The 576716-nt window shown below is 45.0% G+C and overlaps 2 protein-coding genes and 1 non-coding gene across 4 annotated transcripts; 2 read left to right on the top strand and 1 right to left on the bottom strand.

Annotated features, from left to right (window-relative positions):
• The first annotated feature begins 54404 nt into the window (after positions 1-54404).
• LOC146862126 (prostaglandin reductase 1-like) lies at positions 54405-345915 on the top strand. 2 transcript variants are annotated; one of them, XM_085641315.1, is made up of 11 exons: positions 54405-54526; positions 91772-91829; positions 159660-159775; positions 174338-174383; positions 198018-198077; positions 267069-267236; positions 282135-282252; positions 299344-299499; positions 329806-329911; positions 341933-342051; positions 345395-345915. In XM_085641315.1, exons 2-11 carry the CDS (start codon positions 91825-91827, stop codon positions 345503-345505), a joined length of 1005 nt encoding a protein of 334 aa, XP_085497441.1. In that variant the 5' UTR covers positions 54405-54526; positions 91772-91824; the 3' UTR covers positions 345506-345915. The 2 variants fall into 2 exon arrangements, with proteins under 2 accessions (XP_085497441.1, XP_085497442.1); XM_085641316.1 differs by lacking the exon at positions 91772-91829.
• A 33689-nt stretch (positions 345916-379604) lies between these two features.
• On the bottom strand, positions 379605-444473 carry LOC146862127 (thioredoxin-like). Its single transcript, XM_085641317.1, has 5 exons — positions 444289-444473; positions 407211-407315; positions 392735-392794; positions 384454-384519; positions 379605-379872 (listed from the first exon to the last, which is right to left on the bottom strand). The coding sequence occupies exons 1-5, from the start codon at positions 444310-444312 to the stop codon at positions 379801-379803; spliced, it is 327 nt and encodes a 108-aa protein (XP_085497443.1). The 5' UTR covers positions 444313-444473; the 3' UTR covers positions 379605-379800.
• A 46215-nt stretch (positions 444474-490688) lies between these two features.
• Positions 490689-490770, top strand: TRNAL-AAG (transfer RNA leucine (anticodon AAG)). The gene has a single exon. It is a non-coding gene; the product is annotated as a tRNA-Leu (tRNA).
• The last annotated feature ends 85946 nt before the right edge of the window (positions 490771-576716 follow it).

A 576716-nucleotide genomic window follows, 5' to 3' on the forward strand; every position in this document is an offset into this window, starting at 1 on the left:
GTAAAAGAGAGGATCCTTGACAGTTCCTCTAAAGTTGAAAAACAAAGCTTAAAATGTGTGATAAAAGCTCGATTTACTAATTTAATGATGTATTTATCTTGCCGCCTGTGCTAGACAACCCAGTTTATCGGAGTAATGGAAGAGTAGAAGTTCTTATGAACTTTTTAAGCTCCCACCGGGCGGAGAGGAACATTTTGAGATGGATTGCGCATTATGATGCGCTATGCTATGATTTTGAATTACAATCACATGTGAAATTGTCTTTAGGTTAAACTTTAAGGACGATATGTATTTTGGATTCTAAATGGCTGTTCATCTCTTTACATTGTTTTGCCCTCGGTTAAAGGCAGTTTGTTGCCAGTTACTTCCTTTGTTCTTCGAATATTCAGTTTCTGTTGTTTCAGAAAAGTATTTGTTATCGATGCCCCAAGTGAAAGGCAGAACAGTATTAAGTCCTTTCGCGACGGTGTTATCTTGTGTCACTTTACTTGATCTTGCATTCCGCACGAGTTAGCTATTTTATAATGTTGTTGTTTATCTGTATTTTTTTCTGTGCATACTTTGAGGCTTGAGCCATGCCAGGTGTTTATGAGAGGCTTTGATTGAGCACACAGGCGCTAAGGCTAAAGCTAAACAAAGTACCTGTCAGTGGGTTGGCCTCTCTGCAGAGCACACTGAACATATTTGTGTATTTATTCCATTTGCAACTGAAATTCTGTGGAAATGTGTGTGAAGGTGGTACACTGATGTCAAAATATGTGCAAGGCAAAAGTAAGAGAAATTAAAGTGCTTATATTTGAGGGAGTGCATTGCATGTTGGGGGCGGTGAAGTGACAGAGAGATGAGGAAGGGCATTCGGGGAAGAGTGAAAAGAGGATGCTGAAGAGGAAAGAGAGGGGGCTGAAGATGTGCAGATGGACAAGATATGCATAGAAAAAGAGGATACATATCTAACATAAAGCACACATAATTGAAGGCTAAAACTCCTTCCACAGGCCTCAATGCTATTTAATTCACAGACTCACTATTTCATAATTTAAACATTTTCGATGTTAATTATTTATAAGAAATCATTGTTGTTACGCATTTATCTTAAGCAGCTAACACCCAGTGACAAAGCCAATCATACTGACAGGCTTTAGGCGTATGTCAGTTGCTGTGCCATTTATCTGGATAAAATTACATCTCAGAGAGAAACCAAAATATCGGTCTGATGGCACACTATGGGAATCACAGAAATGTATTTGGCATGTTCCTTTACAGCCAGCAGCTGTGCGTGCTTCCCAAAGTCTGGTTAGAGCATATTTTTCCAAAGTTAATGCTGCATGCAGTGCAAGACACTGGGCAAGCATACATTTTAAAGGGCTAAAGTTGTCATGCAAAACAATTTACATATTACAGTAACTGTTGAACAAATTAATACAAGAAGATACGGGGCAGTTTTTGCTGTGTTTAATATTTCAAGACTATACGTTCCCACTGCTTAATAAGCCTTGCTTTATCGCTGCATTCATTTGCTTTAAAATGCACCATTTACCAATCTTTATTACATTTCTTTCTCAGGAGAGGGACTCTCCCTAGACCCCAGATTTTTCCATTGAACTTGTTCACATTGCTAACTAGTGTTTTCTATTGGAAAGGGTAGAGCCAAAGCAGTCTTGCTTAGTACCCTGGCCCTCTTCAGAAATCAGACTTGTTGGGCAACCCAGAAATTCTCTGAAATAATGTATGAGTTTTCTTTTATGAATGCCTAGAAGAACTGAATTTTAGTCCATTGATCACAGAAATAGTGCTGAAAATCGCACCAAAAAGATGCCGGGGGGGGGGACCTCCCCAAACCCCCCTTACTGCCGTCGGGCTCGGTCGCTGCGCTCGCCTGCATACGTTGATTCAGTCTGCTTACGCCTCACCAGTTTCAAATTCCAACAGCCACCACTGTTCACAGGGCTATTCATAATTCTAGTCCTGAAGGCATCAAAAGACTCTTCTAATGGTACGTCCCCACCAAACAGCTGCGGTCTGCCAATACAAATTGGCTGGTAGTCCCCAGGTTTAGGAGGGCTAGGTGAGGGGGAAGAGCCTTTGCTGTTGCCCCCTCTAAGCTCTGCAACACTCTCGCTCTAACGGTTTCTTGTCAAGAGTTGCATCGATTCTTCTGAAGTCTTTAAAAACATGACTCTTCACACTTTAATATCTGTAGCTCCATTCCTATTACTCATGACCGTTCGTTCTATCCCTGTCGCCTTGGCACCATTCGGGAAAGTTCGCACTCTACAAGATCATCATTCATTCATTCATTCAACGCATTTCAGACCTGAATGACCCTTCATCAGGGGTCACTACGATCAAAGAAATGAAATACTTAAATTCATTAATCAAAGTTGGTCATGCGGCTCATCATGTAAGTATGCTAAAATGAAAAAAGTGGATTGCTGGAAGTATGAAAGCCAAACCAAAAGGTTTACTATGCCAGGTTGAATGGGCAGTTTAAAACTGCACTCACAGGCTGCAATGCAGACCTGAGACATGTTTAAAAAGCTACTTAAGTGAGTGGTACTGTCAGTGTTGCAGGCCTGCTAGTAGCATTTAGTTTACAGGCCGTAGGTACATGTATTGCAGCTTTACAAGGGAGTTACAAGTAAGTTAAATGTGCCAATTGGGAGTAAGCCAATGCTGCCATGTTTAAAGGACACAGCACAATTACTTTAGCACTGGTTAGCAGGGTTAAGGTGCAGAGAGACCTAAAGCTAGCAAAACCTAAGTCAGCAAAAACAGGAGGATGGAAGGCAAACACTTGAGGGAAAACCATGCCACGGATGCCAGGCCCAACATGCTGCTTTCCTGCTTTCTCCCTGTCCCGCAACACAGCGCAGCAACTTTGGGTGCTGTGCTGTGTTCAGTGATGCTTTACTAAATCGGCCTGAGTGTTACTGAAGTGCAGGCACTTTATCCTTGTACAGTGGATGAGTTCCCCGACCTTCTTGGCCATGCTTTGGCTGGGGTAAAATAATCCATAGTTTGTGTGGGGCAGCTAGAGATGGACGAGCCACTGAAAGATCAAGCCAGACTCGAGCCAGATGCCAGGCTCTGGCTTAGCTCCAGGTCCTCTTGCACCCTTGAGTGCAAATAGAGCCATTCATTCATGGAACTTCTAACGGCCACCCATGCTCTAACCTCATTTGACAAGAATTAAATAGAAATCAGTAACCTTTGACATAAAACAGAAGAGGGAATAAGATACCCATCTATTAAGTGAATTGCATGATGTGAAACCAGAAAACCTGGGGTCAATACCGGTTTCCCCGCTTAACCAAATTGTGAGATCTAAAGCAAATAATTTATTTTGACATTTCACCATGTTCTTCATCATCACATATCAACAGCACTTTGAAATATGTGGGTTTAGGATGTGCACTGTGCCGAACAAGTCTTGTGTTTGATTTAATAGACTACAATGTTGCTCCATCTATACATATCTGTAGCTAAATTTGAGGTTTGCAGAGGATTCTGGTTAGGAAAACGATGGGCGATCCACACAAGTCACACCACCCAGGACTCCCCCGGTGTCTAGTTTTCAGAAATGTCTGGTTTTGTAGGTTTCCCTAGATGGCCGCCTAGCCTGGGACCAAAAACCCAGGTGCCCCCTTGCAAAACCAGGTTGTTTTGTATTACATATTTTCGATGCCTCCACAATAGGTTTTGGCCCTTCCCTGTCGCGGGTACTTGACCCACCCACACAAGTAGGTACCATTTTTATTGGGAGACCTGTGGAAATGCTGGGTGGTAGGAAATTTGTGTCGGCCTTGTGATCCCACAACTTTACCACACAGAAATGCAAGGAAAATGTGTTTTTTAAGCTAAATTTGAGGTTTGCAGGGGATTATGGGTAAGAAAACATTGGGGGATCCATGCAAGCTTCAACTCGCTGGACTTCCCCAGGTGTCTAGTTTGCAGAGATGTCTGAGTTTGGTAGGTTTCCCTAGATGGCCGTCGAGCCCGGGACCAAAAACGTGGATGACACCCTTGCAAAACCAGGTTGTCTCGTGAAAAATAATTTTAATGTTGTCACAATACGTTTTGGGCCATTTCCTGTTGCAGGCAGTACGCCTACCCACACAAATGAGGTACCATTTTCAGAGGCAGACTTGGGGGAATGCTGGGTGGGTGGAAGTTTGTGGCTCCCGCAGATTCCAGAACTTACTATCACAGAAATGTAACAAAATGTTGGTTTTTGGACAAAGTTTGAGGTTACAGCTAGGCACATTGCAAAAAAGAGCCTGTTTTCACTGGAAATATATGATGTGCCCATGTTGAGTTTTGGGTTGTTTCTTGTCGCGGGCACTAAGCTACCCACACAAGTTAAGTACCATTTTTATCTGGAGACTTGGGGAAGTGCTGGGTGGGTAGAAGTTTGTGGCTTCCCACAGATTCCAGAACTTTCCATCACAAAAATGTGAGATAAATATGCTTTTTTTTTTAAGGTTTAAGGTTTGCAAGGGAATCTGGGTAACAGAGTCTAGTGGGTGCCATACAGGTCACCCCATCCTCGATTGCCCTCTGTGTCTAGTTTTAAAAAATGTACAGGTTGTGATGTGCCCACGTTGCGTTTTGGGCTGTTTCTTGTCGCGGGCACTAGGCCTACCCATACAAGTGAGGTATCATTTTTATCGGCAGACTTGGGGGAATGCTGGGTCAGTGGAAGTTTGTAGCTCCCCACAGATTCCAGAACTTTACATCACAGAAATGTGAGGAAAATGAATTTCTTTTCTACAAAGTTTGAGGTTTGCAAGGGATTTGGGCTAAAAGAACCTGGTGAAAACCACACAAGTCACCCTACCCTGGATTCCTTTGGGTATCTAGTTTTCAAAAATGTACAGGTTTGCTAGGTTTCCCTAGGTGCAGGCTGAGCTAGGGTCCAAAACCCATGGCTAGGCACATTGCAAAAAAGGGTCAGTTTTCACAGGAAAAATGTGTTGTGTCCATGTTGAGTTTTCGGTCATTTCCTGTCACAGGCACTAAGCCTACCCACATAAGTGAGGTACCATTGTTTATCTGGAGACTTGGCAAAGTGCTGGGTGGGTAGAAGTTTGTGGCTTCCCACAGATTCCAGAACTTTCCATCACAAAAATGTGAGGAAAATGTGTTTTTTTTTTACAAAGTTTGAGGTTTGCTAGGGATTCTGGGTAACAAAATCTGGTGAGAGCCACAAAAGTCACTCCACCCTGGATTCCTCTGGGTATATAGTTTTAAAAAATGTACAGGTTTCCTAGGTTTCCCTGGGTGCAGGCTGAGCTAGGGCCCAAAATCCATGGCTAGGCACATTGCAAAAAAGGGTCAGTTTTCACTGGAAAAATGTGTTGTGCCCATGTTGGGTTTTGGGTCAATTCCTGTTGTGGGTGATGGAGCGGGTAGTACAACATTTTGTATACCTCCCCCATTCTGCATGAAAATAATCTATTAATTATAATATTATTAAATGAGTTTGCATGAATAATTAAACCAACATTACTAATATCCAAATTACACGTGGGATTGCATATTGCATGGCTAAATAACCTTTATGACTAAAATCCGTACGCATACTAACAGTAGCATTTATAATAAATAGAATACTGCATGATATATGTAGCTTTAGCGATGTCTTTGTAATGTTGCTCGAGAGGAGGACCAAACGGGTGAATATAAATGCTTTAAATGTTGCTATACGCTAGATAAATACAAGCACATAGAGGGATTAGTAAGGGGTTAACAGATGTATTATTTCTATGCATTAATTACTCTTTTGTGTTTGTTTCGCTTCAGTTGGCGTTTGGGCCTCAATCTCAAAATGGCCGCCGACATGACACGACTAAGTGGCCACTGTCCCACGAGGCACGGAATGAAGTGCGCAGGAGTGACAAAGCCTTCCAGACCTCATCATGAACCCTGATCCAAGTGTTCTCAAACAAGGTCCCTGTGGGATGACGGCCAAGACGAAAGACAATGGACGTCCACAGAAAACCAGAATGGACCGACATTAAATGACCGTGTGACATCACCCCTTGAACTTTACCAATATCCCAAAGAGTTCCTGTCGAACGATTTCAACCGACCAATCACGACTGCATTCAAATAACTAAATGTATGTTCTTGCTTTTATTTTATTATAAAAATGCACGGTAGAATAGAGAGGTTGCTTATCGCAATCGTTCTTTCCGATGACAACGACGACGACGGTGACGCTACACGAACTCGACTACTTAGGGTGACTGCTGCGTTTCTTGTATCCTAGATGGTCCGGATTCTGCACAATTACCTGACGACTGCGAACTTTTCCTAATTCTATGGGCACTGACAGATGCTTGCACGTCTCTGGTCCTTACCTATTCTTTGAGACTGTAGCGTGCTGAGCAAAGAACTTTGAACTTTTACAACTGACTGCCATATGACCGATGACTTAGAGGACTCCGAATAGCCAGATTAGGTCAATATGATGTTCTGCGATTTACTTGAAATTTGATATAAACTTTCAAAATGCAAACCTATCCTTTCAAGAAATTTATATAAATAGATATTGATTAACAAGAATTGAGTTTGCGGTTTATTAAGAAGGATAAGATCTAAATCTTGAAATGTGTTTTAGCTAGTTCTAGATCACCATCAACCAATCCAACTATTTGGTCCATTGACCACGTGGGAGGAGTACCTTGATGATCGGGATTGAGATCTGTAGGTAGGAAGGAGTATTATTGTATAATTTGTAAATTAATTTTTCTTTCCCTATAGGTTATAAGGTGTTCCCTCCACATGTCGAGTGCTCGAACTGCTCATCCCTCCAACTGCGTGCAGATCGGTGAATGGTTAGTGTGAGTGTTGGTGTTATGGACCCCACCAGTGACTGCATGTGTGAATAAGTTAGTGTGAAGTTGGGTCTGCGACGCAGGGGAGGATAAAGGTCCGGGTTTTGTTTTCCCCGTTACCAGGGTTTCAGCGCTGCATCAGTTGTTCTGGTAGCAGTATGATGGTTTTATTGTTTTGGTTTGGTGATTATTGCTTGTAAATTGCTTAATGATTAGTATTGGTTTATGTATTAACACTCTATGTTGAGTCACGTCAAGTTTTATGTTTGACGGCTTCTGGGATGTAGGAAGTCGGAAGTTTGTAACGGTTCCGTAGTAGAGCAGAGGTAAGCGCTGCTCTCGAGAAAGACGGAATTGTTGTTGCCCTGTAGGTACACAGGGAAACGTGTGACGATTGGAGTTGCACGACGCATTGTCTGGGTTCGATTCGGTAACATCGTCGTGTGTTGCCATTAGGGACATTTTCTGTATGAGAGAAGTGTATGGTAGCGAAGGTCACCTATGAAATTTTGGTCTTAAGTACCAGGAGTCCAAAAGGAGCTCTGATAACGCTTATCACTGGAAAGGTAATAGGTGTTCCCTAAGCTTGTTAGAAGGATAAAGTAGAGGGAAGTGCTACTTTATTAACGAATGTCATCATGCTGTAGTAGGACAGACTGTTCGCTGTTCTCGGGAAAGACAGAATTCTGTGTTAATGTGCTGGAGCGGGTAGTGCAAAATTTTGTATACCCCCCCCATTCTGCATGTTTATATTAACCTGAATAATCAACTAATAGTAATCTTATTAATTTGTTTGCAGTGAAAGACTTATCAATTATATTAACAAAAGAATTACACGTGGGAGTTGCACTTTGCATGGCTAAACTAATTGTATACTAACATATGTACGCATACTAATAGTAGAAAATTTGAATATTGCATGATATATGTTGCTTTTGTGATGTAATTGTAAGTTGGGCATCATTGAGTGAGTATAAACGCATGGGATGTTGCTGTTCTGCTAGATAATTACTTACACATAAGGGTATTAGTGAGGGTTTAACATTTTATTAGCCATTTCCATGTTTTAATTACGTTTTTATGTTTGTTTTGCTTAAGTTGACCATTTCGGCCTAATCCAAGATGGCTGAACAAGACGTTTAACGTGACTGCTCCTGACACATGAGGTTCTGGGTGAAGTGCGCATGCGTCACCGCCAGCAACAATGGCCTAGTCCTCACCCCAGGAGAAGATGTTCTTATCAAGGACAATCTGGGAGCTTCGCCAACGACAATACAAAGGACTGTCTTAAAACCGGAACCAGCAAGTGCGATGACTTCATTTTGTGGACTATGTGAGAACTTTACCGGATGACCCCATGTCCACCAATGAGGACTTTCTAAAACTCCAATCTTGATACATTTTGACATTAATTTCATTATAAAAGTAGGTAGGGAAATGAACTAAAAAACTCTTCTTCTTTGACAAAACTCGATTTCCTGACGTTATGCTGACGGAGAGGACGGTGACACTGCTGGACAGCTGTTGTCCTGAATCTTTGAGAGAGTGAATTGCGGCCTGACTTTGATGAATGTTAAAGTTTTTACACAACTTGGCTGACTTAGAGGACGACTATTAGCCAGATTAGGTAAATATGATGTTCTGCGGTTTAGATGATGATTTCTAACAATTTGCAATTTTATTAGATAAACAATATTTGATTAATTGATAAATGTGTTGTGTTGATTATTTGAAGAAGAAAACTAGGATAAAGAGAAGTGTATAGATAAATTAATGGTTTTCGCTAAACTACAAAACAACTAAATGATTCATCTCCTAATGAGGGGAATATCACAAGGTTGGAGTCAACGCATTTAGGGTTAGGTAAAGATATTCCTTTCATGTCAGCGTTTGGAATCTTATTCCTCTAGGGAAGCAGATCAATGAAGTATGAGTGTTGGTGTTAAGGGCCCCACCAATGAATGTTTTTGAGTGACTTTGCTATTGTGGTATTTGGTCTGTGACGAAGCGGGGAATTTGATGTTCCACGCTGCAACAGTTTTTCTGGTAGCAGAGTTATGGTTTTTATTGTTTTGGTTTGGTGATTAGTGCTTGTAAATTGCTTATTAATTATTGGTTATTGATATTGGTTTATGCACTAACACTCTATGTGAGTTGCATTGGTTTTTATGTTGTTTGCACGTCTTCTGGGATGTATGAAGTCGGAAGTTTGTAACGGTTCCGTAGTAGAGCAGAGGTAAGCGCTGCTCTCGGGAAAGACGGAATTGTTGTTGTTCCCCTGTAGGCACACAGGGAGAAACGTGTAACGATTGAAGTTGGATGATGCATTGTCTGGGTTCGATTCGGTGACATCGCCGTGTGTTGCCATTAGAGAAATGTTTTCTGTGTGAGAGAAGTGTGTATGATAGCGAAGGTTACCTGTTAAATTTTGGTCTTAGGTACCAGGAGTCCAAATGGCATTCCGATAACGCTTATCACTGGAAAGGTAACAGGTGTTCTCTGAGCTTGCTAGAAGGATAAAGTAGAGGGAAGCGCTGCTTTGTTAACGTATGTCATAATTCTGTAGTAGGACGGACTGTTCGCTGTTCTCGGGAAAGACAGAATTCTGTGTGAATGTACTACATTTTTCTCGTGTGAAAGTGCGTGAATGTAAAGGCATTCGGGTTAATTGTGAAACTCTAGTTTTATTTCTCAGGAGCATTGGGTCTCCAACTATGTGTCTTAATTCTGGAGAAATGGTTAGCTAATGCTTGTTAGAAGGGTAAGGTAGAGGGATGTGCTACTTTATCAACGGAAGTAACAATTCCGTAGTAGGGCAGAGGTAAGCGCTGCTCTCGGGAAAGACGGAATTCTCGTGAGAAAGGTCAATTGATATTCCTTGGTTAGTGAAGCGGACAATGGTGGTGTTTTTATGTTGTTACTAACAGAATTGTAAATTTCGAAACAAAACTAACAAAGAGGATTTTGCGAAGGAGGGGTAGACAGGAGCAGGAGCTGCGGCAGCGGCTGCTGACGTCAGAACAACCGCGCTAGGATTGGACAGTCGGTCAGAAACGTAAAACCCTCCGGATTGGTGCGTTAGTGTGCGCCGCGCTAGGAGTGGAGAAGTACAGGGTGACGTAGACGCTCCGTATTGGTGCGTTAGTGTGAGTCGCGCTGGGATTGGAAAATTGCAAAAGTGACATAGACGCTCTGTATTGGTGCGTTAGTGTGAGTAGCGTTCCGATTGGACGGAATAGCGGTACAGTGTAAGGAGAGACTAGTGATACACGAAAGACAGGAAAATGTATTACGATCCACCAGAAAAGGAGAAAAAGTCTTGGTTTGGTAGAATTAAGAAGTGGTTTAAAAAGGACAAACCGATTGTAACTAGGGAGGGACAGTTACTTCCTCCACCGAAAACCCCTGCATCCTTTATGGTTGCGAAATATGGATATCACACTTGTATTTGGTTAGATAATTGGGTCAAGTATACCGAAAAGGAAGGAGTGTTGGCTTTTCCAGAACATGGTTCATTTAATCTGGCAGTTTTGAGAAATATGAGAGAGAAAATGATGAATTTAGAACCAGGACCTAGACCGACCCAATTCGAAGCATTGACGGAGTGGGAAGATGAGATGCATGACCGAGAAAGACAGAGAAATGGTAGAGGATATAGGTACATGTTTGGTAGGTCATATGGACATGAGACGCATGATGATCGAATGAGAAGGTGGTAGAATGCAAGTATGACTGAGGGTTTGTTTCCAGTAAGAACTGCAGGAGAGAATGAAGGAAGAAAGTGTGTAGAAAAGAGGCATAATGTAGAACCGAGAGGGTATGGAGTGAATGAATCAGAAGATGATGTTCTTGATGACGTGTTCTATAAAAATCCACCTCCATATCGACCAGAACCAGAAATATTAACCCCAAGTGCCCCGGTGAAAGAAACAGTACGAATCATAAAATCGGAACCAGAGTTCTAAGATTTGGGAAGAAACAATTCCATTAGAGAGTTAGAGAAGAAGTCCGGAGGTAAAGTAAACGATGAAAATTCAGCAGAACTAGCGAAAACGACCCTAGAATTAACAGAGAAAATAAGAGAATTGACTAAAAATCTGGAAGCGGTAACCGTTCCAGTAATGATAGGTCCAGTCATGCCTATTTTTGAAAGATAGTGAACATTGTTTGACGGTCTCTTATAAAAGTAGTTAAACATAAGATGCCTTTGCACACGTCAGCAAGTCAAAAGATGTAAGTACATTAAGTAGTTGAGAGAGCACAAGTACAAGAAACACTTAGTAAATCCGATAAGGTGAATATTTCTTGGTTTAATATGGTTCCGTTGCCCAGCCAACACGTGTTTCGTCCGGGTGTGAACCCACGACTTCTTCAGGGCTACAAAAACATACAAGGTTACAATGTAGGTATGGTTGTAGTCTCAACATACAATGGTTGTTAACAACATAGTGAACACCAGACACCGCGACAGTGAATATTGAGATAAAATTCCCATGAAAGGGAAACAATGTTATCACATAGATCGGAAACAACAGTACCCGTAAAGGATATTAAAACCTCAATGTGATACCATAACAAGTGGTGCATGACACAGAATGAAATGACACAGAATACAGAGTGATACAGCGAAAAATCCTGTACAGGCTTGCACAGTGTAAATTAAACTTCTAAACTGGATAAATCAATCAGATTGTGGAGGTAGGGTCATGAAAGGGCCTTAGGACAATTAGGGCTGTCAGTATTCAGAGCACATTGGTTTGAAGAAAATGTGATACCATAACGGTTAGTGAATGAAACTGTAGTGCAGAAGTGACACAGAATACAGAGCAATACAGCGAAAATCCTGTACAGGCTTGCACAGTGTAAATTAAATTCCAAGATTGGATAAATCAATCAAATAGTGGAGGTAGGGTAAAAAGGGCCTTATGACATAAAGGCTATCAGTATTCAAGGCATTTTGATTAGGAGAAAAAGTCGCACCCAGTGAACATCTGAATGTTAAGACAAATGGACAAATATATTACTTGTGGTGAGGATCCAATCGTATCACTTCCGCAGACGGTAGAGAAGAAAAATAAATAAAATGAAAAAGAAAAAGAAAAAGAAGAAGAAAAGAGGGAATGAATATAGCAGTCAGTGGAGGAAAACTAAAGTAGACTTCAATCCGATAGTACCCTGGGGTGAACAGGCAAAAGACCAAACAATCTTACCTAATAGGCGAAACCGGAAAAAGTAAATGATCTATAATAACAAGCAAGAATGCAAAATTGTGAGCCTACTAAGTCAAAAAACGGCATATACACGTGTCAGGGTGAAAGTTATTTGTCAAGTGAGAAATGGCCAGCTCACCTCTCCGCCGGTTATAATTCCGTCCCGGCTGCGCGGGAAAAGGTGAGTGTGGGACACTCAGTGAGAGTGAACACGGGTGAGTACCCCTTCGGAGTAAGGACCTACGAGAAGAGTGACAGGACGACGTCAGCACTGTGGGCGGAAAACCGCGGTGTCTAACCAAACATTCAAAATACGGAAGGTACAACCCTTAGATCTATTCTGAGCCCTACTATACCGAGAAAATCTGAGATGAATGATTGGCTCACCGCACACACACAAGGCTTTCATAAATGTGGTTGCTGTGGGGTGTGTAGGTGGGCTGCGCAACATATGAAGACTTTCTTAGGACCAAATGGGAAGGAATACACTATTAGACATAATATCAACTGCTTCACACATTTTGTCATATATGTAATCACCTGCACTTGCAAAAAACAATATGTAGGCAGTACAATCAGAATGTTGAAAGAACGCATTAGTGAACATGTGAGAGCACTAAAACAGAATGACAGCAGATACACTTTAGCGGTCCACGCCAATGGCTGTGCTGCTCAGGGCCAGTATAAACAATTTACGTTTTTTGGTATAGAGTATACCCTGCCACACCCTAGGGGTGGAGATAGAGAACTGGCGCTAAGACGTGCTGAAGCAACTTGGATTATGCGCTTGAATGCGGTGGAGCATGGTCTTAATACAGACCATGAGCTTCAATTCTTCCTAGGCAATTAACATGCTGAGGGCCGTTGCTCTCTACTCTCCTTGGAGCTGAGGTCCGGGTAACTTTAGATATTCCTTCCCTTTGAAATATAGCTGTCAACACCTTACATTTATTGTATGTCATATGAAAATTTGTACTGTACTGTGCTTCAAGTATCATGATTGTAAGTAGCATTTATTCTTTTAATTGACGCAAGACTTCTCATAATAACCCTATTTTCTGATGTAGTGAACTGTGACTATCTGTTCTCTTAAGAGATCCTATCCATTCTACGTTTGTGTTTCCAATATATGTAGAAAAATGTTTTGTTTCTCTGTAAAGAACCAGACTATTTGGTTACGCCCACGTTTTTAATGAACCTGGACGGGCTTTTCTGTCCGTTGACTACTTGCCGGTTGGCCTCGGAATACTGATGTTTCTATTCCGATTCCAGGCCTCTTGCGGTTTGCTACTTAGTAATTTTCCTTTTCCTCATCACTCATCTTTTGCATGCCTTGGAGGGTATGTTTCATCTCTTCCCCGATACCACCGGGTTCTCAATCCGATTATGTACTGTGGGTAACATTGCTTGTCAAGTGCCTGTACTCATTAATTTTTAATTACTAATTTTGGCTCCTATTCATGAGCTGTCAATTCGTCGTTACTGCATTTCACCCTGTTAATCTGCCGAATGGTCAGAATTAGCGGTTTTGAACCCTATCCTATATTAAGGGTACGGCAACTGTCAGGGGCTGTTTGTAAATATAATCTGGTTGTACGAACTTTGGCTCTTACTCAGGAGCATTCTTACTTTTGCATTACAGTGCCCCCTTTACTATTATATCATATTTTATTTTATTTTTTGACGCATTGGAATTGCTGAGTTGGAGTAACAGTACTCGTGAGTGACGCTATCGTTTAGCGCCAGCCCGTCACCCTAGGTATTTCAGATAACAAGATATTTCCTCATTTCCGGGATTCGTTAACAATTTTCGCTCTGCGGTCTAGTTGTCCGCTCTGAATGACGCTAGAACGTCAGTGTTTGTCACTTCCGGCCTACTCACATACCGAATCCCACTAACTTCGTGGCGTACTCGTCTTGAAGGTAAGAATTGCCTAACATAGGTTTTACTCGTCACCGCCAGGTTTGGAGACCGTGCTTACGCTTTAATAATTGGCATCTTGGGTTCATTTTGGTCACGCTGGACTGAGGCGGGGATCGTGATATCTTGAGAATGATGTGACTTTTTTAACCGACGCAAATCAATGGGTTGACTTAATATTTGGGGCATACATTAGTGGTCCTTCTATTGACGTGGTGCATTACGAGTTATTGAGCTTATTCCTTTTTCGGATGATTTTAAACATGTCCATGTTATTAGGACATACCTACAACTTTGTTAGACTTTTGGAACTTTTAACCCTAGATCTGATTTGATGTTCCGTATTTTGAATGTTTGGTCAGACACCACGGTTTTCCACCCACAGTGCTGACGTCGTCCTGTCACTCTTCTCGTAGGTCCTTACTCCGAAGGGGTACTCACCCATGTTCACTCTCACTGAGTGTCCCACACTCACCTTTTCCCGCGCAGCCGGGACGGAATTATAACCGGCGGAGAGGTGAGCTGGCCATTTCTCACTTGACAAATAACTTTCACCCTGACACGTGTATATGCCGTTTTTTGACTTAGTAGGCTCACAATTTTGCATTCTTGCTTGTTATTATAGATCATTTACTTTTTCCGGTTTCGCCTATTAGGTAAGATTGTTTGGTCTTTTGCCTGTTCACCCCAGGGTACTATCGGATTGAAGTCTACTTTAGTTTTCCTCCACTGACTGCTATGTTCTTTCCCTCTTTTCTTCTTCTTTTTCATTTTATTTATTTTTCTTCTCTACCGTCTGCGGAAGTGATACGATTGGATCCTCACCACAAGTAATATATGTGTCCATTTGTCTTAACATTCAGATGTTCACTGGGTCCGACTTTTTCTCCAAATCAAAATGCCTTGAATACTGATAGCCTTTATGTCATAAGGCCCTTTTTACCCTACCTCCACTATTTGATTGATTTATCCAATCTTGAAGTTTAATTTACACTGTGCAAGCCTGTACAGGATTTTCGCTGTATTGCTCTGTATTCTGTGTCACTTCTGCACTACAGTTTCATTCACTAACCGTTATGGTATCACATTTTCTTCAAACCAATGTGCTCTGAATACTGACAGCCCTAATTGTCCTAAGGCCCTTTCATGACCCCACCTCCACAATCTGATTGATTTATCCAGTTTTGAAGTTTAATTTACACTGTGCAAGCCTGTACAGGATTTTTCGCTGTATCACTCTGTATTCTGTGTCATTTCATTCTGTGTCATGCACCACTTGTTATGGTATCACATTGAGGTTTTAATATCCTTTACGGGTACTGTTGTTTCCGATCTATGTGATAACATTGTTTCCCTTTCATGGGAATTTTATCTCAATATTCACAGTCGCGGTGTCTGTTGTTCACTATGTTGTTAACAACCATTGTATGTTGAGACTACAACCATACCTACATTGTAACCTTGTATGTTTTTGTAGCCCTGAGGAAGTCGTGGGTTCACACCTGGACGAAACACGTGTTGGCTGGGCAACGGACCCATATTAAACCAAGAAATATTCACCTTATCGGATTTACTAAGTGTTTCTTGTACTTGTGCTCTCTCAACTACTTTATGTACTTACATCTTTTGACTTGCTGACATGTGCAAAGGCATCTTATGTTTAACTGCTTCTGACCTTGGTCGACTTGGGGGGTTTAGGGTTTGTTTCCCCTCGCCCTTTTGCTCCGTTACACTCTAACTTTTAGACCAAAACGTACACACCAGTGGGCGCCACTGCATACCGGAAACCGGAAACCCTTCACAAGTATCTCCTTTATAAAAGTAATAAACCGGTTGAACAACCAAGAATGAGAATCCATGGAGACAGACAATGAGTATGATTGAACCGAATTTTTCAAATAACCCGTTTGTAGGTCTAAACTGTGCAGAAAGGATTATGACAATAGTGGAGTCAATATCAGAAACACAAAAGGATTTTGGACAAGGAAATGTAGAGAAGTCAGTAGGACCCTCTACAGAGGAATTAAGTGAATGGTTGAGAAGCTTGCAGAAGAAAGACAAAGAATCTAAGTCAATAGATGTGGCCAAACTACGAATGGTACTGGAAGAATTAATAGTAGGAACTATCCCTACAGAAAAATTTAAAACTTACCAAGATGAGGAGTTGTTATTTCCGTGTAAAAGCGTAACATGGAGAGCAAAAAGTCTCCATGAAAGATTAGAAGAAGTGACGAATGAAATGGGTATTGATATTGAAAAGGTAAAAGCACTACAGAAACGGAAGAGTAGATGGTATCGTAAACGAGATGAAGTTTCAGACAAAACGTTTTCAGCTTTCCCTGTCACAGAGAAAGAGAAGGTTGTGACAGAATGCCCTGTGAGAGAGATTCCAGGAGGAGGGTATGTACATGTCCCATGGACAAGACAGGATATTTTGTCATTTACGAATTACTTCCCTCGACTACGTGAAAAACCCGTCGAGTGGTATAGACAGGTGGACAGTTTTGTAAAATTATCCAAAGTATTGTGGATTGATCTCAATAGCTTGCTTGACATAATAGTACCAGCAGATCTATGGACAGAATGTAAAATCATGATAGATTGGCTGACACAGGAATACCCAAGGGATCCAAAAACAGGGGCTCCAGACCCCGAGGTAATGAAGAAATACGAACAGGTTATTGCATTTTTGAAAAACAAAGTACCTCCTAAAGAGACAGACTGGGTAAAAATTGACTGAACACATCAGGAAAGCAAAGAATTGGTACATGCCTATTATGAGAGGTTAATCTCATAAGTAAAAGTAGCAGAGAGACAGGAAGCTCAATTAGCAGAACAAGCTGGGTCAAGACAAAAATGTAATCCTGTGAAAAATAAAGGAAATTTTGAGGAAGCTAAAAAGAAATTTCCGTGTCATAATTGCGGTAGGATAAGGCATTGGAAATCCAAGTGTAAATTTCCTCCGAGTACTAACGATGAAAATGCATCATTGAATCCACAAGTGCAGAATGAGGTGAGTGGTCACCTGCAGCGACAACAGCAGGTTGTAACACAACAGAATCAGGTGCCAAAACCACCTTTTCCACAGAACAAAAATTGCCAGAAGTATAGTAAAGAGAATGGATTCTACAACGAAGAACAGGTAAATAAGCCGCCACACGCTAGCGCTGCTTCGCAGTATTGGCTGCAACACGATGGAAGCGATTCAGAAGAGGGTTATTGACGGTGCTGAAGGGAGGAAGAAGAGTGCGTGCTTGGCGCAACTCTAGAAGTAGACCAGACAGGCCCATTTGTAGATGGGAAGGTTAATGACGAAAATATTACTTTCCTAGTTGATACTGGTGCTACTCGATCAACTGTTAGATCAGCTGATGTCAAGAATCCTCCTCTCTCGGATGAAACGATCCAAGTAGTTGGTGTATCCAACAGACAGATTAAAACTTACCTTACAGAACCAGTGAAAGTTAGTATAGGGAAATTCTCTGAAATGCACCGGTTTGTCGTGTGCGACACCAGTCCTGTGAACTTGTTAGGTAGAGATTTACTGTGCAAGATGAACTGCACTAAACTTTGTACTCCAGATGGAATAGCCTTTGAAACACCAGATGATGATGTGCTGTATAAAATGACAATGGTAAACAGGGAGAAAGAGGTTACAGGAACCTATGCTGTATTTAACCCTGACGAATTACCAAAAGAATTAAAACAATCTGTTAAAGCAGAAGTGTGGGATTTCACAGGAGAAGACGTAGGATTGATGAGAAATGTAGACCCAGTAAAAATAACAGTAAAAGAAGGAGTAAGTTACCCAATTGTCCCACAATATAAATTGACACCTGAAATAATTGAAGGAGTTACTCCTGTGATTGAGAAAATGATAAAACAAGGAATTTTGAGAGAAATAATGAGTAGCCCATGTAATTCACCAATAATGGGATTGAAAAAGCCTAGTGGGAAGTTCAGGATAGTGCAAGATCTGAGAAAGATAAACAAAATTGTTGTACCGTGTTGTCCCATTGTACCGAATCCATCTGTGATTTGATATCAGATCCCTCATGACGCAGAATGGTATACAGTGATTGGTCTGTGCCATACTTTCTTTTCCATCCCTTTGCATCATGACAGCCAGCAGATTTTTGCATTTCGTTTCGGTGAGCGTATTTTGGCGTGGTGCCGAATTCCACAGGGGTATACAGAAAGCCCCTCAATATTTAATCAGTTATTAAAGAAGTCTTTGGAAAGTCTAGAAATGCCTGAAAATTCTGTATTGGTTCAATACATCGATGACCTGCTTGTGGCATCGAAAACTCGTGAAGCTTGTGAGGTAGACACAGTAGCCTTGCTGAATCACTTGGCACATGGAGGACTAAAAGTGTCACCATCGAAATTACAATTTTGTAAGAAGGAAGTATAATATCTAGGACATAATATTGAAAAAGGACTGAGAAGAATAACCATAGACAGAATCAGGATCATAAAGAGAATGAGTCCACCAATGACCCAAAGAGATGTAAGAATGTTTCTGGGAATGGTTGGATATTGTCGCCAGTGGATTAGCAATTTCTCATTGATTGCAAAACCTTTGGTACGATTGACAAGAAGTGATGTGAGAGATCCAATTGATTTGAACAAAGAGGAATTGACAGCATTCAAAAGATTGAGAGAAGGATTGTGTGAAGCACCTGCATTAGGAATGCCTGATTATGAGAAGGAGTTCGAGTTGTATTGCAGTGAGAGAAATGGATGTGCAATCTCTGTTCTAGTACAGAAGCATGGAAAACTGAGAAAACCAATTGCATATTTTTCATCCATGTTGGACCAAGTAGCTGTAGCCCTTCCTGGGTGTTTAAAAGCAGTAGCTGCTACATGTCGAAGTTTGGAACAGAGTGAGGGAATTGTGATGGGATACCCTGTGAAAGTGTTTGTACCCCATGATGAGGCGATCCTTTTAACAAGGAGTCGTACTCAGTAAATGACACACAGTCGGCTGACTAAGTATGAAAAGGTCATATTGGGTGCAACGAATGTGAGTCTTGTGAGATGTGTGAATGTGAATCCTTCAACACTGTTGCCGGATACAGAGAATGTGGAAGTAAGAGATGAAGCAGATCATGGCTGTTTGGATGAACTTGATTTCTGTACAAACCCACGACCTGACATAAAAGATGAACCCTTACCAGAAAGTGATTATGTCATGTTCGTTGATGGATCTTGTTTGAGGACAGATGATGGAGTGCTAAGTGCAGCATATGCGGTATGTTCGGTTGCAGCAGTAATGGAAGCATCCTATTTGAAAGGGGTAAGATCATCCCAAGTTGCTGAACTTGTTGCCTTCACAAGAGCATGCAAAATTGGGAAAAATGTGAGAGTGACTGTGATAACTGATAGCCAGTATGGCTATGGGGTAGTCCATGACTTCGGCCAAATATGGCTGCAGAGAGGTTTCCTAACCTTGAGTGGAACTCCCATTAAGAATGCTGAAGTGGTTGGAAAGTTGCTTGAGGTGATACAGCTGCCTAGGCAATTGGCTGTTGTAAAATGGGCTGCCCATAGTCACTGTGGTGATTACATTGCCACTGATAACAAATTCGCAAATGACATGGCGCAATACTGTGCACAAAATCAGAATTCAATCAATCGGGCAAAGGAAAAGGAGTTGATTTCTTGTTTGCCAATGTTTACTAACACTGTGGGAACATGGGAAGAAGTAAGGCAATTACAGGAAAAAGCAGGAGAGGAAGAAATAAAACAGTGGGTAAAAGCAGGATGTGCACCAAGAGAGAAAGATCATGTGTGGGTCTATCGAGATGGAAGACCATGCCTGATAGCATGATGTCTGCCATGGCACGGATGTATCATGGACAGGGACACATAGGGTGAGACGCTATGATTAGGTCCTTTAAACATACTTTAGTATAATGCAAAATTCAGACTTGTAGCAGAAAGCCTTTGTCAGAGATGTCTAATTTGTCAGCATTACATTCCAGGAAGAAAGACAGTAGTGAGTCTAGGAACAATAGGTCGAGAAGGAGGGCCTTTTACCAGAATGCAAGTGGATTTCATTGAAATGCCTCCCTGTAACAGGTTGAGGTATGTTTTGGTTATGGTATGTCTATTTTCCAGGTGGGTAGAGGCGGTCCCAACAAGAAGAAATGATGGAATGACAGCGGCAAAATTACTTTTGAGGGAATTTATTCCTAGATTTGGGTTCCCAGTAACAATTGAATCAGACCGAGGAGGACATTTCCATAATGAGATCATAAAACTGATATCTGAAGCATTGAATGTACGACAAAAACTGCATTGTGCCTATCGACCAGAGGCTTCTGGTGTAGTAGAACAAATGAATGGTACTATCAAAAACAGGATAGGGAAAATGTGTTTAGCCACAGGTATGAAATGGCCTGATGTCTTCCCTCTAGTACTCATGACTATTAGATCAATTCCAGACAGAAATACAGGGTTGAGTCCACATGAAATCATCATGGGACGAGCCATGCGTCATGTTTTTATACCAGTCAACAAGCTGATGACTATAACTGATGACATTCTGTTGGAATACTGTAAAAGCCTGGCTGACGCAGTTCATTCTGTGTTTCATAAGGTTGGAGCGGATGCCACCACTCTTGAAAAGAAGCCTGCCCATGATCTAAGCCCAAGGGACTGGGTAAGGCTAAAAGTCCACAGAAAAAGAAACTGTTTGGTTCCCAGGTGGGGAAAACCAAGACAAGTCATCTTGACCACAACAACAGCTGTGAAGTGTGCTGGATTGAAGAACTGAATCCATACTTTGAGAATTCCAAATCCAATCGACAGCAGAGAAAAGGAGTATTTTGATGAATCAGAATCCAGTACTGAGTCGGTTGACGGAGAGCCAAAAGACAAAGAAAACCCTGAAAGGGGGGAAACAGAGCCGAGTTTAACTTTTGTCCCCAGAAGTAATTCCCTGAGGAGAAGGTTACAGATTTCTGATACCAGTTCAGACTAAGAGACAGAACAAAGAGCACACTCTTCCAGGAAAGAACAAGGGAAGAACAAAGAAAAGGACAGTGGAGAGACAATAAAAGAGATTCATGAGAAAGAAGTGCCAGATGAAATATTGAGAGAAATTCGACTTGAAATAACACACTTAGATGAACAGGTGCCAGATACAGATAGAGAGGGAAAGATTATTGCGGAAGACCCCCGAGGAGGTGTAGGGAACTCCAACATCCAGTTAGAAGCAGGGACAAGTAGTCAGCAGGAAGATTGCGTGCCGGAGATTCGAGGAGGGACAGAAGTAGGGAAAACAGAAGAAGTGGTGGAAAAAGAAACTGTTGAGAGTAAAAAGCAAGTTGAAACAGAGTCAGAGGAAAGCGAAGATGAAGAACCAGAAGGCCGAGTTCTGAGAAAGAGAGCTTGAGGACTGAAAAGAACGATAAAGGGAGTAAATTGAAAAGAGCGGCAAAAGATGATGTTTGGCCGAACAAAATAAAAAGATTGAGATATCGGCTGACACGAGTAAATTCACCAAGAGCAGAACAAGTGAATGAAGTGACGAGTCAGGAGAAATCTAAGGAAGAAGAAACAATTGAGGTTAAAGAAAGCAAAAGAACAAGGAAACCTAACCAGAAGTATAAGTCAGAAGGGAAAGTGGAGAAAACAGTTTGGGATGCAGAAATGGAAAAACACTTGAAAGGGGAAACGAATCCAACTATGGCTTTAGATTGGCCTTAGAAAGGGAAATTGTGTATAAGAAGGAATCCAACAGCGTATGATCATTAGTTTGTAGGGAATAGTGAGTGCCATGATACATACCGCATCATGGGAGGATGGGGATTTAAAGGTGGAAAAGATCCAGTCTTTCCAGGACTGTATTTTATTTGTGGGAACAGGGCATATTATCGTTTGCCAGACCATTGGTATGGCACATGTTATGTTGGCCTGGTTTTTCCAAAGATTTTCATATGGATAGAGGAGAAGATGGTGTACATAGTTTAGGTAGTTATTTAGCACATAGTAAGAGAGAATCTTGGACTGAAATTGTGGGTGACATTTTTGGAGCACTGATACCCGCAGTGGGAATATCTCTGAATGCCACCAAAATAAGAAGACTTTCAACAGTAGTGGATCGCTTGTCAACAAGCACCGCTGGAGGATTCTTATTGGTAAATACTGAAATGGTTGCCATGCGTGCTATGGTAATGCAAAATCGACTTGCCCTTGATATTTTATTTGCAAAAGAGGGTGGAGTCTGTGGAATGCTGAAAGTTTAACATTGTTGTACTTACATTCCTGACGAAAGTAGAGATTTGAAAATTTATATTAAAAATATTACAGAATTGCATGACGAAATTGCACCACTGGAGGTCGAAGGTGTTTGGGAGAAGATTGGAAAGAAAATATCAGCTATTAAAGATTTTGTAGTTTAATTAGGTAGTACATTCTTAGGTAAGATATTATTTCCATTAACATGTGTGATTTTCTTAGTATTAATAATTAGACTAAGATGTATTTGTCGTAGAAAAGATAAAAATCAGAAAAGATTAAAAAGAGAAAACTTAAGAAGAAGAGATAAGAAACAAGAAAGAGAATTTGAAGAAATAGAATTAGAAGAAATCAAGGAGAGTATGTATAAAAAGAGTAGAAACAGGGGAAACTGAAATATGAATGAAACAAGAAATCACTTTGAAAATCCGTAAAAGGGGATACAAATTTTTTATTGGTGTGGTGATATAATCACCAAAGGGGGGATTGCTGGAGCGGGTAGTACAACATTTTGTATATCTCCCCCTTTCTGCATGTTTATATTAATCTGAATAATCAACTAATAGTAATCTTATTAATTTGTTTGCAGTGAAAGACATCAATTATATGAACAAAAGAATTACACGTGGGAGTTGCACTTTGCATGGCTAAACTAATTGTATACTAACATATGTACGCATACTAATAGTAGAAAATTTGAATATTGCATGATATATGTTGCTTATGTGATGTAATTGTAAGTTGCGCATCATTGAGTGAGTATAAACGCTTCGGATGTTGCTATTCTGCTAGATAATTACTTACACATAAGGGTATTAGTGAGGGTTTAACATTTTATTAGCCATTTCCATGTTTTAATTACGTTTTTATGTTTGTTTTGCTTAAGTTGACCATATCGGCCTAATCCAAGATGGCTGAACAAGACGTTTAACGTGACTGCTCCTGACACATGAGGTTCTGGGTGAAGTGCGCATGCGTCACCGCCAGCAACAATGGCCTAGTCCTCACCCCAGGAGAAGATGTTCTTATCAAGGACACTCTGGGAGCTTCGCCAACGACAATACAAAGGACTGTCTTAAAACCGGAACCAGCAAGTGCAATGACTTCATTTTGCGGACTATGTGAGAACTTTACCGGATGACCCCATGTCCACCAATGAGGACTTTCTAAAACCCCAATCTTGATACATTTTGACATTAATATCATTATAAAAGTAGGTAGGGAAATTAACTAAAAAACTCTTCTTCTTTGACAAACTCGATTTCCTGACGTTATGCTGACGGAGAGGACGGTGACACTGCTGGACAGCTGTTATCCTGAATCTTTGAGAGACTGAATTGCGGCCTGACTTTGATGAATTTTAAAGTTTTTCCATGACTTGACTGACTTAGAGGCTACTATTAGCCAGATTAGGTAAATATGATGTTCTGCAGTTTAGAAGATGATTTCTAACAATTTGCAATTTTATTAGATAAACAATATTTGATTAATTGATAAATATGATGTGTCGATTATTTGAAGAAGAGAACTAGGATAAAGAGTAGTGTATAGATAAATGAATGGTTTTCGCTAAACTACAAAACAACTAAATGATTCATCTCCTAATGAGGGGAATATCACAAGGTTGGAGTAAACGCATTTAGGGTTAGGTAAAGATATTCCTTTCATTGTCAGCGTTTGGAAGCTTATTCATCTAGGGAAGCAGATCAATGAAGTATGAGTGTTGGTGTTATGGGCCCCACCAATGAATGTTTTTGAGTGAATTTGCTATTGTGGTATTTGGTCTGTGACGAAGGGGGGAATTTGATGTTCCACGCTGCAACAAATGTACTACATTTTCCGTATGAAAGTGCGTGAATGAAATAACATTCAGGTTAATTGTGACACTCTGGTTTTATTTCTCAGGAGCATTATGTTTCCAACTAGGTGTCTTAATTCTGGAGAAACAGTTAGCTAATGCTTGTTAGAAGGGTAAGGTAGAGGGATGTGCTACTTTATCAACGGAAGCAACGATTCCGTAGTAGGGCAGAGGTAAGCGCTGTTCTGGGGAAAGACGGAATTCTTGTGAAAAAGGTAATTGACTGTTCTTTGGTTAGCGAAGCGGACAATGGTGGTGTTTTTATGTCGTTACTAACAGATTTTGAGTAAAAGAAAATGTAAAGAAAAGTTACCGATAAATTTTGTAAAGGAGGGGTGGTCAGCAGAAGCCGGAGCAGGAGCTGCGACAGCGAGAAAAGCTGACGTCAGAAAGACTGCGCTGAGATTGGCTAGTCAGTAAGAAAGTAGACGCCCCTGATTGGTACGTTAGTGTATGCCGCGCTAGGAGTGGAAAATTACAGGGTGACGTAGACGCTGCTAATTGGTGCGTAAGTGTGAGACGCGCTGAGATTGGAGAAATTGCAGAAGTAATATAGACGCCTGGATTGGTGCGAAAGCGTGAGTCGCGCTACGATTGGCTAAAAACAACAGAATAGTCGTAGGGAGAATCTAGCGATATACGGAAGAGAAAATGATGTATTACGATCCACCAGAAAAAGAGAAAAAGTCCTGGTTTGGAAAAATTAAAAGTTTATTTAAAAAGGACAAACCGATTAAGACTAAAGAGGGACAGTTGCTTGCTCCACCGAAATCGCCTGCATCCTTTATGGTTGCGAAATATGGATATCATACATGTATTTGGTTGGACAATTGGGCAAAGTACACAAAAGATGATGGGGTTTTAGCATTTCCAGAGCATGGTTCATTTAATTTAGCGGTTTTGAGAAATTTGAGAGAGAGAATGAAGAATCTAGAACGGCAACCTAGACCGACACAGTTTGAAGCATTGACGGAATGGGAAGATGAGATGCATGACAGAGAAAGACAGAGGAGTGGTGGAAGATATAGGTACATGTTTGGTAGATCACATGGACAGGAGAATCATGATGACAGAATGAGAAGATGGCGTAGTACAAGTATGGCTGATGGGTTGTTTCCTTTGAGACATATTGAAGATGTTAGTGGTAGAAAATGTACAGAAAAAATACATAATGTAGAGTCAGGAGGGTATGGAGTGAATGAATCGGAGGATGATGTTCTTGACGACATGTTTTATAAAAATCCACCCCCGTATCAACCAGATTCTTACATGTTGACACCAAGTGCCCCGATGAGAGAGACTTTGCGAAGCATTAAGACTGAATCAGTACCCCAAGAGTTAGGGAGAAATAATTCTTTCAAAGAAGTAGAGAGAAAACAGGATTGTAAGGTAAGTAGTGAAATTTCAGCAGAATTAGCAAAAACAACTTTAGAGTTAACAGAAAAGATTAGAGAATTGACTAAAAACTTAGAAGCCGTAACTGTTCCGGTCCAGTAATGCCTATTTTTGATAAGCAAAAAGATAATGAACATTGTTTAACGGGTCCTTATAACAGTAATAAACAGACAGAGAGGCCAAGGATAAATTCAGAAGAGAACACATGGAGACAGACAGTAAGTGCATCAGAACAGAGTATGCCTACAAATTTGACAGCAAATCCAGGTTTAGTTGATAGACTGATAACGACTACAGATTCCATATCAGAAATCCCAAGAGACTCAGAACGAAGTAATGAGGAAAAACCAGTAGGTTCTACTTCAGAAGAATTAAGTGAATGGTTAAGGAACTTACAGTTGGTGGTAATTTGCGATTTCCTATCAAAATGAACTTTTTTGAATTTTACAAAGTGCCACGTGGCGCTCATACATGCCCTTAGGGCATGTATGTGCGCCATATGCACACACACGCTCATTTCAGGGGTGCATCAGGGTGTCATCATGACACCCTTGCACCTTTGAAATTATTCTCAAATTGCGATTAGCAAATTGCGATTCGCTATTTGAGAATTACTTCCCATTCATTCCTATGGGTCTCCTGGCCCATAGAAATGAATGGGCAGGTATTCCTTTATTGCGATTTCGCAATTTTCGAATCGCAATTAAGGAATTTTAAGAAATCGCAAAAAGTTTGCAATTTCTTAAATACATCCCGTTTTACAATTCTCAAACAGCGATTCTTTAAAAATCGCTATTTGAGAATCGCAAATGGTGATGTTGATACATATGCCCCTTAGTGATGAAATTGAGTCCAAGCAGCGTAAATTAAAAGAAAAGGCTATGTGGGCACAAGTAAAAGAGGCAGAAAGACAGGAAGCACAATTGATTGAACAAGCAAATAATGCAGGACCAAAACCTAGATATAATACTGGAAAAGTAAAGGGACAATTCAATATTGAAGATGCCAAAAAGAAATGGCCATGTCATGATTGCGGAAGAATAGGGCACTGGAAATCAAAGTGTAAATTTCCCCCGAATACTAATGGTGATAATGCATCATTGAATCCGCAGGTGCAGACAGAAAGAGGTGAGTGGTCAACCGCAGCGACAGCAGCAGGTTGTTACCCAACAGAATCAGGTGCCAAAACTGCCTATTCCACAGAGCGTAAATTCACAGAAATACAGTAATGAGACAGAATTCTACAATGAAGAACAGGTAACTAAGCTGCCGTGCGCTAGCGCTGTTTCGCAGTATTGGCTACAACGCGATGAGAGTGAGTCAGAAGAAGGTTATTGACGGTGCCGAAGGGAGGAAGAAGAGTGCGTACTTGGCGCAACTCTAGAAGTAGACCAGACAGGCCCTTTTGTGGACGGAAAGGTAAATGATGAAAATATTACTTTCCTAGTAGATACTGCTGCTACTCGATCAACTGTTAGGTCAGCTGATGTTAAGAATCTTCCTCTCTCGGATGAAACCATCCAAGTGGTTGGAGTGTCCAACAGACAGATCAAAACACATCTCACAGAACCAGTAAAAGTCAATACAGGGAAATTTTCCGAAATGCACCGCTTTGTTGTGTGCGATTCAAGTCCCGTAAACCTATTAGGACGAGACCTGTTGTGCAAAATGAATTTCACCATATTTTGTACCCCTGATGGTATAGCATTTGAGACCCCTGATGAAGACGTACTGTATAAAATGACTATGGCTAATATGGAAACTGAGATTACTGAAGCCTATGCTGTATTCAACTCTGACGAATTACCAAAAGAATTTAAACAAACAGTAAAAGCAGAGGTTTGGGATTTTACAGGAGAAGATGTAGGATTAATGAAAAATGTGGATCCCGTTAAAATAACAGTGAAGGAAGGAATAAGTTACCCAAATGTTCCTCAATATAAATTGACACCTGAAATAATTGAAAGAGTTACCCCTATAATTGAGAAAATGATTAAACAAGGAATTTTGAGAGAAATAATGAGTAGTCCATGTAATTCACCAATTATGGGACTGAAAAAGCCTAATGGAAAATTCAGGATAATGCAGGATTTGAGAAAGATAAACAAAATTGTTGTGTCGTGCTGTCCTATAGTACCAAATCCATCAGTGATTTTGTATCAGATGCCTCAGCATGATACACAGTAATTGACTTATTTCACGCTTTCTTTTCCATCCCGTTGCACCATGATAGCCAGCAAATTTTTGCGTTCCAATTTGGCAAACGTATTTTGGCTTGGTGCCGAATCCCACAGGGGTATACAGAAAGCCCCTCGATATTTAATCAGATATTTAAAAAGTCTTTGGAAGATTTAGAAATGCCCGAGAATTCAGTGCTAGTTCAATATATTGATGACCTGCTTTTGGCGTCAAAAACTCGAGAAGCCTGTGTAATGGACACCACAGCATTGTTAAACCATTTGGCAGATGGAGGACTTAAGGTATCCCCATCGAAATTGCAATTTTGTCAGAAAGAAGTTCAGTATTTAGGACATAAAATTGAAAAAGGACTAAGGAAAATAACTACAGACAGGATCAAAATAATAAAAGGAATGAGAGCTCCAATGAGGCAAAGAGAAGTGAGAATGTTTCTTGGAATGGTTGGATATTGTCATCAGTGGATAAGTAACTTTTCCCTGATTGCAAAACCTTTGGTACGCCTTACGAGAAGTGATGTGAGAGATCCCATTGACTTAGATAGGGAAGAACTAGCAGCATTTAAGAAATTGAGAGACAGCTTGTGTGAAGCACCAGCGTTAGGAATGCCTGACTATGATAGGGAGTTCGAGTTGTACTGCAGTGAGAGGAATGGATGTGCACTATCTATATTAATACAGAAACATGGAAAATTGAGAAGACCAATTGCATATTTTTCAGCTATGCTAGACCCTGTAGCTGTAGCCTTGCCAGGTTGTTTGAAAGCAGTAGCTGCTACTTGTAAGAGTCTGGAACAGAGTGAGGGAATTGTGATGGGATATTCTGTGCGAGTGTGTGTACCTCATGATGTGGCAATCCTTTTAACAAGGAGTCGCACTCAATTCATGACGCAGTCGGCTGACTAAGTATGAGAAAGTCATATTAGGTGCAACGAATGTGAGCCTTGCAAGATGCTTAAATGTGAATCCTTCAACACTATTGCCTGATGCTGAAAATGTCAAAGTCAGGGACGAAGTGGATCATGATTGTTTGGATGTATTGGATTTCTGTACCAAACCACGTCCTGATATAAAGGATGAACCCTTGTCTGAGAGTGACTTTGTGATGTTTGTAGATGGGTCATGTTTGAGAACATACGAAGGAAATCTAAGTGCAGCATATGCAGTGTGCACAGTTGCAGCAGTAATGGAGGCATCCTACCTGAAGGGAGTAAAATCAGCTCAGGTTGCTGAACTGTTAGCCTTAACTAGAGCATGCAAGATTGGAAAGAGTGTGAGAGTCACTGTGATAACTGATAGTCAGTATGGGTTTGGTGTTGTGCATGATTTTGGCCAGATATGGCAACAGAGAGGATTTCTGACTTCAAGTGGAATGCTGAAGTGGTTGGAAAGTTGCTTGAGGCGATACAGCTGCCAAAGCAATAGGCTGTTGTAAAGTGTGCTGCTCATGTACAAACCGCTGATTATATCGCGGTTGGAAATAAATATGCCAACGATATGGACCAATATTGTGCTCAAAATCAGAACTCAGTCAACAGGGCTTAGGAGAGGGAAATTAATTCTTACCCCCTACTGTTTACTAACATTGCGGGTACCTGGAAAGAAGTGAGGCAATTGCAGGAAGAAGCAGGAGATGAGGAAATTAGACAATGGGTAAAAGCGGGATGTGCACCAAGAGAAACAGATCATGTGTGGGTTTATCGAGATGGAAGACCAGTTATGCCTGATAGCATGGTGCCTGCCATGGCACGGATGTATCATGGACAGGGACACATAGGGAGGGACGCGATGATTCGGTCCTTCAAACAAACATGGTACAATGCAAAATTTAGACTGGTAGCTGAGAGTCTTTGTCAAAGATGCCTTATATGTCAACAGTTCAATCCTGGAAGAAAAACAGCGGTAAGTCTAGGAACAATAGGTCGAGAAGGAGGACCTTTCACCAGAATACAGATTGATTTCATTGAAGTGCCGCCCTGTAATATGTTGAGGTATGTTCTAGTAATGGTATGCTTGTTTTCTAGATGAGTAGAAGCATATCCCACAAGAAAGAGTGATGGAATTACTGTAGCAAAACTACTTTTGAGGGAATGTATCCCTAGATTTGGGTTCCCAGTTACAATTGAATCAGATAGAGGAAAGCACTTTCATAATGAGATCATGAAACTGATTTGTGAAGCAATGAATGTATAATAGAAACTACATTGTGCCTATCGCCCACAGGCTTCTGGTGTGGTGGAACAAATGAATGGCACTATTAAAAACTGATTGGGAAAAATGTGTTTAGCCACAGGTTTGAAATGGCCTGATGTCTTGCCTCTAGCACTCATGACTATTAGATCTATTCCAGATAGCAACACAGGTCTGAGTCCCCATGAAATTGTCATGGAAAGAGCAATGCGACATGTTTTCATACCAGTCAATAAGCTGTTGCCTATAACTGATGACTTGGTGTTGGATTACTGTAAGGGGCTGGCTGACGCAGTTCATTCTGTGTTTCATCAGGTTGGAGCGGATGCCACTACCCTTGAAAAGAAGCAAGCTCATGATCTGAGCCCAGGAGACTGGGTGACAATCAAAGTACACAGAAGAAGAAACTGTCTGGTCCCACGTTGGGGAAAGCCACGAAAAGTGATTTTGACCACAACAACAGCTGTGAAGTGTGCTGGAATAAAGAACTGGATACATGCTAGTCACACACTAAGAATCCCAAATCCAGTGGATAACAAAGAAAAAGAATATTTTGAAGAGTCAGAGACTAGTTCTGAATCGGATGCGGAAGAAACAAGAACAAGAGCAAATCCTGAAAGGGGGAAACAGAATGAAGTTTGATCGTTGCCCCAGAAAATATTCCCTTGAGAAGAAGATTACAGATTTCTGATACCAGCTCAGACTCAGAGACAGAACAAACACTGGAATGCTCGGGGGAAAAGAAAAGCAGTGAAGAAACAATCAAGGAAGTTATTGATAAGGAGATTCCTGATGGGAAACTGAGAGAAATTCCACCTGAAATAACAAAAGTAGATGCACAGGTGCAAGATACAGAGAGAGAGGGAAAGATTCTTGCGGAAGACCCCCAAGGAGTTGAAGGGAATTCCAACATCCAGTTAGAGGAAGGGATAATTAGTCAGCAGGAAGATTGCGTGCAAGAACCACGAGGAGGGACAGAAGTAGGGAAAATAAAAGAAGTGCTGGAAAGAACAGCTGAAAGCAAAAAGCAAGTTGAAACAGAATCAGAAGAAAGTGATGAGGAAGTACCAGAAGGATGAGTCTTGAGAAAAAGAGCATGGAGAGCTGAAAAGAATAACAAGGGAATACATCGAAAAGACCAGCAAGAGATGAAATCTGGTCTAATAAGATAAAGAGATTAAGATATCGACTGACACAAGTGAATTCACCAAGAGCAGAGCTGGTGAATGAAGTATCAAGTCAAGAAAAGTCAAAAGATGAGAAATTAGTTACAGCAGAGGAAAACCCAACCAGAAGTATAAGTCGCCAGAATGGTCATATGTGGCCCTGCCTGAAATAAAAGAAGAGGCAGATAGCCAAGAAAATCCAGAGGTGACTGTACCGGAAGTGGTTGAGGAAGACGAAGAATCGGAAATCCTGAGAGTTATCTTGTCCGATATTGGAGAAGAGACGGATGTTCAGGAAGTTCTGTATCAAGATTACGAGAAAAAAGTAAAAGACAATCAAACGCCAAACTGAATATGACAAAAATGCTGCTAATGGAAAGAAACAGAATACTGGAAAAGACATAACCAATAGAACCAAGTAGGTGCTTAGAGCCTTCGGTTAGACAAAACTAGTTGTGAAGTAGAAAGAGGCTAAGTCAAAAGACACTGATCATTTTGCGAAAATGGCAAACACGGAAAGTAGAAAAGCTAAATGTGTATTTTTAAGGTGGTGGTTTAAAATGTGTTGTTGTTGTACAGGATTACTAATGCTTCTATGGATTTATTAGCTTTGATGATTTAATTCAAGGTTACAATAGACACAATAGAAGGACATAGTGAAAATAAGACTAATATAGAAAATATTCAGAAAGTATATCCGACTAAAATAGATAGAAATTACTTACATAAAGACAGGTCTATAAATGTTTTCTCTAACAATGTGTTTTCAAAACTTTTGTATGAATATGTAAAGACAATGGATGTGAGAGATTCCTACGTTTGTATGCAGTTACCTACATCTGTATCAGAGGGAGTGACCTACCATCACCTCCCAGTAACATATGGAATAACCTGTTGTGTAATATCTAGCCTGTTCTATCAGATAGGGAAATTAGAATACTATTTTTCATATGTAGATTACATATTTTCACAAGTACCTGCAAATAACAAGTTGAATAAAGTAAAGCCTGCTGAGGTGTTAGGTGAATTTTTCTTAGAAACTAAGGAACTAACATTAGAACACATATTTAGGAATAATTTGACTTGTAGTTTAAAGAAAGAAGAAAAGACGTTTTTGGATATGGTTGAAGAAAGGAGATTAAAAATGCAAAAGAAAGCATCTGAGAGAAAAGAGGAGAAGACAGTCTGGGATGTTGAAATGGAAAAACACTTGAAGGGAGAAGCTAGTCCGACTATGGCTTTAGATTGGCCCCAGAAAGGGAAGTTGTGTATTAGAAGGAATCAAACTGCATATGATAATTACTTTGTAGGTAACAGTGAGTGCCATGATACATACTGAATCATGGTGGATGGGGATTTAAAGGAGGAAATGATCCAGTTTTTCCTGGGTTATATTTTATCTGCCGGAACAAGGCATATTATCGTTTACCAGACCATTGGTATAGCACATGTTATGTAGGTCTGGTCTTTCCAAAGATGTTCCACATGGGAAGAGGAGAAGATGGTGTACATAAGTTAGGTAGTCTATTAGCTTGTAGAAAGAGAGAATCTTGGTCAGAAATTGTAGGAGACATTTTTGGAGCATTGATACCAGCAGTGGGAATATTTCTAAATGCACACAAAATTAGAAAACTATCAACAGTAGTGGATCGCTTGTCAACAAGCACCGCTGGAGGATTTTTATTGGTAAATACTGAAATGGTTGCAATGCGTGCTATGGTAATGCAAAATCGACTTGCCCTTGATATATTATTGGAAAAAGAGGGTGGAGTCTGTGGAATGCTGAAAGTTCAACATTGTTGTACTTACATTCCAGACGAAAGTAAAGGTCCGAAAATCTACATGAAAAATATAACTGAATTGCATGAGGAAATTACACTACTGGAGGTTGAAAGTGTTTGGGAAAAGATTGGGAAGAAACTCTCCTCTATTAAAGATTTCCTGGTAAACTTAGGTAGTACCTTTATAGGTAGGATCTTATTTCCATTAACATATGTGATTTTTATAGTATTAATTCTAAGATTAGTTTGTTTGTGTCATAAAAGAAAGAAAATACAGAAAAACTTAAAAAGAGAACATTTGAAAAGAAGGCAGAATAAGAGACAAGAGAGGGAATTTGAAGAAGTAGAATTAGAAGAGATGAAAGAAAGTATGTATAAAACAACTAGAAAAGAAGAAATTGGGGAAACAGAAATGTAAATTAACTGAAAGAATTCATTTCACTTTCTTGACAATTAGAATACAAAAATTTGATGGTGTGATGATAAAATCACCAAAGGCGGATTGATGGAGCGGGTTGTACAAAGTTTTGAATACCTCCCTCATTCTGTATGAAAATACTAATCCAATTACCTACTAATTATAATATTATTAATTGAGTTTGCATGAATAATTAAACCAACATTACTAATATCCAAATTACACGTGGTATTGCATATTGCATGGCTAAATAACCTTTATGACTAAAATCCGTACGAATACTAACAGTAGTATATGTAATAAATAGAATACTGCATGATATATGTTGCTTTAGAGATGTCTTTGTAATGTTGCTCGAGAGGGGGACCAAAAGGGTGAATATAAATGCTTTAAATGTTGCTATACGCTAGATAAATACAAGCACATAGAGGGATTAGTAAGGGGTTAACATTAGATTTATTATTTCTATGCATTAATTACTCTTTTGTGTTTGTTTTGCCTAAATTGGCGTTTGGGCCTAAATCTCAAAATGGCCGCCGACATGACACGATGAAGTGGCCACTGTCCCACGAGGCACGGAATGAAGTGCGCAGGAGCGACAAAGCCTTCCAGACCTCATCATGAACCCTGATCCTAGTGTTCTCAAATAAGGTCACTGTGGGATGATGGCCAAGACGAAAGACAATGGACGCCCACAGAAAACCAGAATGGACCGACATTAAATGACCATGTGACATCACCCCTTGAACTGTACCAATATCCCAAAGAGTTCCTGTTGGACGATTTCAACCGACCAATCACGACTGCATTCAAATAACTAAATGTATCTTCTTGCTTTTGTTCTATTATAAAAATGCATGGTAGAATAGAGAGGCTGCTTATCGCAATCGTTCTTTCCGATGACAACGACGAAGACGGTGACGCTAAACGAACTCTACTACTTAGGGTGACTGCTGCGTTTCTTGAATCTAGATGGTCCGGATTCGGCCCAATTACCTGACGACTGCGAACTTTTCCTAATTCTATGGGCACTGACAGATGCTTGCACGTCTCTGGTCTTTACCTATTCTTTGAGACTGTAGCGTGCTGAGCAAAGAACTTTGAACTTTGACAACTGACTGCCATATGACCGATGACTTAGAGGACTCCGAATAGCCAGATTAGGTAAATAAGATGTTCTGCGATTTTCTTGAAATTTGATATAAACTTCCAAAATGCAAACCTATGCTTTCAAGAAATTTTAGATAAATAGATATTGATTAAAAAGAATTGAGTTTGTGGTTTATTAAGAAGGATAAGATCTAAATCTTGAAATGTGTTTTAGCTGGTTCTAGATCACCATCAACCAATCCAACTATTTGGTCCATTGACCACGTGGGAGGAGTGCCTTGATGATCGGGATTGAGATCTGTAGGTAGGAAGGAGTATTGATGTATAATTTGTAAATTTATTTTTCTTTCCCTATAGGCTATAAGGTCTTCCCCCCACATGTCGAGCGCTCGAACCGCTCATCCTCCAACTACGTGCAGATCGGTGAATGGTTAGTGTGAGTGTTGGTGTTATGGGCCCCACCAGTGACTGCATGTGTGAATGTGTTAGTGTGACGTTGGGTCTGCGACACAGGGGAGGATACCGGTACGGGTTTTGTTTTCCCCGTTACCAGAGTTTTGGCGCTGCATCATGGGCACTAAGCCTACCCACATAAGTGAGATAACATTTTTATCTGGAAACTTGGCGAAGTGCTGGGTGGGTAGAAGTGTGTGGCTTCCTACAGATTCCAGAACTTTCCATCACAAAACTGTGAGGAAAATGTGTTTTTTTTGCAAAGATTGAGGTTTTCTAGGGATTCTGGGTAACAAAATCTGGTGAGAGCCACAAAAGTCACCCAATTTTGGATTTCCCTGCGTTTCTCGTAAAAACGGTCCAGCGTTTGTGTCCTGATGAATGCAGAGCAGAAATGGACAGTTTTTGTATTAAAACCTAAGAGGCTCCTAGAGCACTCATGGGAAAGCAGCCAATTAATTAAAATAGATAACAAGAAGATGGGGGCAATTAATAATGATTAGCACAGGCAGAGTTGTTCTTCGACTGCACAAGAAAATCAATTACAATTTAATAAAGCAATATCATCCATTTCATTGGGCTTTCTTGCCACTGCCCCCAGATCCACTAATGATGCTATCACTGTCAAGTCGATCATCTGATTTTGATTGCATTTTAATTGCAATTATATTTATGGGCATTGTGTCTCATTCACAAGGCCCTTCCGCTTCCGGTTGGCAGCCGTCCACTCATATTCTAGAGGTAAGGGCTGTATTCCATGGGCCCAGACACTACTCAGACCTACGCCGAACTCACGCTGTGCTCTCGGACTGATGCTTGTAAGACAGCTCGGTAATTAGAACGATCGCCACTGACATCGGCGGTCAACCGAATGGCATGATATTGAATCCCAGTGAGTCCAACTCAGCCTGTCATCCTGGATAATAATACGAAGTTTGGTTTATGATTTGAAATATTTGTTTAAAGGGTTGAGCCGACTGCCATAATAGGACAAATATTTACTTATGGTTAGGTATGTAGATGTTAGTACAGCACATTGCAAATGGAGGCCACTTCTGAGCATGGGGTTCACTCCTTAATGCTCTCTTTCCCCTCCCGACGCCAGCCAATGCCTTACTACAATTGTGAAAGCTTTCCAGAAAACAGTAGCCAGATGGCTCGTTGCCCGTGCTAATGTGACCCTACGATTTATGTCTCAGAGGCTTCTTGGAACAGTTTAGTTTAAACCGTATATTTAAAGCCTTGCCGTGTTTGTCTGTTTGCTTAGATGATTTATATAGGACTACCGTGCCGCCGGGCCACTTTAAAAAAAGTCCTGCAGCACTGTAAATATATATAAATACAAAAAATGTTTAGTGAAATTCAGAAAGTACAGACAGTCACAATAAACACAGCAGACAGTGTGCCTCGGCGGGTGCACGAGAAGGTTACGCTTTCTGAGATAAGCTCCAATTTTACAGAGATTCTTATCAGGTGAAAGCAGAGAAACATCACAAGGCCCTTCCGCTTCCGGTTTTGCAGACGTCCACTCTACTACTCACTCTCTATTACTCTACTACTCTCTACTACTCACTCTCTACTCACTCTCTACTACTCGCTCTCTACTACTCTCTACTCACTCTCTACTACTCACTCACTACTCTACTACTGTCTACTACTCACTCTCTACTACTCACTCTACTACTCTCTCTACTACTCTGTACTACTCACTCTCTACTGCTCTCTACTAATCACTCTCTACTACTCTCTACTACTCTCTACTCACTCTCTACTACTCACTCTGTACTACGCTCTACTACTCACTCTCTACTATTCTCTACTACTCACTCCACTACTCTCTACTACTAACTCTCTACTACTCTCTACTACTCTCTTCTACTCACTCTCTACTACTCTCTACTACTCTCTACTCACCCTCTACTACTCACTCTCTATTACTCTCTCAACTACTCTCTACTACTCACTCTACTCTCTACTACTCACTATCTACTCTCTACTACTCACTCTCTACTACTCACTCTACCCTCTACCTCTTACCTCTCTACTTCTCGCGCTACCTCTTGTTTAGTAAGCTTGCAATGTTCCAGTTCTTTGTCTGCAATTTCAGTCACTCGTAAACCTCACTTTCACATAGATGTTATCAAGGAGTTGAGTATTTTACAGCCTTTCCAGAAGTTGTTAAACTCAGCTACTGTTCTTTTTCCCCAGCCATGTTTAAATCCTCTGTTAAGCGAACAGAATCCAACCCTTCTGTGCGTGTACATATGCAAATATTCAAGTATAACAGACTCTATGTCTGGAAACACATACTGTTGCATCTTGTCTAAGTTTACACGTTTGCTTCTGGAGAGCAACAAATTGCATGGTATGTTGTGTTACATCTGGTATCAGTACATGGTTAGCATCATCAGAGTGAGACACGACGATATCATTCGGATCTCACAATATTTTTGTGTCTTTCAACTCTCATGTTCTTCATACAGGCGCCGGTGGACAAATACAGAAATCGGGTGCTGACTCTCAGTAGCTCATTACAGACTCGTGTAAAGAGCCACAAGGCTGGTCCACGATTCACAAGTTCACTTATGTGTGAAAATGCACGCTTGTGTCACACCAATCTGTTTTGTGTTTGTGCACGTTTGTCTTTGTTTGCTGCACTACATGTTTAACAGTCGAATATTATGTACGATTGGAGCCGGATGTACAAAACGTTCTAAAGGGTTCAATAAGGGGCGGCTCCTCCATTAGAGCAGCGGAGCGTCATCCCACTGCTTTCTCGCAGCGCGAGAAGAAAAAGCATAAAATGGTATTTTAAATACCATTTTATGTTTCTGCTTCTCATGCTGCGAGAAAGCAGAAGGCATGGTATGCCTGGTTGGGGTGAGCGGGTCGGGAAGGAGTGGCTTGCCCCCTATTGTGGGCTCTGACTGTTTGGTCGGCCCTCTGGGGCCGACCAAACCAGTCATGCGCACTCTACATTTTCTCTTTGTAGGCTGCATGCAGCCTACATAGAGAAAATGGCTTCCCTACAGGCACCCGGCTGGGCGCTGTCCCCACCAATCACAATGCTGCCATTGCAGCATTGTGATTGGCTTAGGGTGAGGAGAGAGGATACCTGTTCCTGGAAAGCAGCAGGAAAACGCCAAATGTGGGACCCGGCCACAAGCGGAGGCGGCGCAGGACCCAGTTAGGTAAGTTTTAAAAATAAATGTTTTACCCCCCTGCACGAACCCCCGCATGACCCATAAACCCGCCCCTCCCCCCACCCGCAAAGCATGCGAGCCGCGACTGGGTTCAAAGCCTTTGATTTGTGAAAACAAGAGGGCTTGCGATTGTTAAAATACATTTTTGTATTAACTAAACAGGTTTATCGAGTAGGGAAAGTGTTTCCAAGTTGGTATAGGAATTAAAAATCGCTATTTGGAAGGGAAGTGGTATGGCCACCTTTCGAGATTATGATTCTTATCCTGATGTGTCAATGTAGTCCAAACCATTGATCAGTTACAGACTGTTAAGTTGGGGTGGTTTCTGATTCGCAAAGAGAAAGGAGCTCACTCTGGATCCCTTTGTGAATGGGGAAGAATGCGTCAGGGAGAGTAGGCAGTGAACCTTAGGACCAGTGAAATGTTTATGAAAAGAAAGATTATTTTTAACACAGTTTCATTTCCTTTAAGGAAACCGGACAGCATGAAAACAAGCATTGGCAATGCAATAGGTCTCGCCTTTGTGAGAGTTTGAGCTATTGGCATTGTAAATGACAGTGCCTTTCATTTATGTGTTTTGAAAACCTGTAAGCGGTGCGTAAACACACACTTTGCACTTATAGTCTTTGCTTACGAGAAGCAAGGCTGGCAGTAAAAGAGGCACACATAAATAAAAGGCATTGTCATTTACAATGCCAATAGCTCAAACTTTCGCAAAGGAGACACCTATTGAATTGCAAATGCTTGTTATCAGAAGACTTTGGGGAATGCTGGGTGGGTGAAAGTATGAGGCTCCCCAGATATTGCAGAACTTTCCATCACAGAAATGTGTGGGAAATGTGTATTTTTTTACAATGTTTGAGGTTTGCAAGTTTAAGTTTACGTTTATTTTATTTTGCATAGTTAATTAAAACCATTGCAATAGTAACACTACAAAATTCTTAAAACATCGTTATTAAAACCGATTAAAAGCCAAAGATGGAAAATTAATTGCAGTTAAAATCACAATTAGGTTGTGCTAGTTAAGAAAAGTCAATAGGTTGCTGGATGCTGTAATGTGTTTACCTCTGATTATCTTTGTTCCAACCCTGCTTGCCCATTTGTCTAATCAATTGTCTCTGCTTATTGCAAGGTTTACCTCTCTGCTGCTGCTAGGCATCCTTGATGAGGTTCCGCTAAGGCCTTTTACCCGTCTGCTAGTCAGCTTCGCGACGGTAGGCTTTGCTAGCATTCTTTGGTATTTTTGGCATTTTTTGTTCAGCCATCATCAGGAATTTTACCAGTCTGCAGTTTAGTTGAGTATTTACTGTGTTTAAGCAGGCCAGCATTGCTTGCCTTCTAGTGCGGATGCCTTTCTGTTTAAACGGTTCTTTTAGGAATTGTTGCAGTGCTTGGTGCAGGTCTTCGCATAGGCAAATTAAGTGAAGAATATCGCCATTCTTGTTGTTGCACAGCATACAAGTATCTTGCCCTTTTGTCCTCAGCCATGGTGGTAGATGCTGGGTGCATGGAAGGATCCCCAGTCTGTACCTTAGGAAATCCATTTTTATGGCCCTAGGATAGCCCTGATTAAAGTATGGTTGTGGGGTGAGTGATTTATAGGAAATGAGGGTCATCCAGGCATGAGATCTTTTCGAGAAGCTCGCCTTGTCCTCCAATATGTTTTTCCAGACTCATGTTTTTTAAATTGAGGTAGCTGAGTTGTGTGTCCCAAAGTCTGGAGAGTTTGGTAGAATCCAAGGCTAACTGAAGATGGTTTCTTGCCTGGGAGAACTCCCTGTGTGTATATCGTGCCACAACAAATAGTTAAGCGTGTTTGTAGTGGCACTTCTTATCTTGGGCCAACAGATGATATATGCACCATACCTGGCTAAGACTTGTTGTTGATGGCCAAACTCCAGCCTTATTTGAGCAGGTGATGAATAGGGCGGAAGGCAAAACAGAGTTCTGTAAGCTTTGACCAGCGTGCTGTCCAACTCCTTAGTGTCTCTTACCCGCATCGCCTCGCTACCATAAGTGATCAAGAGGAGAAGTTTGGCCTGAACTACCTTCAATAGCGGGGTCAGAGTCGGTCCCATCAATTGGTTTGCCAGATTTTTCATCGTCAGGGCAGTCAACAGACCTTTCCTTCTTATTTCCTATTTTTGGCGCCAAAACGACCCTTCCTTGTCAAATATGACTCCTAGGTACTTATACTCACAAGCATGGTCAATTCTAGTGCCGCCAAGGAACCAATTCTTCAGTGTGTTCTTTTTGCTATTTATTGACATTGTCCTTGTCTTGCTCAGGTTTATTTTTAAGTTATTTTCTGTTGCGTATTTCTGCATTTCAGTTAATAGGTGTTGGAGGCTGACATAAGTGTGACTGAGTAGAACTACATCGTCTGCGTACATGAGATTGGTTAAAGTTTTCCCTCCAACCCTTGGAGCGTGGGAGTTACAGGCGTCAAGCACATTTGGAAGGTCAGCCATGAATAAATTGAACAGGGTTGGTGCAAGCACACAACCCTGTTTCAGTCCTTTTCTTGATGGTACTTTTGAGGAAAGGTGGGTGCCACCGCCTAGTTTCACCTGCACCCAGGTGTCCGTGTGTAGAAGCATCAGCATGTTTAAGATGGTCTGTGGGATGCCCCATCGCGCCAGTTTGCCCCATAGTCTGTCTCTCTCGACATTGTCAAAGGCAGCACTGAAATCAATATAACACAGGTGTAAAGGTAACTTGGAAGCTTTTGCTGCATCAATTATTAGTGAGATTGCAAGGATGTTTGTAGCTGTGCTAGTCATTTTGCGGAACCCGGTCTGATTCAGCGGTATTATCTGGTTCGTCTCAGCACAGAGTGTGAGCTCTTCTAGTATGGTGCCTGCAAAATATTTCGCTTCGTTATCAATTAGAGCTCCTAAGCGATAATTGTTGGGCTCGGCCTTCTCCCCTTTTTTGTGAATTGGGACTATTGTCGAGCCCTTCCAGGATTCTGGTATTCTGTTTAGCAGCCTAATTTCCAGAACGAGAGGATGTAGGATATCTACCCAATCTTTACTCTTCGCTTTGAACAGGGCAGGTGGTATGCCATTCGGTCCCGGTGCTCCTTCTTTCCTCCCTTTGGCAATCTGCTTTTGAATTAGGAGTGACAGCGGGCTTTTCGCTACACCCGGTGGTTTGATTCCTGTGGCTGGGTACTCCTGCTCCCTTATCTCGGATATGCTTACTTCAGCTTGTCCCACTGGAATCCAGCTGTTGGCCTTTTGGACTCCTGCGTTTTCTGTATGGTTATTGAAGTGACTGGTGAGATATTTTATCCAATTTGCTTCTGAGATGTGAGACCCAATGCTCTTAAATTATGGGCGCATAATCCCGTTCACAGTTTTCCAGAAGCGCTGTTGTTATGATTTATATCGTATAGGAGTTTTGCCTAGGTTTCGTTCTCGCAATCTCTCTTGATGTTCCATTTTAATCTTTTTAGCGCTGCCCTTTGGTGATTCAGGGATGCTCGTGCATTAATGTTCCCTGGGGATCTTCTCAGCATACACAGAGTCGAGTTTATTGATCTTTTTAGTAACTTGAGCTGTACTCTCTGCTCTTTCTGTATATTGTTTTTTCCACATTTTTCTCGAAAGTTGTCTTTTGTGGGGAATGTATCTGCAAGCTTTTCTAGCAGTATAGCTGTAAAATGTCCCCAGTGAGCGATTTGATCGTCTGTGCTCAAAGTTTGTGAATTAAAGAGATTTATTGCAGCTTCAGACTGCAAGTTTGAATTGTTTGTTGTGCATTTGATCCTTTTTAGATTTAAGGTGTGAATGGGCCCCAGGGATATGTCTGGCCTGATTGAAGTAGGTGCAGTAGCTATTAATTGATTTTCCTGAGGGCGATGGTCACTGTCACCCTTTCCCCCATTCTGAACACGAAGATGTATGGAAAGAGCGCAAGGCTTGCAAAATAGAGCTTGTTGTCGTGAAATAGAAGGATTCGACTGGGGGAGGGTCTTCCGGAAATCTTCCATTTAGTGCGCGAAGATTCTGATGTTCTAGGTCGTAGAGGAAGCGGCTATTGCTGCTCTTCTCCTTTCCCTGGGATGGGGCGGATTGTGTAGGAATATTAAAGATTCTGGTTAGAGCCGCTACATCTTCCCCTTCTGCCGAGCCGATGAGATAATGGTTTAAATCACCTGTCAAGATGAACATTGGGTTTTCCATCTCTGCAGCATAATCAGCTAATTGCTTTGTGATTTGAGTCGAGTCCTTTGCTTTACGTTTAGGATGGACATACAAGTTGATTATGCAAACCTCCATTTCTTCTTCGTCAAGGGTGATTCTGATTCTAGTTGCTAGTGTTGCACTTGACATCGAGTCCATGAGGGTTGCTGAGGCTATGCTTGTTGTAGAGACATAGGTGGCCAGCCCTCCTGAGCAATGGCCATACCTACCGGTCCTTGTTGCTGGTGCGATGAAACATGTATAACCCTCAATATGCTGTGGGTCCATGAGCCAAGTTTCTTGCAACATGATTATTACAAAGGTGATAACGTAATTCAAAAATTCTGGGTCCTCTATTTTTGTTGCTAAACCACTAATGTTCCACGAGCATAAACTAAGTGAAGGTTGCATTGCCCTGCTGTAGGCTCTATCTCGTGGGTTGCGTCAATCCTCCTCTGTGCGCACAGTTATTGTGCGGGATAGTGTTTCCCTGATGGGACCTTGGTTTGAGTAGGCGACTGCCCTCGACCATGTGTCTAGTCAATCCCACTGGCTGCTGGTACTCCGTTGTCGCGATCTTCCCCGCGCGCCTCTAAGTACACTGTTTGAGTGTGCTTGATGTTTTTTTGATACAGGGCTTGCGATGCTCAGTAATGGAAATGGGTAGGCTGGTTTTTTTTGTAGAGGGGGCAATATCAATACCCCAGTTTTGGAATACCCCCAGTTCAGCTAGGATTGTGTCAGCAGTTTTGCTTGTGGACCATGTTGTATTTGTTGCCTCTGGGTTTTTAGGATTGGCAGTGGGTATGAATTCTACAGAGAGTAGACCTTTTGAACTTATGCCGGCCAGGTTTGGAATGGACTTCGTTAGTCTTAGAATGTTTCCTCGGTTTAACGAATCCTGATGTCCCTTTGAGGTATATGAGAGATGAAAGACCAAGACCTCTGTTTCTTGTTGTCTGATTTTTGGTATTTGTGATGTCGGTAACTGTAATTTCACTGTGTCTGTTGATTCAGTTACAAGTGTAAAGCTGATTGCTTTTTCAAATTCTATTTCCGCTTGATTACTTGGTCCTTCTGCCATGAAGTTCTTTGGGGTTGGTTTAGATGTTGCGAACATGAGGGTTGTCTGCTTTGGTTCTTGGCCCCAAATCTGTGCCTTTTTTTCCAGTGCCTTGCATCTGGGGCTGACTTTGGTTGGTATGCTAAGCTTTTTAGTCTCTCTAAGCGGTGAGACCTGATTTGGCATGTCTGTCATTCCGCAGGCTTTTCTTCTGAGCCCTGTGATTGGGCTCATGTTGGAGACTTTTTGCTTTGTTACATCCAACCTTGAGGCCCCTGAATTGCACCCCTCCCCACGTGCCTGCTGGAGCAATGCAGGTTCACTGGGTCGGTCCCTTATTTCTCCCCTCAACTCGTGTCTGTGTGTTGGCTGTTGGTGGTAACCTCTGTCAGATTTTGTTGTTGGCGTAGTGGATGTGATTTCTTGTCTTTTTACTTCTTTTTGTTCTGTGTTGTCCCTTGGAGGGGTTCCTTGTCCGGTTCCTTCTCCGGTTTCCGCATATGCCTTGATTTCAATTGGCTGTTTTGTGTCTGTTCCCTGTACCAGGAGATATTTGGAATTGACTGGTAGCGGTTCAGCCTCGTTTGTTAAACTTGCATCTCTAAAGTTGGTGTCATATTTATTCTGTGGACCTGAGAAGATGGGGAAGTATTTCATTGTGTTTATTTGGGGCTTTTGATTACACCCTTTCCTTTTCTGTTGGCGACGTTGTTTGGCATTAAGTTTTGGGGGACCTCCGTCCTCGTGCCTACCCGTCTTCTCGATGTCCGCCTCTGGATTGCCTTTATGCGCTTCACCAGTTGTTTTGCTGTGTGTTGTTCCTTCTGAGCTGTTGGAAATGCCCTGGTCTTTTGTTAAGTTTTCTGCTGTTGCGCATTTGATATCATTTATCAGACCACTTAGCATAGAGGGCAAGGTGGATAGTTTGTCAACAACCTGCTCGCAGTTACAGCTGTGGTATGTGTTTGATTGCGTTCTTGTTATCAGGCCGTTTAGGTTTCCCAGTTTTTCATCAATGCCTGCAGTGAAGACTGCCAGTGTATTCAATAATGTTAGTTGGATCTCCATCTTTTCGGACTGATATTGCAGTGCTTCGACGGCTAGTTGTATTGTATTTAGTAGTGAGGTCCAAGTGCCAGTGTTTTGTTCCTTTCTATGCTTGTTCTCCTTTGTGCTTTTATGATTTTGTTCTGCCGAGAAGGAATCCCGGGGACACTCTTGGGGGGAGTCTTGAGGAAAGTGCGCCCTTCGTTCTTGGTCTGAAGTGAAAGTGGCGAGCATATCCGCCCATTCTTGCGTATTTAAGTAGGATGTGGTCGACCTGCCCTTCTCTTTCTGGCTTAGATCCGGCATCCCTGCGCGTAATCCTCCATGTTGGGAAGGCACACTTCCGTGAGCCAGTGGTTGTAGGATTGATGATTTTACGTCTACTCCATCTGTTGCTTTGATAGGGGTGCTATAACTTCTTATTGTCATGTTGATTGAGGGGCTGAAGTTAATTTCACTAATTTGTGCCCCATCTTCTCTCCTTAAGTCTGTACTGGCTTCACTCTTGCCCTTGGTTTCTTTGATGACACAATCTTCAACTCTGGCATTATCAGCTATTTTTTGGGGTTTGTGTTCGGCAGTCTGACTTTTCTGAGTACTGCCCTGTCAACTAGGTTTTATTGAGGGGTGTCCTGAATTACCAGGCATTTCTGCAGAAGCCGCTGGGGATGTGGTGCCTGCCTCTTTAGCCCCCGCTGAGTGTGTTGGTGATTGATGTTTAAACGTGACTTGCTGGCCTTGTTGCTGTGATGCTCAGTTTTTGTCTAGAGGCGTCAGAGTCACTTGCATTTGTAGAGGCAGGGGTAGCAGTGGTGAATGCAGGCCTTTCAGGGTGGCGTTGATAGAGAAAAGAACCGACCCTGCATCCTTTAGAAAATTATACTTTGTATAAATCTTGGAATGATAAGAGCATGTGGCGCTGGTTGATTGCTTCCTTGCTATTGACTCCTTCTGGTCCTGCTCAAATGCAATGAGTTTTTGACTGGCGTTATCCTGAGTGCTGTAATTTTGTTTCTTTCCTTTCTTTCCCTTTGATTTGGGCGGCATGACCTCTGTCGTTCTTTCCGACCTCAATGGGCCACCTGGGACCACTGGATTTCGGAGGAGTTACGGACCACCAGCAGTGGCTCGGCAGGGGCTCGTCAGCTGACCTTCAGTACTCCAGATGCTCCTATTCCTGGGGATCCCCCACAGGAGCTAAGGTGGAGCAGAGGAGCTAAACCAATCAATCAGGCATTTGTAAAGCACATTACTTACCCGTGAGGGTCTCAAAGCACTGAGGGGTGGGGGAAATGCTGCTACTGTTCGAAGAGCCAGGTCTTGAGGAGTCTTCTGAAGGTCAGTAGGTCTTGGGTCTGCCGTAGGCGGATGGGGAGGGTGTTCAATGTCTTGGCGGCGAGGTGGGAGAATGACCTGCGGATGCGGAGGACAGTGGCGAGGGCGTGGTCGGCGGAGCTGCTGACGAGGGCCTGGGTGACCGTCCTTCTCGTTTTGGTGGGGGTCCACTTGTAGGTCCTGCGGAGCATGCGGAGGGTTTTGAAGCAGGAGGAGGAGACGGCGTTTACCTGCTTCGTCATGGGGAGGGTGGAGTCGAGGATTACCCCTAGGTTGCGTGTGTGGTCGTGGGCATTGGAGCTGTTCCTAGTGTGTCCTAGTGTGGTCGGCCACCAGGAGTCATCCCAGGTCGAGGGGTTGGATCCGAGGATGAGGACCTCCGTCTTGTCCGAGTTCAGCTTCAGTCGGCTGTTCCTCATCCAGTCGGCGACAGCCCTCATTCCCTCATGGAGGTTGGTTTTGGCGGTGTGGGGGTCTTTGGTGAGGGAGAGGATCAGCTGGGTGTCATCGGCGTAAGAGATGATGTTGAGGTCGTGCAGTCGGGCGATGTGGGCGAGCGGTGCCATGTAGATGTTGAACAGCGTTGGGCTGAGGGATGAGCCCTGGGGTACACCGCAGATGATCTTGGTGGCTTCGGACTGGAAGGGGGAGGCGGACGCTCTGTGTTCTGCCGGAGAGGAAGGAGGTGGTCCAGTCCAAGGCATTCTCTTGGATCCCGGCATCGTGGAGGCGTGTTCGTAGTGTGTGGTGGCATACCGTGTCGAGGGCGGCTGATAGGTCCAGGAGGATGAGGGCTGCGGTTTCTCCGTTGTCTAGCAGGGTCCTGATGTTATCGGTGGCGGCGATGAGGGCAGTTTCGGTGCTGTGGTTGCTGCGGAACCCGGACTGGGACGGGTCCAGGATGCTTTTCTCCTTGAGGAATCTGGTCAGTTGTTTGTTGACGGCCTTCTCGATGACCTTTGCCGGGAACGGGAGCAGGGAGATGGGTCGGAAGTTCTTGAGGTCCTTGGGGTCCACCTTGGGTTTCTTGAGTAAGGCGTTGATCTCGGCGTGCTTCTAGCTCTCCGGGAAGGTAGCTGTCTCGAAGGAGATGTTGATGGCTTTCCGGAGATGGGGTGCGATGGTGGTGCTGGCTTTGTTGAAGATGTGGTGTGGGCATGTGTCTGACGGGGAGTGGACAGAGTTCATGATCTTGATGGTGTCCTCGTCATTGATGTGGGTCCAGGAGATCAGGCGAATGGTGCGGGTGGGGGTGGAGGTCTCGGTGGTTGCCGGGGTGGTCGCGGTGTTGAAGCTGTCGTGGAGGTCTGCGATCTTGCGGTGGAAGAAAGTGGCCAGCGAGTCACACAGGTCTTGTGAGGGTGGGATGTCGTTGGTGTTGGAGAGTTCCTTCACGATGTTGAAGAGCTCTTTGCTGTTGTGTGCGTTCTTGTCTAGGTGGTCTTTGAAGGAGGTCCTTTTGGCGGATCTGATGAGGTGGTGGTGTCTGCGGGTGGCGTTCTTGTGGGCTGCATAGTTTTCCGGTTTTTCTCTAGCTTTCGCCAGGTTTGCTTGGAGGCACGGAGGTTTTCGGAGAACCAGCTAGCTTTCTTTCCGGTGTGGCTGTTGTAGGGCTTCTTGAGCGGGGCAAGGGTGTTGGCGCAGTCGTCGATCCACTGTCTGAGGTTGCGGGTTGCGGCGTTGGGGTCGGTAGGGTCTGTGGGAGGGCTTCGGGTGAGGGTGGTGGTTAGCTGTTCTTCGGTGACTTTGCTCCAGCAGCAGCGAGGCATCTGCTGGGTGCAGTGGTGTGTGGTCGGTTTCCGGAAGGTGAAGTGGATGCAACGGTGGTTGGTCCAGTGGAGTTCGTGGTGTGGTTGAAGGAGACGTGGGAGCTTGCTGAGAAGATGGGGTCCAGTGTGTGGCCGGCGGAGTGGGTGGGTGTTGTGTGTCCTTCCCCCTGGGCTCCTAGCTGCTGCTGCTGCCGCAGTTATTAAACCCTTGTCCAACTTATCATTTGCGTTTGCTCTTGTTCAGCTTGTTAAGCTCGATAAGCTTGTTAAGCTTATACTCTTATGCCCACCACAATCTATCACGGCTCACTGTTGCCTCTCCCCGTGACAGTTGTCTGGTCACCTCTGTTAAAGGGGGCCAGGCTGAGGCCAGGCTGGGCGCCCGATTCTCTGCCTGCGGGGAACAGTCCAGGCAGTCCGGGCAGTCCTGGCAGTCCTGGTACAGTTTGCAGTTTACTGTCCACAGCTCGCTGTCTGGCGGCGGCAATCGTGGCGTTACCTTCTTTTTCAGTCGCTGCTCTCATCACTATTCTCGTTGTTGCTCACTCGCCGCTGCTGCAGCACCCGCCAGCTCCGCTCTGCACTGGCACGTGAGACCGGCACGGTACCAACGCGGCACCAACGCAGCAACACGGCAGCACGGCTTCACGGCTTTAGTTTGAACCTTTTTCCGATTCCCGATTTCACCAAAATTCCGCGGTTCTCGGATCCACGCTGCTGCTGCCGCTACCGCTGCTCTCCGGCTCTCGCTGCGGGTTTCACGCAAAACCTGGGCTGGACCTCCAGCACGGAATGGGAGAGGTTTGCAGGGGTTTTTGGGTAAAAGAACCTGGTGAAAGCCACACAAATCACTCCACCCTGGATTCCTCTGGGTATCTAGTTTAAAAAATGTACCGGGTTGCTAGGTTTCCCTAAGTGCAGGCTGAGCTAGGGTTCAAAATCCATGGCTATGCACATTGCAATAAAAGGGTCAGTTTTCACAGGAAAAATTTACTGTGCCCACGTTGAGTTTTGGGCCATTTCCTGTCGCGGGCACTAGGTCTACCCACACAAGTGAGGTACCATTTTTATTGGGACTCTTAGGGAAACATGGAATAGCAGACCAAATGTTATTACTATTTATCTTTCTATGCATTTCTGCCTTCCAAATGTAAGACAGAGTTTCAAAAAGAGGTGAATGTGAACAATACCCTCTAATTTACATGCTAATATGGGTACCCACAAATTCCGAGATGCACAAATAACCACTGCTTCTAAACTCCTTATCTTGTTCCAATTTCAGAAATAGATAGGTTTGCTTGATACCAATTTTTCACTTTTTATATTTTATCAAATGAATTACTGTATACCCGGTACACAATGCAAAACATTGCAAGGTGCAACTCAGTTATTGACTCTGGGTACCTTGGGTTCTTGGTGAACCTACAAGCCTCATACAACCCCACAACTAGAAGGGTCCCGCGGATGTAACGGTAGAAAGCTTTCAAAAATATACCATATTTAGAAGTTATAGGTGAAAATGTAGGCACAATTCTCTATCTGGTATAAAAAGTTCTTGGAGGCTGAAGATTTGGATCATTCCCCGCAGCATGCAGTTTGGAATCATTCCCCCCTTGACTATGGTATTGAAGATTTGTATGAACCCTCCTTGAAGCTTCTTTATAAATATGTTAAGCTGGCCAGCTTAAAAAAGAACCACTTTTTTGTTGTCTACAGGGTCTATTACACTCCGTAAAAGATTTCTAAGTTTGCACCACTATCCTCCCCCAAATGCCCAAGGTGCGACCTCCTAAAGGCCAACGATATCCATATTTTTTATGAGTGCCGCGCACTTAGAGCCGTTTGGAGGGAGCGTGGAGGATGTTTTATGTGGCATTTTTAAAATCAAAATCAAGGTCAACGTCTCTCTGATTTTGTTTGGGGATGATGGCCTGTCCGGCAAGAATTTACAGCAGATATATAGAGGCCTGTTGTTATACCTGGTACTAATTGCCCAAAGGGAAATTTGTAAGAACTGGAAAGAACCACGGCCCCCAATATGTGAGGATTGGTTAAAAGCTGCGTTTGCTATGGCCCGCTTGAACCAGGGGGGAGAAAGGGAGAGTGGTGTTAACATCTGGCAGGCCCTAATGTCCTGGGGTAGAGATTTGAGACTGGTATAGTCCCTCCTGGTCCTATGATTACACCAAGCATCCAACAAAGGGTCTGGTCTGGTATGGCCTAAGCGAATGCAGTAGCCATGGGGTGCACAGATCGGAATGACAGATTATTTTCAAGAATTGCAGACGCTTAAGGGTGAAACGAGGACTAAAAAAAAAAAATGTAGGCACAATTGGCTGTTTTATCAACTAGATTTCAATAGTCTTTTATTTCACCTGTAAATTTCTATAGGAAAACCTTGCAGGATTTACACAAATGACTCCTTGCTCCATTTGGAATTTTGTATACTTTTCAGAAACGCATAGCTCTTCAGGATCCATTATTGGGTTCACACCCATTTCTATCACTAACTGGAAGGAGGTTGAAAGCACAAAAAATGTGAAAAATGGGCTATGTCCCAGTAAAATGCCAAAACTGTGTAGAAAATTTTGGTTTTCTGACAAACATCTGCCTGTTCCTCTGTTGATACCATTTACAGGAAAAAAAACAGATGCTTTCTTCTGCATAACTTTTACCCCATGTCGCCTCCAAAAAAACAAATGTGGCTGCTTTTTGCCTAATTTCTCAGTCTCCTCCAAGGGAATCCACATACCAGTGGTACCTTTAGAATTCTCAGGATGTTGGAAGAGAAGAGCGGAAATTTGGCATGGATTCCTTATGTGGACAAAAAGTTATGGGGACTTAAGCATGAACTGACTGACTGACTGACTGAAGTATTTATTAAGCGCACTTATGCCGCGGCGTCTTGGCGCTGAGATAGAAGGAGGTGTGTGGAGAGGATCTAAGGTTTGGTGAAGAGCCAAGTTTTCACGGCCTTTCTGAACAAGATCTTACTAGTTGTTAATCGTAGTTCTGTTGGTAGTCTATTCCATAAGCTTGCTGCCTGGAAGGAAAAGGCCTTGCCTCCCCATCGGGCCCTTTTGAATTTTGAAATGCCAACTAGGCCCATACTAGTGGATCTGAGTGTACGACTTGGAACATACCGAGGAAATAACAATGTCATGTCATCTGCACCTCCTCCATATACCGCTTTATGTACAAGGCATAAGGCCTTAAATTGAATTCGGTTACGCACAGGGAGCCAGTGAAGCCTCTTCATGTTTGCTGAGGTAGGATGATGCTTTGGGAGGTCCAGCAGTACTCTTACTGCCGCGTCCTGCAAAGACTGGAGCTTTGAAAGCTGTCGCTCACCTATCCCAGAATATAGTGCATTACAATAGTCTATACGAGATAGAACTAAAGCTCCCACTACTGTTTTTCTTAGAGAAGAAGGGATGAAAAGCAGGATTTTACGAAGAATCTTGATCATCAAGAAACAGGCAAAGGTAACCTGGTTGACTTGATAGGTTAATGAGAGGTCTTTGTCAACCAGGAAGTCTAGGTTCTTCACTTTGGGTGCAGGAACAGGGCAAGCGCCCGCTTCTGGAGGCCACCAGAGGTTGTTCCAGATGGAAGGTTTTTGACCGAATTCCAACACCTCAGTTTTTTCGGTATTAAGTTTAAGAAAGTTTGAACTCATCCATTTCATCACCCTGGAGAGGCAACTTCTGAATCTCTCCGCAGTGACTTCAACAGTTTGTGTCAGAGACACCACCAGCTGGGTATCATCTGCATAAGATACTAATTTTAGACCATGATTCTTGATTAGGTTAGCTAGTGGTGTAACATATAGATTAAACAACGTAGGGGATAATGCTGATCCCTGAGGAACGCCACAGGGGAGAGAGAGTTCAGCAGACTGAAGTCCCTCCCAATGGATTTGCTGTGATCTGGAATCAAGTAAGGAATGTAGAAGCGCTAAAGCAGAGTCTTTGATGCCTATTTTATTCAGTCTTTCCAATAGTACTCTGTGATTAACGGTGTCAAAAGCCGCCGTTAGATCAAGAAGGACAAGAGTGGCCCTGCCTCCACTGTCCATGACTCTGCGGATTTCCTCCGTAGCCATTATTAAGGCTGATTCTGTAGAATGACATGGTCTAAAACCATGTTGTGTTACATCCAACAGGTTATTAGAGTCAATGAAGTGCATTAGCTCCTGGTTAATCATTTTTTCTAAGACTTTAGATGGAAGTGGAAGACAGGAGATAGGGCGATAGTGTTTGGTATCCTGTGCGTCGAGTGAGGGTTTTTTAAGAATGGGCCTGATACTGGCCTTTTTCCAACTTGAAGGGAAAACCCCTGAGCTAATGATCTTATTTAACAAGGGAGCCAGGGAGGCGCTTATTACTGTAGGGGCCAGATGGTATATGTAAGAGGGGCACGGATCAAGGGGAGAGCCTGACTTTATTTGAAGTAGTGCGTCACTGACCTGTTTTACGCTAAGAGGTGAAAATTTGGACGGAACGTTAGACGATAAACTATCCTCCATGGGGTTGCCTATATTTTTATCAAGATCAGTCTGTAGCTTCTGGAGTTCATTATAGACGTCTTGAATTTTACGTTGAAAAAAGAAGGCAAGATTATCGACAAAATTTTGATCTGGATAAAAATTGTGTCGTTAGGACTCTTGATTAAGGTGTTCACTATTTTAAAAAGCTCCTTGGATGAATTTTTTGCCTCTTGAATTTTGTTGGTAAAATATGTTGTTTTGGCTTGTTTAATTAATGATTTATATTTTTCCAAAGTGAGATTATATTCCTTCTTTGACGTAGAGCTATAATCTAATCTCCAGAGACGTTCCTGCCGCCTACATTTGATTTTGGCAAGCTTGAGCTTAGCTGTATACCAAGGCGAGGTCAGTAATCGTTTTTTGGGTTGGGTGGATTTCACTGGGGCTAGTTTATCAATTGCCTTGCAGATCCAGGAATCAAAGTTAGTGGCCCCTTCATTACTGTCCTCCAAGTAGGTAGGGCAATTTATCAAGGTATTGGCCAGTTCGTCACTTTTTATGTCCTTCCAGGGACGAGTGTTTACCAGCCGAGGGCGAGATTTCCGTCCGGTTGCTGACAGAGAGAGGTTCACTTTAAAGTAAATTACTGAATGGTCTGACCAAGGGACCGGTAGTATGTCCTTCACTTCAATTTTGTGATTATTGGTGAATATTCCATCAAGTATGTGCCCCGCTACGTACGTGGGCTGTGATATGATTTGTCGCAGCCCATACCCTGCCATGTTATCAATTAAGTTAAATGAATCGGGGTTATTGAGGTCATCTAGATGAAAATTGAAATCGCCTAGGACCGTGAATGTTGCGGTATCAAAACACGATTCTAAGAAAGTCTGAAGGGATTTGGTGAAAGGAGCTCTTGCTCCAGGGGGTCTGTAGACCAGTAGACCGGAAAAGAGTTCATGGTTGTTAAATTAGTGAATGACATGGCTTCGGCCTCTAATGTAGATTCTTGTTTGTAAGCAATTTTTAGGTGGGAGCGGTAAATGAGCGCAATACCTCCTCCAACCGTTGCTGTCCTGTCTACTTGCGTCAGTGAGTAGCCTAGGGGGATGGCGATTTTCCAATCTGGTGCAGAGGAGACAGATGACCATGTTTCCGTAAGGAAAACCAGGTCCGGACTAGTGGCAGATATAAGGTCCTCTAATTCATATTTGTGTTTGGACATAGATCTTGTGTTAAATAAGACGCAGTTAAGCTCATTAGTACTAGATGTAGTGTTGCCAGGAATTAAGTGGGCTGATAGTACATCAGCGTGGCCAGTGCGGTAAGCCACAGGGCTAAAGTGGGAGTTGAGCATAGTGTTACAAATGCTTGTAGACGGAGTAAAAGAGGTTCTCAGGCCACATGTTAAACAGCGATTGGGGCCCGCTGTATCGTAGTCAATCAATAAGGCCGGCAGCGGGCACTTACCATTGTTTAATGACATAAGTTCATCCTGCAGGTAACTGATTCTGGTAACACGCACAGAACCCACGGCGCTAGTCGCGGTCTTGGCGCGGACGGGCGCAGAAGGGCTTGCCTTAAGCGCGCCTTCGGTGCGCCACCGGCGCGCCCGCTGCGCGCGTCCGCTGCGCGGTCACGCCGTGGCGCGTTTTATAGTGGGCGGTGGAAATTAGAGCGCTAACCCAATGAGAGTGATCCCACTCTAAAATGGGTTCCGCGCTACAAGGATCGACCCGAAAAATACCCACAAGTTTTCATACACTGTGCAAATAACAGATGTGCAAATAGCAATGAGTTTTTTTTTTAAAACGATAAAAGGTATCAAGAGCAGCAATTGTAACCAACAGTCTCTCTTTCTCCCCCCTTCACATCCAACTACACCAAATAGGCATTGCACAAGGGGGGGGGGGCGGGGGCTGGCAGTAAAGGGGTTAAAGATAAACGGGCCACTCACTGATCTGTCACCCCTGCCTGTTGGTCGCACCCTGGCCTCAGGGAGAAATATATTGCAGGCACGCTGCAATTCAGGCTGTCCTGTAGACGGCCCATAAGGTCTCTCCAGGGTCTTTAAATGTGAATTACTGGCAATCAAGTCACCTGCCTCACTTTCCACACAGTAGCGTGGCAAAGATGCCATGGTCCTGGAGCAAGTAAGAAACATTGTCCCTTTGACTGCTGTTTCAAAATACAGCAATTATCGAGGTTCAATTGCCCCCCTCGGGGCTTTGGTGCAACTTCACCTGCTGCACCAACGGTAGTTATGCCCCTGTTTCCACACACATCTTTAAAGCACGTTCCTGCAGTACGGTGCACCTCGTGCTTTTCAACTGTTGCTGGCAGTAAGCCCCTGCCAGCTAGCGTGAATGAGTCCGTCTGATAAGATTGCCAGGGCACACATGGCAAATAGTCAGATTTTTTACACTCACTCCAGTTGAACATTGAAAGGATTCGTTGTTTGAATAGTGGGGCGGGGCGAACGCCGACGAGAACCGCTCATTAAGGCAGGGCCGTGGCTGGGAGAAGGGGACAGTGAGAGGAAGGTTGTGTTCTGAGGTCGGTCGGAGCAGGGACGCGCTCTGCCGCACACGCACTCCCAGCCTCCCAGGCGCGCGTCTTCTGATACAACAGTCCCTTGACATCTCAGGTACAGTGCACGGCAATGGGGGCGTTTCCGAACCGCGCTTCAGCGGACAATTAATTGACTTTAGATGGCTCCTGGAAGAAAGACGCATACTAGTTTGCATGTTTAAATATGTCTTTTAAGAAATCGAACTGCACTGATAGAGAGATTAGATTGACTGTGCATGTTTAGGGTCGGGGTGGCGATGGGTGGAATTGGGTGGCCACTGCGGGAAGTGATGAAAGGTCCCAGAGTCTCCCATCTCACGGATAGTCATTGCCTTGGGCTGAATGGGGGCTCTGCATGGTTGCCCCCCCCCCCTCCCCCCACCACACCCACGCCGCAGGGGCCCCGAATTACGCCTCTGGTGGAAATGGGTTCAAGGGAAGAAATGAGAACTGCTAGCGTAGCAAAGGTACTTGCTTGTGGTAAAGATAATTCGTTTTCCGTTATTTATAAATAGCGGCGCTGCACGCGCTGCCCACAGCTGTCCTTGAATGAACTCGTAGCACCGGCCGAAGGCACGCCCTTAAATTCCAGCTGTTTGTGCTCAGAAGTTTATACCCAACAGTAAATGTCCTCTGTTCTCTGCACTCCTTGAAGGGGCGTTTGTTTTGCATGTATGATGGGCGTATAATCATGGCACGCGGCTTAAAATATTTTTTTGTTCACGCCTCTCCATTGGCGACTCCCGGTTCCCAACTCCGAAAGTGGGTTATTTTGCTTAATGCGGGAAAATAAATTGTTGGAGCGCTTCCGTTCGTGTGCGGAATATATATCCCCTTTTCGCCTTTCAGCTATTCACTCACAGAAAGAGCGGTAACGCCTGGCGCAGACTTCCAAACAAATGTAAGCAGAGGCATCTTCAGGGAGTTGCAGCACCACGGTCACACATGCATCACAGACTGCTACAGATTTACCAAGCTTTGGAGTCGGTGTTCGCGAGACACAAAGTGCACTTGACGACGCCAAGCGGGGCAAACAATCTCGATCAGTTTTCTGCGTTAATGTATTTTTTTGCATGGACAACTGACGCGAGCGCACCTCTTAATGCCTTTGCCTCGCCTTGTACCAAATACCATATGATTCATCCAGTGTGAGTGTAGTGGGGTGGGAATAGTGTTAAACCCTTCTGATTGACGCAACCCCATGTCAACTAAAGTATCTCATATGGGTTTGCGCGGACTGCTTGTGTCAAATAAAAAAAAGTGCAAACATGGGAAAAAAAGCAAATTGTGTGTTTTTAATAAGTTTAGTACACTGCGAATTGTTTTTTTCACACAATGCCAATTTTGCAGATTTGTACATATTTTGGCAATTGTTGGCCACTAAGAATTGAGCTTCTAGACTCCGAGACTTCCATGTGACTGACTGCACTGAGGACCTTGTGAGGGGCTCACATGTTGGCAAGTCTTCCTGCATATGCACCGCAGCTGGTGCTGCACATTGGAGTTGGCAGTGCACGCCTAGGCCAAGAAATTACAAGCTGATCAACTATCTATTTCTGACGTTACAACTCAGCATTCATTGTAGTTACAGAAGGAGGTGGACAGGCCAGTAAATTAACAGCCAGAGCCAAACCAGGCCTAGTAGCCAATGCAGGAGCCAAACCATTGACATATCTGGCATAAAAATCACACAAAAAGGCATGTAAAATATAACAAAGACTCTTTAAAATTGAAATATATAATATTTTGGTCACTGCATTAAGTGATATTTAGGAAAAGTGTTAATTTTAATTATAAGCCTAAAAACACTTACAAAAACATCTGCTCGGTTTGGCATGTCGTGGCCTATATTAATATTCATTTAATTTATTAGTCTTTATTTCGACCAAATTGATCATAAAAGACAAGAATATTTACATCACATACATAAAATCCATTTCTCTACTAGGACTTTACAAAAATATAGTAACACATGTTTAAAAAAACAGCAAATATCCTCTAAAAGCTGTCCAATGTAAAACCCCTATAAAAAATATTTAAAAAGTACAAACTGAAAGAGAAACATTTCATATAATGGACCATGCCAGCTAACCCCTATACAGATATACAGATGTAAAATGTTTATAAACCATGTATAACAATACTAGGAAGCTAAGCAGAAGACAAAGCATTGCTAATCACTGTCGCAGTCAGCTTATTTTCAAACTGTTGTCTTATTCTCCAACCCCATCCCAAAAACTTCGCTATGGCAATTACAATTGCCTCTTGGGTGCTAGACATTAATATTCAATTCAATTCAAATCATCTTTATTCGAATGTTTTCAAATTCATAAAAGCAATCGCATATATACAAATCCAAATATTAAACCAATATATATTTGTACAATACACAATATGTGACCGTAAATTATTTGGCATTAAAATTATTTCAAGGGTTTTCCATTGTTTTGCAAACATAAGTTACAACTCTCAAAAAGGTGATAACACGAAAGATCAATTCATCAGTTTCCAAGGTGAGCAACATCGCATAAGACTGTTCCAAAGAGAGTGGTCTATGTTTTTTAAAATATGGAAATAAAAACCATTTAATAAATTTTCCATAAAATTTACAAAAAAAGAAAAAATGTAAATCATTTTGTAGACTCACTCCGTCACAAGGGCATAACATGTTTACTGATTTCGAAGAAAAATAACCTCGTGGAAAACAGAATAAAAATCTGACAGTAACAGCCCTTAGACGAAACAGTAGTGATCTTTTCCAGTTTGTCATAGGTAACTTGAGATATAAAGGGATTGATTGTCTATTTAAGTCTTTGTTAACATAAGCCTGGACAGTTGATTTGGTTAGTTCCACTTCCAGTCTCATGTTACTATAAAGTGCATACAGTGCGAATTTGATTTCATTTTGATCTGTAGGCTCAATTTTAGTAGGGTCGGTAAATAAATCGCTTTTGCCGACACTACATAGTATCTTAATTAATTAATATTCTTAATGCAGCAACACTTGACCTAGTGCCAAGGTTCAGGCAAATTAGTTTGAGCCATTTTCTCAGTGGAGAACAATATGCTGGGCACGCAAAAAATATATGGGAGATCGTTTCATCCATACTTTGGCAAAATAGACATTTACTATCTTGAGATGGGTGCCACGTCTTAGTAAAAACTTTGGTAGGCAATGTTCCTACCCGGAACTGAAAGTAACGTTTTCTATCTATGGGTTTAGCTATAAAATCCCAAAATTCTTCGTTTAAAGGATCCAGCTTATGATCCAAAAAGGCACTGGTCAACGATATAGACCCGGAAAGACTCAAAACACCGGATCTAATCATAGTCCAGTACGCATCCTTGAATGCTTTTTTAGAAGGAAATATATTATGAGCTGGATCGTCCCAGAGATACCTCATGCCCATGTCCACCAAGGATCTTTTAACCTGCTGTAGCCATTTAATCTTATGGGAGGTATCATTTCCTCTTATGTCCATAAGGGCTGAGGCATAGTAGGCTAGTTCCGGAGTAGACCAGAGCCTTCTCCAATATGCCAATGGTTTAAACCTTGCGACCTCTGTTAGTGGGTGACACCCCATGTCAAGATGTAAAGGACTAAGAGGAGTACTCTGGGGGAAACCAGCCAGACCTCTCAGAAAACTTTTTTGGGCCTGAGCTAATAGGGACAAATTTTCAAACCCCCAAAGTTCTGCCCCATATAAAATGGATGCCATAACTTTAACATGATAAATCTTCAGTGCGGGGCCAACAGGCTTTGTTTGAGAAAGCCTATGTTCTTTCAAAATCACCCCTGCTATTTGTGAGTGTTTAAGCGCCATTATTTCTATTTGGGGCTTCCAATCTAGTTTACGATTAATATTTACTTCAAGGTAGGTGAATAAATCTGTTTGCTCTAAAGACTCGTTATTCATATCAACCCTTGACTTAATGGCTTTGTGGTTGTGTAACACCATGAATTTAGTCTTATCCACGTTTACCAATAGTTCATGTTCGGAGCAGAATGTCTCAAACCGTACCAGGGCTTTCTGCAACCCAGCTTGAATTTTAGATGAAATCAGAGTATCATCCGCGATCATGAGTATTGGTACTTTGATGCCCGCAACAGAGGGAGCATCAGTAGGGTGATCTGAAAAATAACTAACCACACCATTTATGTACAATGAAAACAGGGTTGGAGCCAGCACACATCCTTGTCGTACCCCTTTAGAGATTGGAAATTTGTCTGTAGTATTCCCTTGTGCACCCCATCGAACCTGCGCGCAATTTGATTCATGCAGTTTGATCACCAACTGCAATAATTCAGGGGGGATTCCTAAATCTCTCAATACGGTCCAAAGCTTATTCCTCGGGACCGTGTCGAAAGCTTCTTTAAGATCTACGAAAGTAGCATAAATGGTTCCACCCGCCAGCAATACAACACACCAGTAGATTAATACAAAATAGAAAACTTGGTCTATCGTGCTTGCGTAGGCCCTAAAACCTACTTGAAAGGGGGATAGTATGTTGTTCTCCATTAGCCATGACTGTATTCTATTCAGAACCAAGCTGGCCATGATCTTTTGAGTGGAATCGATCAGGCTGATGGGCCTGTAATTATTGGGGCTCGCACGATCCCCCTTCTTATACATAGGGAGGATTTCCGCCCCATGCCAGGAATCAGGAATAGACGCACCGTTAGCAATTGCATTTGCAAGAAACAATATATACCTAAACCAGTTTTCTTTGTCAGACAAAAATAAATCCACTGGAACAGTCGGGACCTGATGCCCTACCTTTAAGTGCCGAATTCACAGCGATTTTGACTTCCCTTAGAGAGAATTTTGCTGGGGTCTCTACATTTGGGGCTATAAATGAGGGTATATTTTCAGTAACAGCAAATTGGAGCTCAAAATATGATACCCATTGGTCTGGGGCAATATGATTGGACAAGGCATTTCCCTGGCCTCCTCGGCCCCATTTAACAAGCTGCCAGAATGATTGTGGGTTGTTCATTTTACTTATTATTATTTATGGATCATTGGTATAATCTTATTTTATGATGAGTGAGGTTGTTCTATAATAATCCTGAACTGATCAACTTGATGGTGCTGCCAAAGCTGCTGATCAAGGAAAATAAGGCAAAATAAATATAACAATTTAGAGAAGGTTGAAAGCTGGTTTTTGAGCCCAGGTTTCTGGCGTAAGTCTTTCTTAAATAAAAGTCCAATGGGAAACCAATACACTACTTTTGTGTTAACCTAACAGGCTATTCCTGACTCAACAAACATAGGGCCTCCTTTACAATATTTTGACGCACGACAGCGCAGAAAGCCTTCCTGCTGTGCGACAAAATCAAAGGGAACGAATGAACCGTATCTACAAGATACGGCGCATTCCTGTCCTTCTGCCCTGTGCCAGTGCACAAACAGCTGCCATGCGCCGGCACAGAGACCCTGTTTAGGGAAAACAGTGGTTCTGGTGTGGCCTAAAGGTCCATTCAAAAGTGGCCCTGTGCGGGGCACTATGATTGAAATTTAAGAAGTTAATTTCTGAAAAGGGACGGAAAGTTATATGCATAGGGACATGTAGGTCAGTTTATGAGAGGTGTTTATTCCCAAAAACTAGTATTCAGGTGCTCACACAATAAGTGACAATAAGCGTGATGTGATAAGTGAGGGTGGTATTAAAATTAACAATTTTACAGAGTGAAAGGAGCACATGTTGTAGGGGTTCAACGGCGTTTCGAACTCAATTATTTGAGTTCATCATCAGGACATACATAGGTGGGTAGGATTATTCTGGACGTGCTGCTCTGTAGCACTGTAGGGCGATTGTCCGGTGCTGAATAATTATTTTGAACAGACCAGGGCATTTAATGAAGCACTGGAGGCTGAGAGCGGGATGCGTCCTTCTGCTGAGATTGCCTGCGCTGAGTGTGAGCAAACACCCTGGCGTCATTGTGTAAGGGTGCCTGCACTGAGGGATGTTTTTTTTGTGCAGGAAGGTGTCATTAAATGCATTTTCCTCTTTCTATGGATGCTGCAGATTGCAACAGGCATAGAAAGAGGATAAAACGAGAGAAATAAATATATTTCTCCTCCTTACGCCTCCCCTGGGGAGGAGTAGAATTCTGACGCATTCCCAGGTTTACAAAATGTAAATCTGGGAATGCGTTAAGTTCCATGGATGTTGCGTGGGAACACACACAGCAACACCCATGGAACACCCCTTTTACACAGAGATATGCGTGAAGGGGAAGCATATTTTTAAGGCCATGAAAAGATATGCAGGGTGACTTTATATGGCCTTGTAAATATGCGCTGCCCGTGCGTCCCAAAAAATTACGCACCAGCGGCGCAATGGGCTTGCAAATAAATCCCTCATTACACGAGGAGCTGAGCACCCACTTATATAGCTTAGCAACACAGCAAGACTTCAGAGATCCTACAAAATGTGCTGCCTGGTTACCACCTTCACCGAGGGACGTGCTAAGTGCACATAAACTGCAGACAAATTTCCAATGTTTCAGACAGACTTTTATGTACTTGTTGTGTGTTCAGTTTCGTAAACAAGTTCTTCTATAAGAGCACCCTTTCAGTAGTCCTGCATGGACTTTGCCTCCCTTCTTTGGACACTTTTTGTCTTTAAGAATGGTACTAGGGCGGCGCGAGGTGCAGCGCACGACAGCGCAGAAAGCCTTCCTGCTCTGCCACAAAATAAAAGGGCAGGAACGCACTGTTTCGGCTCTCCAGTCTCCTGGGACCAGTGCCAGGATTTCGACCTTGGCCAGACTCGAACTTTGCTCGGCTCACCTACTGAGTTTTATCTCTGATCTGCATCTTAAGGAAGGGCAGAGCGAACTTTGATCCCACGTTCTGTTCATGAGGCGAGGCAGGCATACTATACTTAGTTGAACGCTGCCAGGGTTTTCAGACTTGCAATGTAACTGTTTGTTCACAGCATACTGGGGACGTTTTGACAAGGTGAGGTGCGGTAAAGAGTGTTTCTCATTTTTATTAATGTTCTAAAGACTAGTTTAAGAACACTAGGCTCCATGTACAAAACCACTTTGCCTTAGTATTCAATGCGATTCGCAAAATTCTTGGGTTTGCGAATGTAATTTTTTTTTACAATGCATTTCTACATCTGAAAGGGGCACATGCATCAACATCTGAATTTCCGATTACCAAATAGCGATTTTTAAGATATCGCTATTTAGTAATAGCAAAATGCAATGCATTAAGCAGGTTGTAAATAGCGATTCTCTAACTGCGATTCCTTAAGAATCGCACACGCAATTAGAGAATCGCTTTTGCTATTGCGACTCCATTCTTTCCCCTGGGCCTCAAGGCCCCTAGGTGGGAATGGTTTTGCATTGCCTGAATTGCGATTGCCTAATTGGTAATCGCAAATTTGGGAATGCTAAGGCAAGAGTTCCCAGGGGCCTACGGCCCACGGAGGCACCCCAAACAAAAAAAGTTGCACATGTAAGGCACACACATGTCCTAGGGGCATGTGTGCGCCACATGGCACTTTGACAAATGCAGTTTTGTGCTTTTTTCAAAGTATGCACATATTACCATCAATTTGAAGTTGATGCTAATTAGCGTTTCCTAAATGCACAGTTCGCATTTAGGAAAGGCTTCTTGCATATGCATTAGGGAATCGCAAATTGCGATTCCCTATTTGCATTTGCAATTTAGGTAATCGCAAGAAATTGCGATTACCTAAATTGCGAATCCCAAAAAGTTTCATGCATTACAAAAGGCCATTTGGCAATCGCAAATGGCCGATTTTTGCGAATCGCACTGTTTGCGATCGCAAAATACCTTGATGCATGTGCCCCAAAATGAGTTTACCGACATGTACCGAATTGCCATTTGGAAGGAACATAAAACAAATGTTCCTTCCTAATTGCAAATCAGTTTAATGGTATGTGTCAGTTGCTGGCCTTTGGGACTCCTTTCTCTTTGAGAATCGTGATGGGTGACATCAGCGGTATAAAGGATGGTCTGCTTTCAGGGCTGGACTGGGGATCCAAAGCAACTCTGGAAATTTTGTTGGACCTGCCCACACCCCCGAGGTGGGGGGAGGCAGCATTGAAGCACTGCTTCTTAACAAAACTGTCCCCCAGCACTGCTGATTTTGTTACTGAGGTCCGATATTGCAGCATCCCCTCAGAAGAATTTGAAATGAAAAGAGGACCAAATGGTGTAATTTGGAGAACAATTTCCACATTAATACTGTAAAAACATCCAACTCTGAAGAGAAAGTACAGATTTTTCCTAGAACTTTAACAATGTCTAGTCAGTCCTAATGCTACCAATGGATTCCCAGGGTTTTTCTTCCCCAAGAAAACTTTGTAAAAATTAGTTAAAACTGTTCATTTGTAAGCAATAATTGGCTACAGAGCTATAGGTATTGTTAGACCCCATTCAAGCAGTCACAAAGCAAATAGGGGCTACTGAGCTTCAGCTGTAGGGACTGAAATAATTTGCCTATAATGTTGTGGTGTCCACCCTACTATGGCTCTGCAAGATGAGACAGGTACAACCCTTTCACCACTTGACTGTCATTGGTAGAAATGGCGAGCAGTCGCATGCCTCAAAAGTAGGTTAGTGTTGGGGTACGATGGGCTCAGCACTCAACAGACTCCCAACAGAATAATAATGTGATTGTCCAGCCCAGTATATTCTTTGTAAAAAGAGAAGTACTTTAATACACAGCAAAACCTAGCACTGCACACCACAAAACAGTATTAGATATTCAGAGTTTTTATTGGAAGATTATTGCCTCCACAGCGAGGAGGCCTCTTTCCACCACACTGAATCTATATATATTTTGAAGGTATGTAGAAAGTATATGGAAAATATAAATATATATATATATTTTGAAGGTATGTAGAAAGTATATGGAAAATATAAATATAAATTTATTTATATTTATATTTTCCATAGACTTTCTACATACCTTCAAAATCTTACATTTACCACATTTTTCGTGGTAAAAGACATCTATGGCAAAGGCACATTCGTTGTAAAAGATTGGCTGTGAAAGTCTGTTGTGGTAAAGTCTTTATCACTATAAAGTCTTAGGGCCCGATTTCGATGGGGTTGGAAACGGCTCTGACCATCGGTTGGAGCCGTTTCGTATGCATCCAAATTGCCCGTTCTTATTCCCTTCCGACCTAACCATTTCCATGGGGTCGGTCGGAAGGGAATCGGAATTGGTTTTCGGAATGGCCTCTGAGAGCCCGTCCACCATTCGGAAAGCCTACAGTAATCCCTCGGCCGGCTCGTTCCGGTCGAGGGATTACAATGGCAGCTTTCCCCTGCCTTTCTGTGCTGGTCTTTCTGACACAGAAAGGCATTGGGAATCTGTCTTTGGGGCCCTCAGCAGGGCCCCATGGGTGCAAGGCTGTCAAATGTCGGCTCCCTGTTGATCCCTGTACCCCGTGGCAGGCAAGGGGTGCAGCGGTGAACTGTACCTCTGCTCTTTGCAATGAGAGCATGGATTCCGTTCAGAATGCATGCTCCCATTGTAAAGTATAGGTTTGCGACCGAACAGGGTTTGGTCTCATCCTACTTGCTGGACTGGAACCGATGACAGGAGGTTGTTTGGTTCCAGTTCCAGAACGATGTCAGACGGACTCCGATCCATCCATCATCGTAATCAGGCCCTTAGTTGTAAAGGCATCTTGTTGTTTAGGCTTCGTTGTAAAGTCTGTTTTCTGCACCACAGCCAACAAACCATATCTCACCACTTGACTGGCTCAACCATTTTAAGGCCTTATATACCAATGATCTTCAAACCGCTTATTGTGATGCTCAGTTGACTTGGGTAGATTTGAAGCAAGATGCTCTGGTGTTTGACTTAAATTATATAAAATCTTCCCTTAATTCCATTGCACACGGGAAAGCGCCAGGCCCTGATGGCATAGCAGGAGATATCTTTATCCATGATAAATAAGTACATTCTAGCTCTGTCCAATGGAATCGCAAGGGGAGTGCCTATCCCGAGCTCTTGCAAAGGAGCAGATGTTGCTCCAATCTACAAAAAGGGTGACCGAATGATACCTTTTACTATAGGCCAATAAGTCTAATTGACACCACACAAAAGGTTTTCAGCCTGGCAGTACTGAGGGAAATCAATGAGTGGACCGAGGATAAACTGCAACCTCACTGCAAGCCAGATTTAGAGAAAAAAATAGCACTGTAGATCAGGTCTTTCATTTTATGCTTTTGTATTGGAAGACCGTGCTAATTAGTAGAGGACACATATGTGGCCTTTGTCATTTTGAACTCTGCCTTTGATCTGGTACCTCGTAAGTAGCAGTGGTAGGTTTCTATAGGACATGGAGATGCTCTCAGATATTCTGTCTATTGTTATTCGTCTCCACAAGGACACATTTGCCAGAATAAGATGGGGTGAGCAGGGACAACTCACAAACTCAATTCCTGTTATCAAGGGCATTCACCAGGGCTGTGTTCTGGTTCCCACTCTGTTTTCTTTGTATTTGAAAGATGTTGATCAATTCCTCTCACTGCATGCCTCTGATGCTTCTTTTTTGGCAAATGCAAAGATACTTACCCTACGTTTTGCTGATGACACCCTACTAATGTCCAAGCGAATTGCACCGTTTGCTGAACCCCTTTGATACATTTTTGTCCTTGTGTGGTTTAGTAATAAATACAGCTAAAACTAAGTATATGACTATCAACCATCACAGATCGTAACAAGCCTTAAAAATGCAATAGGTCTCGCCTTTATTAAGTTAAAGCCATTTGCTTTTCTATACAATACCATTAGCAAAGCAAATGGCTTTAACTTAATCAAAGTGGGGAGGAAGCTCACATGGGTGAGCACATCACAGAGGAAAGTGGGAGGAAGCAGACAGGGTGAGCACATCACGGAGGGAAGTGGGGAGGAAGCACACAAGGGTGAGCACATCACGGAGGTAAGTGGGGAGGAAGCACACATGGGTGAGCACATCACAGAGGGAAGTGGGGAGGAAGCACACATGAGTGAGCACATCACGGAGGGAAGTGGGGAGGAAGCACACATGAGTGAGCACATCACGGAGGGAAGTGGGGAGGAAGCACACATGAGTGAGCACATCACGGAGGGAAGTGGGAGGAGCACACATGGATGAGCACATTACGGAGGGAAGTGGGGAAGAAGCATACAGGGTGAGCACATCACGGAGGGAAGTGGGGAGGAAGCAAATAAGGGTGAGCACATCACGGAGGGAAGTGGGGAGGAAGCACACAGGGTGAGCAGATGACGGAGGGAATTGGGGGGAAGCACACCGGGAGAGCACATCACAGAGGGAAGTCGGGAGGAAGCACACAGGGTGAGCACATCACAGAGGGAAGTGGGAAGAAGCACACAGGGGGAGCACATCACGGAGGGAAGTGGGGAGGAAGCACACAAGGGGGAGCACATCTTAATCTCCTTCTCCCGTGCCTACCAAAAATGAACGTGCATAATGTAACTGGTGCTCATGTAAAGCCCCCCAATACTTTCGTCGACTTCAATATTTAACCAGCGAGCATCCAAGCTGACATTTTGACAGCAGTGAAGCAAACTTTGCGTCTCAGCAGGTCACATGCACAGGGATTGGCTGCGTCCTCCGTAAGTGGAGGGGGGTCTGGTTTCCTCCATACGTTGGGGAGGAGGGCTGTGTCTCCATGGAACCCCTGAGCCTCACGGACACCAGACTCACAATGCAACACCACGGAGGGAAGTGGGGAAGAAGAAACAAGGGTGAGCACATCACAGAGGGAAGTGGGGAGGAAGCACACAGGGTGAGCACATGATGGAGGGAAGTGGGGAGGAAGCAAACAAGGGTGAGCACATCACGGAGGGAAGTGGGGAGGAAGCACAGAGGGTGAGCACATGACGGAAGGAAGTGGGGAGGAAGCACACAAAGGTGAGCACATCACGGAGGGAAGTGGGGCAGAAGCACACATGGGTGAGCACATCACAGAGGGAAGTGGGGAGGAAGCACACATGGGTGAGCACATCACGGAGGGAAGTGAGAGGAGTACACATGGGTGAGCACATGATGGAGGGAAGTGGGGAGGAAGGACACAAGGGTGAGCACATCACGGAGGGAAGTGGGGCAGAAGCACACATGGGTGAGCACATCACAGAGGGAAGTGGGGAGGATGCACACCTGGGTGAGCACATCACGGAGGGAAGTGAGAGGAGTACACATGGGTGAGCACATCACGGAGGGAAATGGGGAGGAAGCACACAGGGTGAGCACATCAGGGAGGGAAGTGGGGAGGAAGCAAACAAGGGTGAGCACATCACAGAGGGAAGTGGGGAGGAAGCACTCAGGGTGAGCACATCACGGAGGGAAGTGGGGAGGAAGCAAACAAGGGTGAGCACATCACGGAGGGAAGTGGGGAGGAAGCACACAGGGTGAGCACATGACGGAGGGAAGTGGGGAGGAAGCACACAGGGAGAGCACATCACAGAGGGAAGTGGGAAGAAGCACACATGGTGAGCACATCATGGAGAGAAGTGGGAAGAAGCACACAAGGGTGAGCACATCACAGAGGGAAGTGGGGAGGAAGCACACAGGGAGAGCACATCACGGAGGTAAGTGGGGATGAAGCAAACAAGGGTGAGCACATCACGGAGGGAAGTGGGGAGGAAGCACACACATGCACAGAGATTGGCTGCATCCTCCATAAGTGGAGGGGGGCTGGTTTCCTCCATACGTGGGGGAGGAAGGCTGTGTCTCCATGGAACCCCTGAGCCTCACGGACATCAGACTCTCGATGAAAAGCACGCCTCACCTACCTTGAGTTCTGAAGCTACTGTCATTTCCCCAATGACCTGCAATTGTCACGTGAACAGCTGCTCCTCAAGGCCCTGCAGTTGCTCCTTAAGGGCGCTGCACTTCCCGGCGAGGGGCCGCAGTGGGCACCTTAGTCCTCAACAGCTGCTTGGGGCGGCGCGAGGCAACACCACCCTGAACGTAAACATGTTTTGGGCTGTTCAACAAAGAGGACACTAAAACCTTGGAGGGGTGTGGGAGGCTTAAAATTCGTCTGGATGCGGTAATGCAACATCACGGAGGGAAGTGGGGAGGAAGCACACATGGGTGAGCACATCACGGAGGGAAGTGGAGAGGAAGCACACAGGGTGAGCACATTATGGAGGGAAGTGGAGAGGAAGCACACAAGGGTGAGCACATCACGGAGAGAAGTGGGGAGGAAGTACACAAGGGTGAGAACATCACGGAGTGAAGTGGGAGGAAGCACACAGGGTGAGCACATCACAGAGGGAAGTGGGAAAAAGCACACAGGGTGAGCACATCACGGAGCGAAGTGGGGAGGAAGCACACAAGGGGGAGCACATCTTAATTTCCTTCACCTGTGCCTACCAAAAATGAACGTGCCTAATGTAACTGGTGCTCATGTAAAACCCCCAATACTTTCGTTGACTTCAATATTTAACCAGCGAGCATCCAAGCTGACATTTTGACAGCAGTGAAGCAAACTTTGCGTCTCAGCAGGTCACATGCACAGGGATTGGCTGCGTCCTCCGTAAGTGGAGGGGGGTCTGGTTTCCTCCATACGTGGGGGAGGAGGGCTGTGTCTCCATGGAACCCCTGAGCCTCATGGACACCAGACTCACAATGCAACATCACGGAGGAAAGTGGGGAAGAAGCACACATGGGTGAGCACATCACGGAGGGAAGTGGGGAGGAAGAAACAAGGATGAGCACATCACGGAGGGAAGTGGGGAGGAAGCACACAGGGTGAGCACATGACGGAGGGAAGTGGGGAGGCAGCACACATGGGTGAGCACATCACGGAGGGAAGTGGGGAGGAAGCAAACAAGGGTGAGCACATGACGGAAGGAAGTGGGGAGGAAGCACACAAGGGTGAGCACATCACGGAGGGAAGTGGGGCAGAAGCACACATGGGTGAGCACATCACAGAGGGAAGTGGGGTGGAAGCACACATGGGTGAGCACATCACGGAGGGAAGTGAGAGGAGTACACATGGGTGAGCACATGATGGAGGGAAGTGGGGAGGAAGCACACAAGGGTGAGCACATCACGGAGGGAAGTGGGGCAGAAGCACACATGGGTGAGCACATCACAGAGGGAAGTGGGAAGGAAGCACACCTGGGTGAGCACATCATGGAGGGAAGGGAGAGGAGTACACATGGGTGAGCACATCACGGAGGGAAGTGGGGAGGAAGCAAACAAGGGTGAGCACATCACGGAGGGAAGTGGGGAGGAAGCACACAGGGTGAGCACATGACGGAGGGAAGTGGGGAGGAAGCACACAGGCAAAGCACATCACAGAGGGAAGTGGGAAGAAGCACACATGGTGAGCGCATCATGGAGAGAAGTGGGAAGAAGCACACACATGCACAGAGATTGGCTGCGTCCTCCGTAAGTGGAGGGGGGCTGGTTTCCTCCATACGTGGGGGAGGAAGGCTGTGTCTCCATGGAACCCCGGAGCCTCACGGACACCAGACTCTCGATGAAAAGCACGCCTCACCTACCTTGAGTTCTGAAGCTACTGTCATTTCCCCAATGACCTGCAATTGTCACGTGAACAGCTGCTCCTCAAGGCCCTGCAGTTGCTCCTTAAGGGCACTGCACTTCCCGGCGAGGGGCCGCAGTGGGCACCTTAGTCCTCAACAGCTGCTTGGGGCGGAGCGAGGCAACACCACCCTGAACGTAAACATGTTTTGGGCTGTTCAACAAAGAGGACACTAAAACCTTGGAGGGGTGTGGGAGGCTTAAAATTCGTCTGGATGCGGTAATGCAACATCACGGAGGGAAGTGGGGAGGAAGCACACATGGGTGAGCACATCACGGAGGGAAGTGGGGAGGAAGCACACAGGGTGAGCACATTATGGAGGGAAGTGGGGCGGAAGCACACAAGGGTGAGCACATCACGGAGAGAAGTGGGGAGGAAGCACACATGGGTGAGCACATCACGGAGTGAAGTGGGAGGAAGCACACAGGGTGAGCACATCATGGAGGGAAGTGGGGAGGAAGCACACAGGGTGAACACATCACGGAGTGAAGTGGGGAGGAGTACACATGGGTGAGCACATCATGGAGGGAAGTGGGGAGGAAGCACACAGGGTGAACATATGAAGGAGGGAAGTGTGGAGGAAGCACACATGGGTGAGCACATCACGGAGGAAAGTGGGAGGTAGCACACAGGGTGAGCACTTGACAGAGGGAAGTGGGGAGGAAGCACACAAGGGTGAGCACATCATGGAGGGAAGTGGGGAGGAAGCACAAATGGGTGATCACATCACGGAGGGAAGTGGGAGGAGTACACATGGGTGAGCACATCAGGGAGGGAAGTGAGAGGAGTACACATGGGTGAGCACATCACGGAGGGAAGTGGGGAGTAAGCACACAGGGTGAGCACATCAGGGAGGGAAGTGGGGAGGAAGCACACAAGGGTGAGCACATCACGGAGGGAAATGGGGAGGAAGCAAACAAGGGTGAGCACATCACAGAGGGAAGTGGGAGGAAGCACACAAGGGTGAGCACATCACGAAGAGAAGTGGGGAGGAAGCACACAGGGTGAGCACATCATGGAGGGAAGTGGGGAGGAAGCATACAGGTTGAGCACATCACAGAGGGAAGTGGGGAGGAAGCACACAAGGCTGAGCACATCACGGAGGGAAGTGGGGAGGAAGCACACGGGGTGAGCACATCACGGAGGGAAGTGGCGAGGAAGCAAACAAGGGTGAGCACATCATGGAGGGAAGTGGGGAGGAAGCAAACAAGGGTGAGCACATCACGGAGGGAAGTGGGGAGGAAGCACACAGGGAGATACACCGGGCCCTTAGTTTAAGATTATGTCAATGTAGGGTAATTAAGTCTACGCCCGGCGCGTCTGTTGGTGGAAGTGGTTACTTATATTATCACACAGACATCCATTCACCAAAGGCAGGCACAGCAGAATTGTTTTTACACTATCTTTCACCAAAGACATCATGGTGGTCCCTGCCCCACACCATCCGATCTGTTTGGAGGGGCTATGGGCAGGGGAACGAGCTGGAAACGATAAAGTAAACATCGTCTGGAGCCTTTTTAGGTCTCGCCTGAGTCAGCGCTTTAGCGCTGCCCTCGCGAGAGCATTTGTAATCAGGGGATTTGGAAGTGCAAACTAGTGCTTTCAGGCCGCCAACTAAAGTGCATGTGCGCCGGGCGCGCGCACCATTTGGCAGTCTGCGTGTACATTTCGCGGCCGCTTTGATGTTCTCAGTGAGCCGCGCGGCCACTGAGAACATCAAAGCGGCCGCGAAAGTGCTCACCATTTTCAGCCTGCGTGCCTCTCTCCCCTACCCCCTCCCTTATCCCACTTCCTGCTTGTTGTTGTTGTTGTCCAACAGGCATGTCCGGAAAAGCGAGTTAGTGGAGGCAGTGATATTTCCCCTGAAACCTTAGCAGATTTGTACAACCTAACGTGCTTACATCCTTTCTACAGACTACATGGTGCAGAGATTTCCTGCAACGACCAATGCATCAGAAATCCATTCGTAGGATTTATGTCACCTTTTGTGCAGGGGTTCAAACAACCTCGCGATCTGTGAAGGACACTTTAAATTTAGGCTGTTTGAGATGCAATAATGAAGGGAGTTCCCTGGTCTGAGTTGCTTATTGCTCTAACACAATGTGCCTTTGTTTGCGAAATAGAGCCTCTCTTTGGAGGGAACCGACACTGCCCTTTCCAGCCAATGAGATGCCTTGAATTGTTTCAGGATTTACGTTTAAAACCTTTTCTATTATAGTGAAGTTTCACAGAAATCCGATGCATGCAATTTTCGAGTGCAGACATGCCTCGTTTTCTCTAATTTACTATTAAAGTAGGCTATAGGGTCCTGACAGAATTTTGCAATTTGAGTACTTGTGTTTTAAACAGGACTGAAAGCATACTTTGTACGAGTTAAATTAAAGAAGTCTCCGAGAACAGAGGCAGTTTTATGGCCTGCTCATGTGCTGTGGTGGCACGAGATGGTTTCTGAGATACTAAATGAGAAAGAAATTAATGTGTATTTTTGTCTAACTCACTAATACGATACAGTTGCCGTCTCTACCCCAATAAACATCGAGAAGAACGGCGGAGTCCGGGTAGGGTCAATGCAGAAAGGAAACCCTAAGTAATGTAAGTGATTACAGACATTTCAGAAGTGAGAAACAGAATTGAAGAACTGAACACATTTTTGGGGATCGAACTTTTGGGGGAAGTGTAAAGTATTTCAAAGGGCATATGAAAACAAACTATCAGTTATTGGGATTACATTTAACACCAGTCATGGACAAGCGTTTGCAATGCAATAGGTCTCGCATTTACGCAAGCTTCAGCTATTGGTATTGTAAATAACAATGCCTTTTATTTAGGTTTTAAAAACCAAAACATAAATAAAAGGTATTGTCATTTACAATGGCAATAGCTCAAACTTGTGTTAATGCGAGGCCTATTGCATTGCAAATGCTTGTTTACTAACGTTCCTGCTGCTGCCTTTGTGACAAGTGAGACCAGGGGTAGCAAAGGACAAGCCAGGGGTTGACTTCTGTTACCCCTGGGGCCCGTAACGGCTGAGTACGAGCACTTTGCTTTATGGGGATGGCCATCGGAGAGCTAAGGTGACCAGATGTCCTAGATTTCCCCAGAGTCCCAGTTTTCTGAAAACTGCCCGGTGTCCCAAAACATTTCTTAATTTCAAATATTGACAAAGGTCAGGTCATTCCGCAAAGCGGAATAGAATGGTATGTTCTTATTTCTTTTCAAAGGGAATCTATAGACTCAAATAATTAAAGTATCTTTTTCTAAAGTACCTGTTCGACAGAACGCAAGGGGGTCCACTACATGCTCCCAGCAGAGGAGAGGCTGACTAGGGAGGAGAGCAGGGGACGGAGGTCCTGCAATAGCATATACATACACACAATACATAGTTACGCAAAAAAAAAAAACGGAACAGGCCAGATCTGAAAGTAAGGCTAAAGGCTTTATTCCTACTTCTAAATTTGGCCAGTCAGAGTTTTTGCTTCTCAAAATCTGGTCACCCTACCGAGAGCTGATGTGAACAATGATAAGGCTGGCGGGTAAAAGTGAGACCCAGCAAACACATACCGAGACACATAAGGGAGCCAAACATGCTGCAGCAAACTACCACTCCTGAGGCTTCAGCATCGTGGCCTACACCCAACCCCCCACATTCTGTCCCTTGCCCTAATAAATAGTTGAGGCTACTTTCACCAATCCATACTAGGTGCCTTAAGGCACAGCTGAAGAAGTTAAATGCAAAAAAGATAAAAGATGGCGAGCAGGCGGCACACGGACACGATCCCTGCTCTAGCTTCGCCCAAGCCTCCAGGCTTCTCAAGTCCCTGTAAACAGCCTCGCGTGTAAAGTAGAAGAAGGAACGAAAGCAGGCTTCAGAGATTCGAAAAATCATGAGCTTTTTGTCAAATATCAGAAACCCTGTGCAGTGGGAGAGAATATTCCAGGTCAGGCTGCAAGGAGCCAGGAATCCTTCTGATCACGAACCCGTCTTTCTGCAATGAACTCTTGATAATGAGGGCTTCTTTCGATTTCTAGGTGGCAGAATCGAGTCTGAAATCCCAGCTCCGTCACCTGGTTTTCCAGCCCACATGCAAGTGACTCAGCAAACCGGGTTATTTACAGCAAGCCCACACACTGCCCGGAAAAGCCACGAAAACACAGCATAGTAATGATGGGAGAAAACAACAACACAAAATGTAATTATTGGTCATCGTAATGGGAGGCTCTGTCGTAAGAAGCATGTATTCGGTTTCAGACATCTGTTTGACCTTGCATGGTTTCAAAAGCATGTACAGTACCGAGCACTGCGTTCACACTCGATGCGAGGCAGACCATCTACTGAGGTGCACAGTGTCTTGCTATCGAAGCCTCACTTTGCACAGTAGGTCTGATGGCTGCCTGCTGGCCTCGAAGGCACGAGTGTAATGCTGGCTGGTTTGTGGCCAGCCACAGCTGAAGGAACTGCTCGCTGACCACAGTCAGTTCAGTTCTGACAGAATAATGTACAACTCAGTGTGGTACTTATTTTGTAAGCATCCGTGGACCAATAAACACGGAAGAGCAAAAAACGTTGTCCAAAGTACACTTTTAATTTATCGTAAATAAATGATGGTTGACTTATTAATTAGAAACACTAAGGAATTCGCCGCCGGAGCCAGGCTAATCCGATCGGGTGCGGATGCTGCCAAAATAAAAGTGGTACCTTCCTTAGGTTAGCACTGGGGATCAAATTAATGAAAAATCCCTTCCATCTCCCAAGCCGTTACTTACTGCTGGAAAACAAAAAAAAAACCCGATCCTGTGCTGGAAATGAATCATAGGCCAGCCCATCGTTCGGTAGCCAGTGTATGATTCAGCAAAGCTTTCTTTAACAAGCGCGGTCCCGAAAGTGAAAGGAGGACCGCGCTGCAAGCATTGGGATCTCTTGTCTTTATGGGGCCATGTGTTTCAAACACATGGCCCCATAAAGATAAGAAAGATTTCACGGAGTACGGAAGTCAGACAAGCCAGTCCAAATGGGACAGCTCAAAAAGCCAAACGAAAACGTCACAAACAGCTCTTTTCCAATGGCTGGCCACCGTTTAGCATAAACGGTGATGCCAGCCAATTGAATAGAGGGGCGGGGCTAAAAGCCCTTTACAGAAAATACTTAAAAACATTAAATCTCGCAAGCGAGACTGCGCAAGTGCGCTGCCCACGCCAGCCGTGACCTAAAAAGGAAGGATGACACTGGGAGGTGCAGAGCTTGAAAAAGTAGACGCCTTTGACTATTTAGGAATCAAGTTAATATCTAAATGTCATGGAAAATGCATGTTGATATAATGACCCTAATACACAAACAAGCTGTGGGCACCATACTGAAAGAACATTGTGTATCACACAGTAAGCCAGTTGCCCCAGTCCTGCAGCTTTACGATTTGAAGGCTGTGGTTAGTGCCCTTTACAGCGCAGAACTCAGGGCTTCCAAAATTTAGCAGACTTGACCAGATCTGAAAAAAAGTTTCTAATAAATCTATTCTCCCTCCTCCCCAGCACACTGATATACCCACTAAAGCTTGACATGGGGAGGAAACTGATTCTAGATGAAGCAAGAATTAGACCTATCTTGTTTTGGAGGAGCTGAGAGCCACCCTGAAACTGGCCGATTATGCTGAAACCCTGCAAGAGGTAGTCAAGCAGGATAGATTTAATAAAATAGATTTGCTCAACAATATTAAGAAACTGTTGAACTCTCTTGTTTTTAAATGTTTGTATTTCCTTTTAAAATTGTAAATGGGATCCTTAGCACTTGTGTATGGCTGGCACAGATTAGGACGATGTTATTGTATAAAGATCTTTGCACCCCTGCACTTTGGGCTTCTGATACGGATTTTACTGTATTTTCCATGATGTTCTTGCATTTTTTAAGAAAACTCTTTTATTTTTGATGGGATCTTATTTTCTTTGGTTCATATGTGTTTACAACATCCTGATCATGTACATTTTACTGTGTTTTATTGTAATGTGAACTAAACTTTTATGTGATTGTTGCTGAATAAAGTGTTACGATTAACTTAACCGCGCTGGGATTTACTTCTTATTCTTATTCCCGCTATTCAGTATCGCAGATTATCCATTTATTTCTGCACAGGTAATCGGGCCTATTTTACAAATGTATAATCAAATGTTCATTCATTATTTTTCTGGTTATTCCTCATATTGGGTTAACTGGCCTTTCTGGGTCTTCCACGTGCAATTGGACAAATGACAAAACATTTTAAATAATTCAAATTTATAAAGAAATCACTGAACAAACTAACAGTTAGTGGATAGTTAATGTGAGGTGTGGAAACAAAAATGCACTCATTAATGCCTTTAAAGCTTTCATTCATGGATCCCTGCTAATAAATCTATTGCTTGGGGAAGAAGCCAAATCTTGGCTATGCATGGGTTAAAACAGGATCTTTGTAGAAACAAGATCGAGCAGTCCTATTTCCCCTCTTATTTTCTCTAACCATTGACTCATTTGGGTAAAAATAAGGGAATAGTATTAGATCCATGGTTTTAATTAGGAATCATGACAATATGCTGGTGACGTGTTACTTTGTTCTTCGTGTTTGAAGGAGTATATTCTAGTTATTCATCAGTGTTTGTTTAAGAGCCAGGTGGTCTTTTATTTTGCATATTAACAATGATGCACATGACAGACTTCAGAGAGTTCAAAATTCTAGTATATTGGAATTAATGTAGCCCAATTACCTGACATTGTAAGTGCAGTTGGGTTATGTCTAGAAGGGGCATTGCCAATGAAGTTTTAGTAGGAATTTTTCAAAGATGTGTGCCCTGTGTAAATCATGGTGTCACTTAAAATATGTAAAGTAAAATCCTGGGCTTGATTTGCAGACATAGCCGTGGGACACACACTCTTGGCACCGGTGTTTTGCCCAGTGGTGATTGCCTTTTTTTCATTGCTTAATTTGTGCCAGTGGTCAGCACTGGCTCTTATGGCAGTCGGCCACTTGGGACGCTGTTTGCTACTTTTGAAATTAGCACAACAGTTATTTAATATGCATTTAAAATGACAAATACCTGCTGCCTGATCCATTTCTATAGTTTTAGTGGCCTGGAATAGTCTGTACTGTCACACTTTTAGGAATGAGATGGTTAGTTGTGCTGGTACAGTCATTAGCAGCGCTGGCAGGGGCAATGGGCAATGCAAACTGATTTGGCCTGCTGACGAGGGCCTTGCCATTTGGTTTTTTACAAAGTAAGCATTTCTTTTTTTACAGAGGTGCCCCTCCGTGTACCTGCTCCCCTTCCCACCCTGACCACTGGCATTTTGCCACCTCCAACTCCAGCACTGTTTAATTAGGTGCTGCAGTGCAGGTGGAGAAAAGTTAATCGGCAAATAAAAAAAAGCCAGCACTAAGTCCATGTACTGCTGTGCTTCACACAGCATGCCGCCTGTCCAGTAATTGGGTGCCTCTCAGTAAGTTTTAAGTTAGTGCCTTCAGACGTGTAACTGACTAACCGGCACATACACCCAAATCAAGCCAAAACCAATTAGTTTGCTAATGCCTTTTATCTGTATCAGATGAATGAATAACAAGGATTTGGTTGTGACTAACTAGAATTGAAAATGTTTCAGTTCTACAAATATGAGACTGTTAATGAAACGTCAGTATGGTCTGTTTAAGGCGTGCAGCCTTCGGAGTGCCTCGGGCATTAGTGCCAATATCGGCAACACTCCCCATCCCTCCCACAGCAATATCCTGGAGAAATAATCAGACAAGACACATTATTTGTGGAGAAAATTGCTGCAGGTTTATTTGCATAACAAATATGCCAACATGGTGGGTTATTTTACGGGCAATCCCCGGACAGGCAGCCCCTCACGGCCTGCCCACCCGATGAGCCAAATGACATCGTGGCTCTAGCCAACCGGTGTTGCAAGATTTGGGGGAGGGGATAGCCCATCCCTCCGGTGGACCACCAGCCATTTACTCACGCCCCCCAGAAAGAGGGCGGAGTGTTGCAGGCAACCCCCGGTTTCTCAGGTCCACAACCGCCCTTAGGACCTACGGGGCACCGTCGCTCCTCCAGGGTCCAACGCGAGGACCTCCCTGGGGATATTTGGCCTTTGCACTCTTGTGGTGCTCATGCAGAGGGTACCCCTCTGTACCTTACAGCCTCTGGATCGCCCTGTATCTCCGCCACAACACTGGGTGTGGCCACCGTCACCCCTGGGCCCCCCACCAATGTAGGCATTTTTACCTACATCCTGCTGATTCCCAGGCCTCTCCCAGGTACAAGGTCCCTGCTCCCTCTGGACAGGTGAACCCCCTCTTAATCAAAACACCCTGTGGACTTGGCATGCTAAAACCCATGCCTGATAAAGCTAAACCTCCTCTGTTCAGTGAATTTACACATGGCACTGTTAACTCTCCGGCGCGAGGATTCCTGGCCTCCCCTGACCGGGCTCATCGCCATACTAAACGAGGGGTTATCCCTGACCCCTACAGCTCATATGCCCCCCAATTAGTTGCTCATCTTACGCATGGAGGACTTCAATTCTTACAGCAGTGCCTTCCTACCCAGGAAAGTCAACTCATGCCTCCCCAGTATATGTCCCACTGTTAGGAGGGGAGACACAACACCCGGTCTGTGCCGCAGCTATCTTCAGCAAGCTGTTACAGCGCAAGCTTAGGCCCCCAACCAAATTAACTCAGTGGTGGAAACAACCCATGCCTCCGATTCCTGCATTCCGCCCCTCGTGCCACCCTCAAGACGCACGAAAGGCCATACACAGACCTTTGATCCTGGCAAAATAAAGCAATGCTGGGTTGCTCAACACCCTTTATTGAGCACTGCACCCTTCTATACAACTACTCCCGTTTGCACACAATTTATCCAATAACACTGCACCACATCAACTCAGGTGCCTCACGGGGCTGCCTGTGGTATACTCGAAATCCACCTGGACACAATACCCATAACCTGTCTTCCGGCCACTCCCCAAGTGGCTACGGATGGATGTACCTTTAAAACGTCTTGCAGGTGGGACAATTCCCATCGCCCCACCTGCAGGATGCGCTCCGCAGGCAAGCCTGCCCCGAACGCTGAGTTTGCTGCCCCTGCAGAAAGAGTGACTGCCAAAGCGCCTGTCAGGACCTGCATTGCCTGACATAAATAATCATGCCTTCAATACCTGTTCACTGCGTGCCTTACATCTGGGGTTGTCGAAGCCCTTGTTTACCCACGAACCTGGTGAATCCCTAAATTCGGAGGTACAAACTGATACCCGTGTACCGCACTAGCAGTAGAAAATTACCTGCTCCTTCAACTTTGAATACACGGTGAGTCCTATTAACAGTCGGCATGGAAGCGCCGAACCATTCTTTCTCCTCCACCCTGGAGTCGCAGCACACCCATGTATAGAGTGACCATGCATGATTGCCCATAGCTAACTTCAGAGCTCAAGCCTCTCCTGGCACTGTACCCTTCCGCTTGTGTATGCAAGAGAGCACTCTAAGTACAGTTACCTGCCTTCGCTTGAGGAATGGACATGCCAACTTTCTTAAGACATTGTACCCTTCAGTGCTTTAATACCTTGTTTCCCCCCAACTAAGAGACAGCGCAACCCTGTTAGCTGTCAGCTTCCTCAACCGGCCTGTCTTAATGGCTATGGCAAGGAATGTTGTACACTGAAGCAACCTGTAACCTGTCCCCGGGTCCAGCGAGCAACTGCTTTACCGAGGTGGACCAGACCTTTGCACAACCCATTTTGAATGCTCAACCCTGGCGAACACCAGATGGTGTCAACTCAGGTTTGAGGGAATGTTCGTATAGTGCCCACTATTGCAGTCACTGCCCCTACTTGAGGTGACAACTTTCACCGCCCCCCAGGCTTACTACTGTAGTCCTGACCCAGGTAAACCTACCTGCTGACCAACTGTGGCCCTTGGTGCGTAAACCGGCAATAGCCCTAGTTCGCTTTGTTATCCCCGGACATGCTAGCCATCCACTGCAAGTAACCTCGTAACTTGAAACAAGCAGAGCCCAGCCATGAGCCCAGCAGAACATGCATTAAACCCCCAACTACACTTTTGAGGTATGTAAACCAGCCCCAGACTCTGCTTCTCCTTGCTCCAGGTGTAGGACCCTGATCTGGAGGTACAACCGCAACCCCTGAAACTCTATGATATCAGCTGACAGGAGTTGCGACTCAATTTGTTACATGTGGTTGCCCAGGCCTGTATAAAGTAAAATGTACTCCTTGCCTACGGAGTCTCGGTGAACTTAAGGTTGGGGGGCGGAACACATCTGTCTTCGGAGTACCCGAATCACAAAATGGTTCTTCAGATCTGACTCTTCCATTGAAGATGAGCCTGTGGCTCTTAACCAAGGAGCATGTATGTAAGTGCCAAACATGCCGCGTATTTGAGCGTGCCGTCACTTGACCCTGTGTAAAAGCAGTCCCCACCGGTGGTGCAATAGTCCTACAGCTTCCAACTTTTTAAAGCAAGGACTGACCCACACCAGCAGTGCCTAAACCCTCCCGAATCACTTTTTTTTTTTTTTTGCACTGTCGAGTTTAGCCTAGGTGATAGTTCCCTTGAAGTCTAGTATGGGTCCTGCTACATCCTTAAAGAAATGCCTACTCTCTAGAAGGAAAGACTGCGCAAAGCTGGCTGCTACCAATGTTTCCCACGCTTTCCTATCCTGAGCTCAGCAAGGGATCACTTGCTCTATAATTCCCTATTCCATGCCTGGCATCCCTTTATGCCCCGCTTAAACAAGCGATAATGGCTCCCTCTGCCATCCTGACCCGAAAGCCACCTCCAACCCGCAGAGACAAGCTGAGGTGTGGAAACCTTCCCCAACTCAGCTGAAACATTGCGACACATCTGAAAAAACAAGCCAGCCAACAGACCAACACCTGTCCCTGGGGGTCATGCAGCCTCTTCTTGCCCTGAGTAATAACCAGGTAAGATTATGGCTGGTATCAAAGAACCCAAACCTCGTCGCACGCATGCAACGCTTGACAAGCATGCCGGACATGACCCGGCTTCAAGGTTGGGACACTAGTCAAGGGAAGTGGAGGTGAGGCATGACAGGAGTCACTTCTGTCCTATGTCCATCTATTCCATGGCCCTGCCCATGGATGTTTAACTGTTTAGGAGGAAAAGACATGACCCCTGTGTCTAATATTTAAAATAAGCCTCTACCAGAAACATCACCGATCTGCATAGTGCAATAGTTGTCTCTCCAAGAACTGCCGAGCATAACCAGGCGGTAAGATGTACCAGGGGGATGATGGGAAATTATCCTAGGAACACAAAACTGGGGCAGGCACTAAGCTGAGAGCCCTGTGTCTGTGGTACAACAGGGAACTTATCCTTATGTATCCCCAACGCAGGGAAAGTACTGCTGGTAAAATAACAGCCCAGCCACTAACCCTGACACTTGACCCACCAGGTGCCCGGGCTCACGGCAGGAGGCCAATCCCAGCTGCACCGCACACTGCTCCAGCCATGCTAGCCAAGCCCCTGAAACATCACCTACACCCTAACAGTTGAGCGGGTGTGGCGATTCAGTCTGGTCCAGGCCCCCCAAGGCTACAGTAATGTCTTGGGCAGCAGCTGGAGTGGCTACTTGCGAGTTACCCGGCACTTACTTTTATTTAGAAATTAATGCCATAATAAAACCTATGAGGTAAGTACAAAGGAGGAAAGATAATCCCTACTTATCCTCCCTCTTGTGTGATGAAGTCAGATGCTGGAGTGTCATCAACACTGGACACCTCTCAATACCTTTAGTACTTCACACATGTCCCCATGCAGCCCCGCCGGGTACCCCTTAAAACAATTGAGTAACTATTGTCTTGTGCGAGCTGTGTGTAAGAGAGAAAGAAATGTGTGGATGCACAACATTTAACCAAAGTGCACCCTCATAAATCCCTAGCTTAAAAAAAAGTGACATATAGCCACTGAGAATTGAAATCTCTATACAGCCTGAACGAAAACAGCTTGGATGTTAAGGAAGGCAGGTGAATTGTACCCACAATGGACAATTAAGAGAATTTTCTGGAGGTGGAAATGCCAGCCTATTTCACCAGCATAATGTTACCATGCCTTGTAAACTAGCTCATATAAGGAAGAAGGTACCATGACAGGTGGTGCACAACATGCCCCAACCTCAAGTATTTTAAAATTCGAAAACTTACGCTATTTACATTAGCTGTGAATCCGCACATGGTAAGGATATCCACAATGACCACCAGAAAACGCATGTTGAGCTGGTGGCGGATTTAATGAATTAAGGAACAAAAGGCTGGGTAAAGCAATGGACAATGAAATCTTTGTCACTTGAGAGGCATAATACTGTTCATGAATACCCCATACTTCTTACAATTCATATATTTGTCAAGCTTCCCTTTCATAACATTTTTGATGTCATCACTATCAAGTAACTTAAGTGTGACTTTTTTAAACTGCCCAAATAACTTTAGTCTTTCTGTGCACTTTGTCGCAATAGCCAGTGCAAAGCTGCAGCATACATTTTGGCCCCTGACTGGACCAATAAAAACCCCTGCATTTTTATCAGTAGCTTGTATACGCTATGCGGTAGCTCTGCCTTTCAGGACCACAACGCGTCTCCCTAAATATATTTTGATATGCCGCTAGCAGGCAGGTGACCGATGAACATTCAACAGACTTCCATTGCACGATCATCAGTGCCTTCAAAGCTTCCATTGTTAGGAAAAATCTTCCTTTTTTTGTTGTTTCTGTTTCCTTCATTACATCCAGATATATGGTATAACATGTAACTTCATACCTAGAACCAGTCATGTCAATGGACGTTGGTTGCATACGATAATTAAGTAGCACTCCGGATAGGCCCCCGGCTCGACCGTTCAACCCTGCATGCACACTCCACGGACCGCCAGACCGAGGCATGCCCCAAAGATGATTAGCAGCAAAGAAAGGCCCCAAAGGCCCTCCCTGCCACAGAACCTCGCTGCGCACGTCGACCGCTACTTTCTCCTGGGTTCAGCCACCAGTGCATTCTTCTCAACAGCAGCAAATCTGTTTAAGAGGTCCTTCACCAAAGGGGTATGAGACATTGTGGACCTGTCTTTGGCTACAGCCCTCAGCCTGGAGATTTTCGACTTCTATTTCAGAGTCTAAGTTCGAATGTAGAAATCTTCTCCACTGTTTCGAACCAAGCATATCGGAATACAATACGCCCTCCTCGGCTACCTCACGAAGCCTTGCCAATCTAAACTTTACCTTCTCAGACCATTTTTCTCAAGAATGACTTTACGTCTGAAGGTAAGCGCTGACCTGGCTCAATCCACTTCTTGTATCTGAAATGAGCTCCATCGGGGTCAGGCTTAACTGTCGACTTTGATCCGGTTTTGCACTAGTTGTCTGCAGTTGGTGCTTTGGTTTTTTATGTGCAAGTTTTCACTAAAAACTTTCAAAATTCATAACTCCGAATCAACTGATTGGAGTTTTGTCATTTTGGTGGCAAATAATTTATTAAAATGTATTCTATTTCTCTAAAGCAGTTTGGTATTTTTCTTGTGTTGTGTTTTCACTTTATTACTGTTTGTGTGCTGCATAAATACTTTACACTTTGCCTCTAAGTTAACCCTGGCTGATTTTTGTGCCACCCTACCCAGAGATAAGCACAGGTTAATTTAGTGACATTTTGTTGATCACTCTGCAAATCTCTGTGCTTCTCATTTAGAGAAGATCAGAAGTGCAAAAAAATTGTTACATTTGTGTTAGCGAATTACTACAAATTAACCATGCGTATCCGACTTATAGGCTCATTCAGATTCCTACTTCAATCCCGATTACATTAGTGAAAACCCCTACATCAACGTTCACATTTTGCCAGGACAAACCAGGTGAAATGGAAAAGTTCCCTAAAAAAAAAGGCAAAACATGTGGAGATCAATGTGCACACCCCCAACTTCACATCACTATCATACTGATGCAGTGACACCACACATGACACAACCGAACCCTGGGTATCAGCAATTTCTGGCACAGTATTACAACATGATTTTATTGTGGCAATCAAAGTAAACCACTAAAAGTAATATAATATTACTGTATTCGGTATTGTGATAATATCACATTAGCAAATTGCAAAATTTGGTAATCGGCATAGCAAGTTGCACCTTTGCAATACTCAAAATATTGCTGTTTTTGCAGTTTCACTATAATTTCTTCTCTACTACTCTTTCTTTCTCATTTTGCTTTTCTCCTACCACCTAATTTCCACCTCTTGCTCTCTGTCCATTCCTTTTCTTTCATGTCACTATCTTGTACTCAAGACTGCGTTCCCTTCATTTCATACTCACATCTCGATTTTTCTTTCATTTGTGTTGATCCCATTTTTCCAAACCTATTGCCAAATACCTCCCTTTCTTTCCCTCCCTTTGATTTCTGTTCGCTCTCGTCAATTTTGGATTACTACCCACCCAGTGCTTAATTTGAGCTGGTGGTTTCCAGTGTGTGGCACTGGCACTTAAATGTCAAAATCGGTGCTTATAATGGTCTGCCACATGGTGGCGCTGTTTATTTAATTTAGAGACAAGCACAACTACAGCTGTTTGTCAATTCAATATACCTTAAACATGAATAATACCTGCCCCCACATTTCTAGCTCCTTGCAACCTACCTAACATGCCTTGTCCACTTCCATACATATACTTTCTCTATTTCTTTCCTCCTCTCATCTCATCTCACCTCACATGACGTCACACTGACTCTCCAACATCGCACTGTTTCCTGTTTAAAAGGAAGATACCTTGCTTTTCTAATGAAAGTGTGCACCCTTTATTTAAACATGATATGTACTTTAGAAATTTCTAAAAAAAACAAAAACGGTAGGCATTCAAAAAAGAATCTCATTAAAAGTATTTATGAGAAGTAATGAGATTAAATCATTGGGGCAGCATGCACATGAAAAGGGGAACATTTTGTATTCAACAAGTTAACATTTCTTTGTGGACAATAATGGAGATGATTTAAGAAAATAAAAAATTCATGCAGTGCAGTTTTTTCTTCATATCTTTCTCTGCCATTTTGACTGAATTGCTCATTTTGGTGCTGGCTAAGAATTGTTTGCTAATGGGTTGTACCTGTCTGTAATCACACAATGGATGTAATTACCAGTGGTTTACAGGGGTTTAGATTGACACAAGTTTATTATCCATCACTTGTATATCCAATCAATTTCCAGGTCCCTCAATGTAAACTTAGTTGGATACACTGACCCTAGATGTTTAAGCTTGAAGTGCCTTAGAGACCAAAGTTGCATCTCACCGAGGTCCAGTTGGGAGGATGCACGACTAAGATTGCTTCAAACCACCTTCAGATGGGACTTGGTCTAGCACTTTGTGATTTGCCTAGTTCTTTTGGATGCTGATCCTCTATCCCGGAGATTGCTGGAGCTGCTAGTGACTTTCCATCATGCAACATTGCCATGTCCCAGAATGATCATACTACTGAATATCTATGTTATGAATATCGTGAAACAAGAACATTATGGACAAAATATTGAAGACCAAAGTATCAAAAAGTAAGTAGATATAGAGCAACTATAGATTAACTATTCCTAACTCCACTTCTACTTATCTTGAATGTATATTTAGCTGCAAGGCACATATATGTGCAGTTAGGTAGAGAAAATCTATGCCAACTTAACTTTCAATATTTTGGCTTCAATAATTTGTCCTCGATATTCTTGTACCACGATCTTCCATCTTCAATATTGAGGAAGCACACTCCCTAGTTAGGGGACTTGAAACACGAATGATTCCTTCTGCTCACACATGAACAGGCAGCTTGGAACATTCACAACTCCAGTGAGCAATGCAGTGACTTATTACCAGATGTTTCTTTTCTCAATTCATTGTGTGCAACATACATCGCCACCCAGTTCATAAGTGTCTTCTCCAAATGGGAGCTTATTTGTTCTCTGTATCATTTACATCATCTGTATATGTAGTTTTGCAAAGGATGTCCTTAATAAGAATTTTTGTAAATTTATTTTTCTAACTATTTTGAATTTTACTCACATCTCCTGCAAACCCCATCATGGAGGACACATTAAAAGGCAGTGAGATAGATCAAAGTATTGAACATCTTCTGAGGTGATGCTTTAACAGATTGAACCCCAGCATGATTCACTCATCCTTTTGACTTTATTTTCCACAATGTGCACTACTGAGCTATGTTATATACAAACTAGGGCCAGATGGACAAAACAGTCGGGTCCAAGTGCAGTATTTTCCGTTGTGCTGAGGCCAGCCTTCCCATTTGTTGTGTGAGGAATGCCATTAAACCCATACTCCCCAATTGTGGTGAGAGTTGTGCTCTGATCCCTCTCAGTTCAAAGGAACTGTTGATAAAAAGTCAAACACCACCCATCTCATTAATATTAATAGGGTAGGAATTTGTTTAAGACCCATTACAAAAAGTTGCAAAGTCGTGGACGGAAGCCTGTAGGGGACATCAGTCCTCCCTCCCACTATATGCAGGGTGTTGACATTGCAACCCCCAAGGTAGCAATGCCACCACATTGCGAATGTGAATACTTGGATGGAGGCCTGCCCCCCCATGCTGGCCTGTATTCCAGCATTTGCCTGCTGATTCCTGCTCATCAATATCAATAAAGTGTATGGATTTTGACTTTTTGTGAACACTATCCTGACTTTGCAAGGAATTTGAGAAACCCCCGCATAGCAAAGGGTAGGTTGTTCACAGCGAAATGCAAAACATTAGTTACCAGCATCTTTGTGTACATGCAAACTCGACATGGGCCCTATATGTATTTTTTGTACATTTCAGTAGCGATTTGCAAAGTTTTTCAGTCGCAATTGACTTAAAACATTTTGCAAATGAAGTTGTAGTGCAAACATTTTTATCGAAATTTGCGCTCTGTCTTGTGTGCATTTGCACTACTTTACAGTGACTTTACGAATGCAAATTCTTATGTACATAATGCGCGCGGTATCTATATTCTAGTCCCAACTTGAAGATCATTTAGCAGTAGTGCTACAAATAATGTGCACGGTAATGCAACTACAAATTTTATGTACCCCAGTGAATTTTCCAACTTTTTCTAAATGATGGTGTTTGTTTTTTTAGCTTCTAAAACTTTGTCATTCTATATTCAACAAAATAGAGATTTGTTATGGTGCCCTGATTTCTGCTTTTATTTTTGGATCAGCAAACCCGAATACCATCTGACTTTCTTAATCGCAAGCACTTTAAACGAGTGAAATGCTAAAACTTGCAAATTTAAGAATGACATTTTGCAAAACATCTTTGAAATTAACAGAAATCATTGTATGCATGTGAGAGAAATGTCTGAGGCGGCCATTCAAGGAAACAAACATTAGTGATTCTTTCAGTGACTGATCTGTTTGCAGAACATAGTTTAGGTAAAAGCATTTTTAAATAATTCCTAAGAGATAACAAATGCGTGTTCAGAAACTTAACTGAACCCTACCATTGGAAAAAGAAATCATTTCAGGGAATTGTAAATGACTTCTGCACAGAAAAATCAGCAAGCTAATGTGTAGCTGGCCAGGGAGCAACAAAAAGTAATAGAAAATAGATCAGAAATGTATCACTGCTGGTTCTTTTGCGCACAAATATTTATTTTTAAATGTATATGCACAGAATAAACTCCAGCCTTTCATTGAGGATTAGAGTGTTAATAACGTGTTTACAACAAGAATGTACTTGTTGGTACCGAGAAACTGAACTTCAAACTTTGGAACAGAGTTCAACTGTTGCTCCTTAAGGACCTATAACAATAGGTAGTTCAGTTTTTCATTGTGCCTAGAAAAACTAGTTAAATCCGCCAGCTTACTGGCCAGTTTCGGTTCCCTACCTTGCCCTAGAGGGTTGAGACATATTGAACCCACCGCGCCCCTCATTTAAACTGGAATGCGAAATCCAGTGGTAGTACCCCAAAGTCGCAAAACAGGAAGGACTAGCGAACAAAAAGCTATTGCCCGTTTTTCTGCACTTGTGTGCACACTGCTTCCATGAGGCGTCTGCTGGTGCTAACTACTCACAGAGGATGTGTGAGATGATGCAATATAACCACATCATTTGTAATCTGCAACAACGGCAGCAGTGTGGCAATCAGGTAACTGTACATTTGTGTCATTAATACAAGAGCCTAAATATTGGCCCTAGGCCCACATGCTAACGTATATGATGACATGGACACTGCTTGTATGGTCACTCAACTGTTCCCGATCATGTGCGCCTGGCTCCTTTAATTGGCAAGGTCACCTGATTGGGGACATTTGTGTTGGATGTGTGTAGAGTGGGTGTTAGTGCAGCCTCATGGGAGGGGCTGCTTCATGACAGCAAGACACTACAAAGCGGTACAAAAGGGGGTGGTGATGGACGGAGCATCAGAACCAATCAAACACTCACACCAAGTCAACAGATCTGGGTCCAATCTTACACCACCTTACTACATTTCTCCCCCCCTTTTTTTTAGTGAAAAGAAGAAAGAAAGGGAAAAAACACATATACCTAATGGCTTGATGTTCAATCGATCTGGTCTTCTTAAAATCCTTACAGATTTCTTATATTTAATACTTTTTTAATTAGATCAATTTTGCCCTTGGTATGACACTTTTCCTTCACCCTTGTTGGTCTTATTCTGCATTTTTTCTTAACCCTTTCCGTGCTCATGACGGAACCACTCCGTCATGAGCCACGGGTGCGCTGTGCTCATGACGGAGTGGTTCCGTCATGCTGCGGCCGTTGGCGGCCGCTCTGCCCACGCGGCGCTAATTCCCCGCCTGTGCGGGCGATTAGCGCAGTGGGCGGAGACGTGACGGAACCACTCCGTCATGAGCACAGCTCACCCGTGGTTCGTGACGGAGTGGTTCCGTCACAAGCACAGCGCCACCGCACCTGCCCCCAAACCCCCCAGCACCGCGGCGGAATTCCTGCCGCGGCGAAGGGGTTAAAGAAGAAAGCAAACCATGTCTAGTTCTAGCTTGTTTTCTTGTAGCCGCATTAGAGGAGGAGTGTCTTGAGGCTGTAGCAGTCCATGAACAGAGCCGTTCGCGCTGACCCCATGTGTGACCTTGGACTAAGTTACATCCCAGGTTAGCCACCACACATTTTGGGAAGAATATCACTGGCGTCTCCAGTTAGGAGATTGCAACCAGGGATGGTTTCATGCCATTAAAAGACTGCTGGCAAAATAATTCTACGTCTGGAGAATACCGGTGCACATCAGCAGGTAATTCCAAAGCTAATGCGTGCACAATCCAAACTTTTGAATTCTTTAAAACAAACTGAAAAGTAGTATGACAGACAAAGCTATCCGCAGTATTTATGTTGGCAATTAAATTAAATTGGAATTATATAGTGCTTACTACCCCAAAAAGGTGTTTATGCGCTTGATCTTTTTTGCTCCCTAGAAAACTAAAATGTTAATAACCAATGTTATTATCATTTTAGTTTTGCATTTCTTGGTGCGGGTTGGGGCTAGACAGGCAGAGCAGGGGCCAGGAGCAGGAGTGGTTGCTCAACTCTAAAGGGCGCATAACTGTTTGGCCGACCATAACAGCCAATGCGCACTTTGCATGTTCTGCACTCATGCTACATTACAGCCTGGGTGCAGAACATGCCCAGGTCCCCCTTCCCCATCTGAGCGCCCATCCACGGCGCTCAGACCAATCGCAACACTGCACTGCGGTGTTGTGATTGGCTAGGGGAGTCAGGAGCCTAAGTGCTTCCTGCATTTGAGGAGTGAGAGGTGGTACGAGGTGACCGAGAGGTGGCGGCTGGCCTGAAGGTAAGTGATTTTTTGCTATTTTTTTAAATGTACTACCCTCCTCTTCCCCCCACCACCTTCGGTAAATAGCGTCCGCCACTGCCTTTATTGTGCTTTGAACTTAAAAGTCTATATATTTGGAGGAGCGAACACTACAACCTCAGTAGAGGTGGTGGAATCCGTAAGGCAACAACCTTGGAGTCAGGTCATTCTATGACTTGACCCGCATCCCATGCAGCTGTCTGATAACTAAAAGTAACGCCGATCTGGAGCTTTCTTTATACACCTGGGGAAAAAATGAGGAAAGAAATTAAATGGACCATTTTTTCTAAAGTAATCTATATTAACGGGCAATCATTTCATACCATAAATTTGCTTCGCAGTGTAACTATTAAACAAGTCTTTCAATTACGACATATGTCAGCCATTGGAACGGGGAACAACCTTTACAACGCAACTTTTACAACGCACTACCATTACAACGCATTTTTTACAACGCATAATCCATTACAACGCATGATATTACAACGCATGACACTAGAACGCATTTTTAAAAACTACCTTTACAACGCATTCCATTACAACGCATACTACCATTACAACGCATACCATTACAACGCATAATATTACACTATACTATCCAACACTTACCCTACTGATGCATCCCCTGGAGTTAGATTAGTAATTTTTACCCCTATACTATCCAACACTTACCCTACTGATGCACCCCCTGGAGTTAGAATAGTAATTTTTACCCCTATACTATCCAACACTTACCCTACTGATGCACCCCCTGGAGTTAGAATAGTAATTTTTACCCCTATACTATCCAACACTTACCCTACTGATGCACCCCCTGGAGTTAGAATAGTAATTTTTACCCCTATACTATCCAACACTTTCCCTACTGATGCACCCCCTGGAGTTAGAATAGTAATTTTTACCCCTATACTATCCAACACTTACCCTACTGATGCACCCCCTGGAGTTAGAATAGTAATTTTTACCCCTATACTATCCAACACTTACCCTACTGATGCACCCCCTGGAGTTAGAATAGTAATTTTTACCCCTATACTATCCAACACTTACCCTACTGATGCACCCCCTGGAGTTAGAATAGTAATTTTTACCCCTATACTATCCAACACTTACCCTACTGATGCACCCCCTGGAGTTAGAATAGTAATTTTTACCCCTATACTATCCAACACTTACCCTACTGATGCACCCCCTGGAGTTAGAATTGTAATTTTTACCCCTACACTATCCAACACTTACCCTACTGTTGCACCCCCTGGAGTTAGAATAGTAATTTTTACCCCTACACTATCCAACACTTACCCTACTGTTGCACCCCCTGGAGTTAGAATAGTAATTTTTACCCCTATACTATCTAATACTTACCTTAAATGTAATTTAATATTATGCGTTGTAATGGTATGCGTTGTAAAGGTAGTATGCGTTGTAATGGTAGTGCGTTGTAAAGGTATTTTTTAAAAATGCGTTGTAGTGTCATGCGTTGTAATGTCATGCGTTGTAATGGATTATGCGTTGTAAAAAATGCGTTGTAAGTGCATGCGTTGTAATAGTGTGCGTTGTAACATCATACATCCCATTGGAACACAGTCTCACAGTGGCCTGGTTACCAGCATATCAAATACTACAAATAGTTCATTAGATAGTGAGAGTGAAGAAATGGAGAACAACTTTGGAAACTATCAGGCACATGCATCAAAGGAAAAACCGGTCGCAAACGGGCAGATTCTCAGAATCTGCCCCTTTGCGACCGGTATTTTTGCATTTGGGATGCATCATCCCAAATGCAAAAATCGCAATTTAAGGAATCTCTAAATTGAGATTACTTAAATTGCGATTGCATTTAGGGAATCCCAAATTGAGATTCCTTAAATGCAATGCATTAAAGTAAAAGAATTAGCGATTTCGTTAATAGGGGGAGAAAATTACCATGAAGTTAAACTTCATGGTAATTTGCAAAAACTTTGAAAAATGCACTTTTGTGCATTTTTCAAAGTTCTATGATGCGCACACACATGCCCTTAGGGCATGTGTGTGTGCAACATATGTGCTCAGATCAATTTCAGGGGTGCAATAGGGTGTCATTTTGACACCCTTGCACCCTTGAAATTGCATGAGCAATTTGCGAGTACCTACTGGTACTCGCAAATTGCTCATGCAATCTCCAATTCATTCCTATGGGCCTGGAGGCCTATAGGAATGAATGGGACGGCTTTCCTTAATTGCGACTCGCAATTTGCGAGTCGCAATTAAGGAATGTGTAGGAATCGCTATTTTTATAGCGATTCCTACATGCATAGGCTTTTGCAATTCCTTAATTGCGATTCCTTAATAATCGCAATTAAGGAATCGCAAAAGCCTACGTTGATGCATGTGCCAGTTTGTGGGGAAAGTGCTACATCTTTTACGTAGTGAATATCTCAGATTCCATTTAAGAAAATATGTCTGAGCCAATGGTAGACTACTTAACTCTGAAATGAGCAGCCCAAGCACTTGCTTGGGGGCAACATAGTAACACAGAGGCAATTAGAACAACACAAGTAAGTTATAAACATACATAGGATGCCACAATGGCTTTCTAGAGTACAAAGAGATTCTGTGGGTAAGCTTACATTTTGCAAGGACAGAAGGTGACAGCAACTCCTATAGTAAGCAATCTAGAATGGGAACATTAAAGTAATTTGAAGAGGGTGCCAGTTTGGGAGTCTGGAAGCACAGGGTGGTAAGTAGATGTAATGTCCTGCCATTACAGCCATCCGGTAAGCAAGTTATACATGGTCCTGTGGCCCACCCTTCTGCGGTTACGCTCAGAGGAAGTACAGGGGCAATAACTGAGAAATCTGGGAGTTAAGAGAAATCAGGGGACATGAAGAGAAAACAGATTTTTACCCCTTGTTTTATATCTTCAGGCAAATGCTGACCTACTAGACTGAGGAAAACGGCTGTTGATATTGAAATCATTATGAGGTATGAGGGGAAAATAGTATCTGTCATTTAATATTAGTAGCATTTATCCCCGCTAAAATAGTACATAATAAGAAATAATTCCATTGCAAAAGCTATACTTCTTAAAACCAAATAACTGAAATGTGTACTTGGGCTATCTCAGGCTATTAACACAGATACATAGGGGAACTGTGAATATAGGACGGTATGTGAAATAATGAGAATATTGGTAAATATGATATCAATGACCACCATGTTACACATGCTCACATTCGCAAACTTGTGTCATTGCTGTTGGATTTATCCGAGAGGACATCTACATCAACCCCAAGTCAAAGATATGTGGTCAGATAGGCCCCTCGACTGAATCCCAAGCCTACCGATTGACAGGTCACAGGTGGGGTTATACTTAGCCCAAAGACAAGTGCGCACCCAAGCAAAGCCCTGATCGATCCCATAGATAGATAGTCACACCACAAACAGGCCCTAGGAGATTGGCCCCAATAAAGTACGTTTGGGCAAAGGTCCACGTTCCCAAAATACCACAACAGTTAGATTCCACATGTAGTTACGAACACTCAGCCAATCAGGACACGACATGCACACCACGCAAGGTGATCACGCACTCAGCACATCGGACAACTGGACACGCACACACTGGCCCACACTAGCTCTCCTCGAGGTTGAGAGCTGTCTGTGTCCTCCTTATCTGATGTATTTTCTTGTTATTTATAACTATGATGCTTTTCAAAGAATGTCAAAGTGTTTTATTGTACCCACAAAATGTATATATGTGCAGCCAAAACATCTGTAATTTGATATTGTCTTCAGATGCACCTCTGTTGATCCTCTCCTGGTCGCTGCGCTTAATTAAACCAACCTGTTCCCGTTTTGCCAAACACTTCTTTTCATTTATTTAAGGTAAAATCATATTCGAGCAACACCAGCAAACAGTAGCAAGTCGCAGCAAACTCCCTGTGAATCTGGCACAAAGACATAAATTCAACTTGGAAAATTTCGGAAAGATTACTTTTGTGTATTTTCCTTCATGAAATTTCAGCCCTCAAATGGGGTGTAAAGTAAATATTTGCCCAGCCGCCTTTTTGTTAACACTGTTTTTTTATATGCGCACAATATACACCTTCTGCCCCATGGCACTCCTAAAATTATTAAACTTTCTTATCCCTGCTAGAAAAATAAACAAACATAAAAGGAACACACTAAAACACTACATTTTATATGCAACAGATTCATATGTATTGTACAATAGTATGAACACTTTGTTACAAACATTTAATCAGAACGCCTTTGAGGGGCAGAGTTCACAGAAATTGAAACAATGTTAGTCAACTGTCATTTAAACAATATTCAGAAAAGATTAAAAATTCAATCTATGTATTTCACCAATATGTCCCACAAAAACATCATTAAAAAAATTTGCAATTTAATGATAACAGTACATCATTCATAGCCAATATTGGTGGCAGATTCTATTAAAGCAAATTAACTATAAAAACTAAAATAGAATAGGGTGGTGTTGGACTTGGCTCATTTTGCAAGGTCATCCCTGAACTTTTTGCCTTCCTCCTATATTTTTTCTGACCTGTTGTTGGCTGTTTTATGACTCTGGGCACTTTACCACTGCTGATCAGTGCTAAAGTGCATATGCTCTCCCTATTGTAAATTATTGTACAAATTAGTGATTCCATGATTGGTTGGTTTGGTTTACCTGTCAGACCCTAGTACAGTGCACCAGGAGTGCCCAGGGCTTGTAAATCCAAATGCTGCTGGTGGGCTTGCAGCACTGGTTGTGCCACCCACAGAAGCAGCCTGTAAAAATGTGTCTAAGGTCTGCCATTGCAGAGCCTGCGTGCAGTCTGGTACTGTCATGCTGACTGGGCAAGTGCACCCACTTGCCAGTCCCTAAACCTTCCCTTTTCTTCATATCAGACACCCCTATGGTAGGCCCAAGGGCAGGGTGCATTGTAAGGATAAGGTAGGAAATGCCCTGGTGTGTGTGGCATGTTCTAATAGTGAATTACAGCCATTTTCGTTTTTAACTATTGAAAGGTTACCTGTTCTCCATAGGCCAGAATGGGCAGTTTGGTTATTACATCTTATAATCCTAACTGACTCAGGGAACATGGTAGAAATTCGAATTTAGTATGCCTGAACTCAGAATGATAAAATACATCTTTTACTGAAGTTGGTATTAACATTCTGTGTTTGAAAATGCCACTTTTAGAAAGTAGGTATTTTCTTGTCTAACCATTCAAACCTGCCTCTGCTAGGTTGTGTATTCCTTGTCTGGAGTTTGAGTGACAGGGCTGGGGAATTCCAGGAGACAGGGTGAGTCCGCCCAGTGGTGAATAGAGAGATCTGCATCTAGATGGGAGGGAGGAGTTGCACCTGGGACCTGAATAGGACAGTGCCTGCCCCCCACAGTGATGTCTCTGCCCTGCACTGTGAAAGGAGAGAAGGAATCATGTCAACAAAGTGCTCCAGGGCTGTACTTGCCTTCCACAATGCTGGCTCCACCTCCTGTGGGGCGTCTAATGTTTCTGCCCTGCACTGTGAAAGGAAAGGAGAAGTCTGGTAAACAGAGTGCTCTGGAACTGGGTTGGACTGGGCAAAGGCCCCTTTGCCTTCAGAAGACAAAGGATTTCTAGGTATAAATATTGGGACCCTGATCCCAAGAATTTAGATCACTTTGGGAAAACAAGAAGAACCTCTGCTGAGGGAGGAACCAGAAGAAGCTGAGGAGGAAACTATCCCTGAACCTGGGGGATTGGCCTGCAGTGGTTGCCTTACTGCCAAAGAGAGGAGAAAGGAACTTTGTGTGTACTTTTGCTCAACTTGTGAAGGATCTCCAAGGGCTTGGAAAAGAGCTTGCCTCCTGCTGAAGTCTCAGGAACAACAGACTTCACCCCCCAGCTCCCCAGAGTTCTTTGGAAGTGCCTGCTGCTGTTGTTGGGCCTTCTGAGGGACTGCGTGTTGGAAGGAGCTGGAAGTGCGACTCAAGAAGGAGAAGCGTGCCGCTGTCGGAGCTGTTGTTGTCGCATCTCGTAAAGTGTGTCGCCGCTGCAGCATCGCATCGAGCGGAAGCCACTCGCATCATCCAGGAAGTGTCTCGCAACGCCGAAGAAGTGTGTCTCCATCGCAGCCATCGTAGCTGACGCATGGCACCGCATCAAGAGAAAAGTTTTGCATCGAGGAAGAAGCGTGTCGCCATCGCAGCCATCGTAGTTGTCCCATTGCACCGCATCAAGAAAAGCGCCTCGCATCCACGAAGAAGCGTGCCGCCGTCGGAGCTGTTGTCGTCGCATCACGAAAAGAGGTGTCGCCGCTGCAGCATCGCATCGAGCGGAAGCATCTCGCAAACGTCGGAGAAGAGTGCCGCTGCCAAGGCTGCTGTCGTTGCATCGCGTAAAGTGTGTCACTGCTGCAGCTGAAGCGTCGAGTCTTCTCTCAACATCGGAGAAGCGTGCCGCATCTGGAAGATCTTCACGTCTTTATTTCTTTGCACCAAAAACTTAATCGCATCAACATCGTTGCAACACTTCTGTTGCCCTGCGTGTTGCATCTAAAAGGTACATTGACTTAAAGTGTCACATTTAAGAACTTAAGAGAACTATGCAAAATCCTACCATTTAAGTAACAGTATTGTGTGTTTTTGTCATTTAATGGTCTTGTGGTAAATCTATATAAAGAATACTTAGTTTTGATATAAAACCTGTGTGGTGTCCATCTGGAGTGTTGTCACTTGGTTACTGTATGTGTTCACAAATGCTTTCCACACTGCCTCTGAGATAAGCCTGTCTGCTCGTGCCAAGCTACCAAGGGGGTGAGCAGGGGTTATTTAAGGAGTATACCCCCCTACCCTGACTAGAGGAGAGGGTCCCTATTTGTCACAAGTGCATACCTGTGCCAACTAGAGACCCCCAAGTCTAACAGGTGGTAATTGAGGAGAGGGATCCATGCACTCATAGCAATTAATGCTTAATTTGCTACGTTTTGGCACCTGTTTTGGAGTGATCACGTTCTTTGTTCATGATTGCACAGGTTTGCACATAAGCTTTTTTCCAATAGATTCTACAGGATTATCTACTCATTATTTAAGATGCGGAGCAGTGGTTAATATGTAAAAAACAAGAAGTGCGGGCTCTCGTCAGGAGGCAGCTTATTTACAAGACCATGACACATCATGGTGCTACAAGCAATTTTGCTGCATCAAGCTGTGTCATTGTCTAAGTGCAGGAATTTGCTATATTTACAAGAATACATCTCATTCCTGTGCTCACCCCTGCACCGGCGCCGAAACAGCAGCCGTGCGCCAGAACAGACATCCTTGCACCATTGTGCAAGTGTGCCAGCATTACAGGGATGATTGTTGTTTTGCAGGAACGGGCAACTTCCTGCAGAAAAACAATAATTAATGGTGCTTTGCTCCTTCTATGTGTGCTGCAAAATGCAAAATGCTGCACACATAGAAAGAGCAAAAAACTAGGAGAAATAAAAGTATTTCTACCCATTGCCCCATCCTTATGACTCACCTGGGAAGGTGTACGTTTTGGCGCTGCCTTAGATTTACGATTCGTGGTAAATCTTGGGCCGTGTCAAGAAGCCATGGGTGTTGCTGAAAACGCCCACAGCAACATTCATTGCACGCTCCTTTAATGCAGAAAACCGCATCAAAGTGAACGATATGTACAAGGCTGCGTTACTGATACCGAAACCCAAACCTTCTGTTTGGCAGGTCACAGGTGGGGTTACACTTATCCCAAAGACAAACTCACACCCAAGGAAAGCCCTGATTGATTCCACAGATAGGTAGTCACACCACAATCAGGCCCCAGAACATTGGCCCCAAGAAAACACGTTTGGCCAAAGGTGCAAGTTCCCAAAATACTACAAAAGTTAGATTCCACATGTAGTTAGGAACACACAGCCAATCAGAACACGACATGCTCACCACACCGGACATCTGAACACACACACACTGGCCCACACTAGCTCTCCTCGAGGTTGAGAGCTGTCTGTGTCCCCCTTATCTAATGTATTTTCTTGTTATTTATGATTATCATGCTTTTCAAAGAATGTCAGTGTTTTATTGTACCCACAAAATGTATATATGTGCAGCCAAAACGTCTGTAATTTGAGATTGTCTTCAGACACACCTCTTTTGAAACTTTCCCAGTCATCGCGTTTAATTAAACTAACCTGTTCCTGTTTTGCCAAACACCTCTTTTCATTTACTTAAGGTAAAATCATATTCGAGCAACACCAGCAAACAGTAGCAAGTCGCAGCAAACTCTCCGTGAATCTGGCACAAAGGCAGAATTTTAAATTCTGGAAAGGTTACCTTCGTGTATTTGCCTTCATGAAATTCCAGCCTTCAAATGGGGTGTAAAGTAAATATTTGTCCAGCTGCCTCTTTGTTAACATTCAGTGTTTTTTGATGGCTTCGCCCCAATACGCACAATATACACTTTCTGCACCATGGCTCTATTAAAATTATTAAAATTTCGTATCCCTGCTAGAAAAATGAACAAACATAGAACGAACACACTAAAACACTACATTATATATGGAATCAAGCAACAGATTCATAATTATTATATAATAGTATAAAAACCTTGTTACAAACCTTTAATCAGAACGCATTTGAGGGACAGAGGTCAGAGAAACTGAAACAATGTTAGTCACCTGCCATATAAATAATATTAAGAAAAGATAAAAAATGCAATCTATACATTTCACCAATATGTTCTAGAAAAACACCATAAAAAAATATGCAATTTAATGACAGAGGTCACAACGTTTTTGATAACAGTACATCATTTATAAGCAATATCGGTTGCAGATTCTATTAAAGCAAATTAACTATAACAAGCATTAAAAATTCAACAGATCTCACCTTTGATTAAGTTAAAGCCATTTGCTTTGCTAATGGTATTGTATAGCAAAGCAAATGGCTTTAACTTAATAAAAGGCGATACCTATTGCATTTTCAATGCTTGTTTTCCTCTGTCCTGCCTGATTAGTTTATAGTCGGAGAGAAAAGCCAGTAAACTGTCGGGGAGGGCTGCTGGATGCTTATGGCCCAAAATAGCCTGCAGCTGTCAAGTGGGGGAAGAAAATGCAAGAGACTAGACCGCTAATCGCATGGTAGAGATGGCGGTCAGGACAGTCCTTCGATGTTGGGGAGCCGAAGACAGGTCCCTCGCACAAACGGCACATGATGTTGTGGAACAGGGATTGCTTCAGAGAGAGAGAAATAAAGTGATCTGAGTGCAATACTTGAAACTGTGTGCAAAGTTATTAAAAGGCACCAGTAAGAACAGTACAATAAATACAAATGGCAGAGCGCCGCTTGCTGCTAATGTCGAGCTTCAGTAAGTAGTTTTTTGACAGCTCAAACGTGCAAAGTCCTGTAGTACAGATTAAAATTGGAGATAACACCAAATTAAATTATTAATATAGAACTGAAGCTCTACCTGAAGGAACACTTAAGAAAGAATTAGCATTCATTGAAGGAAACAGTATTTTCAAGAACTGTTCAACTGGATTCAAATCTGGTCTCTGCAGGCAAACCATCTTGATTGCAACAAGGGGCGAAATTAAATCTACCGCTGATTCAAAAGGAAATGCAGCACTTCTGCTATAAGATCTCTCAACTGACGCTGATATTTTTGATCACCCTGCCCTCATACAGAAGTTCAGGAACTGACACAGAATTACATCCGTCCTTGTTGAGAGATCTCTCACACTATGATTTCCTCCCTTTTGCTCTGCACAGTTCCCCTCTACGGCCAGTGTGCCTCAAGTTTTCTCCATTTCCCCACTTCACTTCAAAATGTGCCTCAGCCTCTCCCTGCCCTCACTTCCTCATCCAACTATGCCAACGAGTCAATAATTCAAAAGTTTAAAAATACATCAGATGTCGACTCCTATGCCAATGCCTTTAGCGACTGACAACAGGATGCTAAACTATAAATGCACAAGCTACATTTTTTAAAACTCAGGTTAATGAACCAGCTCCTAAATCAACTGCCCATCAGATCTATGGTCATCCCCAAGCACCCCAATGCAAGAAAAGTGCTCAGGATGAACTTCATAACCTTCCTTATAGAATACAAACATCAAGTTAGCAGAGGAACTTTCTACATAGTGATTTCTACATCAAACATCTGCCACTATCACCTTACACCTTTCCCGTCTCGACTATTCAACAATGTATGCCACCATGCAGACCTTGACAAAGGAATCGGCATCCTTATACCCAGGAAAGAGCCCTTTGTCCTCGGGTATCTCAGCCACCGCCTCGCTATCACTACCAACCGACTCCATACTCCTCGCTTGCACTGCACCGGGCGCCGCCATCTTCCGTCGCGAGACTCTCGCGAGAGTTGATCAGCATTAGGGTAACATTTCGCTGGGGCGGGCTGAGAAAGAGGTAAGGACCAGGGTTATCATCACTGACGTCCTGCACTGATAGCTTGAAAGACTATCCACGATGCGTCACTATTGAGTCCTGCCATCATCAGGGATGTCACTACCGACCCAGTGTGTACACTTATTTTTTTCAATTAAGCCTCATTGTGGGCATAATAGAATCAGAGTGCGTAATGAAAAATAAAAATAAACTTGTTTGAGTTTTTAGACAAAACCTGGTTCCCCAAATCGTCTTTATTGAATGATTGGAAAACGCTCCCAATCCAAGATGGCAGCCGCGCATTGTACATACAGCAGGCGTACAACAGCGGCAATATCCAGCGACAAACAGTAAACTTACACTGGACAGCCTACCCGTCTTAATTTGACTCGACAGCTGTGAAAAGACAAGTGCTCGCCATGACGTTTTTCGTTCATACACTTTTCTCTTTTACAGCCGTCCTAGTTGGACTGGCTCGCCTGACTTCCTTTAGTGCTAAAAGGTTTCTTATCTTTATGGGGCCATGTGTTTGGCCCCATAAAGATAACAAACCTTTTACGCCAGCAGTAAGTCAGGGCAGCCAGTCCAACCGGGACGGCTCTAAAAGAGAAAAGTGTACGTCACTGGAAGCTCTTTTCCAATGGCTGGCCACCGTTTACCATAAACGGTGACGCCAGCCAATGGAAAAGAGGGGCGGGGTTTAAACCCCGCTAGTGAAAGCTACCCTAAATCATTAAATCTAGCTAGCGAGACCTCGCATGTCTGCGCAGCCTTCGCCAGGCAAGACCTAAAAACTAAAAAAGAGTAGGGTGGTATTTGAGGGGAGGGATCCACGCACTCATAGCAATTAATGCTCAATTTGCTACGTTTTTGCACCTGTTAAGGAGTAATCAAGTTCATTGTTCATGATTACACAGGTTTACACAGAAGCTTTTCATTCCCATTAGATTTGACAGGATTATCTACTCGTTATCTAAGATGCAGAGCAGTGCCTAATTTTTAAAAAACAGAAGTGCGGGGGCTCTTGCAAGGAGGCAGCTTCAACCAGCCCATTTCTCCGGTTAGCGCTGCCTAATACAGAACCAACAAACCCTAAAGTGGGGAAGGTATGTGGCGTAGTGGCCAGAGCACACGGCTTCGGAGCTGGGGCGCTAGGTTTGAGTGTCAGCGTTGGCTCAATAACATGTGATTCTGGGCGAATAACTTAATCTCCCTGTGCCCACCAAAAAATAATGTGTCCTTAATTGGTGCTCAAGGGACGGTGTTGATGGTCAAGGGACTGTGCTGAGCACCGGAAACCACCGGCTCAAATTAAGCACCAATGCAGAGGAATGTGATTTTTCTGTTCTTCACTTTACTAACAGGAAACAGTGCACTAAGGCGCAGATTTACAAGAAGGCGTCACAGCGTGACATGGCAAGTCCTTTGGCTGCGCCACGCTGCGGCATCTTCAGAGCACAGGAATGCAACATATTTACAATGATATGTCGTATTCCCGTGCTCTCCCCTGCGCTGGCGCACAAACAGCTGCCATGTGCTGGCGCAGGCACCCTTGCACCAAGTTGCAAGTATGCCTGCATCATGGGGAGATTGTTTTTGTGCAGGAAGGGGCATCTTCCTGCAAAAAAACAATCACTTCAGGCATTTCCCTCCTTCAATGTGTTCTGTAAAATGCAGCACGTATTGAAAGAGGAAATAACCAGAAGCATTTCTCCTCGTTGCGCCTTGCTACACCACCCCTTGGGTGGCGTAGCATACTGATGCATTTCCAGGTTTACGAATCCTCGTAAATCTGGAAATGTGTCTTGTTCCATGGGTGTTGTGTGGGAACACCCACAGCAACACCCATGGAACGCCCCTTTCACGCAAAGTGCTGAGTGCAAAGGGGCCATATTTTCAAGGACAGAAAAAGCCACGCAGGGTGACTTTTCCTGTCCTTGTAAATATGGAGCAGTGAAATGCAGTGCTACTGCATCACAAAAAGTGGCGTAGTGGCAGCGCAAGGGGCTTGTAAATCTGCCCCTAGATATTTTGGGCCTGGTTCATTAATCTTTTTCGAGGAGTAGCTGAGTCTTACTTCTGTACCTGGTGTCAATCCCCTCGATATTCAAGGCTTGACTTAAACAGCATTTCCTGTTAGTAGATGTTACATACTCTGGGGTAAAGTGTGGTTTTTCCAAGGCTTTCCAGAAGTAGGACAAGTTTCATTTCCTCCAAACCTTTATTTTCTGCGAGAGAGCATGTTTATTACCTTGAAATACACAAGTAAGTCACACCTACAACTGGAGTATACCACAACTACTCCGAAAATGTTTTTGGGAGTGAGGCCCTTCAGGGACCGAAATATTTTTCACACTGTTTCTTCATTGCTGTTTATTTTCTGGATGGGTCTTCTGCTCACCAGATAGTGCGTTTGTGATTAGATTGCGCACGCATTTCTGAAGCTATATTTCCACTAGCACGCTCCTAGGGATGACTGCCCAAAACACTTCCTTTACCTTTCAAACCTAATGGGGAACACATTGTTATAGGTTTGAAACAGGATATACTTAGGAGGGCAAATGGAAAATATTGTAATAATCTGGTGTAACTGCACAGTCTGCTACAACTGCAGAATATTTTGACTTAGGCACTGAAGGAAAACCCACTTGCCAAATAGCACCAGTCCACAGCCATTTGCAGCAGACTAAGGAATGATGCCACATATTGTCCATGAGGACAAACTTATTGAGTGAGTAACTGTTAGAAGGTGACCTCAGAGGGGCCCGGAAGGGGCCCTGACTGCCCTGAGACCCACCCTCGAGGTATCGTAGCCAGGCACTGGCGGGAGACTCCTCAGGGGAGGAACCTCGTATCTAGGATCGTACACTCGGCACCACACGACAGAGAGACAGTACACGAGAAGTTCTTAAGAGCAAATCTTTATCAGACCGGAGTTGTAGGATCTTTATGATCAGCAAGGCAAAATATATACAAGTAGAGCGCGGGCTCACAAAGTCTTGGAGGGGGGTTAGGAGGTAGCGGGACAGTCTTTGGGGATAAGAATCAAATGCAGGAGCGTACCCGGCGCACAGCTCGCAATCCTCGAGCTGGGGGATACGCTTGTCGTTGTGGGGTCCGGCGGGACCAAGAGAGTCTGTGGGAGCTGCGAGTCACTCAGCAGACTCGAGAATAAGTTCGAAGGTCTTACGATCTTCGGGGAGCCGCGAGTCACTCAGCAGGGCTCAAGCAAGCACAAGTTCGGAGGTCTTACGATCTTCAGGGAGCCGCGAGTCACTCAGCAGGGCTCAAGCACAAGTTCGGGGGTCTTACGATCTTCAGGGAGCCGCGAGTCACTCAGCAGGGCTCAAGCACAAGTTCGGAGGTCTTACGATCTTCAGGGGAGCCGCGAGTCACTCAGCAGGGCTCAGGTGCTCCAAGGCGAATCTGCCGGACAGTCCCAGAGCACCCCTTGTTATAGGGCGACTCCTCTTTGATGTCCGGAGTCTGTGCAGGCAGGGGTCTTGTCACCTGGGGGTCGCTTGTTGGGAGTTTCCTGCCATTGTCCTTGGATCCTTTTAGGGTCGGGTCGGGAGGAGCCCCAGACACCCAGCAGGCGTGGAGCCAGCCCTCGGGGAGGCCGGCGGGTCGATCAAAACCCACCTTCCCAGGGAAGCGCAGAGGTGTGATGGAAACTGCTCCTCCCTTTCTCAACCCAAGGGGAGCGCGATGTCCTCCAGCCGGAGTGGCGCCTCTAGGCCAGGGTCGCGCTGGGGCCGGGTGGCCATCTTGGTGCATGAAGTGGGCACGCGGGCCCGGGGTGGCCGAAGGAGGAAGGCCACGGACGGGGGAAGTCCGGGTCGGGTGTGTGTGTTCTGGTGGGAAGGATCGGCTAGGCCGTGGGCTCTGGGCTGGTGTGAGGTGCAGGGGTCAGGTCTGACTATGTTACGAGGGCCGGGTCTAACACGCGTCCCCCCCAGCTGAAAGCCGGAGAGAACTACCCATCTTCTTGGGGGTTCTCTTCGCTGAGGCGGAAGAATCGGGAGAGGCCATCGGCGTTGGCGTGGTCCGTACCAGGGCGATGTTCCACGGTGAAATCCATCCCCTGGAGGGAGGTTGACCACCGCAGAAGCTTGGGGTTTTCTCCTCGCATCTGCATGAGCCATCGCAAGGGGCGATGATCGGTTTGGACCCTGAAATGGGTGCCGAACAGGTAAGGGCGTAGTTTCTTGAGGGCCCAGACTACGGCGAACGCCTCGCGCTCGATGGTACTCCATCTCTGTTCCCAGGACAACAGCCTTCGTCTGAGGAAGGCCACGGGCTGGTCTAGACCCTGGTTATTTACCTGGGAGAGGACTGCCCCGATGCCATGCTCAGAGGCATCAGTTTGTACCACAAACTCTTTGGAGTAGTCGGGGGCCTGGAGGACGGGGGCCGTACACATGGCCGTTTTCAGGGCATTGAACGCCTCTTGGCAGGCAGGGGACCACTGTACCTTCTTGGGCTGTTTCTTGGACGTAAGTCCCGTGAGGGGACCGACCAGGCTGCCGTAATTCCGGATGAATCTCCGGTAGTAGCCCGTGAGGCCCAGAAAGGCTCGGACCTCTGTTTGGGTAGTGGGGGGTTCCCAGGCTAGGATGGCGTTGATTTTGGGCTGTAGAGGGGCGACCTGCCCGCTTCCGACCTGGTGCCCCAGGTAGGTTACCGAACCTTGCCCAATCTGGCATTTGCTGGCTTTCACGGTGAGGCCCGCCTGACGTAGGGCGGTTAGCACCCTCCGGAGGTGCTGGAGGTGCTCACTCCATTCGGAACTAAAAACTGCAATATCGTCGAGATATGCAGCGCTGAATTTTTCCAGCCCGGCCAGGACTCTATTTACCAGTCGCTGGAAGGTGGCCGGGGCATTTTTCATCTTGAAAGGCATCACGCGAAAGCGATAGTGACCATCCGGGGTGGAGAAGGCGGACCGCACCTTGGCTCCCTCTGTGAGCGCAATTTGCCAGTAGCCGCAGGTGAGATCGAAGGTGCTGAGGAACCGAGCAGCCCCGAGCCGGTCAATGAGCTCGTCGGCTCGGGGAATGGGGTGGGCATCGGCTCGGGTGACTTCATTGAGTCCCCGGTAGTCCACGCAGAAGCGGAGTTCTGGGGCGACCCCGGGGGCAGCTGCTTTTGGGACCAGGACCACGGGGCTGGCCCAGGGGCTGTCTGAGGGTTCGATCACGCCCAGGGTCAACATTTTTGAGACTTCGGCTTGGATACAGGACCGGACCCGATCAGGGACTCGGTAGGCTCGGTGTCTTACTGGCGGGCTGTCCCCGGTATCCACATCATGGACACACCAGTCGGTGACCTTGGGGACCAAGGAGAAAAGGTCCGGAAACTGCCCTAGGAGCTGGCGGAAATCCTCACGTTGCTGGGGAGTGAGAAACGGGGAGAGGTTCACTCCCTCTACGGAGCCGTCCTTCTCCTTGGTGCACAGAAGATCAGGGAGAGGATCCGACTCTTCTTCGGACCCGTCGTCAGTGGCCAGTAGGAGGCTCAGCTCCTTCCGCACAAAGTGGGGCTTGAGGCGGTTCACGTGGAGGACCCGGAGGGGGTCCCGGGGTGACTGGACGTCTACCAAGTACGTGACCGGGCTCTTCCGCTCAACTACTTTGAAGGGCCCAGTCCATTTATCCTGGAGAGCGCAGGGTTTCACGGGGGCCATGACCCACACCAGCTGGCCCGGCTGAAACTCGACTAGCGCGGCGTTCTGGTCGTACCAGCGCTTCATCTCCTCCTGACTCGCCTCCAGGTTGGCCTCTGCCATCTCCCGGAACCTCCTAGTCTGATTTCGGAGGGTCAGGACGTAACGGAACACGTCTCGGGGGGGCCTCGGGGCGCTGCCTCCCACTCTTCCTTGACCAGGCTGAGGGGCCCCCTGACGGGGTGCCCGTAGAGTAACTCAAATGGGCTGAAACCCAAGGATTTCTGGGGAACCTCTCGGTATGCGAATAGGAGGCAGGGGAGCAGGAGGTCCCACTTACGCCGGAGGGGCTCTTCCAGGCCCGCGATCATCCCCTTCAGAGTCCGGTTAAACCGCTCTACCAGGGCATTTCCTTGGGGGTGGTACGGGGTGGTGAACTTGTAGGACACCCCGCACTGTTGCCATAAGGACCTCATGTATCGGGAGATAAAGTTGGTACCGCGATCGCTCATGACCTCGCGGGGAAAACCCATGCGGGAGAAGATTCCCATCAACGCCCGGCCCACCACGGGGGCCGTGACGGTACGCAGGGGGATGGCCTCAGGGTAACGGGTTGCATGGTCCACCAGGACGAGGATGAACCGGTTCCCCTGGGAAGTTGGGGATCCAGCGGTCCTACAATGTCGATCCCGACCCGCTCAAAAGGGGTACTGACGACAGGGAAGGGTTGGAGGGGAGCCTTGCGCTTCCCTCCACTCTTCCCACTGGCCTGGCACGTGGGACAGGACTTGCAGTGGGCTTCCACATCTGCTTTCATTCTGGGCCAGTAGAAGTGAGTCACGAGGCGACTGTATGTTTTGTCCTGACCCAAGTGGCCTGCGAGGGGAACGTCGTGGGCCAAGCCCAGGAGGAGGGTTCGGAAGCGTAGGGGGACCACCAGCACCCGGCCGGACCCTAGCTCCACCGACTTCTGTTCGCTGTACAGAAGGTCATTCTCCCAGTATACCCGGTGCGTCCCCGTCTGGTCGCCTGCGGCCTGGGCCTCTGCCTGCTGCCGGGGCCCGACCAGGGATGGACAGGTAGCCTGCTCTCGGCAGAACTCCTCTCGGGAGGGGCCCCCCTCGTCGCGCCACTGGGCTAATTCAGGCAGATCGCCTAACTCGGTGTCTGGGGTGGAGTCAGAAGGCGGGGGTTCGTCACTGGCGATCGACTCTTCTGGTGGGGGGATGTGGGGACCCTCGGTCGGGACCATCCCATCTTCAGGGGCCGGGGCGTCATCTACGTCCCTCAGGGGGGTCAGTCGAGCCGCCATGGATCGAGTGGTGGCGCACACCTACTCAGGGAGGCCCATCATCCCTAGGTGGGTCTTGCGCTCAACTTGTCCCCAGGGGGAACTTTCCAGGTCGTTCCCCAGGAGACAGTCGACGGGCTGGGAGGTTCTCACTGCGACCTTCAGTTTGCCGACCACCCCTCCCCACTCAAAGGGCACCAGGGCTACCTTACATAGGCTTTCTGTGTTGTCGGCTGAAATGACAGGGCAAAATACGTTGGGGAGGACCTGGTCTTCGTGGACTAAGTGGCTGAGGACCCCGGTGATGCTGGCCCCTGTGTCACGGAGGGCTTCTACTTGGTGGCCATTGATCGTTACGAGCTGCCCATATTTCTTTGTGTTAGAGGGCAAGAGGCTCCCAGGGACCATCTCTCTATCTCCTAAGGATACTAGGGCCATAGCGGCGGGTTCCCACTCCTCGGCCTCCTCAACCTCCTCCCCCAGGGCTACGTTGGCTATCTGTCTAGCGGGGGGTGCTGCCTGGGTGGTGCGTGGGGCCATGGGGCATTCAGGGTCGTTGGCGTAATGCCCGGGCTTCTGGCAACGAAAACAAGTGATGGTTACCCGGTGCCCCCGTCTCAGGGGGGGGCCAGATACAGCTGGTGGGGGTGCCGGGAAAAAGAGAGATGGGGACTTCGGGGGACTAGCCTGGGACTCTCTCTGCCCTCCCTGGTTCCCCCCCTCTCTGGTGGGGTGGTCCATGACTGGCTCGGGGGTACTCTCCTACAGGGCCCCGGGAGACCCGGGTGTTGGTCCAGCGATCCGCCTCGACAGCCAGCTTCCTCGGGTCCGTGAGCTTGCTGTCGAGCAGATGCTGGCGTAGTTCCACAAAGCAGTTGGCAGCCAGGTGCTCCCACAACATAAGGTCGGTTAGTTCTTCCAGGGTGGTTACCTTGCTGCCCTTGATCCACCCATCGAAGGCGCGGCTGAAGAAATTCACATACTCCACCCAAGTGGTACCCGGGATCTTCCTGCAGTCCCGGAACCGCTGGCGGTACATCTCCGGGGTGAGGCCGTACCTTGTGAGGAGGGCCGCTTTCATGTGTTCATAGGAGGTCTGCATGGAGGTGGGTAGGTCGAGCAGGGTGTCTCTCCCTTCGCTCAGGAATCGACCTCATAGGCACGGAACCACTGCTGAATGTCATCATTTTTGTAATATTCTTTGACCACATCCTTGGGGATGTGGACCTTCTGCTCCGTCGGGGCGGCCGCCTCCCGGTTCCCCGGGGGCCGCGCTTCTTCGCTTCTTGCTTTCAGTTCTATTTCCTTCAAGCTGCGTTCATGTTCCAGTTGAAGTCTCCTTCCCTCGTGTTCTCGTTGGAGTTTCTTCTCTTCTAGTTCTCCTTGTACTCGCAACTGTTCTACTGCTAGCTTTTTCTCGGCTAATTTCAACTCGCCCTCAATTTTGAGTTTGGCTAATTCGAGCTCGTGATGGCGACTTTTTTCTCTGTCTGCGAGTTCCTCCGGGGATAGGCCCCCATCTGGTACGAAGCCTCGCACCTGGTTGCTGCTGCGTTCTCCTTGGGAGGGTCCAGCTTCGTCGTGGGGCTCCCCCGCTCCTTCTGGGCGGGAGGCTCCAGAATCCACCCAAGCTTTCAGTGCCTTTTGCATATCTTCTTTGGTGTTGAGACCAGTGGTAGCGATTCTGAGTTCCTTGCAGAATTGCTTTAGTTCTTTGTGAGTGTACTCTTCCAGCTGTTCCACCTGGAACACGGTACTGGCGTCGTCTTCTATGAGAACCGCGGCGTTTCCTTCTGCCATCTTTGTCGGTAGTGCGTCAGCCGTTCACGGTACGATCTCTAGATTATGCCCCCGAATCCCACCGCTGCCACCAATGTTAGAAGGTGACCTCAGAGGGGCCTGGATGGGGCCCTGACTGCCCTGAGACCCACCCTCGAGGTATCGTAGCCGGGCACTGGCGGGAGACTCCTCAGGGGAGGAACCTCGTATCTAGGATCGTACACTCGGCACCACACGACAGAGAGACAGTACACGAGAAGTTCTTAAGAGCAAATCTTTATCAGATCGGAGTTGTAGGATCTTTATGATCAGCAAGGCAAAATATATACAAGTAGAGCGTGGGCTCACAAAGTCTTGGAGGGGGGTTAGGAGGTAGCGGGACAGTCTTTGGGGATAAGAATCAAATGCAGGAGCGTACCCGGCGCACAGCTCACAATCCTCGAGCTGGGGGATACGCTTGTCGTCGTGGGGTCCGGCGGGACCAAGAGAGTCTGTGGGAGCTGCGAGTCACTCAGCAGGCTCGAGTATAAGTTCGGAGGTCTTACGATCTTCGGGGAGCCGCGAGTCACTCAGCAGGGCTCAAGCACAAGTTCGGAGGTCTTACGATCTTCAGGGAGCCGCGAGTCACTCAGCAGGGCTCAAGCACAAGTTCGGAGGTCTTACGATCTTCAGGGAGCCGCGAGTCACTCAGCAGGGCTCAAGCACAAGTTCGGAGGTCTTACGATCTTCAGGGGAGCCACGAGTCACTCAGCAGGGCTCAGGTGTTCCAAGGCGAATCTGCCGGACAGTCCCAGAGCACCCCTTGTTATAGGGGGACTCCTCTTTGATGTCCTGAGTCTGTGCAGGCAGGGGTCTTGTCACCTGGGGGTCGCTTGTTGGGAGTTTCCTGCCATTGTCCTTTGATCCTTTCAGGGCCGGGTCGGGAGGAGCCCCAGACACCCAGCAGGCGTGGAGCCAGCCCTCGGGGAGGCCGGCGGGTCAATCGAAACCCACCTTCCCAGGGAAGCGCAGAGGTGTGATGGAAACTGCTCCTCCCTTTCTCAACCCAAGGGGAGCGCGATGTCCTCCAGCTGGAGTGGCGCCTCTAGGCCAGGGTCGCGCTGGGGCCGGGCGGCCATCTTGGTGCATGAAGTGGGCACGCGGGCCCGGGGTGGCCGAAGGAGGAAGGCCACGGACGGGGGAAGTCCGGGTCGGGTGTGTGTGTTCTGGTGGGAAGGATCGGCTAGGCCGTGGGCTCGGGGCTGGTGTGAGGTGCAGGGGTCAGGTCTGACTATGTTACGAGGGCCGGGTCTAACAGTAACTCATTGATTCCAAAGCACTGGTGGGCAGTTGCGTTCAGCAGTTTTGCTGTTGTGCGACTTTAAATAGGGGAAGTCTATTTTTAGACAAACTCAAATACATTTGTCTTCCTTGACTGATTTGCACGAATTTGGATTGAATAATATGTGCAGCTTCACCAGTTGTTATCAAGGTTACTGGCACACCCAAAAAAGCTAGTTCCTCTGCAAGTCTCAACAATGACAAGTAAGGTAAAATTCCCAATGGAACTAGTTTATGAAGCATAAGCCATATATGTCTTACAATACAAATCAACCTAATTATAAAAACGCACACAATTCAGATTAAAAAATACTAATACAAAATCTAGAAATAGATTACAGTTTTCTTTCCTTTTTTAAGTAGATTAAAAATCGATGCAATGATAAAAACAACAAAGGTTTTGTGCTTCCCCTGTATTAACACAATTAAAAACACATTTTTCCTACTAAAACAAATACACATCAATTCATATAAACATCAAATCATGTAAAAAAACACACATGTGAGAAAGAAAATTACAGACTCCTTTTGTTAGTCTTTAAGGTGTGCACATCCACTATAACAGTAAGTAGGGAGTCCGTTTTCAAATCGTATTTGTATGATAACCGGACCAACTTCCACTAGAGATTGTGCGTTCTCCAAATTGCGTCGACGCGTTTCGATGGACTTATCCGATCCTTTCCATCTTTTTCAAGACAAAACATACATTTCTCTCTATCTATTGCTTTTCTGGTTTCTAATAGTCCTTATGTTTAACTTAGGTTGTACCTCTTTTTCAGAGCCATAAGAAGGATTATACTTTTTATGGGACAGAACGAATTTGCAGCGTACGGAGTAATTTCCTTTTAATTGGCAAAATATCCACTCATATCCCGTCGTTATGCGTGTTCTACGGGGATGCTCCTAGTTTATCCTTTATGAGTTTCTCCTGGAACTAATTCTTTTCAAATTAAGTTCATCCAGCAATACGGGAGACCATTTCGTATTCTCTCCTCCGTGTTGTGCTGTCTACTAGTATGCTCTTTCAGTCCTGCCCCTTCTCCTCTGTTCTCGTGGCGTTCTCCCTACAGAAATGTTATCATCGATTGTGGGCCGATTAATACTCACTGCCAGGGGCCATTTATGCTCTTAAATACATTTAGGAATGAATGTTCTCTTGCAGTAGTGACCAATAATGGTGGCTCAGTGAGCCTGGTTGGAAAAGAACCCCAATGGCCCCTGGCACTAATGGCCTCAGTCAGGAGCTTTAATGTCCCTTGTACAAATGGACCATAGACAAAAACGACAGTTGATGACCCCTCGCGGTAACAAATATCAGTGGTCCCACTGTGGTGTGCCTCAGCTTCCTTTGTATTTTCTGATGATGATGATAACACATATATCTCATGCCTTCGTATGAGTTAACATGATCTGTATTCGAGCTATGTTTCTGTGTGTGCACACATTGTGTTTAGCATGAATTTCCAGTAGGCCTTACAATTATACCTTAGATCTATCTGAAATTCTTGCTTTACTAGGGCAAAGCTGACACAATAATAGTGGATTTAGTGTGTGGCAAATTGCCACATCTGTTTTTCGAGGCTTAGGCTGAAGGAGACTCTTCTATCTTTTTCTGATGGACATTTATGGTGGCTGTTACCACAAGGTAAAACTTATCTGCAAGAGATCTTGCTAAAAGCCCAGGTTTCTGCACTAATAAATAGTTAAAAATATGTGTTAGAAATTCGGTTGAATGAGGGGTGAAAATTCTATTCAGACAACAACCACAATCCTTGTCAGGGTGAACTACAAAAGTACTTAGATTAACTTGTGCTTAACTCTCTGGTATCTTGCCACAAAAGCAGTCCGGCTTAACTTAGGGACTCTGAGGTAAGTATTTAGACAGCAAACAAACAGTGACAAAGTGAAAACACAACACCCAAGAATAGTCCCACACCAGTTTGGAAAAATAGAGTAACATTTAATAAAACATGTGACACCAAAACGACAAAAACTCCAATCAGTAGAACCTGAGTTATGTATTTTTAACGTTTTTAGTAAAGACTAGCGCCTAGAAGTTCAAAACTTCAACCGTGAACGTCTAGTCACGAGTCTGGGGCAAAGTCAAAGGTTTAGGCCGACTACAAAGAAGCACGGATTAGAGGGGAGGAGCCAAGATGGCGACCGGAGCAGACGCTTGAGCGCCCGGCTCCGTCGGTCCGTGGCCTCGGACTACTATCCTGATGCCCATCCTCGCCGATTTTCGAGGTGCACCGTGTGCGAAGATGCGCTGACCGCGTTGCCGCTTTCCCGGAGTCTCAGCCCGCCCAGATGCCCGAGTTCTGGGTGCTTTTGTCCTCTGCACCGAAACCCTGCGCCATTACGGCCTTCGCTGGCCCCCTGGAAGCTCCGCAGTTGCCGGACCAGCTAGCGCTAACCTGAGCCCCGCGGTCCCGATTTCACCTCGCACCACGGATCGTTGCCGGACGAGCCCGGAGAGGGACGGCCGGACACCTTCTGCACCCTGTGCCGGACGGGCTGGAGCTGTGGGGTGGGCCCCTGTGCGGCGGGTCCCCTGCCCCGCTCTGAGTACCGCGCGGTGGGAGGCAGCTGCCCCCTTCACCTATTGCCTAGCCAGCGGCGGAGGGACCCTGCGAGAAGAGAAGCGATTGTCGGCCTTTCCCGTTGCGGCGTAGACCTGAGGGGAATTGACTACTTGCTACGACCCCCCCCCCGGCCATTGCACCGTATAGCGGCAAAACATGGCGTTTAGTGCCTGCTTGCGGTTGGGGGGCGATACTCCGGTCTCGCCCGCCGCCCACTTCGCCCCCTCTCTTCCGGACACCAGCTCCACTGTGCCGTCCCGGATTGCTGCCGCTGTGGGGGCCCAGCCTCCGCTTACATGCGGCTCCGTTCTGGCTGCCCTGCGGGACTTCCAACTACAGATGTGCGCTGGCCTGCAGGCGCTGAGTGAGCGGTTTGACCCCATACTGTCGGCCGCGGGTCGTGAGCGCACTGTGTGCCATCTACAGGGCGTGGGTCTCCCGGTGCTTTTGTCCGCTTGCGGGGACGCAACGGCGGTGTGTGACTGTGTTACTCTGGTGCCTTCACCTGGCGCTCCCGGCGCCCAGGGTACACCGCTCTACACCTCAACTGCGGATGCTCTGTCCCCCTGGTCATGGCTGCCTGCTTCATTGTTGCCTGCCTCACCGCGTCCACTGGACTATCCTGTTGAGAGATGCCTAACGGCTTCGGGGAGCCGTCCGCGGTGGCCCACTGCTGACTTTTTGTGGAACTCCTGTACCTTACTTGCCAGGTTTGGATTTTATGTGGTGCAAAGAGGGACCTTAATCGAGGGGCGGCGGCCATTTCGTGATCCTACTTCACCATCCTTTCACAAGCGACCATCTTGTTTTTGTTTGTTTGGGACACGGGGCCTTCATGCAGGGGCTGGTTTAATCCCAAGCCCGCGATCGGGCCAGGGCTAGACTGACTTCTAATGCCATGGTTTATGGACGGGCTGGCCTGGGACTGGAACTGTATGCATGTTATGCGCGCACTCGTTGCGACTTGTATCCCTTCGCTTACACTGTGGTGCCATGGTATCTTCGCATGCCGTTTTTTTGGCGTAGTGGGCTCTCAGTGTGTGGGGGCCATGACTGGCTGATGGTTTGGGGCGCTCTGGTGTCCCGTGGGCTCCTCCCCGCCTTCTTTTCTGTTTTCTTATTTTCTTTCCTCTATTCCTACTTTCTTTCTCCTCTATATTTCGGGTTCATTGGGCGACAGGCACTATGCTGGGGGGGGGTAGGCCGTAGCCTCCGCATTGGTGTAGGGTGGGGGGGTAATACTCTGTTCTTAATTAGTTCTATGGGCCTTTTTTCCTTTATGTCTCTGCGTTCTGCTTTCTTCGATTCTGGGTCCGGGTGCGGGGTGGATCGAGTGGGGGCGGCTCCGGAGGGGTGCGTACTTGCCCATGTGACTATCCTGTTATATTTCTGCACCGCCTCACTGTTTGAGTTTTTGCTTCAATTGTTGTTCTTCCTGCTGTTGCTGCTCTCCCGTGTGGTGAGGCTATCTTGCGGACTCGAATCTCCTTTGTTCCTATCCTTCATTGACTTTTTTCTTGATAAACTTATCTAAAAACTTAAAATTAACCTTCACTTCTCCTTCCCCGAGTGTCAAAGATATCTCCAGTATGTGATCCATAACTTGTTGTTAATCCTGACTGTTGACGCACGGGGGATTTAATGTGGGTATCAGTGCTTCATTGTATCGTGGCCGGCCTGAAGGTTATAGGCCCGTATTTGTTCTTTCAAGATGCACGAATAAAGGTTTTTAAAAAAAAAAAAAAAAAAAAAAAAAAAAAAAAAGAAGCACGGATTAGATACAGGAGGGGGATTGGGCCCGGTCTTTGCTTGTCCTTTCGAGGAAAAATGTTTGAGAAGGTAAAGTTCTTTGGGCAAGCAGCTAGCGGCATCTGAGGAGGAATCATCATTGTCAGGGACCGAGTGGATGAAGTCAGGTTTTATGTTCACACTTATTTGCTTTTTTGGAAGTCTAATATCTCCAGCAGGGCGAAGCTGCAGGTTGTGGCCAACACAGGATCCACGAGGCCTGATACACATTTTTGGAGGAGCCGCTGAACAGAATTTGCTGCTGCAGAGAAGTACGTAGTGAGAGCTATGGCAAAGTCAGGCCAACCGGCAATGCACTTTGAGTATACAAAACAATGATGGATGGAATGCTTAAAATAATATCCGCCACTGGCAATTAATCGGGCTGCATCTCAATCCATTGTTATTTTACACACCATGCCTCCTCAACTTGGACCCAGCTGTGTGGAAATCAGTCTTAACCATGCTCCAATGCAATTTGAGCAGATCGATGAGTGGGTAGGTCCCGGTCTCCTGCCGTTTCTCAGAGCACTTTTGGCAGAAAACTTTCCAAATCCTATGTTTTGGGTTTTGGTTATTTGGGTACCTTTAGCATCACTTCCAAGGATCCGGGACGTAGTGGGCACCACTTGGAGGGTAGGACTAACGTCAGGCAGGGTCCAGGTGCAGGGTTCATGTTGTAGGAGCTTTTTGTGTCCCTGTAGCTCAGAACAAGAGGCCAGACAACTCACCTGTGGAGGCACTCTGGTAGTCTTGGGATCAAGCTGGAAGGCAGTCCTCAAGCAACAGGACAGTCCTCTGAGTGTTCAAGCAGCAGGGCAGTCCTCTGAAGTAAAAAGAAGGGCTTCTGAGCGTCGTCCGCAGGTTCAGGAGTAAACTGAAGAATGGGTCTGAGGGTCCTAATTTTATGCCTGGTGCCAGCTTAGAAGTGGAAGAAACTTCTGGAGCTGGTTCTGGAATTTCCTTCCTCCTTGTCTAGGCTCCAACAGATCTAGTATTATAAAAGACCAGTTTTAGGTTATTTGTGAGAGTGCTGAGACAGCTCCTTTGAAATGTAAGTGGGACAGGGAATAACTCCGCTCCTTCCATCCTGGTAGGATGGCCGATCCTGCCAACGCCGAATCCACCTTTGTCTTACTGTCTGGGAGGAATACACAAAGGCCAACTGCCACTCTCATCACAGTCATGTGACCTAGGATACAGGCTGCAGGTACCAAATGGTTAGGTCAAGAATGTCTAATTTCTAAAAGTGGCATTTTCAGAACTGTGACATAAAAAAACGACTTTACAATTAAAGAGGATTTTAATTTACAATTATTTGGAGACCAAACATGACATTTGACCATTTTCCAAACAAACGTTATCACTTAATTAATGTAAAAGGTAACCCAATTTTATCCACGGGAGAGGTAGGCCACACAGTAGTGAAAAACTAATTTGAGAGTTTTTCACTACCAGAACGTGTACAACTTAAAGTTCATGTCCACCTCTTAAAATAAACTGCACCTTACCCCGTGGGCCGTTTGGGGTCTACCCTACGGGTGACTTATATGTAATAAAGAGGGAGCTTTTGGCCTGGCAAAAAGGTTATTTTGTCAGGTTAAATTGGCAGTTAAAGACTGCACTCAGGCTGCAATGGAAGGCCTGAGGCATAGTTTAAAAGTCTATTTAAGTGGTTGGCACAATAAGTGTTGCAGGCCCACTAATAGCATTTAATTTACAGGGCCTGGGTACATTTTGTACCACTTTTCCAGAGACTTATAAGTACATTAAATGTGCCAGTCAGGTGTAGGCTAATTTTACCATGTTTTAAGGAGTGAGCATTGGCCGTTTTGCAGAGGCAAGCAGTGGTACTGTACACAGAGTCCTTAAGCCAACAAAAATGATTTTCAGAAAACAGGAGGGAACTAGGCGAAAGGTTTGGAGGAAGACCATCCTAAAGCTGATTGGTCTAACAGTGTTAATGTTTTTGAATGCTTGCAATTAACATACTAACATGGGGTTCTGACTGAGAGCGATCAACCAGTCCTATAGAGAAACCTTTATTTAGGCTCGAATTAACCAGATCATGGGGGACATGCTGCCTCTCGGGATGCTTACCTGAAGATCCGCTTATCTACAGGAGGTTTGTGGTGGATATCACATGGCTTTGCAACAAATAGCAAAATCATATAGTGCTGTAAGGCATATCTGGAGTTCTAGACTAATTGATTATGGATGTGAGATGGATAAAGTTTGTGGTCTACATTGTCTTCACTTGGATAATATTTGAATTGCTGAGTTGTCCATTATTATGGGAGGAGGGTCAGCAATAAATGGAGTTAGTTGAGTGTTTATTTTAGCGTTTTTCATAAGTTGCAAAAATGGGGGTACCCCTGAAAATGAGAATATTTCCTAAATCAGGGAATACAAAACGTGCACACAAATATTTAGGAAATTGGATGTGAAGTGGATCTTCAAAATATCAATATCAGTGTAACATTGACCAGATGCTAATGGTTATCAGAAATATTTTATTCAGTCAACAATATTATATTTTCTTACCTTTTTTGTTAAAAATCAATGCAAATACATTATATACATATACAAAAGCTCTAATTTAGTTCATTGCATACCACATGGTTGATATACTTCTATAATGGTTCTCACTAGATCCTTTCTTACATACTCCCACATTCATCGACTGCCTATCTTATCATGGATTTGATACAGATAGGATACAGAAATTCTGGGCAGTTTTTATACTTTAGGCAAACCATGGCGAGTCCATTGTATTCTTGGCAAGTAGCCTCTAGTCTCTAGTGGAAATATTACAGTACTTTTTTCAAGTGGGGTATCTTATTTGAGTTGAAAAAGAACATTCATAATAGTCATGGCTGTAATAAGTCGTGTCCTACGCGCGTTTCGGCTTTGAGCCTTCATCAGGAAGTCATGTTTGGTATGAATCATTATGACTATCAGTTGAACATGTATTCTTTAGGGAGATGGTTAACAAATCGGTGTTCTGAATCTGTTTAGAAAACCGGTAATACGGATGTAAAAATGCATCCATCACAGAAGGAGGTGCAACAATGTGTTCCCCTATTTGCTTGTTTCTTATTTTAAGATGGTTGGATGTAAATGCGGCACCATAAATGTCGAAGTCGTGCACGCCATCCGATTATCAGACGGGACTATGCTGTAAGCTGATGGATAGGAGAGATGCACGCCCGTGTGCTGAACCGGGCTGCTCCCATTCAAACACTCCGCCACGCCGAGCACAGGCAGAGAGATCGATCCCCAATACCGGAGTGACTTCGACTTTTCCGGTGCAGCATTTACATCCGACCATCTTAAAATAAGGAACAAGCATATTGGGGACACATTGTTGCACCTCCTTTTGTGATGGATGCATTTTTACATCCGTATTACCGGTTTTCTAGACAGATTCAGAACACTGATTAGTCAATCATCTCCCTAAAGACTATATGTTCAACTGACAGTCATAAGGATTCATACCAAACATGGCTTCCTGATGAAGGCTCAAAGCTGAAACGCGCGTAGGACACGACTTATTACAGCCATGACTATTATGAATGCTCTTGATCCATGATAAGATAGGCAGTGGATGAATGTGGGAGTATGTATGAAAAGATCTAGTGAAAACCATTATAGAAGTATATCAACCATGTGGTATTCAATTAACTAAATTAGAGCTTTTGTATATGTATTAGCATCTGGTCAATGTTACACTGATATTGATATTTTGAAGGTCCAGTTCACATCCAATTTCCTAAATATTTGTGCACATATATTTTAGTGTTTTTCACCAGCTACTCTCTTACTTCTAAAGCAGCCTTACCTGTGCATTGTGGTTGTGTAGTGCAAAAGTGTTTGCTGGTACACAGTGACCCTCCTCAGGAGAGACTTGAAGGCTGCAAGATCCTGGAATGGTCTGCCATGAAGGAGGACAAGATTATGAGGTATATTTACAAGACCATGACGCAGTGCAATTTTGCTGCAGCAAACTAGATCATTGTCTAACTGCAGGAATGTGCCATATTCATAAGAATACAGCCTGTTCTTGTACTCGACCCTGTGATGGTACATAAACAGCAGCTGTGCGCCAATGAAGACACCCTTACACCATGGTGCAAGGGTGCCAGCGTTGCAGGGATGATTGTTGTTTTGCAGGAACTGGCACCTTCCTGCACAAAAACAATAAATAATGGTGTTTTCTTCTTCTATGTGTGCTGCAAAATGCAGAACACATAGAAAGAGCAATAAACCTAGGAGAAATAAAAGTATTTCTCCCTGTTACTCCACCCTTTTGACCTCCCTTAGGGAGGCGTACGTTTTTGCCGCTGCCTTAGATTTACAATTCCTTGTAAATCTGGGGCTGTGTCAAGAAGCCATAGGTGTTTCTAGCAATGCCCATGTCAGCATCCAATGCACACCCTTTTAATGCAGAAAACTGCATCAAAGGGAACGATATTTACCAGGCCTGTTAAGCCATGGAAAGTGGCTTAGTGCTGCCTTGTACACATGGAGCAGGCCACAGCCCCAGTGGAGCATCGCAAAAAGTGACGCTCTAGTGGCTCAATGGCCTTGAAAATGAGGCCCTGTGTACGTTTCGCAAGCTGCTACTTTTGCCTTAGCTGTAGGCACCAGAGCTGGTGAGGTGAGAAGTGATCTGACCCCCTACCGGCACAGGGAGAAGAACTGCCAAGGAGAGAAGCAAGGTCAGGGGAGGTAGCGGACAGCACATTGGCATGTCTGCCATGTGAAGTGAGCTACTGGAGTGATAGACAAGAGTGGCACAAGGAGCAAGCACTTGGTGCTGCCAGACGGCCTCCTTCTGGAAAAGTTTGTTGGCCTCATAGCTATGGAATAGCTATTTAACTTACTGCATTTGAATTGGTGATTTTTGTCCCAGCCTTGGCACTTGTAAGATGCCCGTGATGCTCCTGGGTTGTACAAGTGGCAGACTGGAAATTAAATAGTAGATTATCCTAGGCACAGTCTCATAGTGGGAAGCTGTGCAATGTTATGTGTGTTAGGAGGAGACAGCACAAAATAGTTGCAAGCCATTGTGATGGCCTGCTCTGGGGCCAGCAGGCCCACAAATAACACTACACCAATAACAGCTGAAAAGCAAAGCATAACAGAAATTGAAAGCTTAACTGGCGCACAAGTATTGATCAATAAATTAACATTACCTGATCCTCATTAGCACAGGCACACCAAAGCAAAACAGACTGCCATCCCAGTATATGAAAGTGGCAGCTTCACAAAAGGTGCACCACATCCAGACAAACTGTCAACACTCTAAGTACCAATAATGAGATGTGTGAAATATTAACGTATAAGAGAGACACAATTGCCTTAGTCTTTGCCCTATTGCGTGTGTATCAGAGGAAATTGGCAGAAAGTTCTCTGAAAACAAAAAACCTAATGCCAATCAAACCAGAAGAGAAGGATTTGCATGAGCAGGTGGCAGAACTTCAGGAAAGAGTTAGACACTTGCAAGAAGATGCAGAAGAAAGCTTGTGCCATAACAATGTTTGAATAGCATGCCTAACAGAAATGGAAGAGCATGGAGCTGTTCCTGGAAGTCAGGTTGCTCAATCCTGTAACAAGTAGTGGCCTTGCAAGTTATTACTATTTTTTTTTTTACAGTGGAACACACACACACAGTCCCTATTCCCTGACACGGGGAAAGTCCCCATGCCATGGTTGCACAACTGTTAAATTACAGACACTGCACCTGCTGCACTACAATATGGGCACTTCACTGTGAATGAAGTAAAGTACTGTTGTTTCTGGATTATACAGCATCGGTGCAACAACAGTTTAGCAAATTTGAAGTGGTTAAAGTGAAATTCAGAAAGTTGGGTCTTAAATACATACATGCTGATGTTTCCCACAACACTAAACATCCTTGACAGTGACAAGTTATGCTTCCTCAAAGACTCAAAGGAGGCATGGGAAAGGCAGCCATTTGGGTTGCATCTGGCAGTGTATATGAAATTCAGCAGGCACTGCACAGAAAAAGGCGACTCAGAATGGAATTAGGGCCCACATACTGCAAGCACATCTTAAGCTAATAGGCACCACATGGATGTCATGTTGAGTGACAGTAGAATAACATAACTGACAGTAGCATAACATCATTAAAAAGACTCCGGAGTTCAAATAAGTGACATTGAATGGAAGGGGTATTAGTAACCTCCTAGCGCAAAAAGCATAGGTTTACGCATATCTTAATTGATAAGGCACACACATCGCTCTATTACAGGAAACATATCTCACGAAACCAGAAGTTTGAAAAATTGACAAGGAATATGGCACAATGCTCTTGTCTTATGCCAGAAGTGTCCTCGTTTTGGTTAGACCCGGCATCCCATTCACAGTGCACAGACAAAACATTGATGTATCATGCAGAATGTACTACTGGAGGGATGTCTAGAAGGCAGCCAGCAGGCTATATTGAATATATATCCCCCAAGACACTTCCCGGATTGAGTTCTTCTATCTCCTCACACCACAGTCTGTGTTGGTAGTCCATTGCCCCAGGTAATGTGATCTGCAGGTGTTCTGTCAAATAGATATCATGAGAGAGTTCTAGTAGGAAGGCCCTGTGACACTGTGGGACCACCAGCACTCTGGCTGACCCAGATCCCGTAACATTAGTATTGATCTCGAGGACATCATCCTCATAGTAGATAATGTGGTCCCTGGTGGTATACCCGTTCTTCTGGTACAGGTGACCTCCATCCCACTCCAGGGAAACCATTACCACAGAATGGTAGCTGACCTTGTTGTCAGCAGTCACCACTTGGTAGCACACATTGAGAATTATCTGATTATCAGACACCAGCTGACATCTTACAGTAGTCATACTGGCTCCTGTGACTCTGAGAGTCTCTAACTGTTTCCCGTTGATGGAGGTCCACTGCATGTACTTTTTAGTGTTGGAAGACATGAAAGCCAAGGATTCAACTACCCCCTTATCCATGCAAACTTAAGTCACCTCTGTCCACCCATCTGTCCCCACTGAGTAAGACCCCACACTAAGTCCTCCATTAGCAATTAACATGGAATAGCCACTGTTAAGAAGAGTACTTGAAGAAAAGACGAGTAGCTGGCAAGGAAAGGTAAGTACTTTACTAGAAGCACAACCTGGTGTCCGACTACCTCAACGACACAGCTGCAACTGTCAATCGTCGAGTGCCGTCAGCCTCACATTCTACAAAAGAACGAAGAACATGAAGAAAGAACATACGCAGCCTGAAAGCTCTGAACTAAGGTAAGAGCAATTATATATATATTTAAGTAATAACATCACATCAGCTACCATTTTAGGGTTTCATAGAGCAAGCAGGAGCCATCTCTTGGCAATCAAAGCACTGACCTTTCATGGTTCAGTCCATGGTCCAGGTGCCTTTTTTGCACTCTAGTACGTAGACAGTAGTTGGTTCTTTCCCAAGCTCACACGGATCAGTCTGCCTAGTATCAATTAGGTGCTGGCACAACACTGAATAGTGACTCAAGATGTGTTCCCACATTACCAGATTATACAGCTCATCATACTCATTTACTTTAATGCCCTTCACCCACCTTTCCATTGACCTGAATGACATCCATAAAATGTTCCCAAGACTGCTTAGACTGGTTTGTGTTGTCTCTAAACCTCTGGCAGGAGTTATCAGGACCGAGACCAAAGTTGCAAAGGATGGCGTTCTGCATGGATTCTCTGGTTTCTTCATGTTTAATAGCGTGTTCCTTCCCTGGATGGGCTTATGCCTATACAAGACACCCCAATACCTCCTTTTCTTTTTTATTCACTCAGAAAGCAATCTCATAAGTGGCAAACCACTTCTCTGTATCATCCGCAAACAAATAGCTATAGCCAAGATCTTTAGGAATATTAAGCTTTGCATGGCCCCTCCTGGTTACCCTAGTGCTGTGGCCACCATGCGCAGTGGGTTCTTAGGCACTCCTCTCATGTGCCAGCATGGTCTTTCACTCCTTCAGGGCAACATGTTTTCTCCTCCATGACAATGGAATTGTTGCATGCTTCTCCTCAGCAGAAAAGGTTTCAGCCTCCTTCGCAGCAACTGCTAGCCATGTTTCTTTAAGAACAATGGCTGCCATTCTCCCCTAAGCAGCCATGGCAGCTGCTGCATTTTTAGCAAAAAGTCCTGGACTGCCATTTTCTCCACAGGAGCTAGAGCTGCCTTTTTATTTTCCAGTGCACTAGAATGCATTCTTATTTTCAATTCCCCTAAGACTTCCTGTTGTCCAGCTTTCTGATCTGCCCACTCTAAGGGGCCAAGTTGCAAGAGGACACACTGCTCCCTGCCCTGTACAACAGAGGTGAAGCTGCTCCTTTGGGAAAATCCTCCTGATGCAATGATGCTTTTTCAAAAGTATCTTCAATTTCCTCTGAGGTTATTTTGGCTTGGTGGGCCCCTTGCACAGCCCAGAGGACTTTACCATATTCCTTTTGCCTGGCATTCTGCACGCTCTTATCTTTCTTTTTTTGCATGTGTCCTTCACATTCAGTCAGGGTAGGCCGGCAAGGGAGGACAGATTTACTTCCATGTTCCCACCCAAAAAAAATCTAAGTGCAAAACTGTGATTACAAATTTAAAAACAAAAGTCTTAATCAAGAAAGACTCAAAACACCTCTTCCTTTTACTAAATAAAAACCAAAGCAAACGTTTGCCTTTAAATATGTAATGTTTTTTATTCTTAACCATTAAAACTGAATGTTAACTGCTCGACATATTTCTATACCCCCACTGAAAATGTTTTCAGCAATTTGGCCATTCATTTTGGTGAGAGTGACTCATATTAACTTAATGAACACAATCTGGTTATTCCAAAACAGGGTTCTTAGAGAGGTGGCTCAGCTGAGTCCTGGATGCTGTGGAACAATCCTCAGACAATCCCCAATCTGTATGTTAATTTCAAGGTGTAGCAATAGTTTTAAAATGAAGAATACAACAGAATGAATTCCCATTCCAATTTTAGAAAAGTGAGAAAATTTTAAAGAGCAAAAATACATACAAATCATTGAAAGTGGGTAAGGCGAACCAGTTAAGGAAAAAAGTGTCTACAGAAAGTGCCATTAAAAAACATCACTTTAAGATTTACCAAAATCTATGCATGATTTCAGGCCAAACACGATGGAGGAGAGTTCACGAAGCAGTCTTCCCTGTCAAGAATGAGTCTTCCCTGTCAAGGATTTTACCTATGATCTTAGTTTCTGAAATGAAAGTCAAAGTCCTCCAATGGGATATGGTTCAAGGCTTTGGCTGGTGAAGGTCCCTTGGGGTCAAATATGTCATCTTTGAGCTCCTGCTTGAACTGTTGCTTTTTGCAAACCCAGAGCCGGAGAAAGTTGGATGTTGTAGCCATCAAGGTTGCTTTGTGGCTGGAATGGATTTGCTGCCTTGCCACATTCCAAGGTTTTATCTTTGGACTTAGTCACTTTTTCAGGTTCTCAAAATTCTTCAGTGGGGCAAGGCTCAAAGCTGTAGCCAGGCAGGGTTCAGAGTTAGGTCCCACAAAACATGTTTTCAGCACGGTAAAAAGCTCAGAGTGGGACAAATCTTTTTTTCTTGCATGTCTTTGGTGCAAACTCCCTGGGCAAGCCTCGGGACTTTGTTCTGGTCCTCCATCGGTCACAAAATGTATGTCATACCTTTCTCCAGCTACTGGGAAACCTGATTCTTTCACTCCTGGTGCCACCATTGCCTCAGGGTAGGGTTATAGGTAACAAGTCTCTCTCTAGCCAGACTCCTGCAGCGGTCAACAGACTGTTGTGTTCGGAGTCCTTCTGCTTTTTGGACTCCTGCATTTTGCATTCATGAAGCAGGCAAATAGCAGGCCAACCACAAGACCCTTGGAGAGCAGTTTGTTCTTTAGGTTCCAGGCAGAAGTCAGAAATCCTTTTAACTTTGATTTATCGTCTTACAGGAGTCAGGAACCTTCTTAGAGTGTCATTTTTCTAGTCTACGAATGTTCGGAGGAGATGGTGAAGTGCCAGTATTATCCAGTGCACTAATCAGAAATTACAGGAGAATTTTCCAATTCCAGCCCTGTCTACTTTCTACCCTATGCCACCTCTTTTGCAGCACATCCTTTTGGCTTTACTGTAAAAATTCCCAGAAGCCTGGGACTTCAAGATAGCTGAACCCCTATGCCCTCTAGAAGTGCTCTAGACACAACCTTAACCAGGAGCGGCTGGTTAACTTTAAAGGTGATGAGGCATATAGGCAACCATGAGTTTGCCTGCTCATTCAAACATGAAGATGGAGCATGTCTATTGCAAGGTGGTTATGGTGGTTCCTCCAACGTTTAATAATTTGCAAAATTGTGTGGCAAAATGTTGAATCTTTCATAACTGTTGCGATTCTAAATATAAATGATCTCCTGATGGTGAGGAAGTGTCCAAAACACCAATTTGTGTACATGAAAATAATTATTCACGTGAAAACAATGTGTTCCATGGAAAGAGCAAATTTTGCAGTCCTTTTTTTCAGAAAGTGTGCAAAGGCAGATTTTCTGCTCTGCGCAAAACCACACTTATAAAGTTGGAACTGAAGATATGTCAAGACATCAAGCCTCTCACGTTTGTGAATAATGCACAAACAAATTGTGCACTCCTAGACAAATGAACTAATTTTATTGGGTTGTAACTGTTTGGTCACATAATGCTAGCACACACACTTACATGCATGGACACAGGCCCACACACTTGAACAAAAACAAAACACACATTTGAAAAACACTAATGACTAATGTTTTAGGCCAATGTGTTGGGAAAGCTGCCTCCTGGAGTAAGTTCAGAGATAGTGGTCTTACCACTTTAAGATTTTAAACTGGGGTTACCACCGCAATCGCTTCAACATGCCTGCTTATCAGGTCCAGACAGTTAATACACATCCGGCATCGGAGCACTGCACTTCCAGACACTCTACGGGGGCACCGCCTAAGGAGGGATTGATTTGCCAACGAGCTGCATTGTTTAGCTTATCACCTGCTGTGCAGAATGTTATCAATGTCAATAGGGAGCTTTGCCTCCCACACCTCAAGGGCCAAAGGTTTGGCACACTGGTGAAATATTACCCCCCCCCATCCGGATTACTCTTTAATTAAAACTAATTACGACATCCAGCTTTGAGGAAGGTGGACTTGCCCCCTCTATTTAAATGGAATGTTTGTGCTCTCAAATGGGTGTTACCGGGGACCGAGAATGCAGAACTGGAGAGCTGTTCTTCAGAAAAATTAAACCTGGTAACGCGCGAACGCGTGAATAAAGATGGCCACCCCCTGTTGAGCTCCTCATCTCCTTAGCCCTTAATTGCCGATTTTGGGGAGGTTACATTCCAGAATCTTCTTATACATAATGGCACCAGTGTTCTGAAGTCTATATTGAACGCTGTGGTGATTTTCCATCTTTGCAGAGCATCAGAGGCTGTTTCTCTCCCATCCTGGTTCCACATCGACCTCTTCACCAAGGTACTGCCCAGAATTCCAGTCAGGGGGGCGGAGTAATATTCAGGAAAGGGCCAGGCTTTGGCCTAGCCCCACCCACAGTCAATTTTAGCTGCTGCACCAGCCTCTATCAAAAGATTTTCTCTTCAGTATTAACTCTTTACAACATATTAATTATATTTGCCTGCTAAATTTTTTTTTTAAGAGCGATGGAGAACAAAAATGTACAAACTCCACATGATAAGACAAAACAAAATATTTCTCCTCCTCTTGTTAAATCTAGAGTGGTGGAATCTAGTGAACCTTCCTTGACTTTAATACTTGACGAGATTCAGGCAATTCGTTCTAGCACAGATACTATTGCGTCAGCGATTAAATACCTGCGCAAAGATATGGCTAGTATGTTAAGGAAGATTTCTGACAATGCAATTAAAATTCAAGACAATAAAGTTTCAATTGATACTTTTTCAATGCTTGTGGCAAAAATATCTCCTATATCTGCTCTTCTTCTGGATTTGGAAAATCGTAACAGACAGTATAACCTGCACATTTTTAATTTACCAGAAGACGTAGAAGGTTCTGATTTTAGATTATATTTAGAGAATCTGATGCCTGTTTTTTTGCGCATAAGATTTCCTGAGAAATTTGAAAAAGATAAAGCTCATAGGTTCCTTCATTCGTAATCCACATCACACAAAGCCAAGACATATGATTTTCAAGATTTTATGTCACCATCATTTAGCCTTGATAAGGCAAGCGTCACATGAATTTCCTTCTTTAATGGGCAATGGTAATAAAACATGTTATTCACCAAGACTTTGCTAAAGATATTGTTAAGATTCACAAGGAATTCACTGACATTTGTCCACGGTTAAGAAGTCTTGGATTTAAGTATGGTCTTTTTGATCCTTACACAATGCAAATTTGGAAAGATAGTTTTTCGAAAACCTTCCAGCGACCTGAAGATTTACGAATATTTCTGGTTCAACACTCCCAGCACTCTATGGATACACATGAGCCAGCTACTTGAACATTACTACATTATTTTTTTCTGGATAGTTTAACTGTTTATTTCCTCACAGGGCTCCAATGGTTCGGTCATGCTTGCAAAGCGTGTGTGTGTTTCAAATTTGTTATTAATACTTAATTGTTGTCATTTTTTCTGTTTGTTTGTCTCTTAATTTTCCCTTTTTTTCCCTATTAACCTTTTCTAGAGCTACTAATTTTCTTCTGTTACTTAAACTTTTTCTCTTCTTAGTTGTATTTTTCCTACTTTACTATGGCTAATGTTCACAACATTAAAATATTTTCCTTGAATGTCAAATGTTTACGACATCCTGTAAAACGTTCAAAATTTTAGATTATTTAGGTAGCTGTAAAGCAGATCTTTGCTGCACACACGAAACACATATTGTAGACAAGGTTTTGGATTTTATGAAAAAAAGTGGGTTGATTCTATATTATATCTTCTCCTGCTATGGGTAAAAAAAATGGTGTGGCTATTCTTTTTGCAAAACGGTTACATCGTCAAATTGTAAGTAAATCTTTGGATTCAGAAGATAGGTACGTCATAGCGAAACATAAAATTCCTGATACAGTTATGTTTTTACTTAATGTGTATGGCCCAACAGTTGATGATCCTAATTTCTGGTCCATTTTAACCCCAGAAGTTCTCAAGTTAGGCAACGTCCCAATTATAGTTGGAGGGGATTTCAACCTTATATTTGATCCTTTATTAGATAGATCCTCTCACTAAATTTTGACCACCTAAAGCATTTTTCACGTTTAAATCTTTTTTTAAAACTACCAAATTGGCGGATATCTGGCGACTACATTATCCTACTGCAAAAATGTTTACTTTTTTCTCTAACCCTCGTAACTCGTACTCCAGAATAGATTATTCATTTCTCGACAATTAATTAATTCAGTTGTTACTCCTAATATCTACAATATTGATATTTGGGATCATGCCTTGCACTTCAAGAGGACTTCCAACTCAACCCCGAAGGCTCTACATCTATGGTGAATTGATGGGATGCTTTCAAGGCCTATATTAGGGAAGCCACCATTTCTCTTATGCACATGAAAACCAAACTTTCAATGCAAAAATTAAGGAATTGGACAACCAAATTGAAAAATTTGAGAGACTTTTTATTACTTCCAATGAACCCCAATAGAGAATGAAATTACAAAAACTTTGATATGAGTTTAATTCTATCTTAAGCAAAAGAGAGGGTATACAGCTCTTTAACTCTAAAGCCAAATTCTGTTTTAATGCTAACAGAGCTGGACGGCTTTTGCCCAACTATTTACATATTAAAAAAGATAAAAAACAAATAAATTCAATTCATGGCCCCAATGGGAAAATTGCATTATCACAAAAAGATATTGTTAATGAATTTCTAAATTATTATGCTACCCTACATAATAAACCTAAATTCGATGATCCTTCTGTAATTGATTAGTTTTTATATAAATGCGGTTTATCTAAAGTTCCTCAGTTAAGCAAAGATGAATTTTCGGTAAATATCCCGTTACCGACCGGTATTCAGGCTTTTGGTATGTAGGGGGCACATTTCAGGATTCGGTAATTTACCGAATCGGTAAAATTACCGATTCGGTAATTTTACCAATTCGGTAAATACCGAATCCTGAAATGATATGTAGGGGGAGTGTGTGGGTGTTGTGGGGATTCGTTATTTACCACCAACTAAAAGTTGGTGGTAAATGACGAATAGCAGGAAAAAAACTTTTTTTGCACTTTGAAGTGTGCAATGTGGCAGACATACATGCCCTTAGGGCATGTATGTGTGCCACATGTGCACACATGCAGGAATCAGGGGTGCAACAGGGTGTCACTGTGACACCCTGCCACCCTTGATTGTGCTCCCCCTATTACCGAATCGGTATTTACCGATTCGGTAATGGTAACTGGCTTCCCATTGATTCCTATGGGCCTCCTGGCCCATAGGAATCAATGGGAAGCCAGTTACCATTACCGAATCGGTAAATACCGATTCTAAATTACCGACCCATTCCGAATCGGTAAATATTACCGATGGATTACCTACATATCATTTACCACTTCATAAATACCGAATCGGTAAAATTCGGTATTTATGAAGTGGTAAATGTTAGGCTACCTACATATGGCCCTAAGGGCCTCATGTAGGTAGCATACCAGTTACCACTTCTTAAATACCGAGCCGTACCGAATCGGTATTTAAGAAGTGGTAACTCGTATGTAGGTAATGAGTCGGTAATTTTTACCGATTCGTTACAATTCGGTAATTACCGAATCGGTATTTACCGATTCGGTAATGAGGCATACTTTCCCATTGAGGGGAAGGTATGCCTCATTACCGAATCGGTAAATACCGATTCGGTAATTGTGGAGAACATGCAAGGGTGGCAGGGTGTCACATTGACACCCTGTTGCACCCCTGATTCGGCCATGTGTGCACATGTGGCACACATACATGCCCTAAGGGCATGTATGTATGCCACATTGCACACTGCTACGTGCGTAAAAATGCTTCAACACATACATTAATTATTTACCACCAACTATAAGTTGGTGGTAAATACCGACTCTTAAACGCACCCACACACTCCCCCTACATCTCGATTTTGGTTTCGGAATTTACCGAATCGGTAAAATTACCGATTCGGAGAAGTTACCGATTCGGTAACATTACCGATTCGGTATTATTACCGAATCAGTAATTTTACCGATTCGGTAAATTCCGAAACCAAAACTTGTCCCCCTACATACCAATAGCCAAAATACCGGTCGGTAACGGTATAATTACCGAAAATCGGCCGTTACCGACCGGTATTTGGCTACCTACATGAGGCCCTAAGTCTCTTAAAATAAATCCCCAAGCCCTGATGGCATTCCAGCAGAATTTTATAAGAAGTTTGATTTGCAACTTATTCCTCATTTGTTTAAACTTTTAAGCTTTTTTAGTTCAACTGGATCAACTTCAGGTTCTTTTACTGAAGCTTTGATTGTTGTGTTACCTAAACCTAACAAAGACCCTACACTTGTATCAAATTATCGTCCTATTTCCTTAATAAATCAGGATTGTAAACTTTATGCCAAAATACTTGCAACCAGACTAACCTCTATTTTAGATTCTCTTATCCATCCTGATCAGTCTGGGTTCATGAAAAATAGATATTTTGTCAATAACACAAGAACTTTATTATATGGTATCGAACAGGGGTCTACTTTATTCTTACCATCTGGAGTTGAAAAAGCTTTTGACAAAGTTCATTGACAATTTCTACTCCGTACTTTAGCAGGATTTCATTTTGGTGATTTGTTTATCTGTATGATATATGCTCTTGACTCTACTCCTACAGCTCATTTATTTGTTAATGGTAAATTTTGAATCAATTTTTTCTTTTTAGAGATACTGAACAAGGTTGTCCACTCTCCCCGTTACTATTTCTTCTTGTTATTGAACCTCTGGTTGTCTCCATTAGGAACTGTAATGATATAGCTGGTATTAATATTAATGAGGTTATTATTAAAACATTAGCAGATGATCTACTTTTATTTATTAACAATCCTGAATCCTCACTTCCTCCTTTATCAGATATTATTTGATCATATTCCTTAATTTATAGTTACATGTTAAACACCAATGAAACTTAACTTTCTCCTTTAAATATTCACTGTACCCCAGATATGTTACTCATAAAAGAAATAATTTGGCAAAGAGATAATATCAAATACCTTGCCATTTTGTTCTCTTCGTCTATAAAAAAACAATATCATTAAATTGTGAATCTATTTTAAGTTACATTGAGGATAAAATATCTAATCGGTCTCCGCTTCACCTTTCATGGTGGGGGAAAATGGACTCAATAAAAACAACTATAGCATCAACTTTTTTCTATTACCTAGCTATGATTCCCAGTCAATTTCCTATGAAGTTTTATAAAGTTGTTGATCAACACCTTTCTAAGTTTCTTTGGAACAATAGAGTACCTCGTATTAGTTTTAAAAACTAAAAAAAGCTAAATGTAATGGAGGATTTGGTTTACCAGATTTTTTAAATTATCATAAAGCGTTTATTTTAAAACAAACCTCTATTTGGTTTAATCATTCCCACCTGATTAATCCTCCTACATAGCTTCTTATAGGAAGGAGTCTGGTAACTCCGTTTCCATTGTCTACCTTGGTAACCATGTCTAACAAGTCAATATTATTTCATAAGTCTATTATTTTTAATTCCAAAAAACTAATATTAAATGATTTTGACTCACTTTTTCAACCAACTATTTCTAACACTGTAGATGTGTCATTATTGTATAATTCACGCCTAAAACTTTCTCGAACTGTTAAATTTTGACATTCATGGATTAAGGCTGGTATTTTTTTATCTCAAAGATACAATAATAATACTTTTATATTGTTTGATGTATTACAGGCAAATTTTCACTTACCAACCTCTGATTTCCTCAAATATGAACTTTTATGTAATTCTATATTAGATTTCTTTGCTAATAATATTCCTTCAAATACTAAGTCAGATTTATCAATTTATATTCAAACTGTGTCTTCTTCGTCTCATACTGTTTCATTAATGTATACAAAGATGAATGCATTTCAAGGTAATAATATTGATACAATTTCAACATTTTGGAATAATGAACTTTTGACCTCTTTCTCATGTGATACCTAGAAAAAAATGTGGTTGAATAATATCTCATGGTGGTTACCTGTATCACTTTATCAACCAAATTCTTATATTCTGTCTAATTGCTTATGGTCCCCCTTAAAGTTATTTCAGGCTAAACTTCTTCTGAGTACAAATTGTTGGCATTGTAACTTACATACTGGTTGGTTAAAACATATGCTTTTTGATTGTACATGAGTTTCTAAATTTTGGAATGAAGTTTGGGATGTGTTAAAAAAATACTCAATATCTCTGATGAACTCTCATTTAAATTGTTGATTTACAAATCTGTTGATCTTTCCAAAGAATTGTCTGACTTAGAATGTAAACTTTTTAACTTTCTGTTGTCAGCTGCTTTAGAGTCTATTACAGCATGTTGGAAAGACGTCTCATTATGCTTCATGCTTGGCGGTCATGGTTTTTTTTTACTAGAAGGAGGGGCCCATTTATCTTTGACTGGTATTACTCACAACTGTAATTCTTATAATTTATTTTGGAAACCGATTGATCATTATTTATCTTCTTAGATATATCTTTCTTTGTTATTTACTTATATTATGAGTTGCTCATGTTTTTAACTTCTAGTAGCTCCAATCAAATCGTTTGTTAACATATTTCTGCTTATTCCTATCCCTTTCTCTTTATTTTCATTATTATCAGTTCTATATTATATTGTACCTGTTTTATATTTAATTATTGTTCTTCACAGTTATGTAGCCTACATGGGTACTCAATATAGTATTCTTTTTTTGTATTGTCACTGTCTAACATAAAATGTAATAAACTATTTTGAACAAAATAAATTAAACCTATGCAGCTGAAATGGAATCTTCAAATATAGTGGTGACTGCAGAGGGGGAAGAAATCTATTTGCCTGCAAAGCTATGGAAAAAAACTGTTGTGATTTTCATCGTACTAATCTGGCATCAAGGAGTCAGAGGCTCTCAAAGTACTCCAGACCTCATTGCGCGCCCCACCCCTTTACTAGCTTATCACAGGGTGAAAGACATTCAGTGATGGCTGCTGACGGCACACCACCCTGTGCCAAGTTGGGTATGGTGCACCATCACTGATTGACTCAAAGCATCAGTAAGAACATGGCTTAAGCTAAGCCTAAAGTGACCGTGCTGTGTTCAATCAGCAAGGGTGTTATGCATCACAGGTGGGTGTGGCACTATAGTTTCAAAGGACCCAAAGGCTCTGGGCTGACATTAGACTAGCCCATAAAAAGCTGCAACAAGGGTACATGCGCACTAGCGCACGTGTCTGTGAGAAGCTTCATGACTTTGCATGGGTGTTCTACCTTTACTACGCGGTCATTACTTCATATTACCATTGCTACGCATAGTTTAGTTCGCAGATGCCATTACTTAGCATGCATTTACTACGCATGTTCCATTACTTAGCATGCACTTACTATGCATAATGGAGTTAGGGGTCAGGGTGGGTTAGGGTTTTGGGGTGTAGGGGTTATCTTTGGGGTTCAGGGTGCGTTTAGGTTTTGGTGTGCTGGGGTAATTTTAGGGGTCGGGGTTGGTTAGTGTTTTGAGGTGTGGGGGTAATTTTAGGGTTCAGGGTGCATTTAGGTTTTGGGGTACTGGGGTATTTTTAAGGGTCAGGCTGGGTTAGGGTTTGGGGGTACATGGGGTATTTTGAGGGTTCAGGGTGCGTTTAAGGTTTTGGGGTGCTGGGGTACTTTTGGGGTTCAGGGTGTTTAGGTTTTGGGGTACAGGATTATTTTTAGGGGTCAGGGTGGGTTAGGGTTTTGGGGTGAACGGGGTATTTTTAGGGTTCAGGGTGCATTTAAGGTTCGGGGTGCTGGGGTATTTTTGGGGTTCAGGGCGTTTTTAGATTTTGGGGTGCTGGGGTAATTTTAGGGGTCAGGGTTGGTTAGGGTTTTGGGGTGTAGGGGGTATTTTTAGGGTTGAGGGTGCATTTAAGGTTTTGGGGTGCTGGGGTATTTTTGGGGTTCAGGGTGCGTTTATGTTTTGGGGTGCTGTGGTAATTTTAGGTGTCAGGGTGGGTTAGGGTTTTGGGGGCATGGGGTATCATAGGGTATGTTGAGGGTTCAGGGTGCATTTAAGGTTTTGGGGTGCTGGGGTATTTTTGGGGTTCAGGGTGCATTTAGGTTTTGGTGTGCTGGAATATTTTTAGGGGATAGGGTGAGATAGGGTTTTGGGTGTAGGGGGTATTTTTAGGGTTCAGGGTGCGTGCCATTGGATAGGTTACTATTACGATTATTTTTTTGTTTTATAGTACCAATAACGTGTTGAAACGGTATGCGTAATAATCAACTGCGAAGTAAAAGCATTTTTAATGTATTTGTATATATTTGCGAAGTAAAAGCATGCGCACTAAAATCATGCATAGTAAAGGTATTTGAGAAGTAAAAACTTCGAAGTAAATACCGGCGGAGTAACGGTATGCTAAGTAACATCAAATATTCGGAAGTAGGACAGGGTGGCTGGGGGTGGAGTCCTGATGCCTCTATGAATGAGCCGCTGCTGCCCTAAGCCATCCCTATTTAGATGATCTCTCCCCTCTGTCAGAGTCAGAACTGATTGTCCCACCTACCTAGATTGGAACCAAAGATTTTAGAAGCATTATGTCAATTAATGAGAGCACACCCTGTCTGCCCCGTATGGTATTCCCAAGTCACAAGAAGTGTTCTACATACTCTCATGTACCCCTTTCATATTGCTGATTTCTGCTGAGTGGCCAGTTGTTTACACCATCCCTGCATCCCTCGTCCCAAGTGCAAAGCAATTGTCCTCTTGAGAGCCTGGTGGTTAATTCCAGCCAAGAATGCGTATGGCATCAGAGAGCGTGGTGAGTGTCAGACTGGTTTTATGACAGTTTTTGCTCAGGCAGCACAAAGCACATATTTACAGTTACTTTTTTCACCTCATTTATCAAAAATCAGATTTCACCATCGAATCAGATTTAAAATAAAATTCTAGCAGTTTCCATTGTGGAGATATAAAATATTTGTACTTTTTTTATCACACCTCATCCTGTCGTTGGATAACCTAGTTGAATTACACAGTGAATACAGTTTGTAGGCTATTGGTGACTGAGAGCACCGATTTCAAACATGTAGAGTACCACATTTTTATGTTACACACATACAAAGTACACTTTAGGGGCGACTTATTCATATATAAACACATGTTTTATTGCTTGGCAAAGGCACTTTCTCTTGCTGGATTGGATTTAAACTGAAGCCCAGCCAGAGCACTTTGGTGCTCCTGGCAGCCATATATTTTTGTCACATGTATGGGTGGTGTAAGTACATACTGTAGCCCTCATATGACATTTAACTTTCATGCCATTAATGCACCTACTATGCTCTTTACTATGGACTTCCATGCAATTTAAATACACCAAATGGGGTAATCCAATGCAAAATACATGTGAATCGGAGAGGCGCTAGAGTGCCAGCCACAAGATTGCAGCACCTTAATGCAGCTCTGCACACCAGTACCTTATTATTTGGCATTTATCTATTTGCCGGACCAGCTAAACAACAAAGATACTTGTCATAGCCACATCAATGACTCGGGGTCAAGAAAATATAAAGATACTTTGAGAGTGCAATCAGAATCTGCAGAAATCAATGCTGCGAGTCCTGCACGAGGGCAGCCTGGAAGAACACAGCATGCTTTGCAGCAAGTTCAGCGGTTGGGAGAAGTATACACATGACCTGACTGGGTGAACCCCTGTCGTATATGACTGCAGCTGCCCTGCGAAAGCCCCCTACGATCTGAGGGCTGAGGTTGGCACCATGGAAGTAGTGCTTAATTTGCAAAAGAATAAGTGCTGGGACTCTCGTCAGGAGGACACTGCAGCTTGCACCACACATTGCCCCTGCCAGCTGCTAATGACAGTTCAAACATGGCTACTAACCATCACACTCTTAGAAGTTTGACGAGTCATACTATTCCAGGCACCTAAAGCCATAAAAATCGCTTGGGAGCCAGGTATTAGTCACTGTAAATGAAAATGTAACTAATAAACGGCTGTTGTAGTGCTACTACCTTAATTAGCCAGACAGCGCCACCATGTGGCAGACTTTCATAAGCACTGATGCTGGCAATTAGGTGCAGGTGTCGAGCACCGGAAAACACTGACTCAAATTGAGCACTACGGTTTCCAATGTGGGCCTGGCCGAGGAACAGGGACTGTGCTTGAGGAAACAGAGTAGTGGAGGTGCTCCTGGGATCAATCGGGGCAGCCACATGTGCTGCATCATGGCGGCCTGGGCAGCCGCCTACCTGCAATCTAGCTTGATCAGTCATCAATATGGAAAGTACAAGTATATAAACAGCAACATTTTATGGTAAGAATGGTTTGCAGGAGAGTTGGCTACTTAAGCATGCTCCAAATCAATTAGCTAGCAGAAGAGCAAGACACATGCAACCTTAACAATAAAGAACAAATTACAGGAGTCTGCTTGTGCCCGTGCCTGTGCCTGTGCACAAAGTGTGTTTGGCGCTTACCCAGTTTCTACATGGTGTGTGGTCTATGCTCGATTGCAATCTACTGTGAGTAGTGACTGTGGATGTGTGCAGATGAGTGGCTGGTGCACACTCTGTAGAGGCTAAGCAGCTCAGTGCCAGAATGAGCACACATGTGGGAAGCTTTCAAAACAGTAATCTGTGAGCTACGCATATCAAAACACAACAGGGTGCTCCGCTTGTTCAGAACCTACATGCACACTCTTCAAAAGAAATCAAAGAACTTGGGGAGTCCTGGGGCACTGTACTTGAAATACCACCAAATATATGTAGGTGAGAAGAAAAAAGATCACTAAATATAAAGAAGTAGCGTCCATTCAAGTGAATTGCCTGGGGAAATTAGCAGAGGTACATAGGTATGGAGAAGGTGAAGGTGAATGTTCGGGGAAGTCACCAGCAAACCTGCTCAAGACGCCCTGTGCTGCTAATGATGTCCCTCACATCCAAGATGAAGATGCTAACACCAGTTTAGAAGCAGAGGAGTATTCATAAAGTCTCTGTTCATATTATGCCAACCTGTACCTCACCAAAGCAAACTCAACCACTACCCAGTCGACTGATTATTTATTTGACAGTGTGCTGGCCTGGTTAAATCACTCGCGAAGGGAGTATCTAGGTCAGTCATTCACAACGGAGGAAATTGTTGTGGTAAGTCTACCGACCAGCAAAGTTCCGGGCCCCGGGATCATTAACATAATTTTACAGAGTTTGCTGAAATATTAACCCCCACATGTTATAGCTGAAGAATTGTATGCGAAATGATCTCTTCACCCCACCATGCAAGAGGCTCGTCTTATTGCATTTTTTTAAGGGATAAGCCCTGAAAATTTGATTTGCGTAGATATCTTTTGTTTCTTAGTTATGATGTTAAAATGCTTCCTAAGCTCTTTGCAAAATAATTTCTCCCACTTCTCCCTGACCTGGTGCTAATTGTTCAGGCCAGTTTTAGGACGCTTCACATTACACAACTTATGTACATCATTCGCACTGCTCCAGCAGGTCAACCCAGAAACTGCAGTGCAGCTGCAGTGTTCTTGGATGCCACAAGGGCATTTAAATCTGTGGAGTATTCATACCTGTTCGACATACTACAAAGGATGGAATTCCCCTTCTTCTTTGTGAAATACCTACATTCCTTTACACAAATCCCAATGCGTGGGTCAAAAAAATGCTTTGGCCCCTGCACCAATATTGATTCAAAGAGGCACTAGGGAGGGCTTCTCACTATTCCCTATTTTATTTGTCCTCATACTGGAACCTCTCGCTGCTAAACGTCGTCAGTACTATACCACACAAGCCATAAAATACACGTCACACTAAATACTGATTTGCCTTTATGCTGATGTCATGACTCTCTACATACTGGATCCATGGAAATCATTGGATTTGACGGTTTATTGGGGATTACCTTAAAGTGGACCAAGTCGCTCATTTTCCCTCTGATACTCTTAGCCTGATTCATAAAGGTAAACTTACACTTTTATAAGACCTATCTTTCTATGTGCAGAGACTTCACACTCATAAAGATACAACTCGTAAAATCCTTTGTGAATAGAACAAATCGTAAACTTACACATAAGAGTAAGTGTTAGACCTGGCACCTTGGCGTGAGTTTCCCTTCCACTTTTTGATGGTGTGCCTCGACTGTTTTGCTGGTGTTGTCCGCTCAGGGCACTGCGCCACGGCTAATCCGTGCCGCAGTGCAAGTGCTCCCGAGGTAAAGTGTACCTGTAATTGATGTCCATGATTGGTTTATTGGATTCACTGTCAGTCCCCAGTAAAGTGCACCAGGGGTGCCAGGGCTTGTGAATGCCAATGCTGCTGGTGGGCTTGCAGCGCTGGTTGCGCCACCCACGGAAGCGGCCTTGTAAAGTGTGTCTAGGGCCTGCCACCGCAGACCCTGTGCGCGGTCCGGGACCGTCGCGCTGACTGCGCAAGTGCCCCCACTTGCCAGTCCCTAAACCTTCCCTTACCTACATATTAGCCACCCCTCTGGTAGGCCCAAGGGCAGGGTGCATTGTAGGCATAAGGTAAGACATGCCCTGGTGTGTGTGGCATGTCTTAGTAGTGAATTACAGCCCTTGTCGTTTTTCACTATTGAAGGCTACCTGCTCTCCATAGGCCAGAATGGGCTGCCGGGATCACGCCAACGCTGTGACCCCAGTGGACTCAGAGAGCATGGTAGAAGTGTCAAGTTTAGTATGCCTGAACTCAGGATGATAAAATACTTCTTGTAGTCAAGTCTATTTTAATATCCTGGGTTTGTAAATACTACTTTTAGAAAGTTAGTATTTACTGACCTGACCATCTCAGTCCGCCTCTGCTGTGTGTGTGTGTTCTGCCCAGCGACAGTAGGAGCAGGGTGGGGGGATCCCCAGAGACAGGTTGGCTGCCAGGTGGTGGGTAGAGAGATTACACCTGGATGGGTGGGAGGAGTACACCTTGACTCTTGAATAGCCCTGTGCTCTGCCACCACAAAGCCGGCGCCGCCCCCTGTGGGGCGGCTGATGTCTCTGCCCTGCTGCTGAAAGGAAAGAGCAGAGTCACCATAACAAAGTGCTCCAGAACTGGACTGAGCCAGGCCTAGGCCCCCTAGCGCTAAAGAACAAAAGAATCATGGTATAAAAGTAGGAGCCTGGCTCCTAAGAAATCAGAATCCTGTTTACCACAAAGAACCTCTGCCCGACTAGAAGGAGAAGAAGACGCCGGAGGAGCTGGCCTGCTGCTTGCCTTGCTGAGAAAGGAGAGGAAGAGACTTACTGAAAAGACTTTGCTACTTTGTGCTTGAACATTCTCCAAGGGCTTGATCTGAGCTTGCCCCCTGAACTGAACCCCAGGACCAGTGGGTTCTCTGTGCTTCTTGCTCGTCCTCCAATTCGAGCCGTGTGTGCATCCCGCTGGAAAAGAGACTGCGCCCCTCATCGCCACTCCTAGGGCCGTGACACTCAGAAGCTCGCCTGCCTCCAACCCGTGAGAGCCCCGCTCCGTCCCGAGCCGCTCTCTGTTCCCGGGCCAGGCCGCCTGCATCCCTGTCACCGCCTGCCATTGGAGTGCGCTGAACGCGCTATCACCCCTCCTGCCGGAAGCCGTCCGACGACTGTGATCTACGCCGGGTCATCCAGCTGCACTGACTGTGCCCTGTGACCCCGCTTCGCTATCCCCGGACATCTCTGGCCACGCCGCCCCCGCTGTGGAGACCCTCCCGCACCGCCGTGCTAAAGGGTCACTGGCCGCGCCTGCCTACGTGCCCACACCTGCTGATTGAGGACCCAAGAACACGTCTGAAGCTGAGAGTCGCACCGACCTGTGCCGACTCTCCACATCACGGAAGAGGTTCCAGTATCGGGCTCGGGGCCCGCAACGCCTTGTTTCCCCGTTCGCAGGAGTCGATCTCTGTGAGTACTGGAACCACAAGTAACATTTGCAAGAGACTACAAAGTATCCATTTGAAGCTACGAACAAGAACATTTGCCTGCTGTATAACCTGGTGGCATAGCGAAAACGTTATTGGTCTTGTGATAAGTCTGCTGAGATATATATACCTTATTTTTACATAAAGAATCGTATTTTTATATATATCCAAGCCTGGTGTCCGTTTCTGGGGGGATTGATGTATTTACTGTGTGTACGATTGTAAGTGCTTAACCAACAACGCCTGAGGAATCGCCTTGGCTGCTCACGCCACGCACCTAGAGGGTGAGCAAGGGTCATTCGCGAGGGGTTATCCTGCGCCCTGACGTGGAGGAGAGGGTTCCTGCTTGACACAAGGGCAACCTTGCGCCAACCAGAGATCCCCGACTCTAACAGTAAGTTTACGTTTGTGAATCAGGCCCCTACTACTCCCAACTTTGTGCTGGATTTCCCGCGTGAAAGTGTGGTGATCCAGTCAAGTATCTGTGCAAATTGTTACATCTGAATATATGTGGAAAGAAAGAAATTTCCCCTGGATATAAAGATTAACACCAACACTTACACTTATTCTCGTATCATTCTTAGCAAGCATATACCTTTGTTTAGATCAACAAGAAATATTATAACCATAACATTAAAAACAGGCCCCAAATCAAGATATAACATTTACAAATTATTATTAAAAACAAGAGAACAAGAGGAAAACAACTCTGAAGATCAGAGTGTACAATAAAATCACATCAGTAAATATTCATGCAAAGCGTAAAATTAATGAACATGGTTCAATTTATATACAGTGAATTAAAATACGGCGACAAAATAACAAGAAAAATACAATAACATATATACCAAACTACAAACGGAAACCCTATTTGCACAGTTCTATATCCTGTTGCCCAAATTGATCCAACACATTGTATTCAAACAGAAAACCTGGTGGGATTTCTATTCCTATCCAAGAAATTCCTGTAAGTGGATTCTTAAAAAACTGGCGTCGACGCGTTTCGGTGTTTCTAGAAATGATTAAAAAGGCCACCTTCTTCAGGACTCAACACATATATGGGATTTACTCCTCCACACATCAGATTTTTATCGTGACAACGGATATTTGTCACGCAACTGCAGGCAGCAGATAACTGGCCTCTATTTCCAAATTTCTACATGCGTAAATAGGCGTAGAAATATAATGGTCTGTCTCTCCCAGTGTTAAATGCACCTCTAATGTGGCTAGTAGATTGTCCTCTAGATGTTGCACTGCCTTCTATTTGGCAGTTATTTCCAGCTTTCCTGCCATAGTATGTCCATAAAATATGAATTGGTCGAAACGGTTATCTCACAGTGAGAGGTATTATCAGATCCAATAGTTTTATTGCATGTGTCTGTGGGGTTCTTTTCACTGATTTATTCGTACCCTCTCGATGTTTTATTTTCTTTACATCGCCCAAAAGGGTCAGGTAGTTGCATTTCCTTTCAATATCGGCGTCACTCCATCCGTATCCGGATTATTAGGCATTCGTTTTTGGAGATGCCTTAGATTCACAGATTCCTGTAAGTTAAGGGGGGCCCCCTGCAAGGTACACGGAGGGGCCCTCGCTCCGGATTTAATCCGGAGCTCTCAGGCCTGAGTGCGGTGCTGAGGGGGCCCCCTGCAGCTGCGGGCCTCCCACACCGCGGGTGCTGCGAGTGCCTGTGTAATGCCCCTGGGGAACACCCAAAGCGACATCCATTGCACGCCCCTTTGCCGCAGAAAACGGTGTTGCAGAGGGCCAATTTACAAGACTGTGTTCAGCCACGAAATGTGGCTTAGCACAGTCTTGTAAATATGGGCTAGAATAGCACACCACTGGAGTGTCAAAAAAAGTGATGCTTCGGTGGCCCTGGGAGCTTGTAGAGTTACCACTAACTAATCTGAGAACCGAAAGCAATAGAGCAATCGGAAAGACTGAATAATATATCTTGGGGTGATATATATCAAAATGGGAGGTGTATAGACATAAACAGATTTACAGCCTTTCCCAATTGCACAAACACTAAACGCTTTTTTATGTTATCGGATGAATGCCGCATGCATCAAAAGCAAATACTCGGTTTCCTGCTGGAACCCCCTTGCTTCCAAGCTGCTGGAAACACTGTTAAATGATAAATAACCCAAAAGACTGGTAGCGCTCCTTTACACCTCGATACATCTAGAGCCCCCCACGTAAATCTCAAGATCAAAAAATACATTGGAAAACATAGTACAGATGTCGCCCCCTAATGTGAAATGGAAATATTGCTGCTCCCAGACAGCTCTATTTGACAACTAGCAGCAGAATCCACATTAAACACGTTCGATGTCTGCATATGTTGTACCACCAGGGCTTTAAGTGGTCAGGGGCCTTCTGGGTCTCAGACCCAGTCGTAATTTATTACAGACATTGAAATGGGTCCCCATTAGGCCCTATATGCAGGTTCTAAATTGTACTGGTAAAAACACTGACAATTTGTAAACAATCTAACAAACATTAAGGTAATAAATAGGTCAGTGATTTCGTTCCTATTTACGTTTTACTTAATCTTGCATTTGAGTGTTTCCAGGATATTGTGTTTTTTTTATTTTTTTTTTAAAACCTTTATTTTAGATCAGTGACACAGCTATTCAGCCGACAACCCAGAGGTACGGCAGCTTTAGAGATTCAACACATGCTTGCGTCCACATATCACTGACAGGAGAGCCAAAGGTTCTATTTTGCATAAACATAAATACAACCCTAAACACAAGCAAGGCGAAAGGTACTGTAAACACCAAGAGAGGTTCCCATCAGGGGGGACGAGCCCCATCACGTCCAACAGTCACAGGTCTATAGAAGGGAAAGGAGGGAAAGGCACAAACTCTAGAAACGATCACATATCAGCGGGAAAGTCAAAGCCGGAAAAAGACTAAGGGGAAAGTTGCTCCTCAGGCGGATCCGGGTCGGGGGGGAGGCATATGTCCCCTCTGTACTGGTTCCATGGCCCCCACACAGCGTGCCATTTCCGAGGGCGCCCTCGAGCACAATACACTGTCTTCTCCCTAAACATGCTCCAGTCCATGTTTTCCATCCACGCTGTCAATGTGGGCGGCCTATTGGAGCCCCACAGCCGAGCGATATCGCGCTTGGCTACCATATTCCCCAGGGTCACCCACTGAGTCTGTGCCGCGTTGTGGTCAGTAGGACTCCAAACATTCAGGAGACAACATCGCGCCTCAGGCTGCATAACAAATCCTGTCACCTCCCCCATCACCTCGTGGACTTGCCTCCAGAACTCCATAATCGCACCGCATTCCCAAATAATATGGAGGAAGGTACCCACCATACCACAGCCTCTCTTACATAAGCCCTCCTCAGAGAAACCCATGTGGACCAACCTGGGCCCCGTCACATAAACCCTATGGAGTATTTTAAGCTGCACCAGCCGCAGGCGCGCGGGGATAGCGACCTCTTTGGGAGAAGAAACTGCGTACTGCCAATCCTCATCATCTAGTTCAAGGCCGTCCCTGGTCCATTGAGCGCGCAACCCTAGGAGAAGATCCGCCCGAACATTTATAAGTTTCTTATAAATGAGCGAAATCGTGCTCTCTGGCATGTGACCATCCAGGATCCGATCCTCCAACGGAGAGGACTCGGGCACCTTCTCCCCCTCCACAAGGACTGACCGCAAGGCGTGGCGCACTTGAGCATAACGGAAGAACTCGGTGCTCCCCAGCTCGTATTCCTTCTGCAGCTCCTCGAACGACTTTATCTTACCCTTAACCAAAAGGTCACCAACCCTAGATATGCCGATCAAGTCCCATTTCTCGAACCCTTTTGTGCGCCAAAGCTTCCCCAGAATCTCGGAGTCAAACAGAGGGGTGGCAAGGGTAAGTTTACCCCTCCAGCCCAGCGAGTCCGTCGCCACCTTCCACACATGGACGGCCACTCTGGTGGGCCCCGTGAGGGTGAGGTCCAATGATTTCGAATACAACGCTTTATGGTAATTACCCCCACGGAGCAGCCAGCGGTCCATGGCGAAGCCAGGGCTCAGCGCCGGACCATAGACACCATGGTTAATCGCACTCAACTGGGTGGCCCAGTAATAACGTAGAATGTCTGGAAGCGCGATACCACCGTTGTACCACGGAAGCGTCAACTTAGCGACTGCGATACGCGGACGCCCGTCCCATAAGAGCGCGCGCTGGTGGCTTTCGATCTCACGGAAATAGCTGGCCGGGACCAGGTCAAGAGTATTCTGCAGGGCGTAGAGGAAACGGGGAAGGGACATCATTTTAAACAGTGCAGCGCGGCCAAGGAGGGAGAGTGCCAATCGCCGCCAGCCCGCCACGTCCCGCCGCAGGCGCGCCAAGGGAGGGAGCAAGTTCCTCTCGTAGCGCAAGATGGGGTCGGTGGAGATATAGATCCCCAAATACAAAAAGCCCTGCTGGGCTATCTGGATCGAACAGTTACGCGGGACAGGCGGGACATCCCCACACAGGACATACAAGTGTGACTTCCCCCAATTAATGACTAGGCCCGAGTTTCTACCGAAAGATGTCAAGACGTCACAAACCACTATCAGAGATTTCTTAGGCGAGGCAAGATATTACAGAATGTCGTCAGCGTAGAGTGAAATACGGTCTTCGTGGTCAGGCGACCAGCGAATCCCACGTATATCCGGGTGCCACCGAATCCACGCCGCCAACGGCTCAAGAGCAAGGGCAAACAGCAACGGCGACAGGGGGCAACCCTGCCGGGTGCCTCTCCCGAGCTCGAACGGTGCCGACGCCTGCCCGTTCACCACGACGCTTGCGAGAGGCCCCTCATAGAGCAGCCTCACCCATCCCACGAATCCAGGCCCGAAGCCAAATTTGGCCAGCACCGCCCACAAGTATGCCCACTCTCCGTGTCAAAGGCCATCGTGGCGTCGAGGGACGCCACAATAGCCGGCTCTCGCATCCTACCCGTCCTGGAAATCACTCCATGGAGGCGTCGAAGGTTTAGTGCAGTATTTCGGTGCGGGATAAAGCCCGACTGATCCGGGTGGATCAAGTCGCCAAGTACCCGGACCAGGCGGTTCGCGAGAATCTTGGCAAGGATTTTCGGCTCGGCATTGAGGAGCGAGATCGGCCGATAGGAACCACACCTATTCCGTGGCTTTCCGTCTTTATGTATTACCACAATCGTCGCCAGCCGTTGATCGAGCGGAAGAAACCCGTTCTCCCGCGCCTCCACGAACATGGCGGTCAAGTGAGGAGCCAACTTATCCGGACAAAGCTTGTACAGCTCTATCGGCAGACCATTTGGGCCCGAAGCCTTGCCGGAGCGCAACGCACGGATAGCACCTGCCACTTCGTCTACAGTGATATCACCATCGAGGCCCTCCCTATCTATGGCGGAAAGGCAGGGCAGAGCGATGTCACGCAGAAGATCACACGAGTCCTCAGTCGGTCTATCCGAGACCGAGGCGTATACCGTACGAAAGTAGTCCGAGAAACACCGGACTATACCGTCGGGATCAGTGACAACCTCTCCCCCATCCGTCAACAACTCCGGCACCACACGATTAACACGCTCCTTTTTGTCCAGCCATGCCAGCAACTTCCCGGCCTTATCACGAACCTCATACAACCGCCCCTGCTGCTCCCTGTGGAGGGTCTTGGCGGCACTAGTCACCAGGTCCCTATACTCCAATTGCTTCAGGCTCAAGTTGTGCAGTGTGGACGTCTCGATATCCCCCTCCAAGGCCAACTCTAAAGCCGCTATCTCGTCCTCCACTTGTATCACCTCGGCGTCTCTCCGCCGCTTGGCGGCCACTACCAAGGACAAGGCTTCTCCTCTCAGTACAGCCTTAGAAGCTTCCCACAAGGACACCGCGGAGTCAACTGAGCCCTGATTTTCTCGAAAATAGTGGTCAACTGTCTTCAGCAACGCGCTGCGCAGCTTGGGGTCCCGAAAGTACCAGGGGTTAATGGGAGCCACCCTGCCCCCCGCCACCCGGCCTATGTCCAGACGTGCCCACACCAGTGAATGATCTGATATGCCCCGTGCCATGTGCCTAACCTCAGTTACCAAAGAGGCGTGTGCCGCCAGAGTGAGCAGATAATCAATCCGGGAGAGACTCCCGTGGGCCCCGGAATGGAAGGTGTATTGTTGCTGAGTGGGGTGCCGCAGCCTCCAACAATCTACCAGGCCGAAAGTATCAATAAAGTCGGGAAGCCACTTCTGAGCCCCCCCGGTGTCTCTGGGCGGGTACCTATCTAGCATTCCAGAACCAACCGCATTGAAGTCTCCTCCCACCACTAGCATCCCTTCGGGGAGTTCCAACAAGGCCTTGCCCAGATCCGCAAACGTGGAGGCCTGCAGGGCAGGAGGGACATAAACAGAAACCAAAACCAACGTCCTGCCCTCCCACCTCCCCGACACGGCCACAAAGCGCCCCCTATCATCAGCAATGGTGGAGTCGACCTCAAATGGTAGGGAAGCTCTGACAAGTATGCCCGCACCCCTGGATCCCGAGGAAAACCCCGAGTGAGCAATGAATTTGTAGCCCTTTCTGTTGAGTGCATAACACATATTCCCTATAAGGTGGGTCTCCTGCAAGAGGACCACATCTGGCAAGGTCAGTTTCAAAAATTGCAGGACTATACCCCGTTTTATACGATCCCCTAAGCCATTAACATTCCAGCTGAGTACGTTTAAGCCCCTATCCCCCATCCCTGAACACAAAGAGACCTCCCCCCCCCAGAGAACCACAATCGGACAATTCTGACAGTCATTACTACGCCTTGCAAGAAAAAACAACAACCCCAAACAACCACCCCAACATCCTGAAACCCCCCCCACCCTGCACCCCTGCGTCAGCTTACAAAGCCCCCCCAACTTGCAGTGTGCCTGTCGCCCTACCAAAAACAAATCTACAAAAAGCACCCCAAGGGAGGAAAGAGCCCCTATCTTCCCCCCGCCGCCCTCCCATTACTGCAATAAGGTGCGAGTCACTGTCCAGGGCTGAATCGAAGCAGGCCAGCACCGAAGGTATCACTTCTGTCCATCCCGGTCGCCTTCCACCCCATCCACGCTGTCCCGGACGGGCTGCCGCCGAGGGAGTGCATCCAACCAGTCCCCTGCCATGTCCGGCGATTCGAAGAAGAAAGTCCGATCCTCATATACCACACGCAGCTTAGCAGGGAAAAGCATAGCATACTTCAGGTCCATGTCCCTAAGCCGCCGCTTCACCCCCAGGAAACTTTGCCTCTGTTTCTGAACCATCTGGGTGAAATCAGGGTAAAAGCTCACAGAGGCATTTTGAAAAGGCACCGGGCCTGTCACCCTCGATGCTTGCAGGATAGCATCGAGGGCGACAATCGGCCGCGGGGGGCTCCCACCTTAGGCCGTCCGCCAGGCACTCGATGAGCCCGCTCCACCGCGAAAAACTTGCCGAGGCCCTTTGGCGCAAGATGATTCACCACCAAATCCTCGACGAGGAGGTCCACGGAGAGCTCCTCTGAAGTCTCCGGGACCCCAATAATGCGCACATTATTGCGCCGGGCCCGACCTTCAAAGTCCTCGAGCCGGCGGGCGGAGAGGTCATTCGCGGTTCGTAGCTTGCGGACCTCAGCCTGGAGTTCCGAGACATCGTCCGCGAGGCCAGCAGTCTTGAGGTCCAGGGACTTGACCCGCTCATTGGTTTTTCCCAGGTCTGCGCGAATCAAGTTGACATCGACCAAAATCATGTCCACCTTGTGCGCCAGGGTCTCGAACTGTCGCCCGATCGAAGATTGCATCCCATCTATCGCCCCCTTGATATCTTGCAAGGATAACTCCGAGGCTGGGGATGAATCGGCCTTCTGTGCTTCCAGCGACTGTCCTGATCCACCAGGCGACCCCTTCTGCTGGGCATAACGATCCATATTGTTGGATTGGATATAGGCTCCCCGCCTGGTAGTCTTAGACTTCGACCTGTCTGCCTCCGATTTGGTCGACATCTCGGACAGCAGGACGGTCAATCGCAAGAGGACGTCCCGCACTCAGGTAGAGGAGACAGGGACGACTAGTTCTTCAACAGCCAGTCAGGACCGGGTGGAAGTCAGAGGATCTGTATGACACACTCCCAACCCGGAGCAAACAAATGGCGAGAAAGCGAAAGTGAAAGTGCAGCGACATCCGTCTGTCAGTTCACACCTCCCAAGGCCGCTGTTGTTCAATTAGTGGCCGGGCATCCTGCCAACGCAAGCCCCTGGCATCCTCCGGAGGTAGGCCGCAATCTTCCGCCGTGCACAACTTCGGTCCCCGGTGGGCGATCTTGGCCCGGACAACGTCAATCGCCCCAGCTGTGACTCATCTGCAGGATTCCGTGCATGAAAATCAGGATTTAGGACAGGATAATTGCCGGAGGGCGCGAGGGTAGCGGGAGCTCAAGGCTCACGCGGCCATCTTGGTCAAGCGCTAGGCTCCTCCTCTTGAATTTTTTTAATGCTGCATATTACTCTTGTATAGTGAATACTTTGAACTCAGTCATCTCGGGGGTGTTTATAACGGCCACTAGTGAGAGCCATGGAGATGAGACTGAAAGCAGTGTGAGTTTCTCACAGTGCCTGTCAGTGGGTCTAAAAAGTGTTCAGCATACATGGTCATCCAATCGTTGGCATCTCTGTAGGCCCAAAGGCAACCATTGATAAAGCCAATACTCCTGGCTGGTTTTACATGCATGTTAATTATTGTGTTATATATTTGGATGCAGTAACAGAAAGCTCAGAGAGAAACCAAACTACCGTTCGGGTAGCAAACAATGGAAATCACAGAACTTTAATTTGCATTCTAAGCTATGCCATAGACCACACCCCTTTTAGAGCACCCCCCTTCATTTTTTCATTACAGTTAAAGCCCTGCATTGGCCTCTGGTCTGGATGACAGGCTTAACCTCTCAAACTCACTGCTTTGGAAACGGAATTCCTGCATTTTGCCTGAAGCTGCTCCCCCATATACCCCTTCTAGAGGTGTGTAGGGAGCTCTCTTTCAGTAATAATGGGGAAGACTATAGCAGTAGATCCTAAATTAGTCGTGCTCGACTGGATGCGATCAATTCAAAAATGCTACAGTAGTTATGTTGGGTAAAGGAGATTGCTTTACATTTTACAGAATTCATCCATAAGAAATGTAAACATCAAAATTGCAAAGAAAAAGCAGCTGAAACAAACCAAGAGCCAATGGTAAATGCAGAGTCATGAATCTTTTACTTTCTCAAAAAGACTTCAGATAATTCATATGGCTGTTTTGGGCTTCGAAAAACAATTTTCTGAAGTGGCAGTATTCTGAAGTGGCAATATTCTGAAGCGACATTAGTGATCAAGTGACATTGGTGAATGGGTGCTTTATATACACAGGTGAAGACAGGACAACGTTATATATACAAAACTTAAAAAAGAGGACGTATTCCTTTAATGAGGCCAGTATACTAGTAAATCAATGTCTCTATAGGGGTATCAATGTCTATTATAATTTCAGCTTAGAGACTCGAAGGGACTGGCTCGATATTGATCATCTACGTTTCGACCCTGAAATAAGCGCAGCTAGTGGGGTGTCATGGTGGGTCTTCTTCAGGACAGAAAAACAGCCTATGGAGTAATTAATTCAAATGTGTCAGACATGTTTCAGCGAGAAGCATCAAAAATATTTTTGACAAGGGTACCTAAGCGAAGGTACCCACCAAGTGGGTTGTCAAAAATCAAGTCGCACAGCCTGTTGGAAACTAGTAGCATTGGCCCGCCTGTTGCCAAAGAGACAAGTATCAAAACATCGGGGTAGAGGTAGAGCACCAACACAAGAAATTTAGTTGGCGTACTTGGGTTATAAGCAGATTTGCAGCCACCTTCCTAGCCCAAAAGATACAATGTGCCCGCTACACAGCAACTTTTTAAAACAAAACATTAACGTCTTGATTGCTTTGCAGTATATGCTGGTGGAGCTAGACCCAATAACCGCTTTCCTGCTCGTATGCGAGGTGCGTCTTGCATAGAGTGTAGTTTATGTTCTCATTCTTAATCAAAGAGCCATAATATTTTCCATGTACATTTGATAATGTCCTTGGTGAGTTTATGCCGAAACCCCTTTGGATTATAATGACCGACATGTTATGTGCTTATGTTCAACTTCATTTTATATGTATATGCGGATATTTTGTTCATCTGGGTAAATTTCAATAACAAAAAACATACTATCCCTCTGATTAGCTGTAATATAGCACAAAGAACCCTACAGCCAGCAAAACCAGACAGAGAAAAAGAGGTATACCATGACAAAAAAGATGTCCTTTCTTACTTCATTAAATGCAATTTACTTGTACAAGACTGTTAGCTGATGTAAATTCAGTTCAATTTCTTTATTCAGTGCTTAAAACCATAAAAGACACAATCAATTTAAAATCAACCAAACTGAGTCAAACGAATATTTCCAAATAGCAAATATCAATCTACATTCATCATTTACTAGAACGATAACACAGCAATGTCACCAGCTTCAATTACATTTCTACACACATAATTAATAAAAAAAAAATACAATGAAGGTAAACCATTTTTCATTATTAAAAGGGCGGCAGTTCATCTAATTCATAATAAAGTGTCATTAATCCCTGTTCAATGGGCCGGCCCCCTTTACATAGTCCCAATTAGAAAGCAATCTACGTTAAAATATATAAATTAATTTGTTACCATTTGTTAAAAGATCAATTTCGCTCTGGTAAATCGTTTTCCTCCCATTAACGGAGAAATATTCATTTGTCGACGAACTCTAAAGTGCTCACAAAACAATACTAAGTGCATGTTGTCTTGAGCTGAGAAGGAGTCACAACTGCGTGGACCTAAGTTTTCAACTCTATTCCACCCACAAGGTTCAGCCAGAAGGAAGGGCAATAGGTTTAATCTAAATTTAGTACACATAATTCGTGGGGATGGTTTGTAACCACTGTGAGGTGTGGTTGAGTGGACACTGAGGATATCAGCGTAACATAAGCCACACATCTCCCACATTTCTCTCTTTTCTTGTGCTAGGGACATGTAGTGTGCTTTAGCCCATTGTAAGTCAGCATGAATGATACTTTCAGGAAACATTAACAGATCTTGGTGTCCTAGTTCTGTGAATGAGGACTTAATGTACCTTAACCATGGAATACCGCCACCCCTGTCTGGGCTCATACAGTCCTTCAGTATGGCCCGATTAAGCCCCAGCTCTGTGTTTAACCAAACCAAAATCCATCTAAGCAAGGGACGCATGCCAAGCAGATCTGATATGTATCCTCCCCCTAGTTCTTCATGGAATTACAAGAAAGGGTAGAATGGGGCACAGCTAATACATTTATTGTTTATTACTTGTGGGTCTCAGCGGCATCTTTATACCCCCATATATCACTGCTATAACTCACCATAAAAAATGCATTTGTGAGATAAATTTTAATCAGAGCCTCAATTGGTTTCGTGCCAAAATAACCGTGGTCTCACCCACCACAGAAGCTTAAATGTTGTGGATAACCTCCCATCTATGTCCTATCTCACCACAGCTGTTAGATCCTTATGTAAATCTTGTAAAACCTTGACTGTTTTTCTATCAACATTCATGTTAAGAAGGAGTATCCATAATTTACTTCTGTTAACTCGATCAGCCTTGGCCTGATCTAAAACCATATTGCAGGTCCGATGTATATTATTTTCTTCCATACAAGTGGCTAACCTAGAAAGGATGACTCGCCCCATAACCTTGATTGCAGAGTCAATAAGCGGTATTGACTTATAGCATCCGGGCTATCCCTCTGCTGTTTTTAGGTCGAGCATTCAATACCTCTAGTATATACTTTAGTATATTCTCATATACATTAGTATATACTTATATGTGTATGTACTTTGTTGGCTCTGGAGATCAGCCCTAGGACTTGTCTGCTCCCGCTTAGGGACTTGTTTTCTGTTCAACTACCTCTATTTCACTGTCTTGATAGAGAACGACCAGTAGAGGTCAGTAAAATACCAGAAATTGCTTTCTGCTGAGAGACTTTCTTTAAAAAAAAATTCTGGCAACTGCCTCTATTTAACTTTCTTGATAGAAAACGACCAGCCAAGGTCAGTAAAATACCAGAATCACTTTAGCATTCTCTAGATTCCAGTCCATAGAAATTGTCTTCCACAAGCACCCGTAGACAATAATATTTTTTTCAAATCTTGTATTTTCAGTGATATATCCACCAAAGGCCCTGATTTTATATTAAAAACAGAGTTTTGGACTATACCATTTCCAGCTGAAAGGCAATATTTCTCTCCATGTGTTCCCATACCTTGCGTGTCACGCAGTTTGATGCTTACTTTCCCTCCATGTTAAAGAACAGTAGACGTTTCAGCCCCCAGGCTAATATGCTGCATAGCTAAATACATATAAGGTCCCAAAGGTGAGACCGATTACATTCCAAATGCTTGTTTAAAGACAGGCACAATAACAGATCTAGACCATGATACAGGAATACCCACCTTGCATGCAGCATTCAGAATATTTGTTAAAATTTTGCAAAGGGAATTAGCTGTTTCCTGCGGCCCAACAATATTATAACGTTTAATAAAATTGGACCATGTTGGACCTGATTTCTTATTTCCTAGGCCAGCTATATTCCAGATCTGGGACTTAATAAGTGTATTTGATTTCTCTCCCACAGTAGAACATTTCCAACTGAGCTTCCATCTCCTGCAGAGGTGATAGAGCTCTGCCGGAAACATTCAATCAATCATTACTATGGAGTGAACTAAGGGTCTCAAACCTGTTTGATAACTGCAAGGATGTGGCCTGCTGGTTTGGGCAACTCCCTAACTTCTTCTTATGATTGCTCCATTAAATTCAGCTAGCAGTGGATAGAAGTAACCTAATTGGAATAACTTAACCTTTTTAATCCTAGACAGTGAAGAATTACTGATGGACTTGCTGCATAAGACGTCCATTTATCATATAAACCTCCGAAAGCACTGCTGAGTAATGTTTCCACTTTCTGATAACGGTCGGTCATAAAAGGTTCCATATTCTTCTGTGAAAGTGTCTGTGGCCGATAAAAGTCAGTGTTCAAGTCATCAGTGTCTGATTCCACATTTTCCAAAGTGGCATTACTGTCCTTACTAGGACTAGCTTTCAAGTTGGATGATCTCTTTTTTGCTCCCAAATACTTATTTTTTCTTTTTCCTTGCCAGTTGATCCAAATCAGGGGGGAAGTACCTAGATTATGATGAACCTCTTCCCCCGTGACAACCGATAAATATTCTGGGGTGGGGGTTGGGGGGGCTTCTACAGTTCTCTTGGTTAACACACCTGCCTCATCAACACGGCTCCCGTCTTTCGGTTGAGTAATGGTGGAAAATACATGCAAATCACTCCGTAGCCCCAGTTCTTCTTCTTCTCAAAGAATTTCGGGGCATATTATCAAGGACCTTATCTAAGCAGAGATAATGTTTTCGCCCTATTTACAAGGCAGTGCTAACATGCATTAGCGCATGTTAGCAGCCTTTTTACCGACGCCTCGCTTTGCATCTCTAATGAGATGCAAAGTGGGCGTTTCCCACTAACACAACACAGTAATCAAGGAGTTACAGCACTACTCCCTATCAACAAGCTGGCCCAGGACACCAATACCGACGTTAGACTCCACGCTAACCGCGGATAACGCCGGTAGCTAACGTCTGCTAAGAAGCAGACTTAGCTATACATATTATGGGAGGTGGATTCTATGGCTGAATTCACATCACCCTATTAGCAAGGTTTGCCTTATCGCTTCCGTTGTATCACCAGATTTCCAGCGATGTGCGCGGATTTCACCGCTATCGGCGGATTTAATATCGCTGTGGAGATATGCGCTGTAAATGAAAGGATATCTCGGCGATTAAATCCGGCGATAGCCGGCTTTATGCTAATCCGAGCTAAACCCGCTCAGTGATGTTTATCGCTATTCTTTGTTGATATGCCCCTTCTTTGTTTAAAGCCCCAACCCAGAAGTGTTGAATGAAAATATGGAAGAATCTTTCTGTGGCCCCTTGGAGACAACATGGCCAGAGGGGCAAAGGGATTTTTACCTACTCATCTTGACTATACTCTGACGGGTTCCACAGTAATTAGAGGGTGGCCCAACCAGCCTCTTGTGGACTCTGACGGGTGCAGATGAGCCTGCTCTTGAACCGGTCTTCGCACGCTGCAGGAGATGAAATGCGCTTAAAAGTGCTGTGGCTGAGAAAGAAGGGTTCAATGCCTCTGCCCCCCACACCTGTGCCAGGAGTTTCTGGTGTGCAGGAGAATGACGATTCTCCAATTATTATGTAGAGAGAATCTTGATTTCATTAAAGACATTCGGAGGCTAGCATTATGCAAATACTTTTATTTGCTGCCCAACATGCAGCCCTTTAAAGAATGTTATTACATCATAAACAAAAGAACATTAACAACATAACAAGTAGGTAGTCCCGGTAACGCTCATCCTCTTGGACTGCAATGACACAGCGACGTGAACTTGAGACTCCAGAAAAACCGATTAGTCTTTGGTATCTGAGAGGAAACAAGCAAAATTGAGTAGTAACAAGGGAATAAATCCCTAGATAGATTTAAACCAAAAAACGTAACATTTTAAGTACGTAACATTTTAAATACCAAATGCATAAGTATTAAACAGCCCAAGCCTCTCAGGGAGAGGAGGGTGGGATAATGCTAGCCTCCGAATGTCTTTAATGAAATCAAGATTCTCTCTGCATAATAATTGGAGAATCGTCATTTCATTACAAGACCGGAGGCTATCATTATGCATGTTCAAAGCCATGTAGAGCTACACTGCTAACATGCTCAATTGGTCTCAAGTAAAACTTAGAGAAAGTACTTGCGTTAGACCAATCTGCTGCTTTAAGTATTTTGGGTAGGGAACCTCCCCACCAAAATACTTTGCTAGCCATAGCGCCTCTGGAAGAGTGAGCTCCAAACCTAGACAGATCCACTCCAGCCTCCTGCATGATAGAGCGTATCCACCTAGATAGGGAAGCTGACGAGACAGGTTTAAAAGGTTTAACATATGATAAAAGAAGTTGGTCGGACCCAGCAGGCCTGAAGGGAGAAATTTTGTTATCATAACATTTCATACAATTAACAACACATAGTTTTTCACATTCCTGAAAGGTAGGGTAGAAGATGGATTCCGACATAGTTTTTGTTCTTTTCCAAATATCAAAATGAACGCCTTCACAGGAGTAAAACCTATTTGAAACCTCCAGTGCTCTAATATCAGAAACCCTTCTAAAGGAAATCAGGCATAAGAGAGTAGCTAGTTTCATAGATAATCTTTTAAGGGATAGAGAACTATTACAAGGCCATGAGATGAAAAGATTAAAAATAAGGTTAACGTCCCAAAGGGATTGATAACGAGCCTTGGGAGGTCTTCTTAAACGGATGCCCTTCATAACCCTTTTAATAAGAGAGTTACTACCAATTGCAAGATTGTTAATAAGAGAATGACCAGATGAAATTGCAGATCTATAGCAATTGATGGTTCTAAAGGAGAGACCTAGGTCAAAAAGATAAGCAAGGTAATTAGCTATATGTTGGAGAGGGCAGTGAACGGGATCCAGATCCCTTTCCAGGCACCAACTAGACCATTTTCCCCAAATGCCTTTGTATCTTTTCCTGGTACCTGGAGCCCAAGAGTCTTCCAGTAAACTTTTAGCTTCTCCCGAAAGGTCAGGATATCTTTCTGAATTCCTGATATCCTCCAAACAAGAAGGTTCATCTTCCCTTCGAGAACTAAAGGATGTTCTTCTCCGTCTGGGCCCAAAAGAAGGTTCGGGGATGAAGGAATTAAACGAGGGAAATCCACTGCCAATTCCATTACACCTGGAAACCAAACCTGAGACCTCCAAAAGGGAGTTATCAGGATGATAGAGCACGGTTCGAGTCTGACCTTCCACAAGAGTCTCTGTATCATTGAAAAGGGGGAAAAAGCGTAAGCTCTGATCCCACTCCAAACTTGGACGAAGGCATCTATACCCGAGGCATGTGGGTCTGGCCTCCAACTGAAGTACCTCTGTACTTGGTGGGTTAGCCTGCTGGCAAACAGATCTAAATGAATTGGACCCCAAAGCTTCTGGATCATAGAGAAAATCTCGGGGTTTAATTTCCAATCGCTCGAATCGTAAAGGAATCGAGAGTTCCAGTCTGCCCCCAAATTTTCTGAACCGGGAATGAATTCCGCTCTCAATGTTATTTTCTGATTCCAACAGAAATACCAAATTCGTTTGGCAATGTCTGAGAGATTCTTCGATTTTGCCCCACCAAGGCGATTTATATAGGAGACAGCTGAGAAGTTGTCTAAGCGGATAAGAGTATTTGAGTTTTTTAGCTTCTCCTTGAAGCTCATCAGAGCATTCAGAGCTGCTAACAATTCTAACGAGTTTATGTGGAGGGATCGTTCTTCCATGGACCATCTCCCTCCAGACTCTAGGTTGTTTAGGCGAGCACCCCAACCGCGATTGCTCGCATCCGATTCTAGAGTAAAATCTGGAACATTGCCGAAAATAGCTTTCCCGTTCCAAGATTGGAGATTTTTTAGCCACCAATGAAGGTCCTCCTTCGCGTCTTCCGAAAGAGGAAGAGAGTCCTCGTACCAAAGGCCTTTCCTCAGACCCGAAGCTTTTAGTCTTTGAAGACCCCTGTAGTGAAGAGGACCGGGAGAGATAGCTTGGATAGAAGATGAGAGGAGTCCTAATACTCTGGCTAAATCTTTTAAACGAATATGATCCTTGGAGAGGGTTAGAGCAACTTGTTTTTTTATTTTGGTCACTTTCTTGTGAGGGAGAATCAGGTTTGACCTGATGGTATTCACATTGAAACCTAGGAATTCTAATTCTTGAGATGGGATCAGTATAGATTTCTCCAAATTTACAATGAATCCCAGATCTTGGAGGAGAGTCATGGTCATTTTTAAATGTTTCAGAATCTCTATTTTGTCTTGAGACATAATGAGGATATCGTCCAGATAGATTATTAATCGGATTCCTCTCTCTCTGAGGTGGCTGACAACAGGACGAAGCACCTTGGTGAAACACCAAGGGGCTGAAGAAAGACCGAAGGGAAGACATTGGAACTCGAAGAGATTTCCTTTCCAGGTGAATCTGAGGTATTTCCAAAAATCCTCGTGCATAGGGATGGTAAAATAAGCATCCTTCAGATCCAGCTTTACCAACCAATCCTTTTCTTGTAAAATATCTCTCAGAAGGTGGATACCTTCCATTTTGAAATGTCTGTAAGTTAGAAATTGGTTTAAAGATTTTAAGTTTATGACGGGACGCCAACCCTTGTCCTTCTTTTTCACAAGGAAAATAGTGCTTAGGAAACTTTTTGACATTTCTGAAAGCGGGATCTTTAAAATTGCTCCTTTTTTAACATTTGTTGGACTTCTGACTCTATTAAATTCGAATTCTCTTTGTCCAGAATAATCTCTTTGGGAAACCTTTCTTGGAAAGGATCTAGAAAGAAATCTATTTTGAACCCGGTCACGGTCTCTAGAACCCATGGGTCTTTGGTGATTCGGAACCAATTTTGAACAAAATACTTCAGTCTTCCTGCTACTTGACAAGGAATGGAAAAAGTTTGACTTACCTTGGAAAGACTGGTTTGAGAAATTCGACCTTCCGCCACGGGCTCTTGAACCCCTTCCTCTTTGGGGGTAGAAGTTGGAGCGTGATCCTCTGTAGGGGCGACTGTCTCTTGATTCGTGGGGAAAGAATGGGGACTTGTAGTAGCCGCGGCTGGCAGGTAATCCCCTTCTGCCAGCCCTTCCAAAAAGAGGACGTCCACCAAAGACTCTACGGATATTAGATTGGGCTCTACTAAAAGCGTTGAAGGTGGCCACGTATTTACCCAGGGATTTAAAGAAGTTGTCACCAAATAAAAAACCTTTGGTGTCGCCCAAATCTTCTTTATAAGAAAGGTCGGCCAGTTTAGGGTTCATTCTGAGAAGAACTGCTTTTCTTCGTTCGTAATAAGGTTGGCGTTGGCATTGCCGATAAGGCATATTGCGCGTTGCGCCCAGCCTCTTAAAAGATCAGAATTAATAGAAGTATTATTAGCTCTTGCCTGTTCGGTCATATCCAAGATTTTTGATATTGGACCCATGGTGTCCAGAAGCTTGTCTTGAGCTTGTTTCAGGCATCTCTCAATTCCCTTTCTAGGGTCTCTTCCCGATTTAAAGAGGAAGGAGATTAGGTCTGGATCGAGGTTAGGTGTAGAACAAATTTTATCCTCCGTTGAGGGTCTGGGACATTCATTTCTCAACAAATTTTGTGTATTAATATCAAGAGGTTTTCTTACCCATTTAGAAATATACTTCCCTACGTGGTCCATAGGCCACCATTCAGTACTTCGAGGGTGGCGAATGGTAGTAGGATTAAACATCTCCTCCCCGCGTGGGTCTTTAACGCTGAGGGAGGATGTTGAGGCTTTGTCTAAGTCCTCATCCAGATTTTCAGGGGTATCTCTTGGGTCAAAGACAAACTCATCAAAGTCCTCAAATTCTGTTGATTCATCATAAAAATCTTTAAAATAATCTTTTGTCCCGTAAAGGGTACCGCTTTCTATCATGCCGCTATGGGCACCCATTCTCTCTGTCTCAAGGAATTGAGGTTTATCTATTGTGTCGCTATGGGCACCGAAATCTTTTGTAGCGTGAGAGCTACCGTATCTTTTGGCATTGATAGATGCCTGCGAAATATGCTTTCTTTTCTGGGAAGCTTTTCCCTTAGTTTGAGTCCCAGAGGTGGAAGGCGATTCTTCATCCGAGAGAGAGAAATAGATCTCCTCAGGAGGGGAAGGCCTTTTCCTTTTAAGGAGAGCAGCATCCACTGCTTCCTTAATTGATAATTTAAATTCTTTATCTAAAAACCTCTTAAGGTTATCATCCAGACCTTCTTGAATAGGAATATGAGAAGGATTTCCATCTGAATCCATTGTTAGTAAATAATTAATTAATTAAAGGGAAAAAGACCCCAAGGTAGTCAATGGCTGGTCTCCCAAAAATAGATGAAAAAAATATATGTATTCAGGGCTAAGGGATTCGTAAATAAGGTGATGTTCAGTTGAATTAAGATGTTTGATTTGAAAATAGGCCTCTAGATGGCAGTATTGCACAAGCAAACCTCGCGTCGAAGATCGGCTCCGAAATAGACCAGAAGCTGTCAAGACGAGCTCGTTATTTTCAGTTAGGGGACCGGAAGAGGTAGGCGCGCGAGGCGGAGACGCTACGAAGAGACGTACTCCGTGTTGGGGGAAGACGCGTGAGGAGACGCGTTGGCTGGAGACTGCTCCATGCTCGGGGAAGGCGCGTGAGGAGACGCGTTGGTTAGATCGAGAGCGATGGCAACGGAGCGAGGATGCGCTCCCGTGTCTCGAGGTCTAAGATGTAACGAGACACGGGAGAGCGCGTTTGGCAACTCGGTAACCCTCAAAATGGTGAGAGGTTTAAATATATATAACCCATGACCTCGAAGGCATAAAAGGCGAATAATTCGGTGTTTCCAAAGGGTACAGTGCTAAATAGCAAAAGTTAACAGTCCGCTAAAGTAAATATACGAGGAACACGTGTCGGTGTATGCCAAAAGGGAAAGGAGGTCAGAAAAGGGGGTTAAATCCGCCGTAAATTGGCAGATAACGTTAAAGATAAAAGATAACATCATACAGTCTAAAATAAACGAAAAAACATCATACAAAACATAGTTATGAGTAGTCTTACTCTATACCAAGTATATAAGTCGAAAACACAGTGAAAATATTAGAGTATTTTACCAATAAATCATTGACAATAAAGGCTAGAGTAAAGAAGGTACTTAGCTGTGTCAGGGCAGCAGACAAAAGAGGATGAGCGTTACCGGGACTACCTACTTGTTATGTTGTTAATGTTCTTTTGTTTATGATGTAATAACATTCTTTAAAGGGCTGCATGTTGGGCAGCAAATAAAAGTATTTGCATAATGATAGCCTCCGGTCAATCCTGGGACATGAAGTCCTGAAATGGTGGTACCCCACGTCGCGGGAGATGAAATGCGCTTAAGGTCGCTGCAGCCGAGAGAGGAGGGCTCAATGCCTCCCCCCTCTCATACCTGTGGCAGGAGTGTCCAGTGTGTAGGAGAATCCTGGGACACGAAGTCCCAAAGTATGGCCCATGGCAATGTACTTTCATTCAGCTGGCTTTCTGATTTCAGAGGCGAAAGGGGCCTACGGTGATTTCAGTGTCAAAACTTAAAACCATTTTAGGAACTGCTATATAATTTTGCTCCTCACCTTGACTTTGGCTGAATGAACTTGAGTCTCCTATAGTTTTTTCCAGCAGTACAAAGTGCTCAAGGGGGTTTGGGGAGGGTAATTGTGTAAAAATGGGTTTCCTAGGAAGTGTTAAGTCAGCCTTTGGGTAAGGCGTTTTGCTAGCATACATACTGAATTTTGCCCTTTTAGGACTGTAAGGCCTCGATTACGAGTATCTTCTTAAATTACGGTCCCTGCGCAAAAATGTTTCTTTATGCAGGGACATGATTACATGTGGTGTCATAAAGTTTCAACACCTAAAATTTTACACCAGTTGAATCTAGAAGGTTAAGGATTCCGAAACTTAAAGGGTGGAAAATATCTGCAGAATAGTGGGACCTGAATGAACATTTTGATGCCCCATTTTTAGGTACAAACTTGCATTTGGCGCTATTTTTCTCATTTGGCGAATTCCAAATCCTACTTTCATCAGACACAATATCCAAATTCTCTCTGGCACTCTTAATGTAGTGTTCTTTTTGTAGAATTTGTGCACTGTATGTTCTTTGTAGATGCTACCATAACATGATATTTTCTGCTACAGGTCGTCCAAGATGGTGGCATCAAGGTCCTGGCTGCTGATCAAGCACTTTGACGGCTTTCCTAAACAGACTGATTTTAAACTGGTGGAGAGAAAGCTCCCGGAGATAAAAAATGGAGGTGAGTAAAATGATAAAATCGCTGCCTTTGGCAGGGTTGGCCTCCTCCATTTCCTTCCTCCTATTTGACGTAGTAAGTTTGAGCCTTCAGGGTCCAGCGAGATTCCTTAGAAACAACAGTTCTATTGCTGCAGAAGCATTTCATACATGAGGTGCAGAACAATATGGTGTGTGGTGGCCAATGAGACTCAGTTATAGAAACCACAATGTGATTGTAGTGCGTATGTCATTGGCTATTAATAGACAGCACTCCAAGGACCTATTGCAAACGCAAGAAAATATGCATTTTGTGCATGTGCAATTCCATTGGAAAATTGATGCATAACCAAATTGAGAGGCATATGTATAAACATACACACACGCGCACCCGCACACACATACACACACATACACACTGTTGTGTGAGGCAGATGCAAGTACAGCTTCCAAACAGCCCTCATTCACTGAAAGATTTGCTGGAATTTGTGCCTGAGGCTAGCTCCCTCCCTCTGGTAGACCAGAGCAGCACAGGGGAAACCCGAATGAAGGCACACAGTTTGAAAATGCCCGTTTCAGATGAAAATGCCCCCATTCAGCATTATAAACACCACACTCCGACACTCATAAAAGGTATGTGAGAAAGAACACAGAATTGTATTTCCACCTCTTATGTAGGAGAGGAAATGTAATCATTTGCATTGACGAGTACATACCCTTTAATGTATCTAGACGTCAGAGTGGTTCCTTTGGTGATGTTGGTGCAAGGATGGAAGCCTGCTGACATCAGAGGGTTCAATCACTTTATCCACATTGTTTATCGAGGCCAATGCAGAAGAGAACATTGGGGGGCTTGTCTTAAAACTAGCAAAACCTCAAAAAATGGCCACACTCAAATTTACAAAATTTACATATTCATCTCTGTATGGCTCTTTTCTTCCCTTGGTGAAAAATCAATTTCTATTGACGTGCAAAAGTACCATAACATTCTATTTCTCTACAGTCGAAAAACGACTTTCTCTGTACCTTCTGTAACTATGGTGTGTTTGGAAAATGTTCACACCTCACCAACACACTTTTAGCCTTGTTTTGAGTAGCTGTAAATGTGGTTAAATGTCCAGTGGTAATGCTTGTGTGTGCACCAGAATTATAACATCGTGGAAGCTTATTGCATTTCCACTTGCTACACTCCTGCCCTTCTCATCAGTAATTGATGTCCCACACCTTATCCCAAACATACCATTGGCAAAACTCTGAGATGTCGGCATGTTCTCCTCCATTCTAGGGACATCCTGCATTTGTAAGTCATTCAATCAATCAATCAATCAATCAATCAATCAGTCAGGGTTGGTAAAGTGCAACTACTCACCTGCGTGGGTCTCAAGGTGCTGGGGGGGAAAGTGGGGGCGGCTCCTTTGAGTTCTGGGGTCGGCTCCTTTGAGTGCTGGGGTCATCCAAATAGCCAGGTCTTGAGATCCTCCCTGAACTGGAGCAGTGTTAGTGCCTTGCCGGAGGGGGAGGTAATTCCAGGCCTTGGCTGTGAGGTAGGAGACAAATTTTCCTCCCTTTCCGGTCTTCTAGATGCGTGGAACGGTGGACAGAGAGAGGTCGGCTGATCGGAGATGTCTTTTGGGTGCGTGGCAGGAGTGGCGGTTGTTCAGGTATGTTGGCCTGGTGTTGTGCAGGCCTTGTATGTGTGGGAGAGGAGTATGAAGTTTAAATACCAAATACATATTTGAATCAGGACTGGTAATCTAAAAACACAACTGCAATTTTCTGTGTACCCAAAAGACACACAGACGATTCTAGTTTTTGGGAAACTAACCCATAGTTTTCAACTTTATTTTAACATTGTGTGTTCCCAGCGATGTTTCAGAAGAAAGGTGAAGGGAATTAAATGCAGATGTAGGGTCGGTGACCTAATGCATTCTCTCCAAGAATCCGTGTGACTTGATACTCATCGTTTTTTTTAATAATAGTTTTTATTTGCATTTCAACATAGCACCATTGCATTACATAGTCTGCCCTCAGTTGATGGTCATAGGTTTGAATCCCGCCAGGTCCACTCAGCCTTTCATCCTTCCGAACTTGATAAAATGAGTACCATTGAGCAGGGCACCTAGATGCTTCTGTTATTTCAATGCCACGAGATTCAAGGGTGACCATGTGCTTTACAAACACACTTGTCACGTGGTTAACTCCTGTTTTACTTAAGCTTGGGAGATAAAAACATGGCGTGAATAAATGCAGGGGCACCACTCGGGTCATTGAGACAGCAAACAAAACATTTTAAATCTGAATTTGTGATTATTTATTCAATTAATATATTTTTTCTTAAGCTTATTTCTTTCAAATGTATTTTCTGTAAAATACATAACACATCCCTTAAAAATATATACTTCTAATTGTGCCACAAACCCCTCAATAATTTTTCCTTGGTAAAAGAAAATACATGCAAGTATCCTTCAAAAACACCCCAAGTTACTGTGCGGTCTTGCTGGGAGAGAGGAAAAAATGCACCATATCTACTAAGATATGGTAAATGTTTCACTCCTCCAACGCTGGGGCACTTTTGCCTGCCGCATGCAAATGCACACCCTTGCGCCATCGTAGAGACAGAGAACAAAAACTATCCTTTGAGAAATTTCCCTCTTTGTATGTGTCATGTACAATGCAGCACACACGCAAAGTTGGCAAAATAAGGAAAAATGAAAACATTTCTCCTATTTACACCTGCCTCCAGGAGGCATAAGGCTTTGGCACAAATCCTGGTCTGTGAATGTTAGTAGATAGGGATTTGCATAAAAATCGATGGGTGGTTGCATGGGAACGCTCCTGTACCACCCATGGAACACCTCCTTGACACAAAGTACTGCAAAGTAGCGCAAAGCGAAACTTTGAGTTACTTTGGGGAATTTCCCAACGCAAATTCCGGTTTCCATTGGATAGTAAATCCCACCCTAACCCTTTGTGCCGAGTTTGCTTCACTTTTGTGACACAAACCTGCCACACAGTGTTAGTGTATCTGGGCCTGGATGAGCGACAAAACAGTGCTTGTACTAATGGGGAAATTGGGCTTACCAAAAACATTATGCCCTCCAGAAATAATGTCCATCATAAATACTATCTAGGAAAAATAGCAGCAATATGAAATGCGACTCTAAGAGATACTATGCTGATCACAGTTCCTGTGCGACTGACTTTACCATCAGGAATTAGGGAAATAGATGATCATTACTCTAGTCTCCCCACCCCCGAGAACTGCTCTGAGGATAGTCTGGGTATTCCAAGAGAAGCTGAAAAAGACAGCCACAGTGCCAAGCAAAAACAGGCTTGGAAACATTTCACAGCTTATTCTTTAGACTTTTTACTAAGGCTGAAATGCTTTTGTCAAAAACATGGGCTCTAGAGGTGGTCGACCCATGAGGTTACTTTTAGTGGTGTGGCAAGGGGGGCGCGGTGGTTGCGGGCTGCCCTGGGTGTTATCACTGAGGGGGGTGACACAATGGCAAAAATATGTTTTAAACACATATTTTTGCCATTTTGTCAAGCCGGGGGTGACAAGAAATCACTGAGGGGTGGTGAAAAAAGGGCAAAATATTTTGTTTTAAACACATATTTTTGCCATTTTGTCATGCCGGGGGTGACAATACATTTTCTGCACCGGATACCACCTGACCTGGCTACGCCACTGGTTACTTTACGTCCCTCTAACAGATTCCAAAGGAAAGCATAGGTGGTCTCCCAGGAAGGATGACAATTTAGATAGCTGTAGAACCGACGGTTCAAGTACATGAACTACCAGCAAAGTGACAGCATAGCTGATTTATGAGATTATAGTTCAGGAACAATTCTTCATGTCACATTTCTAATTCATATAAAAATAATTTCTGAACGTGTATAGAAACAATAGTCTTCGTTGCGTGCACTGCATCGCATTTGGGGATGCAGTGCACGCAACGAAATTATTTTTATTAATGTATATGTTAACTTACCTGTAAACCTCCGTAATCCATAGTTTACTACCTCCCACCCTGCCCCTCCCCCTCCCCACGTCACCGCCTGGCAGTTACTCCTACTACCAACCGCGGCTGTAATTTCCTATAAGCCAGAAGGTTAATGGAATCCCCTGTGATCCCTTTTGGAAATACATCTGAAGGAGGAGGATGAAGGTTTGAAGTGGCTTACCGCAATATTATTGGTTACTGCTCGATTCACCATCACCAGGGATTGGATCTCTCCTAAGCCCCCCACCATAAATGAATGGTGGGTTTTAGTAAGGAAAACTTATGAAATGGAGAAAGCTCTAGCTCGAGTGCGAGGAACTCGCTCTCTTGTAAAATGAGACACTATATGGGGCCCTCTAGCATTAGATATATAAAGCTAACAGATTAGACTGCGCAAGTGCGTAATATATAATTTGAAGGGAAACCACCCGGAAGAAGGAATTGGAATTTGTTAATGATGTGACTTGCACTGTACTGTATTGCCTCTCTTGGAAATGCTTATATATTTGTCTAGATGTACTTTTTAATGAAGACTTCTCTTATTTAATTTGTAGTGTTGTTCCCTTGCTGACAATAAAAATATATTTTTTTTAAAAAGGAAATACATCTGAAGGTTCTAACTTATCCCCAAACTTTGATGTGAACTTTCTCATCCACACACTTTTGTTGACAATGATATAAAGAGTCTGAATCAGCTATTATCATTACAGTAATACCACCTACAGATAGTTCACACTTCAGTTTTTTCTTTCGAGTCCCAGGCCTGTCATCCACATTTAAGCAAGCATCTATACTCAATACAGACATATTTGTGTCTTCCTCATCCTCACTGTCCTGTGAACCATGGCTTAAATTATCTTCCAAAACTTTTATAGCATTGCTTTTCTTTTTCCTGCGTACTTTGAAATGACCTATAATACCACAACCCGAGCAATGCTGATTACTTGCGGGGTGTTTTTTGTCATTAGCATAATAACCAGAGAACCCACATCTGTAACATCTGACTTCATTCTTATTGTCAAGTTATGATTTATGTGTGCTGCTGGTTCTTTCAACAACCTCTCATGCAGCTTTGTTCTTTTTTTACTACGTTAATTTTAAGGCCCACATCTCCAGACTTGTGAACTTTGTCGTCTGTTATATCTGTTACTTTCTGAAAGTACAGCCTTTGCACATCTCCCAGTCAATTCTGCATGTTTAACCATATCTATTATATCCTGTAATGGGGCTTCTCCTTTTTCCCAAAGATTATCCTGTATGGTGGGATTTGCAGCATGCATGACAATCTGGTCGCATTAAAGCTCATTGTGTAATGCCCCAAAACGAAAAGTCAATGCGAGATTTTTGTAATACTGATTACATAATCTTCTATAGACTCTTGTTTGGGCTGCTTCCAGTGGTAGAATTTGTACGTATCAATACCAACAAAAACTGTAGTCGTACACCGGAGGAGCCTAGCGCGCAACCAAGATGGCCGCGTAGGCTTACGGCTCCCGAGGGCCTCCGCAACCTCCCACGTCTATCCTGACTTAATCCTGGTTTATTTGATGGGCTTTTGCAGATGAACTTGCGCTGAGGTGTCACCCGTTTTCCGAATTCAGATCGGACGCCGGGACCCGGAATGGTTGCACTCCGAAGTTGGCGGCCTGCTCTTGCCTTGGTCCCGATCTCGAGCTGGTGAAGGGCCCGGGTACGAAGTGAACAACAGCGGCTGGCTGGGCTTTCCCTGCCACGGACCCTGCACTTTCACTTTCGTTTTCAAGCTTGCTCTCTGATATCGGCCGAGAGACTCTGGTGTTTCAGAGGGGCGCGGACGGCGAAGTGTCTGGCCTGACTCTCGGATTCTACATGGGCTGACTGTCGGCGACGGCTGTGCTCAATTGAATTAGCTACCTGGTCCCCCTTTTTTTTCCTGGTGCGGGCGGGTGCCGGCCTTGGTGGCCTCCGGACGATGGCGGCGAGACTAGACGGAGACAAGTCGAAACCCAAGTCAACCCGGAGGGGTGCCTATACCCAGGTCAATAACATGGATCGATATGCGCAGGCAAAGGGATCCCCTGGTGGCTCGCATAAATCGCCTGAGAGGTCTAAGGAGGTCTCCGGCCCATCGTCGGAGTTGACCCTGCTTGACGTCATGGGCGCCATTGAGGAGATGAAGACCGCTGTGGGTCAGCAGTTTGATACCCTGGCTCATAAACTGGACGCGGTCCTGATCGATGTGAATTTGGTCAGGGCAGACCTGTCCAAAACTAACGAGCGGGTCGACTCCTTGAGTCAAGCGGCGTCGAGTCTAACTGTGGACGTGGCCGCCCTGCAGACGGAGGTCCGTAGGTTGCGGCTAGCCAGTGATCTGACGGACCGTCGACTTGAGGACTCTGAAAGCAGGGCTAGACGGAACAATGTTCGTATCATTGGAGTGCTGGAAAGATCGGAGGAATCTGCTGCGGATCTCTTTGTTGAGGACCTGGTGACCAATCGTCTCGCGCCTAAGGGACTGAGCAAGTTCTTTGCGGTGGAGCGGGCCCACAGGATTCCGGGTGGTGCGCCCAAGGTGGGTGCTCCCCCGCGGCATATAATCGCCCGACTCTTTAACTTTCGGGATAGGGATGCTATCCTTCAGGCGTCGAGGGTTGCCGGGCCGCTGAAGTTTGAGAACTCCAATGTCAGCTTTTACCCGGACTTCACGCAAGCGGTCCAGAAACAACGGCTGGGTTTTTTGGGTGTCAAACGGCGCTTGAGGGACATGGAGCTGAAATATGCGATGTTATTCCCAGCAAAGCTGCGGGTTGAGTTCAAGGGTCGTTCCCACTTTTTTGACCGGCCGGAGGCGGTTGGAGACTGGTTGGATGCCCTGCCTCGGGGACAGGATCGAGACAGTCGGATGGCGGAGAGCGGACGGGATTTGGTGGAGCAGGATTAGAACTTGGTTCCTGGTGATGGACTGAACTGGTGACGTTTTGTACCTTGGCTCAACTGGACCCTAAATTGGCACAATATGCCCTCCAAATGCCCGGGGGTTGTGGGGAGCTTATTGGGGTCCTTTCCTCCTTCTGGGGTTCTTTTTGTGGTATGTGTTAGGGCGACAGGCACACTGCGAGTTGGGGGGGCTGTTTGGGCTCAAGCAGGGGTGCAGGGAGGGGGGAGTTGTGGTTTGGGGATTGTGGGGGAGGGGGGTTGTTGGGGATTGTTTGTTTGTTTCGCAAGGCAATGTGAAGTTCTCTGCTGACTTATCTGGGTTGTGCTTTCCGGGATGTGGGTATCATGCACGGGAGTGGGATGGGGGGTAGGGGATTGAGAATCCTTTCGTGGAATGTGAATGGACTTGGGGACAGGATCAAGCGCGGGGTGGTGTTGCAGTTCTTGAAGCGGATTTCGCCCGACATTGTTTTCCTGCAGGAGACACATTTGATTGGGAACTCCTTCCATGCCCTAAATAGGAGGGGCTACCGCCTTGCCGCTCACTCTGGTTTCACTTCTGGCTCTAGGGGAGTGGGCATTTTGGTTAGGGCCTCTCTCCCATTGGAAGTTGATGAGGTGCTTCACGATGATATGGGGCGCTATGTGGCACTGGTGGGGAGATGGGAGGGTAGGACTATCTCGCTCGTCGCTGTGTATGTGCCTCCGGGGTTGCAGACGGCTACATTTGCTGATTTGGGGCGTTTGGTCCTGGGACTCCCTGGGGGGGTTTTGGTGTTGGGGGGTGACTTTAATGCCGTTGTCTCCGGGTTGGAGGACCGTCACCCCCCCAGGGATCTCCCTAGGGCTCAGGCCTGGTTGGGTGGCTTTTTGGACACTTTGGGACTTGTAGATTGCTGGAGATTGATGCACCCGGGTCAGGCGCAGTATACCTTTCACTCGGGGGCCCATGGGAGTCTCTCGAGACTTGATCACATGCTTATGCCAGCGATCCAGGCTGGGATGATTGGGGAGGTGCGTCATTTAGCCCGAGGTATTTCTGATCATTCCCCTATATGGTTGCAACTGAAGGTTGTCCCTGGGGCAGAGGGGAGAGTGGCACCCATTAGCCCCTGGTATCTACGTAACCCTAAGATCCGCGCGGAGCTGGTCAAGTCCACTGATCACTACTTCAATGATAATGTGGGGTCGGTGCCGTCGGCCGTCTCCCTATGGGAGGCTTATAAAGTGGTGATCAGGGGGCAGGCCCTGTCCCTTATCTCCCATGCTAAGAGGTGTGAGAGAGCGGAGGTGGTTCGCCTGGAAACTGAAATAGCTGAAATGGGGGAGGACTTGGAGCGGGGAGTTACTGATGAGAAAGTGCATGTTCTCAGCCTCAAACAATCAGATTATAGAGCGCTAGTCACAGAAGCCGCTAAAGGGATGAGTAGAGAGCAGCAAGGACGACTGTATGATGTGGGGGACAAGGCCGGAAAGTTGATTGCTTGGTTGGATAAGAAGGAGAGAGCGAGCAGGGTGGTGCCCGTTGTGGAGAGAATGGATGGAGTGCGTGTGATTGACCCGGTGGAGATCGTTGACTGCTTCGCGGCTCATTTCCGCGGGGTATACTCTCCGGTATCTGTGCGTTCGGAGGAGGATTCTCATCTGTTGCTTAGAGACATTGCATTGCCAACCCTATCGGAGGCTGATGCAGTATTGATGGAGGCGAAGTTGTCGTCAGATGAGATCGCTCTGGCCACTCGCTCGATCGCATCGGGTAAAGCGGTGGGTCCTAATGGTCTTCCCATCGAACTATATAAGTTGCGTCCCGATAAGATAGCGCCGCATCTTCGGGACATGTTTTTCGCGGCACGTGCGGCGGGCTTCCTCCCCCTGACCAACGCCTCGCCAACATAGTTGTGATACACAAAGAGGGGAAGCCGCGAGATCGCTGCGCCTCTTATAGGCCCATTTCGCTACTGAACGCAGAACCCAAAATTCTGGCTAAGGTATTGGCTAATTGACTGGCTCGGGTCGTGGGCGACTTGATTCATCAGGATCAGTCCGGTTTCATACCTCACCGGAACACCGCTCTAAATTTGAGGCGGTTGCACGGCGTGCTGGCTAGAGCGGAATTTATACGTGAGCCGGACATCTTGGCATCTTTAGAGGCTACTATGGCGTTCGACACTTTGGAGTGGCCATATATTTGGGCCGTGTTGGCGAAATTTGGGTTCGGCCCTGAATTTATTGGTTGGGTAAAATTACTATATGCTGACCCTCTGGCTCAGGTGGTGGTGAATGGTAGGGTGTCGGCTCCCTTCGCACTGGGGAGAGGTACGCGGCAGGGATGTCCATTATCACCCCTTCTCTTTGCACTTTCTTTGGAGCCTCTCGCCGCCTGGTTGCGTTGGGAGCCGTCGTTGCGAGGCATTAGATGGACGCCGGAGTTTGAAGACCGTGTCTCCCTTTACGCGGATGACATCCTTCTGTATCTCACCTCTCCCCGACAGTCGCTGATTGTATTGGTGGACGTACTGAATTCCTTTGGTCGCAACTCCGGCCTGGTCATCAACTGGGCCAAGTCGTGTGTTTACGTCCTCTCGGGTGAGGCCCCCCTCCTGCCACGGGATTGCCCTATCCAGATTGCTACCCTGGGGTTCAAATATTTGGGAATCTTTATCTCACTGGATCCCGCGGTCCGCTATGAGCGAAACCTTCTCCCTCCCCTCCAGCGATTGAAGGCCGACGTCACGAGGTGGCGACGGCTTCCGCTCTTGCCACTTGGACGGGCGGCATTGTTTAAAATGATGTCACTACCTCGCTTCTTGTACGCTTTGCAAAATACTCTAGATGTCGTGCCAGCCCGTTATTTCCGGGAGGTGGAGGGTCTTCAGCGCCAACTGTTTTGGGACGGGCGGCCGCGGATTGCTCTCGCCAAGTTGACGCTCCCTTGGTACGATGGGGGGTCGCCCTCCCCGATATTAAACGATACTATTGGGCGTCTCAGTTGGCGGCGGTGAACCACGGGATATACGGTCCTGCCTTGAATCCGGCCTTCGAGATGGATACATTTCTGCTCCCGGGTGGGGACTATAATAGGGCGCTGTACTCGGTGACTCCGGGCACGCGGTTGACAGGACCCACGCAGGTTGCGGTACGTGTGTGGCACGCGGCGAATGCTGCGATGGGGTGGAGGGATCGCTTGACTCGGGCGACGCCGTTGTATGCCTCTGAGCGGTTGGGCTGTTTGTGGAGATCGAAAGGCTTTGAGAAATGGGATATGATTGGTATATGTAAGGTGGGTGATCTTTGGGCGAAGGGGTCTTTCAAAACGTTTGAAATGCTTAAAACTGAATATAAATTAAACGATAGAGAGTACTTCCGGTATGCTCAAGTCTACCATGCGCTGTGTTCGGTTTTTCCAGACGTTGCTGCTATCCCCGAGTACTCCCCACTGGAGGATAGAGTGTTGGATGGCTACGTGCCCGACAGCACTATTTCTCTGATTTATAAGAAACTCATTAATGATCGCGCGGACTTGCTGCTCCGTCTGCGGGACGCTTGGACAGGCGATGGCTTGGAATTGGACGACGAGGACTGGGTATCGGCGGTGGCCTCCCCGAAAGAGGTGGCAATCCCGGCCCGCTTACGATTCGTACAGCTGAAGATCCTTCATAGAGTGTATGTCACGGGGCCCGGTTTGCTGCGTATGGGTTACTCGCTGGATGGACAGTGTAAGCGTGGATGTGGCCTGTCGGGTACCTTTCTCCATATCTTATGGGAATGTTCGGAGGTTGTGCGATTTTGGAACGGTATCCACACCGTAATGGAGGAGGTCACGCACGTTGCTCTGTTGCCAGAGGCTAGGAGGTGCTTGTTGAATGTCTGGGAACCGAATGATTGTAATGCGGCACAGACGCAGTGGGTGACCTTGGGGTACATGTTGGCTAAGCGTAACATTGCACAGCTGTGGGGCTCCCCGAGGCCGCCCACGATCGAGGTATGGAAGGAGAATATGGACTGGTGTATGTTTAGGGAAAAGACGGTGTATGTGGCGAGAGGCAAGCCAGGGAAGTGGGCTAAGGTATGGGGTCCATGGAATTTATATCGAGGACGTATCTGCACCCCGCCTCTGCCATTAGAGATCGATATTGCTTTGTCCCCCTATCCACACATTCCGCGGGATGGTGTGAGATGTGTTCCATGCTTTGTTCTCCCATTGCCCCCCTCTACCGCTTCCAGACAAGACCTGCTTTGGACACTGTACGTTATTCCCCCTCCTGGGAAGAGCACGCTGCTATTTCAGACTCTCATTGCCTTGAGTGTGTTTTATATTTAATAAAAAATGAAACTGTTTATTCCGAATGCTCCTGGCCTATGGCCACGGCCTGTTACATGTGCTCACGAACTGTCGGGAGCTTTGCCTCTGGATCATTTGAATGTGTGGCGTTGCACTGCGGGCCCTCGGGCTCTATAGCGGCCGGCCCTGGTGGTTGTAGGCCCTTGTCTGTATTTTATTGTGTATCAACGGTTTCTAATTAAAAGTTTAACAAAAAAAAAAAAAAAACTGTAGTCGTGAAATATTTGTCTAAATCCTCAAGTGCATTGGTAAAAGCAGTGCCATGATCTGGTTGTCTAGGTTTCTTTTCTGTGTGATTATGAGTTTTTAAACCAGATGACCTAAGTCAGTGTAACAAAAATGTTTTTGCTGCTGTCAGGGGTGAAATCCTCATCATCATCGGAGGTAGATATATAGTTCAGAAAATATTCACGCCATTCCTGCCATTTAAGGGAAGAATCATCCGAAGTAGAAGTAAAAAATTGAGGCTAATCAACATATTTATTGGATGCCATGGTGAATAGCAGAGCAGAGCAGAGCAGAATACTACAGAAAACAAATATTTACCCCCCTATAGTTTACCTCGAATTGTAATTGCACTGTTGAAGGTGTCACAAAGGTTGAAAACAGTATAAATCTCGCTGGACAATGATGAGCCGATGTCTCTAGCTGTCCTGCGCTGCCAGCTGCATACGAGTGTATCAGTGGTGCAAGCGTGTCACTGTAGCAGCTGGTGCGGGGGTTCGGTGTCAGGGTCAGTCCGGTTGTCGCCAAAAATTGTAATGATCTTCCCACACAAAAATGTGTTAAATAAGTCTTTATTGTAGATCAAGCCCTAGCCTTCACTTCCTGGTTGAAGCGTTAGCAACCAATCAGATCTCTGCACGAGATTGGCAATATTTGCAAATAATTTGCGCACCTTGATATATAGATTTGGATTTTCTTTAGTATCTCCAAAACTACTGAACATATTTACACCAAATAACAAAATGGGCACTTTCTAGACCAAAAGCTACCTTTCTACCATATTTGGTATCATTCCGTCCAGTAGTTCGGACTGTAGTTGTGTCGAAAATCTCTATGGGAATTAACATGGGAAACTCAGTTTTTTACCCCCTACTTTCTCCCAGTCCCTGCTTGACGGATCACCCCAAAACCTTCCATGCACAATAAGACCCAATGGCACACTTTGTTTGGAAGATTTCTGGACGATTCGTCACCCAGTGCCAAAGATACAGGCAAGTGAAAAAACCTGTTTCCTATGGAAACTAGATCTTAACTATAACTACCTACTGGCATATACACACATACACACATTGGGCCCGATTCACAGAACTAACTTAAGACAAAATCCTAAACTTACTACCATTTTCGTATTCACAGAAGGCACTTACTCATTTTGGTATTCACAGAAGACACTTACTCACTTCAGTATTCACAGAAGTTAGGAGTCCTAACTTTAGGACTCCTAAATGCCTTCTGTGAATACCGAAAGTCTTAAAATTAGGATTTTTCTCAGTTTAGGAGTCCTAAAGTTAGGACTCCTAACTTTACTACTACTAAACTGAGAAAAATCCTAATTTTAAGGCTTTCGGTATTCACAGAAGGCATTTAGGAGTCCTAAAGTTAGGAGTCCTAACTTTACTACTACTAAATTGAGAAAAATCCTAATTTTAAGACTTTCGGTATTCACAGAAGGCATTTAGGAGTCCTAAAGTTAGGAGTCCTAACTATACTACTACTAAACTGAGAAAAATCCTAATTTGAAGACTCTCGGTATTCACAGAAGGCATTTAGGAGCCCTAAAGTAAGGACTCCTAACTTCTGTGAATACCGAAATGAGTAAATGCCTTCTGTGAATACCAAAATGAGTAAGTGCCTTCTGTGAATACCAAAATGGTAGTAAGTTTAGGATTTTGTCTTAAGTTAGTTCTGTGAATCTGGCCCTTTATGATTGACCTTTGTAGGTGGCCTCAACCATCAATTTTATCTGTTGCTCAATGTGTGGATCCCCTGTATTTCACTTCTAAGGTTGACACTGCTTATATCAGCCATGTTGTGAGCCATGCGTGGCACTGGACTGCAGGGTCATATTTTGAAACTTATTTTCCGAAGTATTCTAGTGCCTGAAAGTAGAGATGATCCTAGAACAGAGGACTCCTCTTGCCACTGGTTGGAATTGCCAGTTAACTAGTGTGATCGGAGGACTACTGTAACCTTGGTTGCAGTGGAAGGATCCACCCCAACAAAGTTTTAAAGAGGACTGAACTACAGAGCACGCATACTAGTCCAAATGTAACATCAAAGGGAATTGGTTGGATCCTAGTGCTATTCACAATACTGGAGTAGCGTCACACACATTTGAAAGGCAGAAAATATCCAAAAGCTTGCAGCACCCAGTAACTGACTTATCTGCAGCCATTTAGCACCTGTGAATGTTCCTTTAGGATGTACTGTAGTGAATATTCTTGTTGCACTGCTGTCCTTTTTAACAAGACTATTTTCTTGTTGCTTTATATACTATCCTTTCCCATTCCTTGACCAGCAAAAGGGTAGGGTTTCTTGACACCCCAAAAGTATTTTCTTATTATAGCTTCTGGCTGAATATTTTTGTTTATAGTTAACTATTTATCACCATATAGATTAGGGGGGTATAGTTTCTTTTTTACCCATATCTGTATTTCTTCATTGTATTTTCAATTAGAAGAACATATTTTACTTACATTTATAACAAAATTGTAAGTCATATATTTAATGCTGTAACATTGTAAGGATTATTGTTCCAGTACAATTTCTTTCTGAGGCATGCCTTGCTGCTCAGGCCAAGCTACCAAATGTGAGTTATGTTAAGTGTCTTGAGAGCAGGTTACCTTTGAGGCTACTTCTCCTTCAGCAGTGCAGGAGATAAATTGAAGCCCACGTCAAGTCTGCACCCTCTACACCACATAGTGCAGGCAGATTTGGCAGATTCTTCTTTTGGAAGCAACAACAATACCTGTATCACTCCTCCTCCAACTACTACCAATAATAGATTGTTTTTTAAATCCTGCATGTATACCATTTCTAAGGGCTGTAAATAGCATGTTTTACTATTACTTTATGTATTGGTACTCCAAAAGTTCACTAAGCAAGATGCCTATGCATCCGTTCTGGGCAACAAGTATCGCGTCTGTCCAGTAGAGCTGTAAAAACAATGTTCATTGCTGTGACATCAAACAAATAGACAACCCTTGGAGGCCACCCGCAGTGCGTCTGGCCCATTTGTATGGATAGGTGTTTTACCTTTTCCCCAAACACCAGTCACTCTGTAATCATGTTCTGTGCTGTTTCTGTTTCTTCACAGAGATGCTGCTTGAAGCTCTGTGTTTCAGTGTTGATCCATACATGAGGTGAGACCATTTTGCTTAATGGAGTAAAACGTCTATTTGTATTTCTATGTTTATTGAGAAGCTCTTCTACTTGAAGGCTTGTACAAAGGTAAAATCAAGTGGCTCTCATTGAATTATTTCTAAAGTGTAAGCCTTCATGCCGTAGGCATCTTGGAAATAGAAACCAAAAGAATAAAAATAAACTGACCCCCTCTACAGGTGGTGTGGAATAATCATAAACAGGGGGAACATGGAGGCAGCTAAGCAATCCTAAAGCACTTTAAAGTGCATTTTAAACAATGATTAGGGCTTTCTAAGATTTGTGACCGGACCCTCTAAATGCACTAACCACTCACACAACTGCTAAAAACATAGGGCCATATTTACGAGCGGAGTTGTGTTGCTCTTGCACTGCATGTCTCTCTCACAGTGGGCTCATGCTTCCACATCCTGACCCTTCTAAGGAAAGCATTCCCCTATCTCCCGACACTACTAGAAAGACCCTGACGCAGACCCTGGTACTGAGTAAGCTAGATTACTGCAATGCCTTCCTGATCGCAGCCAATGAGTCCTCACTACACCGCTTACAGATGATACAGAATACCGCCGCTCGCCTGGTCCTAAATGCGCCCTACAGATCTGCCTCGCTACCTCTCCTTCATCAACTACACTGGTTGCCCATTCCACAACGCGTGAAGTTCAAGATATGTTGCCTTCCACACAAAGCGATCTGGGGCACTGGCCTCTCCTATCTGGCGGAGAGACTCCACCATTACATCTCTCACCGGACTCTGCGCTCCAGTTCCAAATCGCTTCTAACTATTCCCAAGATAAAAAAAACAAGAACGGGAGGATAAAGCTTTTCCTACCTGGCTCCTCTCATCTGGAATCAACTCCCCCTCGCCTTAAGACAATGCCCAGACCACTGGAAGTTCAGGAAAATCCTGAAAACTGCCCTGTTTACAGACTAACACTACGACCAATGCTTCTCTGCAAATCCAGAGTGCTGAGATACCCTCCCGAGGGTGATTCAATGCGCTATATAAACCTATAAATCAAATCAAATCAAAATCAAATCACAAGGTGGTCCAAGAGTGACGCAAGTCCTAAATGAGATATATGAAGCAACGCAAGGCCACTTTGCGTAGCCCTGAGTGGCTTCATAAATCTGGAGTAAAGCAACGCAACACAAATCATTGCATTGCCTTAAGGCTGCTCCCTTGCATTAAAAGTCAGTACCACCTAACCAGGGTAACATCCTCTGAATATCGTGAATGGAAGCAAGAATAATGATGTGAGCAAGGCACCTAATTCATGAAGGTATTTTCCTGACATGATGTTTTCATCATGAATTGAGCTCTATAAATGAAGGATTACCTCAATGAAAACTGTTTGGCATTTTACTGTTAACTGAAGACTGAAACTGAAATTAAAGATGCAGTGACTACATCATGATGCTATGGGGCTTACTGAAGGCAGCCTTAATGGAGGGAAACACACATGAAAAATTCTGTGCTGTTTTATTTGAGCACTACCACAATCTGTATTTATGTTTTATAATTTGATTGGTATAGTTAGTTTGTTTGGTCCTAGAAGAGTCAAGCAAATGGTTGATGATCAATTATGCTGCAGATTGTCTGTTTTAAATTTAGCATTGGTGTCTGCTAGATTTTAAAAGTGGTGAGGCGTAAATTTCAGACCCAATTAAAATGCGTGAGTGAGCGTGGCAAAGAAGCCTAAAGTGAAAGAGGAGGCTGCGGTTCACTCCCCGCAAGTGCATTTTGAAAAAATAGATCCAGAATGGTGGATTTTACAGAATACATTTGGTAGAATTTATTTTAATGAAAAGTACAGTACACATCTTACCGCTCTTTGTAACCAAGCACCCCCTTTAGCGTGTGTATCAGTTATGTTATGTTATGTTGGTTTGTCTAGGGTGGATAATCACCTGGTAGGGTATCCAGGCACTAGAGCTGTCTCATAGTCTCAAGTGTGCGGCCCTACAAAAGCCTCCTGAGCAATACAGCGTTCTCCAGGTACATGAACCCCCTAGAAGCCCATCCTGCGTTTGAGCTGCTGTGCACTGCTTCTACAGCCATTATCATGGCTATTCCCCCCTTTTAGCTTCCAGGCTACCAGATGACGCAGTGGACATTTCTTTCACAATTTAACATTTCATGTGTTTGTTCACTTGTATGAACTGAACTACCCCTGGACTACTAGTTCCTGAATTTACCAGACGCTTAGTCTGCAGCCTGGGAGTACAAAAAGAACTCGGAGAACCTTAAGTACAGGCATTTTAAAAACACAAACAGCTCTTACAGCCCTTCAAGAATCATGTGATCCTCATACCATCCCCTCTTCCATATCTCTGATGGCCCCTCCCCTTCTTTTAGGTCTACCATGACATCCTCACCCTCTCGACGCACACCACCTGGGGCCACCTAACACTCACAGACATGTTAAGCTCCCCTTGGAAAGCACACACACCTCATCTCCTCACTTTTCAGCCGGATACAACTGTGCAAAAAAACAAACAGAATTACACATCTGACTTGGGAGAGCCTGAGATATCTCCTGTGCAGGGCAGAGCAAGAGGGTGACTTTGGTATCTGGCTGCGCGGGTGCAGGTATTTGGATGTGAGATGCTGGTCTGCAAACCTCCACGCATGCAAGTAACACAGTCATATAAAAGACAATACAGATACAGGAGGGTCAGAGAGCAACAGGTGCCCCTCCACATCCAACCTGAGTTTTGCACCAGTAGCACCACACTAAAGCTGATACTTCCTGTCAATAAACATGGGTTAAGCCAGGGCAGGGGTTTGGGCTGCTGGGCAGTACAGGGAGCCTCTGGTCCTTTTTGTGCACACAGGGCCCGATTCACAGAACTAACTTAAGAAAAAATCCTAAACTTACTACCATTTTGGTATTCACAGAAGGCATTAATCACTTTGGTATTCACAGAAGGCAATTACTCATTGATGTGCAAGTGCCTTCTGTGAATACCAAAATGAGTAAGTGCACTTACTCATTTTAGGAATTCACAGAAGGCACTTACTCATCAATGAGTAAGTGCCTTCTGTGAATACCAAAATTAGTAAACGGTAGTAAGTTTAGGATTTTGTCTTAAGTTGGTTCTGTGAATCAGGCCCAAAGACAACTGCCAATCGAGGCAGTCTGCATATGCTGCTTTATAAAAAACAGTTACACGGTCTCACACACAAAATCTAGAGGTAAAGGTGGCACAGTGAAAACAATGATCTGAATTTTGCCCAAACCACCACTTTGTTTTTGTCGTAATTTTTTACAGTCCATCAAAAATAAATATACTACTGCTTTCTTTTGTTGTCATCATTTTTATGGTGCATCAAAATTAATACTATTTATTTTATTTCATAATGAACAAGCATTTGCAATGCAATCGATTTTGCTTTTGTGAAAGCTAGAGCTATTGGCATTGTAAAGGATAACGTTTTTCACTTATGTTTTTGTTTGCAGTGGAGTAATGTAACATGTAAAGCAGCTGACTTTCAAGATTGATTAACCGTCATGTGCTTTATGTAAATTAACATTTTTCTTCCTATTAACAGGTTTTGCACACAAGGTTCACTAAACCCAAAAAAGAAATAAAGAAGCAAAACAGCGATAGTGAAGTCACCCACTCGCTGGTTAGGAAGAACGGGGGCTGCAGAGGGACATTAGAGGGCTTGAACTAGAGGGTGAGTGAGAAAACACTGACTCAGATGTTGACAGACAGCTCACTGAATGCACAGTGCACGCAGCAGCTTAGGACATGAAACTACTCATGCAAAGTGAAATTACCACAGCTCCATGTAGATGTGCGATGAGTGGAACTTGTTGTTGGTGAATCTTCAAAGCAGAAAAGGCAGGCCGCGAGTAATCATGAAATGCGTGTGGTGTCTTCATTGCCCGCGAGCACACCCGCAGCGCGATAGCGCTTGGATAGAACCTGACAGGGATAATATAACACTGGCGACGAGGGCTGAGTGAACCACGCGCAAGGCCTAATTGAGCGGGAGAGCTGCGCCGGCAGCCCCGCTGAGTGCAATCAAGGGTGGTTGCTAATCCGCCCAGGAAGCGCGTGTCACGTCGGACACCACGAAGCAGGCAGGCCTCTCACCTCGGCACAAAGACACCACCCAGCAGCCACTCGCCAGGACAACTACACCCTCACAAGCACCGGGTGAGTCGCGCAGGACACGTGGTGCACACTCCTGGCAGCTTCACTACTCGGCGGGCCCAGTCATGCGCAACGAACCATGCTAGGCCGCGCAGGCTGTGTCAAGCCCTTCTGCATCATGGGGGCTCGCCCAGGCACTCCAGGATGCCTGTAACAGCGTTGTACGCTCGCTGGGGCTCCCAAGGACCACTACTCACCTGTAGCCATGGGAGATCAAGGGGATGCAGCACAGCCCACAGCTAGGGCCACACCACAACACCCCAGCAGGCGTCTTACCGCCATTCAGTGAATCGGCTGACCCCACCACGGCGTTACTTTATCGCCACCAGGGAAACAGATGGCGCTGTCAAACGATCCTTGTTGCTCCACTATGCAGGTGAGTAGATCTACCTGCTCTTCAAACACCTCCCCAATACGGGCCTCCCTGGCGACTATGCAGCGGCAGCCCTCTATGCGTATTTTGATCCCCAGCTCAATCCAGACTTTGCGCACTTCAAATTGCAGCAAGCAAGACAGAGAGAAGGGGAATCAGTGGATGCCTTCCATGCGAGGCTGAGGGAGCTCGCCATCACTCACCTCGCGAGCGACAGGGTGGCGGAAAAAAACAGGGCCCAACTGATCCTTGGAATCCGCAGCAAGTCCCTGCGAGGCCTCATACTGCGACAGCCGAACATACCAATGGCTGACATACTAGTGATGGCACGGTCTCATGACCTTGCAGCTGCGCGCACAGAGGAGATGGATCTCACGCTGATGCGCAATCCAGAGAAGGACGCCACCATCAAGACAGAGAGGGCTGATGCCGTCGTGAGGCGAGAGAGGAGCAGCAAACCACGAGCTCACCCACCTCCAACCATGAAAGGCCAGTGTGGGTACTGTGGGTACGAGGAGCACCCCCCAGTCGTGCCCAGCCCAGGGGAAGACGTGCACCAACTGTGGCATTGCAAATTACTTTGCGTCAGTATGCCAAAGAAAGGCGCAACGAAGGAAGGGACATGGCCCGCACCAGAGTGAAGGCTAGTCCGCCAACTGTCGAGCATCTTGCTATCATCCTCACATAGGGGAAAGAAGAGTGAACAAAATGTATACCAGGCAGATGATACCTTGTCTGATGATGAAGGGGAGACCTACCTGGTCTCGTTCACACAACCCCTGAAGAGACAGAGGCGACCTCAGCCCAGTTGCACGAATCTAATAGCGGGGTCGGAAGTCAGTGCAGTTATCGACATGGGTGCATCAGTCAGCGTCATGGGGATCCAGCAGTATAACAAACTAAGGCCCAAACCGGAATTCCGGCCTTTGAAGACGAGGATCTTTGCATATAGGAGTGACTCACCCCAACCGCTCCGAGGCAAGATGATGGTATCCGTCTGATCCGGGGACGCCGAAATCACAATTGACATCCACATCATCAACCAAGAGGCAGACACACTATTGAGCAGCCATGCAGCAGAGGACTTAAGGCTGGTAACGTTCGCAAGGAGCGTGCAGGCTGACCAGATGAAAGACCTGCTCGACCAATTTGATGACCTCTTCAAAGGGCTAGGAAAGATACAGAAAGTTCCAATCAAGTTGCACATAGACCAGACCGTCAAGCCGATGGCATTGAGGCACAGGAGGATCCCTTTCCACCTCAGACCATAGTGGAAGAAGAACTGCAAAAACTAGAGGACCTGGGGGTCATAGAGAAAGTCTTGGGGCCCCCACCATGGGTGTCCCCCATGGTAATTGCTGAAAAACCCCGCCAACCAGGAAAAATAAGCACGAACGCCACATAATACCGACGATGGACGACATTGTGACTGACTTAAATGGGTCCAGGTGGTTTTCAAAATTGGACCTGAACGCCGATTATCATCAACTGGTGCTTCCCAAAGAAAGTAGGTATATCACCACGTTCAGTACCCATCTAGGACTCAGAAGATACAAGCGCCTAAATTTTGGCATATTGTCAGCAGCCAAAGTTTTCCAAAATACAGTCAAAGAGATCCTGGTCAGACTGCCCAGTGTATTCAATGTGAGTGATGACATCCTGATCCACTCACAGACCATCGAAGAACTCTACAAGCACCTGAGGGCCACGCTGAAAAGACTCCAAGACCATGGGGTCACTTTGCACAGAGAAAAGTGCCTGCTAGTCCAGCAACGGATAGAATTCTTCGGATATACTTTCACACAGGAAGGAATCCAGGTTAACCCTTGGAAGTCCCTAACAGTAGCGGAAGTACGCAGTTTCCTTGGGATGGCGACATATTGTGGCCGCTTCATTCCGGACCTCGCCACCATCGCTGAGCCCCTCCAAAACCTCACTCGCACTGACGCCATGTGGCAGTGGTGATCCGCCAAATAAGTGGCATTCCAAGCAGTCAAGAATGATCTCCTTGACCACACAACCCTGGTATACTTCAACCCGGCCAAGCGAACAGTGATATTGGTGGATACTAGCCCCGTCGGCCTGGGAGCTGTCCTCACCCAGGAGCCAGAACCAGCTCGGTGGGCCACCCTAGCCTATGCCAGCAAGGCGCTCTCCCCGACCGAGAAGCGCCATGCCCAGATCGAGAGGGAGGCCCCAGCAATCCGCTGGGCATGCCAGCACTTCCATCTGTACATCTGCGGCCACCCGTTTAAGGTCATCATGGATCACCAACCCCTGGTACCTCTGTTCAGAGGCTTGGCGCCCCACCGGCCACCACGGATTAAACGGTGGGCCAATGGACTCCAACAATACAAGATGGAGGTAGCATACCGACCTGGTGCCAAAAACCCCGCCGACTTCCTCTCAAGACACCCAGACCCACACGAAGACGGTAGCGAAGAGCCTGACTCGGAATCCACAAAGGCACATCTGGACATGATCTCAGCTCTCACGTTCCCTCGAGCGCTGACACTCCAGGAAATAGTGGTCGCCGCAGAAGAGGACTCAGTCATAGCCAAGGTGTGAGCGGCTGTCCAAGAGGGGCACTGGCAACAGTTCCTACAGTCTGCCAATTCGTGGTCCGGCCCGGAAAAAGAGAGCCTTATGCACATGTGGAGGGTCATGGACGAGTTGAGCGTCACCCAAACAGGAATCTTACTGAGAGGGCCGCAAATTGCCATCCCTGCATCCCTCCAGCTGCAAGCGACACAGCTAGCCCACGGGGGGCACCAGGGAGTGGAGAAGATGAAAGCACGCATGCGGGAGAAAGTCGGGTTTCCTGGAATGGACGCCTGTGTCGTCAAGATGGTCAGGAGATGCCCCTCCTGCCAAGTTACAAGCGCACCTGAAAGGCCCACACCCATCCACACCGAGATGCAGGGGAAAAGCCCCAGGGAAAAGATTAGCATTGATTTCGGGAGTTTCCCGAATGGCAGAGCCACCTTAGCCATAATCGACAGCTACTCCAAGTACCCTATTGTGGAAGTCGTCAACTCAACAGCATTCTTACAAGTGGGCCCAGTGCTGGACAAGATATTCGCCATGGTCAGATGCCCCGAGAAAATCAGAAGCGACAACGGGCCCCCGTTCCAAGGGCACGAGCTCCGGGAGTTCCTACATCATCATGGCATCCGTCACAGGTGTATCACCTCACAGTGGCCCCAAGCGAATGGTGAAATTGAAAGATTTATTAGGACCATAAATAAGACTCTGCATCGCCATAGCCGAACACGCCGACCCTGAGCAGCACCTCCAGAAATTCCTTCCGGAATACAGGAGCACCCCATAAAGTTCCACACGTAATGTTCAATGGACCCCGCCAGGACGGCCTCCCCCCTGCCCCAGGGTGGACACCCCCTCCATTCGACGAGTAAGGTGCCCTCAGGAGGAGGGAGAAGCACATCCTAACAGACAGTCAGACAAGGAGGGCCGTGTCCCACCAGCTCCAGGAAGGAGACACCGTAATTCTGAGAGACCGGAGGCCTGGTGGGAAGTTTCGGACTCGCTATGAACAAGGGTACTGGACTGTAACTGATGTAAAAGGGACCATGGTGACGGCTGAGAAAGAAGGAGCGACCGTAACTCTCAACATCTTGTGGTTCAAGAAGGTGGACAGTCCCGCCAACATGGCCGAACCAGCTGATGATCCAGCGGAGCAAGAAGCCAGCCAAATGGACACCGTAGGGGCCGAGGGCAGTGACCCGGGGCAAATCTCACTGTCCAGGGCTCCGGAATCGACCAAAGGTACCCAGGAGGCGCCGCCCATGCTCAGTGAACCAGTGGCAACACCCCGACCCAGCCGTGGCAGTCAAAGGTATGCTCTGAGAGACAATCCGCAGCCGAGCACCCAGCTCAGAGACTTCGCATGCCAAGTAAGTGAACTAAGAGACACTTGGGAAACAATCAAGGACTGAGTTTAGATGGGATGTGATGAGTCAGCATGCTAGATGTTGGGCACCGATGCACGCACCAGAAATGTATGTCCCCCGCGCTCACGCCGGATGGCGGAGCGGGAATATAAATAAAAGTGGGCGGGACTGGAAAGGCAGTCCGCGAGTAATCACGAAACGCGTGTGGTGTCTTCATCCCACGAGCAATACTATTTATCACTACCTGCTCTGGAGTCACATATAATATCTGATCAAACGAAATCCCCCTTTACTTTTCAGACATCCTTGGCGGACTTTAACATAATTATTACTTCAGCTTCACTCGTGTCAGGATTCTTAGAAGTCACGGGTGCTTTGATTTTCCATCTTTGTTGCATTTCCTTGGATTGCACATTTTATATGCGTTGTTGTTTTTTTTCTGAAGCCCTATGCTGTAAGTATCAATAAAATTCAGAGACGTGGCATCGGTCATGTCTAATATGAGTTTTGAAACCACTGTAGCTTATGCAACAACAAAAGACAAACGCTTAATTGCGAAAACAAAATTAATAACATTAGTTTAATAATGGCAAATTGTTGCTATGAACTGTGAAGAGGTGCTAAGTGTCGCTCGTTAGAGTGGTAACGCGCATGCTGTAAGTGCAGGATGCACAGTGACGTGCTCGCTTCATACTATGCCTGTGCAAGAACAGTGTCTGGTGAGCTCCAGCCTGTGCTCTTAGTTTCTTCCACTAGGGGTCACATTGAATCACTCCAGTGCCACTTGCAACCTTGGATGGACACGGGCTGCAAGTGCACACTGGAACTTCCATGCTTCAAGTGCCCCCGCCACTCTCTGCTCCCCCAAAAAAAGTTCATCTAAAATATTAAATTATTTTCTGGAAATTATGGATATCATATAGTAATGCCGATCAATAGGAAACCTAGAAATTTGAATAGTGTACGGCAATTAGGATAATACACAGTTACTCCTTACGGAACCTGTAGATTGTTGTCGATTTTACTATTATTTTATTATACTTCAAAATGGTTTGCCTTTTTTAAATACAAGTTGTTCTGTGATTAAAAAATGCACACATTGTTCTGCATGCTGCCCATCTTATTATTAGCCCGTGGGTCAATACAAAGTGCAGCAGAGTTAGCATGGGGCCCCTGGCTATGGAGGACTCTGAACTGGCTTGGAGGATGGAGGTCACTTGCGGTGAGGCGCAGCCAGGGGAGGAAGCGGGTGGAGCAAAGCCGGATGGAGATGTACATAATCAAGATGCCTGTAAAAAGTCTTCAAATGCTACCTCATGGATGTGGAGCAGAGCCGGATGGAGAGGAGGAAGGTGAAGCGCAGATACCCTGCTCTAAAACACCAGGTGAAGAGGAGGAGGGCAACAGGGAGTTGGAGTCCCCTTTCAAGATGGCTGAAAGAGGCATTTGAAGAGAAATATAAAGTGACTTCACGGGCGCCGTGATAATACAAAACAAAAAAACACGATCACTTTGAAGAAGTGCTCATTGTACATAAACAAGATGGCCGTAAGAGACATTCATAGATTCATGCAAAGTGACCTCACGGGCAAAGAAGTGGTCATTATACATAGAAAATAGTGTCAAAGACATGAAATACAATGGCACAAGTAGAAGAGGACGAGTCCTGCGGCAATACTCCATGGGAGTCAACAACTGAGAAAAGGTGGGATACAAAGCAAGCATTATCCAATTAGAAGCAACTTTTTTAAAAGGACACTGGCAAGACACTATCAAAAGCTGGAGGCAGGCTGTAAGCCTACAGAGAGAATACAGCATGTCTTGTGAGACAGTGCATGCCCTGCCAAAGCTCGACCTAAAAATTATGACAAGAAAGGGATGGGTTGGGCTCCTTCTGAGTACAACATTTTGAACATGAACACCATGTCGACTCACAGCAGTGCTGATGGCAGCATGCCTCAGGCCTGAGCACACAGTGGTAACTGCTCAGAGAGGTACCTGCTGCACCACTCACCAGTTAAATCTTCCTGGCATTAGCCGGTGATGAAAGAGCAGGTGAGGTAGGGGGGTCAGTGCCTTGGACTGCTTTAATCTCCAGCAGACTATGCTATGCTTCATGGTGGTTCCATGGATTCTGTGGCTGGCAGCAGCAGGAAGAGACCCCTCATGAGCACTGGCCTCAGCCCTGGTGGGAAATAATCTGCAGGACAGTAAAGAAGATCACAAAGAAGAACAGTTGCCGTTTCTTTTTCCATGTAGACCCAGGATCTGTTGTTCTGCACAGCACAATAGGAAATTCTGAGTCCAACAACAATACCCACCAGTGCAGAAAAGGCAGGCACTGAGGCACCGACATGGACACACCAAATTTGAGGTGTGCTGGCTGCTGCCCTCCAAGCCCCAGCAGAAGAAAAACATGAAGCCTCAAAAGCACCCCTGACATAACTCAAACTTCCCATCTAGACTGGACTGGCCTGGGAAACCCACGCTGTAGCAGAAGCTGCTGATCTCCTCCCCCATGCCCTCACCCTCCGATGACACGGCCATTGCTGAGTGGCAGTGAAGGAAGCAGAGGTGAATTCCAACACCCACTCCTGTGTTGTCCAAATCTGCCTGCCCTGCCCATCGCGATTTAGGTTAATGGAGGGCTTCCAAAACCACCTTGGGCCTTTTGATTTACTGCCAAAAAGTAACGTTATTCCCAACTGTAGGAAGGTGGAGTATTATGTGGTGATGCTGGTTAGGCTTCACCACGCAATACTGTCACAAACCCCAAAGATGGTCCTTGGATTCACACTAATAAATCCTTAGCTCAGTCCTGGTAGTGTAGCAAAGAGCAGTCAGGCTTTACGAGAGGAACAAGTGTTAAGCATTTGACACAACAATTTTTATCTTTTATCTTAATTTAGACATCAAAATGAACATAATAGCATACATATAATCGGAGTTATAGATTTTTGTAGCAATATAAAATCAGTGCAGAATAAAACAGTGAGACTTTATCATTGCAGTCAATGGGAAAAAACACTAGAGACAATGGGTTACTTGCAGGTCCAGTTGTGTGGTATCCTTACAGGGTAAGGGTGATTCAGGTCCAGGACCAAGCCATGACAGTCAGTTCAAATTTACCTGACCCAGGGAGCCCAGATGCAGTTGTCTTGGGTGTCCCTGGTGCTGAACGGGAGTCAAGGGAGAGATGGTTTTACTACTGAAACGTTGCTGCAGGGAAAGAGATGCAAAAACACAACAGCATGGTTGCTGACATCGGTCGAAGCTCAGATGGAGTTCAATTCAGGTGCAGCATCAATTGAAGAGATTGGTTGATGGACTGGTGACCAACAAGCCTTGGTAATGGTAAGTAGAGCAGAAAGTTACTTTGACGTCCAGTGGTCCCGGGGAATGCAGTAGCTGCCTTTAACTTTGTGGAAGGTAGGACTACAGTTCCCGCAATTCACTAGACCATCTGGATATGGGTGATCCCTCGTAAGGTCCGATAGCCAGTGATTCTTTGGATGCAGAACGTTGTTTTACCTGCAGTTTGCTGGGGACTAGTGCCACTAGTCCAAGGGAGTCTGTGAGAGCTTCAAGTTTCACAAGGGTCCCTCTGTCTGGGGGAACCAAGAGATAGCGTAGGACGAGTTTCCATCAGACAATTCCAGGAGCGTTGACACAGGTGTACGGTATCCCTCTTTTGACTTGTGCAAGTTCTGTTGTCGCTGACACAGGTCTCTTCTCCTGTCTTCTTTGATGCAGGTTGTTCAGAATTTAGGTTCTGGTGTCAAGGGTGTTCCTTAAATCTTAGATTTAGGGGATTGGGTTGTGGGAACAAGTAGCCAATGGGCTGCTGGTCCCTACAGCTAGTCGGCTCCTGAGATGACCAGATCTGGGGGTCTGGGCGACCTTTTCTTCCCAGAACCCTATTTTCTGACACTTTTAAGAATGGCAGAACCCTTCTTCCAGTATACAGACCCGGCTGACCACCCTGGAGGTTTGGCTAGCATTCTAGGGGTGTACACCACCTTGTCTATCTTAATTTCCCATCTCCCCAGGTAAAATGTGCCTGGGGCAGGAGGAGGGTTGTTTCCTACTCTGGGAGTCAAGCCTGATGCATATCAGAGGCAGTGCAGTCTTTGAAGCTCACCACCTTGATGTGCCACTTCACTAGCCTGCCTGGGAGGGAGGAGGTGTGACCTCCTTCCTGTCCAAGCCTTTGTTCCTGACTCCTGGGAGGGATTACTCGGCCTGGCAAGAGGTTAGAATCCTGTCTTGGCGACAGCAGCATGGGAAGCACGGGATTGTCAGCCAGACCACAGAGAAGCTGGGGCATCCAGGTGGGCAACCTCTAAGGTAGCCACCTGGATGCATGCCACATCGCTCTCAATGCAAAATTCATGGATGCACATTGTTTGATAAGAAACACTTCATATTTAGGCAGTATCATAATGAAGCTGCCAACCTCAGGTTTATCTGGGTACCCGCCCATGTTATCCTATGGACCATGTTTCATTTATAGTGTCCTTTAATGGTAAAGGGCACTAGAGGGGCAGATAAGCTTGCATTTACATGTCCACACCTTTGATATAACGCAACCTGCCTCCAGGGCTTTCGCAGGCCTTCCTTAGGGATGACTGGCATAAATCAAAGACTGTGCATTGACTTTGCCACATATGATGAGGGTAGAGTTGAGTTTGAGCAGTTTGCACTGCTCCTGCAGTCTGCAATGGCAAGCCTGCACTTAGTAGTTTATTTGGGTCCCTCAGGGTAGTACAAACAGTGCTGCAAGCCCTGGGGAGCCCTTTACAACCAATGCCCTGGGTACCACTGGTATCATATACTAGGGACTTATAGGGGGGTAAAATCCTTGTCAATTGTGATTGCCAACTTATTTATCACAGGTTTAGGGATAGAGCACTGGCACTGGGGCCTGGGAATTACCATCAGCATTGGAGCAAAAAGGGGAGGGGGAGGGTAACCATACAAAAGGGTACTTTCCTACACTGACAGTAAAAGAAACTGTGACCATCGTAGTGATGTCACTGTCATGGATTATGCCTCCAGGACAAAGAAATCCTCGCCCAGCCACACACATGTGCAGGAGGCCACCACCTCAACCACCACACCTCTTCCAAAACAAATAAAAATTCTGACTGCTTTGTCACTGAGCAGCAACCATAATGTATTTCCTGCTGCTTATTGTTTCACTGTTTCCTCTTATCTGTTTGTTTTTCCCCTAGACTTGTAGGACAATGCCCCCTCCCCTTGGCCCTTTAACACAAACCACCCCTGGTATTTAGTAGCTTCTTTAAAGAGCTCAAAGTACTCCTTTGCATTTGTTTAGCTGGCCTTCACGTTTTCCTTTTGTGTGACTACTGCTATGCCACATTTGTTCAAAGCAACTTCTCCAGGCTCTGCAATGAAGGGACCAATGATAGGATAACCATCGACGTTTGGTCGATGGCATCTTTATTTGAGTTTATTTGGATTAATGAGTGATTGCACAAGTATGCCCACTCTGACACGTCTTCTAAATCATGATACAAATCTGACCTGGCGCTCAATCTGTACATGCATTTGAGATATGAATGATGGTGCAAAATCTAAACATATACCGAGGATTACTAAGTGATAGCCACAATTTAAAATATGCACTACATACCTCTGAGCAATACATACAATATCAAAAAAATAGTTAGAATCACTGACTGATCCTGATGTTATAGACATGACCTAAGCATTTCCGAGTGGGAGAAATCTGAAGAATGCAAGAAGGTAGTAGTTCTTGGCATACTGAGAACATCTTTGGCACCATGGACCCAGTCCTGCATAATGATTGTACAGACTTAATGGAAGTAATTCTTTAAATATCGTAGGCACTCTTGGCATGATGGTGCCCAGTCCTGGAGTAAAGATTGCTCTCAGTTAGTATTAGCAATTTTCTGAATTAAAAAAAAAATTATAGTACTGTTCTCTCAGACTCCAGCTTGTGAGATTGATGTAACCTCTCTGTTTCCAACCATACTCTCACTTACACATTCGAGTCCTCAACCAGTCAATTAGACATCCATTCATGTACTCAGTTATTCAGTCATCCGTCCATGCATTCACACACTCATCTATCCATGCACTCGAGCATGAATTATCTAGGCACTTGGTTACTAGCTCTCACTAATCTATTCAAATATTGACTCATTCTTCTGTTCATCCACTCACACATCCAGAGCACCACAGGCAAACATTTGCTCATCAATTAAAAACCACTTCCACTTATAAAATAATCATACATATTGACTTTGCCTATGTTTGGTTCATATTGTACACTGGAATGGGACATGTTACAATATATTTCACATAGTTACTATCACTGCGATTTTGCAATGTATTTGTTTCATGTCACTGGGCATGGTTACAATTTATGTAATCAAACTGTACATTCACACACCGTAGGTCACATATGCATTGTGCAACCATCTGCTTCACTGCACATATCATGGTGTAAATCACAATGGGCGGTTAATATGGTTATTCCTTAGTCTCTGGTTCTGATGCTAAATTCTCACCTTGCACATTTTACATGTGATATGCCACAATCTAAATGTAACTTTACACGATACGAGACACTATTTGTAATTCACCCTCTAGGTGCCCATACTAAATACTTTATTCTGTGCTCCACTGGGTATCGACATTAGGCAGTTTAAAGTCAACTGGCCACCTTTGTTGGTAAATTAAAATGTTTTACAGTTTACAAAGTTCTAAAGGAAGAGCTAAACAGTTTCTTGAAATTTATGTTTTTAACATCACTCTAGATTCGTTAGACATTTGTCCAATAATGAAAGACTTTAGAGTGTTCAGGGCATGTTTGTATACATAGCAGTACAAATCAATTTAAACGTTTTAGCACAATACCATTGTGATAGAGAGTCTGTGCCCCTGAGAATACTGTACCTGGATAATGTGCACATCCATCTCCACTTTCTCTTTATCAGCATCAAGACATGTTGGTTTCAGAAGTTCCCCAGTTGTGTGATCCTGGGCAAATCACTTTGTCTCCTTGCACCTCATCTGCATAATGGTATTGGGAGTGACAGATAGTGATTGAGGTCACAGTGCGTGCTAAACAATAAACAATGTTTAAGACTTCACTAATTAGCAGACACAACTGCAGGAGCAAGAAGGAATTCATTAGGACACTAGTCCCTGGTTTTTAAATCTCCAGCTACAGTGGTTTTCTTGTTTTGACAGTTCTAGTGTTTTCAGTTTCCAAATTTTCTTGATGTAGAGTATCTAGGAGATCAAAAGGTTGGAGAAACGAACTTGCATACTTGTGGCATTTAACACTTTGGTTTAGGGTTTCAAGGTTGTCATTTGCCACCAGGGCAGTAGGAATTTATATTGAGCTTAAATATATGTTTTTCCCCTTTCATGGAGGTTAAAAATAATTGACAGCGCAAGGACTCTGCCGATCCAGTCCAGGTTTTCACGACTGCTCCCGCTGAACGCCGCATTCAGAGCAAGGGCAGGAGCGAGAGCGGGTGCAGAGGACGCCGCTCCGCTCCTCGCTGACTTCACGCTCTTACATTGATTCATCTTGCCGAGCCCATCAAGGCCGTGCGGCGCCCCCCGCGGCCCCCGCTGTTGCTCCCGCTCCTGTGGCTGGTATCTCAGGCATCAGAACTTGCTTGGCGGAACCCCGGGTGGAAACACCGGGCTGCCGGTGTAGCCTGTGCGTGTAGCCTGAGCGTGGTGCAGGTATACGGAGCTCTGTTGGGAGCGCGGTAGTGGAGGAGAGAACAAGCCTGAGGAGCCGGGCCAGAGTGAGTGCGAAAGGCAGAATGGATGCGGCGACTGGTCCTTGATACCCTTACCCAGCATATTATTAGCCAAAACAAAGGCAAGAGCGAATTATATGCCTTCAGGTCAGTTTTAATTACTAGTGCTTGCCCCATTTTTGTGAAAAGTTTACTGTTGAAGGACCAAAAGTTTAGCATATACCAACGGCAGTATCCTAACATTAACTGTGAAAGTTTGGCTATATACCAGAGCCAGGGACGAGACTGACTGAGATTTAAATTAACGCCACAGCTTGTTGAAAAATATAAAAAATGGGCCCAAAGCGTAAAGTAAAACAAGGTAAGGAAGCCAGGGAAGACAATCTGGAGACGAGTGAGATACTGGTCATGGGAAGAGAGTCAGGAAAGCCAGGCCTCCCCCGAGGATACCAACAAGGGACGACTCAGGAAGTGGAAAGTTAAAAGAGTGACAAAGCAAGCCCCGCAAGCCAAAAAGGGGTGTACCTCAATCTCTATTACGAAAAAGAACACGGTAACTACTAACCCCATTATGGACTTTGTGGGCAAACATTACAAAGTATCAAAATTACCGGTATACAATCTGGAAACTGAAGAGCCTCGATCCAAGAATGGAAAAAATGTAGAAATGGAGGAAATAATTCAGGTGGAAAGAAGCAAGGGAGGTGCTTCAGAAGAAGAAGCGAAAGAAGAGATAGAGGACCACCTGTTAATAAATTTATCACTCGTGAGCCAAAATCCTGTAATGGCGGCACCACGGCTATCATCATCCCCCAACTTATTCTCCCAGCAAATGGCAAGGAATGAAGGGCCAACAGGAAGGGAAACCATTGAGTCCAGTCCTATTTGGGGGGGAACAGTTAACCATCCCCTACAACAGTATGGGGAGAAAAGTTACCAGCAGGACATAGAAAATACAGGGAGACAATTAAGATATGAGAGAAACAGCCCCCAGGACTCGGATTTATCGGTTCCAGCCACGTCATCAATATTGGACTTACTACTAATGCTACAAAAAACCCTTCAGGGAATTTTAGAAGTATCAATGCTGAACAATGGTGTACTAAATTCCCAAAAGACAACCCTAAAAAAAAAAAATCGAAGAAGAACTAACAGGAATAAAAGGGCAAATGCCTTGTATGATAAGCCCAGTAGTGACTTCCCAGATAACAGATCAAAGCGTAGTGTGTGCGTTGAATGAACCACAAGAGCTACCAGATAATGTGTATATATCCAAGAGACCAATGCTGGTAAAAAGGAGATGGGAACATGCAAGGGTCCGCACTCAAAATAGGCCATGGAAAAAGAAGGTCCCGCAGATAGCGGTAAAAGAAAACAAAAAGAAAAAGGTAGCAAAGGAAAAATTAAATGTTTCGGCTCAGACCTTCGTACCATTAAGACCCCTAGTGTCAGATGCTAGAAGGAATACACCAACTATCCAAAAGCAGGATTGCGGCAGTAAGGCCGCAAAAGAGATGGCTCGAAAAATAAACCCTGTAAACCAGAAAATAACGACCTGTGTAAATACAGAATATACAGAGTTATAAGGCAAGACCAGTACAACCATATGAGCAAGTAGTAGGGACCCCAGGGAGGGAAGGGAGTAGGCAGCGAAACATAGCGTCCCCTGAGAAAGGTGGGGGGACGGGTAAGAATAAATGGATATATTTGGAACCGGTGCACAGAGGCCAAAGGGTTAAGAACACGAGGAAAACTAATCCCTTAAACAGATCCCAAGTTCTGTCAATCTTCTCCAAATGTATAAGCCTGAGTGGGATTGGCTCAAAAGATCTGAGACAGGTAGGGTTTTTAGAAAGCACAAATGGCAGGGAAATAACAAAAGTATTACTATATTCAAACTTAGTAAAAAGGGCAATTGTGGAAGCAACCAGAGAGATATACCAAGGGGGAGTAAGGGTGATTCCAGAAAAGGACCTGAGTGAAGAAATACAATCGGGAAGGAACTTCTTAAAATACCATGCAGGCCTAGGGAGACGTCAGGTGTGGCTGCATAAGGGCAACGAAGAAGAGAGTAGCTGCCTGAATGTAATGATAAACAATACAGTAAAGGAGGACCCGTGGGGGAATTGGAGTCAAATAAGCCCCCTAGATGACTCCTCGGAGAGGTTCCTGGAAGGAGCGGGCGAGGTTGGAGGCTTAAGTGAGATAGAATAGGAAGTGGGGTTGCCGCAATGCCTAAGTCTCTTATCATGGAATATAAATGGGCTAGGCAATGAGCTAAAACAAGAACAGATAAAGTTGTATGTAAACAATGTAGCAATTGCCTGCTTACAAGAGACTTGGGCACGTGGCGAATCCCCTTGCTTTGAGGGTTACCACCAATTAAATCGCCTGGCCAAAAGACAAAGATATGGCCGCCCCTCGAGGGGAATTATGACGTTAATCTCCACAAAACTTTTAGGAAACGTAGAAACATTAAAAGTAAATTGTAAATGGCTATTGGTTTGTAGGTTAAATGTTTTGACCTTGGATAAAAAGTGTGAAAGGATAATTGTGATGAATGTCTATATGCAGTGGGACAATATGGGAGAATATGTAACTGAGATGAAGAATTTTAAAGAGGACATAGACTCCCTATTAGAAAGGTATCCCTCTGATGTTCTGTTAATTGCGGGGGATTTTAATCACAAGTTATATCCAACGAAGGCGGATTGTTGGCATGCAGAATTATTGGATGCCTATGGAATTAAGTACGCTAGTTTCCCAGTATATGACCCCTCGAAACAGGACCTAGATCTAGTTAATTACCTAGGGGAAAAGGGCCTATTTTGCTTAAACAGCAGATTAAAAACAGACAGCCCGGCAAAGAAGACCTTTAAAAAAGGGGCACAAAATTGCCCAATCGATTATATTTTTACACTAGCCTGGAACATGCCTCTTGTGCAGGAATTTAAGTTACACCAAAATGAGGTTAGTGACCATAATGCGCTGCAATTAACGATACAAGGGGGAAGGATGGAACCCAGAGAAAAAGTGATCCCCAAGAAGTAGAATATCCCAGACGGGCAACAACAAGACTAACAGATGAGTACCAGGAAAAGTTAAAGGCCTTCCAATTAAAGATTGATCTAGAAAATTCTGGGAGAGTAAACTTTGAATGGTATGAGGAGAAGATAGCTCAAGTAGTCCAGTGCCTTAGAGTAAAATTAAAAAAGAATAATAGGAAAGGCACTTTAAACCGGGCAAGTCAAGTAAAATGGTTTTCAATGGACTGTCAAATTAAGAAAAGAGAGATAAGGGCAGAAGCCAGAAGGCTAAGGAAAGAGTTTAATCAAGAGAGGCAAAATCACCTCACTAAATTAAAACTTGAATTTAAAAGGATGGTCTCCGATGCAAAAAGGGCACATAAAGAGAAATGCTGGGGGGATCTACTGGAGGCAATAGAGACTAAAAACTTGAGACAATTCTGGAAACTGGTAAAACTAGCATCGGCCCCACAAGTTGAGGAAATGAAGTGTGCAGTAAGTGAGGCAGCCTGGGATAAATACCTAAGGCAGCTGTATGGACCACGTACATCAATTGGGGACACAGAGCCCCAAGGTTGGCACGAACCCGCAGAAAATTTTAAAGCAGACTTTTCGGAAGAGCAAGTAGAAGCTACAATTAAAAAACTGAATTTAACTCGGGCCGCAGGACCGGATAATCTCCCAGCGATAATATTAAAATCACATACAAAATGGTGGGCAAGGTTCCTATCCCAGCTATTCCAAGTAGTATTAATAGAAGGTAAAATGCCATCAAACTGGAAGGGCGCAATAATAAGGCCTATTCATAAAAAAGGCAGTATAGGTGAACCCCAAAATTATAGCCTGACAAACCTCCTGGATATTGGAGAAAAGGTATTTGCGAAACTTGTCTTAAATAGACTAAATACCTGGGTCAACGAGTGCGCAATAATACCTGCAGAACAGGGAGGGTTCAGAGAAGGACACTCTACAATTGACCATTGCTTCTCCCTATGGGCATTGGCAAGGAAGTCAACGGAACAGAACGGAAAGCTCTGTTGCTGCTTCGTTGACTTCCGCGCCGCCTTTTACTGAGTTGACCGGGAATGTCTCTGGGAACTATTAATTAATAAAAACATCCCAAAAGATCTGCTGAACATATTAAAAGAACTACATAGAGGCACCTGGGCCCAAGTAATTAGGGATACGGAGGGGTCACTAACACCAAAAATACCTATTGAAAATGGCCTAAGACAGGGCTGTGTACTGGCCCCCCAGCTATTCTCCATATTTCTATCTGACCTACCTGAGGGCTTAGAAGTGGAGGGCAGTGCCAGCCCCAGGATGAATGGCAAAAAGGTACTGTGTCTCTTATATGTGGATGACCTGGTAATAGTAGACCAGACGGAAATAGGCCTTCAAAGGAAGTTGAAATTTTTTAAGGAATACTGTGAAAAGAAATTTTTAACGGTAAATCTAGATAAGACGAAAATGTTATGCTTCGGGAAAAAAGCGAACAAGTTTAATTGGTTTTTAGGTGATCTTAAATTAGAATCTGTAAATGTAAATGAATACCACTACCTAGGTGTGTGGTTCGACAAAACATTAAACTGGCACACACACCTAGAAGCCCAAAAAGCGAAGGCACTAACAATTGCCGGGCTAAAAGTGTTTAACCGTGACTATGGGGATATGTCCCATCGTCCCTTATTAAAGGCTTTCAATGCAATGATACCATCACAAGTACTCTATGGTGCAGAAATCATTTAATTGAGCGGTAAAGATGTCTGGGACCTGGAGGAAGGAAAATGCTTGAAAAACCTTTTATCACTGCCCCCATCAGCAATGATCCAAGCACTAAGATTAGAAATAGGAACAATGGCGTGGGGAGTACAAGTACAAGTAGCAGCAATTAGATTTTGGAAACGCCTGGAGAATGATAACCGACAAGAAATTGCATATTGGTGCCGTAACGAGATTCAACAAAGTAATTTAAGTTGGGCAAAAAGGTGTAGTAAGAAAGTGGTACAGGCCGCAGAGAATACAAAAGTGGTCCTATGCCGAGCGTTACTCAAGATAGAATGCACAAAAAAAGAGCTAAAGTATAATGGTCAAGAAGCATCTAAAAGGGCAGATAAGGAATACCTTAGTAAGAAAAAATCAGTAAAGTTTATGATGAACTCCTGGGTAAAGGAAAATTGGTTCCCTTATTTGGATATCTTACCAAATCCCTGGTATAGACAGGAGATCCTAAGGTTCCGTATTGGGATTAACCCATGGATAATAAATAAAGGAATTAAAAATAAAATGCTCGATCCCAAAGGGTGCTGTAAATGTAATCTGGGAACAAAAGTAGACTCAGTGCATATTCTGTTGGATTGTTTAACTATCCTAGAGCAACGCAAACTTTGGCTGCGTCCAATATTTGTAAAATATGGCATAAGAAACCGGGCACAAGCGATCGATGTTATTACATAAAAATGCCCAAAATAGAAATTGCAATCGCCTTGGGGAAGTTCATAAAGGCAGTACAGAGTTTTATACTAAATTAGAACTGATATTTTAGAATTTTAAAATGAAAATTTTTTATATCTTGTCTAGAACCGGTTTTATAATTCCGTAGGGAATAGACCCAACAATATAGAAGTGAGTCTTATTTATTAACTGACATGTATAAAGGCTGAGAGGAGTTTAATCTGGTTTTAACTTGGTCTGAATATCTAATTGGAAAAACTGTTTATGAGATTGATGTGAATTAATTTTAAATTATACTAACTGTTTTGTATTGTTTAAAGATTGTGATCTAATAAACATATCTTTGATTGATTGATTGATAATTGAAGTCCTACATTCTCAACTCCCTTGTGGGTTAATCTTGGTTTATATTCTGATGATCAAATTTACATTTTACAGAGTTGCAAATTAAGCTTTTTTTATTGTTTATTGTGACAGGATCCTGATGAAAATTCATGTGCTATTACAGGAGTCTAACTATTAACATCTGTGTTCTGCACTCAATGATTGATTCTTAAGATGATCATTGGATAGATATTAGAAACCCGGAAGACCCACTGACAGTTTTACCACCCAACTTTACCAGCCTGCTGTTAATTTCAGCCCATACATGAACAAGGATTTGCAAGGATCACTACAGAGAGGAATGTGAAGGTGGCTTTCTCAAATAATGAGGTGGTAGCCACAAGTCTTCAAAATGAAGGAAATGTTTGAGGTCGCTGTTCAGTGGGGCACAAGACTTTAAAATCTGGCAGTAACCTCGAAAATCAGGGAAAAATCGTAACTTTACAAGGAGGTCATTCAGTAGTCTAGAAGGATGATCAGAGAAGTGTGATCTGAAGTTAAGCAAAAGCGCCAGTATTGAAATTATATACTGGAAATGTGAATGTATTTTCTATGATGAATAAGCAGTAGAGGCTTCAATTACTTGTTTTTGTTACACCTGGTTGAGGAAAGTCCTCAGTGAAATGCCAAGTTTATGAAATTTGCTCACCTGTTAATTTTAATGTCTACACGGCATGGACAGACCTAGAAAGCAAAAAAGGACCATTTAATTCATTGGTAAAATAGTTTATTGAATCATTAGAAACTCCCTAGGCTTTGATTGGGATACATTGTCCTTCTACTTTTTAAAGGTAGTTGGACATGACAACCCTCAAATCTCAAATATTTTCAGAAATTTATTTTCAGCCAAACCAGAGTGTGGCAGGTTGAAGAAGCTTGTTTTATGATGAAACATGCTCTAAGGAACTTCCATTTATTCAGGCAGAATTGTAGTAAATCAATTGTTGATATTGTTTGGGAGTGCCCTACACTTGGAGTTCCAATGTCTAAACCAGTTTGTTTTACATGAATTTGAGAACATTTCAAATGCTATGGGATATGTTTTAGATATTACACAAATGTTTCACAATCTAAATGTTGGATTTATAATTTTTGATGGGAGGATTTACAATATTAGATTGTGACTTTGCACTGCAATCATCTGCGAAAACTGTACAGTTAGAATCTTTTTTTAGAAAAATCTAGCAACATCAATTATTGGTAAGCGAACAAAAACAAAGATTTTAAAGGCCGCAGGGAATCATGGATGTCTCTTTAACTTTCCTGTAGAAGAGAGCATGTGACCACTGCGAATCAGTGTGTGATGATTGTGTTTAATGGATGTAATTAGATCCTAAAAATTGTGTTAATCTTTTAAGTGTGATTATAGAGTATAATCAATTCAAGTTTTCGAACTGTTTTATCTCTTTCTGCTTTAACATGAATCTGGTACTGTACGTGTGTTCTTAAGGTGTAACCCAGGAGTCATGAATATCTGTGTGCAGGCTGAAGAATATGTATATTTTGCGATAATATTCGTGAATTTCCTTCCCAGGCCTTACAGTCGGCGTGCCTTGAAGGAAGGGGACATCATGATGGGCACTCAAGTTGCCAGGTAATTCTTAATTTATTGAACAGTAACAGTAGGTACAAGACTGTCCATTGTAGGCAAATAACCTTAACAGCGAGACACATTAGTCCACCAACAATACATCCAAAAAGTCTATTTTCTGTAATTTTTCAAGAAGTCAGTGTGCAAATTGTGCCTAGGCTGAACAACAAGCTACCTAAGTAGCCACTAGAAATCATAGATATGGAAATTAAATGCATAATTATTCCATGCAAATTGTCACAGAATGGAATACAATTTAAAAATGTTCTGACATGTTTACTCTCAGACCTTTTTCTGTGTCACATTATTTGTGGAATTCCCTTTGCTATTGTGTTAAAATGTGTAAATACATTGAGCTGTATGCTAAAGGTATTGTAGTATCTCCTAGAGCACAAACATTCGGGGTCCGATTCTCAAAGATAAACATAAACTTAAGTCTACGTTTACTACTTTTTGGTATTCGCAAAGGTAAGTTACTACTAGTCACTTTACTACTAGTAATTTTACTAGTAGTAACTTTACTTGTAGTAACTTTAGTAGTAGTACAGTTACTAGTAGTAACTTACCTTTGTGAATATTAAAAAGTAGTAAAATTAGACTTAAGCAGTAAACTTAGACTTAAATCCAAGTTTATTACTTTGGTATTCACAAACCTAAGTTACTACTAATAACTTTATTACTAGCAATTTCACTAGTAGGAACTTTACTACTAGTACGTTCACTAGTAGTAAAGTTACTTGTAGTAACTTACCTTTGTGAATACCAAAAAAGTAGTAAGCTTACACTTAAGTCTAAGTTTACCTTTGTGAATTGGGCCCTCAGTGTTCATTCAAAACCTATAAAAGGTTAAATGTGATGGTAAGGGCCTTTTTAATACTTTGGCGGTCCTCCTGTAGGACTGCCACTGCTGCACCCAACAGGAGGACTGCCAAGCCTGTGGTGCAATCACCCACCGGATTCGGAGTTGAATCCAGGGCGGGCAGTGCTGCAGAGGTCTCACATTGGTAGTTTGCTAGGCTCATAGGAGCCTAACATACAGACCACTGCCTTGATGCATGCACCATGTTCTGCATGCCACACTGTGCAGGAACGATGGCGCAATTGTAGGGGGAGGGGCACAATATGTGCACACACGCCTATGTCCACATTCAGCCAGGGGCCTTCTCAGGGACCCTCTTACCTGCATCTCTGCCACCCTATTCATGGCAGGCTGTTGGCCATGAAAAGGGCGATGGAGAGGCAAGTATTATTATGCTTGGCGGTGCCAGCATCAGCACCGTCAGCATATTACTTTCCCTGTCTGCGCCCCACCAGTGTGGGATCCTTGATCCCAGCGGAGCGGCGGTCCTGTGGCGGTCCGACAGCCACACTCAAAATACTGGGAGCGGCCCCGCAGGGGTGGCAGTGGTCAGACCACCACCACAAATAAGGCGGTCCTGAGGACTGGCGTACTCGAAACTAGGCCCTAAGTCTTAAAACTCAGAGTAGGCTAAACAGTTTGCAGAAATGTTTCATTTCTCTATGTGTAGTAGTTTTAGATCTTTCCCAGGTTCACCTACATAGTTCTTTTCCGTATCGCCATAGCACAGAACTTTTCACAAGGATATCAAAGTGCACTAAACAAATCTGGGATCTTGATTTAGAGTAAGACATTTGACAACCAGAAACTGCATTTTCTTTCATTGTGTAAATTCTTCCTTGCTAATAGTAAGATTATTCCTTTACCAGGCTGGCAGTCAAAAATAAGACTGAGTTAGATTTTTTCACCACCTCAATATAACAGGAAATTGTGCCACAGAATTTGTCACATTGATGCGACCAATATTTAAAAATTCTGCATAAACACAGTTTACGAAGGGGTACGTTTTCTAGGGTGAGAAATCAAATTATATGATGTTTTACCTTCGTCTGAGTAAACATTTATTTATGGCAAAAATGCACAAAGTTGCAGAATGTTCTGTTTAGGTCTAGTCCAATTGCTTGTCATCAGCCTCCTCTCTCCATCAAAGTCCTGTTTCTTTGAATGTGGTGTGTTCCAGACCCCAAATTCAATCTCACGCCATGTGTATGATCTTGCTATAAAAGAAGTTTTTTGTTTTCTCCCCTCTGTTCCTCAGGGAGATATAGTGGGCTGATGCTCTAGTCTAGGTTGTGCATAAGTGTCATCAAATGTGGTCTGGAAATGTAAGTCAAATAAGTATTTGGGTGGAGTGCAAACAATTCTGTACTGAGGCTATGTACCATGAAGTGAATGTTGCTGTTTGATGTGTAGGAATTATGAAAGAATGGCCAGACCTAAAGTTGTAACATCTTGAGCAAATTGATAGTAACACTTACATGCACTCCATGGCACAACTATGGGTTATTGATATTTAGAAACAGTATAATACTACGAAGGTTTCAATTATGTAATTCGTCGGGAATATGGTTTCTTAAGTGATATTACTATACCTGTTATATTTGTGATGGCCACATCTAATTCCTCATCATTTGAAAATCCTTGGTGCCAGATTGGATCTGGAAATGTTTTCATCAATTGGTCCTCTAAGCTGATAGACGGTGTCAAATAAGTCTACATCATCCTCATCCCACCTATTGAATTGACAGTGCAAAGCCATATGTAGGCGCCACCCATGTGTGCTGCCATCTGTTCCTTTTATTTCCACACCCTGTGATACGAATCTGGAGCTCCACTCCCACATTTTTGTCAGTGCTTTCCCCACCTCCAAAACATGTCTTCTGCAAAGACCACAGGCTTCCAGCCATTCAGTACCTGCAGAAAGCAAATATGTGTTACAGACCTGCACAATGTCTCCCTTTGTTTTCTCAGATTCAAGATTAATTTGAAAGCATGTGATAAAAGCTCCCTGATGTATTTGGAGGCCAGCATGATGCCTGAGGCAAAGCTGTATGTTGCAGATTGTAAGAATCAAGGCCATTCTTTCTCCATATCTTAGTTCCACCTGTTCCCATTCCTGGTCCCGATCACCATTCTAAGGTAAGGCCAAAATTAGGTTAAAAGAGGAGTCTTGATGCAAGCACTGACGTCTTCTTCCCATTGCTACCGCTCCAGGGAAAGATTGTGCAGTTGACATTCCAAGGCCCCAGCTCCCCACTGGTGGAACCTGCCCTGGCACTGTCTGATCCCTATTAGACCTCTGATCCGATCCCTTCAACCCAGTTGTGCTCTACTCCTTTGATTTCAGTCTACCTGGTGCTACCACGACTGCAGAGGTGCTGGTTCAAAATGTGACAACGTCTGTAATGAAGACGGAGATGTGTTTGGCTAGACCATGGTCAGTGTCTCATTATGTGATCACTAAGATACCACTTTCATTGTGGGAAGGATCTCCAGCTGAGCCTTTGCCTCCACACCAGCATTTCCATGAGCTTGAGGTCTTTTGCAACAGATTCAGATGTGATACAGGCCTTGATATGTTCCGGATTGCAAGGTTGATGATAAGGAAGAGCCTGACAACATGATAACTCTCACTATTCTATTTCTGGTCTATATTTAAATCTTCAGAACACTAGTAGCCTTGGCACCTCACAAGAGATGGAACTGGATTACCCATTACGGCACCCACTGAAAAAAGCCTCTTTAGTGGTGGTGGTCCATAGAGCCACAGAGGTGTGGGGACTACCGTTGCCAGGTGTGGAAACCAAAGCAAACTTATGGAAATCTTGCAACCAGACCCACTAACTCAAAAGCCTTTTCTGCCCTTCAGTGAAGCGCTGCCAGACGTCTTGACAGTGGCATGGTAGAAACCATTATTATTATTATTATTATTATTGGCACCACCAATAAGTCTCTCCATTACTAGATGCTGTAGACCTGCTCCAGGGGATCTGGCCTTTTTAGGTCTCACCAAAGACAGCTCATGCGTTATTGCTGAAAGATCTATTGTACTACCGAGCTTAGAGCCCACCAATTACTTACCAATGGTTGGCTTCCCGTCACGCTCGATGTTTTGGTTTTCATTGGTCAACGATGGCAGCTGGTTTCATTTTGCCAACCGTTCCAGACCGCTTTGGCAGGATGTTGCTTTCACCTCTTTGGATTCCACACACACATCACAGCATTTCTCCAATATTTGAGAAACATCATTGACGCAGCAAAGCATCATTTTCAGTGAGCTAGATTTTCTGCGCTGCAAGCTACTAAGCCGTGCTGTGATATCGCACTTACGTGATTGTGCCGGCACTTCTGGCCTGAGAATGCCATTTTGGGCAGACACAGAGAAATAGTAGCAGCGAAACAAGCATTTGCAATGCAATAGGTCTCGCCTTTGTTAAAGTTAGAGCTGTTGACTTTGAAAATTACAATGTTTTTTACTTTTGTTTATTATTTGCAGTGTTGTAAATATATTTGCATAGTGCAATTGCTATTGGTATAAATAAGCAAAAGTAAAAAACAATGTTATTTTTAACGTTAACAGCTCTAACTTTAAGAAATGCGAGAAGTATTGCATTGTAAATGCTTGTAGAATGGTACTGATTGGAAGAAGAGAAACGGGAGCGAGCTTAAGGTGTAAGGCAAAAACCGGGAGGGGAGAGGGTTATAAGAGAACGAGAGAAAGGCGGCTAGGGAAAAGAACGACGGGTAAAGATAGTGATGTGTAGAGACAAGAGAAAAGGTAAGACAGGAGGTCAAAACAATAAAGAAATGGGAAGGAGACAGGATTGAGAGAGAGGGAAAGGGAAAGAAAAAATGGTATGAACGAAAAGGGAAAAATAAACAGGTGGAGGAATTAGCGGAATTTAGTACTCTCTTGCAAGATCCTTCCAGCAGAGGTTGATACTGGCAAAAGTGTCCTGTCTTGTTCGAGAGCGATGAATTATGAGCAAAAAATAGAGTTTATACATCTGTACTGCAGGGTTCTGATATAGTGTGATTAGATAATTTTCTATGCTAACTCCATTCTTTGCATAATGGGAACAAGGAGCTTGTGCCTGGCCCTAAACACACAGTAGCCTTCACCACAGTGTGAACAAATATTAAGTTCTAATATAAAAAATGTGATGGTTATTGTATAGTTTCAGTAAAATCCTGTATGCCTGAAATAAATAGGCCAAATTGCTTTTCAACCATTGTTTCAGTCAGTTGGTTTGTGTACTTTTATGGGTTTACATCAAAAACTTGAATACCACTCGCTTGACACAAGGATTTCTAGCCATCTCTACATTGTGCAGGGATTATCAGATTTCTCTACATGCCCATGAGGTTTGAAGACATTTCAACATGTGGATTTTTGTTAATAATATTGTACATGTTTCAGTATTTGTAGACATTCGTAGTGAAGCCCTGAGTGGCTTTTAGACTTTGTTACATAAAGCGGTTGGTTATGGTGCCAAACCAGGACTGTTTTTTTTGGCCTTTCTACCAGAGTTGGACGTTTCTAGATTTTTTTCACACTCAAGATTTTTTTTCAAATGCTTTTTTAAAAAATCTGTAAGTACGTGAAGGAGGCTCAGCACTTACACTTCTTGTAAATATACATTCTTTCAATCCCACCACCTTGTCTTCCATTGTTTCGGTGCTTTGGTTTGTATTTCCGTCGCTCTTGACTCATAATAAGGTTAGCTTGCAGTATCATCTTCTTGGGTCTGAGAATATGCTGACATTAGGTAGTTATAAATGTCTCTATAACTTGAAATACTGCTAATATTTGTGTACGTTAGGCCACACTAAGAGACATAGACGAGACACGTTTGTGGCAATTCCATATTGGTTTGTCATCCTTATCCTAAATGTGTATAGATTTTATCTCCAAAGAAACAGACAAAGGGCTCCTTTCTGAGTGTGGTACTGTCTGCAATGCACTTTACAGAGGGGCACAATGGCGCAAGAGTGGTGGTTGCTTGTTGCCTACTGCAGAGAGATTATTAGAAAGGGGTTTCAACCTTTGCATGCCAGTATTTGAAAGTAGTTGTAACGTGCGTGGAATTATTCACTGGTGTTTAAAATACTCGCTTTCTTTGCAGTAAACAGGGCGGCATTTGTCAATGGCGTCATGTTATTTCTAGTAATTATGTTGAGGGTTCGCATTGTAGGCCTGAATGACTTTACGAGCCGTCCCGATCGCTGGTGCAAGCAAGGGATAGTGGCATGCGTTCTACTGCAGTGTGCAGGATAGAAAAAGACCCCAGATATATATTTTCTGGTGACCTGGGGTCTTCTTAGGGCAGGATATATTTTCAGGACCACAGATTTCGGTGTTGATTTTACCACATGGGCAGACCAATTGTGTTCTTATCTGAATATATCTTTGGCTCTCCACCAGGACGTGATTATTGTGCACACTTAGCGGACTTTGCATTTTTTACCAAACGTGAGGATGCATGCAACTCACAGAGGAAGCTCATACTTGCGTTTTAAATGCTTAGGTCGTAGACTCGGAAAATAAACAATCTTTTGCTATGTTGCACTTCTGTTTGCCAAAGACGAAACATATTTTCCGCTATCGCTTTATAGTGAGAGGAGTGATAATTACAAAATAAAGTAAATCAGGAGAGAGGGGTAGAAGGGGAGGGGAGAGGGGCGGATGAAAACACAAGATGAAAGCGCTTATGTTTTGAGCCGATCCTTGTTAGTTTGCAAGCAATTAACGAGGATCAGCTGAAAACATAAGCGATATTTACCCAAACACACACCATTCCCCCCCTTTACGAATTGTTATATTGGGGCAGTGGCGGCCGCTCCATTTGTGCGTCGGAGCGCCGCCTCACTGCTTTCTCGCAGTGCGAGAAGCAGAAAATAAAATGGTATTTAAAATACCATTTTACTTTCTGCTTCTCGCGTTGCGAGAAAGCAGATGGCATTGGTAGCAGCCCGGTTGGGGGCGGTCGGGAGTTATGCCTGGTTGTGGGCGGGCAGGTGGGCGGGTCAGAGAGGAGTGGCTTCCACCATTCTGTGTGCCCGGACTGCTTGGTCGGCCCTGGGGCCGACCAAAGCAGTCATGCTCACTGTACATTTTCTCTATGTAGGCTGCAAAAATGGCGTCCCTACTGGTGCCCGGCTGGGCGCCGCCCGAGACTCCTCACCAATCACAATGCTGCCATTGCAGCGTTGTGATTGGCCTACAGGAGGGAGGGAGCTGCATCATGCCTGTTCCTGTTGAGAATGCGGGAGGGACCCTGGCCCAAAAGCAGAGGCGGCGGCGCGGTACGACCCGGTCAGGTAAGAAGTTTTGTTTTTATTTTACTTTTAATTTTAAACCCAACCCCCCCGCCGCAAACCCCCCCCTGCCCGTGAGTATTGGTGCCAACGCACAGCCCCCCTTCGAGTATTGCCGCAAATGTAAAGCGTTTTGTGTCCGTTTTTCAGCTTCTCTTGTTCCCCCCTCCCCCCACCCCTCCCCCCACAGCAGCCAAACATATCCCCGTTTTCTCTTTTAGAAATGATGAACAGGGCTCACCTCACTCCTGTCAATAAGTGCATGTGAGAGAGTCTGGGGCGGCATGTTAAAAGATCTGCCTTAATAATGTATACATTGCATCTATAATGACATCTTAACGTTTGTTCCTGAATTGTGTTTTTTCATAAAGGGAAGCTTTTTTTGTAGGCTCAGCCCCCTCTCTGCCCCTTATCACTCCGTTTTCCAATTTATGACCATCCGGTTGGTGGGGGTGAGTGGAGGGTGTTCTGGGGCTGCCCCCGGTTGACACCACCACTGGATAAGGTACTTCTGACATTACGGGTAATGGCGGTGGGGGGAGGGGAAAGCAGCCACATAAGCACTGGATGCCAGACTCAGGCGAGTTATTTTCACCCCTGCTGTGTAGAGTGAGCGCGCTGTGTGATCTGCTGCAGGTGAGTTTTCGGGGAGGTAGGTCTGGAGCCTGGGAAGTTACTGAGGGAGAGGGTTTTGTTCCCTCCTTCTGTTTGCAATGTAATTTTGGTGTAAGGCGCTGAGCTGCCAACTTTAGAGCGTGTAAACAAGGTTCAGGTTTCAGCGTCTGTTCCACATCCTGTGATTCTGGGCAAATCACTTACCCTCTCCTGCCTCATATACACTTTGAATGTATCCCTGTGTAATGTAACTACATACCTGCCAACTTGTATATTCAGTTATTTTAGTGACAATTGCGCACCTCATGAGTGGAAATCACTTTTCACTCAGCTACAGTAACAGCTGGACACTTCTACTCAGCAACCAACTCTTACCTCAACATTTGAAACCGCTGCTTTAAACTGCCTGGATCTCACCCATTCAGAGGTCCGATATTCTGGCTACCTAGTCCCACTGAACTATCAAGATAGCACACTGTTTCCGAATGAACTATGCTTCACACTAGCCAACCAATCTGCAACCACAGCGAATAATCTCACTGTTATGCTAAACATAAATGGCATTCAAGAAAACATATTCAAATACACTGTTCTCAGGGGTCTGATTTTATTGATTTAAGGCTTTGTGAATTACTAAGTGAAACATCTATCGATATGTCCCTGTATAGTAAATATAGGTGTGTCAATTGTATGTGGCCCCGCCGTTTTGAAAGCTGTCATGTCTCCGCACAGACCTCTTCATTATGCCTGCACCCCTAAAACTGAAACTGCTGTATTCTGAAGCTAGCCACGTGCCATCTTCTATTGCTGCTCAGTTGCATTAGTGCTGGGGCTCATTTGACAGAAATATTTCGTATCACTCATCCGAGTTTTGATTTATAGGTGGAAACACACCTGCTAGGAACAGAAGGCATTAATCCTTCATTGTGCACCCTCAGGTCAATATTCATGCCCTCATTAATGGTAGTTAGTCGGGCCAGTGTTCTTAATGGAATGTAGAAATTCATAGACCGATACACGCACGTGTTCTGGTATTCAGCCCTGTTTGCAATCCATGTCTGCGTATTTATTCTTCCACAAAGCTTAGTCACGCTCAAGTAAATAGTACCTTGCTTGATGATCGAATTGCTTGTTCAGCACCAAAAAGGGGGTCATTTATCTAAGTTGGCAATCCTGCCGATATGTACAAGCAGCAGTTTGTGTCAGTCTTCAGATTCCAGAGGTGCTTCACTGTCCAGGAGGTAGGTGCTGGACTGGTAGACATACTCTTACAGTACAGAGCAGGCAGGTACTTGACCAGGGGTAGACATGATCTGACAGTACAGAGGATACATCACACAAGATGCTGCATCTGTGAAAGTAAGGCTGCCCAGTCTAGGTATCGCATTCACGTGGCAGTGAAATGACATGAAACATCACTTGATGGCACGCACACGTGAGATATAATGAATATGTCGGTAGAATAATGTAGATTATTGAACAGGGTCAGTCTGGTGTTTTGAATTTGTGATACCCCCCACCCCCTCTCATAGACCAAATGTTGTCTGCTAGAGTAATAATAATATTAAAATGGACCTGTCTGTATTTTTTAATATTGGCTGTGATGGGTTTACAATACTGGACATAGATAGGGTTTTCAGGAGTAAGTCTGCTGTTATAGCTCGTGTATGTCTCGCCCTACTGGCAGCTGTGAGTGGTCTTTCGGTAGTGGGAAGTGAGTATTAATTACCTGAGGCTGTTGACCAGAGTGGTATGTATCTGAAGCCTTCCAGGTAACCAGTGGGAAGGGTGCAAATGTGACTTTCTTTGACAAATGGTGTCTCCCTCATTGAGCAAGGGGTGAGTGGAGCGCAGCAAAAGTCAAAATCCCGGTTCTGGGCTGTTCTTGCATCCTCTATTCTGTCTGATTCGTGTCTGGCGCACATTTTTTATAACACTTTGCTGGTAAAATACGCAAAGATTGTCCTCTATGATTCATAAAAATTGGCAATTTCTTAAATGATTAACATTTCAATCATATTGCTTTATTAACCTTCCTGCTTCCTCAAGTTTGCTTGAAAATGCACCATTTGTCCACTATTTATTTCAAAATGTTCTGGGGTGGGGGGAGAATCCCCCAAACCCCCCTTAAGTTCAGGCTCTCTCGCCATAATGCACTACGGCAATAATTTTACGCCCTACCACTTTCAAATGTCACCAGCCGCCACTGTATTGGGGACTGCTTTCCTTACCTAAGCCAGGGAAGTTCATGGATCCTTCCTCCCCCCGCCTCCGTTGTCCATAGCTGGGCTGCGAGAGTGAAAGTGGGAAGGCTGGTCTTGCTCAGCTGCAGAAGCACTGCCTACAACTGGAGGAGAGGCAGCGCCGTGTGTGATGTAGAGGCGGGGACGGAGTAAGGGAGGGTGGGGGGTTGGCCCAATATGGAAGAACCAGGCAAACACCACTAAGGAGACACTCCGTGCTAAGCTAAGAAAATAAAGCACGGCAGAGGAAAAAGTAAAAAAATATATATATATATGAAAAAGTAAAGAAATAGAAAAGAAATGACAGGACAACTGCTTTCCGTATGAGGCTTTCTGCGCCAGTTAAAAAAAGTAAATGATTAATTGTTAGAAATGGGATCTCTGGTTGGCTAAGGCTTGCGCCAAAGCCAGGCAGAGACCACCACTCTAGTCAGGGCAAGGGAGTTACACGCCAAAGATAACCCCTGCCCACCCCCTTGGTAGCTTGGCACGCGCAGTCAGGCTTATCCCGGTGGCGATGTGTAAAGCATTTGCACAACACACACAGCAACAACATACTAGGCACACCACAAAAGGAACTCCACACAAGGTTATATCAAAAACAGCCTTTGTATTATCATAAAACACATTAGATGGTAATCACACAATATACACTGTGCCAACTGGCACTGGGCAATATTTACAGGGGATTATATAGACATGACAGGGCCACGTTGGCCACTGTCAGAATCATCACTTCGTAAAGTTAATAAATGTAGACATAAAATCAACGTAGAACACAACCAGTAATTACTGGCACACTATACTCAGCATCATCCTGTAACATAAATCATATCATGTAAAGTATCATATCAGGCGAGAATTACATGCCAACCTCACCAGCATAAACCCATTATGCAATTATCTCACAAGTCTAAACACCTTAGACCCTAACCTAACTCACATAAGGGGCGTAAATCACACAGTGAAACATAATCTCACTAGCATAAACCATAATATGCAGAACAACCTCATAATCATAAACCACAGTTTAGAGGTATAACACAGGGGGCGTAATCATACTACATACATTACATTTCCTAGCACCACACCACATTAGGGCATAGTCTCCTCAAAAGACCATAGTAAGCATAAATCACATTAGGGCCTGGTGCCCTACAAACCTCCCAGTCCCCCTGGCCAACTGGCCTTCTCAATAAGGGGGCTCAAATGCCCTGTGTCCAGAATGTCAGGGCACGCTGCCAAAGCAGCGAAAGTCAAAGGTGCACACTTTGCGCAGGCCTAAACGTAGCAGCTGGCACTAAGTGCTGCGCAGCTGTGAAAGGGATGGGGGCGAAGGAGTGCGTTTCACTCCTAACTTCAACATGTCCCCTAAGAATTGCAGGCTAAACGGTGCAGCTGCCCACTACTTGCTGGGCAGCTGTGAAGATCAATTGCAGGCCTGGGCTATCAATGTGCCCTTGAATCAAATATGCCCAACGTTGGAGCCACAAGGTGCTCTGTGAATAAACATGCCTCCATGGAGCGCACTGGCTCCTGAAATAATCATGCCCCCAAGCGCTGCAGCGGCACGCGACTGCGGCGCCGCTGTGAGGATCAGCCCAACACTGGGGTACTGAAAAAGGGTCACGGGCCCCTCTGGTCCTTTAACCAACAATGGCCCCCTAAACAATAAAGGCATGGGCCCCTCTGAGCCCTCTATTACAAAGAGCCATCGCTCACTCACTCCGTGGGGCACAACATGGGGAAAGAACACGGGCCCCTCTGGCCCAGTAAATAATTATGCAAAATGTTGGAGCAGCCCGCAACGGCGGGTCCGCTCATGGAGAATAGGCACTGTCACTGTACACAGTACGGGCCCCTCTGGACCCTCTAAGCACACATGGCAACAACGGTGGAGCGGCCCGCTCTCTGGCGGGACCGCTCGGGATCTGTGCCTTGACCAGCACCACCCCGCCCCCTCGAGCCCTCACTCACTGGCTCTGGGGCAGGACTCCGATTCAGCTTCTCTCCTCTCGCTTTTCCTGCGCCAATCTCCTCTCGGGGCTCTCCCAGGCTGACGGGAGCCCTGCACTGACTTCCGGCCCGGCTGCAGGCCCGCCCCTGTCACGGGCAGGAGTGCCTGACTTCCGGTTTTGGCCGAACGGTGCCACAGCGGTGATTTTTGCCCCGGGCACAATTAGGGGTAGGCTCCCTCTACATAAAAAAATATAAAGCAGGGTGGGCACCCGCTCAATAAATAAAGCAACGTCGTGGGGTGGGCACCCGCGCACTAATCCAAATGCAAGCGAAGACGCAGGGTGGGCACCTGCGCACTGTAATAAAAAATAAGCGGGTGGGCCCCCGCAAAGCAGGCTAAGTGCAGTGTGGGCACCCGCAATACATCGGGCAGAGCGGGGGAATCCCTTCGCTGGGGATTCCCTCCTGGCGAGAGGCAGCTCGGCGCTGCGAAGCCCACGCTCTCCATCAGCTGGGCAAAGCAAAATAAAGCGCTCCTCCTCAGGACCACAAAGCGCTCTGTAGGAATAGAAAATAAAGCACTCACAGGGCACTAGGAGCACAGCACAAGGTCCTTGGTAGATCCAGGAAACAGCAAAAAGGTCCAAAAAGTCCTGGAGGCATCAGGGGGGCAATGTAGGACCCAGGGGCCAGCACACAGGGCCCTCCAGCAGGGAGGCAGCCCCCATGGCGGTCCCTCCTGGGCCCCACCAGCAGCAAGTTCCCCTCTGTCAAGAGCAAAACATCTTCATGGGGTCACAGCCCCTTCTTTCATACAGCATTTTCCTTTGTCTCAATGTGTAGGGCATGGGGGAACCAGATACAACTGGTTCAGGGGAGCTGTTGAGCACTTTTTTGCTCAGCCTCTCTCTCCCTTTTACAGGACAGGCCAGGGACATCAGACGCACCACAGGAGGTGGAGCCAGCATTGTGGAGGGAAGGCACATCCCATTTCAGGTCCCAGGTGCAACTCATCCCTCCCATTTACATGCAGATCTCTCCATTCACCACCAGACAGACTCACCCTGGCTCCTGGAATTCCCCACACCATCCAGCACCTGTCAATCACAAGCCAGACATTCACTCCACATCAGGCAGGCAGACACACAGTACACAGAAATGCCAACTTCTAGAAGTGGCACTTCTCCACCAGTCACCATAAATCTGCGCACACCATTGCGCAGCATTTATTCTCACGAGTCCGCGCATACTAAACTCGACCCTGCACTCCTCTCATACCAGGAATTACCATGGACACACATATCCCCCATGCATTCCTATGGGAGGGCAGTCCAATCTCACCACACACACTCAGAGAGCGCACGCACTTTATACTGGGCCACAGTGCTAAAGTGCCCAGTTCTAAAACCACTACCACCATGTCAGAGCTTAAGGCAAAAAAGTTCAGGGGTGAACCTGCCAAAAAGGGCCAAGTCCAACACTAATGAAAGCGTTAGGGGAGAGCTTTGGCACCGCAAGTAAGAATCGGAAAAAAGAAAGACGCTGCAGCCATTACTATAGCTGCGGCTGCAAGTACAGCGCATACAAACATCATAGTAACAAGCAAGAAGCACTGGTGAGTGCAATGAGCCCGCCGCCTTCTGGGCTACGGTAACGGTCCACTCTGGGGGGCCCCGGCTCCCAGGGCTGAGCAGACACTAAACAGGAAGTGAGGCCGCCGGCCCGTTACCTTTTGGTGCAGGTCGGAGGAGGGTGGCAGCAGGACAAACTCCCGGGTGAGGCCAATTTGGATGGTGAAGGAGACGCCCGGGCAGGGTAGCAGGGGCAGCGGTGAAGGCCCAGGTTCCAGGCCGGGAGCGGGCATCGCCAGGCGTAAAAACACAGAGCAATAAAAGGACCCGCGGCGTGCCAAGAGCAGACAATGGAGAGGACAGCCACCTGACGAGCGCATGACGAGTAACAGACGACGAGTCCAGTCCGGGTGGGGCGGGGCCTAAGGGAGACAGGCCGGTCACCCAAAAGCCTCACTTTGAATCGGAGGACAGCGTTTACCATAAAGGATGATGCTGGCCAATGAAAAGCATGGACGGAGCTTCGAGCCCACTTCCAAAAGCAACCTGATGACAATAGTTCTCGCAGAGCGGACAGCGTATGCGCTGCAACGCTAGGCGAGACCTAAAAAGGGGTCTGCCGGAGACCAGGGAGGGGGTAGAGACAGGTACATTTGTTGAATGGACGCCACTATAAGAGCCTTGCTCCCATTAAAATAGTCATTTATTTTTCATACTCATTTAACTTTGGTACTTTCAGCAAAATTCAACAGTTTTCTGAACATCTGACCCTTCAAGATCCACGCAGGGGCTTCTGTGGGAAAAAGGCATAAGAAATGTGTCCAAATATTTGGTACTGGTACACCACCTGCTGGTAAGAATTTAGACTGCATTCGACTGTAAAGCCAGTGGCCAAAAACTATGGAAATTCACTCAAAAAGACATTTTCAAATAAAAAATATCCGGCATAGGCAAGACCTATAGGCTTTTTCAGTGCTTGTTGACACAGGATAACATACCAGAGAGCCTTGTAGTTCAGGCTTTTGCCAACAAGGTGAACCTAAATGACTTCTCTGCTGTTTTACCTAACCGAAATCTAAGCACATTTACATGCTTGGTAAGATAGTTTTCTCCTTTACTGCAGTGAGGTGTCAGAATGCAGTTTGTTTTTTGGGAAGATACTCTTATCTGCCCTCTCTGAGGAGTTCCAAAATATGTACACTCAGATGGTCCATGAAGGCCAGAATGTGGCCAAGGCCATTTTGTGGGCCAGTCTGGACACTACAGTTCGAGTAGGCCACGCATTGAACACTAATGTAACTAAGTTTTTCGCAGTCTGGCTGAGAAAAAGCAGATAAAATGCTGAGGCGATTCATAGGTAGCCATGTGGGCCATGCAGTGATCCATAATATAGTGATTCACTGTTCGGTTGTCTGGAGAAAGGTCAGATTCAGTGGTGGGGCGATTCATAGGCAACCGTGCTGCAGTCTGATCCTAGAGCACAATATCTCCTGCAAATTCCACCAACCCTAACAGATATTTAGAGGTTGCTCTAATCTTGTACTCTAACAATCGGACACTGTTATGCAGTGCTCAGTGTATGTGATCTGGCTCCTAAAACATGTTGAAGTCGGCTTAAAACCTGTTTGGCACTCTTTACTTTCCTATAAAGCCATAGTTTTTGGTACAGAAATACACCAGTGGCATGGAAAGTTCAATGCCACTTGTGTACCCTAGCACATTATGTGCCACCCACTTCAGTGGCATTTAAAAGTTGTATTTAGGGCTACCATGTTTTGCCTGGCAGCAGCCTCTTAAATCATGCTGCCCAGACCTGTCAAAAATCACCCATGCAAATCTTACTTTAAATATCAAATAGGTCTCCCCTGCACACCATTGCTGCCCACATAGTAGGATGCATATTAATATTTGAGTGGAGATGTGTGGCAATAGAAATGGCATGTTCTCACAGAGACAAGGCCAACAAATAACAGACAGTAGTCAAACTGTAACTGGTGCATAGGAAAAGTCAAAGTGTTGATGACATACTTAAATCTATAACTTTTGAACTGTACCAGCTACAGACTATATTTGAAGTGCCATTTTTATAGTTAATACACATCCAATCTTATGATGAAGTCGAATTAACTTTATATGCATATGCACAAATGTGAAAATACCAATAGTAATTTGAATGTAATAATAACTTGATTTAGAGTATAGCAGAGGGGTTACTCCATCTAATCCCATCCGTCTTATTTCAAGTGCATTGAATATCCGTCACGTTTGTGAGGGAGTAACCTGTTTGCCATACTCTAAATCAGGCCCTGAGTGTCTGCCAAATTTCAGGCATATTCGTAAAACGGTGCTAAAGTTATAAGCAAATTCAGAAATAGCTTTTCAGCTGACAAGATAAGTGTTAACATTTCAAGAGCCCACACAGCATCTTTTTCAGATGCTAATATCGCAAAAACTTTTCAACGGATTTACACCAAACTAATAAGCATGCTTTGTGAGTACATTTCTAAACTCATGGTAAGTTTACAATATGCAATCTGCAGTTTTTGCTCTATCTGCCAGCAAAATTTCCTATAAGAGCTAAAATGAGAGATGATACACTTTTTCACCCCTCTTAACTTTTTTATCCTGTGAATAGATTTTCCTGAAATCTTAGCAGACGGAGTAAGTTTCATACATATCCATCCATGGGCTGAAAGCTATAGACAAATCAAAAGGCTTTTTCATTGGAAAATCATTTAAAACAAAGCTACACAATAACTATTGCCACTTTGTTTGTCATCTATCTACCCATCCATAAATAGATATATCCACATTTACACATTTATTAATACAGTACAAACATCAAATGAAAGTTTATTTCCACTATGCAGCAAAATTGCATGAGCAAAACACATTCTACAGTCTCACAGATTATATCTAGCAATTACTTTGCAATGGAAAACGACTCTCCTAATAGTCATGAGGTCCCTTCAGCGTAATGTTACCATACTGCACAAATGTATCCCTTTGCATCTGTTTTCGATTAAGTACACTTTTGTTAAAAGAAGTTCATATGAAAAAATACCATGGCATAAACCCTATATGCAGATGAACAGAGTATAACATACTGTTCATTACCATGGTTGAGAGATGGAGGGTATTCATGTCTCACTTGAGGCTTTGTCTCTCGTGGGTCACTGCCCCTCCCTTCACTCAAGAACGGTAATAAACAGCATATTACACTTTGCACATCATTATATACACTACACATATATATATATATTACACTCCGGCAATCCTTGCTATATGAAGGGCAGAGTCCAGCATTGTATATTACATGTGGGACAAATGTAGGGGGAGAGCGTTTCAAGCCAGAGCTAATTTAAGAGTTATAAATCACACTATTATATCTTTACCTGGGTTTGGTGCACTTGTAGTGTCATTCAGTTGAGATGAAGAATAGCGCTACGCTGTCCCCCATCATGTTTTTCAGGGATTTCTGCCCCCTTTTGGGCGTGGCTCGTGGGACTGTGCACTTAGTTCCCCAGGTGTTCAGGAAACAGCTGAAGGCATGGCTGGTCTCTCAGGCATATGATAAGTAGCTCTCTTTCCTCTATTGCTGCATCACGTCTCCCTCAGCGCCAAGAAGCCGTTGGTGAACGAGCGGTTAATAAGTCTCTTATAACATAACATAACATAACAGAATGCTGTTATGGCTAATTGGGTTGTCATAAGATTTTAAGGTTGAAGGAGTCTCACTGAAACCTGCCGCTAAATTGTTGCTTCATAAAGGATTGTTTTAAAAGGACGGTTTTTAATTTATTCCTGAAGCCTTGGTGATTTTGTTGATGAGTAAGGTGAAGGTCTGCGTTGTCCCATAGCATAGGTCCCACAAATCATAACTTCACTGTGTTTTTTACCTCATCAAATGTATCATAGTGGCGTAGCTGGAAAGCAATGTCTTTGCTGGGGCTTAGTGTGAGTGGAGTTGAATTGTAAAAATGCGTCAATGCCCATCCACCAAAAATCTTGGTGTAGAGTCCAAAGCTCCATGCATATTGCTCAACACAGAGCCAAGGAATTGTTTTCAAGGCTCACAGATATGCTCGTGTTTTTTGAGATTCAGGTTAACACTGGCTACATTGTTCTGCAATTCTGTTGATGCAGGATTATTTGAAGTTTGAGCCCCCAAACCAATCATTCTCAGACACAACATCAAACATACAATGTGATATATTAAGTCATTGAGCCATGTGTACATTTTCTTTTGCTACAAGGACATGATCTTTGGGGTCCATGAGTAAACAATGATGCAGTAGTCCAATCTCAGTAGTGATGATTTCTAGGTAGTTCCTCTCAGTGGCAGAAATGTAGTGGCACAACTTACTTATATAACATAATTAGCTGTTGCCTTATGCATATGACCACTCCATTGATTTGAAAATGAAGAAAGTGGCTGAGTTGAGTAATGTGTTCCATGACCTTCTGGTGTGGGGGCCTTGCCCATTCTTCTTGGCATGGTTAAGGGGAGGGTGATGCTGTCATTTCCCATTGTCAACCCTTAGTCTTTACCACATTTAGGCACAGGAAGCTTCCCTTCATCCAATGACTAATGTGCTGCAGATACCCAGAGATATTGGTGTTACTACAATGAATCCCTACTCTCTCTGTGATTCTCAGACCAGTCTAGGTGTCATTTGGCAGTACATTTGGAAATGTAAGAGATGTGGCTCAATGACGATGACCAAGGACACATATGTATGTTAAATAGCAGCGGTGACGGGGCAAACACTTGAGGTACCCCCCATGCAAACCCTTCTCTCTTTAAAGTGGGCTGAGAATTCTGTGTACGCTTCTTCTCAAGTGCAAGGGTTCAGTACTGTCTGATACTGTTACAGTTGCCCTCATAACTCCTTGAGCGGCAGCTCATGGTGCACAAGTTCATTTTCAGACAACAGATCACATGAGTTTAGATGCGCCAGGTGACCCTGATCTACAATGTGATGAGGAGGTCGTTACCGATGCCAGTCAGCATCGCTTCCATTCCTCATTAGTGTTTACATTTTTTAAGCTGGAGTATCTGGTAGGCCTTGCAGCTGTTTAATTAACTTCATCTTGAGGATTTTTTGTGCATAGCGTAAGGTAAATATTGGACAATATTTGATCAAGTCTTTTGCTCACTACGCCACCCCCGTTTGGACCCAGACATATGCAAATATGTCTTGACCCTGTGCCCCATGGAAACAGTCCAGACCAAACTGCCAGGCCAGGTCCTCCCTGGACCGGAAACTAGCAACCTGGGACCGGTTTCAGGGTATGTCACCCTTCTTCATCCAGGCTAGCTTGAGTCCCGTGGCACATTGAGAAAGGGACCCATGTCTGGACATACTCATCCCACTTAGGGCAAAAGTGTTACAGCAAACAAACGATGGACGGAATGATGAAAATGCAAACATTCTCCCCCAGTCAAAAGATCTGGGTTAAAACCATCATTCTTTTGCCCAATACGCCACCCCAGTTTGGACCCATCCATATGCAAATATGGCTTGACCCTGTGCCCCATGGGAACAGTCCAGACCGAACTACCAGGCCAGGTCCTCCCCGGACCGGAAACAAGCACCTTGGGACTGGTTTCAGGGTATGTCACCTTTCTTCAACCAGGCTAGCTTGAGTCCAATGGCACAGTGAGCAAGGGATCCACGTCTGGGCATACCCATCCCACTTAGGGCGAAAAGTGTTACAGCAAATAAATGATGGACTGAATGCTGACAATGCAAACATTCTCCCCCAGTCAAAAGATCTGGGTTAAATCCATTGTTCTTTTGTCCACTACGCCACCCCAGTTTGGACCCAGCCATATGCAAATATGTCTTGACCCTGTGCCCCATGGGAACAGTCCAGACCGAATTGCCAGGCCAGGTCCTCCCTAGACCAGAAACATGCATCCTGGGACCGTCCATCAATTGTGTCTTTTGCTAGTTTAATGTAAGTATCAACTGCTGCCACTAGATGGCAAACAAGTTCAAGACTTCTCTTGCTCTAACTTGTTCTGCAAATGCATACTGCTTCAGTATTGCTGAAACAATTTTCAGAGTGGAAGTGCTGCCATCAATGTTTCACTGAAATCATAGAGATTGTGAAACATCCAAGCATCACACAGAGTAGAAGTATAGCAAATGAGCAACGCCTATTTCTCAGGAGAGTGGAAAAGATTTGGTATGTAGCGGACTTTAGAACCCACTGTCACAAATATGTTGCTAAAGTATGGTATGAAAGTGCAGTATCATTTACAGATGGCATATTTTCCATGTAAATGACTACTAAATTTGGGCAGATATGTAGTTTTACTGATAAATAGTATGTAGCACAGAAATGACAGTGTGTCAAAATAGGGTTTCATTTATTCCATTTGTAACGCGCTCAGCTACTCAAGAGTGTCCCGGCGCGAACCAGAGGGGGGGAAAGAGACAATCATACAAAAAGGAATGTTTTCAGCTTTTTCTTAAAAGATGCAAGCTCCTGAGTGAGGCGAAGATCAAGAGGGAGGGCATTCCAGGCCTGTTAGAATCCGGGGTCTCTGGTTGGCGCAGGTATGCACTTGCGACAAGCAGGGACCCTTTCCTCTAAGTCAGGGCAAAGGATCACCTCTTTAAAAATAACCCCTGCTCACCCTCTAGGTAACGTGGCGCGAGCAGTCTGGCTAGATTTCCAGAGGGCATATAGGTTAAGCGTTCAAGTTGTCCCACACAATAATCACCTCCCCACCACACAAAGACACAAGGCTGTATTTATCAAAAATAGGATTCTTTATATAAAAGGTTTTCTTTCAGGCAGGTTGCATAAATACAGTTCTCTTGGTAAAATAATCCAGTTACTCTCAAAATGCTTTAAGGGCAGTCCACAGGTTTCAAAATGGCACAGTTCTGTTTAAAATAAGTTCTTTAGGTCTTCGGGGCACTTCGTAGCGCCTTTGGGGTGCTCTGGGCAAGGTTTTTACAGTACCTTGCCGTTTCTCACGCTTCTCGCGTGAGCCGGAGTACGCTTGCCGAGTCTCACTCTTCTCGCGTGAGCACCGGCAATGCTTTTCAATGATGTTCGGCTCAATCGTAGGTACGGTTCGAACTCTGCTGGTTCCAAGGCCCGTACGGTTCGAACCAAGGCAAGGCAGTACGTTTACAAAGCGCAATTGACTCAGCTGGACGTAGGGTTCGAACCAAGGCACGGCAGTATATTCACAAGGCGCAATTGACTCAGCTGGACGTACGGTTCGAACTGGCAAAGGCAGGTACGGCTCAAACCCAGAGTACTTTAGAAGCAGTACGGTGCAGACAGGGAATCAGTACGGTGCGAACCCAGGGTGTACAAAGGGCAGTACGGTTCGAACCCAGGGGGGGTTCAATGGCAAATACGGCTCAGACACCGTACACTTGAAGGCAATATGTTTAAAGGAAAGTACGGATCGTACTTTCACCGCGATCAGCGCCGTACCTTTGCAGCTTCACGGGGAAGGTTCGTGGCGGCCTCGCGGTCCAGTCCAGGGGTGTCCCACGTCGCGCTGGCGTCCCAAGTGTCCAGGGGACGGCGGAGCTTCGTGGGGCGCTCGGGCAGGATGCAGGTTGCCACGAAGGGGGGTCAGAAGCAGGTGGGCAGCCTCGGGGTGATTTCCCAGCGCAGCGCGCTGTCAGCTTCGTCCAGGTACGGCGAACCAGGGCACGTTTCAGGTCCTCACAAAAGCCTCCACAACCCGGCGGGGTCACAGGGGCTCGGCGCTCAGACGCAGGACTCTCCTCCTTACTTTGCGAGCTACGGCTCGAGGGGGCAGCTGTTCACGGTGCTCAGGCTGTCAGGCCTTTACTTTGTTTGCAGCCACGCCAGCAGCAGAAGTCGCGTTGCTCAGTGAGGTCCGGGGATGCACAGGTTCCCAGGGGTCAGCTTGCGGAATTACCCACGGCACTTCTTCTCTTCTTTCAGGGTGGTAGCGCCCACTGCTCCTGGGGCGCAGGTCAGGGGGCAAGTTCACACGCAAGCCCTTGGAGATTGTTTGTAAAGGCACAAGTTGAATTAAAGTCTTTTTCTTCAGGCTTTCCTTCTCCTTCCAGCAGACAGGCACCCACTGCAGGCCAGTCTCCCAGGCAGAGAGACAGTATCCCTCCTTCAGCTTCTCCAGGTCCTTCTCCTTCAGGCAGAGTTTCTTCTTGGCGCAAACAGGATCTGATTTCTTAGGAGCCAGGCTCCTACTTTTATACACCAATTCTTTTGTTCTTTAGCGCCAGGGGGCCTGGGCCTGGCTCAGTCCAGTTTTTGGAGCACTTTGTTGTGGTGACTCTGCGCTTTCCTTTCAGCAGCAGGGCAGAGACATCAGCCGCTCCACAGGGGGCGGCGCCGGCTTTGTGCTGGCAGAGCACAGGTCTATTCAAGAGTCAGGGTGTACTCCTCCCACCCATCCTGGTGTAATCTCTCTACCCACCACCTGGCAGCCAACCTGTCTCTGGGGTTTCCCCAACCCTGCTCCTTACTGTTGCTAGGCAGAACACACACACACACAGCGCAGAGGCGGACTGAATGGCCAGATCAGTAAATACTAACTTTCTAAAAGTAGTATTTACAAACACAGGATATTAAAATAAACTTTACTAAAAGAAGTATTTTATTATTCTGAGTCCAGGCATACTAAACATGACTTTCTACCATGCTCTATGAGTCCACTGGGGTCACAGCGTGTAGTGACTCCAGCAGCCCATTCTGGCCTATGGAGAGCAGGTAGCCTTCAATAGTGAAAAACGAAAATGGCTGTAATTCACTATTAAGACATGCCACACACATCAGGGCATGTCCTACCTTATGCCTAAAATGCACCCTGCCCTTGGGCCTACCAGAGGGGTGACTAATATGTAGTTAAGGGAAGGTTTAGGGACTGGCAAGTGGGGGCACTTGCGCAGTCAGCGCGACAGTACCAGACTGCGCGCAGGTTCTGCAGTGGCAGAACCTAGACATATTTTACTAGGCCGCTTCTGTGGGTGGCACAACCAGTGCTGCAGGCCCACCAGCGGTATTTGTATTTACAAGCCCTGGCACTCCTGGTGCACTTTACTAGGGGCTGACAGTAAACCAAATGACTCAATCATGGACACCAATCAATGTATACATTTTTAAAAGGGAGCACTTGCACTGTGGCACTGATCAGCAGTGTCACAGTGCTCTGAGCAGCCAACACCAACAAAACACAATGAGGCACATCAGCAAAAAGTGGAAGGGAGACTCACGCCAAGGTGCCAGGTCTAACACGTGTCCCCTCCAGCTGAAATGTGGGGAGAACTACCCTACCCCAGGGAGTTCCTCTTCACTAAGGCGGAAAAACCTGGACAGACCGTCAGCATTGGCGTGATCTGTGCCAGGGCGATGTTCCACCGTAAAGTCCATACCCTGTAGGGAGATGGACCACCTCAACAGTTTTGGGTTTTCACCCCTCATTTGCATCAACCATCTGAGGGGCCTGTGGTCGGTCTGAACCCGGAAGTGAGACCCAAACAAGTAGGGTCTTAGCTTCTTCAGCGCCCAGACCACAGCAAACGCTTCTCACTCTATCGCACTCCACCTTTGTTCCCGTGGAAGTAACCTTCTACTAATAAAGGCTACAGGTTGGTCCCAGCCCTCCTCAGTCATCTGTGAGAGAACAGCCCCTACACCATGCTCTGATGCGTCTGTCTGCACTAGGAATTCCTTGGAGAAGTCAGGAGCCAAGAGCACGGGCGCCGTGCACATGGCAGTTTTCAGGGTGTCAAAGGCGTTCTGACAGGTGTCAGTCCATATCACTTTTCTGGGCTGCTTCTTCGAAGTCAGCTCTGTCAAGGGGGCAACGATGCTGCCATACCCCTTGACAAACCTCCTGTAGTACCCAGTGAGTCCTAAAAAGGCCCTCACCTCCGTCTGGGTCTTTGGGGGCTCCCAAGCCAGGATGGTTTCTATCTTGGGTTGTAGGGGCGCCACCTGGCCGCTCCCCACCTGGTGTCCCAAGTACACCACGGACCCCTGCCCGATCTGACACTTGCTTGCCTTGATCGTGAGGCCTGCCTTGCGCAGTGCCATCAACACTTCCCAGAGATGTTGCAGGTGTTCTTCCCATGTGCCGCTGAACACTGCGATGTCATCCAGGTATGCTGCGCTGAACTCGGTCAGTCCAGCCAACACCTGGTTGACCAACCTCTGGAAGGTGGCAGGGGCATTCTTCATCCCAAATGGCATGACACGGAACTGGAAATGCCCATCTGGTGTGGAGAATGCAGACCTCTCTTTGGCCCCATCAGTTAAGGCGATCTGCCAGTACCCAGACGTTAGATCAAACGTGCTGAGGTACCGGGCAGCCCCTAACCGATCGATGAGCTCATCAGCTCTGGGGATGGGGTGCGCGTCAGTCTTCGTGACTGAATTGAGTCCTCTGTAGTCCACAAAGAACCGGAGTTCGGGTGTGGCACCCGGCGCTGCAGCCTTTGGGACCAAGACCACTGGGCTGGCCCAAGGACTGCTGGAGGACTCAACCACCCCAAGAGCAAGCATCTTTGAGACCTCCTCTTTGATGCAGGCTCTGACCCTGTCAGTTACCCTGTAAGCCTTGTGCTTCACAGGTAAGCTGTCTCCTGTATCCACATCATGGACGCACCAATCTGTGATACCAGGAACCAGGGAGAACAGGTCAGGAAACTGCCCCAGCAGATGGCGGCAGTCATCCTGTTGCTCAGGGGTCAGGGTGGGTGAGAGGTTAACTCCATCCACTGACCCGTCCTGCTCTGAGGCTACCAAGAGGTCAGGAAGAGGTTCTGACTCCTCCTCCGTCCCATCATCGGTGGCCAAGAGCATGCCCACTTCGGACCTCTCCAAGTGGGGCTTGAGGCGATTGACATGTAGGACCCTTAAGGGGTTCCTAGGAGACTGCAAGTTCACCAAGTAGGTGACAGAACTCTTGCGCTCCACAATCTCAAAGGGTCCTGTCCACTTGTCCTGGAGTGCACAAGTCTCCACCGGGGCAAGGACCCATACCTTTTGACCAGGTTGAAGCTCAACCAGAGTGGCATTCTGGTCGTACCACCGCTTCATTTCCTCCTGGCTGGCTTCCAGATTTGCCTCAGCAAGTTGCCTGAAACGCCTAGTCTGGTTCCTGAAGGCCAGCATGTAACTAAATACATTCTGGGGAGGTTTCCTGGGAGATTGCTCCCAGCCTTCCTTGACCAGACTCAGAGGTCCACGTACAGGGTGGCCATACAGAAGCTCAAAGGGACTGAACCCCAGAGACTTCTGTGGCACCTCACGGTACGCAAAGAGAAGGCATGGTAAGAGGACGTCCCACTTACGCCTCATTGGTCCTTCAAGGCCCATGATCATGCCCTTTAGGGTTCAGTTGAATCGCTCAACCAACTCGTTTCCTTGTGGATGGTAAGGGGTGGTGAACTTGTATGTCACACCACATTCTTGCCAAAGGGATTTCATATATTTCGATATGAAATTGGTCCCCCTATCGGACACCACCTCTAGAGGGAATCCTACTCGTGAGAAAATTCCCATCAGTGCTCGTCCCACCACGGGGGCCGTCACTGTCCTCAGAGGGATGGCTTCAGGGTACCGGGTGGCATGGTCCACCAAGACCAGGATAAACCTGTTGCCCATGGCTGTCTTGGGGTCCAGTGGCCCCACAATGTCAATCCCCACTCGCTGGAATGGGGTACTGACTACAGGGAAAGGTTGGAGTGGAGCTTTCAGCTTCCTTCCACTCTTGCCACTTGCCTGGCAAGTCTGGCATGTCCTGCAGTGAGTATCAGAACTCCTGCGCATTTGGGGCCAATAAAAGTGGGTGACAAGCCTTTCAAAGGTCTTGTCCTGCCCCAAATGCCCTGCTAATGGCACGTCGTGAGCCAGCCCCAGTAGGAAGGTTCTGAACTTCTGGGGTACCACCAGCGCACGGGCTGACCCAGGTTCAGCAACCTTAGGCTCTGAGTACAGGAGGTCGTTCTCCCAGTAGATCAAGTGAGTTCCGGACTGATCACCATTGGCCTGGGCTGCAGCCTGCTGCCGCATACCCTCTAGGGAGGGGCACTCTTTCTGCTCCCTGCAGAATTCCTCCCTGGAGGGGCCTCCTTCTTGCTGCCAATGGGTCAGCTCAGGCAGGTCCCCCAGTTCGGCTATCTGTTCCCCGGTAGGCTCCAGGGCATCCCCCTCAAGGTCTGCTTCCTCCTGGGCCGTGGGAACTTCAGGAGCCGGTTTCCCGTGCCTCCCTTGCCCTCTCTCTAAGGCTGGTTCCTGGGCCTCTCCCTCAGGCTCCAGGGTCCCTTCAACACCCCTACTGGCTGCCATTGACCGGGTGGTCACGCACGCCCAATCAGGTAAAATGTGGAAATATGGATTTTTCTGGTCAGTTATGTCCCCTATCTTGGACCCCAACAGTTCTATGTGCATGTCACAAGTACCTGTGTGTTCCCTCCAGTTCCAGTTATAAAGACGCAAACACATGTGCGTCCACCGTCAACATGTCCTCTGTCAGATCCGCCATGAATAGGCCGGATATTCCATTCCTAAGTATGAAAAGCCACCGGCTTTATATGGTTCACTTATGCCATTTTACAGTCCAGGCAAGTAGGCCCTGATTCTGTCATCAAACTCTTCTTGCCTTCTGCCTCTGAAAGCTCCAGTCTGAGCCTGCATCTGTGACCATGAACTTTGTCTCATTCTCTGCGCGGCTCACGAAGCCTGACATCAGCCTATTCTCTGCCAAGAACTGTATTTCACCTTCGAATTATCTGCTTCCCCCTCAGCCGATGCATTCCTGCCTAGTAGCTTAAGTAAACATTCTTCCAGTTACTGAGCAAAAGGCCGGCTTCTCTGTCCTCATGCAAGTAATTCATAGCCTTGTTACCATGGAATATTCCTACCCCCTCGCATTTAGTGTAGACACTTAGACGCTTGTACATGCACGCACAGTCAGTATAGAATAGATTCTGTCCGAGAGTCCTTCTTTTATGGATAACATAGTTCTTTAAACATAGGATGTTAGATATGATTTGGGATTAGGTTGACTTGACCCCCCAGACTTCTTGTCTCCACATGTAGAGCCAAATGTCAAGTCCCCTTCACCCCCTAGTTACACGTCAATTACACGTCAGACTGCTGCGCGCGCATCCATGCCAAGTATTATCTTATAGATCCACCTATACATGACATCACAACCAATTATGTTCCTTTTTTCGCCTTATTACACCCATTTCTGGTTACGCAGAACAACTCGTCATTTTCCTTATCAATTGTTACGCCTACTGCATTTACTTCATTGTCATGTATGTACTATAAAAGTCATTTCTTGTCAATAAAGTGTGTGCTTCACTTCCTGAACCTTCGTGGTGACGGAACATTGGGAGCAACCGATTATAATCGAATTAATGGAATAAAGCCCATTCCGAACCTCTAATACCACGGATTCTGCCTCTCATTTTATTGAGCTATTTTACTATGTTCCTGTATCAAATTCAGTCCCGGTAAAGGAGAAATATTTACCACATGATGGCGCCCGAACAGGGACACTTTCTCATCTCACGCGCCGGCGGTGCGTTGCAGGCCCGGTCTCCTGCCACAGCTGGACGGACAATAACGCGTACCAGCAGGATTTCCTGTATCTCCCTCCGGTCAAGCGGGGGCGACTGAGACTGCGATCAACACCCAGACGAGGCGGTGAGAAGTGCGAAGTATCCCGACCAGAGCCTAGCTGAGAGAGCAAGATCCGAGGTATACAGAGACCCACCAGTCCGAAGTCAAGCCCAGTGTCCGACGAGTCGAGTCGAGTCCAGTCCAGTCCGGTTCAAGTTCAAGTTACTGAGGCCTTCCGTTTCCGAAGCTACCCGGTGAGTACCATTGCTGGGGAGGCATTTCTGACGTGCACATAGGTTGTGCCGGTCAAGACGGGTTTGGGTACACAAATCCGGTCTGCACTGTTTTAGCAGTGTATCTGTACTGTTTAGCAGTATATCAAGTATTCCGAAGTATTCCGAAGTGTCTAGTTATTGTCTAGTTATTGTCGAGAATTAAGCTTGGTGATTAGTTATGCAGACGATCATCATTGTTGTTTCAGTTAAAGGTTTAATGTTTAATGTTTAAAGTGTTTAAGTATGTTCTGTATATCGTGGTATGAATGACTGTTCATTATCGTGTTTATTGTATTAAGTCTGTTCAAATTCAAGTATCAGGTCAAAATCAAGTATAAGGTCAGTTCTCAATATGCCGCTCTTTTCGAAATTAAGACAGATCACTACCAGAAAAGGGGTTCTCGAAGAAGCCGTCCCTATTCCTCCTAGGGACACTCCAGGGCACTTTATGTATCACAAACATGGCTTAGACGCTATATTATTTCTTGATTTATGGGTAGACTATACCAAGGGATTACCAGAAAGTCAGAGGTGGCCCACAGCGGGGACCTGGGATGCAGAGTGCATCATGAAAGTCGAGGAAGAGTTATGGAAAAGGAAAGTCAGACAGTCACAGAAAGACGCCGTTGAATTATGGCGTAAAGAATCACATAGACAAACAGAAAAAGCACGTAGACAGGAAGAGAAGAGTAAAGAGAATTCCAATAAAGTTCGAGAGAATCTATTAATTGAGGAAGGTATCCGAGTGAAATCAGAACAAGTAGACAGACAAAGAAATGCCCTTATGAATGGTATGTATCCCCTTCTGGCCGAAGGATTACCTAAGGCTACTCCAGAAACACCAAAAGACTTGCCAACCCCATTGTTCCCAATAAAGGTACATCCTAAGGGGCATCCTAGAACCGCAGAAGATGTTTTTCTTTCCTCATATTTAGATGACGCAGCTCCCGAGTATGCTAATTCCGCCCCACATAGACCGCATACCAGGGAGGTTCAACGCCAAGATCCAGTGCCCGTATCCCTACAGCAACAAATCGAGTCACAAGTTCCGGCAAGCACATCTGTTTCTGTATCCGCTCCTACAGCTACTTCTATGGCTGTGTCCACACCTGTAGTTGCTGTGTCACGTTCGACGAATCCTTTTACACCCGACGCCCCAGATGGGGCCGCGGGAGGAGCTACCAATATCTTTTCTACGCCACCCAGAATAAATAAACTTACTTTTCAAGAGTCAGCGCATTCACGTACACCCAAACTCCTTAGTGCCCGTGCGCTTAAGGAACTTCTTATAGATTGTAGATATGACCCGGTGCCTGGAAAGGAGGACGAAATGACCCTAGCATCATTGCGTATCAGACGAGCCGCAGTGTATTTAGCGAAGTTACCAGGAATGACTGCGCATCTAGATAATATATATCATTTTGTCCAAACAGGGCGAGATCCAGAATGTATTTACAGAGCTATGGAATACCAGAAAGTAGAGATACAGGGGGAACTGTTACGTTTCCTCATAAACTGTGTGATCAGAAATCAAGACCGACCGGGGGTAGACCCGGAAGCAATGAAAATTCTTACAAGATGGAGCCAGAATATATCAGAAGGGAGACATGATAAACAAAATTGTATAATAGCCATGTGCCGAAAGATCCGTAAAGAAATAGAACGCCTACACGAAGAGCGATTAGAGGTAGACGAGTTCGAACAAAACGAGGAAGAAGGGTCAGGACTGCCCACAGGACAGTCGGACACCATAGCCTATGTAGGTAGAGGAAGATCTTGTAATAGGAATCAGACTAGATATCATACTGACTCAATACATCCGATATGTCCAGATAATAACAGGAATTTTCAAATACCTATAATTAATATAAGGTCTAACGAGCATTCGTTCCAAACCGCCGACAAACTACTCCGAGAACGAAGGGGTTATCATTTCCTCGATTCTATGGATGAACAAGATTTAGCCAGGGCAGCTGTCCATTGGGTGGACAGTCCCGGAAAATATAGTGATGATACAGTAGTACGCACATTTTTGAATCTTACCCCAGATGAACAAAGGTTAGCTGGGATTTATATGATTCAACAACTCATTATACTATATCGGAGTCAGCATTCGGACCCTGGTCCCTTGCCTGACATACTGACTGAATTACTTATGAATAAATGGAGAGGTCCAGGTACTGAATTAATTAAAGAAATTCTAGAATCAAGAAAGCAGTATATTCTTTTTGTATGTTCAGAACATGTTCCATTGTCCGTCAAGGAAAGAACTACGTATCACATAGATAGACAGAATCCCTTACGAGAAGTGCACCCAATAAAGGGTGAGGACAATCAGTTTAAACGCGTATTTGTATATACGCCCATATCGAAAATAGAATTGTTACAAATGAAGAAAGTGGTACCCAGTCATGACAAAGACCCAGCGGGTTTTCACCGAGAAATTAAAGACATGTTACTCATGGGAGAGTATACCTACCCCGACATTATGACAATATTAAAGGTATTGATGCCTGCTGGCATTTATGAAAAACTCAAGGAAAAAGAGTGGGAGGTAGGAGACCAAAAGATAGAATGGTCAGTGTTAGAAGCTGAAGAAAAGGCCCGAACTGCAGGAGCAGGGCTTGGGGACAAAACTAAGGCATTACCAGGATTACTAGTACAGGTACTGCCGCGTTTATTAACTACGAAAAAGGAAGATTGGGGTACAATTTCAGCCTGTAAGCAGAAGCAAGATGAAGACACTAGTGATTACTATGCCCGATTTGAAAAATGTTTTGGTATAAATAGTGGCATAAAAGCAAGTAGCGAATCATACCCGCATCTGTTTGTAACAAAGTTAGTGGAAAATGCCCTGCCACCAGTAAAGAATAGAGTATTAAAATTCGAAAGTACCTGGCAAGGTAACACTCCATCACAAATGTTACAAATGTTACAGTACCATCACAATAGAATTAGAGAAGAACAAGAACATGAACACAGACGCATGAAAGACACGAAAATGAAAATGCTAGTTTCCCAGACAGTTCCAGCTGAAGGGCATAAAAGGGGTATGACACATTCCGATTCAGCAGGACCTGTAAAAGGGACATGCAATTATTGTAAAAAGCCAGGCCATTACGTACACGATTGTCCAGTTTTAAAACATAATATCGCCATAGGTAAAACACAAGAAAGATCACGGCCACTCAGACAAGATCAGAATGAGCAAGGAGCTATGCAGCATGCCCAGGCCATGCCAGCCGCACAACAGCCAATACAGTTTGTGCCAGCTGCACCCCCATTGCCTGTTGCTGCCACACAAACAACAACACGACAAATGTATCAGACCGCACAGTATGAATATCCCGAGTATCAGCGTTACGCATGAACAAGCCTAGAGAGGGAAGTTGACTTACCCCTTATTGAAATCCCAGTAGACCAAGAAGGACCTTATGTACATAGTGAATTATTAGGTCAAGATAGAAAATTTTTACTCGATACAGGGGCAAGTCGAACAACAATAAAACGTAGTGAAGTGCCAGGGGCACCCCTCTCAGGCTCACAGAATATTTCCCTTGGTTTTTCAGGAAAACCTATTGTTAATGAAGTGTCACAACCTCTGCCACTTACGATAGGACCTTTGACCCGAACTACAGATTTATTGCTTACTAAATCATGTCCAGAAAATCTATTAGGAATAAAAACGTTAAAAGCTCTAGGAGCTATAATATGTTGTTCTCCGGAAGGAGTAAGATTGTTTTTACGTGATTTTAAAGGTCACTATGTGTCTAGAGACATGGATCCCCGATTACAGATTTTACCTACACGTCTATGGGCACAAGGCCCTACTGATGTTGGATGCATGAATATTACACCATATCGAGTCACATTAAAGGCAGGAGTGGTGCTACCACGAATGCGACAATACAAGTTACCACCAGATGCTGTAGTGGCTTTACTACAAATCATTGACGAGCTCATTGCCCAAGGAGTAGTTGTGGAAACAGACTCCAATATACGTAATTCACCGATAATACCGATTCTTAAACGAACAGATCCGAAGGCCCCGCCAGTATATCGATTGGTTATTGATCTGCGCGAGTTAAACAAATGCATTGTGCCACAATTCCCTGTGGTCCCAGATATCTCGTCATTACTGACAGCTATTGATTCCGAAGCGACATTCTTCACTGTAATCGATCTCAAGAATGCCTTTTTCAGCGTCCCAATAGATCCGGAAAGCCAATATTTGTTCGGATTTAGTTTAAATGGACGTAGCTTTAAATTCTCACGCGCACCTCAAGGATTTACAGAAAGCCCCAGCATCTATAGCCAAGCACTGAAACGAGAACTTGACAGTATCCACATGCCAGTTAACACTGCTCTGCTTCAATACGTCGATGATCTGCTGATCACCGCCCGAAGCGAACCTGAATGTGAAAAAGCATCACTGACAGTTTTACAATTTCTAGCCGAAAAAGGGCACAAGGTGTCCCCTTCTAAGCTGCAATTCTGTGTCCAGCGAGTTATTTATCTTGGACACTCGCTGTCCAAGGAGGGAAGGCAGCTTACACCAGACCGCATTCAGTTAATAGCTAACATGCCAATACCCAAGACACAAAAGGAGGTGCGGGCTTTCATAGGCCTCACTTCATACTGTAGACAGTGGATCCCGCAATATGCATTTCTAGCAAAACCACTCATTCAGTTGACAACCCAGGAGGCAGCCACATCGACTGTTTTCCCTTGGACTCAAGAACATACACAAGCTTTTGAAAGCCTAAAGAAAGCTTTATGTCAAGCACCTGTTTTAGCAACGCCATGTTACAGAAAACAGTTTACACTCTTTGTTACAGAACGCGGAGGTACTGCTTTGTCAGTACTCACACAGGAACAAGCAGGAGCACACAAACCATGTGCTTATTTTTCTAGTACATTAGATCCCGTAGCTCAGGCTTTGCCTGCATGCCTGAAATCAGTAGCAGCGACAGCTTTAGCAATCAGACAAAGCGATGCCATAGTGTTAGGACATCCATTGACAGTTCAAGTACCACACGCAGTAGAGGTTCTTATAAATAGAACACAAACACAACACTTGACCATAGCACGACTTACAGGGTATGAACTTACATTGTTTCAGCCACATATAGAAATAAGACGCTGTAACACATTGAATCCTGCCACACTTTTGCCAGTAACCGGAACAGACCCACTAGCCCATGACTGTATTGAAGTTATTACTGTAACGACAAAACCCAGACAAGACTTGACCGATGTTCCATTGTCAGATCCAGACTTGACATTTTATGTAGATGGTTCATGTATGAGAACAAGTACAGGAGAATTAGTGGCCGCTTATGCAGTCACAACAGATACTGAAGTCATTGAAACTAATCGTATAAATACTTTGTCAGCTCAAGCCGCAGAGCTCATCGCTCTGACACAAGCCTGTATTCAAGCCACGAATAAAAAAGTCAACATATACACTGATTCACGTTATGCATTCGGAGTTGTACATGACTTCGGCGTGCTGTGGCGAGAGAGAGGTTATTTAACTTCCCACGGTGCCCACATTCAGCACGGACCCCTCATTCATGCCTTATTAGATGCAATACATCTACCTACTGCAATATCAATTATGAAATGTAAAGCTCATACGAAAGTTACTGATATCATTTCCCAAGGCAATGATCTAGCCGACAGAACGGCTAAACAGACTGCTCAAACTCAAACTCCCGACATGACAAAGACAATAGTCCCGATGCCGACACATTGTATGACAGTTAAAGATCCTACTCTTGACGTAATTGACATACAGACACATGCTACACCAGACGAAATAAAGAAATGGACTGAATTAGGAGGGATCCAAACGGACCAAGGATGGATGATGAAGGAAAAGTCTGTATGGTTCCTTCCTGATTCAATGGTCCAAGTTATAATTAACACTATACATAGTCCGGCACATCTAGGAGAAAAAGCTATGCTAGACAGCATTCAACACATTTGGTTTAATAAACATTTACGAGCAGCAGCCAAACAAAAGGTCCGTACCTGTATGATCTGTTGCCAGTTCAACCCAGGAAAAAGTGTTCCCGTAGAACAGGGTGGATTTCATCCTCCTGATCACCCTTTTGAAGTCCTACAGATGGATTATATCCAGATGGAACGATGTCGAGGATTCAAATATGTTCTCGTAGTTGTCTGCGCTCTGTCCCGTTGGACAGAGGCGTACCCGGTTTCAGATTACACTGCCCCGACTACTGCCAAACAGTTGGTTCGAGAATTCTTCCCACGATACGGTTTACCACGTGTTGTTCACTCAGATAACGGCCAGCCGTTCTCATCCGAATTAATGAAACACGTTTCACTTCTGTTAGGTTATCAGTGGAAATTCCACTGTGTCCGACACCCCGAAGCAGCAGGTCTCGTAGAAAGACATAACCAGATACTGAAAATCAGAATGTCCAAAATATGCAGAGAAAAAGGTATCGACTGGGTAGTAGCGTTACCCGTTGCACTCTTTTACATGAGAATGGTAGCACATTCACGAACAGGGCTATCCCCGTATGAGGTGATCTTCGGTAGACCACCAAATATGTGGGGGACGCCTATACCACGCAAAATAACTGATATTGACTGTAATATGCTGACAGATTACTTGGCTTCCTTGATGTCTGCACTACAATCTTGTCGTTCACAGGTAGCTGCAGCCTTTCCTGACAACACTGAGGTGAAACCCCATGACGTAGTTCCGGGGGATCTCGTCTTTGTGAGGAATTTCGACCGAAAGACTCAGCTGGAGCCCAGGTGGAAGACACCCAAGTTGGTTCTGCTGACCACAAGAACAGCCGTGAAGATCGAGGGCCGCAAGGGCTGGATTCATTCAAGCCATATCAAAAAATTTCATGGACAATCCTCGGATATAGACATTGTGCCCTGCACTCCCTCACAGACTGATTCAAAACTTCCTTTGGTGGAAAAAACTGAAAGCGAACTTTACAAAGTTAAGTTAAGGCCTAGGACGTCAGACGGTTTGATTGTTTAAGTCCTCTCCTAGGTGAAGCGGTTGAATCTGTCTCTGACATGTATCCTCTAGACCTGAATCATGAACAGTCGCGAAAAATGATGAAACGACAGGCGTATTGTAAACCACTGCGTAGCCATTGTATAGGGACATTATTAATTTTGTTTTCCTTAAGTCTTTTAATAATTATTACCAGTATGTTGTTGCACATATATTACCCTATTGCCAGAAATGTTCACAATGTTATTGCAGAACATTCTTTTAGTGACTTACCCCCGCATGAATTGTCCTATAGACTTGCGCTGCGCAATAACACTTTCGTTAGTATGTTACATCATTCCCATCAGACTAGTAATGCTACTAATTGTTGGGTGTGTGGCCGACTCCCTCCCTATCAGAATTATGAAGGAGTCCTGCCATTCTTTCCACACCCATTTACACACAATGGCTCCTGTGGAGCATGGTTCAGTTTAATCAATTCCATAGACTCAGACACAGCAGTTTACCAAGATCATTGGATATGGGGAAACCTGAACCTAGTTTTACTCAAAGTCTGCTACCCTGACAAGGAGGGTCGCCCCAAAAGAACAGGAACTGATCTAGAAAATGAAGTGTATGGATTAGGTAATTTTACACCTAATCTCATGATTCTAAATGTCGTATCCGAAGTTGAGCTAGTCTTACCCACCATGTCAGTATTCCCAGCAAAAGGTGAATTGTGTGTAAGAAAGGTTGGTTCCATACATATGGGCCATAGTCAATGCACTACTACAGTAGAATTCAGTGATCAAGGCAAATCTTCATTCAGAGCTTATCGCCACTCCTACTTTATATGTGGTCAGACTGCATATATGCGTCTACCTCTAGATTGGGATGGTACCTGCTACATAGCATTCCTTTTGCCACCTGTTTTCCTAGCTCCTCCTGATTATTATAGAAATATTCATTTAGTACACAATAGAGAGCGGAGAGATCTCCCAATTGTCGATTATACTGAGACGGCATGGGACAAGTATGTAGATTTCAATAAAGGCATCTTTCCCTATATAGGTACAGTTACCAATAGTAAGCTGATACGTAGATTAACTAGAACCCTTGAAGCAGTAGTGAATGAAACTATTTCCGCCTTAGGCAATTTAACAGAAGAGCAGTCTGCTATGCGGATTGTTGTGCTTCAAAATCGTCTTGTCCTTGACGTCATCCTGGCTGATAGAGGCGGAGCTTGTAGGGTCATCGGATCAAGCTGCTGCGTATTCATACCAGAAAATTCGCCATCTGTATATAAAGCTATAACTCGCCTTCACAAGATTGTAAGCCAGATGCACCAGAACCCAGGCACTTGGACTTGGTCCAGTTGGTTTTGGAATGTGATATCAGCCTGGGGATGGAGAGTTCTATCCTTCCTAGGTATTGGCCTTCTCCTACTATTCAGTTGCTGTCTATGTCTACAATGTGGACCAGCGATCTGTGGTCTGTGTGCCACATCGTGTATTCCACCACCAAGATTTCATTCGTCACGGAAGAAGAAAGAAGAACAAATGATGCTATATGAACAGATCAATGGATTAATGAAGATTGATATCTCTTAACGGGCAAGTAGGGGACAAGGAGGGAATGTGGAAATATGGATTTTTCTGGTCAGTTATGTCCCCTATCTTGGACCCCAACAGTTCTATGTGCATGTCACAAGTACCTGTGTGTTCCCTCCAGTTCCAGTTATAAAGACGCAAACACATGTGCGTCCACCGTCAACATGTCCTCTGTCAGATCCGCCATGAATAGGCCGGATATTCCATTCCTAAGTATGAAAAGCCACCGGCTTTATATGGTTCACTTATGCCATTTTACAGTCCAGGCAAGTAGGCCCTGATTCTGTCATCAAACTCTTCTTGCCTTCTGCCTCTGAAAGCTCCAGTCTGAGCCTGCATCTGTGACCATGAACTTTGTCTCATTCTCTGCGCGGCTCACGAAGCCTGACATCAGCCTATTCTCTGCCAAGAACTGTATTTCACCTTCGAATTATCTGCTTCCCCCTCAGCCGATGCATTCCTGCCTAGTAGCTTAAGTAAACATTCTTCCAGTTACCGAGCAAAAGGCCGGCTTCTCTGTCCTCATGCAAGTAATTCATAGCCTTGTTACCATGGAATATTCCTACCCCCTCGCATTTAGTGTAGACACTTAGACGCTTGTACATGCACGCACAGTCAGTATAGAATAGATTCTGTCCGAGAGTCCTTCTTTTATGGATAACATAGTTCTTTAAACATAGGATGTTAGATATGATTTGGGATTAGGTTGACTTGACCCCCCAGACTTCTTGTCTCCACATGTAGAGCCAAATGTCAAGTCCCCTTCACCCCCTAGTTACACGTCAATTACACGTCAGACTGCTGCGCGCGCATCCATGCCAAGTATTATCTTATAGATCCACCTATACATGACATCACAACCAATTATGTTCCTTTTTTCGCCTTATTACACCCATTTCTGGTTACGCAGAACAACTCGTCATTTTCCTTATCAATTGTTACGCCTACTGCATTTACTTCATTGTCATGTATGTACTATAAAAGTCATTTCTTGTCAATAAAGTGTGTGCTTCACTTCCTGAACCTTCGTGGTGACGGAACATTGGGAGCAACCGATTATAATCGAATTAATGGAATAAAGCCCATTCCGAACCTCTAATACCACGGATTCTGCCTCTCATTTTATTGAGCTATTTTATTATGTTCCTGTATCAAATTCAGTCCCGGTAAAGGAGAAATATTTACCACAAAACCCACCATCCGCAGATGGGCTGTCTTCTCCACCTTTTCCCAAGGGGAGCTCTCTAAGTCATTCCCTAGGAGACAGTCTACAGGCATGGCAGTTCTCACAGCGACTTGCAGAGTACCAGAGACCCCCCCCCACTCAAAGGGAACTTGAGCCATTGGACAATGACTCTCCGTGTTGTCAGCATTGACAACCCGACAATAGGCATGGGGTACGACCTGCTCTTGAGATACCAGGTGCTGCCGCACTGCAGTCACGCTGGCTCCTGTGTCTCTAAGAGTCTCTACCTTCTTCCCATTGATGGTCACCACTTGCCCATATTTCTTAGTGTTAGAGGGCAAGTTGGCTTGGGGGACCATCTCACTGTCTCCTAGTGAGACTAAGGTCATCTGGACGGGGTCCCACCCACCTTGGACTTCTACCTCCTCCCCAAAGGCTACTGTAGCCACTTGCCTGGGTGGAGCACCAGTGGGTGCGGGTTTCACATATTGGCGACACTTGGGATCACTGGCAAAGTGACCTAGTTCACCACATTTATAACATTGAGGGGGCCCCTTGGGAACAGGTTTACCTGTCGGGGCCCCTGTCTGCTTCGGGGTCGGGGGAGGCTGAGAACCCTTCTGCTGGTTCCCTTGGGGATTACTTTGGGGGCCTTTTTGGAACCCTTTCTGTTTTCCCTTGTCCCCCCCATTCTTCTGCTGGGGACCCTGCCCACCCTTGGCGGAGTCTCCCACGGGACCCTTGTGGACCCTGGTGCTGAGCCAGCGGTCCGCCTCCTCAGCAAGCTTCCTAGGGTTAGTCAGCTTGCTATCTATCAGGTGTTGGCGTAGCTCAGGAAAACAATTAAGCGACAAGTGCTCCCATGCAATTAAATCAAAGAGACCTTGGTAATCATCTACTTTGCTACCCTTCACCCAGCCATCCAGTGCTCTGCAGAAAAAGGTCACATACTCCACATACGTACCCCCCGCAATCTTGGTACACCCCCTGAACCTCTGTCTATACATTTCAGGAGTTAGCCCATATCTGGTCATTAAAGCTTCTTTCATGTGGGGGTAAGAATTCTGCATGTCTAAGGGCAAATCTAAAAGTGTGTCCCGTCCCTCACTGAGGAACCGCCCCCACAACCCCGCTCCCCAGTCTTTCTCAGGGACCCGGTGGGAGGACATGGCTACCTCATAGGCCCGGAACCATTGCCCTATGTCATCATTCCTGTAGAACTCTTTAACTACATCTTTTGGGATGTACACCCTTGACTCTACCTGCACCGGCGTTGCGCTGCCACCAGAGGGAGTGTTCTCCAAACTTTTCTCTTTGATCGCCAGTTCCCTCATTCTGGCGTCGTGCTCCATCAGGATCTTTCTCTCCTCAAGAGCCATTCTCTTTTCTTCTAGAGCCAGCTTTTTGCTTTCCAGCTCCAATTGACCATCTATTTTCAGTTTTGCCAAAGTGACTTGTTGCTCTCTTGCGGCCTGTCTGTCTGCCAGCTCCTCTGGTGACAGACCTCTGCCCGCACTGTGGATGCTCTCCGCTGGTTCCACTAGGTCAATCTCCTCAGGTACAACATCCTCAGCTGCACCCCTTGATTCCATCCAGGCTTTCAGCGCCTTGTAGATCTGTGGTTTGAGCTTGCACCCCACATGTGGAACCTTGAACTTCTTGCAGAAGTACTTGAGTTGCCTTCTTGTGTAGTCGTCCAGTTTTGACGCATCCCATTCCCATTCCATCTCAGAGGCTTCAGATGCTGTGCTGTTTGAGCCCGGCATGGCTTCAAACGCAAGGGATCTTCTTTTTCCTTGGCAAGCGAAAATTAAAACTTGAAAAAGTTCTGTGGTTTAAGCTACTGGACTGTCCACTGTGCAATGGTTAGTAATCACTGCGCAGACACCAAGAACGCAAATCCGTAAATCCGCACCGCTGCCACCAATGTTAGAATCCGGGGTCTCTGGTTGGCGCAGGTATGCACTTGCGACAAGCAGGGACCCTTTCCTCTAAGTCAGGGCAAAGGATCACCTCTTTAAAAATAACCCCTGCTCACCCTCTAGGTAACGTGGCGCGAGCAGTCAGGCTAGATTTCCAGAGGGCATATAGGTTAAGCGTTCAAGTTGTCCCACACAATAATCACCTCCCCACCACACAAAGACACAAGGCTGTATTTATCAAAAATAGGATTCTTTATATAAAAGGTTTTCTTTCAGGCAGGTTGCATAAATACAGTTCTCTTGGTAAAATAATCCAGTTACTCTCAAAATGCTTTAAGGGCAGTCCACAGGTTTCAAAATGGCACAGTTCTGTTTAAAATAAGTTCTTTAGGTCTTCGGGGCACTTCGTAGCGCCTTTGGGGTGCTCTGGGCAAGGTTTTTACAGTACCTTGCCGTTTCTCACGCTTCTCGCGTGAGCCGAAGTACGCTTGCCGAGTCTCACTCTTCTCGCGTGAGCACCGGCAATGCTTTTCAATGATGTTCGGCTCAATCGTAGGTACGGTTCGAACTCTGCTGGTTCCAAGGCCCGTACGGTTCGAACCAAGGCAAGGCAGTAGTTTACAAAGCGCAATTGACTCAGCTGGACGTAGGGTTCGAACCAAGGCAAGGCAGTATATTCACAAGGCGCAATTGACTCAGCTGGACGTACGGTTCGAACTGGCAAAGGCAGGTACGGCTCAAACCCAGAGTACTTTAGAAGCAGTACGGTGCAGACAGGGAATCAGTACGGTGCGAACCCAGGGTGTACAAAGGGCAGTACGGTTCGAACCCAGGGGGGGGTTCAATGGCAAATACGGCTCAGACACCGTACACTTGAAGGCAATATGTTTAAAGGAAAGTACGGATCGTACTTTCACCGCGATCAGCGCCGTACCTTTGCAGCTTCACGGGGAAGGTTCGTGGCGGTCTCGCGGTCCAGTCCAGGGGTGTCCCACGTCGCGCTGGCGTCCCAAGTGTCCAGGGGACGGCGGAGCTTCGTGGGGCGCTCGGGCAGGATGCAGGTTGCCACAAGGGGGGTCAGAAGCAGGTGGGCAGCCTCGGGGTGATTTCCCAGCGCAGCGCGCTGTCAGCTTCGTCCAGGTACGGCGAACCAGGGCACGTTTCAGGTCCTCACAAAAGCCTCCACAACCCGGCGGGGTCACAGGGGCTCGGCGCTCAGACGCAGGACTCTCCTCCTTACTTTGCGAGCTACGGCTCGAGGGGGCAGCTGTTCACGGTGCTCAGGCTGTCAGGCCTTTACTTTGTTTGCAGCCACGCCAGCAGCAGAAGTCGCGTTGCTCTGTGAGGTCCGGGGATGCACAGGTTCCCAGGGGGCAGCTTGCGGAATTACCCACGGCACTTCTCCTCTTCTTTCAGGGTGGTAGCGCCCACTGTTCCTGGGGCGCAGGTCAGGGGGCAAGTTCACACGCATGCCCTTGGAGATTGTTTGTAAAGGCACAAGTTGAATTAAAGTCTTTTTCTTCAGGCTTTCCTTCTCCTTCCAGCAGACAGGCACCCACTGCAGGCCAGTCTCCCAGGCAGAGAGACAGTATCCCTCCTTCAGCTTCTCCAGGTCCTTCTCCTTCAGGCAGAGTTTCTTCTTGGCGCAAACAGGATCTGATTTCTTAGGAGCCAGGCTCCTACTTTTATACACCAATTCTTTTGTTCTTTAGCGCCAGGGGGCCTGGGCCTGGCTCAGTCCAGTTTTTGGAGCACTTTGTTGGGGTAACTCTGCGCTTTCCTTTCAGCAGCAGGGCAGAGACATCAGCCGCTCCACAGGGGGCGGCGCCGGCTTTGTGCTGGCAGAGCACAGGTCTATTCAAGAGTCAGGGTGTACTCCTCCCACCCATCCTGGTGTAATCTCTCTACCCACCACCTGGCAGCCAACCTGTCTCTGGGGTTTCCCCAACCCTGCTCCTTACTGTTGCTAGGCAGAACACACACACACACAGCGCAGAGGCGGACTGAATGGCCAGATCAGTAAATACTAACTTTCTAAAAGTAGTATTTACAAACACAGGATATTAAAATAAACTTTACTAAAAGAAGTATTTTATTATTCTGAGTCCAGGCATACTAAACATGACTTTCTACCATGCTCTATGAGTCCACTGGGGTCACAGCGTGTAGTGACTCCAGCAGCCCATTCTGGCCTATGGAGAGCAGGTAGCCTTCAATAGTGAAAAACGAAAATGGCTGTAATTCACTATTAAGACATGCCACACACATCAGGGCATGTCCTACCTTATGCCTACAATGCACCCTGCCCTTGGGCCTACCAGAGGGGTGACTAATATGTAGTTAAGGGAAGGTTTAGGGACTGGCAAGTGGGGGCACTTGCGCAGTCAGCGCGACAGTACCAGACTGCGCGCAGGTTCTGCAGTGGCAGACCCTAGACATATTTTACTAGGCCGCTTCTGTGGGTGGCACAACCAGTGCTGCAGGCCCACCTGCGGTATTTGTATTTACAAGCCCTGGCACTCCTGGTGCACTTTACTAGGGGCTGACAGTAAACCAAATGACTCAATCATGGACACCAATCAATGTATACATTTTTAAAAGGGAGCACTTGCACTGTGGCACTGATCAGCAGTGTCACAGTGCTCTGAGCAGCCAACACCAACAAAACACAATGAGGCACATCAGCCAAAAGTGGAAGGGAGACTCACGCCAAGGTGCCAGGTCTAACAAGGCCCTACTAGCTCTGACCACCAAAGAGCTACCTCCCATCCTCTGAAGCTTGTAGCGCAGGACGACAGCCAGGCGGAGGGCCGACGAGCGCAGGACCCTTGCAGGGGCATAGAAGGCAAAGCGTCTTTGAAGATAGAGTGGGCCCTGCCCATGAAGAGCACGATGTGCCAGGACCAGAGATTTAAATTTGATCCTGGCCGCGATCGGCAGCCAATGTAGAGATTTTAAGTGCGTGGTGACGCTCGACCTAGATGAAAAACCTAAGACTAGCCTAGCCGCCGTGTTCTGGACCACCTGCAACTTCTTAACCAAATAACCAGGTGACCCAGTAAACAAGGAGTTGGCATAGTCTAGCCGAGAGAGAATCAGAGCTCAGGTCACAGTTACTCTGGCTGCCTGCGGGATCAGTGGGAAGAAGCTCCTGAGTGTTTTAATAAGACCAAAGCAACATCCGGCCGTTTTCTTAATGTGTGTAGAGAAGGACAGGTTCTCCTCAAACCAAATGCCCAAGTTCTTAGTGGGCTGTCCTTCCGAAAAGGGAGGAGGGAGCTCTTGAGGCCACAACTGTTGACGGAAGTCAGTAGGAAACGTGCCGAAGAGCAAGATCTCGGATTTCTGCTCATTACACTTGAGCTGAGCATTAGCCAGCCAAGAGAAGATGGATCGAAGGCACTGTTGGGCGGCCAGAACAGAGCTGGAGGTCTTATCCCATGTAAAAAGTAGCTGAGTGTCGTCAGCATACGCCAGTACCTTAGCCCCCAGATCCTCAGCAAGATGAATCAACGGTGTGACGTAAATATTGAAGAGCAGAGGGCTGAGAGCAGAGCCCTGCGGGACTCCCGTAGTGACCAAATGAGGGGAGGAACTAAACGGGGGGATCCAGATCTGTTCGGCCCTTTCCTCGAGAAAAGACCTGAGCCAGCCCCACACAGCCCCAGAGACTCCAATCTCAGTGAGACGGGTCAACAAAAGGCCGTGTGGGACCGTATCGAAGGCCGCCGAGAGGTCCAGTAGGATCAAGGCAGCTCTGCCCCCAGCATCCAGGCAAGTTCGAACCGCCTCGACCACCTCGACAAGAACCGTCTCGGTGCAATGGCCAGTCCGGAACCCCGATTGTGCTTGATGTAAAATACCCTCCGTCTCCACAAAATCCGACAACTGTTTGTGCACCACCTTCTCACGAACCTTAGCAATAGCTGGCAGGAGGGAGATGGGGCGATAGCTGACCGGATTGAGCGGGTCCAAGGACGGTTTCTTCAGCAGAGGAAGAATCTTGGCCTGCTTCCAGACCTGAGGGACCACCATAGACTGAAGGGAAAGGTTGATAATCAAATTGACCTCCAGATAGATACAATCAGCAGCCTCTGCTAAGAGTCTGGCGGGCATGCATCGGCAGGGGATCCCGACTTAAGCCCTTTAAGAATCTTCAAAGTTTCCAAGGGAGGGACCGGAGAAAAAGCAGACAGTAAGGTAGAGGGAGTGGGCAGAACATTCCGTATGCCATCCCGTGCATCACTGTCAGGAGAAAAAGATGCCTGAATGGCCAGTATCTTATCTCTAAAAAACTCAGACAGAGTATTACACCAATCAAAAGAAGAGGGTGTGGCACTTTTCTGAGCCAATGGAGAGATGAAGCTCTGAACTATAGCAAAGATTTCTTTGGAATTGTTCCTGGCCGCCTCAATGCGGACCGCATAAAACTGCCTTTTTGCCGCCGATATGGCATCATAATAAGATCTTCAACGAAAATGTATCACTTGCACGTCACTAAGTGAAGTGTCTTGATTTATTTTGATCCTATTAAAAATCTGTTTCCTTCACGCTTTCGAACTGCAGAAAAAGCTTTATTTTGTGCTTTCTTAATTGCTGATATATTTTTTGTTTTTTTATTTAAGCTTATTTTTATTGGCATTTCTTATATCACAGTTCAGCACACAGATAGTAAATAAATCTACAGACAGCGCCCTCTTCAGGGTCAGCATGGTCTTACAGGATATATCACCCCAAGGGGGCTCTTCTCAGTGGCTTGCATATTTATCACCGTATTGCAGTCCAATAATCAGGTAGCTAATATCTTCAGGATCTGAGTGTACAATAATATGTTCTATTACTAAGTATGCATTTCATTCGAGTCTTTCACATTAGCGGTCGGTAGTTTCGCATTAGGGTAGGACAGAATAGCACAATATAAAAAGTTTACATTTTTGATGAAGAAAACCAAAGAAACTGTATAACAAACTGAAATCTGTGCAGTGGAGTGGTAAAGGTTAGAAATCAACTATTCTTATCTACGGTATCAGAGGTTAGGGGGGAGTTAGCTCACCAGTGTATAACAAGCGTAAGAGAAAAAAAATTCCCTCTCCAGCATTGTCCACTATGGACCTAATCGCTTCCCACCACAGTAAATAGTTAGAGGGAAGCAACATGTACACCTCTATCCAAGCAGGGATAGTGACAAACCATCGTAGCTCAACACCCTCATTTGTAATATCCCGATCCCCCTCTTCCTCCTCTTCACTAGTTTGTGCCGGTTGTTCCCAGGACATGATCATTTCTTTCCATTGATCTGCTATGGGGCGTTGTCGCACTCCTTAAACTTCCTACTAACTCAGTGCCCTACCCTCAGCAACTGCCCAGTTAATCACATCTCAATTCCAAAGTTCAACCTTAGATTTCCAAACTAATGCTATTCTACGCTTAACAAGACCCAGGGCTAAGTCAACCAATCTGTTCCCAACTTTGCGTTTCAGTGGACGAGGAAAGAGTCCCAACAAACATACCCGGGCCGTAGATGCCAACTCCCTTCCCAAAACATCCTTGAGTTTGAGAACAATGGTATCCCAAAAAGGGCAGAGCGTTTGGCAATCCAAGAGCATATGTATGAAATCGGCATCAGGGAGGGCACATCTCGAGCAGTTGTGTATATCCCCCCCATAAGTGATGTTAAGTCAGCGAGGGGTCATATAGGTGATATGTATGACATTAAATTGTATATATTAAATTTTACATATTTAAGGCGCGTGTTGCGGGATATCTTCTTTGGGACTGCAGGATTGTACCCCATTCCACATCAGTGAGAGCGCCTACCAATATCCTTTCCCTTCTCCCTCGCAAGTCACCCAGTGGGTTTAGGGACGTAGTAAGCAAGGTGGCATAAAACCACTTCACCTGATGCCCAGCCATACCCAGGGTTCTCAGCGCATGCAAGAGTGGGTGTGTCTCTTGTTCCTCCCATCCGTTCCCCTACCATTGTCCAAAGGTGTGTACTAAGGCTTCATAGTGCAAAACTGTCCCGGAGGAAGGCCACTACCCTCCACCAATTCCTCAAAGGGCAGAAGGCTTTTTTCCAAATAACAGTCTCCTACATTTTCCACCCCGACCTGTGTCCATGTCCCCTCTTGATCTCCAGTGAATAATGACATGGGAGTGTTGTGTGGTAAACCCACGAGGGGAAGCATAGGGGTATATCTCGGGGCTCTGTTAACTCTATCCAGGGATCTCTTTCAGGCCTGTATTACAGTGCGCTGTAACACTGAGTGGTACGTAGTGTGGGGAGTCGGAACCAACAATTTAGCCAGCAGCAAGCGTGGATGACCATCTGGTTCTAACCAACAGGTAATTGCTGATATATTTTGAAATATGTTTACAGTCTATTTAGAACAGTGGTCAAAGTGGGAAAAAAGTAGGAGAGCTGTGGGTGGAGAATCAAAGGGCAGGAATAACCTGAGGATTGGGTCAGTGGGCAGAGTAAGAGGTGTGGCCAGAAAGACCAAAACATCCCAATTTTTAGTATTGGTTTGGCATTTCACTGTCCAGTTACAGTTTATTACGTTATTTAAATCAACCAATGGATACACATGTTTATTTAAGGTTTAATATGAGTCATTGTCATTAAAATACATTCACTAAGTGGGATAAGATTCCAATCACAGAATGTCCCTAATATGCTTAAAAGTGGAATCAAAGCCATTTGTCTCCAAGCCGAGCAGTTTCTGTCATCAGCACTTCTCCTGCCTTTCTCCACCAGAAAAATTCAAACATGAGTGGCAAAATATCCCAGTTTGCAAATGTTCTCCACATAATTATGGCTCTGATATATTTGCCACATAATACATCACCTGCTCCATAATCTGACAATTTTAACAAAAAAATTGTTTGTAGCTCAAATGGATCTAAAGTTACTAAAAATGTGACTTGTGTTTCTTCGAAGGGGAGGGCCCTTGGCCAAGGTTGACTGGCCACCTTTCTCCCCGCTGCATTTGCATATTACACTGGAACTAATGAGGCAAAATCTTTGCAGAGACTGTTAGTATGTGTGAAAATGTAAAAATAATAAAGTATCAGAAAATGTATCACATTACGCTGCAGCCTTTTTTTGCTGCATAATTTAGTCAAAACTGCGAAATAATTTTGACCTCCATTGCTGCATAATTCCAGTGTCTCAAAGCAGGCTGCTCATGTTAAAAGTGCTTGTGTATGAAGAAGGGAGACCATGAAGTTTGCAAACGTAGTTTAGTGTACCTGCAAATTCTGCATTGCCGATCCCTGGTGAGTTGCACTACTACTGCTGAAACAAAGCCAATGGAGGTATCAATGGGTGAGGCGGACTGGCCTCAAGGGTCCTGTGACCTCAGTGACAGAGTCACTGTCATTCTAGGGTGTGTTGTTTCGTAGGCCTGTCTGCAAGACTGGGGTTGAGCTTCAGTATGGATTTTGGTGGGCAGGCCTTAAAGGTTAACCCACATTTGCCACCGCTATGGTCCATCTGCTGGTGCTAAGACACCAGGGCTTCTAAGATCTAGCGGTGCCTTCTAAGGTCTAGCATGGGAATGTGCTCCCTCAGGAGACTGGTCTGTTCTACTTATCATGAAGGCTGAACCTAGTTCCCCAGTTACAAATTTGGCAGCTCTGGCCATAGTGCCACATCCTCTCCCCTACTGAACACCACACTGCCCCACAGGGAGAAACTCGCACTGCCTTCAGCTACAACCCAATAGTGCCCTGCTTTAAACACCTGGATGTGACTCAATTCAAATTAGGCACTAGACAAAAGTAATATGCTGTCTGGAAAAAAAAGTAATAACATCCTGGAAAAAGCAAACACTCATAGGAATGCAAGATTAAGGAAAGCATGCAAAATTTAAGCATGAACAACATGGTTACCTTAACATTTTTACACTCATTATTCAGAAATCAATGAGTGTTTTGCGTGAAACGTTAAGGACATGACTACAGGGGCCGGAAGAGACCCGTTTCAATGTCCATTGCTTATATCTTTACAAAACGTAAGCAGTATGGTGTAAAAAGATCACATTCCGAACACAGAGCTGTGGTATACATTTTATAAACTAAAATAAGGGAAAACAGCTGATAAGGATCACATTAAATGATTTCCACTTCACGCATCAACCAGGTTTTGCATTACCTCCAGGAATGGTGCACTTCCCCACCCGGGGAAAACAATACTGTTCAAAGAAAGAGGAGAAAACAAACGTAGCGCTTCACTGGCAAACTCCGTAAAGTGGCGCTAATGTGTTTGGATGTGAATAAAACCAATCTGGCCACTTTGCGACCACTCTGTCTTGATTTTTTAGTTATTTGTCGTATTTTGAACTTTTTTTTCTCTCCATCCCGAAGCTGCACTTCGAAATAGAAAAATGTCAGAAAAAAAACAACATTTCCAGCAAATGTTTTTCTTTCTCTTTTGGATACAATTTGCATAGGAACGAATGAAGGAAAGGAGAGGAAACAGACAGAGGGTAAGAGATGTTTATTGAAGTCACGGTTTCCATTCAGCAAGTGAGGAGGAGCGAGACAGAGTGAGAAAGAGAGGGAATAAGAGGAAGAAAGAAAGAGGGTGGGGAAGGGCAGCTGACAGCCGCTGGGCAGGAGAAGTGTACACTTTCATTGTCTTCTCTGGGCAAGAAGGAAGAGATAGAGTCCTTCACTTTCTCGGCCCGTCCCCGAACAGCCGAGAATGATCCCTAGGCCTTGGCTATTTCTGTTGTCCTGTGACGCATTTAAAAAATAAAATAGAAGGGGAATAGATGCTATTAAAGTAGGTGCACGCTCTGCCCTGCCGATCCCGCCCACTTCGACCACTGATTTAGAAGTATTTAAATATTGCTGTGTTAAAAAAATGACATCCTACAGCCAGCCTTCCCTTTCACTCTCCTTTGACTCCATCAAAATTGTCGCATATTTAACTTTTAAAAATCCTCTAACTTTTAAGTCATAGAATGAAAAATAAACTTCAATCTCCATGTTAAAGGAAGAAATATCAATTTGTTAAAAGACATAGGGCTTGATTTAGAAGTCGACGGAGGGGAACACTATCACGAACGTGCAGGATATCCCGTTCACCGTATTAGGATCACATTCCATGCTATGGGGATCGTAATATGGCCGGGAGATCCCTCACGTTTGTGATGGAACATTCCCTCCGCTGACTTCAGAATCAGGCCTTCTGTCTGACATTTGACCTTTGTCTCTTAAAGCACAATAAATGCTTCAAGGCGGAAACAAAATGTAAGTACATCTTTACTGCTAAATCTTCTTCTGAACCTCAGCATGGTTATTTGTGGGGGTACTGCAGCATCCCGCACCCCTACTTCCAGTGCCTATGCTGTATGTACTTTCACATCTGCACAAATGTCGCTTTGTGGTTAAACTGACTGTTTTCACATAACATATTTTCTCATTTGTTACGGATTACAACACAGTCAACCGTTCACTGAAGCATTTCCTAACACCCCTTTACAGAGAGGTCGAGTACTGCAGTCAACGACATTTGTCTGCGTTCTTCGACACATTTCAGGGTCAGACTGGCCTAGAGGGCACTCTGGATGTGCCGGAAGGGCTGGTCTGAGAGGTCAGTGTGTGGGCTATTTTTTCCTTCTTTTTGTGGCCGTTTGTGAGCCTGATTTTGGGGTCTGATTGGGCTTCCTTTTTAGTGCTCATTTCACTGATGTTACCACAAACATTACTTGCAACAAGAACACAACTATATAGTGTGTCTTTACAGGGTCAACTCTGCCTGGATTTGCAAATGTAGCCTACTTTATTAGGTATCTGATTCGGTAATTGTGTCTCACTTTTTTTTTAGGTACCCATGCCAATTTTCTGTCCCAACCCATGCCTGACCCTATTGCTTTTTTAATTCTATTCTTTACAGCACTTATCGAGGGCATAGTTACCAGTAGGCTTCCCAGCGCTCATAGTGCAGCACAAGATCTTTAAGGAGATGTAAAGAGACCCATTCTGGAAGAGCCAAGTTGTTAATAATTTCCAGAACTGAAGTTCCTTTTTGGTTGACCAAAGAGAATGGGGAAGGCTGTTCCTCAATTGAGCCGCCTTGTATGCAAAGGATGGCCCTCTGTATTTTGCCCTTTCGACCATAGATATTTTTGCCAAATGAGAATTGGAGGATCGCAAAGTTCTCCTGGGAGTATAAGCAGATAACAATGAGTGGTAGATCAAGGGCCCTTGATCAGAAAGTGCCCTGTGGGCCATGAAGAGTGATTTAAATGTAATCCTCACTGCCACCGGGAGCCAGTGAAGGGAGCTCAGGGCTTGTCAAGTGGACTGATGTCTGGGTGTGTTGTACAGAATCTGAGCAGGTACATTCTGTACCACCTGCAGTTTACTTATAGTAGGTTTAGGAGCTCCCAAATGAGTGAATTTCTGTAGTCCAGGCGGGAAAGAATGAGCTCCTGGACCACAAACCTTTTCGAAGTGGGAGGAAGATAGAGGATTTTTAGGAGCATTCTGAGCATACCATAACAAATGCCTGCCAGCTTTATTACATGGGAGTCAAATTTGAAGGATTTCTCCAGTCACATTCTTAAGCTCTTTATGGCTGTTTTTGGAGCAGGAGGAAGACCTAAGCAGCTCGGCCAGCCCAAACTCACGGAAAAGTTAGGATTGTTGTCAAGGATCATAAGCTCCGTTTTGTCTACATTCAGTTTAAAACAGGAGCTATTCATCCAATTGGCAACTTTCTCTAAACAGGGGCCTAATGAGCAGCAGAGAGAATCTTGATTCTGGGTAAGAGAGAAGACCAGTTGCGCATCTTCTGCAGAGAGATTTTTGAGATCCCGAAGGGAAGGACGATATCTGCAAGTGGCCTCATGTACGAATTAAAAAGAGTAGGGTTCAGCGACGAGCCCTGTGGTACTCCACATATTAAGGGGAGGACATCTGACATACAAACCCCATCACAGACCTGAAAATCCTATCTTTGAGGAAGGATTTAATCCAGGACAGGGCAGTTCAGTTCCAGAGATTCCAACACTCTTTGAATCTGGCAGCAAGAATGTCATGACTTACTGTGTCAAATGTTGAACTAAAATCTAGCAGGATTATCGCTGCAGAGCCTCATCAATCTAGCAGCCCTTTGGCGTCTTCTACCACTGCTAGAAGAGTAGTCCCTGTGCCATGATAGGGACAAAATCTGGTCCGGTTAGAGTGCAGAATGTCATGATGCTCTAAAAACTTTGAAAGAGTTACATTAGCATGTTTTTCTATTATTTAATTTCTCGCAGGGAGAAGAGTGATTGGGCGATAGTTTCCTAAATCAAGAGGATCAAGATTAGACTTCTTCAGTAGTTCTTTAACAATGGCATGTTTCCATGCCACTGGGACACATAATATGGTTAAAGAGAGGTTCTCCATTTTAAGAAAGGTGGGAAGTATCTGCTCTGCTTCACTAGCTAAAATACATGGGGGGGGGGGCAGGTCCTTAGGAGAAGCAGATTTATTCTCCAAATATACGACCAGAAATACAAAAATGTTAAGGGTATTATGGCCATTATTGAGGGGCTGTTCCATTGAAATTCATGTGCTTGAAAATAAAGTTTGTGAGGTGGGGACGATTTACATATGCACGGACACTGCCTTTAACGACACAGGCAATGCTAAAAAACAATAGTCTGGACTGCGGCACAGGGTGTTTTTCAGTGACTGAGGTTTATTCAAGCGTTCCGCCCATCAGTTTTTGTACAAAGCGAGCCTACCAGGAGACTTATATCCAGATGTTATCCCCAAGCTAGCTGTCCATAGAACTCTATCTGCTCCTGAGGATTCAAACTGCACTTCTTGAAGAGACCCAATACTTTTAAAACTGCAAGTCTGGGTGTTTTGTGTTCTGCGTCAGAGGGATGAGGCTTGGCAGTTTAGGCTAGATTCTCTCTTTTGGGGTGAGCAACACTAATTTCCATATAGACAGCCCCAGCCATCATGACATAGAGATATGGCCTAGAATGATGAATACTAGCTAATATTCATTCAAACCATTCCACCTTTCACTTTTTGGACTATACCATAAAATATATTACCACTTTAATTACGACTTTTGCATGTATGTAGGTTGCCATCATATGCCAGGTGTTGCAGTGGAATGTCCTTGTAGTTTTCCATATCAGTTCCTCCCCCAAACCACAAGCTAGGTATTGACATGTGAAAATGTTTTCTTAACCCATGGAATGTATTGCCATCATAAGTCCTTGAGGTTCCTTCAAATGGCACAAATTGCTTTGCCCAGGGATTTCCAACTTTCTCATCAAATGCCAGCAATTGCCATGTTATGCCAAGGAACTTCCAGCCTACATCAAAAATTGTCATCTTAATCGCTGGCTGTCCCATAGCATGCTCAGTGCCAAGTTTTCAATCTTTGCACACCAGGCATACTTTATAGCAGGTGGATCCCTCACATGTCCAGGAACTCCCACGATATAAAAACAAAAATTATGTCTCCAATTTATTTATTATTATATTTATACCTCAAAACCTCCCCATTACTATGAAGAGTCATGCGGTACAAAGAAAATCTGTATCTAATGTTTTACGGTAAAGCAAACAACTCCTATTATCCTCTATTTTCTTGTTAAATTAATCCAACAGACAAGTGAAGTAAGGGAAAAACAAACTTTAATTGGCAAAGAGGTTGATAAGCAGAAATACAGCTAGAAAAAACACCTAGCAATCCCCACCACTTACAGTCGGCACGGTCTTGTTTAATTTTCCACTGAATTCAGAAAGCCCTCTTAGCTTGATGCCGAAGTGAAGTTAAGACCTGTCTTCTAGAAAACATGTTCTCCTTATATTACATTTCTTTTCATGTATTGCATAGATTTAGTGGTCTTTATTGTTATTCTCGTGCTGCACCTCCAAATGTTCTACTCTCTTGCTCTTGATGATTCTGCCTTTTCCTCTCCCCTCTGTGAGCTTGCAGCGCTCTCTTACTGTCTCTTGCATTTATGTACCCAAGCTTTATTACAGCTGGTCTGCATATTCATATAAGCTTTGGCATTGCACCGCCCCACTGCTCTGTGAGCAGTAGTTAAAAGAAAACTAAAATGATAATAACCAGCATTATCATTTTCGTTTTGCTTTTCCTGGTGCGCGGCGGGTCTAGACTGCCAGAGCAGGGGCCTGGAGGAGGAGTGGTGGCTTCACTCTAAAGAGCACATAACTGTTTGGCCGGCCTTCTCGGGCCAACCATAACAGTCATGCACACCTTTGCATGTTCTGCACCCAGGCTGCAGTAGATCCTGGATGCAGAACATGCCCAGGCCCCCATTCCCCATCTGAACGCCGATCCACGGTGCTCAGACCAATCACAATGCTGTGCTGCAGCGCTGTGATTGGCTAGGGAAGTAAGGAGCCTGGGTGCTTCCTCCTTCCGAGGTGCAAAAGGCAGCGGGAGAGGCTGCAGCCGGCCGGGTGGCCGGTCTGAAGGTGAGTGATTTTTTTTGTAATTTTTTTAATTTACAATCCCCCGCCCCCCTCCACCGCCCTACCACTTCCAGTAAATGGCGGGCACCACTTCATATAAAGGGTGGTGTCTGCCACTCCCAGTGACTATGAACACACTGCCACCAGTATGTGCATTTCAAGAGGGAGGGGTCGTTTCAAGTTGTCTTATTAGCGCAAGCTTAGCAGGGTCCCTCCAGCTGCTCACTCTCACATATTGTTATCATACGCTCAGGTAGTCGATAGCCAGGTGCTACATCATACAGACGTTGTTGACATCCTTTGACCCGGCACTATTGTTTACCAAAACCAGTGAGAGGGGAGGGGGAACAATTATGTGGGAAAAACCTTAGTTTCCCCTAACTGATATACATAAACCAAAAGTGTAGGGCGTCTCTTAAAGTAAGCAGTCACTATTAGTCACTATTAGTCCTTAGTGTTCACCCGGCACACTTATAGGAACACATGTTGTGTGCCTAGCGAGCACTAAGGAGCAAGGCATTGTGAATGCTTGTTTTGGGAAATACTCTCCAATTTTCTTTAAGAGTATTCTTATTGTTTAATCAGATTAGATTTTTTTTTAGATGAAATAGATAATGTTTATTTAGACCATAGTCTTTAAAACACTGTACATTAAAATCCTACACATAATTGTTTCGATATTTTCAAGGCAGTTATTCGAGTCATATTTGTATATTACTGAATTAACGTTTTTCAGCAATTCTAAGAGAAGTGTTGAACATGGGCAAACATAGAAACATTGTCAAAGGGGTTTATCCACCTCCACCGAAAATGCCTCAGCGCCTCGTTAAACTTATAAAGCACTATATAAACGCAAATGCAAACAGAGCAATTAGAAGAGAGTAAGAATGCGTGTCGATGCACAGCATTAGACAAAAGTTGGACAGTGAGTAGTAATCTGTTTTAGCCTGTTCTGTTTAGTTTGCTATATCTACTTTTAGTATACTATGTTTCTTTAAAGAGGTTCTATTGCTGCTTAGATACAGTAGAATGTGTATCTGGTATTCTTGAATTGGTGTCTGTTGGAGCTGGCTGCTCTTAAGCTGGCTCCTCATTCATGTAACCAATAAACAATCTTCTCAAGACAACTACTGTATCCTACTTCATTACTACATTTTACTGGCGACGAGCTTGGTTACATGGACAACCCTGCGTGCATGATTTCAACATTTTTCTACTATCAAGACTAGCCAAGCCTCAAGTCTACTGCCTCCAGTCTCCCTGTAACTGAAGTTTACAGCTATTTTGGGACATCTGTTCTTTGACCCTTCAAAAGACGCTCGTCATCACTTCTGCCTGGCAACTACCTTCATTGCGTGTGACTGCCAACCCTCATGACACGGTAGGGCGTTTTTACTTCAGTTTATTTGAAATTCTCCTGCCCCACGCGCTGCACATACAGCTTTAACTTGTGCTACCTTCATCGCTTGGGGGCATGGTTCATTTCTAATTGTTTGGGATCTCGGAGAAACTTTTGGTCCTGTTCAGATTAACCTATCCTGCGCAGTAAGCATCTTTTGAAAACTGCCAGCGCCCTGCACGCTCTTATTCTCAACATTCCTGCAGCGGGCATTCAGCGTACTCACGAACCTTCTTTTATATCGTCATTCACATCGTCCTCTGCGCTTGTTCAAGTGTCTGTCAGTACGTCCTCCTGTTCCCTAGCGACGAGTCACGCCACAGTACCTACTGCTGCGTCTCTAACAAGCTTTCTTCGCTGACGCGCACAGCTGTTCGTGCGTCACAATCACCTAGAGACCAGTCACGCAACCACAGTAATTACGGTCGTTTCCCCAGCAACCCTACTCTGCTGATACGCACAGCTGATCGTGTGTTTACTGTTCTTACGTTTCAAGTCACGCTGATGCACACAGCTAAATGTGTGTTTCAAGCTTTCAGTCAACACTACGCTGATACACACAGCACGATCACTTCAAACTATGCTGATATACACAGCGCTATCATTCCAAGCTACAGATTTTGATACGCTGATGCGCACAGCCAATTGTGTGTTTCTAGCTTTAATGAAGTTATAACACCTATTTAAACAACTTTCAGTAAATCAACGCTAATGCACACAGCTTAAACAGAACCTTAGCATTTATATTTCACCCAGCTTATATTATTTTACACATTTTGCCTAAGCTTTCATTCAACTTGTTATTCTTTCCTGTATTTGTACTTCATGTAATTTACGCAAGATTTGTGTATTGTGGTGTTATTTAGTCTCACAGTCAGATTTCTATTACATGTTGATTCAGAATGTGTACATTACAATCTGTCAATCCTACCCCAGCATTTCTGGACACGCCGGGAGAACCAACGATTACATGGGAAGTTTGGCACAATGCCTTTGAAACCTATTTAGGTACTATAGGAGCATCCAGATTTGCGGCTGATAGAAAGAAATATTTACTCCTACATTCTCTGGGTTTTGAGGGAAGATCAGTTTTTAAACATCTACCGGACTTGCCTCAAGATGATCCTGCACTTAACGACGCTTACCAAGAAAGTGTACAAAAACTGAAACTTCGTTTTGATAATCAACCAAGCCTAATGGCTCTCAGGCATACATTTTTCAAAAGAAAGCAATCAGAATGTGAGGATATTGATTCATATATCTCTGTTTTACGTAGGTTGGCGGCTGACTGTAGATTTGAGAACTTTACGGACCAACTTATCAGGGATCAAATTGTGTGTCACTGTAAGGATAAAAATATTAGACAGAAGTTACTTACCATGGGTGACCTGTCCTTGGATGAAACCATAAAATTAGCCAAAAGCATAGAAATGTTGATGGTCTCCTTAAAAGAATTAGAGGAGAAAGTTGTAGAACCTGTCAATGCCATCAAACTTAATTCCAGTAATTCATCCGTTAAGTCATCGAAGAAATCTTCTAAAAGCAGTACGAATACTTTGGTAAAATCGACCAAGTACGGTGGGTCAAGTAAAACCGATTCTACGTTATGTATGAGATGTGGGTATTCATTTCATTTAAAAGGTTCACGTTGTCCTGCATCAAATGTTACCTGCAACTATTGCAAAAAGGTGGGGTATTTTGCAAATGTTTGTTTGAAGTTAAAAGGACAAAACAATTTTAAGAAACCTACAGTATGCATGATTGATTCTGAATCCTCTTCTGATTCTGAAGTTGTTTCTGTGGTCTCCGATTTTACCGGTGGAGACATCATAGAAGGTGATCCCAAATCTTGTGTTGATCCAGTTGTTGATATTTATGTTGGAAGTAAGTGCATCAAACTTTTAGTTGATTCTGGTGCTAAAATAACTATGATCACCCAAAAACTGTTTGAGGAAACATGGGAAGGTCCTTCCTCCTGACCGCACACCAGTATCTTACGAAGGACGTAAAATTGATCTTTTGGTTTTTTTTGAAGAGGAGATGTGCTTCAAAGGTAGAAGAATAAGAGGAAAGATTTATGTTGCTGTTAAAGGGCTGAATATGTTAGGGTGGTTCCATCGAGGACTTTTCGGAATGATCCTTAAACCAGGAACTAAAGAGCAAGTCCTTGTTGTTGGGTGCCCTGATGAAGTACAAATCCTTAAGGCAAAATTTCCATCTGTTTTCGGCTCTGCCTTAGGAAAGATTAAGGGATTCAAGCATAGAATTATAGTCAAAGAGGGGTCTTTGCCTGTAAAGCACAAACTCAGAGGTGTACCCTACAGTGTCGGGGGGGATTTAGAAAAGGAGTTATTGCAGCTGTGTGAGAAGGGAGTTATCGAGCCTGCAGAGACTTAACTTTGGCTTTCATCTTTGGTCGTTGCTAAGAAGAGGTGTGGTCAATTCAGAGTGTGTGTTGACTTGAGATCCCTAAATAAAGAGATCTGGGTTGACTCACACACTCTTCCGAAAATCAATGATCTGTTTGCATCAACTAAAGTTGCAACATTTTTCACCAAACTTGATTTGGCGAGTGCATGTCATCAGGTGGAGTTGCATCCTGAGTCACGTCATCTCACGGCTTTCGTCTCTCCTTTAGGTACGTTTCAATATTCACGCATGCCCTTTGGCTTAGCTTCGGCTGCGTCGGTATTCCAAAGAGTCATGAGTAACATCCTTAGAGGGGTTGACGGAGTGTTGGTTTTCCAAGATGACGTGCTCATCTTTGCAAAGGATTCCTCATCGCATGATCTCATTTTACACAAAGTATTAGGTTTGTTTCAAGAGCATGGTGATGTTCTAAAATTAGAAAAGTGTAAGTTCTTTTGTACAGAAGTTGAATACTTGGGTCATATTCTCAACCAAGATGGTGTCAAACCCAGACCTGGGCCACTGGAAGCTATTTCCAATGCTGCTGTCCCCACTGATAAAACAGGAGTTAAATCACTTCTGGGGCTTTGTGAGTACTATTCAAAGTTTATTCCTCACTATGCTACGATTGTCCGTTCCATCAGTAATCTTCTTAAAAAAGGGACTAAGTTCGTGTGGAGCGATGAATATGTGGTGGCTTTCCAAGAGGTTAAGAATCTTTTAGGGAAGAGCTCTGTCCTTAAACCTTTCAACCCCAGTCTATCATGTTGCTTGACAGTTGACGCCAGTCAAGTAGGTTTAGGTGCTACTTTGACACAGGTGGAGGATGGAGTTGAAAGAACTATTGGGTTCGCTTCTAGAGTACTAAGGTCTTTTTTATTTTTTATTCACTTTTTTATTTATTTTTTATTTTTTTTTATTTTGAGAATTCATGTAACATTATAACAAAACCATATGAATAAATTTGACTGAAAAGGACTAGATACAATATAGGTAAACCACAAAAATTAACAATAAAGAATAAATGGAACAAACAGACATGGTATGTTGAGGTCCGTTAACAAATTACATTGCTAGTATCTAATTGACGTTGAGGGTTGTAAATCATGTAATGTTGTTGATAAAAATATTAATAATGATATTGATATGCGTATAGTAGATATAATGCCGGTTACCACAACCAGAAAAAGAAAAGAAAAAAGAGAATATAACGAGTAAGGGTATTGAGAGTACTAAGGTCACCTGAATTGCAATACTTAGTTATTGAAAGGGAGTTACTGGCTTGCGCATGGGCTATTGAGAAGTTTAGGTCATATGTGTGGGGAAAACGGTTTATGCTTCAGACAGATCATAAACCACTGGTCAATATTTTGGGAGGGAGTCTCACTAAATGTTGCACTCCCAGAATCATGAGAATGGTTACCAAATTGCTTCAATATCAGTTCGATATCAGAAAACATCTCTAGAGGGAAAAATGGGAGAGCGAATTTTCTTTCTCGTTTTCTTTCTGAAAATCTCCATGATGATGATGATGTTTCCTTTTCTGAACTTATTGATGAAGATTGTGAAGATTGCCTTGTGGCAGGGGTGGATATTCCGGAATTGAAATTCTGTTCTGAGGATGAATGGAGGGAATCTTTTGCTAATGATTGTGTTCTCCAGGATGTTTGTAAGTTCGTAAGAAGTGTGTGGCCTAGGGAGAAGGTCCTATCTCCTCCCCTTCAACCATTTGCTAAAGTTGAAGATTACATTTCCTTGGAGGATGGCATATTGTTGCGCAATGACAAATTAATAGCGAGTCAGATGTACGTAAGTTGATGTCTTTTGTCAAAGATAATGTTTCTCTTACTCAAGCTAAACAGAAAGTTAATTTTGACACAAAAAGGAGATCAAAGATGTCTATTCTGAAGGTTGGTGACACTGTTAAGATTAAGAAAGCAATTCATGTTAACAAAGGTGAAAGTAAATTTGGTCTACCTGTTAAGGTGGTCAAGATTGTCGGGAATGCTATTCAAATTGAAGGTGGTTGTTGGTGGAACTTGAGCAAGGTAGCTAAAGTCCAATGTTCTACCCAACATCTGTCCACCAATTCTGATAGTAAATTACCTCTAAGTAAGGAATTTGTCTCTGGTAATGCCAGGAGAAGTTCCCGGAATATCATTAAACCTGCAAGGTTTAGGGAATGATGTATTTCCTGGAATATCGTTAAACCTGGAGGGCCCGATTCACAGAATTAACTTAAGACAAAATCCTAAACTTACTACTTTTGGTATTCACAGAATGCCCTTACTACTTTTGGTATTCACAGAATGCACTTACTACTTTTGGTATTCACAGAATGGATTTACGACTACTAACTTTACGTCCGCACTCGGGCCGGAAATTCCGGCCCGGAGGCGGAGCTTCCGGCCCGGAGGCGGAGCTTCCGGCCCGGAGGTTGGGATTCCGGCCAGTGGCGGAGATTTAGCCATGGCCAAAATCTCCACCTCCGGGCCGGAAGCTCCGCCTCTGGCCTGGAAGCTCCGCCTCTGGCCCGGAAGCTCCGACCCGAGTGCGGACGTAAAGTTAGTAGTCGTAAATCCATTCTGTGAATACCAAAAGTAGTAAGTGCATTCTGTGAATACCAAAAGTAGTAAGTGCATTCTGTGAATACCAAAAGTAGTAAGGGCAACTTTACGTCCGCACTCGGGCCGGAAATTCCGGGCCGGAGGCGGAGCTTCCGGCCCGGAGGCGGGGCTTCCGGCCCAGAGGCGGGGCTTCCGGCCCAGAGGCGGAGCTTCCGGGCCAGAGGCGGAGCTTCCAGGCCAGAGGCGGAGCTTCCGGCCCGGAGGTGGAGATTTTGGCCATGGCTAAATCTCCGCCACTGGCCGGAATCCCAACCTCCGGGCCGGAAGCTCCGCCTCCGGGCCGGAAGCTCCGCCTCCGGGCCGGAATTTCCGGCCCGAGTGCGGACGTAAAATTAGTAGTCGTAAATCCATTCTGTGAATATCAAAAGTAGTAAGTGCATTCTGTGAATACCAAAAGTAGTAAGTGCATTCTGTGAATACCAAAAGTAGTAAGTTTAGGATTTTATCTTAAGTTAATTCTGTGAATCGGGCCCGGAAGGTTTAGCGAATGAAGTTTTTTTTGTTTTTTTTGTTAGATGAAGGGAAGGTAAATGTAGTAATCTGTTTTAGCCTGTTCTGTTTAGTTTGCTATATCTACTTAGGTTTTAGTATACTATGTTTCTTTAAAGAGGTTCTATTGCTGCTTAGATAAAGTAGAATGTGTATGTGGTATTCTTGAGTTGGTGTCTGTTGGAGCTGGCTGCTCTTAAATTGGCTCCTCATCCATGTAACCAATAAACAATCTTCTCAAGACAGCTGCTGTATCCTGCTTCATTACTACACAGTGCATGCAGAAAATATTAGCAGACTATAAATGGTTATGTGAACAGGTGAGCAGTCACATGGGCGTGGGTAGTCCACCACCATATGTCCAGGGATAACCATTATTTTTAAACAAAATATCATCTTCAATTAATTACAATCATGAAATCTAACTTCTGATGGTTATTGCTTATATTTCACTTGAACCTATCTGTTTAGGTCTTGTTTCACAAGTGTGTTAATTTGGAGTATGTAAATATATTTAACATTTGACCATAGGACTGCTTAAATGATCAGTTTACTAAACATGGACATTTCAATTAGTTATCGAAGAATTCCAACTATATTTTATTCATCACAGCCAAATAAACCAAAATGAAATAGTTCCCATAATCCAAAATATACCAATGCAGTTGTCTGTGCCCCGCAGACCACTCAGCAACAGCCCAAAAGGGAAAACTTACATTTACGCATTAGCAAATCCATCCAGCCCTTCTACCAACATTCAAAAATACGATGTACTGAAAATATATATCGAAGAGTCCTAAACTTGCGTAAACAGTCATCAGAAATCTCTCTGAAGTTTGGATGGAGGTATGTGTTATAGCGTCTAATTGACTGTAATGTCCTTGTTTTGTTCATGATTAATAATTTAGATGCAAGACAATTAGGGAACAACTTCCATCTGTCCAATTCCTGAGTGCATTTTATAGCTGGGAGTTGATGGCATTGATGTAGCCTGCAGTTGGCCATTTCAGTAAGTGGATGACTTTTTAATGAAGGCGCAGGAAGAAATGTTGGTCGTGCTCTGCCCTTAATGATCGCACCAACAGACGTTTAGGGCCATTCAATTAAGAAGCAATGTTTAGATCATCATTACGAGGCTGGTGTTTTAGTTCGATTCCTGTGCATATGGAGCGGAATCACAAGCTCTGTACTAATTATCAAACCCTTACTATTTCCTGATAGATTTCAGCAAGTCAAACCTGCAGAATGTCCTGGGGTAAAAGGCTTGGACAAAAGGAAAAATATTTTGAATTAGGTTTGTTAAATACCGAATCTGCATGTTATGCCTCATTTCCAAGTTGAATTCAAAGAGTAAGAGGAGTTTACAGCATATGGTTAGTACCTCCCCCCCAGGTCAGGGTGCGGCTGCCTCTATGTATGGGCATCAGGGCTCTACGGTGCCAATTTTGTGAGGCATGTGAATGGTAATTACTAACAGCAATTATCATCCTCATTAGTGCCCAACAAAACAATGTGCGCCTCGGTGCCAGGCTGCCTTTCACCCTTGCTCACTTGAGGGTCAGGCAGCAAGGCAGTTTGCAGAGGCACAAGCGCTGGTGCACATGTGCCAGCTACGTTTTTTGGGGGGCCTTTGACTTGCAGGCTAAGAAGAGCTAACCTACCACCAGCCCTGGCCTTCAATACTGGAGGGTCCACTGGGACCACCCATAGATGATGCGCAGTAGCTCACGTTTTAAAGCAGCCTATACATCTAGGGCATCAGCCCTGTGTGTCAGGGGGCTGCATGTCAATCATTCTGTGGCTGTCTCACCACCTCACCCTTTCCCAAGTCATCACAAGGTAGTGTGGGGTCGGAAGCATCATTGACCCCACTCAACCCTGTGACAGGTTGGGAAAGGGTGGGGTTACAGGAGGTTGCATGTGAAGGAGGGTGTACCATTCACTGAGCATGTGATCTGACGTCACAGGGTCACAAACCATGACTGTGGAGTGGGGGTCACATGCATGCTATAAAGAGATACACTGCACATGCTTATGCGGTAGAAGCATGTGCAGTGTATCTGTACATAGCTTCCCTCGGTGCAGTGCCTCCATTTGTATCACCAACCCAGCGATCAGAATCTGGTCTCCTACAACAGCCATTGCCTGGGTAAGTGAGCCTTTGTGCCTAGAAAAGGAAATCCTTTATGTGCAATGAGCACCCTGATCTCACATATTTCAAGGAGCTTTCATACGTGCTAATGAATCCTTGCGCTGTACAAGGCCAGCCAATATGTCATTATGATGTCATTTGCACATTTGAGAGCGCATTGAAATGTGTAAATGTAAAAATGTAAATCCGTATTTGTAAAGCACAAACTACTCAGCCTTTCGGGTCTCAAGGCGCTGGGGCCATAGTGGAAGTTAAGTAAGCTATTGCCCAGAGTCACATGGTGCTGAGCTGAGCTGCCACCGGAGTCGGGGATCAAACCATGAACCCTGTGCTCCGAAGTCAGCAGCCCTGGCCGCTGCACCACACAAATGTGTGAGCTCAGGATGTGCGGTGTACAAATAGGTACTGCACACATCCTGAGCTCACATATATCATGGCACTTTCATATGTGATGATGAAGTGATTAGCACATATGACAGCTCCTTGAAATGCGAATGCTCAGGATGTGCGCTGTACAACAAGCAGTCAGTTCCTGCCCCCCTCCTCACCTCCTTGGTGGTTCTCTACTCTGTTTAATGTGCAGGTCCCCTTTGACCTATGCTGCTAGGATATGGCGTACCCCGACCCACTTATCCTTACAGTTGCGGACCCCTTTGCCCAATACTCCTCTTTGATGCTGGTCACCTTTTCTCTTTGCCTCTACTGCATGGTGGTGAAGGAAATTGCTCACTTTAAGACCAGAGTGGAAGTGGTCTACAAAAGCCACCTTCAGAAGTCCAACTGTGGACCCAGCGATGACATCATCAGGTGACCCTGCAACTTTTAGCTCTCTGTGACCATCAGCATTTTGCTCACAGTTTTCAAGAGTCAATATACAACGTTTGAATTTGTAAAAATTGGAATTACTCACTCTCACACATAACTGGCACGATAATGCCAGTACCCATCTAATAAAGTATTAAAATGGTGTTGAGAAGTCCCTTTGCTTCCGAATATTTTTTAATCTTGCTCAGAGGGATCTATTCTTAGCTATTACATTTATTGTAGTCACTCTGAGACCTGCAGGTATTCCCCTTAGAAAGTATTGAAATGCAGTTATGCTGCAAAGTATTTGTGTAAATGTTCTGCATCATTCTGATAATGTATTCTGATAAATGACAGATTTACAGGATGCGCCTCTCAGCAGAGGTGATGCGTCGGTTTGGCTCGGGGATACATAGCTCAGCAGAGAAGATGCATCACCTTCGGCCCACTCCCAAGGGTCCTGGACTGGGGTGGCACCACCTGGCAAGGTAGACACACAGATGGCAGAGCACAGGTGTAGATGCCAGGTTGTAGGATCCCTGTTATGTCCCTGAAACTTCAGATCAGGAGGCCAGCCAAGTAGCCCTCGGAGTCACTCTGGTTTTTGATTTCTAGAGATGTAGGTCCAGTCCTTCTCACCCAGGCTAGAGGGAAGCAGGCAGCAGGTCAGCAAAGTAGCAGTCCAGCAGTGTGTCAGTCCTTTCATCATCACACCAGTCCTTCTTCCTTGTAGAGTTTCCACAGGTCCTGAAGTGTACTGAAATGGTGGTGTCTGAGGTCATTCTTTTATACACTGGCATGCCTTTGAAGTGCACAGATGCGCTACCTTGTCAGCCCTGGCTCTAGACTAACTACAGGAGGTGTGGGGGGGACAAACACAGCCTATTGAGGTGCAAGTGAGGATGATTCCAGATCCTCCCTTTCATCCTGTCAATGATAGCTCACTCAGTCACACCTAAGCTCCCATTGTGTGTAGGAGCCAAGGAGGAATACACAAAGCCCAACTTCTAACTACACCCAGTCATGTGACCAGACACAGGCTGCAGGCACCAAATAGTTAAGGCAAGAAAATGCCAACTTTCTAAAGATAATCATTAGAGACTGATGGGATAACCTGAGTAACGTAAAAGGACCTGGGTGTAATGTAGTAAAGACAACAGATGGTCCAGATGTACACTTATTTGGAAAAGCCAAATGGAGAGACAACAAAATGTTACCGTTCAAAATAATTGATTATGGCACCGTAGCAAATGTTCACATATAATTTTTAAGAGCAATACATCCTCTTTTAAACACACCAGAGAGAAAAGAGACAACTACTGTATTCTGGTAACAAAAATCTAATTTATATTCTTTTGTTGACAATTTTTTTTTTATAAAACAAACAAATGTCATTAATAATAATATAGTGGTTGTTCAGAGCAAGTGAGGAAGGGGAAAAAGTGCTGATGTGCAGAGTGAATGAAAACAGGGAAAGTATAAAACAGGAATAGATTGATAAAATCGGCATCCTATTTTTATACGATGGCCACTGGCTGCCAAGATGATGAAAAATGGTAGGCCAGTACACAACTGACCTGTCTACAGAACGATTTAAACGTATTCTCCTGTATTATTTCCTATGAAGGATGTTCTTGTGTTCAAAGTTCATCCTCCAGATTAGGTAAAGTGAAGTATGACATAGTACTGGTCTTAGGGTGAGGGGCGTTAAAAGTGAGAGTTTTTAAACATGAACTGAGCAATATTCATGTCCCCTATATGAGAGCCACATTCTTTTTGTACATGGATCAAAATTGCACCAATTTACACCAATTGATAAACATTTTCAAGGTGGAACCCCCCCAAAACCAACTCGGAAATGTCCAGCTCATTCGCTTTGCTCGCTTGCTCACCAAAGTTCGCTAATCGGTCTTATGCCTCAACCACTGTCAAATCCCACCAGCCGCCACTGCCCCAGGTTAATGATAGATACCAGGTGTGGTATGTACCCGACCATATTCCTCACAGCTTGTAATGAGGGCCTTAGAAACTGGAGAAATGCAAAGATGGGTGATTCAGTGGATTGTCATCATGGACAGTTGTGTTTTGAGAAAGAAGAGAGCATCATAACTCTACAGTACCGAAGGGGGCTTTAGCGGAATATAAAGCCATATGACTATGTAAGAGCAACTAAAAACCATTAAATTATTGAATTATTGTGAATAATGTATAACAGAAGCCATATGGCTTAAAACTATACAAATTAAATGTAGGTTTTTTTCTTATTAATACATGTCTAACTATCAATGAAATTCCAGAAATCATGATACATTACTTTGTTTCTGTCTTTAGAAAAAGACAGTGTCTATGTTCCAGATGGATAATGAAAGCTGCCTGGACTTGCACTCTTTCAGACAATTTTCTCACATCCATATCAGTAAAGCTTACAGCCACACTGACAATCATTTGACTCTTTCACTATTACTGTGTTTGCACATCCTTGTCAGACTTCACCCCAGCTGTTTGCCCTGCCCATGTGGACACATATATGTTTGGCACTTCTCCTCTTGATATCTGTGACATCTGACAATAACTTGTATGTATGCACATCATACGGTCGTGTTGGGAACATTCAACCATGGCCATACATGGAGATGCACAAAGTTTAGAGTGCTACCTCCATTGCTCGGTGTGGGGAAGGACCATAGCTACAATAGGCGGAGTCTCAGGTTGATCATGAGGCCCCAGTGATGTACTACAATCGACACACTTTTTACAATTAATCCCAAAGCAGTACATTTGTGCTAGACCTGGCATCTTTTAGTTTGGTTTCCCCTGTCTTTTTGCATCTGACCTGTTTTTAACTGTCTGATGCATTTCGTTTTTGCTGGTTTTAGGACTCTGGCCACATTACCACTGCTGACAAGTGCTAAAGTGCAAGTGCTCCCTGTCTAAATTTTAATGGTGTTTGGTTTCTCCATGATTGGCCTATTTGATTTACTAGTAGGTCCCTAGAATAGTGCACTGTGTGTGCCAAGGGCCTGTAAATCAAATGCTACTCGTAGGCCTGCAGCATTGATTGTGCCACCCACATGAGTAGCACTGCAAACAGGTCTCATACCTGCCCCGGCAGTGTCAGTGTGTGCAGTTATATACTGCCATTTCGACCTGGCAGGTGCACCCACTTGCCAGGCCCAACCCTTCCCTTCCATTACATGGAAGGCACCCTTAAGGTAGGCCCTTGGTAGCCCCAGGAGCAGAGTGTGGTGTATCTAAAAGGTAGGACATGTGCTGCTGCGTTGTACATGTCCTGGTAGGAAAATACTGCTAATTTCGTTTTTCACTACAGCCAGGCCCATCTCTCCCATCGCTAAGCATTGGAGCTGCCTGGTAACATCTTACAAGGGCTCCTGCCAATTGGGAGCTGATAGAAAATTGGAGTATGATATCTCTGGACTCACCCTTTAAAAATACATATTTTAGTAAAGTTGGTTTTTAAATTGCAGGTCTGAAAATGCCACTTTTAGAATGTTGACATTTTCTTACTTTAACCGTTCTGTGCCTCTGCCTGTCTCTGAATACACATGTGGGTTAGGATGACAGCAGGGATGTTGGTACATTCACTCTAGACAGTCACACAAAGGGAGCTGATGTGTTCCCTGCATATCCTGATGGCCCATCACTATGCCTTCCTGAGCTAGAGTCGTGGGAGGAGTTGACACTAACACTGCACCGGAGCATGGTCCCAGCTTGACACAACGACTGTGGTTTACAGTGTAGGCCCCAGCTTTTTGTCACAGCACCTTCGTAGAACTGCTCTTGCGTGAGTCTCGAGCACCGCATCACTGAAGTCTGTGATGCATTGCCCTGACTCCAACGCAGCGCCTGCTTCAATGCTGTGGAATCGCTGCAGCTCGACTTGACTTCTGAAGTGTTGTCCCTGGGTGCCGATTTCTTCATTGGCCCCGCACCGCAGTAAGGAACTAAGACATCATGCCTGAAAACGACGCATCACCTCCCCTGTAGCAGTAAGGAAACGACGCATCACCTCCCCTGCTTACCAGTAAGGAACCAATGCATCACCTTTCCTGTAGCAGTAAGAAACCAACATATCACCTTCTTTTTCGACGCCTCACCTCCCTTGCCCCTCACATCGTCTTTGATTTATGATGCATCTAAGGTACTTTGTCCTGATCAAGTGCAATCATCAATTTTTAAGAACTATAACTTTATTTAATCTTTGAAAAATCATATTTTGACTTGTGTATGGGGTTTTTGTCATTTTGGTCTTGTTTCAATCAGCTCAATATTGGCTATTGTTCTAAACTGGTGTGGATTCCTTTTGTGGTATTTTCACTGTGTTACTGTGTGTGTGTGTTTACAAATACTTTACACATTGCCTCTGGGATAATAAGTCTGACTGTTCTGTGCCAAGCTACCAAGGGGCTGAGCAGCAGCTACCTTAGGTGTGTCCCTACTTGGACTTGGGGCATGCCACTGCCAGCTAGAGACCCAATTTGTTTTCAATGGTATGTGCTAAACTATTTTCAGTTTATGGTTGACATATATTTAAATTATGAGGTTTTATTGGGAGCACATTTTAGTGACATGAATGTGCATTATCAGGGCAGTAAAGGAATTAAGTAATGTTTAGGTTAACTCCTACATAACTAGGGAAGAGTAGTATCATTTGAAATCCTCCTTTCCTCTTTATATCTCATTCATGGATGTGATCTTCTGAGAGAGATACTAGAATGGGAGTTCTTAAATGACAACATCTCTTGCCTGGTGCCAGGGGTCTCACACACATACCATGTTACTGTCCATTCCAATCTGGCTGGCCCTGTCCAAACTCCAGGGGATTTAGGAATCAGTTTGAGCACTATGGACCTATCACTACCATGGCTTCCTCTGTCAGTGCTCTAAATATTCGTGCTAAAGCGTCATGAATAATGAGGAAAAACTGCTTAGGTAGAGAGTTTGAATGTTGAGTTAAACCAACAGAGACAGGCACCTATATAAAAGAAAAAGAACAGAAGAGGAAGGGAAAGAAAACAGAGGGGAAAGAAAATACACCGGAAAGGAATACAAAATTTAATTAGGGAAGAAAAAGACATACAATTCACAAAGAGAATGATGGACACAGGAGGACTAAAGAAATGAAGAAAGGAAGGAAAGAAAGACAGGGATGAGGAAATAAAGCAGCTGTTAGCAAAAAGGGACATACTGGAGGAAAACAGAAAGAAGAAAGAAAGGCTCAAGTGTGAGGGTGAAATAATAAAGGTGGTATCGAAGTAATGAAAGGCTAAAAGAAATAGGAAGGGACAAACAAAATAGGAAAAAAAGAATGGGAAAGTGGTAAGATAAGTGAGTAAAACATGGAGGAAGCTACACAGATGGAAGAAATAGATAGAAAGTCATATGGGTAGTTAAGACATAAAAATGATAAGAGAGAGATAGGAGAGAGAGTTAGGTGAATACATTGGTGAAAGATCTTGGGATACACATGGGCTGTAGAAGGCAAAAAGTAGCAAGAGAAACAAAAGTCAGCTATTAGGTGGACACAGAGGTGCTACAGTCAGGACCAAGCATAACAGATAATTGCAAGGATGGTTTAAGACAGGGAGATGGCCAGAGCAACAGAATGAGTAAAGAAACAAAGGTAATGCATTAAAGAATGACTCCATGGTTAAACAAAAAGGGCCAAATTTAGAGTTTGGTAGACTGGGTACTCCATCGCAAATGCACTAATTGCCCGCCTCATTTACAGACAAATGGACCTTATATATTCCATCGATGGAGCCCCCGTTGTCTCCCTAGACAGAATACTTCCTCCAATGGCCTGACATAGTAGGGGCCGTTAGAGGAATAACATAAGATCATTTGCCCTATTTAGGGTTGATGGTGTAATGCCTTTTTTCCTGTCCATCACTGTCAGGAAAAACCTGGCAGTGAGCAATAGGAAACAAATAATAATGACCACCACATCCTGGGGGAAGCTCACAGGGTGTGGGGGCCATTAGCTTTTTGTTTTACATAAACAGTCTACCACTTTGGGAGTTTGTTTCTGAAAAACATAAACATTTCAAACGTTTGATGGATGGTTGTCAAAACTGACAGAGGCCAACCACCACAGCTTTAGCTCATTAAAAGGAATTGCTCTGATGGTCGTCCCTTTCAGTTCACAAAGATGACCACTGTGTTGCCCAAGCTCTAAATTAGGCCCATAGCCTCACTGAAGCAATTGAGAAAATTAAGCAAATGTTTTTCTACATTTATTCCCACAAACGTTATTTTCTATACTGATCAAAGCAACTGGAATCTGTTAACTCACTGCATACTCAAACAAAGATTTGATGCCGGTGGCAGACATATGAGGTGATCACGAACCCCAAAACCCCTAGCTTCCATGCTGTAAATATAGGTCACCTTTAACATAGTATGCACAATGCTGAGAACCAATTAGTGACTCAATGGCCACAGCAAGTTTGTCTATCTCAAATCATAATTTTTGTTTCAGAATCGCAGAAAGTAAGAACCCTACTTTTCCAGTTGGTGGCTATGTAATTTCCAATGCTGGATGGACAACTCACTCCATTTCTGATGGCACCAGTCTGGCCCCTTTGCTTCCAGAGTGGCCAGAAAAGATTCCAAAGTCTCTGGCTCTTGGAACACTTGGCATGCCTGGGTGAGTTGCAATGCTACACTTTCTATTACTATTTATTTCTATTGAAATTGCATTTTGAATAATCTAGACATTACTTTCCTAGTTTTTTATTTATTGCGCAATACAGCCTAGACTGATGTGGTGAACTGTAAACAATAAAGAAAAGACATCAGAGTATGACCATTCTCAAGATTTCAAAGAAAATTGTAAAATATATATATTGCCACTAGGTAGTTTTACTTAGGTCTACTTTTTCATAGACTTAGCATTTTTTGGTTTGCTAATAATTTTGGCCCCATTTGATGGATCTTCACAAAACAGTCCCCAAAAAGTTAATCTACCTCAGTGTTTTCCCGTAAAGGTTTAGGTGATCCATCAAATGAGGGCCGAGAAAAAAGGGGGGGGGATGCCAAAATGCAAAATCCCCTTGCATTTTTCATAAACTTCTTTAGACAAGTCTACAGCAAACACTGCTGAAGGGAATTACACCAAATTCGTCAGGAAGCTAAATCTTGGTCCACAGATTGTACTTTTTGGGATCTGCTGTAAATCCGTTCAGTAGATTTTTAAATATTAAGGGTACAAAATTTAGATATTTGGACAGTTGGCCTCACGAGTGTCTTTGCGACTCTCATGGAAGCACGAATTTAAGAGTGTTCTGATTGGCCCAGGGAGCTTAATTTCCTGTGGTACATCTCGCTCCCATGGGAGTTAGACTCCTGCAAGAGCGAGCACTCTGATTGGCTGCCTGCAACATGAGAAAAATGTCCAGACTCAGTACCCTGTCCTGAAGTGGTAAACAAAAGATACATGGGGGCAGGATAGGGATACCATGACCTCTAGGCCACATGGAGAGGACACAGAGATACCCTTGCACCCCAGGGCAAAAAATTAAGAACAAATGGGAAACAATGAGAAAAAATGCTGTGAGACTGTTGTGGGATGGCAAAACAAAAAAATAGGGTCGGTCTTCCTTTATTTAGTAGTTTGAGCTGTGTTTAGGAAGGGGAGGGGGGCTGCTTTCCCTTCCACCTCCCGAGCCATTAGAAGCCAAGGGGAGGCCACCCCAGGGAGCGATCTTATTTATGGGGAGAGGTGCCTCATGACTCGAGAGGCCCTGGTGAGCTGACCCCTGGGGCAAACAATTCACAGAATGGTGAGGGGGCAACCTGGGCCCCTTCCTGAGCCTTTAAGGAAGCCCCCCCCCTCCCTGAACCATTAATGGCCCAGGGATCCCACCCATCAGCAGCTATGTTCCGGTGTGCCCACCCCAGGACATAGTGATTTCCCTGCCTGCAGCGGCGTGGGCAGGAAAACCTGTGCTTGCTCTCACTTGGCAGGAGCATTTTTAAATCTCCTACCAAGCGGGAACAAACACCAATTCCTCTCCCAGTGGGCGGGAGTTTCAAAAATCCTTCAGCCAGCAGGGAGCAGACTTTAGATCTGTTTTCCAGCCTTCAGTATTGCGGGTAGAAAAACAGATCTAAATATTTGTCTTGCATTATCAGCTGCTCCCTGAGGTCAGGAGCAATGCTGGCTCCCGCTGGATGCGGGGAGGTGGCTGGAGCCGCAGGGGCCTTGGGGCTTCCTCCATGATCCTCAACCACAGTGTGGTGGGTGCCCTGGGTGGGCACCAGGGCACCCACCCTTTGTTGCACCAGGCCCCAGGTGATGGGGTCCCTTGTGCCTAAGTCGGCCTGGGGAGGGGTTTGCATTCCCCCTCCCTTTTCATAATTTTGCCAGGAGATGATTCCCCAGGACCAAAATCGGCCCAGGATGAGGGGAAGCATGTCCCTCTCCTCTTTACATTCCTGCCAGGCCCTGGAGGATGGCATCCCCAGGGCCAAAATGCTCTCCATAAAATTCTGCTGGTCCCCAGGCGATGGGGTCCCCAGTACCGAAATCTAATCAGGAGGGTGGTCGTGAGCCCCCTCTCCCCCTTCATAATGGGGTCCCTGTGCCATTTAGGCCCCACTCCTGAGCCTCATTGGGCCCTGGGAACTCCATCCCCCATGGCCTTATGTTTTTTGAAGGGGAGGGGTTCCAATTAACCCCCTCACAAGTCTTATTAGGCCTTGGGGACCCCTCCACCAGAGTTGTTTTTTTAAGGGGAGGGGGGCCACCCACCCAAGCCTTTAAAAGGCCCTGGGTACCCCAACTCCCAGGGTCACATGTATTTTACAAAGGGAGGTGAGCCAAGTGGTCCCCCTCCCCAAGCTTTATTAGGCCCTGGGCACCTCAACCTCAGGGCCTTTTGTTTTTAAAGGAGAGTGGGCCGCACAGCCCCCTCCCCAAGTCTATTTTGGCCTCAGCAACCACATCTCCTAGGGCATTATGTGATAATTCAGGGGAGGGTGTCACGGAGCCCCCCCTTAGCCTTAAAAAGGCAGGGGGACCCCATCCCCCGGGCCATGTTTTTTTATGAAGGGGAGGGGTGCAATGCAGCTCCCCACCCTGAGCCTTTATTCACACTGGGGACGCCTTGCCTCAGTGCCAGCATTATTTAAAGGTGGGTGCCCTGGTGTCCACCCAAGTCACACACCATAAACTCGTTGGGGGACTCTGAGGTAGGCTTAGGCCCCAGCTGCTTCCTGCATGCTGAAGGAGCAGGCATAGCTCTTGCCCACAGGGAGTGGCTATTTATGCTGCTCCCTCTGGGCAGGAGCAATATCTTGATCTGTTTCCCTGCCCACATCAGCGCAAGCAGGGAAATTGATCAAATGTCTGCTGCCAGCTAGCAGAAGCATTTTCAAAGCTCCTGCCGATTGTGAATAGACTTTGGGTTTGCTCCCACATGGACTGTAATTCAAAAATGCTTCTACCAGTTGTGAGCAAGCACAGGTTTCCCTGCCCACGCAGTTGCGGGCAGGGAAACTGCTGTTGCATAGCTTGTGTGCTGGCCCCAGCGGCTGGTGTCTCTGGGGTGATAGAAGGCTCAGGTAGGGGGGGCCGTAAGCTTAAATGCAAAGAAATGGCCCTGGGGGGGGTTTCCACGGCCTTTTCAATTCTCAGTGAGGGGGGCTGCATGTTCCCCCTCCCATTTATGAAGAATTTCCGCCCAGGGTGGGCTCGCCACAGCCTATAATGACTCAGGGAAGGGGATTGTGTGCCCCCCTTATTTAATGAAACCGACCCCGGGGATGGGGCTGGGGGGACATGCACTCCCCCTTTTATTCAAATATTGCACTGGGGATGGGCTTCTTGATCCTTTATTGGCTCAGGGAGGGGGGACTATATGCCCCGCCCCTTATTAAATGCAACCCCGTTGGTGGGCTCCCTGGGGCCTATAGTGGCTTTGGGAGGGGGCTGTGCGCCTGATTCCCTCAAATAAACAATGCAGCCCTGCCGGTGGGCGTCCCAAGCTTTTAATTGAAGATTAAGGCCCCAGCCACCATTTATTTTCCAATTCTGAGGGAAACCCGTGAGAAAGCGGCAGAAACTGCAGATTTATTTTATTTTGGCCTTGGGGAGGGATCCTTTTTGATCCCCCCAAGGGGGACTAGGTAGGCAGGGTATTCCTACTTTGTCCCCCCAGCCCCCTTATTTAACTTTTTTTATTTACTACTTCAGGACAGTGGACTAAATCCCCCGAGTCCTGTAATGGCTGCCAGCAACATTTTTCTTATGTCAGAGCACTCGCTACCACGAGAGTCTGACTCCCACAGGTGCAAATAGCCCAAGGGAAATAAAGCTCCCTGGGCCAATCAGAACACTCACTTTTTCGCGGACCCAACTGTCCATTTATACAAATATTTTTGACCCTTTATTTCTAAAAAAGACTACTAAACAGATTTAGACCAAATCGCAAAAAGCATAATCTGTGGACCAAGCTCTAGTTTCCCGCCAAATTTGGTGTAATTCTGTTTAGCAGTTTTTACTGTAGCCTGTTGAAGTCTACGGAAAATACATGGGGATTTTGTGTTTTGGACTACTGCTTGATGGACCACCCTGAAACCTTCCATGCACAAATTAGTCAAAATTAGCACCCTTTTGGAATTTTTGTGGAGATACGCCAAACGGGACAAAGTTATTAGCAACAGAAAAAATGCTTTTTCAATGGAACAGCTGACAGTGTCAAGCACCACTGGGTAATAAAAACCAAAGGATAAAGTGACGTTATGTGTAAATGAAAATGTTAGTTGAAAGGTTACATTTTAAACTCAAAATCACACAGAAATTTACGAGTTCTAGTTAACTGAAGTAACTTTACCTTGCCCTCTTGCCATGCTCAGTGTTGTCATCAATGATGCCATTTCAGATGTCACATTAATGTTATCAATGATGTCATTGAACATGTCATGAGCAATATATTATGTGAGGATAATAAGCAGTGCATAGCACAGGCCCTCTGCCCAACCTCCCATTGGCGGACTAGAACCTGTTACTGTCCAACTTCCATGGACTTGCAGCTCCCCGAAGCTCCGTCCTTTTTTTTTCTCATCGCTGCAGTACCTCGGTACAACTACAAAATAGCACAGTGGCAACACTGAGTGTGGCCATAGCACCGCAGTACCATGGTTTTACACAAAAACAATCTTTTTAATTTGACACCACAGAGTGATCCACTTGGCCCCCACCCGCAGGGGAGCAAGGTATCCGTACCCTGCACCCTTGTTCATTATGGATATTTGTTTTCAACAACACTAGGACCGAGTCCCCGAGACATAAAATGAGGGCTGCAATTTTCTGTTCCTCTTGTAAACAGCTAATCCGATTGCAAGTTTCAAACTTGCGGTACCCCAGCACTCTATCATACCATGTCACTAGATATCTTTACACTTTTTACCTTAAATTCTCAACAACTACTAACAGATATATATCACATCACAAAAAACTCTTTCTGGGTAAAGATCTAACTTTTTGCCAAATGTGGTGTAATTCCGTTCAGCAATATTTGTTGTAACATTTTTCAAATTTCCTTGAGGAATTTGCATGGCAAAATGTTTTTTTGTCCCCCTCTGCTTTTGCTCAGGTCCCGCTCGGTGAATCACCACAAAACACTCCAGCAAGGAGCTGAGATGGATGAACCTTTATTTGCAAAGTTTTGTGAAGTTTCTTCAAATGGTACCAAAGGTAGCAGCAAACCCAGAAATCCATTCCCTATAGAAACAGGGTCCTAACTATAACTGTATAGTGGTTACCGGTAATAAGGATGTAATGATGCATTTTGGATCAGTGGCATAGGGAAGTCTATATCTTGAGGTCCACACTCACAATTAAACAGCTTCACTTTCTTTAATTCTGCTTTGCAAATGTCTTGGTTGAACGGTCCTTTATATGCTACCAGTCCCATCTTGTATGGGATTTGACACTTCAAGGGAAGTTGTTGCTGATGATATATTACATAGTTTATTTGTTGAAAGCACATTCCTGGTTGCGTCGTATTGACACACAGCTTTTATATATTGATTCAAAGTATGTGTAATGCCAAACTGAGGTAGCCTTAGTATAAGAGGTGGTATGTGGACTTTATTCTAACATTTACAGTCCATGTTTATTCATTCATCAATAACACCCAACCTGATATGTGCCAGATTTGATTGAGAATGCCTCAGTGACATGCAGACCTGAATGTCCACTTGACCCATCTTAGATCAATTCCTCCTCTCCTCCACAGTTTTTCTCCTATTTCTCTAGGTAACTGGGTACCAATATTTTCCCATATTTGCACAGCACGTTTGCTGTCTCCCTCAGCTAATCTCTTGTCAAAACTCCTAAATCCTCTCTGAATTTCAAAGCAGTGTTGACAAAACATATATGTCCTGCTGGTGTCGTCTCCAACTCCTTTGTCATATATTACTTCTCATCCTAGTATCTGACTTCTGCTACATAGTCAAATCCACAAATCATCTATCTTTCCAGACTATACTCTGAAAGTGCCTTCTTCGCTGGTATCCATGACTACTGCATCTGTCCCTCAAAAGCCATACTTTACTCCGCTTCAGACCTCATTGCTGGCTTAGAGAAATTTGCTAACATTTCAAGCAAAGCATGCACCTGAATATATGTATTTGTCCCGCAGTCTTTTTCCCCGCATGGAATCACAACGCGGTAGTTACAACGACCGCGTTGTGATTCCACATACCATTACTCCGCAAGTCGGAACAACGACTTGCGGAGGGGGGTGCTGGATGTTGGAATACTATAATTTACTATTCCAACTCCAGTCTGTGCGGACACTAGGGAAGGTGTTGGATTTTAAATCCAACCCACCCCCCCACCCCCACCCCCCTCCGCAAGTCATTGTTCCGACTTGCGGAGTAATGTTATGCGGAATCAAAACGCGGTCATTGTAACGACCGCGTTGTGAATCCCTGTGGAGAAAACGTTTCGTCATAAACGTTGTTTACCAAAGCACCTCATACAAATTAACTTGCATTACCTTCAAAATTGTCAAATTAAATCCTAAAGATCTCTCGTCTATTTGCCTTTCGAAAGACCCTTTTGTTAGTGCTGCCCAGTTTCACTTCAGGCAGCACTATATAAAAATCTTAAGTAAATTGAAATAATGGCTTCTTTGAAACCCTACATTTGGAGGCTGCAGTTCAAAAATGCCCTTTATTTCTCACCTCAACCCCAAATATTTAGCCATTGAATATTGGGTGCTTGAAATCTTCTTCCTTCAATTTAAGTCCTATTTACATTCAGTAATAATGACTTTAATTTCAAGCTACACCACTGTAGTCAGTGCTACATCATGCCATGCAGAGTTACCATGTCCATCCTCAGCAACATACTTGCACAATGTTGTGTTCGAGGCATATGAGCTGCAGATCACACACTGAGGATAAGATCGCCATCTGGTGTTGGGCTCGGATGATTGCAGGTTGTTGTTGTCTTCGGAAGAAGCCTTTGGTCACGAGATTGGTGACTCCTCCCCTGGACAACAGTGCGCATGGACATCCACTCCATCGTCAGATTGTTTTTTTCCGCCATTGGGTTCGGATGAACTTTTTTCTGCTCCAGCAGAAAACTTCCAGCAATCGAATTAACTCTTCAATCTTCATTCCATCGACGTCGAAATCAACTCGGACCGGTTCCGGAAGCGGCTGATGGACAGGACACCCTTTAAAAAATGCCCCCAGTGTGGAGCGAAGTTCCCCCACAGTGATCACCACGAGGTTTGTAACCTCTGCCTGTCGCCGGAACACAACAAATCGAACTGTCCAGCTTGTGCCGCTTTCCGTTCCAAGAAGACCCTCCGGGACCGAAGAGCTCGACGCCATATTATGGCCAAACCAGCTCCAGAACCGGAGGACATCTTTGCTCAGGATGTTCCTGAAGATGACACCGAAGATCTCGAGATCGTGTCCGAGGCCGACGATTCCGATGACCTCATCACTCCAGGGCAGCGTTTGAGTACCACCCCCCTGCCCCTACCCCATCCAAAAAGACATTGGTCAAGACTCCGCCAGCTGGGCCCAGTCGCGACCGAAAATCCTCTTCAGAAGCCCCGCCCTCGGGCCCGGCTCCGAAGACATCTAAGCCTGTAGGTGGCTCGGGCTCGCGCAAACCTCATGTTATTGTACCTATAACACCTTCGGCACCGAAAACTCCACTGTCGGCTCCGAAACAGGCTTCAAGACCGAAATCTCCTTCGGCACCAAAACGTTCCTCGGCACCGAAGTCTCCACCGGCACCGAAACGTTCTTCCACATCGATGCCTAAAAGTCCCTCGGCACCGAAGTTTCCATCGGCACCGAAAACTCCATCGGCACCGAAAACTCCATCGGCACCGAAGATTCCATCGGCACCGAAGATTCCATCGGCGCCGAAAACTCCATCGGCGCCAAAAACTCCGTCGGCACCGAAAAATCCATCGGCACCGAAAACTCAGTTCACACCGAAAAAAGTTCATAATGATCCGAAACGGCCATCGCCACCACCACTTTCGGAGCTGGATGAACTTTTTCGCCCAGATCCTACTCAAAAGCGGATCTACATCAATCCCAAAACCGGACATGTGACTGCAGTCCCATACAAGAAACGGAAGCTGGACATCACACCACCTTCAGCTCCCATACGGAAGAAGGACTGTGCTACTTCACCACTTCGTTCTTCCTCTCCTGTGTTACCTCCTAACCCATCCCCCCCTCCTCCTCCTCCTTCTCCTTTACCTTTACCATCTCCCTCTCATTCACCTACTCCACAGGATGATAATGATGATTTAGGGGGAGGGGCGGACCCTGATTTATTTAATGATCCTCTTGATCCAAACGACCCTTTTACGTTTCCAGACACAGCACCAGTAGATGACTGGTCTTATCCAATGCCTGACATGCCTGACCCCACTACCTACCCTTCCAAGCCCTCCCCTCCTGATGACCATTTGGGGTTTGGCCAACTGATAAATAGGGCAGCAACATTCCATGGCGTCACGATGCACACAGACGCCCTTGAAGAGGACTTTCTCCTCGATACTTTCGAGCAGTCACAAAAAACTGTTCACATACTGCCCATGATTAAAGGGGTTATAAAGCATGCCACTGAAGTCTTTAAAGACCCTGTTAGAGCTAGAGTTCTCAACCCCCGCATCGAAAAAAAATACAGACCAGCCCCGCAGGACCCTGCATACATTAAAGTCCAGCTCCCTTTAGACTCCTTGGTCGTATCAAATGCCAGGAAACGTGTTAACTCACAGACAACTGGAGAAACGCCTCCCCCGGACAAGGAGTCTAAGCTTTTAGAGGCCTCGGGCAAATGAGTCGCCGCACAGGCGGCGAACCACTGGCGTATTGCCAATACCTAGGCCCTGTTAGCCCGGTATGATAGGGCGCATTATGACCAACTTGAGGACCTTATGCAACATCTGCCTGAGCCCTTTAAATCTCAGGCTACTGACCTCATTCAAGAAGGCAAATTAATATCTAATGCCTCCATTAAATGCACCTTAGATGCGGCAGACACTGCTTCTAGGGCGGTCACTACCAGCGTCTTACTCAGACGACATGCCTGGCTCCGTATTTCCGGTTTTAAACCGGAGGTTCAAACCACAATTCTAGCTCAACCTTTCAACCAAGAGCAGCTATTTGGCCCTGCAGTGGACACTGCATTAGAAAAAATGAAAAAAGATAATGAGACTGCCAAATCTATGGGAGCACTGCAGTCTCCTCAAACACGGGGTTCCTTTCGTCGCTCCTTTTATAGAGGAGCCTCCAAAAATGTGGGAACTGAGACCACGTCCACCTTTAAAAATTCTGGACAAACATCCCCTAACAGAGGATATTTTCGAGGGGGTTATAGGGGAAACAATAACAAAGGTCGAGGGCGGGGCAACAACAACACCCGCACCTCCCCAGCTACTAAACAGTGACTTGCCACCACTCCCCCCAGACCATTCCACTCCGGTCGGGGGGCGGCTCCAACAATTCCTACCTGTCTGGACTTCCATCACCACAGACAGGTGGGTAAGACAAATTATCCAGTCTGGCTACTGTCTCGAACTAATACAATCCCCCCAAACATACCACCCAAACAACGTCCAATGTCCTCACATCATCTCTCTCTCCTCAAACAAGAAGTTCAATCCCTGTTACAAAAACATGCGATAGAACCAGTCCCTCTTCAACATCAGGGAACTGGAGTATATTCCCTATACTTCCTCATTCCCAAAAAGGACAAAACGTTAAGGCCCATACTGGATCTCAGACTACTAAACCAGTATATACAATCAGATCATTTTCATATGACCACACTCCAACAAGTCCTCCCACTATTACAACAGGGAGACTTCCTTGCCACATTGGACCTCAAGGACGCGTACTTTCACATCCCTATGCATCCCGCTCACAGAAAATATCTACGATTTGTAGTAGATGGGCAACACTATCAATTTACAGTTCTCCCATTCGGAGTCACAACAGCACCCAGAGTGTTCACCAAGTGCTTAGCAGTCGTGGCAGCGCACCTCAGAAGACAACAGATCCATGTCTTCCCCTATCTGGACGATTGGCTCATAAAAGCCAATACTCACCAAAAATGCGTTCTCCACACTCATCGCACTATTCAAACCCTCCACAACTTGGGATTCACTATCAACTACCCCAAATCCCATCTACAGCCTTCCCACTTACATCAGTATCTAGGAGCAACCATAGATACATCCAAAGCCATAGCTTATCCCAGCACTGCCAGGATAGCCAGTATACAAAATCTCATCTCTCAATTTAAAACTCATCCATCTCTTCCAGCAAGAGTGTTCATGCAGCTCCTAGGCATGATGGCGTCATGCATCTCCATAGTCCCACACGCACGACTTCAAATGCGTCCCTTACAGGAATGTCTAGCACAACAGTGGAACCAAGCTCACGGACAACTTACCGATCTGGTGTTGGTGGACAGTCGCTCACTTCGCTCACTGAAATAGTGGAACACCATCAACCTGTGCAAAGGGCGGCCGTTCTTAGAGCCTCTTCCACAAGTTGTGCTGACTACCGACGCATCTCTCACGGGGTGGGGAGCCCACCTCCTTCAACATACCACTCAGGGCAGATGGACCAGTCAGCAAAAACTGCTCCACATCAATCACCTAGAACTCTTAGCAGTGTTCCTGGCACTAAAATCCTTTCAGGTACACCTAAAGAACAAAACTGTCCTCATACGCACAGACAACATGACGACAATGTATTATATACAGAAGCAAGGGGGGACACATTCTCTCCAACTGTCCCAACTGGCACAGCAAATCTGGAGATGGGCAATTCCCCAAAACATCTACCTGTTAGCAGAACATCTCCCAGGAAACCACAACCAGGTGGCCGACCTACTAAGTCGCCACACGCAGCAAATTCACGAATGGGAATTACACCCCAAGGTTCTACTCCCATTCTTCCAAAAATGGGGACAACCAGACATAGACCTGTTCGCCACTCCCGAAAACACAAAATGCCCAACCTTCGCCGCCAGGTTTCCACACCCACAGTCGAAGGGCAATGCCCTATGGATGAACTGGTCAGGCAGATTTGCATACGCTTTTCCGCCTCTCCCACTCGTTCCATTTGTGGTACGCAAACTGAAACAACAGTCGCTAACACTAATTCTGGTAGCTCCCACTTGGGCACGTCAACCGTGGTTCACCACACTTCTGGAACTATCTTTAGTTCCACATCAAAGGCTACACCTCTCCCCGGATCTATTAACCCAGAACCATGGAGAAATCAGACACCCAGATCCTCAAACACTGAACCTAGCGATCTGGCTCCTGAAGTCTTAGAGTCCGGGTACCTCAACCTCCCTCCAGACTGTATGAATATCATAAAGGAAGCCAGACGACCTACTACTAGAGCATGTTATGCCGCAAAATGGAAACGATTTGCCATCTACTGCGCTAATAATGATATACATCCATTAGATGCTTCCATCCAAAACATTATTTGCTATCTACTACACTTGCAAAGATGCAATCTAGCGTATTCCTCTATACGTTTACACCTAGCAGCCTTGGCAGCCTACTTGCAAAATAGGCAACACCTGTCCCTCTTTAAGGTACCAGCCATCAAAGCGTTTATGGAAGGTCTGAAAAGAATTCTTCCCCCAAGATTACCACCTTCCCCAGTGTGGAATCTCAATGTTGTTCTAACAAGACTTATGGGTCCCCCATTTGAACCTATGCACAAATGTGAATTACAGTTCCTAACATGGAAGGTAGCTTTCCTTATCGCAATCACTTCCCTACGAAGAGTAAGTGAAATACAAGCCCTTACGCTAGAGGAACCTTTCTTACAACTACACCGTAACAAAGTAGTTCTTAGGACAAACCCTAAATTTCTTCCAAAAGTGATTTCCCCTTTCCACCTTAACCAATCAGTAGAGCTACCGGTCTTTTTCCCTAACCCAGACTCCGTAGCTGAAAGGGCCCTACATACCTTAGATGTCAAAAGAGCCTTGCTTTATTACATCGACAGGACAAAACCTTTTCGAAAAACAAAACAACTCTTTGTTGCTTTCGCACCCCCACATAAAGGCAATCCCATTTCCAAATCCGGTATAGCCCGGTGGATAGTTAAGTGCATCCAAATATGCTACCAAAAGGCTAAACGTACACTTACAGTTCCCCCTAGGGCGCACTCCACGCGTAAAATAGGGTGTTGTTTTCCTACATTGTCTCGTGGACTACGCTCATCCTTCCCATCATCTTTTTGGACTAAGGTATTCTTCAGCTCCAATCTCTGCGCGAGCACAATAGAAACATGAGGACTTATTTACAAGCCCCTTGCGCTGCTGGTACGTTACATTTTCCCATTTTAAAAGTGACACACCTGACTCTTTATCCTGATAGTCTCTGCCATATGGCACATGGCCATAGAAACCAACCCAGAATCGTTACCAGTTCAGAACCAATACTGTGTGGGCAACTAGAAGTCCATTGCACATCTGGATATAAAAGGTGTGTGCAAAGTGCCTAGTATCACAGTACCAAGAAGTCCACAGGGCTCTAAAACTACTCCTGCAACTGTGCATGATCCATTAGTAAATGAGAAGTGAGGCATCCACAGAACACTGATAATGCATACGTATTCTGAGTTGTAAAATGCACCGGTGTTGCAGTACAAACACATCCACTGAGCTCACACAACACACCTCTTGTCTGGCTTGCAGTATGTGTGGGTCAGTATCTTACTGCTTGCCAGTAGGGAGTTGAAGCGAGTCCATCTGTTTGTAGGTCAGCAGATTGACATATCTGCTCCAAAGATCTGCCTAGCCTGCAAATTGACACTTTAAATTCAAGGAGGAACCGACTCACGATGGCAGTAATAATAATAGTGTCTGTGTTATCAACTACTTCAAGACAGGCCATTTTAAATGTGCTATGCAAATGTAGTGAGTGAGTGAGTGAAACTTTAGTGTACATCTAAACAACAGTGGCAAACACTTGAAACACCCGGCCAGGATTATTTCTGAGAAGAGTGACCATAGTAGAACACTCCCCTGTCTTAACACATTGGGGCATATGTACAAGCCCCTATCGCAACGGGAACATCTCTTTTTGTGACGTTCCCGTGGCGATAGGGGCCTTGCCTTATGTACAACGTGGCTTAACGCTGCCTTATAAATAAGGTACCCTTTCAAGCTATGTTTAGCGTGAAAGTGGCATGTAGTGGGTGTTGCGGTGGGCGTTCCACCGCAAAACTCATTGTATTTGACACTGCCCCATGTGTACAAGAGTGGCGTACATAGGAGGCAGCGCCAAAATTAAGACCAGGAAAATCCTGATGTTAAGTTGGTGAAACGAGGAGAAATGCATTATTTCTCCTCGTTCTCTGCCTTGTGCAGCACACATGGAAGAAGCAAAATGCCATGATTTGTTTATGTACAGGAAGGTGCCCTTCCTATACTTAAACAAACCTTTTAAAAAAATGCAATCTTTCATGTTGTACTTCATCAAGCAGCACACATGAAAGTTCCAAAACGGCATTTTGGTATTGTTTATGTGCAGATAGGGACACCTTCCTACACATAACCAATCCTCCCCTGCACACAGACACCCTTGCACTCTGGTGCATGGATGCCTGCATTGGCGCTAAGTTGTTAAACTTAGTGCCATCGCAGGTGGAAACGTAAGGCTGCACCATATTCTTGCAAATATGGTGCAGCCTTGCGTTTCCGAAGTGGCAGAGCATGTCGTTAAGCCCAGGAATCTAACGACATGCTCCGCCACTTCTATTGTACATATCCCCCAATGTTCCTAAGTGAATAAAACACTATGTATTGTATTACGGTGTTTATATAATGCACAATTCCCAGTTTTCAGCATTCCTTTAATACATGCGAGTTCTCATGAAGTTGAGACGTAGAAAGGAAAGAAATAAAACAGGGAGCACACCTACATATCTAATTTGTTTCAAAACTATTGTGTACTGTGTAATTACCCAAGTATGGCTACCAGTTTCGCCCCATTCTTACTGACTCAAAACAGCCCTTGTATAAGTCCAGAGCATCCAAGTAACATTCTGCCTTTATGTTCTATCCATTTATGATCAAAGTAACATTTTGGGGCTTTAAAAGAAATAATTTCTCACACCATTTGCAAAATCTTCCTGAAGGGAGTTAACTCAAATCCCTCTCTCCAAAATGGCCTTATAGCCAAATCTGTTCTGAATATTGCTACTAGCCAAACGTGCATCAACGTGCACCATCTCTCACTTTTGCTTTACATTTCCCTGGAAAGTGAGCTTCGTTCCATATCAACTCTGACCTATGTCACTGCCCAAAGCACCTTATAATGCGCTCTTTCCCATGAATTACAAAACAAATCCACGGAGACACCCCAATTAGCAGTTCTCATTTCCCGTTATCTCATCGACTTGCTGATGATGGACACTTAAGTGCGCATAGATCATCCTTATTTTGACCTTGAAAAGTTGAAAGGCAGGCTGTTGGGGTTCGCCCTGGGACCATTTTGCCTCTTCTTCTCATAATTGTTTCACTTTCACAAACCAATAATTATTTTCAATGAACTATCCTTTAGCATCATGCACCCTTCTGACAGCAACACCTTGTTTACATCGCTATATCATACCTCTGTCTGGATGAAAACAAAAATCTAAATTTTCTCAGTAGAGGTGCATCATCATAAGCCAGAGGGAAGAACATTAAGGTAGATGTTCTGCAAACAATGGAAGGAAAGTAGAGGTGTGATGGAGTGAGAAAAGCTTGCCATTTAAGGATCTAACATGGCCAGTGTTAGTGGAAATAGTTTGAGGTGACCCTCTAGCTAGGGTCTCAACGCTGTGCTGTGTCTTTAAATCAAACTGCTGAGACCAGCAGGTGGCCTAAAGGGAAATATTTATCATATTTTATTTTTATGACAGGGTAAAGGAGAATGAAATGTCTGTAAGCCTTTCTGAGTACAAACCTGGTAAAATGTTGGAAACATGATAATCTGTATTGAAAAGCTGTTTTGTTTACTCCTTCTCATAGATTGACTGCATACTTTGGCTTGTTGGATGTTTGCTCGATGAAGAATGGAGAAACAGTCCTAGTAAATGCTGCGGCTGGAGCCGTTGGTTCAGTTGTTGGACAAATTGCAAAAATCAAAGTAAGTTTATTGGCTGGGGTAGCAGTGCAGGGTTCAGTACTACAGGTTAAAGACCTGGCACATGATTGCAAAGTTAACCAACAAATGCAGACTGCAACATTGTCTTCAAAGGTGTAACCTTTCCCCCAGTTCCTCCACTCAAGGCTCAGAATGACAATCTTCTGCAAGATTGTGTCTCCCCTCACATGATCTGCCATTTAACTTAAGATGGCAGCATTGATCCTATTCACATTGAATGATGCTCAACTCTTCAGATTGGTCGCTGGGTACCCACACTCAACAGGCCTAATTACTTGTAAAAATGAGGCATGGCTGTAATTGATATAAAGGCCAGAGGCATACGTCCCTGGGCTGGACTATGACTGGAGATAAAGTTACCACTGGAAGTAAATATATTATCACTCTTTGCAATTGCTTTACCGCTGGTGATTCACCCTTTAATAAAATAATCCCACACAAAGTGTAAAGAATTGTTATCTAAATTTAAAATAAGCTCTAAACTGGTGTTAAAAACAAAAAAAACTATCACTCTCTACCAATGCATTTTTTTTTGTTTTTTTAACATTTTCATACCATCAATGGAAGTTGGAGAACACTCAATAGACAGATAGAAGAGGGTGAAATAACTCCATGTTTGGTATTGAGTTATTCAAGTCACTAACCTTAGTAGGTATGGTATTTCTTCTGGTGTGAAATGATCTGATATTTGACTCATGTAAATAAGCAAAGGCAGGCGAGTTCCAGAAAGAAGTAGTGATGGTGCAATGAACTTCCACCAGACCATTCTTTCTCAGCAGACACATTGTGAAATTGTGTTGGTTGGCCTTCCGTAGATCTCTGATGAGGCGAGTATGATGTTAATACTTCTGAAAGGATATTTTGACCTGGGCCGTACAAATCCTTGTGTAACTGGTAAAATGTGTTGAATTTCAATCCTTTGTTTAATTGTCAGTCAAATGGAGTGATTTTAATGCTGGGTGATGTGATCAAAGCATTTCAAGCCAGGAATTAGCATGGTGGCAAAGTTGTGTGCCCCCTGGAGATTTCTTATGGATTTTGCTGGTGGCCCCCACAAACTTTATTGTAGTAGTTATAAAAGAATTTGAAGTTAGTTCATAATCACAAATATAATCAACAGAAATATATTGACCAAACATCATAGTGCTAGTTACATTTCTTTGTAAAAATTCCACAAAATAGTGACTGAAATAGAAATATTTTCAGTTGTTCCAGCACAGACACGTAATGGTGCCTATTCACTAAGGTAAATTTACACATAAATAAATCTACACTTATAAATGTACTCTTACACTTCGTAGTATATTTTTCACTTTTGACTATTCACCATTTCCGAGTGTTAATTTACTATAAAGTATAGACTTAAATGTCTCCATTCCCTGAAATTTACAAGTGTAAAATTACTCCTAGTGGTGAAGCTCTCTCTATGGTAACATATAGAGAAATTTTAAAACGTTATTAAACTATTTAAAAAAATTGAAAAAAAAGTTTTATTTCTAGTTCTATTTTAAGTCCCTTCCTATTATTTTCTGTGGAATCGTGTTGCCGTACATGCGAATGCCTATGACTGTTGTGTGGCCTTTTGGGCTGTTGTAACATTAGAAGTGTAGTATGTTTATAGCCTTGCGTTTTGTTTTTTACGGGTGGATGTTTGTATTTGCATGTACCCCCTAGATCTCTCCTTACCCCTTCCTAAGCCGCTCTCATTTTCTAGAAGATACTCCCTATTTTCCCATCCCTTCTCCCCTGTTCTCTCCCACTTAGGCCCCTAACTAGAAAACTTACATGTGTGGAGGTCTCTCCATAGCAAAGATAGGAGAGGTGGAGATGAACATTTTCACCTATAGCTTTTGTGAAAAGCATGTTGTAGAAACTCAGGGGCATATTATCAAGAAACGGCGTTAAAATTATCGTTGCTTTAGCGGCAGAAAACTGCCGCTAAAGCAGCGATAATGAGCTTGATTATATGCGCAGAGAATTCCCATAGAAGCCCATGTTCTGGTGTCAACATGGGCTTCTATTTGAATTCTCTGCGGCATATTATCAAGCCCATTATCGCCGCTTTAGCGGTAGTTTTTTGCCGCTAAAGCAGCGATAATTTTAACGCCGTGCTTGATAATATGCCCCCAAGTAGTGCTACTGTATTACTACTTCACATTCTACAAAGTGTAGTTTATGAATCGACCTTTAGTGATTAGCCAACAAATGATACATTGAACAAACATGCAAAATCCATGTTGCAATTTAGTTTTGCATTCAGCAGTCATAGAGGCACAAAGTGAACAGAAATCAGCTTTGTTCGTAGCACACGGGCGCATGGATTACATATTTTTGCCGATACAACCACTATGCAGTTGATTGAATGTGAAGAGATCGACATAAACCTAACATATTTTTTGTTGCAACTGAGCCCTTCGTCATGGTGACTCGCATATGTGAGAGGTCTGGAATTTAAGGCGAAACCACTCCAAATATGAACCTGAAGGTGTATATGTGCATGCGTGCACATGTGTGTGTGTTTGTGTGCAGGTGATGTCAGAAACTGATGCGAAGGCTGAGATTTGGTTGTGCACAAAACCCTCACCGTGGATCACTTATCTCTGCAGAGCAACTATTGGTGAAACTGGTGGCAACAACAATTGATCCCTCAGTTCTGATGATCTTATGTGATAATAAATTTTGATCTCCTGTACCTTCATAGTGCTGTAAATCATTGCAACTTGATAAGGGTGGCTGAAGGACACCCTTATTGCGTCTAAGTTTTATTGTTGTTTCACACCATATCATAATGTGTAATGCCAGAAGAAAGTGAAACACAATAGTTGTAAACCTCATCGATTTGCCCTCAAGAGGTAGATTCCACATTGATGTTCCTCAACCTCAGTGTGAAAGCACAAATCCTGCACAGCAATTTGTGGATGAAAAATGTATCCCGACTACTATAATTGAGAGGCCTGGTGATAAAGTAATGCCTCAGGAAAAGTTGTGTATGCATGTGTACAACAACCTTTTCATCACAACAAATAAGATCTCCTACCCCTGAAAGTGCATTGAAATTGAAAAAACACTAACTGGAATGTGTAAATCCATCACATAAAAAGACAAACCAATGAGAGTTGAGTAGAGGTCGCCCACAATGCATCGAAGTTACAAAGCAAGAGCGTGTTCACAAGAATCTCATTTAAGGTGTCTAGCTATCAGTACTTGCAAAAGTACCTGTGACATTTGTGTAAGGGCTTAATAACTTAACCGAGGAGTCTGGCCGATGTGTGCTTTCCACTTGCAAAGTTGGCCACTTTAGAATGCACTTGTGGTTTTACCTTGAGCTGTCAGGTTCTGTCTCAGGGTTGACAATACAGGCTCCATCATGGTTAAGGCTAAAAAGAAAGACATTTTGGTAGGCCATTTCGCACATACCATTTTTATTTGGGGCCCCATTGTTTCAGGGGTCTCGTGGTCTTCTTTTGCTGTGTCATATGGCATTTTGATTAGGCTGTGAAGGCTCACATTGGTTAGGTTATGGTTGACCACTTCTTGGATTTGGCATTCTGAGCTTCAGTAACCTTCTCACTGGAAGATAGTGATACACCTTTGACTTTCCCTGCTGAAATCCTGCAAGCTGCTATTGCTCATAGTTCCCTTCCTAATTTCCAAAGGATTCCACCCTAACCAGTAAAACCTTCCAAAGAGTAGAAGGCGTTTAGTGATATTAAAACAGTATGAGGTAGCAGATAAATGGGCATGGCTGGAAGGTATGGAAGGCTGAGAGGAATACCGAGGGGCAGATTTACAAGCCTGTTGTTCCACTTTTTAATCACTTTTCCCTTGTTATAAGTGACGCAAAAGTGGCGCAAGGGGCTTGTAAATCTGCCCCCTAGAGTGGTGCAGGACTATAAGAAAGACAGAGTTTGAAGAGTCTGTGATGTGAGCAACTGGGTGGAGAACCACAAAAGCAGCTAGGTGTGATTCTAACACATATGAGACCATGACAATTTACATTAAGTACTATTGAAATAGGCTGACAATACATTGATAAAGGCATGACCGAGATGTACTTTCCACATTTTCATATAGATCAGACTGTAGTACAGGTAGGCAGTTGTCATCCATATTTGTTGATGGTGTCTTCCACAGTTTTGCCCAGAGCATAATGTATGTATGTAGGTATTTGTATAGTGGAATCCTAACTAAAAGGAGCAGGACTTTGTCCATGGTCTGGTTTCCCATCCTTCTCTATAGCAACAAAGTTGTGGTATTATTTTATCGTTGGAATGCGTATAATATTAGCATGCACTACATGCTTCATTTAGTACCTAGTTTCTTTCTCTGGCTACAATTGTGCGCTCTCTGTTCTCAAATTCTTTGATAATGGAGTGGAGGTAGTTAGGGCTAATATCAAAAGGTGGTTTTCAGGGCATAAGTAGCATCTTTCTTTGATAAAACAGCCTCTAGCATAAAGAATCCTAAGTTACAGCTAAGGTAAGACTACCCAAGGAGCCTACAAAAGTAATTTCTTCTCACTAGAGTTACCGTCAGATAGTTCCATCCCTTGGCGCTGCTAATGTCTTACCATATTGATCGATTATTGATAGGGTCCAGGGCGTTACCAGAGTGTACACTTTCTGAAAGTCACCAGACACCGCATCAGTGAAAATATTATTCATAAGCATGTCTTCAGTTGCATCATAGAGTCACCAACCCGTGGCATTTTCTAAGGTTAGACAGCAGGGGCCTGGATCACAAAATCCTGGGTTCGAAGTCAGAAATGTACTTGCACAGGCCTCTGACTACTTTGAGTCCATTTCCACCATATAGTAAGCTCAGAAATAATTGGAGAAGCACTCATAACGCACATTAATTTACGCACACAGGGCGAGTTTATTTGCCATGTTTGCATACAGCATAGAAGTTCGTCGCAAGTTTCTAGTTTTTTTCGTTTCTCCATAGGGAAACCGGTTCTCCTACCGCATAAGTGTCAGTCTACTGCTCTTTTGGGTGTGACTTGCATGCTAAATGTTTGTGACTATCCTCAAGGTTGCAGACTTGAGCTTGCTTGACTTTCACAGGCAGACCTAGTCTCCATTCGTCACGACCCCCCTCTATAGGTACATTACACCATTCCAGAAGAATTACTGTGTCAGAAAATCCGATTTACAAAATAAAAATCTCACCAAGAGCAGTTTGTCCTCGTAAACACTCCAGTTTGCATACACAAAATTCACCTAGGTGCTTAAATGTCTTACTGATGGGGGCTATAAAAGCCTCCTTAAGTGGCCCCTGACACAACCAATTAAAGCAGAGATTGCTCCCGCCTGGCTGAACTGCGAGAAACCACCATTGACGCCGGAGTGGGAAGCAAGTCAGAAGGCATAAAATTCATTTCCGTATTAGTCATGGATCTGGGACACTGCGCTATGCTCGCTCAGTGAGTCACCTGGGCAGGGCGCGTTCAAAGTAATTTTAACCCTGCCCATTCCACTGGTCCTGAAAAGACACCACGCCTTTCAGATCTAGGGAACGCTGTGGCAAGCTTTTCTTGCTTTTTGCAAGTCACGCTGCTTTGCCCTTTTTCCGTTCCCGTTGGGCGTGTGGGATGGGCTACCATGAACAATTCTGGGTAAATCACTGAACATGTTCATTCCACATTCAGAAGCATTCACCACAGACCCACCCAGTAAAACGGCAAACGCTACCATCTCATCGTGCCATTGTGTGGAAACCACAGACATCTGTTCCTCAGTCATTGTGCGGAAACCTACATTTTGAACATGCCAGCTCTTGCTAAAAAATGTACATTAACTACCAGCCCTAACCTGTTATGCTCGCATGTACATTGTAGGAAATGCTTAGAAATTTCTCTTCCTTTTCCGCACACTATAATGTTGGCCGGATAAGCTGAAAGGAAAAGAGCCACAAAGCTGCGCTGCTGCATCAATTTGCTGAACATTCGGTTTGTAGCTGGACTTCTTAAAGAAATGTAGCAAAACTTAGTTCAAGTAATTAAACCATTTCACAGCATGCTAAATATCTGGCACCAATACCTGATCCAAAAGACACATAGGGCCCTTAAGCAGCCACCGAAATACATTGGTCCAGTGTCTGCATATATGACCCATGCCTCTCAAATCACCCCAAATCCACACACTCTTCATTGGCAACCAACATGCTCACATTGAATTATGTCAACAACTTCTTCAACGCAACAAAGTTAGAAAACCCCACCACCAAGCGTGCACTTATATTTCTCTGTTGTGGGGCAATCTGTGTACCAGCATTGCAGGGAGATCTATCCAGATAGGCTGTGATTGCACCACAGTCAAACTACAAACTCATCAGCCCACAAACAACTCCCCACCTTGCTAAACAACTCCAGAACAAATCCATGGGATCCCAAGAACAAGGCTTTTCCAACTTGTTGCTTTTTGTCATTCCCAGACACTGGCAGGGCCATGAACACTCAAATAATCCAGTGCATCCGGAACACTCCAGGCATCCGTGATACCACTTGATACCACTTTTGTACTCTCCCTCTTAAACTGTTCTTGCTTTAGGAAGTCTCTCAAGTCTTGGTGCCTTCTCTCTTAGTCTTTCGATTTCTCCTTTCTATTTAAGCTGACTATTCAGTACCAGGGCACCCTTGTGGTAACAGAGAGCTGTACAAAATATCAGTCAGTCATAAACAAGACACAGCCAAGTATGCTAAGCTCCAGCGACCAACTTAGACAAATAACCACCGTCAGAGAACACATCACACCATTTTAGATATCACACAAACTCCTATCACAGATCCAGGAAATATTACAGTCCTGTTGCCACTGCAGGGGAAACTACTTCCCACTATGATCCCAAACCCTGATCTAGATTGTGTCAAAACTATGGTAAACTAATCCACTTCCTTCAAAATCCATACCTTCTCCATTGCCAGGCAGCAACATGCTTGTATAGTGTTCTTCAACATAAAATAGAGACCTCACCTCAAAAAAGTAACATAACATCTCCCACCCACCAGATCTCCCATTTTGTATCTGTGAAAACTCCTTGTACTTCTAATTTCCTTGGAGTTCTCCTTTCTCATCTCTTCCTATTTGTCCCATTACACCCTCTGGTCCATTATATCTGTCAGGGAGATGAAATATGAGACAACCAGGGAGATAGAACCACGGAATTGCATACCATGCTCGGTCACACCCGCACAACACCATTCACAACACTGACACTTCTGCTTGCTCAAATCAACACATCCTCACAGTGGCACACACAATAAGATGTTTTCACCAAACTCCCTCTTTTCCCCACCCGCCTAGATTATATGCCAGCAGACAGGTGCCTTAAAAAGCCACATCAATGACATGCCCATTCTTATCTGTGTCTCTGTCTCCAAAATGTCTGGTCTGCTGCAAATATATTGTGATAAGTTATAATGTGCACGTGGAGTGGGAAGAGATTTAGACATATACCAGGAAGGTGTGAACTCCAAAGAAACCAGACCAAATGGGAGAGCTGCCCGCCCCTGGGGCCTGTTTCAAACCAGCAGCCATTGTGTCTGCTTTATCATTGACTCTTTCAACCAAATACACTACTTTTGGGAGGGGCTAATGCTTTCTGAAGGCACTCCATATGATGCTTTACATGCTGCCTTGCCACACTTTTTTTCGGACGTTCCACTAGGATCTGTTGTACAACAATAATAGAAAGTTATGGAGAGCATCACATTTAATCCAACCGCAATTGCAGGTAAAATGAAATTGTAGTAGAAACTGCTAAGGATGTAGCTGAGGTAGCCAGGGTTGTAGTAGAGGTGGGTACATCGTTGAAACAGGCATTGGTTTAATTCAGGCAGTCTGGATTGTAGCTGAGCCAGGGGAAGTTGTATTTGATACAGGAAAGTTTGCAGTTTAAGAAGGCACTATTGGTAGGGATGAGGTTGCGAGACTCAAATTAATTAACCTAAAAAATTGTAAACATAATTAGAAACAAATATGTTTACACTGCAAACGGAAGAAAATGACCAACCTTTGAATTCTCTATGCATTTTCACATAGAAGGAAAAATGGGTGTGGGACATTTGAACATAAAAAATGTGTCAATTTTCGCCTCTCCTAACCTCCAAGAAGTGTTTCAGCCTGCCAGATCTGCTAGGTGGAGCAGGTAACATTTCCTAAACTCATTCATATTTTGGTTAGTACTTCTGGCAACTGTTTGGTCTCTCTCACACCGCAAATGGGGCATATTGCTGCTCCTAAGCCGTGGTACTGTCAGACAACACACTCCGCTGTCTGGCACGGCTGCAGGTTTTCTCTAACATAGACTTGGCAGAACTGGGCTGTTTCAGCTGGACCCGTACTAGACAGTGCTCACTTCTTCAGCCATCATACTCATCTTACAGTGTTCGCCAGAGGGTCCACTTTCAACTAACCACTCTCTCCCTACTGCTCGACCCGAGCAGTGGCGGCTCCTCCACTATGGCGGAGGAGCGTTTCCTCACTGCTTTTAAGCAGTGGGAAGCAGAAACATAAAATTATAAACTTTGCGTTATTATCATTTTATGCTGCTTTCTGCTGTTTTGCGGGTGGGTGGGATTGCTCTGCATTTGGAGCAGGGCAGGGAAGGATTGGTTTGCCCACTCCTAAGTGCGCAATGACTGTTTGGTCGGCACTCTCGGGCCACCCAAACCAGTCATGCGCACTTTCCCCGTTCTTCATGCAGGCTGCATTACAGCCTGCATGGAGACCATGCCCAGGCCCCCATTCCCTGGTTGAGTGTTAAAACAGGATGCTCAAAACCAATCACAACGCTGCATTACAGCATTGTGATTGGTCAGGGGAGCGTGAGTGCTTACAAATCACAATGCTGCGTTGAAGCGTTTTGATTGGTCAGTGCGGGCTGCTTCCTTTTCCTTGATGTGCAAGAGGAGAGCAGGAGCAGAGACGTGTCTCCCGGCCGGTGGCAAGGTAAGTTTATTTTTTTATAATTATTATTGCACTAAGTACAACAATCCTACCCCCCTCGCGATCCCCCGTGCCTTCCCCGCCACCCACGAGCCATGTAGGCTGTCACTGGACCCCTGACATATTGAGTTTCTGGCCACTTTCTCACAAACGGGCAGCCCTCCACTCTGTCCAGTTCACTCCTGCCAGGCCTAACCAAGAGACAACACCCACTCCTCATCTGGCCCCAGGCATGGTGCTGCCTGACTTGGAGCAGTTAGGTCTTTCCTGAATAAACCTCTTAAATGCAAATCCTTAGCTAGCGTGTTTGGCGATCCCTCCTGTATAGGGACTCCGCATTATGGAGTAGGTAGAGCTTACTACACATTTTAAAATTTCTGTTTCGCCGACCATCATCTTGGCGCATCTTAGTTTGTAGTGGGCAGGCTGCTGCTTCTTGATGTGTATGAAGTTTCTCTGATGGGCTGTCGTGTAGTAATGCTTGGGCTTGGTGCCATTGTAAGGCCTCTCCTCCTGGCCCTGGGGCAGAGGGGTGCTGGCCAGAGCCTGTGTTTGGTAGCCTTTGTTTCTACCCTTTGACTCATCTCCGTGAATATTGTTTCAGACAGCCAGAGCTCTGTCAGTTCCCTCCACTCTCCTGGGGGTAGCTGTGACTGAGCAGTCAAGGCTTGACCTTGGAAGTGGTTAGGTGCTTGGACTCTTCCACAGTATAGCACAGTTGTTCACATTCTCAATAAAGGTAATTTCACAACCAGATGTGTTTCTTTGTCATGTAACATTTATTTATCACATATTTAGATAAATAGATCATGTTCAGCAGAAAACGAAGCTAAAGTCTTGGAGTAACTGGCACTTGTGGTTGCTGGAATACAACTCCAAACATAACTGCACGTTATCCTTTGTATCAGAGAAAACGCTGGTGTTTTCAGGGTTACTACTGTGTTTCCATTTTAAGTCTAGGAGGCATGCATTAATAGCAAAGGTGCTAGCCCAGGCTAGCACAACCATCTCTTTTAACATTTAAGTTCAAGGCTATCAGTTCGGACCTTTCGAATTTTTACTACTTAACTGTATTTTAGGTTTGGCTGTTGCACAGAACACCAAGTGGAATAGATTACCTTCCTGCTCTGGGCTAAAATCCGAACCAATAATTTATTAAGATTTTACGCAACGCAGTGTAGCAAGCAACCTGCTGATCTGCGCTGCGTTGCTTGAAAGGGAGAGAACAGAAGTGCACCATCTCTAATAAGATATGGTGCACTTCTGTTCTCTCATAGTGCTGGTGCACTTCAGGCAGCCTAGCCCCAAAGCAGGCACCCTTGCACCCCAGTGCAAGGGTGCCTGCATTACAAGGAGAATTGTTTTTGTGCAGGAATCAATCAAGACATTTATAGAGCGCACTACCTACCCGTAGGGTCTCAAGGCGCTGGGGGGGGGGTGCCGCTACTGCTCGAACAGCCAGGTCTTGAGCTTCTTCCTGAAGGAGGGGTGGTCTTGGGTCAGGCGCAGGTCGGCCGGGAGGGAGTTCCAGGTCTTGGCGGCCAGGTAGGAGAAGGACCTTCCTCCTGTAGTGGCTCTGCGGATGCGTGGGACGGCGGCGAGGGCGTGGCTGGCGGATCGGAGGTGGCGTTTGGGAGCGTAGAAGTTGATGCGGTTGTTGAGGTAGCTCGGGCCTTGATCGTGGAGAGCTTTGTGTGCGTGGGTAAGGAGGCGGAAGGTGATTCTCTTGTTGACCGGGAGCCAGTGCAGGTCTCTTAGGTGTCCGGAGATGTGGCTGTGTCGTGGGATGTTGAGGATGAGTCTGGCTGAGGCGTTCTGGATGCGCTGGAGTCTCTTCTGGATCTTGGCGGTGGTTCCGGCGTAGAGTGCGCTGCCGTAGTCCAGTCGGCTGGTGACGAGGGCCTGGGTGACGGTCTTCCTGGTCTCTGTGGGGATCCACCAGAAGATCTTCCGAAGCATACGCAGGATGTTGACGCACGACGAGGAGACGGCGTTGACTTGCCTGGTCATGGAGAGGGAGGAGTCCAGGATGAAACCCAGATTGCGTGCGTGGTCCGTCGGTTTGGGTGCGGTGCCCAGGGCGGGGGGCCACCAGGAGTCGTCCCAGGCGGAGGGCGAGGAGCCCAGGATGAGGACCTCCGTCTTATCTGAGTTCAGTTTCAGGCGGCTCGTCGTCATCCACTCGGCTACCTCTCTCATCCCTTCGTGCAGGTTGGCTCTGGCGGCGGCGGGGTCGTTAGTCAGGGAGAGGATCAGCTGGGTGTCGTCGGCGTAGGAGATTATGTTGAGGTTGTGTTGGCGTGCGATGGCCGCGAGGGGGCTCATGTAGACGTTGAAGAGAGTAGGGCTCAGCGAGGATCCTTGAGGGACGCCGCAGATGACTTCGGTGGCCTCTGACTTGTACGGTGGTAGGCGGACTCTTTGTGTTCTTCCGTCGAGGAAGGAGACGATCCATTCCAGTGCCTTCTCCTGGATTCCGACGTTGCTGAGGCGCTGCACTAGGGTGCGGTGGCAGACCGTGTCGAAGGCCGCGGAGAGGTCTAGGAGGATGAGGGCCGCTGTTTCTCCGTTGTCCATCAGGGCTCGGATGTCGTCAGTGGCGGCGATGAGGGCGGTCTCGGTGCTGTGGTTGGCACGGAATCCGGACTGCGATGGGTCGAGGGATCCGTTCGTCTCGAGGAAGGCGGCCAGCTGTTTGTTGACGGTCTTTTCGATGACTTTGGCTGGAAACGGGAGTAGAGAGATGGGGCGGTAATTCTTGAGTTCGGTGGGGTCTGCTGTAGGTTTCTTGAGTAGAGCGCTGAGTTCGGCGTGCTTCCAGCTCTCGGGGAAGGTGGCGGTGTCGAATGAGGTGTTGATGATGTCCCGCAGGTGGGGTGCGATGACAGCGTCGGCTTTGTTGAAGACGTGGTGAGGGCAGGGGTCGGTCGGAGATCCGGAGTGGACGGAGTTCATCATGTGGACGGTGTCTTCGGTGTTGACCGGGGTCCAGGCGCCGAGGGTGGTGGTGGGTGGCGTTGCTGCGGTCGTGGCATGCGTCGGTTGAGTGCTGAAGCTGTTGTGTATGTCCGTGATCTTGTTGTGGAAGTAGGAGGCGAGGGAGTTGCAGAGGTCTTGCGATGGGTTGATGTCGTTGTTTCCGGCGTTGGGGTTGGAGAGCTCTTTCACGATGTTGAAGAGTTCCTTGCAGTTGTGTGCGTTGTTGTCCAGCCGGTCCTTGAATGCAGTTTTCTTGGCGGTGCGGATCAATTGGTGGTGTTTCCGGGTGGCGAGCTTGAGGGTGGTCCTGTTGTCCGGCGTGGGTTCCTTTCTCCAGGCTTTCTCGAGGGCTCGGCAGTTCTTCTTGGAGCTCTTGAGTTCGTCGGTGAACCATGGGGCTCTCTTATTGCCGGGTCTGCTGGGCGGGATCCTCAGAGGGGCGAGTTCGTCTGCGCATTTGCTGATCCACTTCGAGAGGTTGTCGGCGGCCTGGCTGGGGTTCGCTGAGCTGGCCGGAGGGTGCTGGCTCAGGGAAGCGGCGAGCTGGTCGGCTGTGATCTTGTTCCAGCTTCTTCGGGCAACCTGTTGCTGGTGGTGGTGGATCGTCGTTCTACTGAAGGTGAAGTGGATGCATCTGTGGTCCGTCCAGTGGAGTTCTGTGGCGTGGCTGAAGGCGATGTCTTTGCTGGATGAGAAGATGGCGTCGAGTGTGTGTCCGGCGAGGTGGGTGGGTGTGGATACCAGCTGCTTGAGTCCAAGGTTGGCGAGGTTGTCGAGCAGGGTGCTGGTATTGCAGTCGTTGTTGTTCTCCAGGTGGAAGTTGAAGTCCCCCAGGAGGATGTAGTCAGCAGAGGGGAGGGCGTGCGGGCTGACGAAGTCAGCGATGTCCTCGCTGAATTGAGTGCGTGGTCCCGGAGGTCGGTAGATCAAGGTGCCTCTGAGGGTGGTCTTCGGGTCGGTGTGAATCTGGAAATGCAGGTGTTCGGCGGAGGGTGGGGTGTTGTCAGTGCTGGTCGTGATGCGGATGGTGTTCTTGTGGATGATGGCGATGCCTCCTCCCGCCTGGTTGGCGTTGCGGTCCCTTCGGGTGATCTTGTAGCCTTCTGGGATGGCGATGTCGGGCGCTGAGGAGGCGTTCATCCAGGTCTCCGTGATGAAGGCAACGTCAGGGGCTGTGGCGTCTAGGAGGTTCCAGAGTTCGATGGCGTGTCTGTGGATGGAGCGGGTGTTGAGCAGGATGCACTTGAGGTGGTTGCTGCTGGTGTTCGGCTTGGCAGGTGCTGGTGCCGGGCAGGTCCGGATGCAGGTGAACTGGCAGGCGAGGCAGCTGAAGGGTCCGTGGGTGTGCTTCGGAGTGGCTCGGTAGCATCCCTGGGTTCTGCCGGTGTTGAGTGCGATGAGGGTGGCGGCGGTGTACGTCAGGCGGGTCGATCGGGGTCCTCGAGGGCCAGGGGTCCTGGCACTGGGCGCGGTCCAGGCGCGGACGGGCGTAGACGGGCTTGCCTTTGGCGCGCCTTCGGCGCACAATCGGCGCGCCCGCTGCGCGTGACCGCTGCGCGTTCGCACGGTCGCCATATATGGCGAAGTGCGCGGGTGGGCGGAGCAGCTGGGAGGCGGGAGCGGGGAGGGAACAGAAGGAAAAAAGGGGCGGGGTCGGCGGTGGTGGCGGGAAGCGGGGAGCGGGGAGGGAAGACGGAGGGCGGCGACAGGCAGGGAGAGACAGGCAATACAGCGGGGGAAACAGCAATCAAAACAATACCAGTACAATTTCACAAATAAACACATGGAAGCCAATTAAACAAATACGCACAGCAAAAAGACCAGGGGCACAGGGAGAGGAGCGCCGATCACGGACCACGCCGCTCGAGGGAGGGGGCGTGGTCACGAGGCGGCAGTCGGGCAGCGAGGCACAGAGGAAGGGGAGGCACACGCAGCAGCTGGTGGCCGTGCGGCCCGGGAGTGTCCCAGAGCTAGGACACACTCACCTGCGTCGCACGGTCGCCATATATGGCCAAGTGCGCGGGTGGGCGGAGCAGCTGGGAGGCGGGAGCGGGGAGGGAACAGAAGGAAAAAAGGGGCGGGGTCGGCGGTGGTGGCGGGAAGCGGGGAGCGGGGAGGGAAGACGGAGGGTGGCGACAGGCAGGGAGAGACAGGCAATACAGCGGGGGAAACAGCAATCAAAACAATACCAGTACAATTTCACAAATAAACACAGAGAAGCCAATTAAACAGATACGCACAGCAAAAAGACCAGGGGCACAGGGAGAGGAGCGCCGATCACGGACCACGCCGCTCGAGGGAGGGGGCGTGGTCACGAGGCGGCAGTCGGGCAGCGAGGCACAGAGGAAGGGGAGGCACACGCAGCAGCTGGTGGCCGTGCGGCGCGGGAGTGTCCCAGAGCTAGGACACACTCACCTGCGTCGCACGGTCGCCATATATGGCCAAGTGCGCGGGTGGGCGGAGCAGCTGGGAGGCGGGAGCGTGGAGGGAACAGAAGGAAAAAAGGGGCGGGGTCGGCGGTGGTGGCGGGAAGCGGGGAGCGGGGAGGGAAGACGGAGGGCGGCGACAGGCAGGGAGAGACAGGCAATACAGCGGGGGAAACAGCAATCAAAACAATACCAGTACAATTTCACAAATAAACACAGAGAAGCCAATTAAACAAATACGCACAGCAAAAAGACCAGGGGCACAGGGAGAGGAGCGCCGATCACGGACCACGCCGCTCGAGGGAGGGGGCGTGGTCACGAGGCGGCAGTCGGGCAGCGAGGCACAGAGGAAGGGGAGGCACACGCAGCAGCTGGTGGCCGTGCGGCGCGGGAGTGTCCCAGAGCTAGGACACACTCACCTGCGTCGCACGGTCGCCATATATGGCCAAGTGCGCGGGTGGGCGGAGCAGCTGGGAGGCGGGAGCGGGGAGGGAACAGAAGGAAAAAAGGGGCGGGGTCGGCGGTGGTGGCGGGAAGCGGGGAGCGGGGAGGGAAGACGGAGGGCGGCGACAGGCAGGGAGAGACAGGCAATACAGCGGGGGAAACAGCAATCAAAACAATACCAGTACAATTTCACAAATAAACACAGAGAAGCCAATTAAACAAATACGCACAGCAAAAAGACCAGGGGCACAGGGAGAGGAGCGCCGATCACGGACCACGCCGCTCGAGGGAGGGGGCGTGGTCACGAGGCGGCAGTCGGGCAGCGAGGCACAGAGGAAGGGGAGGCACACGCAGCAGCTGGTGGCCGTGCGGCGCGGGAGTGTCCCAGAGCAGGAAGAGATACTTTCTTGCACAAAAACAATCTCTTGAGGCATTTTCCTCACACATAGAAAAGGAAATAACGAGGAGAAAAACAAGATTTCGCTCCTCATTTTTATGCCATCCTCTGGGAGTTGTCAAGATTTCAAGCAATCTCCGGTTTACAAACCTTTGTTTAATCTGGAATTGCGTGAGATCCATGGGTGGATGCATGGGCACACTCATGTTCCATCCATAGACCTCCTCCCAGAATGAAATTTAAAACAATGTAATGCAAGCCACCGCATTGCATTTAATTTGTTTTACAAAGCCACCCAAGGCGTCTGAAATCGTTCCTTGTGTGGCTTTTGTAAATATCTGTTAGTATTCTGTGTCATGGATGTGCCACAAAAGTGGTGGTACATTGACTCAAAATGTTAGTAAATCTGGTCTCGAATATTCTTAAGAGAACCTTTCTACCTGTATTGACAAGCATCCTGGGACTGGTTTCGGGGCCTCACCCCTCATCAGCCAGACTAGCTTGAATCCAGTGGCGCACTGAGCACTGAACCTACGTCTGGGCATACCCATCCCGCTTAGGGCAACAAAAGCAAAAGGTACAAATATTGAGGACACCATATCAAAATCGAAATATTGAAAGGTAAGTACGGATTTTTCTAAACCTAACTCCACATATCAATCTCGAAAGGGAGCAGAAATGCACGTGAGCACCAGAAAGAGGCGATGCTGGTTCAAAGCGGGCTAACGCTCAGTCCAGCTTCAGACATACATTGGTGCGAAATCAAGAAGAAAACGGAGCCGCACTCCTAAGGCTGCCATTCATACTATTTTTTAATGGCAATTGCGGATATTTTTATCTTATATGTTTCTGACTGACACCCTTGATCACGGTTATATATCTTAAAGGTACGTTGATGTAGGGTTAAGAATAATAATTCAATGCTTCCTCTTTATGCACTTACCTTTTGATATTTTGGTCCTCAATATTTTGTCCACTATATCCTTACAATATGATATTCTGTGTTCAATATACAAAAGCACAATCTATACAAAAGGATATTACTAGTCATCCTGCCATTATGTGACCTTAAGAAGGAAAGAACCACATTCTCCTGTACGTTAACATAATATTACACGTCATCTTGCTGCTATGGACCTTAGGCAAGCACAGTTTACTGAAACATGTTTATAACATATAGCAAGTGGCACTTGAATACCAAATAGTAAATGATGCAAGAGAGGATGTGGCCTAACAGCTAGAGCAGTCAACTTCGAAGCTGGGGAACTGGATTGGAGTCTCAGCAGGGACGCTCAACATCCTGTGATTCTGGATAAATCACTTAATCTCCCCTTGCTTAACAAAAAAGCGATCTGATACCTGATATCTATAAATAAATAAAAAAGAAAGAAAAATACTCACTCTAACAAGCGAAGGATACACACTCCTTACTCTTATAAATCGCTCCCATTTGAAGGAAAATGAGTGCATACAATTTGCCTCTCAGACGCCAGGTACTCAAGTCATTACTATTATTATTCTTTGGAGTGTTGTCTATTGCTGAATTATGTTGCTTAATGGTCCCTTCAGACCGCTTGGAGGTATATAATGCACAGAATCATCAGAGATCAAAGTGGATGCATGGTTCAGACAAACTCCCATGGCTAATAAAATAATAAACAGATTAGTGTGTCAAGAGAGGGTGATCCCAAACAGTTATCTAAACCCCACCTCAACGCTCCCTGGTAGCAAAGGGTACACTTTAGAGATAAAGGTTGCTTTCATCTTCCACAACTCATACAACCAACTGCAATTGGAGAAAATGAAATATTGGTTGTGAGACTTATTATGTGATAGTAGAGAATGCAGGATTTCTCATGCGTCCCTTTTACCTTCTTAGGGTGGCAAGGTGGTTGGCTGTGCTGGAGCCGATGACAAGGTTGCCTATCTAAAGGAGGTTGGCTTTGATGAAGTCTTCAACTACAAAACTGTCCCTTCTCTGGAAGAAGCTCTGAAGAAGGCATCACCTGATGGCTATGACTGCTATTTTGACAATGTAAGTTGAAGTGGGGGTTTGGGAAGGACTACTGACCCCAAGATTAGAAAACAGCTCCCTGTTCAAGAATGTAAGTCACCGACGTTATGACTGCGATAATATAATACTAAAAGTGTTAGACAAAAAATACTAAATACAACACACCAGCTTTGCTTACTTCATCATAAGGTTACAGTTCAAAGCACAAGCCACAAAATAACTGATGTTTTTAAATATTATCTGTCATTGTTGGGGTGCACTCTATTGGCATGCATGCATACCAAAGTCCTGCTTCCCTTCACCTCCCAGGACAGGACTGGACCGGAACAGTCACCTCCCCTCACCTTTAGAACAACATTGCCTCTTTACAGCCTGATATAGCGAACAATTGGTTCTGTTGGGTAGTGCAATTGCTGTGTGTATAATATACTTGATATCAAAGCATCACATTCAATCAAGTTATTACCAATGAATGCACAAAATCTTGTAAGAAATGGCATTAAGAACACACCAAGAGAGAAAAATTTGCAAAAAGCATAGTTTTTTACTCCTGTGTCATTTACAGGAAAAATTATTATGGCTGTCAAAAACACAATTGAATGGCGGCAAAATAAAGGTGACTGTTGTGCAATTTGAGTGAGAAAGCAGTGATAAGTGCGGTCAATGGTGAAATATAAACAAGACAAACATAAGTGACATGTTAGACCCGGCCCTCGTAACATAGCCAGACCTGACCCCTGCACCTCACATCAACCCCCGAGCCCACGGCCTAGCCGATCCTTCCCACCAGAACACACACACCCGACCCGGACCAGACCTGACCCCTGCACCTCACATCAGCCCCCGAGCCCACAGCCTAGTCGATCCTTCCCACCAGAACACACACACCCGACCCGGACTTCCCCGTCCGTGGCCTTCCTCCTTTCGGCCACACCGGGCCCGCGTGCCCACTTCATGCACCAAGATGGCCGCCCGGCCCCAGCGCGACCCTGGCCTAGAGGCGCCACTCCGGCTGGAGGACATCGCGCGCCCCTTGGGATGAGAAAGGGAGGAGCAGTTTCCATCACACCTCTGCGCTTCCCTGGGAAGGTGGGTTTCGATCGACCCACCGGCCTCCCCGAGGGCTGGCTCCACGCCTGCTGGGTGTCTGGGACTCCTGCCGACCCGGCCCTGAAAGGATCAAAGGACAATGGCAGGAAACCCCAACAAGCGACCCCCAGGTGACAAGACCCCTGCCTGCACAGACTCCGGACATCAAAGAGGAGTCGCCCTATAACATGGGGTGCTCTGGGACTGTCCGGCAGATTCGCCTTGGAAACACCTGAGCCCTGCTGAGTGACTCGCGGCTCCCTGAAGATCGTAAGACCTCCGAACTTGTGCTTGAGCCCTGCTGAGTGACTCGCGGCTCCCTGAAGATCGTAAGACCTCCGAACTCGTGCTTGAGCCTTGCTGAGTGACTCGCGGCTCCCTGAAGATCGTAAGACCTCCGAACTTGTACCTGAGCCCTGCTGAGTGACTCGCGGCTCCCCCAGACTCTCTTGGTCCCGCCGGACCCCACGACGACAAGCGTATCCCCCAGCCCGAGGATTGTGAGCTGTGCGCCGGGTACGCTCCTGCATCTGATCCAGATCCCCAAAGACTGTCCCGCTACCTCCTACCCCCCCTCCAAGACTTTGTCAGCCCGCGCTCCACTTGTATATATTTGCCTTGCTGATCATAAAGATCCTACAACTCCGATCTGATAAAGATTTAGTCTTAAGAACTCTTGGTGTGGTGTCTCTTTGTCGTTTGGTGCCGAGTGTACGATCCTAGAAACGAGATTTCTCCCCTGAGGAGTCTCCCGCCAGTGCCCGGCTACGATACCTCGAGGGTGGGTCTCAGGACAGTCAGGGCCCCCTCCGGGCCCCTCTGAGGTCGCCTTCTAACATTGGTGGCAGCGGTGGGATTCGAGCACATAATCTAGAGATCGTACCGTGAACGGCTGACGCACTACCGACAAAGATGGCAGAAGGAAACGCCGTGGTTCTCACAGAAAACGACACCAGTACCGTGTTCCAGGTGGAACAGCTGGAAGAGTACACACACAAAGAACTGAAGCAATTCTGTAAGGAACTCAAAATCGCTACCACTGGTCTCAACACCAAAGAAGATATGCAAAAGGCACTGAAAGCTTGGGTGGATTCTGGAGCCTCCCGCCCAGAAGGAGCGGTGGAGCCCCACGACGAAGCTGGACCCTCCCAAGGAGAACGCAGCAGCAACCAGGTGCGAGGCTTCGTACCAGACGGGGGCCTATCCCCGGAGGAACTCGCAGATAGAGAAAGAAGTCGCCATCACAAACTCGAATTAGCCAAACTCAAAATTGAGGGCGAGTTGAAATTAGCCGAGAAAAAGCTAGCGGTGGAACAGCTGCGAGTGCAGGGGGAACTAGAAGAGAAGAAACTCCAACGGGAACACGAAGGAAGGAGACTTCAACTGGAACATGAACGCAGCTTGAAGGAAATGGAGCTGAAAGCAAAAAGCGAAGAAGCGCGGCCCCCGGTGAACCGAGAAGCGGCCTCCCCGGCAGAACAAAAGGTCCACATCCCCAAGGATGTGGTCAAAGAATATTACAAAAATGATGACATTCAACAGTGGTTCCGGGCCTACGAGGTCGCCATGACCTCCCATCGGGTCCCGCAGAAGGATTGGGGGGCCGGGTTGTGGGGACGATTCCTGAGCGAAGGGAGAGACACCCTGCTCGACCTACCAACCTCCATGCAGACCTCCTATGACCACATGAAAGCGGCCCTCCTCACAAGGTACGGCCTCACACCGGAGATGTACCGCCAGCGGTTCCGGGACTGCAGGAAGATTCCGGGTACCACCTGGGTGGAGTATGTGAATTTCTTCAGCCGCGCCTTCGATGGGTGGATCAAGGGCAGCAAGGTAACCACCCTGGAAGAACTAACAGACCTTATGTTGTGGGAACACCTGGCTGCGAACTGCTTTGTGGAACTGCGCCAGCATCTGCTCGACAGCAAGCTCACGGATCCGAGAAAGCTGGCCGTCGAGGCGGATCGCTGGACCAACACCCGGGTCTCCCGGGGCCCTGTAGGAGAGTACCCCCGAGCCAGTCAGGGACCACCCCGCCAGAGAGGGGGGGGAAACCAGGGAGGGCAGAGAGAGTCCCAGTCTAGTCCCCCGAAGTCCCAACCTCCGCCTTTCCCGGCACCCCCACCAGCTGTATCCGGCCCCCCCTGAGACGGGGGCACCGGGTGACCATCACTTGTTTCCGTTGTCAGAAGCCCGGGCATTACGCCAACGACCCGGAATGCCCCATGGCCCCACACACCACCCAGGCAGCACCCCCCGCTAGACAGATAGCCAATGTAGCACTGGGGGAGGAGGTTGAGGAGAACGAAGAGTGGGAACCCGCAGCCATGGCCCTAGTATCCTTGGGAGATAGAGAAATGGTCCCTGGAAGCCTCCTGCCCTCCAACACGAAGAAATATGGGCAGCTCGTAACGATCAATGGCCACCAAGTAGAAGCCCTCCGTGACACCGGGGGCAGCATCACCGGTGTCCTCAGTCATTTAGTCCACGAAGACCAGGTCCTCCCCAACGTCTTTTGCCCGGTCATTTCCGCCGACAACACGGAAAGCCTATGTAAGGTAGCCCTGGCGCCTTTTGAATGGGGAGGGGTGGTCGGTAAACTGAAAGTCGCAGTGAGAACCTCCCAGCCAGTCGACTGTCTCCTGACGAACGACCTGGAAAGTTCCCCCTGGAAACAAGTCAAGCGCAAGACCCACCTAGGGATGATGGGCCTTCCTGAGTGGGTGTGCGCCACCACTCGATCCATGGCGGCCCGACTGACCCCCCTGAGGGAAGTCGACGACGCCCCGATCACTGAAGATAGGATGGTCCCCGCCGAGGGTCCCCACATCCCCCCACCAGAAGGGTCGGTCGCCAGTGACGAACCCCTGCCTTCCGACTCCGCCCAGGTCACCGAGTTAGGCGATATGCCCGAATTGGCCCAGTGGCGCCACGAGGGGGGCCCCTCCCGAGAGGAGTTCTGCCGAGAGCAGGTTACCTGTCCTTCCCTGGTCGGGCCCCGGCAACAGGCAGAGGCCCAGGACGCAGGCGACCAGACTGGGACGCACCGGGTGTATTGGGAGAATGACCTTTTGTACAGCGAACAGAAGTCGGTGGAGCTAGGGTCCGGCCGGGTGCTGGTGGTACCCCTACGCTTCCGAAACCTCCTCCTGGGCTTGGCCCACGACGTTCCCCTCGCAGGCCACTTGGGCCAGGACAAAACCTACAGTCGCCTCGTGACTCACTTCTACTGGCCCAGAATGAAAGCAGATGTAGAAGCCCACTGCAAGTCCTGTCCCACGTGCCAGGCCAGTGGGAAGAGCGGAGGAAAGCACAAGGCTCCCATCCAACCCTTCCCTGTCGTCAGTACCCCTTTTGAGCGGGTCGGGATCAACATCGTGGGGCCTCTGGACCCCCCAACTTCCCAAGGGCACCGTTTTATCCTCGTCCTGGTGGATCATGCCACCCGATACCCTGAAGCCATCCCCCTGCGCACCGTCACAGCCCCCGTGGTGGGCCGGGCGTTGATGGGAATCTTCTCCCGCATGGGGTTTCCCCGCGAGGTCGTGAGCGATCGCGGCACCAACTTTATCTCCCGATACATGAAGTCCTTATGGCAACAATGCGGGGTGTCCTATAAATTCACCACCCCGTACCACCCCCAAGGAAACGGCCTGGTAGAGCGGTTTAACCGGACTCTGAAGGGGATGATGGCGGGCTTGGAAGAGCCCCTCCGGCGTAAGTGGGACGTCCTGCTCCCCTGCCTCCTATTCGCCTACCGAGAAGTTCCCCAGAAATCCTTGGGTTTCAGCCCTTTTGAGTTACTCTACGGACACCCCGTCAGGGGGCCCCTCAGCCTGGTCAAGGAAGGGTGGGAGGCGGCGCCCCGAGGCCCCCCCCCCCCCGAGATGTGTTCCGTTACGTCCTGACCCTCCGAAACCAGACTAGGAGGTTCCGAGAGATGGCCGAGGCCAACCTGGAGACGAGCCAGGAGGAGATGAAGCGCTGGTACGACCAGAACGCCACTCTGGTCGAGTTTCAGCCGGGCCAGCAGGTATGGGTCATGGCCCCCGTGAAACCCTGCGCCCTCCAGGATAAATGGACCGGGCCCTTAAAAGTGGTTGAGCGGAAGAGCCAGGTCACGTATTTGGTGGACGTCCAGTCCCCCCGGGACCCCCTCCGGGTCCTCCACGTGAACCGCCTCAAGCCCCACTTTGTGCGGACGGAGCTGAGCCTCCTACTGGCCACTGATGACGGGTCCGAGGAGGAGTCGGATCCTCTCCCTGATCTCCTGTGCACCAAAGAGAAGGACGGTTCCGTAGAGGGAGTGAACCTCTCCCCATCCCTCACTCCCCAGCAACGTGAGGATTGCCGCCAGCTCCTAGGGCAGTTTTCTGACCTCTTCTCCCTGGTCCCCAAAGTCACCGACTGGTGTGTCCATGACGTGGATACCGGGGACAGCCCACTGGTGAGGCACCGGGCCTACCAAGTCCCTGATCGGGTCCGGTCCTGTATTCAAGCCGAGGTCTCGAAAATGTTGACCCTAGGAGTGATCGAACCCTCAGACAGCCCCTGGGCCAGCCCCGTGGTCCTGGTCCCAAAAGCAGCTGCCCCCGGTGTCGCACCAGAACTCCGCTTCTGCGTGGACTACCAGGGACTCAATGAAGTCACCCGAGCCGATGCCCACCCCATTCCCCGAGCCGACGAGCTCATTGACCGGCTCGGGGCTGCTCGGTTCCTCAGCACCTTCGATCTCACCTGCGGCTACTGGCAAATTGCGCTCACAGAAGGAGCCAAGGAGCGGTCCGCCTTCTCCACCCCGGATGGGCACTATCGCTTTCGCGTGATGCCCTTCGGGATGAAAAATGCCCCGGCCACCTTCCAGCGACTGGTTATGTTATGTTATGTTATGTTATGTTATGTTATTTATTCTGTTGTATAGCGCACGGCTACTCAAAAAGAGTGTCCCGGCGCTTTTGGAAAAGGAGGGCTGCAACACAATAACATAACACCGTTAAAAAAAACAAAAACAAAAGGACCGAATGCCAAACAAATACATGCAGGAAAAACAGACTACTGGGTAAACAGCCAGGTTTTAAGGCCTTTTCTAAAAGCTAGTAGGCTGGTAGCTCCCCGTAGAGTGAATGGCAGAGAGTTCCACAACTGTGGCGCCAGTAGTCCAAAAGAGCGGCCTCCCAGGCGAGCTCTCTTCACACGCGGAACAACCGCCAAAAACAGGGATTCCGACCTCAAAGACCGGGTCGGCTGATAGAAGACCAGTCTCTTTTGAAGATACTTTGCTCCCACCGCGTGGAGAGCTTTGTAGGCCAGAGTCAGAGCCTTGAAGACGATCCGTTTCCGGATCGGGAGCCAATGCAAAGTTTTCAACAGGCCCGACACACTGGCCCGTCTATTTAATCCAAAGATAGCTCTCGCAGCAGCGTTCTGCACCACTTGGAGCCTCTGCAGCAAATACTCTGGCAGGCCCAGGTAAAGAATGTTAGAATAATCCAACCTGGACCCGATCAGAGCCTGCACTGTCAGTTTCCTATGCTCCTCAGACAGCAGGGGAAGGAACCTCCGCAGCATCCTAAGGATGCCGAAGCAAGTGCCCGACACCCCGAGGATCTGGGATTTCAATGTTAGCCCCTTATCCATCTTGACCCCCAGATTCTTGGCGACTTGGGAGGAGCAAGACGGGGGAAACATATTAATCGGCCACCAGGTCTGCCAGTCTGGCTCTGTATCGCACCCAAAGAAGAGTACCTCAGACTTATCGGAATTGCACTTGAGGCTGTTCAGTTGGAACCATTGAAAAACAGCCCCAAGGCAATCCCGGATGCTCTCCCCGTCAAAGTCTCCTCCTCTCTTACACGAGAAGAGGAGCTGGGTGTCGTCGGCGTAGGATACGATCTGGGCCCCATACGACTCCACCAATGCCGCCAACGGGGTCATGAAGATGTGGAATAGGGTCGGGCTCAAGATAGAGCCCTGTGGGACCCCGACTCCCAGAGGCGGCATCACGGCGGAATCTGGCGATGCCCAGACCGTTTGCCGGCGGCCGGCTAGAAAGGAGGAAAACCAGCCGAGCACCGTCCCCCGCAGACCTATCTCAAAGAGTCTAGCGAGAAGGCCCTCATGGGGGACGGTGTCGAACGCCGCCGACAAGTCCAACATCACCAGCATGGCTTTGCCCCCCGAGTCCAGAACCCCTTTAATGGTTTCTGAGACCTCAAGGAGCGCAGTCTCTGTGCTGAGATGGGGACGAAAACCCGACTGGGTGGCGTGCAAGATCTCGTTGGTCTCAAGAAAATTGGAAAGCACTACCTGAACGTGCTTTTCCAAAATCTTCGTGAGAGCCGGCAGCAGAGAGATGGGCCTATAATTGACCGGGGCCTTCGGGTCTAGGCCTGGCTTTTTGAGCAATGGAATCACCATAGCCTGCTTCCAGGCATACGGGACCACTCCCTGACTCAGCGAAAGATTTAACAGCGGGTTTGCCAGTGGATTGATCACCACCGCAACTTTCGCTAAAAATTTAGCAGGGCATGGGTCGAGGGGCGAGCCCGATTTAAGATTGCCCATTAGCGCTAAAGAGTCAGGGGCAGAGAGCGGAGGAAACACACTCAGCGTCACACCAGGCCAAGCTCGCGGGGATAAAATGGCCTCAGGATTAGTCTGGCCCATGGGCCCAGGCGTTGGGAAAGAATCCTGTATGCGTTGGATCTTGCTCGTAAAAAAATCAGCAAGGTCCGAAGCCCAGGTACCAGACGGTTTTTCGTCCGAGGTGTTAGACCATGGGGAAATAAATTCTCTCACAATGGAGAAGATCTCCTTGCAGGAGTTAGAAGCCGCTTCTATTCTCCTGGCTAGATATGCTTTTTTTTCCAGGCGATTGTCCCGGTGATAGGCCTTGACCACCGTTTTATAGGTCAGCTTGGCTGCAGTATCATATTGCGCCCGCCAAGCTCTCTCGGCCACCTTACACTGCTGCCGCGTAGCCGACAGTGCTGCGGTAAACCAAGGCGCAGAGACCCGTTTCGGTGTCAGGCGGGGTGTCAGATCCGGGGCAAGATCATTCAGCCTGTCTAGGAGCCAAGCTTGCAGGGTCTCCAAGTCCCTATCCAGATCGCCAGAGAGGGAACATGGATGATCCACAGCAGCCTGGGCCAGCATCTCTGGGGTCACACGATGATATGCCCTATGGACACGACCCTGTTGCTGTGCCAAGGCGGCCACCGGTTTGACTGTGCCTTTGATCGTAAATTTGGCAAGCAAGTGGTCTGACCATAGTACTGGTATAATCTCAATCACCTCGAGAGGGGAAGACGAGAACACCTGGTCAAGAGTGTGCACCTTCTCGTGCGTAGGCTCCAGCAAATGAGGAATCAGTCCCAACGGGGCCATAGCCTCAGAAAGTTTGATAGCAGCAGGGTCAGACGGATCATCCATCCGAAAGTTGAAATCCCCTGCCACGATGCAGTGTTCCGATTTCAGGGCCAGCCCCAACAACACGGAGTCCAGATCTTCAAAGAACGTACCGGGTGAACCAGGTGGTCTATACACAAGTAATCCCTTAACAGATTGATGTGGAGACAGAGTGATAGAAAAAGCGAGAGTCTCCGAGCCTCGGATGTCCTTCCCTGGCAGGATCGCACAGGGCGTACCTTTCTTGACCACCAATGCCACTCCACCACCCCTCCCCTTGGCTCTATCCTTCCTGAAGATGTTATAATCAGGCGGGATTGCCGTGGCGACATCTGGGTTGGAAAATTCACCCCACCACGTCTCAGTAAGCATAAGACATAATGGCTTTACTGTATCTAGAAGCTCAAATATGTCTTGCGCATGTTTACAAGCCGACCTGGTGTTTAATAGCATGAAGCGATAACCCACACTGAGGATGTTATTGTTGGGACGTGATAACTGAGCGCGGTTAGGGCGCCAGCCACAGCCAGGGCAGCAGAGTTTCCCGCGATGGCGTCCGGGAAAGACAGTGCGACAGCCTGTGACCAGGGTGTCAAAAGAGCGCAGTTCCCCAGGGGAATAATGCAGCACTGGAGTCCCAGGGGGACACATCCCAGGTGTTTAGAATCCTACCCGCCGCTCCGATCGCCTCCGGGACGCTGACGGGCGCAGACGGGCAGGACTCTGGCTTGACTCCGGCGCGAGTCCGGCGCTACCGCTGCGCGTCACCGCTGCGCGCAGAGAGCGAGCATTAAGTAGGGCTCACCTGTGGTCCTAGTGAGCGCTAGAGCGCTCAAACAAGTGACACACTCGCTACTCGCCACCCCCAAGATGGCGACCAGGCGCCAAACACGAAGGCGTAAGGAAAGATGAAACTAATCCGCAATAAGCGCGGTGAGGGGCCCAATTTAAGGTGCAGGTATGTGGGCACACAAAGGTAGACTTAAAAGCAGGGGCAAACACAATTTAAAACAAACGAAATACAAAAACGGTATTTTTTTAAAATAGAAGCAGCGCTGTAGATTATAATTCCAGCAGCATAGCGCGCGTGCGTGCTATTACCTTCTCCAAGGTCGAGCTACTGCCAAGCTCACCTTAAGTAGGGCTCACCTGTGGTCCTAGTGAGCGCTAGAGCGCTCAAACAAGTGGCACACTCGCTACTCGCCACCCCCAAGATGGCGACCAGGCGCCAAACACGAAGGCGTAAGGAAAGATGAAACTAATCCGCAATAAGCGCGGTGAGGGGCCCAATTTAAGGTGCAGGTATGTGGGCACACAAAGGTAGACTTAAAAGCAGGGACAAACACAATTTAAAACAAACGAAATACAAAAACGGTATTTTTTTAAAATAGAAGCAGCGCTGTAGATTATAATTCCAGCAGCATAGCGCGCGTGCGTGCTATTACCTTCTCCAAACTGGTAAATAGAGTCCTGGCCGGGCTGGAACAATTCAGTGCTGCATATCTCGACGATATCGCAGTTTTTAGCTCTGAGTGGAGTGAGCACCTCCAGCACCTCCGAAGGGTGCTGACCGCCCTGCACCAGGCAGACCTCACCGTGAAAGCCAGCAAGTGCCAGATTGGGCAAGGTTCGGTGACCTACCTGGGGCACCAGGTCGGAAGCGGGCAGGTCGCCCCTCTACAGCCCAAAATCGACGCCATCCTAGCCTGGGAACCCCCCACTACCCAAACGGAGGTCCGAGCCTTCCTGGGCCTCACGGGCTACTACCGGAGATTCATCCGGAATTACGGCAGCCTGGTCGGTCCCCTCACGGGACTCACGTCCAAGAAACAGCCCAAGAAAGTGCAGTGGTCCCCTGCCTGCCAAGAGGCGTTCGATGCCCTGAAAGCGGCCATGTGCACTGCCCCCGTCCTCCAGGCCCCCGACTACTCCAAGGAGTTTGTGGTACAAACTGATGCCTCCGAGCATGGCATCGGGGCAGTCCTCTCCCAGGTGAATGACCAAGGCCTAGACCAGCCCGTAGCCTTCCTCAGCCGAAGGCTGTTGCCCAGGAAACAGAGATGGAGAACCATCGAGCGCGAGGCGTTCGCCGTAGTCTGGGCCCTCAAGAAGTTACGCCCTTACCTGTTCAGCACCCATTTCAAGGTCCAAACCGACCATCGCCCCTTGCGATGGCTCATGCAGATGCGACGAGAAAACCCCAAGCTACTGCGGTGGTCAATCTCCCTCCAGGGGATGGATTTCACCGTGGAACATCGCCCTGGTACGGACCACGCCAACGCCGATGGCCTCTCCCGGTTCTTCCGCCTCAGCGAAGAGAACCCCCAAGAGGATGGGTAGTTCTCTCCGGCTTTCAGCTGGGGGGGACGCGTGTTAGACCCGGCCCTCGTAACATAGCCAGACCTGACCCCTGCACCTCACATCAGCCCCCGAGCCCACGGCCTAGCCGATCCTTCCCACCAGAACACACACACCCGACCCGGACCAGACCTGACCCCTGCACCTCACATCAGCCCCCGAGCCCACGGCCTAGCCGATCCTTCCCACCAGAACACACACACCCGACCCGGACTTCCCCGTCCGTGGCCTTCCTCCTTTCGGCCACACCAGGCCCGAGTGCCCACTTCATGCACCAAGATGGCCGCCCGGCCCCAGCGCGACCCTGGCCTAGAGGCGCCACTCCGGCTGGAGGACATCGCGCGCCCCCTGGGATGAGAAAGGGAGGAGCAGTTTCCATCACACCTCTGCGCTTCCCTGGGAAGGTGGGTTTCGATCGACCCACCGGCCTCCCTGAGGGCTGGCTCCACGCCTGCTGGGTGTCTGGGACTCCTCCCGACCCGGCCCTGAAAGGATCAAAGGACAATGGCAGGAAACCCCAACAAGCGACCCCCAGGTGACAAGACCCCTGCCTGCACACACTCCGGACATCAAAGAGGAGTCGCCCTATAACAAGGGGTGCTCTGGGACTGTCCGGCAGATTCGCCTTGGAAACACCTGAGCCCTGCTGAGTGACTCGCGGCTCCCTGAAGATCGTAAGACCTCCGAACTTGTGCTTGAGCCCTGCTGAGTGACTCGCGGCTCCCTGAAGATCGTAAGACCTCCGAACTCGTGCTTGAGCCTTGCTGAGTGACTCGCGGCTCCCTGAAGATCGTAAGACCTCCGAACTTGTACCTGAGCCCTGCTGAGTGACTCGCGGCTCCCCCAGACTCTCTTGGTCCCGCCGGACCCCACGACGACAAGCGTATCCCCCAGCTCGAGGATTGTGAGCTGTGCGCCGGGTACGCTCCTGCATCTGATCCAGATCCCCAAAGACTGTCCCGCTACCTCCTACCCCCCCTCCAAGACTTTGTGAGCCCGCGCTCCACTTGTATATATTTGCCTTGCTGATCATAAAGATCCTGCAACTCCGATCTGATAAAGATTTAGTCTTAAGAACTCTCGGTGTGGTGTCTCTTTGTCGTGTGGTGCCGAGTGTACGATCCTAGAAACAAGATTTCTCCCCTGAGGAGTCTCCCGCCAGTGCCCGGCTACGATACCTCGAGGGTGGGTCTCAGGACAGTCAGGGCCCCCTCCGGGCCCCTCTGAGGTCGCCTTCTAACATGACATGAATGCATACAGTACAAAATCCTGTCCTTTCTATAAACTTGTCAACATGACTCCAGGACCAAATAATAATTTGGCAGTTATGGTCAAGGAGACTGTATGGACATGGATGGCATTAACGCCGACGTTTCGACCCTCAAAATAGCGCAGATTGTTATGCGTCACAACGGGTTTTGACTCGAAATGTCGACGTTAATTCCATTAACTTGATTGAATCTGCTGCTTTGATATTAAGTATATTATACGGACAGCAATTGCACTACCCAACAGAACCAATTGCTCGCTATATCATAAATACTCAGGTTCTGAGGGCTACAGGATTACCCCATTAATTCTAATTGGGCCTTATATACTCCCTGGTCCCACATCAGATCCTATTTGAAATGGGAGCTCATTGCTGGAACAGCCACTACAGACATCCTTTTACATGGGCAATGCACAGTTCAGTTTAAGACCTACAAGTTTGATTGTTGTTAAATACATGAGAGTTGTGAAGCGGAGACCTTGTATTGTTCAGTATGCATTATGGTTTTCCAACATAAAATATTGTATTAGATCAACGATGTCTGTTTTGTATGTGTGTCTTCCTTTTCATTCCTCAGTGCATAAACCAGAACAATAAACTAGATTTCCAATATTTTCTTTACTAAGAAATTAGGATTGTTTGCACCATGAACAGACTGGTGATAAAACTTTTCAGTTGAAAAATATTTTGTTTTTCCGGGTAGGGAGGAAAGAAGCAAACAAATCCTACCAGAAGAACATAATTCTGTGAGTAAATCCATAGGGGCAAGGCCAGTACTAGATTGGGAACAAAAAGAGAATGTGGTAGTTAGTCACTAATGCGTCTTGGTTACTGGGGGTAGAGTTTGTGAATTACATGAGTCTAGCCTTCCAAAATTAGCTTTGGTGAATCTCCCCACTTTCAGTACACTCAAATACAGCTCAGGGTGCATTCTAAAGGAACATTGTAAAGTGCATTGGTGAAATCAGAATGCATTTTATAGAGAATGCACAGAACATGCCAACAAGCCTATTCTACCAGAAAAATAATGTTCTTTTTGTATATGATCATTAAATCATTATGTGATATCCTGGTGATTGCGGGTTCCTGTCCTCTATGATCTCTGCTTAGTCCCATTTCCCTAATTTAATGGTGATCAGAAGTGTTTTTCTATTTCCACTTTGATGTCTAATCTTGCTGTGCTATCTCACACCTCAGCCACTTCTGTTGGGTTGGGCAACCAGCAGAGCAACAATTGTTGATGGTGGTATGGCGCATGTTCATCTACCAAAACATTGGAAAAGGTAGGCGTGTATACAAAAAAATATGAAGACTAGTAAATTAATGCTAGGGAATGTTGGATAAATTATTCTGCCTCCAAAAGAATGAGTCTTTCCCATTGCATGTGAGGTGTTTTTTGATCATGAGACCGGGAATATTTGGCAAATGCAGAGGCCATCTTGAAAAGGAGACGGTTCTCATTGGCATGACATAGCAGGTGTATCTTTTAAATATTATATAGTGTCACCTTTGTGCAAGGGTTTATTTTATCAATGTGATGTGGCATTGAGCAAATTAATAAAATGTGCAATTTAAAAAAAAATTTTTTTTGTACATTTATGGAAAATATTCAATGTTTTTCATTCATATTAAGATGTAAATAAGTACATCATACTTATTTACCTACACAAGGTTATATATTGCTCACAGATCAATTTTAAAAATTATTATTATTTTATTCTTAATATTCTTATTGTTATCATCTTCATTTCTTTGTTAGGACTTTTTGCCACTGCTACGTTTTGCATGATCAACACCAAAAGCCATGATATTATAACACTTTGTGGTCACAATTTTGATTTCAGGCCATCCCAGTGAAAGAACACACCCTCAGACATACAACACCATGTGCAAAGACAGTGTAGCCTTTATCCAGGTGAACTACTAAGTGTTCAACTCCATTGCGAGAGCAAATGACTTGGACTTTAATGTGCTGATGCATGCAGTTCCCAAGTTAAAATGACTTGCACAGCTTTATTATTTTTTTTTTTTACGGAGTTTTATCAAGCGCGAACTTGACCCGGTATCAGGTATCAGAGCGCTTTACATGAGCACCAGTTGCGTTACATGAGGTCACATTCATTTTTGTTAGGCACAGGGAGATTAAGTGATTTGCCCAGAATCACAGGATGTTCAGCGTCGTTGCCGAGACTCGAACCCAGCTCCCCAGAATCGAGGTCGACCGCCCTAGCCATGATTAGGCCAACTCCTCTCCCCTGCAACTTTTCCCACCTCCTCTCCCCTGCAATCTGGCCAGTGATGATGTCATGCTGTTTCCCTTAGAAGTCTTGTATAACTTTCAGCACTCCCATTTGTGGAGCAGGCACCATGCCACCACCTTTTGTTTACCAACACCTTTTTTGTACAATAGGTCGGGCTTCTTTAGTCTTTTCAATCTTGTTGTCACTCTTTCATTAATCAGAACAAGAATAGAAACCTCGTAAAACCATAAGATGTTTAAAGAATTCTAATTTGGCTGCAGTTGCGCATTTGCTGCCTTATGTAAGTTTGACCACTGAAGCAACTGCAAATTCAGGACATTGGCCTAGCCTTCTTTTCATGCTCTACTAGCCTTCATCCCTTACATTCGGTTAGAAACACAGACCTCTACAAATTCTTTTTGCATGTGTTTCCCTATTAAAGCCAGGTCTATTGCATTGCCAACACTAGACTGGTCTTGTGAAATGTGCACAGCAAAGATGGTTGACCATTTCCTGCGAAACGTTTGGAGTCTGTTCTCAGCGTATGCTGTTTCTGAGAGATCCAGTGAGCGTTTCTGCTGCTGCCCAGACTGTATTACACGTGTAGTGCCTAGCTTGTGCTTGCCTCTTGACATGAACTTGAAATCGATACTGCACAGGAAGCATTACCATCTGTTTAAAGGAGGGTGCCCAATCACTGATCTATGTGGGGCATCTTTGCTTGCAGCCAATTCATGGCCCTTTAAGTGCAGGTTATGGGTGCAGATAGAGGAATGCACAATGGGATATCCACAGATCAGATTCAAGTTCATAGGATTTATATACATGTTACTACATAGAATTGAACACATAATTTCAGAACAATATTCTAGGTGTGCCCATGATGGAGTCAGATACTATCACAAGGTGTGGGAGTGCCCCTTAATATAGACATACTGATCTCAGGTGGATATGTCAATGTTATTGAAATTAGTAGCATACAGATGGCTTGGAATGCCTTCCCTGGCTTGCTCTCAAAGGAAAAGGACGAGCAAATCAACGTTTGCCATCCTGAGACTGATAATTAAAAAGATGAATTTGAAAACTAGAATTATGCCATACTTTGCAACCTGTCATAAAGAGAAGTGATAACATGAGAACTGAACTGGAGGTAAACAAGGTGAAGTTTCTGTCAAAACCCCTTTCAGACAGTGGCGTAGCTTCAGCGGTATGTTTGGGGTGTTAAACCCCCCAATAAGTGTAATATTTAATAAATAGTTGGGTACAGGAGCTTTCAGTTGGGTATGGAATGATGCCTGTTTGATTTAACCTTGGGTTTTTTAATAATCTCTCTGATAGAAACACACATTCATGATAAACAGGATATGTCAGCTTGATTGTTCGAAAATCTGAAGCTCACACCCCCTAGGTCTTAACGACCAAACTACGTCCCTACTTTCAGAAGGTTACAGGGTACACAGGGGCTACAGGGCCCATCCGTGGTGGTCGAGGTATTTATTGCTGATGTCCTGCAGCCTGACCTTCTATGGATCCTGCTCAAGTAGGACAAGTACCACTTCTGCACTTGACTCGCTGTGGTCAAGCATTCAAGACTCCCTGGGGTTTATGCAGATACAGAACACTGATGAATCCTAACTCAAAGTGCAAACAGTATGAACAATAAATCAATGTCCAGTCAAATACTTGCTTTTGTTAGAAAAAGTCGTATTTTAACTACACATGCAAAGAAATACGACATTCACATGCAACAACACAACAATCCCCCTTGAGGTCAGGGCTGTATTAGTCGTCAGTCAAAGTCCTGTCCCACCCCCTTCATGTAATGAAAACTATTAGGCTATACTCAAGAGTTCAGTTTTGACTCTTCATAATTTCAGTCAAAGGTGTCTGTGTTGCCTCAGCATCTTCAGCAGTGAATCCCCTGGGGCTGCAAAGGCTGTAGCTCAAGTCTTTCCTGCTCCTGCAGCACAGAAGTGGTCAGCGTTACAGCGGGTGCCCTCACCATGGGCACTCGCGAGATAGGATCTTGTTTTGAGAAGTCAGGCTGCTTGTGGTGCATGCGGCAGCGCCAGGGCAGGCGCAGGTTCACTCTCTGGAGTGGCACAGCCGCTCTGCCCAGCAATCAAAGCATCTTCCAGCTCACAGCGATATAGTAAATCAAGTTCTCCCTGGTAGGGGAAATTCAGTCCTTTGGCCCTCTGCTGGAGTCTATGAGGGCGCGTTATCCTCCTGGTCCATGGGGGTCAGTCAGGGTAGATCCATTGAAGCGGCTAGATCTGCCTGTCTCAGTCTCACTTCAGTTGTGGGCAACAGCTCAAAGTCTTTAATGATTTGGTCCTGGCAGACCCCCTCGGCATACAGGGTTGCCGTGATACCTTCTGGACACAACGTAGACTCCTCATGTGCAGTCACCCACACCACAGCTGGCCCTCCTGGCAAATGAGGCTACCACTTAGGTGTTCATGAATCCTTGCATGCTGGTCACACAACTTCTTCACTGGTGGCCCTCTCTCGCATGTGAGGTCACCACAACAAGACTGTGTGGCCTTGGGGCCCTCCACACTGCGCTCGATACTTGGCACAGTCTACTGCGGCCCTCTCCTGGCATACAGGGGTCGCTGAAAACAGGCTTGTACATGGGCTACGGCCCGATAAGTGCACAGCTGAATCCTCACATCTTTTGGGGAGTCCTCAAGGTAGGGATCCGTACTAGACCTCACTCCCTCCAACGGTCTCCTATTCCTCACTGGGCACACTGGTCTTGGCAAGAAGGAAGGGGCTGGTGCTCCAGGCTGCTGGGCAGGTGGTCTTGGTTTCTCTGGATGATGTCCTCTCACCTAGCCGAGAAACTAGCCGGCCTTATCCCCCCAGATGCCAAATTTTTGGGGACTCAACCTCCTATTATTGTTCTTTTCCAGACACCAAATATAATTTAGGGTCTCGGTCTTTGAAGTTTAATGTTGGGGTTCTCTCCTTTTCATCTTCCTTTAGGAAAGAGGTCTGTCACAGCAGGCCAACTCAGAATCTGATTATCCACAACATAATTCATGGGAGTGACCAGAGTTTACACCTGGATGTCAGCCGCAGTGATATGATCATCAATTGTTCAATCCAGACCTCATCTTTATGATTCTCTTATCAGTCCCATCTCCCTTCCTGAGATGTATCCATGCCCATTCCTTTTGATCTATCACTGAATCAAAGAGCAGTCTTTTGAAATGGAAAGGGAGTCTGCCCCTTCTCTCCGGTGTGTCACCACCCAGCTACTAGGAATTCAGCAATACACAGTGTCTGGCGGGATTTCTTTCCTCCTCATGTATATAACAAGCATGCCCACGCTTTCCAAAATGGAACCCAGGGTCCTCCATACAATATAACATTGCAGGCATACTCACTCAGTGTACATTCATAGCACACTATCTGTTCAGCACTAATACATCTGTGCATTATACCTTCACATGTACACATGCCATCAGCACACACACTCTGTCTGCATGCATTGTTCAGCACTGAAGTTCTTCTGTCTTTAATCAGGTTGTATTATTTCAAAACGCAAGCACTGCCAACACACACTGTCAGCATGTGCATACTGCACATCTCTTCACCCTTCATGTACTGTACTTCGTGCAAGCACACATACACCCCGCACATTTGGTCCCTGCACACGCTTTGCAGAGCACTACATCTCTCATGTAATACATTGTTCTCAGGCATACATGCACACAGCACAACCACACAAATCTGCTCCATCCTTGTACTGTGCCCTTCCCGGGTACACATAACATATTTGTAAAGCTCATTTTCACCCAAGGGTATCTTAGTGTTGTATAACAGATGTTTATTGTTACCCAATTCAATGGTACTCATTTTATTGACCTCAGATGGATGAAAGGCTGAATGAAACTGCTGGGGTTTGAACCTGCGACCATGAGGTCGAACACAGGCCCCAATAGTGGGCACATTAGTCCACTAAACCACCAGACCCAGTATAATACAACCAACGCATATATATGTGTGTGTGTTTCATACACAGTAGCAGTCATCATTGTGTATGTGTGTCCGACAACCGATCTTCTAAAATGACTAACTCACTCTGTCTGCTATACATTTGTAGAAGTAGAAGAAATGTGTGCAGGGCGGGAAACTGATAATTGTATATATATTTACATTGCGTTGGAAGTAGATTGCCATTGGACAGTTAAAGGGACATCTCAATGTATTACGGCAGCCTTGGTTTCGTACATTTTACAGCACTTTTTGGTGCCTGCAGAAACAGAACCTGCTGGGAAATGTTTCATGGCTACATGTAAGTGATCCCGCCAGCAAGGGGTGCCAAAGACGCACACCTATGTACAGAATCACATGTCCGTGGGTCCCTATAGCACTGAGATAAACAACCACTGACATGAAACACACATTCCAGAAATGATTCAAGAACCACTATGCTATATTAAAGTACATTTAGATAAGCCCATTAGATGCCTTTCTGGACTATAGCACAACATTATGGGGGCTATTCACAAAGATTACTTACACTTGTGAGTAAGTTACATGTGAACATTTACTCTTACACTTTTGATTAACTTTACTGCTTTTGGCTATTCAACATTTCCGAGGATGACGTTGCTCAAAAGTGTAGAGTCACATGTTTCCCCCCTTTAAACAAGGCGTGAAGTCAAGTTATGATTGTAAGTTACCACTGGCAAAAAGGAGCAGTAGAAAGTCCAGCACAACACATTGCCAGCCACTGATACGGCAATCCTTTCAACACCCTCCCATTGAAAATAATGGAGGCAGGGACCTAAATTAGAACCCCATAGGAAATTATGTTAAATTTAAATAATTAGTTTGACTTTGAAAATATACATACATTTAATTGAATGTTAAAAATATTCATTTTAAAAATAATTATTATTACATACTAAAATATGTTGTTAATCTTTTTTTAAATTAAAAATAAAGGTAACTTTAAATTTAAAAAAATACCTTAGTTAATTCTATACATAACACTTTGTATTTTTTAATAGATAATAAGTAAATACAAACATTGCACTTCAGGTGAGATATTAAAGTAAATCTTTTAAAATGAATTATTATATATAATATATTTAAATTAATTTAATATCCTATTAAAAATTAAGTTAATTATAATGTAGCATTTTTTTTACTTTGCACTGCATTTAAAATAAATATATTGAATTAATTTACATGAATATTTAACACTTTTTAACACTAAAATATTTATGCTTTTTTTTAATGCTTAATAATCTTTTTAAATGTTACCTATACTTTATCATAGGGAGATCTCCACCCCTTTGGCTCTTGTTGTCACATTTGTTAGCCAGCTCTTCTTTCATTTTAGAGCAGGTTGAGTGACTACTTCTCTAACTGATACTGGTATATGTGAGCCGTTTGGCCTTGCTGATGTCATTGGGATCTTGCCCTTTCACCAAGATTATCCCCGAGGAGTGAATTTTATACATATAGACCTTCCGTGTGTACAAGGCAGATTTCCACACCCTAAAGAATACAGGGACAAGTGGGCAGTTCCTATAACAAGTATTGCTTGTTGTCCCTAGAATCTGAGGAAGCGGATACTACTGCAGCCTCACCAAGGGCCTCATGTAGGAAGCCAAATACCGGTCGGTAACGGCCGAAATTCGGTAAATATCCCGTTACCGACCGGTATTTAGGCATTTGCTATGTAGGGGGCTGATTTCTGGATTCGGTATTTACCGAATCGGAAATTAAGAAATCGGTAAAATACCGATTCGGTAAATACCGAATCCAGAAATCAGATGTAGGGAGCACTCTAAAGAGTGAAAATTAGTATTAGAAATTCGTTATTTACCACCAAATACAGGTTGGTGATAAATAACGAATACCTTGCAAAAAGCAATATTTTGCAGATTTAAGAGTGCCATGTGGCAGACATACATGCCCTTTTAGGGCATGTATGTGCGCCACATGTGCACACATGCAAGATTCAGGGGTGCAACAGGGTGTCAATGTGACACCCTGCTACCCTTGAATATGCTCCCCCGATTACCGAATCGGTATTTACCGAATCGGTAATGAGGCATACCTTCCCATTGATTCCTATGGGCCTCCAGGTATGCCTCATTACCGAATCAGTAAATACCGATTCATAATTACAGAATTTTTCCGATTCGTTAAACTTTACCGAATCATTACCTACATCACATATACCGATTCATAAATACCGAATCGGTAAAATTCGGTATTTATGAATCGGTAAATGTGAGGCTACCTACATATGGCCCTTGAAAGGCCAAGAAACTCCTCTAGTCATTGAATCTCAATAGGTAGTAAACACAAGCAGGCAAGACTTCCTCCTTGAGAGTAGTGTGTGGTATAGTCTCAGATCTGCTAACCCTTGAATGGCATACAATAAGTAGGATGCTTTATAGATTTAAATAATTGTAAGATTATAATTCAATATAAAATATGGCAAATTGAGCTAATGTGAGTTGGTAAGCTCATTGTTAAATTCAACTGCTCGCTTGTTGATTATTGTTGATTTTAAATATTGGTCATATGACCCTTCTGATAATAACTCACAAGAATTTCTTGAATTACTTATCGCACTAAACTTTGTTCATAGACAGTCCACATCATAGTAAGGGCCACATAGTAGACCATCTATGAAACACGATTCATTCCCATGAGAGAAAAGATTCAGATTGTGCCATTAGTTTAGCGAGCCCATTGAAATACAAATGTTCCAAGCATTGAGTTATGAGCCTAGCTCTCAAATCTATCCTGTGCTGAAGTTGTTCTAGGCCCAAAGCAATGTCCAACATTGACAGGGGAAATAACTGTGCTCTGTCTGTTTTGCATGCTGTGTACTCCATTGAACACGAGAAGTATGAGCCGCAGGGAGCTGTTTTACATTTCTAACCAAAGTAAATAGGAGAAACGTAATTTGGAGCATGGAATGGCAATACATCCTCCCACTTAACAGAGTCCATCAGGAATTTAGACTCTTAAAGAATTACCCAGCAATGTATGGTCAATGTAATAAATGACTGCAGGCCATCTGGAACCCCTGGACCAAATGGAATACCCTTAGCAGAAAAAAAAAATGAACCCTGATAAATAGAGAATGATTCTGACTACTCTGTTTAATATTGTGCTCATCAGCAGTCAAATTCTTCCCTTCAATAAAGGTTGTATTGCTAAACCAATATACAAACGAACACCTGGAAATTATCCAATGCAACCAACTTTTAATTGACTTACTAGATGCAGAAGGAAAACTTTTCGCAAAACATCTTTTAACTCACTTTTCTCAATGGGCCACATAGAAACAGATCATAAAGTGCCATCAAACAGGATTTAGACCTTAGTATTCAACAGGTCATAACATATTGCTGGTATCACTCTTAGCAAACAAAGCATTGACTATAAAAGACAAAAATATTTGTAGGCTATAAGGCTTACTCGACTGCTTTTGAAAGAGTTGACAGGAACACATTACTACATTTACTGGTTGACCTTCATGCTGACACATGGGTTCAAGTAAAACTCTCTGATGGTCACAGTACAGACACTGAGAATTGTGTCTGTAAACTTACTATAGGAAAGGTGTATTCTGGCCCTTCTTCTTTTCTCAGTATACATTGCTGACCTACATGAAATCTTAAACAACACCAATGGTGACTCATCAAAATACAGAGAAACTGAAATTACTCACTTAGTTTATACAGCTGATTTGGTGGTTGTATCTTCTACACAAATGGGGTCATAGCGACAACTACACCAACTTCAAGGATTTAACAACTTGGGCTAAAAATAAATTACAAAAAGACAAAATACTGTTTTTGTATGTAATAAATAAAGATTCAGCTGGGTCCTTGAAAATCATAGAACCTTCAAGGAAATCAATAGCAAGCTCACATGAAACAACTATGTTGTTGAATTGATCCAATAAAAGCATATATGATTAAACATTTTTCTAGGAAATACATTGGGGGATCGTCTGGATCAACAATTACTGTCACAACCACTAAACTACTACCATTGATTTATATGGAGCCCTAGGTTCTAAGGATCAAGTTATATGAAACATCAACAAAGTTTATAACAACTATTTGAAGCATATTTAACCTTGATTAAGAGCTGGGCCTTTTGTAGTTAATTATTTCAAACAGCATCAACATCCTTAAGTATGTATGTTATATAATAAGGAAATGCTTCAAAACCTCAATAAAAAGGAATTACCATCAGCAGGGTTTTTGCAATCTTTATATATTCAGTACAAAATTATGTTGAATGAATGTAATTTACCACCAACTATTGAACCTTCAATGATGGACAAGTTAAAGAGAAAATACTTAATCAAGAAAACTAACATGGCTGCTAATTTTTCCATTAACAATTAACATATAAAAATCCAAATTTCCTATAAACTATAAATACGCCAAAAGACAACATTATTTGCACTCAACAATTCACTGACAAACAAAAAGACAGTCTTAAGGTTAGGTCACTATATATTTCTTTACATCATTTTAAAGGATCGTGGGCGGCATATGAGAAGTAGGTGAATGTTTGTCTTCTATGCCACTCTTATGAGAAAACAACCGGACCCATTCTCTGTATGTGCCGAACATCACTGGACCAGCATAAAAATTATTTACACCCGAATTTCCATTACAAAAAATGTTAAAATAGTTGCAGAAGCTACGCAGTTATGTGTCAAAGGAAATGTGCAAGCAACTGGATGTCTAGGACAATTTATAGCGTTGGCCAAAAATGTATACCTTAAAGGATGCTTCAAAAGCAGGAAATTAAACTTACCTTATAGGCTATCTCAAATTTTATTAAAGTGCATGCTTTTAATGTATTTTCTTAACAATTTTTCATGTTTCACTATTTTCATTATAAACTCTTGTTTTCTTGTAAATGGTTTTAACTAACTCATACAATAAAGTACTTACAACAATCCTGAGCACTAACATGCATTGCCATTCAAAGCCTGTCTGTGCCCTCCCAACTGGAGGCATGGGTGGGTGAAGGGGCGGTAGCCTGCTAACATCATCATGTTTCACATCTCCATCCTTGTTGATGATGGAAGCCAACAATGTGTGCCCTCTTCTTTGTTATGCATGGATGGGCAGCCTGAAACTGCTAGTGCAGAACCTGTTTTTATTTTCCCTGTCCTCCACCAGCTCGCAGGCTCTGACTGTGATTTTAAACCAGGAGTTGCAGACCAATAAACTGCATCCATACAGTGTGAGGGGCATTTTTCTCCCTACAAATGTGTGGATGTGTTTGCTGATACTTGGTGACACTGCAATACATTGTAATGCTATTCACTGATACTGTATTTCACTCTGTTGTAAAGCGCTCTGATACCCTCAGGTCTTGCTGGTGCTATATAAAACTCTTTAAAAAATAAATGAATAAGAAATAAGACCTTGATGTGGCTTTCCAAGACTTACACTTGCATTGAGAGCAGTGGCATAACACTCACCCGCGGTGCGGGGGGGTGACCTACAGGTGGCCCCCTCAGCACAGTACTCTGACTCGGTCTGGCCCGGGACCAGTTAGTTTAATACACTGCTACTCCACTGTACGCTGCATGTTCACATGACGCATACCGCTGCGTAGTCTAGGATAGGGAACAGGGTGGGGCAAGGCAGGTGTGACTGTTTTATGGTGTGGTCATGCGCTGTTTAAACGGTGGAATCATAATTTACAGGGCGCCAGTGGTCTGTGCCTGCCACCCAAGCTGCAAGGTGTGAGTACAGTACTATTAGTCAACTATATTGTATGTATGGTTGTCTTCAGTGGGGGAGGCTGCATTCAGGGACCGAGTTGCTGTTGCGAGTCATTACGATATTGTGAGGGGCGGCCTTTGATGTTTTATTGGAGGGGTCACTGCAAGGATGGGAGAGGATGTTGCGGGGGTAGTGCTTCAGTTTTGGGGTTGCTCACTGCAACCAGAGACTGAGCCTGGAGGTGTGTGACAGAAGGGAGCTCCTGTGGTGTAAGAGAAGTTCTAAGACGGGTGTGCAGGAGACTGACCTAAGACAACCACGAGGAGAGCTCAGGAGGAGGCATGGGGCAGACAGGAGGAGCTCTCCTGGTGTGCAGGAGAAGGTCCAAGAGCGACAGGAGGACAGTGTGCAAGAGTAACCTAGAGACTGCCCAGTGACAAGCAGCTAATGGTGCACTCACTACCACTTCCCTCTCTGTTTAACTCTTGCGGCTACTCACAGCCTCGGTGTCTCTGGCACACTCTGGTGGGCGGAGGGGGAACAAGCATCGCCAAGACTGTGGGGTAGTTGAGAGACGATATGAAACTTATTAAAAATCAGCGCACACAGCTGTGGCGTGTGGCCCTGGGCCATTTCACTGTCCCATTTGAACGCCTCAGATCTGGGGAAGCACAGCTCAGGTCTATCAACACAAGGTTCAGTCTGGGAAACCACAGCTCCATTTAAGAGCACCTAGTTCAATCTGGAATGAAATGCACACTCCAGTTTTATGCTTCAATATTTCAGGGAACTCAGTACACCCTGTTGATCTTTCAGGTACATCCTTTCCTCTTTCTAGCCGGGCGCCATCCTCTCTGGCAGGGCAGAATCTCGCTCTCTTACCCCAGAGCGCAGACTCGCCTCGAGCACTCAAACAATGGGACAGTCTGTCACCTAAGGAGTGAGGACACTGCGTCTCTGACACTAACCACTACCCATCTTTTCGACCCCCCAATACATGAATGCATCTTCTAGAGGCCTAGAGCGAGAAAAGAAGGCATGAACAGTGCCTTCTTTTCACATAGTACCTCTATTTTAAGTTTAAAGAAAAATTTATTGAAGTTCATTTACAACAGAATAACAATAGAGCATAGCGTTGAACTCATTTCAAGTAGAAAATAAGACTTCATAACTAAGAGAGAGAAAGAAAGGATAGGGGAAAGAGGTAGAAGGGAGAGGGGAAGAAAGCATCCTCAATAAAGCAAAAACAGTTGTAGTAAAAAATGCAATCATTGTCATAGAAAAGTATATAAAAAGAAACAAAGAAAATGGATTAAAAGTACAAAAACTCCTCTAATAAAGATGTATACAAAATAGCCATAAGACAAGCAATAAAAATATGTACATGAAACCATCAGGAATGTTGTCATGGAGGTTTGGGAACTTCTTCTGTACACGGAGTATGTAATGGTAAGGATCTAGCAGATACGTTTAAGAAATCTGTAACGGGAAGCCATAATAAATCACGCTTAATGGCAAGTGTAATGGGATAAACATAGGCTCTGTCTAGTCTGTGGTGATAACAAACTCCATACCACCAAGCCTGAAAGGAAACATTTGAGGTATCCTTCCAAGATTTAGTGATTTGCTGAAACGCTACAGCAATAAGTAAATCAATAATAGACGTATTAGTGGTGGAAGAGGACCATATGTCTGAGAGACTGCCTAAGAAGATATGTGAAAATGTAAGAGGGAAAGAAGTGGAAAAAATCTTATTGATCTGAGTCCACACATCAGTCCAAAATTTATTAATCCTTGGACAAGTAAATAGCATATGCTTAAGATCTGCCCGTGACGCTGAACAAGACCAGCAAGAAGAGGAAATTGAAGGATCAATTGTATGCAATTTGGCAGGAGTAATCAAAAGTCTATTATATATAAAAAATAACGTTTGAGTTGTATTTGCTGCTCTAGAGGATTTCCTTATCTTGGTCCAGATTTTCTGCCACAATAACACATAGTACCTCTATGAGGCGCAGAAGGCTGTAGTATGATCACGCCACAATAATTATAACATAACAAAAATATGAAGCCAAAAGATGTTTCTTCCAAGTGATTTGCTGAAAACGGTTGCACACCATATTTCTAAATATGGGCATAGACACATTTTCATCTCAAATGCTCAATAGGAAAAATAAGCACAACATTTAATCCGTCCAGCATGTGATTTGTATTACTGACTAATTTTAGAGCCAGGACATGGTACTGTAAAAACAAGTAATTTGATGAGGGTATGTAAGCTCCACGCATGGTCTATCTTACATGTCTATCCGCATATTATATACTAGTCTATAACAGAGACTAAATTATGATCAAATGCATATTATTTTTAAATGTATTTATCATTCACATGGGAGGTCATGTCCATCTCTCACCTTATTTACCAGAAAATTCGTTAAAAATACCCTGGGTAAACTTGGGCACTCCTGCTGGGGGCAACACAATGTAAATAATGTTAGCCCAGCACAGTGTCCTGGAATCCTGAGGTAAAGTGGTTGGTAATGATGGAACACAACACCACATGGCCTCCTTAAATTTGAAATACACTCCATGCATTTTTATCAACAGTTGGCATTAACAATGACAATCAGTTCCCTTCACCTGCTGGGAGCTGCCAGTAATTTGGGGTTTTCATAATAGCCTGTGTCATGGAACCATCCTTATAGCTAACACTTCTCGTGACAGTGACGGTCAGCATGAACCACACTTTGTGCTTCTCTACTCCACTCGCCATTATGTTAACTTTTAGTGAGACGTTAAAGAGTTTCTAATTCCATCGAAGTGTCTTCTGCCTGCAGAGAGGAAAAGAGTCAACACATTTTTTCTGTTAGAAAGACTGAGTCATCTTCATTGGTTTTCTTCTGGTTGTAATCTGGAAACTTCGTTTGGATTTTGTGCTAGTTTGTGTCAAGGGCATGTATTCCTATGCAACCAGTGCTTTGTATGGGCAGGTGCTGTCTGGTACTGAGTACCTGCCCTTCTAAAATGTAAAAGAGATTACGTGCACTTCTCAGCACTGGTGCAATACTTTTAATGGGGGAGTACCTGCACTTCTCAGTTGCAAACAGGTACTCTAGATCATAGAGTACTTACACTTTTATATTTCCTTTTTTATATGTTGAGTGTTTCTCATTTCTTATTAGAACTCTGAGCAAGACTATATAGAAGCATTGCATTAAATGTTGGCGGTTTCAATTAAAAATATACCAAATGTTATTTTTTGGCAGTGGAGCAAAGTAGTAGGTGGTTGGCCGGCTCCATTTATTTTGCTGGTGGGACGCTCAAGTTTCGATACGTCACTGACTGAGGGTGTTTTTATATTCTAAATAAGCCAGATCTAAGAAGGTGTATTGCCTCTCCCAGGGTCTGACTTTGCTTCTGCAGCGGGCCCATTAGTGTCTGCTCTGTTCTTATCGCTAACATATTCCACTGTTTGTTCTCCTATGACTGGTTTAATCACCTATCACTGGTGGTGCAGGCGGGACAGTATTACTAATCATAAATGACTAGACCTGGGATGCAGGAGCTGATGTTCTGTCAGCTGGTACTGGCCCACCTCTGTCTCTGCCATCAGTCACATCGCCTCATCAGCCTCCACATCTACCTTTACTTCTGTTTTTGTCATTTCAGGCTACTGATATTGTAATACTTGAAAGAGACACACGTGTACTACTGGTATGCTTTGTACCTTTGAATGGATGCTGCCACCAGACCACACTAATGACATCTGAAAGCAGCCTGATGTGTCATGTGTTGATAGCTACATCATCTTCTTTCCCCATATCCTTCTGTTGTGACTGGTTAACTTTATTTCAGAGATTGGCCCTCCCTACATATTGTTAAAAATGGCAGGTTAGTGGCAACCCCTGCTTTAGGGCTGCAACTGTATTCTAAAAAGCTCTTGCTGCAGTACTCTATCTAGCTGATGTGTCCTCCTACGTTTGCTGGAGGAATTCATTTATGCAGAGAGCGTACCTGCTTGCTTTGAGTGTAGTCCTAACTGTTTCATGATGTCTCTATCTTCAGACATTGCTACTGCATCCTTGTCTGCCTCTCGGGGCCCATCGGTTGTAAGATCATGATCACCTCCATTCCATACGGCCTTCCCCAACCTATCAGAGCACCTTTCCTCTGCTCTCTTTCACAGTCACCAAGAGCTGATACATAGTGTTGGGTTAAAATGATACCCACCTGTGCAATGAAGCCTTCCACAAACTCAAAGCCCATTTTATGCAGAATGCGTAGGGGACATTATGCATTGTACTAAATGCAATCAAGTTGCTAAATAGCTTCTCGTCGTACACACATGATCTTTTTATTAGCTTTATATTTGTCTCTCCTTAAATACTGCAATTTAAAGAGTGTGAGGGTTTACTGGCCCCCTCAGTTATTTGAGTGGTTTATTTGCTTGTTGTCTTAAGGCAAGTAAAACAACCAAATAACTGCAGGGGTTAGTACTATAGAGTTGTGTTGCAATGTTTTTCCGTGCATACGCTGCAATTGTACCTGGAAAAACCCGAAATTACACTTGCGTAAAGACCCTATTATCCACAAAAAGAGAAAGCCAGCAACCTGTGTTTATACTGTACTCTAAGCAGTGTAATTGCACTGTACATACATGTAATTTTTAGATGTGCTGAAGTGAGTATATCCAAGGGGTTGGCAGAGGCTGGTCGAGTTTCAGCAATGCAAATTCGGTAAAAACTCAAAAGTAACATCTTTACACCTGTGTGGATGTTCTTGAGTATGGTAATGCACGTACTACATGACCTTAACTTGCACTCAAGCGGAACTTGCAGACACTTTGTAGAAAATGGATTTTAGTACACCCATACATGCAATATTTTACAAGACTCATTTAGAAACAGATATGTTGTCAGGGGAAACGGCCACTACAACGCGGCCGTTTCCACACATAACAGTAACCACGCATGCATTACATCGCATGCGTGGTTACCACGAAAAGCCTTTACCACGCATACCTTTACTACGAGATACGTAGTAAAGGCATGTGTGCTAAAGGTAATATTAAAAAAGGGGGGTTGGGGGTCTCCCCCCCACAAAAAAAACAAACCTGATTCCATCCATGTGGAGGCAATCGGCGTTGTTAGAGGAAACGGAAAGACACTTCTGCTTCCTCTTTACGACGTGCGACGCAGATCGGAAGAGCTTCCAGAGAAGAGAGGACGTAGCGAGGTAAGGGGGAATTTAGTTTAAGTAATTAATGAGGGGGACGCGTAGCGAAGGGGTACATTTAAGGGTTTGAGGGTGGGGGAATCGCAAAGGGAAACATTTTTAAAGTTGAGGGGTGGGGAATTTATTAGAAGAAAAAGGGGCGGGGTGTCGCACAGGGGTATTATTAAAAAAAAAAAAAAGAACATTTACCACGAAAATGCATTTACCGATATGCGTGGTAAATGCATTTTCGTAGTAAATTTTATTCGTGGTAACGACATTCGCGTTGTAACGCATGCGTAGTAAAGGCATGCGTTGCAACGGAATGCGTTGTAATGACATACAACCTGTTGTCAGACGATTATAGTAATGTATAGGCTCTAAAAACGTAAAATGAAAATAAATTTACAATTGGGGTGTTTTCCTAACACTTTTCGTACCTAATTTACACTATGCAATCTGTTTTTACTAAAACAGACTTTTCCCTATTGCACGGGAATGCAATGAAGTTATGTGCACACTTCATGCACTGCATTATTTTATGAAATACACAAAGACAATGAATAAGTAAATACATTTGGTAAAAGTCCTAATTTATGCTCATCAGTAAATGCACGTTTATGCATTTTGTGGATTACTCATATAATATTTTGATTGTGAAACATCCCCTATATTTTTATGTCTTTATGGCAGAGGTTGAATGTATTACATGGAATTGATTGAGTAATACTTATAGGCATGGTTTCAATATCCCCAGTTGGAAACAATCATCTCCAGGTCATGTGCTATTTTTCTTTTCTTTAGAGCTGAATTGATTGCGTCTTTCACTTTTATTGCTGCTCATTTATACTTTTTGTTTTTCACTATATGGATAATTAACTGTTTGAGCACTGTTTCTCTGCATGTGGCCAAAGCCCTCCCTATAACAGGAGGCTAATCTGATTTGTGCCCAACTGTTCTTGAAAGACGCTAATCTTTCACTAATGCTATTTCTTTTCAGGTAGGCGGAGAATTTTCAAGCATTGCTTTGCTCCAGATGAAGAAATTTGGAAGGATTGCTGTGTGTGGAGCCATCTCCGAGTACAACGAGAAAGAAACCCCAAAAGGTAACCTTTTTCAAGCTATGTTTCCAGTTATCCGTTTCAAATTTAAACACGTATAATATCCTTAATACCCATATAATATGTTTTCTAATGCTAATGAAAATGTGAATTTTTCTTGTATGAGATCTATATTGTTTTAGATGAGTTAAATCTAGCAAAAGTCAGCTGCTCCACTGTTGGGCAAGTCCAAGGTTTGTTTTGATTTGAGAACCTTTAGCGCTAAGAACAGTTTGATTTTTTTGGAAGGAGGGAATCATTAAAGAAAAATAGCAAACTTTATTTAATAAACATGTTTTATCTTATGTTGATTTTTAGTAATTGTGCTAGCGTTTATTTAAGCATTTCAAAACGTATAACTGTTTTATTATTACAATTCTTCAACTTATCCTGTTTTAATAAGAACGTTAAAGTAGTAAAATAGTTTATTTAAACTTGTTTTAGGGTTCTTTGAAAATGAGTTTGAAAAGTTCAATAACAAGTATTTACTTTTTCTAGGGAGATAAAAAAAATATTGAGGCAGTGTGTTAAAACAGGATCAAAAATGTATTTAAAAATTTACAATTTTCTGAAAATGTGATTGGGTTAACTACGTTTGAGTAGTTTGTTAACATGTTTTAATGGTTGTTTAGAAGTTTTATCATTTTGGAATACTTTGGTAATCCTTTCAGACAATTTAGTTTTCCTTATATATTATGTTAGTTTCCTACATAATTCTAAACTTGGTTAGGAATTGGAAACATCATAAAATACGCTAATGGTCCGAGGTGGTTGCCGAAACTCTGTGAAGGTTATTTTAAAATGTTCACTTAAACACAAATCTCAATGAACAATTGCATGGCATCTGATAACTCATTCGATATTTCTACACTTTGTAACAAAGATGTATTGAAAGATTCAAATTCTCACATTTTAATAAACTCCTGAAATTGACTGAAACATGCAATGGCAATTTTATACCTTCGTAAATTTTGCAAGTGCATTTCACCAAACATATCAAAATTCTTTAGAACTAATGTAGAATTTAAAAGTTTAACCTGTACAAACATTCTTAGAAGTCTAGAACCGGTGAAATACACATTTTCTAGTTTAAGCTGGTTAACTACCAAAAGCTATCTGTACTTAATTTGTGTTGCTGCCACCACCATTAGTCATGTGATAGAAAAATATGGCGATCTTGATTATAATTAATAAATTTCCTGGGCAGACTGCAGCTGCTTGTCTTGTCACTTCATACTGACCCACCAAAGTCCGGATATCACACGTCATCCCATCATTGAACATTGGCCTCGCCAGTTGGAGCCACCCATTGAATAATTATAGGTGGAGGTGATCAGTAGGAGCAGGGAAAACTGTAAGTTGTTGCACTGCCTTTCCCATGATGTCCTGAGTGGCATGCAACTAGCTTGTGTAGGCCAGTACAGCATTGGAGGCCTGAGTCCGGAATTGCTGCCGTAGACTCCGTTTGGCGTGGGACCTGTCTGCGGCAGGCAACATGCAGTAAGGACACTGGCAAGCCCTTCCTTCCTGCCCTAGAATGTGCTGTCCCAGATTGTGTGTTGTTTGTAATGCCTGGCTGCAACTCAATAACTCACCTGCACTTCTAGCTGGTTGTCAGAAGCTGTGTATCCACTAGCACGAGTGCAGAATGTTGCTGGCTCCCAATGCCCCACCCAGGTTTCCCAGCAACACGCAATTTCAATTTACACATAGCTGAGGAAACCCCAGGGGGGAGGAAGGGGATGGGACAGAGAAGAGACTGCTCACACCCGTCTGATTCTTTCTTCAGCCTCAGACGCCTGCTGCTCGTCTTCATCAGGCAATGATGTTGCTGCAAGAAATTATAATTGTTAACTGAAGTCTCTAAATACCTCCCTGCTTTCCACATCTAGCCCTCTGTGAATCAACCTACCCTGAAGTGGTGTGAACTTGCTCCTCTTTGTTGGTGTGCGTGTCTTTTGACCTTGTATTCTGTAACTAAAAATAATATGATTACCTTTTTTATTCTATCTGAGAATCTAATTATCTATGTATTTATTTTCTTTCCTGACTTCTCACCTCAACTGGTCAATACTGTTGTATTATTCCTTGAAGATAAGTGTTCTCACTCTTGAATCTTTTAATTTGTCTTCTGATTATTTTTTCCTTCACCATAAACCTTATTTTGGAACTATCCTTAATTCTAGAAGTTAACTCACTTCCTGTACTAATTTCTAAATATATTACTGAACTAACTTATATACTATACTTCGTGATTGTGCTTCTTTTCCTGAAACTTGAGATACTTGTGCTAACACTCCTTTTGAACTGTTGCCTCAAAAACATATGCGCATTCTAAACAACTAAACACTTGTTCCTTCCTCATGCGCACAAACTGTTAACTTGTGCTGACTCTCTTTATTATACTAATGCCGCAGGAACATTTGCGCATGCTCAACGAAAAAACTGTTTATCTTTTCCTCATGCACACTAGTCATCAGTAACAGAACAGTCTTGCCGCAGCTTTTTCAATATTCAGCTTCCTGCCGTGACCTCTCGATACAAGCTCTACACTCTCCTCGGGTAAAAAACAAGGAACACTTCAGTTGCCTGCTTTCTTCCTCAACGACTCTGGTGAAGTGCGCCACAGTGCGGGCTCAACACCTGGACGATAACAATTGCATAGAAAGGCTAGAACGTGCCACTGAGTTTTCATCAACTGTCTCAAAAGCCGCCATCTTGGGAATGTCGGATGATCGCTTAACCTTCCTTCGCCTCGACTTATTCTTCAGAGCAATCACACTCACCGAGAATCTTGTTCTTGGCGGATTTTTGGTGATCCTGACACTGGTTTTAAAGAATTGTGTCTATCGGTGCAGCTGGCACATGTCGATTAATTTCCACATTGATCTTTCCAATAGAGAATGTGTTATGAGATAACAACAGTACATTTAAAATACATCTAGAAATATTCCTTCTCAAAATCGGATGGGATCATGAGTGTATGAAAATGCCTTCTTGTATATAGCTAACTGCAGATTGAATTGCTTCCACATAATCCAAATGTTTCCAATACAAGGAAGTTAAAGCATAGCCATAGAAAGCAATTTGCCTAAAGCCACATAATTTTGTCTAGTGAGGAAGACAGGATGTCAACATTGGTCCCCGGTGCTTAATTTGTAAAACAAAATAAGTGTTGATGACCAGCTCAGCTGAGAAACCAGCGGCTGATGCTATTAAATGTTGGTATACCGAATACCATGGCTGTGCAGTCTTAAATCCAACTCAGGCCTCTTTAATCTACTACCAGACACTCCCTCACCCTTTTCAACGGGTTTTTGAGCATGTACTCCTCCTTCTTTTTGTGTTTAAATGAACAAGAAGAAATGTCAATTCCTTTTTAATAAGAGTTGTTTTTTATTCTTTTTTGTTTGTTCTTTTCATGATCCAACACAAAAAGTTGCATCCTGGCTTTTCAAGATTCTTTAGATCACATTACTAGAACTGCACCAGCTGACACGGTTCGGTTCGGCCAGTAAAAATCCAGGGTCAATCCCTCATGTTGACGGCGTACCTACATTTGGGCAATACCTTCGGGACCGGGATCCCTGGACCTTTGGAAAAATTGGGATTACTCCCTCACCCTTTGTCTCACTCTTGAAGGTTCCTGCTTTCTTCCTTTGTGGTGTTTTTTTTCCATCTGCCTCTTCCTCCGTCTTTCCACTTCATGTATTTCTCCCTCTCTTCCTTTCGGTGAATGTCTGAGGTGGGAAAATAAGTTCTGGTCCCCAAAATTGAATACTGGTTGGCCTCACTGGCACCCACCCACTCAAAAAAGCATTGCAGTTTTCCGAGTTATGTTATTTGTTTACTAAAGAATATGTCCATCAATCAGAACGATAGCTTTTGACATGTTTAGGAAAATGGAACGGGCGGTATTTGTTGAAAATCTGCTTCCTCATGAAGTACCTTTTACCAGCGACCTTCATGGTAAAGTCAAAGACAATCTGAAGATTGTGAGTGTTACTGAGGTCTGGTTTACAGCCTGGGGACTTTGCAGTACTATTACTAAAATGTGTTAGCCCTGCCTAACCAAACATCTCTTTTTTATCTCTTTTTTATCACCAACTAAAAGGTGACCACCTGAGTGCCTCGGGTTATGTGGTTGGCTTCAAACCCAGATCACTGTAACAGTGTGACATCTTTTGATATATGAGGTCAGGTGTGAAAGAAACGTAAGACATTGTTCCCTGAGTCATATCAACTGACCCAAAGCCTGTGTTTCCACCATCTGAACTCTAAAGGTGAATTTTAAACCTGAACCTTACAAAAAGATCGCTGGTGGCAAAAAAACTGTTTTGCTGCTAAGAAATACCCTTTTAGAAAATTAAGCAGAGTGGCAGAATTTAAAGTGGCAATTAAAGTTTATACCAATATTAATAACATTACAAAGTGGTTTGTCCGATTGCTCATTCTTGAAAGTTTTCACTCCAAATTGACCTTTTTTTAGACTGGCTGCTCATAGCATGAGAGCTAGTTGTGCAGTGTCACTATTTATTTTGGTAGGAGCAAAGAGCTGTGCTCGGCCCGAGGCATATCCATACCATGAGACACACAAAGGGCATCTTTTGATATGTATTGAGACTTGCCTCCTCAATATTAGTTTTTGATAAATCTGCCAAGGCTCAATTAGGTGGAAATTGGCCGACTGGTTGTGAACTTCATCAATCCTGATGCCTTTTGCATGGTGTTGCCCACAGCAGAGTTCTTCCTTTGGTGGTGAGTTTGTAGTGGTGGATTTGCCAGGACTGGTGGTGAAGTTAATATCTATACGGGAGACAACTTTATATTGTTGGTTGCTCAGTGGGCTTAGACAACATTTCCCTTGCCATGCTGACTTTATGGGATACAGTCCATGTTTATGAGTCAGCAACAGTAGGATAATTGCCCATCAGATCCAGCCTCCTACACTTAGCCATGTGGTCTGTGCAGTTTTGATTTACTACAATTCCGACTTAGTGCTTTCTATCGACACAACCGCTTCTTGTGGTATTTCAGCCCATTGTGAGTATTGAACTTGTAACCTACCACCTCTTTTTTTGCATCCAGACGGTTGACAAAACCAAACCTGCTAAAGGGGCTAACATTTAAGTAGCATTTCAAACCCAAAAATATTACAAGCTATGCCCTGTGAAGGTCGGAGATCTATGACACCAGAAAAAAACAGCTCTAGATACTTAAAATGATTTCCACGTTCTCATGCAAGAATTTCAGAAAGAAAAGACCTTGCTTCACCAAGACATTTATAAATCTATTAGCAATCTTATCCATCATCTACAAAAATTTGAGGATTAGGTGGATCAAGTCAAGGGTACAGTGAGTGAGCGAGATCATGAATAAGGTACGCTCTTTGAGAGAGTTGCTGTGTTGGAACACTCACAACAAACTGTGGTCATAAAAACTGATGATGGAGAAAATTGAAGCCATCAAAGCAACCTGAGCATAAGGTGAATAATTGCGTGAGTCCCAGATTCAGACCCTACTGCCTCCGTTCTGAGACTCTTCTTCTAATGACTGTCTGCTACTGATGACATGGAAATCATGTTGAATAATACTCTGAGTCTACTCTCAATTTCATGTGCAGAGAAATCTCGCCCCAGATGTTTTAATGAGAATCCTTTACTACAAATAAAAAAGAGATTTTGGGGGGTTCGGGCACTTAAAGGGAAGTCCATCAAGGAGGCGAGAACTTGCAAATTTTTCAAAACATCGTGGCCTACACACTATCCAAGTACAAAGAATTTAAAGTGATGATGGACTTTTTGTATGAGAAAAACATTCCCTATCATTGGATATTCGCATTCCAGTTCTTACTTTCTTTTAAAAATGAACATTGCACAGCTCAGACCTTGGAGAAGGTGGAAACTGTCCTTCAGCATTATTTATGTGCAATTTTATGTAGCACAAACTTGGCCTGCCGCTACTGGAGCGTTTTGCATAGACACCAGTTAAGTTACAGTAGGACAAACCATAATCTTTTTTTGGGCATGGTGAGATTAAGTGATTTGCCTAGAATCATTGGATGATGAACCGAAACAGAGACTCAAACCTGGATCCCCAGTGCCAAAGTCAGAAGCTTTGCCCCATCCTCTCAAAGGGTTGAGATGCCAAACCCACAATCCCAGTCATTGGTCCTAGACAAATCAGGACAATAGCAAATTCATCATATTCTGAATAAACTAAAAACAACACGCCAGCTAAGAGCACAGAAAGAGTGCTCCCCAGTTGAGCCACTATCAGAAGACAGAATATGTTTCCTTCGCTATAGTACATATTTATACATTGAACATTTTGCTCAGCCTAAATTGCTGTACAATGTTCACTGTTTCATCAGTGTATTTTGGTTTAACTATAACGCTCATGGTTTGGATTGCCTATACTCAGATACCATTATGGTTGGTGCCCTTTATTAATCAGCAGTTTGCTCTTGATTATTTGTACTTGAGTTTATTATTGATTGGGTTGATGACTGGTATTGGGTTTATTCTGTTTGATGCATCTTTAAAATCGTTGTTTGTATGTTTGTTTTTATTTATCTCGATAGCTTGATGCTTGATTGCCTTGTACAGCACACTAGATAGCTTCTTATGAATCTTATCAATCAACATCAGTACTCCCTTCTACCTCACTTAGCCTACTACAAATTAGCAGTCCAAGTTCTTAATGTCAAATGGCCACAACGCTTGGTTTCCAGATTTTGACGCATAATGTTCAGGACTTTAACTCTCCTATGAAAAGTAATATGTTGCTGAGGTGGCTTTATTCCACGGATACACCAGTTGCATTTATTCAAGAAACCCACCTAGTATCTAGAGATGTCCAACCTCTTTATTTCCCACGTTAACCCTTGCAGTATCGTTCCTCTGGTCAAAGACTAAGAGCGTTGTGGTTTTGTTTTGAAAGGGCATACATTTTCAAGAGATATCAACCCACAAGAATAAGAAGGGGAAAATGCTTATTCTCAAAGGGAAGGGAAGTTGGGAAAAGCTACTGTTACGCTGCTCAACATTTTATTAAGGATCTCTTTGAACACTAAGCTCACCGAAGATCTCTTAATAATGGGTGGAGATTTCAATATAGCTTTTGACCCACAAAAAGACGAGTTGCATGCATGTGGGTATGGTTACTGTGCACCTGTCATGATGGTTTTAAGGATTTGAATTTACTGCATAAATGGAGGTCACAGCATCCCCATGTTAGGGAATATGCGTTCTTTTCAAATGTTAATGGAACCTCTTCCAGACAATGGGTCTCATTAAGATATCGGTCGGAAAGCATTCCAACCCACTCGTTGTCGGAATCTTTTCTGACCAATTTGGGTTTGGGGAGTCCGATCGACCGATTACGATATTTCCAAACACCACGCGGTGGGACTCCCATTGACTGCAATGAGAGCCTTTGTTACGACCGACAACACATGCTCCAATTGTAAAAAGGGGTGGTTGCAGAAAACCTTGCACCCTGTGGCGGGCACCCTATGGTGCCTGCCACACTGCATGGTTGTGAAGAGGGATCCCATGGTTACCCCTATGGGCCCCACCGGAGGCCTCCGGGTGAAAGGGGGCCTCCTACGGGCCCCCAAATTCAATTTCCGGCAGTCGTTTCATGTCGGACAGACCAATTCGGAATGGGTGTCTGAATCCGACATCGTAATACTTCAGTCGGAAACGCAGTTCATAGATTTGTACGATTCAGCTACGACCAACTCGGAGTCTCCAAATGCAGGTCAAAACCGAGTCGGAAAGACTGAATGGTTACCTTTCCATCTTATTCGGTTGGTTGGAAATTTTTCCTAGTCGGTCAAAACATAGGTGCCGACACGGGTTTGGAAAATCCGAATCCTGCTCGGAGCCTTTCTGACCGACATTGTAATCAGCCCCTTAATATGTTGTCAACCCTACCCGCCCACCTACAGTTGTACCCCAGAATTGAATTGACATGCAAGTATTATCAGATCATGCACCTGTAGTGATAAGCTGCAAAGATGGTATCGCACACCTCTTCTGTAACAAAAATTTGGCTCAAGAATAAAATACCTTTTAAAGATCCAATGGTTAGGGATGTCATTGGGGAACCAATGGAGCACTTTTGCATGGATAAAAATTAAACTTCCATTTCACTGACAACATGTTTGGAGGCTACCAAAGCAGTAATATGTGGCAAACTGATTTCACTTACTGCAGGGCTTTTTCTTTGCAAAAAGACTAGAAAGCTAGAATAGAATGTAAAAATACTTGAACTGAAGGCAAAAAAGGATGCTTCAGGATCACTGAAGATATATAGGGGGTCTACAGGAAGCTAGTGGTCAATTGGAACAACTTGTAGTGAGTGAGACAGCATGCTGAATACTATGTACTCAACAAACCTATTATAATAAAATTAGCAAAGCAGGTAGATTGCTTATAACATTAAGCTTACTCAGAATAGAAATAGAATCCAAATAATACAATAGAAACCGGGGGCTACACTCACACAGCCACACGATATACTGCAAACGTCTGTCTGAATATTGTGACACACCATATACTGCTGAGCCGACTAATGAAACTGAGGAAGAAGATTATCTCAAGTAGTTGGATCTCATCTGCCCTTGGACAACTCATATAACCTTTGGAGAGGTCATTGTGGCAATTAAATTACATTCAGGCAACAAAGCTCCTGGACCAGATGGCTTTGGTAATTCCTTCTATATAAAACATTGTGGGACAAAAAGTTAGAAGGGATAGTGGAAATAATTCTAATATTCAAATCTAAGTGAAACCAGGCAAACTGTGAGGTGTACTGCGCAATAGCTTATTTAACACAGATTTAAAGATTTAAAGTCCTGTGTAATCGCTTGGAGAATATCTGGCCCCTTATTCTTCAACCCACGTAATCAGACTTTATTCATGAGAGATAGATGGGTGATAATATATGATTGAGCTTGAACAGCTGTCAAATGGTGAAAGCTACTTCTATGATGTATGACTCTTCTTTTCCTGTATGCTGAGAAGGTTATTCAACATGTTAGACTAGTGTTACATATTTAAAGTCCTTGATACAATTGCTGTGGGTCCAAAGATCATGGGATTCAATATAAATAATTTTGTGTCCCCCTCAACTAGTCCTAAAATCAATAATTGTATCAGTTCTTAGATTAACCTAGGAATGCCTTTGGTGCAGAAAACTAATCATAATCCATCAAACACAAGCTTAAGTGTGAGGCGAATTGGTACAATTTGCGGATGATATACTTTGTTATATCACTAATCCAGAAAGTTTTATTGGAGTTCTCATTAAGGGATGGGACAGTTTCTCTAGAGTATCTTAAAATGAATTATTCCAAATCAATAGCAATGGAGTTGCTTTGTATGACAAAGTTAGGTTTCTCACTCTTACTGGATTCACAAATCAGAATGGCACCCAACTTCATAGACTACCTGGAGATCACCATAACAGCACAAAGAGAAGATATATACTCTGCTAAGATACCCCCTTTGGTGGATACCCGTTTTCAAGCCCTACACAGATCGGGGAAGTTGGAAATGTCATGGTTTGACAGAATTGTGTGCATTAAAAAGACTATTCTACCTAGGTTAATTTCCATAGTTTAAACTCTTCTTAGAAGCAAATATGGAGGGGTTGTGATGTTCTTGCAAATTGATAGGTGTGCCCGAGCACGCCAATTATGCCCCATAATTGCCTTAACAAACCCTCCTGGCCCAAAACCTTGGATTCAAGTTGGAAGACAATTCTCAGTCAAGTCAATATACATACCACTCTGGTTCCAATTGAACCAGAGATCCCAAAATATGCTTTTTCAATCAACTCAAATCTTGTCGATCTTCTAGTCAGCTTGTGTGAGACGCTCTAATACGACAACATATTCTTTATTGTTTCTGTTCTTAAACAATCCTGTTTAACTATCGCAACTAGTAGATGTGGGGTTCCACAGAGGGTTTTGTAGCATCACAACTACTCTTGCAGAGTTTTATAATTAGGGTAGACACGTAACACCCTGGAGGTTGGATGGCAACCACAACTTCTATATGATGCAACTGGTGCATTTGGTTGCCTTGGGGTGATGCCAGGGTCAGGCTATGAGGGATCTCAGGCCCATAGAATCCTGTATGGAGGAATGTGTGTCTATGAAAGGCATTACCTGATTGTATCAATTACCGGCTGCTTACCAGTCGATGTTAACCCTCCGTATACACTTAAATGGGAGTTGGAATTTGGAACCTCCCTTGATAAAGTCTCCTTGAACATACAGTCCAAGGAGACTTTATCAAGGGAGGTTCCAGATCTCAAGTTCCTAAATATGCATATCATATAAAAAAATAGTTATAAAATAATATTGAGATGGTACCTGATGCTGGTCCAACTCTTTGATATTTGTGGCTCCGCTTAGAATGCTGGTCTTCTATCAAAGAGCAAGGTATTTTGACAAATATGTGGGGGGTTTGTGAAATAGTTCAGTCATTTTAGGAGGTAATTGTAAAGCAAATTAAGTAAATTGCATGGTTAGAGATTGTTTTCAACTTTGCGGCCATGATTTTGGGCCATACATGGGAGGATTATGAGTATCCACTGACTACCATACCTACTTGTCAGGCAATAGCCCAGCATTGGCGGTCCCAGACCCATCCCTCTCCGCAACTATGGTGGACAAACGTTTGTTAAAAATATGCCATAGAAAAGCTAACAGCACTGGTGAGGGACAGGATCCTGAGGTTCAAAATGATTTGGTCCCTATTCCACACTCCTATTAAATGACATGGAAAGGTTGATTTGGGTTTAGGATGTATTCCAAAAATAATCTGTACATCTGGTGTATGAGATCCGAGCTCCTCTCATGACTTGGTGGGAGGCAATGATAGCACGTAGATTTGAAGGCACATTGGGGGTGCTGGTAATAGAGGGAGGAGGACACTATTAACTAATAATAATATTGATTGATCATACACGCATTTTTATACACTGGGTAGAAGGGGACTCATAAAGTTTAATACTGGAATTGGTATTATCAGATGATTAGGTGTTCTGTGCTTAGTGTTTTGTGAATTTGTTGTATGTTTGACACCATTAGATGTCTTCTTTATTTGTAAGTGTTTATCTATTTTGCAGTCTAGACATGCTCTCTTATTTAGTCATAGAGCTTCTTTCTCTGCAATATGTGGATTATGTTGGGTAAAATAGATAACTTCCATTTTTCAGTGTGTGCATATCAAGAGCACACCTTTAGGCAACTGAGCTTTGATTTGTAAAATGTACGTTTTGCATATGTTTCTATAGAACTCAATAAAAACATTTTCAAAAAGTGCAAACTTGCCACAGCCATGTTGGAGTAGAAGAGTGCAACACAAACAAATTTGTTATTAGAGAAATACGCATGGTTGTATAAATGTGCTAAAGAATAGATGGAACCACGCGGTGGTCAATGCACCCAAACCCAGAAACTTGGTATTTTTGGAACCACCAAGAAATCACATGACAACAAAAAAGTGAAAAGTTTGATCACTAAATTGGTTGTTTTTAGGCATTGTTAATTTACTATAGAGAAATAGGTTGTAATGGAAGCATGCTTTGTTAAATTTTATTTTGCCATTTGTTGTGCAATTTGAAATATGAATTAGTGTGCATTGCTTAATGTGCATAATAAATAATTTTAAAATATAGGGACCTTGAAAGACTTAAGTTACCTGAAAATGATTATGTGTAAGGCGCGCTTCCAGGCCTCTGCAGCTTAGTAAATATGAACCTATCAAACCAAGTATGAACCCTTGAATGTCTATGTTTTGGAGGAAGTCTGTTTTCTGATGTAGCCAGAGATAAAATGTGGTGCAACATTGTAGAGCTAATGGTGCAAGATGCTATTTCATTTTAGAAGACCTGTGGTTGTTTTTTGAGGGCACATACCTTTTTGAACCACCCTGCTAGACACATAATAATGATTGTGTCAATTTGATATTTGGTTATTTATCAATCTCTATGTTTTTCTCTCATCAGGTCCATATGTCCAGTTTCATTTAATTTCGAAGGAACTACGCATGGAGGGATTCCTTGTTCATCGCTGGATAAAGAGATATGATGAAGGCTTAAGGCAGCTGCTTGCCTGGATTTTGGAGGTAAAGCTTTTTCTACCACTATTGGTTTGTTGGAGAGATGAAAGCGCACAACACACCTCTGAAGATGGCGTTGCCTGTTAAGAGCAGATCCAAACTTGTTATATTTACCGGCATTACACTAAATTAGGGCTGAAGCAACTGCACTGGGTGTTGGTGTAAATTCCAGTCAACCCATCCTAAATTATTCCTATTGTTTCCATCTGGAGAGACACAGGATGTGCATATGCTTATATTGATCTACTATAGAGAAAATCTATGAAATGGTTATATTTATGAATATTTGTTGTTTGGAGTTAATATTTTTAATAGATCATCCCCCGCCCCAGGGTTTTGCGGCCTGCATTGGCATGATTTCTGTGAACTCAGATATTTTTATACAGTGTTTTCATAACATAAACATAATAATCAATGCACATTACAGCACATTGAATTTATATCCAAACCGGTCCTGATCAATAAGAACATTGAACGTTTAAGCCATCTTTACAGCTGGATAATTAAGGCCCAGGTTACAAAACTTTATGTGCCCATAGGTCATAGGTCCAACTGAGTATGTCTAAGGAAAAATAAAAAATTCCAAATTGATGTTGAATACATGCCTAATTCACACATCTCACTCACTTCTAAAAGGAAACTCTATAGCACGTACCTGACACTATAGAAATATCAATTAGAATCTAATTTCTCCACTTACAGCTTGTGGTCTAGAGACATTTATCACACAGGTTCAGTGCTTTACAGTCAACCACCAACATTTCTCATGTTCACTACAATATTTAGTTGTTTTTGATCACAGTTGCTTTGTAGGTCTCGCCTACGCAGCGTGCATGCGTTGCTTAGGAAAGAGACCTTTAGTAATTGGCACAGCTTTCCCGTCAAAAACATGCACGTGTTGCATTGCTTCCAATGGCAACGCGTGCACGTCTGGCGATTTACTTGCTGGAGCGAGCGGCTGGCGCCATGTGTTATCAATTATCGTGGCGCCAGCCGCGCACTCCCGCAAGTGAATCGCACAGTCCCCCTCCTCTCTCCCCCCTGCTGCCGTGCGCGCTTGTGCTCGTTTATTATATTTGAATAGCATAAAATGTTTGAACAATTATCTATAATAAGCTATCAATGTAATGAGGCTTTTAAGAAGCGCCGCCTCCTCTAGGCGCGATTTCCCACCATTGTTTCTTGGCTCACTCCGCGATCAAGTGGTTCCTCTTTCTTTCACAGGTTGACACGTTGTTTACTTAGCATTTCTAAAGCCGTAAAGTGCACAGACCATCCTTTGTTAACACGAGCTGTGTGCATTGTGCGGGCGCTCCAGTCTACGCACAAAGGCAGCGCTCCCATTATTTAGGGGTGACATCAAGGCGCTCGTTACGAGTGGCCCGGTAAATTGCATTCGTGCAGGGATCGTATTTATAAATGTTGTGATGTTGTTTATCCCTCGCTGTAATCGTAGCCTCAGTATACTTCAGCAAGTCAAACCTGCTAAAAAATGCTGATAAAAACCGAGACATGCGGATTGTGGTGCGATGAACACCGTAATCCAGACGTTATTCCCCACCCTGGTGTCAAACTTGCAATAAATTCGGCACCCGGTGATTTCATATTTTATGGGGTGCAGTGATTACTCCACCACACCCCAGGCCACCAGTTATCAGGGCCTCAGAGTTCAACTCTTTGGTGGTGTGACGTCACCTCAAAGGGGACCCGCTCCCTCTATTACACTGGGGCTCTTTCCACAGCCCCTGTCAGTCAGGACCCACCCCCCATCCTCACATTAGCACCCATGTTTATTATGGACCTGTTTTTATTTTCAAAATGTTCTCTGTCGTTTTGGTAATAATAATGGCCTGTTTTTTTTTTTTATATAACAGCGCTTTGTACTTCAGTTGTGCTGTCTCCAAGCACTGTAACAGCAAGTTTCCTGGTCTTACTGCCAGCGATGCCGACTTTCCATGAGTAGAGCCCCAGCACAGGTGCCTCCGGCGTCGGAAGGCCTTGATCCATTAGGCAGGGTGACAGCGGCCTACGTCACTTCTTGTTTAACGTGGTGTAAAGTTCCTTGCATTCCTGTGCCTGGAGTGGGGTGGCCAAGTAGTGCCTGGTAAGGAACTCAAAGCAGGACCCATGCGTAGGGAGAAATCTCCCTGCACCTCGGGGCCAGTCTGTGTTTGTTTTACTGAAACTGTCTCTGCTTTTGAAGTTTACTTAAAACTTAAGGGTATTTACGCGAAACCTAACAAGCATGGCATGTGCTTGGCACGCTGCTCTGCCTTACTTACTTTACACCCGCAGCACCCCCCATGAAATGCAGCCAATACATTCCATGCCAGGCAGGCAGGGGTCTCAAAATATGGCATCTAATTCAGGCATTTCGGAAATACAGAGCAAGAAGGGCTGGGCGCGCTTTCTTGCTGCTGGCAGAGTTGTGCCAAGGTTTTAACTTTAAAGTTTCGTAAAGCTTGCACGTGCATAAAACTCACCTCCATTTCTTCAGTAAAATGGTGACTTTCCTACATAACACATTGGAAAATATGAGTTATTTATGATTTGTTCATGAAAGTTGTAAAGGCGCTACCTTACCACAAAGGTAAAGGAGTACAGTAGGCTTGTGAAAAGCAAAAAGGAAACAGAATATATACATTTCAACCTAAACAAGACTTAATTGAAAGATACAATTCAACAGAATGCAGAGTGACATCATATTAACGAGCATTGGCATAGCCAATAGGTCTCTCTTCGGGACCTTATAAGTATTTAGTTATGCAGCACAATATCCTTAGTGCAAAATTGATAGAAGACTGGCAATTTAAATACTAAAAATTAAGACACTAATTTAAGAACAAGAAGACTGGCATTTTAAAGAACAAAACGGAGGACACTAATTTAAAAATAATCAAGAGATAAACAAGAGACCCTGCCACTGCTGAAAGAGATTTGGGATTTTTGTGGTATATGCAAACTCCTAACTTTTCAATTTATCTGTTAGCTTCACATGTGAGGCTTTCTCCACTAGAAACTACACTTGTGTGTCAAGTTGTGCTTATTACTCACTGGATGCTAATGTAAACATCAATTAGTTGATTGTGGATGAAGAAGCCTGCCTTTTGAACTGTATACAAATAATATTTAGGTTTTGTTTAAAAACCTGTTCTGTTGTTACCTTTCTTTAATTTAAGAATACAATTACTGCCCTTGGGTAAAGTGATATGAAACATGTTAGATACAACTTAGCTAGTCCCAAGAATATCCAACTGACTGAAGTACCTGGGAGGAAGACAGGATGTGAAAGTCAAAGGATGTTTGCAATCATTTACAATGTTATAACAAATTTATCTTTTATCTGCAGGGAAAACTCAAGTACAGAGAACATATCACTAAAGGATTTGAAAACATGCCTGTAGCCTTCATGGGAATGTTAAGAGGAGAAAACACAGGGAAAGCAATCATAACTGTATAAAATATGATACATGTTCTATTTTCATACTTTAGTGTTAGGCCACTGTCTTTCTTCGTAGGAGAAAACATGCCTCGACTTTAATTAGGAAACGGGGAACAACATTTCTTGCAACCTTTATCTTTCAGTGCATGTTTCTAATTGCTTATTGTCACTTAGGGGCACTCTTTATCTACCTTGGTATACTATTCTGGTGTGTTTATATATTTGGATTCTTATAATGCAAGTAATTTGGAAAAGTTGGAAATCTTTCATGGGTTTGCATGCTGGGGACCACTTAAAATCATGTGAAGTGCTATTAAATGTGAATGGGTCTTAAGGACAATTTGCCATGTTGGAGTGGTTTTGATGATAAAAAAAACCTTTTACAACCAGTTCAATAAAAAAAACATTTTGTGTTGTATGCATACCAAGTCAATGACAAGTTGTGAAATACTTTTCCTGTTACAACATCATTGTGTTTTTTTTTTACCCATATGCTAATAACATGCTTGCTTCCAAGACTAACTATGAGGAATGGATTGTTGATTTAGAATTTATAAGGCCAAATAGAGATGCAGCGCACTCAATGTAATTCGTTGTATTGATTTACTTAACTCCGTACGGCCGTATGCTGGAGTTTACTACCCACCACCCTGCCCCTACCCTGCTCCGCCTCACCACTCCGCAGCACTCCCTCGAGGAGCCACCACTGTTAGAGATCCTCTCTTGTGGCTTCATTCGATAAGGTAAAATAATTACATACTGTATTAGTGATCTTTTCTTAAATTGCATAACTGTTTTTTTCCCTGTTGTTTTTTCGGCACTGCAATTCAAATATGTTGAAAACAACATAATTTTGTATTACATATTGTTACTCAGACTTTGGTGAAAACATTATAAAGATATCCTGATGAAGGCACGGTGAAACGTAATGTCTCATAATGCATTGACAATGCAAATTACATACTTGCATTGTTCAAGTAATTAATGGCTGAAAATTGAAAAGCAATGGTGAAAATATTAGTAATTAGAAATGAGAAGAATATGTAACTTCTTGAAACTCAACAACTTCAAAATCAATGGGGACAACAAAAGAAATAAAAGAAAGGTAAAATAGCAATTTAAATATAAGTATAACTGATTGAATGTTAAGGCGACAATGGCAAACAGTAAATTGAATGTAAGAGTTTTCTAACTTAAAAGCGTGCACCTTGGATCCCATTAAATTAATTAAGGCAAACAAATATCTCATAGTGATGGTGTTCATCATGGTCTAACAGGAAATGTGTAAAGCAAAGGTACACATTTGGGAACTTCTATGTAGTTGTAAGAAAAACGGGCGCAGTAACAAGGATGTACAGTGGTCGCTAATGTGAACTCTTCTCTTGTTAGCAATAGAAACATATTTCTATTAAACACTTACCTAATAGTGCTAGATTGTGATGTTTTAGTTGTAAAAGCAAATGGTCCGCATTATAATTTGGGAGTGACTCAGCAGGTAAAGTAAGTAACTGTTTCAATAAGGATTACCAGCTTCTTTTGAAAACCATGACACAATTTGTATACGCCTCTGAGGAATCATCAGAGGACTAGGGTGCAGAAACACTGATTCCTGCATAATTCCCAATTTCTTTGGGGCAATCTGGGAATACCACACGATTCCCGCACTTCAAAAATACCCATACACTTTATTATCGATTACATCTCAGTAATTAGCAGTAATGAGGAGTTTTTGCTGCAGTGATGAGTTTGTATCCATTAAAGAGCACATGCTGATAAAACGGTCTTATTTTATGGAAATTATTCTGCCAAATAATACAGCATGGATTAAAGTTTTTGAAAATGCTGTACCCTTGCCTTGCAGCTGTGTTCTTACACTAAAAGAGGGTAAAGGCCCAGATGTACTATTGTTTCATGCAACGCAGAGCAGCTACCAAACTTGCTGCACTGCGTCGCACAAGGGGAGAAACACAACGCAGCGTCGTAGCTACTAAGACTGGGCTGCTGCTGCTGCTATCATCCTCTGCAATGCTGCCTTTGCGTGACGTGCAGCCTTGCACAATGGTGCAGAGGTCAGTGTGTGCTGAGTAGCGATGGAGTTCTATACTTGAAGACAACCCTTCCAGCACAAATGTCTATGTTTAGGCCAGCTCAGAAGGCTCCCACAAGCTGGGTGTGCACTGCAGCACACACCTGATGCTTCTTTTATTTTAATTTACTCATTTATTTATTTATTTATTTTGTTTAAAAATGAACATAATCTCCCTTGTTTATGCCGGCTTCATGAACGAGCTAGTTTTTGATGGCCTGGCCTGGATATATTACTAAAGAAAGCTTTGTAGCAAAACCTCTGGGTGTTTGGTCTGATCCGCCTCAGTAATGCTCTCTTGACGCAAAGCAGTTTTTTGCACTGGGAAAAGGGCCCTTTTCTAGCGTGGAACACTTTTTGAGTTGGTTAGTAAACACACGAGGGGGATATTCTCAAGAACGTGTTATAACTACCGCAAAAGTAGCTTAACGCAACTCTTCACATCGCAGTCTATCGCTGGAAAATAACACAGTTGTAACGTGGTATTCCCAAGCCGGTGCGATGCCCCATATTGTTATACAAAAATCAGCGACAACTAGCCACAGGCCTGCAATTCCCACGTGTCATGCAGGAAAATGCACTATAAAAGCAACACAAAAAAAACACCAACACCAAATCAAACTGCGTAGCACCATGGATGCACCTTGACCGAGTGCATAGGACAACCCGAACCCCACAAGCCCCACGGAGGACCAGCCAGGAACCCCGGGGTCGGGTAAGGGCAAGGAGAAGAGGAAGAGGAAGACGGGTTTCATGCCGCAGGAAGACCAGATCATCGTTACGGAGGTGATAGAACACTACCAACAACTGTTCATTACCTCCACTGCATCATTGGCAGCACAAACGGAAATATGGCAGCCTATAGTCAACAACGTGAATGCAGTCGGAGTATCAAGGAGGTCAATGGAGGAGGTCAAGAGGCGTTGGCATGAAGTGCACAGCCAAACCAAGGAGCAACTCGCTGCCAACAGGAAGGCAGCAAAGGCGACTAGAGGTGGGACTCCTGCACCACAGGAGGAGCTGAATGAGCTGGAGGAAATGGTGGCCACAGTCATCAGTGTGGAGATGGTGGCAGGAGTTGGGGGCCTGGACACAGCTCGATATGACCTGACCCAACAGCAACAGTGTGAGTAACGACCAGGGACAGCGGGGACGGAGGGGGAAGGGCACAATGGCACACATGCACAATAATGAGCAGCACACTGCACAGCCACAATTAGTGTGGAACATGTCCCTGATACCCTTGGCACACTGCAGCACACATAGAATCACCAAGTAGGCCCCCATCCACAATGTGCACAAATGGGCCCCCCTCCATATCACCAATTTCCCAACCTACCCATGCACATGTGCTGAATCAAGAAAGGCAGCGGCTCTGTGAGCCACATGGACAATGCAGATGACACTGCATGACAGATAGCTTAGCTGCAGTCACAATACATGGCATGGTGCACGAGACGACTTTGAGTTGGCTGAGTGTGGACCTCATTCGTTTGATTGGTTCTGATGCTCCGTCCATCACCACCCCCTTTTGTACCACTTTGTTCGCCATAAGTTGGCAGGGTATGCTCAGACGTGAGTCCCTTGCTCACTTTGCCACTGGATTCAAGCAAGGCTGGCTGAAGACGGCTGAAATGCCAGAAACCGGTCCTAGGAAGCTCGTTTCCGGGACAGGGAAGGCATGGCTTGGCAGTTCGGGCTGGACTGTTCCCATGAGGCACAGGGTCAGACTGATTTGCATATGGCCATGTCTGAACTGGGGTGGCAGAGTGGGCTAAAGAACGGTGATGGATCAAACCCAGATCTGCTAACTGGGTGTGAGTGTTTGATTGGTTCTGATGCTCCGTCCATCACCACCCCCTGTTGTACCACTTTGTTCGCCATAAGTTGGCAGGGTATGCTCAGACATGAGTCCCTTGCTCACTTTGCCACTGGATTCAAGCAAGCCTGGCTAAAGACAGCTGAAATGCCAGAAACCGGTCCTAGGAAGCTTGTTTCCGGTCCAGGGAAGGCATGGCTTGGCAGTTCGGGCTGGACTGTTCCCATGAGGCACAGGGTCAGACTGATTTGCATATGGCCATGTCTGAACTGGGGTGGCAGAGTGGGCTAAAGAACGGTGATGGATCAAACCCAGATCTGTTGACTGGGTGTGAGTGTTTGATTGGTTCTGATGCTCCGTCCATCACCACCCCCTTTTGTACCACTTTGTTCGCCATAAGTTGGCAGGGTATGCTCAGACGTGAGTCCCTTGCTCACTTTGCCACTGGATTCAAGCAAGCCTGGCTGAAGACGGCTGAAATGCCAGAAACCGGTCCTAGGAAGCTTGTTTCCGGTCCAGGGAAGGCATGGCTTGGCAGTTCGGGCTGGACTGTTCCCATGAGGCACAGGGTCAGACTGATTTGCATATGGCCATGTCTGAACTGGGGTGGCAGAGTGGGCTAAAGAACGGTGATGGATCAAACCCAGATCTGTTGACTGGGTGTGAATGTTTGATTGGTTCTGATGCTCCGTCCATCACCACCCCCTTTAGTACCACATCATTCGTAAAGGAGCAGGCCACACTCTGACACATCAACATGCACCTACAACCCATGACGTCAAAAACACATCTGCAAACAAACAATGCACAAGAGTACAAAAACCGTACAAGAGCACAAATGACCCAAGATGCAAACATCCCCGCACCCGAAAAGCCCACAAGTCAAAGGCACACCCACTCAAAGGGATAAGGGACCACAAAATCAGAGCTGCAGGTGATACTCGCCAACAATGCAGCACACACACATAGCAAGCACAGTACACCAACATTGACAACAATGTTGTACAAAGTGCAACCCTTACACCACAGGGCACAGGACACAACTGGTGCCGCCCGTGCATCGTAACTGGCCAATCACATCTGGCATTGCATGACACTGTGAGATAATGTACGAGTACAACCTCTCATCTGTCATGTAGTCGAAATGTCCACTGTCTCCCATCAAATAGCCAGCTTCTCCAAAACAGCCAAAATGTACACTGTCGTGCAGTCTGAATGTAAACATCTACAATGCGTAAACATACATGGAACACACTGTTAAGCTGCATCTACCTGTTACATTGCAGATGGACAATCAACACCTCCTGCAGAGCAGACCACACATCTCTACAGTGATGATGAAGAGGACACCCTGCACATTTTCCCAGACACCCTCCAACGGCTCGTGGACAGCATCTGCACACCACCCACAAGAGCAGGACAGCCCAGCTGCAATGCGGTGACACCACACCCTGCACAGACCACACAGCAGCATGCACACACCACCACAGCTAGCTCAAAGTATCCCCACGACCAACACATGGAATTCCAACGCCGTGTTAGGGTGCCAGGAGAAGATGGCTGATCAGCTGCGGGTGGAGTTCAACCTCATGGCAGCCAAACTCGATGCCATACGTGGGTGTCTGAGTCCCATCAGGGACCACTTACAGTCCCCAACGGACACCCACTGTCCGCCCGATGCTCACCAACAATCCTTGGCTGACCTTGCTGGGACCATTACTCGGATACAAGAACTGTCTAGTCAGACAGGTTCCAGCGATGACAGCACAGAATTGGTACAGATGTGGAGGACAATGGAGACCATAGAGCCGATGCAGCCTGGAAGTAGGGCTGCCATGGCTGAACACCAGAGAGATGTAGCTGGGATCTTCCATCCTCATCTTGCCATTGCTGCCACAGAGCCTGGCACAGATAACTGCTGCTGGAACTTCGACACACACATCTCCACCCCTGATGTGTCATTGGCACACAGTGATGCAGCCCTACCAACTCCGCCCCCTGATGTGTCAGTAGCACACTGTGATGCAGCCATAACACCACCACACACACCTGACACACCGGACATAGAAGACGTCTCAGAGGAGTAAGATGTGGAGGGTAATGACTGTGTGGGGAAGGAGGCAGTAGCATCCGTAGCCGCCACATGGCCTGTCCCTGCCTGGTTCAGCCCTATGCATCATGCCCTGGAACAACACCTCCCACTGTCCCCCGGAACACTCTGCGACATTCACCTGGACCCCGACATGGACTGCCATATCTGCTCTTGTACCAATGACACAACAATTCGGTTGAGGACTGAACTCTTCCTCTCCAAATTAACTTTGCATTCCACTAAGGACTCTGGTTGGCCCACCACTGGGCAACCATGTAATGTGGGCTTGAACAGGCCATGTACCCCTCCAGCTCTGACACTCCCCAGGATGTGAATAAAACATTCCAAATCACACAGATGTGTCATGTCTATGTTCACTCACATGTACGAGACTGGATGAATGTAGGGACATTGCTTGCACAAAAAAGGTACACCCTGGTAAATGTCATCAATGCGCATGTTTGAGCCAGACCCACATGGACCTTTAGATGAATGTGAAGGTGTGAACTAGCTGTGGCCTCATTGCACATGAACAACAATCTCGCATCCCCCAACGTAGCCCCACATCCATGTATTAAATGGGGTTGTGTGTGTAAATGTCAGAATTGGTAGCTCACCTGAAGTAGTGTCCCCCATCGCATGTGGCTATTGAACATCTCTTCGCATGACCTACTCACACACATCAGTGTGGACACAGTCTGTTATAATGGATCATATTGATCCACATGGCAAGAAGTTGGACACCATACTCACATTGCTGAAGACATGTAAGAGCACAGGTCTACCAGCAACTATCCCAAACACAATGTCTGGCTCACAGAGGTGGAGCTGCCAATAGGGATTCACCACCAATGTACCAGCGGCAGTCTGTCCCTCCCTGTGTACGGACAATGCTCATTGAGGCACACGATTTGTCATACTAATCAACACTCATCACAGTTGTACACTGTTGCAGTTGCGAAGACTTTATTAGCATGTGCGTGTCAGTACGGGCAAGTAATGGGCCACAACAGGCCGACAAATGCTTAAGACACTTACAGGCAGAATTGGAACATGATGAGGTGCAAGAATTGGGGATGCAAAAATGAACACATATCCTTACGTTTGGCAATGGTCTCAGCCCACCTTGCCTTGCTGGTCGAGTCATGTGATGTGAGGTGTCTGCTTATAGCCCAGTGTAACGGGACATGACTCACAGCCCATGGGATCTGCATGGAGCTGTACCACCAGACTGCGCCGACTGTGTGCTATGCTGACAGTGAGCAGGTGACAGGGACCAGCAAGGTCACATGTCGTGCTACATTGCCATGTGTGCAGTCTCCCTCCAGCAGTAAGTCAGCTTTAGGAAATTTGCCAAACAACGCTGTTCAGCTCCACCCATGGGGCTGCAGCACCCTGCACAGGTGTGTAACAACATGCGTAGATGCACGCACATGCATTCTGAGTCCGAGCAAATGCAGACATGTCCACTGTTGTTCTTGCTTATGGGACCATTCCTCCACGATGCAACACAGTGTTGTGACCCGCACTCTGGGTGTCAATCAGTTGTGGCTGCAGGAACGTAATTAGTCGTCCATAAATGCGAGCGCTGCTTCATAGGCAATCAGTTCCAGAAGTACGTCGTTCTTGAATATAAGGAACACGAGGAAGAGCCAATCCATTAACTGGGCTGGACAGATGTGCTACGACTACGCAGTTGTACCGATCCACAACACAACCCAATAGGGGAGCGCCTCGATGTGGTCACTGCACACGATGACTTGAGCAATCTCCCATCCACTACTGCCAGCACATACGCCATAGATCAGGGCATCCCATGCACGCCTATCCCAGTTGCACTCCTGTTCGTGGACCAACAGGGGGCGCACACACAAGTCATAATCCAGTTCGGCTACCGTTGTGTTGGATAGGCAGACCTCCATGGGCCACTGGAATGTGCATGATCAACAGTGGAACCAGGGCTGGACGCATGTGATGTACACAAGCTGGAAACTCAGACGGTAAATTATTCGCAAAACTGCCATTGGCAGAGCTCCCCACAGATGCAGCATTTGTGCACAGTACAGTTCCAGGTGACAGGGGTTGTGCATGTGCCTGGGATTGCCTGCCATTGTGTTTGTTGGTCTCATACCACCTGCACTCCTCAGACCGGCGGCAGTTCTGTGAACGATATGCCACAGCTCGGAGAAATGAGTCGTATGTGTGTTCATCGTGTGGACGTATGGGTTGTTTTTTGGCAATGTGTTGGGGGCATGCCATGCAGGTGTACCTCAGGCAGGGACAAGTGTTTGTGGGGTGTGGACATGTTGCACTTTCATTAGAGCAGTTCGTGGTGTGGGAGTCGTAGGAGTCTGGTATGGTATCTCACTCAGGGGGTGCCGGGCGGAATGGAGACCGAGGTCGGAGGTTTGGATGTCCTTCCGCCTTGTGTATTGAGACAAAGGAGCTTTCATGCCTAATTTTAGTCTGACTAATGCTTGCATTTCTGAAATGTGATGTGGCCTTCATGCTGAAATCATTGCCAGGCCTTAGATTTAGGGTGCACCAATTGCGAAACACACGCAACAGTTTGCATGTATGAGCCAAGGGCCCGATTGTCCTTGCGCTCCTTGTCTGTCTCTCTCTCTCTCTCTCTCTTTCTCTCTCTCTCTCTGTCCTTTGATGAGTGCCTGATACACCTTCTTATCTTGGATGTTGCCTCACAGACTCTCACTTACAGATTTCCCAAGGATGACCCGCCGTGAGTCTTCCAAGTAGTTGTTTGGAAAGAAATGTTATTGTGATATTTTGTTTGGACTTTCAATGCTGAATGATTCATTCTGCTTTTTCTGTACTCACATGACTGTTAGTTGTTGTGATTCTGCGGCATCAGGCAGATGATTTTGTTCATGATTTCGTGCCGTTGATGTGCAGTCTCTTGGTCCGGGGGAGGTGGGGGGTGCCCGGGGTGGGGCCCGATGGGGGGGTTCGGGGATGGGTGGTGGTGGGTGTTGTGGCCCTGTTGGGATTCCAAGCTGCATGATCGTTGGCTCAATGGCATCTGTTGTTCTTCAGGTGTGGCTCTGGGCTGTGATCCCTTGTCTGCTGCCGGTTGTCGTCCGACTTTACACCAGGTCAGAGGAGGTGTTAATTTCTTGCTGCTAATGCACCTTATCGCATGTTTTGTGTTCTTATCGCAGATCTGGCTGGTCGTTGAGAATGTTGTAGAGTAGTGTTGTCGCGGCTTTTTGCACGGGAACGCCTACTCTGCATCTCATTAGCGATAGCTGCCGGGGTCATCTGTGGCGATGTTTTTTGAGGATGCTATCGCAGGAAAACTGGTGATATCGGCTGTTAGCACCAGCTTGTGAATGGGGCGATAACTTTATTGCGACTTTGGCTGCGATGAAGTGCTGATAACTCGGCGATAACTCCTTGAGAATATGCCCCCATGTGCCATATTGCACCAGTTTGCAAAAGGCCTCAGGGTCTGATTTGTATCTCGGCAGACTGGTTAGGCTGTCACTTTTTTGATGGAGTAACTCATCCGTTGAGATGTAAATCAAGTCCTTGGTAAATCTGGACCTTAGTATAGTAGCTTTCAGTCTTACAATAAAACATGGTGACAGACTTACACATAAGCAAGGTAGGTATTAAGGGGGGGGGGGTCGATGATGCTGCTCATAGCATTTTAAACTGAATATGTCAACACACTGATTCTGATTCAAAGAGGTATGGAGGCATGTATTCATTAAGCAAAGCTTTATTTATGTGTATGTGCAAGATGACATACTTTTCACTGCATAGTCACCTACATCTCCATGGCATAGCTTTGTAGCATTACAGCAGCAGTGTAATGTGGCTTGAATGTAGCCAAAGGGGCAGATGTACTGACATTTTGTGCAGGGTTTGCAGCTCCAGTGCGGCAAGTTGTATAAAAAATAACGCAAAGCAGTGCTTTGCTGAGCTTTGCATTACTTTGCGCAAAGTGGGTGTTTCATGGGTGTTACATTGGTGTTTTCATGCAACCAACCATGGTGTTTGACGTAGTGCTCTGTTTACTAACAATAATAGACAGGGATTTGTGCCAAACATTAACACCTCTTTGAAACTGGTGTTAATAAGGAGAAATGCTTCTATTTGTCCCAGCATTTCCCACTTTGCATGTGTGCTGCACTGTACACCACACATTTAAAGTGGGAAAAGTTTTAAAGTTAGTCTAGGCATAGTATTTTGTATTGGAAGAGTATTCCTCCAGTAGGAAATCTATGGTAGACATAAAGCACACTCCTTTGCACTATGGTGTAAAGGTGTGTGTGTGGTGCTAGGCAGCCTGATGGTGCACCAGCACTAGGGAGAGGCAGGAAAGTTCCATATCTTAGGGCAGACTTACTACTTTTTCACACAGCGTAGTGCAGCAGCTGTAAATGCTGTGCTGCACTGCTTGAAATGGAGAGAGGAGGAGAGTGCCAAATTTACTAAAAGAAGACACTCTTCTCCCTTCTCCTTAGCGCCTGAACTGAAATCAGCTGCCGTGCGCCACCGAGACACCTTTGAGCCAGGGAACAAGGGTGTCTCCCTGAGTCTAGCATAGGTTTTGTATTGGAAGGGTGCCCTTCCAGTACAAAATAGTATGCTGAGACTCACTTTAAACCTTTTCCCTCTTTGTACGTGTGCTGTACAGTGCAGCACGCATGCAAAGTAAGAAAATGAAGGAGAAAGGAAAAAATTTCTTCTTCCTTGCGTCTACTTTTAAAAGGTGCAGTTTTCTGATGGTAAACCCAGTCTACTTTGTTTAGTAAATTGGGTTTAGCATCAGAAACCTTGGGGTGGTTGCATGAGAACACCCATTCTCCACGGATGGTATGCCCCCGTGGGGCTAAGTAATGCAAAGAAGCGCTATGTGCTGCTTTCACGTTATTTCCAGTGCGCTGGAAGTAAATGTGAAAAAAAGATTTTGCGTTGATTTGCGTCACTTTTGTGACGCAAACACAGCGTAAAATCATATTAAATCCCCCCCATAGTGCTTTCCTGCTCTCTCCTTCTCACACAATGCAGCACAGAAACGTTGGTTGTTGTGCAGCCTGGTGTGCCATTTTTGCAGATCTTCCCCAAGTGTTCACAACGCCCCAGTGCACAAACCTGCAGCCTGGAAAGTAGTTTGTCTGGGTCATGGCGCCATGATGTTCAAATTGGTGACCGACAAAAGAATAACCACATTTCAAGGGCAGGGTACTTTGGTGAGGATTCAATGTGTGAATTAAAAATACTATTAGATATAAAGTGGAGGCTTCTCCGCTTGGAACAAGATTGGTCAAAACTAAAACTGGCTGCACATATGTCAAAGAATGTAAGGGACATAATATTACATGTGCAATACTGAGAAGACCCGGAGAAAAAGTCTGGTTTAATATTGTACGATCAGCAGGTGAACACTGGAGGCTTGCTCTGCGATAATCTCCATGTACAACACAAAGAGAAAGTCTCTTTGAAGTATAATTTACAGAAGTATGGAGAAAATGTTAGCAGGGTGCACATTTTTAACATGAACAGCAACTAGAGATTTAGAAACTGCATGGTTTTAATTGGGTAATAGCTGGCAGCAAAGAAAAGGCAGAATGTGGGTCAGTCAAACCCCTTTACTTCGTGCCAGCATTTTAAGTGGGGTGAAAAAAGGTTAGAAACCTCTGAAAGAGATGTGGCCAAAGGAGGGTAGCTAGGAATTCATGGGCTTGGCTTAAACTTGTGAACTAAAATCCTGTGCTTCTCACATCCTGCCACCTGACCACTATTTGGTTACCTCTCTGTTAGTGCATCCAGAAATTTCACACAACAATGAACAAATGCCTAAAACAAGCTAGACCTCGTGGCTTTGCCAACGCTTGTTATTGGTGTCAGATAAATGAGTAGCAACAAGGATTTTGGTGTGAATCATTAGATGTAAATATTTTGATTCTAAAAGCATGGTTCTTAGCATTAAAAATTAGTAAAGTCTGTGGAATAGGTAGTGATCTTAGGAGTGTCTCAATCACTCCTGCTCTCGCTGTCACAGCACTTTCCTCTGAAGTCCCCTTTTTTTTTTTTAGGGAGGTACATCCTTTTTCGCAAAATGTTTTTGCAACATTCCATATGTATTAGAACTGCGGTTTCCTGGTTGACTGAGGTAGGTACCTTAGGCCAAGTAGGGACCCTCGCTTCTAAGTCAGGGAAAGGAAGGACACCTTCTCAGATAGCCCCAGCTCACCCCCTCTGTAGCTTGGCACGAGCATCCGGGCTTATCTTCAAGGCAAATGCGAAAAGTATGTGCAACCACGCTCCCAGTGACCTAATGATGACACCACAAAAGGACTCCACATGAGTTTCATAGAAAAACAAGTATATGTTTATATAAAAAGTTATACAATGTGACCACACAATAAAAATCCAACATATGCGTATTTGTAATATTCCTCCTGGCTGGTTATTAGGCCAGCCAGCCCTTGTAGATTCTGGCGTAATTGATGAGCAATTCTAGATGATCCAATGCAGTCCTAATGCAATGCTATGCAGTTTGTAATGCAAGAATCAGGCACTTTGCAATGTAAAAATAATGCAGTTCGTTATGCAACAATCCAGCAGTTTGTAATGTCAAAATAATGCAATGCGGAATGCAACAATCAGGCAGTTTGGTATGCAAACTAATGCAATGCGTAATGCAACAATCAGCAGTTCGTTATGCAAACTAATACAATGCTTAATGCGACAATCAGGCAGTTTGTTATGCAAAAACAATGCAAAGCGCAAGGCAACAATCAGGCAGTTTGTTATGCAAAAACAATGCAAAGCGCAGGGCACTTCGGCACCGATCACGGTGCTTTAGATGGTCTCTCTGCCTCTCGTGCTGACTCACGGTCAGCTTCCGCCAACATATGCCCCAACACGGGCATAGTGTAAACCAAAGTGCTTCTCCACACTCTGGCCGCTGCGATACGAGCTTGAGCAGAGGCTCACGCTCCAAGAATGGAAGAGGCCGAGAGCGTCTCTTTCCGAGCCCGCACCCCGCCCCAGGCAACACACATTACCTGGGGGGTGCGACCTCACTCCCCTCTCCGCTTCTCGCAACTTGGGCCTCTGATGCGACTTAGTTGATTCCTGGCAGTGGAACTCGGGCCCTCCCCCGACGGGGTTGGTTCGAGGTCCTGCTTCTGGCAATGGAGGACTCGGGCCGGCGGCACAGCTCCCCTGGGAATGCCGGTCCGGGCCGATGGCGATAACGAAGATCTCAGGCTGCAACAGGGCACACGCACACAGCGTTGCTGAGACTCACTTGAGCTTCGGGTGTGCACGGTCACAGGGCAATCCTCACGAAGGTCTCAGGCTGCACAAAGCACACGCACACAGCTTTGCTGAGACTCACTTGGACTCCAGGTGCACACGATCACAGTACAATCCTCACGAAGGGCTCTGGCTGCAAAAAGCACACGCACACAGCGTCGCTGAGATTCGCTTGGACTCCAGGTGCCCACGATCACATTGCAATTCTTACAAAGGTCTCAGGCTGCATGAAGCACATGCACACAGCATCGCTGAGACACGTCTGGAAACTTTTGTGTTCCTGAGTTTCGACAACAGGGATCCAGCTCTCCTCGTGCCCATGGGGTTAAGTCACTTCAGGACACAGCACAGCAAAGTCCTTTCAAGTAGGGGGACACAGCACACAACAAAGTCCCTTTAGCCTCTCCTTGGTTAAATCAGCAAACTGCAGGCCAGCCCCAGAACACGCAGCAAGGGTCAGCCCTTTCCTTCAGTATATTTAGCTGTTTCTTCCTTGGCAGAGGTTCCTCTTGACCACAAAGTAGTTTCAATCCTTTACAGTCTTGAACAGTTCCATTCCATTCCAAAGTCCAGGGGTTTCAGCTCTCATAGTTATACCCCTAAATGTCTTTGAAGTCTTTGTGTTCAGGGGGCGCTGACCTCTTTCTAAACCAGTTCTGGGTGTCTCCCTGCCAGTGACACCTTCTGCCTTTGATAGTGGGGGTCTGGGTCCTTAATCACTCATCAGGAGATGGCCCATTGTGTTATGGCAGCAACCCAGGCCTCTTCACCTCTAGGGGCTACTCCTCCCCCTACACTCCAGATGCCGGTCAGCCTGTTGCTGTCTCACCTCCCCTGGGTCAAGACATTCCCCAGAGCCTATCACATTCAAATCCAGACAGTCAATCCACAACCTGGCAGAGACACACAGAAATGTTAAAACACAAAAACCCAGCCACTTCTAAAAGAGTGGTTTGTAAACAAACAATGCAAAAACCACCTTCACAAAAAGGTGGCTTAGTTCACAGTATGCACTGTGCAGGAGTCTTGAGTTGCATGAAAGAAATGCAACATCTGGAAAAAGCAAATACTCAGAGTTCAAGAGTAAATAAAACATGTCAAATGTAAACAAGCATTACACCGTTGGCATGGTTTATCTGAAGGTTTTTTTCGACCTGCGTTTATGCGTGTAAAGTTATGTGCATGAATATAGGGCCAGTGAGAGACCTGTTTCAAAGTAAATTTCTAATTACTGTCAGGCCTAAGACATGGCAGGACCCACCCCACTTAAAGACCTGTTTCAATCACCTCCTCAAGGTGGATACAAGGCAGATAGGACATAGGCTGATTACGAAGGAGAGGATGCTGTTGGGATTTTGATGAGGGTCAAAGCCAGGTCAGCCCAATTCGGCAAGTGTAGAAGAGGCATGTTCAGTCAGTAGTATTGGATACATATGAAGTCAATCAGAGATAGTTCAAGGTGTGAGGGATCAGATAAGTGGAGAAACAAGTGAAGTGGTGGGTGCAAGCCAGGTGACTTGTGGTGCCAGGGATTGCCAACTCCTGTGACGGTAAGTGAATTGCACAATGCTTTTGATAGATGTGAAGTATTGGACAGTGTCTAGTATGAGTTAGTTGTAGACATAGTTTTAGAATCCCTTCCATAAGCTCCCAGATTGGAATCATAACTATTAGTCTGAAGTCTGCTAGGGAGATGAGAAGGGTGAACCCTTTGACTCACTGCCAATGGAGAGTTTTATGGTCTGACTGCTATGTGTGGTCTTTTTAAGAAGGAAGAGATTGAATTTTGGGTAATTCACCACCTCCTATGCACCAGAGTGAACCAATGAACCTAACAAATACATAATATGAGAGAGCTGAGAGTTTGGCCAGGTAGGAGGTTGCTGGCTCCTATATGGCCAAGACTGACATCAAGTGAAAGTTTTTCCTCCTACATCTTCACCCTGACAGGAGATTCTGTTGGAACAGGTGCTACCCGTGCAGTGTCCTGTGCAGTATTTGAAAGCTTTAGTGCATTGCTGGAGTGGGAGTGGAAGTGGGTGTTGTGTGAATGGAATAGTATGTGGGTGATTTGTGGTCAGTGTGATGGTGAAGCACCAATGAATGTATTGAATCTTTTCTGACCAATAGAAGGCAAATTGGACACTTTGTGCCACCAGAAAGGAAAGTTGCAAGGTAAGTACTTCAGGGCTCTTCCCTGAGCCCGGCTCTCTTCAATGTCCATATGGCTCCCCTGATTTCCCTAATTTCCTCTTACGGGATTGCCATGACATCCTATGCAGATGATACCCAACTGATCCTGTCCCTGGAAAAAAAACGGGCCTCATTTATGAAAAGTGACGCATCACTGCGTGAAAACAGTGATGCGCCACTTTTCACTGCGCCCTCCCTGCGACTCCAGTGATGCGTCATATTTACAGCATGATGCATCATGTCGCAAGGAGTCACAGATACGTCAGTATTTCTGACGTATCTGTAGGCGCAAAAGTGACGCATCGCTGGAGTGTGTCACAAAAGTGACGCAACTCCAGCAATGTGTCCTTTCACATGGGGCAAGCCCCATGTGAAAGGGCCTGCGTCAGTCTTACGCCTGCTGTGAGGCAGGCGCAAGAAATTGACGCATTTGCACACTAGAAGTGGCGCAGTGAAATCTCGTAGATTTCACTGCGTCACTTCTACGACCCTTTGTTGCGTCAAAACGCCCCCCTTGCATACATTGGGGCTCATTTATGAGCCCCTGCGTCACTTTTGCGCCGCCGGTGCGTCACTTTTTGTGACGCACCAGTGGCATTAAACATGCGCCATGTTGCGCCATATTTACAAAGTGACGCATCTAGGTAGATGCGTCACTTTGTAAACCCCTGCGCCACATTATACCTGCGCCAGGTATAATGTATGCAAGGGGGGCGTTTTGACGCAACAAAGGGTCGTAGAAGTGACGCAGTGAAATCTACGAGATTTCACTGCGCCACTTCTAGTGTGCAAATGCGTCAATTTCTTGCGCCTGCCTCACAGCAGGCGTAAGACTGACGCAGGCCCTTTCACATGGGGCTTGCCCCATGTGAAAGGACACATTGCTGGAGTTGCGTCACTTTTGTGACACACTCCAGCGATGCGTCACTTTTGCGCCTACAGATACGTCAGAAATACTGACGTATCTGTGACTCCTTGCGACATGATGCATCATGCTGTAAATATGACGCATCACTGGAGTCGCAGGGAGGGCGCAGTGAAAAGTGGCGCATCACTGTTTTCACGCAGTGATGCGTCACTTTTCATAAATGAGGCCCGTTATACCTGGCGCAGGTATAATGTGGCGCAGGGGTTTACAAAGTGACGCATCTACCTAGATGCGTCACTTTGTAAATATGGCGCAACATGGCGCATGTTTAATGCCACTGGTGCGTCACAAAAAGTGACGCACCGGCGGCGCAAAAGTGACGCAGGGGCTCATAAATGAGCCCCTACGAATTTAAGTCAGTAACTCATTTTCGGAACTGCCTGACTGACACCATTCAATGAACACAAGATAACCATCTCAAATGCAATTCTGACAAGGCGGAAATACTCCTCTTAGGAAAATCCAACTGTTTTCCTCCTATGAAATGGTGTCCAGACTCTGTACCCTCTCCCGCTGCTATGGCAACAGTTACAAAGAGTCTTGTGGTAAAATTTAACATTGTCTTATCTTTTCCCCTACAAGCATTGTCTATTGCTGGTATGTGTTTCAGTCTCATAAAATCATTAAAATCGTTCTTTAATCTCCTGCCTCTGGCTGCTAGGAAAACAATTGCCTTTGCGCTAATCTCATCATGAATATACTATTGTAACAGTCTGTATGCAGGTTGTTCAAAACGTACGATCCACAAACTCCAGATGGTACAGAATTCTGCAGCTAGACTGGTTATACAATTGCCTAGGAGAAGCTCCACTTCTGCTGCCCTTAACAGACTGCACTGGCTCCCAGTCCACAAGAGGATCATTTTCCAACGAATTCAGTTTGCCTACAGAGCTTTCAATAATAACGGTCCAAAATATCTCAATGACCGTTTTTGTCATTACTTGCCCCAATGACGGCTAAGATCCTCCTCTGAAAAGCCGGTGGATGAAAGTATTTTGCAGTCTAAGACTCTAAAACTTGGACATTGCTTCACAGCAATATGCACACTATCTGATCAGAAGAATTGTTTTAAAAAAATCTCAAAACCTGCCTATTTCAGGCTCCCGACTCCTTCTGTATTAAATTAATCTAAGCCCCTCTATTACTTCTGGGAATCTGCAGTTCTCTAAGCAAAGCGGAAGGATTCTCTCTTCTGAGTGACAGTTTGCGCTTTAGAAATACCCCATTCATTCATTCAAGGCAGTGATGGCTAACAGTTTTAGAACAACAAACGTTTGCGACTACCCTACCTTTAATGGACATGAGGCATGGCGATTTTTTAATGTAACTAAAGCATTGCATGGTAGTACATTGTCATTTACAGACATCACATTTCCATGGAAATGACTACTAAATTTGTTTTCTGATAAAACTATAGTACACACAAATGAAGGAAATCTGGTTTCTATAAATATTTATAATTTGTGCATCATCAAGTAAAGTGTCTTGATTTGTTTTGATCCTATTGGAATCTCTGTTTCCAGCACACTTCAGACTTACAAAAAAGTGTTTAGTTTTTGCTTTCCTAATTGCTGAATGCGTACAGTTCATTGACAGGTATTTACATTGTGTTGTTTTTTGTTGCAACAACACCCTACAGACTTTCCATTCACAATCGCTGTACTCCAGCAAGATTATCACATAATGTTTTTTTTAAACTTTGCAGTCAGGAAAGAAAAGTAAAACACCAAACCCCATATTAAAAGAATAAGTAGAAATATGTTAGGAGAAATAGCCTAACATTTGACCTCTGTATTTGAATAAAGGCAAATGCGCCAAGAAAAACACAGGGCCTCATTTATGAGGTTTTGCCATAGGGCAGCACCACAGCCCTTCCTACTGTGCTGCCCTATGGCAAAAGAAAAGGGCAGGAATGCGCCATATCTATGAGATACGGCGCATTCCTGTCCTTATCCCCTGCACCGGCGCACAATGTGCTGGCATACGCCAACGCAGGCACCTTTGCACCATTGCGGGGATGATATTGTTTGCGCAGGAAGAGAAACCTTCCTGCATGAAAACAATCACAAAAGGCAGCACACATAGAAAAAGGAAAAGCTAGGAGAAATGAAGATATTTCTCCTCGGTGTGCCTCCCGTATATCTCAGCATACGTTTTTTGTGCTGCCTCATACTTGCTAGTTCTCGTAAATCTGGGGCAGTGTCAAAAAGCCATGAATGATGCTGGGAACACCCCCAGCAACACCCATTGCACGCCCCTTTAACGAAGAAAACTGCTAAAGGAAACAATATTTACGAGGCAGCATTAAGCCAAAAAAAGTGGTTTTGTGCTGTCTCGTAAATATGAAGCAGGCTCCTGCGCTACGGAATGTCACAAAGAGGCTTTTTTGTTTATTGCTTGAACTTTCCCGACCACCAAAAATCAACCATAGTTTGGGAAATGCTGTATTAGTTTAATGAAAACTTTTAAGTATTTTACTGAGAGCTTGGGGAGTATCTTTATATTCTGGGAAATGAGGGCATTCAGTTGAAGACGAGTGAAAAGAGGGACAAAGGTAGACTACAAAGTCTATGACTGATTTCGATGTTATCTCTCTGTGGATAGGAAGAGGCAGATTTCTCAATACTTTGTGCTAGTGCAAAGTCACAAAACGTGACACACTCTGGTGCATAACATATTTACTGTCCAGGACCAAACTGCTGGAAAGTAGCCCTAAACGTAATTCAAAAAGCGTTTTGCTCTACTTGCATCAACGGACATCCCATGCGTGCTGTATGAACATTGCCAAGTTTCCACCTATAGTTTTTTTACTCAAAGCTCTTTCTACTGAAATTGGTAGAGGGGGCTTTGTACCAGAAAATAATGCCGTCTTGAGACTTGGTCTAACGAAGAAATTATTTAATTTCTCCTAAATTTTTGATTTTCATATATTGTTTGTATTCTACAATGTACAGCAAAAATATGGTGTGTGCTTGGTGCTAGGCAGCCCGCTTGCGCACCAGCAGTGGGAAGACCGTAGCAGCACCATATCTTAGTATATGTGGCTCTGCAAGGCTCGCCCCTAGCAAACAGCAGCACAACAACTTTGGTTGCTGGTTAGCATTGTGCTAAAATTTCATAAATCTGCCATGATTTTCTAGTCAGACCTTAGAGCTCTATACTGACATGCTTTGTACTGGAAGCACCGGCTTCGTGACACACATGTGGAATAGATTGTGAGCCATGAGGCGGCCTGTGCAATACTGCACATCCCATTCCTCCAATAGGTCCTACAAAATTAATCATAATATGATCGAATGTACATAAATAAGCACAATAGGGTATATCCCATTCCTCATCTAATCATTTACCAATAGTTCATTCTAAATTCATTATATTAGGATCACGATTAATTTTGTACGGGCTATTGGTAAATGGTGAGATGAGGAATGAGATGTGCAGAATTGTGATTATTTATATATCTTGAACACTTTATGAACTATTTTTATTGATGTAATGTACAATTTATTTTAGGACTTGAAATAGAAAAGAAATAATATTTTTTAAAATGTCTTTTTTAACTGGTATTTTTGATGTTGCAGAGGTATAAAGGAATGGTGATATGGAATGAAATCATAGATGTTTAGATTCAGTGGCGGCTGGTGAGATTTGAAAGTGGCGAGGCGTAAAATAATTTCTGTGCTGCACTGCAGTTAGCAAGCGAGCATAGCGACCGAGCCCGAACAACCTACAGAGTGTTCGGGGGGGAGGGGGGGTTTCTCCCCCCAGAACATTTTGAAAAAAGAGTGGACAAATGGTGCATTTTCAAACATATTTGAGAAAGCAGGAAGGTTAATAAAGCAATTGTTAATTGCCTGGCTATTTCCCTGTCAAGCAAAATCACACCCCTGTACATCGCCCTTCTATGTTCATTGCCGTGCTATGTCCCTGTCAAACACCAGCACAACCTTGTATGTCTCTCTTCTATGTTCATCGCCTTGCAATGTCCCTATCAATCAGAAGCAAGGTCCAGCATATCTCTCTCTGTTTTGTTCATTGCCTTGCTATTTCCCTGGCAAGCAGCAGCAGAACAGGCCTGTACATCTCTCTTCTATGTTCATCTAGAAACGCGTGATCTTATAAACTGACTTTAGTGGTATTTAAAAATAACCCAGCCAAGTGTGTGCTGGAAACAAAACATTTATGGGTCATTGATGACGTGCCTCCTGAAGTACACACACAGGTCAGGCTAAGCTGCACCAGACACACACAGTGTGCACGGGGATAGATAGTGGGCCTGTACAGGCGTCTAATGCTCCCACATGACAGGCGTTCACGTGCACACTCATATGCAGATACTCTCGAAGATATACCAAACCATTATGTTACTGTGTAGGTTATATAAACCACTACAAAGCTATAAAGACACCAACAACAGTGACCCGCTCCCCCGTACGACCTCTCCTGCACCAAAGCAAACACCACAGATAAAGAAACAAAATATTGTACTTTGTAATACAAGGGTGTTTTGAGATTATATTCACACTTTTTATTATATAGCATAAAAGCAAAACAAATAAATCTACAGTTTATAAAGATACAAAGTTTACGAACAAAATAAAACAAGAAAATGGTACAACAAACCACCTCCGTTTATTTAAGGATTCAGCAACATAAGCAGGCCAGCCTCGATCAGGCGCTATTAAAAAACATTTTTTGTAACTTGTAAATGTCGGCCTCGGACCTACACACGGAGCTGGGGTCCCACGCTGCAGTTCTGCTATGACATTATTGTGTACATATTTTCAGTAATATAACCACACCAATCGCCATACGGTAGTAGGCTAAAAACGTAAACATAAGCCTAGGACGTTTACACAAAGGGTGGGATCCAACCTTTCTGTCTGGGAAGTCATTTTAATATAAATAATCAATAATCTAAGCACACCGACATCCAGAAGGTGCTAGAAAAATACATGTTTTGTGGCTCTCATAAACACAAGGCACACACACACATACACTACCCTTGCACTGCATTTTCTCTCTGCCCATTCTTTGCACTATTCTATTCTATTCCCTCTATACTACTCGTCTACTCTGATCACTGCAACTTTTCTCACCTCATTCTGTGAAGCCCCTTCTACATCACTACATTCACTGCAGCTTTCAGCTGCTTCTATGCGCTGCATCTGCATTCTGTGTACTCCATCTATGCTCTCTGTGGCTAGAGGTCGTTCTGTGCACTGTGCTCTCAACAAAGAGCCCCTGCTCTGGCTGCTGCATCTCACTGAATGTCTCTGCATTTTGTTTGTTCACTGGGCTCTGAATCCCTCTGCTCTGCAATACATCTATTATGTGTGCACTGCAGTGCACACCACACACTGCACGTTGCGTCACCATGTTGAAATCTCCCCTGTACTCTGTGCACTTCCTCTCTTTTCTCTCTGCTCTGCATCCACATGCCACATGCACACTACGCCATCACGTTGTGCACTGCATCGCTGTCTCAGCGCACTGCGCGGCCACTCTGAGTGCAGTGCATCCTAACTCTATTTGCACTGCAGTTCTGCTGTCTGAAATTCGTCCCCACTTTGCACAGCATTACACTGTGCTCTGCATCTTCATTCTCTACAATGCACCCACACTTTGTGCAGTGCATTCTCTGCATGAGCTCTACGTCCACTTTCTGAACACCTTGTACCTCGTGTCCCTTATAAGACCACACTGCATCCTCCTCCGAGGCACTGCTTATCCACACTGTATGCACTGCATTCTTGCGAACACACTCTCTGTGCACTGTATTCTCACGATGCGCTCTATAACGCTATACCGTCCCCCCACTCTGTGCCCTCCATCCCACTACAGGTGGGCACAAGTTAAAATGAGCAGCGCTTCGATGCCTCCTCGGAGGTAGTAAGCACTATACAAATACAATTTTTAAAAAAATCTTTCAAAATGTGAATTAGGCTAGCGATATGTGGGTGTCTGCCTGCACTACCGAGTGGGGTGATTGGGGAGCGCTGAATCCACTTCTGAGTCAAAGATTTGGGGTTACGATATCCGCTTCAAAGAGACGTGGGTACATGTGTCCAATTTAGACACAGTATCAGGACAACCCGCAGTAAATACCGCCTCCACCACAACACTCATCTACTGTCACGCACAATGTAACCCGCAGACACCTGCAGCAGCCTTGAGCACCTCGTTAGGCAGTCCAACGATCCAAAGGCAGCGTGAGATGAGGCAGCAGGAGCCCGGTTGGACAGAAGAATCAGTATGCTCTAGCCTGCAGATGATGACCCCGTCTTCACAGTAAGGCCGCACACCCTCTTGATCCACCATATAGCAGGCCCTGGGTGCGATCCTTTCCCGGCTTGGGAAGGGCCACTCCAGCTACACTCTACGGCCTCCGACTCCAGCGGATAGCAAGGCAAAGCCAGCACCCTCTAAGCCCAAACCCCAGGATCAGTCAGGGCACCCCTGCCACCGTGCCTCCGCAGCCAGGCCACAATTCAGGGAGGGAGGAGGGAAGGATGATGCGAGGACTACGCGCCTTGGGCTGAAGCTACAGCATAGCTCAGATGTGTCCCCTGCACCAGCAGCGCACCAAAGAGCAGCTTCAGTCTGGGGCTTACACTCACACCCAGATCCCACCATCAGTGTCGGCTTCTCTCCCCCGCTTGGATAGCAACAGGCAGGGACTGCAAGGCAACAAGAGCGAGCAAGCGTCATCCAACTCTGCTTCAGGTGAGCCGCAAACTCTGTCAACCCTGAATTCAGTGCATGAAGAGAGCTGAGATGCTCCCATGAGGCCGAACAGGCTGCCTCGCAACTGCTGCACAATTCTTCAATCCAAACGGGGCAATAGTGTGGATTTACACCATTCCTGCTCCAGATCCAAGGCACAATGACATAGGGAGTATGTGGGAGATGTAGTGAGCAGGATTAGTAAGGATTACGCAGGATTTTTTACAGTCGCGGCCGGTGGAACCTATCGTTTGTGGGTAGGGGACTCGTGGGTAGGGGTCATGGGGGTGGTTGTAATTAAAAAAAATAGAAACGCACCTTACCGGGTCGGTCCTGAGTCCGGCGCCACCTCAGCTCCTGGCAGTGGCCGGGTCCCAACAGGAAGCAGCCACAGGCAGCCTCCCTCCCCTACGCCAATCACAATGCTGCAATGGCAGCGTTGTGATAGGCGAGGCGCAGCAGAGAGTGCCCCAACATGCAGCCTACATAGAGAAACAAGAATTTGCAATGCAATAGGTCTCGCATTTGCAAGAGTTTAAGCTATTGGCATTGTAAATGACAATGCCTTTTATTTATCTGTTTTGATAATTAACACATAAATGAAAGGCATTGTCATGCCATGTCTGAACTGGGGTGGCGTGAGGAGCAAAATAACAATGGATTAAACCCAGATCTGTGACTGGGGGTGAATGTTTTGCCAATGGGCAACATTCCGTCGATGATCTTGTGTGTTTTGCTTGTCATTTAAAATACCAATAGCCCAAACTCTTGTAAATGGGAGACCAATTGCATTTCAAAGAAGCAGCTCCCATTGTACCGTGATGTGCCCTTGTGTAATGTAACCGGAGCTCATGTAAAGCGCTCCAATACCTTCAGGTAGAGTTCGCACTAAAGAAATCTGCATTAAAAAAATCACCGTGCCAGCCTGCCTCAAGCGCTCCTCCCCAACCGCTCTGCCTACCGATCACATAATCTCCCCGTGCCTGAATGTGCCCTTGTGTAACGTAACCGGAGCTCATGTAAGGCGCTCCAATACCTTCAGGTAGAGTTTGCTCTACAGAAATCTGCATGAAAAAACAAGACAATCATGGGATGCTGAAAAAGAACATCGGTCTAGTCTCCCTTGTCATCCTGACTCTGATAGTCTGATAGTGATGCTAGCACCTCAGGCCCGCTCACCACTGTCAGCCATGCCCATAGAGGCGAAAGTGGCTAGAGCAGCAGCGTTTCCATGGCGTTCGTGGACGGCGTGCAGTTTCTGAGATTAACGAGTGAGAAACGGCAGCTGCGAGAGAGCCTGGCACAGTGCTATGCAAGAAGTCGCAAGTATCCTGCCAGCATCAAAAGTGAAAGAGCACGTGGCCGCCTAAAAGAATATAGTGCACACCGAAAAGCGGACGATGTATAATTGCGCTTAGAGCGCGGATGAACACAGTAGTTAGGCGCTGCTGCTTCCGGTCTAAACGGAAGTGAGTATGGCATAAACAGCCAATTAAAAACAGCTAACAAGAGCAATGACTGAGTTAAACTAATGGCAAGCAGCAACAGAAATGACAGGCAATAGGCGGAGTTTCACCCCAACATACTGATTACTTGATGCCTCGTAGAGGCAGCACATGCGCTGCCTATGCAAGATCTAAAAATAGCTAACGAGAGCAATGACTGAGTTAAACTAATGGCAAGCAGCAACAAAAATGACAGGCAATAGGTGGAGTTTCACCCCAACATGCTCATTACTTGATGCCTCGTAGAGGCAGCACATGCGCTGCCTATGCAAGACCTAACAACAGCTAAAAAGAGCAATGACTGAGTTAAACTAATGGCAAGCAGCAACAGAAATGACAGGCAATAGGCGGAGTTTCACCCCAACATACTGATTACTTGATGCCTCGTAGAACATGCGCTGCCTATTCAAGACCTAAAAACAGCTAACAAGAGCAATGACTGAGTTAAACTAATGGCAAGTAGCAACGGAAATGACAGGCAATAGGCGGAGTTTCACCCCAACATACTGATTACTTGATGCCTCATAGCGGCAGCGCATGCGCTGCCTATGCGAGACCTCAAAAAGGGAGAGTGCGCATGAGTGGGTTACGCCAGTCAGTCAGTACCCACAACAGAGGGCAAGCCACTCCCCCCTGCCCTCGAGCAGTACCGCCCACCCGCCCGCCCGCCCCCAACCAGGCACTTCTGCTTTCTCGCAGTGCGAGAAGCAGAAACAATAATGGTAATTTTACCATTTTATGTTTCTGCTTCTCGCATTGCGAGAAAGCAGTGGGGTGATGCCCCCATGCCCCTATGGAGGAGCCGCCACTGTTTAGATTTACATTTATATGGGGACTGATGTATGCCTATGGAACAGGCTAAGCAATAGTAAAAGAAAAACAGAGACTACGCAAACTAACCAGCCTGTTTAAACGAATGCCCAGTTTTGGGAGGTAAGACTTTTCATCCCCATATAAGAAGCTTACACAAAACACGAGTAACAGGAATCAGATTAGAACTTTTTGTCTTTTCTTCCTTTGTTCCTAGAAACATTTTACTATACTTTTTATGCTGATCAAAAAGTATAGTAAAATGTGCAAAAAATGTGATAAACTACACTCGTCCCGGTGAGTGTTGGTATGTATGAACCTAAATGGAGTGAAAGTGCGTGGGAGACTTGGGTGGGGTACATTCCGTTTACAATTTAAATCTGTTCACCACCATACCGCAAATAGAGCTGTAGTGCAAATGGGTTTCGATGAAAAGAATAGAAATCATGTTGATGTTGTCAATGTATAAAAGTGTGGGGCACAAAGGATATTATGGACGGGTATTGGATCGTAATTTCAAATAAACCCCCTGTATTTACATGTTTTCCTTTTTCGTGTAGATAAAACGTTATTCTGAGGAGGAGTAAATCCCTGATTTTTTAGTCCTGAAGAAGGTGTGTTTTTTTTTTAATTTGGTTCTCTTACCACCGAAACGCATCGACGCCGGTCTGCCAGAATCCAACTATACGAACTTCTGGGAAAGGAATAGTTATCCTACCAGTTCTTTCGTTTTTAAATATGTGATGTTGGATCAATCCATGTAACAGGTTATGTAGAACTGTGAACAAAGGGTTTCCTATTGGATTTTCTTGTGCTTTTGGCTTAATCCATTATAGTTTTGTTGTCATATTTTAATATATAGAGTGTATTAGGATGTTTATTTCATGCCATGTATGAATTTTAACTGATGTATTGTATTTAATGTAATTTATTACTCTGATTTTCAGAGCTTCTCCATTTTTATTAAAAAAAATATATATATATATATATATTTGTAAGTGCTACATCTCAATTTGGGGTACGTTTTTAATACTATATTTGTTACGTGTTGACTTAGGTAAAGGTGCATGTTCAGAGAGGATGGTATGCTAGTGAGTAAAAGTGTTGGTGCTATTTTATACACCATGGGGAAGTTTTTCTCTACCTGGTCCCAACAGAAAGCAGCCACAGGCAGCCTCCCTCCTCTACACCAATCACAACACTGCAATGGAAGCAGTACCAACAACAGTGGGCAAGCCACTCCCCCTGCCCTCGAGCAGAACCGCCCACCCTCCCGCCCCCAACCAGGCACTCCAGGCACTTCTGCTTTCTTGCAGTGCAAGAAGCAGAAACATAAAATGGTAGTTTTACCATTTTATGTTTCTGCTTCTCGCACTGCGAGAAAGCAATGGGGCCACGCCGCCACTCCCCTATGGAGGATCCGCAACTGTTTAAATTTATATTTATATGGGGATAATTTGACACAGAGGGGAGATTATAGGTCTGTTTTGTGGCTGTTGTGTCAGGACCATGAAGGCGGGACAATAGAGGTCTGTGTGTTTTGTTTCTACCTGTGCCCTCTTAAAATGCTACTACACAAATCTCCACAACTGAAAATTTGCACAGTCGTTTACCACAGGGTTCTTTGGATATGGGTGATTTCCACACTGGCAGAGTGGAAAGAACAGTGGGACAAGTGAGTCATGTCAAAAGTCACAATGCAAAAATCCTAGCCATTAAAGATGCTGGTGATGGGCAGGGCAAGAGCGTGGGCCTTCTTGAGTGGTCAGCTTGGTATGTTTTCAGCAGCTAGTTGATCAATCTGTGGCCATACCAGCTTGGTCATCTGGCAGAACCAACTGTCTTTGAGGTTCCAGGCAATTTGGTCTCAGCTGTCACATTCTTGGAACACTGAAGGTATGTGAAGTTAAAGGCCTACTTGATTCTAAACAATTGGTCAATGGGTCATGAGCTCTTCTTCTGACCTTTATAATTAGGGGCTCTGCTTGACTTTCAGTTGTCCTATGCCTGTTTTTTTACATTTTGTAATGGTAATGTGTTTCTGTTGGCTCAGACATAAAGCAATTGTAATGGTTCTAAGAAAGCAAAATTAAGAGATTACCCTATAGCCGTGAAGGCTAATTAGATCGGGTGGGTAGAAAATATAAATCCAGGTTCGGCCGATTTAAATGAAGTTCATGAGCCTGTGAGTCTTAAGCTTGTTTTTTATTTTTAAATATTTTTTATTTTAACTTGTTCTTCCACAGAACAACTCAGTATGTTACAATCAGAATTCCCACAATCATAAAACAAATATTCTCATTACATAAATCAAGGACAATGCAATACAGTGTCATTTGTAGGAAGAGCATCTACCCGATGCCATATACTGTACACCTCCTTAAATAGGAGGATCCAAGAGAGCAATATCCAAATCTATACAAAGAAACACAGGACTCCCTCCCTCCCCCCCCCCCCCCCCCGGGTCAGCTAGATACACCCCTCCCATCACATATATATCATGATAATCAGTATGAAACCAGTGCAATAACTCAGTTACACCGTGTGCCCTTTAGGCCATCATGGGTGATGTACATACCCCGTCGTCATGCTCAGATTGCACCCCCAGCGTCCCGCAGTATTCTGTGAGGGAGAGGCTGCGACCTCCTTCCGAAGAGGAGCCTCCACAAGTATTCCCTGCCATGCACTCACGTCATCTTCCAGTTTTACATTATTTCGGACTCGTCTCATACAAACTACCTCTGCCGTTGCCCATTCTACCAGGTCCCTGGCCCAATTCTGTAGTGTAGGTGACCGCGCACTCATCCAATGAATCGCCACCCACCTCTTTGCTAACACTAAACCCAGCTGCAAAAATCTTGTGGAAAGTTTCTTGCCCTTGGGTCTTGAGATAAGTCCCAGTAGTACCTGTCTACTCGAGCGTTGAATTGACCACCCCGTTACATGTCTCAAATGCTCCAATACCGCCTCCCAAAAGGGGGTCACCCTAGGGCAGTCCCACACCATGTGCAAGAATCGGGCATCAACATATCCACATCTGGGGCACTCAGAGGAACTGTCAGGGTAGATTTTATGTAGTGTATATGGGGTCAGGTATGTTTCGTGTGCAATGTTATATTAAAGTAGTTTAAAACATACATTGGAGCTAATTTGTTTGACCTCTATGTGCACCTTTTCCTACTCAGCCTCTGTCAGAGGTGTCTCAAAGAGTTTGTCCCATTTGCTCTATATTGGCAACGGAGCTACCGCAAAGTCGTCCCTCAGCGCCTTGTAAATATGAGTTACTAATCGGCGGTCCCCGACCATCGTGACCAAAGTCCGAAGGGTAGTAGATATGGGCGGCTACTCTGGGAATGTCAGCCACACCCCTCGCGCTATCGCCGAAATCTTTGCGTATTGGAGGTATTGTCCACGACCTAAGTTGAACGCCGACACAGCCTCCTCTCTAGTGAGAAACCGCTGATTTAGATACAAATCTCCCAGAGTCTTAAGCTTTTATGTGCTAATTCTATTGACTATTTCTAATCAATGGGTGGCTGTGTGTGTATCTACTGTTATTGGTCGTGCAAGAGAGGGTGGGTAGTTGAAGGGCAGTCCAGGCCCCTGTCCCATCACAATGTCTCTGGTGGTCATTGGCCTCCAATCTGGGGAATTGTTGTTTGCGTGGGAAACAGCCTATTCAACACAACCTTTACAACGCATGCAATTACATCGCATGCCTTTGCAACACCTTCCCTACTGTTGCACACACTGGAGTTGGAATAGAAAATCTATCTATTCCAACTTCCAGCGCTCCACTGACCGAAAGTCGGGGTAAAGTTTTGCGTTGCAACGGCATGCGATGTAATGGCATGCGTTGTAACGTCACATATTCGTTTGCGTAGGCTGAGGATAATGCACATATACGGACACACTCCAGCACCTGAACTGTGACCCACCTGCATGATGGCCTTGGCAACTGCTGCAAGACACTCTGAGACTGACACTATAGCTTACCATTGTTTAGTCTGACACCTGACTGTTGTTTTTCTGTAGTGCCCACAGCTTCACCTTGGTGGATTTTGGGGCAGCGATCATGAGGCGAATGAGTAAAACCAACCTACCCTCCACAGAATAATAACTATCATGATGAAAACCATTTATAAAGCATGACCGTGACCTGAAGGGATATCCCACAGCAAGAGCAAGAATTCTGCAATATTCTACTGTGTGTCAGCCTAGTAAGCGGACAGATTTTTGACCGTTTTCAAGGCCGTTTTATTTGCTGTGGTGATCGGACAGGAGGCAATTCCATGCCATAGTGTAAGGAGTTTTATGAAAAAAGAATACGCTGAGTAAAGACATGATGGGGAAATGTACCACTGAAGGTGGTCTTGAAGAAAAGTTGAATCTGTTTTATGAATGGCCCAATAACAGATGTAGGGACATTTAAACAGAGATCTCTTGATGACGGGCAACCCGTGTAAACTAGAGGAAGGTTAAAAGACATCTCTGTGGTCTCAACTACGGTAGCTAGTAACAATTTGTCGCAACCAGGGAGGAGTGGTACCAGTCCAGTAGTAACATCAACTATCTTATGTGACTAAGGGTTGAGGGGCATCTGTGACGCAATCTTTGGAGACCGATGGTTTGCAGTGTTAAATGCCTGTTGGGTTAGCTGGTTAATTATTATTATTATTATTATTAAGGATTTGTAGAGCGCCTGGTGACCCGAAGGCATCCCCGCGCTGTGAACTGTAGGATGGCTCAGAAGGGGGAGGGTGGAGTTGGACTCACTAATTGGGGAATAGCAGCGTTTTAAGTTGTTTGCGGAAGGCCAAATAGGAGGATTCCATTCGCAATCTGCGGGGGAGCTGGTTCCACCGAGTGGCAGCTTTAACAGAGAAGCGACGGCCTCCGGTACGTGATCTCCTAAACTTAGGGACGTTCGCCAGATGTTCGTTGTCCGACCTTAGGGATCTCAAAGCTTTATACGGGGTGACCATTTCTTTAAGAATGGCTGGGCCTTGTCCGTTCATGAGCTTATGGGCGATACACATAGCCTTGAACTCTATTCTCTCCCGCACTGGTAGCCAGTGGAGTGTTTTAAGGGCAGGTTTTGCAGAAGACCTAGAGGGGAGACCAAGCAGCAGTCGAGCGGCCGCGTTTTGAGTTCGTTGCAACTTTCCCAGGGTGGATTCCGGGGCTCCCAGGTAGAGAGCGTTACTATAGTCCAGGCGGGCCAACACCAGTCCTTGGATCAGTAGCTTCCTGGAAAGGGGGGGAAGGAGGGGGAGAATCTTGCGGACCGACCGCATAAGTCCAAAACAGGTGCCGGCGGTTTTAGTGGCCTGTGTTTTCAAGGTGAGGTCTGGTTCAAGCCAGACCCCTAGGCTCTTGAGTTCCTTCTTTGGGGTGGGAACCTCGCCCAGGGAGTCGGGCCAGACAGATGGTGGAATGGATGTCCATTTTTTTCCCATCAGCATGACCTCTGTCTTGGACCCATTTAGCTTGAGCGAGGATTCGCACATCCAGTGATGGATCTTCTGGAGGCAGTGCAGAAGGCTGTCTGGATGTTGGTCTAGGTGAGATAAAGAGACGACCAGTTGCGTGTCGTCTGCGTAGCTAACGATCTTAAAATCAAAAGGGGCAACTACCTCTTCCAATGGAGCCATATAGGCATTAAAAAGGGTAGGGCTCAAGGAGGAGCCCTGAGGAACCCCGTTTACCAGAGGAAGAGGGTCAGATCGTGAACAGCCATCCCAGACCTGAAAGGAGCGGCCCGAAAGGAAAGACTCCAGCCAGGCCAGCGCTGTGCCCCCGAGTCCCGCCTCAGCCAGCCGATGGAGCAAGACACGGTGATCCACCGTGTCAAAGGCAGCACTGAGGTCCAGGAGGATCACTGCCACTGATCCTCCCGAATCCAAAATGCACCTTGCTTCCTCTAAGACAGCGAGGAGGGCGGTGTCCGTGCCCTGGCCTGGGCGGAACCCCGTTTGGGACTGGCGGAGCAGATGGTTAGATTCTAGGAACTGGGATAGCTGCGCATTGACCAGTTTCTCTGCAATTTTGCTAATGCCGGGAAGCAGCGAGATTGGTCTATAATTCGCTAGGTTTGATGGATCTAGTTGGGGTTTCTTTAACAGGGCTTTAACTACCGCTCCCTTCCAGCTAGGGGGAACTGTACCTTGGGCCAGTGAGGTATTGATCAGATCTGTGATAAGAGGAGCAATTACCGGGGCAACTTGTTTGAGGAATCTTATAGGAGCGGGATCGAGGGGGGAGCCACTTTTCATTTTGGCCAGAGTCGTTTCGACGTCATCCAGCGTGACTGCTCTAAAAGCCTTCAGAGACGGGCCAGGGGTATTTTCGGGGCCGATAGTAGACGGGACAGGGTCCCGACATGTTGGCTGACTCGACTGCGGAAGTGAGTCGAGGATAGTGGTAATTTTAGAGTCGAAGAATGTGGCGAGTTTTTTGCTCCTGTCCGGGGAGGTGTTGGACGTTGAGGGGGGCTGAGGGATCTTAAGGAGTTCTTTGACTATGAGGTGGGATTCTCTGGCGGAATTGGAGGCATTCTTTATTCTTTCGTCAAAGTGTAAGGCTTTAGCAGTTTTCAAAGCTGCTTTGTAGGTTCTAACAGTCTTCCGATAAGCCTCTTTATCGGAGTGACGCCAGTCCTTCCTCCATAGTCGCTCGGCTTTTTTGCAGGATTTGCGGAGAACTCTCAGTTCTGTATTGTACCAAGAGGCTGACCCTAACTTTCCGCTTTTGTCTTCCCGGTTTTTCATAGGAATGATGGAGTCAAGAGAGTCCGAGATCCATTTTCTGAAGTTAATATCGGCTATGATCGGGTTCCTGGAGGGGTAGGGGGTAGATAATTCAAGAGCATTGGCCCAGTCCTTGATAGGGAGTCTGGACCAAGCCCTGTCTCGGGTGTAAGTGGTAGGTTTAAGAGGCTTCCTAAGTTCTCCTGATAAAACGAGCGGAACCAGGAAGTGGTCTGTCCAAGGAAGAGGGCATACACTTTTGGCCGAAAGGGTCTGAATATTGGAGAAGACTGGATCTAGTAGGTGGCCCTTAATATGGGTGGCACCGGTGTTAGCTAGTTGGAGACCATAAGCTGCTAGATCTTGCATCAGGTCGGCAGCCCCTGTGTCTAGGGGGTCATCAAAATGTATATTGAGGTCCCCTAGCACAGTAAAGTTTGAGGCAGATGGGGCTAGGGCTGATATGGAGTCTAGGAGGGCACTAGCGAATGGGCCAAAATGGCCCGGGGGGCGATAAACCAGGATGCCTGTTAGTGAGGTAACTGGGGAAACACAGATGTAAAAATGGCAGCTCTCTGAGTCCTTGATGTAGGCATCGCTGATTCTGCATGATAGATGTTCCCGGTGCAGAATAGCCAAGCCACCTCCTCTGCCACGGGGCCGAGGTTGGGATTGGATGAGGAATCCCGGGGGTAAGGCTATAACTACATCTGAGTCAGAGTGCGGTGTCAGCCAAGTTTCTGTTAAGAACAGAATGTCCAGTTCATGGTCCTCAAGAAGATGATTGATGAGCAGGGCATGCATGGGGAGCGACCTGCAGTTTAGTACTGCTAGCTTCAGGCCGGAGTGAGTCCGGGGCCCTTGCGCCAGGTGTAATTTGGCCGGGGAGCAGATGACACAGCTCGTGAAGCTTCCACCTGAGTCATGAAGATAGTTACATTGGGGGCTTTTGGTGGGTCTAAGGGACAAAAGGTCTCGACCAGAGTAGCTCACCCTCTTGGTGGGTCCGTCAGGCAGGGGATATGGCCCTAGGCCCGTACGTGCGCGGACGGGCGCAGACGGGCTTGCCTTAAGCGCGCCTTCGGCGCGCATTCGTCGCGCCCGCTGCGCTCGTCCGCTGCGTGTCCTGGTCATGCACATAATTTATACTGCTTCCGGGGGGGGGAGGGGTGTGGCCTGCAAGTGGGCGTGGCCTCGGTATCAGCGCGCTGGTGCTGGCGCCAAACAACGGTCCCTGGCGGTCTACCAGCAGCTCGAAATCAGCTGCTTTCAACCCCAGTATGTGGCAAGTGAGTGAGCTTTTTTTAAAAACAACAAGTTAATGGGTGACACAAAAAGTATTAAAATTGTCCCAGAGCTTCGCTCCCGGCTTCCGCCTCAGGAGCAGCAACACACAGTTAATAGGCATGGCATTCGATTGCTGACCTCTACACGATTGATAATCGGAACATCATCTCCCCAGTTTTCAGATATTTTCCATATCGTGATGTTATTAATGTCAGAGTTTAGAAATAACACTAATATCTTTGAAAATGCATGAACAATGTAATAAGTTCTAAAGCTCGGAATCAAACAAAATTACCCCTCAACCATTATAGCACAAATAGACTGTATTGGTTTCTAATGCCATCTTGCTGCTAGTTTCAACCTAATTGTTGAGTCTGTGGTTCTTTCTAGATAGTGTTTTTTAGTTAGTGGGTGTGTACTTTTACTGGTGACTAGATAAGAAAGTGGTGTTGCCGGATGGTACGCTATGCCCCATTCCTATTGGAGCACGTCCTTAAAAACACATTACTTCATGTCTCTAGTATGAGCGAGGTGAGCTGACATCAGTGTCTGTCCTTTGATGATGTTCACAGTATGGCCAATATAACCTTTGAAACTGACGAATAATGAATATGAGAGGAATACACAAGTTCACAACTGTATATTGTTTATTCTTTTTAAAAACAAGGCAATTCACTCTGTTCAAAATGCATACAATGAGAAGACGAACTGTGTATCTGATGGGATTAATCAAGTTTATTACATTTTATAGTAAAAATAGTATGTAGGCTGTTGCCGTTGTCAGAGGAGGTGAATAATTCAGGCCATGAATGGATCCAAAAGTACTTAAGAGCCCTGGTCGAATTCACACAGCTTCTGCAGGATATGGTCTTTGTTGGCCCCAGCAAATTCATAGAGCTGAAGAAATTGTGTACAGGGTAAAAAAAGAAAGAAAATTAATCATAGTCATCATATACATGGGCGATTTCAATATGTTGTGCTAGAGAAGAAAAGACGGATTCAATTAATTGATTTTTAAAACGTTCAAAGCAAGAAGAATCGGTCATGTTTAATGTCTAATAAATTTGCTGCAGCAAACGGTATGCTCTGCAGCATATTTTTTTACTTTTACATTTCAAAAACATATAATAATTTTCAGGAAAAAGTGCCTCACTCATATTCTGCACTTTGGGATAGTAGCATGCACTCAGAGATAAGGAGAGTACCCCTTTGGCAATGTACAGAGATGTGGTGATGTCCCATGCTTACACCTTAGTGATAATTATATTTCTCTGCTTTTAATTTAAAAACCAGTTGACAAACCCTCAAAACTTTGCATTGTTGTTATCAAATCTGGAGAGAAAATACTGGTCCAAGAGTCTAGCTTTACTAGCGCATTATGGGGCATATCATCGAGGACCGGCGATAATTATCGCTAAGCGCACTTAGCGCTAGGATAATTATTGCCGGGTAACGTGGAATTTTAGCGCTGAGATAGCGTGCTATTAGCAACGCTTATCTCAAAAGCGATAAAATTCCAAGCGCTAACTGCCAAATATGAGATTATCGCTGGCAATCCAGCGATAATCTCACACGGTTTGGCGATAGCTTGTTGATAGGGCAGGACAGACTTAGTCATGATATCCACCTTACATTGGATATAATGGCTGGCGTATGGAAAGTAGCAATAACCAAGGTTAGCGCTACTTTTCTTATCGCTATGCCTGTTAGCGTGCCCATTGATAATTGGAGAAATGTCGGTTAGCGACATTTCTCCAGTTATTTTGGGACGGAAAGCCCACTTTCCATCTCAATAGAGATGCAAAGGTGGGCGTTACGGGAAAGGGACCTAATGGAAGGATTCACGCGATAGCTTGACCTTGCTGATAAGGCAATAAAATTATCGCCGCTTTTCGTCCGAAAACGGACGCAAAAGCGGCGATAATTTTATATCGGCTCCTTGATGATATGCCCCCAAGATAATCTTTATTCAGATTAGTTTGACCCTTCCTTGCCACAGTGTGTTCAAACTAGAGGGTGGCAAGTCACTTTACTAGCACAATGTGTGTCATTTTTAGATTTTACATTGTTGGTGCCTCACCCTTACCATGTGGCGCTAATACCTAGAAGCCCAACTAGAGGAGCGAAGAGCAAGCAAATACAGTGACTGCACAATAAGGGTGAGGTTATGGAAATCGAGGACTGTGACATGAAAAAATTAGGACTCATTATGGCCTGAAGATAACCATGAGCCTAGGAAAAAAGATGACTCGTTTGTATGGTAAAGACAACCAACAATCCCCAATTGATCAGTACGAAGCTATGACTTCAATGCACCGGTCAATATTAAAGTACAAGAGAATGGCATTGTGAAATCATTGCAAACATTTTCAGAAATGTATACCAATAAGAACTCAATCGGCTGGGAAAATACTGTACTTCATTAAGGCTTATTATAGACAAAAACTTTAATTTATCTAAGAGTATTGTGAAAGCAGTTTACCCTTTGCCCAGGAATGCACACATTGCTTTGTTATTTCATACAATGCCACAGTATGTAAAGCACCAACACCGCTGCAGTTCCCACAGTGACCCAGTATGTAACACACTTTCAATACAATTTCCACATTGCTCTCATATGCCATTTTTTAAGATTGATACGGAATGTAAGGTGCCGTTGTACTGCCACTTCCATATTGGTCCATAATGTAAAGCACTATTCCCATTCTAGTTTCCTCAATGGCTCTGTATAAGTGGATCCAACCCAGATCTGTGACTGGGGGTGAGTGTCCGAAAAGTTTCAGTGCTCCATCCATAAACTCCTTGTGTTTGCTTTGTTCGCCCTAAGTTGCCAGGGTTTGCCCGACCTGGATTCCTTGCTCACTTTGCCAATGTATCCAAGCTAGCCTGGCTGATGAGGGGTGTTACCCCAAAACCGGTCTCAGGATGCTTGTTTCCAGTCCAGGGAAGACCTAGCTTAGCAGTCCGGACTGGACTGTTCCCATGAGGCACAGGGTCAAGACTGATTTGCATATGGCTGGGTTTAAAATGGGGTGGCAAAGTGAGCAAAATAATGATGCTGGATTCAATCCAGATCTGTGACTGGGAGTGAGTGTCTGAAATGTTTCAGCGCTCCGTCCATCATCTCCTTGTGTTGTTCGCCCTAAGTTGGCAGGGTTTGCCCAGATGTGAGTCCCTGGCTCACTTTGCCACTGGTTTCAAGCTAGCCTGGCTGATGAGGGGTGTTACCCCAAAACCAGTCCCAGGATGCTTTTTTCCGGTCCAGGGAAGACCTGGCTGGGCAGTTCAGGCTTGACTGTTCCCATGAGGCACAGGTTCTAGACTGATTTGCATATGGCTCGGTTCAGTTTCATATTGCCCCAATATGTCAAGCACCTCTTCCATGATTTGTCTTTTTTACATAATGTTGCATTATGGTCATGCGGATCTTTAAATAGTACAATATTTGTAGTTAACTATCAGTTCAGAGTCATATCAGTTCAACTATTCATCAACCACTAATTACTGCAATGGTGCCAATGCCCCTCGCAGAACAGACTTTTGAACAAACATACATTTGTATTTAATCTTTGAACACGGAAATGCATTCCAAATCAGCGCCTCTGCTTTATAAGTCTTCTAATATAGACCACTAAATTCCAGCCGAGCAAGGAAAGAATGTCAGTGAACATGCTAGGTGTCTGAAAGGGAGAGTTTCTGGCTTTACCCTGAACATTTCTCTGCTCCTGAATCTTGAAACCTGTTAAAGAGTTGGCTGTCCATCAAAACTAATGGGGTTTTGACTGAAATTACATACTTGGCTACTACTTACTTTCTCAATCATGTCCACAAGTGTGGGATTGCAGGGAAACATCCATTACAACGCAGGCATCACAACGCAATGCCTTTACAACTCAAGTTCTTTTACAATGCATGCTATTACAGCGCATTCCATTACAACGCTAACCAGCACCTTCCCTGAGGTAAGAATAGTAAATTATGTTGTAATGGCATGCGTTGAAATGGCTTGCATTGTAATAGCTTGCGTTGTAATGGAGCTTGCGTTGTAAAAGCATGCGTTATAATAGTTTGCGTAGTAACGCCACACAGCCGGGATTGGGAGAACCCATAGTCCCTCTGCCCTGAGCATCAATAACTGCTAGAAACAAGTAAGCACAGTGTGTGTTTGTCTACTGAACGTGTGAGAGCAGACAGTTCCTCAGGCCTGAGATTTTTCAATGCTGATGGTATTTTGTAGTGTCACCCATAAAATTGGGGAGAGATGGGACTGGTGTAGTGATGGCAGTGGTTAATTTGTACAAAATTAGGTGCTCCGGCCCTTCTCGGAAGGCTACTTCAGCCTGCACCACACATTGCCCTGCCAGCGCTACCAATGACAGTACCAACATAACACCAAACCATCACACTCCTACAAGTATGCCAAAACCTTAAATATCCCTTTCCTTCTTCCACTGTTTTAGCGCCCACTTTCCCCTTTCCCTCCCTTCTCCATCATCTCATTTCCCCCTCCAGCTTTGTTTTTAGTGTGGTGATACTCCCCCAACCGCCATACTTCACCAATTTATTTATTTTGTTTTTATTTTCTTGTCGCTTCGTGCCTCCTTTTTCCAACTTTTATCGGGGGCGGGGAACCTTCTGTACTCTCAATCCTCTGCTTAAACCTATTGCTACCATACCTCCCTCTCAGTCATTATTTTTAATTGTTCTTGGGTTTTTTCCACTATTTTCCACCAAACTGCATTTCTTGTATTTTTTCCACTAATTGGATTTTAGAATATTTGGGTTTTCAGAAAATATATTTTCTTACAAATGTACACGGTGCTCACTCCATATAATGCATCGTGTGTTGTACCGTATAATTCAGAATCTGGAAGACCTGCTTTTTCAGTTCTTCCTGTCATACCCAACCATGACTCTTGGGTTAAGCAAGGCCAGAATTCCCATCATGCTGACTGCAAATAAAACTATTAGTGGAGGAAATAGATTTTCATTTTCACCCCAAAGGTTTGAAGCTTTCTTCCTGCGTCATCAAAACTATGGAAGATCACCTCAGGCTGGGGCCCAAGTTAAACATCGACTTTCCAAGTGCACCTCAACCCTAACTATGCCACTCCAGTATGATATACCTTTCCACTTCCCTGACCTTCCCTTACAACCTGACTTGCTTCAGACAGGTTCTGAAGCAATTACTTAACCTCTTCAGTGCCCCGCCCTTTCCACGCCCTGTGCCGGGCGTTTCATTAGCGGGCGGGGTTCATGACGAGATAGTCTCGTCATGGGCACAGCGCAACCGCGCTCCATGACGAGACTATCTCGTCATGGGCACTGAAGGGGTTAAAGGCTGCATGAAGTGAGAGAAAGCAAATCCCTAATACAGTCCCTACTATACAAAGGTAGATATTTATAACTCTGGTTTTGACTATAATTACCATTTTTAACATTAAATATATCTATATAACTGTGTAAACAATACTGTACCTTTGTAGTGCCCCTGTAATACTGGAATGCAGGTAAACCTGTGATTTGAAAATGGTCAATAAATTCCTGCAAAAAATATAAATGGATTAAATTTTTGCATTTTCAGACAGACTATTCCACTTTCATTCAGACAGTAAGAACAACAGACTTGGGGCCATATGTAGGAAGCCCAATACCGGTCGGTAACGGCCGATTTTCGGTAAATATCCCGTTACCGACCGGTATTCAGGCTTTTGGTATGTAGGGGGCACATTTCAGGATTCGGTAATTTACCGAATCGGTAAAATTACCGATTCGGTAATTTTACCGATTCGGTAAATACCGAATCCTGAAATGATATGTAGGGGGAGTGTGTGGTTGTTGTGGGGATTCGTTATTTACCACCAACTAAAAGTTGGTGGTAAATGACAAATAGCTGGAAAAAAGCATTTTTTTGCACTTTGAAGTGTGCAATGTGGCAGACATACATGCCCTTAGGGCATGTATGTGTGCCACATGAGCACACATGCAGGAATCAGGGGTGCAACAGGGTGTCACTGTGACACCCTGCCACCCTTGATTGTGCTCCCCCCATTACCGAATCGGTATTTACCGATTCGGTAATGGTAACTGGCTTCCCATTGATTCCTATGGGCCTCCTGGCCCATAGGAATCAATGGGAAGCCAGTTACCATTACCGAATCGGTAAATACCGATTCTAAATTACCGACCCATTCCGAATCGGTAAATATTACCGATGGATTACCTACATATCATTTTTCCACTTCATAAATACCGAATCGGTAAAATTCGGTATTTATGAAGTGGTAAATGTTAGGCTACCTACATATGGCCCTTGGTGCGCAATGGGGACCGTCCAGTAGTAACGTGTGCGCTTAATCATCAAATAACCACTGTAAATTCACACTACAATTTCTAAGACACTTTTACCCATGAAAATGTCTTCGATCAAATACTCCAATAATTATGCAGTTTATTACAATAACTAATAGGGTACTGGGCACTGCAGTGCTGTGGGTGCCGCCCCACAGCGCTGCAGTCTGCGGAGTCTCACCCTAGAGTGGGAGTCGTTGTGATGACCGCAGGTCAGTTGACTGTAACTGATCACTCCCGAGGAGAGGGCACCGCAAGACATTTACTTTCTGTGACAAGGCATTTTTACAAAAGGGCGCTAACAGTGGTGTAACATTAGCACCCGCAGTCACCGCTGTGGGGGATGGTTCCCCCGAGCTCCGGGAGGCCCCCCCTGGCACTGCATGGGTGGCGGGATCCTAGGCTGTGAGCTCCTACTGGATCTGGTGGGGGGGGGGGCTCCATGTACTTTGCATGGGGGTCCTCAGGCTTTGCTACCCCACTGGGTACTAAAGCTCTATGACTTGGTAATCCCCAGGAGATAACAAAGGGACTGTGGAACTACCTTCCACCCATGCTATTGAACGAGGCCTGACAGGAAGGTGAGCCTAGCCAAGCCCCAGCATTTAACTGTAATCCTTGAGGGGCAGATTTACAAGAAAATGACGCATCTGTAGAGATGCTTCAGTTTCCATGCACCAGACTGCGATACCCTTTTGCCACCATGGATGCAGCGTATTTACAATACGGTGCATCATGCCACAAGAATTGGCAGATGCATCAGATATTCTGACGCATCTATTTGCCCAAAAGTCACGCATTGCTGGAATCGTGTTGCAAGCACAACGCAACTCCAGAAATGCATCAGGAGGCCTATCCTCATTATACTGCGTCACTCCTTACACCTGCTTCAAGCAGGCGTAAGGTTTGGACGCAGTGGCATCCTAGAAGTGGCCCAGTGAAATCGTGTAGATTTCACTGCAACACTTCTACGAGGCTTTCCTGCTTGGGAACACCCACCCTGCATACATTATACCTGACACAGGTATAAAGTGATGCAGGGCTTTACAACGTGACGCATCTCCCTAGATGTGTCTAGTTGTAAATGGGCCACATTGTTTAGGCGACGCTACGGCAGTGCAAAAGATGTTGCAAGGGGCTTGCAAATCTTCCCCTTAGTTTGTATCATGGCTCCACTAATAAGGATCAAATAGGGGTGACCTGGTCACTTGACTTTCAATCTATTAAGTTCAAATGCAACCTCACCCTGTGTCTCCTTGTGTAAAACAAAACTGGGATCAGAGTCTGTCCATTTAGTCAGAGCAATGTTGGACCTCAAACTACCTGCATTACAAGTGCTGCATCTGTGTAAATTTATGAGTGACGTACAACAGACAAGAGGGACTGTGGTTTGTTTTTCATCGGGTGCTCTGTATTTGTATAGTATTTGAATTAAAATTTAAATTACACTGGTAAAATTCAAATGATTTGGGATATTTTGCATTATGCTTGTTAGGAGAAGTTCCCAAATGTATGCTAATAGGCCACTTTGCGTAATTATGCTGCCATTCACAGCGAAGTTTTAGGATGGGAACCATGCGAGCGACCTGAACACGGGTGGCTGTTATTTATGGGAATTGTGTTTTTCGCGCTATGTTTCCTTGCATCAAAAATTGATGCTAGGATGCATTTTGTCCTAAAATATAGCTCTGAATGACAGATGTGCATTTCACATAAGTACGTGCAATTTTACGAAATGTTCCTGAAATTTCATATAATTACGAGAAAGCAAAATATGCAAATTTCGCACATCCCTAATTATATTTTTCTCTCCTTCGCTAGACCTCTTGGCTCCCCAAACTGTAAACAAATAACCATCCCATACCTTTCAGGTCAATGGTGGAAGGATGAGTAGAGCAGAAATCTGCTTGTGTCCCACCTGGTCAGTATACAGGAGTGTTTCTCCGAAAACTGGACAGGATGCAAGTTCCTGTCCCCTGAGGTGTAGAATGGCAGCTGTGCTGTGTCTGCATCAAATCTTCTTTCTCAGCTATTGAAGCAGCGTTCATTGGTGAAGGTCAAGCTGATCTGACCAGGCTATAAAGCATGGTCTTTTCATCTGGTTCCGTAAAATGCCCCCAGAAGACAGACATTGTTTACATTTTGACTGACCAATCAGAGTGTCCAGACAGTATGGTTGGTGGCGGATCATGATTTCATTAAAGCCCATGTGTAAGTGGCGGGACCTTTCATGAAGTTAAGGGTGGTGTGGCTGCTGTCATTCTTTGTGCAGCTAATTAGCATTTGCAAATTAGCCTTTGATCCTTGGTGGAGTCCCCTGTCAGTACTTAGATCAGTTAGCGTCCTGTCCTACAGTGCATCTTTTTTTATTTTGTTTTTATATAATTTGAGCAGAATTTTAAAAAGACAGAGACTCTAAGTCCCGGGAGCTGAGACTGCTTCAAGCGTAGCCCAGTTTACGAAGAAGCTTGGAGAATGGCTGTTCCCACTCTAACCCCCAATCACCCACCCTCTTTTTCAGCACTCTCATTCAGCACTGGGAAGCCCTTGGGCAGCCATGCACTTTACAAAAACCAAAACATAAACATAAATACTTTGTGGATTCTAATTCATATTAATAATGGTTGATGATTGAAATGTAACGTTATGTTATTTATATTTCTTAAGCGCAACGGTTGCCTTAGGTTTCCTGGCGCTAGCTTCCACCATCTGAACACAGGTTGACATGGGAATCCTACATATATGTTTCTGTCTTTTTTTTAATTCAAATCAAATAAAATGAAAAATGAAAGAAATAAAGATGCACTGTAGGACAGGACACTACCTGATCAAAATATGATCCTTTATCGTGCCAAAAGATTCATATATTTCAAGGCCTGGAAATCAGCTGCATGCATAAGATTAGTAGATACGGCCCTAGCCACAACTTGCAAGCATGCTCCTACTCATACTGGCTCTGGTTCACAGAACTAATGTGAGACAAAATTCTAAACTTACTACTTTTGGTATTCACAAAAGGCACTTACGAATTTTGGTATTCACAGAACGCACTTACGACTCCTAACTTTAGGTCAGCACTCGGGCTGGAATTTCCGAACCCGGAGCGTAATCTCCGCACCTGGAGCGTACCCTCCGTACCCAAACTGAACTATCCAGCTGGGGCTGTAATCTCCAGCTCGAGCCGTAATCTCCACCTGGGGCCAGATAAAGTGTAATCAATGGGCCGGATTGCAATTTTTACAAAAAGGAACATTAGGAATGTGTGATAAATGTTCGAGGAGGTCAGGAAAAACAGTTTGGGCAGGGAAAAGAATACAGCCTTCGGAGTACTTGGAGGCGGAACTGGAGCACCACTTTACACTGCCTCACAGACTGGTGGTGAGTGCGCGGGAAGGACCGAGTTCAGATGGAGGGGCAGTTCACCGAGGTGTCCCAAATCACTGATGCCGCAAGTTTGTGATAGGGGATAGTTGAAGAGTGAGGCTAGCATAGTGCCGAACTCGCTACAATACTGTGGTGTGAGTGCTAAAGATGTCAGTGGTGTGAAGTGGTGGCTCACCACAGTGTGTGTTGGACACTAGGCGCTATCTCGAGATGTCACGCAAACACTTATCATGCGAGTGTGTCGTGGGGGGAAAGACAGGTGAATAGTGTGGCGAGCTGTATGTCCTTAAAACATTTAAGGCAGGTGTGTGTGGGAAGAGCAGGGGTGCAGTTCATAGACAGGTGAGCAGACAACTTTCCACAGCGTTGGCCAGTAGCCGTAGTAACTAATCTAACTCCAGTCCTGGACTCGTTGGGCGGGGGGGTGGGGGGGGATGGGGGGGTTAGTAAATGAAAAAAAAAAAAATATGTTAAGAAAGTTTGGGAAAGCAGTAATTTTGATCGCGGTAAGTGCTTCCATAAGAGTTCGCTCTAGTGACAAAAGAAAATGTCAACATGGCGTAAGGGACAGGTAAAGATTAGGGTGAGTATGCTGCTGAGCGCTTACTACACAAACACCATATGGCCAATGCGGACGGTGAGGGCAGATTAGACGCGAGGACATTGGTGCAAGAGTATGGTGGATTTCAGACCAGAGGGAGGAGAGCAGCATGCCCAGGTGTCCCACGGATGTTGGTGGTGCAAGTATAGCAGACAGTGCTTTAAATGGGCCGATACTCAGTCACGGAGTGCCTGCACTTCTTTCAGAACTTGAAACGGAGAGTGTCTACACCTCTTAGTAGGCGTTCAATACTTTTAATGGAAGTGTATAGGCCCTTATCAAAACACTGCATCTACACTTCTAGAACAACATTTTAACAACTGATAGTGGGTGGCAGCGTGAGTTGAAAAGTGTGCACACTCACGTCTTGCGCAAGCGTTTGGGGACTGGGGTATTGCCGAGCACTAAGTTGTCTCTCAAACCGTGGTACTGAGAGAGCGGGAGCACAAAGCAGCCTTGCAGTGTGGTGGGCAGTGAGCTATAGTGAGTGGACCCGAAATCACTGGTACTGCAAGTTTGTATCACAGTGAAAAGTGAAGAATGGCAGTATGTGTTCTCAACACGGATTATGCTCGTTTTATTTCCTGCTCCGCCTGTGCTATGGAAGAGGCATTTCAGTGTCTGTTTCATGACATTAATAACCCGCTGTGTTGTGTTTCAGTTTTATGACATTAATCGCTTGCTGTGTTGTTTGTTCAATGACATTAATCTTGCGCTCGTTGTTTTTGTTTAATGACATTAATCTTGCGCTGTGTTGGTTTCCAGGTGTTTAAGAGTTGAGGACTTTGAGGGTTTTACATCAGCTGTGAGATTGCAGCCGCTGTTTGCAGAGTCCACAGTTACCACCAGTGCGGTTTGTGCTCTCACTGCTGGTTTGTTAAAGGGAGGGCTGGAGGCTGCTTGTAGCATTAGACACCAGAAGGTACTTCTGGCCCTCTGTCCCCACCTCCCAACGGCCCACATAAACACACTTAGGGGCATATCAGCAAGGGCCGGCGATAATTATCGCTCAGCGCGCTTAGTGCGAGGATAATTATCGCCGGCTAGTGCTGAATTTTATCTTGGAGATAGCGTGCTATCAGCAACGCTTATCTCAAAAGCAATAAAATTCCAGGCGCAAGCTGCCAAATGTGCGATTATCGCTGGAAATCCAGCGATAATCGCACAACGTTTGGCGATACCTTGCTGATAGGGCAGGGCAGACTTAACCATGATATTCACCTTCCATTGGATATCATTGCTAAGTCAACCTAAAAGCAGGCGTAAGGAAAGTAGCAATAACCGCGCATAGCGCTTCTTTTCTTATCGCTATGCTTGTTAGCGTGCTCATTGATAATTGGAGAAATGTCGGTTAGCGACATTTCTCCAGTTATTTTGGGACGGAACGCCCACTTTGCATCTCATTTAAGATGCAAACAGCTGGACGTTGTTGTGATGGGCGCTAAGTCAGCAAAACAGCAATAGTGTGTCTTTGTTGATAAGGCGATGAAATTATTGCCGCTTTTCACCCGAAAACGGACCCAAGAGCGGCGTTAATTTCATATCGCCGCCTTGATGATATGCCCCTTGGTGTGCTATTCAGGCAGCCCGGCGGTCTTAAGGTGCTCATTGCTAATGCACACTTGTGTGTCTTGGAACACATGCGAGTGGGCTGTCTCTTCTCACACAGGGTGGAGTGTGCACTGTTTGTGTTTGAAGTCCAGTGGTTACGAGTGTAACAGCTCCTTGTCGTGAACCTGCCTTGAAGAGTGAAGACAGAGGCGCTATATTTTAGCAACACTTGGGCACCACAGATTGTAGGAACCGCATTGTTTGCACTGCCTTAAACCCTGCCTGCTGGCTGATATGAGCAGACGTAGCGAGCTTTCTCTGGAGCCCTGAGAGGGCTGTCTTCCGCTCTGTTTGCTATGTTAAGTGCCTCTAAGTGACTCACCCCCTTAAGGTTCCCTGGCAGCTCTAACCCAGATTCACGAGCAGTGGGCCTTAAAAACCACAGAGGCCATTGATTGGGGTTATTCCTTAACTTTGCTGTCAGCCTCTTCTGCTGCCACTGTGTTTGCCAAGCAGTGCCAACTGTCTTGCAGGTGTTAGATGATGTCAGTAGCAATGAGCGTGTGATGCACACCCGTTGCCGTCCCTCAATAATCCCCGTACTGAGGAACCTATGGTCACATAAGTGTTTAAAGCGGGTGTGAGCCCAGCTTGTGTTGCACCCCTACGTCACACTGTTAAATTAATAGCTTTTCCATGCCAGCAGTGATTTTTGCCATTGTATCGATATTGATAATGTAAAGTGTTGCTTTTGTTCAGTAGGAAGGATTTATTACTTTGCAGGGAGGAATTCCTACGTTGAAAGCAAATCTTCTTCAGCCACTTAACAGCAGAATACTTTTGCTTTAAAATTCACCATTTGCCAATATTTTTCCAATTTTCTCTTGGCAGGAGGACCCAACCTGTACCCACTTATGTTAGCTTCGCTTGCTCGCTTTGCTTGTGGCTTAAAAGTCACCAGCCGCCAGTGTCGGGCTGTGCAGATGCCAACGTCCCTTGTCTGCCTAAAGTAGTAATCCCTCGCTCCCCCCTCCACCCTCACCCCGGTGTCCGCTCCAGGTGCAACAAGAAAACGAGGACAGCCAAGTCAAACAAAGTGCAGCAATAAAAGAAACATCTTTCTCGCCATCAAATCACAGTTCAGATACTATTCTGTTAAAGAAAAAATAGCTCACGCATCTGCGTCAGCCAGTTTTCAATTATATACAATTATTTTTATATTATATTGATATTATTATACAGTTAAAATACGCCCAGAGAATTGATGAATTAATAAGGATTCTCTTTCTTGTTTCTCAAATTTCTTATAACCTGTACAAATAAGAACTTTAGGGTATTCCAACCGATTTTCCTCCTTTGGAAAAACCTTTTTATGTATAGCCCACTCTCTTGCATTGATGTGGAATCTTCTGTATGTGTCTTCGATTAGATAAAACCAGGTCATCTCCCTACCACTAGCTCGTCGAAGAACTTCTAAACTAACACAAGTCACACTTTCCGACTTGCCTAGAAACAGACCTAAATATCCATGGTTAGGTAACATGGGGAAATACAGGTTGTTATAACCTGTTGGGTTAGTTCAGTGAGTGATTCTTAGAACTAGTCAGTGGTAGAACATCAAACAACACCCATATGTGGTTTCATGTGCATATACATTGCTTGGTACTGCAGGACTTTCTGTGTCATAGCATTGTGGTCCCACTTTAATGACACTTACAATATGATCCCCCAAAGGATCAATGTACTCTCAGTCCTGCCAACATTTTAATTTGGACCTGCAGGCCAATAAAAGATGACAACAGAAGTATACACACAGCTCACTGGCCTCTTACGGTTTTTCATGCTCTTTCCAGCATAATTTAAAATACTTACCTTTGCTTCTTCAGTGTTAATTTTAAGGAATACTATGTGTGGGCGTTCTTCACACAATCCCTGTAAAATAAATACAACATAAATTTAGTCTTAAGAAGTGTAATTTTTGTGTTATTTTCCTGTTTATTTTTGCTAAATAGTCGAGGGCATTGCATAAGACCGGAAAATGGATTTACATAGGTTCAGGAAATTGCAAATTGTCTGAATGGCTGTACATAGTTGCAAAAATGGTCTATATCAAATGGCAGTGTGAATGCTGAAACAGAGCAACCTTACTTTGCTCTGTACTTCATTTAGTCTCCTTCACCTTTAAAATAGTAAAAGATATTTGTTCACTTCTTATCCATGTAAAGAGAGCACATGTAAAGCAAAGGTGGATTGTTTAAATTTTCACCTTGGTGCAAAATCGTATGTACTGTAAACTGGCAAAAGTCCTATCATGTAATACAGGCTGGGGAACACCTCATTCCCCATTAAGTAGCAAACAATGTAAAGTCTACACACTCTGGCACTTATTGGCCAACATAACCCACAGAGTACCAAGAAAGCTCAGTTGATAAACCCTGACACTGACACAAATACTACATAATGTGTTCTTTGCTTATTTATTTATTTTTTTAAAGTTCAAGGTTAAAATTATTAAAAAGGTCAAGCAGTCATTTCATTTACATTTCATACCGTTTCCTTATTAAAAATGCAATTCTAATAAAATTTAATACTGCAGCGCAAATAACTTCAGAGGACAGAGATTGCAGGAGATCGAAACCTTCCTGGTAATTGCGGGGGCAACTTTCTCTTAAAAATCGAATAAGGAAATGTGACCATTGCTCTGTAAAGTGCACAAAAAAGAATAAAGTGCAAAGTGCTTTGTTGTGTTACACCGTCACAGGAGGAAAAAGTGAGGTTATTGCACCAACCAGCCTGTTTGGGAAAGGCCACTAGAAAGTGCAATGTGCAAAGCCGAAACTTAGCCAGTAAAAACTGTGCTGCGAATTTGTGGTAAAGGACAAATAAATTTGTTGTTGAAAGAGGTGCCAAACTTGGTGGGGGTGCGGCCATAGTTGCTGCCTGAGATTGTTATGCTCAGCAAAATTCGCATTTTTTATGACGAGTTTCATATTTGTGTCAATGCTCAATGGATTATCATAGTAATGCCCTAGGCCTATTTCATCAATTTTTCGTATCACGTAGCAAAGCCATGGAATGGCCTCAGCATTATCTAGCTTCATACAATCCTTAATGATCGCTCTTGTGAGATTTAAATCTTCTGACAACCAGACTTTGGCCCAAAGGATCAATGGGGCAATGTTAATCACATCTGAGATGAAACCCATCCCTACCTCGCTGTGACAGAAAGCTGAGGGTGCCCTTTTTGGGATCATCAATATTCTTTTCAAAAACTTATTTTCTTGTATTTGCAATTGAGTACTTTTGTGGACTCCCCATACTCCCGGCCCCATAGGTAGCAATAGACAAGCATTTTGCTTTATATAAGGTGATCAATTCCATTACTGGTTTGTGGCCTGACTTGCATGCAAAGCGAAAAAGGCCTTCCACAGCGCGGTTAGTATTCAGCACCCTGGATGTGATAAGAGTGTCCCAGTTCAGTTTATTAATAAAAACATTCCCCAAGTAAGTAAAATTAGAGACCTTATTAATTGTCTTGTCCTTTACAGAAAGTGTCCTAGATTTGGTGTGTCTTGGACCACAGACCATAACATAAGATTTCGTGAAATTTACTTTTATGTCCAAGGCTGACATAAAACCAGTAAAAACATTCAAGGAACTCTGTAAGCTATTTGCAGTTAATGCCATTAAAAACCGTGTCGTCTGTGTATGACAACAACGGGACCGGGTTGCCACCAATTTTTGGAAAGTCTAAATTCTGTTCTATCAGGGCTGATTCTAGACCATTTGTATACACGAGGAAGAGAAAGGGGGCCAATATGCACCCCTGTCGAACTCCTTCAGTGGACGTTCGACCACGGAGTCAAATACAGATCATTGCCTTATCTGAAGGCTTAGTGGATGCATTATTTGAATGAGAATTCAGTCCCAGCTAAAACGCCAGAGACTATCTAGTCTCCCTTCACACCTTCACCAGTATTACCAGTTTATGCTTTGCACAATTTTCTCATCATCTCCCATTCATCCCTCCACCCATACACTCTGTTTCCCCCTCAGAACCATCCACTCCAATCTATTTACTCACCCATTCTGTCATTAACCCTCTCACTCATACTGCTTTACACAATCAATCATGCATTCTGATCTACCCTACCACTCATTCACCTAATTCACATTGCCCCACCCACTCACTTTTGTACTTCCCATTATATTATTAAAATAAGTTATTGATGGAAACAGGTTGCATTTCAGACAATTCACGGTGTTTTAATGAACTTCAATCTACGCACCTTATCATTCCTATAGTCATCCACTCAGTTACTTACCTACTCAAGACCATTCCCTAACCTACACACTAACCTATACACATTCATCAATTCATCCACTTTCACTTACCTGACATCAATCATCTACCCACTGATATTCACTCATCTGCATCAAGCTTCCCACTATCATTCACCCAATTCATACAACCACTCATCACATTTACCTACCCACTCAGGCAGCCCTTACATTCAATAACTCACCCACTTGCAGAAACAGACGAAACATCACTTATTGAGAAACCAGCTACACTTAGCGGCTTTGCTAGTGCTTGTTTTATCCTACCTGCAAATTTCATCTAGATGTCCCACTGTCCCAAAAATAAGCATATGTAATCTGCAAGGAAGATAAAACAACCAGATGTACTCTTGACAGTAAAGAGTTTAGCGCTGACCCTATTGGTGCTCAGAGGAGAGAGAGCAGCAGTTAGAAAGGGAAAGAAAAGACAAGAGAGTGAACAGATATTTACTTTGTTCTCCCAACTTACTTGTGGTGTTTTTTTCAGGCAGCTGCTGATCTGGTCTGTTGTTGCTGGAACAGGTCAGTCAGCACAGCACAGCACAATTGGATCGAAGGTTCATGTGCATGCTCGTGCTGATTATGAATGGGCTCCTTTTCTGACTTTAAATACACTAAACAAAACGTGACCTGACACCACAGACTGACAAAGTAGGTTTGTCTGTGGTGTCTTTCGCATGATTGATTCCTAAGTCCAGTCCACGCTTTCCCGTCTCAACACAGGATGGGTGTGGTCATTGAAGCTTGCTGGCCACACCTCACCCTGTGCAGAGATAGTAAAGGGTGGAGTAACTACTGCTAAGTGGCATGCAGACTTGTCCGGGCTTGGAGGCAAAACGCCCATGGCTGTTTTTAATCAGCGCTCTAGGTGAAGGTGGAGAAATGAAATGGACGTCACAACGCTGTGAGAAAAGACAAGGGCTGTGCATGGGTAAACCAGGCACATGCTCATGCAAGCGCAGAAAGCCTTGTAAAAGTGCCCAAAAAATCCTAGGGGCTTATTTACAAGCCCCTTGCGCCACTTTTGTGTCACTGTTCCCTTGTTAAAAGTGATGCAAAAGTGGCGCAAGGGGCTTGTTAATAGGGCCCCTACTTTTTAGACCTTCATTTTAATTTTGTCTATTGAAACAAGCTTTTATATTAGGAAGCCATAAAAGGAGTGGGGACGCAGCCCCAGCAGCCTTATACAGGAGTTGCTGCTGGTAATAAGTCCTTGCTGGAACCGAGAATCTTCTACACGCCCGGTTATTTTCACCTGCGGTAGAAACGACTAGGCAACAGGGGCGTAACACAGGCCCCCGCGCTGCGGGGGGCCCCCTCGGCACTGCACTCTGGCCAGAGAGCTCCTGATTGAGCCTGAAGGGGGCCCATCTTCGTACCGTGCAGGGAGGCCCCCTCAATTTTCGTAACGCCAGTTCTAGGCAAGAAGAAGCCCCAGGGAATATAGGCGAAATGGGAGTGAATGCAGAGGAAACCTTGACGTGGGAAAAGAGATAACTGGCTCACTGGATTTTAGTCCCAAAGTGGCCCAGAATGGATTAAGAGAAGCAAACCAGCATTCCTCCTTAGTCATGAAAATGTTAGCCTGGACAACATCATCCATGTTGAATATGATGTCAATACTGCAAAAACATTGCATGGTATCTTTGAAGTGATGGTGCAGAATAATTATATCTGAAACTTTCAGGAGATGCTGTTGCAAGGTATTGCAGGTGAATTAAGAAAAATAAATGAATGGATGTCCACTCTAGTGCGACCAGTGGAGGGAAATCTGAAAACTAAGCCACAGGAAGAGTAAGAGGCATGGGTGGAATTTCAAAAGAGGGTACCCAGAAGAATATTTTTCCAGATTTCCAATGCTAATCAAAATGAGGGGATACCCCAATATGTATAAAAGATATATGTCAGGCTCAAATAGGTCAAATAGAGCTTTTGTGAGAAATCTAAGAAAAAAGGGAAAGAGAGTGACATAAGTGGAAAATTGAGATAAAACAGGCTCCAACAAAGAAAAGGAGAGGAAAGGGGGAGAATAGCTGGGACTAGGGTAGGAGAGGGGGCTCAGAGCTCGTACAATGGCCTAGGCCAACATACAGAGGCTACGAAAGAGTAAAAGGAAGTACAGAGCAGGGCCAGACTGGCCATAGTGGGCAACGGGCATTTCCCTGGTGGGCCGCCAGGGTGGGGGCCGGTTGTGGTGCCCTGGGGGGCCATTTTTGTTACAGGGACGTTTTTGCAGCATAGATGCAATATTGGCCTCTGTAACAAAATAGGCTTAACCCAGCCCTGGCAAACAGCTCGGCCGCATCCCCAGGGGCCAGCCGAGCACTTTGCCAGGGCCGGTTTTGGATCCCAGTCCGACCCTGGTGCAGAGATAGTAATAGTAAAAACGTTGGGAGAGAATGGTGATCGTGATAAATAGATCACAAATATTGTATTCCCTTTCAAAATGCCCAAGTCTAAAAGCAATATCTCAAAAGATATACAGCAAGTTGGATTTACCAGCAATAAAGGAGGGAAAGAAATACCAAAGGCACTGCTTTTCTCAGAAATTGTTAAAGATGAGTTTGGAAAAGCAGAGAACGAGATTTTGAAAGAAGGTATTATGTTAGTACCGGAAAGGGAAATTGCAAATGAGGCACAAAAAGTAAAACCTTCCTAAATAATCATGCGGGTCTGGGGAATTATCAAGTAAGGTTATGCCGCCAATAACCATGGGTGTTAGACTGGTGGAGAGTAGCTGTAGAGGATCACGAAGGGTGACCATTCCTCCAGATAGTCTAAACGAGTGCAGGAGTGTATTTGAGGAGAGGAATCAATATGCGTGCTTAGCATCTCCTGTTGCTAGAGAATCTGGGGCTTTGAGCGATCTAGATGAGGATAGAATTAGTTTGCACAGCCTGATAATTCAATCATGGAATGTTTGTGGTTTGAGCAGAATGTTAAGTTTAGAAATCTTTAATGAAATAACAGAAGTCTATGAGATTTTATGTCTACAGTAAACATGGCTGTGCGATGAACTACTTGTTATAAATCGATTCATGTAGGTGTATAAAAAAGCTAACAAGGGAAGCTGGGGTCAGCCTCGGGAGGACTCTTAACACTAATCTCCCCAAAAATGTTTTAAAATGTGACAAATGCTAAAAGTGAGAAGCCTTTGGATTGTGGCTTGTAGGGTGCATCTATGTAAAATGGTCAATCAGTGGAGAAGTATGGTGATACTTAATGTGTATTTCCAAGTAGGCAATATGGAAGATTATGGAGTGGAACTGCCTGTGTTTCTGGTGGATTTTAACCACAAATAGGATCCAGAAAGTTGAGACTCATTGTATAAAGATATTTTATCAGCGAATAACTTTAAATCTGTATGTTTCCCAATAGGGACATGTAATGCAGCACTGGTCAAATTCCTGGGCTGTATTGGGATGCTCAGCCTAAATGGACATATCCATCCAGATCATCCAGCTAGGCAGACTTTTACAAATGGGAATCAAATGTGTTCCATTGACTATATTTTTACACGCACTTGGCTCTTTTATGAGGTTGAACATTTTATGATGAAACAGATGTGTGGAAGTGAACATTACCCCATGCATCTTGAAATAAATGCATAAGATTTTATGATTAGAGAGAAGATCCTCTCGTTACAGGTAGATTTCCCTAGACGGCTTACAACGAGGGATACAGAAAGATATCTGCTAGGGTTTAGAAACAGTAAAAAATGGACCAGATGTTACTAAGAGAAGGAAAAATGTGGTTTGACGGATTGTAGAGCATTGGAAAGCCTTGAAAAGACAAATAAGAAAATGGGAGAGAACTCTTATTAAGTATGATTATGAGATCCATACCATTCTCCTCGTTACTAAAAGGAGGTACACAATTCTGATAAATAGTAAGAAAAGGGTTTATAGCGAGAATTGTTGGAAACAACTTTCGAAAGCAACTGAAGCAAAACATTTTTTTAAAGTTCCAGGAATTTGGGCAACGTGGATCAGGGAGAGAGGCAGGAAACATCTGCTATATTGTGGAAAAAGCGGTATGTGTGACATACTTGGCCGAAATGTATGGTATAGGAAAGGGGAAAGAGCTGGGGAGGAAAGATTTAATATAGAACCAATATGTTGGCGTTGTTCTCTGTAAAGAATATTAAGGATACCATTCTATCATTAAAACAAACAAGAGCAGGTCCAGATAATTTACCCGCCATTATAATCAAAACAAATGCGCATTGGTGGGCGAGTTTTCATTATTTAGTGTCTCAAAAAATATTGTTATCTGGTCTGTTCCAGAAAACTGAAAGGACACAATTATAAGACCCATTTTTAAAAATGGGAGGAGGGTGAAGTAGAGACCCCTGTAGTCACACTCTACGAAAAAAAAATGAAATTTCACATTAAAAGAGAAGCCTCCCGGTAACTATCACTCACTATCACGGGCCCCCACGTAGATTTAGAAGTGCCACCCTGTCTCCAGATGTAGGCCCGCTCTACATCAAACAAAGTTTTTAGAGAGTGAGGACTGCCAATGATGAAGCTTGACACCTGGTGGTGTGTGAGGACAGTCCTTCACTTTTTGTGAGATGCCAGGCATTCCACTTCACACTCTAGAAACTCAGGGTAGCTTCTTTTGTGTACACATATCAGTATGGAGGTCAACTCACCTTAAATAACCTGTGCCTCTAGTTCCCTCCCCTGGGAGTGACCAGGGATCTTGTGTTGCATGATTTGTTTCGCTGATAGCTGTGGGAACACATTAGGGGTATTTTTCAATCTGAATAAGTGGCATTACCAGCCAAACATCAGGGTATCTTGAATACAAGGGATATTTACCCAACAAAATAAAAAATCTGCCGTACTGGTGTGAAACGTCTTTTACCTCATCACCAACTATGCAATCAAATAATGAACTCACATTTGACAAAGCAACAATAGCGGAAATACTGTAGGCACCATCTCTGCTGGCAGAAACAGTGGTAGCCCAGACGGTTAAAAACTCAGATGAATGGAATGCCCTTTCAGCGAATAAGAAAGAACAGATCCGAACAGCTTTACATGGGGCATTCATGACAGAACACCTCCGGAAGAACACAGCACCCAGAGGCCTAATTGTTACCAATGAATCAAGACTTTTTGTGAACAACAAAGAATTTTGAACAAACTGATCGTGTATCGCATGGAAATGCACCAAAGACTGGTTGGTGTTAATAATCAACACAGCAAGAAAACTAGATGATGCACTACTTGTGGAAATTCAGCAGAGTGAGTGCAGACTAAAGACAACTGTGCATATTTCCGTCTTCAAAAAGAAACTCGAGGAAATCAACAAGGACCAGTCCCAGTACAAGGATTACCTTACACAGTCTAAACTCACTAAACTCAAAAAGGATGTCCAAAAATGTAGTCATGAAACAACGTATCCATATATCACAGATGAGCATTACGATAAATTTCAACTACAAACCACTGGAAGGAGGCAGCAGAGATTCAGACCGACCCCGCAGGACTGGACCTCAGCTCCGGGAAAGAAAGGAGTGGCAGTGACAGTAGTGGTGACGAAGGCATGAGATGCCCACAGGTACAACACTTTCCGAACTATCAACAACAACCGATGCGTTCACTTATGCACCCATATGGCTATTGGCAACAACCCTGTTATCCACCTGGGTTCCCATTCCAACAAGGCCCCCAGCCTTTTTTATACAGGAGCAGGGGCAGGGAAAGAGGAAGGCAAAAACAAGCAAGACAACAAACAAGAGTTCACTGGGAAGAATGAGCACCCAACATAGTGGTCACACGGAGCAAGGGGGAGACCAGGGACTGACCACGAGCAGAGACCCAGCAACATAGTAAACCTAAGTAGCCACACCCCCACTCCGGAAGAAGACTGTCCTTTCCAAAGGGTTAGGATTTGTGCCTACACCTAGGAATGACCTTTTTGCCCTTCACATCGAACTTTCCCATTTCTTCAGGAAGATGAAATTGGAAAGTTTCTTTGGAGACACGGAATCCTGTTCACAGGAAATACGAAATACAGGACTGAGAAAGAAATCCACTTTCTCACCACCTATGCAATCTATCCCTTGCCACGTGCTGGCCTTTGAACAGGTAGTACTAAAAGAGATAGATCAAATAGACTGCCTTAGTAATAAAGGATTTCAGAACCTTATGAGAGGTGAAAGAAGAGCACTTACGGATCTTAAAGAGAATGCCGAACTTGTTATTAAACCAGCTGACAAGGGTGGGGCCATTGTCATCATGGATAAAGAGATGTACCATACAGAACGCGCCCGACTGTTATCAGACGAACACAGCTACGAGGTGTACGACAGCGACCCACCACCAAGGCTCATCAGTAGAATCAAGGGATTAGTTAACGAAGGCTGAACCATTGACTGGATCACTAAACAAGAAGCGGATTTCCTGGTGTGTGAAAATCCCCGCACTCCAAGGTTCTACACCCTCTCCAAGATTCATAAAAACAGAATGCCCCCACCAGGAAGACCTATTGTGTCGGGCATAGGTTCAATTCTTGGTTTCTAAGACCAATTGTCCAAACATCTACCTCTTACCTCAGAGATACAAAGGATGTCCTCACTTTTTGTGAGATGCCAGCCATTCCACTTAACACTTTCTAAACTTCGGTCGCAGTTTGTAACTGCCATGTCGACTTGGCAAGTGCACCCACTGTCAGGCCCTCATCTTCCCGTTTTGTACATATAAGTCACCCCTAAGGGCAGCTCAAGGTACCCCTGTGGGCAGGGTGCTGTGTATGTTAAAGGTAGGACATGTACTGGCGTGTGTGACATGTCCTGGTAGTGAATTACAGTGCATTTCTTTTTTCACTATGGAAAGGTTCTCTGTTTCATAGGGTAGAATGGGACTTCTTTTATAACATCTTATAAATATAACTTTCTATTGGGACAAGATAGGAAGGTAAAGTTCAGTATGCCTGAACTAAGAATGTAAAAATGCAACTTTTAGTAAAGACGATTTTTATGTTCTGTGTTTGAAAATACCACTTTTAGAAAGTAAGTATTTTCTTTCTAAGCCATTCTATGTGCCTTTGCTGGTTTGTGTATTGACTGTTTGGCTTTAGAGTGACAGGTGTAGGGGAGGTGCATTCTCTCAGACGGCCACCAGGGATAGGGTTGATGTGGGTCCTGCCTTTCCTGAATGAGTCAGGGTTGGGTTGAATAAACCTGGGCTGCATTCAGAGTAGTGGGAGGAGTTTTCACTGACACCTGAAAAGGCTCGGTCTGCATTTGGAGTGGTGGGGGGAGATTTCCCTTACACCTGAATAGACCTTGTCTGCTTTGGAGAATGCTGTCTCCACCTCCTGCCAGGAAGCTGGGCCAGAGAGGACAGAACTGGTTTGGACTAAGCACAGACACTCCCTGCCTAGGAGAACAAAGGAATTTTGAGTATAAATATTGGGGCTCAGACCCCAGAACTTTAGAACCGTGCTGCACCATTTTTTTGTAAATATGCCCCAGGGTTTTGCGTCAAGACCAATAGGTGATTGCATGGGAACACCCATTTACCACTCATGGAATGCCCCTTGATGCAGAGTAATGCTTTCAGGCAACTTTCCAGCGCAAAACAAGTTTTTCTCTGAAAAGTAAACAAAAAAGAATTATCCACAAGGTTATGTCACTATTGTGGTGCAAACCCAGGGCAAAATGTTTGGAAATCTAAACCTAGATGTTTCGTAATGTGAGGAAGGTTCACCATCACCAGTGGAGATGAAAAGGGGGGTTTCCTCTTGCTAAAGTGGGTGTGGGTCTAAAACCTTTTCAACAAAATTGCTTTTCATGATGCATAGCTATCTAATCTATTTTAAAAAAGTTCCATAAAAATCAGACTAAGGAGATGACATACAAAACTAGATAAATAATATTCATTGTTAACTAATGTAAACAGAGTAAAAACTTTAAAACATGTTTTACCCTGCTAATCTTAGAGACATAAAATGCGTAATGACATTCTTACCTACCTTATTGAAATGAATTTTTTTACAGCAGTCGTGTTTACCACCAATGACAATAACACTACATGGATGGGAATCATTCATTGCCTTAATATAATCAGATCATTGTCACCCTGACTCAAAATGCTGCTGTTGCCTCACTGAGGACTTTCCTGTCTGAGGTGGCTCCCTGGATGGACTTCAACTGCCTGAAATTAAATGCTATAAACACGAAACATCAAAAGGTGGCTGCGTGATTTTAACATTTTTACTTTTTTGTGAAGATCATTTTTACTCAATAAACATGACCCCTGGTTATATTTTACAAATGCTCATATCACTTTTTAAAATTCATTATCATTTCACGTAAGAGAGAGATACCAACTTTAAATTATGAAATGTCCACGGGGCATATCATCAAGGACCGGCGATAATTATCGCTAAGCGCACTCAGCGCTAGGATAATTATCGCCTGCTAACATGGAATTTTATCGCTGAGATAGCGTGCTATTAGCAACGCTTATCTCAAAAGCAATAGAATTCCAAGTGCTAACTGCCAAACGTGAGATTATCGCTGGAAATCCAGTGATAATCTCACAAAGTTTGGCGATAGCTTGATGATAGGGCAAGGCATACTTAGCCATGATATCCACCTAACATAGGATATCATGGCTAAGTCAGTCTTGAAGCAGGCGTAAGGAAAGTAGCGATAACAGAGGTTATCGCTACTTTTCTTGCCGCTATGCTTCTTAGCATGGGGCTTGATAATAGGAGAAATGTCGCTAAGCGACATTTCTTCCGTTATTCTGGGGAGGAACGCCCACTTTGCATCTCATTAGAGATGCAAAGCTGGGCGTTCAGAATACAGGCACTAATGCAAGGTTTCACGCGATAGCGTGACCTTGCTGATTAGGCGATAAAATTATCGCCGCTTTTCGTCCGAAAACGGACGCAAAAGCGGCGATAATTTTTTAACACCTCGTTGTTGATATGCCCCCACATTTTTAAAAAACTTTGTGTTCATTGTGACAAACAAATCTTAAAGCATCAACAAAAAAACAAGAAAAAACATGTGATATTCAATGTTCAACCAGTAATACAATTGGGGAGCCAGAGCGATAAATTAACAACAGACGCTCTCGGTGTAGAGTATGGGTGTCCAAGCTATCTAATATGGATTTCATGAAATTGTTTTTCGTTTTCACTGAAACTTAATTTTTTGTCCTCCATAATGATCTACGTTCTGGAAGTACACCCCATTGGTCGTGGTCTATGCATTTCAAACCCTAATACCTTTATGGGTTCTCCTCAGGACAAGGGCTAGGTGATTTCTTGAAGAGCGAGGAAAATATTTTTATGTAGGAAAGTCACTGCTTCTTTGGTTTGAGAAGAGTAAGAATAATTTAGCTTCAAGATGGAACTAAATTCCTCTTTTGTGACTAGTTTGAATCTGTGGTAAATCCGCAGTGTCCGAAGGGCTGCCAGTGCCCGCTTGGGACACCAACAAATCCAGTCCCATAAAGTGCAGCTTCACCATGGCCCCTGCGTCTTTACACTGCGAACCTTTGAAATTAAATGCTGGCACAATTGAGGTCCTTATTCTGGGGGGATCAGGTTTCTATCTGGACTCCCGACTGGTGGCCGCCATTGGTTGGCTCCCTTCTGGAGCCGAAGCCCATTGTCAAGAACTGTGGCATCCTGTTTAATGTGAGCCAGACGTTTGACAGCCAGATTACGGCACTAGCCTAAAAGTGTTTTGGGATGTTAAAGTCTCTAAAAAAGAATATTGGACCTCTACCTGAAGCTGCGAGGAAAACAGTAATCCAGGGCCTTAGTCATCTCACGGCTGGATTCCTGTAATGTCCTATATTTGAGAGCCTCCCAGTCATGTCTTAGCAGGCTCTAACGCATACAGAACACCACAGCTCATCTATTATTGAACCTTACCAGATAGGCTTCGATGGGCTCTGCCCTGCAAAAAATTGCACTAGCTTTGCACTAAGAAACCATGCCTTTCAAAACCCTCTGCTACTTTTATAGCGCCTTTAATAAAGCTGGTGGTAGCTATCTCCATCACTTTATCAAATCCTACCTTCCTTCAAGGTGTTTGAGGTCCTTAGGGTCTTTGTTAGCAGTGGTTCTCACTTTAAAGAAAGTATGAATTGGGGGCAGTTCTTTTAATTTTCTTGCCTCCAAGTTGTTGAACTCTCTTCCACTGGATGACTGGAAGGCTAAGACAGAGCTTTCCTTTCGGAAAATTCTTTAAACCTCGCTCCTCAGGTAGTTCCCAGTTCTCTCTTTAAGCCTCCTGCTCACATTGGAAGTTAGACGGTGTCAGCGCTGGGACAATTCTGTTGAAGTAGCCATGCGCTTTATAAACTACTTGTTATTATTATTATTATTTGATAACAGACATTGTGGGATTTTTTCACATAGTGCTACAGGGCCCCCTTGCCTTTAATTTGGAACACCGGGGGGCACAGGTAGATTCGGGAAGTTGGCAAAAAAGGTTAGAGACCGATATGATGCAACTCAAGCTCCTTTATATAGATTTTCTTTTTTGCCACCTTGCTGTTTGCAGAATCTGTGAACAGCTCTGCATTTAGGCGTTGTATGAAGCTCACCTGGTTGGGTTCTGTCTTTCGTCCCTATACTCCATGGAATCCATCTGCATGATTTAACCTTTTGAAGTTTTCATTTTTAGTCAGATCAGAACTGGTTGAACATAAGAGTATGACTGGTGTTTTTAAGGGCGATGACATTTTTGTACTATTATGAATTGTGAGTTGTAGTCAGAACCTTGAATTTGAGTCTAAACCTCAGTGGGAGTGCAAGGACTTCACAAGGCAGGTTTCACCTGATCTTCTTTCTGGCGAATCAGAATCATTGTCACAGAAAGCAAGTAGATAAGTGGCTTTATCAAAGGAATATCAATATGTGTGCCTGAACTACACGTTGGGCTTCATTACGATGGCCGTCGTAAAATGCTGTTTACCATTGCGGCTTGAGCAGCCACCCAGGAAAAAGGCTGCTGCACAATCTGCAATTGTAAAGAGCATTTTCCAAACATCCATGCACCGTGTGCCTTGCATCATGTGGTGCCTGACACACGGTACATGGATGTTCGTGAGGGCACCACAGGTGCCCCCAGGGCCACATAGAAGAGGCCGACTGGGGACGAGGACCCTGCTAGGGGCCCACAAAGTCTTTTCCGACAGCCTTTCCATGGTGTTTGGACCGCTCTGGAAAGGCTGGCGGAAAGGGACATCATAATCCCTACTGCAGTGACTGCACAGGCACTGTCTTCATTGTGGGGATTACAATCCAACCGACGCCCCGACGAGATCCTTCAGCCTGTCTGAAGCGTCGGTCTGTCCCTCCGACCACTGCGGTCCAACCGACCGGATCATAAGGCAGCGGTCGGACCGTTATGCTGGATGTCGTGGGGCTCGGGGACGGTCCCATCAACATCATAATCAGGCTCTCAGAGTTATCCCATGGTGCCATTCAACAAGCCAGTGGGAAGACTTCGCTATGTGGGGCAGTGACTATACTCCTACTAAACATATCTTGTTGATTGTTTTTCAGATCTTTAAATGCTGTCATTGGTCTTTTCTTTCGCATTATTGCTGTCGCTGTGCCTTCACTTTATAGTTTACATCTCTTTTAAGCACAAAATGCCAAAGCTCCCACGAGAGCCGAGAGCTCAGGTGCATCAAGGTACACCCACCATAAATATTCTTATAAGTTTTGGTCCTGTTGCTCCTCAGACATAGGAAACCTATTTTATACAGCATGTGATTGTTTGTCAGCGCCTCGGATCCCAGTTTCAGTGAAAAAACGCGGCATTCTGACAGAAATATTACAATTCATGGGTTATTCTCGGATCGATTTCACAACAAAAAGAAGCTCTCTGAACTATGACCAAAAAAATGCAACAGTTTGTACGAACTTTATTCCACAGGGAAATGAAACTACTGACATGCTCTTAAACTTCGAAAGCCAGCCTGTCATAGACAAGCCATAAAATGGTGTTTGTACTTACTTGAATTAATCTGTCTGTCCCCTTGCACAGTCCGCATTTCGGAGAGGAGTAGTTTACGAATACAAGCTTTCTACCTGCACTTTTCAACGCAGAATCCAACTCGCCCTAAGAAAATAGAGAATTGCAGATTTGAGACACACTGAAGAGATTTCGACTGTTGATTTCATTGCAGCACCTATGATAGGCAATTATTTAAGGTAAAACAACTATTATATGTTTTTCATGCAGACAAAAAAAAATATATAGCCATATATTGCAGAGTTCTTGGATACAGCGACCTATAGACATAAAGCTTCAAACAGTAGTTTGTCATACTATTAAATACATACCTTACATATTGAGGTAACTTTAGGATTTGAGATGCATACTGATGTATGAAAATTGGAAAGTTTTGTGATCAATCATGTAATCCCAAAGCGTAATTGCCCTTCACAGCTATTTTATCGCATTCAAGCAAACAAATAGCTTTCATATTTTTTTCTTGGCATGATCAAATAGAAGTGGCCAACATGTTTCTTCCTTTCACATATTGCACTTCTTCAGGTCAAGTGTACTGAATAGATCCTGCTAGTAAGTATAGGCTTTCCAAAATAACTCATATACTTGTTTTACCATCATATTTTCCCGTGATGGGCATTAAAACTAAAAAGTCTCTCTATACCTATTTTACATACTCCTTCCTGCTACAATTATATACAATATAAACTATGATGTCATAAACGGTGCAGAGACCAGAGCAAAGGGGTAAAAGTGCATAGTAACCTATCAATATTATAAATACCCTATTTTTCACTATTTTCTATCTGTTATATAGAACCACAGAGTACACAATTATTATCTGACTAAAAAAAATGTCGACTTTTCAATATTTCTCACATCATGGGAGTGCATCATTGTTTGTCCTAATTCCTCATGGTTTTTGACTTTTTGTCAAGTATATTTTCTCTAAACCAAAAAGCTGTTGTATAATCAGTCTCTACCAGACTGCTAGATTACACAAAACACCTTCTTTCAATGGTTTTCTAATCAATTTTATTAATATACTGATGTCCTCCTATGGTTAAAAAAATGACAAATATAAGTGAATGATGACTTCCAAAACACTGCCATATTTCCTACAGCGCGCAAAAACTCCATTGCTTTGCCCAAATTGGAATACATCATCATTTATGCGTTCTAATTAATTTAATAAGTCATTCATATCGGCACAGCCACTTTCTGGGGTTCAATTATCACTGGGAAATCATGAAATTCTGTAGCAGCACATCCTGAAAGGAGCCCGCCATCCTTCCTTTTTTATGCACCTTCATCTAGGGGCATATTATCAAGCACAGCGTTAACATTATCGCCACTTTAGCGGCAGAAAACTGCCGCTAAAGCGGCGATAATGGGCTCGATAATATGCCGCAGAGAATTCTAATAGAAGCCCATGTTGACACCAGAACATGGGCTTCTATGGGAATTCTCAAGGGCATATTATCAAGCCCTTTATCGCCGCTTTAGCGGCAGTTTTCTGACGCTAAAGCGCCGATAATTTTAATGCCGTTTCTTGATAATATGCCCCCTAGTTCTTCATTTCTCACCATCCCATGGTTTTCAGATGACCTCAAATTCACACATTTGTCGCCTTTCGGTTCTTGTGATGGTATTTAAAATCCGTCCAGCAAACCCTCTCTACAATCTTCATGGCCCCTCCGTGTTGGGGGTAGTGTAACAGCTACTCCCATCCTGTACAGCCCGACTTCACTGCAAACCGTATTTCCCCTGGGTGGCTGCTGCTTTGAGTGTTGCCGTACTGTACCAGCAGACATTTTCCTCAAAATGAGAAAATTTGTGCATAAATTTATTAGACTATCTAGGGGCAGATTTACAAGGCCCTTGCGCCACTTTTGCGCCATTTTTAAGATGAGAAAAGTGATGCAAAAGCGGCGCAAGGGGCTTGTAAATCTGCCCCCTTGTGAGTATCTCCTTGCTCCACTTTAGGTGAGGGGGGGCAAGTGTGAAGCACTGCAGCTTTTGTTACTGTGGGCTGATATTGCAGTACTGCTGCTAAACTGGCTGAACCCTTCCAGCCTCCCAGGGAAATGCCCAATACCTGGTATTGCCAGTCCAGACCTGTCCTTGCTGGAGAGAAAGCAGGCTCTTCCTTCAGTACTTAGCGCTGTTTGTGGCATTTCCACTGTCTCAAAAGGTAGGGATAAACTGCTGGCTTGGTGAGCTGCCATAATCAGGTTCATGGGTGTCAGGGCAGGTGCCAGGTATGGATGGTGTGGAAAGAAAGAAAGAACCACACCACATTACAATAGACAGTAGAAGTGGGAGGTTTTAAACGTGAACTGACAAACATTTGCCGATTAGATGCTAATTATTTGAGGTTGAATGCCAACAAAACTGAGATACTTTTGCTTGGGAAACACTCGTAAGATCGGGAAGATCACTGGTGGGATAATGAGTTAGGGTCTCCACTGAGTCCAAATCTGCTGTTAAATACTTGGGCGTTTGGTCCGACGACTCATTATCTTTCAAGTCACAAGTCAAAGTATTATCTTCTGTATGCTTCGGCACCCTGGGAAGCCTTGAAACTATTATTTGCTTCTTCCATCCTCAGGTTCGGAGAATGGCCATCCAGTCCTTTATTACTGTAACATCCTGTCTTTGGGGGCCACCAGGCATGTGGAAACAGGCTGTAGATTGTTCAGAACGTGGTGGTGGGATTATTATTCCACCTGCCTGTTGTGTCCTGCTGGACACGTTCTAGTATCTCAGCAGGCACTGGTCTTTCCAGCCACTCCCTTTAGGGCTGGACACACATGCACCTGACACCCATTCATCACAGGCGTCACGAGTGACGTGAGCCTGTTAATAAAAGGGCCCGGGTGCACATGCTCGAGGCCAGTTTCAGTAACATACTACTGTGTCCGTGTGGTCCTTATCCCAGCATGTGGGCCTAGGGCCCAAGACACGACACTGCCAAAATTCTGCTCAGACTCTCAGCTACTCTGCAAGCTGCAGTGGCTTCCGGTAGAGATACGCACCAGTTTAAGGCTTTGTGTGTGGCTCACTGGATTTTGAATAAGCAGGGCTCATCTAGTTTGTCATCCTTGCCTCAACCCTATAACCACACTAGGGCCTTAAGATCTGCAGACTCTAATTTGATGGTGATACCTCTCTTTAATTTGGCTAAGAAGAGAGGATGTTCCTTTTGATAGATGGCACCGATGTTATGGAACAATTTACCTATACACCTACAGAAAACATTCAGTCATCTCTGGTTCAGAAAGCAATTGAAGACTTGGCTGTTTGCAGCATAGCCTTTTGTTCTGTTATGTGGTGTCACAGTAATAACAGGTTAGTGCTGGGATGCCCTTCTGGGGTCTTGCATGTGCTTTACAAACTAGTATAACATAACATCACTGCCCCCTCTGATTATATTGGTATTAGCGAACTAAGAGGCACGTCACAGTTTTATGCGTACCATATATGAGGGCTAAATGTTTAGTAAACATGGAGCAAAATTATATATGCATCAAACACAAGAGGTGTCTGCACACATATTTGAAAGAGCTCTGCTGTGTGATAATGAACAAAACAGATTTGTGAAATAATGCCAATTTGGTCAAGCAGGAAAGCCTTGATGGATCCTAGGCTTTTCATTTGGTTTGTCACTGTTCAATTCAGACACTAGATGCGTATCTCCTTATGGCATTAAAGATGAGGGCTTCCGCTTTAGTTCTTGGAGATAAGTCTAGAGTGAATGTGAAAGGCAGGGCCCACATTGGAGTTTTTTTTTTATATAGCGCAAACTAGACCCGTAGGTATCAGAGCGCTTTACATGAGCACCAGTTGCATTACAGACAAACACATTCATTTTGTAAAAAAATTGGCATGGGGAGATTAAGTGATTTTCGCAGAATCACAGGATGTTGAGCATCCCTGCCAAGACTCAAACCCGGGTCCCCGGCTTCAAGTTTGACCGCCCTAGCTGTGAGGCCACATCCTCTCCACATTGTATTCTTGGCAGCTTTATATAGCGCAACACTAACCCATGAACATAAAGGTGCATCACAAAAGACACAGAGGACCAGATTTATGATAGTGCTGCGTTGCATTTGCGTCATGCAAGGTAATGCAAGGATTACTCAAAACTAAAGTCAGATTTACCAAGCAACGTAAGGCCACCTTGCATGTCCTTGCAGTGCTTGGTAAATCTGCTGTGACGCAAGTGAGCACAGGTTGCTGCCTTGTGTTACTCTGCCCCATGCAGGCATTCCATGGGTGGAGCGTGGGTGTTCCTATTCATCCAAGCATGGTTTTTGGCATACTTCCAGATTTACCATTAGTGCTAGACCAGGGAATGCATCAAAATGCTACCATTTCCCAGGGGAGACATAAAAAATATCTTTATTTCTCCTCGTTTTTCCTCTTTCTATGTGTACCGCATCATGCAGAAAAGATAGACAGAGGAAAGAGCCTCAGAGGATTGTTTTTCTGGAGGAAGGTGTGGCGCAAGTGTGCCTGCATTGGTGCAAGGCAACACATTGTGCACCAAAGCAAGGAAAGGAATGCGCCATCTAATGGTAAATTTGGCACATTTCTGCCCTATCCCTTTCTCACAGCGCAGCAAGGTGTCTTGCCCTGTTGTGTTGCATGAAAGTTTAATAAATCTAGCTCAGAGTATGTTAAATATTTTTTCACTGGCACAGGGAGATTTGCCTGGATTCAAATGATGCTGAGCCAAGGCCATTATTCAAGCCTGGCTGATCCATTGTGGACAGCTGTAGCCAATAGGCCACAATGCCTACTGTGAAAGTGTGAAGCAGAACCTTCAAAAAGAGGGTAGAGGGAGAAGAGAGATGAAACATAAAGTTTAAAGCATGGTGAAGAGATGTGGATATAAGAGGGGCAGAGCCAGAGAGAAATGTTGAAGGTGGAAGGATAGATGAAAGGTGAAAAGTAGTGCATGGATGGAAGAGGAACATATAAGAGAGGCAGAACGAACAGTAGAAATTAAGAGGTAGGGAGAGGGAAAGGTGAGAGGTTGATGTAAGAGGGCCGGACTTCCAAGAGCAGGTAAGAAGCTTGTGGAGAGAGGTAGTGGAGAGGAACATGTTAAAGGGGTAGAACCAACTAGAGAAAGTAAGAGACTGGGAAGAGAGAAGAAGTGCCATGTACTGCAGGGAGGTAAGAGGTGTTTGTAATAGGGACAGAATCCATAAGAAAGGTAAAATACATGGGAGAGAGCAGGTGTAGTGTTGAGCATGCATTAAAGGAAGAGTTGGAAGTAAGAGAAGCAGAAACAGTGAGACAAGATAAGATGCTGGGGGTGTAAAAGGTAAGAGAAGGATATAAAGGAGACAGACCAACAAAAACGTGTATTAGACTGGAGGAAGAGATGAGAGGTGAAGGGCAGTACATGGATGGGAGAGTAGATGAAAGGCTGAGTGGAGTGATGAGAGGTGAAGAGTATGGCAGAGAAGGGAGATGGATGTGGATGCAAGAGGGGCAGGACCAGTAAGAGACAGTGAGAGGCTAGGAGGAAAGATAAGGTAAAGAGTAGAGCATTGAGGAGTAAGGTGGATGCAAGAGTCGTGGAATCAGAGAAAGAAGGTAAGATACTTGGGGAGAGATGGGAAGTGAGGAGGATATAATGCAGGGCTAAGGTGGATATAGGAGAAGTGGAACCAGAACGAGTAGGTAATAGTCTGACTGAGTGATGAGTTGAAAAGCAGAGTAGGGAGTGGAAAGGTGGATGTAAATGGGCAGATTCAGCAAATAAGTAATAGTCTAGAGAAGAGCTAAAATATTTTTGAACCAGATGTGCTGCTAAGTAGGTTGAACCTTCTGAAAAACTTTGCATCTCTCCCCAACTATTTATTTCTCTATGTAAATAATGTAAAAAAATGTCTTCGTTTTGAGATGCATGTGTCATCCTTCTCAAGGGATTGATGTCTTTAACCGTCCTTGATGTGTCTGCTGAATTTCAGCCAGCTTTCTGTGTACTATATTATTCCTTGTGGCCTTTATATTAAATCTTACTTTGTTAGAATCCGGATTCGCTGGTTGGCACAGGTAGGTACTTGTGACAAGCAGGGAACCTTTCCTCTAGTCAGGGTAAGGGGGTACACTCCTAAATAACCCCTGCTCACCCTCTAGGTAGCTTGGCGTGAGCAGACATGGCTTATCTCAGGGCGTTATAGGTTAAGCATTTGTGAACACATACAGTAACCCAGTGACAACACTACAAATGGACACCACACAGGTTTTATATTAAAAATAAGGATTCTTTATCTAGAGTTACCACAAGACCATTAAACGACAAAAATATACAATACTGTTACTTTAGATGGTAGAATTTTGCTTAGTTCTCTTAAGTTCTTAAATGCGACACTTTAAGTCAATGTACCTTTTAGATGTGACACGCAGGGCAACAAAAGTGTTTCAACGATGTTGATGCGATGAAGTTTTTGGTGCAAAGAAATAAAGACGTGAAGATCTTCCAGATGTGTTACGCTTCTCCAATGTTGCGAGAAGGCTCGACTTGATGCGTCAGCTACAGCGGCGTCACCCTTTACGTGATGCGACGACAGCGGCCTTGGCAGCGGCACTCTTCACCGACGTTTGCGAGACGCTTCTGCTCGATGCGATGTTGCAGCGGTGACACCCCTTTACGCGATGCGACGACAGCAGCTCCGACGGCGGCACGCTTCTCCGTGGATGCGAGGCACTTTTCTTGATGCGGTGCAATGCGACAGCTATGATGGCTGCGATGGCGACACGCTTCTTCCTCGATGCGAGACTCTTCTCTCGATGCGGTGCGATGCATCAGCTATGATGGCTGCGATGGCGACACGCTTCTTCGGCATTGCAAGACACTTCTTGGATGATGCGAGATGCTTCCGCTCGATGCGATGCTGCAGCGGTGACACACTTTACGAGATGCGACGACAGCAGCTCCGACGGCGGCACGCTTCTCCTCCTTGAGTCGCGCTTCCAGCTCCTTGCGACACCCAGTACCTCAGAAGGCCCAACAACAGCAGCAGGCACTTCCAAAGAACTCTGGGGAGCTGGGGAGGGGGAAGTCTGTTGTTCCTGAGACTTCAGCAGGAGGCAAGCTCTATTCTAAGCCCTTGTAGATCTTTTTAAGCACAAGTTGAAATAAAGTCTTTTGTAGTCTTTCTCCTCTCCTTCAGCAGCAAGGCAACCACTGCAGGCCAATCCCCCAGGTCAGGGACAGTACTCCTCCTTACAGCTTTTCCAGTTCCTTCTCCTCAGGCAGAGGTTCTTCTTGTCAAGCAGGATCTAATTTCTTGGGAGCAGGGTCCCAATACTTATACCCCTAATTCCTTTGTTCCTCTGGGGTAGAGGGGCCTTTGCCCAGTCCAAAACAGTTCCTGAGCACTTTGTTGACATGACTCTGACTTTCTATTCAGGGTGCAGGGCAGAGACATCAGCCGCTCCACAGGAGGTGGAGCCAGCATTGTGGTGGCAGAGCACAGCCCTATTCAGAGTCCAGGTGCACTCCTCCCACCCATCTGGATGTCAATCTCTCTATTCACCACCAGGCTACCTAGCCCTACCCCTCTGGGTTTCCCAAGCCCTGTCACTCACACAAACCAGACAGGCAGATACACATCACAGCAGAGGCGGGCTGAAATTGTTAAGCAAGCAAATACCAAAAGTGGTATTTGCAAACACAGAATATTAAAATAAACTTTACTAAAATATGTATTTTAATATTCTGAGTTCAGGCATACTAAACTCGATTTTCTACCATGTTCCCTGGGTCTGTTAGGATCATAAGATGTAACAATTCCAACAGCCCATTCTGGCCTATAGGATCAGGCAGCCTGGCAATAGTGAAAACGAAAATGGCTGTAATTCACTATTAGGACATGCCACACACATCAGGCCTTGTCCTACCTTATGCTTACAATGCACCCTGCCCTTGTGCCTACCATAGGGGTGACTAATATGAAGTTAAGGGAAGGTTTAGGGACTGGGAAGTGGGTGCACTTGCCCAATCAGCATGACAGTACAGGACTGCACGCAGGTTCTGCAATGGCAGACCTTAGACACATTTTACTAGGCCGCTTCTGGGGGTGGCACAACCAGTGCTGCAAGCCCACCAGCAGCATTTGTATTTACAAGCCCTGGGCACTCCTGGTGCACTTTACTGGGTTCTGACAGTAAACCAAATAAACCAATCATGGAATCCAACCAACATATACATTTTAAGTAGGGAGCACTTGCACTGTGGCACTGATTGGCAGTGGCACAGTGCTCTGAGCAGCTAACACCAGCAAAACACATGAGGCACAGCGACAAAAAAGTGGAAGGGAGACTCACGCCAAGGTGCCAGGTCTAACATACTTCATGCGGAACCCTTTCCTGCCCATGATCCCTACCAAAGTAAAAAACAAATCTAAAAACGCTGTGTCATTACTTAGCTCAAAAACCTTCAGAAAGAGCCACAACGTCTCAGTATCTTCTGACATCTCTTTACTGAGTTTTTCTAAAAAAATCCCACTATGTTTTTAGGTAACAGGAAAAAGGCAGAAGTATATTGTGAGACCTTTATTTTGAGTTGGGGGAAATAGGTTATGGATTGAAACATTAAAAAATATGTTCTGTGACAAATAGCCCCCCAACAAACATCTGATTTCTCTGCGTGTGCAAAGTCTTCTGCTAAGTGATAATGGACAGCAGTCCACCCTGCAACACGTAAGTGCTGCAAGGCCCAGGGAAGGGGCTCAACCCAGATAGGATTCCACAGTTGACCCTTGGGCCTAAGGCTGGAGCCAGCTGGTGGGATGAGTTTTGTATTACTATGCCTCAAAACAGCTTCTGCCTTGGGCCAGGTTGGCCACTGGTACACAGCCCAAAAGGCTGCTGCAGCCTTATGATTGATGTGCACAGAGTGAGTCTGACTGTGCTCACCAAGCCAGCCAACCAATTGTCATGTGCAGAATGACAATGGGCTGGCCTGGGCAAGAACAGTATGATGTGCGCCTCCACTCACAACAAATAATCCCAAAGCTCAGGGAGTGACATTGCGGCCCAAGGCATTTTCAGAAGAAGAGTTAGAATGCAGTGAGGAGAAAAAGAGAGAGTATAGAGGAGGTGTGGGCTATGGGAGGGTGCAGCTGAGTGGTAAGGGGGCACTCCAAAGAGTACATCAATGCATATGGAGTGATTTGTCATTGAGGCTATGTGAGTTGGCAGCCAGTCGGTTCAGGGAGGCAGATCTTGCAATGTAGTTTGGAAGACTAAAAAGGGTTTGATTAGGTTGCCTTGGACATGACAGAAGTTACTTGTGGATGATGGAAATGGTCTTGCAAGAGTCTTTAATTCAATTATCTCTTTGACCAAGATGCAATGGATTTACTTAAGCACACTGGTAATTTCGTTATTAATTCTTAGGCTAAATATAAGTTGAGCAGCATGGTTTTGGACACCTATACAATTTGGCAAGTGTATTCACAGATATTAAAAATATGTGGCTCAAAATGTTTAAACTGTAAATCTCTGGGATTACTTTAGATTTATTTTGCAAGTCAAGCACCACCTCCCAAATTCTACCAATGTGATGTGTATACATTTCCTTTCCATATAGATGTAAACTGCACATAGCCTACTGTAGTAATTGGCTGTTGTTTTGTTGCTTTAATATGCTACTTGTCTTCTTAGTGAATGGCTCTCGGTGTAGTTTTTGGCAGTCTTTATTCCCTAGCTACAAACTGTTGTCCCTTTTTAGCCATCTCTTCTGTATATCTTGCAGTTATATCATCTCTTTGCACATCTTAAAATGGGGGTTGAGTGTAACTGCTGTGTTTAGCACTTAATGAGCAGGTGTGCTCCAGGCATTGGTACTTCTGCCTGCCAATATATTGGCCACCCTACCTGTGTTTTTGGCATTTGTGTTGTGCCCTCTTTAAATCTTTTGCAATTTGTGCTTTTTGTTGTTTGCTGCAGCACTTGCCGGCCTCTCACCCAATCTACCATCTATCCGTTTGTGTTAATCACACAAACATACTAAAAACCAAACGCCTTATTTTAAACTTCATTGGCATAAAGGTTGCGCTGGGTAGTCGCCTGAAGTCCCACTAAAGAGCTCTTGGACAGTTTGTCTTAGACTTTGAATCATGCACAAAACTAGAAACAAATACTTAAAATTTATAGTAATCATATTAGTTTTAGAAAGATCTGGGCCGAGCATTTCCATCCAGTTTGATTAATGTAATGCATTTCTACTTAATGCAGCCTCAAATTACTTATTCTATTTGGGTTATTATACATTTAGCCATTTAATGATATCCACAATAGATAAGTAGCTTCTTACAAAACTGCTTCAACAATACCAGAAAATGAATGATCGACTGATGTCTCTTCCTGTCATGTCGCTTCCTGTGATGCGAAATCTTAGTGGGGCCTCATGTGTTCCTGTTCTGCCGGTGCTCCACAAATCCTAGGACCGGCCCTGGTGGGTGTGAATGATTGCAGCCATACATCGGTGTACTGCTCTATTACTGTCAGATCCTCACTCATCCTACACCTACATTCTTCAATGTAACAGAAGAAAAACAGCTGAACTAAAACTCAACGTGCTGACTTTTTGTTGTATTCGTGTACATATTAGTGATATGTAAGACTCCAGGAGTGCCTTGCAGTCCACAATTACAAAAATGAAAAATTTAGATATCCACATTTCAGCGCTTAGTGAAATTTTTCCCTTTCCCTCTTTTTCAGGCCCTTCATTTTGTCTGTCCATTCAATAGTTTGGAAATATCCACAATATTCACACCTCTATCCTCTTTGGTGGCATAAGTAGCTAAGTTCCCAATGTGTCTTATCATTCCTATATAAGCTAGCTTTTTTTTCTGAACTATTTAGGTCGAGCATTCTAGACCTCTTATATATACTTTAGTATATAATTATATATGTTTGTACTTTGTGGGCTCTGTAAATCAGCCCTAGGACTTTTCTGCTTCCGCTTAGGGACTTTTTTCCTGTTCGACTGCCTCCATTTAACTTTCTCTATAGAAAACGACCAGTAGAGGTCAGTAAAATACCAGAATCACTTTAGCATTCTCTAGATTCCAGTCCATAGAAATTGTCTTCCACGAGCACCCGTAGACAATAATATTTTTTTAAAATCTTGTATTTTCAGTGATATGACCACCAAAGGCCCTGATTTTATAATAAAAACAGAGCTTTGGACTATACCATTTCCCGCAGAAAGGCGATATTTCTCTCCATGTGTTCCCATACCTGACGTGTCACGCAGTTTGGTGCTTACTTTCTCTGCATGTTAAAGAACAGTAGATGTTCCAGCACCCAGGCTAATGTGCTGCATAGCTAAATACATATAAGGTCCCAAAGGCGAGACCGATTGCATTGCAAATATTTGTTTTAGGCTGTGACCTATTCTGACTTTTATCCCCACTGCCTGTATCTTTACGCTGTTCATATCTGTTGCGTTGTGATGCTGTGTTTCTTTTCAATTTGCTCATCATCTTCCTTTTTACTTGTCTCTACATTTGCCAGTCTCTGTTCTGAAGGTGTCTGCCTGAAGTGTCTCACTACAACATGTGTTACTATTCTAGCAGGTGTAGACCTACTGCTTCCCACTTTCTGTGGACCACACAAGGACATTCATCCTTCGTGATGCCCTCATCTTTCCTTTCACTGTCCCTGCAACCTTCTACTCATGTTTTACATTGGACGAGGGATCCGTGAAATTCTAACTAGATCAACATATTCAGGCAAAATCTGGACATTTCAGTAAGTGGGCAAAAATTCCTGAGTTCACCTTGTACACTGCCATATCCATTAATTATTTTTCCATGATTTATATAAATGGTATTATCTCTGTGAATTATGGATTTTATTATCAACCAATGAGAAGCATAGGCATGAGTACAGTGGATAAAAATAAGCCTTAATATATAGTACTACATTCAATACATATTTTTTAATTTAAAATACATTAAGGGCTTGAATTAGAGTTTGGCGGATGGATGTTCCATCACAAATGGGAAGGCTATTCTGTCCACAGTTTTACAAGTGCATTAGGGATAAAGCACTTGTAATACGGCGGACGTAATATCCGCCACAGAATGCAGCACACATAGAAAAAGGTAAAACAAGGAGAAATAAAGATATTTCTCTTCGTTGTGCCTTCCTTGTGCCTCCCCTGGGGAAATCTGGGGCAGTGTCAAAAAGCCATGGATGTTCCAGGGAACGCCCCCAGCAACACCCATGGAACGCCCCTTTAACGCAGAAAACTGCATTGAAGGGAACCATTTTTATGAGGCTAAATTAAGCCCAAAAAAGTGGCTTCGTGCGGCCTCATAAATATGGAGCAGGTTCCTGTGCCACAGTACGTCACAAAAAGTGCCCTAAATCCTCAATATCAAAAATACATAACAGGTAAAATGTTATGGAATTATTTGTAAACTTTGGAAACCACTTGCCCTCACAACCGGTTATGATGTCAACAGAACCCCCTGAATGGCATTACAGGACCATGATACAAGTGCACCTGCTGTGTATACTTTAGAGGTTGAGTAGTGTATGTTAAGGGTTAGGGACATCGCGGGGGTGGGAGGGAGTTGGGGTAGTGTATTTTGAGGAGCAGGGTTTTAGGCCTCAGGGTAGGGGAGGGGAATGGGTAGTTGAAGTCGTTTTTAGAGCTTAGGGGAGGGCGCGGTGGTTTTTTGGGCTGGGGGTCAGATAGTTTTTAAAATTAAGAGTTAGGGTTTTAGGTCTAAGGTCAGTGGAAGTGTTTGGGGTAGTTTTTGGGACAGTGTGGGGGTGGGAGGGGGTCAGGGTAGTGTATGTTAAGGGTTAGGGGCAGCATGGGGTGGCAGAGGGTCGGGGTAGTGTATGTTGAGGGGCAGGGGTATAGGCCTCAGGGCAGGGGAAGGGAAATCAGTAGTTTTCTGGTTTGGGGCCCCAGAGGGTAGGTAGAGGGTTTGTAGCTTAGGGCGGGGGTAGGAGGGTTCGGAGTAGTGGTGACCTTAGCAACACATACCTCTTTACTATTCATGCCTTTACCACAAAATTGTGTGATAAAGTAATGCGGGGTTAAGACACATTCGTGATTCAGGTTGCATGGTAGAGGCATGTGTGGTTTAGCCATGCATGCCTCTAGCATACAACCATATAATTGAGACACAATATTTTTGGGGAAATTTTTATTGTCAATTATTATTTACGTTTTTTTGGATGATGCATGCTGTCTTTAGTTATGTGCTGTTCAGTTTATATAGACCGTATTTGAAGAATAAAAAAGAAAGGATATTGAACATTGTGTTCCTCACATCTGTTTAAATTAATTTGTATTAGACCAAAGATCATTAATTTTGTCCTAGATTACTGTTTTCCAACATTTAATAATTGCTTTAAATTTGGGTTCAGTTCAACGGGGGAGAATTTGCAAGTATTAAATCGCGGTTTGGCATATGTCTATCACTGTTTTTAGCCTTAATTTTAAGTATTTGGGTAATTCACACTAGTCCACCTGCTGATGTATAGGTGAATATCAGGTCTACCATATACAATCAGCATGACAAAATCTATCTGAGCCAATAGAAATCAAATTTTGTACAAACAGGCGGTTCTATATGTATATAAACATTCAGATAAATGTGGTGATTCGAGGCTACGATTTCTAGAAATATGATTTTGGAACATAAATTGGCCCATATTGGAAGAGGTATAATGGCCATTTTCACATTACGTATTCTACCTATTTCAGAGATGGGGAGATATAGTAGTTTGCTAAGCATGGTATTTCCCTCCTCCAATTTCTGCCTAAAATTGGCTGATCTAATTGAAATGAGGTGATAGTGCTGCTCAAAAGGCTAAATGTATATAAATACTTAAAAATAATTAAATATATAAATATAATAATGAAATATTTGCATTTTTAAATATATAGGATAGGCTGAAAGTTTAAAGTTATCTTCTACAGTGAGACTCAAAATTGTGGCACATATTTACTATCGCTCATGAAACAGAGTGTTGTGTGAAAATTGATCCACTGTTTGGCAAATCTACCTCCTTACACTGATGATGTCAATGGCATCACTCACACACAAAATGAAGGTTTAGAGCATCTTTAAGGATTGCAGTATGGTACAAGGAAGAGCCAGTGGGGCATATTTACATGCCCTCACCGCCACCGGAGCGTCACGTTTTTGACTCTCCTGAGGCGCAGCATCATTTACCATATTTACAAGGTGGTGCTTAGCCATTTTGCATGGCTTAACGCTACCTTGTAAATATGCCCCTTTCCGCTGCCGTCCTCTGCGGCAAAGGGGTGTGCAATGGGTGTTGCTTTGGGGGTCCCACTGCAACAGCCATTACTTTTTGACGCTGCCCCAGATGTACAAGGCTGAGGCAGAACCAAAAACTAAAGCCATGGAACCACCAGGCATTAGAATGGCGATACAAGGAAAAAGCATTAATTTCTCTTCGTTTTTTGCTCTTTTCATGTGTGCTGCATTCTGCAGCACAAATAGAAGGTGACAATTGCAGTTATTGACTGTTTATGTGCAGGAAGTTATCCCTTCCTGGACATAAACAATCGTCACTGCAGTGCTGGCACCCTTGCAAGATGGCGGCATGTTGCCTGCGCTGGCGCCACACAGCTTTTTTTGTGCCAGCGCTAGGGAAAACATAGGCGAGCACAGTATTGTTGTGAATACGGCGCATACCTGTATTTTGAAAATGTCGGAGCGTGGCGCTGCCTAATTTGGCGGAGCTCAGCACTCCGACATTTTATTGTAAATATGTCCCAGTGTGTCTTGCATGGAACTTATACTTGAGATACGTTTTGGGGTTCAAATTCCTACATAAAGACAAACTGCAAAGGTAAATCTGTGTAAAAAGTGTTGTTTCCCTTAAACTACACATATTACAGATGTATTCACCTATTTTAGTTTATTGCCTTTTTGTTGAATTCAATAGCTATTTTGCATTGGCCCCTCTCTGATAGTGCTTATTTTGAGCAGGTTGCTGCTGGTGGGGCCCACCATACTTCATTTTTGCGGACCGGCATTTAGTTTTCCTTATCAGATACCGACCGAGAGAAAGACACACAAATGCAAAATAAGGAGGAAGAGAAAGAAGGAAAAACTCTCACCAAGAGAGAGAGTAGAGACAGGTAAGAGCAATATAAAGGAACAGGCAGTGTATAGTGGTGGGTTCAAGAGGCCAGAGGTAATTTCAAGACTACTCAGCCATTAATAGCACCGGTCGCGGGCTTCTGGGCAGAGCTTTGGGAACTCGTTCTGTTACAAATGAGGTACACTGTACAAGGCAGTTTTGGCTTTTGGCTATTACAACATTCAGAGCAAAGTACCTTTGTGTGACAAAGATGATATAGCTGACATTTGTGGCACATTGAGCTCCACTAAAGTAGTAATTTCGAGCCTCTGTTTTGTATTAGATACATTAGTCCAAGTAGTAAGAAAAGTTTGAGTACAGATTTTTAACACATGTATGTTTTAAAAAGCTTTAGCAAAGCCAATAGGTCCAGCATTGGCGGACAGCCTTTTGGCAATTCTTTTTTGGTTTTGACATGTTTTTTTTTACATTTTACAAAATGTTAATGTTCAGGAAGCTGGCCGGCCCTCGTTAAATCTTTTAAAAAAAGACATTGGCTAAAGAAAAATATATGTTTTTTGGGTCTCAAAAAGTACTCATTACCATAGTACTCCCTGGTACTGAAAAAACTACTTTGTGTGTGTATGTGCTTCTGGTGAAAGGGCAGCATTATATAATTCACAGTTAAGTCGGTCAGTGGCTGAAGTGGGCTGGTATATTGCCCCTTAATGCATGCTGGAGTGCGTGAAATAAAGATGTGAAAGACACAATCATAGACTATTGGATGAAGTCTGGATGAAAACCCCTGAAAGTAACTGTGTAATAGCTAAATTTAGTAAAATCAAAAGACCTAAAAAGCCAATTTGTCTTGCAGTCTCTTACTTTGAGAAAGAAAGCAAGAAAGGGGAGAAAGAAATGAGTGAGGAAGGAAGGAAGGCAAAATAGAGGGAAGACAGGCAAAACAGGAAGGCAAGAAGAATGAAGGGAAGGCAAAAATATGTAGAAGGAAGGAAAAAAACTGAAGGAGGAAGGAAAGAAAGAAGGCAATATGGGAGGGAAGAAGGATACAAAGAAATGGAAAGAAGGAAAGAATGCATAAGAGGAAGAAAGAATAAAATAAAAGGAATGAAAAAGAACAAGAAGGAATGGAGACAAAAAAATAAGAAAGAAGGCAAAAAGTGAGACGGAAAGAAGGAGAGAAAGGAAAGAAGGAAATAAATATGAAAGAAAGCAGAGAAGAAGAAAAATTAAAGAAAAAAGAAAAGATGAAAGAAGTCAAAAAGAAAGTAAGAAGGAAAGAAAAAGAAAGAAAAAAAGAAAAAGAAAAGAAAAGAAAAAAGGAGGTAAAAAGGAAAGAAGGTGTCAAAGAAAGAATGAAAGAGAAAAGAATCCAAGAAAACAGGAAAGAAAGCAAGCACGAAGGAGAGAAAAAGGGAAAAAGAAGATAAGAAAGAAAGAAAGAAGTCAAAGAGATAAAAGGAAAAAGATTGAAAGAAGAAAAAAAGATAGGAAGAAGAAAGGAAAGAAAGAAGGAAAGAAGAAGGCAAAAAGAAATAAGGAAGGATAGAAGGATGGCAAGAAAGCAATGAAGAAAAAGAAGGGGAAAAAAGCATAGGAAAGATAAATGAAAGAAAGAAAAATAAGATGAAAAGAAAGACAGAAGGAAAGTATGAAGATGAAAAGATGGTTCACAGTATACAATATTGTATTCCAAAACCAAAATTACACCCTATCTATGTTTAAGGAAAAGTGTTACAAGTGTGCTGTAAATTAAACATGATAAAGTTTGGTTTTCTTCCTGGGCAAAGTTTATTAAAGATTTATTGGTAACACCGAGTCAAGAAACACAATATGGGATGCTGTTAAATAGTAGTATTCAGATAAACAAAGGCCATTTAAAAGAAATTTACAACAGCATTTACAGGAGGCAAGAACCGATAAAGCTGGAATGTGATCTGTGATCACTTCAAAGGCATCCTGCTGTCACATCAGGAAGCACTAAAGAAATAACAAAGAAAAAACTAAAACACTGGCATTGTAAGGAAACTATATTTGTGTGGATGTGCTTCTTGTAAAAGAGCAAAATGCAGTCACTCAAAGTGAAGTTAACTAGTGACTTAAGTAGGCTGACCCTTTGCCCCATCCTGTGTGATGTAGTTGGCAGAAGCAAAATGTGAATGACACAAAAACAGACCAATGGATGAAGAGAGGTGTCTGAAAGCCCCTTTAGGTAGGTATATTATACATATTATTTTAGAAATAGCAAAGGGTCTTGGCTAACGCCAGAACTAAATAATAATTCAACAAAACAAGGTTATTGTTTAATGCTTGTGTTCTGTTGGTTTTTGGGAGTACCCAACTGTGGCAGGAGGGGCTGGAGGAGAAAAGGCATTTGGATATATATATTGTTTAATTTAGGGCACTGATATCAAACAGAATGGTTGCTTCAGAGCATAGTGAATGTATGAACTTGTGCAGGATTACACAGCATTTGCACAAGTGGGAAAGCTGGGACTTCTAGATATTCAAGTTTGGTAGATAGCTTCTTAACCTGATATGCTTACTTTGTATTCTAACAGAACAGCCAGAGATTCCAGTTTCAGTGGGTCCTCTACATCTTTCGTATGAAGGTGGTAGTTGTGTGGGGGCATTGATTACCAATTTCTCTAGTTTACTTTCAGAGTGCAGACATGGGGTACTAAAAGGGTAACCACCAGTGTGTTAGAGGAGATACGTTATAGTTTCCTAGCTAACCAGTCAGAGAAATTTCAGTTGTGTTTAGGCCTTCCTACAGATAGCTTTAACTGTCTGTTATGAGAGCTCATGTCATCAATACATCAAACAGAAGTATTTGGAGAGTGTGGGGTTTTGGCCAGCTCTCTTCAGCCATTGGCTTTCAAGTGTTTTTGCAATTTGCCATTGTTTAGATTGGCTGTCCATCAAGGAAATGACATGTTGAGGATGGTTACATCAAGTAGTCTTTTTATTAAACTGTTGATTCAACCTGATGACTAACATGATTCCGTTTGTGTTCTTTGATGTATTTACTTTGCTGCCACAATGAAAGTTAGTTGTTGATTTACAACTTTACTACTGGCAGATTAGGTGACTACGCATGTCATAAAATGAAGGCACAGTGCCATTCACTAATTTCACTTAAGTGCCTTTATTTTTACAAAGCAAAGGGCCAAAGTCTTTCTTAAAGACCAACAAACATGTTGGCCCTTTGTTACGATGGTATATTATGTAATATTATGCTGGGTTTGCCTTTACTTTCCGCACATGCAACCAAAGCACAATTCATTTTCTGTCTCTATTACAAAAAACCTTCTTTGAGAGTATGGCATAGTTCTGCTGATGCAATCTGTTCAGCCAAGTCATCCTTTTAAATCATCATAATTCGGAGTATGTTTAAGATTATTATGTGGAAACACACCAACATGGAAATAAGCCTCATATCTCTATGGAAAAAATGTGCATTTCATTACAAATAGTATGCATTTGTGCTTCTCATTAACAATGCTATAATTTGTAAGCAGCACGTCAAGGAAATGATTTATTAGTGCATACCTTTAAATATCAGACAAAACTTTTATGTCCTGCCATATGTACCCACTTATATCAAAGCTAAGCTACCATACTAAAATAATCATCTTTTTCGACTGTATCTACCATACTTACTCATACCTAGGCTACTGTAACTAAACTATCTACACCAAATATCATACTTTACGTACTTGACCGCATGTACCATAATTAGCTTACTAGAATGTCTGTACCTCCCATGCCTCACCTACAATACCTAATCTATCAATTTTACCAAATCCAAAAACCCCTGCCTACTGTACGTACTTATGTATCACCCATCCCTAACCTAAGGCACCCGCTGCCATACCTATTATACGTAATCACTTTTACCTAATCTAACATACCTGCAATAGCTATCCTACCATACCTAACCACCCTACCATGCGTAACTTATCATACTTAAGCTACCTGCCATGTCTAACCTTATTATCACATATCTTTCCTAACCTTTTCACCTACCATACCTAACCTATCACACCAAGAGTACCATAGCTAGCCTTGGATACCTACATTGCCATTCCGATCATACGTACCCTACCTCCACCTCTGCAGTGCATGTATCATAAGCACCAAGGAGAGAGATTGAGTAGCCTTTTCCCACTGTGTCCTGTGCCTAGTGTCTAAATAACTGTATCTAACAAGTGGGCAAGTGGACACATTTGGAACTCTAGCACTAGAGTCATATTTGCTTTCAGAAATGCCTTTTGGACTTGGGCATTTGCATAAAGTCTGTGCTTTTGGACATACATCTCTTCCCTATAAAATGAACTATTTAAAAACGTTCACAATACAAGACTGAGATTGGTTTCAGTATTAAAATGCATTAGCAAATTCAGTAAGTCTGTTTTGGCCACCAGCCTTTTGGATTTGTCACGGCATTTTTTGTTTTGTCATCGCTTTTGCAAAACATTTGGGAAGCTGCACAGGCTTCATCAATATAAAAGAAAAGCATTGGTTAAATGCAAATATATTTATTTGTGGAAAAATGGTCAAGTTATGCCTATGGGATGTCTAGCAAGGGTTTAAGATACTGCAGCACGCCACACAAAGTATTTGTGTCTAAATTAAGTGGCCTCTGGTAATGACATAAGATAATGTATCCTGCATTGGGAAAGTGCTGTTTGCAGCTTTTGAAGTGCATGAGAATCTGAATGTGATTGCTTCTTTAAAAATAGCAAGACCTATTAGCTTCACCAATGTTTGTTAGAGTTGGTTTTATGAATACTGCCTTGACTTATTCTATTGAAGAAATAAGCATAATGGACAACTGGTGTTGCGAGTGAAATTACTGGCTTTGGGATTAGTTGGGTTTCAATCATCTTGCTTCAGGAATAGCATCTCCCTTGGGTACAGTATAATTTCTAAAACATCTTCTGCTTTAACACAGGCCAGGTTTTATATTCAGCCATTGTTATATCCAAAGACCTCTTGAGATACACTAAGATCTGCTTTAATAAGCAATAGGCTAAAGACCATTGAGACTCTGTTGGAAAGGAAAGGGAACAGAAAACAAGAACAAAAGACAAATTAATTCTAAATGTTTCTTTTTATATCACTGGAGCCATTAGGTCTTGAACAAATATGATCTTCTGTTTTCATTTATTTGCTGCTAGTAGAAAGGTACTGATCATGTTTATACCAACACAAGCAAAGTGTCAATGTTGGACCAACCTTTTTGTTCATACCAGGTTTGGTATAATTAGTTCCAGCAGTTTTGTTCTAAAAAGAACAAATATTCCTCTGAAACTTTAAATGGGAAATGCAACTATAAAAAGTGATTTTCATAAAGACTAAGCGACTTAAAAATAACGACATTTCCTATTGCTAAATGTGTACCATGGCTTTATGTGTCAACATGTAAATAATCCTACAGTTCTATCTACATTTGAAGCATATAATTATATCTATTGCTAATTATTGTAACTAGGGCATGATTTTTCATTTATATGCACAGATGGTACCAGAAAATTCATTGTCACCGACATCATTGACCATATTACGTATGGCATAATCATTATCGATGACAAACCTAAAGTCACAACTGATTGCTCTTTGCTTGCTGTTCCTGAGGAATGACCCAGAAACTCTCCTGTGTGTAGTTACCTGAGGGTTGGAGGGTTCTCTTTCTGCTCCCCAGTACAACTTCATTCTTCCTGCCATAATACGAGGTTTTCATAATGCAGGTTTTGAATAAATATTAAGGAAAAGTAACTTTTAGGAAGTTGCCTTTTTCCTTCCTTAAGTACCTAGAGGCAAAATGTGCAATTGCTCTCCTACTTCTGCCAGTCAGTAATTAGCATTTGTATAGATGTGGAAAAGGTGTGAAATGCTTTCCAGGAGCAAACAAGAGGCTGATATGGATGGGCATATAACTCCTCTGAGCAGGAGAGAATATGCAGAGTGTAGCTGTGACACTGCAGTGTTAAATCCTGCTTGAATGTCAAATCCTGCTTCATAGGTCTGCTGGGTTTTACATATAACACTTCAAAGGAAGAGAAACAAGATGCTACAATAAATGTGTATGTATCTACTGTCCGGTTGCTCAAATCCTACTTTTATTCTACCAGTCTTCTGCCTCTGAGTTTTACATAAACAGTGGTGGCACACTTAAAAGTAAAGGACAGAGGATGACAAAACAATTCATGTATATCTGCAGGGGGAGGGCTCTGGATTACCATAGTACACCTCATCCACACACACACACACACACACACACGCACACGCACACAAACACACACACATGCACATACCAACGCCTCCAACCCCCCCCACAGAGCCCAGGTTTAGTGTGGTGGAAGACTTTCACCATCTTGAAACTGCCCAAAGTAAGTAGGTTTGACCCCAAAACCTGTTACTTTATTGGTCAGGCTGTACCTTGGAATCATCCCCATTTATCTTGTGCCAGACATAAATGTGGCATTTCAAGGCACCCTCTCCAGAACAGTCCTGGACCTGAGGAAGATTAGAAGAGGACTGAACCTGCTGTCTGCAGCCTGAAAAGAACCATGAAGGCCTGGACCTTCACTTTCTTGTACGCAGAAAAAAAAAGTGGACTCCAAGGGCCATAAGGCTGGTGGCCTGTTAAAGCTACAGGGAGAAAATAGTTTACAAGGGGGCTTTACTGCCTATACTGCAACTGACCAGTTGATTAGTGGTAACCGGACCTGGAGAAGACCCTCCTGTTGGCCCCTACCTGGCACCCTGTGAGTCTCTAAGTGCCTCCCGTAAGTCCTTGGAGCTCAGGTTCATTTAGTGACTTCGAGAGTTCACCCTAACAAACGTTGTGACCATTATTTTAGGTGGGTAGTCACCCACCCCAAAAAATATTCCAGTTTCTCACTGCTAATTATTCACTGCACTTGTAATCAGGTTGCATGAGCTCCTCTGTTAAATTAATCAAGATTTTTGCACTTGAACAAATGTGTTTGTGGGTTATCTACCATATTAATTTTTGCACTTGTGGTAAAAACCGTAGTGGCCTTTGCCCTGGTGGGATAAGGTCTAGTTCTAAAATCAACGGGTGACAAAAATAAACACTCGGACTCGGAGTTAAACCTGGAGTTAATCACGTTAGCAATGGGTTTTGGTTTTCATTCTAACTCGTAAAGTGGATGTAGGTTTAATATTATCAAACAAAATCCAAAGAGAACAACTAATATTCTTTGAGGCTGAAGATCAAAGGGCAGAATAACCGAGGAGTTAAAATTGAGCAAAGGGAGTGGAGGTAATGCTGAAAATGTATTAGTGGGTTTATGAATAACTATATATTGGAAATACTATCATCATTGTTTGACTACCACATCCACCCGTGGTCTGTTATTGCATACAAACAACACAAGCTAAGTAGCTCAGATTGATCGGAGTGTCCTGGAACTAGCTGCATTCAGTGGCTCATAATTTTCTGCAGCAGGTGCATTAAACCTCTGAGATATTTTTTCTGCTGCTTTACTGTTTCTGTTCATTCTCCTGCACTCTGTGTTTTGTGCACCTAATTCAGCTAACACTGGCATTGAAAGCTAATACTCTGCAGCATAATGGCAGAGATAATTGTTATTTGGGTATATGCTGATGATCGAGACAATTTCATGCTGGCACTGGTTCACTTTGTGAACTTTTGTGGGAGAGGGGGAATCACACTAATGTAATATGTAACAACCTTTATAGGGCTCATCCTTTACAGAACTAGCTCCTAGGATTTGACATGTATGTTTCAACGCAGTAAAACCTAGTCATAATGATTATAGATAATATCCATCAATCAGGATGCTTTTATACTGTTACCTGCCTTCATGCTTTCCTAATTTCAGTTCTGCTCTCTTCAAATGAAAGTTCAGTTCGGTAAGATATAAAACATTCTGGTGGATGTATGCTAGACCACCATCCTTACTTATGTTGGCCATACCTCGTTGTATGTATGTATGTATGTATGCATGTAGATCGTTCATCATTAGGCATTACATCGCAACAGGCAAGTTGCAATGTTGCTGAAGGCTAAATGTTCAGGTGTCCTTAGCAAACTTTGTGGACTCAGATCTTACTACCTATTTGTCTACTTCAGTCAGTCAAATGGGACAAAACTAAGTTATAGGCAAAAAATACAAAGTTCAAAGTTGACTGGGGTGCAAGCCTGGACCACTAAGTAGGTATAAGCCAATGTGCCTGACTTTCCATCCAAAGCAGCCCAACACTCACATATACCCAACATCCACCACCGATAGAGAGAGAGAGGGATTCCACCCAATTCCAAGATGAACATTTTTATGCCAAGGCCAGGTCACAACTGTCTAGAAGGTCCATCATGCCATTCTAGAAGATCTGTTACCCAATACTAGAATACAGATAACAGTACATCCACTGGTGAAGTTGGTAATTGTGCTGCATTCTAACCTCTAGTATGCATGATACATATGTCAGCCCAAGTTACCTATTTCAAGATACTCAAATAAGTATTGGATCCACTGCTGCTGCTTTTTGATGAGCATGTCATGCCCTAAAATCAAAGCAGTGAATACAGAGAAGACACGTCATGTCATTATGTGATTCCCTAATCTACTGGTATTGATATGAGTCATATTACTCTTACATCACATTTGGGGCATGAGTAAGTCTTCCTGACCCTCAAAATGCAGCTCACCTTCGTCATGCAAAAGAAGGCGGCGCCCTATTCCGGTGTTGTTATACGTCGATGATGCCATGTTAATATCTAGGACTCCCAATGTAATGCAGAAAGTGATGGTAGTCTTCTGTGAGTTCATGGCATTTAAAAATATGCTAATCAATAAATAAAAGACTTTTAAAATGATATGTAGGAAACAACCAAATAAATGTAGGCCCTTTTATATCGAAGGCTCCCTAATCAACAGAGTGAATACATTTTGCTATGTGGGGGTACAGTTTACAAGTATTGGCATATGAGCGCAACAAATGCTAAACTTAAATTAAGCAGGAATTGTGAGGGAATTTTTAATTTTTCATCTAAACTAGGTCAGTGCCCTGTTAAAGAAATGATTAAGATTTACAAGGCTAAAGTATTACCTGCTGCCATATTTGGGGCACTCCTAGCAAATGTCTTCGAGTAGAAGAAAACACCTTTTTAAAATGGCTGCTCTGTTAGTCTGTTTCTGCTCCATCCCTGATTGTGCATAAAGAGGTGGGACTGTTTTATTTGGAGGATTTCCTCTTAATGTTGTCCCTTGTTGCTATGGCTCTGCATCTGGATGAAAGAAGAAACTAGCTTTAGCAAACTGATTATACTTGATATTTTAAAACTGGATTATGCTTTTCGCGTTCCATGGTTGGCCTATATAGTTTCCACGTTTAAGTCTATGTTTAATTTGGCAGTGGGGGAGGAGCCATCCCAGGTATTAGCATTAACCAAGAGTTACATGAAGGCCTCTTTTTTATGCATAGGTCTGAAGCTAGACTTTGTGTAGAGACAAAGAAAATAAAAATTGCAATGTATATGTCCCTAGAGGAAAAGGAGGGGTGTCAGGAGTATTTGATGTGTGTTAGAAACAACCAACATCGAAATGTTTTAACTAGGCTTAGATATGGTATGGTGCATAATTTAGTTGCATTTCCGAAGATGAATGCTTATACCTCTGACAAAACCCCTTGTCCCTGTGATGGAATGAGTAAGCAAAGAACACAGCATTTTTTGTTTTATTCTGTGTGCTTTATGATGAGTTGCGATGTCAATATTTGAAACCCCTATTTATTATGCAGAATATTAGAAACCATAAAGATGCACTGACATTTCTGTTTGCACTAAATGATCAATGTGAGTGTTTTAGGGTTGCCCTTTTTGAAAAAAAAAAGCTATTTATTGAAGAAAATGTATTATGTTTAATTCTGTCCAGGGCTTATGATTGTGTATGTTATGTGATGATATCTTAAAGGATTTTATTGTTCTATGAATTATACTGCTTGAATTATTCTATAATTGTAGCACTTTTATGGCAGTTTCTACATGCCGAAAAAAGGGCTTGAATTGAACTGAATTGACATGGACTATGTGCAGCTGTATCACCACAGCTCTGCACATTTCAAGGATTACTGTATGCTGAACTGATTCCTAGGAATAGTGGAATGCACTGCACAATGAAGACATATTAGATTAATTGTACTTGGCTCCTTGGTCTGTGCATTGTATAACCTACATTCTCCTACCTCAACAAATGCTTGCATCTTGTATACTGAGGACCAATAAACCAAAGTCCTTACACTGTCATTCAAGATTATTTTAGTGTGAAAAGTTTTATAGAGCCTTCAACCCGAAATTCTTATCCTTTGCGTCACTCTATACCACCGCTAATCCCCATAAGTGAGTCTCCTGCAGAAGCACCCATATCCTTGTCTACCTACATCAAGGTCGCTGACCAAGCTCCAATCACCATCCTACCAATCCCACAACACTCACCACCCAATCCACCAACACTACCAGCATCTCTTGACCACTTACAGGTTTAACTAATCCTGAGTCACTCTCCATCTCCTTTTAGTTTATTTTTTTCTGTAGATTTACAATGCCCGCAGAGCGTAGCTGTCACTATTGCTATTCCGGCTAAATATCTATATGAATAGGGTAGAGAAGATGGGAAGTAGAATATCTGGGTTTAACATTGTTACTTTGTATTGAAGTAAACATGGCCATCTTTGCAGGAGGTATATCAGTGACAGGTAATTTTCAAAGTAATTATCAATGATGCCAGTATCAGTAGCAATGTTTTAGCTCATTTGCCCACATAGGCTGCAACATTATTGACAGCGCCAGACTAGGATTATTAAATTTAAGTGGATTTGAGAGAATCTGGGGGGGGGAATGTACTAAAATATAGCGTAACGCAGTGCAGTTGCTGTGTTGCATTGCACATGGGGGAGAGCAGCACAGAGCCACATTTACTGAACATGGCCAGCTGCTTCTCTCTTCCCCTGCACTGGTGCACACACAGGTTGCCTAGCGCCACTCACACACCTTTGCTCAATGATGCAAAAGTGTTTGTATGATGTCCAGCATATGTTTTGTGATACCCTTCCAGTACACTGGCTGAACAATTTTTAAAACATTTCACACATTGGATGCATGTTGCACAGTGCAACACACATGCAATATGTTAATTGGCTTTAAAAATACATGCATTCCTCCAAAGTTGTGCCTGCCTCAAGGAGGAGTTATTTTTTGACAAAAAGCCCAGTTGGATAATGTTTAGCAGGTAGGGCGCTGGGTCAACAAAACATTGGTGCTTGTCTAGACCGACCTATTCCCACCCATGTGAAGTTCTCTTGATGCAAAGTGGCACATAGCAGTGCAAATCGCTAGTTGCAATGAAAAAAGGGCACGATTTTGCACTGGAAAGTAAACAATCTTTCAAGACTTTGTGGTGCTTTGTGTCACTATGCGACAGCGCACAGTCTAGATAATTCTTTGATACTCCCTTTCACAGCCATGTGTATCTCTGAGGGCACTGACTTCGATTTCTCCATCGCACATTTAGTTCTACATCTAAGAATACCATATACAAAACGTCAAAGAATTTCTAAGCAAGAAGCTTTTTGGAGAAAAGTATCCCCTCAATTCAAACTTCCCTCACTTGAGAGCCCATTTTACTGGTCTTTGCCAACTTAATTACAACTGTACAAAGACAATGCTTGTTTCTCAATCCCAGATTGGAATCTCATGGTGCGGCCCTTATCTCCACCCGCCCATTCAATAAAACACAGCTTCTACCCAGGGGCTGTTTTGTAGGAGCCAGGTCCTTGGTTGGACTGTGCCTCAGCATGCCCTGTTCTCTCTCTCCTGCTGGGAGCACGCCCATCATGTGATACACCTTGATGAAGGGGTGCTGAACCAAACCAGACCAGCCCCAGCAGAACTTGTCCTGCCAGGATCTGACTCAGAGCCACACACCGACAAGTTTCTTAGCTGGAAACGTAACAGAACTTAGGGCCTGCGCAACAATTACCCCATACCCATAACGTGGTTGCAGATTGCACACCAGCTTTTTGTGAAAGAAATAGTGGGGGCTTATTTACAAACTCCTTGCACCGCCGGTGAGTCACTTTTAAAATGAAAAAAGTGATGGACTGGCAGCGCAGGGGCTTGTAAATAGGCCCCATGGATTTGCAAACTGATCTAAGTAAGAATAGATCAGTTTCTCAAAATACCAACTAGCAGGGGGTCGCAGAACGACCTGCCTAATTAATATTCATTAGGCAGGTCGCAATTTGTGTTCCCCTGCAAATGGCCACAATCACACCAATGGTGGCCTGCAAGACAAATGCAAACAATGCAGCCTGTGTTCCTTAAAGGAAACGAGACTGCAGTTGGAAAGAAAATCTTTTTTTTTAAGTTTCACTGAGAGTTGGCAGCGGTCCTGTAGACCATCGCCTACTCTCCTTAAAATGTTAGTGAACATTTACAAAGTGAAAATAATCCAAAGGTAACCTCTACCTTATTGCGAATCAGATACCACTCGAACTTGGTAGTCCCTAACTGATCAATTGTTTGCAGCCAGAAATACAGTCGCAAACCTCAGAGTAGGAATCGGAATTTGAAAGTTACATCGACAAAATGCCCTTTTCCAAATAGCGATTTGTAATGTATTTCCAAACATCAGTCAGAAACACTTTTCTTAATCTGTAAATGTGTTTATTAAATAAAAAAGGGCTATTAAATAGCAGCAAGTCATATTTTACAAATCAGCCCGATTCTTTGAGAAGGCATTCATGAAATAATCCATTACGTTATTGTAGGAGAGTAGGATCTGCCTCTTATGGTTACCCCCACTGTTTTCGCCCTAGTCTGACTGGGATCCTGCTATCCAGGACCCCAGTCTAGCTGCTTTCTGCTCTAAATTGATTGCATGTACTTTAGGTACACTCCAGATTGGATTCTGGGGTACCCTTTTAAGTCCCTAGTATATGTACACCATGTACCCAGGGCATAGGTGCCCCAGAGGCCTCCCAGGGGCTGCAGCATGTATTGTGCCACCCCTGAGAGACCATTCAAACTGACACTACTGTTCTGCTACTGAAGCCTGTGTAAGGTGGTGCATGCACCCCTTACTTAGATATAGGTTACCTATATCTCTTCTAAATCACTGCACATCAGTCACCCCTATGGCAGGCCTTATCGATCCTGAAGGTAGGGTGCTGGGTTTTGTGTGCGAGGGTGCCCCTGCATGAGTAGGGCCCCTCTGCACCCTTCGGAATCTATTCTCCGGGGTTGTCTGTGATGCAGCCAACCATATATATTTAAAGTGCATTATAACCTCGTGGTAAATGCTAACTTTAAAATGGCTGCTTAGAAACATGTTGTGTTTGGTATCAAACACCTTGGAATCATACCTCCACACCAGTATCTGGTGTGGGAGGTATGATTCCACCCTTCTAGAACCACTACTGTGGGTTACCGGTCTACCCGGTACCAGCTTTCTCGACCTGGGCAGAACAAAATGGATGCTGCCAGCCACAGACACGAGTCTGCCCTCCTACTGCTGGATGAAACTCGAGAAGAGGATGGCCGGACAATAGGTTTCCTGTCACAGGGAGGTGTGACCACCTCCCAGACAGGCTTTAGTGTATTGGGGCTGGGTGGGTGCACTCTGAGAGGGCCAGAAAGTCTGCACTGGGGGCACATTTGGTGTCCCTGTGCATAGTCCAGCTCAAACTGGTTGCAGTAGCCATTTGCACCTGCTCTGGCACGAAACTGGACAAAGGACATGGGTGTAGCCACCCCTCTGTCCTGACCCTCCCATAGGTGGGTGCCCAGAGTTTGCCCAACCACTTTCCACCAAAGATCTCCAGCCTCCACTCCACGAGTGCTCTGTGGGCTGGTGCTTTGTGATTCAGCTTGAGGTTCCTTCGCGATCCCTGGTCTGTTGACCTGTGGGTCCTGGTGAGGGTCACTTAGAATTTCCTTGGGCTTCCCTGGTTGCTTTAGACGTGCCCTGACTACCCATAGCTTGGAGAGTCTCCTGGACCTTGCTGGTCCACACCGTAGCCTGTTTCCTCTGACCGCGTGGGTTGCCTTTGCAAGGCTTGTTTGTGTTCAATCCGGACACTGACCACTCAGCACTCAAAATTCTTCATGGGACAGCTCACCTCTGGACTTTGGTCATCGTCGATATCTCCTGGTCCCAGTGGCTGCAGAGTCAAGCATCCTATCTTCACACCTGAAGCATCCGACATCTGTGGGCATTCGTCTATCATGCCCCTGGTCACTCTGAAGTGACCTAGACTCTTCCCCCTCTGCTTTCAGGTTCTTCTCACCTCGGATCCAGGCTTGGATTCCACCGGACACTTTTCATCTTCCCGGCAGCAGTACTTCTTTGCAGCATGCCATTGAAAACAACGAGGGTTTCCGACACCAATTGACCCCTATTCACCCGGCTCCTCTGGGATAGGTAACACGGATACCTCGATACTCACAAGGGTGCTGGCCTTAGAACCTTCTATGTTCCAAAGGGTTTGCTTGAACTCCTCTCCGAAATGTCCTTAAACTGTAAATTTCCAACCGCGACTTTCCCATAGCGTTGTACGGAGCACGCGTCTGTGTTCCCACACTGCACCCGTCCTCCGTGGACTCCCTGTGTCACTCCTGTGGGTGGTTCCTTGGGGTCCCAGCAATTCTACGTGCTCTACGCACTGTGTCTATCAAAGTTGTGGTTGTTATACCACTTTCTTAGTATATGGTTCGGTCTCTCCCTGGACTAGTAGAGAGTGTTTAGTAATAAATACATACTTTTTATAATAACACTTGTGTGGTTCTCCTTTCATTTGGTCATTCAGGAGGTTCTGTTCTGGTTAAACAAGCTGCTTTTCATTCCTTCGAGACTTAGCCTGAAGGCTGCTCTCCACAGCTAACACTAGGATAGCTTTCTATAAAGGTTGTCTTTAACCTAAGCATATATAAGGGACGTTTGGACTGGTGCAATGTGCCCACTTTAATTAGTGGACAGCATATGCCAGGCCAATTTATGACAGTAATGGTGTACCATCCAGGCCACATGAGTTTTTACAGGTTTTACGAACCTCCCTTTAACATGTTTAAACACATAGGTGGTATAGACCGTACAGAAAATGTAATTTCAAATGGCCTATCATTTACAATTGCATTGATGTACCCCTTCTACAGTTCACTTCTTAAATTTGTCATCCTAACCCTTCCGAGTAGATTACCAATCCTATGCTATAATGAATAAATCTCATTGAAGGTGCAGTGTAATAAAAACATACACAAATCTTGCAATTTCGGGCAGTTACAGCCAGGCAGATTTACAGGCTCAGGCACCATCTACACCATTACTGTTACTCAGTTTGCAAAGACTAGACAACTTCAGAAATCATATTTGCTACACTAATCTTACAGATGGTGAATTGACACAGTATTAGTGACAGACACTCAAATGTATCCTATTAATCTGTATATTTGTAAATGCAATAATTTTGTCACTAAACATTAGTTTATTAATTCATGTAAACATACATATTTTGATATCAAATACATTCTTTGTATTTTGGGAAATAAACACAAATTCCCCAAACAAAATACAATTCTTTTCATTAAAAAGAAGACCTACATTTTTGTCCTGAAATACCAGCTTTCTATTTTTAGTAAATATATGTTTTCTGTGCAAACATCAATGTATCAATATCAAGAAGCACTATTTGCACACATATATCCATTTCTAGCAGAGCATACCCACAATATTCCATTATTATCACTATTAACATAGGCCCAACACTACACCTAGGTGGGGAATCTCATGCCATGGATGGCCACATAAATTCAGGAAATTACTATCATAATAGAACTAAGCCACAATGGACGCTATCACACCAAACAGTGCTACTTTTATGCATGGCCAGCATTATATCAAATGTTGGCATTGGACATGGTTGCTCATCTTATGCTAAGCATACCACCATTATACCACTAGCAGCTTTATATCAGGACATGGGCACCATCAGGACATGGAAGACCAGGGAGTTCCACTATCATGCCAAGTTCAGCATTAGGCCTGGAATTACCTCCATCATGCCATTGATGCTCCCAGTAGGCCACAACATTTGACCACCGTGCCATGATCAGCATAAATCCAAGAAATGGGACACACTCTAGCAGAAGACAGCAGGACTCAGGCAGGTTGGGCAGTTGGAGGTCCAGGCAGGCTCTGTTGCAGCAGGTCAGCTGGGCAGTTGCAGGGAGTCCTCTGGAGCTTGTCATGTCACTTTAGCTCAGAACAGGAGGCCAGCCAACTGACCCTTGGAGTCACTCAGGTTAGTGTGGGAGGAAGGGAGCAGTGAAGACTTCCAGCAGCAGGGCAGAAAATGCAGGCCTCAAGCAGCAGGGCAATCCGCTTGTAGAAGTAAGACAGTTTTCTTCTGTAGTCCACAGGTCCAGGAGTGCACTAAAGAGTTGGTCTGAGCATCCAATATTCATACCTGTTGTCAGCCTTTGAAGTGGGGAAAACATCTACTCTATCTCTACATCTGGTTCGTGGAAAGTTCCTTCCTTTGCCCAGTCTCCAAGTAGTCTATGGTGACAAAAGGCTGGCTTCAAGCGCATTTGTGAGTGTGCTCTGTGCAGCCCTTTGTAAATGTAAATGGAGCAGGACCAGCTCCGCCCCTCCCATCTTGGCAGGATCGACCATCTTGCCAACACCTAGTCTCCCTTTATTTCACTGTCTGCGAAGAATAGACAAATGCCAAATGCCTAACATTCACAGCCATGTGAAAAAGGCACACAGGCTGCAAGCACCAAATGGATGAGAAAATGGCAACTTTCTAAAAGTGGCCTTTGCAGAATGGTGGCCTAAAATCCAACTGTACATTTAAAGTGGATTTTATTTACAAGTATTTTGAAATCTAAGCATGACATGTATACCTGTTCCCAATAACAAATTCACACTAATTAAATGTAATAAGGTAACATAAGGTTATTCTATGGAAGTGATTGGTATCACACTAGTGGTAAAAGAATTTGGGAGTTTTTTCACTACTAGGAGATGTAAAATTTAAAAACACCGCATTCCTTTTAAATACAATGCACCCTGCCCTATGGGCTGTTTAAGGCCTACCTGAACGGTGTTTTATATATATTAAAAAGTGAGGTGTAGGCCAGGGAAAAGGTTTATTTTGCCAGGTCGAATTGGAGGTTTAAAACTGCACACAGGCTACCCTGGCAGGCCTGAGATATGTTTTAAAGTGCTACATTAGTTGATGAAACAATAAGTGCTGCCGGCCCTATAGTACCATTTAATTTATGGGCCCTGACCACATGTAGTACCACTTTATAAGGACTTATAAATAAATTAAATGTGCCTATTGAGTGTAAGCCAATGTTACCATGTTTAAAGGAGAGAGCACAAACACTTTAGCACTGGTTAGCGGAGGTAGGTAAAGTGCACAGAGTCCTAGTGCCAACAAAACTAAATTAAGAAAACAGGAGTGGTGAAGACAAAATGTTTGCAGGTGATTGTGCAGAGAGGGCCAAGTCTAACACCCTTGCTCACAGGAGTATAGGTGGTTGGTGCAGACACAGCACCGCCCACATCCTCTCATCTTCACAGACCCGAGATGGTAGAAGGCTGGTGAGAACAACAGCCAACATTCTGCCATCACAATCAGGTCTCTAGAGATCCAGATGAGGCGGAGGAACAAAGGGAAAGGGAGTTTGTATGCTGAGTGATCACAACAGTGTTTACCCATTTTGGTATATAATCAGACTACATGCATGACCAGATATCAATTTGGTTATTCACTCTGAAGGTTTCCAATATAAGCCATGTACAAAAATGCAATACTTATTGTCACTTGTAACATCATCTGTGATTGTGGTTCAAAAACGATTTTTAATTAAGGCAAAGAAAAGTCAGGATAAGTATGAGATATCTTGTAATGGAAAGTAATAAAATGTGAGAGTAGGCAATAAATATCTCTGATAATGTACTTATTGTATTTAGCTATGTTTGTTGCTGGCCGAAACATAAGTGATATATTAAAGGATCCAAATACTTTTAATTCACATTTATGAAGTAAGATGATTCATGTAAAATGCCCAAATAAATCTGGTTTCAACGTACAATACGAACAAGCAAATTGTCCTGTGAGAGAGTTAAGCACACTACTACAGGACTAAAATTATTTTTATCCCATTTTTTTTAATCAGATCAGCCTACAGAATATAAACTTAAAAAGTTCTCGAACCACTCCAAAAATGTGATTAAATGGGTTTGTACTGGGCTAATTCGCCAGGATTACCGGACATCAAGATGGCATGATTGGGTAAAGGGTGTACGTGGCATTATCCTTTCCCTATGCTTTGATTAGTTTTAAGCTATTAATGTGCCCAAACCATTCTAAATGCCTTTTTATCCGGGTCTGATTGTTCAGAGGACTAATGCATCCACTCCAGAAATCTGGATTTGATGTTATGGCCATAGGTTAAAATCGAGGCTGTTACACTCAGCCTTTCACCCTTATCTGGTTTATAATATGAGAATAATTGACAATACAACCCTGTTATCCAGCCCATAGGTGACCCAATTGGTGACTACATTGTATGTGTATGGCCTATAACATGGTTACACACTGTTCTATTTTTGTAAATACATTGGCTTACATATTACATGAAAGTATGCCTAAAGGGTAAATTTAATACAAATATATATCATGAAGACACCATGTCCATAGTAAAGTGGTTCGTTGCCCTCTAGATAAAATAGAGAACAGTCATCATGTTGACATGGCGCCTTCTTATTAGAGGAAATAAAATCCCCCAAAAATGTAAGTATAATAAATGAAAAGTGAGAAAATTACAAATATAGACCATTCAGTGGCAAAAGCAGCAATATAATTCACAAGAGTGTTTATCATCACTCTTCCATCTTCCCTACTGTTCATCTTGGGCAAGATGGTGTATCACTGGCCCTCACTGCGAGATTAATGCTCCTCAAAAGAATAATATTAGTGTACCCTCCACTTTCAAATTATGGAAGCATAGAAAGTTAGTCCTTTGACAATTTAAAAATATTTGATGGAAATAGAAGTAAGCACTTATGAGCAGTCAAGAATCCGCTACTGTACAGCTGTCACTGATAGTGAAGAAAGACCTACTTCTAGCTGCTCATCTTATATAATGATTCACATTACTGTGTCACCGCACCCAGATTCAACTGCAGACACTTCGATGACTGTATACAGGCTATTAGTGTTCAATAACACGTTTAGTCAAAACAAGGGGCAACAACTTAAAGCACAAATCAGGTGGTATTACCACAGTATATTAGAAATGCTGTACTGCTTTAAACAGTTTTTTATATCCTTAATTTGAGTTAGTAATAATGGGTGGGACGATAGTGGGCAAATTCGTTGTAGTAAATATAAACAGAATTAGCAAGAATACACAAATCAAACGAAGGTGAAAAATAATGAGCAGATATATAAATGTTGGGATTCAACCCGGACAAGGCCTTTCATTTGAAGAATAGCCAATCGAATAATTGGTTTGTAGGCAAAGCCTAAATTAATTTGCAACCCACTGAAAATAAATGTAATCCAAAAATAGTGTTATATCAGGTAGTGAAACAAACCGATCTTGGACTGTTCTCAGATAGCATCCACTTTTCTAGTGATGAGCTAAAGCTAAATAAAAGGCCCCTTGCCAATATAAGGCAAAGGTCCCTGTTTCCAGGACCAGTGGTGCAATGGTGAATATGTACAATCAACAATATTTCTTTGAGTTTTACTCCTGATCTGGTGGGCGGTTCCTACATGGGTTTGGCAGTGCAGGAGTGGGGCGGTCCCACTCCAACACCGCCAAACTCATGATAAGGCCCTGTGAGTTTTACTCCTGGACGGTATTCAAGCTGAGCATAAAATACACACTGGGGGAAATTTACACTGCTTTTGCTACCAATCCTCTTTTCTTTGCCACAACGCATCCTTGGAGCCTCTCACACTTTGGTATCAAATTGACGAGTTCACCTAATGTTAGTGTGGAAGTGAAAAATAAATGGCAGCCAAATATTGATACATATGTACAGATCTTCATTATTCAAATATTCATATTTCAATCAGCAGGGGCTGCTTTTCTGCACCAATGCTTACCCCAAGATTGAATTTTAAATTAGAAATATGAGGTGGGCGGACCTTCAGTAGGTGGAAAGGACATCCTCTCACCTTTGTGACTTTGTATCTATTCCGATATAATCTAAATCAGGGCTAAGTGTATTGAAACTCAATAAAAAGTCCCAAAAAAAAATAACAGATGAAAAAGCGAATTACTTTTAGTACAAATTACATTTCTCTATTTGGATTTCAAACATTTTCATTACCTAGAGATTTCCTATTTTCTCAGGGATGAACGTTGCCGTGAAATAAGTTGTTTTGGTGTGAGACCACTCTGAATCTAAATATTTTTTTCAGTCAAGCCATGCAGAAAAATGACAGGGGATATTACATCAAATGCCAAGCGACAAAATGGAGGTGGTATAGACAGGAGTTCTTATTTTAACACCACCTTTAATAAAAACAAATACCAGATGCCTCATTTGCATGGTGCAACAGCTAAACTCTAGTCCCTATACACTTGCAAACCTCTTTTGCACTAGTTATAAAGTGTACAATTTTGCACAATAGCCCTGGGGCCATGTATTTTGTTTATTCAATTGATTTGCCGTGATTCGCACTAATTCGTTAAATCCAAAAATGAAAACAAATGAATACATTATCCCACCAGAAGGCACTGGTATATTACAAAAGTCCTGTGGTACTCTTCAAGAGAATTTGGAGGGATTCAAGAAAACGTAATTCGAAGTTACACATCAAGTATGATCAGTCAAAAAGGAAATCATTTCAAAGTCATGCATCTAAGACAATTTTTCCAAATAAAGATTTTAAATGTATGTGTTTCAATGTGTAGAAGTTTGCAAAAATGTTGAACAGAGCCTGGACACGCACATCGTCTCTTTCAACTACCCTGATTGGATCATTCAGGACATTGAAGGCGACCACTAGAGTACTCTGTCCAGGCTGAAATCGTGTTTGTGTATTATTGTGTTACACGTTGAGCTGTATGTTCGACTATACCATCCTCAAATGTATCTCTTGTCGCGTGATATATTACATTCTGTTATACTAAACCTAATATATAAAACGTATTATAGTTCCAAAAATGTATTTATGTGCCATAATATTAATCCCTAACAATATATTTGAACCCATTCCTTACAGAAAACCCTTTTCAATCTACAGGTCGAATGTCACAATGCCCCGGCATAAGATAGTATATAACAACAAATTATAATTATTTGCAAAATGACACATCAGGAATGTAAAAAGAGGTGCTTGATGCACATCAACGCAGAACACCTCCGTGCCAGGCACACCCAAACTCATTGTAGCCAACTGCTTCAGGGGATTGAGCAGATCCAAGTATGCATTAACTCATAATGACATGAACACAGAACTCGTTCAGTGCAAGCCTTTGCTGCTTCATTCTGAAAAGGGCTTGGCATCCCAAGTGGCAAAATGCCAGTACTGTGGAGACACCACTGCCAGCATCTCCTTTGCTGTCCTTTTGGAGAGATGTGACAGGCACGCGTCACAAGCACCAACATGAAACAGGAGGCGACTGCAAGACGTACTCCTACGTGAAGGAACATGCACCACTGTGAAACAGGACGCGGCTTCACAGCATTCCCTTACCTGGAGGAATAGTGAGGGAGCCCAAAGGATAAAACACATGGTAAAGCCAGCCAGGTGCCCTGAGCAGCTGATATACCCTCAAGTGAACAAGCATGCTGCATCAAGATGAAAGCAAGACAGGAACAGCCCTCCTGCTTCTCATGTCTGTGGTGGATAGTCCCATGCTTACCAAGCTGTGCACGTCTTTGATCATCCTGCTGGCGTGTGCGACCCGGAGGGCTGCGACCGAGTGTTTAGGAAGGCTCTGTGGATCTCAGGAGAGGTACCTGCAGGTGGAGAAGAGAGACAGGACTGAACTCTGTGCTGAGATTTATTCCCCAGAGCTCTGGAGGTGTGGTTGAACTCCTCCTAAATGAAGGTTGCCTGCCAAGTTGATGGGCGGGACCTGTTGCATCTGCAGAGGTGGAGCTGGCAGCCTGAGACCGTAGAATAAGCATAGGGGTATATTGTGAATGGGTGTCTGGTGGATCAGTGGCTGTTGCTAGGGCATCCCAAAAAAAAATGACAGCAGAGGGCGTCAGAATTTAGAACCATTTGCATGCAAAATGAAGGATCAGTAAAAGCTATATATAGAGAAAAACCTGAAACTCCAAAGTTCTTTTGCACAGGCAATCCCCACTTCCTTCCTCCTTCTATACTTTAATGACAATAAGAAAAATTCTTCCATGTATTCCCTTTGAACTGCAGAAAATTGTAGTGACGGCCCCCCTTTTTTCTTAAATAGACTACTGCAGGCTTCTCCAACGAGCTCATGAGCGACTAATAGATCTCCAACTACTTGATTCTCCATTAGGGCTCTGGGGCTGCGCTACCCTGATATTCCTTCACATTCCTGCACAAGTTAAATAGATGGATTTATTTAAAGATACAATTGTATTTCTAAACAAATCAATGTGTTCAAGCCTTGGCTGTCTGCCCCAGGTTGCCTGCCCCGCCTCGCTCTGAGTCAGGAGACGGAAGCCAGGCAGTAAATCACCTTTCCGAACTGGGATGCACAAGGAGGGCTTGCTGTTCTAAAGCCCTTTATAATGAATCATTGCCATTGTAGTCTATGGCAGTATTCTCTATAGGCCAGTGGTGCTGTCAGCATCATGATTAGGGGCGTTGGAGTCTCCCTCCCTGCGTGAGAGCAGCCGCCCGTCATTCACAGGCAAAGATTTCACCCTTTCCCATTCGTCACACGTAGCGATGGATGCAGCATGTGGCATTTGGTGCCGTGTCCTCGGGAATGGAAATTTTGGAATGCTAATCATTTGTTGCCCACCTTCCATGGTAAGCAAGAAGGAAAGAGATGGGAAAGCATTAGCAGCTCAGAAAAAAAGCTGTCTGTTCCGTATCAAAAAAGTTTTAAGATTCATTTTTGGAGTGGGTGTGTTGTTGAACAGACTTGGGTGCAGACTTCCCTCCTCCACAGAGCTGAAGCCAGGGCTGGTAATCATCTGGGTATCTGTCCTTCTTTTAGATCTGTTGATTTTGTCTGCCCTGGGGTTTGGACGGCTGTGGCTCAGGCAGGGTCAACAGAGCACATGACGAGCATAGAGATCTGGGAAAAGGCAGGATGCGGAGTGGAGTTGTGGTTGGGGTTGGTGAACTCTGTAGGCTGGGTATGCATGCTGATATCCTCCCAATATTATCTTTTTATTACCGGTTGAATTTGCAAGGGGCTTGGGTGGAGTCACTGTGCATATTGGCTCTTGGGATTTTTGTAATGCATGTGTGTGGCACCTTGTAATCATTTCACTGGGTGATAGGCACTCGCTGTGCACGGACAGTGATGTGCCTGCTGTGTTTTTCATCTATATAAACCAAAACTGGGTTCTGGCTCCTAAAAGCTCAGCTGGACTGAGCCCAATTAACACAACCAACAAAACATACTGTCCAGACTGAGAATTATTAGACAACAGTTCCTTTTATAACTCCTATCATGGTAAAACGTGAAAGGATGGCTTTAAGAATTGCCTTTAACTCAGAAAAACATTTATTATTTATTTGTCATTTTTTTCATTTGTGCGCTCAACAATTATTCATTGCGCATTTGCATTTTACAAAATACGACACAATATATATACAAATACAATAAACAGAACAAAACAATAGTATTAATCCCCTAGAGGTTTTACACTACATGCATTCATCAAACAATCTTGGCCTATCCATTCATACAAACAATCGACATACAATAAACAAAGCGGTCCTAATGACACCTCTCCTTTTGAAATGAATTATTTTCCAAACTCTATATATGTTCTAACATTTTCTCTTTTTTTCTATATCCACAATGAAAGAACTAAAAGAACATTTGGAACAGAGCTTTTCACATGGATGTAAAAAGGACCGAAGTGGTCGACGCGTTTCGAACCTCTATCTTTATGAGGTTCTCCTCAGGACCAAACAATTTCTGTAACAAAAAACAAAACCCTCTTTAGATAATTGGAACAACTTAAGAACTCTATCAAGCCTCCGCCAGCGGCTGAGAACACCCACCTTAGAAAAGTATGTCAATGTCGAGCCTTAACCTTCATTACCCTTCAATAACTCAAACAGCTTACACTGGGGCTGCAAAAAACAAACAAATCATACCCACTCATAGCATCCTTCTTTCTGTCAAAGACATTTAAAATGACAAACATAGAGACACTTATAGAGACAACTTGATGTCCATTTTGCTCACCCTTCACCGTGGATCTGTTGTTTAAATGGGACCGCCGAATCCTAAAAAAAGTTATAGAATAGCATCACCAGTACAATAAATGGATACCTCCCGACTAATTCTTTGAATGCATCCAAAATTAGCTTACCCGATTAGGAGACGGCTGTCTCCTTAGTCGGCTCACTCGCTGGACAAAACCTTTTTTTTCTTTCTAAGGGTAAAAGTGAACACTTTTTTATATCCTCTTCTAGTCTGAAAAATACCGTGAATGAATGCAGTAATTGCATCCCGGACGCGGTCTCTTACCTATGTAAGTTGGCTGGGTGCGTAGTCGTGTCTCTTTGGAGTCCCGTGCCGACAGCTGAAACCAAAGGCGTGCAATATCGCCATTAGTTAAATTCGGCTTGTGATATCCATAAAATTTACGAAGATCTCAAACTCAGAGTTCATTGCCCGCTTACCGAGATTTCTCCACTGGTCCAGCGTTCCGCGATTCCGTGAACTGGATGGTCTAACGGTTGATTCCGTCCGGGTCAAAAAGGACCCCATAGGCTCATGGGAATTGTAGTTTAATTTGCCAATAGTTGAAAAGCGAGATGGGAGATGTGGTTTCCTACTACGAGAATGATTGCCTGGCTTTCTTTGTCAGTACACGACTACGCACCCAGCCAATTTACATAGGTAAGAGACCGCGTCCGGGATGCAATTACTGCATTCATTCGCGGTATTTTTCAGACTAGAAGAGGATATAAAAAAGTGTTCACTTTTACCCTTAGAAAGAAAAAAAAGGTTTTGTCCAGCGAGTGAGCCGACTAAGGAGACAGCCGTCTCCTAATCGGGTAAGCTAATTTTGGATGCATTCAAAGAATTAGTCGGGAGGTATCCATTTATTGTACTGGTGATGCTATTCTATAACTTTTTTTAGGATTCGGCGGTCCCATTTAAACAACAGATCCACGGTGAAGGGTGAGCAAAATGGACATCAAGTTGTCTCTATAAGTGTCTCTATGTTTGTCATTTTAAATGTCTTTGACAGAAAGAAGGATGCTATGAGTGGGTATGATTTGTTTGTTTTTTGCAGCCCCAGTGTAAGCTGTTTGAGTTATTGAAGGGTAATGAAGGTTAAGGCTCGACATTGACATACTTTTCTAAGGTGGGTGTTCTCAGCCGCTGGCGGAGGCTTGATAGATTTCTTAAGTTGTTCCAATTATCTAAAGAGGGTTTTGTTTTTTGTTACAGAAATTGTTTGGTCCTGAGGAGAACCTCATAAAGATAGAGGTTCGAAACGCGTCGACCACTTCGGTCCTTTTTACATCCATGTGAAAAGCTCTATTCCAAATGTTCTTTTAGTTCTTTCATTGTGGATATAGAAAAAAAGAGAAAATGTTAGAACATATATAGAGTTTGGAAAATAATTAATTTCAAAAGGAGAGGTGTCATTAGGACCGCTTTGTTTATTGTATGTCGATTGTTTGTATGAATGGATAGGCCAAGATTGTTTGATGAATGCATGTAGTGTAAAACCTCTAGGGGATTAATACTATTGTTTTGTTCTGTTTATTGTATTTGTATATATATTGTGTCGTATTTTGTAAAATGCAAATGCGCAATGAATAATTGTTGAGCGCACAAATGAAAAAAATGACAAATAAATAATAAATGTTTTTCTGAGTTAAAGGCAATTCTTAAAGCCCTCCTTTCACGTTTTACCTTTCATGATAGGAGTTATAAAAGGAACTGTTGTCTAATAATTCTCAGTCTGGACAGTATGTTTTGTTGGTTGTGTTTTTCATCTATGGCATGGGGTTCACAAAAAACGTTTACAGCGGGTGCGTTATAACTGTGCTACGTATGAACATACTCACCGCCATTCAGCCCTCTTTTACTCTGCCACATGGTAGGCTCGTTAACTGCCTACAGCAGGGAGTATGACAGCAGGGGTCACACTGCTCTGTGACTTGCAGTGGTTGAAAGACCATGGTCACGCCTGGTGTCACGCTACGTGCTGCAGTCAGTTGAGAGAGAAGCGAGCCCGCCATGCAGTAGACTAAATGAGTGCTGGCTGAGTAACTGGTGCTGATGTGTGTAACGGTGTGAGAGTGTGTTTGTGTGTGTAAGTCCGCCTATCTCAGTGTGTATGGCTGATGATGGGTTCTTTAACTGGGAAAAGGGCCTAAGTGAAGCATTATTGAATACATTCATATTACAATTGCGAAGGTACATTCATCCTGCTTCAAAGTAGGTCAAGTAACTGGTGCTTACATAGAACATTCCAATATCTTTGAGTCGATTTCAGGCTATTTAAAAACAGCAAAAACAAAAAGAAGGTAGTTTATCTTACTCTTGTAAATAAAGTACAGTGTCAGTTAATCAATGATGTACTGTCAATTACGGGCAATAGGTTAAAAACAAACACATATGTCTTTATTGTGGGATATTCATCACGTGTAAAGTGAATCACCCAACACCATAGGTGACCTCCCCAGAGCTTGCATTCAAAAGACTGTCATGTCTAGACTGCACCAGACAGCTGTCTGATGTTTCAGATCAGTACAACGTGCCAGCACCAGCCAGTATTAACTCAAAATAATTACCTCCAGTGGCACAAGAGACCCTTACATTACACCTACCAGTGCACATCCTTGTATTACACCCACCAATACACACCCTTGTATTACACCCACCAGTGCAAACCTGTGCATTACACCCACCAGTACATGCCCTTACATTGCATCCACCAGTTTACACCCTTGAATTACACCCATCAGTGCATACCATTGTATTACACCCTCCATGGGACACCCTTGTATTACAACCACCAGTGCACGCCCTTGTATTACACCCACCAGTGCACGCCTTTGTATTACACCCACCAGTGCATGCCCTTGTATTACACCCACCAGTGCATGCCCTTGTATTACACCCACCAATGCATGCCCTTGTATTACACCCACCAGTGAATACAGTTGTAATACACCCTCCATTGGACACCCTTTTGTTACAACCACCAGTGCATGCCCTTGTATTACAACCACAGGTGCAAGCCCAAACCACCAAAACACAAGTGACACCAAATAAACTAGAGGACTGCAGGGACATGAAAAACACATGAAGAAATATTTATGGTAATAGTTAGCATCTGTTGTGCACGTATGGTTTAAAGCACGCTGATTCTTTAATTAAATAAGCTCACTTAGTGAACTTGGTTTACACCAGCATTGACAAACTGCTCCTAGGAGGGTCTTGCCCGATTTCTTCATAGCAGGGCTGTTAGAATTGGGGGTCTCTAGTTGGCAGAGGTAGGTACCTTTGACCAAATAGGGACCCTTGCATCTAGTCAGGGTAAGGGGGATAGGATACACTCTTTAGATAACCCCTGCTCACCCCTTGGTAGCTTGGCATGAGCAGACAGGCTTATCCCAAAGGCAATGTGTAAAGTATTTGTACCAGCACTCACAGTAACACAGTGAAAACACCACAAATGGACACCACACTGGTTTAGAAAAATAAAGTATCTTTATCTAAACTAAACAAGACTAAAACGTAGGGACCCTTGCGTCTATTCAGGGTAAGGGGGATACACTCTTTAGATAACCGCTGCTCACCCCCTTGGTAGCTTGGCACGAGCAGACAGGCTTATCCCAAAGGCAATGTGTAAAGTATTTGTACCAACACTCACAGTAACACAGTGAAAACACCACAAATGGACACCACACCAGTTTAGAAAAATAAAGTATCTTTATCTAAACTAAACAAGACCAAAACGACAAAAATCCAAAATACAGAAACTCCGTAGAATGTCTTTAAAAAGGGTTGTTGCAAAAATAAATTTGTAGATGATAAATGCGACTCTTTTAGTCTCAATGTACCTGGGATGCGTAACGCAAAACAAACAAAAGGGTTACATAGAAGGCGATGCGTCGGTTCTTCCTGCTCTCCGGTTCCGATGCGACAAGATGGCGCCTCGATGCGTTGTGACGATCCGGTGCGATCAGACAAAATGGCGTCTTTGTTGCGATGCAACAACGTGGAGGCGATGAGCGCACGCCCAACTGCCGTGCGGCGAACTTTGTGGTTTTCTGAGCCGCGACAGGCCCTGCGACATGCTTCTCAGGTGATGCGACAACATCCTTGGTGACGGCGACACACTTTTCTGGTGTTGCGGCGACAATCAGCAGCGGCACGCCTCCTCAGCGACGCGACGGCCCTGCGATGCGCTTCTCCGGTGATGCCACGGCACCCTCTCTGGCGGCGGAATGCTTCTCTGGTGATGCGACGGCAAACAGCTGCAGCGGCGACACGCTTCCTTGATGATGCGGCTGCTGCGGCTGTGTCAGGCTTCTCTCTCGTTGCGTCGCGCTTCCAGTTACAGGCCCTCCTGGTAGACTGGAACTCCCAGCAAGGAAGTTCAGGGAAGCTGGGGATGAAGTCCTTTTGTGCCTGGAACTTCAGAAACAGGAGGCCAGCTCTTCTCAGGCCCTTGGAGAATTCTCTTCAGATGGACACAGCACACAGCAAAGTCCTTCTTCAAGCATGGGACACAGCACACAGCAAAGTCCTTTAGTTCTCTCCTCAGTAGAAACAGCAAACTGCAGGCCAGCCCCAGACACACAGCAAGGGCAGTAATTCTCCCGAGTCTCTTCCGCTGTTCTCTTTGGCAACAGGTTCCTCTTGATCACGAAGTAGTTTAGCTTTCAGGGGTTTCAGCTCTCATACGTAAACCCCAAAAGTCTTTGTTCTCTATGTGTGAGGGGTCCTGGACCCAGTCCAAACCAGTTCTGGGTGCACTCTGTCAGTGCATAACATCTTCCTTTGTGAATGTGGGCCAGGGCCACCTGACACACCGCAAGAGGTGGAGCCAGCATTGTGGAAGGCAGGCACAGCCCTAGGCACTAGCCCTAGGCCCAGTTGCTACTCCTCCCACCACTCCAAATGCAGATAGGTCTATTCAGCCTAGTGCTGACTCACCCAGACTCCTGGAGCCACCCCAGCCCCTGTCACTCTCAATCCAGACAGTTAATTCACAAACAGGCAGAGGCACACAGATAGGTTGAACAAGAAAATAGCCACTTTCTAAAAGTGCTATTTTCAAACACAGAATTTAAAAACCATCCTTCCTAAAAGATGTGTTATTACATTCTGAGTTCAGGGATACCAGACTCTAATTTTCTATCTTGCTCCTATGTGAAGATATGCAGGTAAACATGTTACACAGCATTCCCCATTCTGTCCTATGGGCAAGATAGCCTTTCAATAATGAAAAACGAAATTGGCAGTATTTCATTATCAGGACATGTTACCCACACTAGTACATGTCCTACCTTTCACAACCACGGAACCTTGCCCGGGGGCGGGGGGGGGGGGCACCTTGGGCCTACCATAGGGGTGTCCAATGTGTAAGAAAGGGGAAGAGTCAGGTTTGGCAAGGGGATACACTGGCCAGGTCAACATGGCAGTTAACAAACTGCACACAGGTAAAGCAGTGGCAGGCCTGAGACCTCTTTTCAGGGCTACTCATGTGGGTGGCACAATCAGTGCTGCAAGCCCACTAGTAGCATTTGAGTTACCAGCCCTGGCACACTCAGTGCCCTTTACTAGGGACCTACTGGTAAAAAAGATATGCCAATAATGGATAACCAATCACAACAACAATTTACAGACAGAGCATATGCACTTTAGCACTGATCAGCAGTGGAAAAAGTGCCCAGAGTCCTAAAGTCAACATTCACAGGTCAGGAAAAAACTAGGAGGAAGAGGCAAAAAGTTTGGGGATAACCCTGCAAAAGGGGCCATTTCCAACAAGGGCACTTCTAATTCCACGGTGCACAGCACGAGACACAACCATCTAGATATAAAACAAAAATCCTCCAGTAACAATATCAAGAACAAGCAGAATATAATCCAATGAATTTTAAATACTGGCAAGTAAATTGTAAAATGGAATGTAAATTAAGCATAACTGTCCAAATAGCATGTAAAGGACCTATCTTTACACTTGCTTGTCTGGGGAGTGCAGAGACAATACTCTTTTCTGTTTTTGGATGATTATCTAAAGCAGTTGCATCACGTTCCATTCAGGTTGTGAGCTAGACTTCTCTGCTGATAAAAAATGCATCTCTCCACAAAGGCTTGTTACTCACTCACACACGTATATAATGTCTACCTGGATCAGTTTGGTAACATGTATAAAGTAGTGCATATTACATAGGATTTGGTGAATTATTGTATAAGGCTAAATGTGTTCCATCATTTATTTTGTTGTGTTTATTATAGTGATGATCTGCCTTCCCACATGTCAAACTATTACCTTTCATTTAGACTAATGTAGCCACTCATAAAGCTACTCTACCTACATTTGCCGACCTGTATGTAAGTCTTGCTTATATATTATCACAAATCAATGGGATGCCACAATAAAAAACATATATTGATCCTTGACTAATATTTATTGCTCACTCCTCTTCACCATCTTAGCTTTGAGCCATAGGCTTTCATTTACATCTCCTACTGAGTTTAGGTCAGTGCCACAGGCCTTCATTTTTTCTAATTTAATTGCCTTCTAAAGCTTTAGATTTTCATATGAATTCCTTACCAAAATGTTCTAAAACTAACCGCCCACCAAATCCTCTCGTGTCGATTGGTCTTTGTCGCTTTTTGAAAGTTGAAATCAATCATTATGCCTCACCACTTTCAAAAGTCACCGGCCTCCACTGCTGGAAGTAGCTCTTCTGTGTGCAGCACAGCCTATCAATTTGAAGCTTTTGCTTGTTTGATTTGGTATATGTATATCAAAATTGAAAAGTGTCTATTCAAGAGGAAAATGTTGTTTCAGAATTCCCAAGTTGATGTGTGAAATGGTTTAATTTCAAATTATAATTAAAGCTGATATTTGAGTGATACATCATGCAGCATTGGGAAGAATTATTACTAATATTTTTATCTTGGTGCCAGAGGCATTGCAGTTATGGCTGTTATGTACTAACCACTTAGAGGCATTCCACATTGACAAAGCATTTTTGCATTGCTGCTGGCAACTGTGCCTGATGCACTGAGGTGATCACTGCTGGTCATCTAGTATGTGGTGGCTACTAATGTAATCTTGTCTGATGTGTTCACTATTTCAACATTAATATTAGTAGCTCAGGATGCTTTTCATTGAACATGAGTAGCTCTTCTTACAGATACGGTTGGAGACACCTCTGCCCGTATTATGTAAATGGCACATTTTCATTGTTTGCGCCATGGGCACCTTTTAAAAGGTGCGCCCAGTGTGAACAATGAAATTGCACTGCATTATGGGGAATGTGCTGCCCCCAGGGTAGCCGCCAACTCACACTGCCCCCAGGGCAGCGCATTCCTGTGAAAAATGGAGCAGCTGCTTTGGAGCCACTCTGTGTTTTCACTGTACAGGCGGCACCCGCCTGCCCTTTCAAAGGGGACTAGAGATCCCCTGGCAGGTGGGTGCAGTCAGTGGCTGCACCCACCTGCAAGGGGATGTCTGGGGGGGTTCATAGGACCCTCTTTACTGCCTCCAGAGGATTGCCCTCAGGGGGCGTACTGACACTGCACCTCCTTACAGTTTCTTTGCCTCTGTGTCTGCGTCTGTAATATGGCGCTGGCGCAGAGGCAAAGGGATACGCTCATTTGAATAGGGCACCCCACTAGCAAATGAGGAAACACCCCCAGCAGATATCCCTGGCTCTTTATGTGCGCCAGTACTATCGGTATTACAGAAGGGGCCACACAAGTATCTGCGGTCCCTTCTGTAATACCAAAATGGCCCAGGGCACGCAAAGCGGGCGAAAATGCCTGTTGTGCCCCCTAGGGCAATCTCTGTAATACCGCACCTGTACTACTGCAGTGCCCTGTATAAAAACATGCAACAGCGGTTCAGATGCTGCAGAATGCAACAGCCTTCATGCTTCTAGGGATCCCCAAGTTTCAATCAGCATCATAAGCCCTACTTAAGCTTCACTGGCTACCAATCAGGAAGCACATTGCCGTTAAGGCTATGTGTTTCACTTACAAGGCTCTTCACTGGCCAGGACTATGTTAAACGTAACTTTAAATGCTACTTTCCCACCAAGATGCTCCGCTCTACTTCCGCCAAAAATGTCAAGTCCACAAGTTCAGGCGTTACTCTTGGGGTGGCAGATGTTTTATTTTCTGTACCACCAAATTATGGAACAGCCTACCTCTAAATGTGAAATTCTTGACCAATCTCCTCTTCAGAAAGGCTTTAAAAACGTGGTTATTCGTAAACTATTAAGGCTTTTTTAAAAACTTTTTTTGCAGTTAAGATCTCTTAAAACAGTTGCAGTGCCAAGACGCCTCCGGGCAATTGTGCACTTTATAAGCAGTTATCGTATCATTCGTCCTTAGTGCAGAAGCATGAACTAGGAGTATAATGACATAAATTGACAGCCACGTTCAATAGGGTGAAAGCTATGTCCAATGACCACTCGACCCAAAACGAATATAATATAAAACTGAGCATAATGCGAAGGAAAGTTAAAACAGCTCGCAGACAAATCCCTGGAATCTATTACAAGGATCATGGCTCAAGTATGATATTGATGGAAAATAGACAGACTTAAAACAATTTTCCATGATAAGTCCATATCAGACATAAGGACAACTGACTATCATAGCAACTGAAATTCAAAATTACACTCTAATAAATCCTGAGACATATAGAAAGACCTTACTCACAGTCCGAAGGGGATATTTGAATGCATAATGCATTTAATAGCAGGTATGTTCCCTGAAGTGTCAACTTTTCCCTTGGCAAATACTTATAGCATAACATAGCAGTAACAGTGGCGGCCGGCACAGGTAAGAGTTGTGAGGCAGTGTGGGGATTGGGCGGGGGGGGGGGGAGTCCACAGATGATGGGATAGGTAAATTAAATTAAGCCACTTACCGTGCGCTCGCCACATTGCCGAGTCTGCACACACCCCCCTCAACCAACAACCCAATTTCTCGCTATCCCAGGTTTAAGAAACAGGTGATAGCAAATGAGGATAAGGCCAGCTGAGCTGTCTGGGTGCTCATCTTATCTACAGTTTGAAACATAAAGCTACATTTTCACAGAGCACTTGAGAAAGTGGATATTTACACTCAGGTTCACTGAGGATCTTTTCTGTAGCAGAAAAATGTTTTAGAAGAATCAGTGCAGTTTCTGTTTTATCACTGTAAACTTTTGTTGCGCTACAAAGATGGATTTGTGTTTAACAGAAAGGGCTTCTCTGTAGCTAAATGTATCCAATTGTTTGCTAGATTTCCTTAATCTGGAAACTGCAGCTCGAGCTTTATTCTTCAGTATTTGTACATGAGGAGTGAACTAATGGCACCAGGTCCAATATATATTTATTAGCTGTCATAAAGAAGGGCCTCAGTGGTATGTACTGCTGCCAACATGCATCACCTCTGATTGTCCAGGCTGCAAATTGAGCCAGGAGCTTCTTATTCTCGCACAATGGGTTGAGACAAACAGGGGAAGACACCAATTTCTGCCTCAAAGTGGCTTAACAACAGTCCCCGCAGCCCCCGCAGCCCCCGCAGCCCCCATGGTGAGGGGGGAGGGGCTGAGATCCAGGCGACCCCCTCTGGCATGGGCAGTGGGGCTCTTGGCCTTAAAGCTCCTGACTGAGTCCAGAGCGTGGGGTCCCCCCTCCGTGAACTGTGCAGGAGGCCCCCCTCAAGTTTCGTTATGCCACTACTCACTCCAATTTGATGAGGACCTGGGTGGTTTCGGAGTACGTGTAGGCATTACATCCTTTGGATCGTAAAATCTGTGCCATTAGCTCACCATTAAAAAAATAAAAAAGGCTGCAGGACAAAGAGTATTCCTAGGGGAAGCTCCAGTCAGTGCATGGACTTCTAAAGAATGAAGTGGTGGGTAGAGTATCTGGAGGTGATTAGATAAACTACCGCTCCACCTCTTCGATGTACATGGGAATGTGGTAAAGTTTGAACAACATGATTGGGGGAAGACAGAGTCCAATTCAATGAAGAAGATGACCTCTGTTCTATGTTTTTCCACCCCTACCATCTTCATAAGTAGATGTGAGTTAAGGCCAGTAAGTTAGGGCCTGAAGTGAATGTAGTTTGGTTCTGCCCCCTGGCTTGGAATAAGAGAATATCACCGTTGTGGCTTTACAAACACACAGATCTGCCTCTAAGCTTCAGCCATTTAGAGATTCATTGATTGATTAGATGTACAGTTAATTGCTGCAGGTTCCTGGCCATCATGCAGCAATGTGCCAGTTTCTGCATGTATTCTGGTCTCTTAACTCTTTAGACCGAATATAAGAATTAGATATATTTGAATGTAAGAGTTACACCCACTAAGGGGAAGTGTGATGCTTTCAGGGCTGGTTGCAACTGGTCATACATGGTATCGTCAGACACAATCCAGCTGCCTGGTATTGTAACCACTGTAGCCTGTTGATGGCTATCTTTGCAAGCTTTGTGTGAATGATGCTGCAATAGACAAAGCGTACCAACATTGGGACTCCCAGCATCACAAAGTGATAGTTACTTTTTTCAAAACAAGTATAGTTACAGGTGGATTTTGACAACTTCATTTACTTGAGGAATGAACGAGGGATCCGTGCAAAATAGAACTCCTAAATGTCAGAACTCAGCAGAGTGGAGTGGATGTATAGGGATAGGTTCCTAGACGTAATAGCCGCTCAAAAGGCAGTACATTGGAAAATAATCCTCTTCAACCCATAGAATAGATATTGCATCCATTGAGTCAAAGACAGCTTTTGTTAGTGAAATATGTGGCCAGGCATCATGTGGCTATGCAGTTATGGTTTCCTGGCTTTCCAATGGGAAATAGATGTTGGTGTCAGTGGCATATAATAAACACTATGGGGTTGATTAGGATGGAAGCCGGATCGTCCGCCATCGCAACCCAATTTACCCCCCACCATATTATAATGGCAGGCGTTTTGCGGCGGACGCAAAGTGCGTCCCCCCTTTTCTGCCGGTCGGCAATCATTCCGATTGCCGGCTGGGCGGAATTGGGCCACAATATGGTGGCGGTGCCTAGCAAGCACCGCCATCGATATTAGGATGTGTGGCAAGCAAGGCCTTTCCATGGAGGCGATGCCTCCATGGAAAGGCTGGCGGGATTCATTCTGGGGGCCTGGAGGGTGTGGGAGGCTACACTTGGGGGGTACCTATGGTACCCCCCTACATTTCCATGCACAAGGTGGCAGGCACCGCACGGTGCCTGGCATGTTATGCATGGCAATGCACAACATGGCATTTCACCATTGCGGCGGGTGCTGCTTATAGCAGCACCCACCGCAATCTAAAAATGCAGAATGCGACCACCAGGGGGGGCGGTCGCATCCTAATTAGTGGTGCAGGACCACCATACGTCTGGCAGCTGGTCCCAGCACCGCGAGGGTGGCGGGCGGACTTAAGTCCACCCGCCATCCTAATCACCCCCTATATTCCATGTCCTGAGTGACATTATCCATGACCAGGTGTCAGAATAGAATGTCAATGGAATATAAATGGAAAGAAGAAAACATATCTGAAATGTCATTGGTTTTGTTGCCCCTTGAGGACAGTGATAAACCTATATTTGAAAAATATTTTGTATATACTTTTTGAAACTAGATTGACTACAAGAGGTTATCAATCTACCACTGACTATTGAAAGCGGAGATTGGAAACATCTACACTGGATTTGTTAAAGATTAGACTTCCAGGTAATATCAATAGCTTCAATATTCGCTCTTTTATAAATTACATTGTGGAGAATACAACCGAAGCGGAAATTATAGCCGCTCGATGTGCTGCTGTCCTATTCATATCTCTACCTCTACTAACAAATACTGAGGTATACAATTCATGGTTGTGACTACCGTTTCTAGATGAATATTAACATGGTCTAATTGTCTTACCAATGTGTCTAGAGCAACAACAGAATACGTTCAGAACACTTATACTGGCTGATTATACCATCTGAATTGGATTGAATTGAGTTGGGTTATTCAACATTCACCTGTATAGATGTAGAAATACTAGATGACAAGGTTGAATGATGTAAATATCAGTCTAATTAATTTTCTGCTTGCATGGGTGTGTGCTATGTATATTCAAATCTATATCTTTATTTGTAGAGGTCAACTTTTAATCCACTTGTCCTGAAGATGGTCTTACGAAGTGAAACCTAAAGACCGAAACGTCGACTTTCACACTGTTTTTTATATAACTATTGAGTATTGTCAAGAAAAAGTGTTTGATCTGTTTTTTAGTGAAGGAACCACTGAATGTATTATTTCCTTCCAATTTATGTATAGCTGTCTACATTTTAGGTACCCTGAATAACATTCATTGATATAAATTTGTCTTTTTTTACACACCCTTTGCTTCTTTTGATTATTTGACTATTTGCTTATTTGATTATTTATGTATTCTTTCTTTCTAATTATGTTGAGGTGATGCACATATATATGACTAATGCATAGTGTATAGCCTACAATACATGAACTTTGAGAGAGATTTGATCTATAGGTATATCTCTATCCTATATTGAATAATCATACAACTGAGTATTTAAAAAAATCCCTTGAAGGCACCCTTCTACCAGTACACTTGGAAAGCATAGCACCAGCAGGAGGCAACACTCCCCACCCCCCCACAGTAGCATGCATGTCTACGCATAAATAAAACACACCACACAAATTTTGTTTCGGTAAGAAACTGCTGCAGGTTTATTACATACACTGTTATGTAATATGGTGGGTTATCTTACGGGCGATCCAAGTGCAGGCAACCAACTGGGCCGCCTGCCCGCCTGATGAGCCAAGCAGCACTGGGGCGAACCCCATCTGTGCTGCCCCTTCGGTGATCCTCTTCCCGGATCACGGTCCCTTATTACTCACGCCCCTTTCAGGGCGGAGTGTAGCAAGGCAAGCCCCCGGTTGTTCAGGCCCACAACCGCCCGAAGGACTAACGGGGCGCCGACACGGTTTTCCAGGAACCTCCCATGAGGCTCCTGGGCTCTGGCACCCCCTATGGTGCCGCGCAGAGGTACCCTTTGGTACCCATTTGCTTCCAGACCGCCCTGTAACTCCGCCTGCAACGAAAAAGAACAACATTACAACATTCTATGCCTCCCCCGCTGCTTCCACGCCGGGTGAGCGGTAGGGTGGGAGACGGCGTGTCCGGGGTGCAAAAGAGGAAGGACAGAGGGTGGGGGAGGCCTATATACCTCCCCCACATTCCTCGCGCCCTGGAAATGACGCGCCCTGCACGCCGCCGCCACAGGTTGCCTGAGTAGGGAGACTCCTCCTCGAGGAGTCCCCATAATCAGAGTAAGAGGGGTGGGCTGGTGCCTTGCTGGCACTAGAGGCCCGCCCTTCTAGGGCACCCTGCGGGCGCCAGGGCAGGCGCATAGCACCAGCAGGAGGCAACACTCCACACCCCCCGACAGTAGCATGCATGTCTACGCATAAATAAAACACACCACACAAATTTTGTTTGGGTAAGAAACTGCTGCAGGTTTATTACATACACCGTTATGTAATATGGTGGGTTATCTTACGGGCGATCCAAGGGCAGGCAACCAACTGGGCCGCCTGCCCGCCTGATGAACCAAGCAGCACTGGGGCGAACCCCATCTGTGCTGCCCCTTCGGTGATCCTCTTCCCAGATCACGGTCCCTTATTACTCACGCCCCTTTCAGGGCGGAGTGTAGCAAGGCAAGCCCCCGGTTGTTCAGGCCCACAACCGCCCGAAGGATTAACGGGGCGCTAGTTTTCCAGGAACCTCCCATGAGGCTCCTGGGCTCTGGCTCTGGCACCCCCTATGGTGCCGTGCAGAGGTACCCTTTGGTACCCATTTGCTTGCAGATCGCCCTGTAACTCCGCCACAGCTCTGGAGGCGGCCACCGTCGCCGCCAGAGCCCCCCACCAAAATACCTATAGTCTTGCCCGCTAGCTCTCCTGTCTAGCGCTTCCTGCAAATCTAGATGCAAGGGAACCTCCCTGCTGGTTAATGATGCCCCCTCTATATCCCAGTAGCCCTAGACGTTAGCATTGGTCAGCTGTGTCTGAAGAAACAAAACGGCCTTTGTGCCTGTGAAGTTGTGCCAAGCACTATACACCTCACGCCGCAAAGGTCCACTGCGTCACAAGACTCAGCCCGGACCCACTCAGGGCGGGACAGTTTCAGACACACTGGCTCAAGATTCCCCACCTATTTGCTGATCACACTGGATGCCGCCCTTCTGGCACCGTGTGTGGCTGGACACGTGTCTCCAATCTCAGGGACAGCAGCTCACTTGTTAGGAGACCGTTACTACCCCCGCTAGCCAATTAAGCTATTAGGGCAGGAAGGGTTGTACTTAACCTTGGCACCGTCCCTTTCCTTGCTAAATCAATGCGCACATGGATGTCCATAAGGGCGTATGAACATTGAGCACGGCTGCACCCCAGCAATTGCCCTGCATCCCATATACTTTATAGGAATTGCGACCGCTCAGCTCCCTCTGGGAAGCCCCCTAGGCATACCCGCTTAGAGAAACTGCTGATTCGATACAGGGCGCACTGTCTGTAATCTATTGCCTAACCTTTGATGTGGGAGATGCCACACACCGCCTAGGTCATGGGGATCTAAAGGAGCATACCATTATCCCCCGGGCGTACCTCTATGTGTATTTGTGCATTTGTAAAGCGCGCATGCCCCCGGGGCACGAGGACGCTGACTAGCCAGTGTATGTTACCCACTCGCTGATACTTATCTATCCTAACTGCCCTTACTTGGATTGAAGGGTTGCAGGATGCTACCCCAGGACTGAAGACTTAATGCTCCAACCCACTTTGACCCCAGAACTTGGGGACAACCCCAGTGGTGACCATGCCTTACATGGTACATCTACCCCAGCGCTTGACTATCAATGTGTTAGGGACCCCAGTCCCAAAAGATGCCCCATCTATTGTCTGGTTCTAGCCCGCAGCTGGATAACCCGGGGGGGGGGGGTCAGACAAGTCTGTGTAACCAGGGGGGAACGTGTGTGCAAATACCTGCCCTTTCCTGAATTTTGGGATGCCAAAAGGTCAAAAATACCCTGTCGCCATTAGGCTCTGGCGCAGTGTTTGCCACGCTTTTCTGCGCCACAGCACACTTGTAAGCTAACAACTACCACCACCCGCCAGCTGCCCTGGTTAAAGCGCGGGAGGATAGGTCTTACTGAAGCTACCTGATACCGGCCCTTGGCTGCAGGGGAATGCCCATCCAGTGTACATGGTACCTGATTCTATATGGTGTGTAAAATTATACTTTCCCACCATTGGGCTGTTAACCGGTGGCAAAGGCATACTATTATTTTGCTGCTTCTGGCATTGCCTCCAGATATATACTACAAAACCACAGTACCTACTACACGCCAGTACCCTTCGCTTTAACACTGCTTGTTAGCTAACGTGTTGAACATTCATTAAATGTCTCCCTTCGATGAATAGCAAGCTCAACCGCAAATGGGACAATTACACTCATCAACTTCCGCAACAGCCAGGCAGGTCACCTGCACGTAAACAAGGTGCCGGAAGCGGAAAGCGGGAGCCCTTTGGAAACGGAATAGTGGCGCACAATCCCTGCGTTGGAGACAAAAGTGACCTTGTTGTACTGCGAAAGAGGCACATGCGAGACAAATTAACTATTCTTTGCAAAACAGAGCCTGTACGTAACTTTTGTCTATATTGGGACAAGGATGAACCATGTTAAAATCACTGATCTGGTCTGAGATGTCATATCCGCTACCTCTGGCATATATCTCCTGATTTGCCATATCTGACTGACACCAATCACTCATCCTGTGCTTTGTGTGATCTTGGCCCACTTTGGTGTGAGCAGAGCCCGGTGAAGTATACTTGGCTTCTAGGCCGATAATGCACAGGTGTTAGGTGAGAAAGATGAAACCATACTTGCGGAGCCCCGGCCAAAACCGACAACCATTTTACCATTTGTCATCAGTAGAACATACATCAATAAGACATTGATAAGGGCCACATGCATAACTCCTGGTGGCCAAAGGACCTTGTTGGCCAAGCAGCGAAATCTTCGCTCAATGCAATAATCGAAACAGACTTCTCACGGCGCACGCCACCCCGGTGCCAAACGGGACACCGAGGTTTACACCGAACATCCCGACTCCAAAGGAAAGGCACCACAGACCCAACGCCCTGCGCAAGACACTCACCAAGGCAACACAGAAGGATCCACCCCTGCACAGCGCCTTCCAAGCATAGCAAGCTCAAGCGCAAGTGGGACCCTTTTACTAAGCAACACCACCCATCAATGGAGAAACATTTAAATGAATATGAAATTACCTTTATTGCTAGCAAAATCAAACTCTGGAGGCGAGGGAGACATACCGATCCGTAATTACACCGCACAATTCTCCCGCCAAGCCGCAAAACCAAGTGACCTCACCCACTAACCCTGACACTTGGGCAAGAGTGGCGATTCAGAATATTCCAGGCCCTCAAGTCTATCGGAATGGCTTGGGCAGCGCAACGGAATATAGTGTATATTCAATAAATTATTGCCTGCTGCTGTGGTCATCTCTAAATCGACAAACAGAGCTGACTGGTGGGAAGCTGTCACAAGCGCCGGTGTTGACAATTAAGTGAAAGTGCCACGCACCAGGGACCACCCTGCCTGATCTAGCACAGGTGAACTGTCACTTAGTCAAGCGTGCGGGTCACAGTAGAGTGCCCCAGTCATGAGTTTCAATACGAGACAAGCAATAAACCGGGGGTAACGTAGGCCTACGCGAAGGGGGAAGGTAGCTGTATCGCCTACAACCCTTCCGGGGGATACCCATTAAACAATGCTCGCATATGCCTCAACAAAATTAGCATATAGCATGTCAAGAACCCCGCAGGCTCCAGTAACTCGATGCCACCGGTGCCCGTTATCCGCTCGGATAGACGGACATACCACAAATCCGACCAGTGCCACAACCCCGCGTGCACAGAGGCAGTCCCACGGCCCCTTCCTACGACACCGAAATGACACTAGCGTGGAAGGAGAAATAACACTGACCGCGGGACAGTGCCACCTGGTGGCAAAAACAACTCCTAGGGCACTGAAATATACATGGATACATGGACTAACAATAGGAGTATTCCGTATGTGAGCCTCCCGTGTTGTTGTGCACGTTCCCAGGCTACGGCAGTCTGTTAGCAGATGCAGTCCCTGGTCATATCTTCCTGCCCCACATATGCACAGCCGCCAGCCACGCCATCCATACAAAACACAATGCAAAATCAACCGGGCACAATCAAGGGCAAGGAACACTGAGAGAGACATATTGATATCAGTAATTACACCCATCGGACCAACGCGAAGCTCTAAGACCAAGCTGCTTTGTTTTTAGCATTTCTGAGCTGGAGCCGCCTGAGCGATGTACACATGTTCCATAGCCCCTGGCGGCACCAGGACCTTGTTGGCACAACAGCAAGGTCTTAACTCAATGCCATTAAGCGAAACCGATTGCTCACAGCGCACCCCCCCACAGCGCCCCCCAGGCACCAACGGGACAAGCCAAGGTTTGAACCGAGCATCCCAACTCCAAGTAAAGGCACCACAACCAACCAATCCACTTCTCTGGTCACTCTCAAAGGCACCACTGTAAGGACCCCACCTTACCAACGGCTCCTACATGATGCTTGGGTGCACACTGAATAATGTAGGCTGGTAAAGACTGCCCGTCGCTCATACACTGTCATTTCATGCAGAACGAATGCCGGTAGACCTGGAGAATACCCCGGAGTTTGCAGCTGCCGGTCCGCAGTGACATCAACGCCTATCCTATGTGCTATTAACAATTCAATCTTTTGACCAGACACCGAGATATAATACTGTGACAACAAAATGGCTATGAGCAGAACGCTTTATTGCCATTATGCATAAACTAGGGCTATTCCTCCTAGCAAGGACGCTGCACCCATATAGTCCGGCAGCCAAGTGGTGTCCGTGAACCGCACACAAACATCTCCTGTGACGCTGCATGTTCTGTGAAACCCCGTACCTGAGCAACGCAAGTGCCCCAATTAACTTATACCGACAAGGGGGAAGACATACACGTTTTATTATAATTATTTATGAAGGAGACAAAATGAAATCACTGCCAAACCAAGTACTTTTACTTGCAGACAGCTACAGTGTTGCAATGTCCCTTAAACATTCCATCAACTTTAAAGAGAAGTAAAATTCACCATCTACTAGACAGTTAAAGTTCATGCAAAATTAGCCAATATTTAAAGTTAATATAAAATTCTACATTAATTAAAGCACATGTTGAACTAGCATTGTCCTGAAGAGAAAGGAACTATTCAAAGGCATATGTGAACAATATGCACAGACTTTGTCCGGTTACCCAAGGTGAGGAGGCCAGTGGGAAAAATTGGTTTACCCATAGCCCCATGCAGTATGCTGCAAGTAGGTGGAGCCTGAATATGCGTGACACCTTAGCAGACCAATGGGTGAAGCCCACTGACCAAGGGCCCCTCTTTTTGTGTGTATATATATATATTTTTTTTTTTAAGCACTAGCCTGGCGAGATAGCTAAAGCTGTGCCAAGGCTATACCGAAAAGGTTTGTCTAACTGAGTGCACCATAACCCATTGAATCCTGAGTAATATTGAGAACATTTTCGCTCAAGGCATCTCAAATCTGGAAGTCGGTCCCACTCCTTGCCAGTCTCAGCAATCTCATAGGCCCTAATTATTAGCGTGTTGGAGAGTTGGTGCTGTTTATCGCACTCAATAAAATTGGACTCCCCAGTGATCAAACTGAATTTGGTGCAATAACTGGCACCAATTCGGAGGTTTAGGGAATAATGTGGATTTTTGTGCTGACTGCACTAAAATGTGCATGTTGCAGTGACCACTGCGCTATTTTCCTTATTAAATCTTGGTAGGTTTGATGTGCCGAAATTTAATAAAAGGTGAGATTATGAACACTCAGTAATTACAAGATGTGATAAATACTGCAGAACTCTGAATGTCAACCCCTACGCAAAATTTGTTTGTACAGGAGTCGAAAATACCAACCCACTCATAATGTCCTGATTTTCCACCCTTCTCGGATACACTGGCAGGGTGTCATCACTGTTGATAGCAGGTGCGCAGTGTCGGCAGACATAATATTAAACGGGAACGAATGCTAAATCTGAAGACCACGGTGCTGTGAAAAAGTTGGGTTTGAGGGCTTCCCATCACGAGAACGTACCATCCGCTTTATTTATTTTTACCGTTACGATGGCTCAGGCAGAGATAAATTGCCAATTATTTCATCCTGTTTACCTACAGCGAGGAGACTCTTATGTTCACTCTAGAGGTCAGGCCATGCCTTACTGCACTTCCGCCTTTGATCTCAGCATGAATATTATTTAATACATTTTTAATGCCTATTTCAAACTGCGTGAAAACACCCAGAGGCTTAATGAGTGTATGCGCAAAGGAAGGAAACGGTCCTAACAGAGCTTAAAGTAGCGTCGTTGGCTCTCCTGCCTTCCAGAAAGGAGCTACAAGGAAGTTTGACCCGAAGCTGCAAAACACAGAAATGGATTGTAATATCTGCTGAACCCTCAAGGGAGGCTTTAGACAGTTTGTTATTCTACCATAAATACCTGGGCGCCGCTGGCCACAAGCCTGACCGGTAAGCCCGTGAGCCCTAGCACAGCTCAGCAAGCCTGGGACCCCGCATGCAGATCAGCGCTTGGGAAGGCATGCGATGCGCTAGGTAACATGGCACAACTTATGTAGGTGCTGGGACTTGAACTCGGGGCCCCCTGGCCACGTCTATGCAAATCGCTATCACACACGATGAGTGCTTACCCCATAGCTACCTACCCACCAATGTAACACTGGGGGGGGTGGGGAGGGCGTGCGTCAAGGGGCACAGGCAGGCCCGCATCGGTGGACCCCACCAAGGCACTACCGCACTGTGCACGCGGTCACCATGCTGCCCCCTGGGAACAGCAGCGGGACAGCCCCCCTCCCGCCACGCAGCGAGACCCGCAGTCTGCAGGACGAAACCCAGGGCCTCCAACCAAAGCCCGTGCCCGGTCTGCCAACCCACCCGCGCTCCAACCGCGAGCCAGCACAATCAGACCCCGATGACTCTCCCCGCGCTGCACCCGTCAGGCGCCGACATGCGGGACCGGAGTCGGTACCACCGGCGCGCTGGGAGCACAAGCCCCTCCGATCAAGCCACACCAAACTCCCAACACATCAGCATAGGCCGAGCTCCAGGGGCGAGCTCCGACCGCCAGGGCGCCACTGCCCCTGGCCGCATCCCTACAACGAAACCCTCCAGGGGGAGCCGAGCAAAGTCACCTATTTATTTATTTATTTTGCATCATTAATATAGAGCGAACTCGACCCGAAGGTATTGGGCCGCTGTACCTGAGCACCGTATTTACATTACACATTCAGGCACGGGGAAATTAAGTGATTTGCCCAAAATCACAGGAGGTGGACGTGACCTTGAGGCTCGAACCCTGGTTTCCTGCACCAAAGTCGGCAGTTTAAGCCTTCACATGTCCGCGGCTGTTGGGTGCCCCCCACATGGGGGAAAACGGAAGTGCCACTGTCCCCCGAGCGCCGCGCACGCCGCCACGGACTGCGGCGGGAGTCGGACCCCCCCTCCCAGGTGCCGACGACAACAGCCCCCAGCGGGACCGGGGCCCGGACGTGCAACTGGGGCGGGGTCCAACACTGCTCATGGCAGCCTGGTGAGAGGGGGGGGTTAGCCATTAGAGGTGTTGGGCTCACCTCAACTTAGGGTCAAAACAACCTCCGAAACACGGAGAGGTAACCCACCGCAGCTAGTCTGCATGACCCCTTAGACAGACTTCGACGGAAGGAATTCCGCCCCCCCCGCACAGCGCCGCCTCCTCCCACGGACACCGAGAATCCACCCCACAAGGGGAACATGAAACAACTCCCACACCGCTCAATGCCCACTCGCCAAAACCCAACGCAATCACTCGAACACAGAGAAATGCAGGGGTCAACAATGCCCGCAACTGAACCAGTCCCTGATCAGGGGCCCCACCGCATGCCCCGAGGGGACAAAGGGTGGCATTCGAATTAGCGACAAACAGGCAGAGTGGCACCCTTATAGCGGGGGGACTCACCGCCAAATGCGCTGCAGGCACCCACGAACGCGACGATGTGTGGCTCACGACGATAAATCACGACGCCAGACAACCAGTCGAGACGGCGTGTCCGGGGCGCAAAAGAGGAAGGACAGAGGGTGGGAGAGGCCTATATACCTCCCCCCGTTCCTCGCGCCCCAGATATGATGCACCCTGCGTGCCGCCGCCACAGGTTGCCTGAGTAGGGGGACTCCTCCTCGAGGGGTTCCCATAATCAGAGGAAGAGAGGTGGGCTGGTGCCTTGCTGGCACTAGAGGCCCGCCCTTCTAGGGCACCCTGCGGGCGCCAGGGCAGCCGCAGAACATGCAAATGAACGGGTTAACAGCCAATCACACTAAACCAAAATGCATGGCCCTTCACCCCATTAAAACATCTTGGAGCAATCGAAAATTGTGCGATGTACTTCTAGAAGCGGGGCTACATACGTTTCACCCAAAAATAGGTGGGTGAATATGTCACTCCCCCAGAAAATGCACGAGGATTAAGCCCAAGATCCCAGTGTGAATGGCAGAGAAATTGGGGTCATTCAGACCTCTTTATTTTACAGAACAGGTTTAAAAAAAAAACTTCCCGGGCGTACTGCAGTGTACCGTTAATGTTCCTTTGTGTAATGAATTAGGGTTTATAACCACATCTTAAACCTCTATTTTACTGGGTGAGTCCGTGGAGGGTTAAATAACGTTTTTTTTTTTTTATGTTGCATATTTATGTAGCGCGAACTCGACCCGAAGGTATTGGAACGCTTTACATAGCACCGTATTTACATTACACATTCAGGCACGGGGAGATCAAGTGATTTGCCCAGAATCACAGGATGCGGACACGACCTTAAGGCTCAAACTTTAGTTTCTAGCACCAATGCGGGCTGACCGACACAGTCCCCGCAGGGGACCTTCAAAAGAGGGCGGCCCCTTTAGTGCCACAAGATGGCTCACTGGGCAGCCTAGTCTTTTGGCCAGAGACCTCGGCTGGGGTCCCGCGCGTCACTTCCGGCCGTGGGGGGGTACAGGGAGAGGTATATAGTCCTCCCCTGCCCCCCTGGCGGCCTCTTTGTCCTCTCGCCTGGACGCCGACTCGGTCCTGTCCCCAGGAGCTGCCTACTATCGCGGTGAGTGATTTCCCCCCCCACACCTCCCCCGAGGCTGGGTTGCTCAACCCGGCTTCGGCGGTGGCCCGCCGGTGAGGGGGGGGGAAAAGACAGCTCCTGGAGGGCTATGGAAGCGGTACCCCTCCGTTCTGGGCCAGCAATGTGCTGACTGGGTAGGGGGCACAGAGGTGGAGGTGTGCGGTGTGCTCCTCTGCTCAGGCGTGCGGTCCGACGGGAGAGGATGTGGTCCGTCGGCTAGACCGCCGACTGTGGTGCATAATCTCCCCGTGCCTGAAGGAAACCAGGGTTCGAGCCTCGGGTCGCGTCGCGTCCACATCCTGTTATTCTGGGCAAATCACTTCATCTCCTAGTCCCTGAATATATAATGTCTAGACGGTGCTCGTGTACAGCACTCCAGGCAAGTTCGCGCTATATACAAGATGCAAAATAGAAATAAGGTGGGCCCACAAGTCCTGTGGGGTCTCCAATGTGTCCCTAGCATTGTGAGTTTAGGGGGGGGGCTCGGCAGGCTACCAAGTGAGACAGATGCCCCCCACCCCCTTGATGGCTTCTCGCCACATCGAGCATTAGGCATAGCTAGACCCCCCCCCCCACTTTTTCTTCATTGGGCTGCAGCGCGGGCCGCCTGAGGGTAAAAGGGGAGGGGGTTGGGCAGCCCCGTTTTCCCTGGGGTGTCTCCGCCGGGCTGCCCACTCCGTCAGCTGTTCACGACACCGAGTCTCCCACTTTCCGGCGCCCACCCGGCTGGTGGATTTAGAGGGGAGGGGGGACAGCGGGTTTGTGTCCCCCCCTTTTTATTAAGCACAGGTCAGGAGCATTTGGGGCTTTAGGCCCGCGTTGCACGTGGGGGCACCAAAGATTCCGGCGGCGCTGGGGTCGGGGCATCATGCGGGACACCATCCACGGGGGTCAGGCCCGGGACCGCCTGCTTTCATACGCGCTGCGGTGACGTTGTGGTGGGGTATTTCGGCTCGCCCGGTGCCTGCTCTAGCTTGTGTGAATTTTCTCCTCATGTCACGTTAATGTTCCTATTGTGAAGCGCTCCTTCGGGTAAAGTCCGCGCTATATAAAAAAGCAGTAAATAAAATTTAATATTACAAATAAATAGTGAGCTATTGACTTTCTGCCTGGACCTGCATACACACTGCAAAGTATTCATTATTAGAGATTGATTAATGTTGGAAAAGGGTTAATTTGGCTGTGGCGGTTAGGAAAAGTGGGCTGAGCTACCTTACAGGCCTCCTGGTGGCGGATTCCGGTCTAGTCCGGCAAGTCCAGTGCCTGGCAGGGTTCAAGCCTCGAGGTTGCATTCTCATCCTGTGATTCTGGGCAAATATCTTTATCACCCCCCGTGCCTGAATGTGTAATGTAAACACGGTGCTATGTAAGCGCTTCTATACCTTCGAGTCGAGTCGCGCTGAGAGTTCGCCCCCCGCCCGCCTGCTGTGACCTGGCGGAGTTGTCCTGGACATTAAGGGGGAGGGTGGGGGCTCCGTGCGCACACCGCCACCCCACCCTAAGATGCCGGCGTGTATATGGGGCAGCTGGGGGATCGTCTGCGGAGGGCGGTGGTGCCGTTTTCGGCCCGCCGATGCAAGGCAGGCAATGTGCACACCGGGGCGAGCGCGAGCCCTCCCGGTACTATGGAGAAGAATTTTCAGCCCACTCTGGGTAACGGCTCCGCCCACGAGCGTTCCCGCGACACAATTTGGATTTTCAGCATTTCCCCCTCTCTTTGCCATGGGATTGGTGCTGCAGTATGGGTGTAAATGGCAGATTAGCGAGGTAAGCGTAGGACAACAGGGTGTGGGTGCACAAAGCCCCGTTCAGGATTGTTTGGGGCGTTCTTGTCCCTCGGGGAGGCCGCGGGAGGCCTTGTAACCGGGGAGCTAAGTTCGAGTCTGGGCATTAGATTGCAGCCTGTGATGCGGGGCAAATCAACAATCTCCCGGTGTTTTAGACTATATGAGATTGCCAATATTTGCGCAGAGACAGATCGGCTGACATCACAATTTGGGCTTTCAATTGGAAAAGAGACAAGCAGTGTTAATGCGTAGGGAGTGCTTGCCCAAGTCCGAGTCGATGGTGTTGCTTGTGTAGCCAAACATGTCGCTATTATCGTGTGTGCATTCATTTATTCAGGGCAAATACTGCTTTGCGGCGGGTGCTAGAGGGGAATGAGAATTGGGCGCTCTACCGGCCTAGGTCATCTGGGGGCCTCTGCCACGTGGGGCAGGGGCCTAGGCGCGTAGTGTCCGGTAGTGTAGGGGCTGGGGGGGGCAGCCTCTGCTGCGAGCTCCCTCCTTAGCACGGTGTACTGCTGTTGGACTACAACATGAGGCTTCTCTCCGGGAACGTCGCCAGTAGCCTCACCTGGCTCAGTGCGGCAATGGGTGCCTCAGCCCGCAATTCTTCTCTGTTCCTCCCGTCATCGCCAGGTCACGTATTCAAGTGGGCGGCACCATATGCGTTAGCGTGCCACCTAATCTCAATTGGCCCAGTCTCAGGGTTTTTGCTGGTTGGGCACCTCCCATGCACACAGTGGCCGGCTGCATGCTTCCTGATGCCGTGCGGGGGCTCTGACGCTTGTCAACATAGTGTTTCCTGTGGCAATCTGCAATCAGGGCACTTCTTACGATCCTAAACACTTTCTGTGGGTTTAAATTTTAAACATCACAAGAATCGTAGGCAGTGGCAGTCGGCGCAGTATATAATGTTGTGCAACTCTCCTTAGCAGTGGGTTGCCATCCACAACGGACAGAGGCAGTTACAGGAATATTGCGCGTTTAAGTTTGTAATTACCTTGTCGAACATGCTACTGTGGGCACAATGCATGTTATATCCTGCAACGGGTGTTGCTTATGGTCTGTGGTGAATAACCGACTCGCGAGGTGTCTCGGCCTGCAAGCAAGGCACGTCTCCTGGTAATATGACCAGCAGGACTGGGGCATCTTAAGTTATTAAAATATATAAATAATAAATAATCCAGTAATGCAAGGCATTCATTTTATTTAACAGAAGTGCCAGGGCACTCGTCAAGTGCCATTGACAGTACCCGTGGGAAAGTGCGATGACTCCGTTTTTCGAGCACACCCCCCCCCCCCCCCCTCATTAGACATTCAGCGCCATCTTGGGCAGCGGCCACTTGTCTCATTTATTTCCAATTATTTTCAGTAGGGGCAGGGTGCATTGTGCAATCTGTGTATGGTACTGTGAGAAGTATTCGACTAAACTACAAGGGGGGACAGAAGGTGCCCCGTGTGCATGGTATCGGTGGGTGAGCACGCTGGTCCCTTGGAGGACGTGATGGGGTTTGGCCGTCTGGGGCGGGACCTGCACAGTCTTAAAACTGGAGGTCAGTCCAGGCTTCTCACGTGACCCAACTGGGCGATCACAGGCACTTTTGCATTTCAACTCGCTTCCTTGTGTTCTTCACACGTGGCAGTGCTCTCATGGGAGTCGATCAGCAGACTGCAATGTCGCTCTAGACCTCATGTAGGATACAGAGGCAAATAGGTCTCAGTTCACTGGTAGGATGTTCACTAATACTGAGGTCCACAACACTACAGAAATGAAATACAGCGGATGATGCAAATGCCCATAGTTACCACATTTACAGATTGGGATGGGTTACTGGGTATGCCTTGCCAGGACAGTGACACACACTTTACATGAACTGGAGCCTCAGTAAAGGTATGATGGAATTGCAAACTGGTACGTGGGACTCTCCTCTCCAACATGCTGCGGAGGCATTATGTTGGCAGGGCTGTGACTGGCAGGCTAGGGCATCAAGGGGCGGTATTTAGCAACAGCGTCAGTTGCAGGGTGAACCACGTAGGTTGTCACTCAGCGAAAGGGTGCGGTGGTGCCACAGTGGGAACAATTCATATAATTTCCAAACCAGGTCAGGAGTGCACACTCGTGCACAACAGCACGTGCGGTAGTATTAGCAGTTGCCCTTGGTAGAAACTCATTTGGGGGCCCCTGTTTGGATCAGCTCTGAATTTGAGACAGTCTAGCTCTTTCTTGCCCACTTTGGGAAAGTAATACAGTGCACGGGCAAACTCTTCCAATTTCTAAATGTGTTCCTATACAATATTCGGGGATGGTGACGTGTTTGCAATAGGGTAACACAGCAGCAGCTCACTAATAGTATGATAATATTAGGTGAGTCGGCCAACTAAAAGAAACTTTTTAGTGATGTCGTAAGGGTGGAACACATGACCCAAGCGGCGCATGGTGAAGCTTTGCAGGGAGGCATACTGGGCTCGGGAATCTGAATGCTGTGGGTCGGAAGTGCGACCATTGGTGTTAGTTTCGCTCTCACAGGTTGAAAAGAATAAGAGACTTTTACTTGGTTGGTGCCAATTTGATAAGGGACTGTGTTCTCCGCAAGCACATGTGCCACCTGTCCAGAATTGTTGCATTTTCAGTATACTACTACACCAAAGCCATATTAGGGCTGTTTGCCTGGTTGGTGTCCGGTGCTAGAGAAGGACAGATTCGGGCCTCCCGTCCCCAGGTAGGGGAGGGCAGTGCTCTCTCTAGGTGCAGCCATTTGGGGGCCTTTGGGGTGCATCTTGATGAGGGCACCATGGGTCAGCGAGTGGCGTGCTCAGTATGAGGCGAAACCGGCACAAGCCGGTTCCCCCCTCAGCGCAAAGTGTGTACATCATGCAAGGCTTGTAGTTTGCAGGCGTCCATCTCCAAAACTTACGGTGCCAGGCTGTTCAGAGTGACTGTGTATATTTGTGATACTCTTCTCAATCTGAGCTACTTCAGTCTCATACCATTCCAGGCACTTTGACTCCCAAAGTATCGTATATATGTTACCGTCTCACACATGCACGCTCCAAGCTCTGGAATATCTCTCAATAGCAGCCTTAAACCTTGGTCGTCTTAGAGTTGCTTGTTGGTCAAATAGGCGTAATTACTGATATCGGTATGTCTCTCTCATCCTCAGGGTTTGATTGCTAGCAAGAAAGTGTAATTCATAATCTTTTATATGTCACTCATAGTGCACTGGAATGATGGAAACGTCACATATAGCAGTTGAAACCTTGGCAGCCGTGGATGGGGGCGGCTAGCTCTTGGTTGGCTATGCAAGAAAGCTATAATTGTGGCTTATCTATCTTATGCAACTAAGAAGCATTGTCAAAGCCAACAGATGGGCTTGTTGTAGGATAGTGCTCCTTTGGTAGTAATATAGGGAGGCAAGGACCTAGCGGCTATACCAGGCAATAGGCAGCATATTGCCTGAGCGAGCTGAGTAGCCCGGTAGATTAGTTGGGCCTGCACGAGCCACACTTAAAGCTCCTACATTCTGGCCCACGCTGAGACTTTTACATAAGTTGTATCACAGCATCGCCAGTTTCTATACTCGGGCCCGCTGGTACTATGGTGATGCATCATCAATTTGCACAGATTTTGGGGCTGCATTAGCCACACATACCTCCTCCAGTCTAACCCCACTAAGACCATTCAGCTCTGGGCAAAGTTCACCCGAGATGCCAGGCAATAATGCCATATGGGGGCCTTCGTGGTTTTAGGCAAGTAACCAGAGGCACCGAAGCCAGTAGTACTAGCATACAGGTTTATGTATTTGGTGGATACATCTGGACAATGGCCACCAGCTCATCTGTGCATCATTCTCCCTCAAGAGAGCAGGCATTATTTGAAGCCCCCATCCATCGAAGGCACATATTTAATTTTATGACACTTCTTGATCTGATAAAGTAGCACGGATAGGGAGCAGAGTAGTCGGACAGCATTTGTAGTTTGACACACAAATCAGGGCAGGGCACACATGGGGGGGATGCACAATAGACATACAGTCACACAAACCAGAGGGACACTGTTGGACTTGGCCCTTTTCCCAGAAATTTTTCGCTTTTCTGGGAAAATAAATGTGTAAATGGAAAGACTGAATGTGTGCAGACTGGGTTTCCCCATTTTAAAAATGTAACTTAAAATGGATGCCAAAGCTGTGTGGTTGCGCCGTTTGACTGAGCTGGGTTGACAGTCTAGGCGTTATTTCCCAGCAGCCCCAGCTTTTGGAGGGAAGCCTGGCACCCAGGGTGCTCTACCCCTCCCCCTAGGCCAGTTAGAGCCAGTTTCCCCAGACGCTTCTAGAAGCTTCTGGCACGGTCTGGAAGGTGGGGTGAGGGGCGTCTAAAGGGAGGAGCTGTGTTGCCATGCAGTCAGTCAGAGGGTGGACCTGGGAGAGAGGGGACCTGCTGCCAGGGGTTACCGCCACATAGGCCTGTGTGCTGGGCCCTGAGCCTACCTACCCCCCCCCCTACTGTCCACAGGGCGAGGGAAAGATATAGTTGGGGCAACGCAAACCTGGAGAAGCCCTCGCAGGAGTTTTAGGCGGTAGGATCAGTCAGGGACCTATGCCTCTGAAGGTGACAGGGTTCAGGCACTGCCCTTTAAGTGAGTGAGGGATCCTGAACTACCCACTGATCTGGCCCGGCGAGAGGAGAATCCAGAGATGACAGGCAGAGACTGAGTAGTCCGTCTGCAGCCCCCAACGCAACTTCCCCCCCCTCAAGAAACCCTCAATCAAGGGGCAGGGACCAGAGAGCGCTATTTACAAGCTGCCTGCAAAGAGAGAGCGCTATTTACAAGCTGCCTGCAGGGAGAGAGCGCTTTATTCAAGCTGCCCGAGGAAGGAGAGCGCTATATCCGGTGAGCGCTACATCTGAAGTGACTGTGTTCTGCGGGGGGGCGCTGTCTGTCCACTCCCCTGTGATGTCGCCATATTATTGGTAAAGCGACGCCAGTGGGAGCCCACCCCGCGTGATACCGCCGTGGGCGCGAGTGCCAACTGCCTCGGCGCTTATTTACATCACCGGGAGCCCACCCTGTGTGTGTGCCGCCACGCGGTGTTGGTGACTTATACCAGCGGGAGCCCACCCCGTGGTTTGTATGCTAAATCCACGGGAGCCTACCCCGTATTGCCCCCGCGAAGAGAAACTGACTAAAATCACCGCCGCGACCCGAGGTAGCGTTGGAGGCCGCCGCGCTGCCTGCAGCGACCCGGAAGGTTTGTGGATCGCCGGGCGGGGGCGGAGCCGAAGCCGGAAGTGATCGCCCGGTCGAGCGGGGCTCCCGGGAAGCTGGGAGAGCCCCGCGGTTGTGAGGAGAAGTGTGCGGAGGCCTAGGGTGAAGTCCGGTGAGGATCTGGCATCGGCGGGGGCTCCCGGGAGCGGAGGAGAGCCCCGCGTGAAGCCTGCCCTGCACTGAGCCTCGCAGGCTCAAGAACGAAGTCCCGGGTCCCAGGAGGGGGCCCGGGCGAAGTCGGAGGACGCGCTGACGTGGTCGGGGCTCTCCTACGCTGAAGAGAGCCCCGCGGTTGTAGCGGAGAGGCGGAAGGAGGGGCCCGAGGCACATGGTCGGCGCCGCCCGGGTGAAGACGTCAGGAGCCCTCCAGAGTGCCGGTGAGTGGAGCCTTGGTCCGCGCTTGCTGGGGGAGGCATCGGGGCATAGTCGGTGCTCGCCTTCCCCCCCCCCCGGGACCGCCTGAGTGTGGGTAGTCCTCAGCTGCCCCACTTGACAGCGGGCAGCTGCATCGGGCCCCCCCCCCCACAGAATCGATTTAACGCACCTGGAGGGCAGGCTCCCCCACGGACTCTCCAGCGGCCCCGCCTGACAGTGGGTCGCTGCAACTACAACGAAGGCATCTGCCTGACTGGGGAGCCCCGGAGAGGGGGACCTCGCCTCGGATGGAGGCACCGGGACTCGACTGCCCCACCGGACAGTGGGCAGTTGCCACCCTTGGGCATGTGAAAGAGGGTACTATGGGTCCCCTGTAGTTTCTAGGTGCCGCTCTGGGAACATGCATATTTGAGGCGCTAATGAATTTCTCTAGGCAGCTATGTTTAGTATGCCATGTTTTAAAGCGCCATTGCAATTGCCAGGTGCAGCGCTATGCTGAGATGCCATATTTTACAGCGCTAGGGTCAATGCTAGTTGTGCAGCGCTATGTGGAAGGTTATGACCTAAAGTGCTATTCAAATGCCCTGTGCAGCGCTACGTTCCCAGGCCTGAGTTAAAGTGCTAGTCATTTGTTCTGTGCAGCGCTAGTTTCAGATGCCAGGGTTTGATGTATTGATGCTCTGCCTACCCTAATTTCCTGCCTCAGGGGATGCCCAGGACAGTCATGTATATTGTGATGCTGTGAGGTTTCCGTTACAGGTGTTCCGGCCTAATGTCTACCGTCATGCCCTGATGTATTTTATTGCAGGATTAATGTGGATGGATGGGATCTTTATTTCTCACGTACAATTATTTTATCTGTAAATCGCAATGATTCCGGCAGGGGCCCGATTGGCCCTGCCCTGTACATAATTCCCCCCCTGTAAATTGGAACCGAGCGCCAGTTGGCGCAGTGTAGAGATTACCTGACACCTAGTGGTTTTGACAATACAAAAGTTATTTCTACCTAAACTGGTGTAGTGTCTCTTTTTGTAGTGTGCCTTGTGTGTCGCCTGTGTGTACTGCGTGGATGCTTTGCACATTTCCTCCGGAGTTTGGCCCGCCCGCTCTGCACCACGCTAGCCGTTTCCAACATTGGTGTTCAGCGGTGGGATAGGATTTGTGTTTGCGCAGTACCGCAGCGACCACGGGTTGCACTGCAAACTGAGGATTGAAGGAATCTCAGGTTTTGGGGAATTATTGTTTTTTTTGTCTGATTGTGATTTCCTCCTAGAAGTGTGTTTTTAAATTGTGTCCCCTTGTTTCACTGTGGGTGGTGTGTCCCGGGTGTACCTTGCCAGGATGGGGCTGACCTACTAGGAGGTTTGCCTGATGGAGTACACGGAGCAGGAAGTAGTGTATTTCTGCCGGGAGAGAGGGATACCCCCAGTAGGCAACACGCGCCGGAAGTTATTCCTCTATGAGGCCCTCAAGAGGGGGGAACCCTTAGAGATCGGTGGGGACCTGTCAGATTACCCCTCCGCATATTTAAAGGGTGGATTTAGTGGAGACCCGGAGGAGGACCTCCAGTGTAGGGAGGACTCCGAGAGTGAGGGGGCCCAGTCCATAACCCAGGAGGGGGGTGACACTGACGAGGAGGAGGAAGATTACCGGGGGGAGACGCCAGTAGCGAGTGAGGACACCAGAGTTAGGGGTCCCGCGCTGGGTCCAGTCCCGGGGGCACTGCCCCGTCCCTTTCCCTGTCCCCAGAAGAGTGGGTAGATAGGAGGGAAGAGAGGGAGCATCAGCTGGCGCTGGGAAGGCTCAAGGTGGAGCTAGCACGGCTGAGTGTGCAGGAGAAGAGGCTAGAGATGGAGAAGGTCCTAGCGCAGGAGAGGATGGCGGAGGCAGAGAGGGCCTTTGCCAGGGAGAGACCAGCTCGGGAGGGTAGGTTGTCCCCTGAGAGTGGTTTCTGTGGTCTGGATTCACCAGTGAGGGTGGGATCCGGTGGTGGCAGCGAGAGTGGTTCCAATGTAGGGTGTCCCACTCCCAGAGCCCAGGAGATGGTGCCTGATTCCCGGGAAGAGGGGGACAGGTTAGAGTTCAGGGGCAGGGTAAAACTGTCCCACCAGTCCTGGGGGGAGTTTGCGGAGGTGTGTGGGACGGCATTGGAGGATTGGGTGGTGAGGAGTGCAGTGAATGAGTGGGAAGGGCTGTGCCAGGTACTCATCCGGGAGCGCATGCTCAGAAATTGTTCCCCCAGGTTGCGTCACCACCTAGTACAGTGTGGGTTCTCCGACCTCAGGGAGCTTGCACGGGAGGCAGACCTCTGGGTGAGGGCCAGGGTGTCTGAGGAGGCATTGGGGAGTGACCCTGAAGGGGGTGGTGCAGGGATCTTCCAACCCAGCGAGGTGGGAGAGGTGGCGAATAGCCCTGCTAGGTCCCCGGGAAGAGAGAGGGTTGTAGGGCCTCACGACCTATCCATAGGAAGGAGTGAGACGGGGAGGTGTCCCGAGGTGCCCCAACCGCAGTCTCAGGGCCTGGAGAGTTCCGTAAGGGAGCCCCAGGTTGGGAGCCTAGGCTGTCCTGATGTGCCGCCCGGTGAGGGGGAGCCCCTAGTGTCAGGAGGACCCGGGGCATCTGTAATCAGAGCTCCTGAGGTCCTGGGGTTGGCCCAGTTGCAGGGTTTAGATCCTGGGCTGGGATGCCAGGTTCAGGGGTTGCCTGACCTGGCGGGTGGGACATCTGTTAACAGTGTCCCCCCAGAATTGACTTCCAGGGGTACTTCTCCAGGTGGGAGGGTGCGTAACTCTGGAAGGGGGTGCAGAGGGAGGAAGGTCTCACCTCGGGCACCGGCTCAGCCACGGGGCTTAGATCGTGGGTTGGGAGGCCAGGGATGGGTACTGCCTGACCTGGCGGGTGGGACATCTGTTAGCAGTGTCCCCCCAGAATTGTCTTCCAGGGGTGCTACTCCCGTTGGGAGGGTGCGGAACTCTGGGAGGGGGTGCAGGGGGAGGGAGGTCTCACCCCTGGCACCGGTGCAGCCTAAGGGTTTAGACCCTAGGCTGGGGAACCAGTTGAAGGGTCAAGGCCCTGGACTGGGGGGAGAGTGGTGGCCTGAGGGTGCCTCGCATGGGAGCAGGGTGAGGAACCCCAGAAGGAGAGGTAGGGGGAGGAGAGCCTCGCCCCTGAGGGCTGGTCAGCCTGAGGGTGCGGACCCCAGGTGGGAGGACCAGTGGCAGTTCGGAACTGCAAGGAGAAGGAGGAGAGTGGTCAACGGGTACTACGGGCCTGGGGTTACTGCCCCCCACTCTGTGAGACCGCAAGGGCCAGAGACATCTGGGTGGCCTAGGGGCCAGTCTTGGCCACAACCAGCTAGGGAACCCCCGGGTGGTGGCTCAGTCGGTCGAGGAAGGTTTGAGAGAGGGAACCTTCGGGTTCCAGAGTGGAGGAGAACCTGCGGGTGCTCCTGCAGTTGCGGGCCTGCGTCCACCTTTTCTCGCCCTAAGCAGGGAAGCCCATCAAGGCATTGATCGGTCTACCCTGGCTTTTGGCTGGAAGGGTGTTGTGTTGGACTTGGCCCTTTTCCCAGAAATTTTTCGCTTTTCTGGGAAAATAAATGTGTAAATGGAAAGACTGAATGTGTGCAGACTGGGTTTCCCCATTTTAAAAATGTAACTTAAAATGGATGCCAAAGCTGTGTGGTTGCGCCGTATGACTGAGCTGGGTTGACAGTCTAGGCGTTATTTCCCAGCAGCCCCAGCTTTTGGAGGGAAGCCTGGCACCCAGGGTGCTCTACCCCTCCCCCTAGGCCAGTTAGAGCCAGTTTCCCCAGACGCTTCTAGAAGCTTCTGGCACGGTCTGGAAGGTGGGGTGAGGGGCGTCTAAAGGGAGGAGCTGTGTTGCCATGCAGTCAGTCAGAGGGTGGACCTGGGAGAGAGGGGACCTGCTGCCAGGGGTTACCGCCACATAGGCCTGTGTGCTGGGCCCTGAGCCTACCTACCCCCCCCTACTGTCCACAGGGCGAGGGAAAGATATAGTTGGGGCAACGCAAACCTGGAGAAGCCCTCGCAGGAGTTTTAGGCGGTAGGATCAGTCAGGGACCTATGCCTCTGAAGGTGACAGGGTTTAGGCACTGCCCTTTAAGTGAGTGAGGGATCCTGAACTACCCACTGATCTGGCCCGGCGAGAGGAGAATCCAGGGACGACAGGCAGAGACTGAGTAGTCCGTCTGCAGCCCCCAACGCAACTTCCCCCCCCCTCAAGAAACCCTCAATCAAGGGGCAGGGACCAGAGAGCGCTATTTACAAGCTGCCTGCAAAGAGAGAGCGCTATTTACAAGCTGCCTGCAGGGAGAGAGCGCTTTATTCAAGCTGCCCGAGGAAGGAGAGCGCTATATCCGGTGAGCGCTACATCTGAAGTGACTGTGTTCTGCGGGGGGGGGCGCTGTCTGTCCACTCCCCTGTGATGTCGCCATATTATTGGTAAAGCGACGCCAGTGGGAGCCCACCCCGCGTGATACCGCCGTGGGCGCAAGTGCCAACTGCCTCGGCGCTTATTTACATCACAGGGAGCCCACCCCGTGTGTGTGCCGCCACGCGGTGTTGGTGACTTATACCAGCGGGAGCCCACCCCGTGGTTTGTATGCTAAATCCACGGGAGCCTACCCCGTATTGCCCCCGCTAAGAGAAACTGACTAAAATCACCGCCGCGACCCGAGGTAGCGTTGGAGGCCGCCGTGCTGCCTGCAGCGACCCGGAAGGTTTGTGGATCGCCGGGCGGGGGCGGAGCCGAAGCCGGAAGTGATCGCCCGGTCGAGCGGGGCTCCCGGGAAGCTGGGAGAGCCCCGCGGTTGTGAGGAGAAGTGTGCGGAGGCCTAGGGTGAAGTCCGGTGAGGATCTGGCATCGGCGGGGGCTCCCGGGAGCGGAGGAGAGCCCCGCGTGAAGCCTGCCCTGCACTGAGCCTCGCAGGCTCAAGAACGAAGTCCCGGGTCCCAGGAGGGGGCCCGGGCGAAGTCGGAGGACGCGCTGACGTGGTCGGGGCTCTCCTACGCTGAAGAGAGCCCCGCGGTTGTAGCGGAGAGGCGGAAGGAGGGGCCCGAGGCGCATGGTCGGCGCCGCCCGGGTGAAGACGTCAGGAGCCCTCCAGAGTGCCGGTGAGTGGAGCCTTGGTCCGCGCTTGCTGGGGGAGGCATCGGAGCATAGTCGGTGCTCGCCTTCCCCCCCCCGGGACCGCCTGAGTGTGGGTAGTCCTCAGCTGCCCCACTTGACAGCGGGCAGCTGCATCGGGCCTCCCCCCCCCCAGAATCGATTTAACGCACCTGGAGGGCAGGCTCCCCCACGGACTCTCCAGCGGGCCCGCCTGACAGTGGGTCGCTGCAACTACAACGAAGGCATCTGCCTGACTGGGGAGCCCCGGAGAGGGGGACCTCGCCTCGGATGGAGGCACCGGGACTCGACTGCCCCACCGGACAGTGGGCAGTTGCCACCCTTGGGCATGTGAAAGAGGGTACTATGGGTCCCCTGTAGTTTCTAGGGGCCGCTCTGGGAACATGCATATTTGAGGCGCTAATGAATTTCTCTAGGCAGCTATGTTTAGTATGCCATGTTTTAAAGCGCCATTGCAATTGCCAGGTGCAGCGCTATGCTGAGATGCCATATTTTACAGCGCTAGGGTCAATGCTAGTTGTGCAGCGCTATGTGGAAGGTTATGACCTAAAGTGCTATTCAAATGCCCTGTGCAGCGCTATGTTCCCAGGCCTGAGTTAAAGTGCTAGTCATTTGTTCTGTGCAGCGCTAGTTTCAGATGCCAGGGTTTGATGTATTGATGCTCTGCCTACCCTAATTTCCTGCCTCAGGGGATGCCCAGGACAGTCATGTATATTGTGATGCTGTGAGGTTTCCGTTACAGGTGTTCCGGCCTAATGACTACCGTCATGCCCTGATGTATTTTATTGCAGGATCAATGTGGATGGATGGGATCTTTATTTCTCACGTACAATTATTTTATCTGTAAATCGCAATGATTCCGGCAGGGGCCCGATTGGCCCTGCCCTGTACATAATTCCCCCCCTGTAAATTGGAACCGAGCGCCAGTTGGCGCAGTGTAGAGATTACCTGACACCTAGTGGTTTTGACAATACAAAAGTTATTTCTACCTAAACTGGTGTAGTGTCTCTTTTTGTAGTGTGCCTTGTGTGTCGCCTGTGTGTACTGCGTGGATGCTTTGCACATTTCCTCCGGAGTTTGGCCCGCCCGCTCTGCACCCCGCTAGCCGTTTCCAACAGACACCATTCAATTGTTCGACACATTTCAACAACAGAATTGCCTGCGCAAATGTCTGGTCGATGCAGCAGAGTAGGTGCACTCTGTATTCAAGGGCATGCTACCAGTTGCTCAGGGGAGACAAAACACCCGCCCTATAGTCGGGGAGCCAGGCATTTGCAGAAGTTGCCATTTAACTAATGGGTTGTGGTGCACAAAGCTGGGGGGAACATGGGGTCATAGCATAATTTGGCTACAATGATTGAGGATTGATTGTTTTGGCATTCCCACTGCTCGGGAAAGGGCAGGATTCGCACATGTTGTTCCCCCCTCCTATACGTCAGGTACACGAGGACACCAGTGCTTCATGTCGCCTATCCCATGGCAGGATAGTCACCAAGGGGTGGACAGGCCATTGGCATGCCCTGCCAGGACAGGTATGGCCACTCATACTATCTGGAGCCTCTACGGAGTATATATGTTGGAAACACAGACTGGGGTGCGCTGGGCCCATAACCCCTCACCAAAGTTGCGAGGGGCATCATGCTGTCAGGTGTCTTTGAGGGATGGGCAAGGGCATTAAAGGGCATTAGCTCGTGACTAGGCATTTGCAGGGATGCAGAAGGGTCCCAGTGGATCTACCAAAGCGACTGCAGCGAAGCACGTGACAGAACCTGGTAGTCTGACACCATTTCTGGTGTAAGTATCAAGGGTCACAGGTGGATAGCAGGGACGGGGCATCTGTGACCGGTTGAAGGTTCAGCAAGCAGGGTGGACTGAGTAAGTTGTCAGTCCACGAAAGGGTGCAGTGTCTATTAACGGGTACCATTCACATATTCCCTCAAACCTGTTTTGACACCATTACTATGTTCAGCAGGGAGCAATCCTAAAGAACTGTAAAATTTTCTGGGCAGTGGGGCGAAGTAATGCACCCTAGAAGGAGACCACGAAGACCACAATGTGCAAATTAGCAACCAGTTGGGGACAGGTGAACTTTTGTTGTCTGTAATCACCCCCAGCTCCCGTGGCAGGGAGCTCGGTTGGGGGAGGCGATGGAGCCTGCGCGCAGAAGGGTCATCTGCACTATGCGTTTATTCACTGAGCAGAGGGGATTTGGCTTCCTTAGACATGGGTTGCTACACGCCAAATTCATAGGGTGCTTTGAGGACAATGGGGAACATCTGTCCGGTTAAGCATGGAACTATCCTTGCTGGATAGGGGGAGAGGCACCATAAATAGCTAAAGATAAGGCCGCTACTTTGGGCAAAAGGACACTGCTTCAAAACATTAAGGCCACAGTTTGCAATTTGAGCAACCAGTTAGGGACATGTGAACTGTGGTGGTCAGAGATCACTCCCCGGCTCCTGTGGCAGGGAGCCCGATCTGGGGAGGCAGTGGAGGCTGCGCGCAGGAGAGTCAGATGCGCGATGCGTAAATTCACCAAACAAATGGGGTTTGGAATCATAAGAAATGTTTTGGTTCATGCTAAATCCACAGGGTGTTTCGTGGACGATGGGGTACATCTCTCCAGAATAAGCATGGACTTGTTCCTCCTGGACCTGGGGAGGCCCTGGAATAGCAGGATGTAAGTAGTAGCGCCGGCCTTGGTGGGGGGCCCTGGCTGCGACGGTCGCCCCACCCAGTGCTGTGGCGGAGTTACATGGCGATCCAGAGGCGGAAAGGTACTCAGGGGTACCCTCTTCAGGAGCACAAAGGGTGCTGAGGTCGAATATCCCCAGGAAGTCTGTGCGGTGGACCCTGGGGTGCGACGGTGCCCCATCTGTCCTACGGGCGGTTGGAAACCTGTACAATCGGGGGTCGCTTGAACGCTCCGCCCCTCGTAGGGGGGGGCCTGAGTTATATGGTGGACCAATGTTTCACCGGAAGTGGGAGGGGCTATCCCCTCACCACAACCGCTAAGCACCGATTGGCTAAGACCACGATGCAAGTTGGTCCATCAGGTGGTAGGCCGCGAGGGGCGGCTTGCCTTTGGATCGCCTGTAAGATAACCCACCATGTTGGCATATTTGGTATGCTAATAAACCTGCAGCAATTTTCTCCACCAAAAAGTTGTCTTGTCTGCTTATTTATGCTCATTTACACAAAGGAGCTAAGGGGGTCTCTGAGGCAGGTCGCCCCCCACTCAATATCAAATGCACAACAAAGGACCTGCCTCTTACGTCAAACTAAATTCCTACTTTTCTAAGCACGAAGACTAATAGATGTTTTCTACTCTACTTTAGGGCTACAGGTACAGTACGTTATCCTATAGCTATTGGTACTAAAATTAGTGATTTAAACAATTCTATGGTCTCGAGCTCTACCAATACTTGTGGACTAAGTGAATTTAATAAAGGTTCCCCTAGAAACCTGTGTGGCCCCCCTGTATGTAAAGAAGGAAGGAAAGGCGGAAAAGGAGAAAACTTGAGCAATTTCACATTCCACCCCCAAAGATTGTTATCTATTTCGATGCCACAGAGGAAGAGTGTAGACAAAGTGGAAAAAAAGGGATGAGGGCGGCAATACCTCACGGACGTAACCCCCACGAGGTGTAAGCGGACAGGTACTCGTCCGTTACCTCACTTTATCATCATTGGTTACTGCCGTCCCCAGTGAAAAACACAAAAGTGACACAACAGGTGTAGCGTTTGTCTCTAGTGCCTATTGTGGGAAGAACTAATAACTTAACTGTGTGTATGTGCAACAAAAAACAAAGGGTGTCGACCCTGAGACTAGGGAGAATGAGTCTGATCAGGACCCAAATATTCCCAATTTAAAACCGGGTAGCCCACACTAGCTAAAGAGACTTTTTATTCAGGCTGTGTGGCTATCCCCTTAAAAAACCAACATGTTTCGTTGCCTGTATGGATTGGCGGCAACTTCTTCAGGGCTAGGGTCGACTAGCCTCTTAGCTTTGTTTATGCTGGCCAATGTATGGTTTGTCAGCACCTAGGGGAAACATGAAAATAGACATATACAGGTTCAGTACACACCACAAATGTACCCCAGTGGGGTAGACATACACTCAGCCAGGCAATGGGCGTACTGCCTGTTACACTCAAAGCAGGTATATTTACCGTAAGGGTTGCTCACTTACTGCATACCTCACCCCCACTGATTTCAATGGTCAGCGTTATCTCAGAGACTTCTGGATAGCTTAACCGCAACCTGCGGATTCGTATATCTAAAATGTGTAGAAAAAGTGGAAAGGTTAGTGCAGCATGTGTTGAAATAGCATCGAGCATTCCTTTATGAACACTCGCATCCTCGGTGTAATAACCGATTATATCCGGTTCTATCAGTATCCCTTCTTTTTCCTTGCACTCGAGGTTTGCTTGCTTAGTACCTCGCCCCGTGCGTGGCTGGTCTTGTACTGACTTTATATTACTGCGTGTTCCCATTACACTCATGAACTTGACCCTCCTTCGTTCTCAATGCACACCTCACTATTGTATCCTGGTGTCTGCGCGATCTATGTTCCGGGTCACCTATACTGTTAACCCGCCTGTCTTGCCGGATATGTGGACCGTGTTATAGCTCCCCCTGGCTTTATGTGCCTATCAGAGCCTATTTCAGTATATTACTGCCCAAACCACTACTCGCTCAGGGTCTCACCTCGTCAGGGTTGCGTTGCGTCTTCAAATCAGCCTTCATCGCGGGTTCTGTTTTCCCTTACCGCTTAAGTACTCCATGCCCCGTAATATTATGCAGGTGTGGTCTTTCTCGGACGACTGCCGCGGCCATATTGTGTAAACCGCGCCCGGCTTTCCTATTGGAGGAAATCTGAATTCCCTACCAGGCATGCGCAGATTCGCAATGAGGGTAGCGGGGGCCATCTTGTGTCTCCTCGAACTCGTATATTTATATTGCGATACAGTTCAAAAATGCAATACCCAATACTGATGGCATTATTCAATTAATGATTCTGATAGATTCACCTTGTTGGTTCGTCTATCATATCTCCACTAGTGTGACTCACAATGGATAGTGTGTATTGGTATCGCTGTCCCCAGTGAACTCCCATGGTCTGCACCCACCTGTCACTATATTATTAGGACCCTGTGAGTGTGTTGTCACGTCATGACCTGGTTCCATTCTATACAATCGTTCAAGCCCTGTCTGTCTGCTCCCTCTTGATAGATCCAACGCGCTTCCTTAGTTGTTAGCCTGGTATTCATATTGTGGCTATCGCCCCACACCCGTTCCAGTACCACCCATCGTAATTCACGGGGGCCATGTCTGGCTGTTCTAAAGTGCTGGACTAGCTTTGTTGTTAGTTTGCCCGTACGGATTGTACTCAAGTGTTCTTGTATGCGAACCTTCACTTTCCGTGTGGTTAATCCAATATAGTGAAGGCCGCATGGGCACGTCAGTCTGTATATTACGTTGTTGGTATTACAGTTACTGAAAGCATTTAAGTGCCAACACTTGCCATTCGCCAATATGACGCTCTTAGTTTGACATGTTAGTTCGCAAACATTACAAACTCCACACTGATAATGTCCCGGAGGAACGCCTGTAGGTTTGTCATCGCATTTAGGTCGTGAATGCACCAAGCGATCCCTTAGGCTGGTGGACCGCTTAAATGCAAATCTGGGTTGGGGCATAGTCATAGTTGCAGTATGGAGTAGAGGCCAATGTTTTCGAATTACTTGTCTGATCTGGGTAGATAAAGGGCCAAATGTGGTTACTACCGGGATACATTCTCCAGATGTTTTCGATGTTCTCTCCAGAAGGGCTGCTCTTGGTGTATTAAGAGCTCTTTTCTTGGCCTGCTTGATAACTCGGACAGGATAAGCGCGTTCCTCCAGTTTGCCTGACAGTGTTTCTGCTTGTTTTACAAAGTCCTCAGTGTTTGAGCAATTTCTGCGATAACGCAAGAATTGACCGACCGGCAGGTTGTCCCTCAGCGCCCTAGGATGGAAAGATTTATAATGTAGGAGGGAGTTTTTGTCGGTCGGTTTCTGATGGACATTAGTGACCAACTTATTGTTCACCGCAGTGATGTCAAGATCCAAGTATGTGGCTGTGGAGTTACTAATGGTCCAGGTGAATCTGAGACATTCATCGAGGCCATTCAACCACTGGAGAAACCTATCTAGGTCTACTGTAGAGCCGGTCCATATACACAGGACATCATCGATGTACCTCTTCCAGAGTGTAATGTTCCTCTGGAAGGGATTAGTGCAGTGGAAGATGTAATTGGACTCGAATTGGCCTACATAGATACAAGCCAAGCTGGGGGCGAATGTAGCCCCCATCGATGTACCAGACACTTGTAAATAGAGTTGATCCTTATACGCAAAAAAATTTTTGGTTAAGGCCAATTCAATGCACTGGAGGACAAAACTTTGGGGGACATCGTAAAACCATTCACAAGCCCCCAGGGCATGTGCTGCTGCCACCAGCGTTGCCTCCTGGGGGATGCTGGTGTATAATGATTCGATGTCAATTGTAACCAGCAGTTGTTGTTGCGGGTCAAATGCACGGTCGTTCAGGATAGTTAAAACTGAGGTGGTGTCCTGAATATACGAAGGTTGGGTAATAACACATTCCCTCAAGAAGAAATCTGCATATTGAGATAGTGGCTCGAGGACTGACTGAATGCCCGATACTATGGGGCGTCCCGGGGGCGGCCTTTGTGCCTTGTGGATTTTCGGGACAATGTAAAATGCGGGGATCCTAGGTGTTTCATTGACCAAAAAGTCCGCTTCCTTCATCGTGATCCACTTTTTTCCTTTGGCTTCGGCAACCATGGTGTTTATAGTCGTCTGTAGATTCACCGTGGGGTCCCTCATCAACGGTTGGTAGTTGTGTCGTACATCCAGCAACCTGGTAACTTCCCGTTCATAATCCGTAGTATCCATCACTACCACCGCGCCCCCCTTATCGGCGGGTTTAATGGTAATGCTTTGGTTCTGCTGTAAGGAGTGGACTGCTGTCCAATCATCCTTAGTCATATTGCTACGGGTATGCCCTTGATGTTGTTTTTCCAAATTACTGATGTCCTGCATGATTTTTTGCTCAAAAACAAGGACTTCGGGGCCTACAGAGTGATTCGGAGGACAGAACTGGGACGGTCGTCGCAGATTGGTGGAGAACAACGAGGGAGCCTCAATTTCTTTACCTTGAAAGAATTTGTTGAGTTTAATCTTTCTCATCAACCCATATAGTTCACCACGCAGCTTAAAGCTGTCGTGTTTAGGGCTAGGGACATATCCAAGGCCTTTATTCAAGACCCGATTTTCATCTGGTGTTAAAGTGTAAGATGACAGGTTTACCACTATGTCGTTGATTTCCCTCGTTATAATCGGTTATTACACCGAGGATGCGAGTGTTCATAAAGGAATGCTCGATGCTATTTCAACACATGCTGCACTAACCTTTCCACTTTTTCTACACATTTTAGATATACGAATCCGCAGGTTGCGGTTAAGCTATCCAGAAGTCTCTGAGATAACGCTGACCATTGAAATCAGTGGGGGTGAGGTATGCAGTAAGTGAGCAACCCTTACGGTAAATATACCTGCTTTGAGTGTAACAGGCAGTACGCCCATTGCCTGGCTGAGTGTATGTCTACCCCACTGGGGTACATTTGTGGTGTGTACTGAACCTGTATATGTCTATTTTCATGTTTCCCCTAGGTGCTGACAAACCATACATTGGCCAGCATAAACAAAGCTAAGAGGCTAGTCGACCCTAGCCCTGAAGAAGTTGCCGCCAATCCATACAGGCAACGAAACATGTTGGTTTTTTAAGGGGATAGCCACACAGCCTGAATAAAAAGTCTCTTTAGCTAGTGTGGGCTACCCGGTTTTAAATTGGGAATATTTGGGTCCTGATCAGACTCATTCTCCCTAGTCTCAGGGTCGACACCCTTTGTTTTTTGTTGCACATACACACAGTTAAGTTATTAGTTCTTCCCACAATAGGCACTAGAGACAAACGCTACACCTGTTGTGTCACTTTTGTGTTTTTCACTGGGGACGGCAGTAACCAATGATGATAAAGTGAGGTAACGGACGAGTACCTGTCCGCTTACACCTCGTGGGGGTTACGTCCGTGAGGTATTGCCGCCCTCATCCCTTTTTTTCCACTTTGTCTACACTCTTCCTCTGTGGCATCGAAATAGATAACAATCTTTGGGGGTGGAATGTGAAATTGCTCAAGTTTTCTCCTTTTTCGCCTTTCCTTCCTTCTTTACATACAGGGGGGCCACACAGGTTTCTAGGGGAACCTTTATTAAATTCACTTAGTCCACAAGTATTGGTAGAGCTCGAGACCATAGAATTGTTTAAATCACTAATTTTAGTACCAATAGCTATAGGATAACGTACTGTACCTGTAGCCCTAAAGTAGAGTAGAAAACATCTATTAGTCTTCGTGCTTAGAAAAGTAGGAATTTAGTTTGACGTAAGAGGCAGGTCCTTTGTTGTGCATTTGCTTATTTATGCTACCTGTATGTTGCTGCGGGAGGGCTGGTGAGTGTGGCCGATATTGGCACTAAGTCGGCAGCGTAGCCGACGGGCCACATCCTCTCCAAAGTCGACAGCGTAGCCCCTAATAACTTCGCATTTTTACTGGTATACTGAGGGATGCCCTGGTGAACAAGCATTTGTAATGCATCGGTTTCACCTATGTGATTAATAATAAGCTGTTTTTGTTGCAAGTTATAGCTTAGTGAGCAGTTGTGCAGTCGAGCAGTTCCCTTTGCCCACCTCTCGCTCCACATCCACCTGTGCATTATAGAGGCATCACCCAGAGCCAGACATCCAGTGACCTCCAGTTACCACCATCCCATCGTGTTCTTCCCCACTCCTGAAGTTCTTTATAGATTGATGTAATGTATTAACCATAAGTAAAACAACAGGCATCACAGTCTCTGTCACTTTCAACACCACATAAAACATGACAGCTACCATCAGACAGGATAGCGTGGCCGAGCGGTCTAAGGCGCTGGATTAAGGCTCCAGTCTCTTCGGAGGCGTGGGTTCGAATCCCACCGCTATCAATATTTTTATTACCATTTTCAATTACACATCACCATACTCTTTATTTACAAACTTGAAAACAAAAAGCTTTTCCATGGCAGCTCGTCCACAATAGTCCGTCTTTGCTTGCAGCTCTATGTCTATTTCAAAAGTATGTTTGTATTGTTTGTGAAGACGGAGAAGGGCTGCTCGGCTAGCAAGCCCAACTCTGGAGGTTCAAACCAGCCAGTGAGTTAGAAAACGGGACACCGGTGTGTATATTGTCAGATCAGAAATAAATCACGCGTGACCTAAACAGAGAGTGTTTCATTTATTTTTTAGTTGGAAAACAATTTTGACGAACAGTAAAGTCAGAGGTGTTGTGTAGCCGTAATAAATGTATGGAAATAACAGAAGAATGTAGGAGAACGAGAGGGCATGTTTGTGCGGCAGTCCTTCTCTTGGTAGGTATTTTATTCTTGGACCCATGTATGCTCTCGACACGCCTGCACAAGGGTGTTTGAAGTTAGAGGGACGAACGGGAATAGTTTTCTTTCTTTCGCCTGAACCATGAGATGATTTTAAATTGTGTGTGTGCTTCCTCAGCAGCTGCGGCTTCGTTAGCTGGCTTTTTACTGGCTGTTGATGTCAAACTTACTTCCGTGTAGGACGGAAGCAACGGCCATTTTTTTTTTTACAGTTTTCGTCCGCCAGATTACACTTTTTTTTGTTGCACATCTCTGCCTGACGTAAACATGGCAGCGGCGCACACGGCAGGAGCCGGTGTGCACAAGAGGCGAGCAGCTCATGCTGCTTGTTTAGGACTTGTGCCCTGTGTGCATACAACCACCACCCCTTCTTGCATGTCTCCCTCGGTCCCTCCTTCCACCCTCCCTCCTTGAATCGCCAGCCTCATCGTTGCGATGCCGCGATTGCATTGAAAATGCTTGTCTTTCCAACCATGTACTCTCTCCCTCTCCCTCTGATCGTTTTCCCTCTACCTCCCTCCCTTTCTGCCTCTTGAACCCTCTCATGCGCCTGCAATTAACGCCTGGAAGCTGGGCAGAGTGACAGGCAGCAGGAGGGACCGGGGCTTCAAAGCCGGCCTTGCAGGGCTCCAGCCCGCCGGGAAATGTTGGTGAAATAGACGGCCTGTCCGACCCTGCAAGGGTATCGCGTGCTCACAGCAGCGCGCTCCACCACGGCACATGACGAAATCAAAAAACATAAGCACATTAAGACAGAACAGCAGTATATACGTCACCCAGCCCAAACATGCCGCTATTCGAGCTGTGGGGTTCCTAAAAGCACTTGCCACCGCCAACTGTCTTTAACACGTGTTCGTTTTTCTGGGTAATTGTGGCGTGCACTAGCCTATAACACACAATTATATCTGTTTACTTCTCTGCTGAGCGGTACTCCACATCCCATGACACCTGAGGGACAGAGCGGCTGAGAACTGAGGGGCAGATTTATGTTGCACTTGCGGCACTTTTGCGCCGCCGTTGCGTCACTTTTGTGACGCAGCAGCGGCGCAAATCCTGCGCCATGGTGCGGGGCATTTACAAACGTGACGCATCTCCCAGATGCGTCACGTTGTAAAGCCCTGCGCCACATGTAGGCGTTCCAGGGCAGGTGGGGGCGTTCCGGCGCAGGAACGCCTCCTAAAAGTGGCTGAGTGAAATCTACAAGATTTCACTCAGTCACTTTTAGGCCCATGCTGCGTCAAAACCCTGCGCCTGCTTGAAGCAGGCGTAAGGATTGACGCAGCATTGTACAGATAGGGCCCCCCAGATCATTGCTGGAGCTGCGTCGCGCTTGCGACGCAACTCCAGCAATGCGCCACTTTTCAGCACAGATGCGTCACGCATCTGTGCCGTTTTTGCCCCATGGTGCGCCGCATTATAAATGCGGCGCATCCATGGTGGCGCAGCTGTGGCGCATAATAACTGGCGCATCCCTGCTGATATGCAGGGATGCGCCAGTTGTCATAAATCTGCCCCGAAGTGTGTCTAGCAGAGAGGGCCAGCTAAGAACTTTTTCTTAGTAAGAAGAGGGGGCGGGAGGAGGGCAGAGGCTGAGTACTGAATGAAAATCAGACCTAAATACACTCCGAGTTGTGACGGGCACTGGGGTGGCACGCGGAGTGAACTTAATTCCAGAAGCGGTGCTGTCTTGACTGCAACTCCCAGAGTGCACTGCTGCACTATCCAGAAGTCAGAAGAGAGCGGGGCCTGCATACACCTAACCAGGGGCACTCTCATGGTTAAGGTAAGTTTGCTATTGATAACATTCCTTCTGATTACCCCTTAATAAATGTGCAGCTATATCGGTCTGTGTTTTATATGTGTAGGATTGTGCTCATGGTAAGCTCTGGGTGGATGTGTTGTTACCTGCTATTAATGTTACGCTAACATGTGCGTCTCACACCAAAAACCACCCCCCTGAATAAGGCTTGGATTGCTATGCTTTGCTACCCAGAGGATCATGTGCTAAAGGACCCCCAAGCTTCTTCCCATTGGTCACATTAGACGCACCGCTGCGCGCACATCCCAAGGATGCAACCTTCACAGAGACCTGGTAACGGTAGCCTGGCTGGGCGACTGCACCTCTAAGTATGCTGGATTTTCGTCCAGCTTTCAGTGCTGCAGTCGGCTCATAATGCCGCCATGTACTGTTGGGGGCCTGGAGCAGGGTCTTGTTGGTCCGGATCTCCCTCCCCTCTAGCGGGTATGGGATGAAATCATCACTGAAAAATCAAGGACTTCTAGTGTTATCTCACCCCTTAAGACTATGCCCAAGTCCTTTTTTTATCTACACAGGCTCAAACTGGTGGGACAGCACTTCCTCAGCCTTTGCCTTCCTCTCAACAACGCCGGTTTTAAGTATTTAGTCCATGCAGTGGTTTGGGCTGCAATGCCTAGATCCAGTCAATCTGTTAAAAATGCTATGAACGTTTTGGCATTCATTAATACTGACTGGGTACTTTCGGAGCCACTGTAAGTCTAATTACAACCAATGTCCAAATGTAAACACCGCCCACCAAATGACATCTGCTACCTGGTGCTGCCTAATGTCACTTAGATATGGTTCCTCTGCCCCAAGTCACCCATGACAAAATCACTATTTCCCAATTGTGACCAGATCTGATGAATTTCCTGTGGTTCTCTTCTGGTCGTAAATCTCCTCTCCAGGCCTAATAAAAACACTATCCATTGGCTCCGCACACTGAGCTGGATGAGAAATATTCTGCTCATCTCATCTACTCCAACCAGTTGTAGGCCCTGGTCCACTCCCAGCTTGACTCCAGTGACCCGTGGTAAGGTCTATATGGATCAGCCTTTCTTATGTGGGATGCCCTGTCTTCTTGTCCATTTTCTCTTGTATGTTATCGTCCTGTTCTCTGCTGAACATTTTAAAATATATATAAAAAATTATTTGTCTATATAATCTTTTGTGGGATTTTCCTATTTGTCTTTCATTGATGTAGATGTTCATAATTTTGAAATAATGTTATGTACCTGCGTATTACCTTTTGTAAACAAAATTGAAAAGCAATAAAACAATCACAAGTAAAAAAATCAAAATAAGATCCTTATCCGCTGCTGCTAATTAAACAAGCATTTGCAATGAAATAGGTCACGTATTTGCGAGACTTTGAGCTACTGGCATTGTAAATGACAAACCTTTTATCTATGTGTTGGTTTTGAAAACAGATAAATAAAAGGCATTGTGATTTACAATGCCAATAGCTTAAAATTTCGCAATTGCGAGACCTATTGCATTGCAAATGCTTGCTATTTACTGGAGGCCGATATTGCAGCACTGCTGCAAAACCAGCCCCTAGAAACAAAACCTGGCCCCCACAGCTGCAAAACCGGCCCCACCCTTCCAGCTACCGGGTACACGGCCAATGGCCATTCCGGCCCTGGAGATACTCCAAAAGTACAGTGCCATGCACCTGACTTGTATTCATGTAAAATCAAAGCTGGGTTCAATGGCACGAGTATTATCCATGGCCATGCCACGCAGTTAATAACGCCGGCTCAACATAACTGAAAATATAACTTCAGACAAAACCATTCAACTTTTCACAGAATTTACTCTCAGCGGCACTGTCTGAGTAGAATAGCATCTTTTATGAGATGAGTCTTATGATAGAGCAGGGTCGGTCTGTGGAATGGCGTAACACTCAACCGTAGAAGAGGTATCAAATTATCACACCCATCAAACTACAACAGATAGAATACATAGGGTCGTATTTCTGAAAAAAGTAGCGCAGCACGGTGCTGCAAGCTATTTGGCTGCGCCATGCTGTGTTACTTTCAGAGCACAGGGTGCTTGTAAATATGCCCCCTAGTTTAAACTATTTTCATCCCATAGTGAGGCTTCATCAGATGAAGAATTGTAAAATTGATGGCATAGCAAGAAATATGGTATGCCCCCGGATTTATGGGCTAGTAGGTATCTTTCTGGACCCTTAGTCGCAATCCATGGGATTAAGAACCTCACTTGAACAAACGACTATCTTGAGGATATTTGGTTAATAGTAATGGATCACTCAAATATCATTGCACGGGCTGTTGTGTTGAAAGTTGAAAGCCCCCCAATCCTATCATAGGGGCTGTTTAACCAAGGAGAATATGAACCCCAGAAAGTCACTCAGACGGAAAGTAAGCAATTTTTGGGTGCAATAAAATGTGTTGGCAAAATAGTGTAGTGCTGTGCTAGGGATTTGGGGGTTCCCTATCTCAATGAACCCATTATCAACGAAGTTCATACAGAGCAATAAATATAAGAATCACAGTGATTGTTTTGATAAATTGCCAAAGGTTGTGTTTGAACAGTGGATAATGGTTCAACCAATTTTTTTTCTGTATTTCCTGTGATAAAGAATGTGGTGGATATCCTGTCCACCATTTCACAAGTGCAATAAACTCAATAGCACTATAAATACGGTGGTGGGGAGCCGTACCATGTTTTATCAGTGAACACTGGCCACCAACTTCTAAGTAAGGCCCTAAGACATATAAAACTATTAAAACACCCACCAATCTCTTAAATAGAGTAACCTTCTCACTTGATTTATGTGCTGGAAAGCATCTTGTTTTGTCCTGAGCCTTAGTTAAACCCACCTGATGCCTGTATCTGTCTGCTGCTCTCATTAGCTGTGCGCGCTGCCCATTGACTAGCTTGCTTAATCCTAATACCATGCTTGTACATACCCAACACACTTAGGGTGTCAGCGCTGAGGAAATGTTAAAAGTGATGAGTTGAATGATTGGATTAACCTAAACCTCTGTTAATTATTTAGAGTGGCATACTATTCCATCAATATGTTTTGTTCACCATGCCACTTTAGACAGTAACCAGTTAAACGTACATCAGCCTTGGTCCAGCTGGAATAGAAAAAGTTCAGCTTGTACTTCCAGGCCAGGACCTCTCTGAAAGGGAACAGAGCAACCCGACCAGTTTTGACCCAGTTAGGCCTCATCAGTGAGGAACAGCTTGCGTTCTGTAGCGCAGTGAATAGAGGACTGATATTGGGGTATCCCAGTTACACCTATGGTGATACACTGGCCTCACTGATTAGGCCAACGTTAGATGAAACCAGTCAGGCGTCCCTTGAGTTCCCAACTATGGGGACCTAGTCATCCAGTTCAGGGTGGACTGTTCCTATTGGAACACAACCATATCAGGATCCAGCAGGAAAGGGTGTCAAGATTGAGTATAGTAACAGGCTGGAGATTACGTCATATGGGAAGATTTCAGGCAGCGGAGAAACACTGGTTCAATCAAGAAGACTCGAAGGTCTGGAATACTGACTTACGGAGGCCGGGGCTGATATTTTGGAAGAGGGCTTTCCAGTGTAGCCTGAGAGTCAGGCTGGTCAGGTTGTCAGGATAGTAGAATCCAGCACTTACACAACAGGGTAAGAAGCTTCAGCAGTAGAACCATTTTGACTCTCAGCTTTCTTGTTTTTATGGCACCTGCTGACATTTTGTTCATTCACGGCACCAATTTCGGCCTATTCATTCTTTTCTCCCATTCACCTGTGACTTTTCCTTCTTTATTATTCAACGTACTCCATACACTCCATGTGGTCCCGCAGTGATTCTATGAAGAGCTCTGCTGCCATGCAGTTCTGAGCATTCTGCAAGTTTTCTTGCAGTTCCTACTCTGGCAATCTCATGCTTCCGAGCCCGGGGTGGTCTCCGAGCCCGGGGTGGCCATTGGAGCATCAGATAAGACAGCTGCAGAACAACCAGAGTTGTGAGGGGGTTCTGACACTTCCATAGAAACTTTATAATTTCTGTTTACCACATTTCTGCTACTTATCTATCTATTATCAGACTAGTCACCTACTGAAGAATGATAAGGAGTGATTTCCACCTGGATCCCTGCACTAGGCCGTATGAATTGCAATAGACGAGCCATGTATGCAACCTCTTAATCTCTTTTTTCCCAACCCCCAAATTTTCCCATGAGGAGATTCTGTTCACTGTGGCGAGAATTAGTCCAGAGCCCAGCTCCTTAGTCTCCTTAGGAGACCCTGTCATCACGTATCAAATTTTATTTATTTGATTCAGACCTCAACTGAGGTCAACAAATACAATTATGTTATATAAAATAGTTGTAGAAATGCTTTAAAACTCATTATAGACAAGTAAATTAAAATTGGCGAATAAAATATTTGAATTTTTGACTGTTAGATTTATGCACTTTTAAAACAGCTTTAAAAAACTCTTTAAAAACTTAAACAACTTATAGCACACAAATTCATTTGAGGGAGACTTACACAGCGTAATTAAATCTTGAGTTAAGGTGACATTATATCTAGAATAGATAGGTTTTATAAAACATTGCCGCTCCTCTAACAAAGTCGGATTTGGACAGGTTAAAAATGCGTGAAAAAGGTCTTGTACTCTCCTATTACACAAGTCACAAATACCCGAGGGATGTTCAAGGAAGTTCCATCTGGAGTAATAAACTTTTAAAGGGAGAATTCCTAGTCGCAGAAGAACACAGCACCTTACTCTATGTTCTAACTGGAACTGTAAATAGTGCTCAGGAGTTTTACATACTATATTTTCCGCAACTTTGTTTTAATACTTTAAGTGGTTAGGGTGCTCCTTATCTAATGCAAAGCTTTTTCTCTGCGTCATATGTTTTAAAAAGAGCGTCAGATGCGCCAGAGACCAAGCCTGCAAAAGTGCTACAGTGCATTGTGATGCCTCAAGGGCTACTTTAAGGTTCCTATTAAAAGTATGCAGTGGCCCTCAATTCCAGGTCTTGACAGATTCCAAGACCCACATTGTAATACAGGCTTTGCTGTCAACCCTCTTCAGATAATGGCCCAGGCCATTTTAAAGACTCAAGATGACCTTTGGGTCACCAGACAAGAAACTAAACTTTTTTTATTGACAAAGATGGCCGCATTAGTGGCACAACTTGAAAAACACAGGTCATGGGCTGCTAATGCTGAAGCAGGAGCCTTGAGTGCTACTTCCACCAGTATGCATCATAATCATGTGTGAACAGATGCTTCGGCTACAGCTATGGACATTGTTCCTCTCGAAAAGGATGCCGGCGGCCCTCAACAGTGTCTAGCATACAATGCTGATTACATTTTTTAAAGCAAACTCAGGAGTTCCCCACAGACATTTCGAAAGTGTCTTTTATTGTTTAAAAAACGTTATTTAAGATTTTATACATACTTTTACGCAACTGATGTGCATATATCACAGCATGGGTAAGAGCCAGGCAGGTTAATACCAAATTGATAAAGGTGCATAGTTAGCGACAAACAACAACAGCACAGCAAGGACCGGCATCAACAGTGTTAAAATTTAGCAGTTTGAGATACATTTGCAATTCACCCCCAGATCTATCAATCAGTTCCCATATAGTAAATCTACTAGTACACACAAATATAGTACACAAATTTGCATTGTGCAACATTGTTTAATTTGTTCTTATTTGATCAAGGAAGCCTTGACCTGGGCTGAATCTTTGATTAACAATAATAGACCTAGACCCACCAATTTACAAGGGGCGAGGGATCTTGGAGTCTTTGATTGTAAGCACGCTACACAGGATGCCCAAACGTGCCTTGTTGTCTTTATGTCAGGGCATCAGAGAAATAATTTATAAAATGTATTTCTAGCAACTTCTAGCTTAGGCTAATAGGACTGGCAAGGCAGGAGCTTTCTATTAAGGCCTGCATGATACACTTAACAATACCCTTTCTCTGGTTGTCAATCGGCTTAACATGTGTGATTCGTTAGTTGATTTGACACTTCAAATCGGAGATCTGCAGCTGCCTAGGTGCACTGAGAAGAGAGGGGGTTTCTTGCATATACACTAGTATCATTAAAGACTGGAGAAGAACTTATGCAAATGAAGTCCATATGAAAGATGCTTTCCAGGAAGGACAGGGAAGATCAAAGAAAAGAGGAACTATGATTTAACTGTGAAAAGGGAATCAATTTTGTAAGAAATAGTTCATCACTTCAGGAAAAGTAGAAGGCTTACATGTGAACAGATAACCCAGTTGAGCTTCACTATGAAAAAAAGTGTTGGCTAACAAGAGGACTCTCTTTCTTATTCCTGTAACTTTTACTATGCTCATGGGGCCTTGCTACTGACCACAAGGATTGTCTGTGGTCCTTCAGATTGATTCATCTACAATGCATTTTGTACACTCAAAATGTCCTTTTGCAAGATAAGATTTTTACTGAGTCTATTTTAGGCAGAGATGGAAATTCTTTGGTTTCTGGTGATGGACAATGGGAAAGCAAGCCAATGATAATGGTGGAAGACAATGATCAGGTTGAATCATTAACATTTGATGGCATTGCTTCTCCAGTGTTTCATTTGGTATTGGGAACAGCCTGGCTCAGCATGCATAACTTATGACCAATTGGGTAGAAAAATACATAACCCTCAATTTTAATTACTGTCAACAAAAATGCTCACTTCTACTAGACGTACAGTTTTGCCAACCACTGTCTTTCATCGCTCTGTGAGACAAAAAAGACACCTAATATTCCACAAAGAAATCAAGCATTTCAATATATTTCAATAAGATCGGAGCTAATGCTCTAACACTGAATCATATTTATGATTGTTATTAATCTGCAGGCACAGGGTAAGCTACCTTATAGTCGCAATTACTGGCTTACACATAAGGGAAATGCAGTGTTGAGAGACTATCTAGAAGAAAATCTTGACAAGGGATTCATTTGTAGGGTGACCAGATCTTGAGAACCAAAAACCGGGACATTTTGCTAAAATAGAAGGACTACAATTTTTCATCCACGGGATGGCGCAGAATGAGAAATCTCATCAACATAGGATCACAGAAGTTACATTAAGTAAATAAATAAAATGTAATTTCTACAACTAACATCATACCTATTAATTAAATTGCTCACTTTTAACAGCTGCTAACTAGCACAGCTTTAGAACACTCAAAAAAAGGGCCTCTCACTGTTTTCGGTCGACCCCCTATAATAACCGGGACATGAGCCGAAATTGCCGAAATCTGCCTAATTGCTGATTAAAAACCTTGACTGTCCGGGCAAATCCGGGACGTCTGGTCACCCCATTCATTAGTCACTCTGTTTTACTGCATTGGCACTAATGTTTTTCTTCCCAAAACCGGATGGCACGTATTAACTGTGTTTGGATTACAGAGTTAGATGTCATTACCACCCACACAGATGCCCCCTTTCCCAGGGGCGTAACACAGGCCCCGCGGTGCGGGGGATTCCCAAGCTACAGGGGGCCCCCTCAGCACAGCACTCTTGCCGGAGAGCTCTTGATTGAGTCCGGAGGGGGCCCCTTCACCTTCCTTGCAGGGAGGCCCCCTCAATTTTCGTTACGCCAGTGCCCTTTCCCTTATTTTAGTTTTGCTTGATCAAGTGAACACGTCCAAGGAATTTTCAAAATAAGATCTGCAGAGTGTCTACAACTGGTAAGGAGCAAAAATGGGGTTGAATGAAAGACCTTTAGCACCAAATATGGGCATTATGAATGTCTTTCTTACCTAGATGATATGTTAGTATTGTCTGACATACTTAAACAACACAGAGTTCATATGAAACTAGATTTCCTTCGACTTTGGATCAACTCCTATGCAAAAGCAGACTGTTATTTTAGACTAATCAGCTCTCTTTCCTGAGATTTCTAATTTCTGATCACCAAATTCAGATGGACCCTGTTTCAATCATTACCAGCACCACAGCAATCTTTTATGTAGACATACATGGACTTTATCTTTTAAGTCTAAGTCAACTAAGTCAAGCGCCCAAAAAATTCAAAGGTGGACAAGCAATCTGCAACTGGCTCAGAGAAGACAACTGAGTGGATTTTGTCTTCAGCAAAGAAAATGCGAGGGATGCACTAAAGGACCTTAAAAAGGGGACGGCCCCCGGCCCAAACATAATACTCCCTGAGGGTTTTCTTGTGCACCCAGACAGGTGGTGTGAAAGTCCAAATGTTAATTTCTTTCACGAATTATGGTTCAGACACGGTGCCTTCCATCGTGGCAAAACAGTGTAATCATTCTAATCTACATAAAGGCTGAAAAGATGACCTGAAATCCTACAGACCACTCAGTCTAATAGACATTGTCAGCAAAATATTCTCAAAAGTGATTCTAAGGCAACTTGAGGATTGAGCCTCCAGAGAAAACATCCTTTCTCCCATTCAAGGTGGGTTTATAGAAGGCCTGTCAACCACTGTTCAAATACCTTCCTTCATTTTGTGCACAAGTTCTGCACCGCAAAAAGAATGCCTCTTTATGTAGCCTTCCTACACTTTGCTTCAGCTTTTGATCTAATTCAGAGGCAATGCCTCTGGCAAACGCTAAAATTTATGAGGATCGATAATACCCCAGGAGTGGCTTGTGCAGGTAAGAGCGGTGGGGCGGGGTGGGGAGGGAATTGACTGATGACGATGAGGGAAAATTAAATTTACAAAAAACAAAATCACTTACCTTGCGCTCGCTGCATCCCTGACTCGCTTATGTGGCGAGCGCAAAGTAAGTGTTTCTTTTTTTAATTTAATTTTCCCTCGTCGTTGTCGGTCGACTCCCTCCCCCACCCTGCCCAGCTGCCCTTACCGGCACGGGCTTGTCCTGTAATGTCTTCTTGTCCATAATTTAACTGTTACACATGGATACTACCTTGCAAGTAAGACTAATCCAACAATGGCTACACAGAACAAAAGTTCTACATTTGGAATGGAGTAAAGAAGGGTGTTTGCTGGGTCCACTCTTGTTCTCTGTGTTCATCAATGACCTCTATGAATAAGCAAGGACAGCCACGGAGGATATAACCTTATTATATGCTGATGACTCACTCTTGATTGCCAAAACAGCAAGGGGCCTTCAAGCCCAACTGGCATCCATGAAAACATATTGTAAAATAAATCAACTAAAAGTCAACATTGGAAAATCCAAAATCATGACATTCAAGACTAATAGAAGGGAGAAATGTGTTTTCCACATAAAGGATTTAATCCTAGAGGAAGGAGAATCTAATAAATATATGGAGGTAGAAATAAACAGAAATCTAAAGTGGACCACGCATATACAAAGTGCTCTTGAAAAAGGAGAGGCTTTGGCAAACACCATTGCAAGAATGGTCAGGAAATCCATCGTCAAGTGAACAGCAGTATCTTATCCTGCTGAGGAGGTTGCCTGTTGCTAAACAAAACTTTGAGTATGAATCATGCGGTGATTTCTGCTAACTGCATCTGTAGTGTCCCAGAAGACCTAAAACACTTTTTTAGTATACTGCTCCTTGGACAGTTTCATGAGAATGAACACTATTAATAATTTACCTAAACAAGAACAAAGAGATAAGTCCGATATCACATTTTTTCTCCTAAGCGTCCTGTCTAGGCAAGCAACAAAATGAACTGGAAGATTTTTAACCTCTTCTGTGCCCATGACGAGATAGTCTCGTCATGGAGCACAGTCGCGCTGTGCCCATGACGAGACTATCTCGTCATGAAACCCACTCGCTAATGAAGCGCCAGGCACAGGAGGGGGAAAAGGCCTGGCACCCAAGGGGCTAAGAAGTGTGGACCAGAGAGCGAAACTGTTGCAGATGGGAGATTGTTCTGATCCTGCCCTTGGCCACTAAAGTGATACACCTGGGGCAAGGGCTTGCTTTACTTTCAGGAATAGAGAGAAGCCTACCGGTTATAAGAAAAAGGGTCCTTTTTAACCTTTTCAATCCCGTGATTGGCCTTTTTTAATTGTGTTTCTAGTTAATAATTTTAAATGCATTTCGTTTTTCAATATTCTCTACTGTATATATTGTTGCTGCGTAATATATGAATATATGTAAACATGTATTTCTCTTGTGTGAAAGGCAGCCTTGCTCTACATGTGGGTCAAAAACAGTAAATACATTCAAATTCAATTATTTGCCTAAGCTCCTACTGCTGCTGAGTTAGTACAGTACTTTCTGAAAGAAATAGTAAGACACCATGGACTTCCTGATGTCAGACAGGTGACACAGTTTATTTCTAGGTTTTGGAATACGTTATTAGAAACATCAATTTTAAATCCACAAGTTACCATCAGCAGACAGATGGACAGACTAAAAGGCTCAATCAGACTATTTAAGAATAGTTATGGTGTTTCATATTAGAACAGCAGAGAGGAATGGGTCTCTTAGTCTCCACTAGCTGAGTTTGCGTATAACAACTCACTGCAAAGTTCTATGGTATTCTCCAGCTTTTTTGTACTTATGTCTTTCAGCTTCAAGTTGGACCTTCTGTATTTACACTAATTAATGTATGACTTGCTCATGCACTAGGGTCATTATTGAACATCCCAAGCCAGTGATTTACAACTATCACATGACAAGTCCGCTTAAAAGAAATTATCAGAAAGGCAGAGAATGCCATCACCCACACGTCATAAGGGACCTTGTTTGGTTTTCCATCGCACACTTAGTGCCCGATTCACAGAAGTAATCTGAGACAATATCCTAAACTTACTACTTTTGGTATTCACAGAAGGCATTTAATAGTAGTAAAGTTAGAATTTTGTCATAAGTCTATCTTAAGTCTGTCCTAAGTCTGTCCTAAGTCAAACTTAAGACAAAATCCTAACTTTACTACTACTAAATGCCTTCTGTGAATACCAAAAGTAGTAAGTTTAGGATTTTGTCTCAGATTAGTTCTGTGAATCGGCCCCATAGTAATTCCATGGTCTCATCCCAAGTTTTCCCCCCACTTGCAGGTCTAATCACTATTGAGGGTTCATGGGTTCTGCAGCTGTCATGCTTAAATTGCCCAACAGAAGGATGATTCATTCTGCCATCTACATTTCCAAGATAAAACCACCAAGAGAAACCTAAAATTCCCAATGTCCTCTAGTATTCTAGTAGTCCGTTACAGGAGCACAATGAGTTTGAAGTGGAAGCTATGTTGGATTCTAGAATTAGAAGAGGCTGCCTAAAATATCTGATTTTGTTGAAAGCATATGATGCAGTAGATCCTGGGAACCAGCCTTATTTGTACATTTTCCTAGGTAACCTAAAACATCCCCAATATGTCGATAACATGCAACTGTATTTTGAAGGTCTCCTCCAGTTAAGACATCCAGTATCTTCAACACTGCTTGGACCTCATCCAGACCTGGATGTCTACCACCTACCTGAAGCTTAATTGACCAAAACAGAATTTCTGATGTTCTTCAAGAAGTAGCAATAACTTGTTCAGACCTGTCAGGACACCGATCTCACCCTCAAGGAACACGTTGTCAAGAAAAGTGTGATGGTCTAGCCCCAGCTCTCTCTACTGAAGAAAGTGAAACCATTATTCACAGAAAGTGATTTCAAATAGGCCATCCAAGCCCTCATGCTCTTGTATCTGAATGGTAGCAATGCTTTACTTCATTTTCTCCCAGAATCTACACTGGCTTCTCTTGAGGGCAGTCTACATGCAGCAGCAGGCCTCATAAGATGCCTAAGACATATGACCACAACAACCCTACCCTGATGGAACTTCATGAGCTGTGTTTGCCTGCGTCATCTTAAAAAGCAGCTGAATCGTGCACAAAGCCATGATGGCAGGCACCCCTGGCTGACAAGCTCACCCTCTTCTGTGGCTCTCAACCCACCAGCAGCCAGCACACCACCAGACTAGAGAAAAAAATTGCAACAGGTCTTGATGAAATGACATACCTGTATCCATCAGGACAGCACCAACCCTCCTCCAATTTAATAAGGAGCAGAAGACACACCTCATCACAGAACAATACATCATGAGGCAGTATCGTCATCTTTCACTCATAGAAATCAGCTACCCTACAATAACCGTTTGACTGTGTCTTTCCTGTGAACCCTGCACAGTCTCCACTGCCTTTTAGCTATGCTATAAAAATTCTTCATACATAAAGACATTCAGTGCTGTCTTTACTGTTGGAATTGTTTTTAATTTGTTTGCATTTATGTTCCAATTTGGAAACCTTTACCTGAGCCTGGCATGTGCCTAGCCTCTTCCCCACGCCAGAGGCAGTGCACTTAGGGACAGATGTATTCAACGTTTTACCATTTGCAAACGGGCCGATTCGCAGAATTGGCCAGTTTGTGAATGGTAAAAAGCCTTTTGGGATGTATCGTCCCAAAAGGCATTCGCAAAATAGGGAATCGCAATCTTTGTGATTACCTATTTTGCGAAATGCATTTAGGAATCGTAATTTTTGACTCCTTAACTGCAATGCAGGAAGCAAGAAAAAATTGCCACCTTACTTTAAGGAATCGCAAATTACCACCAACTTCAAGTTGGTAGTAATTTGCAAATTCCTAGAAAAGTGCCCATTTTTTCATTTTTCTAAGTGCCATGTGGCACACACACATGCCCTTAGAGCATGTATGTGCGCCACATGTGCACACTTACCATTTTTGGGGGTGAATCAGGGTGGCCTTTTTGGCCCCCTATCATCCTTGAAATTGCATTCACAATTTGCGATTACCAATTTGGTAATCACAAATTGTGAATGTCCTCCCATTCAGTCCTACGGGCCTAGCCTGTAGGAATGAATGGGAAGGCATTCCTTAACAGTAAATCGCAATTTGCGATTCGCTATTAAGGAATATGTAAGAATCACAATTTTATTTGTAAAACCTACATACATCGCATTTTGCGAGTCCATAATAGCAAATTGGTAAAATTCGCTATTTAGGACTTGCTAAATACCTATTTAATTTTTGCTCATGATTGACTTCCCTATGCATGACATTCCATCTGTATAGAATATTTACTACTGCCTGTTTTTTGTGGGGCGTTGGGCGAGGGGGGTGGGGTTCTACCTGACAGCAAATCCTGACATAAGCTTTGAGCTTTGGTCTCTCATGCCTTTGAGTAGCTCTAGCTTTCATCACATCACATATCAACGTTTGTACTTGACACTTGTACGCTTATATTAGTATGTCACAACAAAAGAACAGCACCTAGCACAACTTCTGGCAAAAGTGAAGGACACACCTACTAAGAAAGCATAGGACATAAACAACCAGTGCTAAAAGAACAGCCAATCAAATCACAACAAAACCAATACTAAAATTGCATGGAACTGCAGATAAAACAGGACACTGAACTACTACCTATCTGTGCAACTAGCCATTCACTAAAAAAAAGAATGTTTTGTCCTATTGACCAACGCCGCTCACCAACACCCTAATTGTGCATTCAACAAGTAACAGTGGCATTACTAATTGGCTGTGAAGTGTAGAGGTGGACAAGTCATTGAAAGCTCGTTCTGGGTTTGAGCCAGAAGCCTGGCTCTGGCTCAACTTGAGGCTTGAGGTACTGGTGGAACCTTGAGCCAAAATGAGCCGGGCTTTCAGAGTTGACGATGTGGTCTAGTGGCTTCAGCTGGTGAGTGTACACAATGGGGAGCCAGGCTAGAATTCCCCCTTCGATTCAGCATCCTGTAAATCACCCTGCGTGGAAAAGAAAAAAACAACCTAGTCCATGTGTGTTGTGGAGTATTTTTATGTCCTTGGCAGGGTTTGGGCTGTGAAAAGTTGCCAAAAATAAAATGTGGATACCTCCTATCACCGACACTCTAATCGCATCATATAAGCATTAAGGACAAAGCACTAACCTTTGATGTCAACAAGATATGCCCATCCAATGGCTGAATTCCAAAGTGTGGAACTGGAAAATCTGGATCGATCCCGGCTCCACTGCTTGACCAAGCTATGTGACACTAGAAAATTACTCTATTTCAACGATCCTTTTTCTTTGTTCATTATCACATATGAGAGCACCTTCAAATACATGAGATCAGCATGTGTGCTGTACACAAACCACTCTTGTGTTAATAGCCTTGGGTTGCTCCATCTACAATAAGAATCTAGGCCCATATCGGGTGCACATGACGACTGAGTTGCCCTTTATGCCATTGTCGTGAGGGCAGGGGCAGGATTGTTTTTCTGTGTGTCTTTAAAAATTCTGCCTCTTAATGAATGTATTTCACTGCAGAGGTACAATCTAATGTACTAAGGTGCTCTTCTGCAAGGTAGATACACACACACTTTTTGTATTTTGAATAGACTATCATATTTTACTTGGTGGTTGCAGCATGATATACATGGCAAATATGTTCAAGGCTCGGCTAGTGCACAGGCTCTTGGAGTCAGAACAGACCCTTGGCTCGGCTCTCCCTGTTAATTTGTTGGCTCGCCCACCTCTAGTGACACGAACAGTCAAGACAACAGGCACCACAGGCTTTGTGTATTCTGATGATTACTAGGCTGTGTGTGATTATTCTTCTATATGCAAATGAGATGCTGCAGTAACTCCGGGCCTGATTTACAAAAGTAATCTGAGACAAAATCCTAACTTTACGACTTTCGGTATTCACAAAAGGCATTTAGGAGGAGTAAAGTTAGGATTCCTCACTTTACTACTCCTAAATGCCTTTTGTGAATACCAAAAATCGTAAAGTTAAGATTTTGTCTCAGATTACTTTTGTAAATCGGGCCCTTCCTGTTGATTTAAATGTTTTTAACCCTGTCTGTTTTCACACTTTGACTCTATCAACACATACAGAAGGAAGGTTCCATGAAGGCAGGGTCCAGCTGCAAGAGTCTAGATAAGCCCAGGAGAGGGAGCATCATTCCCTTCCCCAAGCTCTGCTATCTCTGTCGCAACAGTGTGCAGTCACGACATAAGGGTTTGGGATGGCTGTTATTCATAGGTTTCTGCAAGGTTTATTCTAGGGTCACAGGATAGTGCTGTTGGTCTTACACTGTGGCAGCTTGTATGACACCCATTGCCACGCGTTTCTCCTTCTCCTTTCTTGGGTGGACTCCTCTCTGCATCCACAAGGAAGTTTCTATATGTACCATTTCCAGGGGTTTCTCCTCTGCACATTCTGGGTGGACCTAATCTAATTATGTTGGCTGCTTTTATGCCATGCCAATTCCTTTAGGGTGCACCTTGGCCCAAATCTTTAGGGTACATAGCAAGGCTCTGCCTGCCATTCCCAGGGGTCTCTTCTCTGCCCCTCCCGGGTAGACTCCTCAGAGCATGTACTATGGCTCGCTGTGTAATCCATGTCTGTATTTATTGCTTTACGCAGCTCCTTGTCAGAATGAATGAATACATTTATTTGTTTCAATTAATAAAAATTGTTGCAAAAAGACGCTGCAGAGTATGTCCTTCCGCGAGCCGTATTGGTTCATTGGTAAAAACAACATTGTATCATTTTATTTAGTAAATTTCAAACTATTACACTAGGGCATAAAAATAAGAGACCATAACATTTGATATGTGACCACAGATTTAGACCTTCCCAGAACATAACACATGGCTAGTCAGATGTTGACCATTCCTGTCGGAATCCCATTTGCCTCTCCCGGCTGGCTTCACAATGACCCCACACTGCACTGCTGGGTATATACTATGGTCATGGCAATAGATTGTTCCGCCGTTCCTTGGTGAAATCCTCAAATCATGTCCTATGGCTGGTACAATGACCACTGCTCCACCTTGTTCCTTTTCCTTGCCATACCTGGATCGCCTCCTCAGGCAGACACTATGCTGACTCCAGAAGAATGATTCCTCTCTCATTTCTTGGTGGACCCACCAGATGCATACATTACATCTGGCTATATCATAACTGTTCCTATGGGTTTCTCTCTGTCACACCTATGTGGTTCCTCATGTAAAATGGCTCTTCCTATGTCGCCCTGCAGTGATCACTTCAGAGCATATTCTATAGCTGGTCACATAATACCCATCCCCACGGGCTGCTCCCTGCAGGTCCTGGATGGACCACTCAGAGCAGCATATAAAATCGCGGGTTGCAATAGTCCATTCCCATGGGCCCATTTTGTGTGGACTCCAGAACACGAACTAAAGTTGATAGTAAATTGCACCCCAAAAGGAGCATCTTCAACTCTGGGCACTTTCCAATCCCCATCGCAAAAGACAAAGTTGGTGGATATCCACATGTGCGATGTGTCTAGTGTCACAATTTCGTCACACACCAATACAAAGGCATAGCTGCACATGTGTTAGGGCACGGTTTGAGCAAATTCTTTTTTTTGTTGGAATCTGTTATTAAAGTTTTTAACATTCGTTCATACATCACATTAGCAGGACAAATGGCAGGTATTACAGCAGACAATTGGGTTGGCAAGGACACAACGCAGGTAGAGCGTTCTGAATGACATGCTACGCCTATATTACAAATCAGTCACAGTAGTAAATAGACCTCAATGACCCATGTGATATGACAAGTACTAGGGCTTAGTGCCAGAAAGATACCACTGCGCCTAGCTGCAAAATGGTCTTGACATTCGCCTGATGACATGGTTTGGGCAGGTTGTGGCTTGCATATGGGGCTAGCTGCACACAGCCTGTGTCCGTCGACACTATGCCCATCCATTCTCTAGAAGCTAATGAGTCCTGTCTCTCACTCATTTTCACTCAAAAATAATGTTTAGGCATAAGGACGAAAGACAGGAATTGCGCAGCTCGGTTCCCCAAGCATGACATTACACAAGTATCCATAAAGGCCAAATAAGAGACATATTCTATGTCAGGACTGGAGGCTTCTGATTATGCTGTCTCCATTTCTTTACTGAACTCACAGCAGCCAATGAAAATGAAACTACACAAGTAAAAAACATCACATCCCATGAGGCTTTGAACCACGCCTCCTCATACCAGCCAATGGCAACATATCAAAGTATACAAAGCAGAGAGACACTTTCTTGGCCTCCTCTTTCTTTGCTGCTCTGCAGTCAAGATAAGTGCCTCTCTACTTTGTATGCTTTCATTCTGACCCATACCGTTATTGCAAGTTTGCTGATTGATTCGCTATTTACTTTGTCGATGTTATTTATGGTGTTAATGTTGTTGGAATTGCCTATGCGCTATGCCTATCGGTTTCTGTTTAGCCGCGCGCCGTAGTGCGGGGTGCGCTTAGCGCTTACCGGAGATTGTTTCCCTTTTCAGCGCGTGTTGCGCTGTAGCTATGTAGTCCGTTCATTGTTCCCAGCGCCGCTGCCTTTCCCGATCGCGGTCCGCGATCGGAGGGATTTGGTCCCCCCCTCACAGGGAGCGAGACGCACGCTGAGGCCAGAGCGGCTTCCTGCGTGCGCCTCGGGAGCTCGCGCGCGCAGCTCCCTTAATTACCTGCCGGACCGACGCCCTGCCCCGGGCTGAATAGGGGAGAGACGCAGCAAGCAATTAGAGCCGAGTATTTAGGCGAATTTAAGGCAGCGCTTGGGTTGTTACCCTTATAAAGGGCCCGTCTAAAATCTGAATGCCCACGTCCGGACTTACCCCATAAGGTTGCTATTACCCCAGATATAGATTCCTCCATGACCACCTTCCTTAAGAAATACAAGAAGGATCCAAAGAAAGGGATCGATCGCGCCCTTCGGGCGTGTCAAGATAAGGTTCTTGACCTTGCGGGCCCCTTAGCAAAAATTCTAGAGTTAGCCCTACAGGCGCAAGATACAGGAGTGGCCATTCATCCCGAGATTTTGGCTGGATGGGCTCAACGAGCAATATGCATGCTGGGTAATGCCAACTGTGCCTTGGCCTCATAGCGTTGCAAGTCTGTCCTCCTGAGGATTGATCCACAATTGGTGGAATTGGCCACGGCAGAACCAGGGCCGCTAGCTGAGGGTCAGCTCTTTGGTCTCAAATTCGTAAAGGACATTGCCAAATTTGTGAACACTTTTGCCTCACTCGACAAGTCTCAATCCTCATTGAAGAAGGTGTTTCATCAGGTCTCTGGTAGGGGTAGGGTAGAGGATGCTCAACCAGCCGCTACTCCAACCCCAGTCCTCAAAGAGGTTTCTCGCCCAGGCGCAGGGGCAATACTCCAGAACCAGAGCAGGCTGGCTTCTACCCCTCCAGATCACGTGGATACAGGGGCCGTTTCAACCGAGGTGTCAACCGAGGCTACAAAAACTTTGAGTCCCAGTCTGAAGTCCTATGTGCCCTACGTTTCCCCTGGGGGGCAGGTTATTGCATTTTGTTGTAAATTGGGCTCGCCTCACCACAAATGTTTGGATCTTGCAAACAGTTCAGGGCTATCAGATAGAGCTTCTGCAGCCCCCATGTCAATTTATTCCTCCTCGACCTCTCCTTTTTTCCCCTTCTAGAGCAGAATTTTATAGACTCCGAACTTCTAGAGCTTTTGGCAAAACAGGCTATTGCCGTAGGACCCTTCATTCCCGGAGGGTTTTGCAGCAACGTCTTCTTGGTGCAAAAGAAAGGAGGAGGTCAGAGACTAGTGTTGAACCTCAGAGATTTCAATCCCTTTGTTGTCTACAGGCACTTCAAGATGGAGAGCATCCATCTTCTGCGGGATCTCCTGCTGGAAAAAGACTGGATGGTCCGGTTGGACTTGAAAGACGCCTATCTCACGGTACCAATTTGTCCCGCTCATCAGAAATTCCTTTAATTTCAATGGAAGGGACAATGGTACCGGTATCAGACCCTTCCCTTTGGCCTATCATCAGCCCCGTGGGTTTTCACAAAACTCTTGAAACCGGTGGTTTCCCGCCTTCGGGAAATGGGGGTGCGCATGATTGTCTATCTCGACGACATGTTGCTCCTGGCTCAAGATCGGAACCTTCTGCTCACTCACTTGGAGTGGACGATGACCCTGTTACAGGATCTGGGGTTCCGAACCAACAGTTAGAATTCTTGGGCTTCCAAATAAATTCAGTCTCTGCCCAGCTTCTCCTCCCTCTGCCCAAGATCAGGTCTATCAAACGAGAAATCAAATCCACCTTGGCCAAACAGATGATTTTCTTGAGGGTATTGGCGAGGATCGTGGGTCTACTGGCCTCCTCCATTCAGGCCATTCCCGGGTCCCCTACACTACCGAGCCCTTCAACGGCTCAAAATTCATTACATTCAGAAGAAGTTTCATTACGACCACCTCATTCCTTTATCTCCAGACGCTCGAGAGGAGCTTCTGTGGTGGCTGGAGTATATGTCAGCCTAGAACGGAAGGGCGGTTTTCGGCGCGTCTCCGGACATAGTTATCGAATCCGACGCCAGTCGCTGGGGCGCTTGGTGTGGTGACTGTCTGCCGCCGAGTTACGGTTGCACATCAACTGCCTCGAGTTGTTAGCGGGCTCGTTTGCGATTCGATCAATATCTCCCCTGAAGAGCAATTGTTGCATCCTCTTCCGGATGGACAATGTGTCGGCGGTGAGATATATCAATCGGTTAGGAGGGACGAGGTCCCAAATGTTGGTCAACATTGTGAAGGAGTTTTGGCACTTCTGTCTAAATAACAAAATTACGGTCATAGCGGAGTACCTCCCGGGCAAACTCAACCAGGTAGCGGATTGGAACTCCAGGTTCTTGAGAGATTACAGCGATTGGAAGCTTCACCCCACGCTGTTTGTGGAGATCATGAGTATGCGAGGCCCTTGCAAGATAGACCTTTTTGCCTCTCGCCTCAACGCTCAGATTCCCTTGTTCTTCAGTTGGAGACCGGACCCGATGGCGATGGGAAAGGATGCGTTCCGTCAGCATTGGGGCCCACAGAGAAATATGCCTTCCCTCCCTTTGCTTTGATCCCGAGAGTGGCGGCTTTTGTAATGCTTCAATAGTGTTGGTGATTCCCTTGTGGAAGACTCAATCATGGTTTCCCACACTATTGGAATTGTCTGTCTGTGGATCTTCCCTTTCAGCTCCCGATCTTCCCAACGGTTCTCCAGGACCCAGTGGGGGCTTGCCACCCGTTAGTCCTGCAGAACCAACTACCTCTCATGGTGTGGACGCTCTCAGGAGACACGAGAGCATTGAAGGCCTTTCACAGGCAGCTGCCGGCTTTATACGACAAGCTTGGGCTCCGTCCACCCGAAAACCATATTCAGTTTCCTGGAAGCGATGGGTGGGTTGGTGCCTTCAACGGCAGGTGGATCCCGTGGGATCGGATTTGACTGAGATTTTGAACTTCTTGTCGGAGTGTGCAGAATCGGGGCTGGCTTACAGGTCAGTTAATAACTTCAGATCAGCTATCTCGGCAGGCCATTACTCTATTGATGGTAAACCAGTGGGGATGCATCCCCTTGTGTGTAAGCTACTTAAAGGGGTTAGAGTAGCCAATCCTCCTCGACCCAGGTATTCGACCTTATGGGACGTTTCTAAGTTACTCTCTTTATTGGAGTCTTGGCCGGAAAATCCAGAACTTTCTTTAAAACAATTATCGGCCAAACTCACTATGCTGTTATGTCTGATTTCCTGCCGCAGAGTCTCGGATGTTCGAGCTCTGGATCTGGCGGGCAGAATGTTTTCTCCACAGGGTGTCTTTTATCATCACGAGGCGGACAAAGACAATGTCACGTTCGGTAGAGTATCCTGCTTTCCCTCACAATAATAAATTATGTGTTTTGCATTGCCTGAAAACTTATGAGGAACGCACACTTGCCCACAGGTCTGATCCTTTGGGGCAGTTGTTAATTGCAATTCAAAAACCTTATAGACCGGTTTCAGCTGCCACCTTGGCCAGGTGGGTTAGGTGGGTGATGTCTGAGGCGGGCATTGATGTCGCTGTATATGGTGCTCATTCCACTAGAGGAGCTATGGCCTCTAAAGCGTATGTGTTGGGCTCTCGGTTAGAGGATATCCTGAGAGCGGCTGACTGGTCTACGGATTCTACATTCAAAATGTTTTATTACAAGCCTATATCACATGTTTCTTCTGTTGTTATTGATGAGCTTTGAACCAGCATAATCAGAAGCCTCCGGTCCTGACATAGAATACAAAATTTTCCAGCTATCGCAACAAGAATTTTAGATTCTATTAAGGACACGGAGGCGAGGATTATCCCACCCGTTGGGACTGTTGTATCCACTATCATGTTGTATTATAGTGCTATTCATAAAAAATTATTGCCCACCCCTAAGCAATCATGTTTGTGGGTTCCCTATTTTCAAACTTGTTTTGGCCTTCAGGAAATGACTCTAACAAGAACTGAAGTAATGCTCAAGCTGGAGCTGGTTCTTCCCGGATGTGAGGATGTTGACCTCAGGATGGCGAATTGAATCTAGCGAGAACTCCGTATTTCTCCGGCTGGAGCTGGATCGCCCCGTGTGAGAAGATGTTGATCGCAGGATTGGGTGACTATATTCTCCGTTGAGAATTCTAAGGAACTGTTTATCTCTCCGTTGAGAGTCCAACTGCTGTGATGTTCGTTCGGACTTATGGACTGGTTTCGCAAAGAAAGAGGAGGCCAAGAAAGTGTCTCTCTGCTTTGTATACTTTGATATGTTGCCATTGGCTGTTTTGAGGAGGCGTGGTTCAAAGCCTCATGGGATGGGATGTTTTTTACTTGTGTAGTTTCATTTTCATTGGCTGCTGTGAGTTCAGTAAAGAAATGGAGACAGCATAATCCTCGCCTCCGTGTCCTTAATAGAATCTAAAATTCTTGTCGCGATAGCTGGAAAATGTTTTACTCTTCCATCCAAACCACTGCCCCAGTGTCGTTTACTACTTCTCCACAAATGTGCCTTGGCACCTCATCAGGGGACATGAAGCACTACATGAATGCCACTACAACACAGTACATAATCTCAGTGAATTTGTGTGCAGATGGTATCTTCACCTGCATCCTAACAACCGTGCCGAGACAGATGTTTCAATTTCGATGGAGTCCTTAATAGTAGTTAATGGCCCTCCGCGAAATAACTGCAGATCTGGTGTCTTTCACCCGGAAAACCGCCTGCTGAAAGGACGTAGAGTTTCTGGCTGAAATACTAAGAGGAAATGAGGAATAACCAAGTGAATGTAAACTGAAGTTCCACCTTCCCCTGTTAAATCTTCATTACTAATGGGGCTATCGAGGGCATCATTATTATTGGGCAGTAATTCGGAAGTGTTGCAGGGTAATTACCAGCTGTATTATTTGGGCAGTTTTAATGATGTAGTGAGCGCAGGGGAATGGCACTGCTCCTGTTTTAATTTTCATGCGAAGTAGTGTGGAATAAGGAGTTGCCAATAACTCCACCAAACCCCGAATTAAATTTAAAACCTTTCTCCAAAAATCTAGAAACTTTATTTATAGATGTTGGTATTTGTTAAACACTATAGGCATGTGTGAACTAATCTAGGGTCATTAAAGCCTTCTTAAACGATAGAACAATTTCACAACTAACAGAGGAGAAAATATTTACTAGCGAAAGTAGAATACTGCCCTCCTGTGGTAGATCAGTGTAATAGGAAATTATGTGAATTTCGTTTCCTGAGCATACTAGTCTAATAATGGTTAGTATGGTTGTGCTGAGAGATGTAAACAACGGTAATAGGTAAAAACGTTGATTTTTATCCTGAGTCCTATATATCTATTTCTAGAGAACTTGCAGTGAAGCATACAATAGCAGATTATTACTAAAGCTAGTCAAATCCTAAATGTTATGCTCATTTTATTTCAACAAAGGGATTCCACAGATAAGGAAAATGGCATGTGGCAGGGCTTTATGTGGGCCGGAACCCTCAAGGTCTCAGACCTAGTAGCAATTGAAAATGGACGTTGAAACACCATATACTCATGTCCTTAACTTCTCTGGCAAAAACACTGATCGAGTTATGAAAAATGAGCGTAAAAAAACGTTATTGTAATCCATGCTAGTGATTTAGTGCCTATTAAAAATTCACATTTTACTCAATCTTGCACTCCTTAACAATGTTAGGTGTTTCCAGGATGCTGTGTTTCTGCATTTATTTTTCGTGTACCACATTACTCCTATATAATGCAAAGTTTGCAACGGAGTTGAGTCTGAAGGCAGTGTAAGTTTCTCAGAGTGCCCCTTAGGGAATTAAAAATGTGTCGAGAATAAATGGTCATCCAATCCTTGGTCTCTGTACAGAGCAATAATCAAGTATTCAAGTTGTAATTATGTACAAATGTGTTTGTGATGAAGGTGCACAGTTGTCAAAATATTGAGAGCAAATGAAAATGCAGGACTTACAGGTGAGTGGGTAGGGGGTGAGGTGAAGGAGATGCCAAGGATGTGAACTCAGGAGAGAGTAAAAAGAGGGTGCTGAAGAGGAAAGATGAAGTGTGAGTTATGCCGGTGGACGAGATGTGAAGAGGAAACACGGCTGTGCATATCTCACAGAGAGTGTGCATAAGGTGAGCGATTGAGACACTTTGAAGACTACTAAACCTTCTACTGCCTCAGCAATGTTTAATTCACTGTCTAACAATTTCAGAACTGAAACATTTTTAATACTTTTTTACAACAAAAACGTTGGTGTTACTTATTTAGCGTAAACAGCTAACAACCATTGACAAAGCCAACAGTCCTTGCATGTTTTAGGTGTATGTCAATTGGTGTATTATATAGCTTAATAACAGAGAGCTCAGAGAAGAACCAAGATACTGGTTGGGTAGCAGACTATGGGAATCACAGAAATGTAATTTACGTGTTCAGATGCTCATATGAGTCGCACTGGAAGTAGCCCTACTTGGGAAGAAGGAAGGTGGGAGAAGGCTTTACCCAACAGATGCATTTGGTAATTTTTACTCTAACCTGATTATTTCCTCCATGGAATTCGCCTGGTATAAGACACACACATTAGATAACGGTAAGGCGTCCATGTTGTGCCATGAAGTTGCATACATTTCATTTCTGCTCAGATTAGCATTTACATTTGTTCTGCCACCAACTAGAAGGACAGCACTGCCAGTCACACACCTGGGTTTAGCTCCACTCTCCTCAGAGCGCTGACGATAAACCTTGAAATTAAAAGGACTGGCCGCTTTTAGAAACCCCTTGTTTCTACTTTTGAAAGCCCTGCATGTGTAGGCACGTGCACACTTAGCTGGAGAGAACTGGACGCTGTGCACCCGAGTGGGTGCACGAAGGGGCAGGGAAATTGATTCACGGTCAGGTAGACAACTAAATGAGGATCAGGGGTCGATAACCACCTAAAATGGTACTGGTATTGGCAGACCTTGATGGTGGCTAAAGTGTTCTATACTAGATACTATGGTGCAAGCCAGGTGTATAGAGTGATATTATTCTAAATTGCCTTTTATAATTCTTCATTTCTAATCAGGTGAAACCCTGGGACGGACTGGGAACACAAACCGAACAACCAGTAAAGAGAGATACCTGCCGGGATTATTAAAAAAAAGGCCCTATAGAGGGTCCAGGTATCAGTAACCCCACACCGTAGCAAACCAGGACAAAATTCAAGAAGCAAAGATGTCGTTTAATCACACTAATAAATCAAATGTATTTTTCTGTATAGTCAGCATCATTTAATTACATTTTGAAAATAGCATTTCACAATTCACATTAATGTGATAACTCAATCCCACACACCTCATTTACAAACCACAATCATACTATCACATATTCCACAGTAACATCATCCTATATACAACAACACACAAATTTGGTTCATATCAATAAAAGAACATCAAGATCGTAGAGCTGCCATAAGATGGTTGAATAACGAGTTGGCAGTTAACATCCACAGAGTGTGGGTAGTGGAATTTCAACTACCCAGTAGCCTAAAAAACGCCAATGCGCGTTTCGGTGTCAAGCCCCAGCCGGGGCTACACCTTCATCAGGGCGAGGATGGACAGGTAGTGTGGGCCAAACACACCTATAATCAAAAAGAGGTATATACAATTTCAGAGTGCATAAAGATATATCAAAACAGCGATACAATACTCAAAAAAGTTTACAGCATTTTTTGTTATAATAATTCTTTTCATATATATATATTTTGTTTGTCACTTCATGTCTGCCACGGTGGGGGTGCTCAGTTATACAATAAACATGAACATAACAACTTAAAATTGGAATAAAGTGCGTGACCAAGATAAGGTAGGAAAAAAGGGGAAAAGAAGAAAAATGAAAAAAAATAACAAAAGTATTCTCCGAGCGAGAACGTGCATAGAAAAATAGATGGTGCATAGACCTCAAAGCCATAAGATAGTCAAGGAGACATGCGTCACCTAAAAAGTAAAAGATAAAGAAAAATGAAGAAAAAACACTCAATAAGAGTGTTAAAAACATGAGAGAAATATATGTAGCACCTTATAGCCCATCCAAAAGTGATATACCAAAAAAGTATTCCTTTAAAAGGTGCCAATAGGTACCTATGGGTCGGATTCTATTAAATGAGATCGAGAAACAGCTTTTCCGCAGCCTGTTCAATGGGCTCCAAGGGCGGTGGATAATCTGAGATGTATATCTGGGATAATAAAAAAATATATAAGGTAATAGGAAACAAGGAGAATAATCAAATGTAGGGGACCTAGTTATATATGAAATTCACACATATAAACAAGGATTAGAGCCACCTACTAATCGGAATCAAATTGGGTCCTAACCCAAAAAGGGAGATAGTAGGGGTTCAGGATACGGAAGAAAATATAAGGACTATCACGTCAGGCAATAACGGTCGACGATGGAAACTTGATGCCAGTCTTCCGAAATGGGTAGAATGGATACCTAGGTGATTCCAAGGAGAATACGAGATCATCAGGACAAAAGCATAGACTGCATTGACAAGGGGGTGGGATTTGAGAACAATAAGTTAATTTAAGCACCTCCTATGTTGTCGAGAAAATACGTGCTAAGGACCCCTGATGTGAGGGAATGAGGTATTCTAATCAACAGTAATTTTCTGATAAGGAAAAACGGACAGAACATATTCTTAAAGGGGACATCTACCCCAAAAAGATATTCCAAAAGAAAGGCTATAAGGGTAGAACGAATAATAAAAAGTCGCTACAGGGGCAAGAGTTAGCCAGTGAATAAAAAACCAAGTTTCGCCTGACTATAGGGCGACGATCAGGGGAACGCTTCCCGGGAAGGGTACAACAGTAGCGGAGACTAGTGTAGAGACATAGCGCAGTAAACCTCGGGGGGGGGGAGAGGGAACCAAGCAGGGATAAAGAAGAGTAAAAGAGTAATGTCACCCGCGAGTCCGAGACATCTTACCTCGATATATGACGGGCTTGTGTGCAGCAGGGGATTAGTCTCTGCAATTTACAATGGGATCGCCATCCTCCAGTAGCTGGTAATAGGCGGGAGGACATGATGGCGTTATCAGCCATTTCCGAATATTGGCTAACCAATGAGAGGCAGGGAATCGTCTGAGGATAAAGATAGAAGGAGGACTGCGGGAAACGATCGAGAAAGGCATGGTGGCCATCTTACAGTAGTAAATCAACTGGATTCAGTATAGAAAGCAAGAATCCTATCAATAAGACCGACGTTTCGGACTGAAACATACAGAAAAAAAGGAGGGTAGGAGAGGGTCATGACACAAGAAGAAGTTTCAAGTGTCCAGACCACTTTAAGGCTAGAAAATACGTCAATGTCGTGCCTAGAGATAACAAGAAAAAGGGAAGTTGAAAGATACATAAAAGATGTATACCGCAGATGAGGCGAGAGAAGAATTTCAAAACAGGAAAATATTTTGTACAATATGAAGCAGAAAGCAACTAAAGAATCAAATAAGCGTCCTATAGCACCCACCATGGAGTGTATGGAGAACGAAGGGGGCTACAGGAGTAAAAATAAACAAAGCCAAAAGGCACAATAAATTAGGATCTCAGTAGGTCTTATATGATCCTAATGTGCCTGTCATGTACAGGGGCGAGAACAATCGAACTCTAGATTATATTATCGCATTCTCCCAGGGGCAGTGTTCATTCAGGCCCTTGCTAACCGCATTAAGAAGGTAGATCCAGAACCCCTCTCTTTTTTTGCGGCTCAAGGTAGGGTCTTTTCCAGGATTAGCAAAGACTTTTTCCAGAATAGACCACTTAAGGTCTTTTTCAGAGTGATTGTTCTCAAGCAAGTGGGAGTCTAGGGGGGCAGACAGTTTCTTGGTCCGAATATTGGACTTGTGTTCCCCAATTCTAGTCCTGCACTCGCGTCCAGTCTCCCCAACATATATAAGTCGACAGAGACATATGATGACATAGACGATGTTGGAGGTGTGACAGTTGGTCATCTTTAGGAGCTTGACCGAGTGCTCAGGGGTATTGATAATATCACCCACGAGGGCATTAGGGCAAGCCTGGAAGCTACCACAACGATGGTTGCCTAGAATGGGTCCAGTGCCAAGTATGGCTTTTTGGTGTAGGGCTGGCGGTTCCTGCATCTTCCCTTTCACTAGATAGTTTTTGAGGTTTTTGTTTCTCATAAAGGCGAAAATCGGTTTGGGGAGTATGTCCTCTCCATTGCCCATGTTTAGAAGATAACAACATGAGTTGATGGTTTGTCTCAATTTATGGTCAATATTGAAATGTCTAGTCACACATACCAGTTTGTCCATCAATTTATTTTCCTTAGGTAGAAACATAGCATCACGATTGAAGTATCTCGCCCTTTTGAAAGATTCTTTTATCAATTTGTGGGGATAACCTCGGTGAATGAATTTCTCTTTAAGGATATCAGCTTGCTTGAGAAAATCCTTGATGTCTGTACAGTTTCTTCGTATACGAAGAAACTGGCTGAAAGGGATACTATCCCTTTAACACAGCGAGGCTGATAGCTACCATACTGCAATAGCGTGTTTCTAGCAGTGGGTTTGGTAAATAAAGATACATAGAGTTCATTTTGATTATGCTCAATCCAGACATCAAGGAACTCCAATCTAAGATTACTGGAGTGGGCCATAAACTTAAGATTGGTATCAGCAGCATTAATCCATAGAATAAAATCCTCTAAAGAGGTATGGTCTCCCTTCCATATGAAGAAGATGTCATCAATAAATCGGGCCCAGGCTCGAACATTCTCATGAAAAGGGGCCATCTCATTGTATATGTTTTTTTGCTCGAAGTGTTCCATATAAAGACAGGCAATACTCGGGGCACACAAAGCCCCCATGCTGACTCCTTGTATTTGTTGAAAGTAGCAGTGATTGAATTCAAAATAGTTCTCACTGAGGACTATCTTGAGACATTGGATGATAAAAGAGACGTTAGTGATTCCAGGTTCAGCAGACAGAATCTCTTGCAATACCATAAGTGCTCCTTCCTGAGGGATATTGGTATATAGGGACTCAAGGTCCAGAGTTACCAAGAGTTCCCTATCAGCGTGGTAGGAGGTTCCCTCAATTTTGGACATAAAGTGACCAGTATCCTTAACAAAGGACTCCAATTTATTGACCAAAGGTTGTAAAAAACGGTCAATATATTTGGAGAGGGGTTCCGTGGCTGATACGATCGTGGATACAATGGGCCTAAGTGGGGGATCAAGGACATTTTTGTGGGTCTTGGGGACCCCATAGATGATGGGCATGCGGGTATGACTAGGAGTCAAGAATTCCGCTTCCTTGGGGCACATATACCCCATATCAACTGCGTCCTCCACCATAGACAAAATACGTTGTTTCAAGGCAGGTTCAGGATTCTTTCCAATTAGTTTGTAATGCCTATTGGAAGCCAGGATAGTATTCATTTTCTCAACATATGAGGGAGTATCAAAAATCACGATGCCTCCACCCTTATCACAGGGCTTGATAGTAAGGAGTTGATTTGCTTTTAAAGATAAAAGCGTGTTGTTTTCAACCCTGAAGAGGTTGCAAGGAGGTTTGGGCACATATTTGATGATTTTATGAATCTTGTTCGTCACAGCTTTTTCAAAGTTAAGTTAAGTTAAAATTTTATTTCTATAGCGCACGGCTACTCCAGAGGAGTGTCCCGGCGCTTTATCGGGGCAGCTCAATAAAAAACATAACATCATAAAACAGACATCGAACAGGAGAAAAAGAAACATCCTAAAGGTTAAAAAGCCAAGTCTTAAGGCTCTTCCTAAATAGAAGGAGATTAGAGGAAGACCGTAGGTCCAAAGATACCGACTTCCGATCCAACTACATCCAGAGTAGGGGTGAAGCTGGACAGGGGTCTCAATCCAGACATATTCTCGTCCGTTTCAGGAGAGGGTCTAGTGAGAAAGTATTTTTTTGCCTAATTTTGCGGAAGAATAGATATAAAAATTTCAAAAATTCAAATTTATTGAAGCTACTTGTGGGTATAAAGGAAAGGCCCCTGGATAGGAGAGTCAATGCTTCTGGGTCAACATTGGTGGTGGACAAGTTAAAGACAGGGATATTTTTTACGTTTTCCAGTATTGCTGGTGACGTGTCTGGATGTAAATTTGCGGCTGACCCTGACCCTGATGGTAATTCCTCTGTTGTGGGTTTCGTGTTCTGGGGCGGAAATTCCCTCTGCGGTTGCCTAAAAAACGGTTCGGCATTGCAGATCTTTCAAAGGAATCCTGTCTAGGCTGGTAATTGGGGTCATAGTTACTGGGGCCCTCACCTTCGGAATCTGTTGTATCCGAAAAAGGGGTAACCCGTCTATTGCCCCATCTAGGAGTACCACTCCCGGGGATATAGTCTTCAGGAATGTTGTAGAAATTAGTTACCAGATATGGATACACACGTTCTTGAGTTAATAGCCAGATATCCTTTCTGGCAATTGACTGGGGACAGGTTTGCATGGAAAACACTGCAGCTGCTTTTGATATAGTTGGAGTGATATTGCAGGCCCCCGGTAACAAACATTCTCCCCCCAGGGGTCCAAAACCGACTCCACACTGGCAGCCCACTGGAGCAATGCCCAGTGCCAGCTATGGCTAGTACTCCTGGCACATGAGGAAACATCTTAACTAGTTAATAAACCCCTCCAAGAAGAAAAAGCTACTGACCTGGATGAAGAAACGTTTCTAGCTAACTTAAAACTCCATAACAGGGGCTCCGGATATATCTGTGACAGACAGAGGCGAGCAAGGCAGAGAATTAATGGGAGGACTGAGCCATCAGTAAGGCTTGGCTCTAAGAGCCTGGGTGAATGACGAGCCCTCAAAAAACGGAAGAACAAACAAACAGTAAAGGTCTAATGGGGTTGAGTCGCAGAACTAATCTGAGACAAAATCCTAAACATACTACTTTTGGTATTCACAGAATGCACTTACGACTCCACACCTGGACCGTACTCTCCGGCTCGAGCTGTAATCTCCGGCTGGGGCCGGATAAAGTGTAATTAATGGGCCGGATTGTAATTTTTACAGAAAGGAACATTAGGATTGTCTGATAAATGGTAGATTAGGTCATGAAAAACAGTTTGGGTAGGGAAAAGGGTATGGCCAGACACTACATCATAACCCAGAAAAGTGTTCTCCTTTGCATCATGGTACATGCAGTGCACAATTTGCGCTCCCGTCAGCCGGCACCCAGGGAAACCTAGCAAACCTATACATTTTTTAAAACTAGACACCCAGAGGAATCCTGGATGGGGTGACTTGTGTGGCTCTCCCAGGTTCTGTTACCCAGAATCCCTTGCAAACCTCAAACTTAAAAAAAAAAAAAATTCCTCAAATTTCTGTGGTGGAAAGTTCTGGAATCTGTGTGGATCCACAAAAATCCACCCAACCCACATTTCCCAAAGGCTTCTAAGAAAAATGGTACCTCACTTGTGTGGGTATGCCTAGTGCCCACGACAGGAAACGGCCCAAAACACAACATGGACACACCACATTTTCACACTGAAAAAGGACCCTTTTTATGCAAAGTGCCTAGCTGTAGATTTTGAACTCTAGCTCTGCCGGCACCTAGGGAAACCTAGCAAGCCTATACATTTTTGAAAACTATACACCCAGGGGAATCCAGGATGGGGTGACTTATCTGGCTCTCAACAGCTTATGTTACCTATGATTCAAAGGTTGGTCGCACTCTGCTCGTCACACCAGCAAGTTGCCCCAAGGAACTGTGGTAGATGTAGTGGCGACGGCGAGTACGCCTATGCCACGATTTATGGAGAAAAGTATGTGTTGCATTAGCCATCCCTGGACACGTGGTTCGAGGTAGTTGCCTCTCGTCAGCAGGGAGCAGGTCAGTGTAAAGGGGTGCCGCGTGGACTGCCAAAATGTAATTAAAACAGGTGAAGTACCTCTCATGGCGCGCAGGTGCAGGTCCAAGGCTCGTCAGCCCGTTGGCTCAAGGGAGCCATAATAAATGATTCAAAGGTTGGTCGCACTCTGCTCGTCACACCAGCAAGTTACCCCAAGGAACTGTGGTAGATGTAGTGGCGACGGCGAGTACGCCTATGCCACGATGTATGGAGAAAAGTATGTGTTGCATTAGCCATCCCTGGCTTCTGTTACCTATAATCGCATGTGAACCTAAAACTTTGGCAAACAAACCACGTTTTCCTCACATTTCTGTGGTGGAAAGTTCTGGAATCTGCATGGATCCACAAAATTCCACCACCCGCATTCCCCAAAGTCTTCCGAGAAAAATGGTACCTCACTTGTGTCGGTAGGCCTAGTGCCCGTGACAGGAAACAGCCCAAAACGCAACGTAGACATACCACATTTCTACAGTGAAAACTGACCCTTTTTTGGCAAAGTGCCTAGCTGTGGATTTTGAACCCCAGCTCTGCCGCACCTAGGAGTGACTTGTGTGGCTCTCACCAGGTTCTCTTACACAGAATCCCTTATAAACCTCAAACTTTGCAAAATATTTCTGTGGTGGAAAGTTCTGGAATCTGCGTAGATCCACAAATTTCCTACCACCCAGCATTCCCCCAGGTCTCCTGATAAAAATGGTACCTCACTCGCGTGGGTGGGTCAAGTACCCTCGACAGGCAAGGGCCCAAAACATACTGTGGAGACCTCAAAATTAGCTATCACAAAACAACCTGGTTTTGCAAGGGGGTCACCTGGGTTTTTGGCCTCGGGTAGGGAAATGTCGGGGGACCCACGCAAGCCATACCTCGCTGGACTCACCCGGGTGTCTAGTTTTCAGAAATGTGTGAGTTTGGTAGGTTTCCCAAGATGGCCGTCGAGCCCGGGCCAAAAACCCAGGTGACCCCCCCCCCCCTTGCAAAACCAGGTTGTTTTGTGATAGCTAATTTTGATATCTCTTCCATATGTTTTGGGCCCTGCCTATCGAGGGTACTTGGGCCACCCACATGAGTACCATTTTTATCGGGAGTCCTGGTGGAATGCTGGATGGCAGGAAAATTTAGTTTTTTCTAAAACCAGAATATTGTGACACAGTAATGCAAGAAAAATGAGTGAATATATTCACATTTTGAGGTTTGCATTGCATTGTGAGTAAAAAAACTTGTTGGGATCCATGACAGGCACACCACCCAGCACTCCCCATTTTTTTCACTTTACAGAAATATCTAAAGTTGATCAATTTTCCCTAGAGACAGACTACACCTTAGCACAGAAAGACAGATGAGACAAATACGGCTGTTTATCCATCTGTTACTCAAGTACACACACATACTGGTTGGATTTGGCATGAGGAGAGTGAAAGGTTCAAAATGTATATTTTATGAACAAGAGATTTCACAAAAAGGAAATGCACTGTTAATATAAAAGGTTAAAAACCTGAACCAATGACTCACAGCTCTTGAGCTGTAAAGCCACGAGAAGGCACCAACCTCTTTACAGGCCATTCACACACCTTTCATACTTGACACACACTTTCACACCACCAGCTGCAGCCCCAACACTCACATCCACAGACAATGTGGAGACAATGCACACCTTGGCAGAGAGGGACAGAAAAGACTAATGTTACATCAAAGTTAACAATTCCTTAAGTACTCACACATACTGATTGGATTTGGCACAAGGGTGAGTGAAGGTTCAGAGCCTCAAATTCTATTAACAAGAGATTTCACAAAAAGGAAATGTACTGTTAATATTTAAAAGCTTAAAAACCTGAATCAATGACTCACAGCTCGTGAGCTGTAAAGCCATGGCAATGCACCAACCTCTTTACAGGCCATTTACACACCTTTCATTTGTAACATACAAGACCATTCACTCTGCCAGCCACGGGCCCAGCACATTACAACATTCACATCAACAGACTGCGCCATTCAAGGGCCCATCACTTTCATACATTCACTTGACTGACACCATCAATCACACTGGCTGGTGGTTGACATAGTGTGTGCAGTGGCGTTTGACTAGCAGAGTGTGTAATGACCAGCAGCAAGTCATTACTCACATACTGCCAGCCAAATGACAGCCCACGCACACTGCCAGCCAAGCACCAGCCCACCCACTCCGCCTGCCCACGCATACCACCAGCCAAGTGCCAGCCCACACACACTGGCAGCCAAGCACCAGCCCACGCACACCACAAGCCAAGCCCAAGCCCACACACACCGCCAACCCACTAACACCGCTAGCCAAGCGCCAGTCCATGCACACCATCATCACATTTTTTTTTAACAAGAAAAAGAACACAACCCAATTGGAACAAGATACAAAACTATAACTACAAAAACAACAGCAATAACTAAAGCCATCATTCTAATGCCAACCGTGAAACTGAACAACAACTATATAAGACTATACAGACCAGGCAGTACACTATTAGACTCGCGGTTCCTCACAAAAACTCTTTTGAGTGTGATACAATCTGAAACATGTGGGCACACACAGCCCAGGATTAGAAAGACAATCAGCACAGTGCATACAACTCTCCTTCCGCACATCTCTTCGCAAAAAGACTCTACATCTCTTATAGTGGTTTTTTTTGGGCTTTGGGAGGAATTAAATCAGGAAAGTGGCAATCTTCCAATCTAGCCACATCCTCCACCACTCCAACTCTAGGAACATTTGCCTGTTCCACTACAACAAGGCTGCCTATCACAGACTTCTGAAACTGAACAAAAGTCATCTTTGATGCAGGAGAATACTCCTTGAACACAACAAAAGCATTACAAGTTGCTAAATTGAAGAGATAGATGGCCAACCTCTTATACCAAATGTAAACCTTAAAAACAGCAGTGTAAGGCTCCAACCTCTGATCTACTCTATCGACACCACCCATGTGCTTATTGTAGTCTACAATGCACACAGGTTTGCGTACTTCCGCAACCTGACCCCAAACACTCACAGGTGAAGTACTGTCATCATGGATGGTAGTCAGCATTTACACATCCCTCCTGTCCACAAATTTCACAACTAGCTGTTTCTCACTGCACTGTCCCATCTGAAGCTTTTTTGCAAACAAGCTCTTTTGGGTAACCTTTATGGTTCGAGCGGATTGTGCCACAAGCAAAAGTCTCCACTTTGAACAATTCCCTCAACAATTGCACAACAGTGTAGAAGTTATCAAGGTACAAATGGTGACCTCTGTTAAACAGTCCTCTAGCAAGTTCCCACACAATTTTCTCTGAAACTCCAAAAGTGGACGGACAACCAGGGAGGGTCAATTGTGGAATCCCTACCAGTGTACACCCGGAAATTATAGACATATCCTGTCCTACTCTCAGACAACATTTACATCTTAATTCCATAACGTGCCGTCTTGCTAGGAATGTACTGCCTAAAAACCAAACAGCCCTTGAACAGGACCAAAGACTCATCAACATCTATTTCTTTCCCTGGAGTATAGATCTCTGAAAATCGATCTACAAAGTAATCAGGAACAGGCCGCATCTTAAAAAGACGGTCACGGTCAGGGTGATCTTGTGGCAACGCCAAAGCATTATCAACAAAATGCAGCATCCGAGGCAAAAGTAAATACCGATCACGACTCATAATTGCAGGAAATATGGCTGTTCCCATCAAGGGACTGGTAGACCAATATGAAGCCAGGGACGGCTTCCTTATCAAGCCCATCAAAAAGTAAAACCCAAAAACTTCTTCATCTCATCCAGATTTGTGAGAGTCCACTGGGTAGCTTTAGAGCGGGGCCTAAGTCTGGCACTGTTGTCCCTCAAAAACTATTCAACATACAAATTAGTCTGCTCAAAAATCTCAGCCAAAAATACATCATCCATTAACAATTGAAAAAACTGTATAGGCAAAAAGAATTCACAATCCACCCTACACCCTGCATCACCCCTAAAGGCAGGCAACACCGGCTGCATCATGTTTGGATCAACCCAGAGACCAGCACTTCCAGTAGGAATCCTTGCAGCTCCAGGCTGCAATCCCAATGTCTCTTGCTGCACCATTGACACATCAGTGTCCTTCTCTAAAACAGGCCCTTCATCCACACTCAGAGTAGCTTCATCCGCACTGAGAGTAGCTTCATCATCAGATGATTCCTCGTGGACAGAAAACTCACTGCCATAATCTTGCACTCCCTCCTCTCCCTCAGATGCACTGTCAGTCTCATAATCCTACTCAGAGGAAGATTCAAAAAGCATACCAACCACCTGCTGAGCAGTAATTCTATGGCTAGCCATAATCCTTACTAATAAAGGTAATTTGTCAAACAAGTCAACAACAACAAACACTTTGCAAAAAAAGTGATAAACAAAATGTGGCTTTGCCACAAAGACCAATATACTCCTAAACGATACCACTCATTTGCCAGATGGAGCTAGACTCCCCACCACCTACTCTGCATAGACACCACAGTGAGGATCAACAATATCCTGCTAAAAAAGAAAAGAAAATTACACATAAGACAATGCAAAACATATTGCAAAGAACTTCATGCTCAAAACACTAACTAAATATGCTGCCATTATGACACCACCTACAAAAAATTCATTCATGCATGACAATACTTTGGAATAAACACAGTAAAAAAGTTTTTCTTGCAAAATAAATGCAACTACGCAAAACTGCAAAACAACCACTGCCGAACAGCAAACAAGAATCAAAAGCTTTGCACTAGAATAAAAAGGAGAAATAAAACATTACAATCACATATTCAAATAATGCACCAGTCCACACACAATCCACCAGCCAAGCTAAGGGGTAGGTGGGCCTAAGAGTATAAAGCTGATCTGCCCCCAAGAGGGGCAGAAACAGCCAAAATATTCACCCCTGTAAAAGGGGAGCAACGCTTGCCCAAGAGACCACACCTCAACACCAACATTTAAAAAACCCTGGTATCTAGTGGCTCCTGCCCCCCTTGGAGACAGATGGGCCTAAAGAAATATGGCTGATCTGCCACCCAAAGAGGGCAGAAATGACCACAATCATCCTCCCATAAACGGGAGCAACCCTTGCCCAAGGGGCCAGTCCCCAACAACATTAAAAAAACAACAACTGGTGTGTAGTGGCTTGTGCCCCCTTTGGGGACAGTTGGGCCTGAAAACGTACGGCCGGTCTGCCGCCATGGCTTCAAGAATCACCCCATAAAGGGGAGCGACCCTTGTCTAAGGTGTCGCTCCCCAACATCAAAGCAAAGAAAAAGAAATCCCTGGTGGCCTAGTGGCCATACAAAAAAAAATCAGCTGATCTGCCCCCCTGGGGGGGGGGCCAGAAATGGCCAAAATAATGCTCCCAAAGGGGAGCAACCCTTGGGCCACTCCCCACAAATAAATCCCTTCTGGTGTAGTGGGCCCAATTTTAAAAAACATAGTCGACGTCTGCCCCCCTGGGGGTCAGACACAGCCAAAAACATTGCCCCACAGGGGAGCAACTCTCGCCCAAGGGGCCACACACCAAAAATAAATTCCTGGTGGTCTAGTGAACCCATTTTTTTAAAATGGTGAGATCTGCCCCTCTGGGGGGCGGACACAGCCAAAAACATTGCCCCCAATGGGGAGCGACCCTTGCCCAAGGGGCCATTCCCCACAAATAAATTCCTGGTGGTCTATTGGGCCTGATAAAAAAAAAAACGAGATCTGCCTCCCAGGGGGCCACAGCCAAAAACATTGCCCCCACAGGGGAGCAACCCTCGCCCAAGGGGCCACTCACCAAAAAGAAATCCCTGTTGGTCTAGTGGGCCCGATTTTATAATAAAAAAAAAAAAAAAGGCGAGATCTGCCCCCCAGGGGGGCAGACACAGCCAAAAACATTGCCCCACAAACAGTTATTTACATGCCCAATAAAAAAATCCCTGGTGTTTAGTGGGCATTCCTGCTGAACGATCGTGCAGCAGGAATGCTCAAAAGAGGCATCAGGGGAAAGGAAAGGGTTTTCTTTTTCCACGATGCCTCTTATGTTAAAATGCCTCCCTCCCCCGAGGAGAAACCTACCTCTTGTTTAAAGGGCGCTTGAAGCAAATGGCTTTCAGCACGTCCTTTATCCTCTAATGACATCAGCGCGCCTTGCATGCTGACCTCATTAGATGATGTGGAGGGGGGCAGGGGGAGGTAAGGAAGGGCTTACCTGCCTTCCCCGGTGGGGGCAACATAAAGGGCAGCCCAAGGGGGGGCAGCGCTTTCCCCCATGGGTGGATGCTAGGACATCTGGGAGCCATCTGACACATACCCCCACCGTGACGTCGGACGGCAATAAAAATACACCTCCCATTCATAGGCACCTTTTCATTCATCACTGATACAGTTTGTGATCTTGGCCAAATATGATATTTCCTGTGCAATCTTGGTTGCAAATATACATTTATAAATAAATAACACTGTGCTGACTGGAGAGTCAGGTCGAGCAACATGTAATTTAAGCTCTTCGAATAATTGTGGTTCTAAGGAATATTAGACTTTGGTTCTCAATTGTTTCCTGCTCTTTTTTGTGTTATGTACTGAAAAGCTTGCCTGAAGGCACTAGGGCACCTTACATGAGCAGCAGAATATGTCATACTTTTTTTTATGCACAGTGAAAGTAGGTGATTTGGTCAGAATCACAGGATGTTGAGCCGAGGCAAAGATTTGAACCTAGTTTCCCAGGTGCAACATCGGCATCCAGCTTGAACCAAACTTTAGCCTCAAGGGATCACCCACGTCTAGTGATAGAGATAGACTTGCCATTTAATGTGTTGCATAATTTGCAGATTTCAAATAATAATATTATTTGTTGTGTATAGTTCAAATGAATCAAAATACTACAAGATAATGCTCTATAGTTTGCCTTTTCTTGCACATAATTTAAATTATCCTGTCACATTAATTTGTCTTCTATTACCACATATAGCTAGTGGCTCTAACATTGGTAGATCTCTGCAGGTAGTTTTGGAGGCTGTTATGATGAGGAAGCCCATGTTTCAATTTCAAAATATTGCTTAGATATATACATGTACATAAATGTGTGGCTATGGTTCTGAAGCACTTTCCATTGACTAGGCATTTTTGCCTACAACTTTGTCTACTGTGGATGGATAAGCACAAAATATGGCACACAATGTTCACCAATGCAATGTCTATAAAAATATTTCTATATATAAAAAACAAGAAATGTGGCATACAATTTTAGCTCCCATACAATATGTTATCCAAGCCTATAGCAAAAACATTGAGAGGATTTATGCCAAACATTACTCAGAAAGCATGGCTTTATTGGTGTGCTGTAAATTCATCCAATAGTTTTTGAGATGTACTTACTTACGCCTATGTTGTAATCCATAAATAGTCGCAGCAAACAAGATGAAGTTCTTTAGATCAAGTACTTTATTCAGAGCACAAGAGTAGCGTTGGTGTTCCCAATACAGCCAGCATACAACTGCCAGTCAAGGAACACTTCTGTAAAACATGTCAAAGCAACCATAGAACATGACAGTAGAACGTAACATTTAAAGCACCATAACCCATACAACATTTCACTAAGTACCAAACATAACATATCCTCTTCCCTTTATCTCTTTCCCAATAACTATATACAAACATCATATGAGTTGTAACATAAAGAATCAAATACTTATCTATCCCCACATACATAATCTTGAAGGTACCTTGGTGGGCACCTAGGTCTCTGCAGCACCATCCTATTGTTGACACTCTCACCCCGATCCTCACGGAGAACAGAAGGCTGATTATTACACATTTCTTCATCACTAATGAATAGGTAAGGATTTAAATCACTACCATGTTCAACCACTTCATCTTTTCCCTGAATGGCATCCTTCTTATAAAGCACCACTCTTCTCAAGTTCCAATTTTCTCCATTATATAATGTAACATGCCTACTGTGCACATTTTTCACTTTATATGGACCTCTAAATTTGGTGAATCCAGCCCCAATCCGTCCAGGCTTAACCTTCACCCAATCATTAGGTTTTATGGAAATACTATGTGGAGATGTTTTACCCTCCTCCACCTTTTCATAATCCAAATTGGCCAAGCCAATACACTCTTTCATCCATGCTGGAATTAATTTGGTACTGGCAGGACACCCTCTCATGACAGCAAACGGTACCTTCCCAGACACCGTGTTAACCGTTGTACGATATGCCCACACCAAATCATTTACCATGGATTTCACATCCTTCCTATTCACTATCGCCATCTGGATAACCCCTTTCACCATTCGGTTTGCCCTTTCCACCACTCCATTTCCCTGTGGGTTATAAAAAGATGTTCTAGTGTGTACTATTCCACATGACTTTAAATAATGAGACATTTCCTCAGATGTCAATTGGGTGCCATTATCTGTAATCAGCCTAACAGGGTATCCTTCTTCCTTGAAAATATTAGACAAAACTCTAATGGTATTCCTCATACCGTCAACAATAACTATTCCAAATCTTAATTCTGTACTCAAACCCACAAATGGGCCAATAAAATCCAAACAAATCGTATGCCACGGTAGCTCTGGAACATCTATCTTACCCACATCATGTTGACTGCCTACTTTCAATCTTTTATCACTCTCTACACACTCCGCACACCTTTCAACCCAATCAGACACCTGTTGATCCATTGCAGGCCACCAAAAATGTTCCCTTAACCTTTTCTTTGTAAGGGTTTGCCCCATATGGCCCTCATGAGCCAATCTAAACAAAGAAAACCTTAGACCTTGTGGAGGAATAAATTTGTCCTCCTTCATTATGATATTACCTTCTTTATCAAACATGGAAAGCTCTTCCAAAACCTTCACAAAAGGCCTCACACCAATTGGAAGTGTGCTTTCCCTTCTGTTCCCCTTAATAATTAGATCTTTAACTCCTTGAAGAACCTCATCCTTCACCATACTGTCATTCCATTGCTTCCTATCTATAGCCCCATTACACAATTCCACTAACTCATCAACTGCTGCAACCGCTCCTTCATATTGGAATGCCTCAACTTTCATTTTATCAACCTCATTCCAAGGCAGCGGTAATCTAGACAACCCATCTGCTTGACAATTTCTCCATCCAGGAATATACTCAACCCTATATAAATATTCCTGCAAACGAGCTGCAAGTCTAGCTAGTCTTGCCGATCCCTTGCCTGCCCCACCAGGAGATAAGATCTTAATAAGAGGTTTGTGATCCGTCTGCAGAGTAAATTGGAATCCCCACAGATACATACGAAAGTACTCAGCACCCCAAGCAGCCGCCAAAGCCTCTTTTTCAATCACCGAGTAATTTCCTTCAGAATTAGTCAAGGATCTCGAAGCAAATGCCACTGTTTTAATACCCGATGTGTGTCTTTGTGCCAATACAGCTCCTATGCCCACAGCACTGGCATCTACTGTAAGAACCGATTTTAATTTTGTATCAAATGGAGTTAAAATCTTTGCTTCACAAATCTCTTTTTTAATCATATCAAAAGTTTTCTGTTGTTCAACATCCCAGACAAATTTGTAACCCTTCCTTAAAAGAACTTTAATATTCTCAGTCTTCTCTGCGAAATTCTGTACAAATTTTGCATAGTATTCAATGAGTCCTAGGAAGCATCTAAGTTGATCCTTGTCTGATGGTGCTGGAGCCTTTCTTATGGCCTCCACAAGATCACGTTTTGGTTTAATACAATCACACGACAAGGTATACCCTAGGTACTCAACTTCCTCTACACCAAATTTGCACTTCTCTTTTTTAAGTGTTAGACCAGCATTACCCATTTTGTGCAATACTTCTTTTAAAACAAAATCATGTTGTTCTTTCGTCTCCCCAAATACCAAGACATCATCCTGAAAATAAACAACATTCTTTGTATCTTTCAAAACTGAACCCGTCATACGTTGGAACACCCCAGCAGCAGATGCCAACCCGAACGGCATTCTAGTAAACTGAAAAATCCCTTCAGTCGTGATGAATGCCGTCAATGGTTTGGATTCTATATGTAACTTTATCTGGTGATATGCACTGCGCAGATCTAACTTTGAAAAATACCTCCATCCTTTCAGAGATAGAATAAGTTCGTTTATGTTTGGTAACAGATAATTATCAACAACAATATTTTGATTTAGTGTGCGCAAGTCCACACAGAACCTGTAACTACCATCAGGTTTGCCTGTGATAACAACGGGTGAAATCCATCTTGATGTTTCAATCTGCTCTATAATACCCTGTTCTACCATTTCACCCAGCATTCATTTGACCTCTTGTCTAGCAATAATAGGCACTTTTCTAACCTTATGTTGCATTGGCATAGCATCAGGTTTTAACATAATTTTATGAACATACCCTTTAAGTTCACCAATCTTATCCTCAAATATGTTGCTCATTCCTTCAATGATCGTATTGGTTGTAATCTCATCAACAATCATCACCTGGTGTTCCGCCCTTGGATTTAAGATTATGTGAAGGTCATATTGATGTGCCCATCCCAAGATAGGTGGTCCACTATGAGCTACATAAACTTTCCCTTTTACACATCTTTCTTGAAAATGGATATCCACTGTCATAAATCCTATAATATCTATTCTTTCCCCTTGATACCCCACAGGGTCGATATCTTTTGGGAGTAATTTTTCATCGGGCCAATTTTGTTCAAACACAACACGGGGAATAATTGTCCAAAAGGACCCTGAATCTACCATCAATTCCACCTCTTTACCGTGAATTGTGAATAATGCTTTGGGTCTTGAACTCCTTCCTGCTGGATCTACTAAATTCTCCTCATCAACACACAGGATTTTATTTTTTCCTTCCACTTCACATAAGGATGTAATATTCCCTACCTCACTTTGTACAATCGATACCTTAGGTTTATATGTCTTGCACATTTTATAAAAATGGCCTTTACGACCACATTTCTTACACTCTTTGTCGATGGCATAACACCTTTTATAATCTGCTGTATGATGTGTGCTTCCACACCTGGAACACATTTTTTCATGCGGCTTACTGGTGTCCGAATTCGAACTAGAGTTACTAGTGTATTTTTTCCCATATATACTTTTTTTAACATTCACATCAGTGTTTTTATTAGCACCTACTGCCCCCACATCATCCTTATCTATGCACGTTACTGCTGCTGGGTTCTCCTTTTTTTCCATTTCCTTCATGCATGTCTCAGATTGCTCTACAACCTTAGCTATATCAATTGCATTTGATAATGTGGGATTCTTTGCCGCCCATAGCCTTTCCTGCATTTTTTTGTTCCGACATTGTACAATAAATTGATCACGGATCATCTCTTCCCTCATGCCACCAAATTGACAATTTAAAGACAACTCTCGTAAACGTGTTACAAAATCGTTTCATCACTTTTTTGTGGTTGTGTATAACATTTGTGCCTACACATTACTATGTTTATTTCTTTAGCATATTGTTTCCTCAGTCTTTCCTTCGCTTCCAAATATACATTAGCTATTGCCCTTCCTTCTGCATCCACCCCAACCGGCAAAAATTTAAAGGCATGTTGCCCCTCCTTTCCTAATGTACTCAATAACAACGCCTTTTTCCTTGAAGCACTGAAATCTTTGCCATCAAGAGCTTCTATATAATTTTCAAATATCTCAATCCACTCATCCCACTCAATAGGAGGATCCCCAGGTTGTTGCAGGAATAACGGTGGCACAATTACATTAGCGTTATCCATTGTACCGTATGACTGAATCTAACAATATCACTTATATGTATTAAAACAAAACAAACAAAACCAAAAAAAAATAAAAAAAATAAATGAATCTTGTTTTGCTCCTCTCTTTTTTTTTAAATAGCACAATATTTAGGATTTATCCCAGTCACCACAGAACACTTATCCTTATTAAACCAGTTCTTTAAAGTTATTGTTATCCTATGAAGGTTAGTTCCACTTTTCTTACTTCACATTTGAATGCGAGAGTTCCAATATCCATTTAAATGCAAAACAAACACTGCGTGCGTGGTACTTCCTTATTTTCCGATGAAGAGATAGTTTCCTTGGTAACGACACCACTAGTACAACGCTATCACTCGTGTGAATACATTCGAAGGTTTGGTTTCCTTGGAGATTGTAACCAAAATGGCCGCACCCCTTGCGTGAGCACGTCACTCCGTTTTCAGCGCATGCGTTCCAAAGACCTTTCTGCAAATGCGCTCCAGTGATTCCCTACGCGTCACTATTGCGTGAGAACACCGGCACGAAGACACTCGTCGGGCTCCTCTCGTGGAACTCTCACACCACGCGCAAGTGTTATTTTACAAGATCCAGGTAACGGCTGCACTAGAAGGTTACCAAAGATAAAATCGGGGTTTTTTTTCCGTAAAATAAAATCGATCGTGAAACGCTGAAATCACCACACAGCTCCGAAACATCAACTGCTTCTCTGATGTCGGGTTCAAATTACGTCTTCTTTCACGACGTATTACAGCTGGGTGCACACACACGGAACAAGTACTTTAAGCCGAGTTATACACTACACAGTAGTAAACTCCTTACTGTCAGCGTCTTCAACATAAGTCAATCTGTTTAGTTTCCTTGCCGAGTATTTTTGGTGTTAGGTCAATTCCTTAACACAGTGTGAATTCATCCACCAACGCCGTCTTCACTCTGTGCTCAATTCCTCGCTTGCTCAATTCCTCGCTTGCTGGCAAATCGTCGCCAATGTTGTAATCCATAAATAGTCGCAGCAAACAAGATGAAGTTCTTTAGATCAAGTACTTTATTCAGAGCACAAGAGTAGCGTTGGTGTTCCCAATACAGCCAGCATACAACTGCCAGTCAAGGAACACTTCTGTAAAACATGTCATAGCAACCATAGAACATGACAGTAGAACGTAACATTTAAAGCACCATAACCCATACAACATTTCACTAAGTACCAAACATAACAGCCTACTACCCCTCCCCCCCGGGTATAGGCTGTCAACGAGGACTCCCCAGCCATCTCTGTCTTGAGATTTTCTTGCAATCTGACTCCAGGTGTAGACCATCTTGCAGTCAGCCTCGTGGCCTCGGTGCCCTGTGTTTCTCTGCCTTCCTCTTTTCCTTGAGGGGCCCAGGTCAGGGCTTACCTGGTGGTGTATGAGACGGACTTGTGGAGGGTGTGACCTATCCACCCCCAGTTTCTTTTCATGATTTCTTCATGGGCATGGAGATGGGAGGTCTGTTTCCAAAGGTCATTGTTGCTGATGGTGTTTGGCCAGCGAATTTGGAGGATTTTTCTCAGGCAGGTGTTGATGAAGCACTGGATTTTGTTGGTGGTGGTCACTGTTGTCCTCCAAGTTTTTGCTCCATACAGAAGAACCTATTTTACGTTGGTGTTAAAAAGCCTTCTCCTGGTTTACAGTGTTAGCTGGAGCTCCAGGTCTTCTTTAGCTGAATGAAGGCGGCCCTTGCTTTGCTGATTCTTGCCTTGATGGTGGTATCTGTGCCGCCCTGCTTGTCCAGGACACTGCCCAAATAGGTAAAGGCCTCAACCCCTTCCAGTGCATTGCCTGCAAGAATGATTGTAGCTGTGCTGGCTGTGTTAGCCTCCAGGATTTTGGTTTTTCTCCCATGAATGTTGTGGCCAAGTTGTGCTGATGTGGCTGCCACATTGTCGGTCATCTCTTGCATCTGTTGATGGGTATGAGCAAGTAGGGCCAGGTTGTCTACAAAGTCCAGGTCTTCGAGCTGCATTGATGTCTTCATGATGCAGAGAAAAGGCGAGAGCAAACAACTCTGGCGGACTCCAGTCCTCACTTGGAAGACTTCCAGGAGTTGTCCTCCATGGACTAACATGCAGATAATTCCCTCCTAAGAGTTCCTTATAGTTCTTCCGAGTTTATCTGGCCCACTGTAGTGGCGGAGGAGTTTCCACAGGGTCTCTTGGTCTGCACTGTTGAATGTTTTCTCGTAGTTGATGAAGTTGAATTAGAAGGGGAGTTCCATTCCATCGACTTCTCAATGATGATGCTGAGTGTTGCAATCGTGTCTGTTCCTGCTCTATCTTTGTGGAAGCCAGCGAGCTAGTCTTGCAACTCACTGTCGGCTTTGTTCCTTCATTCTGTTCGGGATGCCCTGTTGAACGTATTGCCAGGGATTGATAGATGAGTAATCCCTCTGTAGTTTGCACAGTTACTTATGTCACCTTTCTTGGGGTTCTTGATGAGCTATCCCTCTTTCCAGTATGATGGCACCATATCCTTTTCCCAGATCCTTCTAAACATGGGGTAGACCATATCTACTGATGTTTCAATGTCTGCCTTCAGTACCTCTGTTTTATTGTTGTCAGGTTCTGCTGCCTACCCATTTCTCAGATGTTTGATGGCTTTCCGTATTTCTTCCTTGGTTGGTCTTCTGCAGTTGATTGGCATGTCCTTGTGGATGGCTGAATGTCTGGTAGAGACCGCGGCACAGGCTAGTTCAGCAGTTCTACATATTGCTCCACACATCTTTGTTGTTGGTCTTCATTACCCATGATTATTTTCCCAGATTTGTCTTTAACAGGTCTTTCTCGCTTGCTGAATCTGAGTTTCCTCGTTATGTCAGAGTTCTTTCAAATTTACATGGATTGCTCTTTCCTGGGCTTCTGTAGCAAGACCATCGATGAATCTTGGCTTGCCCGCTCTTAAGTTTCTCTTAGCTTCCTCGTTACTTTCAGTGTACTCGCCCTGAGCTTTTGCTTTCTCTGCTCTTGTTCAGCTGGTGTTCATTGCAACTTTCTTTTTCCTTTCCCTCTTGGATTTTGAGGAGATTCTCAGTAGAAATCCATTCTTTATGCTGGTGTTTCTTGGGACCCAGTACCTCCTTGCACGTTGATGTCACGCTTTCTTTGATCTTCTCCCAATGACTTTCTACTTGATCTCCATTGTTCTCTAGTACGTACTTTTTTTAAGTCATAAGTCCTTATTATCTTTATTCGGCCAGTTCGAAAAGCCATAAAAGTACAGAATAAAACAGATAAAATACAGTAAAAGAAAACAGATACAGTCTTCATCATGTAAAAATAATTATAATCACTTATACTGCATACAAAATGTTAAAAGGCATATTTTTTTCCTTAACTTATTAGCAGCGACAATGTAACTCAAAACAGCAGTACAATTTTCAAATGAGAACAGGCATTGCAAATATACTAGTCCCTTTATATGAAGTAAAGTACTTGTGCATTAATATAGGCCATAGAAAAAGTCACCTAAAAGTGTTAAAAAGGGAGCAAAAAAGTAAAAAGTATTCGGTTGATTAGGCAGATATACCATCACAATGACCGCATGGGAGAGATTTAAACCATGTACCAGCTACAGGAAAAGTTACAAAAAAAATAATCGTATTCAGTCTTAACCTAGTCAGATGAAATCTGTGCTCTGGATTTACAGCCCAAGATAAATAAGGTTCCCACACATGGTTGTAACAATTTCCAGATACCTAGTAACTGAACTCATGTCAAGTGTTCTTCCTAGTTTCCTGTCCTCTCTATATGATCTGGCACACCGTTTAACTATTTATTTAGACTTGGCAGCAATATTTTCGAGTGCGTCAAACAGTTGACTAAGACCCAAGGTATAAAAGGTATCTTTAACATGAGTTAACCATGGAATGGCCAACATCTTTTCTGGAATGAGACAGTCCATTAGCACCAGTATGGAAAATTCCGCCCTAGGGTTGTGCCACAGCTTTAACCACAGTAATAGTGGAGCAATTTTAATTTGTTACTCTACAAAGCCTATGCCCAGTTCTAAGTGGGAGATGAGAGTTGAGGTAGATTTTGGATAGCTAAGAGCCTACATAAAATCTATTTCCGCCTACCCGTAGCTTCCTGGGGCAGCATAGCCCCAAACTTCAGCTCCATAAATGGCCACTGATAGACATTTGCTTTTATACATTTGGATCATCTCCTTAATGGGCTTCTAGCCCAATCTTTTGGCAAATCTTAAAACTGAATCACACGTCACCCCCATTTTCTGCACTCTCCGAGTTACTAATCTGTCCCATAAACTGTTTGCCTCTAACAAAATCCCAAGGTAATTAAAAATGGATAGCTTTTCAATTGGGGACCATCCCCCCCTATAAAAAAAACTTTTAGATTTAGTATATTTTGGCCCACATGTCATAACAAACGATTTCTGTTGGTTCACTTTTAAATTCAGATTGGTCATTAAATCGCAAAGTCCATTTAATAGATTTTGGAGCCCGTTTGCGGTTAAAGCTAGAAGACCTGCGTCTTCGGCGTAAAGCAAAGATGGAACCGGGTTTGAATCAATTCTGGGGATGTCCTTACTATATGCACTTAGTGCTTCACCCAAAGAGTTGATACAAAATAAAAATAAGAACTCATAACTTTATTAGGGGCAATACAATCACCATTCTTTGTAAAATGGACTCTTGTAGTAGACGGACTCTTGTACCTTCCTGCAAAGCCACTTCATTTAAATCCTCTGATGTGCTCCTTTGAATCTCCTGTTCTCAATGGCCTGCTTATAAATGTTTCTTGCTTTCCTGACATCAGCTATGTCACAGGGTATTTTATTGGTGGCCAACTTTATGGCTTTTAGGGCTGTGGTGCATTCCGAGCTAAACAATGCCTTACGGGCTTGCCCTTTTGGTGATTTGTTTGAAAATAGGCCCCTAGATATGATCCCACAAAACTGTCAAATATTTCAGAATGCTCTGCCTTTAATGAAAAGCAGCAAAAAGTATTGCAGATGGCTTTCTTAACCAGTTTAATGAAAAAAATTGGATGGTTTAATAGACACCCAATTTAAACGTACCCCCTTGTTTACTGAGTAAATAATCTTGGACTCAATCCAACAGGAAGATCCTCGAGAAAGGGATACAAAAACTCAGTGCAATGGGATTATGATCACTGTGAGGAAGTATGCGCACATCTTAACTCATCAAATTCTAAACAAGATCCCTTGATAAAAGAATGAAATCTACCCTTTGCCGCTTCCTATGAAAGTAGGTACATTTATAGTACTGTTTCCCTGCAAATCTGAAGCAAATGTAAGGTTGTGATTTAATTCCAGCTGGTTTGAAGCCTCACTATAAAGTGAGTGTATAAAATTAGTCATATCATCTCTTTGATTATTGGAGTATCCACATAAGCGTTTCCCACTATGTGGGCATTTAGTAATGTTAAAATCACCTTCTCATACTATCGAAATAAAATTCCTCTGGGAAGATACAAAGTCTGAAACTAGTTTTCCCATCTCATGGATTATGCCAATTGGGTGTGCTGAGAAGAATAAAAATAAAATGTATTAAAATAATATTTAGTAGGCCTGGGCGTAGTTTGCGGAGTTTTGCTACCCAAAACGTTGCGAAGTTACAAAAAAACTCTGTGAAGTTCCGCGAGTGGCAGAGTTCAGTGCAAACTGCAGTTTGTGCTGGTATTCCTGCAGCTTGGGTAGAAATTCTACCCGAGCTGCAACTTGCACTCGCGAATTTACCGTTTGCGATCACAAACTTACCGTTCGCGATCGTGAGCGGGGAAAAAACTCCGCTGCACATCGCGAAGCGGAGTTTTCTGCACTCCGCCAGCTCCGCAGAGTGTGGAGTGCAGAAAACTCCGTGAACGGAGCGAAGTTCACCGCCCATGCCTAGTATTTAGTTCCTTAGGCAATTTAAGATTTATAACTTGGTAGCATGGTCTTGATGCTTGTATATTCACACTCAATTTCTTAATGAAACATGCCAAAAACACGGCTAAACACCCCTTTCTTCTTCCTACTGCTGATGGCTTTGTGTCGCAACAATAAGATTTAAAACCATTTAAAGCAATGGGATTCAGAGCCCATGTTTCCTGACAGTACATAATATCAAAATTAGCTGAAATATTTCTGGCGGATTCCCATAATATTTCATGACATAAGATATTTGGGTTCTTTAGATTTGGCTCAGGGCTAAGTTGGCTAAAGCACATGTGCTTTTCACTGTACACGAGCAATCATTATCCTCTAGTCTAGAGAGGACCCCAAAGCTATTGTTTAAGGGTAAGTGAAAAATTCTGTCCAGTGCTTAAAACTTGCTGCTGATGGTGACTGAGTATTCACTCTGTTTCTGGGCATCATTGAGGAGGGTGGCATTGGCTCCATCCATGCTTTTTTCTGCTGTAGCTTCAGCCTGGCCATGACATGGTGATGGACTGATTCCAGATCCACTTCTCTCATTGCTCTCACATCCTGCAGGGATTTCTTGTCGATGCAGGCATGGGTGATCTGTTTCTCTGTTGAATGGTCTGGTGACACCCACTTTGCCTTGTGCATTCTTTTGTGTGGGAATACACTGGGGTCTATCATCAGACTGTTCAGGGCGCAGAGATCTGCAAGCCTTTCACAATTCTCATTCATGTTGGCAAGGCCATGGTTGCCCATGACTTCTTTGTACCTGGTGTTACTGCCTTCAATCTTGGTGTTGATGATGTCTCCCTTAGGGCATTTCTCCTGGATGGACTGGAGTCTGTTGTAAAACTGTTCTTTTTCCTCTTCTTCTCTGTCAGCTGTGGGTGGATAGCACTGGATAACATTCATGTTGATCTAATTTCTTTGAGGTGGAGATTCCTCTTTTCCCAAGGCTGGGGTGTCTTTTGGTCAACATTTCTGTAGCTGAGATTTTTTATATGGTGGGGCAGCTAGCCCCACCCATAACCCTCCTCCTTTTACAGCACTACCTGGGACAGGACATGGCGGAGTTTGAGATATAAGCAATCAATGGGATTTATGCTTTCAACACACCTTGAAAATCTAGATTTGTATAAAAATCATGATTTTTGTGCTGAGGGGAAAAAATTCGACAGCAATAAATGGGCACAATGAGAGTTGGCCGCCCTCATTTGAATGTTGAGTTTCCTTCAGAGGCATGGAAAAAAGTGATAAAAACAAAAATATAAGAATTTGATAAGTCGTGAATATCTTTATGCAGCTACCATATTATGACTTGGGAAAAGAGGCACCATTTAGTGTAAAAAGTCAAAGTTTTACTAACAAAATGTATTTTTAAAATGAAAAAGTATTCTGAAATAAAAATACCCCTGAAAGGATGTAAACAGTGAGGATCAGTCACCTGTAAAGAGTTGGGATAGACCCTGCGGCCAAACCCTGCTACCCAGGGTGGATTGGGTGGAGGGTCAGGCACAGGGTCTGGTCATAGGCCAAAGGCGGTGTGCAGTGTGAGTTGGCCAACACTCGTTGTTCATGGCTGAAAACCACAATTACAAATTAGAATTATGGTTGTGTCTTAATCCCTAAAACCCCAACATCGCCCACCATGCTCAAAACATTCATTTGCAAATGATACAGGAAACAAAAGCAGTCTAGCTACAGAAAAAAGTGTTTGATGATTCCAGTTTTGGTGCGTATTGTGTGCACACCATAACATGTGCGCAACCAACCCACCTGAAGTGCTAGAGGCACTCTTGTGGTCTGACACCCTGTGATGATCTTTGACTACCATTTTTTTTATTGACTTTGGTTTGTTATTTTATCCGAGCCTGAATGTACAATGTTCTGCATATGCTTGCTTCTCTTAAAGGTTTATTTCTTGCAATCTTGCAGCCATTTAGTGGGAGCTGTCACGGAGTAGAATAGCCTAGCCAAGAACAGAACGTGTGGGATGTGCATTTGAAAGCATGAGAGAGAGGTGTGGAATGTACTTTTTGGTCTCGAAGTGCAGTGTTGTGAGCAATGGTGCACAAATGTGCATTGTGTTGTACATTGGTAGAATTGTGAAGTACTTACGATTGGCTTTGACATGGCCTCATGTCATCCTGAATTCTGACTCTGCCTGGCTTGAGCTTTATCTGCGTGCACAGCCACACTTGCAAGTTGTTTGGGTTAATCACGTTCAAGGATTGTTTTGTGAGGGATTGTTTAATGTACCCTGAAAGGCTTTCGTGAGCTTTGTCAAGATAAAGGCTGGAACATGCGAGATTAGAGATGGGACGTGGGAACTCCTTCCTGCCAGGGAATGCTTGCTTGGAAGCTGGCCAGTTCTGGTGAGAGTCCTTTGGCTCAGGGGGGAAGGTTTCTCTCGAACCTTCTAGTGTGTTTTGAGATTATAAAGTTGAGGGTTGTTGACTGAGAAACCTGGATTTTGGAATCTGAATGGGGACTGATGCGGTGGTGGTGGTGGTATTGGTGGTGAACTTTGTGGTATTGATGGTGGTTGTATTGGTGGTGGTGGTGGTGGTGGTGGTATTGGTGGCTGTGATATTAGTGGTGGTATTGGTGGTAGTGATGGTATTGGTAGTACTGGTGGTATTTGTGGTGGTGGTGGTATTGGTTGTGGTATTGCTGGTGGTGGTGGTTTTGGTGGTGGTGGTGGTATTGGTGGTGGTGGTATTGGTGGCGGTGGTATTGGTAGTGTTGGTATTGGTAGTGGTGGTTTTGGTGGTGGTATTGGTATAGGCGGTGGTATTGGTAGTGGATTTGGACTGGTCGTGGTATTGGTGGTGGTGGTGGTATTGGCGGTGGTATTGGTGGCATAGGTGGTTGTGGTATTAGTGGTGGTATTGGTGGTGGTGGTGTTGGTATTGATGGTGGCGGTGGTATTGGTGGTGATAGTGGTATTGGTAGTGGTGGTGATGGTAGTGGTGGTGGTATTGATGTGGTATTGGTGGTGGTGGTGAAATTTGTGGTATTAGTAGTGGTGGTATTGATGGTGGTGGTATTGGTGGTGGTGGTATTGGTGATGTTGGTGGTATTGGTGGTGGTGGTGTTGTAGTTAATAAAACAGGCTTTTGAAAACATTGGTAGTGGTGGTTTTGGTGTTGGTATTGGTAGTAGTGGTGGTATTGGTGTTGGTATTGGTATTGGCAGTGGTGGTATTAGATTGGTGGTTGGGGTGTTGGTGGTGGTGGTATTGGTGGTGATGGAGGTGGTATTGGTAGTGGTGGTATTGGTGGTGGTATTGGTGGTGGTAGTATTGGTGGTGGTATTGGTGGTGGCATAGGTGGTTGTGGTATTGGTGGTGGAGGTATTGGTGGTGGTGGTATTGGTGGTAGTATTGGTGGTGGAGGTATTGGTAGTGGTATTGGTGGTGGACTTTGTGGTATTGGTGGTGGTGGAATTGGTGGTAGTGGAGATTGTGGTATTGGTGGTGACATTGGTGGTGGTGGCAGTGGTAGTATTGGTGGTGGTGGTATTGGTGGTGGTGGTATTCGTGTTGGTATTGGTGGTTGTGATATTGGTGGTGGTATTGCTGGTAGTGATGGTATTGGTGGTGGTGGTTGTATTGGTGGTGGTGGTATTGGTAGTGGTGGTATTGGTGGTGTTATTGGTATTAGCGGTGGTATTGGTGGTGGTGGTATTGATGGTGGTGGTATTGGTGGCATAGGTGGTTGTGGTATTAGTGGTGGTATTGGTGGTGGTGTGGGTATTGATGGTGGCGGTGGTATTGGTGGTGGCAGCATTGGTGGCGGTGGTGGTATTGGTGATGTTGGTAGTGGTATTGTTGGGGGTATTGGTGGTGGTGGTATTAGTGGTGGTTGTGATATTGGTTGTGGTATTGGTGGTAGTGATGGTATTGGTGGTGCTGGTATTGGTGGTTGTGGTTGTATTGGTGGTGGTGGTGGTATTGGTGGTGGTATTGGTAGTGGTGGTATTGGTAGTGGTGGTATTGGTATTGGCAGTGGTGGTGGTGGTATTGGTGGTGGTGGCATTGGTGGCATAAGTGGTTGTGGTATTAGTGGTGGTATTGGTGGTGGTGGTGCAGGTATTGATGGTGGCGGTGGTATTGGTGGTGGCAGTATTGGTGATGGTGGTGGTATTGGTGGTGTTGGTGGTAGTGGTATTGTTGGTGGTGATATTGGTGATGATGGTGGTATTGGTGGTGGAATTAGTGGTAGTGGTGGTGGTGGTATTGATGGTGGTGGTGATGGTGGTGATATTGGTGTTGTGGTGGTATTGGTGATGGTGATGGTATTGGTGGTGGTGTTGTAGTTAATAAAACAGGCTTTTGAAAACAACCAGTCAGGTGGCTTAGTGCTGATGACATGTAAGACAGATGTGCTGTTGTCCGCTTCAGCCAATTAGCACATGATTATGTGCTACCTAGAATTCACATGACTTAATTCTCTAATCATTTCTAAATCCATTTTACTTGAGGGGGTGTTTGAAACAGACACAAGATAATGCCGGATTAAAGTGATTGAAAGCGGGCACCCGTGTTGCGGGGAGGCTGTGCTGCTCAAAAAAACACAAGTGGTTTCAGCGGATGCAGCGCATGTCCGGCCTGCTGTAAGAGAAACTCAATAAAGTAAATAGTGCTTTCAGACTAAATAACTGGTCCCGTGTAACAACCAAAGTAAATTGGCCAGTAGCCATGGGAGGTTACAAATGAAGACAAGGTCATACTAAGGAGGGACTAACAAGTCTATTACCGAATCTGAAGGCAGCAATTATGAAAGACAATGACAAAAGCCAATGAAAAATATGGGGGCGAGAGTGGGTGCGGCATCTCTCCCATACTCTACTATAGCAGTCTCGCAGAGCGAGCAGCGCATGCAAACTACTGCTAGGCTCAACCTAATGAATTGATGAATTTCTCTTTCAAAGAAATAGAAAATGGTTCAAAATGCATAAACTTACAAAGATCATGCTTTATACCAGACAGCCTTTGTTGTGGTCTTTCTCAATATGTTTTGGCTAGTCCCCACCCGTTTGAGTAAATTTGTTTTGTTAACCTTAGGACCTTAATTACCTTATTAGCCCTTAGTAAAGTAGTGCTATATATATCCAGGGCCTGTAATGAAATGCTTTTATTGGGCTAGCAGCACTTATTGTGCCCCCACACTTAAGTAGCCCTTTAAAACAGGTCTATGGTTGTCCATTGCAGCCTGTGTGCAGCTTTAGCCTGCCAATTTGACCTGGCAAAATACACCTTTTGTCTGGCCTAAACCTCCCTTTTTAATACATATGATACCCCTTAAGGTAGGCCCTTAACACCCCCTAGAGAAAAGTGGATATTAATAATTTGGATGTGTGTTTACATGTCCTGGTGGTGAAACATTCCTAAATTCATTTTCACTACTGTGAGGCTTACCTCTCACATAGTATAACTATAGGTTACCTTATTACACTAGAATGATAACCTTTGATTAGGAACAGGTAGAAAAATTATGTTGCAATTTGAAATCATCTTTTATGGTAAAGTCTGATTTAAGTCACAATTCTGAAACTGCCACTTTTAGAAAGTTGGCATTTTCTTGTCCTAACCATTTGGTGCCTGAAGCCTGTCACATGAATAAGTATAGCTGGCCTTTGTATATTCCTCCCAGACAGTGGAAGTAAAGGAGGTCTAGGTATTGGCAGGAGGGGAAGAGCCGTTCCTTTCACCACTTCCGTTTCAAAGCAGCTACCTCCACACACTCAAATAACTTCAAACCAATTCTTTGTCACCCTAGACCTTTTAGAGGCCCCTTGGCATTGCAGCTCCTTATGGGTGGCTTCAGCAGCGCGAACCAAAGCTCCGCACCACAGCTCCCGACTGGTAGCTCCATAGGGCCAATGTATCTCGGCGCCGCAATGAAACATTGTAGCTCCTGATAGGAGTCTTCACCAGCACCAACAAATTATAATGTCTAAAGAGGTGTTCTCCTGCCTAGGTGACAAAGACAGAGCCTACATTAATTGAACCCCGAGTGACTCCAAGGCCTGCCTCCTGTTCCACGTTTTAGGGACAAAGACTTGGACTCATGCTGCTACAGCATCTGGACTTTGTTTGCTGCAAGTGTTGCTCTACCGAGTGGCATCAATTCAGTCTTGGGCCCATGGAAGTGGGTATAAAGTGCTGCTTCAACCAGAACCCACATCGCATTTGCACAAGTCAGAACCAGTGCATCCTTGTCATTGCATGGAGCAGACCAGACACATTGATGCAGTTGTGTGCAGAAAACACCCGACACATCTTGTCCACTGTGTGGCCTGAAACAGACGCATCTCTTCAGCTTCACCTCGCATCTTTGTATAAGACTCATTCGAGATCAAGGTACTTTGGTTCAGTGGGCCCCTGTATCAAGGCTGCACTCCATCACGTCTGCCTGAACTTTCGACTTTGCTGCCATATAGCCAATTTAAGCGCTTCTTGCTTCTAAAAGCTCATTTATTCTTCGAACATGCATATATAGACTCCTATTTGTATTGGCCTGCCCCGATACCTTTCTCGTTCCTGGCTGGAGAGGTGGGTTACCAGTGATTCAGGACCACCCCCTCGTTTGATGGCAGCTTTCCTGGTTTGGTGCGGTGCGGTGTGAGAAGACGCTAAGGAGCTACAGGCTGAAATCTAACCGTGCGCTGCCCCAGCTGTTTTCCGGCACCCACACAGTCCTTCACGGTCTTTCACGGAACGATATTCTCTGGCACTGGAGAGGGTGCAGGGCTTGAAAGTCGGCTCGGTTCCTCACATCCCCCACAGCTGACCGCTGAGGACTGCGCCGAGTGCAGAGGTTTCATCTTTCTTCGTCTTTACGGCCTGACGGCAGTTGCAGAGTGAAGGTTCCGGTGCTTTGTGCTTCTCAGGCAGAGAGGCGGATAAGTGCGGTGAAGTACAGAGAAGTGCAGCGGTGTGGCTCTAACAAGCAGGCTGGGCTGCGAAAATACGGGAAAGTGCTACATGAGAATTTTTCAAGTATTGAAACCCAAGAAAATCAAGTGTGGACTACGGTAGGAGAGAGGTAGGAGGGCATTACCGGTGAGTCTAATACTGATTGAAAAGTAAGACTTTATCTCACTCACCTTGCGGTGTTCGCCGGGTTCACCGTGGGGCGCGTTGTTTGACTTTGGCGGGCTGATCTTTTGCCGGTCTGCTGTTGGGGTGTTGAACGCTGCCGGACCCAGCTCACCCGGTTCTCTCGGCGTACCATTGCCAAGGGTGACGGCTGATACGGTCATCAGAGACTGCATTGACCATCGTCCCCTGGGCAGCGCACACTGCTATCGTCACCATAGAGCGCTTAAAACATCGCGGCGCCTCCCGTAGCCAGGAGGAGGCAGGGCTGGGCAAGGGCCAGGGCTCTAACATCGCCACCTACATATATGATTACTCCGTTTTGGTGACTACACACCGCTACAGAAGGCAGGTGAGGGAAAACTGGATGCCCGCAAAAGGAAGTAAAATTGGTGACTCAATCAGTTGGGTTATTTTGGTTCGCAACTTGCCCTCTTTTCAAAACAGTACATTGCGGCTGAACTTATACATCCAGAGGGTTGTTGACCTGGCTATCTAGTATTGTGCAGTTTAAGGCCGACCCTGTTGGGATTTTGGTCCCCAAATCGCGATGACTAAAGAGAGAATCAAACCAGACAATGTGGGAGGGAGCCTAAAAGGGACACTGGATGCTTTCTTTATCAGGGCACAATCAGCCTTGGACCAAGAAATTCGTTCTGCCAAAAGAAGACTTTCCTTGGACTCCAACACAGCCCAGAAAAAGACTGTCCATGGGGGGTTTAGCCAAGACAGAGAATCCGAAGGCTGTTACCCCGAAAAATGTAGACATTGTTATTACTTCCCACAGATCGGCAGAGAAAGCCTGCGCTGAGGCAGGAGTAATTATGTCACCTACCAAGGAAATTACATCTGTAATTGTAATAAATGGAGTGGAGGAGGGAGAATCGGGCCAATCCATGTTGGCATCTACGTCATCATCAAGGGGGGAAGGAGCGGGGGAAGAGGGGGCAGAGAGGGCAGAAGCACCAGAGACCTGTGGGCTGCCACCTATGGAACCCTCAGAGGTTGTAACACGATCCAAAAGGGCACGCTTAGATCAACACATGTCTAGTAGAGATGTAATTCCCGTAAGTGTCCCCACAGCCTCAGCCAAGAGCGCACGAGGGGGAGGGCAAGGGGGAGGACGAAATAAGACTACCAGAAATGTGAATTAGAAAGAACCATCAAAGGAGGACAGGCCCAAAGGGACCCCAGAAGCCACAGGCTTCTCGCAGTGTTCTAAATGCAGAGGGATGGATTTGGGCAATGAGGAGGACTCACCATTATGGTTAAGATTGGAATTAATCACTAACCAACTAGCACCCCTTACAGGAAAATTAGCGCGCTCGAAGAAAATATGGCCAGATTGGCAGCACAGTGGACGGGCCCACCCACATTTGTTACTCCCCGACCCATAGCAGCTCAGGATATGGACACCCGAGGTAGTGAGGGTACGGGAGGAGTACCACAGGGGGACCTACCGCAGAGAGAGAGGAATAGTACCCACTCAGGTAGTGCGCAAGCAGAACACCCGGGGACTGGTAGAAACGAAGACACCAGAAGGAAGGAGAGCGTTCTGCCCACTAGGAAGGACGGGCATATGATGCCACAACAAAGTGGGACAACAGGAAAGGGGGCCAGGGGGGATGGGACTGGTGCAATTGTAGTGAATGAGCCAGTAGGGAGCGAGTTTGTCAAGGGCACGACGAATCTGCCTGTTATGGATCTTCTTCCCACCGCGAGCCCTTGTACAATAGTTCTGACAGGGGTTCCTGCTTCTACAGAAATTTGTGAAGAAACACCCCAGATGTTAATCAATAAGGCAGCACATTGGTTAAGTAAAAACACACATTTTAAACTGGAGCACTATAGGCAAATCTTAATGGCAAGAAGTGTGTCCTGGATAGGCCGGAGCAGAAAGTGTTTTGAAGGAGACACAGTGATCGTAAATTTTAGATCACCAGGGCTGGTACATGACCTCCTTTCCTATCCCCGGGGTGGCCTCAGGGGGAGAATGACCCATTCATCCAAATGTTACCGCTGGGTTTCTTTTATAGGGACCCATGGACAAGTTCCCGAAGAGAGTTCGATAGGCAAATGTATAGTGGGGTGATTGGAAATGGGCCCTTGTCTCTTACAAAAAATCGTTTTGCTCCTCTGGTAAATAGCCGGGGATTAGAAGACATTGATTGACATGAACGAGCTCTCGCCGCGGCGACGCCCCCGCCGAAGCGATTGCTCCACGCATATATTCTAGTGAAGGCCTCCCAGTAACCCCAGATTGCACACAAACACCCGTTCCCATGGAAAGTGATATGATTAGCTGTCCTAAAGAGGACAAAGGCCAGACTATAGGAGCCCATTTGACTACCCGCAGAGGTCAGACATTGCCGAGCACAAGTACCATGACCCAAGGCACTATAAAAGTTTTATCATGGAACGTAGCGGGGCTGTCAGCAAAACTAAAAAATTATGAATGGGTGGCTTATATAAAAAAGTTCCAGGTCATATGTTTACAAGAGACATGGGAATGGAACAGAGACCAGCTAGCTCTTGAAGGCTTTAAGATGTCCCGGCAAGGAAAGGACGGTCAGGAAGAGCTAAGGGCGGGCTGATGATCTATGCGGATTTAAAACTGAAAGGGACATGGGTAGACCTGAGCTGGAACTCTGATGTTGTACAAGGGCTAAAACTACGTATGAGGGGCCAGAACATATTATTCGTGAACTTTTATAATGCTATAGTTCCAGGGTCACCACTCATAAATTTTAGAGAACTGGGTAAAAGGCTGGAGGGAGAGACTGATCAAGAGGGATGCAAGTACGACTGGGTGCTCGCAGGTGATTTTAATTGTCACCTTTGCCCAAATGTGAAAAATACACGGGGTGTCTGGTACTCCTGTCCGTTGGAAGAGGGTCCCCATTTAGAAAACACTTCAGAGGGAAAAGAGCTCAATAAGGTGCTGGAAAGGCATGATCTCCAACACACCATGGATTTAATAAATGGAGATGATGTAGGGCGGATAAACCCAACTTTTAAAGGAAGAGGCTGTGATTCAGTCATTGATTTTATTTTTGTATCTCACATAATGAAGCAGGAGCTTTTGTGGTTCGAAATATAATCTAGTGCATTTAGTGACCACAATCCCTTAGTTATTGTCCTGAGGGACCCAAACACCACCAACACCCTCAACAAAAGAGGTCCGAAAGGGGAGCTAATGGCGACTGATCAGGGTAGAAGGCTGAGATGCTCCAAAATTGACGTTGATGCCTTTTATGAAGCACTAATGGCAGACAAAGACCATCATATAGAGAGGTTCTTGAATCTTGAAGTGACAGGGGTCGAGCTGGTTAAGGCCTACGAAGGGGCAACACTGCACATTGATAGACTCCTCAGGGTCAAGTCCGGAAAAAAAGAACCACGGGAACATGGGTGGTTCGACCAGGCTTGTTCTAAGGCTCTGAGAGAGCTGAAAATGGCTTTGAAATCCTGCCCGAGGGATAAAACCAGGGTTAAGGCGTGTCGAGGGTTATACAAAGATGCGTTTAAGCGTCGTAAATCTTTGATGCAACAGCAGGTGTGGGAGAACCTGAGGGAAGCAGTAGATACTAAAAATATGACGGCATTTTGGAAAATCATAAATGACCCTTGCTTCCAAGACAGGGATAAACCCAAGATTGTAAACCACATCCTGGCGGAGACCTGGCATGAGCACTTTAAGGGTCTATATAATCTTAGCACCCAGGAAGATTGCCTTGTGACCAATGAAGGGCCAGGAGGGGGGGAACCCACAATTTTCTCTCTTAATGAGATTAAGGCCGGCATAGAAGGATTGACCAGAAATAAAGTGCCGGGTCCAGATGGTGTCCCCCCGGACTTGTTCTTGGCGTAAGAGTTGTAAGCCCCGATTTTAACTAGGGTTATAAACGCTGCAGTGTGCACGGGCATGCCTGTATCTTGGTCAACAGCCATAATTGTGCCAATCTTTAAGAAAGGTAACAGGGAGAGCCCGTCCTGTTACAGGCCTATTTCCCTGATAGATGTGTCTGTGAAAGTTCTCGGCAGGGTTATACTTAACCGTCTATTAGATTGGTCAGAAGAACACAAGATCATAACGGACACACAATATGGTTTCAGGGCCGGCCGGTCTACAACGGACCAATTTCTCAACCTGTATCTCCTGACCGCCAAGTACACGATAGCGAGCCAAGGAACTGTGTACTTGGCGTTCATGGACCTCACAGCCGCATTCGATCGGGTAAACAGGAACAAACTGTGGGAACTTATGGAGGGACTGGGAGTGGATCAGGGCCTAGTAAATATTTTGAGATCCCTACACATGAATACCCATGCCCAGGTTAGGTACAACGAGGAGGGCAGTCTGACAGATCAGTTCCCCTGTACGAGGGGAGTTGACAGGGCTGTATTTTAGCACCTTTTTTATTCACCCTCTACATTAATGGCTTAGAGAAAGCACTGGCTGGGCTGGGAGTGGACTCGCCTAAGATAGGTCACAGGGAGGTTCAGGTTCTGCTCTACGCAGATGATGCGGTACTTCTGGCCCGAACCCCGCGTGGCCTACAAACTTTGTTAGACGGTTTTATCCACTTCATGGAGAGCCTGGATTTGTCAGCAAACTTAGCCAAATCCTACATACTGGAGGTAGGGAAGGTGCCACAAAAGAAATATAAATACATGATTGGGGCACACTGTATTGAAAAAGTTCAGTCCTTCTCATACCTAGGGATATTGGTTGACTCCAGGCTTAATTTTAAACCATTGCTGGAGGATAAATGTCGTTCACTAACCAGAAGCATGGGGGCAATTATGAATCATGCACATAGGCTGGGCCGTTGGGCTCCTGACCAGATCCTGATTCTCTACAATTCAATATGTTCCGCCAAAGTTCTCTACGGCAGTGAAGCTGGGGCTTTGTGGACACAAAGTCGCTCCATACCGAAGAGAATAAACTTTTAAGAAGACTGCTGAAAGTGCCACAAAGTACCCCGGGCTTTATTGTACATGAAGAGCTGGGTGTTGCCCACATCGAGGAAAGGATAACATTAAAACTGGTTAGCTGTTGGATCAAGATCTGGTCAAATCCAGAGGCGGCCCTGACAAGAGATATCATTCAGGACTGCCTGGTACGGGACAAAGGGATGGATATCCCATGGCTTAAATATGTTAGAGATTCTCTTAAGGCCACGGGTCACCTGGAACTTTTTACTCACCCTACCAAAATCTTGGCAAAGGATAAGACCATTGTTAAAGGGGAGTTTTTGAATTTACTGGGTTCTATCAGGGAAGACCAAGAGATAATAAAACCCGCAGTGAGAAGCCACATACTGACGAAATCTTGCCCGGTCATTGAACCTTACCTGTATCTCATCCACAGTGCCCAGGATAGGTACCTTATGACACGCTTCAGGTTGAACTCCATACATCACAGCCTAGCGGTGCCTGCAGGTTTTACTAAAACGGTGGAGCAGAAGGGTCCCTGCGGCTGCGATCTCCGATCTCCGCAGGACACCCTTCACTTCGTGCTTTCATGCCCGCATTACATGCTCCCAAGGAAACATTTTTTAAAAAGAGTTTTAAAAAAGGCTGGTTTTAGACAGGCCAAGGTAGCTTTACTGTACCTGAAACTTTCTGCAGATATTTTAACATTGCACTGTATTGTAAACTTTCTAAGAGTAGCGATGTGCCTTAGGAACTCAAGAGGGGATATGTGAACTGTGTACCATGAATGGTTTTTTCCCCTTTTTTTATGATACTGGAGCACTTTAACAACCTTTGGCTGTTTACATAATGCATATGCACTGTATTGAATCTGACTCATTATCAACGTTAGGCCCCGTGTCCCCTATGTATTGCACATGCACTTTTAGTAAATTACATAATTTTAGACGTGCTTTCTGATCCACTGAGGAAGTCTGGGGAGAAAGTGGAGCGCTGTATGTACTGTAATGCTGTTTTAACCAGAATAACTGCCCGTTTTTCACATTGTAATGTTCGTCTCTTTTTATCTAATGGCTTGTACTGTATTTATCTGTGTTTTTATGGCCGTTTCGGACGAAATAAAGATTCTTGATGATGATGAATCCTACTTGTTTTTTTTAAAATTTTAGGTTTGTTTTGTTTATAAAATCATAATCTATTTTTGTAACCGGATGTGGAGTAATTTTTTGGTGTTTACCATGTTATGTTTGAAGGGTTGCACAAATACTTAAGTTAAGCCAGACTGCTGTGCCAAGCTACCAGAGTGTGAGCACAGAATAATTTAGGATGTATTGTGACTTACCTGAGCTAGGATTGTGGCTCGTGTTTGGCCAGGTTGCTTAACTCTGCCAACCAGAAATCCAATTTTTAAAACCCACCTTTACAAACAAATCTTTCAGCTACCTTCTACTTAATCAAAATTCCCCTTTCTTCCCCTCACTAAAACCTTTCAAAACCCTTGTTCTATTGCTTCACCAGACAACCCTCTCATCCACTAATAAGGAAAAATCCTACACCACTCCATCTAAAACCATTGCTCCAAACCAGTTTAGCCACTCACGTGAGTCTCCTCACACCAAATCCTAGCCCATTTCTCCTTAAACTTCACAACCCACCAGCCCTTCACATTAGCTTTTACACCTCAAGTCACTACAACATGAAACCTGTTACCTGATACTACCACAACAAAATAAGACAAAAAAAGTATCTAAACAAAATCACTCAAACACCCAAAAATCCTAATATACTTAAATGCACCCACTCTGAAAACCAACATAACAGTTGAACCTCTCTTCCTCACAAGCAATAAATATACCAATCATTCAGTACACGAACACTTGCATGTCAATCATTCATTGCTGAAACCAGACAAATCATAACCTTCATGTTCGACCCCTCACCCATACACCTTAAACATAAGCAAAATAAAATGCCTTTTGTAGGGCAAGTACAGTTACAACTGCCAATAGAACACATCCTACAACTTCAAACAACAGTACTCACTCTCCTGCAGCACAAACACCACAAAAAAATAAACATATTTGACCTATCAAAAGTTAGGTTCTTTGTCAGTTAATACCTGACTCATGGCAGAGAGGGAGGGGATATTGCACCTGTACTGCATTGAGTAGTCCCACCAGGCTATCAAACTGACACAAATAATAGTCAGAACAGGATGTGTTTAGCCAACATTTTTAAAAGAAAAACAAAACAAAAATAATAATCTTCCCAAGGCTAGGAAGGTTTCTACACAAGGTTGAGGCCCTCATCAGATGCAACCATATGCTAACCGTTCCATTTAGCTTTCTCATTTACAGACCACCATGTAGCAAGGAAACACTCATACTGCTATAGACAGCTTTACATCATATAATATATGCAAACCTATGCATCCCTGAAGACCAGACCATATAGTTTAACAAACTTAAAGTCCAGAATCATCGTCACTGGCCTTGACATACACAACCAACATTTTCAATTCCACACACATTGCAGACCATGCCGTAGATTTCCTTTTCAGCAACTCAGACTTAGTCACGATCCAAAGCATTACTCTGGTCACACCAATACCTGGTTCTGTTGCACCACTCCAGTCATTGGTTCAGATTAAACCCCGCCTTATCCCCAACTAACACTAGTGTTTACCCACCATGCCCACTCATCTGTGGGCTTATTTCCTCTGCACCCTACTAGACATTCTTATTCTCCACCAGTGTATGCCATTGCATTTTGGGTGCTTGCTTGGGGACAGGGAGTGAGGAGTGATTTCTCCTCTCCATACTGGTTGCCTCACTGCATCTGAGGTGTAGTACATTATATGGCAAACGGTCAACCTACTTCGCCATTGGGAACCTTCATTTTTAGTGTCCGACCGCCGTCTGTGCATAAAGTGCCCTTCGACCCAAAAAGACGAAAGAATCCCTCCTTTGCACCAAACTGATTTTGTAATTTTTTGGGTTCTTTGAAGCTCAGCAGTTCCCGATAAGGAGCACTTGCTGTCATTTACAATCCCCCACACTGCATGCACAGGCCCATTTATTCTGCAGAACAAAACTGTTGCTTTACGGTACTAGTTTCATAATTACAGCATGCATATTGCTTGGAAAGAAATCAGTGAAATTGAATTGAGCATTTGGGATTCTTGCATCACTTTGTTTAAAGCTCAAAATCAATTTTGGATTTATGTTCCAATGCAAATCTGCTTTCCCTCGTGACAGTCTAGCTTGAATCATTCTACAAATCTATTAAGAACATGGACTCAGGTTTGTGTATTTCATGTAATTACATGTGACTTGATTTGGGAAAAAGGGGGTGGTGATGGACAGAGTTTCTGAATGATGCAGAATACTCTTACCAAGTCAAGAGATCATGGTTTTCATCCATCACCGTTTTTTAGCTCACTGCACCATCCCAGCTCAGAATCTGGCTACATGCAAATTAGTCTGTACCTGTCCCAGTGCATGATGGGAACAGGGCAAACCAAACTACCAAGCCAATTCTTATACTGGGAAGGAAACAAGCTTCCGGGGACCGGTTTCTGGCATCACAGCCTTCGTCGGCCCGGCTTGCCTGAATCCTGATGGTGCAATGAGCAAGGGACTCACGTCTGAGCATACCCTCCCACACTGAGTGTGGATAAAATCGATTTGGGAAAAAGGGGGTGGTGATGGACAGAGTTTCTGAATGATGCAGAATACTCTTACCAAGTCAAGAGATCATGGTTTTCATCCATCACCGTTTTTTAGCTCACTGCACCATCCCAGCTCAGAACCTGGCTACATGCAAATTAGTCTGTACCTGTCCCAGTGCATGATGGGAACAGGGCAAACCAAACTACCAAGCCAATTCTTATACTGGGAAGGAAACAAGCTTCCGGGGACCGGTTTCTGGCATCACAGCCTTCGTCGGCCCGGCTTGCCTGAATCCTGATGGTGCAATGAGCAAGGGACTCACGTCTGAGCATACCCTACCACACTGAGTGTGGATAAAATCGATTTGGGAAAAAGGGGGTGGTGATGGACAGAGTTTCTGAATGATGCAGAATACTCTTACCAAGTCAAGATATCATGGTTTTCATCCATCACCGTTTTTTAGCTCACTGCACCATCCCAGCTCAGAACCTGGCTACATGCAAATTAGTCTGTACCTGTCCCAGTGCATGATGGGAACAGGGCAAACCAAACTACCAAGCCAATTCTTATACTGGGAAGGAAACAAGCTTCCGGGGACCGGTTTCTGGCATCACAGCCTTCGTCGGCCCGGCTTGCCTGAATCCTGATGGTGCAATGAGCAAGGGACTCACGTCTGAGCATACCCTCCCACACTGAGTGTGGATAAAATCGATTTGGGAAAAAGGGGGTGGTGATGGACAGAGTTTCTGAATGATGCAGAATACTCTTACCAAGTCAAGAGATCATGGTTTTAATCCATCACCGTTTTTTAGCTCACTGCACCATCCCAGCTCAGAACCTGGCTACATGCAAATTAGTCTGTACCTGTCCCAGTGCATGATGGGAACAGGGCAAACCAAACTACCAAGCCAATTCTTATACTGGGAAGGAAACAAGCTTCGATTTTATCCACACTCAGTGTGGGAGGGTATGCTCAGACGTGAGTCCCTTGCTCATTGCACCATCAGGATTCAGGCAAGCCGGGCCGACGAAGGCTGTGATGCCAGAAACCGGTCCCCGGAAGCTTGTTTCCTTCCCAGTATAAGAATTGGCTTGGTAGTTTGGTTTGCCCTGTTCCCATCATGCACTGGGACAGGTACAGACTAATTTGCATGTAGCCAGGTTCTGAGCTGGGATGGTGCAGTGAGCTAAAAAACGGTGATGGATTAAAACCATGATCTCTTGACTTGGTAAGAGTATTCTGCATCATTCAGAAACTCTGTCCATCACCACCTCCTTTTTCCCAAATCGATTTTATCCACACTCAGTGTGGGAGGGTATGCTCAGACGTGAGTCCCTTGCTCATTGCACCATCAGGATTCAGGCAAGCCGGGCCGACGAAGGCTGTGATGCCAGAAACCGGTCCCCGGAAGCTTGTTTCCTTCCCAGTATAAGAATTGGCTTGGTAGTTTGGTTTGCCCTGTTCCCATCATGCACTGGGACAGGTACAGACTAATTTGCATGTAGCCAGGTTCTGAGCTGGGATGGTGCAGTGAGCTAAAAAACGGTGATGGATTAAAACCATGATCTCTTGACTTGGTAAGAGTATTCTGCATCATTCAGAAACTCTGTCCATCACCACCTCCTTTTTCCCAAATCGATTTTATCCACACTCAGTGTGGGAGGGTATGCTCAGACGTGAGTCCCTTGCTCATTGCACCATCAGGATTCAGGCAAGCCGAGCCGACGAAGGCTGTGATGCCAGAAACCGGTCCCCGGAAGCTTGTGTCCTTCCCAGTATAAGAATTGGCTTGGTAGTTTGGTTTGCCCTGTTCCCATCATGCACTGGGACAGGTACAGACTAATTTGCATGTAGCCAGGTTCTGAGCTGGGATGGTGCAGTGAGCTAAAAAACGGTGATGGATTAAAACCATGATCTCTTGACTTGGTAAGAGTATTCTGCATCATTCAGAAACTCTGTCCATCACCACCTCCTTTTTCCCAAATCGATTTTATCCACACTCAGTGTGGGGGGGTATGCTCAGACGTGAGTCCCTTGCTCATTGCACCATCAGGATTCAGGCAAGCCGGGCTGACGAAGGCTGTGATGCCAGAAACCGGTCCCCGGAAGCTTGTTTCCTTCCCAGTATAAGAATTGGCTTGGTAGTTTGGTTTGCCCTGTTCCCATCATGCACTGGGACAGGTACAGACTAATTTGCATGTAGCCAGGTTCTGAGCTGGGATGGTGCAGTGAGCTAAAAAACGGTGATGGATTAAAACCATGATCTCTTGACTTGGTAAGAGTATTCTGCATCATTCAGAAACTCTGTCCATCACCACCTCCTTTTTCCCAAATCGATTTTATCCACACTCAGTGTGGGAGGGTATGCTCAGACGTGAGTCCCTTGCTCATTGCACCATCAGGATTCAGGCAAGCCGGGCCGACGAAGGCTGTGATGCCAGAAACCGGTCCCCGGAAGCTTGTTTCCTTCCCAGTATAAGAATTGGCTTGGTAGTTTGGTTTGCCCTGTTCCCATCATGCACTGGGACAGGTACAGACTAATTTGCATGTAGCCAGGTTCTGAGCTGGGATGGTGCAGTGAGCTAAAAAAAGGTGATGGATTAAAACCATGATCTCTTGACTTGGTAAGAGTATTCTGCATCATTCAGAAACTCTGTCCATCACCACCTCCTTTTTCCCAAATCGATTTTATCCACACTCAGTGTGGGAGGGTATGCTCAGACATGAGTCCCTTGCTCATTGCACCATCAGGATTCAGGCAAGCCGGGCCGACGAAGGCTGTGATGCCAGAAACCGGTCCCCGGAAGCTTGTTTCCTTCCCAGTATAAAAATTGGCTTGGTAGTTTGGTTTGCCCTGTTCCCATCATGCACTGGGACAGGTACAGACTAATTTGCATGTAGCCAGGTTCTGAGCTGGGATGGTGCAGTGAGCTAAAAAACGGTGATGGATTAAAACCATGATCTCTTGACTTGGTAAGAGTATTCTGCATCATTCAGAAACTCTGTCCATCACCACCTCCTTTTTCCCAAATCGATTACATGTGACTTGTACAGTTCAGTGGGCAGTGGTCCCATTATATCAGGCTAGCATTAAAATTACTGCATGGTAGTAATAGAGTGCTCAGCGCTCTTAAAATTTGTAGGGGTGCATTATACTCGAGAATAATCTGTACTCACATATATCCAGTTGTTTTGCTGTAATCCATGTGATTAGAATGAAGCTTGTGTCGCTATATAAGGACATTAGAATGAAGTCTGTAATGCCGTATATGAGAATGATTAGGATTTTGCACATGTTTAGAGAAACATGGAAGTCATGCATGCGTATTATGAATATTATGCAATATAGAATGTATTCACTTCTGAATAAGTGGTTCATATAACGACTCGTGAAATGTGTGTGTATTAATGGATGTTCTTTGGTTAGCCAATCTTGTAGGCCTAACGTTCGTTTCTCTAAGTTTCGTTTCTCCTTGTCTGGCCTCAAGTTATAAGTTAATTGTTATTTATGTATGTGTAGAGAGTTTCTTTCTCGCCCTACTGCAGGTGCAGGAATTCAACCTTGTTATTTAAGAAGATACATGGGGAGAAGAGGAATGTCTTTGAAGAGCATAAACAGATGGAAGGGAGGACGCCTTTCGTGCTTGCTGAAACCTGGGAACCAAGGTCGTTGGATGAAGTCTAAATTAATTAGAGTTTTGTGTAAAGTTACCCAAAGGGAGTGTTCACAGAATAGGTTACAATGTGACTTTGTCTTTTTGTATTAGGAACAGGGACAGATTGGGGACCTACTGCTTTGGACTGAGGAAAGGGAGCATCTTAGAGCGAGCTCCGTAGCATACTACTTGACCCATTTAACGTGAGTGTGCTTCTTAGGAAGTCTTCACGTACAGACACCTATTTGAAGGGAAACAAACTAGGAAGTTAAGTAGGACTGTCACTCTAGAAGTAGAGTAGGGACAGATTGTTCTCTTAATTCCTGAAATAGAAAACAAAAGGAATTTGGACACAGCGTCTATATGTAGCTGTGTTCTGATTTTGGAATTCATTATTCTATGCCTTTTGTGCCGAATGAATTGTATTCGCAGACTTGGCTCTTGATTGGTATTCATGTATCTCTATACTCTTGTGTTGAGGTGCGTCTATGTCCTACTCTTTTTGGCCTTATAGTAAATTAGCAAACTTGAATCGAGAGTCTCTGATCCTTTAGGCGCATGGGGAAGGGGAATGTAAAATCCATAAGATTTGTCGTCTCCCCTCCACACTTTCTTAGCAGGCAATAAAGACCATCAGCCAGAGGTTCCTGAGAAAATCTAGAACATGGAATCCAGCCCCATCAATTGGTAGCAGAGTGGGATGGTTGCCTCTAGAAGTGAGGGGAGAACTCAGGAAAATTTAGAACAGAATTAGACCTATAGAGCCCAAAATAGAGCCCCATGATTGAGAGCAGAGGACGGTGGACGTTGACAGAGGTCGGCAGAAATTGATGGTGTGCGAAGACAGCTGTGGCGTGAGTATGAATAGAGATGTTTGTGTTAGATTATAGTGAATTGATTGTGCCATGTCTTGAAGAGTTGGAATGAGATTTGAGTGAACGTGAGTTTATTGGTTTACTGGTCTGAACACGTGCGGATCAGGAGGTTTTTGGAAAGCAGGCTCAAGAGTAGTCCAATATCCTGGCAAAGGTTTGTGGTGTAAAAGGCACCACTTGACTGTAATTGTCTGATCATTGATGTGGGTGTCGTGGAGCGCTATTGATTAATCACTTGGGATAGGGAACTTTGTGTGGGTGGATGTAATGGAGTTGTGTGTGGAAAACCATGGGTGCCAGGGGTAGACTACAGCGATTCAAGTGACTAACGCAGGTCGTGGGTCACGGGGTGGGAAGGTCCTTGCGAAAGTGTATACTATCGATCTTTTAGACTACAGACATTTACTTGGTTTTATGTAACTATAAGCTACTGTGACTGCCTGGTGGGCGGTTACTTGGTTTTAGTAGCTTTAGGGTAAACAGTTACTTGGTTGTATGAATGAGAAAGCGTATGCACATGGTGAGATTATGAAGGAGGGTGAGCCGCCGAAAAGAGGGAAAGGTGACGTCAGAGTGTGCAGCGTAGTGATATGCTGGTTGGTGTAATTCTGCACTGGGGTTGTAGGGTTCTCGGCAAAATTGTGTTTTGTAACAATTGGATTCCAAATTAGATGTTTTAAGGTATTACGAGATGCATGTAGAGGAGATTCAGGTGTGGTAACTCGGGTAGGGGAAGAAGCCCCGTCACAGGATACCCTGGCACACTATATGGCCACAAACGTAGGACTTCATACTATAGTGTGGCTCCGAAATTGGCATAAAATTACAGAAAAAGAGGAAGAATTGGCTTTTCCATGTTATGGGTCATTTCGATTGGATGTGTTGTTTCAATTAATGGAAGTGGTGTCCTCATTAAAACCTCTACCTAGACCCACACAATTTGAGGCATTAGATGCATGAATGCGAGTGGCACAGGCAAAGAAAGAATTCTCAGGGAAAGATGAGAAAGGCAATGAAATGATATCCAGATGCAAGATGGGATGCTCATTTGAAAAGATGGAGGATGGACACCATCAAGAGAGAAAGACTGTACCCATTGTTGGTACAAGGAGCGGGTACGCAAAATAGGAATACAGAGGATGGCAGTGACACAGATGATAGTCTGTTAGACAAGAACTGGCATAAGAAGGAAACCCCAAAGGAGCTGGATCGGCTCTGGTAGGCCTTAATGCAAGAGTAGTGGGAAAGATCTCGGCAGGATCAGAAGGGAAAGGAAGGCCACTAGTTGGGAATTCTGAGATGGGAGGAGTTGACAGCACCATACGGCTACCAGAAGCCCTCACGGTGCCGGTTACCATTGGACCCGCGGAGTTGATATATAATCCGAACATAGGGAAAGAGGGGGTCAACAGCAGACAGGAATGGGAGAAGAAATTCTCTCTGGAGGAAGTATCACAATGGCAGGGACTGGCGTACCCTTGGTGCCTGTAGAAGCTAGTAGTCCACTGCCAGCGACAGCAGATACTTCTAGGGTGTGCATTGGGTCAGAAATAAGATGGACAGGTACACTGGCAAACTCTAGATCAGAAATACGAATATGGGTCCCCCCAGTGAGGGAAACTGAGAAGGACAACCAAGATAGGAATGAGGCAAGAGGTATCTAGAACACAACCTGGGTTTACGAATGCAGGGCCGGAAAGTCGATAGAGAAGTCAGAGTTGTGAGAGGGAAGCCAGTCCCACTTTTCAAACTGAAGGGACAGAGGAATCGCTGGAGGAGTCAAAGTTGTGACAGGGAAGGACAGTGTAGTGTGACAAATCAGGGAATGCTTAAGGTTGCAATGAAGGCAAAATTGTTGGATGTACTGAAATTGAAGGCAGAAGTAGATGAGGCAATTGATGGGAACTTACTGTTGGAAAGGATAGATCTTTATGATCAAGATGAGCTGTTATTTGTGGCTAAGGATGTTACTAGGAAGGCAAAGCGAGCTCATGAGACATTAGTTCAATTGGCACGGAAGTACGATGTGGGTTTGACGAAAACCAAAATGTTACAGGGAAATCACAGGATAAATTACACTGATCAGGAATTGGAAGGAAAGAGAATAGTAGAGTTGAAAGCCTATATTCAGAATTAGTCATAGGAATGTTAGCATTGAAAGAGTTGGATAGATGGGAAGAGAGGTGGTCCAAGAAAAAGGGTGCCCAGAAAGGGATAGGAGACACTCTGCCTCCAGGAGGAGGAACAGAGAAAGTAGGAAACTATCCATTGCAAGAGCTGCCAAACGGAGGGTATGTGCATGTGCCTTGGAGCAGGGGTGATTTGGCCTCATTCACAAATGACTTCCCTCGGCTGAGGGAAAAGCCTGCTGAATGGCAAGTTGACCGTTTCGGGAAAATTTCAAAGGTATTGTGGGTAGATTTGAACACTCAGTTTGATGTTGTGGTCCCAGGCGATCTTTGGATGGCATGCAAAATTGCAAATGAGTGGATCATCAAAGAATCAGAAAGATATCCTGCAATCCATGGCCCTTTGTCTGAGGTGATGAAATATTATGAGCAGGCGATTACATGGCTCGATTCTAAAGTTGCCCCTCGAAGCATTGATTGGCTTAAGATTTACCAAACTACGCAAGAGCCCAAGGAGTTGGTACATGATTAAGAGTCTCCTACTAGCCTTCAAACAGAACAGTGGGCTGGATACCCTAGAACAGAAAGACATGGGACAGTTTGTATCGAAATTTGTGTTGGGATTAAGGTCTGAGATTAGTTTAATGATTCAGCAACATTTGATCTGTTGGCAGAACAAGTTGGTGGACGAGATTCTGCTTCATGCTAAGTATTGTAACAATGAAGTAGTCCAAACATAGGAAAATGAAGGATAAGCAGATGATAGTACAGTTGAGAAATGCAGAGAGACCAGATATACTGCAGGGGAATGGAGTCAGAGAGGGGGAAACGTCGAGGAGCGAGACAAAATATGGCAGCTCCTCCAGGACAAGGGAGAGGAATGGGTCCTGGGACAGGAGTTGAGTGAGTTAACCCAAGGAGCAACACTGCCATTATTGTCACAAGATCGGGGATTGGAAGCGTGATTGTCTCCTAAACCCAGCTAAACAAATGCAATATGAGGAAAATGTGCAAGTGTCTGATGGTTTGAACACCATGACTAGACCTAGGTCCATGTATGGGGGAGAACTATAGACCAGCTGGTACAGGTGCCTCAAACGCCGAGAATTTACCCAACCAATCATGTGTATCAACAAATGCCTTTCATCAAAACAGACAATTTCAATCCAGAGCCACTGCAAAGATGGTGTACGAGGGTGGAGGAAGATTATACTCTCTGGGCAGCATTAGATGTAGATCAGAGTGGACCGTTTGTGGAGGCAGATGTTAGCGGTCGTCATTCTTGATTGAAACTGGTGCTGCCCTCTGTACTGTAAGTAGAACAGTGGATTCCCAATTTTTCCCTCAGGGCAAAACCTTTGTTAAGGTTGACTTGCAAGGAAGTAAGTGATCTGGTAACATGGGATAACAACTGTTTGGTGGCCTTGGGGGAGCTGAGAGAGAGCCTATGTTGTGCTCCAGCCTTGGGAATGGCCGATTACAATAAAGTGTTTTCACTCTTTTGCCATGAGAAGAAGGGGTGTGCCCTAGCAGTACTCACTCAGACACATGGGGGTACCTGTAGACCAGTGGCTTACTTCTTAGCTTCCGCGTTGCCCGGATGTCTCAGATCAGTTACTGAAACAGGTGTCAGCATTGAAAGATGTGAAAGCATTGTGAGTGGAACTCCTGATGCCGAGAACCAAAACGCAGCATTTGACAAATAACAGGTTACCTAAGTATGAGCAAGTTATATTGTCATCTGAAAATGTTTCCTTGAAAAGATATTCTATGTTGAATCCTGCTACACTGATGCCATTCCCACACATTGAAGGGGAAGATTGTGAGGAACGCGACTGCCTGGATGCGACTGAACTTTCTACCAAACCAGACATTGGCGATGAACCCTTACCCAAATCTGATCTGGTCCTTTTTGTTGATAGTTCATGCTGAAGAGACATCGAGGGTTGTTTAAGAGCAGCTTTTATAGTATAGTATGCTCCGCACAAGTTGCTGAAATCATTGCCCTGATACGTGCATATCTCATCTCCAATCAAGTCCGAGTGACTATCTTCACCAATAGTCAGTATGGATTTTGAGTTGTTCAGATTTTGGGCGGTTGTGGTCACAGAAGGGGGTCTTAATGTCGCCAGGAATAGGGAATACATGCAACAACTGTTAGAGGCTTTGCAGAAGCCCAAGGATGTAGCAGTGGTAAAATGTGCAGCACTTGGAAGAGGGGAGGTCTTTGTAACAAAAGGAAACCACTAGGCCAATGAAGTAGCTCATTTTTGTGCCATACATGCTTGTATTTTCAACGGGGAATACATAGGAGAGAGCACAGAAAATACAAACTTCAGCATGATGTTAGCCATAGCTGACACCTGGGATGAGGTTAAGAGTCTCCATGGAGAGGTTCCCGAGGAGGAAGAAGCAGCGTGGATTAGAGCAGGTTGTGAGAAAAAAGGTGATGGCATTTGGGTGCCAACAGATGAAAGGGCAGTGTTACCAAATTGTTTGAGTCCTATGACGAAGAACAGTGCCAGCTTTAGCGCTGGAGGCGCCCGGTGCGAGAATCATTTTTGGCACCCCCACACCCCAAGACCACCTCCTCGGATTCTCTCACTACCACCAGGCATAAGTGCCACTCATCTCTCTGAATATAAGTTATTGCTAAACACATTGCCTCCCCCTGAGTTTGGCGCCCCCTCCACAGGTCAGTGCCCAGTGCAGCCACACCAGTCGCACTGCCCTAAAGTCGGCTCTGGTGAGGAATATCCATGAAGTGGTTCAACTTGGAAGGGATGCCATGGTCAGGGTGTTTCGACAGACGTGGTTCAATCTATGGTTTCGTGTGTACGCTGAGGTGGTGTGTTATGTGTCAGCAAATTAATGCAGGAAAGAAAACTGTGGTTGCTTTGAGTCACATTGGAAGATTGGGAGGTACTTTTAATAGGATACAGTTGGACTTCGAGATGCCCAGGTGCAATGGGCTGAGGTATGTTTTGGTGATGATGTGTCTTTTCACGTTGGGTTGAGGCATATCCAACTAGGCAATGCGACAGTCACAGTGGCAACGCTGTTGCTTAGAGAGGTCTTCCCACGGTTCGGAATTCCAACCTCATTGGAATCTGACAGAGGAACTCACTTTCATAGTGAGATCACAAAGCTGCTGGGTGCCTCCTTGCAAGTTGATCAGAGACTGCATTGTAGCTACAGGCCGGAGTCATCTGGCCTAGTGGAGCAAAGAAAAGGGACTATGAAGATGAGTGGCAAAGGTTTGATCATTGAAGTCTTTGAATTGGCTGGATGCGCTGCTCTTGGTGCTGATGAGCTTGCGTAGCACTCCTGATAGAACAGGACTTTCAGCTCATGAAATATTAATGGGGAGGGCAATGCGATTGCCTGCAGTGCCAGCTACAGCATTTATAAGCATCACCGATGATTTGGTTCTCAATTATTGAAGGGACTGTTGGATGTGATTAATTCTGTGTTTCACCAGGTCGAGGTTGCAACCGCACCCACCTCAAAGGGTCTCCTGCATGACCTAAGCCCGGGTGACAGTCCGAAAACACTTGAGGAAGAACTGCCTTGATGCACAGTGGTGAGGTCCGTATCAAGTGATTCTAGTCACAAGCACGGCCGTGAAGTGCAGAGGCTTACCGAACTGGATCCATGCCTCCCACACCTGCAGAGTTCCGGAACCCTTGGAGGAAACAGCTACTCTCAGTCAAAGAATTACAGCTGAGATCGCAAGGTCAGAAGAGAAGACAAGCCAAGCTGTAGGGGTTTCTGTCGAGACAGACTGCTCATAAAGTCAAGCTGAGGGAGATAATGTTGTACAGGATCCAGGTACAGAGATGGAACTGTTGGAGTGGACCTAGAGTCAGACTCAGCTGAAGAGACTTGTGTGGGGCAGGCACGGGTGGTGAGAAGGAGAGAAGAAGCTGGAAGTGAGAAAAGAAAGACTGAATTTGAGGCTTGCATCAGAAAGGGATCTCGCTCTATATCTCTGAAACGTCTGAATCTGAGCATAGTGACACAAAATCAAGTCAAGAAGGATTAAGGAGATCAAAGAGAGCCATAATGGAAGTACGCAGCTCCAGAGTGGACGAACCTGGTCACAGATGCAGGGACCAGGGAGGTCTGGTAGGCTGGGGTCTCGAAGAGTGATACATGGGAAGACAGTTCATTATCAATGATCAGTGCTGTCAGTCCCTGGAGTAAAGGCCCTCGGACTCTTGACTGACCATACCAGACCTTCCCAGGCTGAGTGGATTGTGAATTCTGAACTTAAACCAACTCTCATTCCAGTTTGGCTGTCAACCCTCTGCTCAAGAATTGGCAGCTTTTGGTATAGAGATCTTGCAACTTGTTGATGTCCTGGGCAAAAATCTGATCTATGATGAAAATTGAACTGAATAAAAAAGAAAGAAAATATATAACCATTGGTCTAAAAGAAGATAACCTGGTCCGAGAGAAGGAAGAATACATTTTGGGATTTTCAAATAGAAGAGAGGGCTACGGATGGCTATTGATGAACTGTAAATCATTATTGATGAACGAAATACAGAAGAATTCCAGGATCCCAAAGAGATTGAGTAAGAACTTTGTGCGCAGAACTATTATGCGAAAAGAAAAGACTACTGCACCTTGTCGGATAACTGATTCAATATGGAGTCTGGAAATTCGAACCGTAGGCAGAAATGAATGATAGGTTCACTCTTAGTAGGCGTGCTTATAGTCATTACATCTATGGTTGAGTCCAATCTTACAATAGAGGAAGGGGGACGAGGAACACCTACACCTTCCACATTAGTCATAAGAGGGTGCATTGGAGTCAGGGACAGGATAGAAGAAAGTCGTTTATTATATGTAAACCTATCCAAGGGTGATTTCACATTAAATGCGTACACAAGGTTACTATAGGAGTATGTGGACTCCATGGATGCAAAGCATTGCTATGTGTGCATGCAGTTGCCAGCATCTGTGGAAGAGGGCATTAGATATCATCTCCCACCCCTGACGTATGGCATCACTTGTAGCGTATTGCTGAGCATGTTTTATGGCAAAGGACATTTTGAATATTATTTCTCCAACTATGATGTAGTGCTCCCAGAAGTACCAATTCTTAAATATCTGAACAAGTATGATTATTATAAACAAGAGAATGTTGAAATATTGTGTGCCCACAGTAAATTTGGATATAGTATGTGCCCACAGACACAATTTGACATGCATGTTATCTGACATAGAAAAGAAGTTTGCATATAAGATCAAGGACAGCATTTTTCCACAGTTATTTAAGTTGACAATTTACACATGCCCTCTGCTATTGGTCAAAACAATACATTCATCTGAAAACTGCCATTCACAGAATATCCCAAATAAGCTTAAAAGTGCTATCACAAGCTATTTGTCTCAGAGCCTTGCAGTCTGTCATCGGCACAGAGTGCCGCATCCTCTCCGACACTGAACACCACACTGCCCTACTGAGAGAAGTTAACACTGGCTTCAGCTACAACCCAATTGTGCCCCACTAGAAGAATGAATGAGGTTGTTTTGTAGCACGACCATTAACCGAGGGTGTCTTAGCGCTAAGCAGATCCAGACCGAGAGAGAACTTGAACCTAGGTAATCATGCTACTTGAGTGGAAACAGCCACGTCTTAAGCTGCTTTCTAAATGGCTGCAGTGCTGGCTGTAAGCGGAGAGAGCCAGAGGAAGGGAGTTCCATAACTTTGCCCCATGATATGCTAGCTATCTGCCTCCGGACTTTACTCTGTTGATTCTTGGAACCAGTGCTCAATTTGTAAAATATGAGGTCCAGGTGCTCAAATGTTTGTCGGAGGCCTCAACTACATGCCCCCGGCTCCACCCACTTTCTCCACTGGCTCCCACAATTAATCATACGTATGTAAATCAGCAGATAAGAAATGTTACTTAAGACTGGCCCAAAGGACTACAAGGTGTTGGAGTGACATGTCATCCATAAGGGTAGGCAGTATAGTTTAAGACTGCTTGGTCTGGAGAAGCACAACCTCTGAATTGAAAATGGAACACCATAATAGGGGGTTCTCTTTATTAATAAAAATTGATTTCTACCAAAATTAACCCTTTTTGCACCATTAATCTATGCTCCAACCTATACTTTGCACTGTACATGCAGTTCTTTGACAACAGTTAATAATTCACTTTTCTAAATTAGGATTTTTAACATATAAACTGTAACAAAAGGATGTCTCTTAGAAAAGCACTGACCTATTTACATTATGTGCACTTTTGATCTGCATGGTACACATTCTTTACAGCAGGCATATTAAACCCCTGTGCTACCTGCTGAGTCAAAACCTCTACTAGACAACTCCCATCGCTCTCCATGAAGAACATAAATCATGGAGTTATCTTGACATCTTTATTGTTGCTTGGAAATTACTGGAGGCAAGGATCTGAAACACTGCGCTCCTTAAAGCCAGCACCCAGTTTGGTGATACCGTTCGGTCGTACTACCCTAGAGCCGGCCATGAAACCAATTAAATACAGGGGCCAGTGTCACCTCACCGTGGCACAGAGAGGGTGCAACACTACCAGTAAACCCAAATTCCCCTCTACAGCAGGCACTGCGTGTGTAGATAGTGTTGTGTAAGGACTGCGATGAGGACAAGGGCAGATATAAAATGAAAACATGCCCACAGCAGGGTCTGCTGAAACCAGCAGCATTCACAGGGACTCACTCCAGAGACTGGTTTGGCTGCTGCCACAACACGTATTTCGACCTACATCATACATGAAAAAAAGTAAATACAGAGTCAATTCTGCATAGGGTGTGTGCCACTGCCAGTGCCAGCAAACAAATACAGCTAAGCTAAGGGGTGTGTGCATTGTGTCATGCTCTCACTACGGAGTTGCCATGTGCTCACTAGAATGTAAAGCATCACTCTACTACCGGCGGGTGAAGGATGCACACCGTACCCCACAACAGCAACCACACCACTGCACAAATAACCTGAGCCACGAGCGCGAGGTTTGATGACGTCGAAATTAAACTTTCAACAGGAGCACTGGGGAGGATAGGTATTAAAATACAAAACCAAAGTATATGCGAAAGATATAAACACATGGAAAAACAGCATTTAATCCAAGACAACTATGTCAACGATTAGACAGATAAGGGTTAAGGCCATAAGTCAAGGCCCTGCCCTCCTTCCAGCCACCAGGCCCAGAGCATTGCACACGGTGCCGGCGGCATGATTGCTCATACTAAAAGTCTGTTTAACAAACGGTGACTGTCACACCACACTCAATAAAAAGCAGCGTTGGTGTGGGTACTTACTGGCTTTCTGGTGGCACTGCCTTTATTAAGCCTGCTGCTGCACACACTGCTGCACGACACACTGGCTGTTTCGAAAACTAAAATACATCCTGCTGAACTGGAGGTGACTCTGCAGTGCGTGGGTGCAGGCATTGGAATTTTGAAAAAAGGGTTATGCACACGCACCCTGCTGCCGTCCCTACCCCACAGAACCATATCCTGTCCAATGAGTGACACGCACACCGGCAACACAGAACTGAAGGCAACCACGAATATGGATGTAGTATCAGCTTAGCACAGCAGCACTCTTCACCAGAGACTTGGGAGACTGATAAAGAGTGAACTACACTGCAGTATGTCAATCATATAATGTAACATATCACGTGCAGTTGAGTCCTTCATGTGAGTTGGCAGTGGCCCTCAGTTGTAGACCTGGTCCTGAAAAATAAGTGCCGGTGCTAAGCCCTGGAAAGCACTGGCACAAATTAAGCACTGCTTGGAACCCGGACCATGAAAGCAGAAGTGGATCTAAGACTTCTGCTTGGCTTGCACCACGAAATCCGTTCTCGAAAGTAAGGCGGGCCTGTCTTGTGAAGAGCCTTGTGCATAAGGTACATTGCCTTAAAAGAGATCCTCTTCTCTACCGGCAACCAGCGCAATTCATGCAGTAAATGACACAGGTTTAAACTTGGGAATTTTCAGAAGTGTGTAGGCAGCAGCATTCTGCAGACTGCAGTTTTTAACAGATATTTGGAGGTGCCAAGATAAAGTGTGTTACAATAATCATTTTAGAAATGAGGGCCATCAACAAAATCTTCTCTATGTCAAATGGAATATACGAGAGGACTTTTTGGAGAACTCGTAGCATAAAAAAACCAGAAGTAATTGCATTGATTTGAGTGGAGAAGCACAATTTGGTGTCAAAGAAGACTCCTAGGTTTCTTGCCTTCTCCACAGGCTTCGGAAGGTTGGCCAGCTCTGCCGGCCACCAGGGCACATTTCAAAAGGAGGTCTCCTTCCCAAAGAGTAATACCTCAGTTTTATCACCTACCACTGCTGTCGTACTTCTGCAAACATTATCTTAATTTTTTCAACCAGAGATGAAATGGACACCACCATCTGTGCATCGTCCACATAGGACAATATGGTAAGACCAAACCAGTGGATGAGCTGCACCAGGGGGGTAACACACATTAAAGAGAGTGGGACTGAGTGCCGAACCCTTTGGCACCCCACAGGGGAGCAAGAAAGGATGAGACTTTGCGTCTCCCAACTCCACCCACTGTTTTCTGTCAGCCAGAAAGGACCTCAGCAATGTTAGTGCAGTATCCCTGAAACCTAACGCATGCAGAGGCTTAAAAAGTAGTGCATGGTGGACTGTATCAAAGGTGGTGGAGGGATCCAGTAGGATTAACACTGCTCTACCACCTTTGTCCACCCTAATTCTTACTTTCTCTATTGCCGCTACAAGAGCCGATTTCATACAATGGCTTGCTCTGAAGCCATATTGGGCAGAGTCAAGCAGCTGATGCGTGTCAAGAAAAGCTAGAATGTAATCGTTCATCGCCTTTTCTATCAGGTTGGCAGGGAAAGGCAGTCGGGAGATTGGTCTGTAATTTCCCACAGACTTTGAATCCAGGGAGGGTTTTTTCACCAAGGGTACAATTGAGGCTTTTTCCCCAGATATTTGAATAATTCCTGGAGCTAAGCACCACATTTAACAGAACTCAGTGGTCCTTCCACCAGGCTGGCCACCTGGTTGAAGATCATAGGGGGGCAAGAATCTGGTGGGGCACCTGATTTGTTGGAGCTCATGAGACAGATTATTTTATCCCCTGTAAGCCATAAACACCTGGAAGCAACTCAAATCAAATTATGCACAAAACAAGAGTAATATGCTACCTGAAAAAAAGTAACATTCTGGAAAAAGCAAACTCCTAGGGAATACGGCTTAAAGCTTTTACATTCATTTAGAAATAAATGAGTGTCTTTGCTTGAAAAGCCAATGACATGAAAAGAAAAGTAGCGCTTCACAGGTAAACTCTGTAATGTGTTTGGGTGTGAATAAAACCTATCTGGCAACTTTGCGACTACTCAGTCTTGTTTTATTTAATTGTTTATTTATTTTTCGTATTACAAAACCTCTCTCCTCCGGATGTACTTTAGTATAGAAAAATGTCAGAAAAAGACGTTTGCAGCAAAAGGGTTTCCTCTTTTTTGGATCCATTTCACAGGGAAACGAATGACGGAAAGCAGAGGAAAGAACAGTCATGTTTTTCTGCAAGTCAGGAAGATGGTGTGGCGAGAAAACTGCTGGAGCACGGCAGTGCCGCAAAATACCCTAGTTTTTTCCCCGTTTTTAAATATAAAACCACTGACCTATGACAAAATATTTGTGGGAGAGTGAATGTGAACAAATTTTTCTGATTGAGTAATCGGCAAAAAGGTGCTGTGGAATAAATTGACCATAGGGCCTAATGTGTATTTTGTATGTGGAAGAAATGCTTATGTTCGGTTGCCACCGAATTGGTATGGAACATGTTATCTGACCGTGGCATTTCCTAAAATATTCCATGTGGTACACTTGTGGCAGTTGGAAGGGAACAACCTCACAGAGAGAAATGTGGCATGAGTGCAGGAGAAATTGTTGGTGATATGTTTGGGGCAATGATAGAGTTTGGGGTGGTTCTGAATGATGTAAAGATTAGAAGGTTGTCACCTCTGGTGGATAAGCAGTCAGTGAGTACGGCTCAAGCTTTGTTACTTGTCGATGGAGAGATGGTCTCTATAAGGGCCATGGTGCTTCAGAACTGCCTTACATTAGACGTATTCGCAAAAGAGGGAGGAGTCAGTAAATTGAGGGTCCAACAGTGCTGTACTTATATTCCTGACAATAGTAAAGATCTGAGGAAATATGTAACATCACTGAGAAATACCAGGACATACATTTGGCTACCGAAGGGATTTGGGATAGAATTGGCCAAGGACTTGGAAAAGTTGGATGTGGGATCAGAAGTCTGGGACAGGGAATTGTTGGCTATATTTTGAAGCACATCATAATTGCTGCAGTCTCTCATTGTCTTAATGTGTGCCTTCTGAGTGTATAAGTGGCATAAGGGAAGACAAGCTGAGAGTTCGGAGGAGAAGGGAAAGCCAGATGGAAAGATTGTAGGACAGTCACTATCAGAACCTTAAGAATATGGAGAAGTGTAGGCAGGCTCTGTTTAAGTCAGTCTTTTCTGCAAGGAGAATGTAGAAAAAAGAAAGTGTTGTATTTGGGGACACTAGTCAGGGGCGGATAGAGCGCTCGCTCTTAAAATTTGTAGAGGTGAATTATACTACAGAATACTCTGTACTCACATATATCCTGTTTTGCTGTAATCCATGTGATTAGAATGAAGCTTGCATCACTAAATAAGGACATTAGAAGGAATTCTGTAATGCCGTATATGAGAAGGATTAGGATTTTGCACGTTTAGAGAAACAATGTAGTCCTGCATGCATATTACAAATAATATGCAATATAGGATATATTCACTTCCGAATAAGCGGTTCATATAACGACTCGTGAAATGTGTATTAATGGATGTTCTTAAGTTAGCCAATCTTGTGGGCCTAACTTTCGTTTCTTTAAGTTTTGTTTCTCCTTGCATGGTCTCAAGTTATAACTGGAGTAGAATTTATGTATGTGTAGAGTTTCCCACCCTACTGCAGGAGTTCGACCTAGTTTAAGATTTAATAAGATACATGGGGAGGAGTGGAATGTCTTTGATGAGCCTGAACAGATAGAAGGGAGAGCGCCTTTCGGGCTTGGTGAAACCTGGGAACTAAGGTCGTTGGATGAAGCCTAAATTAGAGTTTTGTAGAAAGTTACCCAAAGGAGGTGTTCACGGAATAAGTTACCATGTGACCTGTTACGGTGCAACTTTGTCTTTGTAGTAGGGACAGATTGAGGAACTTCTGCTTTGGACTGAGGAAAGGGAGCATCTTAAAGCAAGCTCTGTAGCTTCACAGTACTAGACCCATTTAACACGAGGGTGCTTCTTAGGAAGTCTTCAAAAACAGACACTTTTGAATGGAATCCACCTGGGAAGTTAAGTAGGGCTGTCACTCGAGAAGTAGACTAGGGACAGATTATGGTCTTAATTCCTGAAATACAAATGAAAAGGGATTTGGACACAGTGTATATAGTTGTGTTCAGACTTTGGAATAAATTACGCTCTGCCTATTGTGCTGAATGAATTATATTCGCAGACTTTGCTCTTTATTGGTATTCATGCATCTCTATACTCTTGTTGAAGCGTGTCTATGTCCTACTCTTTTTGGCCTTTAAAATAAATTAGAAAATTGAAATCGAGAGTCTGATCCTTTAGACACATGGGGAAGGGGAATGTAAAATCCTGAAGATTTGTCTCCCCTCCACACTTTTAGCAGGCAATAAAGACAAGCCGCCAGAGGTTCCTGAGAAAATCTAGAACGTGGAATCCAACCCAATCAGTAACAACATGGTTACCATTAGCCCTCTATTTGCAATGTTAGGGTTGGTGCTGGCAGTTGACACAAGAAACATGAAGGGGGCTCAGGACCAGAGTCCCCATGGGGGGGTGCAGGCAACAATTTGAATCTTCGACAGGCCAGTGCCATACCATTTACCAAGCGCAAATAACCAAACCTGGGCTAAAACCCAGTTGCATATGTTCGCTAACTTGCAACGATCCTTAGCCTGCTGCACAAAAAGCATTACAGAATACCCATTTAGGAAACAAATGCGTAACAACTGTTTCCAGGGCCAGACTTGGAAACCAAAAGCAGCCCTGGCAAATATGCTCAAGTAGCACTGCTCCCTTATTCTCCTTTTGGAATCTCACCTTCTATCCCTCTCTGATCACTGAGCCCTACCTGCCCACTCCCTCCTCTTAACCCTCACCGTGTCAGTTCCCATTAGCCTCCGGACGTTGGGAAAGTTAGAGGCAACAGGCCTCTCAAAACCAGCCTCCAAGGGCTCCAGCCCACCAAGGAATGTTCAGTGGGAATACAAGGCCTATCCAGCCAGACGACTGCTCACTTCTGGTAAAGTGCCCTCTCCACAATAAAGGGGAGGAAGCAAGTTGTACCCAAGCCACCACCTCCACATAAATCACTGCTACCACAGATATGAAATCAAGTAGATGGACGGGATTTAAGTGAAGGATTTATTAGAAAAATACATTCATGGGTAAATAATCAGTCTCTTAATAAAAGGGACTGCTATAACACTCGTTT

The sequence above is a fragment of the Triturus cristatus genome, chromosome 2_2 (assembly GCF_964204655.1).
Source record: "Triturus cristatus chromosome 2_2, aTriCri1.1, whole genome shotgun sequence".
In the NCBI taxonomy this organism is placed as follows: domain Eukaryota; kingdom Metazoa; phylum Chordata; class Amphibia; order Caudata; family Salamandridae; genus Triturus; species Triturus cristatus.

Coding starts and splice junctions, on each gene's coding strand:
- LOC146862126 (XM_085641315.1), top strand. Junction 159,776..174,337: donor CCCGGAGATAAAAAATGGAG/GTGAGTAAAATG, acceptor GTTTCTTCACAG/AGATGCTGCTTGAAGCTCTG. Junction 267,237..282,134: donor GGAACACTTGGCATGCCTGG/GTGAGTTGCAAT, acceptor TCCTTCTCATAG/ATTGACTGCATACTTTGGCT.
- LOC146862127 (XM_085641317.1), bottom strand. CDS start 444,312: ATGATCAAAGACGTGCACAGCTTG. Junction 407,316..444,288: donor TCAAAGACGTGCACAGCTTG/GTAAGCATGGGA, acceptor CTATTTTCTTAG/GGCGAGTTGGATTCTGCGTT. Junction 392,795..407,210: donor GGACAGACAGATTAATTCAA/GTAAGTACAAAC, acceptor TTTATTTTACAG/GGATTGTGTGAAGAACGCCC.